Here is a 576,716-nt window from a genome sequence, read left to right as displayed (position 1 = left end):
TGATCCCAGGGAGCTTGCATGGGAGGCAGACCTCTGGGTGAGTGCCAGTGGGTCCGAGAAGGCATTTGGGAGTGACCCTAAGGGGAGTGCCCAGGTATTGCCCAACAAAGAGTGGTGGGAAAGGTTCTTAGTAGTCCAGATAGGTCCCGTTGTAGTGGGAGGGGTGTAGGGGCTCACATCCTGTCTCTGTGGAGAAGGAGTGAGGATGGGACACGTCCCAAGGAACTCGAAGCCCAGTCTCAGGGTCTGGAGGGTTCCCTAAGGGTACACCAGGTGGGGATCCTAGGCTGTACTAGTAGGCCATCCATTGAGGGGATCTTCTAGTATCAGGAGAACTTGGAGCATCTGTAAGCAGAGCTCCATCAGTTCTGTGTCTGGTCGTGCCGCTCCTGAGTGGAGGGTGCAGGAGTACAGATGGAGGGGTGAGAGGGGGAGAGAGTCCCCAGGGGGAGAACTAGTGGGTCAGGGGCCAGCCATCCCAGTTGAGCTTTCTAGGAGGGACCATGGTGACACCCCTTCTGTCCTGGGGGTCTTTGTGCACTTTCAGATCAACAGGGGTCGGGAGATCAGCACCAGGCAGACTGTCACGCAACACATGAGGTATGTGTTACCCTTGGGGGGCCTGCATGCTCCCCCGGAAGTCCTGGTGTGCCAGACAAGTTTTCAGCCGCAGGGTGTAGTTCTTGGGCTGGGGGGCCAGCTTTAGGTTCCGCATGACCTGGAGGCAAGGACATCTGTAACCAGTGTCCCTACCATTTTGTCTTCTGGGGTACCACTCCAGGTGGAAGGGTGCAGAACTCAGGAAGGGGGTGTAGAGGGAGGGAGTCCTAGCCTCTGACCCCGGTTTAACCTGAGGGTTTAGATCCTAGGTTGGGAGAACAGTTGCAGCAGAGAGGTCCTGAACTGGTGGGAGAATTGTGTGTGAGGACTGCTTCCAGCATCCTGACAGTTTTGTGTTCTGAGGGTGCTTCTCCTATGAAGAGAGTGTGGAACCCAAGAAGGAGAGGTAGGGGAGGAGAGACTTGCCCATGACTTCTGGTCAGCCTGAGGGTGCCGACCCTGTGTTGAGGGATCAGTGGCAGTATGGGACTGCACTGATGAGAAGTAGAGTGCAGAATGGATACTAAGTACCTGGGGCTACTGCACCCTACTCTGTGAGATGCAAGGACCATAGACATCTGGATGGCCTAGCGCCTGGTCCTGGCCTCGGACAACTAGGGAGTCCCAGTGGGGTAGCTTAGTTGGTCCCGGGAGCTTTACAGGCACAACCGCATGGGTTCAGATTGGCGTAGAACTGGAGTGTGCCCCTGCATTGCGGGCCCGCGTCTGTGTTCTGTGGCACTAAGCAGGGAAGTCCATCAAGGTATTCATTGGTCTACCCTGGCGTTAGGCTGGAAAGGGGTTGTGTTGGACTTTGCCCTTTTTGCAGGGTAATCCTTGAAAGTTTTGCCTCCCTCCTGGTATTTTTTGTCTGACCTGGTGTTGGTGGTTGTAGAACTCTGAGCACTTTATCACTACTGTCCAGTGTTAAAGAAAATGTGCTCTCTGTGGTAAATGTGGTAAGATTGGTCTACACCTGTTTGGCGTATTTATTTCACCTATCAGTCCCTTGTAAGGTGGTATCTCATATACCCAGGACCAGTAAATTAAATGCTACTGGTGGGCTTGCAGCACTGCTTGCGCCACCCACCAAAGAAGCCTTTCAAACCGGTTTCAGGCCTCTGCCATTGCATGGCCCGCGCACTCAGTTTACTGCTGCTGTGGCATGGCACATAAAGTGGGTACCACATCTGTGACTCCCCTTTTACTACATATCAGTCGTCCCTAAGGTAGACCAGAGCTAGCCCTATGGGCAGGGTGCACTGTAGGTAAAAGGTAGGACATGTGCCTTAACAGTGTGGCATGTCCTGGTAGTGACAAACAGCCATTGTGGTTTCTCCCTACTCTGAGGCTGCCCTCTCATAGCAATGCATTGGAGATTCCCTGATATGTATTTCAGTGGTAATTCCTGGCTTGAGATGAGTAGCATGGTCAAGTTGATATGTTTGGAATAGTGGTATTAAATGATGCATAATGGTGTTTGCAGATTTATTATCACTATTTTAGAAATGCCACTTTTAGAAGTGGGCATTTCTGTGTGCTATGTTTCTTTGTGCCTGCCTGTTGTGTGTTGCATGTCTGGCTCTGGAGTGACATTACTGGGGAGGTGCAGTGGCTACAGAGAGGCTGGGTAGTGCTAGGCTGAATAGGCCAATCTGCATTTGGAGTAGTAGGAGGAGTCGCCCCTGACCCTAAATAGGTATGTGCCTGCCTTTCACAATGCTGGCGCTGCCCCTCTGTGGTGTGTCTGGGGCCAGAGCCTACACTAATAAAGGAGGTTGTTGTGCACTGTAAATATGTTTTCAGGTGTGCCCCAGAATTGGTTTAGACTGGGCACAGAGCCCTGTGCCGGGGAGAGCAAAGACATTAGCAGTATAAGTATTGTCGCTATGATCCCATGTTTAGGTGAACTTTGGTGCTAACTGGTACTGGAAGGAGCCCTCTGCCAGGAGGAACCACCATGGGATCCAGCTGCTGCCCTCTGCTGGGAGGGCCTACATACTGGCCTGCCTGTGCCCAGCTCTGCCCTTGTGGACTTGGGGCAAAGAGCGCTGTCTGCAGGAGGGAGGCAGGCTGAGCACTCATTCATTGTGCCATTTGGAATTGAGGGCAGGCAGGTGCTTTTGTCATCATAATTTTCATAGGCGCGGTTTGAGAGCACTAGAAAACCTCTGGCTTAAAGAAGTTGGTTCTTGCTTCCCCCACGGTGATAATAGCCCCCTCAAACAGGAAGCCATGCGGCTGTTGCCTTGTTGTGGCTGGGGCCACCTTCATCGAAAGAAGATGCCGGAAGTCAGGCAGCCAGGGCATGGACGGTGCATTCTGCCCTTAACTTGATGGCCACTGGCAAGTCCTGGGTGTCTGAACCCGAGAGAGACAGAGCCATCAATTAGGGAAGGGAGACGCTGAGAGGTAAGAATCCTCGCGGCTCCCATGTGCTGCAGTATGGTGACGTCAGGGGCCCGAGACGATCTTGGAGGTTAACATGAAATTTCTCTAATCCGGGGCACTTGTATGAATGGAGGGAGTTTGGTTCACTGAAACACATCTAAGGTAACAGGGACCTGGATCCTCTTTTTTGGTAAGCCTGAGAATATTCTCCAGTTTAAGGGAGGTCCAGGTTACCTCTAAAGTTATGATTCATCATGGAGGCCATCTGTACCATGGCTTCTAGCAAGCCTATCTGGCCTCCAACCCTTCTTGGCCTCTACCCCTGACTTGTATCTTTTCCATATTGTATTCCTACTTGTCTCACATTCTTAACAGCTAATTTCCAACATTCCATTGATGAGGTCTCTGGCTCTTCTGCTCTGGCTGAATTTGAGATCTTCTGCACAACAGTATTCACACCAACATATTTAATGAAGTCAAATAAAAGAGAAAACAGTAATAATATCCTGATACATGCAACTCCTAATCAGAACACACACCAACACTGCAATCAAGGCTACTCTGACTAAACATAACTGAAAAAAACGAGTTTACTAATAGATTAGGAATTTTTATGAAGGTTGAAAGATGAAGAGTTAAATGATTGTAAAGGTTCTAATTTCTTTTCTGAATCTGAGAAGGTTGTATTCATCTTCAAGGGGAAAAGGTAGGGGTTCCATACTCTTCAGGCTCCATCATAGTTTTCTCAAAGCTGTGTCTCTTTCAGGCAACTAGGTTTCTCTCAGCCTTGAACTATTGGATCCCAATCATCAGACCGAATAATTTCAGACCAGAAAATACTGATGTCTGGTTTAGCTGCTGCACAGAAGGTGCGGGAGGCAGAAAAAGTACCTCGGCTGGAAATAAGACCATCAACACCATATAGGTGCAGAAAAAACGTCCAGAATCAAAGTTTCTGTTCCTCTAGTATTGCAGATGTTGTCCCTCTGATATATTCTGGGAACTCAAATGATTCCTTGGTATCAAGAAAGAAACGCTTTGGACACCCTGTCTGAGGTAGGAAGATTAATCAGCAGGAGTGTGGTGTTTTAAGATCTGAGTTGCTTGGTAGTGTCTGTTCAGGGATCCTGTGTCACTCTTTTGAAGAGCGTATGGACCTTGCACATGAATTGGAATTTTATTTAGGACTCTCGATACAATCATTGCAGTTAAAAGGACTGTGCTACACTTAAATGCTTATTGAATTTCTTGAGTCTGATAATCAAGATAGTTGGAAGAGGTATTTCCTTCAAACTGTTATTACAGACTCCAAAACATTGCGGGCAGTATGCTCTTACTGTATGTAAGTTGCAGAACTAGACAATACAAGCATATCACATGAGACAAATATGGAAGTATATATGGTGTGTGACTCTGGAGCACACATGTTAGATCTCTCAGCATTTGGACATGTCATTGAATAGTAAAGAGGGGTGACCTGGTGAAAGAAATGGACTGCTCCACACAGAGCTTTACATTTTAACAAGAGTTTTAACTCCTTCCTCTTTATAGCCCTATCCTAGGGCGACAATCGTTATAGCAATTTGAACGAACACTAAACTCCAGTACAAATAAGATTAGAAGCTCACTTGCAACACAGTCCGTCTTACACTGTACCAACCCACCTGAGCAAGAGAAGCACATTTTCTGATCTACCTCAGTGATAGTGGATTCTCTGTCTTCAGGTTTGGTCCAATGGTACTGGCACATTTACAGGTGATTGGGGCCTCCAGATTGATGAAGGTTTGAAATAGGGCTGTGAGAAACTTTAAACAACTGTAGGAGAACTAAACTGAAACACACGTGGGAGAAAAATGACACATATATTGCTTTTTCCTGTGTTTCAAAGAAAACTATTAATAAACATTTTTAAGGGCCATTTTCCCACAAAGCAAACTAGAAAATGAAATGTTATCATAGCAGTTTCCTAGCATTCCAAAATTATGATGTCTGCTCAATTAAGCCACGGTGTGATTTGTGTTACTTTACTGAACTCTGTGCATCGCATCCCACTGCTAGACTACTCACCCTCTGTTTCTGTAAGGTTAACCACACCTTCACTTCAGCTACATGTTGCCATTTCTAGAAGTTGTTGATAATGAAATGTTTTGTCTCATAATTATGTTTCCTTTGTGACACAATTATAGCACAAGAGAGTGGGAACAACCAGAATCGGCAGAAAACGAGCAGCAGTAGTTCATGGTACTTGTGATTTTTGTGTCATTTTTTTAACCCAAAATGCATCCTTGTGTCTAAATGGATACAGCCTATATAAGGGCTACTAGGAGTGTCACTGATGGGTGCTTGAGTAGTTTCAATGTGCCCCTTGCCAACCAAACTTCACTAATCAATCCAGGTTATTGATTGCGTGTTCAGGACTGGTGTGACTCCTCCGCTAAGGAGGAGGAGTGTCACCCCACTGCTCTGCGAGCAGTAATTTAAGGAAAATTAAAATGATAATAACCAGCGTTATTATCTCTTTAGTTTTCCGTTTCCTGGTAGGGGTAGGGGTGGACTGCCAGGGCAGGGGCAAGGAGGAGGAGTGGTTGCTCCACTCTAAAGTGTGCATAATTGTTTGTCCGGCCCTCTCGGGCCGACCATAACAGTCATGCGCTCTGTGCAAGTTCTGCACCCAGGCTGCATTACAGCCTGGGTGCAGAGCATACCCAGGCCCCATTCCCTTCCCCATCTGAGCGTTGAACCGCAGTACTCAGACCAATCACAACGGCTAGGGGAGTCAGGAGCTTATGTGCTTCCTGGTTCCTGCATCCAGCGAGAGGGGGCAGCATGCGGACTGAGAGGCAGCGGCCGGCTGGGTTGTTTTTTATTATTTTAATTTACACCCCCACCTCCAACCTCCTTCCCCCGCCCGCTTTCCCGGTAAATAGCAGACGCCACTGGTTCAGAAGAACCAGAGAAGTTAGCAGTCTTGATTTAAAATGTTTTCCTCTGACAATATAAAGGAAGAGTCCTATTCAGCTAGTGTTAAATCAATTCCTTAAAATAGGGGCAGATTTACAAGCCCCTTGCGCCACGTTTACGCCGCTGTTGGGTCACGCAAGGCGGCGTAAACATGGCGCATCCCTACGAGGCATTTACAACTTGACGCATCTATGGAGATGCATCACGGTGTAAGGCCCTGCGCCACATGAAACCTGCGTCAGGTTTCATGTAGGCGTTCCGGTGCAGGGGGGGGCGTTCCGTCGCAGGAACGCCCCCTGAAAAGTGACTCAGTGAAATCTAAAAGATTTCACTGAGTCACTTTCCCAACGCTGATGCGTCAAAACCCTGCGCCTGCTTGAAGCAGGCTTAAGGCTTGACGCACCACGTTAAAGATAGGGCAAGTTGGAAAAGTGCTGGAGTTGCGTGCTGCACGCAACACAACTTCAGCACTGCGCCAACTTTACGCCCAAGATGCGACACGCATCTGTTCATTCCTGCGCCATGGTGCGCCGCATTGTAAATGCGGCGGATCATGGGTGGCGCAAGGATGAACTTGCGTGCCGTATCTTTCCTGGCGCATCTCTGCCGATTTGCAGAGATGCGTCAGGCAACGTAAATCTGCCTCATAGTCCTTTGCTACAGTGACCAGCATAACACTGAAACTAGATGCGTCTGTTGTGCCTTAGCTCCAGACTCACCTCCGTAATGACCTGAATCATGTCTTGTCACTAAAATCAGAGGGAAGGTTCTTCGAAATAAATTGTTCAGCTTACAGACTGGGGGATGATGGCTCTAGTTTCTATTCTTTCAGAAATATTTATGTTTGAAACAGCAAAACTGAACACATGGGAATCAACTTTCTCACTATCCTGAAAATGTTGACGCAATTTGAATTGGTGCATTTAAGTTTTAAGATATTTCTTACAAATTTGGGTATGTATGGCCACATATTTGCTGGAGTCTGATGCAGCAGACAGTTATTGCTTGATGGCAGATTTAATTAGTTGCTCTCTTTGCACCAACATGCTAGCTTGGTTACGCTTGTTATTCCCTAATGAACAGGAAACGTAATAGTCAAGGAAGAAGTGGTAATCTATTAAATAAGTGGATTTCGGGCACAACGTGTAACTAACAATCCAATCGCAAAGTTGTTTTTGCCACCATACTGCTTTATGCAGACCAGCTGCAACCTGGGCAGGTAAGAGCAGTGGAGCAGTTGGGCCGAGTGTGGGGGGATTTCAACAGATGACCATGAGAGAAAATTAAATAAATAAATAATTTTCTCTCCTCGTCGTCTGTGAAATCTCCCCTCACCCAGCCCCACCCCTCTTACCTGCACAGGCCACGGCTGATGCAGACTGTATGATGCAAACCTTCTGTATTGAATGAAACCTGGGGAATAAATTACCTGTAAATATTAGTACCTGAGCAACTCTAACAAATACACCTGGCGCAGGATGCTTCAGTGAAGTTGTAAGGAAATTGTAATATAAAATATCTTCAGACTGGCAAAAGAAGGCATTCCAATAGTTACAAACCATATATATTTCTGACAGCCATTATAAATTATCAGTGAATAAAAGACTATTAGCTCCAAATATTTAACCAACAACAGGTGATTATATTTTATTTTTTGTGCATGGCATGATTGTGATCCAACTCAATATCAGATTATGAGTTGTCAGATTCCTAAATGCACAGTATTATACTGATTTGTATCATAGTAGATACTGGTATTCCTCGAAGTGTACCCTTGGATAAAATTGAGGTGCAATCTTTTATCCTTGCTTCATACAGCAACGCAGGTTCCCATTTGATATTCATGCATCTGCATTAGAGTTATGCCTTAATTTATCTAATGATTCTATTAACACTGTGAGCTACCAAACAGAACTCACAAGGTCTCTTACAAGTTCCAATACATCTAGACAGCTTCACGTATTTTTTAAGGTTGCCAACCTTTAGGGTTTCTGCAAGGCAGGAGAGGCTGGATATAAGCTGTTAATTAGCTGGAGTGCTGAGGTCCACATTAGGTTACTTAAGGACAGGATTGAACATTTTTTTTTGTGTCGTTTGGAATTTTTCTCCATCGACGAGAGGAAGTTATGATTTTTGAGAATGAGTAGGGTAACTGGTCTGATTCCAATCTTTGTCTGCCTGTGCTCTGGCTAGATCTAAACACAAGCACACTGATTTCAGTCATCGAATTGCTCTTCATTCTTCATACAAATTATACAGTGTTTCAGGGTGTTTTCTCAGGGGGCATTGAAATACAAAATATAAAAATGACCCTAAAGAACCCTTTGTGTGTGAACAGTAATCAAGATAGTAGCATCTCGACAAAAGAATGCAGTATTTGCCTGAAACATGTCTTCTTTGCATGCATACTAATGGCATTTCAATTTAAGTGAATTTGTCATTAGGTATTGACCTTTATAGAGCTCATGAATTTGAGTGTCAAGGGTGAATCTACTTCTTCGAGTGGTTATGTGGGCACATGAGAGAGTTGGTGTGACCAAAATGCAGAGGAATCTGTGAGAGGAAGTTAAAAGGAGTTTCTGAAAAATGTGGTCTGCTATTTTCAGATCTCATTCATTGCTGCAGAGCTGGTGATGCAACATTGACTTGATGTGAAGGAGGAGGTGCTGGGGACCGTTCATGCTCACTCGTTGCTGGTCACAAACTACAGGATGAAGAAAAGGGTCCATGAGCCTTAAACATGGATCCAGAAAATGTGTCTACTTAAGCTCTTCTTTTAAAGTTATTTCAATGTATGAATTGGGTTCTATACAGTGGAGTGAGTTCTTAAGCAAATTGGTCAACAGAAAACTGCGACCTCCCTTTCTGTAACCATGCTCCATTGCCATGATATGAGGTCCTACACCTCTCCATTCCACAGTTTGACTCAACACTGAATCCCAGATATCCCAGAGCTACATTGCCTGATCCACACTTCTAGCCACCAATATATATAATGACTATATCTTCATTGATGGTAGAAATGAATATGTAATTAATATTCAATGAGGCGGGATAGTTTAGAGGATGGAAAGTGTAGGAATTTTAGAATTTTGATATGTTTTTCACCATTTTATTGACCAATTTTTGCTGGTAATTTATCTCTGTGCACTCTTGCACTGCTATTTACTATCACAGTGTGTGCTCTGACCCTAAAGAGATTTCTCTCAGTTAGAATATTTAACTGTTCAGTCAGGTCACTGTAACTTGCTGCAGAAACCACACTAGTAGCTTAAAAACTAAATATTATATGTGTCTGCAATGTGTATTTACTGCTCATCCTTTACAATATCTACACATTTGACAAAATGTATGACTCAAGGTTGCACAATTGTGCACTTGCAGGGAAAAGCCTAGAGCGATGTTTAATAGTTCTTTTTCATTTAGTTTAAAATATCTATCGTGAAAGTAGATTTTTGAAAACATTAACTTTAAGAAATTGTACTTTGTGCTACCTGGTAGTAACTACTTTAGGGCCAGTTTGCCTCTTTGACCTAGTCCAGAGGTTCAGTACACATCCTTGGCTGGAATGACCCTGCTCCTGGAAGTCAATGTGTTTGCCTCTGTGCCCGCTAAGGGTGGTGTGTTGTCAACAAGTGGCCAATTAGCAGAAACTATCCATTTTGGAGCGGGTCAGGAACAATTGACAGGAGTAAGAGCAACATTACCAATCTTTACTTTACTTAGGGAGACCAAATAGAGATTGCATGGACTACCACCATTCATTTTTAGTAAGGGTGGGCATAGTTGGCGGAGTATCACTACACGGAAACAAAAACTCTGTGAACTCCGCTCTGCAATTCCGTTCCGTCTCATGCCAATTAATAAAACAGAAACCTCACATACCTTTGATAATATAGTCATCTCACAAAAGTGAAAATGAAAGCAAAGCAGGCAGTGAGAGAGGTGATGATTTTGAGGTCCTCCCTAACCTAGGGAGAGAACCAAGCAGATGCCTTGAACAACAAGAGTGTATCATGCTGTACGATTCAGTGGTGGTCCCATCCTCCTAGGACCACCTCAAGCACAGTCAGTTATGGGCAAAAATACAATCCCAACCAAAGGCCCGGCAAAGCATTATGGGAGAAGATTCTAGAGTGCCGTGAATATTATAGTATCTAATATCAAAACATTCCTCTAGGGTCAGGCTATCCAGCTCAGTTGAGAGATAACACTATCATATTCACTGCACTCTAGAATATCGCCCCATAATTCTTTGCTGGGCCTTTGGTTGGCATTGTATTTTTGCCCATAACTTAGCTTGGAATGGTCCTAGGAGGATGGGGCCACCACCGAATCGTTCAGCATGATATACTCTTTGTGTTCAAGGCATCTGCTTGGTCCTCCCCCTAGGTTTGGGGTGGCCCCAAAATCATCACCTCTCTCATTGCCTAATATTTTTCAAAGTTCACTTTTGAGAATTAGTTATATGCTTTTTTTTAGCACGCAAAGGTTAAGTTGTCTTATCGAAGAGTTGTGGGTGCAGTAGCTAACTCTGCTATGTGGCATAGTTGGAATTTTTGCATGAAATCTGTGTTTTCAATGCAATGCGTATTTAACAAATCTCCGCAATCTCCGCTAGCGTGGCCGAGTTCATTGCCCACGGTTCATTTTTAGGGACCCTACAGATGTTGTGGCTCTAACTCAACAGGTGTGAAAAACAGTTCTGTCCTTAAAAGAGGGGGGGTCTTTTAAATAGGGGAGTGGCTTGTGGAGGGACCATAGCTCCTTCAGGTGGAAGTTAGAGGAGGCAATTTTGAGTTAGGGCTCCTTTCACTGTTTGCAGTAAACCAAGACAGAAAGTGCTGCAAACGGAGGTAAGGTGTTTGTGAGAAAATAGTTCAGGTTGGTTGGAGGAAATTCTCCAAAAGCTTGCTGTTCCAAATGATAAGAATGACACCTTACCATCTCCTCCTCTGAGGATTGATGGACCTGGGAATCAAACATATTGGAACTACTTTCCAAGGTTTAAATATTTAGCATCCTGACACCAAAAGGCCCCAGCGGGAACACAGGGCTGGACCATGGAGGAGTCCTGGGATGAGAGAACTGGTGTCTGAAATTCTGACCTCAAGGCTGCAGAAGTGACCAGGAGTAACCCAGCGTTAGGATGAAAGTAGGACTAGTTAATGTTTCCCTCTCCAGAGGATTGGGGCAGGATGTTGAAACTTCTTCAAGGAGGGCACTCCCTCTCCAGCAAGAAAACCATTTTATCCTGCTCTGAACGTTTTGTAGTGCTGAAAACTGGTTCAACAGGAACTCTCCATAAAGGAATTCGGCCTTCTTCAACCTTCCCCAGATATAGCTTCAAACCTTGCCTCACTGATGGCAGTCCTGCCATGTACCACGCAACAGGCGGTAGACTTACGCATTTCAGTGTGGTGGTCCGCATCACCACACTGAAATGCGAAGTCACACATATAGCACCTCCTCAGCTGTGCCTGTCCAGCGACCGAAGAGTGCTGACTGTGATTCATAATACAATTTTTCTGGAGTTGAGTGGAGGCGACAGGCCGTGCACATGCGGCAGGGGGCCTGGCTGAACTCATCATGCTTGCCACAGTGTAACAAAACACTTTGGAGTTGGTCCATCCCAGTGTAGCCCATGGTGTTCACGCACAGGGCACCACTGGAATTCAGATATTAGTGGCTGCTACCCACAATGAGCGTGCGGTGTAATTAATCAATCCCACAACCGGACCTATGATGATATGTGTTTCTGCTATTCCGTTCCTTCAGCCACACAGGCCTGCCTCCTCCTGCAAAGATCTAAAGCAGATCCCAGTGTATATTTAGAGCCCACTTTTAAACTCCTTCTCAGATCAGTCAGAGATGGCTGCAGCAGACAACCCTGTTAATTCTTTTCTTCTCAGAATGAAAAGCACAAGAGGGCCAGAAACTTCGATGATGCTGAAATGCGGGGCCTGATGCTCGTCTGGGAGGAATATTTTGACCTACTGAAGGAGGCCAAGAGGAATGCCAAATTCATGAGAAAATGGCTAATAAACTATTTGAATTGAAAGGGGAGCATCGCTTTAAAGAGGAAATTACAATTTAAATCACAAACTTAACATTTCAATACAGGTAAGAAGATTTTCATTCTCTTTTTGCAAGTGCTGTATCTGTAGGGTACCGAACAAAGAATATGAAAGTCAGTGGGCTTTTTTATGACAGAGGCAGCATTAGTGCATTTAAGTCCCATACCTGTGCACCTTGGAATGAGTGTGTGTGTGTGGGAGGTGTTGATTCACGAGCTCAGCGCTTTTTGCAGAGGCATTCTTAACAGCATATCACAGAAAATGTACTTTATGTGGATAGCTTATTGGGTTACTGCTTTTGTCACAGAGATCCCTTTGTTAATTGTGGTTCTGTCACACCTGGTGCTGATGTGAAGGGTTGGAGGGTGTTGTGTATTTATAAATCTTATTTTTGAAAGCACCTGAAACAGGGTTCCTTACAGTTTCTAGTTGCTCAAATGGGAGTAATTTCGGATATGTATTTGTTTCCAGGGACTTTAATGAAGTAGCGGCACGTACCCTGCCAAAGTGGTGAGGCAGTGCCGGAGCAGGCAGGTGGGGAGGGTTGGAGGGGATAGTGGAGGATCAGGGACAAAAAATACAAATTAAAAGTAAATTACCTCAACACCACCACCACAAATGCAGCCGTCGCCACCACAATGTACTCTTCGTTCTGGGCACAGGCTCACAGCCTGCACTGCAGCCAATCCTGATGCTGCATGAAAGCAGTGCCAGGAATGGCCTGAGCGCTGGCAACTTGCGCTTCCAAGCAGACTGGGAACCTTTGCCTGCTCCTTCCACCCCCAGCAACAGAGCTGGGGCTGGAGATCGCTTCACTGTGCATGAGAAGTTTGGCAGGTCTGAGACGACCAGCCAAGCACCTCATGAGTAGTGAAGGAAGTGCCCATCATTCCCCCGCCAGCAATGTCATTCCCTGATTCCCTGGACCTGCCCCCAAGACTCGTCACAGTTCTGGAGGTGGGTCCAGGGGATTAAAATAAAACAATAGTAAACCGGGTTTCTAATGGAGGGCCCCCTGCTGCTTTAATACATGATTTTGCTTGCGAGAATGTGTCACTCATAGTCTTGAATGTCACTCATAATTACAGTACAATTATGAAAATGTCACACATAAGCAATCTGAAACTTTGGCAGGTAGGTGATCGATTTTGAGAATCAAAAGAATTACTCTGTTTGAAGGTGAAACTTTGGATCAGGGATAAGCAACAAATCCATCCCATCAGTGAAGAAACCTTGGTGGCTGGAGTGTTCATATTTTCCCGCTCAGAGCTATATTCCCACCAAAACCAATGACTTCAATAGGAGCTCAATAGTAGTGTCCGCAGCTTCAAACGATACCCACCTGTTTCTGCATTGAACCTTGCATTAATGGAAGACTTTGAGCTCCAACATGTAAACTGCCTCCCCAGTAGAAACTCTGATTGATGCAACCAAATTGGCTTACCTCACCTCTGCATGATTGCAGTCAATTTGAAACCTAGGTCCTAGTCAACCACAAAGTACACTTTAGGTCTTTATTTATTCTACACACTTATTTGCCTTAAAATCTAGAAAATCCATAACTTCAGTTGCCCTTATGTGAGTTTGATTGTTTTTAATTATTTTTGCTCATTGAATTAATTTTTATTTTTCTTAATTCGTGTGGTAATTTTTTTTCTATCTTCAGTTTAAATTGTTGGTTCTGCTAGAACTTAACTCTCATTTCTCTAGGGTATTGCCTATTGATTGTGCCTCAGCTGTCAGGATTGAGCACTAATCGTCTAAAAACTATGGGACCTATTAGGATGTTGGGTGGACTTTTGTCTGACCCGCCACCCTAGCGGTGCTGGGAACGGCTGCCAGTGGTGCAGCAGTCCAGCAATGGCAATTAGGATGCCACCGCCACGGTGGAATCCCCCATCCACAACATTGTGGCTGGTGGTACACACAGCACCGCCCACCACAATGCTGTTGCTGCAATGTGTGCATTTGCATGCACAACGTGGCAGGCACCGCGCGGTGCCTGCCACGTTGTGCTTTCAAATGCTGGGGGTTACCATAGATGCCCCCCATTAACCTGGGGGCATGCAACGGGCCCCCACATACAAGGACCGCATGCCTTCGGCCATGGAAAGGCACTTCTCCGCATGATTTGTAATATGGATGGCAGGCACCATATACAGCCCCTTTTCCATCCAGTCGACTCGTCAACCGGCGGAAAACAGTCTTTCCATCCACCGGGGTCCCCCGCCATCTTAATATGGCAGGAGGGAAATGGCGTGCGAGCAGAGGTAAATGTCAGGTGGATCGCCATCGCCATGGTGGCGACATCCTAATAGACCCCTATGTTTTAACTTAACCATTGTGTGTTCTCAAATTAATAGCTGACAGGACATTTAAGGCCACTTTTCTGAATTGCTAAAAGGAAATCTCTCACGGGCTAGCATCACTTTGTGATCCCACGGGATTAGCAACATCAAAAACTATGTAGGTGTGGGGTGCAGGGTCTAAATCTACATATTCATTATAGTGTTGCTCCCAATATATTTTGAGGGGTACATAAATGTACATATTAATGGAGAATCATAACAGTCTATAGTAGGATGTATTTTCTAGCTTCCTAACCAGAATAGCTCTTGCCAAAAGTTTCCCTGAACTGAAATTCATGAGATACACATAAATGAGGAATGGGGCAAACTTCTGTTAGAAGACACCTGGTATATTATTTGACAAGGAAATACCCAAACCACGCTCTTACCATAACTTCAAACATGCAAATATGAAAAGCTTGTGGAACAAACTAACAATTTCAGAATAAAAATGTAGTACTCCCCCAATTTATTTACCATCTCTTAAGGTGCTAAATTTAAACCGACAAAGCCTCATCTGGTTCCGCTGCCATGCATTTAACCAATGGAAATCAGATTTTTCTGTTAGACTGTTTTAAGAATTTGCAGTTATATTAGTAAGGTCCTCTGTCCATGTGCTGGACACACCACCAATATATATTGACTAACTACATAGGAGTCCCAAACCTAGAGCAATCAGTATCTTCCAACAATACCTACCTTCTGTGAACAACAACCTCTAGGTAGCTCTAGCCACCATGTTGAACACAGATCACTTCTCATAATAAGCCCTCATGTAAAAGCTCTGACACCACTTCCTGTCCCCTCCCCTTTTCTAAAACTGATTTTCAGTTTCCAGTGCTTGGTATCTTGTGGCTCACCGCGCCTTACGGAAAAAGAAAAGACAGATGTTTTGAGAGTATTATTCCACAGTGGCAAGTGTCATTTCAAGATGTGGTTGAAAACAAGTTTTCCAATCTCTAGCATGGTTAATACAGGTTTATTAAGTGTATTTACTCTATCAAGATGTTCCCAATCTATGTGAAACGTTTTCCAGTTAATTATTGGTTCCTGCATGATCCCTGGAAATAAATTATTTAAAAAAAAAACGTTTTCACACCATCTTTTCAGGGTGCCCTTCCAACAGCAACCTTTGAAAGCATTAGGCGTCGAAACTGTAGACCATTAAAGGCATGCCGATTTGAGCACAGTGTGTAATTTATTGAATGAAGCGAGGTGAAGTGAGCTGACATCCTTTGCAGGATCGCCGTTCGTATTCCTCCAGTTCAATACATTTTTGCTGACAGTATTTCACTAGGATGGACCAACAGGCATTTATCGATTATATCGTTCGAAGTACAGCATCTTCTGCTCGTTTTAGGCTGGGATTCACAACAAATCATGCCTTTGGCAGCTCTGGAATTGGCAGATTTAAGAAATTAATTAAATTGTACAAATTCCAAATAGTAGTGTGAAAGGGACCCTCAAGAATGACAATCGACAGAAACAGTGACTGGATATGTGTCCCGTACCCAAAGGTAACGAGGACAGAACATTGTGGTAACAGTAGATACCACGAACAATGATTCCGTTTTATACTAACGCTCAAATACACGTCTGATTCACTCGTCATGTTGAAAGTAATAGGATTGCTCCGGTCTTCACTATACAATAAATGCCGCCATGCAGAATGGATCTTGTATTGCCATCTGATAGAGATGCTATGCATGAATGTACACGTTCCTGACATGTATGTAGGTTCCTGGAGCCGTAAAGTCTGTGCCATGAATTGTCGGTGGCTAATAGCGATTTAACAGCTACAGAAGGGAAGCCTATGGATGAATTTTTAGGAGGAAATCGATGGAAAATAGACACATCACCTTCAGCCGAATAATGGATAAGTAGAATCAATACACACCTAGAAGAGCACATGGCATTGTAATGTTCTTAGAAACACATGCTGCAAAGACCGCAGCTAAAAGGATTAACATTAATCTGAAGAAATACCTGCTCCCTGATTCTCCGCGCTAACCAACATTTCACGTGCAGGTATTTGCTAATTGGGCACAAACGAGAGCCCCTCCCCTCCTGTTATGCGGGACCTCTGCTTGAGGCAGGGGGAGCCAGGCAGCATAACGCTGAACAGATGGCTGCCCTAATTAATACACAGGAGTTGGGGGCATGCATGCTTAGCTTCACACCGAAAACATTACTCAGTTGCCAGCTGATCCACTTCTAAATATTTTATCTTGCAGGTAACATCATCCTCTTCGCTTTTTTTAACAGATTAAAAATAGAAATCTCCTTGTTTTTCATCTCTACGCTGCTGCATTTTTGTTTAATGGCTGACTATGGCAAAGTGGTCTTCAGGAATCAATAAGCATTCTTTCAGTGTCCTGCAATGTCACACTAAAAATGTGTATCCAGGATTTCAAGAAACAGGGTGACCATTGCTCCTCTATTGATGTCATAGACTTTTGTACCTGAACCCCTCTCATTTCTTAGTTGAGTGCAGTTCCATTGCATCTACATTCTACATTCTGTATCCTCATCCCACTCAAGGTCAACACTAGAAACTCAAGGAAAATGCTATTAATGTAAGCCCCACCCACTCTTCATTGGGAACTAAAAACTAGCTGGAACTTACATGGTAATTAAGGCACGACCTCTGGAATTCCGCTGAGGACTATGACAGGCTTTGACCCTTACTGAACTTGCGCCTTGTCTGTGAGTGTTTTGGCCTCAATCTTTGCTGCCTTCTGAGTTTCGGCTTCCAAGCCTCGGAGTTAGTTTTTGATACTTTGAAGGAGCAACATTTTATTTATTTTTTTATTTTTATTTTAGAGGTTTTATATAGCGCTGGCTGGACCTAGGGGTATCAGAGCGCTTTACAATAACTTGTTCCTTGTATGGTGCCAAGAGGCAGGCATTGTATTAATAATTCTATTAATAATTCTACCTTTTCTATGGGGACCCTGTTCTATGCAACTGTGTGGAACCATTCATAGATGCATTGTCATGTAGAGCCCTTTGTGTTTTACTCATCTACTTTTCTGGCTCTTATCAGGGTCCGCCATGCCATGAAGGTATAAGAGGATGAGGAAGAAATGCTGAGATGCTGATGACAGAGACAGTGCTGGGTCTTAATCAGACATTTCTAACTCCTGCTTGCTTTCAACCTGTAAAATTTACCAATATGCTTCTAGATTTGAGGGCTGTGAATCTGATGAGTATGAGGAGGAACAAAAGACACATATGTCAGAAAGGCGCCTCTCTGTGGAATCTTGCCATGTCAGAGAAAATATGGATTTTCGACCTCCAGTTTGGGAACTTGTATGAATATCTGGCTTAATCCATTTCAGAGGTCTCCTCAAGTGAGCCTGCACATTGATCCTTGTGTGGTGGATGTGTTTCTCCATGAATTGAAAGATGCAGATAAGACTGATTGTCCTGCTTCATGTCTTGCCTTTACCTATTGGAGGATAAGAGAAGAAAGCAACCAGCTCTATCTGTAGACTCTTTGGCAGCCAGTTTGTTGAGTTTCAATTCAGTGTTAGGGAATGCTATTTTGAATGGTGCCCCAGACAAACAATGTTGATTGTACTTTGAAAAAAGTTTACTCTGGATCTTATTTAAAGCAAAACCAAAGGGGAAGATGGACATTGCAAGCACTCACCCCAATCAACTGATCTGGGTTTAATCCATCATCATTCTTTAGCTCACTCCGCCACCCCAGTTCAGACATCGCCATATGCAAATCAGTCTGACCCTAGGCTAACTTGAAACCAGTGGCAAAGTGAGCAAGCGACCCACATCTGGGCATACCCTGCCAACTAAGAGCGAATAAAACAAAACCAAAGGGGATGATGGTCGGAGTGTTGGACATTGCAAGTACTCACCCCCAGCTTGAATCCAGTAGCAAAGTGAGGAAGGGACTCACGTCTGAGCATACCCTGCCAACTTATGGCGAACAAAGTGGTACAATAGGGGGTGGTGATGGACGGAGCATCTGAACCAATCAAACACTCACACCCAGTCAACTGATCTGGGTTAAATCCATCATCATTCTTTAGCTCACTCCGCCACCCCAGTTCAGACATCGCCATATGCAAATCAGTCTGACCCTGTGCCTCATGGGAACAGTCCAGCCCGAACTGCCAAGCCATGTCTTCCCTGGACCGGAAACAAGTATCCTGGGACCGGTTTCTGGCTAATCAGCCGTCATCAGCCAGGCTAGCTTAAATCCAGTGGCAAAGTGAGCAAGGGACCCACATCTGGGCATACCCTGCCAACTTAGGGCGAACAAAGCAAAACCAAAGGGAGTGATGGACGGAGTGTTAAACATTACAAGCACTCTCCCCCAGTCAACTGATCTGGGTTTAATCCATCATCATTCTTTAGCTCACTCCGCCACCCCAGTTCAGACATGGCCATATGCAAATCAGTCTGACCCTGTGCCTCATGGGAACAGTCCAGCCCAAAATGCCAAGCCATGTCTTCCCTGGACCGGAAACAAGCATCCTGGGACCGGTATCTGGCTAATCAGCCGTCATCAGCCAGGCTACCTTGAAACCAGTGGCAAAGTGAGCAAGCGACCCACATCTGGGCATACCCTGCCAACTAAGAGCGAACAAAGCAAAACCAAAGGGGATGATGGACGGAGTGTTGGACATTGCAAGTACTCACCCCCAGTCAACTGATCTGGGTTTAATCCATCATCATTCTTTAGCTCACTCCGCCACCCCAGTTCAGACATGGCCACACGGATCTTATTTAGCCATGTGATCTATCGAATCTATATGACACAGTTACTGATTTTGCAGTATACAAATTGGCCTAAACTACTGGAATGTTGTGTTGCTTGGTGGGAATGGATTATCATGATGAATATTTGTTGAATGTTTCCTTTGATTTTGTTTGTGTGATATTGGCCAGGAGCATCAGTAATACTCAGAGCAACCTTCTCCTGAAAGATAGATAGTTTTACCAACACTTCTCAGAAATCAATGTCACCTACATGTATTTTGAAGGGATTTGTCTCTTTGGGGCTGATCTTGAAAGCAAATTACGTAGATTCTACAAGGTAAAGAGGCATTATTCTATCTTCAAACAACAGCAGCAATTTTATTACTCAGGTATCTGGAAGCAAATCATCTTTTCACCAGCCTTGCAGAAACAGTAATAGTTCTGCCAGTCCTAAATACAATTATACATATAAGTGTTTTGGGCATTACAATTAGAAGCAGAAGTTGTGTTTACTGCACACTCCTGGCTATGCTGGGTTTCGCCATGGCTGCAATAAAGGAGGATGCATCTGACACTTCCTGAAGGAATAGAAATCCTCTGTGTCAGATGCCTGGGTGTCCAGATAGTCAGAAAAGATTACATGATTGATTTCTCCTCTACCCTTGAAGCGTCAAGTGTGCAACCAACTCTTTTGTTCAAAATCCTCCGCCAAGTGGAGAGAACTGTCCCAGGGGTGGTACAATCTCTCCTAGATAAGAGAATTCAGATTCCAGTTCCTGGTCAGAGTTGTAAATAAGGGTTACTGTTAGAAATGGGGTTTCTGCTTGGCTAGGGTATATACCTAAGCCAGGCAGAACCCACCACTATGGTTAGGGTAAGGGAGTTACACACCCAGAACAACCCCTGCTCACCCTCTTGGTAGAATGGCAGAGCAGCCAGACCAATGTGTAAAGTGTATGCACAGCACACACACACACACACTAGTGACACCGTAGGCACCCCACAAAAGAGACTGCACATTAGGTTATATCAAAAATATCCTTTGTATTCATACATAGAAACACATTAGACCACAAATCAATTTGGAGTATGTAAAGCACATTAGACCACATCACATAAATCACTGCACCACTAGGTGCTTGTCATAAAGATGCACATAAACTTCCGAAGACTACAATTACCCATATCACTGTGCCACTCTGCACTTGTCATAACACATGTAGATCGTAGCCACTTTGCCATCATTAGGCAATAACCATCAACTCATAGGTAGTGTACCCGTGGGACTCCAGAGGCACGGTGCACCTACCCTGAGTTACTGTACCCTTTTACCCTTCTGGAGTCAGAGCCTCATGGTAATAACTAATGAAGCAGCTGCCGGCGATGGCGCTGAGGGGCAGCTGCTGTGGGAAAGAAATTGGCCTCTTTCGGTGGGGAGATCTCGCTGGGCACCGACCACCCGAATGAAAAGAAAGGGGGTCGCTCTCTCCCAAGGGGTATTTTTGCTGGAGAGGTCTCACTGGTATCTCCCCTCCTTAGACACAGCTGCACAGAGCTGCCTGCAAGATTGTGGTGCAGATGGGACCAAGTCGGGCAGCCCAGGGGTAGAGGTGTTCGCTTCCCTGCAAGGCCCCTGGGCCTAGCACTCTTCAGGTTGCCTTCTGCCCCTAGCGGAAAGACAGCAGAGATCGCCTGCATTCTCCTTACCCGCTGATGGGTGAAGCTGCAGTACCTCTGCCCCAGCCTCCTTCGGTTGGGGCACAATTGCAGCACGTCTCCTGATGGCCCGCCTCGAGCAAACAGACTACTCCCAGGTCCCTGCGCTGAAGGGAGCTCTTGCGGTGATGGCGGCTGCCTCTCCTGAGGCTCATCAGCTGCAGTAACTTCTGGGTCAGAGCCATCGTGCTCCTGGGAATGGGCAGGGCTACCTCCGGACTTCTCCTGGCATTGGCATTGGCATTGGGGTTGCCCCAGGAACGCGGGTCTCCGGATCGGGCTGATTTTTCGAGGATGTTACATGCCAACACCCGCGCCACAGAGAGGAAGAGCACTTCTTTCATTATGCTCTCTCCTCCTGCGGCCACCACATATGATGAGGTAGGAAGCGCTCAACACGCCCTGGGCAAGAGAGAACAAAGTGCTCACCACACACCAACTTAGAAAAAAACAAGAGGAGTACATCACACAGCACTCACCATGCGCTGTTGTGGGGGGCACACACGCACCGGCTGCCAGGGGGAGAGCACTTCCTCCAAACCAAGCTCTCCCCTTCTGCTTCCGCACACACCAGGAGCTTTCCAACAGTGCTCTGCACACTCTGAAAATGAAAAAACAATTTCTCCTTAGTACCTTTCTTGAACACAGGAGCCCAATGCACAGAACTAATTTAGGACAAAATCCTAATTTAAGACAAAATCCTAATTTAGGACAAAATCCTAATTTAAGACAAAATCCTAACTTAGGACAAAGGGCCATACGTATTAAGGCCAAATGGGTTCGCAAATGCCGAAATTCGCAGAATTTCAGCATTTCCGAACTCATTTTCGCAAAATGGTATGTATGAAAGAATTTGGGTGCAAAATAAGGAATCGCAACATTTTTCGTGAGGGACATCTAGTAACCACCAGTTGAACTGCAGCTCTTTGTAGAATTCTTTTGATATTGTATACTATATTATATTCACTGCCCACTGCTAATCTCATCCCATAATGCTTTGCAGGGCCTTTGGTTGGGAATGTTTTTTTGCCAAACACTGTGTTTGGGTTTGTCCTAAGAGGATGGGACCACAACTAAATCGTTCAATAAGATGTGCTTTTTTGTTTTCAAGGCATCTGTTTGGTACTCTCCCTAGGTTAGGGAGGATCCCAAAATCATCACATCTCCCACTGCTTGCTTATTTCACCATTGTGAAAGTGCTATATGCATTTTAGCATATAAAGATAGAAATACCCCCTTTTGTACCGATTTGTTCGCCATAAGTTGGCAGGGTATGCCCAGACGTGAGTCCCTTGCTCACTTTGCCACTGGATTCATGCAAGCATGGCTGAAGATGGCTGTAATGCCAGAAACCGGTCCTAGGAAGTTTGTTTCCGGTGCAGGGAAGGCATGGCTTGGCAGTTCGGGCTGGACTGTTCCCATGAGGCACAGGGTCAGACTGATTTGCATATGGCCATTTCTGAACTGGGGTGGCAGAGTGGGCTAAAGAACGGTGATGGATTAAACCCAGATCTGTTGACTGGGTGTGAGTGTTTGATTGGTTCAGATGCTCCGTCCATCACCACCCCCTATTGTACCACTTTGTTCGCCATAAGTTGGCACAGTATGCTCAGACGTGAGTCCCTTGCTCACTTTGCCACTGGATTCAAGCAAGCCTGGCTGAAGACGGCTGTAATGCCAGAAACCGGTCCTAGGAAGCTTGTTTCCGGTCCAGGGAAGGCATGGCTTGGCAGTTCGGGCTGGACTGTTCTCATGAGGCACAGGGTCAGACTGATTTGCATATGGCCATGTCTGAACTCGGGTGGCAGAGTGGGCTAAAGAACGGTGATGGATTAAACCCAGATCTGTTGACTGGGTGTGAGTGTTTGTTTGGTTTAGATGCTCCGTCCATCACCACCCCCTTCTGTACCGGCAAGACAACTAACAGCATTTGATTTACAGGCCCTGGCACACACCGTGCACTTTACTAGGGACTTACCACTAAATCAAATATGCCAATCATGGATAACAAATCATTGTCACAATTTAGACAGAGTATGCACTTTAGCACTGGTCAGCAGTGGTAAAGTGCCCAGAATCCGACAGCCAACAAAAACAGGGTAAAAAAAATAGGAGGCAAAAGGCAAAATGTTTGGCTATAAACCTGTCAAAAGGGCCAGGTCTAACAGGTACACATTAATTTTGCTTGGCAGGATTTAAAAGATTATGATAGACCTGAAATCAGTCAACGGTTAGGTAAATACATCTGTTTCAAGATGGAGACTCAGCAAAGGATTATCTCTTTGGTGGCATAAGAAGACTTTATGGCATCAGTCGTAAGAGATTTCTGAGATTCTGCATTCAGGAATTGCATTTTCAGCTTTGTGTGCTTCCTGTGAACATGCATTCAAATCTATAGATATTCATGAAGATGTGGGCACCGATTGTTCCTTTTCTCCTCCTCCAGGGCTGGCCAGTGTATTCTTACCTCAAAGATTAGTTGTTTTATGCTTCATCAATAATGAAGACCCTATACTCTCTGGAGGTGGTTCTCTACTGTCTGTCTTGGCATAGGTTCCTCCTAAACCGCCCCAAGTGCCAGCTGCCTTTTACACAGGACTTGGTCTTTATAGGGCCCTGATCCAGGACAGACATAGACATAGTGTTTTCTCCATTGCCAGGTTGATGCATTTTTCTCACCTGTTTTCTTCCTCACTGGTGCTGAAAGGGCCCCTTTGCACATGAGGTTAGGAGATCTATGGACACATGGCCTTTTGTGTGTTCACATTTTTGTTGATCTCTTTTCTCTAAAGTCCCATTTTCATGCCCCTAGGTTTGTCTCTTTAGTGTCTGTAAATATCAAAAGATTCCCAGTCTTTTAAATGGTTAATAAAAAAAACATCTTATAGTCCAGGAGTTTTGGAAGCATTTAGGTCCTCTGACTGTGGTGAGAACAGATGCCTGCTCCATTGGGTAGCAAGCCATTCTGGGACCTTTCAAATCAAAGCTGTCTTTACTGGAGATTCATCACTCATCAAATTGGAGAAAGTTGTCAGTAGTATTCAGTACTCACCAGCACTTAAAGAAACAAATTCGGGGTCACCACATTCTGGAAGGATCAGACAATAAGTAACCATGGCATACCTCAAATATGAATGGGTTATCATTCCATCCAGGTCTCTTGGAATTTTGGTTCTTCAGCTCGGGCTTTAGGTGGAGAATCAGCTTCTGTCTCTCATGGCCTCTTAAATCAGGCAGGAAAACCAGCTGAGTCTGATTTTCCCTACCTCACTGTATCTCCCCTTACTTAGGACATTTTGATTTTGATATGATTGACATGTTTTGCATCTCCAAATATGCTCAGTTGAACCACTTCTGTGCTCACAAACCGTTAATTGGACCATAAGAATGCCTTGAGATTAAGTTGACTTGAGAGTAAGTTGTCCCAGAATGCTCCCATATGCCATGTCACCTTTGCCTTGATACATTGTAAATAACTAAAATCTAGGTGGCGAAGCAGGAAGTGATGGTACTGATCCCATTTTGGTCCTAGTGGATTTGATTTGCCTTCCTTCCTCATTGGTCATTTTTATCCCATTGTTGTCCCTCTACAGGGAAGATTATCCCTTTCTAGTATGGAAATTAGGACGAGGAGAAAACAAATGGTCTTTTATACCAATCAGCGGAGGCCATTCAAACTTCTTGCAGCCATCAACATTTAAGCTCTATGCTCACAAATGGGAGAGACTCCAGAGGCAGTGTTGGGCTCATTCTGTCTCTTCTATGAATTGTGCGTTGATTCGGTTCTGAAATATCTATGGAATATGTAAGGTGTTAATCTCATATCCACTCAGCAGAATGAATGGATCATCATTAAAAACAAATTGAGAACTACTGGGTGGCTTTTAAGATAGGGGGACTTTGGCAGCTAATCTGTTAAACAGTTTCCATTTGTCTCTGCCTGTATTCTTTTTCTTTTCTTGTCTTTGAAATTTGTCTTTATTTTTGTGAGCCTTATGACTTCCGTCAAATTAAGTTTTATCTTCACATTTCTAAAGTTCGTCTCGGTTAAGGCAGTCTCTCTGGTAAGGGATATCAAAAAAAGGGAGTGAAGAGGTGGTGCCACTCAGCACCGCGGTGGGCTAATCTAGCAGTTTCCATCCACGACATCTACGTGACAATTTACCCTACGGACAATTCCTCCGTCTTAGGCGTAATTGCAGTGCTATTCAAGATTTCAAAACCCAAGCAGCTGACCTTAAAACCAAACTGGAAAACAGAAATTATCCAAAAAAGGTGGTCAATAAAGGCTCCAAAAGAGCCCGGAACAACAACAGGGAGGCCCTTTTAGAACCTACAGAGAAAAAGGAACCAGACCAACGCCCCATCTGTGTCACAACATACAACTCCAATTCGAACCAGATCACAAAGATTGTGAACAGGCACTGGAGAATACTAAACTGCGGTAAACTAGATTTCCCAAAACCAATGTTCGCACACAGAAGAGGCAAGAACCTCAGAGATCTGTTGGTCCACACAAGACCAAAAAAACTCACTAACGATGAACCCCCTAAACTATCAACAGTCGGCGGGCACCATCCATGTGGCTCATGTACGTCGTGCCAGTACACGCAGAAAAGTCGTAATATCACTTTCTCCAACCAGTCGACTTGGGAACAACGTTCCTTTACAAACTGTAATAGTCGTAACCTGGTGTATCTGATTACTTGCCTGTGCAAAAAAGAATATGTAGGCATGACCACTAGGCCAGTCAAAATACGGATGGGCGAACATCGCAGCAACGTACGCTGTAAAAAAACTACAACTAGAATGGCCACCCATTATGCAACAATGGGACACAGTATCGACGACCTGAAATGGACAGTCATAGAGGCCTTCAATAGTGACAAGGACCTTCTATCCAAGGAACAACGTTGGGTTTACCGCCTGGGCACCCACTTGACAGGGTTGAACGATGATATTCCCTGGTCCCAACTCAGGGTGTAACCCGGCGAGGACACCTTGACCATGACAGTCCCCATGTCGCAAAAACTGAACTAAAACATGAATGTCAAATTTCAGACGACACCCTTAAGTATCGGTTGGTTGTATTAGTTAATTTTGTGTGAATCAAGATTTGAATGAATACACTGCATATATCCCCGTTTTTTAGCAAAGTGATGTGGATATTGAAACGACAGTCCCCATGTCGCAATATCTGAACTAAAACATTAGTGTCAAATCTCAGACTATACCCCTAAGTATCTGTTGGATGTATTAGTTATTTTTGAGTGAACACAATTTTAATGAATGCACTGCATATATCCCCGTTTCATAGCATAGTGATGTGAAAACTTGCATTCTGCCCCTGTTCACAGTCAGTGGGGACATCGATCGTACCCTCAGTCCCAACTCCTAGGCACGCATACGCGAAGGAACATTACTCCTCCGCACATGCGCGATAAGAAACGAGAGACAGAGCCCTTCCGCGCATGCGCGATTTTGTCTCTCAGACGCCCGGATACACGCGAATGCGTATTATGGTAAACTTTACCCTGCCTCCCAACATAGAGTACACGGAGATAACAAGGCTACAGGGCATCTGTGTGAAAGGAATACAATCTCCCAAGCGCGTCTCTCTCCATCCCTTTTGGGCATTTAACAATGGCCGCCCCAGTTACGTGGCAAAACAACTCGATAGAGCCTGCTCACCTTATTCGAGTTAATCAATCAACAGAGCAATCATCCTATTTTAGCCACACTATATAAAGACCCGCCCCGCTCTGGCTTACCATTACCACGGAAGCCACTGACGAAGGAGGAAGCACCGAGGTGCTGGGGATCAGTAAGTACGACATAGCCGATAGAAAAGCCCTGGAATCCTCTATCTAGAACAACTCGGTCCCTTTAGCAATGCAAGTTCTCAGCAAAACTCTCTCTCCTTTTTCCCCGATCTCTTTCCACTTTGCAGCTGGACCCCACTTACCCTTCGCCCAGCGCTGGCTCATGGGGCATTGTCTCCTTATTTCAAAAGTATGTATCTTGATGTATATACATTTCTCTCCCTTGACAGCTAGAATATGGTGTTCTACAGTGTTGTGTGTGTGTAAGTGTGTGTCTAAATATCCGTTTCCACGCTCATTTAACTTGGCGACATGGCCTTTTACAGGACCCTCTGACCTGCCGTGTACAATACCTGCACGTGTGTTTCTTTCCTTTTCTTTGCCTTTGTTTTTCTTACAGGTAACCATTAGTTTAGCGCATTGGGATCGGCGCCTTTCTAAAACCTGTGTTCTTACTCTTTCAGGCTTACAACATCAGTAATTCTGATTTAGCTAGAATACGTATATCTATAAAATATATTTATACACATTGATAATACATTACACTCCCATATTGTGGTAGAACATTAGTGAGTGACAGGGGGATCTATACCCGGTCCTGACGAAGGGGCATGTCGCCCCGAAACATGTTGACCCACACAGGAGAGCAAGCTTAGTAACCCGCCTTTGCTCTCCGCCTCACCCCTTTTAACAATACCAGCCAGTGCTTAATAAACAGTTTTTTCTACCACTAGGCCAGGTATTTCTTAACTTCACTTGTAAAAACACTCCTGACCCCACTGACACTCACCTCATTTCACTCACATAGTACTCACAATTTAAAGGTGCTCCTGCGTAGTCGCTTGTCGCAGCACTGCCCCGTCCCGCAGCGGGGGCGGGAAGACCCCGATGATGAAGCATGACACCAAGGGCCCTTTTGGTGTGTGAGGGGTATTTTAACACACTAAGTGTATTCCAGCAACACTAGAATACCTACTGATTGAATTTCAGGTGGTCTTTGTTGATTATTCGTAGTCTCTCTGGTAGCCATCACTTTGACCTGTGGGATAGGAGAGTTGTTTGCATTGTTGTGTTGGACTACTTCATATCTGGAGAATACAGCGATTCGTACTGTTGATTTTCCCCTTTATTTCTCTTGCATATCAGGGGTTAATGCATTCTTTAGATGTCAGCACAGTTTTGTTATCTTACCTAGGCAGGTCATGTTCAGATAGTCAGGTCATTTGTTTGTTACCCTAAGGTTGTGGGCCAAGGTCAGAATTTATTTAATGATTATCAGTAGGTGGATTTGGCCCAGGAGAGTCGAAGACTGTTCTCTGGCAGAAATTCCCCTCTGTAAAGGATCTAAAGCACATCTATGAAGATTCTTGTGACTTGCTGGGCAGAGGTTCGGGGTGTCTAGCTGAAATCTGAAGGACACTGAACTTTGTTGGATAGGCCTTTCAGGCAGTCTAACAGTCTGGCACTGCTAGCGACGCCAGCTTAAAAAGGCCAGTCTGTGGGTCATCAGAGGACCAGAAAATCAGCCCACACACTGGCCTATCAGACAATGGCAGACTGCCAGAAAAGCCAGTCCAACACTGGACAGTGAAGTGGCTTTCTTCCCATACTTTCTGTTAGACCTGGCATCCTTGGCATGGTTTACCCTGTCTTTTTGTCTCTACCTCCTGTATTTTTAATGTTATGCTGGATTTCGTTTTCGCTGGTTTATTCTATGCCACTTTACCACAGCTGAATAGCGCTAAAGTGCAAGTGCTCCCTGCGGAAATTGTAATTCTGATTGGTTGTCTATGGTTGACATATTTGATTTACTGGTCAGTCCTTACTAAAGTGCATTATCTGTGCCCAGGACCTGTGAATCAAATGCTACTAGTGAGCCTGCAGCACTGGTTGTGCCACCCACAAGAGTAGCCCTGTAAACTTGTCTCAGACTTGCCATTGCAGTGTCTGTGAATGCTGTTTAAAATGCCATGTCAACCTGGCAAGTGCACCAACTTACCAGGCCCTAACCTTCCGTTTCACTACATGTAAGGCACCCCTAAGGTAGGCCCAAAGTACCCAATATGCAGGGTGCACTGTATATGAAAGGGAGGACATGTATTTGTTTAACATGTCATGACAGTGAAATACTGCCAATGTTGATTTTGACTCGTGCAAGGACTTGCTCTCCCATAGGCTATCATTGGATCTACCCTGTTACATTTCACAAGTGTAACTTTCAGTTGGTTGGAGTTTGGGCTCTCTGAGCTCAGGATGTAAAGACTCATCATTTAGTAAATGTGTTTTTTAAATTGTGTGTTTGAAAATGCCACTTTTAGAAACTGACAGTAAAAAACCACAGGAGGTTACCCGTAAACTCAGTTGAGACCTGGGTAACATGTGTTATAGCATACAATAATGTCTCGGTAGGTGATATTCACAGACAATTATGTAAAACATACACAGTAATTGCAGAAAGGAGGAAACAAGGAGAAATCAATGTTTTTTGGAAAATGTAAAGAGCAGTCTAAACAGTTTCAGCACTATTTACATTATATGTGAGTGTAACCCATAAAATCTTGTCGGAACTGTGCTCGTTCAGATAAGTGAACGGCGCAAGTGACAAGTGAAGCAAGAAAAAAAATGGAAAGGGCCCAAGGAAAACATACAATCACTTAAATGGTTGCAAAAATTCAAAGGTTCTTATGAAATTGGTATGAAAATTCAGAGTCTTCAACAAGTTAGAGAACCAAAAGTGTGCCAAATGTTGCGCTTGGAGGTTGACAGCGTTTCTACCTGTGATCAATTTAGATCATCCTCAGGACTGGGTTACAAAGGAATTTGTCGTTACTGAACAAGAGGGAGAGTAAAAAAGGGTATAGAATAAGAATAGTGTTGGTCACCGGAGCGGTCAAATTAAAATGTTGTGCAAAAGGACAAAGTACCTGTTTAGGCGGTGGGATGGAAATACAAGGGATAATACTTCCAAAGGTGCACCCAAGGTATGGTGTACTAGTAATCCAGGTAGAGGGATGGAGAGAAAGCCACTTAAGCATGGGCGTAAAATCCGCTCCGCTCGCGGATTTTTCGGATTTTCGGCAAATTCGCAATCCGCGAACGCTCGCGAATTTGTCGAAAATCCGTGAATCCGCTCGCGGCGGATTTTTTGCTTGGTTGCGGCGCGCGGCGTGGTGCACGGCGTTCACTTTCCGTCATTTTAGCGTTTGCCGAGTTGTTTTTCTTTGCGAGTGACGCGCCATTTTAGATCTTGCTGCGTGTTCCCGCGGGAGTTTGTCGCCCGCGAATACGTACTCGCGGCTTGCCACCTTGCACAGCACACCTCGCGAGAGTTTGCAATTGCGAACACGTAGTTGCGGCGGAAAGGAACAATCTCGCACTTGCGAAATAGAGATTTTGCAATTTCGCACAAGAAAATCACCAGCAAACAGGATAAACCTTCAGAAAATTATGATTTTTATCAGAATCACTCCTCAGGTTGACATTTGCATGGCTTTTTTTTTTTGCAAGGAGTCCATTTTGGGGGGGGGGAGGAAGGAAGTGCCCCACAGTCTCCAACTTCCTGTTCCTGTCCAGCAGGCTCCTCCCAGTGCTTTGTCCATCTCCTGGTCACTTTCATTTGGATCTGGAGCTGGAAGGATTACTTTTTGTGGGTGCTGCTGGATATTTGGATTTGAGGCCTTTTTGACTGTCTTTGGATCACTTTTGGATTAGAAATCAACTTTCACAAGTAAGTTTGTTTGGGGCATTACAGTTGCTGCAAGTAAAATTTTGGAACTTTTTCAGAACATTAAATAAATTATATTGTGGGTAGCCACAGTATCCAGTAGGACCAGGGTTGGTTAGGGGTGCATGATACAACTGTTTTTTTGAATTTAAACACCATTTAGGCCATGGATGGGCTGGGATTGTGCTGATTTTTGTCTTTTTTTTGGGACTGCTGGTGGGGCCCTTTGCCCAGGGGTGGTGAGTGTTGCATGGGCCTAGTCTTTCTGTGGGGTGTCTTCTTAAATTAAAACATAATTGAGGCCATGGATGTGCTGGGATTGTGCTTATTTTATTGTTTTTTGTCGTTTTTGGGGGGCTGCTGGTGTGGCCTTTTGCCCAGGGGTGGTGGGTGGTGCATGGACTGAGTGTGCCTGTGGTGTGGTCTCACTCTCTTTAATGTAAACATCATGGATGGCATTGGATTGTGGTGATTTCTGGCTGTTTTTCTGTTTTTTAGGGGTGTACTGTTGATGTGGACTGGCCATGTGGGTGGTGGTGGTGGCCATCTTGAGTGCTGGCTGCTACAGGCACCATGTGCTTGGGGTGTAAGGGGCCATTTTGAGGAGAGGCAGTGTCTGAGGCCTGCACTTATTTTGCCTACTTTTCATCCATTATGCCCAGGGGTAGTGAGTGTTGCATGGGCCTAGTGTGTTTTTGAGGGGTGTCTTCTTGAATTTAAACACCATTGAGGCCATGGATGGGCTGGGATTGTGCTGATTTTATTGTTTTTTGTCGTTTTTTTGGGCCTGCTGGTGGGGCCCTTTGCCCAGGGGTGGTGAGTGTTGCATGGGCCTAGTCTTTCTGTGGGGTGTCTTCTTGAATTTAAACATAATAGAGGCCATGGATGGGCTGGGATTGTGCTTATTTTATTGTTTTTTGTCGTTTTTGGGGGGCTGCTGGTGTGGCCTTTTGCCCAGGGGTGGTGGTGCATGGACTGAGTGTGCCTGTGGTGTGGTCTCACTCTCTTTAATGTAAACATCATGGATGGCATTGGATTGTGGTGATTTCTGGCTGTTTTTCTGTTTTTTGGGGGTGTACTGTTGATGTGGACTGGTCATGTGGGTGGTGGTGGTGGCCATCTTGAGTGCTGGCTGGTACAGGCAACATGTGCCTGGGGTGTAAGGGGCCATTTTGAGGAGAGGCAGTGTCTGAGGCCTGCACTTATTTTGCCTACTTTTCATCCATTATGCCCAGGGGTAGTGAGTGTTGCATGGGCCTAGTGTTTCTGAGGGGTGTCTTCTTGAATTTAAACACCATTGAGGCCATGGATGGGCTGGGATTGTGCTGATTTTATTGTTTTTTGTCGTTTTTTTGGGCCTGCTGGTGGGGCCCTTTGCCCAGGGGTGGTGAGTGTTGCATGGGCCTAGTCTTTCTGTGGGGTGTCTTCTTGAATTTAAACATAATTGAGGCCATGGATGGGCTGGGATTGTGCTTATTTTATTGTTTTTTGTCGTTTTTGGGGGGCTGCTGGTGTGGCCTTTTGCCCAGGGGTGGTGGGTGGTGCATGGACTGAGTGTGCCTGTGGTGTGGTCTCACTCTCTTTAATGTAAACATCATGGATGGCGTTGGATTGTGGTGATTTCTGGCTGTTTTTCTGTTTTTTGGGGGTGTACTGTTGATGTGGACTGGCCATGTGGGTGGTGGTGGTGGCCATCTTGAGTGCTGGCTGGTACAGGCAACATGTGCCTGGGGTGTAAGGGGCCATTTTGAGGAGAGGCAGTGTCTGAGGCCTGCACTTATTTTGCCTACTTTTCATCCATTATGCCCAGGGGTAGTGAGTGTTGCATGGGACTAGTGTTTCTGAGGGGTGTCTTCTTGAATTTAAACACCATTGAGGCCATGGATGGGCTGGGATTGTGCTGATTTTATTGTTTTTTGTCGTTTTTTTGGGCCTGCTGGTGGGGCCCTTTGCCCAGGGGTGGTGAGTGTTGCATGGGCCTAGTCTTTCTGTGGGGTGTCTTCTTGAATTTAAACATAATTGAGGCCATGGATGGGCTGGGATTGTGCTTATTTTATTGTTTTTTGTCGTTTTTGGGGGGCTGCTGGTGGGGCCCTTTGCCCAGGGGTGGTGGGTGGTGCATGGACTGAGTGTGCCTGTGGTGTGGTCTCACTCTCTTTAATGTAAACATCATGGATGGCGTTGGATTGTGGTGATTTCTGGCTGTTTTTCTGTTTTTTGGGGGTGTACTGTTGATGTGGACTGGCCATGTGGGTGGTGGTGGTGGCCATCTTGAGTGCTGGCTGGTACAGGCAACATGTGCCTGGGTTGTAAGGGGCCATTTTGAGGAGAGGCAGTGTCTGAGGCCTGCACTTATTTTGCCTACTTTTCATCCATTATGCCCAGGGGTAGTGAGTGTTGCATACTTGCATGTCCGTAGTCTTTCTGTGGGGTGTCTTCAATGTAAACATCAAGGATGGCATGGGATTGTGCTCATTTTTCTGTGTTTTGTCGAATTTTTGTGGTGTATAACTGAACTGATGTTCCTCTGTCTTCCATTGCTTTTAGGTGCACAAGAAGACTCAAGAGAACCACCAGTGCCAGGAAGAAGTCCTGCAGCGGTGTGTGCAGCATAACGTCACGCGACGTCACGTCTGGACACAGAACCCTCTGCAACTCGTGCAACTGCTGCCTGCTGACCTGCTCTGAAGAGGATGGCCCCAAAAAAAGTAACCCGTAGCTCCTCTAGCAAGAAAGGTGCCAGTAAGGAGCAGAAGAAGCAAGTTACCAAGGAGACTGGTGTGCCGCCCGCCCCTTTTTTTGGGAGTAAAAAAAAAAGTATGCCTGCAGCAGCAGCAGCGGGATCTGCTGGGGACCAAGCTGGCAGCACCCCCCCCCGCTCCATTGGGCTCAGTGCCACCACCACCACCACGCCAACTTAAGTCCAAGCCCTTGAGTGCTGCAGAGGCAGCCAGTATAGTTCTTCAATCACCATCGACCAGTGATGTTGGCTCATCGCAAGAAAGCAGCAGCAATGTCCCTCAATCAACACAGGTTGTTGTAGCTCATCTGACGAGTGTTGAACAACCACAGCCGCAACAACAATCACATGTGCAAGTACAAGCCCAAGTACATGTGGAAGGAGAGGCAGCGCAAGGAGATGCGCAAGCAGAGGTGCATGGAGGGTCACAAGTGCCCACAATAGTTGTTCCTCCCGAAGTAGGGGCACATCAGGAAATCGACAATCAAGGCGAGGTATCATTTGAGGAAGCCACTCCTCCTGCTGATCCTTCATTGTCTTCCACAACCCTAGCAAGGAAGAGATCAAGGGTGGTGTCTACATCCTCTTCAAGCACACCTCCTTCTGATGATACGGATCAAACTTGGGAACCAGCACCACAGCCGTCTGAGAGTGAGGCACACCATGATCCAACAAAGGTACTTAAGCGTAAAAGGAAGCTCGTCCAAAGTCTCAGACTTATGGAGTGTGATGAGGCTCAACAAGAAGTGGCGGATACTGCTGCTGATGAAGACTCTGCCAACGACGACCCAGTCATCATAAAGGTCACTGCAGCCCCAGCGGGCATGCAGCAAACAGACATTTTGACCCTAGCCCGAAGAGCTGCTGCGCGTGATGATGATGATGATGATGTTGTCGATGAGGAGGCAGTGGAAACACCACAATCATTGGAGTTAAGTAGTACACCAACTCGTCCCGCTTCCATATTTCTTTCTGGCAAGAAGAGACCTGCGTCAACCTCGACCTTAATTAGTGGCGGTGAAAGTGGAAAACGTACAAAAGTTGGGCAATCCAGATCCTCCACTTCATCTGGCATTAGCTTCATGACCACCACCACCAGTATCGCCGCCTCCTCCAGGTCCCACAGACACTTCAAGTCCCCAGTTTGGGACTTCTTTACTGTTTGTCCCAAAAATCCAAAGTTTGCCATTTGTACCCTTTGTAAGCTTGCAGTTAGTCGTGGTAAGTCAGGTAGCAACTATGGTACCGGTGGCCAGAGTGGTCATCTTGAGAGAAAGCACGCTGTCAAATGGTTTGCGCACCTAGCTGCGATCAAGAAAGGCCAAAATCAAGGAAACGTTGATGTTTCATCTGATGTTGACGAGCAGGAAGAAGACGTGTCAAACACTTCCCTTACACCCAGTACCCCTGTCAGCAGCACACCCAATGTGAGGCACACTAAGAGTGTTGGAGCGAGTGAGACACCAACGCACAAAAGTTCACCAGCGAGCAAAATTGGGTCAACGAAGTCATTATCAGCCCGTAAATGCTTGGTCCAGGGCAACATTAGAACAATGCTTACTTCAGACGTGCCATATGAACGCAACCACCCACTGACGCATCTGTATAACACTAAGCTGGCTAAAATGCTAGCTGTGGACCTTCTACCTTTTTCTTTTGTAGAAGCGGTAGGTTTTCTTGAATTAGTTGCAACGCTCTGCCCTAAATGGAAGGTTCCGAGCCGGTTCTATTTTGCCAGAGTTGCGGTTCCAGCACTACATGAAGATGTGCTGCAGGCGATTGGGGCAGCTTTGCAGAAGAGTGCTGTTCACACAATACATCTGACAACAGACATGTGGACCAGTGGCCCAGGCGATGATTACATGTGCATCACTGCACACTGGGTCTCTTTTTCAGGTGTTATAGCAAAGCTAAACGCAGGTGTTGACCCGGACCAAGTTTTCAAAGCTGCTCGGAAACATGCAACACTAGCCATGTTTGGCTTGGAGAAAAATCACACAGCAGAAAACCTTTTGGAAGAGTTTGACAAAAAGGTCTTGACAATGCTATCCCCCCTAAAACGCAAGATTGGTTATGTTTCCACGGATAATGGCGCCAATGTAGTTAAGGCCATGTTGAAGGGTGACCATGTTAGAGTGCCGTGTTTGGTGCACTGTATCAACCTGGTAGTTCAAAAATTCTTGAGTGATAAAGAGAGTCCAGCGTTCGAGGTAATGGCCACCTGCCGCAAAATGTGCAACCATTTCAGCCATTCTTTTAAGGCCCGGAAGCATCTGCGGAGACTGCTACTTGAACGTGGAATGCCAGTGAAAGCACTCATCCAGGAGGTGGCAAGACGTTGGAACTCAACCTTCTACATGCTTGAGCGTCTGTATGAGCAGTATACGGTACTCGATCACTATTTCTTGACAGAGGCTACATCTCAGAAGGAGGACCTGCGGATGAGTAAGGCGCAATGGGCCATAGTTAAAAGCCTGACAGACATGCTTCGTCCTTTTGAGTTCTTCACGCGTGCAGTCAGCCAGGAGGACTGTAATTTGGGAAAAGCTATCCCATTGTTGTGCATACTGGAGCACCAACTGATGGCGGTTTCTTCTGAGTTTCAAAAAGATGAAAAAAAAAAAAACCATTTCATTTTGTCTGAGAAATTATTACATCGCCTACGTGGTGATGAACGTCTTAAAAACATCAACTCAGATCAGCATTACATTTGTGCTACTATTCTGGATCCACGCTACAAAAAGGCGCTGGCAGACAACGCATTCTTTCCTTTCGCTGATGCAGATGTTCAAAAGTACAAACATTGGTTAGCCTGGTCAGCCAAGAGGTTTGAAAAAGAACGGCAGGTTATTGAAGGAGAAGCCAGTACATCAGCATCAGCATCAGCAGGCCATCCGCAGTCACAAGAATCCACTTCTGCACCTGTGGCTGGGGCACAAGTGACCTCTCAGCCGTTAAAGACACCGGCAACTGGATCATCTGCACCACACACAATGACAACACTAACAGTGGCTGGGGAGGAGGATTGGCTAAGTTTGATGGGGTATGGTTCTCGAAAAAATGTCACAGGCACAGCAAAAAGTAAGCAAAGTGGAGGAACAGTTGATGACCTTGAGTCGATGGTGCAGGACTATCTGAATGACTCAACAGAGGTCTTCCTTAATGATGAGCCATTGCAGTATTGGCATGGCAAAAAACAATTGTGGCCACAGCTCTTCAACCTGGCTATAAACTATTTGTCTTGCCCACTCGCAAGTGTGTCTTTTGAACGTGTTTTCAGTGCTGCTGGTGGCATTGTAACTCCCAAACGGAGCCGCCTCTCGCCCAAAAATGTGGAGCGGCTGACAATGATCAAGATGAATCAGCACCTCATACCACCAGATTACAAAGTACGAGAAAGCACGCCGCATGAAGACGAGGAGGACAGCAACGTAGATGAGGGGATTTTTTCTCTGTTCGGTGCCACTGACCTCATCCAGCCTGAATTCGCAGAGTATGATGACGAAATCTTGTTCTTATTCCCTGACACCGAGCCCTGAAAATGAGACAATCAATCAAGAACTTTCTTTTTCGTCCTTATTCACTTTTATTCCTGTGTGCTTTGTGTCTCTCTTTCTTTGTTTTGCACAGTTAATTTAATTCAAACTTTAATCACCTAATCCCAAAAACAAGACCATCATCAGAACTGTCTTCACTTGTTTGCTTATTGATTTGAAGGTGCCGCAGTCTACATTCCTCAGGTTCACAAGTTCTGAAGAACATGCTCCTCTATCCTCCTCCTCCAGACTGCGATTTCCCTCCAAGCAGAGTGCTGGATTACGCACAATGAAGAAAGACTCAGCACTTGTGGGGGTGTTGTACTTCTTTGCGGGTGAGTTGACGGTTTTGGGCCCATTGCTGTGAAGCTCTAATAATGGACAAAAGTGTTTTGGACCAAATATGAGGTGGAAATTTCTTGCCGTTTTTGCTGACTTGCTTGCCTTTGAGGTGCTCTTTGGCGGGGTTCCGGGGGTTTGTGTGTAATTTTTGGTGTCTGTCGAAGCACTGCTGCGACAGTCTAATCTTGATTGCATTTGCTTTTCAGGAAATCCGTGGTGGAAAACAGGAGTTATGATGATTGATGATGATGACGACCTAGCTGCACAGCGCCGCGTTTGGACCGAAGGCCGAGAGACATTGTAAGTATGAGATTTAGCTTTTCCGCTGTTTGGGGGTGTTGTGTCGGGTGTTTTTTTGCGGGTGGGTTGGCGGGTCTTGCCTGGGGCATTCCTGGGAAGGTCTAATACCGGATACAAGTGTTTTGGACAAAATCCATAAGGAACAGCCTTTTTTTTGCCATTTCTTCAGACATCTTGCTCAATGTAGCGTTTTGGGGGGCTTCCTGCTGTTCGTGGGTGGGTTGCGGCCGGGGTCTCTGTCGAAGCACTGCTGCGACAGTCTAATCTTGATTGCATTTGCTTTTCAGGAAATCCGTGGTGGAAAACAGGAGTTATGATGATTGATGATGACCTAGCTGCACAGCGCGTTACTTTGGACCGAAGGCCGAGAGATATTGTAAGTATGAGATTTAGCTTTTTCGCTGTTTGGGGGTGTTGTCGCGTGTTTTTTTGCGGGTGGGTTGGCGGGTCTTGGCTGGGGCATTCCTGGGAAGGTCTAATGCCGGATAGAAGTGTTTTGGACAAAATCCTTAAGGAAAAGCCTTTTTTTTGCCATTTCTTCAGACATCTTGCTCAATGTAGCGTTTTGGGGGGCTTCCTGCTGTTCGTGGGTGGGTTGCGGCCGGGGTCTCTGTCGAAGCACTGCTGCGACAGTCTAATCTTGATTGCATTTGCTTTTCAGGAAATCCGTGGTGGAAAACAGGAGTTATGATGATTGATGATGATGACGACCTAGCTGCACAGCGCCGCGTTTGGACTGAAGGCCGAGAGACATTGTAAGTATGAGATTTAGCTTTTTCGCTGTTTGGTGGTGTTGTGTCGGGTGTTTTTTTGCGGGTGGGTTGGCGGGTCTTGCCTGGGGCATTCCTGGGAAGGTCTAATACCGGCTAGAAGTTTGTTGGACAAAATCCATAAGGAAACACCAGTTTTGGCACTTTTTGTAAGTTAGGGTTCGTTAGGGTTAGCCCTAGCAGCAGGATTGCATGTGTTTAGGGGGGTTCTATTGCAACGCGGTTCTGTTGTTGTAGAGCACTGTTGGAGCGATGCTGGCTATGGATACTTTTGCTTGCAGGCAAGTGGTTTGAATACAATCCACGGTCTGTATTTGGGTCTACTGTTACTTTCAAAGTACGTTTTGTAACCATTTTTCTGCTAGGCATCGTTTTTGGAGATATGATTGGGTTCTTCTACATTTTTGCGACTGGCTTTAGTAAGGGTCTTGGTGGGAGCATTGCTGGGAAGGTCAAATTTTGTTCTAAAACACAGTAGTACACCCACCTTGAGGGGAAAGATCCGCTATAATATTTTGGCCATACTTATTGATCCTTAAAAAGGTGACTCAGACAGAGCACGCAATTTCAAAAATATTGTACTGTCTATTAGGGAAATCAAAGTGTCACTTTTTGAACCACACAGCGTACATACCTTTTATTTATTTATCAGTGGTATTGTAATAGCACTTCCTGTTTTCCGTTCAATAATTACAGGCCGGGTTTCAGTCAACATCCGCCAGGCAGGCAGTGGACAGGGTGTCTCTTCTGTCAGTGGTCACCACCACATTGATGGACGAAGCGTCAGCTGGAATGGAGGAGTGCCGCCAATAAGAGGAACTGTTTGCTGCATGCAACTTACTTACCAATTTCAACAGGACAACTCCAACAACATACGCAATACAGATACAGTATCCATTGTTGTCTTTTATTCTATGAGTGTGACTGCATGTGCTTACCTTTAGTTTGTAACCAAAGATTGTCTGTAAACTCTGTATCTTCAATTATTGTTTGTCCATGCTCTGCTTTTTTTTTCTTCTCTCAACAAAACCTACCCAAAAAGAAACCCCCATTCCCATCCATTTTACAAACCCTAACCCTCTTCCCCCGGGCTGTGTTGTTTTGCTTGATGTCTGACTAAAATGACATCAATAATTCCACACACTTGCTGGGGAGGATAAGGTGATAGCAGCAACAGGCTGGTGAAGGAATACGAGGATATCTTCTAGACTTACTCAGCTTCAGTACTATATCTTCTAGTAGTAGTAGCCAATGTCAAATAAATTCAACGCAAGTACTAGTTATACTTGCAATACTTTACCATTTGTTAGGCTACATTATGGCACTGTTCTAGTGTACTGTCACCTGCTATTTTCTCGATCGTACCGTAACCGTTGTAATGCTACAGTAAGGAGTACAAACAAGGTTTCGTTTTCTTTTTTTCCATAGGCATGCAACTGCCACTGTGTCACACCACTAGTACCACCGCAATGAGGAAATGTCACCCGCCCAGGAATTACAACGTTAATCCCCATTTCACCTGGAGCCAGCCCTGGGCCTAGCCCTAATTTCTAACACAAATTACAGGTAAGATAAGCGTTTGGTGGGAGGTAGTATAATGGAGTATTATTTCGGAGTAGACAAGAGATTGACGGTTGTACTACTAAAGTCCTACGACTGTTCAGGAAAACAAAGTTACTGTTACACCCCCGCCCCCCACCCACCAGACTGAAAAGCAGTAAAAAACAGGTATGGTCAGATAAAGTTGAAAAATATATTTATTTATCCCTAACAAAATAATCTCCCTCACCCACCCTAACCCCAACGATTGTCTCTGAAACGTCCCAAAACGATCCCAACTCCCAAATCCCACCCCCCAAAAGTCTATAAAAAAAGGGCAAGGGACACTCCACTACTGGAGGGTGCTGGTGCTGGTGCATGATGCGGCATGGGCATCATACTCCTTGCGGAGGGTGGCAAGCTCGGAGCGGAGGCCCTTAACCAAGGTCTTATACCTCAGGACCTCCTGCTCCAGGTTGGACATGCGGACTCGTAGGCGGCGTTGGCGTTCCTTGCAGCTCCTGTGGGGGGCAGCTGGTATTTCGGTTGCTTGGCGGTGGCGGTCGGCTTTCTTAGCCCGGCTCGGCCCCGCTGGCTTAGTCACGGAGGAGGATGCAGTGGTCACAGTCGAAGATGTTGCCCCGCTCGACTGCGTGTCCTCCTCCTCCTCCAGGGCCACCAGCCGCCGACACTCGGCGACTGTGGCCTCCAGCCTCCGTTGCCGGGCCAATCTAGCCTGCTCCCTCCTTGTTGTTGATTTGGAAGGAGCAACTATATGAAGAAAGAAAGACATAGTCTGTAACCAATGCTCCTTATTAATAACACAAAGTGATTGAGCCGAAAGTTGGGTCACAGAGTACAAGTAGCAAATTGAAAGCACAGTACATAACTATTGAGGACAGTATCTATGTAACCTCCCACTTCTGCATCCTTGCTCTAACAGTAGTGGTAGTTTAATGAACTAATTCTACGACCACTATGGACTTCCATTACAGTCGACTATGACAGTACACCAGTCTTATTCTTCTTCTTCTCTCTTGTTTAGGGAAATGGGTACGTTATCTTATGCAAGCCGGCAGAATGACATGGACACAGCACAGTGAAGTTGCACCCGAGAAAAAAAGTTGCACACCATGATGATGGAGACAGACTTGCGTTACTGTACCGGTCCAGTACATGCAGGTGGTGAAGCTATTACTTTTCTATTACGGGTGGCACTGAGAATACTCTGTTACAAGGGCTACTGCTTAATTAATTTACCTTTCACCCTACAGTGCAAATGAGTACTAGAAAAGGAAACTGAAGAAGCTAACTAATTTGATTATCTATCACTTCACATGGGACGTATTTAATGACAGATGAGATGACTTTAGGTGCTTTGCTTAATATTGAGTGAACAGTGATACACCCACACATGAATGACGTACTACAAGTAAACTAAAGTTATTAAGAGAGGTACGGAGTGTCCACCGTAATAACCAGATATATGCTGTGAATGCAAACGCAATACAAAGTACTGCTACTATTCATGGTAGTATTGGACACATTTACAATTTCTTTTCCTTGCCTTCCCTGCACTGGGACGGACGTGCGGGTGCGGTGGTACATGCTCTTCAAGGTAACACTTACTTCACCTGGCGACCATCTACTCTCTCTAGATACACATGTGCTATGTAAGAGTCAGAGAATACCATGCTCCAGGCATCCATTCAGTCAAAGTATACGCACACATACAGTTTCTGTTTCACCCACCCAGGCTGCTGTCCTTCCACCCATCCTTGCTTCATCATTGACCCAGCCATGCACCATACCATATTCTTTCCTTCCCAGCCACCTCTGGGTCCAAGCAAACACATATCGTTCTTCTTTGCCAGCCATCATACAAGTTCGCGTCCCACTTACTTACACCCTTCTTTCGCTTTTCGTTCATCCCATCCATCACGTTCGTCTAAGAACTTATTGGGATTCTTCTCACCAAAAACTTCACAGCTAAGTCGAAGTACATTTCGAGGAGGCTACTACCTGGTTGATTTGTAATTGTAATACACCCGTGCAGAAAGCACACTATGCAGTCTTCAATCTCAATAAGTAAGGAATATATAGCTTACCTGTTTCCGCCACCACCGTTTGATCCCCCACAGGAACGGCCACCAGCTCTTCTAACGCCGCCTCCTCCCCAGAGGCCTCCGAGTCCAAGTCCAACACAGCCACCTCCGCGCTGGCCCCGTCACCAGATGTTACACCTACAAAGTACATTTAAGAATGTTAGAATTCACCACTCACTACTATATAATATTTGGTCTAGGAGAAATGTTAAAAAAACAGAATACAATGTAATAATTTGTGACTGTCTACTCCATAGTAAAAATGTCCCATTTTCCAGGGAAGGCTGTTGTCTTGCTGCACTTTTATGCACAACTGATGAATGCTTGCTTTTGATTTTTAACACGCACCACTTTTTCTCCTAACAGACAGAAGCTCGACTCCTGAGTCCTAAGAACACGACCAGGATCAAGTTCAAACAAGGTAAGAGTTCGGCTCGACCACAAGAAATGTGTCCAATTAATCGTCAGCACTAACCACTTTTCCGTTTACAGTTAAATAGTTTTATGACAAAGTAGATTTTAATAAATGTGTTTACTTTTAATAAAGCTTTTACACTTAAATAGACTCTGTGGTTTTTGTTCCTCTAGACTAGAGTGGATGAGCTAAAGGTTTTGGAATTTTTGCAAGCATGAGTGCCTCTGACACTTCTTGACTGTGCTGTGACTCCGTACTACTCTCTTGTCCTGCGTACGATAATCTAGAGATCATTGGGGATCTATAATCGGTGACTTCGGGAGCTGAATGACTCTGCCACACTATCTAGTCAGTAAGGAGACAGTGCATAGAGGTATTGCTGAATATAATGGGAGTCCAATGGAATTGCCAAATGTCCAATCTTAGTTAGCTACACAGACAGACTAATAAGAATAGTCTAGTAATACCACAGGGAGTCATATTCGAGGCAGGATAAGAATTTATATCCAGTCTACAAGAAGATCAAAGACGATTTAGAAAAAAATCGAATGAGGAACGCTAGGAAAAAATATGTACTGTTTATTAAAATGTAAACTTACTGGGGCCAGCAAAGGAGCCCTCGCCTGCCCGATCCTGGCCTGCATCCTCAGCACCCTCCTCCTGTGTCCTCTTGCCCTTGGGGGGAGCTGATGTACAACATGAAAGAAAGAAAAACCAGAAAACATGGATGAGATTTTTCAACCAAATCAAACATTTCAAAAGAACAATAACAACATATTTTGGAAAAATAGCAAATAGATAGACAACTATTCCACGGGATCTATCTCATGTGGTATACTACGTTATTCGTATTGCCTGATTTGCGGAACGTTGACTTAGAAAGTTCCTATGTAACTCAATAAACAGACTACTAAAGAGGTTTGCCTAGGCCTGGCACTGCAGGCAGCAGTGCGCAACACGTGACAGACAAAGTCCATCCTGCTTGCAGATCAGTGAATACTCAAACTATCAATCCACCCGCCACCACCGCCACTATTTCTTCTGATAGCCATGTGACTGTCTAAAGGAAGGACTGGACTTCAGTCTGTTGGGGCTGATTTATAAGTCCCTTGCGGAAGTTGCGGCTGATTTTCCTCCATTGTTGCGTGCCTTTTCTGACGCAGCGGCAGAACAAAAGACTCGCCATGGTGTTGGTGCGGCGTATATATTAAAAAAAAAACACATATGGGCATATGGGCGATGCATCACGTTGTAAAGCCCTGCGCCATCAGGGGGCGTTCCGGCGCAAGGGAGGTGTACCTGCGCAGGAACGAATCCTAAAAGTGGCTGAGGGAAATCTACAAGATGTCAATCAGTCACTTTTAGGACAATGATGCATGACTCAAACCCTGCGCGCTTGAAGCCGACGTACGGCTTGATGCAGCATTGGGGAGATAGGGTACCCCAGAGCATTGCTGGAGCTGCGCCATCGTTGGCACGCAACTCCAGCAATGCGCTGCCTTTACGGCACAGATGCGTAAGGCTTCTGTGACGTTTTGGGCCAATGGGTGGTGGTGGCATGTCACACAATTACTGCCGCATCCCTGCTACTTTGCAGGGATGCGCCGGTAATTGAAAATATGACCCTTACTGTCTAGCATTACGCAGTTCTTTTCTTTACAGTACACTCATACATAATTTCTCAGGCCAATGAAATGCTTCTGAACACAACATACAAAACAAAGAAGCATAGTAGCAAGCAAGGCTACTGAGAAGGAGAGCAGTGCACCTGAAAATGAAATGCATAGAAGATTTTGAAATATAATTTACCTCAATGTAATCGGCAGCATTATTGCTCTTGGTAAAGAACAAAGATTTGCAAATAACAGAGCAGGATAAAACAGAGTAGTAAATGTACTACTACTACTACTCACCAAGCCCGGGGACCTCTACGCCGAGCGCGTCCAGCAAGTCCCGCTCCCGGTCCATGACATCGGTCCAGCGGTGGGTGGCCTGGTTATATGTGCGCCGGACCCCAGAGATCTTGTACATGGCCCGGCACACCTTCTCCCACCGCTGGCGGCGCTCCCGGATGCCATAGCCGGTCGCGATCTTGCCGCCTCCCAGGATCGTCTTGGGGAGGCGGCGCTGGACGTGGAAGATCAGTGCCGCCACTTCCTCCGCGCTGAAGATCTCCCTCGGGACCACTTGCTCCCCCCTTAAACGCCCGCACGGGAGCCGGGCACGGGGTGCGGGACCCTTCCCCTTCTCAGGGTGCTTCCCGGCTCCCTTTACCATGGTCTGGGCAGAAATAAACTTAAATGATAAAGAAGAAATAGAATAGTGAAGAAGAAAAGAAAAGAGTTTAAAAAAGTAGTTTAAAAGTAACTAAAAGCTGCAGAAAACACAAAAATATAGAGCTAGAAAAATAGAGGGTTAGATAATAAGTAAAATTAGATCAAAAAAACTTCAAACAAGCAAAGGATGGCAGAGATTGAGAGAGGATAGAGAAAGCATGCCCAGAACCATAGCAATGAATGAGAAACAAGATGGCCGCGCCCGTTCACGACCGCGTGGGTAAGTTCGCGCGAGATTTTCCTTGCGAGTACGCGCGAAATTGTACTAGCGAGCAGCACACTTTGCGAGATTACACATAGCGGGCGGAAACGGAATTACGTCACGCCAACAAGATGGCCGCGCCCGTGTACGACCGATAGGGTAACTTGGCAAACAAATAGCTAGAAGCGCCTCGCGAACACGCGCAAGATCACGCGAACATACACGTCGCAACAAAAACAATTGTGTATTCGCACGTATTCGCGGCTTCCGAAATCGATCTCGCACGGATTCGCGCCCCAAAAAACGCGCGAAATTGCAGAAAAAACGATTTTAGCTAAAATGAAAGCAATGAGCAGGTGCAAAAGTTCAAACTTAACATTAGTAACATTCAAGGTAGTGCTTCCTGATGGGCCCCTCCAGAGTTTGCAACTATTCTATGACCCTGCTATGACCCAAACAGCAGGCTCATAGAATAGCACCATAAAGGTCCTGTGAAAAAACAATTTCACTGCAACAAAAAGCAAATTACAGATAAGGAAGGAAGCAGGTGCCAGCCAGACTGGAACTTTCAAAATTACTGACACATTAATGAAACACAAATTAATTGATGGCAGTTGAAGAAGGGCAGGTGTGCTTGCTTTTTTCAACCACCATAATCTACAGTGATAAATAAACCTAATAGGTGCCAGTGAGGATGTACTAGAGGGTGGCATGGGTGTCCCAGAGGGTGGCAGTGGTGAAACAGAGGGTGCTGTGAACCTGTGATGATAAACCAGACGTAGAAACAACATAGTCGCGGCCGTTGCAAGCCGAAAAGTAAGTTCGCAATTGCGAACTTGTCCCAAAATCGGCGCGAACACGCGCCAACACAAAAAACGGAAAAATCCGCAAATCCGCTAGAGTTCGCGGATCTTCGCGGATTGCGAATCCGTAAATACGCAAGTTCGCGGATTGCCAATCCGCAAAATCCGCCCATGCTTAAAGCCACTACTAATCTGGTGTGCCAAGGGAATATCTATAAAAGGAGGGAAAAAGGTTATAAGGGATTGTGGGCCTTGGGGCTGGTAAGCAGGTGTTGGGCAGGTCATGGCCTCATGAAGAATGTACACGATGAGTGAATGGAGTACAAGCATGGACCAATGTTGCCCTGATATGAGGGTGGTTCCACAATGTAGAAATAGAATGTGCCTAAGTTATCAAGAGCCATGTCAGGGGTCGAATCAGGGAATTAAATGAACAGGGCGAAAAGGCATGATCAGGATTTTGTTGAATAACACAGTGGTAACATCCGTGGTGGGTCATGATCAAAGGTCTTCCACTGGGAAGAAGGCAGGCTAACCAATGGCAGAAGGCCGCAAGGCTATGGTGGCCATGCAAGGAAGCTGAGAAAAACTCACCGTTAGATGAAAAAGAGTGATGAAGCCGGCATGCAGGTCCAGTGTCCGGATTCCGTATGGTGCTGTAAATGGGGAGGTGGGGGTTGGGGTGCACATAGTCAGTCAAAAGCCGACATCATGATGAGAATGTCTCTGCAGGGGACTGATAACAGGAAGGGAAAAGGGATGTGGAATGGACATTAGTTGATATATAATTAAAATGGGTGCGTATTGGTGAGGAATAGCTAGCGATTCACTTACATGTGTAATGAATAAAGGTAGCACCTGGAGTGGATTCAGAGGTTTGCTATTAAATGAAAGAAACCTCTGGGTTGCGACATTGGTGTGAGTCCAAGTCACAAGGGGCGTGGACGATTGCTGCAGTGTTCATTTAAAGGACTGGGTGAGAACACTAGAGGGGACAGTAGAGTGCAGAAAAAGGTCTCAGAAGTACCCCGGGGGGACAAGGGACGGAGAAAGTTAAAACAGATATTCATGTATATACATTTACAATCTTAATAAGGTCCCAATAGAAAGGTTAACAGATTTGATCACATAACAATATTGTAATACTGTAAATCCTCAATTGTATAGCGTAAAGAGAAATTTTATCACAGAAATATTTATATAGCATTATACCCCGAGTTTTGGCAAAGTATTAGACAATTATTGAGAAGTCATTTAGAGGGACAGGAAGATAATTGTATGGGGTAGAGTAGGCCAGCATCTGTGTAGAAACATTGATATCATTGTGGATTATAGAGACAGGTGTATGAAATAAGAAAGATGTCAAAGAAGGGGAAGATCACCGCCCCAGATGTATTCAATGCAAAAGTAATTGCAGTTTGTCACCTCAGATTGTTGTGGAAATAATAAACAGTAAACAGCTTAAGGCAATTAGGGTGAAGGCCCTTTAGATATTAATAGTGTTGTTCCATTCGTCTAAGGTGTTAAATCTGTGTTTGACAGAGTCACAGCGTATGATCCATCTGCATTCACATCTATTCAGAAGTTTTTGTAAATTGCATCCATGTTGAGGCAGTGTACATTGATCAATTACTTGGCACACCATGTCTGTTTCAGAGTGAGTTTCTCAATGTAGTGTGAGACAAGGGAAACATTTTTCTACTCTGCATCGAATGCGACTCTTGTCTTGAATAATGCAATGTTTCACCATCTGTGTAGTCTGACTTACATATATTGGTCAAATGGACAAAGTATGCATAACTCACATTCGTTGGGTGGCAATTGGTGAAATGCTCGGGTGCCAGCCACTGCCAAATGGAGACACCCCTTTCTAACACTTTCCCTCACCATTATAGATTTTTGGGGCTGGAGGGTGATGGAAGGAACTTTAGGTTGAGTTTTCTATGTTATGTCCTGGCTTGAGCTTTTTCTTTCATTCTTCACGATTTGCTTGTTTGCTTTGCATTTGGTGGTTCAATTGTGCTATGTTTATTGTATTCAATTTGATCAGAAGGCCAGAGTGGCTTTGGTATTGCACCTAATCTTTAACTGAGACAAGGACTAAATATGTAAATATGGTATCCAGGTTACTTTTTAGTCTGATTCATTCTTGTTCCAGTGATTATGCACTATCCACCCTCCCTTTACTCGACCAACTTTTCTTTTCACTTGGATATGTCAGGATGATAATATGAATGCCAGCCCATTTATGGCCCCCAGCTCAGAGTGGGTAGAGCTTTCTTTTGCAGTATTTCCTTGGAGTTTCCTATCTCGAGGGGCAATTCACCTCACATGTAATGCTTTAAGTGATTAGGTCCAAGAGTAATAAAGATTACTGGTAATTGTAGCATTAAGGGGGTAATTAATAAGCCCCAAAAGGTCGGAAGTGACCTTTCTGTTGCTGTACACTGCATTTCAGCCATTTTAAGGTGCAGAGTCTATAAGGGTGCCATTTTCTATGATTTTCTAATTCCATCAGAGTTGTACAGCTAAAGCACTAGGGCACCTTCTGCGACTGCTCTGCAGTTTCTGGACAAATGATAAAACATATGTCCATTTATTTATTATTGTGCGTCAGCAAATGCTGTCCTTTGGGGCTAGTATAATGAGCCAGTTTTCTGCAGCGCAGCAGAAGGAGAATCTCTGTTTATTTTCCGCTTATTCAGATCCTGCATTATCTGGAAAATGTAAATAGTATGTGCCAGGGCCCTTCATGGATGGCCACTGCAGCCTGCACCACCCATTGCCCCTGCCAGTGTTGCCAATGACAGTACCAACACAACTACGAGCCAGCACCCTCCTACTAGTGTGCCAATTCAGACAATTCCAAGCCACCTTAAGCTATAATAATGACGTGAGTGGCAGGTATCATCCGTTTTTAATGTATACTGATATATTAAACTCACTTGTGCACATCTCAAAATTATGTAGATACCACCACCATGTGGTGAACTGTCACTAGAGCCGGTGCTGACAATTAAGCACTGGTGCAGAGCACTGGAAACCACTGGCTTAAATTAAGCACTGAGTTTCTGAACTCGGCTGCCGCCAGCCCAGCCACTAACATGAGGAGATTTTTAGGATGGAAAAAGAAAAGTGATCGTGATACAGCCCCAAGCGTCTTTTCTGACCTTGCGACCTGCACATTTTAAAAAAGTTTCTCAGTTCAAAATACCAAGTTGGAAATTACACAGCAAAAGTGGAAAATGCCCTTTTTGGACCTTGAAGTGGAGTGTAGTCACAAACGGGTCTAGAGATCCAGGTAGAGATCCCAGATGCAGAACTTTGAATGGTGAGCACTTTAAGTTGTTGCCTGTGCTCATTTGTTTTCTTGCTGTTCCATTAGACTACCCAATTGTGTAACACTGTCTGTCTATGTATGTAATTTATACCACACAAAACTAGCTACAAAGCAACACAGCACTGCACAAGAAGGGAATTACAATGAGTTTGCCAGGGGGAGTGCCAGGTATCCCCGGGCGGAGACCTCTGCTCTGCCTGCGGAGTGTGCAGAGTTTTGCCTTCTCTGCATTCCACAGAGAACTCGGATAAGGCAAATCGCGGCACACTCCGCAGCAGAGCGGAATTGGCAAGCTCCCGCCTCCACTCCCCTATATAAGAAGTAATTTAACATTAATTAAAAATAAACCTGAAACCACATACCTCTGTACTGCAGCGTCCCTGGGATGCCCTCCTCCTCTTCCTAGCCATACCTGTAATGCTTGAGAAAATTGTGCATGCGTGCCCACCCGCTCAGGTACATTTCTTTCTTGCGGGGGATGCGGACCTCCTCATAGCCCAGCTAGGCCCACTACACCCGGGGCTAGTGCCAGGCACACTTGTAAAGTTGAGCCAGACACGGGTGAAGTAAACACGTCCTTTATTTAGGAAAATAACCACTGGTGAAGCAAGAAGGGGGAACCCATCATCCTTCGTGCAGCTCCTAAAGTCCCCTGCAGGGATCTAGAATTGAGTAATTGATGGGGGCACGGAGGTGGGCACAGTACATAAAACACATATGCAAAAATGGAACACATAAGCAAAAGTAAACACAACACATCTTGCCCCCTTAAAATAAAACAAAATATAAAAGAAGGGCAACAACCCCAAAACATATTGAATGAAAAATTATTTACATACTTCATCATCGATGAAATCCAATATCCATCTTGGTTTGGTGTGCGCATTGGTGTCACTTCCCTCTGTGCGCTTGGCCTCTTCATCAACCACACCAACAGAACACCCTTCCGTACCAAACTCCATCACTGGATCACCGCCGTCATGAGAACAACACCATATACTCCTTCACTTCTGTTTCCTGCGAGATCCTCATTAGTGTTAATGATGGCTCGATCATTCGACCCAGAATGAGCACAAGTATTATCTGTACACACATCCCAATCCGAATGAGCATTCTGAGACATATTATTCCAACCACTATTACATCGTTCCACAGAACTCAATCCATTGTGAAAAATAGCATCACATCTCGAATTCCAGACTTTACCAACACTCAAATGAACAACATTTCTCAAAAATGTTGTGACTTTCAGGGGTTTCGAGAATTGGCTCTCACCTTTCCTTACCTCCAAGGTTTTTTAATCTTGACCCAGCAACCCACATTAATAGTTACACCCTTTGAGCCACGTTTACGATCAAATGTCTCCTTATGTTTCTTGTGCTTCTTCACAATCCTGTATCTCACAACATCCACAGGCACCGTATTGACAGCAGCTTACAACATCTCCTCAGGGTTACACTTGGTTCTTGCACCACAACCTCTCATGACTTCAAACAGGGGGACTTCTAAGGCATCATGACGGTTGTTCTGTACATCAAAAAGGTCCTAAAAACCTGAACCTCCCTATCTCTGCTGTTCTTGACAGCCATTTGTATTGTTTTCTTCAGCACTCAATCATGCTATTACCACTAAGATTATATGAAGAAGGCATCCTGTGTTTGATCCCCTCTCTGTAAAAATACTCCTTGGAGACATTAGACAAAAATGTAACCCTGTTGTCAGACACTATTTGTGCTGGTAGCCTTTCCTCAAAAAAACACCATGTGAAGACATTTTAAAACTTCACCTGAAGTAATCTTGTTCACAATTCACAATTTTTAAAACGGGCAACCTTGAGAAAACATCAATGAGAGCAATGATATATTTTGCCTCAGTCCCAATGGGTCCCATATTATCTACAGCCATGGTGTGTCATGGCTTGGTGGGCACAATTGATTCACACATGTTTGGCCTTAAGGTGACTAATGACTTATCAGAATTAGCACACTGCACACAATCCTGCACATTCCTTTTGATAAACACATCCAGGCCTGGCCACCAATACCATTGATTTACCCTCTGTTTGGTCTTAACGATTCCCCAATGTTTATTGTGGTACAGTTTAACGATGGCCGATCTCCAAGTGGTGGGATGTACTATCCTCTGGTAAACAACCTTTACAACGAAACAATTACTACGCACTACCATTACAACGCGGTCATTACAACGCAAACCATTACAACGCATTGCGCTGGGGGGCGCTCTAGGATAGAGAATAAGTTTAATTTTCTATCCAACACCTTCCCTAGTGTCCACGGGGACTGGATTTGGAATAGAAAATTATACTTACCACTATCCAGCACCTCTGAGCGCTATGCGTTGTAAAGGTTTGCGATGAAAAAAACGCGTTGTAAAGGCAGGCGTTGTAATAGCCTGCGTTGTAACATCATACATCCCTATCCTCTCAATCCTATGGATGGAACGTTTGACAACTGAAAGTTCATGTCAAATTTCTCAAAAGGATTTCAAAACATCTGGGACACCTGATTTCTTTGGCCAACCACATTCAACAAACTTCAATAGATTTTGTAAATCTTTGTTCGAGATGTAAAGACGTTCCCGTTCTTTCTCATTAACACAATGCAAGCCTTGATCATGAATTAATGCGATCTGCTCGGCATTCCAGTCATGACCATCACATTCTTGCAGATCAACCGACAACCTTGACAAAAAGTCAGCGACAAAATTTGTCTTCCCAGGAACACAAGCAACCATATAAATAAAATGTTGCAAATGCATCGACATTCTCGCAATCCTGGCAGAAGCATTAAAAAGTCCTTCTGTTGTCAGCAGTTTGACCAAAGGTTTGTGGTCGCTACGTACTTCACAGGGTTTCCCCCACACGAATGAGCAGAAATGATCCAGAGCCCAGAAGTTTGCAGGGGTTTCTTTCTCAATAACTGACAATTTCTCCTCATTGGGAGATAGGACATGGGAAGCGTATGTTATGTTCTACTTACCAGCAACACCTCTGAGACAAAACACCACCAAGCCCTTTATTACTGCCATCAACAGTAACAATGCTGTCCAACTCAGGATCAAATCCTTTAAGAGCAGGAGCCTGCACAATTGCATTCTTAATATCCTCAAACTCTCGTTGACGCTCCTCACCCCGTAACAATTTCCCTCTGCTCTTGATTAATTGCCTAATGCAAAAAAACTTGCTAGAGAAATCCCTTACACATTTGAATTCCACAAGTCCAAGGAATGATCTGACTTCTTCTCCATTCTTCAGAATGGGTGCATTACAAATAGCATCTATTAATGAAGGCTTGGGGGAAACACCTTCACCACTAAGTACATGGCCTAAATACGTGATGGGCTTCACAGCAAACTTGCACTTAGCATGTTCTACAGTCAACCCCTTTGCTTCCAAAATTCCCATAACCTCCTCCAAACTTTTATTGTGTTCCTGCCTGCCTTCACCAAATACAAGGATATCATCCTGGAAACACCTCACATTCTTACACTTACCAAAAAGTTGCAACATAAGCCTTTGAAAGATAGTAGCAGAGGCTAAACCGAAAGGAAGCCTCTTTTACTGGAAACATCCGAAGAGAGTAATGAACGCTGTAAACTGTTTACTCTCCTTAGCCAAGGAAATCTGGTGATAAGCTGTAGAGAAGTCAATGGTTGAAAAGGGTGTTTGACAAGGGGCAACATCTCAGAGACCTTGGGAAGTGGAAACCTGCCCAACATTATATTAATATTGATATGCTTTAAGTCAATGCACAATTCCAGTTTGCCATTCCTATGTCTGGCTACAACAACCAGAGAAACCCATTCAGCAGATTCAGTAGGTTTAATAATATCTGCTTTGACTAGCTGTTCTTACCCCTTTTTCCACATCCTCCCTGCGTAGAATGGGAATCTGTCTCACTTTATGCACCTTAGGGCATGCATCATTTTTTAAAACAATGCAATGCTCAAAATCGTTAAGATTACCAATGCCTCCACTAAAAACTTTGGGAAACGTCCTCAAAATCTTGCTGCAAAGCATTTGAGACCATTACAGGATCAGGGTTATTAGGATTTAAAATGTCTAAATTCCCTTGATCTTTCCAGGTAGTTTTTTAGCGACATACAACTTGCCAATCGACTCCCTGTTTTTAAACCTGAAGAGTAGCAATCTGTAACCTACCAGGTTGAGCTTTTCACGGGAAAAACATTCTGGGTCAATCTATCTGGTGCTAGCAGTCTGTCACCTAAATGCTTGATAAAGATGTCCAAGTTTCCTCATCCACAATAGTATATGGGGAACCAGAGTCAACATACATTTGAACATTAACCCCACCAATGGACATTGAACACAGGGGCTTCTTCCTGTTCATTTCACCATAGTCATTAACGTTTAGAATAAACAAATCTTTGGAATCGAGTTCCTGTCTCTCACTACTGCGATCACTAATACTACTTTTTTTGATTCTGGACTCTTCATCACTTGAACTACTTTCTGCATCTTCCACACACTTCGTCCTACTGCCACCTTTCCTCCTGCATACCTTGCCAAAATTACCAATCGCACCACAAATAGAACATTTCTGCTTTATAGCAGGACAGGATTTACCTGAAGCAATGGGTGTCACACTATTGCAGCAGTAACACCTCAAATTTCCCCTTCTAATGAGGTCTTGGTTTTTATTAACCTCTTTCCTGGGCTGGTTGTACGATTCGATTCGACAAGTCTTTATTTCGAATAAAAGATTCATAAAAGACAGTGTACAATCATACATACATATTAAAAGCATTTACAATAAGATAATAGTATACACATTTCATTCCTAGGAGCAATAAAAAAGTACTTCACAACTGTGTATAATAAGACAGATGGGACGCAAATTAAATGCACATGAATAAATACCGCTGGAAACAACATACAGGATACTATGTATAACTGGATGAGGGCTTTCAACATACAGGGATACCCAATTTTTTGGATCGAATCAGCCAAGCCCATTTCAAAAATTTGGCAACACATACCACTACGGTTTCAGATCTAATAGTACGAAGTTTCAGGAGTGCGTCTTGGTAACCACCACTATTAAGGGTCAAGCAAATCGGTCTTAACCACTTACTTCTTGGTGCTCCATAGGTAGGGCAGCCAAAGAAGAAGTGTCCAACACTTTCTTCCCGGTCGAGGCACCAGGGGCAATTGTTACCTACAGAGTTGTCCCATTTTGCTCTAAAAGTGTTAAGGGGCAAAGTGCCAATTCGAAACTGATGGTATAGTTTTCGATCCAATACACTTGTAATTAGGTCCCAGTACAATTCTAACGAAGGGGCAGCCTTGTGCACTAAAAAAGAGCCGGTTAAATTAACATCACATGATTGGTTAACAAGAATAGATTTTCTCCAGGCCCAGAACAGCGCTTTAAACTCAAGTTTGGACGGAAATCTGGACCCCCCTGGATTAGACCAAAGGTCCGGAAGGCCCATCAGGTTCAATATGTTTTTCACTACCTCAAGCCATTGTATTTTGTGTGCCCCCCACATGAGTTTTACTTCCTCCAACTCTTGGGTAAACAGACCAAGCTCGGGAGTGGACCAGAGACGGCGCCAAAAGGCCACCAGACGATACTGGGCCATCTCGTCGATTGGTCTGCAGCCAAGGTCCAACAGTAGGGGTTTAGTAGGGGTAGACTGGGGAAGGCTAACCAAATTCCGTAAAAACCTGTTCTGAGCGGTTACCAGACTGGTGAGATTCTTATGACCCCAGACTTCGGCTCCGTAAAGGGTGGCAGAAACAACTTTCGCATCATAAATTTTTAGAACAGGGGTAACACACCTAGTTAACGAATTCCTCTGTTCAAGAATCAAGCTACCAGCCAACCTATTGAATTTAAGTTTGGACGTTTCCACTTGGGGGTTCCAAGTGAGACGGTGATCTAGGGTCACTCCAAGATAAGTCATGGTCCTAACCTGCTCAATGGGAACTCCATTTAGGGAAACTGTGCACTTAGGGGGATTTTTCTTGCAAAAAACCATAAATTTGGTTTTATCTGTGTTTATTTGCAAGTCGTTAGAAGAGCAGAACTCAGAAAATCTGTTCAGGGCTACCTGAAGCCCGGCTCTGGTTTTAGAGAGCAAAAGGGTGTCGTCTGCAAAAATTAGCATGGGGTACTTCCGACCACCCAACTTAGGAGCATCTGACTGGGTGTTAAGGAAGAATTGTGTGACCTGATTAATAAATAAAAGAAACAAAGTGGGGGCAAGGACACAGCCTTGACGCACCCCTCGTTGTACTGGAAATTGTTTGGTCACCTGCCCCTGGCTACCCCACCTAACCTGGGCATAATTGTCCTCATGGAGTCGCTGGACTAAAATCAAAAGCTCAGGCGGAAAACCCATGCAACTAAGAGCCTCCCACAGCTTTTTCCTTGGCACTAAGTCGAAGGCCGACTTAAGATCGACGAATGCAGCAAATAACATACCTCCGCCCAACAGGACCACCTTCCAAAAAAGTAGTGTAAACCGAAAAACTTGGTCCACAGTACTAGTCCCAAACCTAAAACCCGCCTGCATAGGGGAAAGCACATTATTTGAATCGATCCAGTCCAGAATTCTTGCCAAGATCATTCTCGACACGATTTTCTGAACTGAGTCGATCAAACTAATGGGCCGATAGTTATTGGGGAGGGAGCGGTCACCCTTCTTATGTACTGGCAGAATTTCTGCCCCCTTCCATGAATAAGGAATCTCGGCCCCTGAGGCTATATTATTTGCCAATAGGGTGATATAGGGGATCCATAGGTCAGGTTTAAGTTTAAAAAGGTCAGCAGGGATAGCGTCAATACCAGGAGCTTTACCCGACTGGACTGACTCGAGAGCAAGTGCGGTGTCAGATTCCGAAAACAAGAGTCTATCTCCTGTCAGTGATAGTTGGGGTGGTAGAGCGGGTTTTGTCGGCAATACCTCCTCAACATTTGGGTCATTAAATTGGGCGGTATAAAAATCAACCCATGATTGAGCAGAGACATGGTTTACCGGAATCTGGGCAGCAGGATCTTTTCCCCTCCTTATAATCAGCCAGAAATCGGTTGGGTTAGGGGAATCACATGCGCCAAGGAGGTCAAGCCAAAAGGAATCATCCCACTCTCGCTTGGCAGCCTGGATGGTGCGCTTGTAACATTGCCTTGCTATCCTTATGGCATCAGTGTTCCTGGCCTTTACGGCAGCTAGTAGGATACTGTGTGCGGCTCTACATTTCTTATTATACCATTTTTTGTAAACTCTGGTATTAGCAGACCTAGATGGTTTCGTGAGAAGGTTCCTAAGGGTCAAAAAACACTCCTCGTGAAGATTGGTAATTATAGAGTCTGAATTACCAGCAGAAGATAGCAGAAGCATTCTATTCCACACGTCCCGTACCTCTTCCTCAACCAATGAAGTAAGTATAGGATCCTCTAACACCCTATGCCATTTCACACGGCGCCTGTTATCGCACAAAATAACATCAGATGTTAAACTATTAGTGCTCCTAACAGGTGCCCCCATACCTTGGACCAAAACCTCAAGTGAAAGGGGATTGTGGTCACTCTCTGGGCGAGTCTCTATCACCATATCTTGTACAATGGACCAATACTGTAGATTAATTAGTATATAATCGATACGGCTTGAAGACAAACCGTTATCGAAAGTGTTGGACCCAAGGCAATCGGAACGGGTACGCCCATTTGTGGCCCGTAGGCCCCATTCTAAGCAAAAGCCCAACCAATGTAAGGCTGCCTCAGTGCCCCTGACACCCTTTACAATAGTAAGTGAGGGAATTGCCCAAACAGTGTCCTCCTCAGAGCCCACATCCTCTACCAAGGTGGAGATGGGCTCAATGGGGGTGTTCAGGTCTCCTGCTACTATTATGATCTGGTCAGTACCAAGATTCTTGAATAGAAGATCAAGATCGTCCAGGACAGCTTGTTTTTTCCCACCCTGATGGCCACGAGCGTAGACATCAACTAAAAGGATGTCAGTGGTGTTAGGTTTGGTCAGTCTAATACATAGAAGGTCCACACACGCCACCAGTGTTTCCCTACCCTGAAAGCCCAGGTTATTTTTTATCCAAATAGTTAGACCACCAGAGGCCCTACCCTTGTGACTCTTAATTGCTGGTTTAAAGAAGTTCAGGTAGCCCAACCTATACAATGGGATAGTTGACCAGGTTTCCTGGAGGATGACAATATCATATGAGTCAATAAAGTTGACCCAATCGTCATTCTCCAGGCGTCCCCGTAGTCCTGCAATATTCCAGGAAATTATTCTTAAAGGGCAATCCCTAGTCAGTGCACATGGTAACAGTGACGCACCCTTAACTTCATTATTGGCCAAAGCAGGAGTGGATAACGGGTCTAAAATTTCACCTAGGTTATTAGATAACGATGACCCAACATTAAGTAGGTTTGGAGATGGAGGTCTCCGTTGATGGAGAATAGACCTAGGAGGCGGTGTATGTCCAGCCCTCGCAAGTCAATCCACCTCCTCCAAACATCCAAACCTATTGGAGGTTGGAAACCCTTGCCACCAATTAGGTTGATTTTGTCCAACAAAACTGTGGGACGGGCGACTAACATTCCTAACAGTGGTCCATGCCCCCTCACTCGCTAGTTGTTGCCTTGGCGGATAGAAAAAGGTAAGAGGCCTCACTACTATTGTGGAATTGGCCTCAAAAGATGGCCATGCACAAAGATACTGTGCAGTGTGGGGATCAGAAAATGAAACCACTACACAGTCGCCAGCTATCGACTTATGGGTGCGGCCAATCCAAGGAACTCTCCGGACCATAAGTACACTACTTCTTAGATGATCAGGGAGCTGTTTATTGGAATTCAGCCAGTGGATGACTTTGTTTTTTAAAGAAAGGTCATTCTCCTGGGATTCTTGACCCAACTCTGGAACACCAGCTAGTATGATAACATACGACCCTGCTTCTGGCGGAAGGTCAATAAACCCTCCGCGGAAGTTATGGCGACTAACCTGACGTGTTGGATTGCGCGTCAGGGGCAGCCTAGGGGTATGATTGGTAGGTGCCCCAGTGTCAGTATTCAGCCTACATGCTACTTTATGCGGATTGGAGAGTTTAGGTACCGCTGGGCTAGGGGTAGGTACAGTAGTTTTTGCAGTAGTAGTGCGGGGTTTTGGGATAGGTTTAGAAATAGGTAAAGTCTCAGGAATGGTTAAGGCTGGTTGTGGGGGTGGATGAGCAGGTTCTAGTTCTAAGGGCTGAGGCATGGGTGCAGTCGTACTTAAGTGCCTAGCATCCATTTCCTTAAGGCTCAAACTAGCCAAAGTAACTATGGTCTTATCCATCTCAAGGAGATTATTCTCTATGCGGGAGAGCCTTAGTTCTAGGGGGGAAAGTAGCTGCTTTAGTGTTCCCCAGACTAGTTGGAGGAATTCGCTGTCACCCTCCTTGACCTGCTCAGGACCGCTAGCCCGACCCTCCGGGGTGTTCATGTTATTCTGGCTAGGAGAGATAATAAGTATATCGTCTTCCACTATACTAGCTATATCAGAAGTAACTTCCCCATTACAAACATTTAGTGTTGGTTTGGGATTACCATCCTCTTTCGCCACAAGAGAACCCATGGCCCGCCTACTGTTAAAAAACCTTAGCCTTGCTATTCTAGCTTTTTTCCTAGCAAGTAAGGTTCTCGCAAGGCATTTCTTTTTATGTGCTGCCGCTTTTTTAGCACTACAAAGGCTAGGTGCCTGTCTTGCTTTGGGAAGTGAAGAGGGGCCAACAATACTAAACAGAGGGACGGAGCCAAAATTTTGTTGTACTGAGTTGGGTTGGGAAGTTAGAGGGGAGTGCAAAGGGATAATGGGGGGGACGGGGTGTACTACAACTGATGTTAACAGTGGTCGTGGATTGGCAGAACGATCGGGAGTGCGGGCTGATGCGATATTCCCCAAAGACGATTTTTTGGAATTGGCAATGTGCGCGGACAACCTGCGTGCAGCATCAAGTTCTAAAGAGACCTTATGCTGCATTTTGCAGATTTCCTCATCGATAGCCAAATTGGTCTTGACTAGGAAATCGTCTATGGACCTGTTAGTGTTACTAGCAGCCATAAGGGTTTTACTCCGGCTACCCCGTGAACACATATTACAGGGTACAGAACAATAAATAAATATACACACAACAATAAAACTATAATATGTGCCACCCTGTTAAAAATATTAAAAAGGAGATTAAGACCAAAGGGAGGTGGCCCAGCCCAGCCCTCTTAGACCTCGAACGGCCTCAAACGGCCCAGTCTTTGCCCTGTCTTCGCCCGGGCTGCGTCCCGCGCTGCGGGAGTGTTGGGGCAATAAATAAGTAAAATAGGGGGCGGGGCAGCGGGGAGAGCGGACCGGAAGTTGGCAGATGGTCTAGCAGGGACTCCTGGGAAATGGAGTCCCCTGCACGCTCGCAGCCCCGCTGACCGCACTCACCCGGTAAACCCGCTGCAGACTCCCCTGGCTGTGTCCCGGTGTCCAGACAAACGATGCGGCACCCGCGGAGCGGGTGCGGCGAGAGGTAGGCGGGGTCCTTAAAAGTGCCGCTGTAGCTTTCACAGAGCCGCTGTTTTGGGTCAGGAGTGCTTCAATTCACAATAGCGTCCCACAGGTGGAGGAGTAAAGGAGTCCTAAATACTGCAGGGGGGCGGGGGGCGGCAGCGGGGAGAGCGGACCGGAAGTTGGCAGATGGTCTAGCAGGGACTCCTGGGAAATGGAGTCCCCTGCACGCTCGCAGCCCCGCTGACCGCACTCACCCGGTAAACCCGCTGCAGACTCCCCTGGCTGTGTCCCGGTGTCCAGACAAACGATGCGGCACCCGCGGAGCGGGTGCGGCGAGAGGTAGGCGGGGTCCTTAAAAGTGCCGCTGTAGCTTTCACAGAGCCGCTGTTTTGGGTCAGGAGTGCTTCAATTCACAATAGCGTCCCACAGGTGGAGGAGTAAAGGAGTCCTAAATACTGCAGGGGGGCGGGGGGCGGCAGCGGGGAGAGCGGACCGGAAGTTGGCAGATGGTCTAGCAGGGACTCCTGGGAAATGGAGTCCCCTGCACGCTCGCAGCCCCGCTGACCGCACTCACCCGGTAAACCCGCTGCAGACTCCCCTGGCTGTGTCCCGGTGTCCAGACAAACGATGCGGCACCCGCGGAGCGGGTGCGGCGAGAGGTAGGCGGGGTCCTTAAAAGTGCCGCTGTAGCTTTCACAGAGCCGCTGTTTTGGGTCAGGAGTGCTTCAATTCACAATAGCGTCCCACAGGTGGAGGAGTAAAGGAGTCCTAAATACTGCAGGGGGGCGGGGGGCGGCAGCAGGGAGAGCGGACCGGAAGTTGGCAGATGGTCTAGCAGGGACTCCTGGGAAATGGAGTCCCCTGCACGCTCGCAGCCCCGCTGACCGCACTCACCCGGTAAACCCGCTGCAGACTCCCCTGGCTGTGTCCCGGTGTCCAGACAAACGATGCGGCACCCGCGGAGCGGGTGCGGCGAGAGGTAGGCGGGGTCCTTAAAAGTGCCGCTGTAGCTTTCACAGAGCCGCTGTTTTGGGTCAGGAGTGCTTCAATTCACAATAGCGTCCCACAGGTGGAGGAGTAAAGGAGTCCTAAATACTGCAGGGGGGCGGGGGGCGGCAGCGGGGAGAGCGGACCGGAAGTTGGCAGATGGTCTAGCAGGGACTCCTGGGAAATGGAGTCCCCTGCACGCTCGCAGCCCCGCTGACCGCACTCACCCGGTAAACCCGCTGCAGACTCCCCTGGCTGTGTCCCGGTGTCCAGACAAACGATGCGGCACCCGCGGAGCGGGTGCGGCGAGAGGTAGGCGGGGTCCTTAAAAGTGCCGCTGTAGCTTTCACAGAGCCGCTGTTTTGGGTCAGGAGTGCTTCAATTCACAATAGCGTCCCACAGGTGGAGGAGTAAAGGAGTCCTAAATACTGCAGGGGGGCGGGGGGCGGCAGCGGGGAGAGCGGACCGGAAGTTGGCAGATGGTCTAGCAGGGACTCCTGGGAAATGGAGTCCCCTGCACGCTCGCAGCCCCGCTGACCGCACTCACCCGGTAAACCCGCTGCAGACTCCCCTGGCTGTGTCCCGGTGTCCAGACAAACGATGCGGCACCCGCGGAGCGGGTGCGGCGAGAGGTAGGCGGGGTCCTTAAAAGTGCCGCTGTAGCTTTCACAGAGCCGCTGTTTTGGGTCAGGAGTGCTTCAATTCACAATAGGCTGGTTGTACATTTAGTTTTACATTTTACCAACAACTTCATCAGAGATTTCTTTAGCCTCTTGCTTGAGTAGCTTAGCACTGTGGCTGGACCTTTCAGTCTTCTTCACAATATTTAAAATATCTTTTAAATCTGCGTCACCATTTATCTATAATCTCTCCTGGATAGCAGGATATTTTGCATGCATCACTACTTATTCTCTGATAAATTGATCAAGTGAATGATAACATTTGCAATCCACAGCTAACTTCCTCAAGGCTGAGACACACTCATCCACAGTTTCATTCACCTCTTGTTTCCTATGAAAAAATGTATATCTGACAATACCAATGCACAATCTAGGTGCAAATAATTGTCGAAATCATCCATATTGGCATCAAAATCATTAACATCACCACCCCCTAATGCTTTATTAATTTCTTCATATACTTTCAATACACCTGGACCCACAGAATGTAATACAATCCTTTGTTTCCCTTTCAGGAGTCATCATCCCATCTTCATTGATGGTGTATGTGAAATTCAAAAAATAAGCTTTCCACTCGGTCCATTTCATGCAGGGATTCCCTCCATCTGGCCAGCATGTTTGGAGTGGTTGTGGTGAGAAATTTTGAGGGAAAACCTCACCAGGAATCCTTGTCACGCCACGGACCTCCGCATCACCTAAATCCAGCCTGCTGAGCCGCTGCTGCTCGCCGGACCCGCTGCGCGGGTCCCGCTTCGCGGACTCAGGCGGCTGTGGGACACTTGCTAGGGGCTTCGTGTGGACACCGGCAGGGCTGCGAGGGTAGAGCGGGTGGACTCAAACTCCCAGGAGTCCCCGCGCGCCCGTTGACAGCTGGGCTCCTCTCCCTGCCGGCCACGCCCCCTAGGCCACCCTTGTGCTTCTTTAAGAGGAGCAGTCTTTCCCGCTGCGCGGGAGCGCGCGGGAGGGCGCCGGGAGAAGCCCGGGACAAGGGCGGGACCGTTTGAGGCCGTTCGAGGTCTAAGAGGACTGGCCTGGCCCACCCCCCTTGTCTTTTTCTACGGTTATTGTGTCCGGACCTTGAGCATAGTGAGTACCATATATAAACCATAACCTGTCAAACAATATGTGTACTCGGGGGAGCCGCAGTAAGACTGCGTTGGGATTAACCAAGCCAAATGGCACCTTGGACGATTTCCTTGTAAAAACAAATTTTGCTATTGACGCCGAAATCATAAAAATGCAGAAGAGGGTTTCAATGGAGTTAGATGCCGCACGCAGACTTTCCCAGACATTTGCTAACTCTAAAAGGTCTTCCCTGGGAAACATTGCGACTGCTGCATCTCCCCAACAGGCGGCACGTCCCCCTCCTTTGTTGATTCTCGCCGATGTTCATCACCCCCCCCTTCTTCCTCTCCACCATTATTAAACTCTTCATTCATCTTCTCACCCATGACCGACAAACCTAGTGAGGGTGAACCACCTACCGAACAGAGAAACTCTATCATCTTGCCGGCCATAACTGCCCCTTCCTTCTCTATAGCAAAAAGTACAAACCCAGGTCGCCTAGCTTTGAAGAAGAAAAACAATGCAAAATCTGCCTATGCCCGTAAGAAAGCCAAAGTTGCAAGGCAGACGTTTTTCAATCATAGAAGAACTCTACCCAACGCAGGGGATCCTAAACAAACATCACCCCTAGTTATCCACCGAACAGGGGGTGATAGCAACCTCACTACTGCACCTGCGGTAGAGAATTTTACTACCCTTGTAGATAACCTAACATTGGGAGGGCCAAATGAGACAGGGAGGGACATGGATAAAGCGGGTGATGATGAAGATTTCCTCCAGACAGTCTGGGTCACTTTAAAACAACTATTGACACCTTTTGAACTCAGACTGTCACGTATTGAGAATCACCTACTGGAAATGGATAAAACATTAGTATCCCTGGCCACGCTTAGCCTTAAACAACTGGAAGCAACACACCCCCATATTAATGAGGGTCCACCTCCGGCTAGGAAAGTTGGTATCCAATCTGCTCCAGCCTCTAACACCGGCATTAAACCAGCTACAGCGTCTAAGGAGGTTCCCCCCATCCCCTTGGTTTTGCCCGCACCCTTATCCCCTCGGTTATCCAAACCTACGCCAATTCCTAAACCTAGGACACTCGTGAATGTTGCTGCCAACCCTCCAAAAACAGAGGAAAAACTCCCCAAAAAACATTTTCAGCCCAAACCTTCCTTTAGACCCGACCGCAAGGCGAGTAACCCTATCACTCCTCTCTTAGAGCGCATACCAAATTTATATCCGAACCACCAGAACTTTCGTGGAGGCTATATTGACCTCCCCCCTGAGGCTGGGCCCTATGTGGTTATCTTGACAGGGGTACCTCCGCTTGCCCCTGACATTGTTGAAACCCAATGGTCCTTAAAAAACAAAGTGATCCACTGGTTAAATACCAATAGGCAGATCCCTCACAGCAACAGGAGTAGGGTATTAATGGTCAGGAGAGTCCCCTGGGTGGGCAGAACCCACAAATCGATACCAGGAGACTGTATCGTGGTGTCTTTTGCAGACCCTCATACAGCCCACCTCATCACATCATGGGACCCATACGTGACTGAACAAATCATTGTCACCAAACCCCTCACCTTTTTTTACCCCCCAAAACAGCTAGCAGAGCATCCTGGGGCGTGGACTATAGTCAACAACCATAGATGGAAGGGACAGGGGCAGCGATGGCAACCCACCAATAATTGGTGGGAAGGTGCACCCACCATGAATAGGTTTGGATCCTTAGATCAGGTGGATTGACTGGGATCAGGCGATCATTCACCCCGATCAAGTGATCAAAACCACGCAATAATTGCCAGTAATAGCAATACATCGCCACTCATTGTAAAGAAATCGACCCATTTGGCGGTGGTTCCACCCTACCCGGACCAGCACCCGCTCCCTGTGCAAGCCATACAACACCTAGACAGGGTACATTCCCAAGACCAGGTACACGCAATAGAGAGTGAGGGCTATACACATCAGGTAGATAGTGAATTGAAACACTCACTACTATCCTGGAATGTAGCAGGACTGGGCAATAAGATCAAACATATACCATGGTTGGAGACCGTCCAGAAGCATGGCATACTTTGCCTGCAAGAAACTTGGCTTGCAGAGGAAAGGCACATCATGGGGTACCGAACATTCCATTCACCCGCTGTTCCCTCCACTCAGGGCCGCAATAAAGGGGGTCTGTGTATATACACCTCGAATGTAGGGGATATAAAGGTGCATAATTTCCACTCTGACCAATATTTTCAAATCCTTTCTTTTAAATGGGGCATCACACAAAAGGTTATACTGGTGAACTTTTATAACAATATGCCACTAGATGAAATGGAACTCATTTTAAATAAAATGTCAAACCTCATTCATAAAGTGAGAGATCAATACACGGGAGACCACACAGTTTTCTGGGTGGGAGACTTTAATTGTGCTGTCTGCCCACTTTCTGAGTTAGGTTTGTGCGGCCTTGCAGATCGTGAGGAGGACGCCCCTTTCCACTTCTCACACACCAAACTGGGGTCTCTCCTTAACAGTATTATGTTTACTTTTGACCTCACCTTCATTAATCAGGCATGCTCTCCTCCAGTTCCCTTTGCCCCAACATATAATGGAAGAGGTTGCGAAACGACAATTGATTTTGCACTGATATCCCCCATTATACCTAATTTTATAACCTTTTGGGAGATAGGGGATGACCCAATGAGTGATCATTACCCTATTACCTTTGGTGTTAGGCTCCCAGGGGAGAAAGTAAAGGAACCTAGCGGCCCACTGTATCCATTGGAGGTCACCTTAACAAGGATAAACGGCTATGTGCTTAAGTGGGAGAAATTGAACCCCACAATTTTCTTCCACAACTTAATATCATCCTGCTTTGCAGATATATCTGTCTGCTTAGAAGAAGATGTCGATCCTAAGGCGATTATGGCAGTTTTCGCCAATATTCAGGAGTATATAAAAGGCGTTTTAACTAAGAGCCATAAAAAGAAGGGGAAACGTGCATCCGGGTGGTTTGATTCTAGGTGCACAGCTGCCTTAAAGAACTTGAAGAAAGTTTTAAAAGCCATCCCGAAAAACAGGGTCCAAATTGCTGAGGCCAGACTAGAGTATAAGAGAGAAATTAACCTCCGGAAAGCTACCATGAAAAAGGAGGCCTGGGAAGCGTTGGGAGAAGCGGCCAGGAATAAGGACACTAACCTTTTCTGGAAAGTGATAAGATCAGTATACAACACAAAAGATACTGACAACTGTATAGATGTAGCAATCACAGCAGAGCTCTGGGTGGAATATTATGGGAAACTCTACACCAATAGACAGGGGAACAATATGAATCAACAAAAGGCACTTGCATCTTTGAACAAACTCACGCAAGATTATCAGTCAAGTGATCCAACAGTTTCCCCGTATCCAATCGACTTGGTCTTTACCACCCTAGAAGTTGAAAATGCAATCAGGGAAAGCCCTTCAGGGAAAGCTCCTGGTCCGGACCACACACCAGTGGATGCCTATAAAACAAATCTGGAATTTTGGGCTCCGCTCTTAACGAACGTTTTGAACATGGGAAACAAATGCGGCCTAATTAACACCTGGTCAGATGCCATTGTGGTCCCCATCTTCAAAAAGGGAAACAGGGACGATCCGGCTTGCTACCGTCCTATATCCTTATTAGACGGACTTATGAAAATTGCAGGAAGGATCGTCCTTAAGAGGATTCAGCTCTGGGAGACAGAAAACAAAGTTATTTCGGAACTCCAATATGGTTTCCGAAAGGGACTGGGTACCCAGGAGCAATGTTTAAACCTGTCCTTATTGATGTCCAAATATACTGAGGCCAAAAAAGGGGACTTGTTTGTTACATTTGTTGACCTTAGCTCGGCATTTGATTGTGTGGATCATCTGCAGCTCTGGTCAACATTGGACCTCATCGGGGTGGATCCTACCATCGTGGTATTTATCAAAGAATTGTATAGAGATGCTGGTGCCAGAGTGAGGTTCGGGACCCAGGGGCAATGTACACAGAAATTTCCCATAAATAGAGGGGTTAGGCAAGGTTGTATACTTGCGCCCCTTCTATTTTGCTTTTACATCAATTCTGTTGTAGACCATCTAACAAATCTCCAGAATGACTATCCAGCTGTCAATGGTAGGCCTGTACCCATTCTATTATACGCCGATGACGCGGCCATTATGTCTAGGACTAGGGTAGGGTTGCAGAGAGCGGTAAGAGAATTTTCATCCTTCATGGGGAAAAGAAACTTGAAAGTGAATACCTCAAAAACTTTCTCCATGCCGTGCACCCAAAAGAGTAAAAGGCCACAATGTTCGATATACCTTGACGAGCAAAGAATTGAGACCACAGACACTTTTTGTTATCTGGGTGTTGTTTTTGAGAGAAAAGGAGCCTGGAAACATGCAGTATCGGCTAGGAGGCTTGCCTTTACCCGTGCTATTGGGGCCCTGAGAACTTTTGCAGCGAAAATTGGGGGCAAACCGACTGCTGAGATGATACAGATTTACCGAGCAAAATGTGTAGCGACAGTCACCTATGGAGCAGGCTTATGGGGCTTTGAAGATGTGTCCTCACTCCAGATTTGTGAGAACCTTTTTATTCGTTACTTATTGGGTGTGAGTAAATCTACTTCAACTTTTATTACTCACATTGAGACTGGCCTCAAATACCTGACCGACTCCATAAAGCTGTTACCGTGTTTGCTTTGGCACAAAATTTGGACTACCAAGGAATGCCAACTTAATAGAGAACTCATCACGGAGTGCATGAACTTGGATGCCGCATCCAAAATAAAATGGATGCGACATGTCCGGTTGATGTTCTCCAAGATTGGTTGTCCTGAATATTATGATGACCCGGAGTCCTTAGAAAATCTGTCTAGGTCGTCCCTCAAAAAACTTTTAATTACACACCTGGAAGGTGTTAGATGGGATGCAGAGAAGCTCAAAAACACCACCCTGAGCTATCAAAGAATCACTCCCACTGAAGGTCTGCAATTGTATCTTACGACCGAAACTGCACCTTATCCTCGCATGCTTCTCACCAGGCTGCGCCTAGGCACCTTTTTCCGTATGGTCACTCTTCCAAAACAAAATGATTGGACTTCCCTGAACCTAACTTGCCCATGCGATGACCACTCATCACAAAGTAACATTCATATTATGTTCTTTTGCAATCTGTACTCTGCCCCAAGGAAATTGTATCTTTTACCTCTTCTAAAACACTGGGGCATAAGAACATGTAAAGACGCTTACTATAAGTTACTATTGTTAGATGAGGTGTATATCATCTTTGTCGTTTCTCGCTTTTTAATGTCAGTGATGAAATATAGAAATTCTATGATGTAACCCTTACATGTTTAAATTCTTTCACACGTTTTTACATGAGGTTGATCGTCGTATTTTCACCATTGACCTTTTTATTATCTGGAAATCTGTTTTATAGAGTCTTATAAAAGTTTCGTTGGGGACAACTTTTTAAATTTGCTGTATAAAATGTACTTGTATGCTTTTATGATTTTACTAAACAAATCGAATAAAGCTGATTTTGAATTTGAATTTGACTAGTCATGTCAAACCATGGTAAGAACAAGGAATTACCAAAACAGCGTCCTTTCTTCACCTAAGGGAGGACTAGTTCACTGTGTAAATTATAACAAGGTATCGTCTTTTCTTCACCTAGGGAGGACTTGCTTGGTGTAAATTGTAGTACCAAGCAGAAAATAATAGTATGCCACGAATCAAAAAGAGAGCGACATAACACAGAAATTTGAACTAAAACATACTTGGAACGAACTGCAAAATAAAACACCTTGAATGAGGTCCTTGCTAAGCATGGGCGTAAAATCCGTTCCGCTCGCGGATTTTGCGGATTTTCGGCAAATTCGCAATCCGCGAACTCTCGCGAACTTGCCGAAAATTCGTAAAATACGTGCGAAGCAGATTTTTTGCTTCGTCGCACTTGCCAACTAGAATACTATACAATTTCGCGGGAGTAAACACTTGCGAACACGTAGATGCGGCGGGCAGCGACAATCTCGCAATTGCGAGATTGCAAAATTTGCAATTTTGCACAAGAAATACACCAGCAGGCAGCATAAACCTTGAAAATTATGATTTTTATCAGAATAACTCCTCAGGTTGACATTTGCCTGCACTTTTTCTTTGCAAGGAGTCCATTTTGGGGGGGGGTGGGAGGAAGGAAATGCCCCACAGTCTCCAACTTCATGTTCCTGTCCAGCAGGCTCCTCCCAGTGCTTTCTTCATGTGTTGGTCACTTTGATTTGGATCTTGACCTGGAAGGGTTACTTTTTGTGGATGCTGCTGGATATTTGGATTTTTGCAAAACTGAAAGCACTCAGCAGGTGCAAAAGTTCAATCTTATCATTAGTAACCTTTCCCTGTAGTGCTTCCTGAGGGGCCCCTTCAGAGTTCATTTGCCTACTTGCAACTATTCTATGACCCTGCTCTGACCCTCACAGCAGGCTCGGAGAATAGCTACAAGTATACAACAAAGGTCCTGTTAAAAAAATTACACTGCAACAGAAAGCAATTACAGAAAAAACTGAAAGCACTCAGCAGGTGCAAAAGTTCAATCTTATCATTAGTAACCATTCCCTGTAGTGCTTCCTGAGGGGCCCCTTCAGAGTTCAGTTGCCTACTTGCAACTATTCTATGACCCTGCTCTGACCCTCACAGCAGGATCAGAGAATAGCTACAATTAGGCCACAAAGGTCCTGTGAAAAAAAATTGCACTGCAACAGAAAGCAAATTACAGATAAGGAAGCAGGTACCAGCCAGACTGGAAGTTTAAATTCAGTGACACATTAATCAACCCCAAATTAATTCATGTCAGTTGAAGCAGGGCAGGTGTGCTTGCTTTTTTTCACCCCCATAATCTACAGTGATAAACCAACCAGAGGGTGGCAGTGATGTACCAGAGGGTGGCATGGGTGTACCAGAGGGTGGCAGTGGTGAAACAGAGGGTGCTGTGAACCTGTGATGATGAACCAGACGTAGAAACAACATAGTCGTGGCCGTTGCGAGCCGACAAGTAAGTTCGCAATTGCGAACTGGTACACAACCCTTGCGAACTGGCAGAAACCCTTGCGAACACAAAAAAAAATCCGCAAATTCGCGAGAGTTCGCGGATTTTGCGGATTGCGAATCCGTAAATACGCAAGTTTGCGGATTGCCAATTCGCAAAATCCGCCCATGCTTAGTCCTTGCTGAGGTGTGCGTATCACTGTGAGTAGCTATGGGAGCACACACAACTCGATGACTATCACAGGGATGTGCGCATCACCACCGTGTAGGAACTCAAACGCACTAAACCGGAAGGAGGTGTGCGCGTCATCGCGCACAGCTGTCGGATTTTGTACTGAAAAGAGAAGAGCTGTAGACTGTGACCTCGATCAGAAAAATGCGCCCCACAAAGCACTGCAGAAGAGAGCTGCCAGGAAGAAGGCACCAGCGTTCTGCAGCTGCATATTCCAGAGATCACAGTAGAACAGTTTCAGTGTGCACGGAACCTTAAGGTAAGAATGAGCTCTCAGGAATCTTAGACTTCAACGGCTGCATGAACAACGGTGTAAAGTACAATGCAAAGTAGTAATACAACCTGCCATGGTAATTTTGGAAGAATCGGGCATCACTGACAAAAGTATGAGTCATTTCCTTCCAGCCTTAAACCTTCAAGACCAAACTTGGCTCCAATTAGGATCACGTCAAAAAGGCTGCAAATTTGCTCCCAAACACAAATAGGTTCACCAGTGTTTTGCTCGAGCCCGACATGGGTGAAGTAAACAAGTTCTTTATTCAGGAAAAAAAACACTGGTGCAGCAAGAAGGGGGGACCCTTTATCCTTTGTCCAGCTCCTAACGTCCATTGCAGGAATCCAGAATCAAATCACTGACATGGGCAAGGAGCTTGGCGTGGAGCATAGAACACACATATGAAAAAATGGAAATACATAAGTAAAAGTAAACACAACAACTTTACAATCAAAGAAGGAATTGGAGTTTCCTAATAAACTGCAATTAGCGTAATGAACAAGTGGTCCCAATGTAATGGGAAGGGTGAACAATTGAGGACAGGGGGTGGGTGAAAACATGTTTATTTTTATTAAATAATATATCTTGATAATGTTGACATTATACGTGTTATTGGCATTTGAGTCATAGATATGAACTGATGTTATAGTATCTGAATAGTCATGCATAGCAAGAGTTTCGGTATATTGAAATATTTGGTATAAGGTTTGGTTTCTTCCTACAGCTCTATTATTTTTGGTTGTCATTGTCCATATTTCTTTTCGTAGTGTGTCGTTGGGCCAACCAATGTTCGTTGCCAGGTGAATGTGTTATTAAGTATGCATGCATATTTAGTAATATGGTAATATATTAATTCTCAACTACTATTCAGCTAATTGGAACCGTCATTTAGAGGATAATTTCCATGTATGTATCTCGATTAATTAATTTCTAAGTATCCCTCTTCAAAATTATAGGAAGCTTGCATACCAGCATCGGACATGACATCACTGCAGAAAAATTGTATTTAATTGCCTTTTGACAATTTTTTGTAATTTCATTTAGCTGTGGGTGAAAGAGCGACAGCACTCTCACAAACAGGAGCTAACAAGAGCTGATCAGTAATTGTAAATCTGCCGCGATGTTGAATCTCATATTTAAGTGTATTTCATTGTCTAATAAGGTTAAGTGAAAGTAGATTTGTTATTCATTCGTGTACACAAACGTGAAGTAAAGGAGTGTTAGGTGGCCAGTATAACTAAAACACTGAATATTTTGATTTGCAGGTCCCTGAAATTCAAGGTACAGCTGAATCATTACGTTTTCTGTCCATACAAACGAAACGCGATCTACCTGGGTAAGTCTCAATTTCAACTTTCCCAGAATATCTAGTAATATAGTTTTGACAACACATCTAGGAAAGTAATACAACTTTGTACCTGCACATTTCGTAAATAACTTTTTATAGATGGTGAATGGCACATAAGAATGTATAAATAGAGGTTTTTGTGAGATCCTCAGGGGTTCGCAGTTTTAGCAAATATTGACTAGTCTGTGTTGTTACTCGTTGGAAAGTATTTCCTTGTTGGTAACTAAGCATCTGTTATTGCCTATTTTATAAGGCCAACAACCGACCTACTAAATCACACTCCCTGCACTAATTTCGTGGAGCTGCAAAGTTTGGGGAGAGCTGTGTTTTGGAGCAACTATAAAATACGCAGAACAGTGATGGGGTGCATGAGCAGGAATTTTGATGCTACTCCAGTAGTCAACCACATTAATTGCCAACTTCATTGGCATCACATCATTTAACTTCTGCTTCAAATGTCTGTATTGTACTTTGATTTTCTGTGAAAGCCATATACTGTGTGTTAATATATTTTTCTTCAGTTGGTATTTTCTGGTATTAGTTTTACTCATTGCTATCTGTGAGATAATACAGCTATTTGCTTTTAGCAAATGCAGTAATCATTAATACACAGTATATGTGCACATCCTTCAAACATTGAAGGCACTAGAGTGGATGATAAAGTGCATCTTTACCACTAGACAATAGCTCGACGAAAGAAAGAAATAATATTTATTTACAAATTTGGGTTCCAGACAAAGTATACAGTGAAGAAAAAAAACTAAAGCCATTACAAAATCCCTAGCAGAGTTCCCAAGACAAAATAAATCATAATTGATCTAGGTTGAAATTGATAAGATATATATTTTAAATATTGAGATATATCAACTGGATTTATTTATATAGTCTTTTGAAAACGACCTTTCAAATGTTGTCAGACACAATTGCAACACTTCTGCTGTTTAAAAAGTAACAACCCATCGCTTAGTTCTCGAGAAAGACTTAAAAGAAAAATGAGTAGACACTCAGGATGGAAGTGGCAACAGGTAGATCATGTAACTGTAGAAAGAAAAAAAACGACCTGGACCGTGACAGAGATATCTCACGATCATGGAAGTCTCACAAAAAATGTTTTATTGGGGATATTTTAATTCAAATATCTCCATTTGATCACATATCAATAGTATACACAAATCTCAATGGCATGTTTTGCTGATATGTAGTGAATAAGTTCATCTCACTATATGGTGCCACAGTTACAATTAACTATTACAAATGATTAACTCTAGGGCAATTGCAGCAAAACCCTTACCTTTTGTTTTACATACTCTTTAAAATATTTGACAACATTATAGACCAATCTCCCTGTTACCATATCCAGTAAAGATATTGGAATACCTGGTGAGCCGAGCAATCTCCGGCTTTCTGGAAAATAACAATAAGTTGGGGGACGAACAGTTTGGTTTTCGCCCAGGTCATGGGACTGGGACATCACTGGTCACCGTAATGGATAACCTTTGCATGCGGGCGGACAGGAGACAATCTGCGACATTGATCCTGTTGGACCTGTCCACCGCATTTGACACGGTGAACCATGTTACCCTGTTGACAAGATTGGAAGAGGTGGGGGTGGGAAATATGTCCTTGCATTGGTTTCAGTCGTATCTGTCAGGAAAACGGCAGGCGGTTGCCTTACCCCCTTTTCAATCAGACTTTACCAGCAATTAATACGGGGTCCCTCACGGGTCCTCAATTAGTCCGATTTTATTTAATGTCTATATGCGGCCGCTATGGATGTCATCAAAGCCCACAATATTAGTGTGGTTAACTATGCTGATAACGCCCAACTGATAGTGTCCCTGGAAGGAGACCAGGCGGACGCTCAAGAAATCTTTCACAAATGTATGCAGGAAATGGTTTTGTGGTTAAGAAACAACGCTTTGCAATTCAATAACGACATAACAGAGATCCTGCACTGTGGGGTGGGTAGAGCGGCGACAGTTCAATCTTCTGACTTCTGGCCGATCCCTACAGAAACCCCCTTGGTGCCTGTGGGCATAGCACATAATTTGGGAGTCTGCTTTAATGACAAGCTAAACCTGGAATCGCATGTCAACAAAGTGGTCAGGAACTGTTATATGCTCATTAAGGGTCCTTCCGAAGGCACTACCACTGCTACCTCTCCAGGCACAGTGGTCAGGAGTGCTGTCCTTAGTCACCTGGATTATTGCAATGCTCTGTTATTGGAGTCCCCGAGGTATCTTATCTCGCGGCTCCAAAGTATCCAGGCGGCAGCTGCAAAGCTTGTACTAATGAGAACTCAGAGGTCATCGACTTCCCAGGCGCTAGCCGAGCTGAATTGGCTCCCGGTGAGCCAAAGGATACTGTTCAAGTCTTTGTGTATCACTTTTAAAGCGTTTCACAGACTTGGACCCAAACCACTTCAGGGCATGTTCGGTTGGTAAGCCCCTGCACAAAGTTTGCACTCCTCAACAGCCAGTTTTGCAACTATCCCGAGGTTCAAGAGATCCACACTAGGGGGAAGAGTGTTTGGCGTGGCAGCTGCCCGTCTATGGAACAGTCTCCCCCTGGAATTATGGCAAATACAGGATCTTGTGTCATTTCAGAAGAAAGTTAATACCTGGCTTTTCCCCAGAGTGTAATTGGCAGTTCAGCTCTTTGCAGCGTACTTTTCCACTCCTTACCATGTTTTAGCACCAGGATGCCCATAGGGTTACAGTGCGCTCTATAAATGTGAAATACATACATACATACATATACATTCAAATTCTTTACCACACAACAGCATTCTGTAGTTGTCATCTTAATACTTGATTTTGATAACTCTGCCTTGACATATTATAACGGTCTCGGTAAAAACAGCTTTCACATTTCTATCTATACTGCATCAATGATAATTTAGAACCTAAATGTGATATGGTACCTCAATATGTTTAATGCTTCTAAATGTGATAGGTTCTCCTTAAAGAAACTCTTCACATCTGCTGAGGTTGTGGCACCTTAATGTCATTTTGCATTTAATTATGATTTTCTATTAAGCCCCCCATAATGAGTGATTCAATTAGGAGTGGGTTAGCTTTCAACCACTCTTAATTTTCAGTTGAGTAAATACGGAGCCTAGTTTTATCACAGATAGAAAAATTTACTATGTCCCAACTGTTTCAAATTTGTGGGAAAGCTCCTCCTGTTCAGTCATGTAACTCCCAGCTCCAAAGGGTGCACCTCTCCAGCCAAGACTCCTGTAGGTTCTAGATCTCAGTAGTCAACTGGGACTTTGAGAATCAGAAGTCCTACTGCTTTTTGTGTCCCTGAGGCAGGAAAACCAGAGGCCAACACTGGCCCTTGGGGAGAAGGTTCAGTCTTGGATGCCAACAAACATTAGGAGTCCTTGAATAGGAGTCCTCTCCTTACATCAGGATTTTTCTTCCAGCAGGGCTTTCTTTTTCTGATGAAGTCTTTCCAGGTCCTGGATTATTCTGAGGAGGTAGCGGAGGAGGTGTCAGATGTTTCTTCTGCACTATCTGTGATTGGAGACATTTTATGACCCAATTCACCATATTTTCCCACCGTCTCACCATCTCCTTTTGCAGCACTTCCTCCTTGCCATATCGTAAAATTACCCAGGAGCCCTTATTTCAAGATGGCGAAACCATGCTGGCATCAGGTAGACCTATCTTCAGCTTCTAAGCCACTTCTGGTTGAAATGAGCTCTCCTTCCATCGGACAGGACCTTGCTCATATTGTGGTTTGGGTCCTGTCAATGAACATGAGAAGCTTGGAATCCCCATTGCAAACGAGGTAGTTCTAGAGCTGCCCCTTTATTTGCCCACTGTCCCTAACTACTCAGAGATAGCTAATCCCTCCTATGTGGTCAACAGCTAACACCCACTGGTACTTCCTGGGCTGAGAGGCAGTCCTTTACTCCCTGGTCCAGGGTCCTTAACTCTCTCAGCCAAGGATGTATATACCATCTTTGGAGGTTTAAGGAGTTGCAGATCTGGTTTTATTCCAGATTCTACCGAGAGGAGATCAGTGTTCCTATCTGCCATTACCTCCACTAAGACTCCTCCATCTCTACTGTAGCCTGATCGTGCCATGCTTGTGCCACCTCTGCTACCGGGACTCAGAACTCCAGGCTTTCTGTGCACACAGCTGCTTCCTGAATGCAGATACAAGAAAACAGTGCCATCAATGCTACGTCAGTACCTAAGCTGTATGGTAAATCTTGTTAATTTAACTGTAGTTGTAGCCTACAGTGAAGGGGGCAAGCAAGGAGAACCGGCAACAGCAAGGATCAAGGCAGGCGAGGGTCCCAACCCTGGATTATGGCCCCACACTTAGACAGGGCAAGGTGCACCAATCGCTGGTGAGGCCAAGAGCTGATTGGCAAGAGAAGGGGCTTTTCATCAAAGGTGCACACGTTTCAGCACATGCATTTGCAGTAAAAGAAAAAATAACACAAAGTAAGCCAGCACCATAGAGAAGAGCAGAGTTAAGTTTCAGTATCTCGACTCGCTGGCATTCACTGAGCTGGATGTTGGTGGGTTGAGAGGTTGTCCTATGATTTAGCCCATTATGCAGACAAATGGAAACCATTAAGCAAACCACCCTGCAGAAGAATCACAGTAAAGATCTGCACTCAAAGTAAGCAGCAACACATATAACCTTGGATTCCTGTGATTTTGATTCGACAAAGTACAGTGACCATCCATCGTTCAGTGATCAAATGGAGTTGATCTTTGTAATAAGCAAAATAATTAAATAGTATCTGAAGGGTAACGTGGTAGCTACAATGAGGTTCAGTTGCAGAGTAAATTGATTGGAGTCCAGTTGTTGCTTTTCATACAGCAAACTAACTTTTATATTACAGTTTTACTGCCCAATTTGTACTTTTTTTAACGGAAATATATCCCTGTAATTTTGTTTTACAACTGCCCTGGAAATGAGAAAATATAAACACGTAGAAGAAGGTCAGTAAAATGTGTACAGCCAACCAAAAAAGGGAGAAGTACTACAAGTAGGGAATGCCAGGAGAAGTGGCTCATACCACCGACACTGCGTATATAGTTGCCAAACTGAGATGTTTTATATATATTGTACGCTTCCCAATGACAAAATAGTGGGAAGCGAATCATCCCAATAGAAGATATTGATGGTTCAATTATTGCACCCTCTGTAGCACCTTTGGCTACCTCAATAAAAAAAAGTTTGTAGGGAAGCATTTTAAAACAAATGGGGGTAAATTGCAAAAGTTCAGGTTAACAAAGGTAAAAATGTGAAAACACATAAAAACCGTTAATTTCCTACATTAATGCTCCAGCCTAATGCATTCTTATTTCCAGATACTAATACACGAGGAGAGCCATGTTTATCATCCTCTCCTAATCTTCTGGCTGGGATGCAGAGTAAGTCCAGTGGGACAGACGGTCCAAAAGTTGCTAGGAACAACGAAGACTTACATTTATTACGCTGTACATTAGATAATGCAAACAGGATTAGGATGAAAATGGAGTAAATACCCAGGAGACGGTAAACAGAAGTTATGGAAGCAAAATGACGTCATCTGTACTCAATACCTCAGCTTGTGCATTATACATAATGTTGGATGTATTACTGGTGATGCAGAAAACTTTGTATTCTTGAACTTGATACGAAAGTGTTGAATAATGATGCAATACAATCTTAGTCATGCCTGTTAAAAACAATAGTGATGGAGCTTAAATAAATATATTCATGTATGCCTTTTCTGGTTAAATCGGTGGAGGCTAAATAAGTGGAGATAGGCTCAAAAGTAATCTGTGTAAATTACATCTTTTTCCCAAGCAGATCAATGTTTATCAAAAAAGGGGAGATTGCGTGTTTTATAACAGTGGTTTGCCTTTTAGGTATGGAAATTGATTGAATACTTGCAAAAGAAGGAAAGGTTCTTCAAGCATAAAAAGGGCTAACAGTAAAAGTAAAAACAATCTTTTGAGAAGCATAAAGTGGCACTTCCAGCAGTCTTGAAGGGAAACCTGGACAGAAGAATTGCAGGGCAATTAGGCAATTGCAAAAAAAACAAAGGTTTCCCTTTTCCTGGTTTTTACAGATAGATAAGACAGGTTATGAACAGTCTTATTCATCAAGTTCTGAATCACATAAATATGAGGCACCCACAACTGATAACAAATTTACAAATAGAACTACTGAATGCATATTGTGTAATTATTGAGATACCTTTGTTACATGCAATTGTCTCTTTCAAGATGGCGAGAGGTTATTGAATACTAGAGTCATGTTAAAATTCACACATTTATTTAGTTTATCCAACAAAGTGATACAATTGTTAACAATTTCATTAATAACCAACTTTACATTCATTAAAAAAACATGTGAAATACAATACAATTTGATTAAAAACAAAAAAGCACATGGGTTGTCGACACGGCGTGTCGGTGAACTGGCTTGAACACCTTCTTCAGGACTATGCTTTTTACAGTTAAAAACAATCTATGTAAAAAATAAAAGAATATTTTAATGAACATTCTAGTACCAAAAACCTCAAGCATTAGATTTTAAAATTCATACGCTGACAAAACTACATTTCTCTCATGGTTAAGCAATGATTCTATTAGCTTCACAATTTTTACAAATACAGACTTTGATTGACAATAATAATAATAAAATAACCTGTTTTTAACAAAAGGTCAGTACCAGACTGGAAGTGCTGTTCCATTTATAATTGTGTATGATTGTCTTACCCGCTTAAGTGATAAAATATTTTTTTCTTTATAGCCAGTTTAATTGAAAATTGGGAAAGGAGCAAGAAACCAAAAACTCCAATACGAAAAATTAAAAAGTGAGTGATTTAAATAAACTTGAGCCATGCTTAATAGAAGAGAAATTTAATAACCCCTGAGAACATCTGGTGATTTCCTTAAATTAAAAGGAATAATAACTTTGAGGGAGTCCAGTATAAAATCTGAACACCCAGACTATCAGTCATTGGAGATTGACATCTAGTAAGTCTCCCTTACATTAAATTAACAAAGGGAGAAAACAAGTCAAATACGAGGCACCACGGGGTAACAAATGGTAGAATGTCAATCAAAGTCTGTATTTGTAAAAATTGTGAAGCTAATAGAATCATTGCTTAACCATGAGAGAAATGTAGTTTTTTCAGCGTATGAATTTTAAAATCTAATGCTTGAGGTTTTTGGTACTAGAATGTTCATTAAAATATTCTTTTATTTTTTACATAGATTGTTTTTAACTGTAAAAAGCATAGTCCTGAAGAAGGTGTTCAAGCCAGTTCACCGAAACGCCGCGTCGACAACCCATGTGCTTTTTTGTTTTTAATCAAATTGTATTGTATTTCACATGTTTTTTTAATGAATGTAAAGTTATTTATTAATGAAATTGTTAACAATTGTATCACTTTGTTGGATAAACTAAATAAATGTGTGAATTTTAACATGACTCTAGTATTCAATAACCTCTCGCCATCTTGAAAGAGATAATTGCATGTAACAAAGATATCTCAATAATTACACAATCTGCATTCAGTAGTTCTATTTGTAAATTTGTTATCAGTTGTGGGTGCCTCATATTTATGTGATTCAGAACTTGATAAATAAGACTGTTCATAACCTGTCTTATCTATCTGTAAAAACCAGGAAAAGGGAAACCTTTGTTTTTTTTGTACTTGAGACCCATTCCCTTTTCGTCCAAGGGTGTCTCCCTAAATCTCTATATCGCAATTAGGCAATAGTACAATTGGGCAGTAAGAAGTTGGTAAAAGCAAATATAGAAGAATAAAAGCAAGGATGAACATATATCAATCCAAGTGAGGGAAGTGTTGCAAAAAAAGATAAATGTAAGCTAGATTTAAACTTGCCCGTGAGCAAAAAGCTCACTGAAAAGGGATGACATTAAAATTATAACTCAACCCCTTTTGAATATGAAAGGTAGATGTATGTTAGTGCAGGAAAAAGTAAAAGGAGAAAAAATCCTATGGATTTATGCTGATGTCCTTAGGACATGACAAATGAGCAAGAAAATGAGGCCACTAAATAGAGTAAGGCTCTTGAAGTACTTTCAAAATTGTAGCGCCCTAAACCTAGTTACATCAAAAGATAAAAGTTGAGTTGGGTTTAGGAACTGAAAAATATGGAAAGGTGTTAAAAAGATAATTTTTCAACTCCTTGTAGTAAAGGAATTGCAAAGTAATACAAATATTTATATAAAAATAATGGATATACCACATTACAACCCAATGTATTACATTGCGTGCTTTTACAACACACTTGTTACAACGACCGCGTTGCTAGTACGCGATACATTTACATCGCAAGTCATTACAACGACTTGTAGTAGGGTCCGCGCTGGACTTAGGAATAGTAGTATTTACTATTCCTACTCCAATTGGCGCAACAGTAGGGAAGGTTTTGGAATTAATTTACAATTCCTCAATTCCCCTTACAGCAAGCCATTGTAATGACTTGCGATGTAAATGCTTTGCGTACTAACGTGGTCATTGTAAAGACCACATTGTAATAGTACTGCGATGTAATGACAGCATTGTAAATGGTGTTTCACCAAAATAATGGACATAGAATAATCGTAAACAGTGATGTAGAACAACACCAATTAAAAGTATCATGCAGCAATAACCTCAGATCAAATTAGGCAAGTGTGGAAAGAGCACAAAGAAATAGCCCCAGGACAATGGATTGATGAGGATAAGGGAAGATTGGGAATAAGGGTGCCAGTAGCGGCTGCTACCAGTTCCCGAGTGGTGAGACTGGTGAGGGGGAGACAACAAAAAAAACACACTTGCCAGCCTTTCCTCTGTCATCTTCCTTTTTCCTGCAGTCCTGGCTGACAGCAGGAAGCACCCGGGCTCTCAAGCACTCCTAAGCCAATCACAATTCTGCAATGCATTGTTGTGATTGGTCTGAGCGTTGTAGATCGGCACTCAGATGAGAAATGGGAGGTTGGGCTTGTTCCTCACTAGGCTGTGTAATGCAGCCTGATGATGAAGATGCAAAGTGGGCAGGACTTCTTGGCCGGCCCAAGAGGGATGGCCAAGCAGTACTGCGCACTTAGCGACCCCACCACAAGAGCCACTGACTCAATAGAAACACTAAAATGACAATAACGATGCAGTACCACTTTACTAGGGATGAACAATAAAATTAAGTGTGCCAAATGCGTATAATTCAATTCAGCAATATTTAGAGACAAGATCTCACAGACTTTAACACTGGTTATAAGTGTTAAATGCAGAGTCCTATGGCCAACAAAAGAAAATTCTGCCAAAAGTGGAGGGTAAAGGCAAAAACCTTGGGGTGACACTACAGAGAGGGGCAGGTCCAACACTGGCCCTCCCAGATCCAACTGATACATGATTGGTTGTTCAGGCCATGAAGACACTGCATTTAACCTTGATGTTTCTCTGCTTGGCTGCCTCTATATTGTAGTTCTCCTCTATGGAGACTCCTTCTCAGAAGGTGGAGGAACTATCACCTACCATACTTGCACATCACAAAGGCTATGCATGAACACTCTCATACAGGGTTTAACACTATTCATTTGTGTATCCAGACAAGCTGGGGCACCAGGTATAAATATTGGACCTCAGTCCCCAGCTCTTCAGTACGCATGTGGACCTGAGGATGAAGAAGGACTGCTATGGTGCAAGAAGGACTGCCCTTCTGCTGCCGTCCTGCCTGAGAGAGAACGACTGGTCTGCATCTTGAACCCAAGCTGGTTGGCTAGCTTCCTGGTCTGAAGCTTCAGGGTCAGAATAGGCTTCCTCCATCTTGGACGCTGCACCTGGACTCTGCCAACGGTGAGTCCTGCCCTCCCAAGTAGTGCCACCCCAGTCCTGGACCCAAGTTAAAAGTGGGCTTGAAGGTGCTCTGCCAGCCCAACTGGGCTCCTAGCAGAACTGATGCATCTCCACCCTGAAACGCCACATTGGAGCCCATGCATAACACATTGCCTCAGCGAACTATGCATTGGGACTGATGCATGATGCATTCCTGGTGAAAGAATTCATATTGCCTCCCACAGACTTCCAGGATCTGCCACTCTGCGACAAATCCTCAAAGCAGTCCTTTGCATCGTAAATCCCTCATTTATAGCATATTCAACTACGACGTAGGACTCCCCATTGCAGCCCTACTGATTCTTCAGAACATCGCAGCTTCAGAGATCCTAGGAATCCCTGCTCCGTGACGCTGGCCAGCTGCAGGTCCCACGCAGGCCTACATGAGCAAAGTACCTTTCCTGGTCGCAAACCGCGAAATGCGTCAATTTCGAGGCCCACAGGTGTAGAATACATAGATCTTCTTTAGGCAGTGAAGGTGATGTATTAGTTCCGAAGATGGATGCCAGAGCCAAGGGGCATCTAGCAACATGCCAGAATCTACCATGTAGTCGAGGGGATGCGTCAATGTCATCAAGCTCCAGTGGCAGCAATATGCTGTCCAATGCGTTCATATCTGTAGGCAAAGCGCTTGTTCCGAGCCGATGCACCAATTTTATTTCAACAACCGGGTTGATGTGCCGGTTCTGCTACCTGTTTTATATAGAGCAAATGTAACCCACAAGAGTATCAGAGCACTTTACAGTATAAGAACATAAATGTTTGGGGTGGTATACATACAGGAGAAGGGTTAGAGACTTTCATATCCCTGAGTCCAACTAGAGGGGAGCCAACAAGCCTTTGGAGATCACTTGGAGTGAGGCAGAGATCAGTTCTCCTTTAGCAGAGTCAGAGAGAATGACGCAGCAGGCAACAACAGAAAAGCAGGTTTTCCAAATCAGCAGTCCAGTTGAGTCCTTTAAGCAGGTACAATTACAGTATTCTCTGATTTCAGGGGGCCAGAGACCCAGTCCTTATACCCAAAATAGCCTTTGATGTGGGGGTGACTTCAAAGCAGCTCTCTGAAGTGCACAAGTATCCCTTTCAAACCAGTCCTGTCTGCCATGCTACCTGTGGGAATGATCAGTCCTTTGTGTGTGAATAAGACACTGCCAATTCAAGTGAAGTGTTTGCCTCTCTCTTCCATCCTGCTCAGGCAAGTCCATCAGAATGCATGAGTATGTATGTGGATACTCAGATACACCATCCTTCCTGTGCTGTGGCTTTCTAGAGGAAATGCGCAAAGTGTAGCTGTCACCCACCTCAGACGTGTATTGGAGACAGGGTGTCAGGTACACAGAACAGTAAGTGCAGAGAAATGTCCACTTTCTTAAAGTGGCATTTCTAAACCAGTAATGTTAAATCCAACTTCACCCATGAGCAGGATTTATCATTACCATTCCAAAGATATGAAACATGAAAAACTACTCCTCTCTGATCAAGAATTAAAGCTTAAAAGTGAATTCCCAATGTTAGCCAGCGAGAGGGGTAGGCCTCACAGTACTGAAAAAACTAATGTGGATGTTTGTCACTATGAGGATATGCAAAGATTAAACACATCTCATACCTTTTACTTACATGACACCCAGCCCTTAGGGTTACTTAAGACCCCACTTTAGGGGTGACTTATGTGTAATTACATTTTTTTTAGGCTTGGCAAGTAGTTGTAAATGTCAAGTAGAAGAGGCAGTAAACTACACACCCATGCCCAGCACTGGCAGGCCTGAGACAGGTTTTAAAGGCTACTTATAGGAGTGGCACAATCAAGTCTGCCCACTAGTAGCATTTGACTCATAGGCTCTGGGTATATGTTATACCATTTTACAAGGGGCTTACTAGTAAATCAATTATGCCAATCAGGTGTAGACCAATGTCACCATGTTTAGGGGAGAAGCCCTTGCATGTTAGCACTGGGTCACAATGGTAAAGTGCTCAGTGTCCCAAAGCCAACAAAAAGAATAACCAAAAAAGGAGGTAAAAGGAAAGAATTCTGGGGAAAGACCACAAGGATGACAGGTCAATTTAGGATATGCTTGTGACTTCACCCTGACAAGGACTGTGCTTATTGCTTGAGTAGGGTGTCACCCCCCCCAACCAACAAGTAACATAGGGGAATATTAGCAAGGAATAGCGATATTTATCGCAAAATGCGCTTAGCGCATTTTCTTTTATCGGCACTTATCGCTGGATATGTTGGGGAGAAAACATGCTATTAGCAACGTTTTTCTCCATTGTGCTAAAATATCCAGCGATAGTGGTGAAATGCGTGAATATCGCTGGAAATCCAGCGATATTCACGCATTAACGCCAATGGGGACTTAACCTGACAATCCACCTCCCATTGGATAAACAGGTAAGTCATGTTTTTAGCAGGCGATAGATTATAGCGATAATAACGCTTAGCGCAATTTCTTTTATCGCTTTGCCTGCCTTGCTATTAGGCGATGGCTGTGTTAGCCACTGTTTTCAGTCGCTAACAGTTTGGATACGCCCACTTTGCATGTCATTAGCAATAAATATCGCTGACATGCAAAGCGGGCCCCAAACCAGTTACTATCGCCTAAAAGCCGTCGCTAACTGCTGTTAGCGACAGCTTGCTGATAGGGCGATAAAAATACCACCGATTTAGTGCCAAAGAGTGCCTCTAAAGTGGCGATAAGGCCCTTGCTAATTTGCCCCATAATTTCTTAAACCAAGTACGTTTAGAAAGGATTAAAGGGTTCCAACTTAGTGCAGGTATTAATTACATTCAAAGCAATTGTACAAACACAATTATTATATGAGACAGAAATCCTTTTTATGAGTGGAATGCAGAATTAAGAAGGTACAGAGGGGCAATGCCTAAAAAATGTATTGAATATGACCAAGTCTAACATGATACAGGCAATAATGATGGAGAAAAGATTGACATATTGGTATCATATATCCATGAGGTCAGCATTATGATTCTGGAATATACTATTAACAAAAGGAGAAGACAAAATTACAGTTTACTGCAGGGAAGAAGTCCAAAGAATTGAGCTACAATGCGCTGTAATATTAAGAGAATTTTTAGGTAAAATTGTAGAGCAAACCTCTTTAAACTCTCCCTTTTTAGCATCCATTGAAAAGCTATCTAAAATTGAAATATGAGTATTACCAAAAAAGAATCCAGAGAAAGGGTTTTTAGTTATTTGTTATCGAAGCAATCTACATATTTGTTCTGAAACTCATGGTGGTTAGTAGGTATTCCTGTAAATCTCAGTTTTACCTAATCCTGAAATGAGGGGTGCCATTCTAAAATGTAGAATAGGTCTAAACCCGATTTAGGCCTTACCCAAGTTAGTTGAAAGAAAGTGGTGGTGGTTTGTAAATGTGAACTAAAAATTTAAAAGTTTTTAATTCGGTATTTTAGAATCAGTAAATGATATGTAGCTAATGATTCGGTAAATTTTCCCGAATCGGTAAGATTCGGTAAATACCAATTCGGTATTTACCGATTCGGTATACCCCATTCATTCCTATGGGCCTGGAGGGGGTAGACGTACAAGGGTGGCAGGGTGTCACATTGATACCCTGTTGCACCCCTGAATAGTACATGGGTGCACATGTGGCACACATACATGCCCTAAGATATCATACTCTCCACAAAACTTTTCGAAGCAGATGTGGCAGACTGACTGCATGGGGACTTTCAGAGGCTAGATTCCAATGAATAATCAAAGCGAGTAAGCAAGCACTCTTTCCTCAAGTGAAGAGAGATTCTCACCTGTGAGAAAAATTTGAATACAGGTTTAAATAGTGAACTTACAGCACAATTCTTACTTAAATCTTGTTTAACCGCCAGGAAGCTGGAGAAGAAGTGGAGAACTTCTCATTTGGTAGAGGACAAGAACAAATATTGGGACTCACTATCCATCTACCATAAAGCCATCCAGGTAGCACGAAAAACCCACATTACGGCACAAATTACAGCTGCAGGGAATTCACCCAGGGTCCTTTATCAAATCCTTCAAACATTTGTTAAACCTATAGCATGTGAAACACCTGAGGTAGCATCACAGCAGTTGTGCAATGAAATATCTCAATTTTTTACAGAAAAAATAGACAAAATCTATGAGAAAATAATCTGTGCCAGTAAGACCATCACTACAGATACAGCGCCTCTCCAAACAGACGCCGACCTGAAGCAGAGTACGCACTCTTTGGATACCTTCCCTCCTATTTCGTCCGATAACATCCTCTCTTTGATCTTACAGATCAAAAGTGGTAGCCCAGACGATACTATCCCAGCGAGGATAATGCCCGCCTTAGCGGACCAACTCTGCCCCATGATTGGAGACATGGTAAACCTCTCTCTGAGCACAGGCAATGTCCCCAGAGAATGGAAACGAGCCATTGTTAGACCAATTAGGAAAAACACTGCGACTCCGTGGACCGAATTGGCTAATCTGAGGCCCATCTCATTACTACCTTTCCTAGGAAAACTGACTGAGAAGTATGCCAACCACCATCTCTCCAGCTATATCGAACTTGCTGGGGCTCTGGACTACTCTCAGTCAGGGTTCAGACCCAAACATAGCACTGAATCCACCCTTCTGTCAGTCACTGATGACCTGCACATGTACCAGGACAAGGGCATCTCAGTAATCTTGGTTCTTTTAGATCTGTCTGCAGCGTTCGACACCGTGTCACATTCCATCTTGACTGAGCGGTTGTCGAACGCTGGCATTAAGAACAAAGCCCTTGCCTGGCTAAGGAGTTTTTTATCCGAGCGCACCCAGACTGTCACCATGGGTGCATATCGTTCAGCGGAGATGGAGATATCAAAAGGGGTGCCCCAGGGTTCGTGTCTTAGCCCGACCCTTTTCAACATTTATGTGGCACCCCTGGCTAGAGTGATGCGTAGGTACGGGTTTATCCCAGTATCCTACGCTGATGATACCCAGCTCCTCTTCCCTTTTAAAACCCTCTCCGCTGAAGTAAGAAACTCCTTTTCATCAGGCATGAAGGCAGTGGCACATTGGATGTCCTCCAACTGCCTTCAGTGCAACGTCAGCAAGACGGAAGTCATGCTGTTTGGAGAAGCCAGGATGCTATGGGCCCCAGATTGGTGGCCACAGGACTTGGGAGCAGCCCCAGAACCAAAGCAGATAGTGAAAAACCTGGGGGTCCGTTTGGACCAAGAACTATCTCTAAAACAGCATTCCAACTTTATTTCGGGTTCTTGCTTCCATACCATCAGCCTGCTGCGTAAGGTCTTCCCTCTACTGCCGGATTCTTTTAGGAGGACGCTAGTACAGGCACTCGTGCTAAGTCGGATCGATTATTGTAATGGCCTGCTGCTTTCTGCCAATGAAGGCGTGCTGGCTAAGCTCCAGGTCATTCAAAACACAGCGGCCCGACTAGTTCTGAATGCCCCGCCAAGGACTCCATCCAAACCCCTCCTTGAGCAATTACATTGGCTCTCGATCCGGCAAAGAACAAAATTCAAGATAGCTTGCCTGATCCACAAATGTCTTCATGGACAAGGGCCTGCTTATCTTAAAAACAAATGTATTCCCTACATGCCATCTCGAACGCTAAGATCAAGCAACAATCTGCTCCTAGTGGTGCCCCGCGCCAAGAAAGCGAGGCATGGGAATAAAGCATTGTCAATTACAGGACCCACACTATGGAACAGACTTCCTCTGTCCCTAAGACAGTGCACTGAGCACTTGAAATTCAGAAGGCAACTGAAAACTGTTTTATTTAAAAATGAGATCTAGCATCTGCTCCAATTTCACATCTTCTGTTTAGCCGGCACCAAAAGCGCAGAGATACTCCATCTGGAGTCGATTCAAGCGCTATAAAAACCAGCAAATAAATAAATAAATAAACCCCATTGGCTCTAAAAGAAGAGCACAATCATAAAATATTTCATTACTGTTGTGATGGAGCTCTATAACTTTAAATCCATGAAGTTAGATGTCAGTTGTTTAACATTTTGAAAAGCCCTATTCAGGGCTTCCTATGCTCCATACAACTGCAAACTGCTTAGCAAACTAAGATAATATGATAAGATAATACATACATCACCAAAATAACCCTGAGAAGTTCACAATTGTGTTTCAGCTGTGAAGTTATTTCTTGACGGTCGTTAAAATGCTATCGCTTTGGAAATGCATACTATTTGATCTGAAGATCCAAAAGGCCATTTTACAGAAACTGAAACCAATAACAGCATGAGTTTTTTTATTGCTAGAGGTATTTGGCATTATAAGGGGGGCAAAGTATGTACACAGTAGTCCTCGGCAGCCTGTCTTCTTTGAGTCCAAAGTTAGTGCCTGTTCATACATGAATGTGTGTTCCTTCCATTATTTGTAGCACGCCTCATACTCAATGTCCAAAGAGGCCACGGGGGACACACTAAATTTTTTAACTTAGGTGTGGAAGACTTTTGGGCTCTCGTTATGAGGACCTAGGAAATGGGCTTGATTTTCAACTCTGAGATACCGATGCCTGGTCCAAGTAAATCCACGACTGGCCCATTAATAGTCGGACCATGAGGGTGCACTAAAAATTGGGAATCCCGGGGGAAATCCCTAGTATTTTCTCAGTTTTCCCTGTATTTTTACATGGAAGTTCCATCTATTTTCAGCACACAAAATCTCTTGGTAAAAGTGAGCAGATCTGCTGTATTCACCCAGTTCTCGTAATTCCAATGGGAGCAGTAACCTCTGTGACTAGCCCCATCGGAATTGAGAGGCCATTCGTTGTGCATTTAGGGGGACATTTGATGGATGCATGAATGGATCAAAGCACCCTCCAGCCCCCAGTGTGGAAGGTGCAAGCAAAAACTTCAGAAAACTGAAAGGCTGGTGGTGCACCTCTGCAGTTCCTGTGGTGAGGCTGGTGCTACACTGGAAGGATGTAAATGCATGTATGCTATTCCTGTCATTTTAGAAGGAAACAAAAGGGTCTCCTTAGGTTATGTGCTGTCTTAGACTCCTCCCACCCTTGTTGAGTGTTGCCTGCCACCCTTACAAACTGAGGTACCTGAAGCTCTCCCTGATTCCGAGCCCCATGCTGCTTCACACAGTGTGTGAGCAGTGACACAGTAGACTGTTGGCCTTTTTTCTTGAAAAATGTAAGCCATTCCAGTTTGTCCATAGTGCTTGTCCATATGTGCAAAATGTGTACCATGTAAGAATGTATTTAATAAAGATCTAGAAATTTCCGAAAATAACCTCTCCATTATCCTGATATTTCTAAGATTAGTATTTGCATTGAGCTGATGCTATTAAACATAATTTAAGTTCAGAATATAGTTTATTGACAGTCATATAAATCACTTATACAAATTAAATACATCAATGCAAAGAGAAAGTATACAATAAAATAAATAAAATAGACATTCCAAAGGAAATAAACTACAGATATAACCAGCTATAATGAAATATGCAACAATTATTAGTGTGTTGATATACTAAAGGATGGTAGAATATTTGTTAATAGAAAGTAGATAAAACAATGAAGGGAACTCAAGGAGGTTTAGCGCCTTCCTGTTGAAAGGGGGATTGAGGCAGAGAACGGAGAGCACATGTATAAAAAAATGAGATAACTGGGTCCCACAACTGTTTTCGTTTTGGAGCCAAAGCGAGTGGATAAACAAACGTTGTGTCTAGCCTATGGTTGTAACATACAGCGTACCACCAAGCCTGATACGAGAGTTTAGTGAGATCCTTCCAAGCCTTAGTAATCTGCTGAAAAGCTACTGCAATTAGCAGGTCAATTATTTTTATGCTGAAAGTGCAGTGATCCCAAATGGGAGAGATACTACCTAAAAAAATATGAGATACATGAACCGGGTGTGTAGTGGAAAAGATGTTATTAATTTGAGACCACACCTTAACCCAAAACGTATGAACCGGAGTGCAATTGAAAAGCAAGTGTAGCAAATCCGCATGAGGTGCAGAGCAAGTCCAACATGTATGTGTCAAGTCAGGGTGTCTTTTACTAAGAGTAAGTGGGGAAAGTACGAGTCGATTATAAATAAAAAACAAAGTCTGAACAGTATTTGCAGCCCTAGAAGATTTCGTAACCTTACCCATAACTTATCCCATAACTCAACAGACCATGAGAGACCCATGTCCACTTCCCATGCTTCTTCCACTTTAGTTTTTGTGCGTGGTGATGCTGGAGCGTGTAACAAAGAATAAATCCTGGACGCCCTTGTCCCTCTGATAAGTAGAGTGCGCAATTGAGACATGATAGGTGACTCCTGAGGTGACGTGGAAGGCAGCATGATGTGCGATTCAAATGCTGATTGAAGTGCTTGTGTTAATTTGAGATACTTAGCACGAAAAGAAGAAGGAAGATGAAAAGATGCCGCAGCTTCTGAAAAAGAAATAATACGAGATTGCTGGAATATTTGATGTACCCATATGAGACCAAGACTTCTCCAAGACTTCCAAAAATGGTTTATTATTTATTAAAATCGATGAGTTATGCCAAATAGGTTGTTCAAAAAAAGAAGAAATTAACGGAGATGGCAGAAGTTTAGAAGTGTATTTGAGGATCGGCGTGGAAATAAACTGCGGTGGACGAGAAAAAGAGAGGTACTCCAGAAAAGAGAAGGGAGAGATATATGCCAATTCTAGCATTGTCCACAAGGGAGAGAATGTGGAAGAGTCATCAATCCATCTAGAAGCCTGGTTTAATAGAAAGGATTTGTGATACAAAGAAAAATTCGGGAAATTTACCCCACCCTCTGCTTTTGGGCACGTTAATTTAGATATAGACATGCAAGCCTTTTTGCGTCCCCACAGGAATGAAGATAAAATGGAATTAATTAAATGAAATAAAGGGATAGAGAATGGAATGTTGGAAATTGTGAATAAAAATTAGACATAATTTGACAGCGTCAGTGAAATACCTTGAGACTGTTCTCTCTGATACACCAAAAAGATGGGCATTAGTGCTGCATATGCTGTCTGTGTTGTACTTCTAGACATTCCCCTCCGCCCCCATGGCTGAAATGACCAGATCATCAATCAAAATGTACCAGATGCACTTCAGTTACAATTTCACCTCAAGTGTGTTTTCACGCACTCCAGTTTCTCACATGCGAGAAGATGGTCTGGGTGACATAGATAAATAGCGCCTGATCCCTCCGCTCAGGGGAAGTGACAGCAAGATCGAGAATAGAACTGTAACTAGGCTGCACAAGAGCACACCATTGATCGGGAAGGCAGTCATCACTCAGAACACAGACTGCCAGGACTTGCAGGGGGTGATGCTTGGGACCCTTTCAAAATGCAATTGTCAAGCAAAATACGGTGTGAATACATTTCTGGAGAAATATGGCCGGAGTAACACAAGCTAGATTGCTTTGTGTGGGAGATGAAAAACAGTCATGATACTACACAGTTTCAGAAACCCAGAGCCAAAAATTCATTTTTTCACACTAACAAACAATAAATCACAGTAATGGTGTTAGGCTGATGTTCTGAAGAACTACCTCGCTGCTCTGCAAATAGCACACGATCGAAGGTATCAGTCTGAAATACAAAGCGTCAGGTTTCTTCAGCACTAGCAGCTGTCGAGGAAATGCACTTCCTTGACACAGAGCACAACAAGAGGATTTATGTTTTCCATTTCTTGACACAGTGCGAATGCTTGTTTTTGATTGTCTTACTTTCACAAACCATTTGGATTACGTGGATGCGAAGGATCTATCTCCCTTGGACACAGTAATTGGCTTTTCTTTCAAAAATGCTGCACTCTGAAAAACAACATCGACAGCAAGCTTGAGAATACTAAGCGGATGACTCATTGGTCATGTAAATTAATTAGCCCTTAGCTTCTGGAACAGCGTTCTGTTGTGACAGTGCTGAACGTCGAAATTAAACAAAAAACAGCTTTTAAAAATGACACATGTCCGCAAGATTTGTATGACCAGCTATTGGTCTATGAGAAAGTAAGGGGTATTTTAAAACTTGTGATTATAGGGGTGAGGTGGGGAATGTATGTCCACGGTTTTCCCTAGGGCATTCGGAGTGCTCTAAAGGTCAATCTCATGGGCCAAGTTATTTTCGAGTATTTGCATAAAGCCTTTCACATTTGTCCGCTGATCATCTGTACCTGTAGGTGAGAAGTCATGCAATGCTCAGCTGTACTTGCAGGTGTCCTCCATTGAAGATTTTTTGGTCGAGCCTAGAGCCAACGCGCATGCGCTGCCCTGCAAGACTTATTGTAGAGGAGTAGGCAAATAGAAGCTCCGCCCACTCTGCCCATATTTAACATTGGCTTGTGTCCTTGCCTGTCCTAAATGCTGGCTTCTGATTTGCCTATAAGCTTGTTAGTCCCTCTATAGTACCGCCTCCTCTTCATTTGTCACCTCCCATGGCGACTGACCCCTTTATTTCGGCTGTTACATGGTACGTGATATTTTAGACTGTGAGCTCTATTTTCTTTAATGAGGTTATCCTACTGCAGGCACGACGTGTTTTGGTGCCTTTTTTCCATCCCCCGTTGTCCATGCCTTCTCCCCCTCCTCCCTCCCATTGTCCATGCCTTCTTTTCCACCCCCGCTCTCCCTCCCATTGTCTGTGCCTTCTTCTCCCCTGCCCCCTGACCTCCCTTTATCCGTGTCTTCTCCCCTCCCGCCCTCTCCCTCCCGTTGTCTGTGCCTTCTCCCCATCCCCCACACTCCCTCCCGTTGTACGTGCCCTCTCCTCCCCGCCCTCCCTCCCTTTGTCTGTGATGCCTACCATTTGCAATGCAATATGTCCTGCATAAATGCAAGACCTATTGCATTGCAAATGCGATGCCTAGAGGATCAGTTTCTAATGGCCTGGGGTGAGTCGTGGAGCACGGACTGCTGCCCCCCGGGTCAGCTATGGAGAGGTGAATAGTGTAGCAGAGCTGTACTTGTTCCGACAGGGCACATCTCCACCCTTCAAGGCAGGACATGCAACTATTGCAGCTATGCCTTGAATGCCCCCTTTACCCATTTGTGCCCCTTGCCCGATCCGGAGTAGCACGGTTCCACACGCAGTCCCATCCCTGCTTGTGGCCACATCCCCATTTCCTGAATATGCCATGACCTCCTCCTGGGGTCCCCTGGGTTCTTCCTGCTCCCTCCCCTCAGGGACTGTCTCTCCTGGCTGGGACGGGAGTGAGCATAAGACGTAACAATTGCCTTTTGGGCCACCTCAGGGCTGTCACACAGCGGGGTTAGATATTCCTCAGTGGGAGGTAAACGGAACAATGAAACAGTGCCAAAGTAAGCGAGTCTCCCATCTCACATAAACAGACAGTTGCCAGCTGTAAAGGATGAGAAACTGTCTGGTGTAAAGCTCGATTTTCGCAACATGCCCGGAACACAGGGCCGCCTTTGTGAGGTGTGCAGGGGGTGCGCCCCACTCCGGAGTAGTCTGTCACTGGGACTCTACATTCTCTAGCTAAAGCCCCCTTTCACTGATGTGAAGCTAGGTCTGAAGTCTCAGTTGTCTAATGCGCACACTGCAGGGGTATGTTTTTTTTTTGTTTCTAGGTTGGTATCTCGGTGGGGATGTCCAGTCATTCATCCTTACAAAGTTAATAAAATGTATGTTTTGTGGTCGGTTCTGAGGTCGGGAGTCTTCCCGCTACTATGGAAAAAGGCTTGCATTCGGCCGCTGCTAAAAAAGCCAAAGTTAGACCCCACTGATGAAAAAAACTACCGTCCGATCTCCTGTCTGCCTCTGCCAGCCAAATTAGTGGAGAAAGCCATGAACCTGGAGCTATCAGCTTATCTCGAGACAAACAACATTCACGATAATACCCAACACGGCTTCCGTGCGAAACACTCAACGGAAACAGCCCTAATCATGGTGGCTGAGGAGATACGAAAGGGCATGGACGAGGGAGGCAGAGTTACCTTGGTCCTGTTGGACCTAACAGCGGCTTTGATACCCTTCCTTCCCAACTTTCAGTGTCTTCACTCTGTTGTGCTTTGCTCCTGTAATTTGGCCTAGGTGCACGAGGCAACTGATTCTGTTTTACCTGCTGCTGGGTCTTCCGTGGTGTTTCATTATGCGTCTGTGGATTCAAATCATTAATTTACACATTACTATTCTGCAGAGCCTTACATTCGTCTCTCCAGTGTCCAATCCTACTGCACCCGTCAAAGGGGAATTTCTTTCTTGCCTCTTCTCTGCTCATTTTTACTCTGGGCTTTCCCCCACCCCCGGGGCCTTGACTCTGATTATTAGCCGTTTTACTTTTTTTTTATTTTTTTTATTTATCAGTTTTATTATGTAACAAAAACAACAAATACATGTCACATTTCAGTCACATTTCTTATACAAAATGCGTACATAGCATGATAGTAAAGATCCGAGGCTTGTAAATAGCATGAAGGCATGTCGGCGTTACACAGAACACATATACACATCAAAGCCCAAATGGTAGGGAGGGCATAAGTGGAGAGTTAAGAGTGGTGCACGGTGTCAGTAGCCTGTTTAAGTAGGTCTGGATTGGCACGTAGGTATTCAGAGAGCAGGTCCCATATGTCTGCGGGTTTTGATTTGGATGGCAGCTCTTCTGCGTATATCAAAAAATTATCACTGCAATAGGCAGCATCCACAAGCCAGTCTGTGATCGATGGGGCGCGTTTGCTGTCCCAGTGTATAGAGAGTCTACGCTTTGCCAGTAGCAGCAATATAGCCATTAGCTTTTTCCCTTTCGCTCTAAGTGGAACATCCAAGCCCAGTAAGCACACCCTGGTATTACATGCGACCTCACACATCAGCAGCTTCATCAAATGGGCAGTTACATTCACCCAGTACTGGTGCACCTTCGCACAACTCCATGCCAGGTGTGCAAAATCCGCATTGTCCACATTGCATCGTTTACATTTTGCATCATTTGATTTTAAACAGCTTAAGGGGGGGTGTGATACACCTGGTGTAGACATTTATAATGAATAGGCCGCAGATTCCCGTTAGGTGTGAGAGGTGTGGCTAATGAGCAGGCAGCTGTCCAGTCTTCCTCCGTGAGGGGGGTATCTAGTAGTGCGGACCATTTATCTCTCTTCGGGGTCGTGTCAGCGCCTATTTCAGCCTGTGCTTGTCTGTATAGTTTGGATAGAATGTGAGTCCGTGTGGGTGTGGTGATTAGTAATTGCAGAGAGTGGAGAGTTGGGGGCTCATCGGGGAAGGAGGGATATAATTCACGGGCCGCAGCCCGTAGTCTGTGGTAAAGGAAACGGAAGAGGAGAGTCTGGTTTGTTATATATGCCGAATCATCCTGTGTGATGAATGTACCATTGGGATAGAGGTCACCCATGGTTATGAAGCCCGCCTGCCCTAATATTGACATGTTGTTCCGTTCTCTTGTGACTGAGAGGCTTGAGTGCCACGCCAATGGGAGACTTGGCGCATATATAGGGGATTTATGGGATAATGCACTGGGCCGTTCCCAGGCGTGAGTCGTGGTGGGAATTGTGTTTATCTCTCGTGCAGCCAGGTGTGGCCTACTGTGTGAGAGAATGCTTGTGAGTGGTATTGGGTAAGCGTCCCCTTCTTCAACTGCTAGACGTGGCAAGTACCGCACCGGGTGGTGCCAGTAGTACGCAAATTGCGCCTGTGCACATAAGTAGTAGATGTAGGCATCAGGTACTGCAAAGCCGCCTGCGCTGTACGGGAGAGTGAGTGTTCCTAAACTAATCCTGGCCTACTTCCCCGCCCAGATAAGCTGTACAAACGCCGTGCGGAGCCTAGCAAAGACCGATGCGGGAGGGGTAATTGGTATATTAACAAAGAAGTAGAGCAGCTTTGGGAGTATTACCATTTTCAGCAAGGAGATCCTGTCAGCCAGGGACAGTGGGAGTGTTATCCATCTCTGTATCCGTGTTTCAATGTGGTCAACCACAGTGCCATAGTTATGTCGAATGACTAGGTCTATGTCCCTGTGCACCCATATACCCAGATATTTAATTGGGTCATCCTGCCATACAAGAGGGAAGTCTAGTTGCGGAGGGCCAGTGCTAGCGGTCAGTGGAATCACAGCTGATTTTGACCAGTTGATGGTGAGGCCAGACTGTCCACCAAATTTTACATATTCCCGTAGCACGGGAGATAAATTAGTGTCCGGGTCTCGGAGGTAGAGAACCATATCATCCGCGTACAGCGAGATGCTTATAGGTCGGAGGCGGAATCCCAGCACAGTGTGTGCATATTTTTGACGGATCTTACAAGCTAGTGGCTCTAACACTATTGAGAAGAGTAGTGGGGAGAGAGGACATCCCTGTCTGGTGCCCCGTTGTATGGGTAGGGGCTCTGAGACATATCCGTTGACCCTTACATGGGCCGTGGGGTTTGTGTACAATAGTTGAATCCAAGTTAGCATACGTAAGGGTAAGCCTATCTGCCGCAGTATCAGGAACATGTAAATGTAAATGTAAATGTTTTTGTACTTGTATAGCGCACAGCTACCCAACAAGGGTCTCCCGGCGCTTATACTCATACCGCTGAGGAACCCTTCCTGGCTTTCCTTGTGAAGTGTCCACTCCTGGACACCCCCATGGTGCAACCAGGCATCCCCAGCACTGTTGGGGGCCGTTGTGGAGATTAAGCAAGCTATTGCCCAGAGTTGCAGCATGGGGCCCATGATTAGAATAGGAGCTGAGGCGAGAATATCAGGTCAGAGGAATTTATGAGCCCGAGACCCGTCGAGGCAGGAATCGAACCCTGGTCCCGGGCCTGAGCTCTGCATCAAAGTCTGCTGCTCTAACCATTTGAGCCACACTTCTCCACTTTGAGCCACACCTCTCCACTCTACCGAATCGAAGGCCTTAGCTGCGTCTAACAACACCGCCACTGCCCTGAGATCCGGATTTAATTGGTACATGAGCACGAATATCGTGCGCAGGTTGTGTGTTGTGGATCTGTCAGGGATGAAGCCCGATTGATCAGGTAATACAATCGTGGGCATGAAAGGTTGTAATCTTGTGGCAATTGTTTTTGCCAGTATTTTCACGTCCGTGTTTATTAACGATAAGGGTCGATAGGAGTCAGCCCTAGTGGCATCTTTATCAGGCTTAAGTAGTGTTACTATAATGGCTTCTCTCAGTGTCTGTGGGAGTGCACCGGTATTGTGTGCCTCATCGTACATTTCTAGGAGGTGGGGGATAATGTCTTCAGCGTATGCTTTATAAAATTCAGCCGTAAACCCTAATCCCATTAGGCAGGGACTTTATAGCTGTGAGGGTTTCCTCTTCTGTTATTGGTAGTGCTAAGGTCTCACGGTGTGAGTCCGAGAGCCATACCAGCACTACATCGGCGATGTATTCCAATATATCAGAGTCCATGGCCGTGGCTGGGAGGTGTAGAAGTCTTTGTATGTGGTGGCAAAAGTGTTCAAGATATTAGGAGTGTCGAAGTGAAGGTGTCCCTTTTCATCTTGTAGCTGTGTAATCAGTTGCTTCGTATGTGGCATGTGTATCTTCTGTGCTAGTACACGACCCGGGTGACCACCCTCTCCTAACCTGCGCGCCCTGTGTCTCTTAGACGTGTATTTTATTTCGTCTTCTGCGAGTTCAATATATCGTGTGATTGCCTCACGTATGTCTGCTAATGTCCCTGCATCTCGCGAGGAGTCATAGTCTGCCTCTAGCTGGCGAATGTCATTCTCACAGTTCCGTAATTGTGTCCTGATATCTTTCAGGATCCCCACAGAGGTGGAAATACATACCCCGCGAAGCGTAACTTTAAAAGCCTCCCATAAAGTGCCAGCACTATCTACAGACCTACTATTAATAGAGAAATAATCTTCTATCCCCTTGTGTATTGTTTCTTTATACAGCGAGTCGACAAGCGCTGTAGCGTTGAATCGCCACGTGAATGGGGGGGATGTATGTTGGGACGGCTAGGGATAAGAGCACCGGATTATGGTCCGATAGCGTTTTAGGGAGGTGTGTGATGTCGGTGGCCCATGTGGAGTCCCGTTCGGATAACAACCAGTAATCAATCCGTGACCAGCTGGCATGTGCTGCAGAGGCGTGCGTGCTTGCTCGTAGTGTTGGGTGACGGTCCCTCCAGACATCATGCAGATTAAATTCAGCAATGCCATTGTGGAGAACGTCCGCTGCGCGTTTATGGTGTTCAATAGTGTCATGTGAGCGGTCTTGTGTAGGGTCAAGGGCAACATTTAGATCCCCACCCCAGATCCATTCCACCGGGGGATGGTCGCGCAATTTGTAAAACAGAAACTGAAAAAAAGCCGGGTCATCAACGTTCGGCCCATATACATTTACAATTCCCACTCTAGTCCCACGCAGCGTGCCAGTGACAATAACAAACCTGCCATTTTGGTCTACGTCCATGCATTCCAGGCGAAACTGAACCCCCTTACGTACCAGGATCATCACACCGCGGGCATAAGAGGAGTATGTGGCAGAGACAGAGTGCTCATCCCGGTGTGACCCCAGTGTCTTAGCTTTACCAGGGAGGAGATGTGTCTCTTGTAAGAGTGCTAGATCTACGGCATGACGATCCAGATAAGCAAAGGCCGGCCTGATTTTTTTGGGACTATTAAGGCCTCTAACGTTCCATGTCAGCAACTTCAATCGACTATCCATACCCATTTAAGCATTTCCAATGCATACTTGAGTGCAATGTGTCTTTTAGAATGTTGTAAACTTTCTCAGATCCCCAAGCAGTATTGTGACATAAGCATACTGTGACGCGATACAAAATGGGGATGATGGACGGAGCGTTTGAGCAAATCAAACACTCACCCCCAGTCAACTGATCTGGGTTTAATCCATCACCATTCTTTAGCCCACTCAGCCACCCCATTTCAGACATGGCTATATGCAAATCAGTCTGACCCTGTGCCTCATGGGAACAGTCCAGTCCGAACTGCCAAGCCATGTCTTCCATGGACCGGAAACAAGCATCCTGGGACCGGTTTCGGATTCATAATCCTCATCAGCCAGGCTATCTTGAATCCAGTGGCCAAGTGAGCAAGGGACTCACGTCTGAGCATACCCTGCCACACTTAGGGCGAACAAAGCGATACAAAAGGGGATGATGGACGGAGTGTTTGAGCAAATCAAACACTCACCCCCAGTCAACTGATCTGGGTTTAATCCATCACCATTTTTTAGCCCACTCAGCCACCCCATTCCAGACATGGCTATCTGCAAATCAGTCTGACCCTGTGCCTCATCGGAACAGTCCAGCCCGAACTGCCAAGCCATGTCTTCCATGGACCGGAAACAAGCATCCTGGGACCGGTTTCAGATTCATAATCCTCATCAGCCAGGCTATCTTGAATCCAGTGGCCAAGTGAGCAAGGGAGTCACGTCTGAGCATACCCTGCCACACTTAGGGCGAACAAAGCAATACAAAAGGGGATGATGGACGGAGCGTTTGAGCAAATCAAACACTCACCCCCAGTCAACTGATCTGGGTTTAATCCATCACCTTTCTTTAGTCCACTCAGCCACCCCATTTCAGACATGGCTATATGCAAATCAGTCTGACCCTGTGCCTCATGGGAACAGTCCAGCCCAAACTGCCAAGCCATGTCTTCCATGGACCAGAAACAAGCATCCTGGGACCGGTTTCGGATTCATAATCCTCATCAGCCAGGCTATCTTGAATCCAGTGGCCAAGTGAGCAAGGGACTCACGTCTGAGCATACCCTGCCACACTTAGGACGAACAAAGTGATACAAAAGGGGATGATGGACGGAGCGTTTGAGCAAATCAAACACTCACCCCCAGTCAACTGATCTGGGTTTAATCCATCACCATTCTTTAGCCCACTCAGCCACCCCATTTCAGACATGGCTATATGCAAATCAGTCTGACCCTGTGCCTCATGGGAACAGTCCAGCCCGAACTGCCAAGCCATGTCTTCCATGGACCGGAAACAAGCATCCTGGGACCGGTTTCGGATTCATAATCCTCATCAGCCAGGCTATCTTGAATCCAGTAAGCATACTGTGACATCAGGAACTACAGTAGAACCCCCTCCCCCACCTCTTCGTCATCCCAATCATGACAAAGCCTGCGCCTGAACAGTCTGCCCAGAACTAAAACACAACCAGGTAAGAACCCACACTTCAGGGCACTTTTGAACTTGGGAACCCTAACAGGGCAGTTCATGTGGATCACACAGGAGGGGGGCGGTCGCAGCCCGCCAGCAACCCAGCATAGATATGCCGGGTGATCAAGCCACTCGCTATAGTGCGAGTCATTGGTAGTTGGGTTTCGGTGCTCATGCCATCACATACAGTACATAATGGTTAACCACCTCCCACCGTCAGATAGAAAGTCCATTTCAGGAGATATTTCAGAAAGATAACATCTATAATATTGTGTGTTATTAACAGAACAAGGGTTCACTAGGTGACGTATGTGGGTGATCAGATTATCTTCCAGAGGGCAAAGGCGATGTGCATATTACCAATCACAACCCAACAGCAGTCATTCCGCATCCGATGGGGGATATTGGTCTTGTGGTTGGCCACGCGGCGATTTGCGACTTAGTACATGTGGGTGATTTGCTTGCAAATATTTCACCACTTCACGTGGAGTGTTGCAGATCACGCTTCTCCCGTCCAGAGTCACTTTTAAACGCGCTGGATAGAGCATGGCGTAAGGGATTTCATTATCTCTCAGCTTCCTTTTAATGTCCATATATTGTTTCCTGGCCTCCTGTACCTGCGAGGTAAAGTCAGGGGGACAGATTTATGTTGGGAATGCGCAACGTTTGCGTCACGCAACTGCGGCGTAAACGTGGCGCATCCCTACGACCCATTTACAAAGTGACGCATCTAGGCAGATGCGTCACGTTGTAAAGCCCTGCGCCACTTGTGGGCGTTCCGGCGCAGGGTGGGCGTTCCGGGGCAGGTGCGCCTCGCAAAAGTGGCTGAGTGAAATCTATAATATTTCACTCAGTCACTTTCAGGCCAATGCTGCGTCAAAACCCTGCGCCTGCTTGAAGCAGGCGTAGGTCTTGACGCAGCATTGTAAAGATGGGGCACCCCCGAGCCTTGCTGGAGCTGCGTCGCGCTTACGACGCAACTCCAGCAATGCGCCACCTTTACGGCACAGATGCGTCACGCATCTGTGCCGTTTTTGCCCCATGGTGCGCCGCTTTATAAATGTGGCGCACCATGGGTGGCGGAGCAGCGCCGCAAAATAACTGGCGCATCCCTGGGGATGCGCCAGTTATCATAAATCTGCCCCAGGGTATATGGAGATCTGCATACCTTCATGAGTGAGAGTCCCAAGTTTGCGCGCTTTCCAGAGAGCAGCGTCCCTGTCTCTATAGTTCAGCAGTTTAGCAATGATAGGGCGCGGTTTAGCTCCAACCGCCGGCTTTGGCGCCAAGGTGCGATGCGCTCTCTCCACAATGAATACCGTGGAAAAGATATCCTTGCCCAAAATGGTGGTTAGGAGGGTTTCGACATATGCCTCCATGTTGTTTATGTGAGTCGATTCCGCAATGCCCAAAATACGCAGGTTGCAGCGTCGCAAACGTGCTTCTAAGTCCTCCGTTTTAGCCGCCAGGCTTTGCATCAGGGCATCCACTTTCTTGTGTTTCAGTTCAAGCTGGGCGGTTGCGTCCTCAGTTTCGGAAATTCGGCATTCCGCCATGTCCATGCGCTCGGTCTGTTTATCCAGGCGTTCCGACATGCGGTCCACCCGATAGGTTAGCGTATCGATTTTCCCGTCTATGTTGGTTAGGGTAGATTGAATGGCGGTGAACATAGCTGGGACATCTATCGTGGTTGGAGCCGTGGAAGAGGGCGCATCGTCGCGGTTTGGCGCATGGCGGTCCGTGGATGGCGTGGGCAGCTTCCGCTGATTATCGAATTGAATTATCCTTTGCGTTTTCTCCGGCTTACCCATGTCGATGCCGATGAGGATAGAGGATATGAAGCAAAGCACGACGTCCCCGGTATCACACTGGGCAGCAATGGGGTTGTGGTGAAGGAGCAAGGGCAGTAGCTGGTTAGGCGCAAAACAGTGAGCAATTGGGACACAGGTGAGAGTCAGATCGCCCCTACAGCTGAAACCGGCCTGCACAGGGTGGGCAAGCTGGAAAGGAGGGAAAGCGTTGAAAAGTTCTCGTCACCAGCCACGGCCCACTCGACCAGACCCCCACAGATCTCCTCGTCGGTGGGCGGTAAGTCCAATGGAGAGCCCTCGCAGCGGAGTAGTGAGGTGGTGAGCCAAGCAGGTTTAGATCAGGGCTTGTAAATGGGATTACAGCGTGAACCCGCTCTAGAGCAGATAGCCAGAACTTTCGGTGGAGCGGCATGTGAAGATCACAGGCGCCACCCGTGGAGCCGGGGGGGAGGCGCGCCTGAGCGCAGCAGGTACGATAGCGCGTCCTCACCTCTGTCCCGGCGCCACCGGCTCAGCGCTTCACTCCGCGAAAGCGGCGCAGGCCCACCACTTGGATTCCCAGTCGGCTCCCGGGCAGGAGTGATTGCAGACCTCTGTCGCGTCCTCAGCTCAGTGCGGCCTGGAGCATCGCCATGCAGCCTCGGGCTTGCGTAGCATGTACGTGATTACGTACGATTGGAAAAAGGCACCGCTTCACTCCCGGTCCACTTCGGAGCCCTCGCGCCAGGGTCCACCGATTTTCTCAAGGATAGTATTGATTGGTAGCGGAGATAATCCTCTCAACAGGCAATTATAGTTCGTTGGTTTTTTGCTCGGCGAAACCTAGGATTTACTGGAGGATAGTGGCTCGATCTGGAGAGCTCGCTTACAGCGCGGCCATTTCCAAGCGCGGCTAGCTCCGCCCCCTATTAGCCGTTTTACTTAACTGCTGTTCCTGGTGTTCTGCTAACTTTACCTGTGCCCACATGACCTTTTCCTTTAACTCTTTCCGTTTATCTGCCAGCTCATCTTCGCAATATTTAGCATACTTCAGGACTTCATCAATTGGTTTAGCCTGCCAGCAGATTTTATTGTGTTTGATCCACTGTGAGATCTCAGTCCTTAACCCTAACACAAATCGATAAATGAAGTGGGTCATGTCTTTTATCTCAATGTTGTCTAGACCACTGTATGTCTTGAACACCTGTAACAGTCGTTCATAGTAAGAATGCACAGTTTCATCTCTATTCTGGGTAGTTCTGTCTATTCGGGTCCAGTCAGTTTCCTTTGCATGCACCTTTCCTTTCAGATACAACATTACCTGATCGTACTTCCTCATCACATCCCCTGAAGGAGCCCCTGTCTTCGGGTCCCTCGGGAATTCCTCACTAGGCCAATCAACAGCAATTTTACATTCTGTCCATAAGTCTACAGGAACTACAATGTCAAAAAAACCATCTAAATCTTTCAGGAGACATTTTTGAACTTTCACAAATCTCTCGACCTGTCTATACCAGTCTACAGGTTTTTCTCGCAATTTTGGGAAGTCGTTTGTAAAAGACACAATATCCTGTCGGGACCATGGAACATGTACATATCCTCCACCTGGCACTTCTCGCATAGGATATAATTTTTCTACCTTTTCTGCTTCTTTTAAAACATATTCAGATGTTATTTGCTTTGATCTATTATCTTCTTTTTTCTTGGCCCACCTGGCTTTCCATTTTTCTAAATCTCCCCATTTTTGTTACAGATTTAACAACTCTCTGATTTGTACATTTTTCCCTGACACATTCATGTTTTCCAAATCTTTGTCTGAGAATTCTGCTCTGTAGGGTTTTTGCAAAACTTTAGATCTGCTAATGTCTATTCCCATACTAGCTGCAGTTTCCATTAATTTCTCATGGTACACTCTGGTATTATGGGTAATACTTTTACAAATGAAGAACAACTCCTCTTCACTAAGGGTGTTCAGTCTGTCCAACCCCACATTCCCAGCCATTAGTTCCTCTAATTCTATTCTTAATTTGTATATGTCCAATGGTTTCGGCTGAGGATTTGGTTACTCTAATTCTCGGGTCCATCTGTCTATTTCTTCAGGAGTCACTACCGTAGCAATTCTAGTACCGGAAGATGACTCAATTTGAACCTCTCTTGAAGTAAAAGGAGTGTTCTTTCTCTGTGAACTCCCTTCTGGTTCCCTTATTAGTAAATCCATCAAGGAAATCACAGACTCGCATTCACTTGCCTGATCATCCACTATCAAGGGCTCTTTTCTTGGCTGTACTACAGATGGGGTTAAAATTGGAGTTTTTGGACTACTCTGCTTATCCCCGTACAGAGGAACAACTGGTCCAATAGTTACTGGGATCGTCAAAGCTTCAGGGCTTGTATTCAGTTGAGAGATTTTCCAAATTAATTCTGTTCTTTGTTTAATTATAGCCTCTCGTTCTCTATCCTGAAGTACTTTATCCATGGTGGTTTCATGTACTATTTGCGGAACTAACGGAGGACTAAAACTCGGGGCAGTTGGGTGAGTCATACTCGGTCCATCACCATAATTAGGTTTCAGAAAGGGATTTCCCGTACTCAAAGGTCTTGATTCCTCCTGATAAGGGGGTCTCAGACATGGATCTCTCACATTCAAGGATCTTGGTCCTTCATTATAAGGTGGTAGATTTTTCATTAACGAATCCTCCAAATAATCATCATCTGAATCACCACTGGTCATTAAGTGTTTGGTCTTTTCTGTCCTTTTCCCTCCCATGGGCTCTTCCACTGTTATTACAGGGTACAGTCCTTCTACCATCATGTTTTGTCTCCATTCCTTCATTCTTTTTTCTCAGGTCTCTTTCTGTACTTTCGGATAAAATTTAGGTAACCCTTTGTCCATTCTGGGTCTGTCTTGCTCAAAAGCCTCTATTTCCCATTCTTCTAACGCTTCATATTGCGTTAGTCTAGGTCTGGGATGTAATTCATTCATTCTGGTTCTCAAATTGAACAGAATCCTACTGTTAAATGTACCATCTAACGGAAAGGCCAAAATCCCGTCATCTTTAGTATATTCCGCCCAATTTTCCAACCATACACAAGCATGGTAGCCTCTGTCAAACATCATAAATGATGCGGGAGTATTAGGTGGTGGAATGTTAACTCCTTCTCTAGTTTTGATGGGTTTTTCTTTCTTGAAATAGTTATTTACTTTGTCTACTAAGGTCATCTTTCTCTTGCTTCCGTACATAATGTTATATCTACGACCTTTCAACTGATCTCTCCCAAAACCTTGATATCTTGGGTCAGGTCGAATTTCTGGATGGGTTTGATGCCACATATACTTTTTCGCAATTTTCCAATACAAATGCGTCTCTTATTTTTCTGCAACCAATCAACATTACGATTTCAAACAATTTCGACCAATGGGTGTGTGGCGTTTCTCTTGAAATGAGTTCTCACGCTTCTGTGCTCACCCCTCTTTTACAATACTATCTCAGATACACGCCCGCTGTCTCGACCAATACCAGCGCAGCACTGAGTGACGTCAGAGCAGCTTCGCTACTGACTCCCTCCATCACAAGGTAAGGAAACTCAATTCTTTATTTAAAGTGCAGGTGCTCTGTTTAATTTACAACACAAAACATTCGCCACTGTACTCAAGTGTCTAGGAAGAAAAGATTGGTTTCACTACAAGTAAATCTCTTCCGTTTACTTTTCATATACTACGAGTAGAACCCTTCTGCCTAATCTTCACACAAGCATTAGAGAACCTGCTACTCCTTTGACTCATCCACTCTGGGATATGTACTAAGCCAAAAGTTTCACCAATGAACCCCTTTGCTATCAAACAAGCTCAGACGAACCTGCTACTCCTTCCGTGTGACCCTTACTAGGTGATATCACAACAGAGGTTTTCCGAGCGAACTCTTTGCTAGCATTTATTCATACATTTATACAGAAAACCCTAATTAGTGCTTCCAGTCCTGCCCAACCTGCACCAATTTTCCTCGAGCAACTGACCTCACTGCGAGGTGGATTCTCCTCACCACCCGCTATTCTGCCCCCGGGGATTCCAGACAAACATATAACAATCACTAACGAATTTTGTTGAAACATTTAAAGCAGCATTTCAACACAAATTTAAAACATTTCATAACAATTTAAAGCAGTGAAAAACAACAATTCTGCATTTGATCGATCAATACTTTTAGCAGCAATAAAGTTTTTACAGTTTAGCAGCAGTTTTACCTATCTACCTATCCTAACTAGTCATACCTACCTTTAACTAGTCCCTAACCATTCTCTGCTACCAGCAAATTACTGATAGAGCATGCAGGTCACCCGACCACAATTTTACCATGTACACTTTTGGGCCCATAAATTTAATTCACCATATTTATTAATCGGGTAACCTACACACTACTACCAGTAACCCAGTTCCTTCCTATTTATTACCAATGTACCCGACTTACCAATCCTCCTCACGGGTACCTATGATCACAATGGATCAGGGAGCTAGCTGTAAAAGATAAGCAGTCACAAAATACCATAACATTTATACTATTTGCACTCTTTATAATAACCACAGACTCAGGTAGTTTTGAAAACCTTTATCTAATCTTCATCAAACGTGGAAAGCATGGAACTCACAGTGAGCAAACTATCAATAACCAAGATCATGAAAATAGTGTAACTATGCAAGAAATAAATTATGCCAACCATTATAGATATAAAGGGACGGTACGAACAAGGAACATACTAGTAAGGAATTTCAGAGTTTTGGACTTGATATGAAGTGACTAAAGGACGGGAAAAATAAGGAACATGCTAGAATGTCACAGTTTGTATACCCCTCGAAGGTGGGTAAGGCAAAAGAACTTTAATTAGTCTATAGAAAATTCGATGATACCATGTAGCTATAGGGAAGGAAAAAAAAGAACACGCTAATATTTCATTATAACCTCTTTAAATCGACTAAAGGATGAGTAAAGAAAAGGAACATCTATATTTCATGAACTGTATGTAGGAATGTACTTATAGGATGGGGAAGAATGGAACGTGCTAGTATAACAACTAAAATGTAGGACTTTATCATTCGTCAGCACAGGGAGGGTAAGAAAAAGAACAATGTGCAAGTACGATTTAATTAAAAGCAAGGATGATAAAGGACGCAAAATGGGTTTTGTTAGAACCGGGGTCTCTAGTTGGCAGGGGTATGCACCCTAGTCCAAGTAGGGACCACCGCTTCCGACCTGGTAGCTTGGCGCAGAGCAGCAAAGGCGTAACTTCAGAGGCAATGTGTAAAGTATTTTTGCAACACACAATGACGATGACACAGTAAAAACACTCACAAAAGGAACACCACACCAGTTTTGTATAAGAATAAGAATTCCTTTATCTAAAAATTATGCGAGAACCAAAAGCAGGTAAATCCAGCTCCAGGCAAGATCAATAATAAAAAGGATTCCAGTTTCCAAGCAAGATTAATAATCAATAAGAATGAATCCAGTTCCCAGGCTTGATCAATAACAAAAAAAAGGATTCCAGTTTCCAAGCAAGATCAATAATCAATAAGAATGAATCCAGTTCCCAGGCCTGATCAAATCACCAAAAGCTCATGTGTGCCAAGGGCTCTTGCTGATAATGTCTTTCTCACAGTGTCCTTGGATGGTAAAAGTACACTTGAGGTAAGTTCTTATGGTCAAAATTCACTGGGGGAAGGTTCTTAGGCCAAAGTTCCCTTGTAGCGTAATAAGTGTGCCTCTCATAGAAATGATGCTCCCAGCGTAGGAAGTGCGGCTGCCCAGGCGCTGCTGGTAATGCTAAATAATGCACCAGTGTCAATTACCAAGTAATTATGCCCCCGTAGGCCAGTCAGTGAAGGACGGTTCCCAGCCAAGCACAAAGCTCACACTCCAGGTACCCGGCCAACCCGCACCCCGCCCCTTCGCAGCAACCTGGTTGCACTGAGGCGTTACCTGGGGTGGTGGTTGCGGACGCAGGTGCGAGGCTCCTCTCCCCCTGGGGCCTTGGGCTCAGCAGGCGCTGCACGGGTGGGGGTCACAGCCACACAGCGCTCCTTTAGCACAGCGCTTAACAGTGCCTCCAAGTCCTGGGCAACGACGGAGCCTCCTGCCACACAGCGCTTCGCTTCTCAGCACTACACAGCGCGCTCCGGTCCCAGTGGCGGTGACCTCAGGGCCAGTTTCAGTGGGCTTGCGCCAGAAGCAGAGGCAATCACAGAGCCCTGGGAGGATCACGGGGCAAGCAGTGCTGAGGGCAGGCACAGCGTTGCAGGGCAAATCTTGAGCGTGTTGTTGCTGTTCCAAAGGGCAGTCTTTAAAACGCTGTGGTCCAAAGACAGGTAGTTTCCTTTAGCTTAAAAAGGGTGCAGTCCCAAAAAGGCAATCTTTAAAAGGTTGAAGACTCTTTAAAATGCTGTTCAAAGAAAAGTAGTTCCTTTGGGATGTTGTGGAGACACTCTGGTGGTGATGTTGCAGTCTCCCATGCAGGGCAGGATCAGCAGACAGTAGGGCAGCTCAGCAGGTTGTGGGGCAGGAGTTCCTTGGAGCAGTCAGCCTCCTTCCCAGTGGCAATCCTCTTGCGCAGCAGTCCTCACTCCAGCAGGGATTCTTCCAGGTCCAGCAGTGTAACAAGAAGTGAGGCCAGGACCCTCCCTTATATATCTTTCAGTCCAGGGGCTAGAAAGTGGTGGAAGTCTCTGGAAGGGTCTGGGGCAGGGGCTTCTGGAAGAGTCCAGGGAGTTCTGGTATGTTCCCTCCATTCCCTGACCTAGCTGTCACAGTGACGAGAGACAGGCCGTTAAGGCTACAGTGGGCAGCCCATCACAGCTCATCCCAGGGAAGAAGGTGTGAATCACCACTCCCACCTCCCAACCCAGGCAGGCTATCAGTATGCAGAGGGGGAGGGGGGAGTCTGCAGCCTAATCGAAGTGTAGGCAGGAAAAGGGTCCCTTTATAAAAGTGGGATCCCTAGCGAAGGAATGCCCAAACCCTATATATCATTGGAAAGGGTTCCCCGCCCCGAGTCCAACAAGACCAAACATGATAGACTTATTAGGTCCCTGTCAGAAGTTAGTCCATAAGGGGAGGTTCCCAATGTTAGCCTACGGAGGATTAAACCTTACTGCGTTAGCAGTGGCTTGTGGCAGATATGCCAGCCTCACAAGGTTTTAGGGGAGAGCACCTGCACCTCAGCACGGTTTAGCAGTGGTGAGGCGCCCAGAGTCCTAAGTCCAACAAAAGACAGGATAAAAATGGGAGGCAAAAAGGGCAAAAATGTAGGGGAGACCACCCTAAGGCTGACAGGTCTAACAGGTTTCCTCAGAATTATATTTACCTAGAACAGTGTGGAGACCAACCCTGGCCACGGGTCAGTTAAGGACAGGAGAAACCCCAAGGAAATGCGGTCACCAGTAGGCCAGCAGGTGCAGAATGGAAACCCAGGACAGGAAAACCAGCTTAGGATCAGGACAGGACAACCAAGATAAGACCAGCACCCGCAGTTCAGTTGCAACGCCTGCGCTACACCCTCTCTGCAGCTATCAGTCAAAACCCCGATTGGGTTCTCGAATTCCTCAGTGAAGTGCACCGCCAGCACTTAAGGTTCTCAAAACCCCGAATGGGTCTGTGAGTCAGTCGGACAGAGTGCTCCGCAGCACCTCTGTTTCTGGATCAGCTATTGAGTGCGTTGGGTCAGTGACAGGTCAGCTATTTGGACAAGTCGGACAATTTCTCTAGCTCAAACTAGGGTAGTTATACTGTTTTCGGGTCAGTGTACCACCCCCCAAATGTTGCAAGGGTAAGGATCCCCAATTTCGATTGGACAACAGAAAGGACAGGTCATCACACCAGCTAGGATTTGACTTTCTCAAGTCCATAATTTACATTTCTGGGACCGCCCATTGAATTTGGGGTTCCCATGACATGCTTTCTACCCGAAACAATGGTGAGTTTAACAAACATTACAATGTATTTCATTTAATACAAATTCAGCTTCTTTTACTAGGCGAAGGTGCATCTTCCCAGGCACATCTTGGCAGAGACCTCTGGGTTGGCACTTATTCAATGTCACAGAGTTCATCCTCTGGTGGAAGACTGTCATGCGCAGAAAGGCAGTTCAATATGGAGTACTCCCGTCCCTCATGCCCAAGGTTTACGATACATGAAAAGTAAATAGAAACAGTTTTAAAACACAGAAAAAATAAATGCACTGTATACCATGAATCCTTATACTATTCCCATTACTTTATAATAACTATAGCATTAGGATTAATGCAAGTCAAACAGTATAGCGAAAGCAGCAATACAAGCATCAGGCATGTGAGGACACAAAGCGGCCATCTTAAGTCTAGTGCGCAAGTGCAAAAGGTTTCCCACCAGAACTGCGAGTACGTCACGTCACATGAGTGTGACCGACGCATGCGCAGAAGAAATTCCCACGTAGCAGCAGCCATCTTTAGCAGCAAGCGTATTATGATTAGTAAACACATAAGCAAGCATCACTGGGACACCCCAAATGTCAGAATAAAGGGAAAATTAATAAAACAAACAGATTGATTAAGACTGTTAGGGTTATTTGAGGTTCATGAATTCAAGCAAGACGCTTTACGTGTGAATTCTTGCTCCATCAGTACTCATACAAAGGCTCTACGACGCTGGGGTCAAGGGCTTAGCTCTGGATCTCCTCACCTCCTTTTTATCTGACAGAGAACAAGTCATTTTTTGGAACGGCCATCAGTCAGACAAATTCCTCCTGCCAGGAGGAGTTCCCCAGGGTTCTGCTTTGTCGCCCACCTTGTTCAACATCTATGTTACCCCCCTGGCGAAACTAATCAAAACTCAAGGCTTTAAGCTAGTGTCATATGCTGATGACACTCAGCTGATTGTCTCAGTTTCCCAGTCTGTGGATTCCAAGGCAGCTGATTTTTCCCACTGTATGTCGGAAGTCATGCAGTGGATGAATCTGAATTTCCTGAAATTGAACACAGGAAAAACGGAAGTCCTCGAGTTCGACCAAAAATCATCGATCTGGAACCAGATGTGGTGGCCCACATCTGCGGCAGCCTGTCCGGTTCCAGTGGCCAAAGCGAGGAACCTTGGCATAATGTTTGACAAAGACCTGTCCTGGAGGCCTCAGGTCAACCAAGTAGTCTCCGCTTGCTTTTTTACACTTAAAGGGCTGAGAAAGATACTGCAGTTTAGTCCTTTCTGCCTTAAGAAAACAGTCATCATTGCTACCATCTTTTCAAGAATAGACTACGGCAATACCCTTTACCTAGGAGCTGGCTGTGCTCAAATGGCCAAGCTTCAATGAATACAAAACGCTGCAGCTAAATTACTTCTTAATCTGCCTAAGTACCATTCCACTTCTCGCTCCATCAGGCAGCTACACTGGCTTCCAGTGCAAAGGCGGGTGGATTTCAAAGCACTCTGCCTGGTTCAGAAGGCACTGTCGGGTGAGGGGGCCTCTGACCTCCAACAACTATTCACGAGGTATCAGCCAACCCACTCCTTGAGGTCTGCCACGCATGGTCTGGTCACCGTCTCCAAGATCAAAAGACAATGATGGGGAGGCAAGGGTTTCTCCTATCTGGCTTAAAGGCTATGGAACTCTTTACCACTTCAGCTAAGACAGATCCCCAACCGGAGGTTGTTTAGGAAGGAAATTAAGACATGGCTCTTCACCCAATAATACATCGGTCAGCTCATGTTCAGCTATCTTACTTAGTGCCAAGATGCCTCGGAATTAGTGCGCTTTAGAAATACCATCAGTCAGTCAGTCAGAATATATATTGGCTCATGCCACTAAATCGTCGAGGTAAATGGGCACTTTACAAAAGACACGTGTGGCCACATATTCACATTTACAACCCCATAGTGCAGCGCACGTCCCTGCACCTAGAAGTTGAAGGGGGCCAGAGGACCGTGGCTGAAAGTCACTCAGGGTCCAGCGGTCTCCCTCTTTCCCTTCCTTGTAAGTGGATCATATATTTTGTCTCACTCCTAAGAGCTGACTTTCATTAAGGTCTACTGGAGATGCTCACCCTCTCCTGCATTTATTGAAGCTGCCCTGAGTGTTTGCATTAATCCAAACAGCAGGCCCTGGCCCCCGTGAGGGCATCTGGCTTTAATTGGAAACATGGGCAGGGGAGGGGATGCTTAACTCCCTGCATTTCAGCTCAGAGGCTTCTTGGCGCCAAGCGGCGCATAAAAGTGCACGTTATTACCTCCCAGAATGTTCACTGTTTCAGTTTTAGTTGATGTAATTGTATTGGTGGGGATAGTATCCTGCAAACGTCTCTAACCTACCGCCTACATACCTATAAGTCATTTCTTTCTACCCTTCTAGTGAAACCTTGTTGCTTCTTAATTGTGATTTTTTTTTTGGTTCGGAAAGTTGCCACCGCTTTTAGTTACATTTTTCATTATTCTGCATTGCGGGGGCTGCGCTGTTGTTCATTGTGTGCCTTTGTCCAGGAGTTGAATTCTTGTGTGTTTAGCAGGTTATTGTGTCCAGTGTTTGCTGATCACAAACTTTTCTGGGTAACCATCCATCCCCCCAACTAGGTGTGCTATATATGCTCCCCCACCTTCTCCTGTGGCTGTAGCCCCCATAAGACCCACTGCTGTGGCTAAAACCCTCAATTCCACTGTCTGTTTTGGGCATATCCCTCCCCTTCCTGCCTGTTTTGGATATAGCCTCCCCTATTCTACAAATTCAATGTGTGGGCTTTCTGCTTGTATGCCACTCGTTACTTCATACAATATCAGCAAAGAAGAACGATTAGCCCTTATATCGCTAGGACAGAATGACTCCATAGTCATAAAAGCGGCGGACAAGGGTGGTGCTTTGGTCCTACAAAATTGACGACTACACCAAAGAATTAAAGCAACAACTACTAGTAGTGGATAGCTACCAACCCACCCCAAGAGACCTGACTGCTGACGTTAGAACTCTTATAAAAGGGGCAACACAGGTGGGCCTGGATACAGGTTTTTTGAGCCAGAAAGAATTTGAGTTCTTGAACCAGAAGGAACCACGTACCCCAACCATATACACCCTGCCGAAAGTGCACAAGAGACTTGAAAACCCACCCGGTAGACCCATTGTTTCAGGGTGTGGTTCGGCCTTGGAACCATTGAATTAATTTATAGACCATTTCTTGCAGCCATTTGTTCCCCTGACCAAATCATATGTACGGGATATGATGCATAATATACAGTTACTTGAAGATTAACCATTTGACCAAGACAAACAAATATTAGTCACCATGGATGTGTCTTCACTTTATACGTCCATTCCGCAAGACAGAGCAACTGAAGTGGTTAAAACCACTCTAGATCTCAGACCAAGCCCACATTGGATACCCACTTCCTTTCTGATCACACTGCTGGAAATAGCTATGAAAAAGAACTATTTTGTATTTGAAAAACAATTCTACTATCAGTGCAAGGGAATAGCCATGGGGGCCACATATGCCCCTAGTCTAGCGAATATATTCATGGACAGCTATGAGGAAGAGCACCTGTACAGTGATACCTGCTATTTTCGCCTGAGGCTTGAGCCGGGCAGTTATTCTTTTCTCTTGCTGCAATTTTAAATAACTTCTTATTGTTTGCACTTGCCCTTTGTGTCCTCCCCCCCTTGCACTAGCGCGCAGATTTAGCGCGACGCTTTGGTGTCTTTGCCGATTTTGGGTAGAGACATTATTTTAAATAACACTAACCATTCTAATATTGGTTTGCACTCTTCCTGCATAGCGCTGCCTCCCCCAGAGGGTCCAGCCAATTTCAGGGCTGTTTGACCTGGTGGCAAGGGCGGAACTATGGCGGCGGCCATCTTGGGTAGGGCTATCCTTCCTTAGGGGCGAGAGTCACCGGTATATAAATAGACAACCATGACTCCGCGCAGCGGACGCGATCAGCGGACGCGCCGGACTCGCGCCAGAGTCAAGCCAGAGTCCAGCCCGTCTGCGCCCGTCCGCGCACGGGCCGGGCTCAGGGCTAAGAAACCTGCTGGGACTACTAACGGGAACTACAGTAGACAGGAACTACTAGCCATAAAACCGACCTATGAATGTGACCTGCACAAATTAGACCCTTCAGACTGGACAGGCCCAGTGAGTTGCCATCAATGCCACGGTACATTCTCGTGGTCCCAGATATCCGCCCTCACCATATTTGCTGTTCCTACCCATGCCTTAAAGGCGGGTTTAATTAATGCTAGATCTCTTCCAAAACATGCCCAGCATATACAGGACCTCTTAATCGATGACAACCTAGATTGTCTCTTTATTACGGAGACCTGGCTCAAACCCTGGTGCCCTCCGGATTTGGTGCATGCCCTACCTTTAGGGTATGGCATCCAGAGGGCTGATAGAGGTAATGACCAACAGGGGGGGGAGTGGCCATTATACATAGAGATACTTTTGGTTGCTCGATGACAGAACTCCACAATTTAAAGGAAGCGGAAGGGATGGGCTTTAGTCTTAAAATCCATGACAACTTCTCCTTTTCTGGGGCACTGATCTACCGCCCTCCCGGCACTTGTACAGGTTTTTTAGGGAGCCTTGGAGATGTGCTAAGTCCATTGATACTTAGATATTCAAATTTTACCATGCTGGGGGATATGAATATCTATCTAGAGTCCACAACTGAAGCATCCACTACCTCCTTTAGAGAAATCATGGAGGTACTGGGTCTCAAAATTTGTGATACCCTAGCCACCCACGATGCGGGACACACGATTGACTGCATTGCCACCAACTTAGATATATTAACAACAGACCAGCTAAAACCCCAGATATGGACAGATCACGTACTTATACCTTTTACGATCGCACTTGAGACTAATGCCAAAAATAAGCACACAGGTGAAAGCAACCAGGTCAGACAAGATGACTGGAAAGCTACTATGAAACATCCAGAATTAACTATAATAGCTAGAGAATGTAAACCTAAGCTAATAGGATCCCCAAACATAAACACTTTTAGGGACTGGATGACTGAACTAAAAAGTATGACCGGACAGGGAAGACGCAAGCCTAGACCCGGGAAAAAGAAGAGATCGGCCCCTTGGTTTGACCGAGAGCTCAAAAACAAACAGGGGGAGCTAAGACGGGCTGAACGTAGCTGGCGGAAAAATTACCTTAGCACAGAACGTAGCAAATATAAAACGATTAAGAGAGCGTATCACGCACAAATTAAACAGGCTAAAATAAAGTATTTCACGTCAGCCATAGTAACGGCCGATAGTAAACAGAAAGCGGTTTTTAAAATCGTGAAGGATTTTAGTAAACCCAAATGCTTAATGCAGGACATTCCACCCTCACAAAGGCTTTGTGATTCTATCGCAGACTTTTTTGAAGAAAAAGTTCTGGGTCTGACGAACGATTTTGAGGCTCCTATTATGGGTCTAAGGCATGAGGATGAAAACACAAGGCAAGAAGCCACCCAGCTCACAGCCTTTCGTACAATTAGTCTGGAGGAGACAAAACGTGCCATTCTGGCAACCAAGTCAGGATCACCATTCGATCCATGTCCTATAGGACTCTTACATCTTATTGCTGATATTGTTAGCCCAGACGTAAATGACATCGTTAACAATTCACTGTCTACCGCCAATGCCCCCCCAGAGTGGAAATTGGCAGCAGTAAAACCTTTACAAAAAAACCAACTTCCCTACCCCACCACACTTTCAAATCTACGTCCAATCTCACTGCTCCCGGCACTGTGTAAAATCACTGAGTCGACAGTAAATAAGCAGCTGACACGTTTTCTGGAAGATAATGAAGCATGGCACCCCAACCAAGCTGGCTTTAGGACTCAACACTCCACAGAATCGGCTCTCCTGTTTACTACTGAAACTATCCGCTCCGCTTTAGATCAAGGCAAGAAGGCCATCCTGATATTATTAGACCTGTCGGCGGCCTTCGACACGGTCTCACATACTATCTTAATAGACCGGCTAATAACATCTGGCATTAAAGGCATTGCCCTGGAGTGGATAAAGAATTTTCTTAGCGACAGGCGACAAGTGGTGACCTTGGGGGAATTCCGTTCCAGTGAGAAGTCACTGTCGACGGGAGTACCTCAAGGTTCTAGTCTGAGTCCGACATTATTTAATGTCTATACCGCACCCCTGATACAGCTGATATCGTCCCACTGCATAGATGTAATAGCATACGCTGACGATACTCAACTGATCCTGGTAATGGACAAAGATAACCAGGTCTGGGAGGAAAAACTCAAATGTTGCTTAACGGCCACCTTTGAGTGGATGCGGAAAAACCATCTAAAATGTAATACAGGCAAAACCGAGATCATGCCTATAGGCCCAAAAAACGAGTTTATCCCTAGACTGTGGTGGCCTGAGAAGGCAGAAATACCACCCCATACCACTTCCTTGGCCCGTAACCTTGGGGTACAATTTGACGCTGATTTATCTTTTAAACATCAGGCATCAAAAGTGGCAGGTACTTGCTTTGGGGTGATAAAACTGCTCAGGAAGTTTTTTGACTTACTGCCCCTAGAAGCAAGGAAAACAGTCACTATTGCATTAGTTACATCTCGCATTGACTATTGCAACAGCTTGTATGCCGGTACCAATAAGGCGGTCACCCATAAACTCCAGATGGTACAGCATGCAGCAGCAAGGCTGGTTTTAAAATGGCCAAGGAAATCCTCAGCATCCAAAGCCCTCAATGTACTACACTGGCTACCCATAACAAAAAGGGTCCTGTACAAAGTACTGATAATCACCTTTCGGGCTGTACACAACTCAGGCCCTTTATACCTAAAGAAAAAATTTGTAAGATATCGCCCAACTAGAGCACTACGGTCCTCAAATGCTAATCTACTGACCGTTCCAGGGTTCCGACTTAAAACCCGTGGGGGTAAATCCCTAGCGGTACTAGGTGCAAAAGAATGGAATGCCCTTCCCCCACCTTTAAGAGCACTGGACAAGGAATCTGAATTCCGCAAACAATTAAAAACCTGGATTTACAATCTTCCAGATATAACCGCCAGAGCACTAGTATGACTCCGGTCCTGGTCTCTTTAAGCAGTAAGGCAACTTTAACATCAGGTTGACCTCTCAATGGCGCCGAGATGCTCCTTGGAACGATTGTTAGCGCGGTATAAATGGGCCTTACATTTACATTTACATTTACATACCAACCCATACCTCAACAAGATTGAGGTATGTAAGCGATACATTGATGATGTGATTATGATTTGGGATGGTGAGCAAGAAGACCTAGAAGAGTTCCATGCCTGGCTGAACCAGAGGAGTACTGACATACAGTTTATCATGACTAGCAGCAGGGAATCGATAGACTTCCTGGATTTTACTTTTAAAACGGAAGAGGGCAAACTATATTGTGACCTTTACCGCAAACTTATGGAGAAGAACACCCTATTGTTGTACGGGTCACACCATCCACGCAACTTGAGGGACAACCTACCCTATGGACAGTATCTTCGGATAAGGAGGAATTGTTCGCACAGGAATGACTTCTTCAGAGAATCAGAAGTATTGACCAACCGTCTGAGGGACAGGGGATACCCGAAGAACCTGCTAAAACGAGCAAAAAAACTGGCATGGTACTGCCCACGAGAACAACTACTGGAAGTAAGAGACAAATCCAACGAAAAAAACAGCATCGTGTGTGTAACCACGTTTAACACAAAAAGTAATGATGTGAAAAAGATCGTGCTCAAATACTGGAATCTGATTGCGGGCGAACTTCAAACTACAGATAAGCCCATTTTCGGTCTCAAGAGGGGAAAGAATATAAAAGACATGGTGGTGAAGGCATTCTTAGAACCACTTAGACAGCCGGATTTGGGGAACTATGTTGGTCTCCCACCCATTACAGGACATCACAAGTGTGGTACCTGCAGAGCCTGTGACCTGTGTCGCGAAGGAAATGATTTCACACACAATAACAGGACCTATAAACTACCTGATTTTTCCAACTGTAACAGTACCAAGCTGATATACGCTATCTGTTGCCCTTGCACCAAAATTTTTGTGGGCCAGACAACTCAAAAAGTGAAAACCAGAATTCTGCAGTGTATGAGTCGTGTTAGATGCAAAACTATTGGGGCACCCTTGGTAGAACACTACACTACACATAACCACACACCAGATGACATAAAGTGGTGGGTATTGGAGAAAGTACATGCGAATCCAAGGGCGGGTCCATCATGCACTCGTTGAACTACAAAGAATGTTGTTGGATACATTCACTTAATTCATTACAGGATGGGCTTAATGAGGTTGAGGAAATCACAAGACAAATAGGTCAATTATAACCAAACCTAGCTGGTCCCCTGAGCTAGGAATTCACGAGACGAATGGGTCAACCGTACCAACTTCAGGTTAGTTCCCATTGTTAGGGCATAGGCTATTTACAGAGAACAGTCCAACATTATGCCTAGGCCCCATCCCCTCCACCTGTTCTGTATATTCTGTATATTCTGCCAGCCCCCACTTTTACATCCCCTAGTGCTATACAACCAACGGTTAGAATTACAATAATTAAACACACGTGTGGTCCACCCCGATATGATATGGAGCTACAACTAAAATGGTAATAACAATTGTCATTCGAACATAGTTACATATATGTTTTTAGTCTCACCAAACGATTGTAATAATGTATGCATTATGAACATCTGCTCTCTTTGTTAGCAATGTTAGTTAGAAGCCAGCAAAGCAAAGGTCGTATACATAGCTTTTGATGACCTAAATCGATTTATCTGCATACTGAGTGTCTTTGCTATATCGTAAGCATTATAGACCGCCTATGTTGCATGTACTACTCCACAATTGTTTGTGATGGAATTCTGTTTTTTCAATAATTTTTAATGTGTTTTAAATGTACCTAAAGACACAATTGTATACTATGTGCCTCTTAATTTATGCGTCTACATTAATAATCTTTGGCAGTTCATCTAGGAATACCTGCCCACCAGGTTCTCCCGTGAGGGGTAAACTATCTATTGGTGCAATCACACATTTCCCAGATGCTTCAAATACCTCTGTGGCATAGTTTAACAACTGTATGCTATGGGGTAAACTGGTTTATAAAAACACGATAAAGTTTTCATTCACGTATTTCCCAGATGCATAAAATACCTCCGTGGCATGGTTTAACAACTGTTTACTACGAGGTAAACTGACTTTGAAAAACACGATAACGTTTTTAAGACACTAACAAGGCACACTTTGACATACTGACCCGCCTGACACTACGATGGTTGAGAAGCAACCGTGAACGCACCAGCGCCGACAGCGTCCTCGCGCAGGGTTTTCCAGCTATATCCAGTACTAACTCTCTCACTCTGTCATTGCCGGGGAGAAGCCGTACCGAGACAGAGCGTTCCCATCGCCGATCAGATTGTATTCTCTGATCCTTTGGGACCGCAAGAAGGAAACTAAACCAATCCTAGGTAAGCGGTATCGCCAACACGGCAATCGGCCGCTCCTAAATAAATAGCTAATTACCTTTTGCGTACGTGGGAGGCTAAATACACTACCCCTTCGCCCTTAGACACTACTGGATGCATATGCAACAGTATTAATCAATGCGCTGGCACAACCTTTTTCTCGGATCCTTTTGTGACCGCCACAAGAAATTCCAACACCACCAGGTAAGCGGTTTAAAAAAACGGCAACATCGCCTCATCAAATGTAAATAGTTGGTTACTTTTTAGACGCCCAGGCTAATACATTACCTCTTTGCCTGCAGACACTACTGGATGCACTTTCATTAGTATTGCTTGATGCAATTGAAACCCCGACTATAGATTGGAACCTCACACTAACCCATTTGAGGTAAGCGCTGGAGATGCAGGCATTCCTCGACGCTGTAACGATTTTAATAATTTGAATCACTCTATACGACCTACCATTATTTAATTAGGCGATATTTTCCCAACAGACCCTGATACATATAGAATTGTGTACCTTTTGACTTTCTACTCACATCAGACTCCAAAGGAACGCCCGGCTAGGTCTACCAGGAGGTGAGTTTTGAACAAGGGTTAACAACCTATTGTCAATAAGATTACAGTACAAATTGAAACCTGACGATTACTTTTTAATCACTAGGCTACCACGCACGTCCCCTACCCCATCCCTCAGTCCTGATGAAGAACCGCGAAGCCGCTTCAAGAGCACGACATTAGGGTTGAAACGTCGACATTTACATATTAGTGGACCATATTTCCAAAGATTCTGTATTTCAAAACGGACTACTGCAGTATACAGATTACTGTGAATAATTGTAATATTGGTCACGCTTACCCCCTCCCCAAAACCCCCCATGTCACATGAAATTGACACTGTATATATTGTATGGCACAAAATCCACTGAGCACTAATTGTCACAATTCTCACCTTGTGCACCGTTTGATAGACTTTATATTACATTGTCTAAATGAAAGTACTTATAAATTAATACAATTTATAAAGTATCTCCTAAACTTTGCAGATGGTTTAGATTTCTCTCTTTATTACATAATTTGCAATTTATGTTTTGACTTACCCATTTAGTTATGAAGGAATATGTTGCTCAAAATAAGAAATAAGTGAAGAAATTCAGTGCACCCGAAAGAACCAATTGTTTATTATTTTGCCTTTCTGCCCAGGTTCCTAGGGATACTGGGTCACCCCATTGTTACTTAACTCGTTGCTTCTGTGCCAGGTGCTTCCAGTTTCATTCCGTGCTGTGTGTCTTTGAGCCATCCACGTCCTTGCAGTGTGTGGTTGTTTCGCACTTTGTCTCTATGCATTGTGCCTGTTTGCTACCTTCTGTCTCGTCCTTTGGGGAGTACTGCTAGACCACTCCTGTGCAACACTCAGCACCAACTCAGCACCAGCATCTCCTCAGCATCACTCAACACCACCACAGCACCACCTCAGCATCCCCCGGCACAGCCTGAGCACCATCACAGCATTACTGAAGCACCACCAAAGCATCAGTCAGCACCACCTTAGCAACATTGAACAACACTGCAGCATCACTCAGCACCACCAGATCACCACCTCCGCACAAGCACACCACCACCCTAACACTGTGTCAGTTTAACTCAGCATGACCTGAGCACCAGCGCAACACTACCTCAACACCAGTGCAGCACCACTTCAGCACCAGCACAGCACCACCTCAGCACAGCACCAGGGCAGCACCACCTCACTACCAATGCACCACCACCTCAGCTTCAGGGGAGCACCAGCACGGCATCATTCAGCACCACCACAGCATCACTCAGCACCACCTTAGCACCAGCGCAGGATCTCCGCAGTATCACCCAACACCACTACAGCACCACCTCCATATCAGCACAGCACCACCGCCGCATCAGTGCACCACCAGCAAAGCACTAACTCAGCACCAGCGCAGCCCCATCACAACATCGGCGCAGCACCACCCCAGCACCAGTGCAGCATCACTTGAGCAATAGCTCAGCACAGCACCAACTCAGCATCACTCAGGACCACCTCTGCATCACTGAGACCCACCTGAGCACCACCTCTGCACAAGCACACCACCACCTCAGCACCATGTCAGTATAACTCAGCATCACTGGAGCATCAGCACAGCATCACCTCAGCACCAGGACAGACAAACTAGAAGCCATTGTATATGTAATTCTTTTTTTAATAGGGTTGTTCATTTGTACATAAAGTTTACTTGGTTATATATAAGGTAACATAAATGCTTATAACACTTTATTATAACTTTTCAACATGCTGTACAGCAGCCGCACTGCTCTACAACTTAGCTTAAACCCATTGGCAAAGCCAAAAGCTCTGGCAAAACACTAAAAGCTCCCAAAGGCAAGACCTATTGGCTATGCCAATGCTTGTTAAAAATGTAAGTCACTTTCTGCATTGATTTCATTGGTGGCTGGCATGTCCTGTTAGGAGTGGGTATTAAAGCTGTTGAGGAGAACTTTTGCTTAAAATATAACTAAATTACGCTTTGGGTCCGCCCTTCCGATTTGTTTGACCAGCCTCTTTCAGCTATTGGCTTGAGACTTTGAGCTATTGGCTTGAAACTTTCTCAAATGTATCTTGCTTACCTCAGTTGATTGAAGTATTCATCGCTCACTTTATGTCAATGTCTCACACGTTAGCTTATTAAACCCAGATCTATTGGCAGTACCAATGCCAATTGCAAGTTAGATTGCTCCTATTATCTGGAGAATTGTAAGCTACGTGACCATTCAATAGTGCAGCAGTAGTGTGCCATTCATGGTAATATTACCTAGAACTAATATTGTCCAATAGGTATGGCTTGCATTTCCGTTATAAGCAATACTTAAAGGTGTTTCCAATACTTGTTATTGTAACAGGTGTATTTGGTGTACGTACAGAGTTCTTGGCAAGGAAGTAGATGAAAATAGAGTGCACGTGGCAGGGCAATGGATAGAAATAGGGGGTGCACGAGAGGCTCTAGATGCAAATGACTCCTATGACAATAAATACACATGATAGACACTTGGCCGGGCCTTGAAAGCTAGTGATGGGCATGGATGGCAAGGCATGGAGACTCAGGAAGAACACCAATGTAAAGGTGAAGCACATGGTATGGGAAACCAGATGAACGCAATAAGCACATAATGCTTACTGGTGATGGCTAGATAGGAACACATTATATTCAAGTGATGGGCGCTCAAGAGAGTCTTGGATGTGAGCATTGGGTACAAACAAGGACAAAGGTTTATGTTATGTTTAGTTGTGTTGTGTTATGTTATGTTATGTTATATTATTTTTGTAGATCACACATCCCACCCGGCAGGATATTCAGAATCTAGCTGACAAGGAAACTGAGCTGGCCAAGTCTGCGGTCTAGGTAAAGGTGCCATGTCATTCAGTTTCTTGTCAAATTCAAGGACTGATGTGGCTCTGGTGTGCAGGGGGAGGCAGGTCCAGGCCTTGGGTGTGAGATATGAGAGAGTGTGACCACTGGCCTGGGCTCTGCAGATGCAAGCGGAGGTCATTTATGAGAAACCCTGGATAGAGCAATGGGTGCAGAGAAAGGACAATGAATGCAAGCAGTTAGTGCTTAGGAGGGACTATGGTTGTGAGTGATAGACACATAGGAGGGACCAGAGACACCAAGGAGGATTACATAGAAGGCACCTAGGATGTAAGTGACTATGATAGGGTAGTAGCAAGGGGAGCTAACACGTGGAAGGCTGGATGGAAATGATAGGCAAGTACGCAGGATCCAAGACAGCTCTCACGGTTTGGAGCTGAAGGTAAATAACTGGTATTGATATGCAATGGAATGGTAGAGGATATCCCACGGGACACTGGATGCAAGGGTTGGACAAATGGGATAAACACAGGGGCAGATAGAGAGGACACCAGTAGCATATGATATGGTCAAGCAGAGGACCCGGGATATATGTGATGATAACATGTAGCACAAAGGGGGACAGTAGATGCAAGTAGGTTCACCAGCTCCTTCTTTCCATGTAGACCCAGTATTACCTGCCCTGGGTTTATGTTTAGCAAATCAGAATATTTAGGAAATTGTAATATATGTTTTACTTACTTTGCCTTCCTTTTATCACATGTATTGATTTAACAGCCCTATATGCAAGTGGTTGCACAAATCGTGGGCACTCAAAAGTAAGGGGCAAAGAACAGAGTGTCACTTTCAAGTGACCATCACTTTACATATTAAGAGATTGATTCCGGAAGTGGCTATCTAAAATGTAGTTCAATCTAACTTCAGAGAGTCCAAATTTGACTTCTTTGTCTTTTGACAATCATTGTTGCTTTCTCCACTCAAGAGCAAGTTACAGAAGATGGGACTGGGAAGGTTATTGTGTGTCAACTTGAGAATAATGTTTTAACCATCACCACAGAGATCTAGCTGACAAAGTGATAGAATGTCTGAGTTGGAGTCTGAATAAAGTTAACAGGCCGCTCTGTTCAGTCCCTTGCCCAAGAGTAATTACTGCCAGGAAGGGTACAGCTATCAATAGCGCAGAGGTGCAGTGGCAGTCGGACCAAAGGTGTAAATTGATATTGACAAAATAAAAAACACATCGGCTAATAGGAAGAAAATATACTTTGTTTATCTCAAAAAGTCTACAGTGCCATAATACTACTACTTTGTGTGCAGATGTGCTCCTATGAAAGACCAGAATGCTATCACTCACAGTAAAGTTAGCAAATGGCTGAAGTAGACTGACCCACTGCCCAAAGTTCTGTGTTGTAGTGGGAAGAAGAAATATGTGAATGAAACAAAGCTAACCAATGACTGAAGAGTGCTAGTTCAAAGCCATTGGAGTTAAATCAAAAGGCCCTGGCTAACATCAGGCCTAGCAATATTAAAAGCCTGATGATAAAGCTAAGGCTAGCTGAATGCGTTTCGTTGCTGAGATGTGTACTTGTGATCTGGAAAGCAGATGACAGACTAGGGGTGGCATAATTTACAAGAGGATCAGCCATGACATTAGGTAGGGACATAGGGGAGGGGGAAGCCTAGGATGATGAATTGCAAGGTCTGAATTTACCTTCAGGATGAAATATCTTCAATATCATATGTTGAGCTGCAGTGCACCGGTTGCCAGTGGGCATTGAGGAGGTGGGCTGCACAGGCCACTGGTTACAGAAATAAACGACAAGATGGACTGCACTTGGAAGATTCTTACTGAACTTTTGAAATTGTAGGGGTCAACTTAAAGAAACTGCATCCAATGATAATTCATGATAATTACTGAATGAAGAGAAGAATACGTCAAATGTTGACAAAATATTTTACTCTAATATTTCTCAGAGGCAAAATTGACCACAATTCAGTTGTATATGTTCTTAGGACTTGAGAGGAACTTACAAGTAAAATAAAAATACATGAAATCCTGAAAAGCTCAAGGGTAACAGCGGAGACTGCCCTGCTAAGAACCCCTCCCATTTTAGATTTATTTTAAATTGAAATATCATTTTTTGGTTGAGAGACCCTTTCCGTTTGTCTTTATACATTGCTTTCAATTTCTCCGTTTTAATGAACATTTCAAATCATGCTCACTTACAATGCAGCTGAAATATCTGAACTTTTAACGCGGGAGCTCCGGTAGTTTTGATAGATCATGTCTTTTTTTTAAATTTCAGTTTTTAAGTAGTGAATGTATTTACTAATATATTATCATGGTGTTGCTTATCAGTTAATGGAAAGTGCTCCAACACATGAAAGAGAGAGGTTAAGAAAAGTGTCTGGGAATCTCTTTTAGATCCCGAAACACTGAGAAACAGTGCCAAGTTCTGGGATATAATAAATAAACCCCTGTTTGATTGTTCAAGTAACTCTACTGTGGGTACAAATATCCCAGAGGAAGAGTGGGTAAACCATTTTCGTTCTATTTTTAAAAGCAATGAGTTTCAGGCAGAAAATACTTTGGTCAAATCTAAGGAGAATTCTCTGCTCTTTACATTAAATGAGGTTGAAAAGGGAATTGAAGGACTGACAAGTAACAAGGCCCCAGGTCCGGATGGCCTCCCACCGGACCTTTTTAAATCCTGTATATCGCTATGGGCACCAGTCCTCACCGCCGTACTCAACGCGGCCGTGTCTTCTGGTTGCCCAAAGTCGTGGGGGGTATCTACCATCGTACCCATATTTAAGAAAGGAGACCGTAATAGCCCCCTCTGCTACAGACCAATATCACTAATTAATTCTGTTGTCAAAGTAGTGGGGGGAGTAATTCTAAATAGACTAGTCGCGTGGGCAGACGAAAATAAAGTAATATCCCCAATTCAATACGGATTTAGACCCGGCCACTCCACGATCACTCAGTGTCTGAATTTGTACCTGATTATAGGGAAGTACACCATGGCCCGTCAAGGTACAATTCACATGGCGTTCATGGATCTATCGTCGGCTTTCGACTGTGTGAGCCGTAGAAAGCTCTGGGACGCCATGGTGAAACTGGGTGTAGAGCAGAATTTAATTAACTTGTTAGCAGATATGCATTCTGATACGAGAGCAAACGTCCGGTACACACAAGACTTAGATGTGACAAGAGACTTTGGAATGTACCGGGGCGTCCCTCAAGGGTGCATTTTAGCCCCGTTCCTTTTCAATTTATTTATATATAAATGATTTGGAAGAGCATCTTTTAAGTACAGGAGTAGACGATCCTTATATTGGACGAAAGGGACTGCCGGTTCTGCTCTATGCGGACGACGCAGTCCTTTTGTCCAGAACTGCCACCGGTCTTCAAACATTATTAAATTCCTTTTTATATTCATGAAATCTCGAGATTTGAGCATAAACAACTCTAAATCCTTCGTAATGAAGGTTGGCCAAGGTAATAAAAAGCCAAATTGCCTAAATGTTAACAGGGTAACAATCCCTGTAACAAAAACATTCTCCTATCTCTGCGTCCTGTTCGACCACCAACTGAACTGGGGACCCGTAGTACTGAAAAAAAGGGAGAGGTAACTCGGACAAATGCGGCAATATTTGGTTTTGCAAGAAAAATGGGCAACAGTCCAGTGGCTGCATTACTGCAACTTTACCAGGCCAAGAGTGTTGCTACTGCATGCTATGGTAGTGAGATGTGGGGATATTCCCCACTAGGAGCCCTGGAGATAGTAGAAAATAATTTTCTTAAACAGATACTGAGGGTTCCTAGGGGTACAGCAAATTTCTCCATACACGAGGAGCTGGGTATGCCATTTTTGTGCGATAAAATTGCGGTAAACCCTCTAGTATGTTGGCTGAATTGCTGGCTAAACAATGATGTACCTCTTACTCAGCTCATATTGAGGGAAGTATTAACGTGGGAAAACAGGCTTAAGGTCCCTTGGATAAAGTATTTAAGCAACTGTTTTAATGAAATGGGGCGCCCAAACTCTTTTTGACTCCAAAATACATTACGAAATTGGATGTTATTCTTGTAAAGAAGGCCTTCATCTCCTCCAGGTATCTAGCCAGGGAGGCTAGTGAATTAAAGAAAGGAAGTGTACGAAAACATGTGCTAATAAAAACATCTCTGCACATGGAACCGTATTTGACGTGGCAGATGACAAGCTATGATCGCTTTTTGCTGACAAGGTTCCGGCTGGACCTATTTCATTTACTTCTGGCTGTGCCTAAGGGATCCTACCGTGGACAAGTGCTGCCGGCTTGCGGCTGCGACGAAAAGTCTCCGCAAGACCTGCCACACTTTTTATTTTTCTGTCCATTTTATACTGTACCACAGAGGTTATACCTAAAACCCTGTCTTAAAAAATTGAATTTCTCTCAATTCAGACCAGCACTTTATTACCTTCAGATGCTAAGCTGTGACTGTATTTTATTTGTATGCAGTTTTTTAAAACTAGCGCTTAAATTTAGGAAAAGTATGGAAGGATAACAATACCGGTAATAGTCATATTTCCAGTAAAATACTAGCCTTTTTAAATCTCTAGAAAACTTTCTTTTAAATAACTAGAGTGTACATTCTGCCTGTAACTTTTTTGTAACTCATTTATTCTAAGCTGTTTTTATCTTCTTTATGTAAGTTTGAGTCAATGCATGTTTTGTGTGTAATGCTTTTATGGCTGTTATTTTAAACAACCGAATAAAGTTATTTGAACTTGAACATGTAGGTGTCAAATGGTGCTTTAGACATAAATAAAAAAGATCCATAGTCAGATAAGTATCCCTCATTCTGAGGCATATCATGCCTGCCTACAATCCATCATTTGTTCTATTAGTGCTAGGGATGCTTTTCCATTTATAATTTTAATAAAGTAGATACACATTTAAATGTACTAAGAACTTGGTGATTAAGGGTCAACTAATGGGCCACTAGAGAGCAATTCAACAATTAATAGTGTTACGCTCTACCACCCTCAGAGGCACCGCCCTACCTCCATGTGCATGATAAGTGAAACAAATTTTAGGAAGGAGCGTACTGATAACACACATTTTTCATATAATAGATTCAAATCACAATAACAATTATTCCAGAGCTTCTTCTGTATTTGAATATTCAATTTATTTCTTTTGATAAGCCACGAAAGATCACAATGTATTCAACAGCCGACGCGTTTCGTCCCGAGCAGGGACGTCATCAGGGCTGTGAAAAAAGTACAAAACAGAAAAATCACTCAAATAGTCATCATCAAGTAAAGTACATAAGTAATCTAATACAAATTGAACTACCTAATGTGTCTACTGCCGTTTAGCAGACTATAGGGCCAGATGTAGGAAAATCGTATTTACCGATTCATAAATACCGAATTTTACCGATTCGGTATTTATGAATCGGTAAATATGAAGGAGGGAGATTTAGGAAGATTCGGTAATTGAATTACCGAATCTGTAAAAATCGGTATTTACCGAAACGGTAAATACAGATTCGGTATTGCCCATTGATTCCTATGGGCCTTGAAGCCCATAGGAATCAATGGGCAATACTGAATCGGTATTTACCGATTCGGTAAATACCGATTCGGTATTGCCCATTGATTCCTATGGGCCTTGGCCCATAGGAATCAATGGGCAATACCGAATCGGTATTTACCGATTCGGTAAATACCGATTTCAGCAAGGGTGCAGGGGGTGTCATTTTGACACCCTCTAGCACCCCAAATACAGGCATGTGTGCCATGTGGCACACAGACATGCCCTATGGGCATGTCCGTCTGTAACATGGCATAGGTGCACGCACACCTGGATTCGGTATTTTACCACCCAATTGGATTGGGTGGTAAAATACCGAATCTGTAAGGCCTTTGGGACTCAGAAGAGTCCCACCTACATCAGGAAGTTACCGAATCGGTAAAAATACCGATTCGGTATTTTACCGATTGGGTAATTTTACCGAATCTGTAAAATAGGGGCCCTACATCACAAATACCCATTTACTGGTCGGTAACGGCAAAAATCGGCCGTTGCCGGTCGGTAAATGGCCACCTACATCGGGCCCATATGTATCTAATACATCATCCCTGATTACCCAATCTGCATACCTACTAAATCACAACAGATTACCGCTACCTATTGAACATTCTAAACACCGTGCAAGGTTTATAAAAATTCTACATTACATGGAGCTTCGTTTTTTTTTTTTTTTTGCGGCAACAACATCACTTAACATGATATAATAGCTCACCTTGAACCACTTTTATTTCGTCCAACTTTTATATTGCACAGAAAATCCTGTCCTGATAAGATTATTAAGAAGGCGACCCAAAATTCAGATTTGTGGAACCTAAAGTAACAATAAATAAATTCTCAATATTTAATGCAAACTTATTACCCAATTTCAATTATGCTGGCCCCTAGTTATAGTCTTCTCATGTCGCCCCTCTATGTCAAAATCATCCCTCTAAGTTCCCAAAAGGGTCTCACAACTCAGTTATCTATATTTACCTATATCACACTCAGTGAGTATTCCTTGTAATCCTCCAATATAACCGTGCCAGTGCACAATCGAAAACAACCTGATAATCCCTCAGTGAGACGCTGAACAAAAACAGAAAAATAAACACAATCCATAATTATCTAAAGACCATAAAACTATGTCTAAATTGCCCTGCAAGAGCTGTCCAAATCAACTGGTAAAGCACCTCACCTTGTTAAATTTTATAGTGCGGACTCATTTCTGGTTCCCCTCATATTCAAATATCTTTAGTGTCTCCACATCTTTTTCTTTTGCTAAAATAAAAACCAACAGAGAGCGATATTATCCCTATGGTAACACATGGGATAAAATCACACATACACATAGATTTACTCACTGTGTCTCGATGGGGGTGTAAAATAGCCACTGAACACTTGGTCATGCTTGTATCAATCATACATTACCAGGTGGGCTTATTTGGTTGAGCCTACCAGGCTCCCGTAGAAGAATCTGGAATGATCGGACCCTTTAACAGATAGTGGGTTCTGTGGACCGCCCTTTAGTCGGTATCTAAAAAGATGAATGCGGTTAGATCAAAAGAAACATGTTGGATCCTCTTTTAAATAACCCACTCATGCACCCTCGTCCTTCGGCACTGTGAACATTGTGCTCATATTATAGTTTGCTGCACGCTTCTATAGGTCGTCTCAACTGGCTACCTCTGCCAATCGTAATGTCCCGTTAATTTATTTACATATTTAGCTCAAAAACCCATGTCATTATTTACTGCCGGCGTCAATGCGAGTACTGCCCAACTCTCCTCCATCGATGGTAACAGCAGTTAACAATGTCCCAGTGTGTTATTTACAGATTTAACTAATGGGACCGACAATTCAAGAACGAATCGTCCAGTCATGCAACATGGCGTGTGGCCTTGAGGAACTCGCCCACCCTCGTGGTTTCATCGTAATCTCCTTACCGGTTGCGCGTACAAGTGTGGCCTCCGCTCACCCTTCGTCTTCATGAGTGATGTCGGTTTGTGTATTTCAAACACGGCGCATTGGCCACGCACTGGTCACGTGCGTTGGCACGTCTGAATGCCGTGATCGACGCAAGGTTACTAAACAGCGGCCATCTTGAAACGGGAAGATACTCCGACTGGGCATAGAAAAATGCTCGCCTGCGACTTGATCTATATTTATAAGCCCCTTTAACCTCTACCGCGCTAGCGGGTTTTCCCGCTGTGCGCTGAAATTTGAAAATCGCGCGTAACGTGACAAAGCCAGCTCGTCATGCGCGTAGCGCAGGTAACGCCCATGACGAGCTGGCTTTCTCATCAGCGCTGAAGGGGTTAATCCTAGGCATCTCAAGTTCAAACCAAGCCAAGCCGTATGTATTCTAAAGTCCCTCCAGTGATAATTCATTAGAGGTTACATCCAGTGCGTAAATACGCCCACTAATGTCTCATGGTTACAGGAAGGGCATTAGATGAAGATACTATACACCCTCAGTGAGAAGTGTTCCCACCCTAATTTACTCAGTAGACTTAGACAGGGCTTAGATGGAATAAAGCTGGCTGTCCTTATATATATATCTCTAGCATAAAGCACTTAGGGGCAATGTACTTGGCCAGCTTGGGAAACCAGTCCTAATTGGTTCTGGGGGATACTGAAGCACTTTGTTTACAGTGCTCAAAAATCTCTTTTGTCAGGTTGTGCTCTGCCCTCAGGTACACCACAGGGAGGTGGAGCCAGCATTGAACAAGGCAGCCACAGATCTATTCAGGGTCAGGGGCGACTCCTCCCACTACTCCAAATGCAGATCTGCCTATTCAGCCTAGCGATGACTCACCCCGCCCCTCTGGAGCCACACACCTCACCAGCCCCTGTCACTCCAGAGCCAGACATGCAATACACAGGCAGGCACAAAAACACATAGCACACAGAAATGCCAACTTCTAAAAGTGCCATTTTTTAAAAAAGTGATAATAAATCTTTGCACACCATTACGCAGCATTTATTATCACTATTCCAAACATACCAAACTTGACCAGGCTGCTCCTCTCATATCAGGAAATATCACTGAAACACTTATCAGGGAATCCCCAATGCATTCCTATGAGAGGGCAGCCTCACAGTAGTGAGAAACCAAAATGGCTGTTTGTCACTACCAGGACTTGTCACTCACTTAAGGTACATGTCCTACCTTTTGCCTACAATGCACCCTGCCCATAGGGCTAGCTGGGGCCTACCTTAGGGGTGACTGACATGCAGTAAAAGGGGGTCACAGACGTGGAAATCACTTTGCGTGTGAAGTCACAGCAGCAGTAAAACTACGTGCACAGGCCCTGCAATGGCAGAGGCCTGAGACAGGTTTGAAATCCTACTTTGGTGGGTGGTGCAATAAGCGCTGCAAGCCCACCAGTAGCATTTAATTTACTGGCCCTGGGTATCTGAGATACCACTTTACAAGGGACTGACAGATAAATTAAATACGCCAAACAGGTGTAGACCAATCTTACCATGTTTACCACAGAGAATACACACACTTTACACTGGACAGCAGTGCTAAAGTACCCAGAGTCCTAAAACCAACAACACTAGGAGGAAGGCAAACATTTCAGGGATGACCCTGCAAAAAGGGCCAGTTCCAACACATCCTATCTCCAAAGGTGAGCATGTTCAACAATACAGACACTTATAGAGGTCATTTTACCCCTGAAATTGTATCCCCACCCCATGTGTGGAAAATGTGTGCCAGCAGGTCAACATTTCCACTACTGCCACTAATGTGAATCCGTGAGTTACACTCTCAAAGGAAGGAAGATCCTGAATGTTCAAATTGCCCTTAATTTGCAGTGCTCCAATTGAATTCTAAATTCTGTAAGGACTACCGAAAGACTAGTTTCGGTTGTGAGACAGTGGTGTCTCTGATATTGGTAGCAGAAACTCACACAATCTCCTAAAGCAGACAGGAGAAAGATGTACCCTTTTCTGCAAGATATCCTTTTTTATCATTTACCTCTTAAAGTATCCCTTTGTTGGACCTGGCCCTTTTTGCAGGGTCACCCATAGATTGTTGCCTTCTGTTGATGAACTCATGTTTGTTAAAATTAGGACTCTGTGCACTTTTTCCCGGCCAATCTGTGGTAAAGTGCTTGTGCCCACTAATTAAAATGAGTGGAAGAAGTAGTTTTCTAGCTGTTTCCAAACTGAAGTTATCACTTATTAAATGTAATAAGGTACCCCAGTGTTATTATATGGGGGGGAGACATAGCCATGCTAGGGTGAAAAATTACTATGAAGATTTTTCAGTGAAATCAAGGCAATTCAGAATTTTCAGCTGATGAATTTGAATGATACTCTCCATCCCGCAAATTAGGATCTAACCAACAATGCTTAGTGAATATTCCCAAGACAAAAACTGTAAGGTTAGGTGAGGGAACATTTTGGGTAGCTGCAGCCACACTACAGCCTCTGCTTCTAGAGCCTAGCTAAACCACACCTCTTCAAATTCAGAAAGCTATTAAAAACCTTTCATTTTTAAACTGTTAATTACAATGTATTTTCTGGGGCAATAAGGGTAGTGTAGCTTAGCACCAAGATGACTGGGTAATAGTAGTGCTATACAAACACATTTTTCATTCCTCTGTTCATCAAATATTTTTTTTTTGTGTTGAAATTTTTTATTGAAAAGTTTTTAGATGAAAATACACAAACACATACATATGCAAATAAGCAATAAAATAAGATATTGATAAATGAATCATAATACAGATATGAAAGTGATATAGTTATGTATAGGATTTATTGTATATGAAGAAGCAGAAATATCAAATATTCTATAAGCTACAAAGCAAGAAATAGTGGAAAAGAAGAAAGAGAAGGAATAAAAGGAAAAGAGTAAAGAAAAGGAAAGGAAAAAGAACAAAGAAAGAATCCCAGAGAAACAAGAGAAAGGAGAAAAAGAGGTGAAACCAAGACACATGAAAAGGATGAAGGAGCAGACAAAAAACCCCCAAAAAGTGCACAAACGCAAAATAAAAATAATTATGTAGGAGTAACAGACGTTGGAGAGGAAGGGGTGGAAACAGAGTCACTATCCACCGTGACTTCTAGGAATGGGGACCATGTTTGAAGAAAAACAGAAGCCTGCTCTTGCAAGTTATAAATTACACGTTCGTAAGAGGCTGTTTGTACCATAGCCACCACCCACTCTTCCTGAGAAGGAGATAAGGAGGACTTCCATTGACATAGTATACAGATTTTGGCCGTAGCCAAAGCAGTGTGAAGAAGACGAGTCTGTGGTTTAGACAATGTCGGAAGACCACGAAAATCATGTAAAATAATATTTACAGAAGTAAAGGGTAATGGTAATGACATAGTAGATGCCAAAGGCTTTCTTATAAAAAGCCAAAATGACCTAGTACAGGGGCATTCGCAAATGATGTGTGTAATATCACAGCCAGAAGCTGAACATCTCCAACACAGAGAATGTGTTATCAGTTTAGCATGATGTAATTTAGATGGAGACCAGTGCCATTCATGGATGATTTTAAAGATGCAAAATTTGAGATGAGCCTCTCGGACACCTTTATATAAACCTTCCAGAATCTGATCCCATTGGGTAGTGGAATACGTAACTGATAAGCGAGACTGCCATTTTAATTGAAGAGCGTTCGAGAGGGGTTGTGAAAAAAGAGGACGCAGGAAAGTTTTATAGAGACCAGAAGTCACACCTTTAAAATTGCCCCACAAATGTAAATAAGACAAAATAGGAGAAACTGTCAATAATTCAAGTGGAGAACCTAAATGTTGTGTGATGGCGTGTTGAAGTTGAGCACAGTGACGGGATTGTGTGGATGGTAGACAGAATTCCTCACTAATTTGAGAGAAAGATTTAAAATCGTTGTCATGAAACAGTTGTTCCAGAGAATGAACACCAGGCTCCTGCTACAAAGGCCATGACAACATGCGACCATGAACACGAATAGCCGAGTTGGACCATAAAGGAGCATTGATATGAAGCCGCGAATTAGATTTAAGTAAACAATGACTTCTTTGCCAGGATTTGTACATATCAGATAAGATAGAATTTTTAGGATCAGAGGAACTGGAACCCTTGCCATATAAAAGGGATAATCCAGGGCGAGGATAATAAGTGACGTTAAAGTGGGACCCATTGAGGTATATCTTTAGACTTAGGCAAAAAGAAGGAAAGTTGTGAAAGATGAAGGGCAAGTGAGTAATGTTCAATAGAGGGAAGACCCAAGCCGCCGTGTAATTGGTGAGATTTAAATTTGGCCAAGGTGAGACGTGGTTTAGCCGTACCCCAAATCATTTTTTTTATTTTGGAGTCAATGGACCGAAGAACAGGTAGGGGAATGTTTAAAGGGAGCATACCTAGAACATAAAGAAATCACGGGAGGGTGACCATCTTAACCGCCTGCACCCGCCCCCAAAGAGATAAGCCAAGGATTTTCCATTTATCGAAATCTCTCTGCATCTGTGCATCAGTGTTAAATTGTCCATAACTATATTATCCAATCCTCTGTTAATCAATACTCCTAAATATTTAAGGCGGGAAGGTTGCCAGTGAAATGGAAAACCAGAAATTGCATCTTTTGTAGTACCAATGGACATGGGCAATGCTTCACTCTTATCCAAGTTAATCTTATAGCCGGAAAAAGAAGAGAAATTATTTATGATACGAAGGAGAGCAGGAAGAGAACGGGGAAGATCAGTGAGTGTGAGAAGAATATCGTCCGCATATAAATACATTTTTGAATGACCAATTGGAAGAGGGACTCCAACCACTGCAGGTGATTGACGTATTGCAGCAGCCAGGGGTTCCATTGCCAAAAGGAAAAGAAGAGGGGAAGAGGACAACCTTGACGGGTACCCCGTCTGATTGGAAAAGGAGTAGAAAGGAAACCGCCTCAGTTAACTTGAGCGGAAGGATTGTCATATAACAGACGCACTTTAGTTATAAATTGGTCGCCTAGACCAAATCGTTGCATTATGGTAAAAAGATACTCCCACTCAAATGCTTTTTCGGCATCCAAAGAAAGGAGTAGGGCATCGTTAGCAAGATTTTTAGCTGACCATAAAGCATGAGAAAGAGTATGTAAATGATTTCGAGATGAATGACCAGGAACAAAACCTACCTGTGAGTTGTGGATTAAAGATGGTAAAGCCTTTCGAAGACGTGATGCGAGAATACTTGCAAGAATCTTAACATCAGAGTTTAAGAGAGATATGGGGTGATAACTACCACTCAACAGAGGATCTTTACCAGGTTTTGGTAAAACAGCTATGATGGCCTTGTTGGATATAGAACCAAGAGAAGATTCCTCTGTGGCTTCCACAAATGCGGCATGCAGAGTATCAACCATACTCTGACCAGTCCACTTGAAAAATTCAGGGGGGAAACCATCATCACCTGGTGCTTTGTGGTATGGTAAGGCAGTGATAGCTGAGGAAATTTCCTCCTTCATAATAGCTCCGTCAAGTGGAGCTCTACCATCATCCGAGAGTTGTGGAAGATGTACCGTATCCAAACAATTGGACATCTCTGACGTGTCAATGTGAGTGCTTGGGGAATAAAGATTTCTGTAAATGAAGCAAATTCATCAACGATTTCTTGCGGTCGGGTAAGCATATCGCCAGAGCTTGATTTAATAGCCGGAATTGCCATAGCAGCCTCCCTCTGACGCAGTTGCGCAGCCAATAGCCAGCCAGCCTTTTCACCCTGCTCATAGTCATGCCCTTTCATCTTTTGTAAGGCATATTCGGCCTTGGAAGTAAAAAGACTGTTGAGGGACATGCGCGCCTGCTCCAACAATTTACGATTTTAAAGAGTTGGTTTCGAAACATATAATTGAGAAAGACGGCAAATGTCTTTTTCCAAATCAGCCTGCTTGGCAGCGTTCGTCTTGTTATGTAAAGCAGCATCACGCATAAGTTGGCCTCTAATAGTTGCCTTACCAGCTGGCCATACCGTTCTTCTAGAGGAAATTGAGTCCTCATTATTCAAAAGATAGTCCCGCAAGTGTGATTGTAGAAGAAGTTTACCTGTTGGTGTTTTATATTTATTAATGTTTAAATGCCAGGACTTGCGCCCCGGATTGGAAAGACCCAAATCAAGAGACAAGAAAACAGGGGAATGATGAGAAATGGCTGCTCCTACAATTTTCGATTCTGTAACTAGCCGGACTGTGTGTTGCGGAGGAAGAAAGTAGTCGAGACGGGAGAATGTACCGTGAGTAGAAGAAAAGAATGCGTATTCTTTATCTAGAGGGTGACTGAGCCTCCAATGATCAACAAGACCAGTATCAGTAAGAATGTCTGTCAAAACGGCACTATCGGATGCATTGACGGTATCAAAGCAACCTGTCCTGTCAAGGGCAGGGTTTGGAGCCAGATTCCAATCACCTCCAATGAGAAATTGGGTAGCATTTATTTCTGTAAGGAGGCGATTAAGTCGAAGGAAAAATTGCTTTTTGGAACCTAATGGAGCGTAGACAGAACCAAGACAAATGAAAGAGTTTCCAAGTTAACTTAACAAATACATACGACCATCCGGATCAGTCCATGTCTTGATAATCGTAAAAGGAAGTGACTTTCGAAAAAGGATGGCTACCCCACATTTACGAACAGGGTTGGGATTAGTGGGATCCGGTTTAGAGACACTGCTATGAATGACCTTACCAACCCAATCCCTGCTAAGTTTACTAGATTCAACATCGTCCAAATGAGTTTCCTGTAGTAAGGCAACATCTGCATGTTTAGAATGTAAATAAAAAAGAACCTTCTTTCGTTTAATATAATGGGTGAGGCCATGAACATTCCAGGAAATCACCGACCACGGGTGGTTAGAAGACATGACAAGAGAATTGAACAAGAAGATGAGAAAGAAGAGAAAGAAGAAGTAAATAGAGGTATGAGAAGAAGTTTGTTACTCTGGGCGAGGAGGAAGAAGAGAGAAGAAAAAGAAAAGGGAAAGTAGATTATAAAGGCAGAATGAAAAGTGGAACAGACAAAGCAAATATGAATATAAAGAGAAAAAGTATTAAAGATGCAAAGAAAAGGAAAAGAAAAAAAAGAGAGAAAAAAGGAAAAAAGAATCCTAGACTGTTAACTATGGGTCTGGGTGCACCTACAGAAGCACCAAGGGAGACCGGACCCCCTCCAAGCAAAGAAGAATGGGGATCCGGGGAACAAGTGATAAAACTGAATATTTGAGAAACGCATGTAGAATATGATTACAACAAGAAAAATATGGAAAACCATATACCATCATCATGAAATATAAGCAATAAAATGGACAAAAAAAACATGATATAAGAATCATACAAGAAGAGAAAAATAGAAGGAGTAAAGATTAAAAGCCAGGGAAATGATATAGAAACGAGACCTATTACATAATACATAATGAGAGAGGTGCGAAGATAGAATGAAATAAATGGGAAAGTTAAATGAGAGGAATATCAAAATCCAGCACCATCATAAAGATGGGGAGAAAGGGATGTAGAAAGTATAGATAATAGTGCATAAGAATAAAGACATAGGAAAATATCGGGACCTATTTTGAGAAAGATATGAAAGTATCCAAAGCAGAGTATTCACTGAAGAGAATGAATAATGTCACGTTAAACAACCAATACTATATTATAGAAAAAGAAATGCATTGGAAAAGGACCATCATAGTAAAGGTAACAATTTTGAAGCAAATCTACAGACAGAGGTGTACTCTGAGGGAGCCGAACGTAATAGTGTAAAACCATGAAAGAAGAGGGACATAGAGAACACAATGTGAAACAAAGAACAAAAAGTTATCGCATCACAAACAGAAAAACGGCGTTAGAATAAAACCTAGGCGAGAATAGTAATACGAAAAAAAACAAAGAAGAGAAACATAAAAAGGAGACAAACGTGCAGTGGCACATAAACAGAGGGAAAGAGATAGCATGTAGTGACAAGGAGGGAAAACCATAAAAGCATGCCATAGAAGAATAATAAGAGAAAATTAGCAGAAACAATCCAAATAGAGAAAACACTGAAACAAATAGACATTATTCAAAAGCAAAATAGCAAATAAAGAAATAGTGAGTAAATACCTTAATAACAATAACATCACTATAGCATGAAGAATGAATAGGAAGAAAGAAAGAAAAGCTACCTGCGGGGAGGTAACAACCTTATATTATATAATAAGGAAAATCTGAAAATGAATAAATAACTACAAGACTAAAAAATCACATAGTAATAGCAAATATAGAATAACAGTAAAGCAGAAGGTACTATACAGAACACTAAATATAAGGAACCATATTATGTTATGCATAAATATATCAGTGAACTTAAACAAGCAGTAAAAAGCATTATGAACAACGAATACTGCTAGAAACTTAAAGAATTTAGAAAAAGAGAGAAAACATTAGAACATAAAAAGGAATTCAGTCAGCATTAGAAGGCGTTTTAAGAGGCGATCTAGACTTGTCTCTTTGCTGCGAGTTAGTGAGAGAGGAGACAGAATGTAGAGCTGAATCTCTGTCCTCCTGAGAGCGAGACATACGAGTAAGATCTCTGCCACGTTGCCTAGAGTCAGTAGAGGTGTATAAGGGAGATGTTAATAGGTTCAGTGAGGAGGACTTGGACTGAGGAGGCTGGGCAGAGGAAGAAGAGTGTCTATATCACTGGATTTGATATCGTCTAGGAACTGTTGTAGAAGTGCAGGATCATACAAGTCTTTGGACTCTCCATCCCTGGTAATACGAAAATGTGCAGGTTCAAATAGTCCATATTTGATGTCCATTTGTCGTAACTGGGGCCGCATAGAAAGAAACGCTTTGCGCCATTCATTCGTTTCTTTAGAGAAGACTGCAGCCATCTGGATGGTATGACCTTGAAACAGGAAGGAGCCATTAGTGCGAGCCAATGATAAAATCTTTCTAGTTTGCTCATGCCGAAGAAAACAAGCAATAATTGGTCTAGGTCTTGTCGAAGGACCAGAACGTGGTGGGCCCAGTCTATGAGCACGGTGGAGCTCGAGATGAGGAGCAAAGGAAATTCCAGTGAAAGTGGGAAGGGCATCACAAAGAAAGACCTTCATATCTTGCTTTTCGATATTTTCTGGAAAACCAAAAAAACTGATATTGTCTCTATGGCTGCGATCTTCTAAATTGATGATCTTACTGTGTAGAATGAGTAGAACCTGATCTGAACCCTGAGCCGAATTCAGTCTACCTTCAATGGCCACTATTTTAGAGTCAATGACGTCAATCCTTGTGTGGAAAGTAGTGAGCTCTGCCCTGATAGATTTAGTTTCCGCAGTTAATGAAATCATGGAAATGTCCAGACCCTCCAGTCGTCGATTAACTCCAGAGAGTTGTTGAAAAATGCGTTGCATAGTGTCAGATAAGGATTTGTCACTCTGAGGTGGTGTCGTTTGCGGTGTAGGAGGTGACGCAGATCCATTACCTTTAGCTGTCGATATAGAGGATTGTTTAACCACATCAGTAAAGAGTGTTTGTTTAGGCCCACAACCACCATTTCTATTATTAGATATTTCCGTACACTTTTGTAGCGGTGGTCTGCAGTAACGAATAGAGGAAATATTGGAAAATGAGGCAATGATGGGATCAGAAATGTATCAAATAACAAGAAAATAGTAGAATGTGAACAGCGAGTAAATGACCAAAACGAACAGCATACAAGTAATGCCAAAAATACCTCAGAAACAAAGCATGTAAATACAGTAAATGAGTAACACAGTAGATTAGCAGTGTAGTGACGATAAAGTAAATGTACATAATACAAGTACATATTGAATTTGAAGGTAAAACAATTCTCAAATGGAAGGTAGGATATAAGAGAATAGGAGTATCATACACTCAGGACTGCCACAAAGAAAACATGAGATTGTAGTACTGGCATATAAAACAACGACTGTGAATAAGAGTCAAAAGTTACTTGAAGGCATAGCTGGTAGTAAGGCAAAATGAGAGGACGGACTGGGGATGAGGCTGATAATCCTGCCTGTGAAAGTTCCACAGCATAAACGCAGTAATAGTCCATGAGTCTGTGGCATCAATGCATTAATACCGTGAAAATACAGTTTTAAAGGGTGCCAAGGGTATAAAATGTAGAGGGGCAAAGGCGAAAATCCAGTAGAAAGTACGTTAAACAGGCTCCAGCCGGTAAAATTTGTCGTGTGAAAGTAATTCTGAAGGGATTCTTTTACTAAGCTTCAAAGAAATCCACTGGAAAGCCACTTTTGAAGTAAGGCACTGTGTATTAAGAAGATGCACAATGTTAAGCAGGTTTCATTATGAGCTACGTAGGCGGAGGGGCGTGGCCTCGTCATTGAAGGGGGCGCGGCCTACAGTATGGAAGAGCCCGGCCCTAAATTAGCAGGAGGCACGGCTTACCCTGAGGAGAGGCGCGGCATCGTCACCGCACAGCTCACGGCGCGCACCACAGGGCAGACGGGCTCCCCATGCACATGTCGGCGGACAGGGAATACAGCGCCGCCGAGCTCCGCGAAGGCACCGCTGGGCTCAGCAAAGTCTCCGCTTGCTAAGGGGCACCGACTGCAGGAACCAAAATAGAAGGTGAGAGCGGAAAGCTCGTCAGGGGTCCGTCCCTGGGCGGCGCTTCACAGTCAGGCGGCCATCTTCCTGCGTGGCCAGACCACGCCCCCATTCATTCAATATTGAAACCGAAAATTGTAGATGCTTATACAAGTTTTTCTTTGTTTGAGGGATGAGTACATTTTCTTGAAGATTGACCTGATTTATTTATTTATTTGTTTTCTTTTGTTTGTTTTAGTAGTTGGGTACCAAGGTCAGTGACAAAATCTTTACATTTTGTTTCTCTATTTGGTGAGGAAAGTGTCAAGGGTTTTTCTGTAACTGTACTTTGAAGATTAAATTATTGTTGCACAGAACAATAATTGGAGCTCCTGTTGGTGGTAATACCTATTGAGATTTGTTAAGTATCTGTATGTGAATGAATGAATGAATAGTAGGATTTATTTAACATGTGGCTACTCCCGGGCGTGTCACGGCACTAGTGGAAAAGTAAGAGAAGAGACTGGAGAGTTGCAGTTAGAGAGAGAAAAGTAAGGTCTTCAACTTGTGTTTTGAAAGAACTTTCATTGACTACTTGTCGCAACTCGGAAGCAAGCTATTCCAAGATTGCAGGCCTAGGAGGGAAAAGGATTTGCCTCCCTTTTTTTTTGCTTTACCCTAGGAATTTTGGCAAAGTGGGCAGAGGATGACTGCAGAGTTCTAATGGTAGAATAAAATTAAACCCTAGAGGATTGGTACTCTGGGCCAGACTGGTGAAGAGATCTGTGCACAAGAGCCAAGGTTTTGAACGTAATCCTTTTTTTGACAGGTAGCCGTTGTAGTTTTTTTTAAATGGTTTGACATCAACATTCATCTAGGTAGATGGAGTATGAGGAGAGCTTCTGCTTTTTGAGCAGTCTGCAATGTATGCAGTAGGTATTGTGGAAGACCTGCATAAAGAGCATTGGCATAATCTAATCTGAACACTACTAGGGCAAGGAGAATGGTAGTCCTAGCAGATAGGGACTGAAATTGCAAGAATGTTTTGGCCATGTGCATCAAACCAAAAAAGGTGCCAACAAATGTATTGATTAGGTTTGAGGGGTCTGCTGTTTTTCAATCTTCATGCTCAAGTGCATTACTACTTCAACTTGGTCATCAGGTGGAGAAGTCTCATCAGGCCAGTGGGCTTGTAAATTCAGGGTAAAATATCGACCAAAGCTGAGAATCTCTGTCTTGTCAGGGTTACATTTGAGTTGGTTAAAACCCTTTCACTCAAAGACTGCAGATAGGCAGGGTTTGATGTCCTCTTTGTCCAGTGTCACACCTTTCGTAAATGAGAAAAGTAGCTGAGTGTCTTCAGCATAGCACACTGACTTGGCCCCAAAGGACTCAACCTGAGTAGCCGGAGGAGTCATATAGATATTAAACAGGTTTGGACTGATGGCCGAGCCCTGGAACACTCCTATCAAGATGGTACTCCTACTGGGGGAAAAAAGAGGCATCCAGACCTCTTGCTGTCTGTCATCCAGGAACGATCCTAGCCAATTTATCCCCATGCCTCTGATGCCAATATCACAAAAGCGTGTTAGAAGCCTGAAATGCAGATCCATGTCAAAGGGGGCCAAAAGAGCTTTGCCCCCTGCATTTAAGGTGTATTTAGTCTCCTCGGATACTTTCATTGGGGCAGTATGGGTGCTAAATTTTGGTCTGAACCCTGACTGACTGGGACGAAGGAGCCTGTTGGATTCTATATAGCAACAAAGCTTTCAACTCACAAACTTCTCTGCAGTTCTAGATGAAGCTGGTAGCTGGGACTTTGGCTTGTAGTTACTTAAGATATTGGGATCAGCGGTGGACATTTTCAAGAGCGGCAGAATCTTTGCCTCCTTCCAAGTAGAGTGAACGATCCCAGATGCTATAGATCTATTATGAAGAGAGTTTAGCACAGGGTTGTTGACATCCACTCCCTTCACTAGGACAGATAGAGGGCAAGGGTCGATGGGAGATCCAGGTCTCAGATTGAATATGGCAAGTCAGGACTCCTCTGGCAAAGTTATGTCAAAGGAGGAAAGAGAACAGTAAATGTCAATGGCAGGGGAAAGGCAGAAGTCAAGAGAGTTCATGACTGCAAGACTACTATGAATTCTGTCATTTTTTTTTAAAGAAGGCAGTTGCTACCATCATGTGGCCAAAAGATCTACACTATGGTGGCATACAGTGTGATCAAGAAACTTTTTAACTATCTACAACATTTCAGTTGGCTTGTTTTGTGCCTTTTCAATCTTATCCCAATAACATTGTGTAAGGTGAATTAGATTAGTGTAGCTTTTAAGCGCTGACATATTTCTTTTTGTCTTCCTACCTGTAGTTGCTTCCCTATGTTCCTCTGCTTCTTAACAGATGTTTTTGGCCTGACTAAGGAGTTAATTGAACCAGGGGGGGAGGCTTTGTCCTGCCACTTAGGTGACTGGAGAGTGGGATGCCAGTTGCTCTATTGTGAAGTAAACCTAATTGTCAGATATGTGAACATCTGACTCAAGTGGACCAGAGAAATAGGGTAACATATTCTTGAGGGCAGTTAGCAGGCTGTCCTGAGGATCTTGGAAAAATCCAGAGGTTTGGTGATGGGTGGGAATTTTCCAACATTCCTGCTGGTTTACGTCCCACTCAAAATCAATTAAGTAGGTGACCCGTCCATGGAGGAGGGAGGCGACCTGATATACCTAGCCTAATGTTAGAAAAAATCAAATCGATAGTATGACCCTCAATGTGAGTGGGATTTGAGACAAATTAGAGAAAGTATTAGTGAGGTTAAGTTGGCTTTATTAGCAGGATAGTCCCAATGTTGAAGTCTCCAAGTATAATGCAGTGAGCAAAGCGAAGTAGGAAGGGAGGCCAGGAAGGGACCAGCGGGTCCAGGGGATCAATAAATCAAAAGGCCACCGATTGATTAGTGGGTGTTCAGAGTAATGCAGAAGCTGATGGCTTCCACCTCTACCTGGTTATCAACCAAGAATATTGAGCATCAGTAGATGTCTAGAAAAATATTGGCTATGCCTCCGCCTTGTCTCTGTGTGCGCTCAAGGTTATGAATCTTGTATGATGCTGGAATAGCAGATTCCAGAAGAGGTTTAGAACAGTTCAACAAACATGTTTCTGTAATGTAGAGGAAATCGGGTCTTGCATCACAAAGGAGATTGCAGATGCACATTTCATGCTTTAGCAGAGACCACACATTAACCAGCAAGTCTTTGAACGGGGATTTTCTTGGTTTAGTGGGAATGTTAAAGCCGGAGTTACCACAGGTGAGCTTAACAAGGGATACAGTGGACTCCCAGTGACATGAGGTACAAATCAAAGCGGTATTAGCCACTAGAGGAATGATTAAATGTTGGCATGGAATAGACTTACAGAGGGCAAGCTGATCTTTTTTGGAGTACCTTATATTTGTCTTGCCTTCTTGCAACAGAGGGGCATAGTACCTGGTGTTGGCCACTTCCGGGATGCTGATAGGTGCAGACAGGCTTGCCTATGATGCACCAGCTCTGCACCCACTTTGCACATCTGCTGTGCGTCCACCACAGACCTATCTGTAACAGCTTAGGGACAGCAGACAGAGAGGTCACTTCCATGCCCACATAAAACACTGGAGTGGGTAAGCACCAAATCAGTGCAGCATGAACAGGTGATAATTTAAGAGCACATGTTCCCCTCTTGGAGATTCCCACAAGCTTTCCCCCTGAAAAACAGACAACAGTTTTAAAGAGGTGGGAGTAAAAACATTTTAAATGAGTAAAACTGTGCTTAAGAAGCAATATTTAAAATCTATTTAAATACAATTTAGAGGAGAGGAGTAGCAGCAACTCTGACTATCTGCTGTGTGTATGCCATGGGACCATCTTTAACAGCATGGGGAGAGAAGACGGAGAGGGAGCTGCCTCATTCACCTAAAACACTTGAGTGGGAAAGGACAAAGCGGGTGGGACTGTGGATTTCACTACTGCCATGAGTAGCGAACAAGCACAGAGATTCCCACAGTAACCAATAAATCAACGCAGCAGAAATAGGAGATAAAATACGAGCAAACGGTCCCCCTTGTGGGCTGTCACTGTTGGTTCTTTATGTTGATATCTGACTAAATCTTTGCTAGATGTGGTTCACAAATCAAGTCCTGTCTGATGATATTTCTTTGTAAATTAAGGGGTAAATTACTGGTATGAACAGGACAAGGTGGATGATATGTGTCCTCTGGATCTGTTCCTTTAGTAAATTGAACAATTTGCTGCAGACTCCATTCTACACCAGACACCAGTGATTGCTTGACAAAATTCATAAAGAATTCCACCATACTAGGGTATGGCCAACAGTATGGCCGGGCAGCCGCATCTTCTGGAGCTCCGCTGGCCCCGTATGAAATCCTGTAATATCCTGCTCCTCATTGCCGTTCTCTTGAGAGATCCAAATCGGAGGGCGAGCTAAAGCTGAGGGGCATTGAGGGCAGGAACCTCACGCCACCTCATTTGAAGAAACAGGGGACCCCCACCGCCCACCCCCCTTGGGACTCTGTTGCGGTTCCGAGGCGCCCCAAAGGGAAGTAATATCGCTGGGCACGGGGGACCATGAATGTTGAGACCGGCGCTCAATGGCAGAACTACTGGAGGACGGATCTGGTCTTGCAGCAACTGGAGCGTTGGGGCTCCTGAAGCGTTACGGGGCCTGAAGGTGAAGGGAAGTTTCACCCTCTCTGCTATATTCCCCAGCCAGCAAGGCATGCTGTTATATACACATATGTGAGGTGACCCTGATTTGGTGGAGGACCCGTCCACCCCACACCTGTGGCCCCTGTGAAGTCTGCAACTTGGACGTGCATGCGGGGGTCCAAGGCTTGGAAGGTGAGCCTGAGAAGTGCTGTGCCTGTGTCCCCCAGGGGACCCCTCGCTGGGAGCCATGTTATGAGTGTGCACCGTTGTACTGAGGTGGGGGTATGGAGGGAGCGGAGGTTACTCTGGACATACTGCAGCCTCTGCCCTTCCTGCTGAGCCACCCGAGGAGAGCTGGGCCTATCGAATGAGAGGTGGGTGATGCCTACACGCTTGAATCTCATGGACAGGTTGCGCTGGGAGGTGTGCCACTGATGGGGGCCCAGTATTCGTATTGCGACTTCCAGATTGGAGAGGCATTAATACCCCAAGCTTTGGGAGACTGGTGGTGGCAACGGCGCGATCACCAGAGAGGCGGCCCTTCGCACTCTCACAGACTTTAGTCATGGCCTCAGAGGTGATCCTTGGCTCCAGGGTGAGCGCACACTTTTGACCAGACCATAGGTAATCCGTGGGTCACAGTAACCAGTACGGGAGGCTTGCTGCACCACATGCAATAGTAGATTGTCCATCCCTTTGTCGGCCCGACAGAAGAGACAAGGGATACCATGCAAAAGGTATTTTGGGTGTTTTAGCGACAGTAACTGCGGGCAACTGCTGCAGCCGGTGTGGCTTAGCGCTATATAGTGGGGTGCTTTCCTGGCCCACTGATACCTGAAAAACACCATATCTGAGTGAGACGTGCAGGCAGCAGCAGATCGCAGGGTTGCCACAATGACAAGAAACAAGGAGCCTAAAACGAGCAAACAGGGGGGGCTGGACCGCTTCAAAACAATTCTATCTGCCCCAGCAGGAGCGGAGGGAGGTTCCACTCCCCGCCCAGACACGGATGCAATATTATATGCGATCCAGGCGACATGAGAAAGCCGAGTTAAGTGGGGAAAGCTTGTAAGGTCGGAAGAGTCCATCAAGAAATTATATGAGCTGGCGCTCCCAAGCTTTATGGAGGTGGATGCCCTCCTGAACGAACCAAGAACCCCTGATTACTGTGAGAAACTGGGAAACATTCACCAGGTTTTAGTGAGGGACTTGGCCGAGGTATTCCATCCAGAGGTCCCAATTCGAAAGAAAAGGACCCCTCTCCCCACCTGGTACACCCCAGACTGCAGGGCAGCAAAATCTGAGCTCATTGCAGCCATAAAAGAGGGGTCAGACAAGGCCAAAGTGCGTGACCTAAGGAACCACCATAAATCAGTGCTGGCGGCTGCAAGGACCGAGTGGGACTGGAAGTATTGGCAGGACCTCTACGATGCCCTCAAATTCAGGGACTCCCGGCAATTTTGGGCCCTTGTAAATAATGGGTCAGGGGAACTCAGTAAAGCGACTGAGTCTAATATAGCCCCTGCGGTCTGGGAGGCCCATTTTGGGGCTCTTTACCAAGATACCAGTCCCTGCCCGGCCGCAGAGCTGCAACTGCCCTTGGGTACTGAGGAGTTCGGAATGGAACTATCCCTGGGGGAAGTGGAGCTTGCCCTAGAACGTCTAGCAGTGGGGAAGGCGCCAGGCCTGGATAGGTTACCCGGGGATCTATTTAGGCACCACCCGGATATCTGGGGCCCATACCTTCTCGTTCTATTTAATGCCATTCTCGGAGGTATGGCGATCCCTGGGTCGTGGTTGGGGGCAGAGATTGTGCCCATCCACAAGAAGGGCTCTACTCTGCTCCCTTCCAATTATAGGCCTATAAGCCTCATAGATGTGCCCCAAAAGATCTTCGCGCGCCTCATCTTGGACCATCTCCTAGATTGGGTCGAGGTCAATGACATCCTGAGCCCTCTACAGGCTGGCTTCAGGAAGAACACGTCGACCATGGACCAAATCTTTCGCCTCCTTCTCCTGTACTGGAAGACGGTTACGCTAGAGGGAGGTCGACTGTACATGGTCTTCGTGGACCTGAGGTCAGCCTTCGACCTCGTCCCGAGGGGGAAGTTATGGGAGGTTCTGCAGAAGCTAGGAGTTCCCCCCCACCTCCTTAGAATCATCATTAGGCTGCATGAGAACAACTTTGCGGTAGTGAGGTGTGGGAGGGATGGCAAGCCCTCGGGTAAATTCCCGGTCCGCCGAGGTGTCAGACAGGGCTGTGTCCTGGCTCCGACACTGTTCTGTCTGTACATCAACAGCGTCATTCAACACCTTGACGCTGTTGGGGACAATGACGCCCCGGTTTTGGCAGGAAGGAGGGTTCCGGCAATTATGTTTGCCGATGATACCCTCCTTCTTTCCAAATCCCCCATGGGGATCCAGAGGATCGTGGATGGTTTTGGTCACTTTTGTCGACAACATGGGTTGGAGGTGAACACGGAAAAAACTAAGTTCATGATCTTCAACCCTCCGACCAAGACCAGACCCAATCCAAAACTGGGGGAAACCAGTCTGGAAAGGGTTTCTACCTTTACATATTTGGGGGTCTCACTCCAAGAAAACCTGACATGGGATTCCCAGGTGGCAAGATCTAGGCTGAAACTCTCCCAGCTATCGGGCGCACTCCTGAGGGTATCCAATAAGTCCACCTTCAAGCCTGTCAGTCCGGCCCTGGAAATGTACAGGACTCAGGCGAAGGCAGCTGCCTTGTATGGCAGTGAGCTGTGGGGCCATAAAGCTGGGAAGGTCATGGCAGGGGTGGAAAACTGTTTCCTCAGACGTCTTCTTGCTCTCCCGCAAGGCACACCACTCCTTCCCCTAAGACTTGACCTGGGCCTCCCGTCAATCGCAGAGGACTTGCGGTCGAAACCGGTGAAGTACTGGCATCGGTTATGGACCACTGAGGAGCTGCATCACTATAGGCAGGACCTCATACACGTCTTGAGGCTGGATGTTAATGGTAAGATCCCTTGGCTGGCACTCATCAAGTCGGAATGTTCCAGCCTGAATTTGCCAGACCTATGGGATGACCCAGCTCAGGGTTGTAGAAGGATTTCGCGCAAAACCCTGGCACAGCTCTATAAGAACAAAACCCTTGCTGATATGGACAGTGCATATGACAGTGGCACCCTGACGGGACGTTTTATAGTATCCAAAAATTCTTATGCTTTTGAACCTTTTATGGATTTTATTTACCCTCTTCTGGCGAGGAAATTGTTCCTGCAATGGAGGTTTGGTACGCTCCCTACTAAAGTCTTCACCTATAAATGGTCGCTAGGGGGCGACAAGCTTTGCCCATGCTGTAAAGTTAAGGATGAAGATGATTTGCACATAATGTTCTGTTGTCATGTTTATCGGAGCCCGAGGAGGCGCTGGCTAGCCCCTCTATGCCGGAATCTGGGCTTCAGTAACTATTTACAAGCCTACAGGGTGCTAAAAACTAATACCCTGGGCCACATTGTGTTCGCGGTCTCCAAATTCTTAATGGCAGCATGGATAATAAGGAAGAAAATGTCTGGTTAATCCATTTTACCATGTTTTTCTAAACACTGCAGGTCCAGTTGGTTTTTTATTGTATATATTGTCTTTTATCTGTATGTATTTTTATTGCTTCTTTTATGGCCTATGTGGCCGAAATAAAGAATTTTTGGATTGGAAAGCCTTGAAACTAAGATGGCTGAGGTGCGGACGGAGGTCTCTTTTCTGAGAAAAGTCTCTGAAAGAGTGACAGAGGTTGAACATCGAGTATCGGACCTGGAGGATCACTCGCAGATCATAACCACAGAAGTGGCCGGTTTATTGGAGACTGTGAAGGAAGTGGCCTGGTGGGTAGATGGCGCGGAAAACAGGGCCCGTAGGAACAACCTGCGATTTGTAGGCTTTCCAGAAAACGCAGAACGCTCAGATCTGGCCCGGTTCCTCCGTACTTTCATCACAAACGCTTTCCCGGAGGCACAATTCTCGGCATGCTTCATTATAGAACGGGCACACAGAATGCCTGGAGTTTGACCACAGCCAGGTGCCCCGCCTCGGCCGATGATAGCTTGATTCCGGAACTTTCAGGACTGAGATTTAATACTTCAAGAGTTCCGGAAGAAGGGCGAGGTCAAATATGAGAATACAAAGGTGAAGGTCTTCCCCGACTACTCCAGAGACGTGCAAAAACAATGCCGCACCTTTGACCCAGTAAAGGTGAAACTCCGGGCTCTTGGGATCCAATATATGCTCTTGTTTCCTGCCAAACTCAAGGCCGTTTTTCAAGAAAAGACTCATTTTTTCCAGACACCAGAGCAGGCATGGTCGTGGATTGAGGAACGACCTCAGTTGAGGCGGGCAACGCCGCCCGCGGTTCTCTCAATAGCCGACAAGCGGCTGGGCTCGGAGTGGAGACTGAGCAAGGAAAGGTGACGGAGATGACTGCCCAGGCGCCGGACTCAGATCTCGACTACACCAGGGAGAACCCTAAGACCCAGGAGCCAGAGAACTGCTAACACAGATACGGACGATGATACTGCCTTCGAATGCACGTCAAAAACCTTGCAGAGGTCAAGTGTCGATGAGAATTCTGAGCAAGCAGAAGCGTGCGGATCCGCGAAAGAAGATGACACGCACCCCCTTCTGGAGCAGATCCAAGCAAATGGAGGCTTCAGGTTCGAACCCTCCATGCGATAACCCTCAAATCCAGCAGCTTCACAACGGCGATGAAGAGAAAGGACAAACAGGGGCTAGCCATCCTCTAAGGGACGATGAGGGCTTCCCGAGGTTTTGGAGGACTTGGCCACTTCTGGGTAAAGGGAAGCACACCGTGAATTGTTCCTTGTTTTTTATAGTTGAGTGGGTGGGGGAGGGGGGTGGGCTACAGACCTCTGGGTGGTCTACCTGCACCAGTTTTGTCCTGGTGACCAGTTAAGGATTGGCTTGAGTGCCTGCAGAGTGTGGGGAGGGGGGTATGCTGGGTGTAGTTTGTTATTTGGGGCTCAGAGTTTGGGGTAAGAGGGGGGTTGTTTTGTTTTACAAAATCTTACATGTGACTACATTAATGCAAGGTGGCATAGCGATGAAGAGGCATATACTGTGATATTACGGAATAGACAGCCGTGGGGAGGGGTAAAGGGACCGCTGATGCGTCAGACACAATACATTACCAGGATGGCTGCATCTAATTCAGAAATGTACTTGATCATCTCCTGGAATATGAATGGGATGGGAAGCAAGGTTAAGAGGGGAACTAGTGGCTGCGTAATTCAAAAGGTTGAAACCTGATGTCATTCTCTCGCAAGAGGCACATTTGAAAGGCACTAAATGTGGATTCCTAGGCAGAGGGGCTTATAGACTTATGGCACACGCTGGATTCTCCACAGGGGCGAGGGGCGTGTCAATCCTTCTTAGGAAAAACCCGCCCTTCAGAGTAGAAGGCCCATTGGCAGAACCCAATGGCACATATGTGGCGATTAAAGGGGTATGGAATAGGAGGCACATCATACTTATTAGTGTATACGCACCACCTAAGCTTCAAAAGCAAACAATATACAAGCTCATAGCGATTCTCTTAGAAGCGGGGTCAGATACCCACATTATAGGGGGAGATTTTAGCAATGTTATGGACCCCATGAAGGACCGCATGACTATCCCAACTGGGAACCTTAAAGAGACGTCGCTTAAATGGTTTGTTGACACCCTAGCACTCACAGACACAGGCATTAACAGCATCCTCAATCTAGAGCCTATTCCTTCTACTCAGGGGCACACAAGGCCTTTTCACGGATTGATTACATATTTGCTCCAGTGGGGGAACTTGGGGAGGTCCACAGGGTAGAGTACCTGGCAAGGGGCCTCTCGGATCACCACCCTTGTGGCTCACGGTGGGCGCCCGTACACACTGACAGAAGGGGGAGAGGAAACTGAGCCCATGGGAACTTAAAGACCCTCAGGTTGCTAGGGAGCTCAGAGTGGATATGGAGTTGTATTTTAGAGAAAATCTGGGGTCGGTTGATTCGACCATCACCCTATGGGAGGCCTATAAACTGGTTCTGAGAGACAGGGCACAAAATATTATAGCACATAAGAAATGTAGAGAGCAAGAGGAGATCACAGGGCTGGAATCGCAGTTGCTGCACCTCGAGTCACAGGCAAGCACGGGTAGTGACCCCTCAACTCCTCCGACAGGAATACTTTTCATTGGCCAAAAAAGACGCACAAAATGCGATACAAGCCATGTACCGGCGCATATATGACATGGGTGATAAGACTGGTAGGTTACTTGCATGGCTTAGTAAGAAAGAGCTCGACAGTAGATGGGTTGAGCAGATGCAGATGGAGGGTGGTCGGCTCCACCTGACCCCTACCATAATAGCCAATGCCTTTACAGACTATTATGAGGCCTTTTACATGCAGCGTCACCTGGCCGAAACATCCCGCATACAAACATATTTTCGTGATATACACCTCCCCAAATTGATGGACGATGAGTCCAGGATGTTAGAAGACAAAATCGCGTCAGCGATTGGCCAAATGAAAACAGGAAAGTCTCCGGGACCTAACAGGCTACCCCCACAATTCTTGAAGCAACATTCAACACTTTTTGGCCTGCATCTCCTCCAACTATACTTGGAGACGCATGAGATGGGCAGAATCCCCAGAGATTTGAGGACGGCCACGATTGTGTTAATCCCCAAAAAGGACAGGTCACCGCAAGAGTGTAGTTCATATCTCCCAATCTCTCATTAATATGGAAACAAAGATACTGGCTAGAATATTAGCAAACAGGCTAGCTACAGTCATTACTGGTCTCATTCACAGGGACCAATCCGGCTTTATGCCCAAACGATCGACAAGGCTTAATTTGAGACCACACAATCGGTTGGAAGCGGTTCACAGTAGAGAGGATCCCCACCAGGTCCTCTCCCTCGATGCAGAAAAGACATTCAACACTGTACACTGGCCTTTCCTCATGTCTGTATTGAAGGAATTTGGAATTGGTCCGATATTCAGATGCTGGATCGCTGTACTTTATGTGAATGAGAGACCTGAGGCCAGGGTTAGAGTCAATGGTGTTGTTTCATGGGAATTCCCAATAGGTAGAGGCACCCGGCAGGGTTGCCTGTTATCACCCTGTATCTTCACCCTGGTGTTGGAACCACTTGCTTGTATGATCCAACTGCACCCGGGCATCACAGGATTTAGGAGCGGAGAGGATGCAGAGACTGATGAACGCATATCATTATATGCGGATGACATATTAATGTATGTCACAAACCCAGATAAGACGCTTCCCACAATTATGGACAGCTGTGAGACGTATGGTATTCATGCCAGGTACAAAATTAATTGGTAGAAATCTTACATATATCCAGTGGGTAAGAGTAATGATCGTCCCATCGGCCACAGTCAATTCTAGCTGACGCAGAAGGGTGTTAAGTATTTAGGAATTTATGTTACCACCAATGCAGCAATGCAGCAATGGCGTTGGACCACAATCTTTATTCTTTATAGGGTGCTCAAGGAGTTTCGAGCGGATGTCGAAAGGTGGGGGACTCTGCCACTAACGTTGCAGGGCAGCACTGTATAAAATGATAGCTCCCCAAATTTCTTTACATATTGCAAAATACCTACCAGTTCATACCAGTTGAGGCGTTCAATAAAATTGATGACCTGATACGCACGTTTCTTTGGGAAGGGAAGCCGCCTAGGATAGCACTGGCGACACTGCAACGTAACCAATACAGCGGCGGTATCTCGCTGCCTGATCTTCGGGCATATTACTGGGCGGCCCACCTAGTTGTTGTGAATGAGTGGCAGTATGCAGAAAGAGATCACCCCACATATGTACTTGAACGCATACAGTTTATTAAGCACCCACACATGCACTACTTAAATGGAGGGAAGGGGGCAGCTCAACTCCTGACTGTGACACGGATTGTTATAACAGCCTGGAAACAGGCTGAACGACAAATGAAATGGGATGGCCGGATCACTAGGGAAACCCCACTCTGGGTCGGCACCCGACTTCAGGAAATTACAAAACTTTGAGGCTTCCAACTTTGGGACCTACTAGGCATTTCACAACTTAAATATATATTATAACGTAAAGAACTGGTTACGTTCTCACACTTACAGGGTGAATATGACATGAGCAAGACTCAACACTACAAATACTTGCAGCTGATCCACCCCTGGTGAGCGCAACATTTAGGCCTAGATGTATCAAGCCTTTTGCGATTCGTTAAGGCCGAAATTCGCAGAATTTCGGCCTTTACGAATCGTAAACGGACATTTTGCATCTTTTGGGATGTATGAGAAATTAGCAAAATAAGGAATCGCAAAAATTTGCGATTCCTTATTTTGCTATAGCATTTAAGGAATCACTATTTTTGCGATTCCTTAAATGCAATGTATGTAGCATTTTTACATTGCGAATTTTGTTTAAGAATTCGCAAATTAACACAGAATTGTAGTTGATGTTAATTTGCGAATTCAGTTAAAAATGCACAAATGGACATTTTTTAGGGTGGCATGTGACGCACACACATGCCCTTAGGGCATGTATGTGCGCCATATGCACACACATGTACATTTCAGGGGTGCAGCAGGGTGTCATTGAGACACCCCTGCACCCTTGAAATAATTCTCAAATTGCAATTAGCAAATTGCGAATTCGCAATTTGAGAATTCCTTCACAATCATTGCTATGGGCCTCCTGGCCCATAGGAATGCATTGGAAATTATTCCTTAATTGCGAATTCGCAAAATGCGAATTCGCAAATAAGGAATAAAAAGGAATCGCTAAATAAAAGCGATTTTTTACATACATTCCATTTTGCGAATTCTAAATAGCGATTCGCTAAAAATCGCTATTTAAGATTCGCAAAATGGAATCTTGATACATCTAGGCCCCAGACACTAATGATATTCCAGAATATGCGCCACTGGAGGTGCGACTACTGATGGGAGAAGGTGGTTTCCTGGACATATAGGACAATAATTAACAACAAGCCAGACACTTTACGGAAGTTGCGGGTGAAATGGGAGGCAGAGTTAGGTGAGATGGAAAACTTAGATTGGGAAATGGCACTGATGCACCCACGTGAGGTGGCCGTTAAGTCCAGGCTCCGACTGATACAATTTAAATATCTGCATATAGCGTATTATGATAGGGCGCGACTGCACTGTATGGGGAGGGTGTAAACACCGGACTGTTTGCGATGTGGGGTGTCGGTGGGTACCTTCTTTCACACTGTGTGGAACTGCCCATTGATTCAACAGTATTGGGCCACCATGTTAGGGAGGCTGGGTACTGTCTTGGGAGAGACAATTCCACTTAGTCCACAGTTTGTTTTGTTGGGAATATCCACTGACATTGACCTCCCTAAACCAAACTTAACCTTGCTTCAACTAGGATTAGTGGTAACAAAACGTGTCTTGGCAAAGGCAAGGGGGCGGTGACGATCCCATCCCTGAAGGAGTGGGAAAAAAGTATGGATATGTATATGTTGGAGGAAAAGGTGACCTATAAAGCACGGGGTTGCCCAAAAAAGTTCTGGAAAATATGGAAGCCATGGTTAACACACTATGGATTGTCCCTCTCTGACTCACAGTGATCCCCTATGAAGGGTGTGTGGGTTATACAGCTGAAAGAGGCCCACAACAATGTGTAAGATTCTAGAACAGTTACTACATTGTCCTCCACTGTTGTTCTTATATGATGCAGATGTCTCGCTGAAGGTGCCACCATGTGTTGGTATTAATCAATGTCTTTGTAATGTAATAAAGAAAATGTTAATAAATATATATTTTTAAAAAAAGAATTCCACCATACTAAACATTGATTTAGGTCATGTATGCACACTGCCATAAAGGAAGGACATCTTTGTTCCAGGTGAACTACAGCCTGCATTCTCACAGACCCTCAGGCAACCTATGTGCTTCTCTGAACTGTGGGTCCAAATTTGCACCTCAAGTGAGATCTAAATCACCTTTGCCTTTAGCATGGCAGTCAGGTGTGCTGAGTGTGCCCTTGGAGACTCACAATTCATACTTAACAGGATGCTCTGAATGATCAACAAGGCTTGACATGCAATTCTGTTAATATTCTTTTTGTCCCAGAAATTCCCATGAGAATTTGTGAAAGTTCAGCTGAACATTAGAAGAGGTCTACCTAGAAGTATTTTGTAATGTTCCCCTGCTTTACAGAGCTCATGAAGAGCTGTGCTATCTCAGAAGGTTCACTTCCAAGATATTGCAAAAACAACAAGTGATGGACTGAATGTGGATCAATGTCACACACTCCCCCAGTCAAAAGATCTGGGCCCAAATCCATCGTTTTTTTGCACTCCACACCACCCTGGGTTAGACAATGGCGATATGCAAATCAGCTCTGACCCTGTTGCCCCATGGGAACAGTCCAGTCCGAACTACAAACGCCATGTCCTTCCCAGAACGGAATCAAGCATCCGAGGACCGGACCGGTTTCGAGGTAACACCTCTCTTCAGCCCGGCTAGCTTGACTCCAAGTGGTGTGGAGTGCCTGGGACCCACGTCTGGGCATCCCCAGCGCACTTAGGGCGGCAATTGCAAAAACAACAAGTGATGGACTGAATGTGGATCAATGTCACACACTCCCCCAGTCAAAAGATCTGGGCCCAAATCCATCGTTTTTTTGCACTCCACACCACCCTGGGTTAGACAATGGCGATATGCAAATCAGCTCTGACCCTGTTGCCCCATGGGAACAGTCCAGTCCGAACTACAAACGCCATGTCCTTCCCAGAACGGAATCAAGCATCCGAGGACCGGACCGGTTTCGAGGTAACACCTCTCTTCAGCCCGGCTAGCTTGACTCCAAGTGGTGTGGAGTGCCTGGGACCCACGTCTGGGCATCCCCAGCGCACTTAGGGCGGCAATTGCAAAAACAACAAGTGATGGACTGAATGTGGATCAATGTCACACACTCCCCCAGTCAAAAGATCTGGGCCCAAATCCATCGTTTTTTTGCACTCCACACCACCCTGGGTTAGACAATGGCGATATGCAAATCAGCTCTGACCCTGTTGCCCCATGGGAACAGTCCAGTCCGAACTACAAACGCCATGTCCTTCCCAGAACGGAATCAAGCATCCGAGGACCGGACCGGTTTCGAGGTAACACCTCTCTTCAGCCCGGCTAGCTTGACTCCAAGTGGTGTGGAGTGCCTGGGACCCACGTCTGGGCATCCCCAGCGCACTTAGGGCGGCAATTGCAAAAACAACAAGTGATGGACTGAATGTGGATCAATGTCACACACTCCCCCAGTCAAAAGATCTGGGCCCAAATCCATCGTTTTTTTGCACTCCACACCACCCTGGGTTAGACAATGGCGATATGCAAATCAGCTCTGACCCTGTTGCCCCATGGGAACAGTCCAGTCCGAACTACAAACGCCATGTCCTTCCCAGAACGGAATCAAGCATCCGAGGACCGGACCGGTTTCGAGGTAACACCTCTCTTCAGCCCGGCTAGCTTGACTCCAAGTGGTGTGGAGTGCCTGGGACCCACGTCTGGGCATCCCCAGCGCACTTAGGGCGGCAATTGCAAAAACAACAAGTGATGGACTGAATGTGGATCAATGTCACACACTCCCCCAGTCAAAAGATCTGGGCCCAAGATATTGCCAATGAGTCGTCCTTTGACAAAACACTTTTTAGATAAAACGGCTGAGCTGATTGTTTTAGATTTAAAGGCACCAACTTAATTAATCCTTACCCTTTGTTCAAGGGATCTTGGCAGAGACATTAGTTATTGCTTTATAGAGGTTCTACTTCTTATACCCTATCTCATTTTATAAAGCTAACCACTACAAAAATCGAGGACAACATAGTATTGGTCCAGTGCTTAATGTGGGCCAGTGGTTTGTGGTGCTCGGCACCAGCACTTAATTATCAACACCGGGACTTATGGTAGTCTGCCACATGGTGGCACTGTTTGTCCGATTTAGAGATGAGCACTACAACAGTTAATAATTCAAAATACATTAACAATGACTAATACATGGTGTCCAGGCCATTCTTATAGCTTTGTGGTCCTGGAATAGTCTGAAATGTCACACTTGTAGAAGTGTGGTGGTTAGTAGTTCTGTTGGTACTGTCATTGACAACACTGGTAGGGGCAGTGGATAGTGCGAGCTGCAGTAGCCTTCTGACAAGGGCCCTGGCACTTATTGTTTTACAAATTAAGCACTGTAACATGTCACCTCCTGCCCTGATCCTGACGAAGGGTTTTCTAAGTGGGCAGGATTATGACGAAGCGATTCTCTCTGGGTTTTATACATATTTCACGTCTAACTACATAGTAAAGGATCGTGTTCTCTCTTCTGATTAACCTCCCTTCTACATGCATTCAAAGATGTTTGGGAGGTAAGAACAAATTGACAATTGAAAAACAGGGAGGCTCCTTAAAATATAATCAGATTTGAAAAACTCATGCAGAAGTATCAGGTACTGTGGAACAATCGTGCTTAGAAACACTGCTCCACAGAATACGTACACAAATGCCTTAGGTAATGGACACTAGAAATGAATTTAAATGGCAAGCAAGGAAAAAAATATGTATTGAAAATGTAAAAAGTAAAGGCTGACCCCACCTTATGCGGTTCTTAAAATACATGAGTAACCAATAATAGTTTGTAGGGTAATGTTACCTACTCCAGAGGTTGAGCAACCCCTGCACCTCTAACTGTAATGAATAAAGAAAATAAACACAAACATATAAAAAATATAAGTAGTTGAACCCTCGAGTATTCCGAATCATCTTTCACGTTTGCTTAACACCTGTTTAGCCCGAATGCAACATAACCGGAAAATTAGGGCAAGGTTTATTTCACATGGAAGTGCGGATCTGATATTAAAAAGCTATGAAAGAAGTCAAGCACGCTGGGCCATTTGCAAGTTGTTCCTTTGAATGTGCTCGCAAAGAATATGAGTCTCAGTGACCTTCCAGAGTTCATTCTATTTATGCCTGATCTCTGGGGTCCCTCTTGCAGCATCAAAGTGGATTCATGACTGTAATTGCTTTTGATTTATTAGGTACTAACAGCAACTTGACTCCGTTCTCTAAGGATCTTCTCCTTGGACCAGTGGCTTTATTATTCTTTATACAGTGTTAGACTGCTGCTAAATGATTATTATGGCTTCTGTTCTGACAGGTTTAACAAGCCTCTGTATCCTTATTATAGGATAATTAGCACCCAAATCACTGTCCTCAAATCAATATTCATTCTGCTCCAACTGGTCTTTTTGAAAAGAACAGTCCACTCCAGAGATAAGGCTCTCCATCTGTATTTTGTTAAGCTTGACTGTGTTCACAAATGCATGCTTCACTTTCTATTTGGCATATAAAAGTGACAGTACCTTAAGTAAATCAAAATGAACTGTTGACAACTGTATTATGAAAAGTAGCCGAATTCCACTACGAGTAATAGTGATAATTTTTGTGATGAGTAGTCCAGCTGATTTAGGATACGATTTGAGACACCCACCCTATAAACAACATCTCCCTTGACTGATATGCTGTATTTAGTAAGCCCATTAACACTGGGTCTTATGTATGCTTGGTAACCATAGAGAAAAGTGTAGATAAGGTATTATGTTATGTTATGTTATGTTATGTTATATGTGGATTTATAACGCGCTCCGATAGTCAAGACTGTCCTGGCGCGGGGACGAAACTAAATCAGAGTGATAAGAGGAGTCAGCTATTCATGAGTTTGAAAGAGGTGAGTTTTAAGCAGTTTTTTAAAATTGGTCAAATTGGGAGCATGTCTGAGAGCGTCTGGTAGGGCGTTCCACATTTGAGCACCCTTTACCATCAGAGATTGTCCACCCAGGTGAACTCTTTTAAATCTGGGGACGATCACCTGCTTTCTGGAGGTAGATCGCAACTGACGGGTCGGGAGGTAGAGAGTGAATCTTTTGGCTAGATAGGAAGGGCACGGTCCATTGAGGGCTTTATAGACGAGGACCAAGGTTTTAAAGCGCACTCTTTGGGCCACAGGAAGCCAGTGAAGCTCCTTCAACTGTTTGCGAACGCTGAGTCTCCTAGAGATGTTAAAAATGAGTCTCACCGTAGCATTCTGGACTACCTGTAGTTTTCTGATCAGATAGTCAGGTGCCCCTATATAAAGGGCGTTTGAGTAGTCCAGACGAGAGAGCACCAGAGCTCTGGCTACCGTTTCTTTGGCCGTTTGTGGAAGAAGGGGAAAGAATTTGCGAAGAGTGGTCAAGGTTCCGAAACACGCCCCCGCCAGTCGCGAGATCTGGTCGCGAAAACATAAGTCGGCTCCGAACCAGATACCCAGGTTCTTGGCTATCCCACTCTCTCCCGAAGGGCATCTTGATTCACTGGGCCAGATAGACTCCTTAAAGTCAGTGTGAAATTGGCCGTAGAGCAGAATTTCAGTTTTATCCTCATTGCATTTGAGGCATGATCTAGCTAGCCAGGTAAATACAGAGGATAGGCTATTAGCCACTGCCTATTAACGTTAAGAGATAATGCGTATTACACTGTTTATTAAATTGTTTATTATTTTCAACTACTTAGCAAGAGTGATTTGTTCATTGTTTAATACATGTTTTCGTTGTATATACCACTTGGTGAGAAACCACATTCCTGGGATATCCCAGAAATTGAAATACAGTTGATTGTGGAGCTTTTTGTCTTCCTAACTTTTGAAGAGACAACATATCGCTTTAGTTAGAACAAACTATGCAGGAATGTGCTATGAGGTGCCAGAGGATTCCAAGAGGCCACGGTATGTGTTTTTTTCAGAAAGACAAAATGAAAGGAGGATTGTAGGACAAAACATTGATGCATTTAATGACACCGTGGACAGGCAAGTATTCAGGAGTACTTACAAAAACAGAAAACATCAGTGGCTTGGATTAAGGAAAGAGAGGACAGTGTGGTTCACCAGTAGTGCATGGCTCTACATTAGATACTCAAACAATAATTGCTGTTTCCTACCTTACATGTTTCTTGATATTTGCTATTGAATTTAAACTGAAGGAGAAGGCACCAGCCAAAACATCTCATTCCAGCGTCTGTAGTAACCCCATGAGATAAGGAAATGTGAGCAAGTAAATTATTAAATGGGGTTGATGGAAGGCCACCACAAGTAAAAAAGTCACTAACCCATTAGGTGCAGTCAAAGGTTTTAGTAATTTAAACCTGAGCTCAATCCCTATTAGCTATGGCATAGAGCACCCTGCTTAACTGGATGAAAATGTGTAAAGCTACCAATTTATAAAAAGAATAATGTAATACGCAATATGACACAAAAATGAAAAAAAAACAATAAGGGTGAATGGAGACATGGATTCTTAAAGATTTAAGTAAAAACAGAGTCAACAATTTCAAAGTGCCATTAGTAGTCAACAATTGTGATAGACCAGGAAGTAGGCACAATTTGTGGCCAACTGTGAAGTAGCACAGAGACAAGAAAGGGCAATTTAGAATAAGCAATGATCACACTACTATCTATCTATGTTATCAGTTATGAATAACTTACTCTACATAAGAATTCCTTTACACAAACAAAACAGGAATGTTTGTTTTTAGACGGTGTCATTTTCCCAATAATTCTGGCAGAATGTGCCACAATGATCACATTAGTTTCATCTACATTCAACAGACGTATGAAAAATCTTTTGATAAACTCCAACTTGCAAAAACAGAAGTTTTTTTATAGATACTCTGAGTCACGTGGTCTTGATGAAAATGTCTTCATTTATTTTTATTCTTTGCAGAAACAAACAATCAATCAGCCCTTCCAACACGTTTTATCCTTGCAAACTTCATCAGGACTGAAAAAGTTAAAACCAATCCAAAATTGATATGATATTTTGAAAGAATATATACATATTTAGATCATCCATTACATACATCATTTTTTTTCTTATTGTTGTCTTTTATTTTAACAAAGACCACTAAAATTGTGACTCCAGCACTAAGTGATATTTGAAAATATACATTTTAAAATGTTCATTCTCAAATAGACACCACAATTTTTGGACACATTGACAGGACACAAATTCCTAAACGGAACACCCAGCTCTATTTCACTTCAATAGATATTCCCCTATTTACTTCTATATGTAATATCTTCATAAACTCAAAAAGAGTTACATACACTTATATTTGTATAGTGTAACCAGTTCATTGTAAGCATGGAAGGCTTATTGTGGACTGGCCATAATAATACTGAAAGATTTTGCCTAAAGTCTATGAGGATCGTGCATCAACATCTGAATTTGCGATTATCAAATAGCGATTTTTAAGGAATCAATATTTGGTAATTGCAAATGCCAATGCATGTAGGACTCGCCAAAATGTTTGCAATCCCTTAACATTACATAATAGCAATTCTGTAAATAGGAAATTGCTATTAGGTAATGTGACTCTATTCATTGCTATGGGCCTGCAGGCCCTTAGAAATGAATGGTAATGCATTTGCAAATTGTGATTACCAAATTGGTAATTGGAAATTACAAATGCAAAGCCAAGGGTGTCCGGGGGCCTAAGGCCCCCCTGAAGCGCCCCAAAACAATTGCAAGTGTGCACATGTAAAGCACACACATGCCCTACGTGGCACTTTGAAAAATGCATTTTTGTGCATTTTTGAAAATATGCACATATTACCATCAACATAAAATTTTAGCTTTTCCGAAATGCATAGTTCGCATTTAGTAATGGCTTCTTGCATCTCCATTAGCGATTTGCAAATTGCGATTCCCTGTTTGCATTTGCAATTTAGGGACTCGCAATAAAGTGTGATTGCCTAAATTGCGAATTGCGAAAAAGGTACATGCATCAGGAAAGGCATTTTATGATCGCAAACGGCTAAATTTTGTGAATCACACTGTTTGCGATCATAACATGGTTTAATGCTTGTGACGCTATATCCCCTAAGGAATAACCCAACTCACGTGTAAGGTAACACTCAAAAATATTTTTACAGAGTGTTAGGTAAACCCCGCTCTGTATCACCAAAGAAATCACTCTTTCTCCTTAGTAGTAGGCAGGACATTTCACATGAGATATTCTGTGAACAAAAATTGATAATATGTGCTCCAATATTAGCCCATCAAAGCACACTATAGATAGTTTTATCAATAGACCAACTACTTCCATTAAGATCAATCCATATCCTCATATTCTTTACTGTAAATTTACGTTCTCATAATGCAAAGAATGTTCCGATTGTTCACCAAAACAAACTGGAGTATTAGCCACAAAAATCTATAAAAGAATAAGGCACCTATAAAAACCTATATCAAGTCAATATCATAGTTATAAATTAATTTTCCATTCCAATTCCCAGTGTCCAGCAGACACTCAACATCAAAGTTCCATTGATCAAATGCCAGTATGTCCAATTACTCATAGCAGATCCTATCACACGAAATTCATAAGTTTCAAGCACACCCAGTTACATGCAAAACCCAATGTTCATAGTCCTTACTCTTAGTTCTGTAACCTATTCCATCCTACAACCACAATCATGAAGAGTCAGGACGCTTACTGATTCTAATTATCATCCATTATTTAAACCTTGTTTCAAGCAATCAGGAACTGGAAACTATTGAAGTCCAATCAGGCAACGTCTTATCCCAAGTATATATCTGTTCAACTACTTCACTCTGGTCTGCAGCGGATGCTCAGCCTATCATAGTCCACAGAAGAGGCTCAACCTATCAAATACATTACATATCCACCATCCACTTTCTTGCTTCTCCTTAGGACAATTGTACCTTCTGTCCTACGAGCTGTCCAATCGGAGACAGCATAGCTGTGTACTTCCCTTTCACAAAGAACATTTACTCCATATCATATCCATATCAGACTGGGTTTGAGCTACTTAGGTCTCATCAGTGGGTTATAACTTGAGTCCTATGGCACAGTCAGCATGGGACACACATCTGGGCATAACTGTTGCAGGGTAAAGACTGATTTGCATATGGCTGTCTCAAAACTGAGGTAGCTTGGTGTGCAAAATAACAATGAACTGGTGTGGTGCGGCCTGAGTAATTACCAGTATCTGAGATTAAATCATGGATTCCAGCCATCACTTTTTTTGAATACTACAGATGCCAGGTTCAGCAGGTTCAATCCACCTGGCATTAGTTAATGGATGGGAATGGCCCCTGGGTACTCACTAAGCAATGGTGTAAAGATTCCCTGGGGCAACCCTGATTTTTCAATAGTTCATATTCTCCTTACTAAGAAAAGGACCAAAATGTCATGTGCCAGTTTAATTTCAAATTGGCGATCTTATCTTATCTTAATAAAATTTATAACGCGCAAACAGTAACCCGAAGGCATCAAGGCGCCTAACAAAACAGATCAAAAAGAAATCGCGACATCACTGCAGGTACGCTTGCACAAAGAGGTATGTTTTTAAAGCCCTTTTGAAAGCCTGAAGGGTAGGCAAGGATCTTATTTCCAGAGGGAGAGCATTCCACCACTTGGGCGCAAGAGTGGAGAAGGCCCTGCCACCCCATTGCACTCTCCTGGAACGGGGAACAGATAGCAGGAGTCTGCACGAAGACCGCAGATCTCTGACAGGGGTATAGCGGGACAAGATGGATCCTACACCAGTGGGACTATTTCTGGCCAAAGCCCCATATGTCATACATAGGATCTTGAAGTGAATGCGATACTCGACAGGAAGCCAATGCTTTCTAGCCGCTGTAGCTGAGGTGCGCCTGGGAAGATCCAAGACGAACCTAGCAGCGGCATTCTGGACTACCTGTAAGCGCTGCAGTAGGCTCCTATTCATGCCCGCATACAGCGCATTACAGTAGTCCATCCTGGAGCCAATAAGGGCAACAGCAAGCTGTTTCCTTGCCTGTAAGGATAAGTAATGGCTAATCCTCCTCAGGACATGGATAATACCCCAACAGGTGGAGATGGTTCGACCGACCTGCTTACCCATATCAAGGGAAGGATCAATCACAACCCCCAGATTTTTTGCGGAGGAGGTAGGGGTGGGACAGGCTCCTAGTGAGTCTGGCCACCAACAGGATGGCCATATGTCCTCTTTCCCTCCAAACACCATCACCTCCGTCTTCTCTCCATTTAATTTAAGCGAGTTTAGGATCATCCATTGACCGACTGCCTCCATGCAAGATCTAAAATTGGAGGCAGTCGGAACGCTAGCCTGGGAGAGAGAGACAAGGATCTGGGTGTCGTCCGCATAGGAGACTATCTCCATCCCATAGGATCTAATAAGCCTGGCAAGTGGGTCACGTAGATGTTAAATAGGGTCGGACTAAGGGCCGACCCCTGGGGGACCCCACATTGCACAGGAAGAGATGGAGATAGGAACTCCCCCAGCTTCACTCTTTGGACTCGGTGGGTAAGGAAAGACGTGAGTAAATCCAGGGCTGCACCTCGCACCCCAATCTCCCTCAGCCGTGATGTTAATACTGAGAGAGAAAGGGTATCAAAGGCCGCTGTCAGATCTAAAAGTATCAGGAGGGTGGTCTGGCCCCCATCAATGCGAGTGCGGATATTATCCAACACTATGGTGAGGGCTGACTCAGTGCTGTGTTCCCTCCTGAAACCATGTTGAGTGGAATCGAGACATTCCGAGCTCTCAACAAAAGCGGCAAGGTGCACATTGAGATGCGCCTCTAACATCCTTGCTGGGGCTGGGAGTAATGAAATAGGCCGGAAATTTTTTAAAACCGACAGATCCAGGGAGGGCTTTTTTAAAAGAGGTTTTACCACCACACTTTTCCATTGGGTGGGAAAGCATCCGTCTCTCATGGCTCTATTCATAATGTCCACCAGAAAAGGCAGGAGAGTTTCCCTGCACTGCTTAAGAATCCTAAGGGGACACACGTCCAGAGGAGAGCCTGATTTGGTTTTATTGAGGAGGTTATCCAGCATCTCCACTGAGAGGGGGGGAAAGGAATCTATGGTTCCCACAGGAGATTTTTCAACCAGGACGGAATTTATAGCCCCTGAAACAGGGGGTCCACTCATAAGCGATTTTTGTAACTCCAAGGCTGAATAGATGTCTGATATTTTTGTCTGAAAAAAGGAGGCAATACTATTACATAACTCTTGGGACGGCACTACAGGATCTGGGGTTTGCAGGGTAATAAGTGAGTCTACAACCCTGAAAAGCTCTTTAGGAGAAGACAATGAAGATGTCAAAGTCTTGAAGTGCTCTTGTTTGGCCTTTATAATTTCAGCCTTATATTTCCTGAGCAGGATCTTATGAGCTTCGTTATCTTTTAGATCCCATCCTGTGTGCCAGAGGCGCTCCTGTCTCCTTACCTCTTGTCTCAGGAGTCTCAGATGTTCTGAGAACCAAGGGGCTGAAGGGCTTTTCCTGGCACGTCGGCCTGGTTGGAGCGGGGCTAATTGATCTAAAGCTTCAGTCATGGTTCTTTCAAACTGCGTGGCAGCTATGGAAACACTTTCTTCCTGAGGTGTGCACAAATTGGATGCCCACGGGGAGAGTGAACTATTTGAAATATCCTTGTAGTTTCTACGGAGTTCTTGTTTACTGGGAATCTTTGGGAGCGCAGACGTACGCGGACAGTAAAGCTAAAATGGAACAGCCAGATGGTCAGACCATGATAGAGGGATAGAATCCTCCATCAACAGCCTCTCATCATTGGAAAAAATTCCATCGAGCGTATGCCCCGCTCAATGAGTGGGCCCTTTTACCCGCTGGTTGAAACCACAGGCTGACATGCTATCCAGCAGGGAGATGGTGTCCTTGTTGTCATACTTTTCTAAATGAAAATTAAAATCTCCTAGAATCGTAAATTCTTTTTGGCCGAAGAAGGGTTCTAGGGCTTGGAGCAACCGTTGCCCAAAGTCAGATCATAAGCCTGGAGGGCGATATACCAACATTCCATTTAGAAGGGCTCTAAGGCCACTTTTTATAGAGAAGGAGATAGCTTGGAAGCTATCCTTAGGATCAGTGATAGCGACAGTATGGCAATGAAAATGATCCTTTTATAGAATAGCAAGCCCTCCTCCCACCCGGCCAGATCTATCATGGCGTGCCAAGCAATAACCTTCCGGGATTGCTTCGATGAGATCAGGGCCGGAGGAGTCCTTTGCCCTGGTTTCAGTAATGAAAACCAGGGAAGGCTTCCTGTCGGATACGAATTCCCTAAAAAGGACATTGTTCTTAACGAGTGAGCGAGCATTAAGAAGAATACCACCTTCCTTCTCCACCCAGGTTACCGGAACAGTATGATGTTTAGGGCGATGCCTCGATGGTGGAAGGGAGGGGCTTACTATGTTGGATGTCCCGCAGCCACATATCAAAGGGTGTAACAAATCATCGGGGGAACAGGTGTGTGAGCACATACGACTCGAAGGTTTAAGTTCGAGCAGAGTCTGGAGGGTATATCTAACTTTAGGGAGATCGAGGATGTCATGGCCAGACGCCCAGCTGTCCAGCCCGTCCTCAGCGCGGACGGGCGCAGACGGGCTGGACTCTGGCGTGACTCCGGCGTGGCTGCGGCAGACACGCTGCGCGCACACGCTGCGCGTCATTGCCACCGGTTGAAATAGGGCTCTAGCCAGTCCACCTGACTGCTAGAGCGCGGCGAGTATCAGCGCTCCCTAGCACCCACCCAAGATGGCGCCCACCAATTTTGCGAGCGTGGGTCCGGCCCACTCGAATAGCGGTGAATGGCACAATTACGGTGCAGCAATGCGGCAATGTGGGATTAAGAACAGGGGAGCAAAGTCTGCAAAACTAAAATTAAAATTAAAGACCAAAACGGGTAATTTAAAACCAGAAGCGCATCTAAGTGCGCGCGCAGTGTAGTAATAGGCGATAGTCTTTGGCCACACTTAACTTGGGCTGTGAAGGCTGGGGGTGTGTATGGGCGAGTCATAGAGAAATCCCCAGTTTTCTCTGACATCTAACAGTAAAATCCAGTTTGAAGCAGACACTATACTCACAGACACTGTACCCACAATAAACCAACAGAACAAAGTCTAAAAGGATAAATGCAGGGTGCTTCAGCAACCAGACAAGGATACTTAAGAATTGCCTTAACATCCTGTTTGCTACCTTGCAAGTGTAAGGTAGGATTTGATAGTGTGGTATCATCAAAGGGATGCTGGGAGGCATCTTACACGCCTTTCACTCCTTTACCAGGGCTTGAGCATAGGCGAGCTGCTGTCAGGTGCTTATGCTAATTAGCAGTTCAGACACGAAAAGGTAGCTTTCTAAAAGTTACATTTCCTTAATCTTTTTTAAATCCAACTTAATGATTCAAATGGATTTTAAACCATGTTTTATTTTTCATGCTTCTCCCATTCCAGAGATAGCATTTTTTGTATTTTAATCTGTGCTCTGGTTTTCTACATAGGACAGCTAGGCCTGCCAGAGTGAATATAGCTTTTATAGCCTTCCCACTGTAGAGACATAGTAGCAATAGATTTCTGCATGTCCCACTTTTAAATACTATGCTCTCTATCATGTGGGTTACAAGGCCTACACATGTGTTACTTTCTAATAATTATATGGGAGGTTTTTATCTGTTAATAAAAGCCATTTTAATGAATGTCTCTGCATAGGTGACACTTATCTTTTCAGGCCCTTGGTGTAATACTAAACCATATACTATGGCCGTACAGAAAATGCGCTTATCTGATATTAGACAAATTCTAAATGTTTTATGGGCAGAGCACATACACTGGACAGCAGTGTCCCAATGTACAAAGTTAAAAGAAACAGTGAAAACATTCAGCAAAAAATTTGGGTGACCACAAAAAAGGGGAATGTCCACACAGGTCAAATGCTGTTTGGAAACAAAACCATAATCCCCTCCTCCTTTGCCACAGTTTGATAGTTTGATAGATTATATTGCTAGATTTTGGTCTCTGCACCCTGTCCAGTGACCTATTGTCTAACTACACCTTAGACATTTTATTTTTAACAGAAACGTGGCTGAAGGATGATATGAACTCAGTAGTTAACCTAGCTACCCCTAAGGGTTACACGACGTATACCCTAAATAGACACTAGGGGTGGCGGGATAGCAATGATGGCTAAATCCCATCTCACCTGTACCTTCATTGGGCTAGGAATCAAAGACTGCGAATGCACCCTATATAATATCAAAATTAACCCCCAACTTACTCTTACGGGTCTTTTGATTTATAGACCTCCGGGCGCTGACGCAAATTTCATAATCTCTCTCCTAGAGAATGCATGCTCCCTGGTTATCGAAACTGCTAATTTCTCTATCATTGGGGACCTAAATATTCACTTTGACACTACTACAGACAATAAGATTAATACCTTGATAGCTGATTTAGCCGCCTTACAGCTCTTTCAACTTGTGAGCGGGCCCACGCACAGTGGCATGCACCTCCTAGACCCGATCTTTTCCAACCTTACCAATATGAATGTAAAATCACCCATTCCCATGACTTGGACAGATCACTATTTAGTGACTATGGAACTATCCACTAGAGGCGGCTTATACACTAACCCTGCTCAGCAGGTTAGGAAAAGACCTTGGAAAAAGCTTTGTCTCGAGGAATTCCACGCCCTTCTCACAGCTAATCCCCCATGTTTAGTGAGGATCCTAACTCAGGGTATGATAGTCTTTGCGACTGGATCAACAAAGCTTTAAATACGCTGATCCCAGCAAAATGGACCAAGCCACGATCCCATGAATCCAGCCCATGGTTTAACAACGAGCTTATTCTACAAAGAAAGGAGTTAAAAGTAGCAGAGCGTAGATGGAGAAGGGACTATGATCCCACGTCCAAGACCCTGTATGTACAGCTGCAAAAAAGTTACCACCGCAATATATGTAGAACTAGAGCTGCATACTATGCTACTGAAATCCACAACAGCCAGAACGCCTCTAAAACTATTTTTAGAATTCTGAAAGAACTTAGTGCAAAAAAAATTTAATTAACCCTAACACCTCTCCTGCACTATGTGATAACCTGGCCACCTTCTTTATGGATAAAATCAGGAAAATCTATAACTCCTTCTCGACCATATCCTTACCCACTTCCATAGCAGACCCTGACAGACCCAAACTTTCCGTCATCCCGGCAATTAGTCATGAAAACTTTCTGACACTAGGTAACAAAATTAAATCTGGCTCCCCTGCAGATCCCCTGAAACCTGAACTTTTCAGAGAAGCCGGCGAAACTATACTAGGCCCACTTAGAGACATTATCAACTCTTCTTTTCTCACGGCCAACATTCCCACCACCTGGAAGCAAGCATGGGTCTCCCCGATTATAAAGAAACCCTCACTTGACCCAAACTTGCCTGAAAACTTCAGGCCAATTTCTCTGCTTCCTTGGCCAGCCAATGTGGCGGAAGCCCATGTTAACTCCACCCTGACCAACTTTCTGGTGTCTAACTCAATTCTAGACAGGTCTCAACATGGCTTCCGGGCCGGGCACAGCACCGAAACCGCCCTCCTGAGTGTTACTGAACATCTCCGGACTATACTTGACTCAGGAGGAACGGCAGCACTGATCCTTTTAGACCTCAGTGCTGCCTTCGATACGGTTTCCCACAAGGTGCTGCTGTCCAGACTAGAGGAAGTAGGGGTTGTTGGTCAGGCACTTAGCTGGTTCAAGGCTTTCCTGTCAGATAGATCTTTTAGAGTCTCTATTCCACCGTATCTCTCCAAGGAATGTCCCGTTGAACAGGGAGTACCCCAGGGGTCCGCCCTCAGCCCCACCCTGTTCAATGTTTATGTCCTTCCACTGGCAGAGGTAGCCAGGAAGCGCGGACTCCTATTGGTGTCCTACGCTGATGACACCCAGCTGGTGGTAGCACTAAAAGACGAGAGCGGCCTGAGTGCGCTGAACTTTAAACAGACTCTCGCAGATATCACCAGCTGGATGTCATCAAATTATCTCCAACTCAATGCCGGCAAGACGGAGGTCTTGCTGCTAGGCAAAGATACAATGGCCTGGGGAAATGACTGGTGGCCCGAAACTATGGATCAACCACCTGTGCCCAAAAATATGGTAAAAAACCTAGGAGTATGGATGGACTCTGCTTTGAATTTTACCCACCATTCTAAAAAAGTGGCTGCTACATGTTTCGGAATTTTACGAAACCTACGGCCTGTTCTTAAATATTTTGACCACCATACCCGCCAACTGGTGGTACAATCAGCAATTCTCTCACGGTTAGACTACACTAGCTCCTTGCTGTTGGGAACTAACGTAGCCGAGAAAGCCAGATTATAGCGAGTTCAAAATGCTGCCGCAAGAGCTCTGACGGGTCTTCCCCGGCACAAATCTGTCACCTCTATCCTCAAAAGTCTACATTGGCTCCCTGTAGAAAGTAGGATCCAGTTTAAAACCTCATGCCTTGCTTTTAAAATGTTGAAACTTGCCTCCCCCCTATGCTATGTCCACTCCTCTCATCCTATACTCCTCGACGCACTCTACGGTCAGAGGGAAAGAACCTGGCCACTGTTCCCCGCATTAAATTAAGTCGAATGGGCGGTCGCTCATTTAGATACCTAGCGGCCAAGCTTTGGAATGGACTCCCAGCCCAGATTCGTGAGATGAAGGATCTTTTATCCTTCAGAAAAGCCATTAAAACTCACTTCTTTGGTTAGCTATGTTGTGTTCATTTACAGTTTACATCTTCTGCAATCTCCTTTTGACAAAGGCAGCTAGCGCCGGGACGCCCCTTGGCTGGGGCAGCCGTGCGCTATACAAACACCTATAACATAACATAACATAACAGTGCCCAGTGCATGTACTTTGACCTCTAAAACAAAACGATCTTAACTATATTTCTAATCGGCGTATTTAACTTACCTGTAGCTCTCTAGTGTATGATACAAAGTGTACCTAGGGCTTCTAAGTGAAATGTCACTTGTGGACTGCAGCACACATGGCAACACATAAGTGCAGGCCTACAACTGTGCAGTTTTGAAACTGCAATTTCGACGTGTCAAAATAACCTTTTTGACAAGCCTAATCCCTCCTGTTAAAAACAAGGAAGTTACCCGTAAGTGAGCCCTTGTGTCAAATAAGGCAGGGTGCATGATATTTCAAATTAGGGCATGTAAAGATTTTATGTTACACATATCCTTACAGTGACTAGTCCAAAAACGTTTTTCAATATAGCAGGGTTAGCTTTTCTCTGAGAAAGAGTTGGGATAGATTATTCAAATTAATAATACTGTCTCTGCCTAGGAACCAGCTGTAAAGTTAACTATTGAACATTTTAAAATATATATTACAAACACAATTCACTGATAAAGACTGATTTGTACTAAATATTTTGGAAAATGCACTTTTAAGAAGTAACCTTCTACCTGCTTGAGGCCTCTAGATGTCCATTAGCATGAGCTTCCAACTGTCACTCAGGAACACACTAGCCCCTTTGAAGATTTATGAACTTGCTCACAGAGCAGAGACAAAGGCCTTGTGTGTGGGGATGTGTTATATTCCTCTGATCGCATAACAACCTGGGAAGTTCCCAGGAACATGCTCAACTTCAAAAGGGCTTACACTGTCACAGGCAGATGTAGCAAACACCTGGGCCTGCCTTTCTGTTGTCCCTCTATCCCGCCAAACACTTGTTAAAATGAGAAAGGAGCTACCCCCATAACCTGTTATGAGTGACCACAGAGGAGGGGTTGCTCATCTCCCTGGCCACACTTCTTCAAGGGTGGGCACAGAGCTCTGCAAAGTGGAATAAATATTCTTTCATGTTGGATTGAGGTAAATAGTTGCACTGCGGGATTGTTTGTAGTAGAGCACATGAGAGTGTCTGCAAAAGTGGGTAATGTTACCCCAGGGAACTTTTTCCCTATCTGTTGGGGAGGGGCATAGACTCAACTCCACACTCACAGGATAGTGCAAGGCATGCATGTGGCACCCCTGGATACCATGTTGAGAACACTACTGGACCTGAGGAAGATAGAAGTAGTCCCTTGCCCCTAAAGAGGCCAACTGGAAAGTATTAACTGGACCTGCCCTGGACTCTGCTGGTGGCTTCTGCTGGAGTGAGTCTTGACCCCTGTATGATGTTCCTGAGGTCCTGGGACCTCAGGTAAGAGCTATGTAAGAGTGTTCTCCTCCTAATATCCTGACGAACCTGGGACGTGGAAACTTTTTGACTCCAAAGACCTCCGGAGGACCGGGACAAACCTGTCAAGTCAATTTGAAGACGGTGGGTTGCTGCTGAACAAAGATTCAGGTTGCTCCCACTCAGTGCTTTTTCACAGCATCAAATCTGTTTCAGAGGGATATCATGGAGAAAGTATGCAACCTTATGGGGCCATGTTCAGCAGTATCTTTCAGCCTTTCCAATGGAGGAATCCAATCTCCAAAAAGTGGATAAGTCCTGAGGTAGAAATCGTCACTGGGTGAAGACTCTAAAACGATCCAGTTGGCGAGAGAACTTCATTGGGTGCAATCTTTTAACTGCTCCTGCTCTGAGCTTCACTGGAACCTTGTCTTATGGCTATGAACTTCATAGAGCTCATCTCAGTCATAGCAGGCTGTCTTGACCAGATGAGGATTTTTGAAGTCAGAAGGTGAAATTTCTGGCTATGACTAACATTGTTTCTGTATACATCTTAGTTAGCCTTAAATCACACCTAGGTCCTGGTCATGCACAACCAGATGACCGCAATTGGCCCTATTTTTATTCCAAAGTTTGAAAATTCAAATCTCCAGTTCCCCTTAACGGATATTTGTCATTTGATGTCAATTTGTTCCTTAAATTATCCCCTATTATTATAAATTGGATTTGAGATTTTTGTTGTGTTGTGTCTTTGATTCTTTATCTGTTTTCTTAAGTTACACCTGTCTGCTCTGTGTCATAGCTACCAGGGGTTGAGTTCAGGATTACATTACTGAAACCTTTCCTTGACCTATCAATAATAGTGATTTTATGACTTGTGGTAGACTACCATCTACCCCAAATGATAATACACTTTCTCACATTATTACTGTAGTTCTAAAGAGTAATCTCAAATGCCCATTTTGCGAGAGCAGGATAAAAAAGAACCTTCATATACAAACTAAAGAGAATACCTTTATATTTATGAGATAGTGATTCATGGAACTGGAGAATCGCAAATAACTGTGACAACAGCAAACAGTCACAGTAGTGTAGACTTGCCTCTCATACTAATCTTTTTCACTATTTTACATGGCTCGTTGTGCTAAATTTTTAAGAATGTTACTACACGTTAATGTTTGTTTTTATAAACTCATTTCACTCAACACTTTATTAATTAAAGTCTGCAGCACAGCTGATCTTGGTCGCTCTACTGATATGTGCACTTCTGAAGAGCACTTTGCCTTACCTCTTCTGCACTTCTTGGCATCATACTCTGTTTTTCTTTTCTTCTCTCTCTTGTCTAGTACACGTTTGCAGAAGGAGCTGGGGATTTCCACTTGTAAGCACCACTTTAGCTTGACCAGTGGGTGCGGGTGTAGTTGCTGGACTGATAACACCTGCCGCATGCCCAGTTGCCTATAAAAGACACCTTAAAGCACAGACATTCAGCATCAGGAGCAAACCTCCATCTTCTCCCATCCATGCCCAAATGAGACAGGTAGCCAGAACCCAGAACCCCTGCCCAAAACGTTTCCAGTATTTGCAGTAAGATTCTGATCATGTCCATGCTTAGCACCCTCTGTCACCACCAGTTTAGGGGTAGGCAAACTCGCATAGTTTGCTGTAGTGTATTTTGAACAAAATTACTGCCAAGTTTAGCCTAATTACATGACAAACTTAACCCAGAATACAGTGCTATTTTCTTGATAGAAAAATAGTGTTAAATGCTACAGAACATGAACGGCAGTAGCCAGCAGCCGCTAACTCTTTCTAAGTGTGTTGTTCCTGTCTCTCCTGCGGTAAGGCTTTATGGTAAAGTACTTATAAATATGCTGAAGGGCAAAATCATGTCATTTTCCGTAGCTTCACGTCAAAAGAGTTATATGAAATTACCAAAATTATTCTGGCATCATTAAAATTTTGAGCTCTACCACAGTTTTCCACCACTGGACAACATTAGGGTATGTACCTAATGTAATTTTAAATAGCATCTATTCCTTCTCCTGACACTCAGAATAAATGTTGCTTTGCAAGCTCAAATTGCCGATCCCTACCTCAGCAAAAATTAGAGATCTTTCACTTCATTATAAATCATAATTTGTGCACCCTCTTTTTAACAGAGACAAGGGTCAATGTATGTTCCCCTCTGAATCTCTAAATGGGATTACTTTCACATATCTTTTGCATTTGCTGTTATTTTGCCCATTATTTTGAAATCCAACTACATGTCGCACAGAATCCCTAAAAGTCTCTGATTGTGAAGTTTTTATTTTTCTCTGAGACTCTTGAGTAATTTTTCCATGCCACACTTTTTAATCTATTGTCCACAGGGTCCTGACGCCTGCTTCAGTACAACACTGGCTGAAGACCTTTCTGCTTTTGCATTAAAATATGCAAACTTAACCATAGTGGGCAATCTTTAACTCCAATTTGATGACTGGAATATTACTTCAGCTTGTAAGAGTGTAAAGGCATTACAGTTTGCCAAATGGGCTTGGCTCCTACTTATAATGCAACACACTGGACCCTGTCTTTACCAACCTACCAATTTATTTATTTTGGAATTTTTTTAAAGCGCTTAGTTACGCTCACCGGCGTGTCCCTGCGCTGAGATTGCTTAAGTGAGAGAGTGGAGGAGCTAGGGCAGTGCTAGACGAAACAGATGTGTTTTGAGGGCTCTGCGGAATTTGGCCTCAGAAGGTTCAAGGCGTAAATCAGTTGGCAATAGGTTCCAATTCTTGGCTGCAAGAAATCGGAACGATCTGCTCCCCATGCGGGCTCTGCGGATTTTGGGGACTGTGACCAGGCCCGTGTCAGAAGATCTAAGCATCCGCTCTGGTCTGTAGGGGGTAATAAGACCGTTAAGGGGGGCGGGTGCTCTGCCTTCCAGAATACGCTGGCATACGCAGAGGGCCTTGTATTTGATCCTTTCGCGGATTGGCAGCCAGTGAAGGGACTTTAAGGCAGCTTTGGAGGAAGTTCGCCTCGGGAGCCTTAACACCAACCGGGCTGTCGCATTCTGCAATACCTGGAGACGGTTAAGACTGCTGACCGTACTGCCCAGGTAAAGGAGGTTGGCATAGTCGAGTCTTGATGTTACCAGGGCATGCACAAGGGTTTGTCTGTCTCCAACAGGGAGCATGTCAAGGACCTTACGTAAGGTTTTGAGTTTTCCAAAACACATTCCCACTACCGATTGATCTGGGGCGCAAACGATAGTTCGGAGTCAAATAGTACCCCTAGGTTTTTGGCCTGTTGAGATGGCACAGGCGGGGGGACCAGACAGTCCGGCCACAATGCTGAGGACCACACAGAAGGACCCCTCCCCACCACGAGCACCTCAGTCTTGGAGCCATTCAACTTCAGGCAGTTGTTAGACATCCACGAGGCTAGCTCCTGCATACAGGCACTGAAGTTGGCGGCCGCAGTACCGGGCGCCCGTGATAGGGAGATGGCCAGCCGCGTAAGATACAAGTTGGATATCATATCTCTCCACGATAGTGGCTACAGGAGAGGCATACAGGTTGAACAGGGTGGGGCTTAGGGCAGAGCCCTGGGGAACCCCTTGATCAAGATAGAACAGCCTGGAATAATGTTCACCCTGTCTAACCTGAAAGCCTCTTTCCGTCAGAAAGGATTGTAACCACCTAAGTGCCCTCCCACTAATTCCTCCCTTGTTGAGACACTGTAGCAAGATGGAATGTGCTACAGTGTCAAAGGCGGCACTAAGGTCAAGCAAGATGAGTGCCATAGTTTGACCCTCATCAACTCCTTGCCTGATGGTCTCAGTGGCCAGAAGCAGCGCAGACTCCGTGGAGTGGCGAGGACGAAATCCAAACTGCGTAGAATGGAGGAGATTGGATTCATCCACAAAGGTCATAAGTTGGGAATTGACCACCTTTTCTGCCACCTTGGCCATGTAAGGGAGAAGGGAAATGGGTCTCAAATTGTCCATCCTGTCCCAACTAAGGTTTGATTTTTTTTTAAGCGGAAGTACAATTGCTTGCTTCCATTTTTTGGGTACTATGCAGGTCTTAAAAGAGATGTCAAGAACATCTCTAATATATGGTTCTAGGGTTTCGATGCTTCCTCCAAGGAGTTTCGGCGATGCAGGGTCACAAGGGGAGCCGGATTTAATCGAGCGGCAAATCCGCTGCAGCTCATTAGAGGATGGAACAACAAAGTTACCTAACCTATTAGTGCCTTCGTCTAGATTAGGGAGTTCCCTGAACTCAGTTGCCTTTTCCTTACCCCCTGTAAAAGCAGAGTAGATGTTAGCCACTTTATCAGAGAAGTAAGTGGCAATACGATTACAGGACTCGATTGAGCTCAAGGAAGAGTCGACAGAGGAGCTACACATGGAGATTTCCTTATAGATTTTAAATAGCTCCTTGGTGGAGTTATGGGCTTCTCCAATCCTGCCTGAAAAGTAATTAGTTTTAGCGCGTCTAATTAGATTGTGATATTCCCTGCGTCTGCCTATGTATTTCAGTTTAGCTTGGTCTAGATTCGCCACCCTCCATTGTCTTTCTAGTTTCTTACATTCCGCTTTGACTAGGCGGAGTTCATCGCTAAACCAAGGGGCCGATTTCTGGGGTCTACTATAGTTTTTTTTTTTACAGAGTGGAGCTGTAGCATCCAGGGCCGTGATAATGCGCTCATCAAGTCTGTCAGATGCTGTAACAGCATCTTCCCCACCTGGTCTGTCACCTTTAGTAAGGGCCGAATCAAATTTCGCTTTAGAGAATGTAGTCCAGTTCCGACTCAGGTATTTGGTACTATAAGGTTATTGGGTATTCGTTACAGGGACAGTTAATGTAAATGGAACTACAAAGTGGTCGGACCATAGCACAGGGATAGGAGACTGGATTTTTACACCATCCCAGTTGGCGAATATAGGATCCAACAAATGGCCCTTTAAGTGGGTGGGGGCTTTAGATTCAGTGGATAGTTGGAGGGATAGGAGTTGCTGGTGGAAGTCAGTAACTGCTTTATCAGCTAGGTTATCTAAGTGGATGTTGAGATCACCTAGAAGCAGAAACTTATCCCTGTGTAAGGCAGTTTCCGTGATGCCATCAGTCAGACATGTAGTGAACTGGGTAAAGGGGCCCGGGGGACGATAGATTAATAAGCCGTTCACCATATTCCCCGTATTAGCCTTGATGGAGAAGGCTCCTATCTCGCCTTCGGCTATGGGGAAGGGATCAAGTTGACAAGTCAGTGGCTGTTTGAAAATTATTGCTATCCCCCCACCTCTTCCTCCAACCCTATCCAAATGGACCATACTGTATTCCGCAGGGAGAGAAGCAGCTATGTCCGGCCCAGAATTGGAGTCCAGCCAGGTTTCTGTGAGAAACAATAGATCGAGTTTCATGTCTAATAATAGATCATAAATATCAAGGCTGTGTTTCCTCATGGATCTGGTGTTAAGTAACCCACATGTAAGCCTGGTGTGCTCCGCCCTGGGAGGGGGTCTGGTCAGCCATGTATATTGACAGACTTTGCAGCTATTGGTATCCTCTGCATTGAGACTGTGAAAACAGTCTTTAGCAAGGCCGGGACACAGGTCCCGTAGTTGTTGAGAATTCCAACATAACCTAGACTCGTTTTGACCAGGGGGGTCTGGCCCCTGTCCCCGGCCGTTCGCGGACGGGCGCAGACGGGCTTGCCTTTGGCGCGCCTTATACTTATAGTTGATTCTCCAGTTCCATTGGTCTAAATAGGCAATCATGCGGTTACCTTTAATATATTGATCTAGTGTAACCCTCAAACCAGCTGTCCCCAGGTATCCCTTTCTAGACTCTGATACAAACATGACCCTGCCATCTTTTGTGAGTTACTTCAGTCATTCCTGCCTGGGAAACAGCCTTTACTTCATATTACATTTTAAACAAATGTTTTTACATCCCATAGACTGTTCGCACACAAGTCTTTACAACATAAGACAAAACCACGCATTTGAGGGTATTAAAAAAAGGGGGGTTTTGGAAGTCTCCCCCTAAAAATATAAAATATTAAAATAGTACCAAACCAGTAAACGACAAGGGTAATTAATTAAATATAGTAAGATTTAATGTTTCATTTTCTAACAGTAGGTAGCAGTGTAAGGCTGTGACAGGATTTTTCAGAAACCTTAAGCATGGTAAAAGTAAGCGTGGTAGTGGAATCTGTGGTGAAGATATTCCTAATGTGAGTGAATGTAAATGCATGGTACTGGTATGCGTTGTAAAATCAGCAAAGTAAAGATGTGCGTGGTGAAGTAAGGGGTGATAATGTCATACAACCATCCTGCCCTCTTCTGAGGCCTCTGTGGCACTATTAGCACTATTAGAAAAGAAGGTTAACCTTTTGATCTACAAGGCTCTAGATAAATACATTCCTGTCTCCAACATCCCAGGAGGAAAAGCCCATCATCTGGCTCCTTGGTTTATCCAACAGCTTTTTAATCAATTGAAAAAATGCGAGTCCCTAGAACACAGGGGCTCGCATTACGGTGATGGGACCACCCACCAGACGTGCGGAGGTCCCACCATCCCGGGTTTTGACCTAATGTCCCTAGCGGGAGTCTTAGAAGGGTTGCAGAATCAATTGGGGCAGTCAGCTGAGGAAAACAGAAGTCTGAGGGAGGAGATTAAAAGGTCCCAGCAGGAGACTCATCAGATAAAACAAAGGATGGAGGAGTTTCCAGCAGGAACAACTCCATTACCAGGGTTAGACCCAAGTCATAGATCAGCAGCAGAAGTCGCTACCCAAGTCATACACTCTGTGGCACCGATAGTTCTTTTAGCCAATCCTGAGAGATTTAGTAGAGATCCACACAAAGCTCAGATATTTCTTACCCAGTGCTCCTTACATTTTTTATGCAGATCTGTAGTGTTTAAGGAGGATCAAGCAACGGTTGCATTCATGCTGTCCTACTTGAGTGGCGATGCTGCTGCCTGGTCGATGCCCTTGATCTCTCGTAATGATCCTGCTCTGTATGATTTCAAACTTTTTAAGAATGAGTTTTTGAGAATTTTTGATAGAAGGACAGCAAATCAAGCGACAGACAACAAACTGCTGGACCTTAAACAAGGGAACCGTGATCTTGTAACCAACATGGTGCAATTTAACAAACTAATAGTAGAGACTGACTGGCCTGAGGATAAACGATCGGCCATATTTTACCGTGGTCTCAAGGATGAATTAAAAGATGCTCTCACTCAAATTCCTAAGATACCTCAGGAAATTTCTGAATTAATCGACCTGGTTTTGCAAATAGATCATCGACCTTTTGAGAGACGATCTGAAAAGAAGAAAGAGTTCAGATCTGTCGTTCCTCGGCTAGATCGCATCAAGTCAGGAAGCACTAAAACTGACACAGGTTCTGGTGAAGAACCAATGCAAATAGGATCGATTAGAGGTCCTCTTACTAAAGAGGAAAAAGAAAAGCGACAAACAAAAAACTTGTGCTTGTACTGTGGGGATCCAGGACATTTCGAGAAAGAGTGTCATAAAAAAAAACAAAGGCAATTCGGGGTTAAAAGACAAATCCCACCAATAGAGGGAGTTACCTTGGTGGTATGTTTAGGAGAGTCAACTCCAGAGCATCAGCAGCTAGTCAATACGTTGCAATCGGAGGCTCCCCATTTAACCATTTCATCCGATGTAAACTTTGGAATTAAAGAAATTAAGGGTATATCAGTTATGATAGACTCAGGTGCAATAGGGAACTTTTGCGATCTGAAATATGCTCAAGAAATTAGAATTAAGGCTATCAAAAGGAAACATTGTGAGGTGGTCAAGGCTGTGGACGGCACAAATCTCACCTCTGGTCCAATCACTGAAGAGACTGAGACTTTAGAGTTAGTTGGGTTACAGGGTCATCATGAATATATAAGATTTAACCTTATTGATGCCCCGCAATTTCAGTTGATTCTAGGATTGCCGTGGTTGACCAAACATAACCCCACAATTAACTGGGAGAGATGAACAGTGAAAATGAACTCCGAGCATTGCCGAAAGAACTGTTTTTCAAGAACGAGTCAAAAGTTTGAAGGATCACCAGCCACCGAGTTAACACACCTTACCAATAGCATATGTGTATTAGAGACACAGGAAATTCCCAAAGAATATCAAGATTTAGCCAGCGTCTTCGATAAAAAAAATGCCGAAAGACTTCCCCCGCATGGTGAATACGACTGCAAAATTGAACTGGAACCAGGGGCCACCTTACCGTGCAGTCGCATCTACGCTCTGACAGAAGCGGAGAATGTCTATCTGAAGGAATATTTAGACGAGTATTGGAAGATTGGTTTTATCAGACCGTCTCAATCACCGGTGTCATAGCCTTTATTCTTTCGACCAAAGAAGGATGGTACTCTTTGCACCTGCATCGACTACAGGGCTTTGAATCAAGGAACGGTAAAGAATCGGTATCCCTTGCCCCTTATTTTACAACTTCTGGATCAGGTCAAGGGGCCAAGGTTTATACCAAACTCGATTTAAAAGGGGCTTATCACTTGGTGAGAGGTGCCGAAGGCGATGAATGGAAAACAGCCTTCAGGACTAAATATGGCCTTTTCGAATACCAAGTGATGCCATTTGGATTAAGCCTTCAAGGGATTTATTCAAGTATTATAGTTAGAATTATTAATATACTAAGTATATAAGGTCAAGTGAATGAATACCTTAGGTGGTGGTTAATTCCAGCTGTTTGATATCTTAATTAAGTAGTGTTAGCAAATCACAAGGTCAAAACCTTCTTTTTAAATATGATCCAAATCAACCATCAAGCTTAAATTACAAACGCTTCTCTGCTGCCTTTTTAAGGGGTCAACATTAACAAAGACTATTGTCCTGAAGATGGTCTTGTGTATGGCAACGTAGAGATAGAAACATCGACCAATACCTTTTCTTCTATAGTTTGTTCTTATTATTAAGAAGAAGAAATGTGTCTATAAATGTCACAGTAAAGGTTCTTAATTGACTTTGTTATCTCTCTGTCACATTTTTTGTATAATGTTTACAAAAGCACCCTTTTTTGAATAAGATAAAATTGAATATTTTTCTACATACACCCGCTCTTTGTTTTATTTGTATTTGCTCTGTATATTTCTACAATGATGATTTGGATCATATTTAAAAAAAAAGGTTTTGACCTTGTGATTTGCTAACGCCACTTAATTATGGTATCAAACAGCTGGAATTAAACACCACCTAAGATATTCATTCACTTGACCTTCTAAACTTAGTATATTAATAATTCTAACTATAATAATTGAATAAATCCCTGGAAGGCATTTGCACCCTATAATTTACTTTGCCCAAGCCCTCAAGGGTTTTTTGGGTTGCCCATTACGTTTTGCAAAATAGATTAAGCAACGCTCCAGCAGTTTTTCAGCATCTGGCCAATGATGTCCTTCGTGGATTTTTGGATCGAATCGCTGTTGTCTTCATCGACGACATCTTGATCCTTTCGGATTGCATGGAGGATCATGTGAAACATGTGAAAGCTGTTCTACAAAGATTGCTTGAGAATCACCTGTTTGTTAAACTTGAAAAGTACTTGTTCCATGCAGATCAAGTGGAGTTTCTCGGGTTTATGTAATCTGCTGAAGGAGTTGCTACGGATCCATCCAAGGTTCAGGTTATACAAGATTGGTCCTCTCCAAGAAACGTGAAAGAAATACAAAGTTTTATTAGCTTTGCCAATTTTTACAGACGATTCATTCCAAATTTCTCCACTAAGGTTTCACCTATCACTCAATTGTTGAAGAAAGGGAAGAAGTTTGAATGGTCCAAAGAAGCTGAGGAGGCATTTCAATTTCTCAAGAGAACCTTTGTCACTGCTCCAATTCATATGCACCCTGATCCGGAACAGGACTTTTTTGTGGAGACTGACGCCTCAGACTTTGCCACAGGCGGAATTCTTTCTCAGAGAAATAAACTAACGGGTCAGCTTCATCCCGTGGCTTATAGGTCGAGAAAATTGTCAGAACCAGAAACCAATCACTCCATAGCTGACAAAGAGTTGCTAGCGAATAAAGAAGTGTTTCAAAATTGGAGGCACTACCTGTTAGGAGCCAAATACCGTGTGACTGTGTTCACAGATCATCGTAATTTGCAGTTTCTTAAGTCAGACAAAACACTCACACCACACCAATTAAGATGGTCTTTGTATTTCTCTGAATTAGATTACGTGATCACCTACAAGCTGGAAATAAAGAACGGGAAGGCTGATGCGCTATCTTGAATGAATCCACCTGACGATATACGAATTCCTCCCATAGCAGTCCATATCGAAGAGTTTACAGAGGAAATTCAGAAGCATTTTTTAGACAAAATGTTAAAGGAGTGGGCTGGAGAAGACAACAATAAGACAATTACTAAAGGTCTTCCATATCATGAGGGGAAATTGTATTTTCCCACAAAAGAAATGCAAGAAAAAGCTATGAAAGGATGTCATGATGATCATCTAGCTGGTCACAAAGGCTTTAAGAAAACTTTAGAGCTGATCAAGGCTTTTTTTTGTCGGCCAGGCATGGCGGCTCATGTGTGACAGTATGTTTCAACTTGTGAATTATGCATTAAAAGGAAACCTAGCAGACAAGCCTCACAGGGACTACCACTGCCCAATGCACCATATCCTTGGCATACGGTGTCCTTAGACTTAATTGTAGATTTACCATCCAGTCAAGGATTCACAGTCATATTAGTGTTAGTTGATTCGATTTCTAAAATGGGACACTTCATTCCACTAAAGGCAGTGCTGTCGGGACCTTAGTTAGTGCAGATATTCAACCAGTAAGTAGTGGGGGCTCACGGGGTTCCTCCAATCATTATTTCAGATAGGGGAACTAAATTCATTTCAAAAGTTTGGAAGAGGTTCATGCATAGCTTAGGCATCGACACAAGATATTCTGTTAGTTACCACCCTGAAACAGATGGACAAACTGAGAGAGTCAACCAAGAGCTGGAACAGTATCTAAGGCTCTATTTGTTGGAACAGGATGGAAACTGGTCAGAATTATTTTGGACAGCAGGATTTGCCTACAACAATGCCATTCATGACTCCACAGGGTATACACCGTTTTATCTAAACACTGGCAGACACCCTGGTCTAATAATTGGTAAAAAGGATGATGCAGTACCTGCAAACACAGACGTAATGACAGCGTTAAAGAATACTCAGAGAAACTTATCTCAAGCAGAAAAGTCCTACAAAATAGAGGCAGATAAAAGAAGGAGAGTGGGTACCAAGTGTGAGGTTGGGATCAGGTTTGGTTGTCCACTAAGCATCTGAAATTGAGAGGTAACAGAAAATTCCAACTCCGGTACATAGGCCCTTTCAGAATTATAAAATGTATAAATCCAGTGGTGGTAAAGTTACAGCTCCCTAAGTCGTTAAAAATTCATTCAGCCTTTCATGTCTCACTTTTAAAAAAAAATCCAGCCAATGCTAGACCCAAGGAAACTCCTTCACCCATCAGAGTAGAATCAGGAGAAGAATTCGAAGTCAGTAGAATTTTAGATTCTAAAATTTCCAGAAATAAATTGTATTTTTTGGTGGAATGGAAGGGGTTTGGGCCAGAGGAAAGATCCTGGGAACCCTCTTCAAATGTGCATGCCTCCAACTCATCAGAAACTTCTATAAGGCTCATCCAACAAAACCCAAATTGGGGGAATCCTTTTTGGAAGGAGGTACTGTCAAGACTGTTGTGGCTACTACTAGTCACACAAGACTTAAACGCAAGACAAATAAAATTCTAAAGAAATTGTCTAAATACCCCCATTGGAAGAGATGATATTTAGTTTCCATACTCTGTTTAAAACAATGTTTCAAAACATTGCAACAATGTAGCATAGGAAATGGAGGAGCAGACCGAGATCGGCAGAGAGCAGGTTGGCGGTCTAGTGTTCAGCAGCTCGCGATCCGCAGAGCCAACAACGTGCGCGTTCCTAATTGGAACTGCGCACTTCAACTGTAGCTTTTCAGCGAGGAGAAGCATCTCCTTGTGGCGCATAGTATTTAGTCACAAGAGACCATAGATTAGCGCATTGTGTTTATGCGCGAAGAAATTCAGAACGCATGCGCCACAAGGGATTCAAGCCTTTTTGAGAGAAGAGAATTTTGGAAAAATTTGAGCAAGAACCAGAGTGCATTGAGCTGGACTCATCCTGCCAAAGTCTGGTATTTGGGGTGACCCTAAATTAAGCAATCAAGGTACCGAACTTGTTTAGCGTAATAATTGGAAGCTAACTCCTGAGCAAGACAGTTTAACCTTAGTTTACTCATAGTTTGGTTTAGTAGTTAAGAAATTAGCAGCAGCCATTGCTAATAAGACAGCCAATAAAAGAAGTTCAGTTGAAGAATTACAACACCTACATAAGCAGTGACCAGGTAAATAAGGGAGTGTTAAGGAATACAGTCTTAGACTAAGCATATGCACACATTTATCTCTAATGCCATGGTGTAATTGTTTTCAGCATAGAAACTGCTTAAGCCAGAACAACTATCAACCAAGAGAGAAGCTAGAGCCAATGTCTCGTTGGTAATGACATTCATAAATAGTTGTTAATGCACTTGAATTGTTTCTGGCAGTGTGTTTATATCTTGTGTCCTCTCCAGGTGCTGATTTAGAAAGTACCAGACAACCCTAGAGTGAAGAAGATAACAACTCTACAAGACAAAGGCAGTCTCTCTTTCTTTCCATTTCCCCTTTCCCCCCTGCTTCAGACACTACCTAGAGGAAATTTCAGGTGGTGGTTGAGGTGGTGGGGCAGTGGGAGCTGCATCGACTCCCGTGGGCACACCGGTATCTGACAGTTGGGGAATTCAGTCCCCTTGAATCCTGAGGATCCCTGGGGTCCAACTAGCCCACCAGGCACCTCCAGTAAGTGCCACAGAGCTGCGTTGCAGAAAGGTGTAAAAAGCCGGATGGCCTGGACAACCTCTTTGCAACGCAGGCCTCTGGCACTTACTGGAGGTACCTGGTGGGCTAGTTGGCCCCAGGGGCCCTCTGGATTGAAGGGGAATTAATTCCCCAACTTAAAACGCGCCACAGGGCGTATTTGCACATGTCATCTCAGGTTCTGCCCCCTCCCTTCACCACTGTGCAAACGTGCACTTTGGTGTATTTTAAGCTGGGGAATTAAGTCCCCTCGAATCCTGAGGGTCCCTGGGGTCCAACTAGCCCTCCAAGTACCTCCAGTAAGCGCCACAGAGCTATGTTGCAGAGAGGTGTAAAAAGGGGCGTGGCCTGGACCACCTCTCTGCAACGCAGGCCTCTGGCCCTTACTGGAGGTGCCTGGTGGGCTAGTTGGCCCCCAGGGGCCTTTCAGGATTAAAGGGGACTTAATTTCCCAACTTAAATTGCGCCACAAGGCGTGTTTACACACATGTCACCTCTGGCCCTGCACCCGCCTATTACCACTGTGCAAAGGTCCCCCATGGCGCGTGTTAAGTTGGGATATTAAGTCCTCTTGAATCCTGAGGGTCCCTGGGGTCCAACTAGCCCATCAGGTATCTCCAGTAACCACCAGAGAGCTGCGTTGCAGAGAGGTGTAAAAAAGGGGCATTCCCTGGACCACCTCTCTTTAACGTAGGTCTCTGGCACTTTTTGGAGGTACCTGATGGGCTAATTGGCACCCAGGGGCCCTCAGGATTGAAGGAGACTTAATTCCTCAATTTAAAATGCACCACCACCTACCCTGCCCCCTTTTCTTGTTTTACGCCTTTGTTTTTCTGTATTCTTGTGTCTCAGTTACCGCGGCACAAGATGGCTGCCAACACATCCTGGTTTAGAGTGTTGACAGCCAATTAGAATGCAGCTCGTGATCAGCAGGGTGCGCAGATCCACCGCGCATCTATATATCGAAACTTTTATTTTTTGATTTTCTCAGCAACTGCTGAACGGATTTACACCATTTAAGAAAAAGAGTTCTTTCTGAGGATGGGTTACCTTTATGCCAAATTTGGTGTAATTCCCTTCAGCAGTTCGAGCTGTAGCCGTATCTAATTTTTCCTATGGGAAATGCATTTTTTGACCTCTTTTTTTAAATTTCTCAGGAACTACTGAACGGATTTACAGCATTTAACAAAAAGAGTTCTTTCTGAACCAAGGGCAACCTTTTTGCAAACACTTCACAACAAACCACTACTCAAATATTAAAAAACGTACCAACTAGGTTCCTGAACTTGTAGCAGGACAATTACCTTCTATCCCAACTCTAAAACGCCTCATTGCCAGAATTAAAAGATCTACTGCTCAAACACCACCCCCCTAACTTTTGCAGAAATCGACATTTTACAAGATAACACAGTCACACACAAAGAAGAAAAATTAATTCTTTATGACAATAATAGTCATGAAAAAAGAATTACCATCTTTACCACCAACACCAACATTCAAAAGTTAAAACAATGGGAAACATGGATGATTTATGGTGCATTTAAATTTTGGCCTAAGCCTTTTTATCAATTCTATACCATCCACGGTGAATATGAAGAAACAAACATCCCCTTCATATACGCACTACTCCCTAACAAACAAAATAGTACCTACATAGAACTCCTTACAATAATTAAACAACAGACTAAAAACTACTTCCCACAAAACATAAGAATAGATTTTGAGCAAGCATTGATTCTTTCAATTTTAAAAATATATCCACATACTGCAATACAAGGTTGCTATTATCATTTCAATCAAAATATCTGTAGACATCTGCAAAATCTACCCTAAGTATAGATTATGTCACAAACAGCAAGTTTGCTTACCAAATAAAAAAAATAGCCCTGGTCTATGTACCAACAACAGATGTAGTCAACCACTATAACATACTTATTGAAAGTCCTTTCTACCAAGCCAATGAAGCAAAACTAACAACCTTGCTTGACTACTTTGAAGACACCTGGGTAGGAAGACTACATAGGCCAGGGCACAAAGACAACCCAAATTCAAAATCCCCTGGTAAAATATCTATGAAAACACCCTAGCAAAAAAGCTGAAATAAATAACGCAGTGGAATAATGGCATAAAACCTTCCAAGCCACACAAGAGGAAGAGGACAACCAACGTTCCACAAACTAGTAGAAGCCAACAAAAACAAAATAAAGGGGCTTATTACTATGGTGTAACGATCACCACCACCCAACGGTGAGTATCACAGCAGACAGAAAGTCTGTCCCCTGCTTTTCCGCTGGCAGGCAATTATCACAATTGCTTGCCGGGCGGAGCAGGGGCTCCAATATGGTGGCGGTGCCTAGCAGGCACCACCAGCCATATTAGGATGTAGATTGTTAAAGACCTTTCCATGGCGGCGATACCCAGGGGTGGTGGGTGCACTTGGGGGGTATCTATGGTACCCCTACATGTCACTGCACCAAGTGGCAGGCACCATGCGGTGCCTGTCATGTGGTGCAGTGACATGCCAGGCATGCAATTTTAAAATTGCGGTGGGTGTTGCTGTAAGCAGCACCCGCCACGATAGTAAAATGCGGAATGCGACCGCCAGGGTGGCAGTCGCTTCCTGATTCGCGGTGCGGGACCACCGCATGTCTGGCGGCCGGCCCCAACACCTTGGGGAACGCAGGCGGACTTAGGTCCGTCCGGCATCCTAATAAGTCCCAAAGTTATCAAGAACTAAGGCTAGAACAATCCCTCACTAAAATAGGTCTCAACCCTAAAAAACAAACAAAAGAATACCTACAGCACAAAATTTGACTCTACCAAATCACTCAATTACTAGAATACTCAGACACAATAGCCAAATCTATACTTTCAGCATAAGAGAAAAGCAAACACCATGCAGCATTTAAAAATTATAAAACAATTACACAGCATATTTCTACTCTTTTTTAAGTTAATGTTTGTAATTATGTCATTTAAAAATTAAAAACGTACGCAAAAATAGCATAATACAATTATTAAAATAAAAAACAAGCAAACTAAATATTTATAAAAAAAATTCCCACCCATAATAATTAAAAATAACTTACAGTTTTGTCGCAGTGGATGATCCCCAAAAATGAACAAATCTATAGTATTTAAAACAAAATAGGAATCCATTAAAAAAGGCATGTCTAAAAATTAATAATACAACTGAGAAAAAAAGGCACCAATGACACAATCCTCTCAACAACGAAACCCTCCAAAACCTGAAAATGAGGTAAAAAAAAGTAAAATGCTTCAACAAACCTGAAAAATAAAAGGAAATGTAAAAAAAGTCATTTGTTTCAAAGAAACAAAATACAATTCATTTTCTTAAAAAAATGCATCTTCAGCACTTTAGAATTGGATTGTCCGCTAATCACACGGCGATAGAGGCAACAAAATTAATATTTCACTAAATTAATTAAATACGTGATCGGTTTGGACAATGCACTATTATGTTATGGTTAGAGTAGGATATATACGTGGAGCGCATCCTGTTGAATTCATTAATAATTCTTGGATGAGGTGGAAATTAATAAGGTTTATATTGTCCACAGGACACTTTCGTTTGGCATTAAAAGTTAGAGTCTTTGAAGAATCATATTGGGAGTATTTGAGCCCTCCGGTTATATACAGACACACGGAGGTAAGCGTGTTAATCACTAATACATTGCCAGATGTATTGTGGCTGCTGAGATAAGTCTAATATCGGCTTTTTTCTGACTTGAGCAAATTTTTTGTTATTCATGTTGACCTCCTCAGGTTTCAGTTATTGCCTCTTATATATGTTTTGGCCTGACAGGTATGATCAACATATTTATAATGACAAATTCTCCATCATCTTTACACTTTGGGTGCTGGTGTGCATTAGGGATATTTTTATTAGTATGTTCACTCAAACACTATCAAGTATAGGTGTTGGAAGCTTGAGAGTAATAAGTGTGATGCGCATTACGTAGTTTTAATAGTATGCTCACTCCCACACCATCAATCGAATATACTATAAGCCTAAGACAAATGGGAACGCACTAGTCTAAAAGAACTCACACTAATGATGAGATTTATTCTTAAAGGAAATAATTATGCCAATAGAAATTCCGAATCATTAAGGATTAACTCTGGTTCCTGTGCTGCACTTACTGAATAATAATATATATTGTATTGTTGCTAACTGTTAAACAAATTGGAATGTATATCACAAAAGTGGTATCTCTATTATGTTTTTAGCCCTGATGAAGTCTTAAGGGTAAACCCCTTTTATGAAGAAACGTGTTGGCTTGTGGCTAAAAAGGACAATTAAAAAGAACATAGAGAAGAACGGCAACCGTGAATTTATTTGGGTCTTTTAGTGATAAATACATATGTAATGTTTTGATATTGTAATGTGTGCCTTGAAAAAATAGTGAATTGTATTTATCAGTCCTAAAAAACTGATTATTGGGGAAAGCAGGGTGTGTCTCCCTTTTTCAATGAACACCGTAAGGATAGATGGTCTAGATAATATTTGAGTGTAATCCATGTATGCGTCATAAAACCTACACAACTATTACAGTAAAAAGAGCATCTTCAGCACCATTGCTTACTGAACGGGTATACCTGCAAAAAAAAAAAACAACACCCTCCCACATTAACACTTACAAACTCACACACATTAGTTACAACATTAAATATAACATAACATAATTAAACATCACAAAATTAACACTATATAATATTCTACTATTGTCGCAGGGATCCTGCTCTTACACAGAACTGTGCATAGAGACTTAGAACCTCAGTGAATTAGGGTGTACCAAAACTCACCTCATTATCCAAAATCCCCTACCAGACTAGCAATCAGTGTCTCATTGGTTCTTCCATACCCCCAATGATTAGACAACCCAGAACATGGACTTAGAACACCTCAGGTAATGTGGAACACATGAACACTCTTTCGATATACTAACATACCAATCCAAAACGAGGAGTAAACGAAGACACGTGCAAGTTTGAAATGTTTATTTCTAATGCCGTTTTCTCAGGCGCAGTATCTTAGCTAATACAAGCAAACATATTATAAGCAACAAGGTTATCAGCATAGTTACTAGTCCATAAAATACAAAGGGAGAAAGCATGTTCAAATGCTAAAGGGAAGAAGGCTAAATGGGACCTAAGTCTTACCCTCCCTTGCTAGTATATTATATTATATCTAAAGAAGGTCTCTGGGTTTTAGAAGGGCGGCCCCATACCTCTGATCTTAGTGGAAAGGGATCACATCATCTTCCACCAGCTCTCTGCATGCGAATATTCATCAAGTGTGTGTGCATGCTCTGCGCAGTGCATTATTAAACGCGCCTAAAGCCAGAGTTGGCCGCAGCTGCATCTGTGTTATGTCTAGAACGTGCGCAGATCAGACCTCACAACAACCACTGTGTTGAAATAACCTTGAAGGCCTCGGCACTCACTGTTCAGACATAGCTTACCAAGCAAAGCTGATACAATAGGAAAACATATTATTCTCATGTGAAGCAAAATATTCTACTAGGCTCAAAGCTCTAATAACAATATGTGCCGTGTGCAGAAGCAGCAGAAAGGTAAAATGGCACAGTGTGAAGAAAAGCCTATCTATATGACACTACTCTTCAAAACTACATCAAACACTAAACTACCGAAACAACACCAAACTACATAATAAATGAACATTTAACACTCTAACAAGTCTAACTACACTACAACTAACTTCCCCCTGCCCTAAAATTACATTAAAAGTAAATTAAATCAAACTTACCTTAAGCAACGATACGCAGCTCCCAACCATGAGGTTCCGTCTTTAAAAATGACCGAAAAAGACTACCTCCCTATAGACAAGATTGGAGAAATAATAAAAAAATAAAAATATATATATATTTTTATACTTTGAAAAAATATAGAAAACATGTACAAAAATTGTAAAATATATATGAAATAATATATTAACACGAAACATAACAAATCATCTTCAATAAATTAAAATGTATATTTTATTTGATGTACTTACTTTCAACATATAAAATTACAAGAAAACTATTGTGGATGCGCAAACAATATAACAATGTCTAAGGTAATAAGTATATGATACAAAAACATTTTTTGGGAAAAAAGTAGTAAATGATTTAATATATTAAATATTATTTTATAAAAATAATAATATTTATTATACTAAATAATAATATACAAACTATAACAATGTAAAATACATTTTAAATAATTAAAAAAAAGAAATAATAATCAAAAATGCATTAAATACAATATAAAGACAAATATACTAAAATGTCTACTTCTTTTTTTAAATGCATGAAAAAAACAAAAATCAGAAACTCAATAATGAAACAACCAAAACTGTACTTATTTTACTACTGCATAACTGTGCTTGCATAAAATTGTACCATTTTTCAAAACTGTTAAAATGATTTAAACATACATTTGTAATGTTTTAAATATACATTGTTAAAATGTTTATGCTTTATAATGAATTATGATGAACATCAGTAAAATGTAATCTTGTTTTTTATTATTTTTTTCTTTTTAAATAAAATACAATAAAAACAATTTAATTGTGAAAACTAAAATAAATATATTCTTTTGTGAATAAAAATGTTAACAATAAAAACTCAAATTTGTCTCCTTTTTTATTTGTCATTTACGTATAAAGTCGGAGAAAATGCTATATAATAAACCATGAAAAATTACTATTCTAATTCAAAACCAACTAAACTCAGGGAAAATGCTGGATAGTAAACCATAATAATTTACTATTCCTACTCCAAAACAAATAAACGCAGCGGAAATGCTCGATTTTAAACCACAAAAAAATTATTATTACAACTCCAAATCAACCAAACTCAGGGAAAGTGCTGGATAATAAACCATAAAACATTACTATTCCTACTCCAAACCAAAAAACTCAGGAAAAGTGCTGGGTGATAAAATATACAAAACTACTATTCCAACTCCTCAATCAACTAAACTCAGGGAAAGTGCTGAATGATAAACCATGAAAAAATACAATTTCAAATCCAAACCAACTAAACTCCTGGAAATTGCTGAATAATAAAATATACAAAATTACTATTCCAACTCCAAAACAACTAAACTCAGGGAAAGTGGAGAATAGTAAAGCATACAAAAATTACTATTCCAACTCCAAACCAACTAAACTCAGGGAAAGTGCTCGATAAGAAACCATACAAAATGACTGTTCCATCTCCAAACCAACTAAACTCAGTGAAAGAGCTGGACGATAAAATATACTCAATTACTATTCCACCTCCAAAACCAACTAAACTCAGGGAAAGTGCTGGATGATAAACTATGAAAAAATACAATTACAACTCCAAACCAACTAAACTCAGGGAAAGTGCTGAATAATAAAATGTGCAAAAATATTATTCCAACTCCAAAACAACTAAACTCAGGGAAAATGCTGGATAATAAAATATTAAAAATGTCTATTGCAACTCCAAACCAACTAAACTCAGGGAAAGTGCTGAATAATAAAGTATACAAAATTACTATTCCAACTCCAAACTAAACTAAATTCAGAGAAAGTGCTGGATAATAAACCATATAAAATTACTATTCCAACTCCAAAAACAACAAAACTCATGGAAACTGCTGGATAATAAACAAATTAAATTTACTATTCCAAATCCAAACAAACTAACATCAATGACAATGCTGTATAATAAACAAATTAAAATAATATTCCAACTACAAAATGACTAAACTCAGGGAAAGTGCTGTAAAATAAACACATTAAAATTAATATTCAAACGCCAAAATAAATAAACTGAGGAAAAGTGCTAGGCAATATACAAAATATTAAACATTGTAAAATTAACAACTGACAGAACTATAAAAAAACATAAATTTTAAAAAATATACAAATATATATATACAATTAAAAAATGTAACACAAACATTTTCAAAATATTGTTAAGCACATTGAAATATAACAATTATTTGTATTAAAAAACAACATTATAAATTATAAACTTTCTAAAAGTATATTTTTTACTTTTCTATCCAAAACAAAATAGATTTTCATTTTTATTTCTAAATATCGCTAGATTGAAAAAAAAATATTTATATTGCAAAATTAAAAACGTTATTAATATTTTGAACATTTGTAAAACAAACACAATAATAAAATAAACATATTTTTAATTGTATATTTTTGTTAAAATATTTTTTAAATTTCAAAAATAATTTGAATACTTTTTATACTTTTTACATCAAACTATTTAGACTTCCCAAACAAACTTAAAAATATTTTTCACATTATGAATTTTACGTTTATAATTTAGGGCATTTTAAAAAAAATGTATTAATATATTTTTTTAACTTTGTAAAATTACTTTAAACAAACATTTTAATTACTCCCCACCCTTACCCCCTATAAACCCAACATCCCACTCCTGAAATTGTACCTAACATTTTAAAAATAAATAATACTTAAAAATAATCATTTTAAATTACTCCCCACCCTTATCCACTATAAACCCAACATCCTAAAAATAAGTGAACATGCATTAAAACAAAAATAAATGCATATATATATATATATAAAATAAGTACTACTAAAATAGTAAAAAGAGATATTAAAAATTAAACAAAAAAAGTTGATATTATTTACAACAATATTTTTTACATCATATTTTCAAAATCGATATTTCTAAATTACACAAAAATCGATATTTTTAACAATGATAAAACTTACCTCAATATTTTACACCCTCCATATTCTTGACTTGATATTCATGCCACTCGATATTTCTCCCTCAATATTCTGTTTGTTCACCCTATCAAGGGCAATCACATTAATTACATTAATGACATGCCTGATTCCAGCTGTTCTAATCCACCTCACAAGAGAACCACCATGTCTGCTTTCGATCTGCTGGATAATGATAAACTTGAACCTTTTGTTATGTTGACTAAGTCTCACTCCTCACTTGACCGTGCACACCCCCAGGTACTAAAAAAGACATGTCCTGGTCTTCTTCCTGTTCTTCTTGACCTATTCAACCTGTCAAGTAGAATTGCCATTATCTTCCAGACATAGAAGCATTCTATGGTTCTTACTCTCCAGAAACAACCCATGTTAGGTGCTTCTCAACTCAAGAACTACCATCCAATCTTGAACCTACCAATTTTTGTGACAATTAGTGAAAAGCATGTCAATATATAGCTATTCAGTCATCTTGAATCCCATACTCCTGTCATTCGGGCTTTCACCTCCTGCCATAGCACTGAGTTAGCTCTCCTAGAGGTCACGAAGGAATATAAAACCACTCTGGGCAAAAGTGGGCCTGCAACCCTTATCCTCCTGGACCTCAGTGCTGCTTTTAAAACTGTGGCCCACCTGATCATACCAAGGAGACTTGAGGAGGGTAATATTGAAGGGTTGGCCCTGAAATGAATGTTTCCTTTCTTGGCAGATGGTTTTTGCAGGTCACTTTGAAACCTTTTGCCAAAGCAGTACATCCACAATGGTGTACAACAGGAGCCCCATGCTTTTCAATATATATGTTTGACTTCTTGCAAACATTGTGGACTGAAGCTTTTCTGTAATTGTGTTTGCCGATGATACTCAGATCATCATCCCCTTATCCCCAGACACAGGCAATAATACCCATCAACTGAATAGTTGTTTTTAATCAGTCGCTAAGTGGATGGATAGCAACTGTCTGAATTTAAATGCTAACAAAACAGAGACCTTAATAGTTGCCAACCAATCAATCATATTGTGGATTCTATATCTGGCTGGCAGATCTTGGACCTGTTCCTACACACGTCGTTGAAAATGTGGGCAACTGGATGGACAATCAGCTCAAGTGTGAGCGACAGATCAGCACAGAGGCAGACTGTTGCTGTGGCCTTCTCAGATTTCTAAGGAAGATCCTCTGTTTCTACCCCCTTCCGCCCAAATGACGGTACTCCAGGCTTTGATCATGGCCCTTCTGAACTACGGCAATGTGCTGTATCTGGGAATTATTAAGGCTCTCCTCCATAGACTCCAGATCATTCAAACGTCTGAGGCTCACCTCTTAAGACAAGTCCCAAAGTGCTCTCATATCCCTGCTCAGCAAAGGGATCTTCATTAACTCCTGTTTGCAAAGCACATTCAGTGAAAGGTTCTCTGCTTCACTTACAAACTGTTGTCTAAATCAAAGTGCTGTATACCTTAGATACCTGATTAGCCCCTACAGTCCTTTCAAGCCAGTACTCTCCTTCAACCTTTTGCTGGCTTAGGTCTCGAGATATAACAAGGTCAGGATAGGCGGGTGTCAGGTCCGGACTGGCTGTAGCGGGGGCCGAGCATTTCCCCAGTGGGCCACCAGGGTGGGGGCTGGTTTTGGACCCCTTGGAGGCCATTTTTGTTACCGGGTGGCTTTGCAGCATAGCAGCAATATCGCTCCCCGTAACAAAAGCAGCTGCAGTGTTTTCTACACACAGACCCCCCCCACGGCCTGCCCGACTCAATTGCCAGGGACTTTTTGCATTCCGAGTCCGGCCCCGGCAGATGTAGTTGGGATTCCATGAAACTCTCCATTACAGCTTATGGTAGGCCTGGGCGTAATTTGCGTAGCAGCACTACACATAGCTTCAGGTAGTATACTTTGAACTTCACGTAGTACACATAGGGGCCGATTCCAATTTGGGAAAAACCACTCCGAATAGCCGTTCGGAGCGTTTTTCCCGTACGAATCGTACCCTGCAACGTCCCCTGTACGTACGGCGAAGTACGATTCGTACCAGGAGCCGTACTCCGTACGAGTTGTACAGAGACCGGTTTTACTTGTTACGATGTCGTGGTGGTCGCCACGGCCAGATAGCCAGTGGCGAATGTCACATCATTAGATACTTCAACAATGACCGCTTTTATACTAGACATCATTCACTTGTATCCCAATGGAACTGAAAAAATATTAATTAAATCTGAATTCTGGACAAGAGTTGGACTATGGTATAGTATTTCAAGGACTATGGTTGAAGGAAGTCACAGAGTCACTCTTAAAACAAGGACTTTTGGAACTAATAATGATGACGGGACAGATTGAATATAAATGTTCCCGGAGTGCCCAGTGCCAAAATCCTTGTTTAAGTTGTATTTAAATAAGGGAAAGATAGGTCTACCCATTTATACATTAGACATTCAGCAAATGGTTTGGCTGTATGAAAGGTAAGCAATAGCTTAAATTCCAAATGATTTTATTTAGGATTTTGTAATCAAATAAATACCCAAAAGAACTAAGGAGATAATGAAAGAATGTTGAGAGCAACACATGATCTGGAAAAGGGTTAAAATTTGTACAACCCATCAGACGGTGTAAACAAGTTTAGGTCAAGAAAAGAGCAGTAAACTCACCAAAAATGAGAGATAATACACATCAGTTTAGTAAACATCTGCAGGCTAAAAGTAGGTCAAGAAAGAGGATACACCTTTCAGAATAAACAGCATTCCCACTCCTCCAGAAGTGACTTCTTTCTCATGGATTTAAAACTAAATAGGAGCATTAATAGCATATCACACCAACCAACACCTTTATCAGACCACACCGCAGTAAAATTAAAGATGTCTTTAGTGAATCTTCCTCCTCAGAATAGATAGATTCCAGACAGAACCCTCCTAGAAGGTCGCAATGTTGTGAAGGCCTTAAAAGCTGACACAGTGATTTATTTTAAACAAAATGGATTGTCGGCTCCTCTGTATATTGTATGAGATGCATACAAAGCATATATATGTGAACAACTAATCAGCCTTGCAGCATATAACAGAAGGGAAGACAAGAAAAGAAAAATATGAATTGACTATCTAGGAAATTCAGGAGGAGCTAACAAACTGTGCGCATGCACAAGAATCTACAAATGCGGGAAAGGAGTTAGCCTAACTGCTAGGGCAGTCGACCTCGTATCTGGGTAACTGGGTTCGAGTCTCGGCAATGATGCTGAACATTCTGTGATTCTGCAACTGGTGCTATGTAAGGCACTTTGATTTCCGATTCGGGTCAAGTTTGCGCTATATAAAACTCTGTAAAAAAAATAATCCAGTACTTCATGGTAAACTGGGAGAGGCAAAGGAGACTCTACTAGAATATCTAGAGGGGAATGTCTAAAAGAGATGGGAGGCTAGTAAGTTGCCACATTACGAGTATGGAGAAGGGTGAGGGAAGATGCTAGCTTGGAGGGTGAGGCAAGATAACATTGGAATGAAATTAAAGAAGTGATAAACAATATAACAAAAAACAAATGTACGGAAGATCAGATGATTGGGGTGGCTTTTGTGGGGGTTCTTCCAAGATCTATATACTAAGGATACTACAGCTACACAATCAAGAGAGGTGGCTACAACAGGATAAACTCCCCTTCCTGGATACAGATACGCAGACATCCCTGAATCAAGAGATCACCATCTTGAAAATAGATAAGATTATTAAAAATCGGAAAAATGGAAAAACACCAGGGTCTGATGGTCCACCTAATAAAGTATATAAAGTCTTAAGGGAGGAACTTAACCCCTTTCTGGGCAAGCTTTTGTATAATATATATATAAACCACCTACATCCAGCCCTATCATGGAACAAGGCAGTAATAACTCTAATACTCAAACCTGAGAACGACCCTAAAAAATATGTTGTATAGACTGATATTCTTGCTTCATTCAGATTATAAAATATACACCCAGATCCTTGCCAAAAGGTTGGAAATGGTTTTGGGTGAGATCAGACAAGAAAACCAAAAAAGCTTTATAAAGTGAAGAGAGCTGTCCGATTTAACCCAGGACATGGTCTGTGCAATAGATGCAGCCACTGTTACAGGAGTTCCTTTACTTATAATAACGATAGACACCACTATGGCCTTTCATAGAGTTAGCTGGCCTTACTTATATGAAGTAATCGGTTAAAATGTTTTGGGAGGAAATATTCTTATGGCAAGTAAAAGCATATATTCCATCCCCACAACAAGGATATTGGTCAACGGCTCCCTAACTCCCAAGTTTCCACATAAACAGAGGTTGCATCTGTTATTTAAACTGCATATAGAACCTTAGAAAGGAAAATTAGAGCAGAACAAGTAATACTTCCATTTTGTTATCTGGGTTGGTCTAAAAAAGAAGCTCTGCATGCAGATGTTTTAATAATCTATACAAGCGACCTCACAGTGTCACTGCTGGTTATAATGGAAGTGGTAGAGCATTTTGCGAAAATCTCTGGATATTTAGTCAACGAAGACAAAACAGAGGTGATGGCTTGGACTGGTCCCACTCTTGATCATCAAGATAAAAGAAATTAGATACATAGGAATTTGAGTAACAAAGGACTTGGAGAAAACGGCATATAATAACTTTAATAGGTTAATGAATAATACTAAAAAAACTCCTGCATTGCTGGGCCTCCCTCCAGATTTCCATTTCAGGAAGATCCAATAGAGTTAAAATGATGATCCTGCCAAAATTCACTTCATGTTCAACTCTCTCCCCTTATGTTTTAAACTAGCATGGTTTATAAAACTCTATGGATAATGTAGTAGTTTTATATAGAGGAGTAAGAGTGTATGAATTGCAAGGAAACTTTTTCGGAAAAAGAAGTTGGATGGTGGAATAGCACTTCCCGACTTCCAGCTTTATTGTTTGCTTCTTCTTCTAGAAAAATGCTAGACAATTGCTGATGGACTTTCAAGATATGCCAATGCGATGTAGAGCATTAACAAAAATATTTAGTACAAGAAGGCAAATATTTTATATCCAAATTCGGCCATTCCGAATACTTTAAAAAGATTCATCAAATTGCAGCATGTAAAGCATAGATTAAAATCGGAAGAATGCTAGGAATCCCATAATATAGTGGCAGGGCCCCAATCTGGAGATCCCCAGGGACCCTGCTCTGTTTGAAGCATAGTTTGGCAACGCCAATAGTACTGCAGGGCTGCTAAAATTTGGGGCCAACTTGCTGAGCAAGATTCTTTGACAACATGGGACTCCCCATGGCGTAGTACAATTTATAATCTGTCCAATGTAAGTATTTCCAACAGACCAGTTGGTCCTGAACTAAGACAAATGTGGGGATGGAAATTTAAATCGAGGAGGAATTACAAAACAACCAGATTTATAGAAACAAAGGGCCAATGTAGGTAATTCCCAGTTACCGATTCTAAAATACCGAATTTTACCGATTTGGTATTTCATAATTGGTAAATGGGATGTAGATAAAGATTCTGTACATTTTACCAAATCGGTAATATTCGGTATTACTGATTCGGTAAATACCAAATCGGTATTTACCGATTCGGTATTTACTAAATTGGTAATTCCCATTCATTCTTATGGGCCTGGAGGTGTAGTGTAGTTCCTATTATCCCAATAGGCTCTGCGCATTGGAATAATATCTTCAATAGTATAGACCTAGGGCAGAGGTTAACTAGGTCTTCTACCGACGATATTAGACTTAAAGGTTTGTGTTTGCCAGCTAGCTCAGAGTTCACTAGAAACTTTCTCAAATAGACAAGGAGGATTTTAACCTCCCTGGATAGACAAGAAGGGATTTCGTTTCTGACAACCATAGAACATGACAACTTTGCTCTCCCCTAATCAAGAGTGTATCTCTAGAGTCATGTGAAAACAATAGACAACTTATTTTACTCAGTCAGTACGTGCATTCTTAGTTTCACCAGTTTGTAGAGAAATAAGAGATGGGCGTGGTTCAATAAAAGATGTTATTTATTGATCAGTCTCTTTTCTCATACAAGAGAAATGAATCGCTATTATTGCAATACTTGTAGTTAAGTAAAGTGCATACAGTAGAGACAGAATTATAAAATAATACTGTAAAAGCATTGATATGGTTTCTGAGCCATATGATACTTTAAAATGGATAAAATAGATACATACATATATACATTTGACTAATCGTACTCAACTGGTGCTTCTAACCACGCCTACCCCAATGTACCTGACCTAAGCCTAATACGTGGGCGGGAGTAGATAAGTAGCAGTTTAAGTTAAGTTTGTTTTGCCAAGGGACTGATTCGAGAATTCTCTGCAAGGGATTATTCAGTTCTGTACCTGAGATCTAGAATGGTGGAGGGCTGGTATCTCTTATCCCAGGTCTTGATATTCCAGCTGCCTGCGAGGGCTGCTTGGAAGCGCCAGAGCTGGATTTCTCGGCAGGAGAAAGACAGCGTCTCGTTCTCAGTGCGTCAGGAAGGCGGGGCAGCGCCTGTGGGCTTCGCTCTCTGCTGGGCTCCTCAGCACGTCTCGCTGCTCCGATCTCGTCACCACCGCATGTGTTTGCTTAAGGCAATGTCGGTAATATTTATACCTGAAAGGTGCCGAGATTGACGTAAGGATGGACATATATACGTCAATAAGGATGTCATATGAACGGGCTCGTTCGCACATTCTTTTGCTGAAGTTCTCGGTGAAATCAAAACAATGGTTATGGGAATTTCCCAGGTCGCTGTAGGTTTGATTTGTTTTGAGAACTCCGTATGCCTTATCAGGGGCTGGAGGAATATCGCTTGTCTAATTAGATGGCATGCGTTATGACCTAATCAGATAACGCGCTTCTGTGCCGTGGTGTGGCTTAATCAGATAACGGTTCTTGCACCGTTGGATGGCTGCTAGTTAATTATTAACCAAACCAGGGTCAGGAATAGGGGAATCGATACAGTACCTATAGGAATACATCACACCCACTCCACGTAGACTATGTCCATATTTACAAATCTAGGCATAGTGAAACCAGTAGCGTTTGTGTATACCATACCACCCCAAAATACAATCATATGTATTCAGAAAATTGGAATTATAAAATATATGAAACACAATCACATGTACTATATGCACAAGCAGTCTAATAATGCTAAACATATAATGCATATTTTTAAATTCAGCATGAATAAATGCGAAAACCACACATGAAATGGCTCTTAATACAGAAAAAAGAATGCGAGACCATTTCATCACAATCATAAAGTTATGTATAATAGTGCTAGAGGATAGCGTATGTCTCGTGACTACCTAAAATAGAAATTTAGTTCTCTAAGAATAATGTCTACTTTAAGCAGAAGATAAGTGTCCCAAAAATCGTAAATATTTTGGAATTGGGGAAAAAGTTCTCGCAGTCTGAAAAAATGATGAGAAAATTTTTCATATCGCTTTTCTTTAAAAAGTTGAAGGCCAAATTCAGGATATGAGGAACTCCGAGTGCTAGTTTGCTCAAAGTTATTTCTGCTGCTCCGGTGAAAACATCATATCATTTAGACTGTTGAAAAAACTGTCAACAGCTTCTTGCGTAAGTTCCACTAATTCGGAAAAAGTTGTTACCATGCATTCATGAGCCTGAGCATGATTGCCTCCATTGATGTTTTGATCAGCATAGCTGACTGAAGGTCGTACCTGATTGATGCTGCTTTCATCTTGTACTTCACTACCCCTCAATCGTAGTGGTGAAGACTCCACGAATGCCGTCATCAGAATTGGTAGCCGCTGGGGACAGCACAATGCATGAGCCGTTACCGGACCCAACAAGGTATCTGCGTCCATTGGCACATCCGATTGTAGTGCCAGACAGGTGTCCAACACGCATTCTTCGCCGCATAGCAAGCATCTTAATACAGGCATAACACAACTTTGCCACATTGGTCTAAATGAAAGAAACCAGGTCATGTTCAGGTATCTAAGCCGGGATAGTCCAAGGATTTTAGTTACCCGGTCCCGGTAGCCAATGGCTAGGATCATTTCTTCCCTTGTCGCAGGTGTTTTGTCTGTGACATGGTTTGCCATAGCGAAATAACAGGATCAAAAATAGAATACCCGCTACTAGTCCTAAAAGGAGAGGAAGTCCGCCAAAAATGGAATGGACAAAGTCTGGAAAAATACCCAGGATGGCTTTGAATGGAGTTAAAGCACCCGAAAACACTGCTTTAAATACACTGGAGATACCAGTGGTATCAGAAATATTTAAGATTTCGTTCAGTATTTCTGCGAAATGTATGGGGGAATTAGTTGATAATAATGAATGAATCTCTTCTGTTGTCCTTGCAACTTGGAGATCATACGTTTCTTTTGATGACGTGAGCCTTGTCGGCGTCTGTAGGAGCACAGTCTTCATTCTGCTTAAAGTATCTATTCGAATAGAAGCAATTTTCAAATCGGGCCATAACCTTGCCTCCCTGTCTGGAGAATCGCTGGGGAACAATACATGTTCACAGCACATGACCTTCCTAGTCACAGTTATGAGATAAGGTTTTCCGGGCAGCAAACTACAACATCTGCGATCTACTATTAGAATGTAACTCCCGTTCGAGAGTCTCCTAAAGAATGGTTCTATTTGTGTTGCAGGTGTGCCTAGCTGGTAACATGAAAGGTTATTTGAAGTCCCTTCACAGGCTCCGTGCAAACTAATACCCTGACACAGAAGTGTACCACTTAGTGATCTTGCACAATTAACGCCACTGAGAAACACTTTCTGGCCTTTATTACTTACACATTCGTGTGTATAGGGCAAGTTCCATATTGACTTAATGTATCCTTTACCCAACCTTTCATACTGGCCTGCCTGTATATATTTTTGGCAGAATTGAAACTGGAAAGTAGTTATCGGAATATTTATTATCCCATGTATTATCCATTCAATGACAGGTCGTTCTGACATTGTCAATGGTAATCTCTCAAGTTTTTCAATGCTCAGAATTGTATAGTCAGCACCCTTTTGTGCCAAACTGATTTGTTTATCAGTGAGGTTAAAGATATTAAATAATGACGTTGTGTTGATTAAACGCCAGGGCACATAGCCAGAACGCAGATTTTGTAACGTCCAGCCAAACTGTACAATAGAACGCAATTGGGACTGACCGTGTTGTAACATCAGTAAGTCTTGCGATATTATATCGATTGCTGAAGACACAATGCTGTCCAGAGAATATATTCTGGAGGACAGAGTCATTAACCCATTGTCCACCACAGAAAGTGATTTTTCCAAATTAATACGGTCACTTTCACGTATTTTTTCTGCTGTCTCAATTTGAGTTACTTTCCAAACTTCGTTATAAGCTGCATATATAGAGGCCGCTATGAAACGTTTTTGACGCTGTTTGCGTGGTCCCAATATGAAATCACGCAAGTCAGCACCTTCTGTAAGTAAAGTTAGGTGTTGCTTAATTTCAGCCAGTGTGGACGTTTGTAGCCATTGAAGGCAGAGCTTGCCCACGCTGTAGGTGGTTACTATCCCTGGATGTTGTCTTTGGGAATATCTAGGGTCTGGCCTAGTCAATGTGAACCCCTGTATTTTGTTCAGGAATCTGTCTTGACAGTTATTTGTATCTGTGGGCCAGATCAACCATTTTTTCCATTCAGGATCTGTTCTGTTTTGGTTTAAAATATGGTTTACGTCTATTTCAACATCTTTAGAGCTATTACTGTTCACTGTTGGCTTTGGAATAGACGGTTTGTTCAAATCTTTGATTTTGGCTAAGCCAAGACAGGTAGTTTGTTGAATAGTGTCGTTCAAAAATATAATTTGTTCTGGGATCATGCAGGCTCTAAACAATGATTTTATACCTTGTACTTGCCAATCTCTTGTACCCCAAACAGTTTTTGCTTCAATATTATTGTTCCAGAAATCAAACCCAAATGTATTCATTTGTTCAAAGAATGAATCGGAATATATCAATTTTGTGTTTGTAAGCATGGTCTTCATACCTGTCTTATTTGACAATTTGAAATAAAATGTTTCTGCATTACTTATGTTAAACCCTGAAAAGTATGAATATTTATCATAAAATGTTTTCGAGCTATCTTTTGGAGGAGTAGCACAATGTTCCCATTGGTTATAATTCAAAACATTTCTAGGTTGTGCAGATTTATGTAGATAATGGTTACCATAGTGGTTATAGCAGAACATCTGATCATAATTAGACAAACCCTGCCAATAATCATGTTCTGTGAATTTAGCAGACATCACAAGATCAGACATCATATCATTAATACTTTCAAAGTCCCAATCATCAGCAAATGAGCTCGGTTTTACAAAGTCACTCAATGAGATCTTGAATTGGTGTGGATACTTCAGGATTCCAACCGGACCATAGATTTCATAATCAGTTTTGTCCCATGCTACACCGCATGGTATAGGATTGGCTGTGAAGTTCACTGAAGAAAGTTCTCTTTTCTCGATGTGTGAAGATGTGTGTGGTTTAAGGACCAAGTTGATTTTCTGGCTTGCTGTGTCCATTTTAGCATATTTTCCTTCAATGAAATGTCCCAAGCATAGTACTAAGATGAGCCAAAGAATGAGGATAAATGCACCGAAGGCCACCCAAAATTCAATCCATGGAGAAATCAGATAGGTTTCTTTCAGCTGTTGCAAAAGTTCTTTAGCTTTGTTTTTAAAAGTTTCTGCTGATGGCTGTTTCTTTGCTTCACTCAGGTTTTCAGATGAATCATCGAAGTTGATGAAGTAGCCGGATGCTGTTCTGTCAATTGTTCCAATTGCTTTGGGATTTTGCTTTCTTTCATTAGCAAAGTCTGCAGTTACATCATCATAGGTTGTTGGTTCTTGATGAAAAGTTTTAATTTGGGTTTTAAGAGGTTCAAGTTCCATTGCTTTGTTGCATAGTCCTTGTTGATTCACTGTAGATTTTCCAAAGGTGATCAGTCTTCCAGTTTGAGCCTCTGTATTTGTAGCAAACATTGGTGTTCTGCTACTTCTTGGGAGTCCACTTGGCCTACTGTTTGTTATCGGCCACATGATTGTGGTTTAACCAGGTCGATGGATACAACTCGGTTCTCCTTTTTACCAGCAAGGGGCGGTAGTACTACTGATCTTGTCCCGTTGATAGACAAGACAGGAACTGCTTTTCTGTAAGAAGGCCCAAATTCCTTCTTTACCGCGATCTTTTCTCTGACTAGATCCCCGACTTTTGGAATCCAGACAGGCCTTGCTGGGACTGGTGGTTTCTCTTCAGTGGTTGTTGGCTGTTGTTTCAGCTTTATGTTGCTCAGGTCTTTTCTTGTTTCATTTAAGTCCTGTAAAATAGCCAAACGATCTTTGATATCAAAGCTTTTGTCTTTAACCACTGAAGTCTGACTATCAAGATCTTGGATCATCATTCTAGTCCCGAACAATAGTTCGTACGGACTGAACCCTTTCAGAGAATTCCTTGGCAGGTTATTTAGACTACGTACGACACTTATGAAATGTTTGACCCACCCAGCTCCCGAACCTAATACCTTTTCCGTTATAGATTGCTGTATGTCTTGGTTTTTTCTTTACACCATCCCGTATCCCTCAGGAAGGAAGTGAGAAGAGTCCCGCAATGCAATGCTCATTTGGCCATGCTTCCCCATAAGCTTGAGGGCTAAAAGGAATACATTAGTCAAAACATAGCATGCTCCTAGCGTATATGCCATTATAGACTTGCAAATCCTTTTATAACAGTCCAGATGTCAGCCGAGCGCTGGGGTCTACATTATAAGTGAAAATTTGTCTTTTTATGTTAATATAGCGCTTTTTTCATGATGGGTGCTTTCTTATTGTTGTTGTTTATCTTGAGTGAAATGCCATGGCAATAGTCCTCCCCGCTCGCCACTGCGATCTCTATTGCAGTCTGGGCAGTTTTTTACAAAAATATGATGATGCAGGCTCATGCCTGGCCACCAGTACACTGATTGTAATTCTTCCAGAGAATCTTTTTGCTTAAGGTGTCTGAGACCCTCACCCATATGTGCGTCTGCTATTAACAAGCCTCTCCTGTCCGTGTTTAGAATTACTCTATCCCCCACTCCAGGGATTCGAGCAAAAGGGACTGAGTTTGCATCGATTATGTATGTATAATTGAGTGGATAATTGATCGGTAACGCTGAGCAGTCGCCTTTTGATGACGTTTTCACTGCCAGCACAGTTTCACCGTCAATGTGTTTTACTGTACGCTTTTTTGTAGCTACGGAAGCCGGTTTAGTTGCTCCCGCTGTGGCTGTCTCAGCCAATGAATTCCCTGCAACGTGAACGCCATCACGCTGATGACTCAGTGAATGTATCACGTGAGTTTTTGGTAGTTCTTTCTTTAAAAGAACTAATTGTTCCCAAAGTGCTTTCTGCTTTATTGTGGCACCTGTGTCATCTTTGTAACCGTTTTGAATCCATTTCTTCAAATCGTTATTGTATGTTTTGACGCAGTAATACGAATCGCACACAATAAGTGTCGGGATTTCGCGATCGGCATTATCTAGCGCCATTTTTAATGAAATTATTTCCGTTTGTTGTTCTGAATTATTTTCCACTGAGTGTGTTTTTGTAAGTAGAGGTCTTAATTTACCTCCGCGCCACACTTCTTTTACAATTTCGCATGTGGCGTTGTAAGCCAGCTCTCCCCAAACTGAGGGTTGAGCATACCCGTCTGTATAAATTACACAGGCGTACTGTCGTAAAGGCAGAATGTCGATTGGCAGAGGGTATTCTCTTTCATATTCTAGATATTTTAATTCTTTCATTTCTGGGTCAAAATAGTATTTTACTTTGTCTGTATCAACAGAATTTACCCATTGTATCCATTCTGGATTCAGTGCAGTTGTCGGTAAATTACATGGTGTTGTTAATGCCTCAAAAGCTGATTCTGCTGTTCTGACTGTAACCTGTCTACCGTCTGCTTGGTATTTTGCTTCTACTACAGCTGTTTGAACCGCATGAACAATATTTTCTTTAATGCTGAACCTTTTTTCAGCTTCTGTGTACAAATGTGATTTGTATGCTATTGGTACCTTCTCTCCCTCATTAGAGGTCAGGTATGTGAATCCGCATCTTCCTGGGATGACTCGAATCACAAGGTTGCGTGTGTTGTCACGTGTTTGTAGTTTTGTTTTAACTAACATATCTGTTTGTAACGATCTCAAAATTTCTGTGTGTTTTTGAGTCCAATTGATTCTTTTAAAATCTGGTTTTATTAGATCATAGAGAGGTTTAATTCTCTCTGCATAATTTATAATGTAAGTTCTTCCGAAGTTTAGGAAGCCTAGAATTGATTGTAAGTTTTTCAGTGTTCTAGGTGCTTGGATTACAGCACATTTCTCTAGAAAATTGTCAGCCAGGCTTTTGCCTTCACTTGATAGTTCATATCCTAAAAACAGGACTGTTAGATGGGCAATTCTTGACTTTTTAAAGTTGAATTTGTAACCCTCTGCTGCGAACCCAAGTATTATGGTGTTCACTCTCTTCAAGTGAGTATCCAAGTCATCATCTGTTAGATAGATGTCGTCGACATAAGATAATGCCTCGTCATCATATGTTTGTAGTAATTCTGTTACTCTCGCTGAGAATAATCCTGGGCTGTTCTTGAACCCCTGGGGCAAACGACAGAAATTCTTTTGCGTGCCATTTATTGAGAACACCGTCAAATATCTGCTCTCTGGTGCTATATTTTGACAAAAGAATCCATTCGAAATGTCTAATGTGGTTTTGTATTTTTTGCGCACTATGTTATTCATTAGTGCAGCACTATGCGAGTTTTGTACTGCAAATGTTTTGCAACATGAGTTAAGGTGTCTGTAGTCCAAAACAAGACGATATGAATTGTCTGGCTTGGAGACAGGAAACAAAGGATTATTCATTTGTGAGGTGCAAGTTTCAATCACCCCCTGGTATTCAAGTTGATCTAGGATCTCTTTTACCTGTTTTTTAGCTTCTTGCTTAATCGGGTACTGCCTCTGTGCAGTAGGTTGTGATTTTAACTGGATTTTGTGAGGAGGAGAGTCCTCATCCCATCCCACATGAGTTTTATATAAGGCAGGGGCTTGAGCTACTGCCCACTTTCTTGCAAGTGTATATTTTTTATGAATTGGAATATGGTTTGAGAAGGCAGGCATAATTATTTCTTCGCCATGTGGGCACTCCCTGACAAATTTTGGAGGCCAGTCTCGTTCAGCTAGAAGGATGTCATAGCCCTTGGACAGATTATCCCAAAATAGTCCCCTTATTTTTCTAGTCTTATCCCCTTCTATACGCAATGTTATTTCATATATTTTATGAGGTTTGCTAACTCTGGTATCTGCAGTTTCCACCTGAATGTATTCATTCGTGTCCACTGTCTCCAGATGATTCATAAGGACTTTGCGAGCTATGCTCACTTCTGCTGCGCTGTCTAGCATTGTCTGAGCCCATTCTCCGTTTTTCAGCTGTGTCCTCAGTATTCTCGGCATTGTTGATTACTTTAATACTGGCTACCTTCTTTTTTGGAAATTGTAATTTTTTATTCAGATGAGCAGGTTCTCTGTCTTTGGACTTGACGTGCTCTTCCCTTTGTTCTGATCGTCCTCTTCTTTCCGATTTCTGCGAGGAAGTCTGAAAAGATTGAGAGGGACGTGTATCAATATCTTGATATCTATCAGGTTTCTTTATATTATCCCTATTTCTAAGGTTGTATTTTTTCACAGAGGGCTCCCTTTGGGGAGACTTGCGTCCTTGGTCGGGAGATCTTTCTCTCCGCCGAGGAGACCTTCCTCTGGACTGGAATCTTTTTTCTTTAGGATTGGATTGTTTATTTCCATCCCAGCTCTTTTTTTGAGTGTTTAAATTATTTTTTATAAATACTTTTTCAGGACTTTCAACTAGTTGGGGTTTCACTGGTATTCCACCCAAACTATCTCTTCCTAGTTCTTCATAGGATTTTTCTATGATACTGGCAATTTCAGATGGTTGGTCTGCTATATTTGTCTCTTTTAACCTCTGGCGAATCGCCACATTTGCTGCTTCTCCCTTTATGTTGGCTAATAATATTGCAGAGACCTGCTTGAAGTCTTTCAGTAATTTCATACCGAGAGTTAAAGCGGGTTCTGGACCGTATTCATCTTGAATCTGTTTTAGCACATCTGGTATTACTGACATGGATGGTACACAATGTGTTTTTGTGTAAATGGAAGCAAAGACTGTTCCCCAAGTGTCACAGTCCTCCACATGTGGTGCGATTCCCATTGGAAGACAGATAGTCAGAATCCTATGTTTCTCAACAGGGGTGGTATCTGGAAACACTGCCTCTATTTGAGTTATTTGTTGTGCTAGCCAGAAAGGAATTTGTTCCCGTTTTGCGGGCACTTTACCTAGACAGGACTGTATGTTCTGTGGTGTAATTTTATTTGTGTTCCCCTGATGACTGGTCAACTGTGGAATTTTAATTGCTGGTTGGATAGTTGAAGTCCGCATTACATATTGGACTAATTGTCTATGTATTTTTATTAATTGTTTTAGCTGTGCTAAAAGTTCTGGTGCAGGCATTTCTTCAATGTCTGGATGTGGTGTGTATCCGGCTAGGACCGGCCACGTTGCTCCTGGTCTACCTAGTGGACCGAGCCTGGTGATGTGATTATTATGTTTTAGGGCGCCATTAAACAAGAGCAGGTGCTCTTGGAATTTGAGTGGTATTTCCACTTCCTCGAAAGGAGTGTACTCACTAGGAGGTTCCTCTATTTTGTAATAGTGGAAGTCCTTTGTTACAGCGTTTGCTGCTGGAAAGTTTATCCATGAATAGAATACCTCTGTCTGCCGACATTCGTGTGCCTCAATTACGAATATGACTGTACCACCTCTTGGTGTCAGTCCATTTTCTATAAGCTTTAGGGTTATAGATTTTCTTATGTTGACCGGGATGAGTATTATATCCGGGTCATTTTGCTGCAGAGTATTATCTGCTTCTAGGAGTTCAGCTGCTAGTCTAACTGTCTCCCTTTCTTCTTCAGCTTCTGACATACTATTGTCAAGAAGGTTATTCTGTTTGTTTGCAGATCAGGTTTCTATGGAAACAAAGATTAGATGCACAATATCTGGGAACAGTGTATGCTTCAACGTTGAGTAAACCATGAACCATACATAGGAGTCTCCTCCTGCGAGGTTTGGCAGATATGACCTTTCACCCACTCCAGACGTCTTTGGAGTATTATGGGAAAAAAGGGGTTCTGTGTGAAAAAGCACGACTGAGTTACTCTAATGTCTTGCGTTAGTTTTATCGCCTATCCAAACGGTTGGGCGCCATGTAGTGTAGTTCCTATTATCCCAATAGGCTCTGCGCATTGGAATAATATCTTCAATAGTATAGACCTAGGGCAGAGGTTAACTAGGTCTTCTACCGACGATATTAGACTTAAAGGTTTGTGTTTGCCAGTTAGCTCAGAGTTCACTAGAAACTTTCTCAAATAGACAAGGAGGATTTTAACCTCCCTGGATAGACAAGAAGGGATTTCGTTTCTGACAACCATAGAACATGACAACTTTGCTCTCCCCTAATCAAGAGTGTATCTCTAGAGTCGTGTGAAAACAATAGACAACTTATTTTACTCAGTCAGTACGTGCATTCTTAGTTTCACCAGTTTGTAGAGAAATAAGAGATGGGCGTGGTTCAATAAAATATGTTATTTATTGATCAGTCTCTTTTCTCATACAAGAGAAATGAATCGCTATTATTGCAATACTTGTAGTTAAGTAAAGTGCATACAGTAGAGACAGAATTATAAAATAATACTGTAAAAGCATTGATATGGTTTCTGAGCCATATGATACTTTAAAATGGATAAAATAGATACATACATATATACATTTGACTAATCGTACTCAACTGGTGCTTCTAACCACGCCTACCCCAATGTACCTGACCTAAGCCTAATACGTGGGCGGGAGTAGATAAGTAGCAGTTTAAGTTAAGTTTGTTTTGCCAAGGGACTGATTCGAGAATTCTCTGCAAGGGATTATTCAGTTCTGTACCTGAGATCTAGAATGGTGGAGGGCTGGTATCTCTTATCCCAGGTCTTGTTATTCCAGCTGCCTGCGAGGGCTGCTTGGAAGCGCCGGAGCTGGATTTCTCGGCAGGAGAAAGACAGCGTCTCGTTCTCAGCGCGTCAGGAAGGCGGGGCAGCGCCTGTGGGCTTCGCTCTCTGCTGGGCTCCTCAGCACGTCTCGCTGCTCCGATCTCGTCACCACCGCATGTGTTTGCTTAAGGCAATGTCGGTAATATTTATACCTGAAAGGTGCCGAGATTGACGTAAGGATGGACATATATACGTCAATAAGGATGTCATATGAACGGGCTCGTTCGCACATTCTTTTGCTGAAGTTCTCGGTGAAATCAAAACAATGGTTATGGGAATTTCCCAGGTCGCTGTAGGTTTGATTTGTTTTGAGAACTCCGTATGCCTTATCAGGGGCTGGAGGAATATCGCTTGTCTAATTAGATGGCATGCGTTATGAACTAATCAGATAACGCGCTTCTGTGCCGTGGTGTGGCTTAATCAGATAACAGTTCTTGCACCGTTGGATGGCTGCTAGTTAATTATTAACCAAACCAGGGTCAGGAATAGGGGAATCGATACAGTACCTATAGGAATACATCACAGAGGCCTATAGGAATAAATGGGAAATACCGATTCGGTAAATACCGAATCGGTAAATACCGATTCGGTATTTACCGAATCGGTAATAGGGGGACCATTTACCAGGGTTGCAGGGTGTCACATTGACACCCTTTTGCACCCCTGAATAGTGCATACGTGCACATGTTGCACACATTTGCCACATGGCACTTTAAAAAAAGCAAATAATTGCTTTTTTAAAGGTTTCGGTACGTACCACCAACGTGAAGTTGGTGGTAAATAACAAATCCTTAAATTACAAATGCACTCACTTGAGTGCTCCCTAAATTAAGGATTCGGTAATTTACCGAATCAGTATTTTAAGAAATCGACAATTTACCGATTCCTTCAATTACTGATTCAGTAAATTACCGAATCCTTAAATATGGCCCCTACATCTCAGATGCCTAATACCGGTCGGTAACGGCCGAAATTCGGTAATTTCGGCAATTACCAACTGGTATTAAGCTACCTGCTTCTGGCCCAAAGTCTCTAAGTGGTACTGGGCCCTGGTACAGGGGGAGGAGGGCCCGCCGACTCTACCAAAAGAGATATGGAAGCTGGACATGCCGTGCTGCGATATCGTGCACCACCTATGGCAAAGATCAATGTCTACACTTTGGCTGCAAGTAAAGTCTGCATCACTCAGGAGGAACAACTTTTACATTATACAGGGCTTACTAGTCTCCAAAGAAGCTTGCAAATATGTGTGGAGGTAAGAAGATGTGCTGTCCGAAGTGTGAGCTGGAGAACGCGGATAATGTACATCTTTTTTGGCAGTGTCCAGCTATCCAGCCTTCTGGCAAGAAGTGGGTGAAGTATTGAAAGATAATTTGGGATCCAATATTATAAGTAAGCTTAACAGTAATTATTTTTGGGGTATTGAATGTGGAGAGGGTTTTTTTTGGGAAAATCAGATCTCACCTAGCCTTTATACTAATAGCTATTGCACTAAGAGAAATCTGTATAAAATGGGTCTCTGAATTACCACCTACCTGTGCGGGTTGGGTAAGTTTTGCCAGACATATTGCCAGACTCGATTGTCAATCTGGCTCAACAAAAAAGAAAGAATGTGGGCTGCCTTTTTCACAGGTTTTTCACAATAATCAAGTAATCTCACCATCACAAGAGGGTAGGGGTTGTAAATGTGTTTGACTTATTTAGATAAAGTCCAAGGATTAAGACAAAATTTCAATAGGTAACAACTTTAACCCTCCTCGATTACTGGTTGAAGAAGGCTGATTAATGGAGTCTAAGATCATGGAGGTTACGTTGCGCCCAGTTAGCAGACCATTTACTGATTACGACTCCTGCCTTTGTCACTTATGAGGACAAAAAATGTTTTAAAGAAAAGATACTCTGTTTGTATCCTGATTTGAAGGAACATGCACAGTGCAGTCTTGGTCTTTTGCCTTCATCCTCCTTTCTTCTGGCCCTCATTTTGCTGGCTTTAGAGCTCTGGGCTCTTTAGGACTGCTAACGAGTGCTAAAGTGCATGATCTCTCTCCCCTAAAACATGGTATGATTGGTTTACACCTATTTGGTATAATTGATATTTTTGTAAAGTGGTATATCATATACCTAGATCCTGTAAATTAAATTCTAATAGTGGGCCTGCAGCACTGATTATGCCATCCACAGAAGTAGCCTTTCAAACCTGTCTCGGGCCTGCCACAACAGTGTCTGTGTGCGTAGGTTACTTCAACTACTTGTCAAGCCTTTAAACTCCCCTTGCATTATACATAGGTCACTTGTAAGGTAGACCCTAGGAAGCCCAATGAGCAAGTTGTTGTGTAAGTAAAAGGTAGGGCATATGCCTAGATGTTTGGCATGTCCTGGTATTGACAAACAGACAATTTTGTTTTTCACTGCTATGAGTCCTACATAGGCTAGTATTGGGAATTCCAATACATAATTCCTGATCAGAAAGGAGTGGCATTGCCATGTTTGGTATTGTTAGGGTGGTATTAATAAACCCTACTTACTGGTGAAGTTAGATTTCACATTACTATTATAGAAATGTCACTTTTAGAAATTGGGCTTTTCTCTGTGCTTATAACTCTTTGTGCTTTGCAGCCTGTCTCCAATACACGTTGTGGGCTGGGTGACTTATACACTTTGTGCATTCTCTCCAGACAACCTAACACAGGAAGGGCTGGGTGTGAAAGAGGACACATCTGCATTCATCTGCTTACTGGGAAGGGAGAGGTGGTTCACACTTACATCTGAATAGGTTGTGTCCTGCCCTCAAACAAAGGGGTGATTTACCCCCTACTGATAGTCAGGAGCAAGGGCTGAACTGGAAGGGATCTTTGTGCACTTCTTGAGACTCTTTTGAAGTCAACTCCCTACATCAAAGGCATTTTCGAGTATAAGTACTTGGGCTCTGACCCCATATAATCAGACACTACATGGGACATGTAAGCAGACGCTGCTGGCTCTACATCTGCACATTGCCAGGAGGACTACTGTGCTGCCAGGAGGAACTGCCATTCTTGCTACATGCTTTGCTGTTTTGGCCTGCTGCCTGCTGTTTGTCGGGCTGCAGGAGGGACTGCTACATTGCAACATGCCTTGATGTGTTGGCCTGCTGCTTGCTGCCTTCTCTTGTGCCCTGCAAGTGTTCTCCAAGGGCTTGTTGGCTTGCCCCTGTTTTGAGATCTCTGGACCATTAAATATCTCATCTACGCATCACAGCCAAGGGACTCTGTCAATAATAAGTCTAACTGCAGTGTGTTCTGACTAGGAGCCATGACTGATTGTTCCTTGCTTTGCAATTTACAACCAATAGATGTTAAGCACTTCACATTTCACTGAGAGTGGCTTGTATTTCCACACCCCATGCTTGTCGCCAGCATTGAGGAGAGCCCTGGCTTCGAAAGCCTAAGGGTTGCCCAGCAATGCTGAGATCTATGCCGACGTTACCCAGGGGTGGCACCCAGCTGCCAGACAAAACTTTTCCCTGTGCTGTTTGCCACTAAGACTGTTCAGACAGACCAAGGATTTCTCCATGTGTTTACCCCCAGACGACAGCCAGGTATGGTCAGTGAGGGAGCGGGACCGGCGAGCAACTCTGGGCTACCTGAGATTGATTGCTCAGCCTCATGAATTTCTTGTACCCGGAGAGGCTCTGCACAGCAGCTCTGGGATGCCTGCTGTTGATATCCCAGTTTCTTTGTACTTCCTTACCAGTCCAAAGGGGCCCATAACCAAATCTTGATTGGGAGAAGTGGGGTCCTTGTGATTCACTTCAGTCAGAAGACCGCAACAAAGCCTGCAATCTCGAGTTCTCCCCTGAAGACATTACTGTATAATGTTTAGTAGGCGCAGAGATGCTCCTGTGTCCTATGTTTTCCTAATGCACTTGTGCAATTTTCCTTCACTATATGAGATTTTCTCTAATACTGCATTACTTGCACTAATGACATGTTTCTATTGTATTGGCCTTGATGTGTTTACAAAATAGTAATCTACTTTATTAACCCTGTGTGGCATCACATTTTGTGGTATATTCATTGTGTTACTGTGAGAGTAGATAGCACAAATATTTTACACATTGCCTCTGTAGATGTCTGCCTACTCTACACCAAGCTACCAGAGAGTGAGCACAGGTTATCTTTGGTGTATATCTAACTTACCCTGACAAGAGTGGTGAGTTCTGACTGGCTGGAGTGCATATATTAACCAACCAGAACCCCCATTCTAGCACTGTGATTGCAATTTTTGAATGCAATGGACATGTCCAAGTGCATGAGGGCTATGACATTGTCTCAGAATACAGAAATCAGTGGCGGGTCTCAAAAGTTTGAACAGTGGCAGCATTTTAGTCGCAACACCTAGCACAAATATGCTCATGCTCAAAATCTGCAAAGCAATCACTTGTCAAACCAGCAGGACAACACAAGCACAAAATTCCCCAAAAAAGTAAACAACTCATTACAACAAACACTAAACAGCAGTATACCAATATGTGGCAACAAACAAAAACCACAGCACAAATGCAAGACAACGAAATACATTAACATGTTACTAATTTATTGTTGTATTGGTGTGTTGTATTTTCTTGTGATAGTATTGTCTTATGGAGTATTGGATTTAGTGTTGATGTGCCTTCTATGCATATTGACATGTTGTTACATTGGGATTGTTATTTTAGTTATTTATTTATGGTACTGCCTTGTGTTTGTGTGCTGTACTTTGTGTGTTGATATTTGTGTTCTGAGGTCTTAAGGTGTTATATTGATGTTTTATCTTCTGTTGTGTTTTTTTGTTGGTGTATTGTCTTGTAGATGCGTTGTGTTTGTGTTTTGTTGTGCCTGCAAGTGTATGGTGCTGCTTTGTTGTTTTGTTGATCTGCTGAGATTTTTATGTAAGTTTGTGTTGGCGTGTTGTTGCAGTGTGTCATAGTGGTATTATTGATCTGTGTTATGATGATTTGCTTTGTCTATATTGATATGTTAGTTTTATGTGTTGTTCTCATGTAATTTTGTATAATGTTAATATTGTTTGGAGTGGGTCAATGTGTTGTTGTGGTGTTATTGATACAGTGCTAGACCATCTCCTTAAACATGTAAGGCATCCTTGTCTCACAATACTCATATCCCAAACTCGCTTTCATAATATAGTGGTAAAGTGTGTCTGCACAAAACACTGCCGTTTACCAACAAGGATATGTGAAGTGCTGAGCTCCAAATATTTTCTTATCTGGTTCATAGCCATATAATGAAATTAAATGCTGTTCGGACTTACTTTATCAGTCAAAAGCAGGCCTACTTTTAAGCAGATTAGGTTAAGTCCTTTCTTGTAATGATGTACAAGTGTCCAGCAAGTCTCACAGAAGAGAGTGCTCAGGTGATTAAACTACTTATTGTAGCGATATGGATAGAGTTTATGTTCCTGTTGCAAAGCACTGCATGTAACCCACAGAACGCAGATTCATATTCTAGAAAGATTCTTACAGTGTTAATGCATTTCCAGAGACTCTTGTGCAGCCTACACTTTGTAAATCACAATTAGGCAGTGGCAGGGGGATGGCTTGGGGGGGGCGAGTTAGGGGGGCCTAGGGTAGCAAGTGTAAAAAACAAAACAAAAAAAAAACATTTTTGCTGCTTCCTCGCCGCATCTCTCCTCCTTAGTCCTTCTCTCTGGCCTTGAACAGGAAGCATACACAGGCTCCCCATGAGCACTGTGGTTCGGCGCTCAGACAGGCAGTAGGAGCCTGGACATGTTCTCCATCCAAGCTGCAATACAGCCATGGTGGAGAACATGCAAAGTGCGCATGAATGTTTGGCCAGCCCGAGACTGCCGACCACACATTCATGTACCCTTGTAAAGTGTGCATACCACTCCCCCTGCTCCTGTCGCCAGAGGAGTCCCACCCTGCCCTGCAAAGCTGCTGCAGCAGTAACAAATAAAATGATAATAACGTTATTATCATTTAACTTTCCTTTATTTCACTGCTAAAAAGCAGTGGGGCGACGCTTCTCCCCCTTAGCGGCAGAATTGCCCTTGCCATTAGGTAAAATAGGTCAGTGGTTATGCACCAGATACAGGCATCACCTTGAACCCAGCAAAGGTTATGTATGAATCATTGCATGTTTTCACCTAATCTTTAGCTAATTAATATCAATTATCAGTTGTGAAGAACAATCTACTTTCTATAAAGAACAATATAAACAATAATTACCATTATAATTATACCTTCCTCCGACATAGGCGATACACAACATATTACATGGATTCAATTACAGCATTAGCCAATTACCCTTGCAATTACAGCTGGGCATCATGGTGATGTGTTGACGGCGTTGGGGACTAACCTCCGATCCCAAAGACTCCATTTGGTCAGCAGAGTGGAATAGGAACGCACTGCAGTCTTCTAAGTGCTGTCCCTTTGCACTGAAGGACTTCAGTTCTATAAAGGACCAGTAGAAGGAGTCAGAACGCTGACAGCACGTGCTCCAGCATAGCCTTGGGAGAGATTGCAGTGAAACCAAGTCTGATTCTGTGCTCCCTTCTTCAACCTTCAGTCCCTGCTTGCAGAGGGTTAGAAAGATGTGGGAAAGCTGTACTTCAAATATACTTTCCAATCCTGTGTTAGAGAGCCTGAAACTGGGTAGGTGTTTCCACTTGATGGAAATGTATGAATAGTTCTTAAATGGGGCTTTCCGTGCCGTGCAAGGGGCTGGTAACCGAGTCGAGCATTGCACTGACGATCTTTCCCTTTTGTATGACTGGGCTTGGAATGAGGTTCTAGAAGCCGACAGAGCTAAATAAAATAACTCAGTCACTGATTTAAAACTGTTTAACATACTAGTTGAACTGGACAGATACAAAATGATGAAACAGTTTAAAGCAACTATTGTACTGTAATGGTGGTGGCAGTGGCAAGGCAAAAGACAATTGCCTAAAATATAGTCCCTTTCCTTGTGTTGTAATATTTCAATTGGCTGTTTAGGTCTAAATGTTTTCACTTTTAGAATATAATTAGCTATTGTATAGTACTTCAGCCAAATCAAGACTGCACAACTATTTCTAGCTGAAGTAGAAAAAATGTACATGTTTAGTTGGATTTTCTGTGAATGAGACTTTGACTTTTTGAAACCTGTCTGCATATGACTAGATTGTACGAGGCTTATAGAGAGTACTATATTCATTTGAAAACAAGTTAACACTTTCTCAATTATTAGCTTAGATAGTGAAATTCTCCTCATTTGCTTAGTCTTTTTATCTACAGTCCCTATTATCAATTGCATTGGGGACATGTTCCTTGTAGAGTCAGGCTCATTCTTTAAAATAATTTGATTGGTAGCCCGGTTCAATTACCTAATGCCGTGTATCACAGGTGCCTGAGTAGTTAATGACAGTAAAACGTATTTGTTAGACTTCTTGGTATTGAAAGCTAACATTTTATAAGATGCATATATAATTAATTTAAGGGAATCTACTACCTGAATATTATGGATGGAATATTCTACAAAAATCATCATGACTAAAATATTAAGTACCACAATATTATGAAGCTAGGACTATATTGAGTAATACAGAGTTACTGTACTTAAGACCTCTCTCTCTATATATATATATATTTATATATATATATATATATATATATATATATATATATATTACACCCGATTTCCCCAGTCCTGGGGGCAGTTTGGAGTCTGCGACTCCAAACTGCCCCCAGGACTGGGGAAATCGGGTGTAATTTTCAGCGGTCGGCTCAACCGCAGGAGTAACGCGACCAAGCGAGAGAAGCGCCTAACGGGAGAGGAAGGGAGCCAAGTGGTGAATATATATATATATATATATATATATATATATATATATTCACTGAAAAAACCATAGGTTATAGACCATATATAGTTAGGAATTAGCATTTACAAAACCTTGAAAATTCACTGAAAAAACCATAGGTTATAGACCATATATAGTTAGGAATTAGCATTTAAAAAACCTTATTTTACTCACACAAAACCATTGAAATTCCATATATAGTTAGTTGCACTAACTATATATTGCGCACCCGCAATCCACTGCTGATGATGTCACATATTACATCATTCATGACATGGTCAGTGACATCACTGATGACAACATCCAGTGACTATGTTTCTGTAAAGTTAAAATATGTCTTACATATTGAAGAATGAGTGGATGTATAAGTGTCTGGACGAAGGATTTAGTAGGTGCATGACTGAATGTATGAGTGAGTGATTAAATGTGTCTCACTGAGTGCATGGGTTAGTGACTAAACTGTCTTAATTTGTGCATCATTATGTCTGTTGTTCTGTAAACTGCTGCATGTGTTGATCAGTAGCTATATGAGTAACTATATGGGTTATTGATTGATTGCCCAAGTATTTGCATGGGAGACTGAGTGTGTGTGTGGCTGGATGGGAGGTGTGTGACTCTGTACAGATCAATGTGTACTTGTATCAATGATTGTATAAGAGAGTAAGTATGTGTTAGTATATGGTTGAAAACGTAAGGTGCTCTATGTTTAACTGTATAGAGTAGAAAATGGAAGTGTGATTGATTCTTTACAGGACTGACTAGGTGTGTGAGTAACTCCATGGATGAGTGGCAGAGTGTGAGTGTCTGTATAGGTGTATGAGTGCATATGATTGTGTTGTAAACATGAGTGATTGTATGTATGAATGATTGTATGGGTGAATGAGTGAATGTGTGTGTAGACGTAGGAATCAGTGAGTACGTATGTAGTAACTAGTATTGGTGTGTCAATGGTTTCAAAAATTATACTCTGTTTTTAACACTGGGTGAAACAGAGGTTATATTAAAATGTGAGGAGATGCATTGTATTGTCACATGAATGATATCATCAGTGATGTGGTCATTGATGTCAAATGAGATGTCATCAGTGATGTCATTTGAGATGTCATCAGTGATGTCATCAGTGATGTCACTGACCATGTCATGAATGATGTAATATGTGACATCATCAGCAGTGGATTGCGGGTGCGCAATATATAGTTAGTGCAACTAACTATATATGGAATTTCAATGGTTTTGTGTGAGTAAAATAAGGTTTTTTAAATGCTAATTCCTAACTATATATGGTCTATAACCTATGGTTTTTTCAGTGAATTTTCAAGGTTTTGTAAATGCTAATTCCTAACTATATATGGTCTATAACCTATGGTTTTTTCAGTGAATTTCAATGGTTTTTTAATAGCAAATATCATAAGCTGTCGAATGTCAAGTACGTGGTAAGAATTTTTTTTTTCGTGTTTATGCACACTGATCTGCTTTGATTGCTGCCCCCCACCCCTCATTTCTATTAGGAGTACTCTCTCTTTGCAGATAGTGAAGGGTAGTTAACGCAGCCCTTTCCCCCTTTGTAATCCGTCGTGCCTGCTTCTCTCTCCATTTGATTGATTGTTCTCTTTGGTTCATTCTCTATTTACAAACAAGCACAGAGTCGCAATACTCTGTTTAGTCTTTGCAGATAGCGAAAAATCGTGTAAAAAAACAAAAGGAATCGAGCAAAATCAGTAGGCCACTAATGGGATCTCTTTTTGACCTCGCTAAAATAGAAACATTAGGAACAACCTGTTGAAAATAGCAATGCGTATGTACATAAGCGGCGTTCATTTGTGTTCACAGTACCCCTTGTTGATTGTTTCAATCGAGCATTGAATTGTTCGATGTTAATTCTCTTAAGGATCTTCTCTACCTGCAAACGAGGAAGAATAGGAATATTCTCTCTCCCTTTGCAGATAGTGAAGGGTAGGTAACGCAAGCCTTTAACACGTCGTACCTATTTCATTCCTCATTGATTGATTGATTGTCCGAACATTGACTGTTTGGGAATTAGTTCTTTTTGGAGGTATTCCCTGTTTGCAAATAAACGTAGGAAAATCTTTGCAAGTAGTGAAAGGGTACGTAATGCGGACCTTTCTCCCCCGTTGTAATCTATCATGCCTATCCCCACTGATTGATGCACCTGTTTCACCCGGACCATTTACTAGACATACGTCATCTGGCCCGACCAGAGAGCACCCCTAGTGAAAAGGACATATGCAATAATAACGAAGTGATCACTGTATCCTGTTAACAGAAACTTTAGCATGAAACAACCTGGAAAGAAAAGAATAGGAAAACGAAAATCAGTAGGCCACTGATGAACATGAACTTTTATTAAACAACGAACAAAGAAACGATAACATAACGTAATGATAAAACCTATTAATGTCCTAGAAACAAGAAAACGTTAAAATATGCCAGTGGTGAGAGACCAGAAAAACAGTAAGAGAAACCAAATCACCCCTCGCTGTCCCACCGCCTGCCACGCCAAAAAAATCGATAGACTAGGGAAAATGCAAGTCAGTAGAACATCCGCCCCCACTCTGGAAACTTCCAAGGTGGGGCAGGGTTCCGGCTACGCCCAGCCGGGAGCAGCCCATATAAGGCAGGTCCTGCTGCCACGCCTCGGCCAGGAGATCCTAACGTAGGGTGTAGCCGGAGGAGAGGCCGAGACCAACGGGACCCGGCCAGGGGATTGCCTTTACAACGCTGAACAGTTGCAGGGGGGGGGGAATGTCTCCTCGACCCTCCCCTCTCTCTCCCAGTCCGGCCGCGGTGGCCCTTGAGAGTTGCAGGTAGTCCCGCCACATGCTCTTCCGGTCCGGCCACCAACGGTCGGGGGGCCGAGGCCGACGGAATCCGGCTGCAGCCGATAAACCAAGAAACCCGTTCATGGGGCCAGAGCCAGGGGCGTCCGGCCGACATCCACCGGAAGCCCGGCCCGAAGACGGACGGGACACTTCTTTCTTTTATAATGGCTGCGACAACACTGGGGGGGGATGTCTTGCACATGCCTCCGACCCCCCCCTCGTCCTCATCGCCTGGTCCGGCCATAACAAATCTCAAGCGAGACGCCGTGGGGTGCACTGGGAGGGAGAGACGGTGCGAACAGGCCTCTCCCGCCTCCCCAGTGTAGGCTTCCCAGCTGCACCCTCAGCGGTCCAGGCGCCCGGAAAAGAGTTCTTCCACTGTGGCCATGCTGCAACGTCTCGCCCGGCAGGGTGGAGCCCGTCCGTTCATTTGACCCCGCGATCGCCAGTAGCTACCGAACTCTCAAAATGGCGGTCGACCTGGCAAGAGCGGGCCCAGCATAAAGAAATGGCCCGGTCACTGGTTGACTCCACCACCGTAGTCCTCCACGACCTTGAAGATTCTAGAGGAGCCGCGGGAGTCTCCCACCCCCGATGGGGAATGACTGCCATGATCACCCGTGGAGTGACGAAACTGTATCCGCGGGACGTCGGCGCCAGCCTCACTTTGAATTACTAGAATCCTGCAGACCTCACTTCCGGTGAAAGCACAGTGTGACCCGGTAGGAAAAATTGTTGCACCCCCTCCCCTTTTTGACTGATAGTTCAAACCACCGATCCTTTCCTTTGCCCTTTTAACGGAACTTTGGACTGCCTCCCCCTCTTTTACATTTTCTAGAGAAAACAAAACATTAACCACTACATTAGCATAGCAGTTGACACCAGAACTGTTTTCAAATTGAAAACCAACAACATCTTCAACAGAATCCTTTTTGTTTCTGCTGTGACCCTGCTCCAGCACAGGCATTGTCCCCAGCAGTAATTCTGCAATGCCGGTAAGAATAGCTGTGGTGCCTACTGGACTCACTCACCCCCGCGGCGCCCCACGCCGTTATTTGCTGGGCGGCAACTTGCTAGACATCACCTTCGTGACATCCAGATTTCAGCGCGTTCTGCTGCCTTGGAACTATTCGCACAACAGACCGCTACTGACAAGAATATTTCATTATTGGTGCTGTCAATTTCAATAAATCTATTGGATAATTCAAAATAAATTGCCACGGTCTCTTCGTTGTTTAAATGTTTTTACTGTTTTTGTTTTGTTGTATATATTTATATGTTATTAAAGTTTTATATTCCTACTACTTTGTTGGAGTGCTATATATTTTTTATGTGACACATAATTGTAAAAACTTTGATGTACAAAGAGTCATTCCTGGAATCTTCCGCTTCAGGCTCGGTCCCCTCCCCAATCACAATACAGGATAGTTTTCAGATAGTAGGAACACGTGTGGTGTGACGGATCTCATCGGGTGTGGGCCTTGATCTACTATAACTCCTTTGAAGAGGGGTGATTCTTTACAGCTGGGGCCATAAACTACATCTGCAGGGCTAGCTGATAGCCTGGACAATCGGACACAGAGGAAGAGGAGTGTCACAGGGTGCGGTAGTGAATAGGGCGAAAGGGAGGTGTCGGGCGGGCACAGTGTGATTCTCAGGGAAGAGCAGCGCAGATGGGGGGAGGTTTATTGCCCATGCATAAGACAGAGAGCGGGGGTGACCAGTGCCTGGGGAAGATGCTTGCGAGGGTGAGGAGCCATGCTACGAATCGACAGCGTGCAGAGAGTGGGTCTGGTCAAGACATCTAAAATGGCTGCCGTGCACGACAAAAGTGTGGCATTTCAAAAAAGGCAAGATGGCGCAGACAATGTTTTTCAACACTTCCTCATTTCCTTCGAATCGAACGTTAACAGACGTTGGGGCATATTACCAAAGTTAAGCGATATTTATCGCTAACGATGCTTACCAACCAATTTTTTACCACTAAGCATCGTCAGAAATTATCGAAGATAAACCTTACTATTATCAAGGTTTATCGCAAATGCGATAATAAACGGCCGCAATGCATGAATATCGCTAAAAACTCAGCGATATTCATGCATTACCGAGCTAATACTCTTAGCCATGTTATCCACCTCCCATTGGATAACATGGCTAAGAACTGCTCAGGGCAGGTGTTACTTTTTGGAGATATTCGCGCTTAGCGCGAATATCTCCAAAAGTTGGTAATAGGAGATAGATATCTTGCATGTTGTAATGCAAGTTATTGTGGTATATGGAACTCATACCATAATCTCTCAGGAAAGCAGAAACTGATCCTTTTGGGACCGCCTAAAAAGGCCTAGGGGGTGAGGAGTACTCTACTTTGCCCCCTTTTCACGTTCCGAACTATTTTATTTTACTCTCTTCTGTAATTACACAAAATACCAGCGATAAGATGCATCGGAGACACACAGTGAGAGAAAGGAGGCCGGAGATGAAGAAGACATGTCAAATACACATTGGAGATAATATAGTGGCAGAAGGGAAGTAAATATGAGTAAACTTACCATGTAACATAAAAATGTTGCACTCTATACTATAAGTCTCATTTTATACTACAATCACTTCGCTACAACCTCATAAATTAAAAATAAAAATAAATAATGTCTCAAACAATTTTTGATTTCTAAATATAAATTTATTCTTCAAAATTTTCTAAATTTGAAACAACTAGTAACATGTCCTCATCAGTAATTTCCTCTTCAATCATCTCATCTGGAATCTCCTCATTAAAAGTCTGCAATGATGATTCTTGTAACTCTATGGTCTCCAAACACTCGATAAATTCGCCATCAAGAGATTGATCAAAAAAATCATTCAAGTCATCTCCTCCTTCTGACAATATTTCATTATTGGTGCTGTCCATTTCAATCAATGTAGTGGAATCATTCAAGTCATCTCCTCGTGACAATATTTCATTATTGGTGCTCTCAATTTCAATCAATGTAGTGGAATCATTCAAGTCATCTCCTCCTTGTGACAATATTTCATTATTGGTCCTGTCCATTTCAATCAATCTAATGGAATCATACAAGCCATCTCCTCCTTGTGACAATATTTCATTATTGGTGCTCTCAATTTCAATCAATGTAGTGGAATCATTCAAGTCATCTCCTTGTGACAATATTTCATTCTTGGTGCTGTCCATTTCAATCAATCTAATGGAATCATACAAGTCATGTCCTCCTTGTGACAATATTTCATTATTGGTGCTCTCAATTTCAATCAATGTAGTGGACAATTCAAAAGAAATTGCCACGGTCTCTTCATTGTGAGCCATTTTATTTTGAAATTGCTTGCTGTAAATTGCAGAAAAAAATAATCACTTTCATTTATCGTTTTTAGTAATACATAATATAAAACTAACTTCATCAAGTATTTAGTATAACAGAAGGACTGCAAATAAATAACAGAAAACATTTTTCAAATTATCTTCAAGTGTACAACATAGTTCCCCTTACAAATTAACAACTCACCTTTTTAAAAGTAGCAGAAGTGTTAGTACTGTGTAAATCAAACACCAGAAATTCACCACCAAAAATTCCTCACAAATGTACCTCAGACAGTAGTATCACAAAATGGCTGTGGTTTCCTCTCATTTGACATATATACATAACCAATTAACTTTCATCACACACAAATACAAAACCAAAGTAACATTTTAATTGGTTCTAAATTTCAACACTTTCAAATGTGTTTTCCCCATGCAATTTTCCATAGGACATTTACATACGTCTACAGCCTGAATGGCTGAACGGAATTACACCAAACTTGGCAAAATGGTACATCAAACCTAAGAGGTCAGGAAGGATCTACTATGCCCCCTTATGGTCATTTCCCCCTTCGCTTTGGCCTCCTCTTGTCTCTCAATCCTACCGAGAGACAAGATGGCGGCCGCTACGGACTGTTTGGAATGTTGACAGACGCCGGAGAACCAATCAGCTTCGCAAAGCTCCGTAACGCGAAAAGTACGCGAAGCGGAGCGCTGTTACAGATATATATCTTTTTTTGAACGTTAATTTCTCAAAATCCACTGGAGCACATATATTGAGACCTAGCAAAGGCACATCGGGCTACCAGTCCCTAATATTTTGCCAAGTTTCGTGCAAATCCATTCAGGTGTTCGATTATTATTATTATTATTTTTTTTTGCCCCGCGGGGCCCTTTTAAAACCTCCACATCAAACCTAGGGGGTCAGCGAGGATCTACTATTCCCCCTTATGGTCATTTGCCCCTTCGCTTTGGCCTCCTCTTGTCTCTCGATCCTACCGAGAGACAAGATGGCGGCCGCTACGGACTGTTTGGAATGTTGACAGACGCCGGAGAACCAATCAGCTTCGCTTCACAAAGCTCCGTTGCGCGAAAAGTACGCGTCCTAGGACGCTGCCCGGTCCGCTGTTACAGATATATATCTTTTTTTAAACGTTAATTTCTCAAAATCCACTGGAGCACATATATTGAGACCTACAAAAGGCACATCGGGCTACCAGTCCCTACAATTTTGCCAAGTTTCGTGCAAATCCATTCAGCCGTTCGGGCTAAAAGTGAGGCCAACCGCCCTATGGAAAACTCAATGTTAAAAACACGTTTTGGGACCCCCCTTTTTTCTCGGCCCCCCCTTGACGAACCCCCCCCAAATTTTCAAGGGCTGCTCAGAAACAAAATGTGCCATTTTCCTGAAAATTTCAGCCAATTCCGTCCACAAACGCCAAAGTTATTAGACATAGAATTTTCAAAAAACCCATAGAGAAAAAATCCTAACTATATATACCTACTGGCGACCGCCAGTAGGTAATATATATATATATATATATATATACATACATACATACATATATATATATATATATATATATATATATATATATATATATATATATATATATATATATATATATATATATATATATATATTACCTACTGGCGGTCGCCAGTAGGTAGTTATAGTTGTTTTCCATAGGAAATCCGCAACATTCTATTGGGAATAACTTTGGCGCCGGTGGACGAATCTTCGCGAATTTCTCAAAGAAGATGGCCCGCTCCGCTCTGCTCCTTCCCTCAAAGTTTGGGGGGGATTCGTCAAGCGGGGGCCGAGATATTTGGGGGGTCCCAAAACGTGTTTTCCCCATGTTAATTTCCATAGGGCGGTTGGACTCACTTTTATCCCGAACGGCTGAATGGATTTCCACTAATCTTGGCAAAATTGTAGGGACTGGTAGCCCGATGTGCCTTTGCTATGTCTCAAGATATATGCTCCAGTGGTTTTTACGAAAATTAACTTTGAAAAAATATATATTGGGCTACATTGGGCTATATATATGATAGAGCCCAAATGTAGCCCAATGTAGCCCAATGTAGCCAAATGTAGCACAAAGATGGCCACCAGAGACAAAAAAAAACAAATGTAGCCCAAATATCAGCCAGATGTAGCCCATCTATAGCCCAATGACCGAATGTCCCAGAGTGTTCTAAAGAACAACTAGAGCGCTAACAGTCTTACTTATGACAAAAGTATGGCACACCTGAAGTCATCTTGATTGGAATAAAGTGTTAACACTTAAAACATTTAATTTGCAAAGGAACAACATGAGGGGGTTCATTTTGCCATAGAAATTATGATTAGTGCTGAATCAAGAAAAATTAGGGCACATTTTGAGTGACTTCTCAAATCCTCTTATATTTCATTAAAAAAATTCTGATATGCAGTCTCCCAAGATGGCCACCAGAGACAAAAGAGCCCAAATGTAGCCCAAATATCAGCCAGATGTAGCCCAACTATAGCCCAATGACAGAATGTCCCAGAGTGCTCTAAAGAACAACTAGAACGCTAACAGTCTTACTTATGACAAAAGTATGGCACACCTGAAGTCATCTTGATTGGAACAAAGTGGTAACACTTAATACATTTAATCATTTAATTTGAAAAGGAACAAAATGAGGGGTTTCATTTTGCCATAGAAATGTTTTTTATATATATATATATATATATATATATATATATATATATATATATATATATATATATATATATATATATAATTATATAGTAGGTTTTTTCAATGGTTTTGTGTGAGTAAAATACGGTTTTGTGAATGCTAATTCCTAACTATATATGGTCTATAACCTATGGTTTTTTCAGTGAATATATATATATATATATATATATATATATATATATATATATATATATAAATTCACTGAAAAAACCATAGGTTTCAGGCCTTATATAGTTAGGAATTAGCATTTAAAAAAACCTTTGAAATTCACTGAAAAAACCATAGGTTTCAGGCCTTATATAGTTAGGAATTCGCATTTAAAAAAACCTTTGAAATTCACTGAAAAAACCATAGGTTTCAGGCCTTATATAGTTAGGAATTAGCATTTAAAAAAACCTTTGAAATTCACTGAAAAAACCATAGGTTTCAGGAGTTATATAGTTAGGAATTAGCTTTTACAAAACCTTTGAAATTCACTCAAAAAACTATAAGTTTTAGTGGTGTTATAGTTAGCTGGACATTTTACTCATACAAAACCATTGAAATTGCTCCTATATAGTTAGTTGTACTAAGTATATATCGCGCACCCGCAATCCACTGCTGATGATGTCACATATTACATCATTCATGACATGGTCAGTGACATCACTGATGACATATCAAATGACATCACTGATGACATCACTGATGACATCACTGATGACATCATCCAGTGAATGTGGTTTGCTTCGTTATTTAAATATGCATTATATATATAGCAATTTGCATTGAAGAATGAGTGGATATATAAATAAATATTTGGATGGAGGATTTAGTAGCAGTGTAATTGACTGTTTACTTGACCAATTTATAATGTCTCACTAAATATAGTGGATACTGACTAAACTGTAGAATATCTGTATCACTTTGTCAGTTGTTGTGTAAACTGATTCTACAGTTGGTTACTAGCTATGTGAAAGTCTATATTAGTTATTGATTAGTTAACTGAGTATTTGTATGGGAGTGTGAAAGTGTGTGTGGTTCGGTGGAGGGTGTGTGACTGTCCAAAGATGTGTGAATAGTTTATTCATTAGATATATGAAGTTAAAACTACATGTTCTAACAATTTGGGTGAGGGAATCTCTTTATGGGTGTGGTGATGAGCAAATATATTTCTCAAAGGTACAGGTCCAACAAACTAGAAAAATAAAAGGCAGTGTATGTGTCAGTTGTTGTATATAAATAAGTATACATAAGACACAATGATTGTGTGAGTGACTGTATGGATAACTGTATACTTGTAATAATGATTTTATAATTCACTAAGTATGACTTACTATCTAAATGAATAGAAGAAGTGGTGTTTGTAGAAGTGTTTTGCTAAGTAAATATGTAAGTATGATCCATTGTTTGTATAAGTGAGTAGGATGACTTCATATGTGAATAGGATGTGTGCTGTTGTTTAATGTCAATATAGATGTATAAGTATTTTTGATAGTGTTCTATTGTTCATTGACAGCATGTATGAGTGAATCCATAGGTAAGAGATTAGATGTGTGTATACATGTATGAATCACTGAGTGGATTTTTAGATACTTGTATTGCTGTGACAATGGATTAAAATATGATACTCTGTATTTTACAAAGAGTGATGAAAAATTGTAATAGTGTATGAAAAGGTGTATGTGATTGTCACGTGGATGATGTCATCAGTGATGTCATCAGTGATGTCATTTGAGATGTCATCAGTGATGTCACTGACCATGTCATGAATGATGTAATATGTGACATCATCAGCAGTGGTTTGCGGGTGCGCGATATATACTTAGTACAACTAACTATATAGGAACAATTTCAATGGTTTTGTATGAGTAAAATGTCCAGCTAACTATAACACCACTAAAACTTATAGTTTTTTGAGTGAATTTCAAAGGTTTTGTAAAAGCTAATTTCTAACTATATAACTCCTGAAACCTATGGGTTTTTCAGTGAATTTCAAAGGTTTTTTTAAATGCTAATTCCTAACTATATAAGGCCTGAAACCTATGGTTTTTTCAGTTAATTTCAAAGGTTTTTTAAATGCTAATTCCTAACTATATAAGGTCTGAAACCTATGTTTTTTTCAGTGAATTTCAAAGGTTTTTTAAATGCTAATTCCTAACTATATAAGGCCTGAAACCTATGGTTTTTTCAGTGAATTTCAAAGGTTTTTTAAATGCTAATTCTATTAGCGGATAACGTTTAAATATATTAATATCCTAGTGGGACCACCTGAGCAGCCCTAGGGGGTCAGGGTGTTCCTACCCTGCCCCCTTTTTGTGTTCTACACGTTTGTTTTTCTGCTTTCTTGTGCCTAATTCCTAACTATATAAGGCCTGAAACCTATGTTTTTTTCAGTGAATTTGCAAGGTTTTTTAAATGCTAATTCCTAACTATATAAGGCCTGAAACCTATGTTTTTTTCATTGTATTTGCAAGATTTTTTAAATGCTAATTCCTAACTATATAAGGCCTGAAACCTATGGTTTTTTCAGTGAATTTGCAAGGTTTTTTTAAATGCTAATTCCTAACTATATAAGGCCTGAAACCTATGGTTTTTTCAGTGAATTTCAAAGGTTTTTTAAATGCTAATTCCTAACTATATAAGGCCTGAAACCTATGGTTTTTTCAGTGAGTTTCAAAGGTTTTTTAAATGCTAATTCCTAACTATATAAGGCCTGAAACCTATGGTTTTTTCAGTGAATTTCAAAGGTTTTTTAAATGCTAATTCCTAACTGTATAAGGCCTGAAACCTATGTTTTTTTCAGTGAATTTCAAAGTTTTTTTTAATGCTAATTCCTAACTATATAAGACCTGAAAGCCCACCAGGAATCTCCAGCATGCACCAGGGGACTGCATTGCAGAGAGGTGTAATTAAGCCACGGCCCTTTTTACACCTCTCTGCAACGCAGCCCCCGTGCATGTTTGAAGAGGGGGAACTCATTCCCCCTGCATACTGGGGGCCCCTGGGGGCCAACTAGCCCACCTGGAACCTCCAGTATGCGCCAGGGGGCTGCATTGCAGAGGTGTAATGAGGCTATGCCCCTTGTTACACCTCTCTGCAACGCAGCCGCCTGGCGCGTTTGCAGAGGGGGAACTAATTCCCCTTGCATAATGGGGGTCCCTGGGGGCCAACTAGCCCACCAGGAGCCTCCAGTATGCGCCAGATGGCTGCATTGCATAGAGGTGTAATGAGGCCACACCTTTTTTTACACCTCTCTGCAACGCAGCCCCCGTGCATGTTTGAAGAGGGGGAACTAATTCCCCTTGCATACTGGGTGTCCCTGGCAGCCATCTTGTGCCTTGTTCGAACCAAGGCACAAGAAAGCAGTGAAACAAATGTGTGAAACTCGCAAAGGGGCCAGAGTAGAAACACCCTGACCCCCTAGGCCTGCTCAGGGGGTCCCACAAGGACCCCCAAGGCAAAAAAAATAATATATATATTTTTTTTAAAGTCGCGGGGTACAAAAAAACAATAAAAAAATATAAAACAACAATAAGAATAAAAAAACTTCTTTTCAGAACTACCTCCAATTTATATACAAATGCTACATTTTTAAAAAACTCTGTCTTTCTTTTTTTCTCCAGGGTACGCGTACCGGTACGTGTACCGATACGTGTACCGGGGAGCGCACCCCCTCAAAAAAAAAATAATAATAATGAGTGTGTGTGAGTGGTGTGTGTGTGTGGGGGGGTGGGTGTGGGGTGTGTGTGGGGGGGGTATGTGTGTGTGTGTGTGTGTGTGTAGGATGTGTGGGTGTGTGTGTGTGGGGTGTGTGTGTGTGTGGGTGTGTGTGTGTGTGTGGGGGGGTGTGTGTGGGTGTGTGTGGGGGTGAGGAATGTGTGTGGGGGTGAGGAATGTGTGTGTGGGTGTGTGTGGGTGTGAGGTGTGTGTGTGGGGTGTGTGTGTGTGTGTGTGTGTGGGTGTGTGTGGTGTGTGTCAGAGGTCTGTGTGTGTGGGGGGGTGAGGTGTGTGTGGGGGGTGTGTGGGGTGTGTCTGTGAGGTGTGTGTGTGTGGGGGGGAGTGAGGTGTGTGGGGGGAGTGAGGTGTGATTGGGTGGGGGGGGTGGGGTGTGTGGGTGTAGATGGAGGTTTGGGGGTGTATGGTGTGTGTGTGGGTGTGGGTGTGTGGGGTGTTTGGGTGTGGGTGGAGGTGTGGGAGGTATGGTGGGGGGGTGTGTGGGGGGGTGGGTGTGGGGTGTGTGTGTGTCGGGGTATGTGTGTGGGGCACCCTCGCAAAAAAATAAAAAAAATAATGTGTGTGTGTGGTGTGTGTGTGTGGGGGGGTGGGTGTGGGGTGTGTGTGTGGGGGGTATGTGTGTGGGGTGTGTGTGTGTAGGATGTGTGGGGTGTGTGTGTGTAGGATGTGTGGGTGTGTGTGTGGGGTGTGTGTGGGTGTGTGTGTGGGGGGGTGTGTGGGTGTGTGTGTGAGAGGAGTGTGTGTGTGGGTGTGTGTGTGAGAGTTGTGTGTGGTGTGTGTGTGTGTGTGGGGGGGTGTGTGTGTGTGAGGTGTGTGTCAGAGGTGTGTGTGTGGGGAAGGGGTGAGGTGTGTGTGGGGGATGTGTGGGGTGTGTGTGTGGGGGATGTGTGGGGTGCGTCTGTGAGGTGTGTGTGTGTGTGTCTGAGGGGGGATGAGGTGTATAGGTGTGTGTACGTGTGTGGGGTATGTGGGTGTGGGTGGCGATGTGGATGTGTAAGGTGTGTGTGTGGGTGTGTGGGATGTTTGGGTGTAGGTGGGGGTGTGGGTTTGGGTGTGTGTGGGGTGTGTGTGGGGGTGGGGGGTATGTGTGTAGGATGTGTGTGTATGTGTGGGATGTGTGGGTGTGTTTGTGAGGTGTGCGTGTGTGTGCATGTGTGTGGGGGGGAGGTGTGTGTGTGTGGGATGTGTGAGGTGTGTCTGTGAGGTATCTGTGTGTGCGTGTGTGTGTGTTGGGGGGGTGAGGTGTGTGTGTGAGTGAGTGTGTGTGGGATGTGTGGGTGTGGATGTGTAAGGTGTCGATGTGGGGGTGTGGGGTGTTTGGGTGTGGGTGGAGGTGTGCGTGTGTGAGGTGTGTGTGGGGAGTGTGTGGGTGTGGAGGTGTGGGGTTGTGTGCGTGTGGGTGTGTGTGGGACGTACTTGTAGGTACCTAAAACAGCCACAGAACCAAAAGCTCTTTTCAGAGCTACCCTACCTGTAATCACTCAAAATGATTATTTTATTATTTATTATTATGATTATATAATTTTTTCAATATTTTTCCCCATGGTACGCTCCCCGGTACGCTCCCCGGTGCGCGTACCGGGCGCTCCCCTCGCGAAAAACAAAAAAATATATAATAATTTTGCCCCGCGGGACCCTTTAATGGCCCCCACATCAAACCTAGGGGGTCAGGGGGGGTCTACCCTGCCCCCTTTTGGTCATTTCCCCCTTTGATTTTTGCCACCTCTTGTGTCTCAATCCTACCGAGACACAAGATGGCGGCCGCTGCGGACTGTTTCGAATGTTTACAGACACCAGAGAACCAATAAGCTTTCCATGCGCAAGTCGCGTGGCGCGCCCGGAGCGCTCCCCGGTGCGCGTACCGGGGCGCGGCCATAGATATATACATTTTTTTAACCTAAATTACTCAAAATCCCCTGGAGCACATATCTTGAGACATTTCAAAGGCACATCGGGCTACCAGTCCATACAATTTTGCCAAGTTTGGTGAAAATCCATTCAGCCGTTCGAGCTAAAAGTGCGACAGACCGCCCTATGGAAATTAACATGGGGAAAACACGTTTTGGGACCCCCCTTTTATCTCGGCCCCTGCTTGACGAATCCCCCCCAGACTTTCAGGGAAGGACCGGAGCGCCGCGAGGCAAAGTTGCTGAAATATTCAGGCAGATTCCTCAACCGGCGCCAAAGTTATTCCCAATAGAATGTTACGATTTCCCTATGGAAATCAATCCTAACTATATATACCTACTAATTAAATATAAATTTAAAAAGCCACTTTCTGTTGACGTTTCTTAATATTTTTTAACAAATTGCCAATTATCCTGTTGCGGAACATTCGTCTACGAATGTCCCTAAACTGATTTTTCTTTCTACTACCATGCACAGAGTTATCTCCTGCTCTAGCAGTAACATTTTTGAGTGGCCTTTCCTTTCCGTTTAAATTGGCTCTCTTTTTCTGGACTAAAACATGTTCTGTAGTGATACTTTTTTTTCTGGAAATGTTTCTTAGGAAAGATTTCGTTCTCTTACCCGGACCTTTTTTGGTGACTTGACAAGTTTTTATTGTAGAGGACTGCTGCAAGCATGTAGTAAGCTGCTGTGTTTGACGTTTTGTAGCCTTTCTCCTTCTTTGCTTCGAAGGCATTGTGTAATTTTGAAATGATCTGCAGTTGAATCTGTGGTAAAATATAATAAAAAATGTTATTAACCACTATTACCAAACAGTAAATCAATAACAGTCGTCAAAAAATTAACACACTACTTGTCAATTCTACATACAATCATTTTTAGTGCATTGGCAAATTTAAAACTCACAAATAGTAGCAAAGAAATGGAATGCTTCTACATTTGACCTGTGCTCTTTTATATGTGAATCTGAACTAATTTTATTAGCATATTTCACTATTTTATTAAAGACACTTCACACAAGCTGTTTTTGAAGTTGTATTTAATTTTAAATGAAACGGTTAACATGGTTACTTTTCATTTCCAGTAACTTTTTAAAATAAGTCTTTATAGTTCCATAGGCTCGAGCAGGTCAGCTTCCCACCCTATGTCATACAATTCTGACAAATCGGCATCCTCATCATATTCTTCATCATCCACAGGATTTAAATCATCCAAGGGATCTACTACCACTGATGTTTCAATGACAAGTTTAATGATAAGATCGAGATCAACTGATTGCTCATTATCACTCATGCTTGATGTTGTCGTTATCTTTAAAGAAAGAGAACAACAATGAGATGTTGCAGAGTAAGAGACAAATCTCAGAGACTATAATTGTAAAATTGTTTAACAAGAGTAACATTTTGCAGATATTATTTAACCATGTCCAGCGATGCTGAGGAGGTGAGGCCTATGTCCAAGTTTTCAGTGAACAGGATTCATCTCTTCTTAACCTTGGATAACCCTCACCAACTCTGTGTCCCCTGCTCATACTTAAATGTAAAGGGGCAGATTTATGTTAACTGGCGCATCCCCAGGGATGCACCAGTTAACGTGCGCCGCTGCTCTGCCACCCATGATGTGCCGCATTTACAATGTGGAGCACCATTGAGCAAAAACAGCACAGATGCGTCACGCATCTGTGCCGCAAAAGCGGCGCATTGCAGGAATCACGTCGTAAGTGCGACATGTCTACTGCAATGCACAGGGGCAAGCCACACATTGCATGGTGCATCACTTCTTATGCCTGTTTCAAACAGGTGTAAGGATTTGATTCAGCAATGCCATAAAGCTGACTCAGTGAAATCTTCTGAATTTCACTGTGTTAGTTTTACAGGGCTTTCATGCAAATGAATGCCCACCCTGCAACAAAACGCCCACATGAAACCTGACGCAGGTTTCATGTGGCACAGGACTTTACACCATGACACATCTGCCTAGATGCATCAAGTTGTAAATATGTCGCAAAATAGCGCATCTTTTGCGCCGCTGCTGCGTCACAAAAGTGATGCACAGTGGCGCAAAAGAGGCACACGGCCATCATAAATCTGCCCCTAACATTTTAAATGATTGGTTCAGGATGCCGATAAGGTGTGGCCTATCCAGGTGTTTGTTTGAGGTGAGGCCTACTCAGTGTTACAGATGAAATTTAGGCTTGTTGAAGAGTACAGAGGAGATAGTACATGTGCAGGCCTACCAATTAAGTGAGTCATGTCCACTGCACTCTTGAACAAAGGCCAGACATCCTCTGTCTCCCTGGACAGGCCTAAACCTCATCTGCACAATGTGATTCGTAATGTTAGGAAACACAGGTGATATAATTGAAAAACGTGCAAATATTTATGCTCAATTCACAATCACATCACCTGTGTTTCCTCAGCTTAGGTATCTCATTGTGCAGATGTAGTCTAGCATATCCAAGAGTAGGCAGAAGATGAGGACTGTATGCAACAGCCTCAGTTTCTCCATTCCTCCTACACAGTTCTAAATGTATATCATTATCATCATAGTGACTATGAAACTCTTGCAGAACATATTGTGAAACCTTAATGACTTCAAGAAACGTGTTTTTAAACCGGCAAACAAGGAACATTATTCTCACATATTCATGGTGGAAAGTAAAATATTTATTTAAAGAAGCAGACACCATTATGACCTTCTCATAAATGTGAAAAGCATTTCTTTTTTAAAAAAAATGATTTTCTGGTCATAATTTGAAAACACAACACAGCTCCTATGTAGAAGCACACCCTGTCAGTACTTAAATTTGCCAAGCACACATGGGGGTGTATTTACAAGGACCTTGCACCACGGGGAAACGACTTAAATTAAAATGGGGAAAATAACATCAAAGTGACTCAAAGGCCTTGTAAATATGCCCCAAGCAGCCTATGAAACTCTAGCAGTACATATCAAGAAACCTAATTGACTTCAAGAAACGTTTTTAAACACATCAAGTAAACCAATTATTCACCCACATTCATGGGGAAGTGACTTAAAATGCCCTAACACACATGAAAGCGTATTTTTAAGGCCCTTGCACCATTTTTGCGTCACTTTTAACATGGCTATGTAACTCAAAGAAACAAAATCTAAATTTGCCAAGCACACATGGGGGCGTATTTACAAGGACCTTGCACCACGGGGAAATGACTTAAATTCAAATGGGGAAAATAACGTCAAAGTGACTCAAAGGCCTTGTAAATATGCCCCAAGCAGCCTATGAAACTCTAGCAGTACATATCAAGAAACCTAATTTACTTCAAGAAACGTTTTTAAACACATCAAGTAAACCAATTATTCCCCCACATTCATGGGGAAGTGACTTAAAATGCCCTAACACACATGAAAGCGTATTTTTAAGGACCTTGCACCATTTTTGCGTCACTTTTAACATGGCCATGTAACTCAAAGAAGCAAAATCTAAATTTGCCAAGCACACATGGGGGCGTATTTACAAGGACCTTGCACCACGGGGAAATGACTTAAATTAAAATGGGGAAAATAACGTCAAAGTGACTCAAAGGCCTTGTAAATATGCCCCAAGCAGCCTATGAAACTCTAGCAGTACATATCAAGAAACCTAATTGACTTCAAGAAACGTTTTTAAACACATCAAGTAAACCAATTATTCACCCACATTCATGGGGAAGTGACTTAAAATGCCCTAACACACATGAAAGCGTATTTTTAGGGCCCTTGCACCATTTTTGCGTCACTTTTAACATGGCTATGTAACTCAAAGAAACAAAATCTAAATTTGCCAAGCACACATGGGGGCGTATTTACAAGGACCTTGCACCACGGGGAAATGACTTAAATTAAAATGGGGAAAATAACATCAAAGTGACTAAAAGGCCTTGTAAATATGCCCCAAGCAGCCTATGAAACTCTAGCAGTACATATCAAGAAACCTAATTGACTTCAAGAAACGTTTTTAAACACATCAAGTAAACCAATTATTCACCCACATTCATGGGAAAGTGACTTAAAATGCCCTAACACACATTTTTGCATCACTTTTAACATGGCTATGTAACTCAAAGAAACAAAATCTATTTGTAAAACACTTGACACAAAGCAACATTTTAAATACACAACTTTCTTCATAATTTTCTCCCTAAAGCATACTATTCTCTATCTAAATTAAATGAATCTTTTCTCACCTTAGCAAATACTTTTTGAGTTTCAAAACAGTCTCAGACACACACCAATTTTTCTTTAGCAGAGCAAAGGGTATGCACTCCAGAGGCTGCAACCAACAAAGGCACAGAAATGCTGTAATTTATCACACATATCTCTCATGTCACCCAATCAAAACTCTTCCCTCACTTTTTTCAAATCAACACCCTTCCCCCCTCTGCCCTTTCTGCCTTTTTTCCATAGCAACCACCTCCTGAAAGACCTCTCATGTTTACAAGTTCACACAACAATGTTTCAATTGAACTCTGAACTCTCAGTACACCTGCATATCCAGTGCAATCTTTCATAAAATGATTTTTTCTTGACCACTCAAATTACATCTTTCAAAGAACTCATCCATGCACCCTAACTTTCTGTTTTCAGCAATCAAAATCCACCAATCACTGCTACTGAATCATTAGCACAGAAACTCCACAGTTTTTTTAATTACAAACTCCTACTGTTTCAACTGCCATTTCATTCCCACACTTCATCTGACTGCAGCAGAACCTCCTCTCACCATGTTTTCTGTCTGGATTGTTGGACATAGTTACATCCACTGGGCTCAAAGGTATGCTGATAACAGAAATTTACACAACCTCAATTTACAAAATGTGGAAATCAACTGGATTGGCCACAGAGGAATAAGATGTCACCAATTGATACCATTGGTGAAAACCTTTTTGCATTTGCCAAACCCTGACCTGTTAATTGTGCACTGTGGAGGAAATGACTTGGGCACTTTGACTGGGGTAGGTCTGGAAATGCTTTTAAAGGACACCTTTGAGCAATTGATGGCACTTTTTCCTCAAACTGCCTTGGTATATTCAAATATATGCCAAAGACAGAAATGGAGGTGGTCCAACCAATTTTGTCCACAAATTGAGAAATCGAGGAAGCATGTAAATACGTCTGTTTCAGCTTACATGAGAGACCATGGAATGGGCTCCATCTACAACAATAACTTGCGTTACTACATGCAAGATATCTACAGAGCAGATGGAGTTCACTTCTCAGATGAGGGGAACAGAATTTTAATCCTGAATTTAAGACTATGTATTGGTACCTACTTATAAGTACCTAGAACTTACACAGAACCCAAAAGCTCTTTTCAGAGCTACCTTAACTATGATTACTCTTTAAAAATTTCAAATGTACCTTTTTTCACTAATTTTCACTTTTGTTCGCTTCCCGGTGCGCTACCCGGTTCGCGTACCGGCAGCTAACCTCGCGAAAATGATTTTTTTTCTTTTTCGACATATATGAGCCTCCTCAGCCACTCTTAGAAAACCTAGGGGGTCAGGATACGTCTCCTGTGCCCCCTTATACCCTTTCCCAACATTCTTTATCCTCCATTTTGTGTCTAAATTCATCCGAAACACAAGATGGCGGACTCCCGTTACGCTATCGGTTAGCTTCCCGGTCTGCGAACCGGGGCGCGCCTCTACCGCGAAAAAACTGAAATTTTTATTTTTTTAATTTTTTGACCGCGGGAACTTTTATTGCCCCCTCATCAATCCTAGGGGGTCAGGAGTGGTCTACCTTGCCCCCTTTCATTAATTTCCCCCTTCGTTTTTCTTCACCTCTTGTCTCTCGATCCTACCGAGAGACAAGATGGCGGCCGCTCCGGACTGTTTAGAACGTTGACAGACACCGGAGAGCCAATCAGCTTCGCTTCGCGAAGTTCCGTTACGCGTCAGGTACGCGAACCGGGGCGCTAACCGGAGCGCTGTTACAGATATATATATATTTTTGAACGTTAATTTATCAAAATCCACTGGAGCACATATATTGAGACCTAGCAAAGGCACATCAGCCAAACAATATCTACAATTTTGCCAAGTTTCGTGTAAATCCATTCAGCCGTTCGAGCTAAAAGTGAGTCCAACCGCCCTATGGAAAATTGCATGGGAAAAACGCGTTTTGGGACCCCCCTTTTTTCTCGGCCCCCCCTTGAGAAAACACCCCCAAATTTTCAGGGGCTGCTCAGAAACAAAATGTTCCATTTTCCTGAAAATTTCAGCCAATTCCGTCCACAAACGCCAAAGTTATTCGACATAGAATTTTCAAAAATCCCATAGGAAAGAAATCCTAACTATATATACGTACTGGCGACCGCCAGTAGGTAATATAATATATATATATATATAGAGATGTCATCAGTGATGTCATCAGTGATGTCACTGACCATGCCATGAATGATGTAATATGTGACATCATCAGCAGTGGATTGCGGGTGCGCGATATATAGTTAGTGCAACTAACTATATATGGAATTTCAATGGTTTTGTGTGAGTAAAATAAGGTTTTGTAAATGCTAATTCCTAACTATATATGGTCTATAACCTATGGTTTTTTCAGTGAATTTTCAAGGTTTTGTAAATGCTAATTCCTAACTATATATGGTCTATAACCTATGGTTTTTTCAGTGAATTTCATAGGTTTTTTAATAGCAAATTTTTATAGTTTTTAAAAATAATAAATTTTAAATCGAATTTTATATTGTATAATTATGTCATTTTTTTTTTTTGGTGCGCTCCCGGGGCGCGGACCAGTGAACGCACGGGTAAGCGCAATCTTGCGGCGCGCCCCGGGGCGCGTACTGATGAGCGTCCCGATAGCGCTATTGCCGCGAACGACAACAACATCGTAACGTATTGCGTAGCCGCCACGCCTTGCGTCATAAGCGCGTATCGCGTAGCCGCGAGATGCGTCTTATGACGCACCGCGTAAGCGCACCCGGAAGCGCATACGATCGCGCAACGTAAACGCCCTGATGCGCTTACGAAACACGCCCCGGGACGCGCCCCGGGGCGCTTAGCGTAAGCGCGTCAAACCATGTGACTTTAAAATAACACTTTTCATTGGTTCATAACTTTTTTTTTTCCAAATTGTGTGAAACCCTCCCATTTCTCTCACTATTGCTTTGTACTTGGAGAGAGCAAGAGCTGTTCTGTGTACTGTGTTCATCTCCTATTTTTCTGATCTACAGCAATGGCTGCAAGAGAGTCATCCAGCAGTGATTCCGACGGATTTTTAGATGAGGACCCTCCTCAGCAGAAGAAAAAAAACCATTTCATCTGGAAATTCTATGACATCCCTGAAGGACAAAAAAAAGTCAACGCTCCAAAAGTAACCTGCAAAATATGTGGTAGTACTTTATCCAGAGGCAATCCTTTGAAAAAATATAGTTTTGGAAATGCTAATTTAATCAGGCATGTGAAAAGAAGACACCCTAACAACTTTGCCAGGGAGAGTGTCAGAGAGCTGGCACGGAATTTACCCACAGATGGCGGCAGCACCTCCACTGGTGGAGCAACACCTTCGGGACCACCCCGTGGAAGAATGGTCCCTAACATTCAGCCGGTGTTTGCAGGCATCAAATTTCTGTGCACGGAGTGTGACGAACTGCTCTGCTATGGTGAGCAGAGTGTTGAACTCATTGCCATAAAGAAACAGCAACACCGCTGCCCTGCCAGTCCCTAAATTTTCACATTTTTTTGCTCCTGTTGAGCAGTTTTGGAATCCCTGTTTTTGTTTTTCCCCTGACAAAAATCCAAAAAAAATATAAAATCGTTTTAAAAAGTCTAAAAAAATATAAAACAACAAAAACAAAAAAAAAGTTCTTTTCAGAACTACCTCCAATTTATAAAAAAATGCTATTTTTTTTTTTTAAAAAGTGTCATTTTTTATCTCCATGGTACGCTCCCCCGTACGCTCCCCGGTGCGCGTACCTGGCGCTCCCCCCGTGAAAATCGAATTTTTCGTAAAATTTTTTTTTTACCCGCGGGACCCTTTTATGGCCCCCACATCAAAACTAGGGGGTCAGGGGGGTGTACCCTGCCCCCTTTTGCTCATTTCCCCCTTTGATTTTTGCCACCTCTTGTGTCTCAATCCTACCGAGACACAAGATGGCGGCCGCTGCGGACTGTTTCGAATGTTTACAGACACCCGAGAGCCAATCAGCTTGCCGTGCGCAAGTCGCGTGGCGCGCCCGGAGCGCTCCCCGGTACGCGCACCTGGGCGCGGCTCTAGATATATATCTTTTTTTAAACCTAATTTACTCAAAATTCACAGGAGCACATATCTTGAGACCTAGCAAAGGCACATCGGGCAAACAATATCTACAATTTTGTCAAGTTTCGTGGAAATCCATTCAGCCGTTCGGGCTAAAAGTGAGGCCAACCGCCCTATGGAAATTAACATGGGAAAAACACGTTTTGGGACCCCCCTTTTTTCTCAGCCCCCCCTTGACAAACCCCCCCCAAATTTTCAGTTGCTGCTCAGAAACAAAATGTTCCATTTTCCTGAAAATTTCAGCCAATTCCGTCCACAAACGCCAAAGTTATTAGACATAGAATTTTCAAAAATACCATAGAGAAAAAATCCTAACTATATATACCTACTGGCGACCGCCAGTAGGTAATATATATATATATACATATATACATATATACATATATATATATATATATATATATATATATATATATATATATATATATATATATATATATATATACATGAGCAAATGTCCCAAGCGGGGGAGGGGGCAACTTCTAGCCGGTGCTGACGGCGAGGATCGGGACAGCCTCGCTGTTAGTTGCATATATATATATATATATAACAAATGAGGAATTTCAATATATGTGGAATGAACATTCAAGTCTACCTTTTTTATACTTATTGCCTATGGTCCACAAAGAGGTCACCCCAGTCCCAGGTCGCCCAATCATTTCAGTTATTAGAGGTATGGCTGAAAAAGTGGGCATATATGTGGACTAGTTTTTTGCAGGACTTGTACATTTCCTCATTGCACTAAAGAGACTGAGCAACACTTTATTTAAAATGAAGAAATGCAAAACGACTGGTCCTTTAAATGACTGGATTAATGTCCCTTTTCCATGTCTAACAGTTACGTATTTAAAAAATAAAGGAACCCACCGCAAACAGCAGTCAGTGGCATATGATTAAGAGTAATGGGACTCGAAACGCGTAATGCCTGAATAGGCTTTCATTCATTGGAATAAAGATCTTTTTGAAGTCAGATGGTGTGGCCTGTTAGCATTGCTGCAAGAGCGAACGTGTTGTTTCCTGTGTTTTAAGGTGTCTGAAACACCTGTAAACGGGCCCACAATCCGCCAGGTAGCGGCATTCCTACTGTCAGAAATCTTGGGACAGAAGCTTGGAGCTTATTAAAGGGATGCCCGCCGGCTGTGACATTGAACAGTAACTGAGCTGTGATGGAAGAGGCCACCGCTTTGAGAGGCCAGCCCGAACTTGGGAATTGAACTATGAAAACAGCCAGGATTTGCCATAGGAATCTTTCCGATGCACTTCGTGACTTCAAATATCTAAATTAAAGCTGACCGGAGACTGCAGGAAAACGTGGTGGTAGTGGAACTCACCTTTGGAAACTGTGCTCGAGGTATGCAACTTTTCCTTTTGATGCAAGTTTGCACTCGCGCACAGTGTACATGGGGAAGTTGTACCAAAATCGACATGGGGAACCAGCAAAAGAATGAGGACAGTCGTAAAGCATTGTGGGGGATGCAGTCCCTTAAACACCGAGAAGAGCTTTTTGAAATCTACAACGATGTTATACAGGAATATGAAGCCATTTGGAGGTTAACTGTCTTAACCTTTATTGAAACTTGTACATTTCCTCGTTGCACTAAAGAGACTGAGCAACACTTTATTTAAAATGAAGAAATGCGAAACGACAGGTCTTTTAAATGACTGGATTAATTTCCCTTTTCCATGTCTAACAGTTACGTATTTAAAAACTAAACGAACCCACCACAAACAGCAGTCAGTGGCATATGATTAAGAGTCATGGGACTCGAAACGCGTAATGCCTGAATAGGCTTTCATTCATTAGAATAAAGATCTTTTTGAAGTCAGATGGTGTGGCCTGTTATCGTTGCTGCAAGAGAAAACTTGTTGTTTCCTGTGTTTTAAGGTGTCTGAAACACCTGTAAACGGGCCCACAATCCGCCAGGTAGCAGCATTCCTATTGTCAGAAATCTTGGGACAGAAGCTTGGAGCTTATTAAAGGGATGCCCGCCGGCTGTGACATTGAACAGTAACTGATCTGTGATGGAAGAGGCTGCTTTGAGAGGCCCGCCCGAACTTGGGAATTGAACTATGAAAACAGCCAGGATTTGCCATAGGAATCTTTCCGATGCACTTCGTGACTTCAAATATCTAAATTAAAGCTGGCCGGAGACTGCAGGAAAACGTGGTGGTAGTGGAACTCACCTTTGGAAACTGTGCTCGAGGTATGGAACTTTTCCTTTTGATGCAAGTTTGCACTCGCGCACAGTATAAATGGGGAAGTTGTACCGAAATCGACATGGGGTGAACCAGCGAAAGAATGAGGACAGTCGTAAAGCATAGTGGGGGATGCAGTCCCTTAAACACTGAGAAGACCTTTTTGAAATCTACAACGATGGAATACATGAATATGAAGCCATTTGGAGGTTAACTGTCTTAACCTTTATTGAAACTTGTACATTTCCTCGTTGCACTAAAGAGACTGAGCAACACCTTATTTAAAATGAAGAAATGCGAAACGACTGGTCCTTTAAATGACTGGATTAATGTCCTTTTCCATGTCTAACAGTTACGTATTTAAAAACTAAACGAACCCACCGCAAACAGCAGTCAGTGGCATAAGATTAAGAGTCATGGGACTCAAAACGCGTAATGCCTGAATAGGCTTTCATTCATTAGAATAAAGATCTTTTTGAAGTCAGGTGGTGTGGCCTGTTATCGTTGCTGCAAGAGCGAACATGTTGTTTCCTGTGTTTTAAGGTGTCTGACACACCTGTAAACGGGCCCACAATCCGCCAGGTAGCGGCATTCCTATTGTCCGAAATCTTGGGACAGAAACTTGGAGCTTATTAAAGGGATGCCCGCCGGCTGTGACATTGAACAGTAACTGAGCTGTGATGGAAGAGGCCGCTTTGAGAGGCCCGTCCGACCTTGGGAATTGAACTATGAAAACAGCCAGGATTTGCCATAGGAATCTTTCCGATGCACTTCGTGACTTCAAATATCTAAATTAAAGCTGACCGGACACTGCAGGAAAACGTGGTGGTAGTGGAACTCACCTTTGGAAACTGTGCTCGAGGTATGGAACTTTTCCTTTTGATGCAAGTTTGCACTCGAGCACAGTGTAAATGGGGAAGTTGTACCGAAATCGACATGGGAAACCAGCGAAAGAATGAGGACAGTGTCAAAGCATTGTGGGGGATGCAGTCCCTTAAACACTGAGAAGAGCTTTTTTGAAATCTACAACGATGGAATACATGAATATGAAGCCAATTGGAGGTTAACTGTCTTAACCTTTATTGAAACTTGTACATTTCCTCGTTGCACTAAAGAGACTGAGCAACATTTTATTTAAAATGAAGAAATGCGAAACGACTGGTCCTTTAAATGACTGGATTAATGTCCCTTTTCCATTTCTAACAGTTACGTATTTAAAAACTAAACGAACCCACCACAAACAGCAGTCAGTGGCATATGATTAAGAGTCATGGGACTCGAAACGCGTAATGCCTGAATGATTGCTAGTATTCCGTATGGTGAACTTTTAAGGTTGAAACGGATATGTAGCTCTGAGTAAGAATTTGAAAAGTGCAAACAAGACACCTTATCTAGGCTCAGAAAAAGAGGGTACACCAACAAAATGTTGAGTGATGCTGTTAAAAAATCTGATAATAGAACAAGAGAATCACTATTGCCACAAAACGAAAACAGTGATGACGATGTTATTGAATCGCCATCTGATACTCCCAGGCTTATCACAACCTACAGCTGGCAGGAGAGAAAAATTTGTGCCATATTAAATAAGCACTGGCCGATTGTATTAACTGACAATGTATTGTCAAATAGACCCCCATCAAAACCTACTGTGGCCTTTAGAAAAACACATAGTATTGGGGCAGCATTAACTAGAATTAATCCTGAAACAACTGTTAAAGAAACATGGTTGAAACCAAGACAAGGATTTTTTAAATGTGCATCATGTTGCGCATGTAAATTTGGAATTAATACATCTCATTATAAGACTCCGTTTAAAAAGGATGAGATAAAAATTAAGGGGAATTACAGTTGCAGAACGGATTATGCAGTGTATATACTCACGTGCACCTGTGGTCTTAGGTACGTGGGAAGTACCAAGCTACAGGTGCACGTGAGAATACTGCAACATTTAAGGGCAATTGTTAATAATGATCCTGCTTACCCTGTTGCCCGACATTTTAAGGATACACATAATAACGACATTTCCTGCCTGACATACTTTGTTATAGACTCTGTACCATTGCCCCGGAGAGGAGGTAATCGGGAAAAACTACTTTGACAAAGAGAAACTAGATTCATTTTGGATCTCGATAGTAAATTCCCGAATGGGTTAAATAATACAGAGGATATGTATACCTTTTTATAGGATCACATTTGAAATTATGGTTGAGTCTTTTTTAGAATTTCTGTATAATGAATTTTTTGTAGTTTTTTAATATGTTTTTTAAGGATGGTTTTTAATTATTTTTATAGTATTATACCGGGCATACATATCATTTTAATAGAAATTTTACTCTTTACATTGTCTACTTTGAACATCTGACTTTCCTCTCAACAAGATTGCAGTGGTAGCGAAGATACCCGACAGGCTTGCCTGGCATGATGATTGATTTTTTGGGTGAAAGGGGTTTCTTTGCACTCATTTGTTGTCCACCGGATGGCTATCTGGTAAGGACAATCTGCTTTTTTTAGATAACTTTTTTATCACTTCTTCTTTTATCACTAGTCACTAGTTTTTTTATATATATTTAAGATATAGACATATATAGGTCTCTCTGAAATAGGAGATACCTGGTTGTTGCATTATGCACTTAAATATGATTTAGTCAGGCACGATTCATTTAATGAAACACAGGCATATATAAAAGATATTGAGAGGCACCATGCACTTTATAAAAGCTTATCTTGAAGGAATATTAATAACTGTATTTTGCAGGTATTAAAAACATGCATTACAAAGTGGTAAAGGCATTTACGCTGAAATAAGTCACTTTTGCAGTATTTTGCACATTGTATATTTTTTTGGTACATATGTGATTGATTGTATATTTAATTATATTTATGCAGTTTTAGCGTGATTTTTAAAACTAAATAATAATATACATTTGATATGTATTTATTTATTTATTTAAATCACAGATATGTGCTGAACGTGATAGAAATAATGCATTCCAGCTAACTCTATGAGCTTAGAAAATATGTTGACGTTAATTACAATGAACTGCAGGTTATTGTAACATAATGTTATGAATAAGTCTTTTCTTGCATGGTGGTTTACTGTTATGGATATGCCATAGTGTTTCTTTACTTTCCAATGGTCACGTGGTGTGCAATTTGAAAAAATGAGAAAAAAAGAAGAAAAAAAGAGTAATTGTATAAATAGCGATGACGTACTGCTTACCTGTTATGTGATCAAGGGCACTTGATGCCCGAAACGCGTCGTGAAAACAAGGAACGAATGAAATAAAAATCTGGCATTGAAAAGGTCCCGGTGGTCCGTTTTTTCTCAGTTCGCCGTTTGGGAGGTGCTGGAGGGTTTTGCCGTCATATAATTGTAGGTCACTGTAGCCATGTCAAAGCAGAGGCAGAGTGTGTTTATTGGCATAAGGATGTCTTGTATTTCAGTACACCACTCAGCAGTGCCCTCACGCTGGAGTAGATATCATGCTCACATTAGATTGTTAGTGACATTTTTTTATTCCATCAATATCCAAAATACAGCATTTTGACTACACATTTTGGCATCAATCCTTTTTCACGGTCAAATCAAACCAGCATTGACTGTGATTATGCAGCAGTGTTTAAACATTAAAAAATCACTATTTACATTTAGTAAAAAGGGTGCAAGCTCGGATTGGTGTGACCTGTGTATAGAAAATATGTGTATGCCACACTTTAAGTGACATAACAATGTTAAAGTTAATTATATTGATGAAATGTGTACTTACATGTATAGATCTTGTGTTTACCTATATGGTGAAGCCCTAGGTGGCAAATATGTCCATAAACAAACAAGGGTTCCTCCAATGTAAATTCAGAGAAAGGAGAGAAATACAAACATCATTCTGCTTCCCAGATATAATCATCAAAATCATATTATCAAATTAATTGTAATCCTTTGGCACCCCAGGGGATAGAAGCAAATGTAGATGGTAGTTGGTCACTTTTATATATAAAGAGATTTGACTAATTAGTTATCGGCCCAAGGAGGAAGTATTGCATATGACAGCAAAATACATGGCAAAAAAAACATTAAATCAAATCCTTCAACAATGGGTAAATCATCCAAAATCATAAGTATTCCCTTTACAGTACAGGTATCCTGTCCTTTTCACCCTGTACATGCAACAAAAAGATTAGAATATTTATGTTATGAAAACACAGAATTCATATTCGCAAGTTTGGCTACATTTACTCGATATAGTACACTTAATTCTTCTGCCTTATGGAGACCTGTAGATATTTAGGGGCCCATTACGATGGTCGGGTGGAGTTTGTCCGCCCTCCACCATAACGGAAAATGGGACTGACCACCAGAGGTGCGGCAGTCCCACGAGGCAAATTAGGATGCGGGCGCATTCCTGCCTTTAACACTGTGGCGGGCGGTGCTGTAAACAGCGCCTTGCGCAAAGTTAAAAGTGCATGTTGTGCTTGCAATGCACAACGTGACAGGCACTGCTTGGTGCCTGCCACCTTGTGTATGGCAATGAAGGGGGTACCATAGATACCCCGCAGTGCAGCCACCCACCCCCATCCTCTCCGGGGGCCCCCAACGGGCCCCCAAAGTCATTCTCCACATCCCTTTTCATGGCGGAGTCTCCACCATGGAAAGGCATGCCCACCGCACTCATCATAATATATGTTTATGTTTATTGGTTTATATAGCGCTGAATCACCCATGAGGGTTTCTCGGTGCTAGGACGGCACAGAATATCCAAGTAAAGAAATTAAAAAAGGTAAGCTTTCAGAAGCTTTCTGAAGTGGAGCAGATTCTGGCAGCTGCGTAGATGGAAAGGTAGAGTATTCCAGAATACAGGGGCGAGGTAAGAGAATGCTTTACCTCCGCTACGTGCTTTTTGTACTCTGGGGGTATTGAGCAGAAGTTCCGAGCCTGATCTAAGTGCTCTTGACAGTGTATATGGAACTAGTGTGCTTGTGAGATACAGAGGGCCTTGGCCATTGAGGGCTTTAAAAATAGTACATGCTATTTTAAATTGAACCCGCTTTCTCACCGGAAGTCAGTGGAGTTGGTTCAGGAGGGGTACCAAGGGTGTTCTGGTAGGAACGTCTGCAACAAGACGGGCGGCATTATTATGCACCACCTGAAGTTTGTTGAGAGAGGCTTCATTGGCAGAAAATAACAAGGCATTACAATAATCAAGCATGCTTAGCAACAAGGCTTGCATTAATGTTTTCTTGGTGGAAGGGGGCAAAAGGGGAAAGATCCTTCTAAGAAGGCTAAGGATGTAGAAACACCAACCAGCAGTAGTATTGGCATGTCTCAAGGGTTAGTTTATGATCAATTCTGACCCCAAGGTTGTTGACCACTTCTTTAGGGGCAGGGGCAGTACGAACTTCATCCGGCCGCCAAGTAGGCGACCAGCGTGCAACAGCTCCTCCAAACAACATGATATTAGATTTCCCCGCGTTGAGTTGTAAATAGTTAACTCGCATCCAGGCTGCGATGGATTTCATACCTTCTGAGAAAATCAGTTCAATATCCGGTCTATTTTTATCAAAAGTGAGGAGGAGCTGTGTATCGTCTGTGTATGAAATAGGGGTGAATCCCAAGGAACGCATGAGCCTGGCCAGAGGGGAGACATAAATGTTAAAAAGGGTCGGGCTTAAGCAGGAGCCTCGCGGGACCCCCTTGGTGACTTTCGAAGTGGGGGAGTTGAAGGATCCCAGAGTGACAGTCTGGGTTCTGTCAGTTAAAAAGTTGGTGGTCCACTTCAACGCCAGCCCTTGAACGCCGATCTAACAAAGTCTGTCCAGTAGAATCTGATGGGAGATGGTATCAAAGGCGGCTGACAGGTCAAGCAGCAGCAGAAGTGCTGCTTGACCCTTGTCCAAGGCCATAAGTATGTTATCGGTAACCTCAATAAATGCAGATTCGGTACTGTGTTTGGCCCGAAACCAGACTGTGAGGCGTCAAGATGGTGGTAAGTTTCCATATACTCAGACAGGTGTTTATTGATATGTTTCTCAATGAGCTTGGTTTGCAGTGGTAGTAAAGACATGGGTCGGTAGTTGGATAATTCAGTGGTAGGAATGTTGGGATTTTTCTTTATAGATATAACTCGGGCATTCTTCCATGCTGGATGGAGACTGCCAGCTATTAAGAATAGAACAGATGGGAGTAGCAAGCTGGTCAGCAAACAGCCGAGATCTTAGCGGGAAAAATATCCAGTGGGGAACCAGATTTAGTGGTCGCAAGGAGGGATATGACTTCCGTAGGGTTAAGAGGGGGAAAGGAGTGTGGTTGTGCGTGATTTTTGGATTTGTCAGAGGAACCAATGGAGATAGGAGAGGAAATGGGATTGGTCAGAATGATATTCTGATAAATGGTCTCTATTTTTAGAGTCAGATAAGATGCAATTCTATCACATAGCGACTGAGAAGGGGATTCAGCAATGTCACATGCACTGTGGCTGGTGTAGGATTTGACTATCTGAAATAAAGTCTTGGAATGAGTTCCCGGTTGTTCCATTTGATGAGCAATATGGATTTTGCGTGCATTTTTAATGTTACAAGATAGATTGCTAAAGCCAGTCAGAAGGAGAGGATTTAGGGGCGTGGGGAAGGGCTTTAACAATGCTGCCTCATCAAGAACGTTGGTGATGATGGAATTAAAGTGGGATAGTTGGTGTTCTACATCATAGTCACAGCCTGTCTGAGCTTAAGCAGTTTTTCTCTAGTGTAGATCTGCCTAGGATTGCTGGTAGGTGCGGTATCTAGGGGTAAACTGCCAGGGGTGGTGGCTCCTGGCGACGGCAAGGCGCGGACGGGCAGAGACGGGCTTGCCTTTGGCACGTCCGCTGCGCGTCTCGCCAAGCATTGAATTAAATAGGTTTTGGCCGCTAGACCCTCAAGCTCCTTTCCGGTTGGAACCGGAAATGCCCCACCTCGCTCCCGTCAGTGCTACCTCTCTCCACTCAACGGGCGAGGCCGAGTTGGACCGCAGAGGAGCACTTGGAAGGCGGCGCGGGGTAAGTAGAAAAGTGCAGGGTGCAAAATGCGCGACTAAAACAGCAGCGTAATATTTTTAAAATGACGACAAGTTGGCAAAATCAAAGTATCGTTGCAGGTACCTGGCATTCAGCGTGTCCGCTGCACGTCTCGCCAAGCATTCAACTAAATAGGTTTTAGCCGCTAGACCGTCAACCTCCTTTCCGGTCGGAACTGGAGGTGCCCCAGCTCGCTCCCGTCAGTGCTACCTCTCTCCACTCAACGGGCGAGCCTGAGTTGGACCAGAGAGGAGCACTTGGAAGGCGGCGCGGGGTAAGTAGAAAAGTGCAGGGTGCAAAATGCGCGATTAAAACAGCAGCGTAATATTTTTTAAATGAGGACAAGTTGGCAAAATCAAAGTATCGTTGCAGGTACCTGGCATTCAGCGCGTCCGCCACCATGTTGTGGGGCTTTTCGGCCCGGCAGGCAATCATGACGATTGCCTGCCGGCGGAAAAGTGGAAGACGGTCTATCCGTCCGTCGTGGTACCCCCGCCATGGTAATATGGCGGGGGGTAAATGGCCGTTGGAAAGGGAGTTATGGCGTGCAGATCGCCACTGCCTGTCGTGTGGTGGTGATCCGCTCGCCATCATAATATGCCCCTTATTGTCTAGGTCAATAATATATGTGAACTCCAGACATCGAAGATTCAATTATGTACCACCACTCCACTTTCTGGGAGGGATTTTGTCAATAGCAGAAAGTTATACCAGGTTTCCATCTCCCTCATGATGTTTGTAAAAATGCCTGGTCACTGGATAAAGTTTGTCCTGTTTAGTGATGGCAAGATATTCTTCCAAAATTATTTTTTTTATAGTGTGTATTGTACTATTTATGTATATCAACTTGAAGCACGTACTAAAACATAAATCACAAACTTGGACCCACATCTTATTAACATCCGTTTTTTCCATATTTCGTTACTGTGCAAAACTTCAATTTCTTTCATTTTAAGGCTATTTTTGTGTGCCATGCAGTTACCACAGGAGAAAAAAACCCTTGCATTTCTACTTTCAAAACCATCATCAGTGTCAGTAAAATTACTTTTCATTAGTTTATTCCTTAGTGATGGACTCTGTTGGTATGTTATGCAGGAAGCACTGCTAGTCTGTGTGCTGATCTGTTAATCACATTGCAGAATTCCCCAGGGTTTTATCACTATTTGGGAAACTCCATTTGTCTGATTATGGTGTCATTATTAATCTAATCATTTCATCTTTCTCCTCCTTACTAGCTTACTATCACCCCCATATAAGGCATCCTCTCTTTTATGTGATTGATCTTCTCATTGACTTTGTCTAGCACCCATAGTGGCTACTGAATCCCACAAAATATATCCAGCATCTTGTCTTGCTCTGTCTTAAAATATACGTAATTACTGCAATTTCGAACCCCCTAGGGGTTCCCCATAGGGGATACTCCATGTAAGAGGGTTAGGATGATTACTCTGTGTACAAATCAAGCTATTGCCTGGCCTGGCCTTCCCATGTAATTCAGAGGATATCCCTTTGGGTCCTCCCATTACCTCATTGGTTCTTATTCTACGTTTTCCTTACTGGTGGATCTGGTAAAGTTTAGATACAGATCATTGTGATTCAGTAATTTTAAGAACTCACTGGCTTTGCTCTCTTGACCCCTATATATCATGAAGAGTTCATCTAAGCATGCTAGCCAGAAGATAACATGTTCTATGTACTGTGACATAATTGGCAACTATGAAACATGATCTTCCAATCGGCCCATCACACATTTGATGTATTTGGGGCAAAGCAGGTGCCAATTGCAATCCTCAGGTTTGATTATGTAGTGTGTTGTTGAACATAAAAATATTATTCTTAAGGCATGGTTCCATAAATGATAGTATTATTTCTGTATGGAGGATTTAACTGTTTGGTCTCCTTCTCATAAACTGCTTGCATGCTTTAATGGCATTTATCTGTCTTATGATAGTATACAGTAATGTGACATTGTGTTATAAGGAGGATATCTGGTTTCCATATTATACCTTTTATTTTGGACAGAAGGGTCATGACGCACAAAGGTTGTTTCCATTTTTGAGTAAGTTTCCTATTTTTCGGTATTGATAAACTTCACGTTGTAGTAAGCCCAGCACTACACATCGCCAACCACTGGTACTGCAACACCCTCCCATAAAAATACTGGAAGTAGGAACTTATAATAAAAACCCAATAGGAAATATTTTTGATTTAAAATCAATTATTTAAAATACTCATAACATAAAGAAATATAAATTAATGTTGACAATATGCACAAATAGTGCATATTTATTATTTATCACTTATTTAATAACCAATTTTGAATACAGAAAATGTAGCAATGAAATATTATAGATAGCGCCTATCTTTTTCATGTTTACACACTGCTTCATAATCATGGTGAACGCTGGTTTTATTTGACCAGACAAAGGCTTGATTCTGAAACGCATACTTGAGCTACTGTATTTCGCACGGTAAATCCGCTTTTAAAGGCAATCTACTGTGAGCACCTGGAATCTACCGCAGAGTGCGGTTGAGTTTGCATAGAATGTATACCTAATTAACTTACCTTAATACTATATTGATTCCTAATATTTGGCACAGGATATTTTTATATGATATTTATGCCCTTAATATTTCGTATGTCATCCATTTGGGTGACTTACTCTATAGACACTGAAGTATCTTGGTGCTCTAGTTTATGGCATATTTGGTTTATCATTGAGTAGAATTTAAATGGGTTGATTAATAGGAAGGAATGTTTACTAGCAGTTTAATGAACAGGTGTGTTTTTGTGACTTTCTGAATATTTGTAGATTTCCTTGGGCCCAAAGATTGAAAGGGAGATTATGCCAGAGTTTAGCAGCTGTGGCGTGGAAATACTTGGCACCTAGCATAACTGACTTTGGAATGTACCACTGAAACATATCAGCCATAAAGTCTGAAATACCTGCATAAAGGGTTACGTGTACTTAGACCACTGCTTCGAAATCTATTCTTTGTGTTTTTGGGAGCAAGTGTAGGTTATTCAATACTGTGGAAATGTGGGCTCTTTTAGAAAACTTAGAAATGAAAGGAACAGCTGTGTTTTAAATTAACTTACTGTAGTTTCTGAATTGGAAATGTGTGGGCAGCCAGGTATATAGAATTACTTACTCCAGACCTGTCTGGAGTGTATTGGAGCATGTATGACTGGAATGTTTAAGTTGATATCAATAAATAGCAGTGCCACTTTTATTGATTTTATTTGCCGAAAGCAGGCTTTAGTGACATCGGCTACTTGATTTTTCAGATAACTCATTTATAATACCAAGATTAAGAACTGATTTTTCTGGTAAGTTCTTACCTCTAGGTGGTAATCAAGAAAGTTAGGGCCCGATGTAGGTCACCAAATACCGGTCGGTAACGGCCAAATTCGTCCGTTACCGACCGGTATTTGGTGATTGAGAAATAGGGGCCATTATTTTACTGATCCGGTAAATTTACCTACTCGGTAAATTTACCGATTCTGTAAAATACCGAATCGGTAAATCCCAGATGTAGGTAGCACTGTTTACAGTGCTACAGGCCTTCAGAAATCGGTATTTTATCACCCAATACAATTGGGTGGTAAAATACAGAATTCAGGTGTACATGCACATCTGTGCATGTACACCTGTGCCATGTGCCACACAGACATGCCCTTAGGGCATGTATGTGTGCCACATGACACACAAGCCTGGAATTGGGGTGCTACAGGGTGTCAAAGTGACACCCCGTTCACCCTTTCAGGATTCGGTATTTTTTTTCGGTATTTCCCATTGATTCCTATGGGCTTCAAGGCCCATAGGAATCAATGGGAAATAGCGATTCGGTATTTACCGATTCAGTAAATACCGAATCGTACAGAATCGGTAATTTATTACCTACATTTGCCTGCTTCCGATTTACCGACTCTTAAATACCGAATCGGTATGATTCGCTATTTAAGAGTCGGTAAATCGGAATTACCTACATCGGGCCCACAATGACTTGTGGGCAATTGGGTGCTCAGAGAATTTCCGTTTTGGATGGTTTAGTTTCAGAAAATTTCCCATCATTTACTGTCAAGTAAATATGAGGGAATTTCAGTGGAGTTGATTAGGCATAGGTGACATGGATAGACGTTTTCTCAGAGTGAACACCAATTAGGTATCATCTGCATACAAGTAGACAGTAACTCCCAAGTTATGCAGAACTTGAACAAGAGGCACATGTAGATCCACACTAGCACAGGTGAGAGACAGACCACTTAAGAGCACCACGATTGAGAGTTTTAGGCATTGCCTGTTATGGTGGTCATATTTAAGCTCGATATCAGCATTTTATAGTCTATAGTATCGACAGCAGCGGAGAGATTGAGTATTATTAACTCACTGAACTCTGGCTTGTCTGCTGCTCTCCTTAAATCATCAAGGGCAGATACCACAACCAATTTAGTGCATTTACCTGCTTAGATCATTTGTATCAAAAATTATTTTCTTTAGAATATGTCAAACTAAGGGCTGTTTCCAGATTCTAGGGACTGTTCCTTTTGATAGACATTTTAGAATATGCAAAATCAGTTGGAAGGAAGAAGAGATAATGGATTTAAGCAATTTGGCAGGTGGATAGTCAATGGGGGGGCCTGATGTTTATACTTTCACTAAAATTTAAATGTGAGTTAAAAAGATAATTGTTTCAAAATAATAAAAGAAAGAGAGATCTTGGAGACTCAGTGTTGTTAGTCATAAAAGGATGAGTAATGAGGTTTTCAAGAATTTAATTATGTATGTTAGTAATTTTATCCTCAAAATAATTGGCTATTTAACTTCAAAATCTCTGGAGTTCGAGGAGGAGGTACCTAAGATCTCTGATCTTGAAGTTCATCCACAATTCTGAAACATCCTTTGGATAAGTTGGGTGAATAGATTATCCTGTCAGATAAACCTTTATTTTTTCCCAGGGCAATTTTGTTTTCAAGAGCCTTGAAACGTCTTTTACGTCAATTTATTGGCCTCGTCATGGAGCCTTTAGCATTTCCTTTCACGGTGGCATAGAGGAAAAGGGGAAAGATCCTTCTAAGAAGGCTAAGGATGTAGAAACACGAACCAGCAGTAGTATTGGCATGTCTCAAGTGTTAGTTTATGATCAATTCTGACCCAAGGTTCTTGACCACTTCTTTAGGGGCAGGGGCAGTACCAAGTTCATCCGGCCACCAAGTAGGCGACCAGCGTGCAACAGCTCCTCCAAACAACATGATATCAGATTTCCCCGCGTTGAGTTGTAAATAGTTAACTCGCATCCAGGCTGCGATGGATTTCATACCTTCTGAGAAAATCAGTTCAATATCCGGTCTATTTTTATCAAAAGTGAGGAGGAGCTGTGTATCGTCTGTGTATGAAATAGGGGTGAATCCCAAGGAACGCATGAGCCTGGCCAGAGGGGAGACATAAATGTTAAAAAGGGTCAGGCTCAAGCAGGAGCCTTGCAGGACCCCCTTGGTGACTTTCGAAGTGGGGGAGTTGAAGGATCCCAGAGTGACAGTCTGGGTTCTGTCAGTTAAAAAGTTGGTGGTCCACTTCAACGCCAGCCCTTGAACGCCTATCTCATGAAGTCTGTCCAGTAGAATCTGATGGGAGATGGTATCAAAGGCGGCTGACAGGTCAAGCAGCAACCGGAAGTGCTGCTTGAACCTTGTCCAAGGCCATACGTAAGTTATCGGTAACCTCAATAAGTGCAGATTCGGTACTGTGTTTGGCCCGAAAACCAGACTGTGAGGCGTCAAGATGGTGGTAAGTTTCCATATACTCAGACAGGTGTTTATTGATATGTTTCTCAATGAGCTTGGTTTGCAGGGGTAGTAAAGATATGGGTCGGTAGTTGGATAATTCAGTGTTAGGAATGTTGGGATTTTTCCTTATAGGTATAACTCGGGCATTCTTCCATGCTGGATGGAGACTGCCAGAGCTCAGAGAGCTATTAAGAATAGAACAGATGGGAGTAGCAAGCTGGTCGGCAAACTTAACCGAGATCTTAGCAGGAAGAATGTCCAGTGGGTCACCGGATTTAATGGTCGGAAGGAGGGATATGACTTCCTTAGGGTTAAAAGGAGTGTAGTTGTGCGTGATTTTTGGATTTGTCAAAGGAACCAATGGAGATAGGAGAGGAAATGGGATTGGTCAGAATGATATTCTGATAAATGGTCTCTATTTATAGAGTCAGATAAGATGCAATTTTATCACATAGCGACTGAGAAGGGGATTCAGCAGTGTCACATGCGCTGGGGCTGGGGTAGGATTTGACTATCTGAAATAAAGTCTTGGAATGAGTTCCCGGTTGTTCCAATTGATGAGCAATATGGATTTTGCGTGAATTTTTAATGTTAGTATGATAGATTGCTAAAGCCTTTTTATAGTTTGATTTGTCTTGTTCACTATGGGAAAGTCACCACGTCCGTTCTAGTTTCTTACATCCGCTCTTTTCAGAGCGAAGAGCAGGAGAGTACCAGTCAGAAGGAGAGGATTTAGGGGCGTGGGAAAGGGGCTTCAACGATGCTGCCTCATCAAGAACGTTGGTGATGATGGAATTAAAGTGGGATAGTTGGTGTTCTACATCATAGTCACAGGTATCGGTGTCGCAGGACAAAAAAGAGGTTCTAAAATGGTCAGCCTTAAATTTGTGCCAGGGTCTATACCATCTGTCCGAATGGGATATAGGAGTCAGGGAGGTCACAGGACTCGTAAGATGAAAGTTAATCAGTGAGTGATTGGACCGAGTTAAGGGTAATGTATCCCCACATAAGATGTTCTGGGAGTTGGAGAGAACAAGATCTAAAGTGTGGCCCGCTACATGAGTGGAGTTATTATTGATTTTAAGGAGTCCTGCCGAGGCAAGGTCCTCTAGACAGACCACAGCTTCATGGTTATGGACATCCTCACTATGAATGTTAAAATCTCCTAAAAGGAGGAAATTGCGGGTAGCAATTAAGTGAGGGGAGATGAATTCTAATAGACTGCTATTAAAATCATTTAGTGGGCCCGGGGGTCTGTATATAAGGGCCCCTTTCCAACTACATTGAGGATGTAGGTCAAGCCTGAAAATAAGGCATTCAAACAGGTTTGTACAGAGTTGATCAAGAATAGTGAGTTATATGGAATCTTTATAAATTATGGCAACACCTCCACCTGCTCGTTCCAGCCTGTCAAGTCTTTGAATGCGGAAGCCGGGTGGAAGAGCCATAGTAATCGCCGGAATGGCTGAAGGTTTAATCCACGTCTCAGTAAGAAAACCAATATCTGGTTTTTTATCATTTAAAATATCCCATATGTTAGTAGCATGCTTGGGAAGAGACCTTACATTGGCCAGAAAGCAGTTCCAAATTTTACTATGAGGGTTGGTCCGAAAGGGGAATAGATATGAGGAACTGACCTTATATTGGAGGATGTGTCCACTATAGAAAGATTGGAGGTGACGCTAGTGTCCCAGGAAGAGGTGGCTTGATACTTGCAGTTGCTGCAGGAAAAAGGCCCTTCTGGTAAGTAGCCAGAAAAAATGTCGAAGATCCGCAGGGAGCCTGTCTGAGCTTAAGCAGTTTTTCTGGTACCAGGATTGCTGGTAGGTGCGGTATCTAGGGGAAAACTGCCAGGGGTCGTGGCTCCTGGCGACGGCCAGGCACGGACGGGCGCAGACGGGCTTGCCTTTGGCGTTTCCACTGCGCATGTTGCCAAGCATTGAATTAAATAGGTTTTGGCTGCTAGACCGTCAACCTCCTTTCCGGTTGGAACCGGAAATGCCCCAGCTCGCTCCCATCAGTGCTGCCTCTGTCCACTCAATGAGCGAGCCCGAGTTGGACAGGAGAGGAGCACTTGGAAGGCGGCGCGGGGTAAGTAGAAAAGTGCAGGGTACAAAATGCGCGACTAAAACAGCAGCGTAATATTTTTAAAATGAGGACAAGTTGGCAAAACCAAAGTATCGTTGCAGGTACCTGGCATTCAGCGCGTCCGCTGCGCGTCTCGCCAAGCATTCAATTAAATAGGTTTTGGCCGCTAGACCGTCAACCTCCTTTCCGGTCGGAACCGGAAATGCCCCAGCTCGCTCCCGTCAGTGCTACCTCTCTCCACTCAACGGGCGAGCCTGAGTTGGACCGGAGAGGAGCACTTGGAAGGGGCGCGGGGTAAGTAGAAAAGTGCAGGGTGCAAAATGCGCGATTAAAACAGCAGCGTAATATTTTTAAAATGAGGACAAGTTGGCAAAATCAAAGTATCGTTGCAGGTACCTGGAATTCAGCGCGTCCGCCTCCATGTTGTGGGGCTTTTCAGCCCGACAGGCAATTGTGACAATTGTCTGCCGGCGGAAAAGTGGAAGACGGTCTTTCCGTCCGTCGTGGTACCCCCACCATGGTAATATGGCGGGGGGTAAATGGCCGTTGGGAAGGGAGTTATGGCGTGCAGATCGCCACTGCCTGTCGTGTGGTGGTGATCCGCTCACCATCATAATAGGCCCCTTAGTGTCTAGGTCAATAATATATGTGAACTCCAGACATCGAAGATTCAATTATCTACCACCATTCCACTTCCTGGGAGGGATTTTGTCAATAGCAGAAAGTTATACCAAGTTACCATCTCCTTCATGATGTTTGTAAAAATGCCTGGCCACTGGATAAAGTTTGTCCTGTTTAGTGATGGCAAGATATTCTTCGCAAATTCTTTTTTTTATTGGGTGTATTGTACTATTTATGTATATCAACTTGAAGCACTTACTAAAACATAAATCACAAACTTGGACCTACATCTTATTAACATCCATTTTTTCCCTATTTCGTTACTGTGCAAAACTTCAATTCCTTTCATTTAAAGGCTATTTTTGTGTGCCATGCAGTTACCACAGGAGAAAAAAAAAACTTGTATTTCTATTTTTAAAACCATCATCAGTGTCAGTAAAATTACTTTTCATTTGTTTATTCCTTAGTGAGGGACTCTGTTGATATGTTATGCAGGTAGCCCTGCTAGTCTGTGTGCTGATATGTTAATCACATTGCAGAATTCCCCAGGGTTTTATCACTATTTGGGCAACTCCATTTGTCTGATTATTGTGTCATTATTAATCTAATCATATCATATTTCTCCTCCTTACTACCTTACCAGCACCCCAATATAAGGCATCCTCTCTTGTTATGTGATTGATCTTCTCATTGACTGTGTCTAGCACCCATAGTGGGTACTGAATCCCACAAAATATATCCGGCATCTTGTGTTGCTCTGTCTTAAATTATACTTAATTACTGCACTTTTGAACCCCCTAGGTGTTCCCCATAGGGGATATTCATTTAAGAGGGTTAGGATGATAACTCTGTGCACAAATCAAGCTATTGCCTGGCGTGGCCTTCCCATGTAATTCAGAGGACATGCCTTTGGTCCTCCCATTACCTCATTGGTACTTATTCTACATTTTCCTTACTGGTGGATCTGGTAGAGCTTAGATACAGATCATTGTGATTCAGTAATTTTAAGAACTCACTGGCTTTGCTCTCTTGACCCCTATATATCATGAAGAGTTCATCTAAGCATGCTAGCCAGAAGATAACATGTTCTATGTACTGTGACATAATTGGCAACTATGAAACATGCTCTTCCAATCGGCCCATCACACATTTGATGTAGTTGGGGCAAATCAGGTGCCAATTGCAATCCTCAGGTTTGATTATGTAGTGTGTTATTGAACATAAAAATATTATTCTTAAGGCATGGTTTCATAAATGATAGTATAATTTCTGTATGGAGGATTTAACTGTTTGGTCTCCTTCTCATAAACTGCTTGCATGCTTTAATGGCATTTATCTGTCTTATGATAGTATACAGTAATGTGACATTGTGTTATCAGGAGGATATCCGGTTTCCATATTATACCTTTTATTTTGGACAGAAGGGTCATGACGCACAAAGGTTGTTTCCATTTTTGAGTAAGATTCCTATTTTTCGGTATTGATAAACTTCACTTTGTAGTAAGCCCAGCACTACACATCACCAACCACTGGTACTGCAACACCCTCCCATAAAAATACTGGAAGTAGGAACTTATAATAAAAACCCAATAGGAAATATTGTTGATTTAAATAAAATTATTTAAAATACTCATAACATAAATAAATATTTATTAATGTTGACAATATGCACAAATAGTGCATATTCATTATTTATCACTTATTTAATAACCAATTTTGAATTAAAAAAAATGTAGCAATGAAATATTATAGATAGAGCCTGTCTTTTTCATGTTTACACACTGCTTCATAATCATGGTGAATGCTGGTTTTATTTGACCAGACAAAGGCTTGATTCTGAAACGCATACTTGAGCTACTGTATTTCGGACGGTAAATCCGCTTTTATGGGCAATCTACTGTGAGCACCTGGAATCTACCGCAGAGTGCGGTTGAGGTTGCATAGAATGTATACTTAATTAACTTACCTTAATACTGTTGGATCCGGCCCTTTCTGGCAGGTTCACCCCGAAACTTTTTGCTTTTTCCTAGCCTGTTTCTGTAACCTGGTGTTGGTGATTTCAGGTTTCTGCACACTTTTTCACTGTGGTCCAGTGTAAAGTGTGTGCGCTCTCTGTGTGTGTGGTGAGTGACCTGCCCTCCCATAGGAATGCATGGGGAATATGTGTGACCATGGTAGTTCCTGATGTGTGGGGAGTGCAGGGTCGAGTTTGGTATGTACGAACTCGTGATATTGAATGCTGCGCAATGATGTATGCAGCATGATTGTGTCTAGTGTGGAAGTGCCACTTCTAGAAGTGGGCATGTTTGTGTAATTTGTGTCTGGCGTGTGATTGGCTGGAGCTGACTGGTGAGCCTGGCTCCAGGAGTCAGGATGGGTCTGCCCAGTGGTGAATGGAGAGATTAGCATGCTGATGTGAGGGAGGGGTACACCTGGGAAACTGAATAGGGCTGGGCTTTCCCCACACAATGCTGGCTACACCCCCTGTGGTGCGTCTGATGTCCCTAGCCTGGCCAGTGAAAGGGAGTTCCCCATAACCAGTTGTAGCTGGTTCTTACATTGCCTACACCCTGCTAGACAAAGGATTTTGTGTATAAAAAGAGGCTGTGACCTCTTGTAAGGTGTTCTTGTTTTTCCTAACTTGAAACAACCAGGGGTGTGCACTGCTGGGGCCCAGGGGAAGGCTTGCCTCCCTGGGCCCTGCCCAGCCCCTGGATGCAGGAGGACTCTTCTTTGTTGGGAGCTGGTTTGCTCCATCTTTATTCCTCCTGGACTGCTTGTAGCCCTAGTGACTTGGGGGCTGCCCCAGCGCTGACCTTGTGTGGGTGCTGGCGTGGTTTTAAAATGCCCCTGGGTCTCTCTCTGCGCACAGGAGCGCTTGATTTCGACTTCTGGCAGAGCGCTTTATTTTTGGGCAGATCGCTATTGTTTTCCCTCGAAGGGAAGCGCTCCTGCCCTTAGGTGCCCCGAGTGCGCAGGAGCCCACCCTGCGTCTTCATGGTGATTGGTTTTATTTAAACATGGAGCCCCGCGTTGGGCCCCTGATTGCGAGGGAGCCTACCCCTCATTTAGCCCGGGTTGCCTATCACCGCCGCTGCCCGGGGCCAAGAATCGCTAGAGAACCTGGCCGCCATCAGCCCCGGGGCCGCATTGGGATTGGGCCGCATAGGGAAGCTTTTCTGAGGAGCCACGCAGCCATTGGTTGGCTGCGGGAGGCTCGTCCCATGAGGCCGCGCTATGATTGGACAGCGCCGAAAGAGGTGCTGCGTCATAGGGGGCTCGTCCAGTGAGCCGCGATAGGATTGGGCAGCACGAGATGCCCGACGCGGGAAAACGAGAGCCCACCCCGCCTCCCGGAGCATGGCCGGATTGTCTCGGGTCCCGAGGAAGGGTCCGGGTAAAGAGGAAGGCGGGGCTCTCCTGTGGAGAGGGAGAGCCCCGCGCACACCGCCGCCTGAAGGAGCTGCCCCCGCTGCGAGTGAAGGAGGAACCCCCGCCAGAAAAAGACAGCCTGGTGAGTTAAAAGGGCTGGGGGGCTCCGTGGGGGCTGCTGTTGGTGCCAGAGAGAGGCACAATGACGAGGGCATAGGTAGGGCGGCCCTGGATGGCAGTGGGCCGCCCCAACGTTCCTACCGAGTCCGAGTGCCCCAATGTGCCGTTGATTCCGACCCTAGAGGGCTCCCCAAGATGCCCCCACCGGATTCGACTTAGAGCCTAGGTGGCTACCGGGGCACAATATTGATTTAAAGGGTCCCGTGGAGGTCCGTGATCTCCCACAGAGCCAGCGCGCTCCAACGAGTGGGTAGTTTTGTTACTTAGAGGGCCCGAGTGGCCCAGGAGCAGTGTCAGGCCCCCAGTTATTTACAGAGCCTGCGGGGCTCCAGTGTTTGGGGGCATGGTTATTTCAGGGGCCAGAGGGCTCCAATTGGCACAGCTCATCTCAGAGCCTTGGTGGCTCCAACGTTTGGCCCATCAATTGTTCAGAGCCTAGGTGGCTCCAGCGACAGGCGCAGTTTTGTTTCTGAGGGCCAGTGAGGGCCCCTGTCGCATTTTTGTTGATTCCCAGCTGCACAGCAAGTAGTGGGCAGCTGCACCGTTTAGGCGCAATTCTTTGGGGACATGGTCTTTTGAGTCTAGGAGTGAGTCGCATTCCTTCGCCCTACTTTGGCTTGCACAGCTGTGCAGCACTTAGTGCCAGCTGCAGCGTTTAGGCCCTTGTGATTGTCATCAGCTGCCCAGCAAGTAGTGGGCAGCTTCAACGTTTAGTCTTGCGCCGTTGGCGCCCCCCTGACTGGCGCTGCAATGGCAGCGCGCCGTGACATTCTGGACACAAGGCATTTGAGCCCCTTCTTGGATGGCCAGTTGGCCAGGGGGGCTGGTTTGTGGGTAGGGGGCAAGGCCCTAATGTGATTTTTGCGCAATGTGATGTTACTATGATTATGAGGTTATTTTACCTATGTAGGTTTTTGTTAGTGAGAGTTTATTTCACTGTGAGTTACGCCCCTAAATGTGATTTATTCTTAGGAGGCAGAGTCTAATGTGTTTAGACTAGTGAGAGATTGCCTACTGTAGTTATACTGTTTAGGCCTAAAAGTGATTGCTGCGTAATGTGCTTTGCCTTTATGCTTGTGTTATACTTCTAAATGTGCTCATGATTAGAAGTTTGCTTTGCCTAGTATGTTATACTAGAGAGGTTCTGTGTCCATTCGTGATCTATGCCTATGGTTATTAGTATTGCGTAGTGTGTACCTACCTGTTACCAGTGGTTACTGGTTGTGATCTATAATTGTGATTTGATGTGACAGTTATTCTAAGTGCTAGTTCTACTAAGTGCTGATTCTGACAGTCGCCCACGTGGCCCTGTCCTGATGTAAATAATCCTGTGTGAATATTGCCCGTGCCATTGGCACATTGGCACAATGTATATTGTGTGATTACTATCTGATGTGTTTTGAAAATACAAAAGTTATTTTTATATAACCTTGTGTGGAGTTCCCTCTGTGGTGTGCCTAGGATGTTGTTGCTGTTGTGTGCATGCGCAAATGCTTTACACATTGCCTCCGGGATAAGCCTGTCTGCTTGTGCAAAGCTACCAAGGGGGTGAGCAGGGGTTATCTTGGCGTGTGACCCCCTTGCCCTGACTAGAATGGTGGTTTCTGCCTGGCTTTGGCGTAAGCCTTAGCCAACCAGAAATCCTAGTTCTAACAAATACTATATTGATTCCTAATATTTGGCACAGGATATTTTTATATGATATGCCCTTAATATTTCGTATGTCATCCATTTGGGTGACTTACTCTGTAGACACTGAAGTATCTTGGTGCTCTAGTTTATGACATATTTGGTTTATCATTGAGTAGAATTTAAATGGGTTGATTAATAGGAAGGAATGTTTACTAGCAGTTTAATGAACAGGTGTGTTTTTGTGACTTTCTGAATATTTGTAGATTTGCTTGGGCCCGAAGAATGAAAGGGAGATTATGCCAGAGTTTAGCAGCTGTGACGTGGAAATACTTGGCACCTAGCATAACTGACTTTGGAATGTGCCACTGAAACATATCAGCCATAAAGTCTGAAATACCTGCATAAAGGGTTACATGTACTTAGACCACTGCTTTGAAATCTATTCTTTGTGTATTTGGGAGCAAGTGTAGGTTATTCAATACTGTGGAAATGTGGGCTCTTGTAGGAAACTTAGAAATGAAAGGAACAGCTGTGTTTTGAATTAACTTACTGTAGTTTCTGAATTGGAAAGGTGTGGGCAGCCAGGTATATAGAATTACTTACTACAGTCCTGTCTGGAGTGTATTGGAGCATGTATGACTGGAATGTTTAAGTTGATATCAATAAACAGTAGTGCCACTTTTAGTGATTTTATTTGCCGAAAGCAGGCTTTAGTGATATCGGCTACTTGATTTTTCAGATAACTCATTTATAATACCAAGATTAAGAACTGATTTTTCTGGTTAGTTCTTACCTCTAGGTGGTAATCAAGAAAGTTAATGTCTTGTGGGCAAATGGGTGAGAGCAGTATAGTTGTGTGTAGCCCTGTCCTGTGCGCCTGAGAGCAGTATAGTTGTGTGTAGCCCTGTCCTGTGCGAATCAGTAACACCTGATGGAGCATTGTCCATCACTTCAATTCCCCACCTCCCTATCTGTTATCCATCTGACCACCTTAACCTATACGCAGAAGCTGACACGGGGTTTATGAGTGATGCTACCCAGGAAGTAGCACAGCAACTAATTATCTCGCCCCAGTTTAACTCTCCATCATGGCCTCACCCACTCCCATTCACCCAAATTCATTGTGATAGGGCAGTTCCTGTATTGGCTTCCATGGAAGACAAACTTTTAGCTGGTACAGGGCCATATCCTAAACTGGATAATCTTACAGCGGATGATGTGTCACTACCTGCTGATAGGAATCTTGAGCCTAATCTCCTAGTAACTGATCCACCTTCGGGATCGAGGGCTACTCGGAACACTGTTCCGGGTACTGCGCTCCGGATCCTGAGTTGGAATGTAGCAGGCCTTGCACGCAATCTTAATATCCCCGACTGGAACCTCGTTGTTGAATCCTTTGGGATCTGTTTAATGCAGGAAACTTGGTGCGTTGAACCTTGCCACAAGGTGGGCTATACTACATACTTTGTCCCTGCTCTCCATTCATCCGGATCCAGAGGGCGCCCCTCAGGCGGCCTCTTAATCTGGGTTAGAATTTCGTTGGGCCTTTCCATCAGGCACCTACCCACAAAGTCCCCTGATCTATTGAGACTATTAGTTAAAGGTCAGGGGGGGAAAAACATGGAAATATTTAATGTTTATCTAAGGGGGGCAAGGGGTGGTGTATCCACGTTGTCACAGACAGGCCTAGAAGAGGAACTTGGAACTTGCAATGCAGATTCTTTTGTCTTACTTGCAGGGGATTTTAATTGCTCATTTGAGCCTCTCTCTAGCGAGGACATTCTAGACACTTGGGAGGATGACACTAGGAGAGGCAACCCCTACTAAAACTTAATTCCATTAAAAAATGGTCACAGGGGGCCATAGATCTTAATGCCCTCTGCATGGAATTTGGTTTAAGGGCACCTAATGGCAGATCCAAATCTGACCCCAATGGGGCACACACCTTCAATAGGGTCGGTCACACCTCTCGGATCGATTACATCCTCCTCAATTATAAGCTTTGGGACTACCTGCTCGATATGGAGGTTTTGACAACGGCCGATAGTGACCACAACCTTCTAGCTCTGTCACTATCTTCTCCTTGGAGGCGTTCGAAGCTAAACCCTCCCCCCCCACTTATGGAAGTCATCTCACGAAGTATGTCCTTCGAACTGTGGAAGGAGGCTCAAATGGAGTAAAGTTGCTGCGGATTAAGGGAAAATGTCCTCAGCCAACTCAATAATGTCAAAACTAAAAACAGAGCTTGACGCCACATGTCCTGGTAATATGGATGCTTTACAACTCTTCGTTGAAACAACTAAAGCTTTGGGAGATTTGTTCATCATTACCTCAACAGCTGGGAGACGGAAGGTAAAAAGTACTCCAAAAAATGGTGCATCCTGGTTCACCCCTGCTTGTCGCACTGCTAAATGTGAACTTATCAGAGCAGTGAAGTCCAAGGACGCTAACCTCATAAAAATTGCCAGGAAAAGATATCGAAAGGAATTATCTACGGCTAGGGTTGACCACGAAACGCAATTTTGGATCGACCTAAAAGAGGCGAGCTATAGAAAAGATTCTAAGGGCTTTTGGGATTTGGTGAGACTGAAGACCAAACCCGATGCCTCCCTCTTGACCTGTAATATTACTGGGGAGGTGTGGTTTGATCATTTTTTCAAACTTTATTCCCAAACTGGGGGCTCTACGTCCAATCTCATAACTCAACGACTTGGTGTTCGTTCTCACCCCAACAGCTCAGATTACACCAAGGCTGACCCTGTTTCAATTAAGGAAGTTGAGGGGGCAATTAAATGTTTGGTTCCGAATAAGGCTGCGGGGCCCGACGGAATCCCAGGCGACTTACTAAGGACTAACACACGAGAATGGAGTCGCCTTATTGCCGCACTTCTGAATGCTGCTATGGAGGGTGGAGCACTCCCGGACTCATGGAAGGGAGCGGAGGTCGTCCCCATTTTCAAAAAAGGGTCTCGGGACGACCCCGCAAACTATCGTCCAATTAGCTTGCTTGACTCCACGCAAAAGATAGCTGGTAAAGTAGTCCTAGGAAGCATCCAGCAGTGGATGGAGGACAATAATATCCTCTCGAACTACCAGGCGGGGTTTACATCAGGCACTGGTACCATTGAGCAAACATTTCGGCTCTTAATGATCCTTTGGAAAGTGGTTGTCCAGGGTAAAAGCAGTTTGTACCTTGCGTTTATTGACCTACGCACTGCATTCGACTTAGTCCCACGAGACCAACTGTGGCGTGTACTGGACACAATGGGCATCCCTCAGTACTTACTACATATGCTCATCCAATTACATGAAGCTAACTTTGCTCAGATCAGGTAGGGAGACCAGGGCCAAAAAACACCTCGCATTCCTGTGAATAGGGGAGTCCGCCAGGGCTGCGTCCTTGCCCCCACTCTATTCTCGTTATATATCAATGGAGTGGTGCAGCACCTTCTTAAACATCCAGCCGACGCACCTTCCCTGGCTGGTAGGAAAATTCCTACTCTCCTCTTCGCAGACGACACCCTCCTGATCTCAAAAACACCAGCAGGTTTGCAACGCCTCCTTACCAGCTTTAAGGACTTCTGTGACACAAGGGGCCTATCTATAAATGTTACCAAAACTAAGTTCCTGGTAATGAACGCCCGGAAGAAACCTGTCACTCCACCATCTTTGGATTCTGTTCCACTCGAAAGGGTAAAGGAATTTGACTATTTGGGCATTCGGCTAAGTGACTCAATGAGCTGGCAACCTCACCAACAAAAGGCATCACTGGCCCACAAGAAGGTGGTAGGGGCACTCATGAAAGAACAACGAGCATCAGTTCTCAAACCCATTGGTCCTGTCTTGGACATTTACAGGGCAAGGGGAGTGAGTGCCGCACTTTACGGATCCGAATTATGGGGCTTTCAAAAAGCAGACCTTTTGACCAGAGTGGAAATCAAATTCCACAGAGACCTCATGGGATTGCCGCACAGCACCCCTGCTCTTCCAATCCTTCTAGACGCAGGTACTCGTCCAATAGGAGACCAGGCGAGGTTGCGCCCTCTTCTCCTTTGGGCACGCATCTGGAGGGTACTTGAATTGTCTAGTTATGCTGATGGTCTAAAGGAACTGCTCTCAACCCCAGGTTGGTCCAAAATTCGCTGGCTTAAGGAAGTTAAGCATCTTCTTACAGAATTGGGCCTTGAGGATGCGTGGGCAAATAGATCTGCCCCACCTAAGCAGACACTCAAGACGCTGTATTGGTCATAGGTGACGAACACCAGGAATTGCAATCCCACCCTTTGTAGAACCTCTGTTGAATTCCTTTTGTTCAAAGATGTCCCTTCCTATGAACCATACCTGGATCAAATTAGCAAATCTTGGGATAGGGCACTTTACATCAAATTCAGGTTGGGTTTATTGCCAGTGGGTAGACTGATTGCCAGCTGGAGGTCATCATCGCATTTATCCTTAAACTGCCCTTTTTGCACCAGCCGGCCAGAGTCTGTGCCCCACCTACTGTTTGAGTGCCCAGCATATATTGCCCCGCGCAGCACCTGGCTAAAGCCTTTGTGTAGGATTCTCGGAACACGATCTCACCTTGAGGCACTACGCATTTTAAGATCTGACCCTCGCCCCTTGTTTGCTTTTTGTCTAGCTAAATTTCTGGCTTGGGCCTGGCGAATCAGATCTCTAAAGTTAATAGCAGTACACCATTAGCAAATTGCATACCCTGTTTTATTGCCCATATTGGTTGCATGTAGATTTTGAAATGAAATGTTTTTATACTGTATCTTTTTTTAAAAATGTATATATCTGTGTTTGTAATGCTTTTTAAGATATGTATAAATATCGAAATAAAGCTTGTTTCTACTACTGCTAAGAGAATTTCCGTTTTGGATGGTTTAGTTTCAGAAAGTTTCCCATCATTTACTGTCAAGTAAATATGAGGGAATTTCAGTGGAGTTGATTAGGCATAGGTGACAAGGATAGATGTTTTCTCAGAGTGAACACCAATTAGGTATCATCTGCATACAAGTAGACAGTAACTCCCAAGTTATCCAGAACTTGAACAAGAGGCACATGTAGATCATATTTAAGCTCGATATCAGCATTTTATAGTCTATAGTATCGACAGCAGCAGAGAGATTGAGTATTATTACTTCACTGAACTCTGGCTTGTCTGCTGCTCTCCTTAAATCATCAAGGGCAGCTACCACAACCAATTTAGTGCATATACCTGCTTAGATCATTTGTATCAAAAATGATTTTCTTTAGAATATGTCAGAGGGCTATTTCCAGATTCTAGGGACTGTACCTTTTTCTTTTTTTTTTAAACATTTTTATTAATTTTCCAGCATAGAAAACAAACAATAAGCATGTCAGTATCGAGCAACACTTCCACATTCCCATTGTCGTCCCCCCTCCTTCCCCTCCCCTCCATTAGTTCATTTAGCGCTGTCTTCCAGGCCCTCAACAGTAGCAGCGCTGGGACCCATGTCCCCGCCCCCTCGGTGACCATCAGAAATTCAAACCTCCATGCCCCTTTAAAGCCCTCCATCCAATCCATGATATCGACGCCATTTGCCCCACACCCTACCGAACTTCTTTGGGCACCCCCTTGCTTTGTATGAGACCCTTACGGCCGCCATATACATATCTAGTCCCCTCCTCCACTCCTCCAGCTGGGGCATATCAGACACCCCCCATCTCCGGGCCACGTCTCTTTTGGCCACTACCAAGGCGAGCACCAGGAAGATCAGCAATGGGCGGGCCAAGTCTACATCATTAGTCATTCCCAGGAGTACCAACTTCGGGTCCAACGGAATAGCCGTTTCCAACACCTCCCCCAGTTCTGAGAGGACCGCCCTCCAATATGTTTGAATGTTCGGACAGGACCAGAGCGTGTGTAGGAAATCCCCCCTTTCATGCCCACAGTGTAAGCAGCAGGGATCAGGCACTCTCCCCATCTTATTCAGGCGCACTCTATCAAAATAGGTCCTATGTAGTATCTTAAATTGGACCAGTCTAAGGCTCGATTTAATTGCTACCTCCCTAGGATGCATCAGGACTACACCCCAATCTACATCATCCATGTCCCCCATCTCCCGCTCCCACATTTCCCTAAGGCCCCGGAGTTTATCTGGTCTATTATTCATTATCGTTTTATACGTCAGAGACACTGCCTCCCCAGAGATCCGTTCCTGTAAAAGGCGGCCCTCTAGTAGAGCATACTCAGGGAGTGCCTCCAGCAATGTCCCATCTGCCCTCCATGCATGTCTTAATTGTAAATATTTAAAATATTGGGAGTGGTGGAGCCCATATTCCTGTTGCAAGGAAGGGAAGGATTGCAGCGCCCCCCTCTTGATCACATCTCCCAGCGTAGAGATGCCGATTGTGTCCCATCGCTGAAACCCTCTCAACTTGCTTAGTTCCCTCATCCAGGCGCATTTCCATAGTGGGGTTTGTTTTGTAGGTTTGTGTTCCCAACCAATTGTCTTAGTTGCCCTTTTCCACGCCCCCAGCGTAATTTTCGTAGCAGGTAGTAGTCTGGCCTGTTCCCTGCCCCCGTACAGGAAGTGTATACATGTGCGTGTGCCCATGTAGTGCCTTTCTAGCGCATAGGTCGGGTGTGTCGCAGGTGCATGTATCCACTCATTAACAGGCGCCAGGTGTTCCGCCCAGTAGTAGGCCTCTAGGTCAGGCAGGGAAATCCCCCCATCATATTGATGTCTCTGTAAGGTGGATAGTGCTACTCTAGGTTGTTTTCCCAGCCATACGAAAGACCGCAGTGCCGCATGGATGTCGCGGAAAACCCCTCTCTGCACGGGGAAATATTCATTCCGAAAGGCATATAGAAATCTCGGTAGTGAGATCATTTTAAACATTGCTGCCCTTCCCAGCAGCGTCAGTGGGAGCAATTGCCATCTAGATTTGTCCTCAGCAAAGTTTCGTAGTAGACGGCTAATATTCTGTTCGTAGGACAGAGTTGCATCAGTTGTTATGAATATTCCGAGGTATATGAATCCCTCTCTAGTTGTCTGCAGACTCGCAGGGAGTGCTGGCCATCTGTCTCCTCCGTGTGGGTCGTATTGCGTCGATTTATGCCAATTGATCTGTTACCCAGACTTTGCCCCATAACGGGCCAGTTCCGAAAACAGCGCTGGCATAGTAACCTCTGGCTGGGTAATATAAAGAAGAACGTCATCTGCGTACAGTGACAGTTTTTCTTTGGGGTCGTCAGCTTGTCCTATCCGGAAGCCGGTAATCCCCACATTCTGTCTGACTGCGCATGCCATTATTTCGATAGTAAGGGCGAACTGCAGGGGGGACAGATTGCATCCCTGCCTAGTGCCTCTTCTCACAAGGAAGTCCCTTGACAGCGTCCCATTGACCCGAACTCTCGCTCTAGGGTCCGTGTAAAGCAGGTTGATTTTATGTCTATATTTGGGTCCAAAGCCAAGACGCTCCAGCACCCCCTCCATAAAAGGCCAGTGGACCGCGTAAAATGCTTTTCAGCATCTAGGGAGAAGAACCAATGGGGGTCCTTTCTGTGACACGCTTCTAGTAACCAATTGTGGGTTCGTCGCAGGTTGTATCTGGTCACCCTTTCCGGGAGAAACCCCGTTTGGTCTGGGTGGACAAGCCCTGAGATGACTCCTCGTAGGCGGAGGGCCAAAATCGTTGCATAGAGCTTCGCCTCCACATTAAGGAGGGAGATGGGTCGGTAGGACGAACAGTCGTCCGGCGGCTTACCTTGTTTGTGGATCGGGACAATCGTGGCCTGTCGGAGGTCTTCTGGGAATTGCCCCTCAGCTTCGGCATCCACAAAGAGGCCCAGCAGGTGACGGGTCAGGAGATCCGCCGTTTTCTTGAAAAATTCCGCCGGAAAGCCATTAGGGCCTGGGGCCTTCCCTGCGCGGAGTTTAGTCAGTGCCTCTCTAACTTCACCTTCTGTGATATCCGCCTCTAAGTTCTGTTGGTCTATCTCCTCAAGCCTTGGAAGGTTATTGTGCTCCATGTATTGCAACGCGTCCTCCCTTGTCCCTAGCTCACGTGCGTCGTAGAAGGCTTCATAGTGCCCTGCAAAAGTATCTGCAATTCTAACATCTGTTCGGGCCCATCCCCCCTCGAGGTCCCTCACCTTTTCCACCCATCTGTCGTCCCTCTCCTTCCTGCTTAACCACGCTAGCGTCCTACCAGATTTATCCCCCATATCGTAGCTACGATGAAGGTTCGCCAGGGCCTATGTCTTAGCTTCGCCCGTCACCAGGTGTTTGTATTTGGTTTGTAGATCGGAGAGGCGTCTAAGCGTCCCCGTGTCTCTGGTGGCCTGGTGTTCTTTCTCTAGCTCTAATATTCGGCGTTCCATGTCTTCAACCTCACCCTGGACTTTTCTCCTATTTTCTGCGAGTCTTCTTTGGGCCCTATCTCGGAGTACCGTTTTAGGGACTGTACCTTTTGATAGACATTTTAGAATATGCAAAATCAGTTGGAAGGAAGAAGAGATAATGGATTTAAGCAATTTGGCAGGTGGATAGTCAATGGGGGAGCCTGATGTTTATACTTTCACTAAAATATAAATGTGAGTTAAAAAGATAATTGTTTCAAAATAATAAAAGAAAGAGAGATCTTGGAGATTCAGTGTTGTTAGTCATAAAAGGATCAGCAATGAGGTTTTCAAGAATTTCATTATGTATGTTAGTAATTTTCTCCTCAAAATAATTGGCTAGTTAACTTCAAAATCTCTGGAGTTCGAGGAGGAGGTACCTAAGATCTCTGATCTTGAAGTTCATCTACAATTCTGAATCATCCTTTGGATAAGTTGGGTGAATAGATTATCCTGTCAGATAAACCTTTATTTTTTCCCAGGGCAATTTTTTTTTCAAGAGCCTTGAAAACGTCTTTTACTTCAATTTATTGGCCTCGTCATGGAGCCTTTAGCATTTCCTTTCACGGTGGCATAGAGAGAGTGTTGTAGTGGCAAGATCAGGTGTATAACAGACAGTCTCCTAGGGAACTGGTTTTGAGAACTTATCCTTCAAAAGAGCCAGATTACCCAATAGGTTAGTGAAAGAAGAATGAAAAATTTTTGTAATTTTATCACAGTTATTATCAGGAATTGTGAAAGCACTGGACTTCAATTTCTCCTTCAGCTAGGGCATTGGTACTTCTTGGGGGAATTTTTTCCAATCTTGCTAATTTGTTTCTAGAGCCTTTTTATTATGATTGACCGGTCCCTCGTTAATTAATTTAAATGGGATTGTGAAACAGTTGCTCCATACCACTTCTGTAGGATCTTCTCCATTTATCTGTTTTTTGAGGAAAAGTACTCTTTTGCCATTGATATCTTTAAGTATCCTTTATTTCTCATTTCATGTAAGTAGTACGTTATGTGAAGGGATTCAATTGTAGAAATGGGTTCCTTCAGCAATCTTTTTCTGATAGGGCATCTTCACGAACACACATGAGTTCTCGCCAGTGGCTAAGCTTAGTTCAACCGTTCTATCCATCACCTTAATGCTTCACATAAGATGCCCCAGCCATTGGCCTGCCAAGTCTTATGGTATGAAGACTCCGATGCATACAGTTCTATGATTATTGCAAAAAAGAAGATACAAAAGGGGACAACCTAATTTTCCTAGGAACCTGGGTATCATAGGCAATAGCAAGAGTGGATGGGACTTTTGTGGAACCTGGCACTGCCAGATGAGTCAGCTTGAAGGGGCAAGTATGTGGAATGTTGTCTTGGTCCTGTCATGGCGCATGGTACTACAAAACACACCCTACACTTTGGCCCTTTCAAGCTGGCCCAGTCAGCCAAAGTTCCAGTCCAACACAGCAGAACGCCATCAATGGTTCTTCAAAGTCACTCATAAATGCGTTAGAAACTCTAGAGTCAGTAAATGTCCACCCAATGCAATTCATTCCTAGGAGAATCAGCAATTATCCACACCACAGTCAACATGTTATAGGCTTAGTGCTCTCACTTCAAAACGTCCCTCAGACCAGAGGTGGCCCCATAGGTGAGAGTGCTGATCCTTTGAAAATATCATCTGCAACTGTATCCCCATTTCAAATAATGTATTACTTGTTAATAAGCTAGGGAGCCAATTATACTGTACGTCTTGATCCATTCATGATTCCTTAGGTACTGAATGCTATCTATCATACTTTTTTGTCCTGATGAACACTGAAGGAATTTGGGATATTAGTTAAGGGAGTGATACCCATCTGAAGTAATAACCAGATGTGTACTGAGGAGTTGGGTTTGAGGGTCAACTATTTATATCTGGTGCCCACTTTGGAGTTGGGAAAGAATCTAGAATCCTCCACCTATAGAGGAGCCTGGATTTTCTTGCCTCCCTGCCCTGGCCCCAGCTTGTCTGGAGCAGAAAAGACGAGTGTCAAACCCCTTTTGAGTGTGCTGAGGCACACGCTTTGTGATGTGCAAGTGTGGTAGGTGACAGCTCTAGTCTCTATCAAGTCAGGGATGGCCCATCCTGCCAACACCTGTTCCCTCTTTGTCTCACTGTCTGGAACAGTACAGAAACACCAACTAACAGCTATCTCTAATCATTTGATCCCGAATACAGCTGCAGGCACAAATAGTCTGGGCAAGAACATGACAACTTTCTAAAAATTTTGTACAAAAAGGAGGGGTTTGGCCCAAAAGGGACAGAGTGGGGTCGGGCCTAATAGCAACAAAATAGAGAAATTTACCCATGCCTCTATTCTTTTACGATCAAATTTCTGATCCAAAGATAAGATAAACAAAAATGATTATGTTTATCTTGGCAATGATTTTTGCCTCTTTATTTTGAATTATTTTTTAGAAAAAAGATATTTTGTTTAGCCACAATAAGAACACATTATCAACCAAACAGGATATCACATTAATACACACCAAACTAACAAAAAATCAATTATTTCATGTTATACATAAATCTCCACATCAATTTACAATACATTGAGACATAGAAAAGAATTTGATACATCAATACATTATTACAAATCATTCAACATGTCAAAAAAGCTGTTTATATACACATACAATTACTACACTGAATCTTATTCAGTTGTGAATTGAATCAAAACAACTCGAAAAAGTTCTTAACACCCATAGAGCAATTAATCCTAATCCTCAAGGTGTTCAAACATCTAATCAAGACTTGAATCCCACATAGCCGACGCGTTTTGAGTTATGGCTTTATAAGTTGCCAAACTCTCATCAGGGCTGGTTTAGTCTTGTCTTTGACAACTGTTATTGACAAAAGAAAAACAAAAAAACTATTTAGAACGTTTTAAAAGAGCTTCTCAGATGTCCCTAACAGCTAGCTTCTTCTAATCAAAAGTATAGCCACATACCTGTATGTTGCCAAATTAACTTGCAACAGCAGTGTTCGAATCAATCACGGTAGGAAATAATTTTCAGATAGTCTCTGTTCTTTGTTTCTGAAAAAATTTGAGCGATTTTACTTGTCTAATCTATTACTGTACGTGAACAATAAAGCAGCAATGAGCACAACGGTTACTCACTCAGAGGCTGGCGAATAATTGCAAGTTGCGGAGGATTTGTCGTATTTGAATGATGATCGCGGCCAAAGGCTGTGGAACAACAAGGACTAAGTTACGCCCCGCATTCACGAACCGCCATTCATATAATTAAAAGTTTAGGGTTATTTACGTTAACTCACCCAGTTTAGCATTGTGCGTGTGGCGTTTAATCAAGTTTGTTTCTCGCTCCGTTGTTATGGAAAGGGTCGCTGCTTCCGGTTCAGTTTTGTAATTACCGGATCTCTGAACCACGTGGTCGCTAGTGCCACCAATGACAGAGGGTAACCAGTCAAATCAACCACAGTGCATTGTGGACCATGTATTGTCAAATAGGCGGGGATTATTTCAAAGTGCCAGGTTACAACCCGTAGTCTTACAGTTAAAGTACCCATGATGGGAAATGGACAGCATGATGAATTACTGATATTGTATTCGGCGGAATAGAAATTAAATTCTATTCAGCTAACTCATGCAATTAAGTCCTTTGTTGATACTGTCAAATTTCATGATTAAGTATGCCTCTTTACGCTACAAAGCACTCTCAATGTTGGGGGACCGATGTTTCGGGTCTATCCCAGCCAGGACCGTCCATTCAAAATCATTCTCAGAATGGTTGGCAGACAAAAAATGCTCAACCATAGGGGCAGTTAATACCTTACGCCTAATGCGTGATCTATGCTGTGTTATTCTCATATTGATTTGTTGGCATGTTTTGCCAATATATACCCTGTCACATCGGCAAACCACTGCGTAGATGACATTTTTCATTTTACAGTTTGTGAAACTGTCATGTCTCCATTTGATTCCATTATGTTCAAAAACATTTCCCTCCAACGTCGTGGGGCAGGCCACGCAACCACCACATTTGTGGTGTCCACATATTGGTTTCAAATTCCACTGCGATATTAAATCGCTTTTAGGTTTAGGGATGTAGCTGTCGGCTCTCACGAGTTGTTGTCCTATGCTAAGATTTTTCTTCATTGCGAAAATCGGTTTGGACATAGGATATTCCAGATTCTCCAGCAGATGCCAATTTTTTTTAATGATTTGTCTAAACTTGTTAGTGTTAGGACCATAGGTTGTCACACAAACAAGTTTATTCAACTCCACCTTGTCTTTTTTGTGTAGTAGACTTTCCCTTGGAGTGAATATACTGCTGTTGCAAGGTAATTTGTCTTCCTTTATGTAAACGGCGCTTCTGGGCCTCAGTGTGATGGTACACGGATTTAATAAGGGTTTGGTAATTTGTTGCAGACTGGCAACCACTGCGTGTGAAGCATAACCTAATAGCCACAAATCCATTTTGGCAACATTTGGCAACATACAGGTATGTGGCTATACTTTTGATTAGAAGAAGCTAGCTGTTAGGGACATCTGAGAAGCTCTTTTAAAACGTTCTAAATAGTTTTTTTGTTTTTCTTTTGTCAAAAACAGTTGTCAAAGACAAGACTAAACCAGCCCTGATGAGAGTTTGGCAACTTGTAAAGCCATAACTCAAAACGCGTCGGCTATGTGGGATTCAAGTCTTGATTAGATGTTTGAACACCTTGAGGATTAGGATTAATTGCTCTATGGGTGTTAAGAACTTTTTCGAGTTGTTTTGATTCAATTCACAACTGAATAAGATTCAGTGTAGTAATTGTATGTGTATATAAACAGCTTTTTTTGACATGTTGAATGATTTGTAATAATGTATTGATGTATCGAATTCTTTTCTATGTCTCAATGTATTGTAAATTGATGTGGAGATTTATGTATAATATGACATAATTGATTTTTTGTTAGTTTGGTGTGTATTAATGTGATATCCTGTTTGGTTGATAATGTGTTCTTATTGTGGCTAAACAAAATATATTTTTTCTAAAAAATAATTCAAAATAAAGAGGCAAAAATCATTGCCAAGATAAACATATTCGTTTTTGTTTTTCTTATCTTTGGATCAGAAATTTGATCATAAAAGAATAGAGGCGTGGGTAAATTTCTCCATTTTGTTAACTTTCTAAAAATGGCATTTTCAAAATTGGGACTCAAAATCCGACCTTATTATTAAAGTTTGTTTTAAATTAAAATTCTTTGGACACCAAACTCAATATTCTTACTTGCTCCTAATTGAAAGTGATCTCTTATTAAATGTGATATGGTAGACCAATGTTATCCTATGTGCGAGCCAGAATTTGTATTATTGGAAAACAAATGTAAGAGTTGTTCACTACGTAGACATATAAAAGTTGAAAGTGCATGGCCAACTTTTTAAATACACTGCATCCTGACCTATTTGCTATTTAGGGCCTACCCTAAGGGTGGCTTATTTATTTATTAAAAAGGAAGGTTTATTTTGCCATGTCAAAATGGCAGTTTAAAACTGCTCATACAGGCTACTAAGGCAAGCCTGAGACATGTTTAGTTGTCTTAAGTGGGAGGCACAATCAGTGCCGCAGGCCCACTAGAAGCATTTCATTTACAGGCCATGGGTGCATGCAGTATCACTTTACCAGATTACATGTGCCAATTGGGTGTAGGCTATGTTTTTAGGGAGTGAGCACATGCACTCAGTCACTAGTCAGCAGTTGTAAAGTGCACAGAAGCCTAAGGCCAAAAACACTGAAATCAGAAAAATGGAGGAGTAAGGCAAAAGGTTTGGGGGAAGACCTCCGGAAGGGTGACAGGCCTAACACTACTTATAAAAAGAAAGCAGAAAAAGGAGAAATGCAATTTATGCTTGTCAGCTGGGAAAATTATTCCATCAGTACTGCTGCCAGATGGGTCCACATGGCAAGGTCAAAATCAAAGTGGCTCTGTATATTGCATTAAAATGACCACAGGTTGAGGAAAGGATCAAAATGCTGTGGCAAGCTGTTTATTTAGCAGACATTAATTCTGAGGACATTAGCACATGGTGTATTTATTGTGTCTTCAAAACTGGACATAGCATTCACCGCTCTGTAGAATTCATCTTTGACTTTCCAAATTCTGTTTACCCAGCAACGGTACTAACCTTTTAAATAATGGTGCGTTGTATAGATGGTTTTGCACCGCAGAAAATCATACATGGAAAGAAGCTCACAGTTCCAATGAATAATTCATGTAGAAAGACTGAACCTGAGTGATGCTAGTTACACATATCCATTTCAAGAAGTGTCTGCAGATTTATGCATCGACATTTGCTTAGTCTTCCATCATCGCTTTTATTATTTTTCAAGTTTGCTTCAAAATACCCGTTTTGTCATAACAATGTTCTACTTTTTCTAAATATTGTGTTAAGGAAGGCACAGGCTTTTTCTGAACCATTTGCCCTGCTTTGTCTTTGTAAACATGGTATATATATATTTTATCACAACTAGGATAATGCGCCACTAAATGCCTGGGCAATTGACCTCTTTTTTCCATTTTTTTTATGCATTGTACACACACCCCTACCCAGCAACAAATGTCTCTTATTTAGGGACGGAGAGCAGAGTTAAAAGTTACTGCCACAGTGTTACACCACTTCATGGACTGGCTGGATAAAGGGACATGACAGCACATTCTTTCCATGCCTATGGAAGGGACTACCTGTGATGATTTTCCTGTAGGCATCTATCGGCTACCCATAAAACAAGTCTGTGCATGGGCGCCCCTAGCAGCTTGTGTCCAAAGTCCAATTCGCTCTCGAAATTGTTTCCCAATTCTATATTCTCTGCTGAAGTTCCCCGCAGCGTGATAGACAGCTAAGTGAGCACCACTAGTCAACTACACTCAGAGTCAAAACGAACTTTAAAATACTACTTGAAAATGCCTTTTTTTTAGGTTTGGCTAGAGAGACCTTTAGTTGTATTGAAGACTTTGTGATAGCAATGTTCAAACAATTCTCCAAACAACGCAGAATAACAAATATTGTAGAGGGAGAACGACTGTAGTTTGGCCCCATACACCCACTGATTTGTATGTATTTTTGTGTTTTTCATGGTTTGCCATTGTTTGGATGGGCTTTCCATCATAGCCATTGCATTTTAAGGATCGTCACATTGTCCAATTCGTGTTCCTAATTTGATTTAGTACTGGAGTTAATTTGTTAGGCTGCAGATGCAACACGTAGCTTGAGTTTGCGACACTTCCTTAACAAAGAGCCAGGCTCTTATATGTTTCTCCTTTGCTTCTTTCTATCCTCTAATTTTCCTTTTTAAAGGCTTTCCTGCACTCTAGAATGCCACATCTCACGTTCAACTTCACTGTCTCTGACCCGGGGCTACTACTAACGTAATTTGGTCTCAGTTACTAGAGGAGGCAAATACAGTTCACGAAAACATTCACTCAAATGTACTGCAGCATTCACTTCTCGCAGTGTTTAGCTGATGGAGGCCCTGGCGGCAGGTCGGGAGAAGGACGCCGGGGGAGGCAGGTATAAAAAGATAAAAATAAAAACGTACCTTTTTGCCGCTTCCTTGCCACGTCTCTCTTAAGTAGTCATAACTTGCTCGGCCACAGGAAGCACACTCTGACTCCCAGTCAGCCAATCACAATGCTGCCAAGGAAGCGTTGTGATTAGTCTGAGCACCGTGTTTCAGTGCTCAGACGCTAACTGGAGGCCTGAGCATGTTATCCACGTAGGCTGTGATGCGTGGAGAACATGCGAAGTGCGCAAGACTGTCTTGGGTGGCCTGAGAGGGCCTGCCAAGCAGTCATTGCACACTTAGGAGGGTACTCCATACCACTCCTCCCCTTCCCCCGCAAAGCTGCATAAGTAGGAGAAAATAAAATGATGATAATACAAGTTATTATCGTTTTATTTTCCCTTTGTTTCGCAGCCAAAAGGCAGTGGCGCAACTCTGCTCCGCCTTAGCATATGAACCGCCACTCGGAGGCTCGCCATGTGGCACTTGGAGGTGCTATTTCAATGCTCGAGTAGAGTATGTAGTGCTGACATATATAAGTCGGCGGTTACAACAGGGTTAAGGAATGTTTCGCTAAGTTCCTCCTCGAAATATCCCACTGAACATCTTTTAAACGGTAAAAAGGATGTGTGAATGTGTCGCAGTAAAAGAAAAAAGTGTCAAATGGAGCAGTATTCCTTGTGAGATATCTCCAGAGAAGCGTCCCCATATACTTAGGCTTCACGCTTCGTAGAGAGAAAGTTCAATCTACTCTTCCCACCTTCATTCGGTGGTAATCAGGCTAGAAATCCAATTTTCAGGACCTTTAAATAGAGGCAGAATTCTCAGGATCCCAGAGTCTTTACATAGAAAAGTGTGAGCAGAGATTAACGTCAGATCATTTAATAATCATGCAGTCACAAATGCAGGCGATTTAACGTTGCTGCTGGGGCTGTTCTAGCAGTAGCAGATGGTCAAACCTTCAAATGACCTTGGTCTTTTGCAGCGATATCCGAATATTTTAGCCATAATTATCCCTGCACTCGGTAATTCTCTTCCGTGCCGGCTTTGAATATTCTCCATACTCTGAGATTTTTAAGCATATGTTTGGAGCAGGCAATTTATTTATTCAGAGTACTTTTGATGGAGATTGAAAAGCAAACATTAGATCTTTACATTTTTCGTGAAATCCCAAAAGAGTGGTTTTCAAAATACACTCCACTGCATCCCGCCATGACGCAACTATGGGACCGTAGAGACATTTCTTCTGCCAGTAAGAATGCATTAGAGTATTGTTTTTTTTTTACCAGAAGCTGTCCTGAGCCAGGGATATCCTATCATACAAGCAGAGGAAGCCGGTGAACTTATATGTGAGCCCAGGAAGCAAATTCTACTCTGCATTAAAGCCAATACTATTTAAGTCAGCGTCCTTCAGTGTAGGGTCCATGCACTGTTCTTGTTCACCAACTCTAATTCCTACAGCTTCTGCTCGTCCCACTGCACACGCCATCTTCACAACATTTTTTTTATTTTGTGTTTTGTATAGCGCGAATGTGACCCGTTAGAGTATTAGAGTGCTTTACAGCGGTAGCAAGATATTTACAAGATTCAGCATAACAAGTTAAATACAAGATTAGAGTAGGCGATCATGAGAAAACAGTGCAGAGATAACAAGCTATTTACAAGGAGTAGGAGTGGCGGTCAAGAGTACAGTACAAAACGTTGGCAGGAGCAGAGGAAGAATGCACAACACCAGCCTTTGCCCCTTAAGGTGACAGTGAGGCAAAATGATGCTGAGTGGTAAGTAACGACCATGAAATAAGAAGAGCATGGGTTACATAGATGAAAACAAGATTGGCTAACCCTGGTAAAGTACAAGTACAGAACAATAGCAAATCATGGGCTGCTGAAACTGTAGAAGCACAGAGAGAGTTTAAGGTAGGAATTTGCCCATTAGGAAAGTATTCGCTTCCCTTTTTTAGTTTTTACAGAGATGGTATTCTTCGGATCTTGGGTGGCAGCGAGTTCCAGATTCAGGGTGCAGTCCCTGAGAAAGCTCTGTTTTATGTTTTCTTCTTCCGGAAGAGGAGTGGTTTCAGCACAAAATCCCTGGCACACCGGGAGTGCCTGCCTCCTCTGGAAACCAGGATTTTCTGAGCAAGATATGCAGGAGACTTAGAGTGTACCGCTTTTTGGGTGATACAGGCTAGTTTGAGTTGGATTCTAGCTTCATATGGAAGCCAGTTCAGCGCCTTCAGGTGCGATGAAATGTGGTTGAATTGTTTTTGAGCCTGTTAGGAGTCTTGCGGCTGCTTTAATATAGGCTTTTAGGGGAGCCGTTGAGATCTTGGGTAGGCCAGAAAAGGTCAGACAAGGTTGAGCATCCATATTCAATCCTAGAGATAACAAATGCCTGTACTGCCATTTTAAGGGCTGATGTATCAAGGAATGGTTTAATGTTTCTCAGGTAGCTCAGGTGAAACCTGGCATTTTTGGCCAGTGATTTGATGTGGGCTTGCATGTTCAGGTTTTCGTCCAGTGTGATTCGGCTGAATCCACTATGGTCGGTTTGTAGTTCAGCGCGGTGATTGAGTTGGTCCATTCAAGCATATCAGGGGAGCCTTTCAGAGTGGAAATTAGTAGGAATTCATTTTTAGGGGCATTATGTTTGAGCTGGTTGCTAGCAGGCCATTGAACACTCAGCGTTAGAGCCTCGTTCATTGTTTTGATCTCCCCAAGTGATGACATTTTGTTGTAGATTTGAGTGTCGTCTACATACATGTGGAAAGAGATGTTGCCAATACATAGAATTGCAGCTAATGGTTCCAAATAGAGGTTAAAAAGAGTTGGGGAGAGAGTTGAACCTTGGGGGACACCAATCATGATCGGGGAAGGGGAGGATAGATTACGATTACCTAAGATTTTCTGGGAGCGGGTTTGTAGGAATGATTTGAACCATTCGAGAACGGCTCCCCCTCGTACCATCCTATTTTCCAGACTTTCGAGTAGCTTCTCATGGTTAACTGTGTCGAATGCTGATGATAGATCCAAAAGAATTAAGAGACAGGATTTGTCCAATGCCACCACCAAGCACTTGCAATCAAAGCATGTACTACAAATATTTGGAATTTGCTTTTTGCAGGGATGTCCAAACCGGGTACCATGTTGATTGATACCAGCACGCATATGGTACAACTTTGCTAAAATTATTACAGACAATATTTCTGGTGTTGAATTGTGAGTAGTCGCTAGGTTGTGGTTTAAATACTGGATGGTATAATTTGGCAGTGGATGACTGTGAGATTTTGGTATCTGATGAATGTAGTTTTGATGGAGCGAGATTCAGAAATGTTTTTCATTTCAACTCGTGAAGTCACATTTCCATAATTAATTAATAATATTAATGATCTGTGCTGTGTGTGTATTAATTCAACCTAGTTTAAAGTTGCATTTTCACAGAAAACGCGGGAAACTAACATGTGTGCTCATAAATGTGCATTATGTTGCATTCTCATGTATGTAGAAAATAATAAATTAATCTTGTCTATTGTTGTGTCATGACTAATAGCAGCTGTTTTAAATAATGGCATGTGCTTATTTTGCTTTCTTGTCTATGTGGTGTTACTCTATTCTTACAGGTGCATAAAGAATCCTGCTGGATTAAATGAAGAATGGTAGATATAAAATGCTGCTTTATTTGTTTGCTTCTGCTAGGTAATTTAGACTAATGGGTTAATCATTAGCAATGGAGGGTGGCAACAGAACAAACTGTATTTCTTCAATTAATTTCTCTTTTGTGTTTGTTTATATAATAGTTATACAAATGAAGCTTAGAGATGGCTGCAGAAAAATAGTACACTTTTAAAAAATGACGCAAGCAAAGGTGGCGCAGAAAATTGACGCTTTTTGAAAAGAGGCCTATTGATGAAACTAACACAAAAGAAAATAATTCTGAAGAGGATGAAAAACCTATGAGCTTTTATTTTGAAAGGTTTTGGAAAGAACTGCTAAAAGAACGCTCTGTGGAGAAATTTGCTAACGTGCCACGAGAGCTCAGAACGGACAGGCTCAAGGTTGGAAGGAAGAGACGTGATAGATTTGCATTGCTTGAACTCCTTTCGCTACAAATTGTAGCAGCCTGCGGAAATGCTGCCAAGACTTCTGCATGAACAATGAACTAGTGAATTTGCCCGGACATGTGGAAAGGAGATGTCACAATTTACTGTGGCACGAGGTGGCTCAGCCAATGGAGAGCTAGAATTCATCTGATGGAATGTGAAAAATAGTTAGCTCAGCTTATTTTAGGGTATAAGAATCAGACCAAACAGCAGACATTTGGCTTGCGCTCGAGATTCCTGAGGGACGTGTTATGCTGATGGACTACATACGTTAGGACAGGAGTTTTTATTAAATACTTTATTTTTAGGTGATGAGGGTAGAGACAGAGAGATAGTTAGGATTTGGAAATGCTTAATTATACTTATTTCTGCTAATGAATAATAATTCTTGATTTATGCTCTTTTTATTAATTCTGAATAAACCTCTCTTTATGACATTTTCTAATGCTTGCTTAATAAAATTCCAAAACCTGAGTTTTTCTAGATGTGTTTAAATAAACTTTCAAAATGACAAGCTGGTCTTGATTATTGTGGATAGTTTAAAACAACATATATTAAGATCTTATCGCCTCATGATTCAGTCGCTCTGTTGTTGATATGGGCCTAGTGTTGTAATGTAAGTTTGGTGGTAGTAGATAGAGTCATTTATACAAAATTTTAGTGAGAGCGCTGGATCAGTTTCACTGCTCCCTCTTGCAGTCTGGTCTTGCTTTCTGTGTTGAATAAGGTTTGTATGGTGCCTCATTTGGGAATTGGTCCGGCTCAATGCCCTAGATGTCAATGAAGTGCTCCCTTTATAGCCTCATGTGGGTATTTGATGAGGCAAACTGTGACATTTTCCTGCGAATGAAGCTACATTGTCTGTTGTAAGTGCACTAGCATTGAAGAGGGACCTTTTGCTAACTGCCAAATCAACCTCTCTACCCTACGTTCACTCTGGTGATAATACATTTTCATAACTTATCATGAGAGAACATTGTACAGCAATTATAATTTCTTAACGGATGGTGAGGGGTACTTTTTGAAAATAAATATATTTGTGAACATTATAAACCCAAATGTGATGAAGAAGTTACAGTGATGCGTACGCAAGAGAGTTTACAACTTAGGACAGAAACATCGATTTGAGGTGACATAGAGTCTGAACATTTCAAAATGATTTTGATGGATAAATTCAGGTTGTTCATATAAGGCAGTTAAATACCTACTACGCACTCCTGTTATGTACAGCAGTATGTAACTGCAGATGATCAATAATGTGGATAAGTGCTTGAGTTGTACACATCACTTTTAGGCATCAAAGTTAGGCCGGGGATGTCCATTTCCAGCCAAGAATGATAGTGTAACAATGAAATACCAGTTTTGCTTCTGAGTTTTCATGGAATTTCATCTACTGATAAATTTGGAGCATGCTCTGGCCTTCAATCCCCTAAATTATAGAATTCACAACCACGGTAGGGAGTGAAATAATGACATTTTTGAGTAAGTTTATGTACACTGCAAAACACTTTTGAATATTCTACTCTCGCCAGTTCCACAGCAGAATGAGAAAAGGCTCATGTAGATCAAAATGTAATATATATATATATGTAAGATTAAATCTAATTAGATGTTATTCGTGGGATGCTCTAAAGGTTTACATAAATGGGTTGACAACAGAGTATAGATTAATCTGTGAAAGAAAGCGAGATGACTGCACAGATTAGCAAACTCAAAACTCAAAACCCAGCCTCTCAATTTGGCCAATTCGTGGGAATTAGTTGAAATAAGAAAAAAGATCCAAACGATTTTGTTCATGAACGTGATTTGGTCATTGTACAAAAGTCCCAATGTGTCCTCAAAGTTATAGCAATTTTCACCCACTTCACAGTGAGTGACACATTCCTTGTCTCTCTTGAAAACATGGCTGGAGGGTACTATGCAGACGTATAGGTATGCTCAATCTTTTTAATTTTGAGGTTAGAAGGGACTTTGTTGAAGGCTGCAACACCCCTCTTAGTTCAGAAAACATTCATAGCCTAAGACGCAGGTTTTCAAGTCTCACCAAGTTGATTTGTTCATGGCATTTCTCTAGTCAGTATCTTTCAATGGGACCATGAGCTCTGCAGCCTCTCCAACAAATTACCTTGAAAAAGATTAATTCTGTCAGCGAAATATCCCTGTAGAGACGCATCAAAATGTATCCAGAGCGCATCAAAATGTATCCAGAGGGCAAAGTAGGGAAACTGCCACTCACATATAGATGATGTTTCAAGCATAGAAATTAAATTCCTTATATAGGAACTAGTGTTAGCCTGGCAGCTGAGTGTCTTCATACAGTTTACAATTGCTGAATGGAAAGTTGTATGGAGGGGATACCAGCTCAGTCCTAGAATACTACTAGTGAATGAAAACATGATTCTTCAAATAGGCCTCAGACACAGCAGCTGACAGTGCTTAATTTTTGGGGACAGACACTAATTTTTCTGCAAGAGACATAAAAACAAACAAAGACCGTGAACAAAAAAGATGTAAAAACTGTTATAAATTAAATGGAGGAATTTAAATGTGGTATTTATAAAGCGCACTGTCACTCAGAATAGAGCATCCTGTTTCAGATACCAGACCAATTTACTAAACTTAACAGGAATAGTAACATTAGATTCAAAGACCAGGATCAAAACCAGCTACTAAGTCATTCAGTCAGCCGTTTACATAAGTCATCAAGTAAGGAAAAGTGCCAGGTTTTCAGGCATTTCTTAAATGCTGAATCATTCTCTATGAATCCTAATGATCTGGAAAGCTGGTGCCAGGCCTTAGACCCACACAGCAAAAGATTTACCTCCACTTGTTTTAAGTCTGAAAGAAGGAATAGCTACCAAATTTTAATTCGAAGATTTCAAGGTCCTTTGGGTCTTATTATGCATCAATTGATCCAATAGGTACTTGGGACCCTTAGGATAAAATGCTCTGAAAACCAAGTTCAAAGTTTCAAAGAGAATTTCTAGTGCAATTTTTTAAATCCCTGTGAGACCAAACAGTTCTGAGTAAGCTTAAGAATAAATCTGACTTCAGCATTCTGGACCATGTGAATCTTATGCAACACATGTTTAGTAATAGCTAGGCAGAGGCTGTTGCAGTAATCCAGCTCTGAAGTGATGAGTGCCATAGCCTCTCTTTTCCTTGCTGTTAAAGAAAGAAATTCAAATCATTTTTGAAAGACTTTAAGAAAGGAAAGAGAACAGTCAAATATATATTCAGTCATGTATGTGCCCTATTGCCGGTGTCAGTGCATTTCTTCTTTAAGTCATGGCCACATTGTTGTCACTCTGTTAAGTGGCAGCCGCAGAAAAATGTCAGACAAATGAGTGAACTGAATACAATACTAGACACTAATATGAATTCCACTGAAATTGTTCAGTTCAGCTTGCGTAGAACATATTTCATGCCTCGTATTTGGTATAAGGGTATTTGGTACCATGAATGTGACTTTCAATCCTTGCTACTCATACAGACATTTTCACATTGGTTGGGCTTGGACAGCAAGCTACACTCTTGGCAGAAGTCAGGTTACTAGTGCAGCTGCTTCATTTTGAACCCTGCGGAGTTCATCATAATCATGTGTAGTAGTCAGCACTCAAATACATTCTGTGTGACTAATAGAAGATGAGGTATTGTATATTTAAAGTACTCCAAATGAAACCTAACGAGACTCATAAATGTGGTGCATAGAAATGTGACAAAAAAAGTTTCTGCAACATTTACATATCATTATTCTAGAGAGAAATGAATGCTTATAATGTGTCTCGTAGTGAAGCTGATGAAATACATTGTATGTGTAGGTTGATATGTAGGCATTTATACATGTAACAAGAAGTGAAACCCATACTGGTGTATTTTGAGATAACATGTTTTTCGTACTCTTTTGCAATTTATTCATGCATTCAGAAACTAAATTTGCTATGTGTTCAGAAATATGCACGCATTTCTAACCCAGTGTACTATTAAGTTGACATGATTTGAGGCCGCAACAACAGGTTCAGTATACGCTCATGTGTAAGTCTAACATCTAATTCATATTTAACCTCCATTGTAGAATGTGTTTGCTTGCATTTTTGTGTCTATTGCAAATGTGGACAATGTTTCATTAGTAAGTAAAAGAAGGGTTTGTGTATCATTGAGATAGCAAGTTATGTCAAGAGGAATTTTGGCAAGGAGAAACGCGGTAACAAGCAAGGAGGTGAGTTCTCTTGGAGAAGTAGAAGAATGGCCTAGGATAAATGAGGTAACACCTCATCTATATGGTAAAGGTGGTGCCAGTAGCCAGTTTGTGCTTGAATCTTGGAAAGTTACTGGAGCTGATCACTTTATTTACCTTGACTGCAACTGGAATCCTATACTGTAACTTATTGAGGGACAGAGAGACATCATAGGACTTCATGAGGACTTCATGAGGTCAGTGACTGCTGGCATCCACGGGTAGGTGGGGGGACAGGAGCGCTAATAATATATAGAAAACAACATGACGTCCTCTTGTCTGTACCTCCTATTTCACAGGAACTGGAACTGGATGCAGCAACTCCATTGGCCATTCCTGGTGCTGCCCTCACCAGCATGAGAGTAGCTCTAGGATTGGTGAGAGCGGCCTCAGTCGGTGCTCCACAGTGTTCTGGAGGTTTTGGCTTGCTCTAACCCAGCTGTCTTAAGAGAGTGCGCATGTGTGTCAGGCCATCGCAAGATGGCCTGCCAAAAACACATGCGCACTTTAAACAGTGCACATCCAGCCCACCCTCCTCGATGCTGCTGTCACTCAGCAGTGGCCGCGCCCAGTTCTGATGCTCTGTTTGGGACTGAGCATGAAAAATAAAAATTTAAATAATCCCCATTTTATTTTTCATATCTGGGGCTTTGGGGCTTTTAAGTGGGGTGATGCTTCTCCACTCCAACATGAGGTTCAGAACTCTTCTGCTTTGTGTGACTTCATGCTACATGAAGTAAAGAAAACAAGGGAGGTCCCCTAATAATCCGATCTGGGGCAGGTGGGAAGTACACAAAACAAATAAGTCCCTAACAACAGTGACATTATATCACAATATAAGACAGTCTATTAGACAATGCTGGTAGTCAGGAAAATGCACATTTTAAAGGGAACTAATGTTTCTACACTGTCATAAAGTAAAAAATACAATTAAAATTAACAATAAAAAATCATATGTTGCATGAAAAAATGTATTAAATATAATTATGTACACATATCATAAAAGACCATACAAAACTTTCATTAACAATATATCATTGTGGGAAAACAGTTGGCGACGCAGAGTTTTGGTATGTGATTAACACCTTCTTCAGGACGGTTTTCTAGATAGTGAGAAACATACAATTAATATCTTGTAAATGTTGACATTGAGCTTTTTGTTAACAAACATCATTTCTTTTTTGTTCCTTCAAATTTAACATCTAAAACATCCTACATGACCACCAGCACAAAAAGACAGACAATTTGATCAGTACTCCATATTTATGACATTTCACCAATTATATTTACGATCATTTTCTAAAGAGAATGGTGATCTTTCTTTTATGGAAATCTGCATAACTACATACCTAACCACAGCAGAGGTGATGATAGACTTCATTTTATCTAACACTTCTGGTGATTAAAATCGTTGGAATTAAAATCGCGAAGAGAGGGGCATGTGATGACCTTCTCTGGAAATTCAGCCTTAGATAGGAAGAGAAATGGAAATTTCATATACTAATTGCACTAAGATGATTTGCTGCAATATAGCATTATTAAAAAACCCTTATAGATATAAATTGTGTACCTTATAATGCAAGGTATTCGCAGTGTCGATATGTACACTGGAGCCAACATAGGTTTATATGATCAGTGTACTGCAAAAAATAAATATTCATTATTTGGTGTCTCATTGATATTATGCCCAAAGGTTACATTTTGGAATTGCCAGAACTTACCAAATAAAATTAAATGTTGCCAACCATAGTATCATGATTGGAATACTGATAGTAAGCTGATATGCTTTATCAGGAGTGTGTCATCTCAGATGTGAGTTCATTCACATCCGCCTGGTCTGGCCTTTGAATGACCACCTGCAAATGGATATTGTTTTATTTCTATAAAATGTGATTTTTTTTGTAATGAAAAAATAGGTATTCAAATTCTTTTAGCATTAAGCTATATTCAATATTTGCCTGTTATGGAATTTATTGTATTTTTAATTGTATTTTTGACTCTATGACATTGTAGAAACATTAGTGCCCCTTTAAAATGTGCATTTTCCTGACTACCAGCACTGTCTAATAGACTGACTTATATTGTGATATAACTGCTCCACAGGTAGGTGGGGGGACAGGAGCGCTAATAATATATAGAAAACAACATGACGTCCTCTTGTCTGTACCTCCTATTTCACAGGAACTGGAACTGGATGCAGCAACTCCATTGGCCATTCCTGGTGCTGCCCTCACCAGCATGAGAGTAGCTCTAGGATTGGTGGGAGCGGCCTCAGTCGGTGCTCCACAGTGTTCTGGAGGCTTTGGCTTGCTCTAACCCAGCTGTCTTAAGAGAGTGCGCATGTGTGTCAGGCCATCGCAAGATGGCCTGCCAAAAACACATGCGCACTTTAAACAGTGCACATCCAGCCCACCCTCCTCGATGCTGCTGTCACTCAGCAGTGGCCACGCCCAGTTCTGATGGGTGCACAGACATAATATCGACTCCACAATATCGAATGGACAAAATATCGAGTTAAAAATATCGAATATGATAAAATATCGATAACAAAAATATCGTTGTTTAAAATATCGATTACAATAATGATAATAAAATATCGAGTACAAAAATATCGACTCAAAAATATCGACATGACAAAATATCGATTAATAGTGAAAGGAAAAAATATCGATATTATGTTGAAAAAAGGTAAAAAATATAAATAATTTTTAATAGTAATATAAATTGTAGTTAATGTTTAGGAGCGGGATGTTGGGTTAATAGGGGATAAGGGTGGGGAGTAATTTAAAATAAATATTTAATTTATATATGTTTGTGAATATTTTTATTATTTAATTAATTGGGAAATAATTAATAATAATTACTTAATTTATATACATTTCTATACAATTTTAATTAGTAATTAATTGGTAATTAAATAATATTAATTAGTTAATTGGAAAATAAATAATATTAATTAGTTAATTAATTAATATAATTGGAAATAAAATGTTAAGTAGTAATTAATTGGTAATTAATTATTATTAATTAGTTAATTGGAAATAGAATATTATTAATTAGTTAATTAATTAATATAATTGGTAATAACATTTTAAGTAGTCATTAATTGGTAATTAATTATTATTAATTAGTTAATTGGAAATGGAATAATATTATTTAGTTATTTAATTAATATAATTGGTAATAAAATTTTAAGTAGTAATTAATTGGTAAATAATTATTATTAATTAGTTAATTGGAAAATAAATATTCTTTATTAGTTAATTATTATAATTTTGTTTTAATTTTGTATTACTAATTAATTGGTAAATAATTAATATGAATTAGTTAATTACATTATTTAGAGTAATTGTTATATATATAAAAGTTGTTATAGTTTGTTACATAATTGGGGAAAAATTCATTAATAATTAAATGAAATTAATTACAGTTAATGTGCTAAAATATTTTCATCTTTGTTATTGGTATAAATTGTACTTTATGTTTAGGAGCGGGATGTTGGGTTAATAGGGGATAAGGGTGGGGAGTAATTTAAAATAAATAATTAATTATGATATGTTTCTTATAAATTTATATTATCAATTAATTGGTAACGATAAAATATTATTTTTTTAAATAAATCATATAATTTTGTACATATTTATCATTAGTAAATAATTAGTAATTAATTAATATTAATTAGTTAATTCAATTATTATTTATACAAATTTTTTATTTAATAATTTGTTATTATTAAATATTTGTTTGGGAATAAATATTATAAATAATTACATTCAATTAATTACATCTACTTTGCTAATATATTAACTTATTATTTATAGTTAATAATTCATTAATTGTTAATTAAATAATATCAATTACATTTGGGTACAGGAGGAAATTTTTGTGTCCAGGGTCAGTTTTCTCTCTTTAGGTAAAGGGGTATTTTTTTGTTTCAGGCTCAGTTTTCAGTTTTAGGGTAAAGGGGTATTTTAAGAGTTCAGGGTCAGTTTTCAGTTTGTGGGTAAAGGGGTATATGTAAGGTTCAGGGTCAGTTTTCAGTTTTTGGGGAAAGGGGTATAATTAATGTTCAGGGTCAGTTTTCAGTTTTTGGGTAAAGGGGTATTTTTAGTGTTCAGGGTAAGTTTTCAGTTTGTGGGTAAAGGGGTATATTTAAGGTTCTGGGTCAGTTTGCAGTTTTTGGATAAAGGGGTATTTTTAGGGTTCAGGGTCAGTTTTCAGTTTGTGGGTAAAGGGGTATATGTAAGGTTCAGGGTCAGTTTTCAGTTTTTGGGGAAAGGGGTATAATTAATGTTCAGGGTCAGTTTTCAGTTTTTGGGTAAAGGGGTATTTTTAGTGTTCAGGGTAAGTTTTCAGTTTGTGGGTAAAGGGGTATATTTAAGGTTCTGGGTCAGTTTGCAGTTTTTGGGTAAAGGGGTATTTTTAGGGTTCAGGGTCAGTTTTCAGTTTGTGGGTAAAGGGGTATATTTAAGGTTCAGGGTTAGTTTTCAGTTTTTGGGTAAAGGGGTTTATTTACGCTTCAGGGTCAGTTTTAAGTTTGTGGGTAAAGGGGTATATTTTTAGGTTCAGGGTCAGTTTTCAGTTTTTGGGTAAAGGGGTATTTTAAGAGTTCAGGGTCAGTTTTCAGTTTGTGGGTAAAGGGGTATATTTAAGGTTCAGGGACAGTTTTCACTTTTTGGGTAAAAGTGTATTTTTAGGGTTCAGGGTCAGTTTTCAGTTTTTGGGTAAAGGGGTATATGTAAGGTTCAGGGTCAGTTTTCAGTTCTTGGGTAAAGGGGTATTTTTTGGGTTCAGGGTCAGTTTTTAGTTCTTGGGTAAAGGGGTCTTTTTTGGGTTCAGGGTCAGTTTTTAGTTTTTGGCTAAAGGGGAATTTTTAGGGTTCAGGGTCAGTTTTGGGTTTTTGGATAAAGGGGTATTTTTTAGGGTTCTGGGTCAGTTTTCAGTTTTTGGGTAAAGGAGATTTTTTTGGGTTCAGGGTCAGTTTTCAGTTTTTGGGTAAAGGTGTATTTTTTAGGGTTCAGGGTCAGTTTTCAGTTTTTGGCTAAAGGAGAATTTTTTGGGTTCAGGGTCAGTTTTTAGTTTTTGGGTAAAGGGGTATTTTTAGGGTTCCGGGTCAGTTTCCAGTTCTTGGGTATAGGCGTATATTTTTGAGTTCATGGACACTTTTTAGTTTTAGGGTAAAGGGGTATTTTTAGGGTTCAGGGTCTGTTTGGGTATATGAAGTGTGAGAATTTTTTTTCTAAATATTACAAATATTTGAAATTTTTGAGTGACAAATAGTTGCTATTTTTTATGCTAATAATAACTTTTTTGAACTACTCAGCAAAAAATATACTAAAAAATTATGTTTATAATATTTATACAATATATATAAATATTTGACAATTTTTACACAATAACATTATACTAAAGTAGCTATTCTAATTTATACATGGTCAGTCTTCAGCACCTTTCCAAATATTATTTTTACTTGAGTAGGAATATGAAATAATAATTGGTCAGTGTCCAGCAACTTCTCTGATAATACTTTGACTGGAGTAGGAATAGCAATTATTAATTGGTCAGTGTACAGCACATTTGCATATAAATTTATTTAGTGTGTTATTATATTACAAGACAATGCAAAATGGATGTTTTCACAAAATTTTATTACAATTTTTTTTTTCATGTGTAATACAATACAGTCACTATCAAATATAACATTAACATTTTTGGAAATGTTGTATTTGTAGAATAACACATTATCATTTATGTACATGTTTTAATTTGTGACACAAAAATTTTTCACAACATTTTTTATGTCAAAACAAAATCTTATTATCAATCACTTTCTGTTACAAGTATTTATATTGAAATAAATAAAATACCAGTTATTTTTCTGTTTCTTCCATTTATATTTAATAATGTTAATATTATATATTAATATTATTAAATATTTAATTTTAATATTTACATTTGTATAAAGTAACATGACAATTATTATATTTGCTCAAGATATGGAAATACTAATTAAGACATTTTTTACACATATTTCTGACAATGTTGTTTTTAAATTATACATATAAATATATTATGTTGTCAACTTTATAACTGTAAAGGGGAATAATATGTATAATAATAATATCTGGTATTGGTAAAAGATTATTTATGCAATTATATACTTTTATAATACTTTGACATTATTATTACAAATTTATAATTAATTAATAAAAATAATAACAAATATATTTATTATTATTATTATTAATTAGTTCACTTAAACATTTATCTTTTCTTTTCAGAAATACATACATTCAGAGAAATAAATATACTTTATTTAAGGCAATTATTTATATAGTAAATGGTTATACATTTTATATTAATAATAACAAATAAGTTATATTATTTATTATTAATAATTATTAACAAAACAATTAATCATGTTTAGTTATAAAGAAACACAAATTTTTTCCTATAAATGTACACAAAAATAATTTTTTTACATATATTATTTCAAGTGTTACATAATTATTTAATATTATTAATATATATTAATTACTATATATTAATTATTATTAAATATTTTTTTTTAAACTGTTTAAATTATAATGAGTCTACTGTATTAATTTGTTTCAATAACAATGTGTATGTATTATATTTTTTGACTATAACATTGTATTTTCTATGATACCTTCTCAAAATTGGTTTAAGGGGACTACTTTTTTACCGCGTAAGGTTATTGAGCTTCATTCAGGACTGGAGAAGCTCGCGGTTGGGTGTTGCTTCGTGTGGAGAGAGGTAAGGTAAATTTTATATACTATTTATGACTGAGTGGTAATGTTTGAGGGTATATTCGAACTGTGTTGTGTTTTTGAGTGTATGTATGAATTGTTTATGTAGCGTTTTGGTGTAATGTCTTCGTTATGGATGCGTTGTGTATGTTTTAGTTCTAGTGTTATTTGAATTGTTAGGAAATGTCTTCTTACATGGTTAATGTTAATTGTGAGTGTATTTACAAATTTTATGTGCTATTTGTGGGTGGGTTTCGTTATGTATGTTTTTTTACAGGTTCCGGTTCCTCGCATGAAAACTACATGGAAGGAAGCGTGTTTTTTTTCTGAGATACTAATGTATGACTTATTATGGTTATATTTTTACGTGTATCTCCTATTTTTCGTGTTTGCCAGGAGCGGATTTTAATCATTTTTACCTTTTTTCGGGTTTTTTTCGGGTTTCGTATTGGATTGCTACATTGGTATGCGTCAACGTTTTTTTAAAAGTTGTGTGTATATCACTTTAAATCATAAAGTGTCCACACTACTGTTTTCGGGATTTCCTGGAGCGTTTATTTTATTTTAACATTATTTTCGGGTTTTTGATGGTTTCCCATATTGGATTTCTCTTACTTTGTAATGGATTGTATGGATTGTATTTTGCTTCATTACGTCTCGGTCATCTACAACAATTGTAAGTCATTTTATATTTCTATTTATTGGGTGGGAAATGTCGATCTTTATGTAATGTGTATGTGTGATGTAATTATAAATATTGCATATTTGTTCTGAAATAATGTTAAAATTTTTGATAAGTTTGTAAAACAAATATGTATTATTTATAATTGCTTAGAAATGTTTATGATTGTTATATGTACCATTATTGTAAGAAGATATTAGTATATTTTGTAGACATTTTTATAGTAGGGTTTTAGCTATTATTGACAGATATTCTAATCCTCTAGTTGTAGGGTATAGTGTGACTTGACTGTGCAGTAGTCGGAACATTTGTTTAGTTTGTTTACTTAGTTTTGGACCAATTTGGGTCAATGATTGTTCCATTCTTAGTTCTTGATAGCTTTGTTCTTTTATCAAAGCTTGTAGTAGGTTATGGAATGTGGGTCTGGTTCTGCTTGTGGTAGCTTGGAAAGCATTATGCCACCCTTCTACACTGTTGTTGGTTTTTGCCTCTTGGTTTAAAGTACTAAGATAGACATTCCACCAAGGGATTTGGAATTTGGGTTGGCGTCGATGTCCAGATCTGTGCAACCTTCCCACCCAAGTATCTTCAAAATAATCCAGTAATGGGGTTAGTTTCTCTTCATTTCTCTTGTAATATGTGCTGTCAATTAATAAATGATAGTGTTCCGCTACATCGGTAACAGGAACGTAGGCCAGTGCTATCAATTTTTTAATTTGATAGGCAAAGGTGCTATCTGTTGAGTACAAAATACTTAAAGTAGATTTTTGGAGATGTCTCCATATGCTCTGATTGAAATGATAGTAACAACCCTGTATTGCTGTGTGGGGAAATATTTTCAAAATGCTATTAATCATAGCTAATTCGAAATCAATAATTATTTTTTCTGGAAAATTATTATTGATTTCATTTTTGAGAACATTTAATATTTCTGTGTAAGTGTTTTGCTGTTTGTTTGGTAGCAAACAGTAAATGAAAGGGATGTTATAGTTATGGTATAACCCGTGGATGGAATATAGTTGATAAAAAGGTTTTGGGCATGGTTTAAATGTGCCATCCATCATCCATTGGGGACACTGTTGGATTTTTCTTAAATTACTTGCAGTTGCAAACATTATGATTCTGTGTGTACTGCTTTCATTGTCAAAAAGGATAAATTTGTCTTTATTGTGTGTGATGGACATTTCTGGTGAAATAATAATTTCCTCAAAAGTAGTAGGGTTGGGTGGGGTTGTGGAAGTGCGTCTTTTAGTGTATGCAATTGTGCGTTTTAGTGAGTCAATAGAGGGTAGTTGACCTGAAGCATGGGCTGGGACTTTTAACAGTTCCTCTTTAAGGATTTGTGTTGTTGGTCTATCACTTTGTGTGCTAGCAGTCTTTATACTTTCTAAAGCATCTCTTATTTCAATTTCTGTGACATTGGGGGGATGATTGTGTTCCCTGGTAAATAGCACATTAGTTTCCTCTGTAGTAGCCCTTCCATAACATTTGTTTGAGTAATATTTTGTACATTTCCAGAAAACTTTTCTACCACTTTGTCTTTCCTGACTATAAACATAACCCATATAACATAACAGTAATTTATTTTTCTGTGACATTACAAATTCTGCACCTTCTGTCATTTTGTTTTACTTGTTCTAGGAAAGAGTAGAAAGAAACAAAATCAAATTACATATATTTCACTTAGTGGTGCAAACATAATTAATGTTGAATTTATACTTACGTTTACTAAAAGTAGTAATCACAAATGCAGAACTGTATTTTGAAGGACTTTCTTGTATGTATTTCTTTATTTACTGTTGGTATGAAAATATAGAAATGCTAAGTTAATGTTTATACATAACACACGTTTTTTCTAGGAGAAAGCAGTTTTTTAATTTGCTTAGTACTACATTTGATGTGAACATTACATATACTTACTTGTTTAAATAGTTGAGTTGTAGTATTTGGTGGAGTACATCAAGGTAGTCAAGTTTAGATCTGTAGAGAAGATAGAATAAATACATGTCACATATTATCAAATTTATTTTTAACCGTTGGGAAATTGGAAATATTTAAAAGTATACTAACTTCTAAATATGTACTTTTCTTTGCTGTAGGTACAATAGATGTATGATGTATTCACAATATCTGTAGAGGAAATATAAAATACATAACATGGTGTTAAGAACATAGTTCTTGTTTTTTTTGAAGTTTTAGACTAATTGATGTATACTTACATTTTTAACAAGGGTAGTCTTGTCTTTTGGTATAGTTGATGTTGGATGTTTACATTGGATCTGTAGGGAAGATGTAATATGCAAGATATGTTGTTTAGAAACTAGCATTTTAAATTTTGGTTGTTTAATAACAAAAACATATATACTTACATGTTTAATTAGTGTAGTTCTATAAATTTGTAGTGTTGAAATCGGAAAATCGCTGAATATCTGTGAATAAAATATTTTAAGTAAAGTATGAATCTAGTGAAATAGTGTTTAAAAACAGCTGTTGTTGTAGAACAGAGCATTAATATATACTTACTATCTTATTTTGCAGGGGAAGAAATAGGAGCAGGTATTAGGATTTTGTTTGTAGTAGTTTCTATAAGAAAAGTAGGAGGAGATAAAAATTACATAAGTGGAAGAGTTAGGAGATATAAGTAAAAAAGTAGACTACTAATTTAGATTTTTAAATAATGCAATGTAACTTACTTGAATGATTAGCTAGTGAGCTGGATCTTTAAAGATGTTTGTTCAGGAACAAAATCTTCATACTGTTGGCATCTTCTTTCCATAGAGTTAGCAGCAGCAAATGGTAGAATGGATTTATCCCTTTTATAGTATGTGTATTTTGTGTGCTTTGATTTGATTGGTTGTAGGATGAAAGGAAGAATTGTATAGGCTAGTTTGAATTTTTTTTAAGTTAATTGGTGTGTTTGTTGATGTGAGAATGGTGGTATGTGGTGGTTTCCGCATTAAATCAGGTTAGTTGTTAAATAAAATAGATGTGTAAGTATAAAAATATTATGAAAATTTTAGTTACATGTAAAGATTCTTTTTCTAATGATATAACGATTTTAATATAATGTATAGGAAATGATGATAAATAGTAATGTTATAAAAGTAACAGGTATTATATGTAAAATGTTTTTTGTATAGAGCAATGACTTTTATAGACGAGTAATATGTTATTTTAGACATAAAAGGGTACAAAAAATAACTCGATATTTGTTTAGAAACGATATTTTTGTACTCTATATTTTAGTAGTCGATATTTTGGTAGTGTTAGGTGTAATTTCATGAACAACGATATATTAGTAGTCGATATTTAATAAGACGATATTTATGTACTCGATATTCAAAGTACTCGATATTTTGTAGTCCATATTTTTGTATTTTGTGTAATAAGTATACAAAGTCGATATTTTTGTAGTCGATAATTATTCAACGATATTATTGCTAGTCGATAATGTGACCGTCGATAATATTTCAGTGATCCGTTCTGATGCTCTGTTTGGGATAGGGACTTATTTGATTCTTGTTCATGCTACATGAACCTTGGTTGGAATTTCTTTACTGAAGACTCTGACAGTTGACACCTTTTTATTATCCAGTCTTATTCAATGCTTCTTAGTTTAGGGTTGTCCCTTTTAAGATAGTGTAAGAACATATGGCATGCTCATGCTTACATTTGAAAATCCACTGATGCAATTTAACGTTCAATTCTTTCTCCTGATCATTCGCATTGCTATAACTGTATTAATTATATAACGTATATCTCTTTAGGAGATTTGGACTTATTCTATTTGTCCTATATTTCTATACCATGATGCTAAGACTGATTCACACCAAACAGTGGTGGAAGCTGCCTGGCTTCAAGCAGATCTGGAAGTTCTTTCAACAGGATGCAGATGGACATTGTCAAGATGCCAGTGTGCAATGGTTGAGGTACATCTTAGTAGAGATGTGCATTTTCTCACATTGGGTGGACGCCTAGCCAACTAGGAGATGTGACAGTCTCACAATAGCTAAGCTGTTATTGAGGGAGGTAATTTCCAAGGCTCGGATTTCCAACCTCTTTAGAATCAGACAAAGAAACTAATTTTAATAATGAGGTTCATAGTAGGGCTTGGGGGAGCTCGTGGAGTTTCACTTCATGGAATTCAAGGAATGAACTGAACACTCTGCCAAATTCCTCTGAGTTCTGCAAGCAGGCGGACTGCTAGGCCACCCATTACTTCACATTTTATTTTCTCACTCGCCTCCCTTTCTGTCATGAAAATTAGCCCAGTAGACTGAATTACAGACCAGCACAGCCCTCTGTTACTAAAAGTGACGTCTTAATGTGAATTAAACCCTGTCGAAATCAATTACAGCTTGGACCGTCATCCATTCCCACTCCACGGTGGAATTAAGCCATATTTGCAAATCATGTAACAATAAAGGGTGTATCTACCTCCTCAGCCCAGTGTGTGTGAATTCATTTATTTCACCCCATCCATCCTCCAGGTGTTAAACAAATGCAAATCCCATTATTTATGTCTTACCAAATGCTGTATGAAACAAGCTATCATTGCCGCACAAATAGGTTTATGAAGAGCTGTGCCCAGTAGTGGTACTCACAGTTCCTATGATGAAGTGTTTGGCTCATGGGGGCTCCAAGGTTCTCGTGTTCTTGTTAAGAATGCTGCTGGCATGGGTTCTGCTGCAGATGGAGTGTAATCCTTGGAGGAAGCCATTAATCCTGCAAATAGAGTGGGGCATGGAGCTGTGGGTGGCAACTGCTGCAAGTGAAGAAGACAAAAAAGGAAGCTGCGACCGTGTGAGTTCCTCATCATAGCAGATGTTTGCTCCCAGGTTGTTGAAGTAGAGCGAGAGCCCCAGGGCACAGCCCAGAAGCTCTACGGTCATCTCTGCTCTTCTTCTGCTCGGGGTAACTAGCTGCCGATCCCGCAGCAGCAACTCCAGCAGTGAGAAGCAAACACAGCCGGTGTGTGAGCGCTGTACCCGCTCCAGTCCAGACACTGCCATCCTCCATGCTGTGGAGCAAAGCAGCTGCTCAACTCCCCATACCGCTGACCATGGTGCCCTGGCTGCCAAAACTCATGGGCTGTTGACAGCTGTGCCCTATGGTATATGTGGGCAATTATTCTACTTCAGGCACATGAGGGGCTAAATTAGAGGCCAAACAGCCCAAGAACCACTACCCACCCTTGAGCCGGCTCATCCACAGGAAGAATGAATGAAATGAAAGTAACATGATGCCTGACGTGATGACCGAAGAAGAAGGAGGGTACGTGCCCATTGATCTGCACATGCACCCCTTCTGTACGCCTATAGGAAGAAAAGCTGATGAGATGGAGCCCATGAACCTGGTACAGCAGTGCATGTAGGCCGAGATATAAAGAAGAGGTGAGCAATGCACCAGTAAACTCTGCTCCACCAGCGGCTGGTGGAGACATTTGAAGTCTGAACGTCAAGTCGAGCTTGGAGTGCCCAAAACTTTGTGAACTCTGCCGGTGGAACAGAGCTTACCACCCACCCCAAGTTCTGAGAATGTTGAGTGCAGCAGTGCAAGTGGAGCAGAGATTGCATTGCAGTTATTGGCCAGTAGCTTCAGATATTGTGGAACAGCACTCTGAAATCCAGATTGGCTAAAGTGTATGCTTCAGCATCTCCGAAACGGCCTGAAAGTTTGCCTCTAGTGCTGATAAGTCTTCGCAGTGTCCCAGATTGAACAACAGGATTGTTGCCCCAGGTGATCATCATTGGGAGAGCTATGCGATTGTTTGTGTGCCTGAGAATATGCTTGTAAACTAATCAGATGATTTGGTGCTCGATTACCGTAAACGATTGGCTGACGTGTTTGTTCTGTGTCTCACCAGGTTGAAGTGGCGACAACCCCACAAAATCAGGAGCAGTGTCATGACCTCAGTCTCTGCCACTTGTTTGTGGTGAAAAAGCATTTGAGAAAGAATTGTCTAGAGTCTTGTTGGTGTAGTTATCTTGGTTACTATGACTGCTGTGAAGTATGGTGGCCTCACTAACTGGGTGCCTGCAACTCACTCTTGCAGAGTCCCAATCCCCTTCAACAAGTAACAGCACCTCTCCCAGAAGAGAGGGCCACAGGAAGAGGTCAGTTAAGCTGTAGAGAACCAGATTGAGCCTGAGACAGGCAGCACTAGAGGAATCTGAGGGGGGTTCAGATGAATCAGAAGTTGGAGCTGACTCAGAGGAAACTGGCACTGTGGTGGTAAATGAACCAGATTCCGACCTCAACAAAGGATCGAGTGCTGTGGGACATCGAGTGACTGTGGAAGAAACCTACCTAAGAAATCAGGCGAGGAGAAGACTGAAGTTTTCCTCTGAAAGAACACTTGCACCCATAACTGAAGCATCCGAAGAATCTGAGCTAAGTGGAGAAGGTCAAAAGATTGAGGGTGCCTTGTCGGAGGTACTCTTGTCTTGAGTGGACTTATTTGCTATGAATGACAGTGAGGGTGAATTTTGGAGATTCTGGAATAATAGTGGAAGAAACCTAGCCAAGAAATCAGGCGAGGAGAAGACTGAAGTTTTCCTCTGAAAGAACACTTGCACCCATAACTGAAGCATCTGCAGTATCTGAGCTAAGTGGAGATGAAAGTGAAGAAGGTCAAAAGATTGAGGTTGCCTTGTCGGAGGTACTCTTGTCTTGAGTGGACTTATTTGCAATGAATGACAGTGAGGGTGGATTTTGGAGATTCTGGAATAATAGTGGAGATTTATCTGAGACTTTTGGAAATTGATCCGTACTTTATTATTACTTTTGAACTTCCTTACTCGACAAGACTGAGTGCCTTGAGACACCTAGTGCTGAATGAAGCTGAATTCCCCTATCTAGATTCAGGGGAATTTCCTGTGCTCACTGATGATGTTGATGGAAAATCAACTGATGCCCTTTAACGTTCAATTCTTTCTCCTGATCATTTGCATTGCTATAACTGCACTAGTTGCATGCTTTTTGTTATATAGGGTAAATCTCTTTAGGAGAATTGGAATTATTTTCTTTGTTCTTTATTTCTATACCGTGATGCTAAGACTGATTTATTTAAATCTCTTTTTTAATTTAAAATGAACCCTTTCTAAACTCAATTTTAGTTGTCGGTAGTTATTGTTTAGCTGAAATGTTTACATTGTAGTGAGATTAAATTGTGATTGTTTTCTTTCCTTTTACCTCTTAAGCAACTAAAAGGACTATCTAGTTAGCTCACTAAATAAAAGAAATATGACTACCATGAATAATATATGGGTTTTCTTTTAGGTATACAGCATCCTTCTAGACTAAGAAAACATATTTCAAAATAATTTTGGTAATTTGCATAGAGAAATGTAACAATTATCAATAACCAGGAAAAACCTGCCAAGTGATACGCTGAAGCAGCATTGTTAAATGAATTGCTCATTCATATCTGTTCAACAAATGAAATATTCTAAGCTTGGGATTTTACCAAAGTTGTTGTCATTTTTCCATCATCTATCAGCATATTTACTCATGCCTATATTATCAAGATCGTCTACTGTACTGGGCACATTAATCCTAGTGTACAATAATGTTGCGCTCTAACAAAACTTCCTTTCTCTTGCAAAATTTATAGTATGCTTATTTGTTTTATTAATATTCTTTTTAAGCACTCTTTCACTACATGTACGTTGGCACTTAATATGGAATTCGCTATAAAACATTGAGTAGAGCAATGTGGAGCACAGAAACTCTGAAAAATTGCTTAAAAGCAGCTGGGTGTGAGAGAGAAATGCAATATTACAAGAGAAGATTTTCTGAAACAATTACATTTACTTTGCCTAGCAGTAGTGAGATGCAACAGAGGAAACAATACAGGTGGATTCAAATTAATTCAACTAATGTGGTGTTTGGGAGGCGGGCATCCCCTAAGTTGAAGAAGAGTTAGAATAGATAGGGTTTTCAGAGCTTCCTTGAAGTCAAAAGGATGGGCATTTTTTAATGTTTATTGGTAAGACGTTGTTGGTCGATGTTGCAGCCACAGTGAAGGATTGAGTCTGTGGGAGAGATGGTAATAAACATTTGGCAGTAATTTAAAGATAGTTACAAATCTAGTATCAGTTTGGAGGCAACATGATTCCTGTTAAGATTGGTGGCTTAGTACGGACAGCAGAATGTTTAAATACGATATTTTCACTAAGAGGTATTCAGTGGGGCCCTTTGAGTATTTCAGTAATCTGGTCATATTTTACAGAAGTGGGCATACATTTTTGTTTTCTGTGTCAAATAAATGCATTGAGTTTTGCAAATGCTGATTGTGAGATTGTACAGTTTGCATTTCTAAAATCTAGTACGCAAACAACTATAGCTTGAGCACCTATTTTCAAATGGTCTGAACAGACAGGGGGCCTAAGACACAAAGCTGGCAGTGGTCACAATCACAAACCTATGGTTATAGCAACAAATTGAAACAATGTATGCCTGTCAGCAATTCACAGAATGATTCATGACAGGTGCAAATGGAGTCAGTGCTAGGATTTATGCACAATGAGGTCTGAAAGATCTGAAGTCATAAACGCCACGAAAAGGATAGGAAACGGCGCAGATCAAGGTATAGTTTGCCTTGGAAGTTTCTGAATGGCCACTAACTTTTGAGCTTGTTAGCATTCACAAAGTTAGAGTGGGAGTAGATAAACGTTTGAGCTGGTTGACATTCACAAAATTTGATAGGAGGAATATATTAAATGAGGATTAGGCTGAAGGATAATTTCTGAAAAGAATTATAGAAACTAGTCTCGGCATCAAATGGAGAAGTCTTCATTTTTCTATGTTCATTTTTCTATGTTTTTAGATAGATTTGGATATCTTTGACAAGTTAGTGAAGTAACAGACCTTCATTTTAGTGAACAGATATAGGTGCCCTGAAGAACCCTGCAAGGCATTTTGCTCTTTCGGGAGATGAAGTTCCCTGCCATTACCCCTTAATGCGAGATAATTGAGAACCAAATCAAAACCAATCTCTAAAGGCTGTGAATGCTCCAGGATTTCAATAACCTCGCAATGTTTTATTGTACGAAAATCCTAGTGGAAGAAGGCATGCATTTTATTTGATTACCCAATTGTCCTTTTCGTTTCCTTTTAAAGGCCAACTTTAAAGATTTAAAGCATGGGTATACTTAATGGCAAAATGCAGTTCAAACAGAGCCTCACCATGGAGGACCTGGACTGGCAGTTTGGGCTGGACCGTTCCCATTGGGCGCAGGGTCAATACAGATTTGCATACGGCTGGGTTCCAACTGCAATGGCATGGGGAGCAATAAAACTGTGAATTTAGGCCCTGATCTTTGTACTGGGGTGAATGTATGACATTGTTCTTCATTCTGTTCATTGTTCTTTTTGCATTTGTCACCCCAAGTAGGATGGGTGTGCCCAGATGTGAGTTCCGTGCTCTCCATGCCAATGGAGTCAAGCTATTCTGGCTAATGAGGGGTGGAACCCCGAAACTCGTCCTATGATGCTTGTTTCCAGTCCAGGGAGCACCTGGCCTGGCAGTTCGAGCTGGACTGTTCCCATTGGGCGCAGGGTCAAGACTGATTTGCATATGGCTGGGTTCAAACTTGAATGGCATGGGGAGCAAAAAAACGATGGATTTAGGCCCAGATCTCTGTACTGGGGTGAATGTATGACATTGTTCTGTATTCTGTCCATCAATTGTTCTTTTTGCATTTAAAATTATACAGGGGCGGTGCTGCTATCTTAATACTCCTGGATTTATCCGCGGCTTTCGACACGGTCGATCATTTCATTCTGATCGACCGTGTCGCCGCCCTCGGCATCCAGGGCAGGGCCAGAACAACGTTGGCATCCTTTCTGGCCAACAGAATTCAGTCCGTGAAGATGGGAAGTTTTAGCTCTCCTGACTTCTCCCTCCCTTGTGGCGTCCCCCAGGGCTCCTCGCTAAGTCCGACACTTTTCAACATCTATGTGTCGGACTTGGCGAGGGTAATCAAGTCATTCGGCATAGCGTTAACATCATATGCCGATGACACACAGCTGGTCCTGGAGATACACAAAAATGGAGAAGCTGTGGCAGCCAATTTTCAGGCAGGCATGAAGGCTATCAGTACATGGATGAATCGGAATTGCCTAAAGCTAAATTCCGATAAGACGGAGGTCATGGTTTTTGGTGAACTGACTCCGTCCTGGTCTCCGGTCTGGTGGCCTTCGGAACTTGGAACGCCTCCACTACCAGTAGCCAAGGTGAAAAACTTGGGCGTGCTTTTTGACAATAAGCTCACGTTCCTAAGCCACGCCAACGCTGTGGTTTCGGCTTCTTTCTTTACTTTAAGAATGGTGAAGAAATTGCTCCCTTTTCTCCCTCCTACTGCAGGTAAAACTCTCATGTCCTCCCTGGTATTATCCAAGGTGGACTATTGCAACGGCCTACTGCTTAATGCACAGGAACAAGTGGTGAGCAAGCTACAGCTTGTTCAAAATGCTGCAGCAAGGATCCTTATGGGGATACCGAAGTATGCCTCTATCTCTCCCACAATTCGTGAGCTACATTGGCTACCCATAAGAAGTCGGATAAAGTTCAAGGCCATGTGCATCATCCACAAGGCCTTGAACAACAACGGTCCCGACTTCTTCAAAAGCGCTTTTAAATTGTACAAACCCTGTCGAACATTGCGATCATCGACAGCCCAACAGCTCCAAATTCCATGTACAAAAAAGGTAACATTGGGAGATAGACGTTTTGTAGTGGCTGCGTCAAAATTATGGAACCAGATCCCGTCCCAGATTAAGGAACATACTTCGCTGTTCTCCTTTCGGAAACATCTTAAGACATGGCTTTTTAACCAGTAATATTTCTTCGCAACCCCCGCAATCTGCATACACTAGCGCCGAGACACCGTAAGGTATTTGTGCGCTCTGGAAATTTTAAAAATAAATAAATAAAATAAAATATACTAAGCACACCTATGAGCAAATTAAATACATTTTCAAAAATCAGTGTTAATCAAATGTGAATGAAAGGATTTATTTTGAAGCCACCTTCATAGGAACTCGTTATGCATACATCATGGTGTGCAGGATTTAACCAAGTTGACTGATGAACAGAACGGGCTCTTTTTTTATCATAATATTACAGTGATGACAAATAATTCAGTTAGTGTTGATCCTATGACTAAGGCATTCCAACAAAGGGAATACTTTTGCCACTAGTTAAATGAAGAAGCACTGTAGAAGGACCAAAGATATTCTAAAATAATAGGCAAGTTGATTAGAAAAGGAAATAACAGGATTGTTTAGAAAAAAAAATGATATTGATGTTATTGGCATACAAATAATGTATTCCATAAGCTGTCTGAAGATGACTGTCGCTGTTTGGCATTCATTGATCATTTGAGCTCTAATAAAAAGACAAATAGTAAAAATAATAATAATAAAGATGATGATGATGATGATGTGATGCCCCGCCGCCCCCACCACCCACAGCAGCAGTCAGGTTACTTTTCTGATCGGTCAATGAGCTAGAAACCTTCAGATCAAATATAATATAGATATCTGGTGATTAAATACAATTAGGGTTTTGTGAAAAATGGCTGAAGAATAACTGCACATATTCTTTTTGAAAATGAGCATTACTTCACATTTAAAGAAGCATTAAAAGCCTGAGCTGTGTAATACTTACTGTGAATAAATCCTTAAGAAAAGCTCCTCTGTACAGTAGTATTGAAGATGTGGGTGTAGATACCTAACTGATAGCAGTTTGAGCAGTGTTAGAGAGCATGTGTGATAAATGCTCATTGTGTTCATCTGCTGGAGCCGACATTGGTTTCTGGAAAAAGGAAACGTGAATCTTTGATCTAAAGCTGTTCTGCTCACATAAGAGATCATAAAATAAGATCTTGGGGCGCATTATATGTTGTTTCTCTGTCGGTGTTCAGAACTGATGAAACTGGAAAACAATATGAAACTTTGTTAGGTCTTGCCTTTGAGACAGCTTTAAATGTATCACCACATTAAATGTATCACCACATTACGTTGTCTTTCCCAAAATGTGTGTGAGAATCATGCAGCAGAGTTAGGTGATACCTGGGCGAATATTGTTGCTGCAGATGGTAGACAAGTAGGAGGTGCTAAACCTGAACCCTTAGTTGCAGAATTACCTGGTAGAATTATTAATTTAATGAAAACGATGATGCCTGCTTTACGAGTGAATTGGGATAAGTTAACAGCATGTAAGCAGAAGAAAGATGAAAGTGTATCTGATTTCTTCACTAGGTTTGAAGAAACATTTATAGATCATAGTGGTCAGGACATGAGTACGGAAGGTGGGCAAATATTATTTGTGGAAAAATTTGTCTTTAATTTGCTCCCTGAACTTTCTAATAAGTTGAAAGATTCTGAAAGTTCTTGGGCTGTTTCATCGTCGGCCCAGATATTGGCGACTGCACAGTACTATGAGAATAGGGATAAGGACGAGAAAGAAAAAGCAGAGAAAAAGACAAAAGACTTAAAGACAAAGGTTCTTTTGCAGCAGGCGTATCCGCCTCGCTCGAATCAGCAAGAGTCACAGCAACGCCCACAGTTTTAGCAACCTCCACAGTTTCAGAGACCGCAACAGAACGCTGGGTATTTTCCTCCAAGACCCCCCTTGGGTTTGAATCGGTGTGCGTACTGTAGGGAGGAAGGTCATTATAAAAATGAGTGCCCTGTGTTGCGACAGCGTGCGAGTGGTATGACGGCCCGAGAGGTCGTGGTGGTTTTCAGCAAGTGTCTAGGGGTAGAGGACGTGGTGCGTTTCCTCAGAATGAACGTTCCTTTCCCTCGCAAAATTCTATGAATTGCTTTGATCAACAGAAAATTGCATCTGGTCAGTCGACTCAGTACTATGCTGATGACTATTATGTTGAGAGTGAGAATGCTGACTATAATGATTGTTAGGACAGCCATGGACAAAGAGAGGGAGTAGTGTTGGTTCCAGTAGATCAGAGTGGGCCTTATGTTGCAGTAGCCACATCGGGTGTGGTAGAGCCTTTTCTTTTAGATACTGGTGCAGCGAAGAGTTCTATCATGCACTCTAAACTCCCTGGCGCACCTTTGTCTGGCTTAACTAATGTTTCAGTAGGATTCTCTGGCGCCCCAGTTCGTAACCCAGTTTCTAGTCCCTTGTCTCTTTCTATAGGGCCTTGTGAATTGGAAGCACCTCTCATCTTAATGACAGGTTGTGGTGAGAATTTGTTGGGTTTGGATTTGTTGAAAAGGTTGCATGCAACCTTACATTGTTCTCCTTCGGGAGTACAGCTTACATTGGGTAAGAGAGTGATCTCTCCGATGTATTTGTCTAACGATCGGCTTCAACTGGAATTGCGTTCTCTCCCTGATACTCTTTGGGCTACTGGTCCTAATGATGTGGGTCTTTTGGAGATTCCACCCTATGTTGTTACGCTCAAATCGAATGTTAAATTGCCACGTATTTCCCAATATCGGATTTCGAGTGATGGTGAAAGAGCGCTTTTAGCGATCATCTATGATTTGATTGAGAAAGATGTGATTGAAGAAATGAGAGGTAATGTGTGTAGCAGTCCCGTTTTGCCTGTCCTGAAGCGCACTGACTCTACTCAGCCACCTGTTTATAGGTTTGTGATCGATCTTAGAGAGGTTAACAAGATTGTCATGCCACAGTTTCCAGTTGTTCCGGATATTACTGCTTTGTTGACTTTGATTCCTGCTTCAGCTGCCTGGTTTTTGGTTATAGATCTGAAGAATGCTTTCTTCAGCATTCCAATTGCCGAGGAAAGTAGAGATATTTTTGGCTTCTCTTTAGGAGGCCGAAGCTTCCGGTTTAAGAGAGCTCCCCAAGGCTATTGCGAAAGTCCTTCTATTTATAGCCAGGCTTTGAAGACTCAGCTTGATACTCTTGTGTTGCCTGCTGGTGCTGCTCTTATTCAGTATGTGGATGATCTGTTAGTGGCCGCTGATGATGAGAAAACTTGTAAAGAAGCTACTCTTTCTTTGTTGCGACATTTGTCGAACTTGCATCAGAAAGTGTCACCTTCTAAGTTGCAGTATTGTTGCCAAGAAGTGACCTACTTAGGTCATCTCTTGTCAAAGGAGGGAAGAAGGTTGACCCCAGAATGAATTCAAGCTATTGCTCGAATGACTGTGCCAAGTACACAGAGAGAAGTGCGTGCTTTCTTGGGTATCACGTCGTATTGTAGACAGTGGATTCCGAACTTTTCTTTATTGGCAAAACCTCTATTGGCATTGACTTGTAAGGATACACCGAATCCTCTTCCTTGGTCTGACGATTGTCAGAAAAGTTTTTCTGAGTTGCGTGATGCATTGTGTTCTGCTCCTGTGTTGGGTACTCCCGACTACAGTAAGCCTTTTACACTGTACGTCCATGAGAGAGAGGGTTGTGCATTGTCAGTTTTGACTCAACAATTCGGTGATAAGCAACGTCCATGTGCGTATTTCTCGATGACTTTAGATCCGGTAGCTAGAGCGTTGCCAAGTTGCTTAAGAGCTACAGGGGCAGCGGCTGTTTCTATCCGACAGTCTGCTGGGCTGGTGATGGATAATATGTTGGTCGTAATGGTTCCACATGCAGTGGATACTCTGTTAAATAGAACAAAGACTCAGCACCTTACTAGTGCGAGGTTGGCGGGTTATGAGTTGACGCTTTTGGCTAGTCATGTGCACATCAAGCTGTGTAATGTATTGAATCCAGCAACATTGTTGCCGACGTCTGTGGATACAGATGGTCAGGAACTGCATGATTGTTTTTTGAGGACGGAAGAGGAGACGAAGGGTAGGATTGACTTGAAAGATTCTCCTCCTCCGGATCCTGATGGTACGTTATGGGTTGATGGTTCATGCTACAAGCTTCCGAATGGTGATACGACTGCAGCATATGCCGTCACGACATTAAGCACAGTTGTTGAGACTGCACGAGTGAGCTATAATTCAGCACAAGCAGCGGAATTGATTGCATTAACGAGAGCGTGTGTTTTGTCTGAAGGAAAGAGAGTGAATGTGTATACCGATAGCCAGTACGCGTTTGGTGTTGCTCATAGTTTTGGACGCTTGTGGAAAGAAAGGGGATTCTTGACATCCCATAGGACTAAGATTCAGCATGGACAGTTGGTGAATGAGCTTCTCGAATCACTTACTTTGCCGAAGCAAGTTGTGATTGCGAAGTTTAGTGCTCATTGGAAGGTTACGGATGATGTTGGCCGTGGTAATGCATTTGCGGATGAAGTTGCGAAAGACACAGCAAGAAATCTGATGAGCCGAATGTATGTTGCAGGCCCTGCGAGATGGATTGGTGATGTTGGAATGTGCGAAGATACGATTGAGAGTGAGAAATCAATACAGGCTGAAGCTACTGAAAGTGAGAAGAATGTTTGGAGAGAAACTACGGGTAGATTGGATTCGACTGGCTGTTGGGTTGAATTGTCAGAACACCAAAGATGGATGTTGCCAGATGCGTATGTGCTTGCGGTGGTTACGATGGCACACGGTTTGTCTCACATTAGTGTGAAAGGGATTTGTAAGTTGTTGGCTCCAGTATGGCAGAATGCTGGAATTCCCAAATGTGCGGAGAATGTGGTCAAGAATTGCATGGTGTGTTTGATGTATAATCCTGGCAAGGGAACTCCAACTCCAGCTGGTCATTTTGCGACGTATCCGTTCGAGGTTTTGCAATTGGATTTCATCCACATGGAAAGGTGCAATAGTTTAAAGTATGTCCTTGTAGTTGTTTGTGCCTTTTCTAGATGGGTAGAAGCATACCCCCTAAAAGATAATACTGCCTCGTCCACTGCCAAAGTCCTGGTCAAAGAATATTTCCCTAGATTTGGATTGCCAAGGATGGTATGGACTGATAATGGAAGTGAATACGTGGGGAAGGTGATGAAAAGAGTGTGAGAAGGGTTGGGAATTCGTCAGAAGTTTCACGCTGCAAATCATCCCCAATCGCCTGGTTTAGTGGAATGCTATAATGGCACCCTAAAGCTGAAACTGGCCAAGATTCAAGCGAGCACTGGTCTCCAATGGCCCGATGCTTTACCGTTGGCACTTTTGTCAACTAGAACTACAGTACATTCCCGAATAGGCCTTAGTCCCTATCAGATAGTTTTTGGCCGTCCGGCAAATGTGTGGGGAGTGCCGAGGCCAACGAAGTTCAGTGAGATCGATTATCCTATGCTAGTGCACTACTTGTATGACTTAACGACTAAATTACGTGTCTTGCATCAATAGGTTCATGATAAATTGCCGCCAGCTTCTGTGGATCCAGGTCACACCCTCAATCCTGGTGACTGGATTTTGGTGAAGAACTTTCAGCGAACCAAGCATGATCAGCCCCGCTGGACCGGCCCACACCAAGTCTTGTTGTCTACGAGGACCTCAGTGAAAGTTTTCGGGAAAAAGAACTGGATCCACGGCGTACATTGTAAGAGAGCACCGTTGCCTCTGCGGTACGACCAGTGGGTCTGTGAAGGTATTGCAGATTCCGAGACTGAAAGGGTGCCGAAGTTTGCACCGTTTAGCGATGCTGAGTTGGTATGGAGAGGTTCCGAGAAAGAAGATGACGATGTTCTGCAAGAAGCTGTGCCTTTGTCTCTAAGATTGGACACTACTGAACCTGAACTATTATTCCAAAGTCAAACAAAGCCTGGAAAAGACCGTTATAATCTACGACCTAGGGACAATGAACTAATAAAGTGAATTATTCCTTTTTGATTTTTGGAACTGAACTCTCTCAGCCAAGAAACTTTTTTGGTATATTTTTGTGAACCACCATCCGGGTTCAGCTGTAGGGTCACGGTGTAAAGACTAGGGAGTGCAGCCCAAGACGCAAGGTCGACGGTTCTGGTTGGTCTAAGGGAGTTCCCTGGGCTGACAGAAGCATTCTTTAGCAGAAGAAAACCAACCACCGTGAACAGCATCGGTTAGAGGATGGAGTTTTTTGAGATCGAGAAAGCTGTTGTAGAAATGAACTTTAAGACAAGACTGTGTAGACTAATGAGTAGCAAATGTTTTTTTGATAACATGTCTTTTAATGGTACTTAGCATAACGATGTTTTTAGTGGGATATCTTGTTTTTTCTTTCCAAGTGACTTTCGCACCCACCATACAACCTATGTCTTTTCCTACTACTACTTCTTCGCATTCTTTTCATCCTTTTCCTGAACATGAATCTATCAGAAGATTGGAATTCATTAATAATTCCTTTGTGCAGCTTCTGCATCAGCATCAGTTAGTAGTGAACACCATTAATTGCTGGGTGTGTAGTCTTATGCCTCATACCACGGATAAGGGTATTCCTTACCTGGTTCTGCCATTCAGCTATAATGGATCTGTATGGGCATATAGGACGATGTTTATTTATGCCCATGAAGTTTACCCCCTGCGTTCTATGAAAGATAATCCAAGTAATAGTGCTCTAGTGAAAGGAATAGTAGATATGATTAGAGGAACCGATTCCTATGAGACTATCCCTAAAGATGAGACACTAGCTTATATTGGTTGGAATGTGACTGGATATGGTGTTAGTCAGAGTGAAAAGCAGCGAAGGGAAAAATCATCCCTGATTTGGATCGTGCCCCATCGAGGTCATTTTTGTCTGCAAGGTAATGGCAAGAATCCGAGAGCTCAATTAGGGAAGAGTGTTTGTACTGAGACGTATGTTTTTGCGTCCCAGACTTCCCCACCGTTTTTAGCAGCTAAGGGTACGTATTTTGTGTGGTATGATAGAGCATATACATGGTTGCCCCCTGATTTTTCGGGAACATGTTATGTTTCGTATCTATTGCCCCCTACGTATACTGCAGCGGCAGATTACCACAGAACTAGAGTAGTTAGAGGTGTCTTCAGTAAGGAAGATACTTCAGGACAAGAATTGGGAGATTTTCTTAAGGGTTTCCTGCCGTTTTGGGGACCTATGGTTAATAGTAGGAACATACGGCAATTGACGAGAGTGGTTGAGTCCACCATAGTTGAGACTGCCGGTGCCCTTAGTAATTTGACTGCTGAGCTCCAATCGGATCGTCTTATGACGTTGCAGAATCGAGTTGCGTTAGACGTCATACTTGCAGACAGAGTAGGGGTATGTAAATTGATTCAATCGAGCTGCTGCATTTTCATTCCAGACAATGCTCCTACAGTGTACCAGGCCATTTCCAAGCTACATAAGGTCTCCGAGTCTGTACACATGGACGAAGGAGATTGGTCGTTGATGGGATGGTTCTGGGGATTGTTATCCACTTGGGGATGGAAGATTCTGATGATCATTGGGATGGCTTTAGCGATTCTTTTCTTGTTCTGTCTTTGTGTGCAGTGCGCTCCTGCTATATTTTGCCTCTGTGCTACTACGTGTGCAAGGAGGCCTGCCCCAAGAGAGGTACTAAGTAATAGGATTATGCTCCAGCAACATCTTGATGATCTGATGAATATAGACCTGGACTCAGATTGACGTGAGTTTAGGTTATTGCCTATGTAAGGGCAAAAGGAGGGTCTGAGGTTCTGTGAATTCTGAACCCGTTCCATAAAGGTCATGGTTTCGTTACGAATTTGATATTAGCGAACCGTAACTAGTTAGTGCGACAAGTATGAGTGTTTCGTCACGTTAGACCGATGGATTCACTACGTATTTAGGGATTTCGTTCTGAACCCTTGGGTTCCATTTTTTGTATGGCAGTCATTTTGTGGTTGCACTCACATAGGCCAATGACTGTGGCTGAACTAGTCTTTTTAAGGACATGTACACCTTAGCTCCAGTTCGTGCTGACTTCTGTTTGACCTGAGTGAACTGACCCTGTTGCCTGAAGCTGACCTTGTAAAACCAGTTCCTGCCCTTTAGCTGATCAAGATTAAGGATCAGAGCACAGGACATCATAAACTGTTACTGCACACAAATATGCCTTATCCTACTCTCACCTGTTTCTGCTCCTTTCTTTATGGTCTATTTACGATTGGGTTGTGCCCTTTTTCATTATGGGTTCGTTCGACCTGTCTAAAGAAGAATGTTGGGTTTGACCGATGATTGATCATGGGCTGGGCAACTGAAAAGTGGGTATTACTGTCATGCGATACCTCTGGTGTAGATACATGTGATTGGACAGTTTGTAAATGTTAGGTATTTGTCTGGAATGTGATTTTTGGCATAAAAAGGGATGACTTGCTTTGTAAAATTGAGCAGTCTCCTGAGAACTCATACCGTGTTGACTTCTAGGACTTCTGTTACTGGCTGCAGCCAATAAATTTGATCTTTGACGCCACCAAGAAGTATCCCGTGTCTCTGTATTCTAAGACAGGTGAACCCGAAGACTTTGGGCGTGCCCCTGGCGCCGCTGGGTCTTAAATATCCCAGTTCTTCAGTCTGTTAAATTGTCATTCACATTTTGTTTCTTCACATTGTATTCCAAAATCACTGGTTATCATTGGGGTAATTTTTTTCCGTCAAAAAGCTCATGCTCATCATGCTATATTTCCATTGTCAATACCAGCCGCGGTCGGTAGTGGGAGTACCTGCCAGGTGGTGACATGGCGAGGGGGAGGGGCAGGGTGGGGGGGTAGTAAACCATGGATTACAGAAGTTTACTGGTAAGTAAACATATAAATAAATAAAACAAATTTCGTTGCGCGCACTGCATCGCATTCAAATCGCCAAATTAAGTTATTTCGTCTATAATTTCGGGGTTGCAAAAAAAGTGCAATTGTAAAGCATCTGATTCCTGAAAGCGCTAAACAATATGTTTAGGATACTCATGGGCTAGAGTTTTTTTAAGTATCATAATCTACGTTTTGTATAAAGAATCTACACAGCTTGCTGAAAATTATGTTCAGATACCTTGCGATGCCATCTTAGTTAAATGAGGTCTTGTCCCTTAGAGTTAATATATCCATTTTCCTGAACGAGAGTTTTAGTGTGTTTTTGTAACTAATCGTAAATACACTAGGCGAGGTGCTGCTATCTAAACATACTTCTCTACGTTTTAGAATGTCAATGATTTGTATAATGAAAGGGTGTTTTTGAACTTATATTTCTTCATAAAGGGGTGCCATAAGCCCCTCCGCTTGAAACATAGACAATGCCTTGATTGTACAGGATGCTAAGAAAAATAAATCAATAACCACATCCTCAGCTGGAGTAGAGTATAGCATCCCCTCTACTTCATAATCCTTTGTCCAGCTCATCTATTGTAGGCCTCAGTTAAAGAAGCCACGTTGAGCCACCGTCCAGAAGGACTGATAGAATCTTTTGCCTGAATGATTTCACCATGGAGGCTGTTCAGAACCACGTGACTTATAGAATCTTTGTCACACGTTGTCCAGTGCCTTCACTTGTGTTGCCTTGACTCTCTGGTTCGCAATTCATTATGTTGTTAAAAAGTATTCTTAAATATTCATAACTTTTAGTGTGGCGCAGAAAGATCCCACCCACTTCACTGCTACTTATATATGATGTGGTCTCAAAGGGTATAGTTTGAGTCTTGGTGAATTACTAGGTCATTAGATTCAGTGTAGGCACTACAATCTGATACTTTATTTAAACCACTGGGCATCTGGTTGTTGAAGAAAATGTCATTCACATAGTAATTGAGGAGTAAGACCTGAAACCAACAATTGGGGACAATATTTCCATCAGTCACTCATGCCATTCCCTTTATGCTCTGGGGAACATGCTTCCCATGCTGGCTTTACCACTAGCTTTAGCAGGAGGTTTGAAATGTCTTTTAGAAACAGGGGTTACTATCACTATCCAGAGAGGCAGGTATAGACTGTTAAATGTCCTTAACCTGATGTCAAGTCTCACAGGCTTTCGCCTCCTGCACTCTCGAGTGACAGGGGTGCGATTGGTCCATGGATACTCATCAATATCTTTCCAGGGTGTTCTTTTTACAATGTTATTTTCGGCTCATAAACAGTGCAGCACAGGTTAGAGGGAAGGATGATACCAGCGTCATCTTTTGAGGAAATGCAAGAAATGTTTGCCCACTGCCTGAACGTGTCTCTGGTTCAGGCCTGGGTGGGTGCCCGTGCCCAGGAAGACAGTCTCCTTTGGGGTTCTACTCCCAGTGAAATCTGTGCTGTGCTTGGTGTTTGTTCCCAAATGTGGGATTCTACCACCTGAGTTTAGAAGCGCCTAGATGTATAGGAGTTTAGAAGCCGCAGGAAAAGGAGCTCCTTAGCCTGCTTAAATGAAGCTGTGGGGACACGAGTGGAGCGCCATAGTGCTATGGAATATCAGCTGTGGATGACACTACCTAACAATAATGTAAACCCATTTATCATAATAAATGCAATATCTATTTTCTTTCACAGCCATTCACCTTCAAAATTATCTATTTTCTTCTAACTATGTTCAGGGAGCAGCATAAGAATTTTTCAACAGCTTTCGCAAAAACTGCAGCTTTATCCATTTGTCTGAAAGATTTTCTTTGTATGGCTCTTCATTTTTCTATCATGAGTGAATTCATATTGACTGCATGACTCATCTCAAGTAACGCCCACGACATCCGTGCTCCTTGAAGCTTGTTCACCTTCTTTTCTTCTTTTTCGTTATTCATTCACCTGCCCATTATTCTTTATGACAATTACCCCCAAAAAACTATCTTGATATACATCTTAATCTACCAGAGCATAGGTTAGAGTGTGAGGGGCGCTAGCTACCCTCATACAAATATCCACTTTCCTACGTTGACAACAACAGTTCAAAGTTCTATTTCCGTGTTATTTTTTAAGACTATTATGATTTCACATTATGGAAGAGGTGAAACTTTTTGGGCCTGATTCATCAATCTTTACTATGAACTTGTGTAACTTACTAAACACCAAAAATTCTCTTGGCATACTCCCAAGTTTACAGAGCTGGCCTGGGGTACTAAAGTGAATCACAGAAAAGTCTTTGTAACAGCATTTTGGAACACTAATGGCCGTATATGGTGCATGCACATTTACCGCACTGGAGAGATGGTTTCAGGCTCGCTGGCAGGTATTTTAAATGCAAATGCAATTTTAACAGTTGTTATTACGCTGCATTCGAACCTTTGGCAGAGGAATGTGTTTATTGGGGTGCTTATGCAGTCTCCTTACTGGCTCATGCTAAACACTCGCCCTCTCTCTCACCCATCCTTTATCTGTCTCGCTCACTCCTGCTGCCTCCATTTCTGAGGATGCCACATGGGACTCACAAATGTAACACGAGTTCTGTCTAGAATGCTACAGGAAAGTGTCACAGGGTAGATAAGCAGAGGCACAGGAGCAAAGAAAGGGGTGGTACTGCTGTTAGTTATCTGGAAGTACACTCCTTACACAATCCTCCTTATGAAGCTCAAGCCAGTATTTTCTGTGCACAAGTAGCATTAGCAGCCTATGGGGAACCATGAGATGGGCTTAGTCAAACCAAGGCATATAATACCGGCATTAGATATTATTAGTTGCCTTATTTTAAGCTTTCTTAAGTAAAGACCCACTGAGGCGTAAGGATATGAAGAACATTAGGACATTGTACAATTATGTGTTTGCACGTGGGGTTGTGGCTGCAGGATTGGTGATAATAAACCTGTCTTTCACAAGCTGTGGTGCGATGCCAGCTGTTAATTGGCCTTTTCATTCCTATGCTTCCGATCACGCGCATAATTGCAGGGTGGACAATTAACAAACCTTAATTTAATGTTACGAGGAGATAGCGATAACATATATCCAGCCAGTAAAGCTGTTGTGTTAAAAATGTACCCTTAGATTGTTGAGCCACACAGGGATCTAAATAAATGTAAACTGTTTTGTCTTTCAAAGATTGGGAATATACACATTTCCTAATTACCAGCTTGAAGTACAACAAAGACTATTTGCAGTATTCAGTTCCTCATCCAAGAACTATTTGTTTGGGAGTAAGGAGTCTCTAAAAAATGAACCCTATCATGGCTATATTGAAATTTTCAATTGTGATATTTGTATGAATAATACACTGACAATTAAGATGAGGCTTTTTCAAAAGCTGTATTGCAACGGAAAGGTGAGATTGAATTTGTGAAATAATCGTATGCTTCATGTAAAATCTCGAGTTTATAAATCTTCAGCACAATGCTGCAATGTGTTTTGCAATTACCTTAATCGCTACAGATGCATAAACAATGGCAAGAGATTTATAGCCCATCCTCACTGCTAGATAAATTCATGCTGCAGTTATGTTGGTAATTGTTGGCACTCATACATCAAACAGATTAGTTGAAATCTATGAACAAATAAAAGATTAGCCAACACTGCTTGCATTAGAGCAAAATGGCATAATCAATTAATTATCAGAATCACTCTAAACATAAAATGTGTAACCTCAGTCAAAAAGGCTGCTTGAAAAACAGTATGTTGAATCGATGAAGTTGAGTGTAGCAGACACTTGTCTAAAACAGTATGGATGTTAATATCAGGTTCTGAGAGATATTCCTGTTGGAAATGGGGGTCTCTAGTTGGCAGTACTATACACTCTGTCCAAGTAGGGATCCTTCCTTCCAGTCAGGATAAGGAGGAGTTGCACACCCAGAAAACCTTTGCTCACCCCCTTGGCAGCTTGGCACATGCAGTCAGGCTTATCTTTTAGGCAATGTGTTAAGCAATTGTCAAAACACACACAGCAACACAGTGAAAACACTGCAAAAGGATAACACACCATTTTAGAAAAATAAAGGATCTGTATCTAAACTAAATAAGACCAAAACAAAGAAAATCCAATGAGAGGATGTGGCCTAACAGACTAGGGCAGTCGATCTCAAATCTGAGGAACCGGGTTTGAGTGTCTGCAATAACGCTCAACATCATGTTATTCTGTACAAATCACATAATCTACCCATGCCTAGCAAAAATGAAAGTGTCCATCTATAACGTAACTGGTGCAAATGTAAAGCACTCTGGATGCAAGCTCTACTTCATGCCCTTGGAGAATCTTCTCAAGAAGGATACAGCAAAGTTAATGTCCAGTCGTTTCTACTGCCCACTGACTGAAGCAGCAACTGCAGCACCAACCCAGCAGCGTGACAAACAGCAAAGGTGCAGTACTCCTTCTGACAGCTCTTCAGCTCTCCTTCTTAGCAGGGTCTTCTTGATCCAGACATATTCTAAAAGTCTAGGAATTAAGATCCAATACGTATACCCTTTTGGCCTTTGAAGTAGACATTCTTCAAAAGATTGTCTTTGTAGTGCACAAATTCTTGTTGAGCCTGGTCTTGGCTCCAGACACACTCCAGGGGGGTGGAGGCAGCGTTGTGAGAGGCCAGGCATGGCCCTATTCAGCTGTAGGTGACAGCTCCTCTCACCACTCTAGCTCAGAAAGGCTAATCAGCCTGCCGATGGGCCATCAGGATATGCAGGGCACACCTCAACTCCCTTTGTGTGACTGTTTAGAGTGAATGCACTTACAGACCCCTGTCAGTCTAATCCAGACTTTGATTTTACAGGCAGACAGATACACAGGACGGTTAAACAACAAAATGCCCACCTTCCAAAAGTGGCATTTTCAAACAGACAATCATAAAAAACACCTTTACTTAAAGATGTGTTTTTACATTCTGAGCACAGAGAACCCCAACTCCAGAGGTCTAGCTGTTCCCAATTGAAAGTTACGCTTGTAAAATGTTACAAGGCAGCTCCAATGATAACTTGTGGGAGAGCTAGGAGGTTAGGGCCTGGCAAGTAGGTGCACTTGTCAAGTCAACATGGCAGTTTAAAACTGCACTCACAGACATTGCAATGGCAGGTCTGAGACACGTGTACAAGGCTACTCATGTGGGTGTCACAACAAGTCGTAAAGGCCCATTAGTAGCATGTGCTCTGAGCACATATAGTGCACTTAACTAGGGACTTTCCAGTAAGTCAAATATGCCAATCCTGGATACACAATTAGAATCACAATTTACACAGGGAGCGCTTGCACTTTAGCACTGATCATCAGTGGTAAAATGCCCAGAGTACATAAACAAGCAAAAATGAAATCCAGCACACAGTCAACAACAGGCGGCGAGGCAAAAAGGCAGAGGAAACCACACCAAGGATGCAAGGTCTAACAATTTATTTTATGAACTTTTCATATTGATGTACGAAAATGCAGGTACTGCCAGTTTAAAGGGGAAATGTTGGCTTCTGTAATGGAAATAAGGCTTCTAATTCCAGTATGTAAGTGTTGTAGATAGACTAAAGTACTGTTTCAAAGACAAACATTCTCCATCTAGCTTTCTTCTAACCATTATTTTTCATTTTTTTGAGCAACATATGACTTGTTTTGCAAATAGTGCTTAACACCATAGTTTTTACCATTTCTATCTATCATAAATAACAGGAGCTACTATTACCCAATTTAAAGATATTCAATTTGGTGGCTTTCAAAAATTGTTAATAGTGAGTATTTAATTTGCATCACATCAATAGTGGCAGCTTCCAATAGCGCAATGGGAAAAAATGGGCAATAAATGTTTGTGCTTGCAGTTGGTGCTTTATCAATGTTGACTATAAATAGGTGCATGTGCATAATATATCATTTCAATAATCAAAATGAAAAGAGCGCATAGAAACAAAATACACAAAAACAAACATTCCTTCGAAGTGAGCGTGCATCCTCTCTGTCTTGATCTCTTAAAAGACTTTTGAAGTAGAATTATGTTACTAATCAAGGAGGTTAGGGGGTGAGTGTTAGTTGTTTTGCACTGAGCCCTCGGTCTACATGATTTCATCACATATGTCAACGGTGAATTCAGGAGAGCGGGAGAACAATCTTTAAGTCCCACAAGACCACTTAGGCATATTGCATGCTTTGGCTAAGAGTATGAAATAGGGCAGTAGTGAGTAGCCAGGAGTAGAATGATCTCTTCCGACTATGGGTCAGCATTTCCTATGGTTGGGTCAGACAGAGGAGAAGGGCCACTCCTGGCCTCTGGGTCACCCAGCATAAAAAATCGCAAGGAAAACATGGCATACTGTTTGGGGCAGCATGGTTCCATCCTACTTGTTTCTCACCTTGTGGTGTAGCCCGCCACATTATAGGTTAGCTCCAGACCAAAGGTGCAGCTGGTTCTATCCTACTTGTTTCTCACCTTGTGGTTAATCACCAAAGGTCTCGCCTTGGTCTACTCCTTTTGGGTATGAACAAAACAGAAGGTTCTTGACACGCTCCATGCCACCCCGATAAGGCAGCACTAAAAGTCAGGGTAAAGGTTTGCGCTCTCCTTCCCCGCAAGTGGTAGACTTCCAGCACCTCTCTTGAAGCCCCTTAGCACATTGTTTTATCGTAAAAGGATATGCACAAGAAAATGTGATTCTAACATTTGACAGAAACTGTTCCAAATATATTATTAGAGAAATTACCATTTGGATGCTTGGATACATATTTATAAAATATTATACCACAGTGCATCCCCAACAGAGCAAACCCCATCCTGTATATGCACGCACGAGTTGCACATTTCCTCATGCATCTCACGCTCATGCAAGCTTCTTCTGAGCATGCCTTGAGCGGAGGACTTGAATTTTGAAAACCGGTCACAAAGCACAAATACTTTGAAAACATTCATCACACCTTTTTGAAGTCAGGTCATTTTTCCCCCGGCAGGTGGGCTCTATGCAATTTGTCACATCTGTCATATGCTTCTCTCTGTCAGTGAACAATAAATCTGTCTCCACGAATTCAGCCAAGAGTTTTACATCCAATCAATAATGGCACTCAGGCACTGAAGCAGAGCAAACAAACCCCACAGAAGGTCTGTAGAGGCAGACACAAAACTCGGCACTTCATCACCGTTCAGTCTCAAGCAATGCGAGAGTCACTTCAATGGCAGATGTAAGACTGTTACCAGCACTGACTCCACACCCTTATATTTTTATTTATCTCCTTCATCTTATAAGTCTGCTATACTATTCGCTTTTAATTCAGACACGCAGCCTTTAAATGTGATTTTTTATACACCAATATGTTTAGTCGAGAAAGATTGAGAAATGTACATTTATATTTTGCGAAACAAATGAGAGTAATCAAATAGGAACAATGTTTCAAAATGCCTTATTTGAAAGTCTAAGCAGAATGTTAGTAAGGGCTGCACGAATAATATATGATACAATCCAATAAGATGTTTATACAATCGAAGATGGCCTCTGGGGGGACACGGTCAATGCATAGGGAACATATCTGTGTATAATTAAAAACTCCTTGGAAAAAGACACAGCCAAGGTGTTAACAACAATTGGCAATTTCCTCCGGAGTTATCGAGTTGGTACAGTGAGAAGATGTTTCATACAAGTAGAGGACTTCTTAAAGAGAGACATAGCCACACGTGTTTCAGTGGGAGTGACTTTTTCAAGGCTGTTGGATATATGTGGCAAATTACTGTCATGTGCCATTCATGAGTCACTACAGATAACTTACAGGCTTGAAACGTGGAGAGGAGCGTTTTGTAGCCAAGTACATACCTTCGGTTGTTTTTTCCTTCCAGGTAGCTCGTCACTCCAGAGGGAAAGATACTCCAAATTACTCTGCATGCCTAATGGTGGAACTCACAGGTGGACATTGGAAGTATGTGATATTATTTAAAAGTACCATAAAAGTCCAGTGTCTTGTCACTTTGAAAAGCATTTGTATTTGTTGTAGTTTGGGCAAGAGAAACAGAAGTGTCACAAATAAACTTTGTAACCGCACAGTCTGTGCTATGCTACCCATAGCCTTTTTCCAAATCACAATCCTAATTAGACAAAGAAGAAATACGTTATCAATGTTCGATTTGCTATAGCAATCTTATCAACAGTTTGTAGGGTTCCGCACTTGTCATTTTGGGTTACCATGTGGCTCAAATCTCTGGATTCCTTCTTTAACACATGTAACAGAATTAAGAGGGGTTATTTAGGTAACACCACACTCTTGCTGTTTTCCATTAATCATTTTCAGCACGTCAAACCTGCTGAAGTTTATTGAGGGCGGCGGTGGAATGCCCTGTAATACCAGGGCATGTGCATTTTGCGCAGTAAATCCCTATATCTGGATGTTACTTCCTATTATTGGTGAAAAATACATAATTAGATGCTATTTATTTTACTCAGTAATTAAGGTGCGATAAATATTGCCTTAGATACCAGGTCACTTGCGATGGGGGCCTTATAATTTTGCATGTCTACGTGTACCCCAACAATTCCACAAGTCCATTTTATAGCGTCTTCGTTTAATCATTCAACACTGGTTGTACCACAACATTACTGCGAGTTGAACAGCAAGATGTTCTCTGGAAGGTTAAGAGCTTGCTCTGACTGTGAAGCAACTGTCTGCATTTATTATGCTCTAATCACATCATTAAGACAGGAGAAAGGTCAATAGCACTTAGAGGGAATGCTATCCCCTATCGTTTCGGTCTCATTAGGGAGCTGGAGAAAACTGACGTCTTTGACCTTCCAATAAATTTGCTGAAACAATGGAGACGAGGTGCTGCGCAATTGATTATTGGGTACACCATGCTAATAAGGCACGATGTATTGGGCGCCTATGTTGACAGACATCACAAGGAACAATAGAGCAGGTGGGATGCATTTGAGGTTGGAATTGTCAGGCCAGAGCCACAGTGAGCTTTTGTTTGAATGCGATTTTAAAAACAAAAGCGCTCTACCCAGCACTGAGCAGTATTGGCAGACACGACCTTTTTCACACGAGCATTGAGGCCTAAATACTAACCTGCCGAGCAGTGATAATGCTTACATTTTTCAGACGTTGCTTGACTTTAAAATCTCATAATCCCGATCTTGTATGTAAGTCTATATTGATCTTAAAGTCGTCTTGCTAAACATCTATAGTGCCCCCTTAATCACGTTCGGTAGACGAATAAAACGAATGCTCTGTAAATTGCAATAACTTACACAACATTGCAAGTTATACAAGGAAAGAACTAGCTGGCTTGAAAATACTACTGGATAAATACATCTTCATGATAATTTAACAATTATTAATTAAACAAAGGGTAAAGTAAGACACCCCCCATGCTTCATTACTCAGCATTACTAACAACATAGCACATACGTATACGTAAAGGACCATTCCGAAGATTGTTACTAAACATTGATTATGCAAAAACGAAAGTCCTACATTGGAAGTAAACATTCCCGTGGTTGTCAAAACTGATGTTGCCAAAACATGAAACGACATACACTGCAATCTTCCCAGATAGAAGTATAAAACCAGCAGAGATTTAAGTGAACATACCTTTCCATGGCAATTACATTTTGTGACAGGACTGCAGCAGCGTTTACCCAGTTCTTGCTTTCCATAATGCAACAATAATACACACCACTCTAACGACATCCACCCTGCATCATAATCCCACAATATTCTATCAGCATCCCTCCTGTCAGAAATGCCTCACACTGATCTGTTCAAGATGGGAAATGATGGGACGGGGTTATCTATAAATCAAATAAAAGTAATAAACCTAGAGTTCTACTCACAAGATGCAATGCCACAGAGATGGGAACATGGTAGCACATGTGATGTTAGTGTAGGAAAATGCCTATTTTGCATGATCACCACCTACCTTATTCTAGCCTGATGCTGCAGCTTATTTGACTCTATGCACTGGAACTCTAATTAATACAAAAATAAGGGAAGATGCAGGGTATTTAAAAGTAGGACTTGTAAATGTTTAATGTAGAACATTACCTTACAGTGCCAAGGCCCCCAAAGCTATTTTCACTGTTACAGGATTATCTGTGTCATAGGAAAGCATTGTGATATAATATTAAAAGTTAATTGTTGGACTATTTATTACAAGCCCAATTGATTGGTAAAGACCTATTTGTACTATAAAATGTTTCCATAAGGTACTTTTAAGAAGTCAGCTTTTTCCTACATAAGGCCTCTAGAAATCCATTTGCATGAACTTTGAATTGTCACCATCTGGGCAGTTTCCGGAAACGTGATTAACTTCAAAAAGGCTACCCTGTTACAGGCAGATGTACCTGGCACGTGGGTCTACCTTTGTCTCCCTAGTCCACAAAGCACCAATCCTAGTGGGAGAGGAACTGTCCCCAGAACCAGTTTTGAGTGACTGCAGGGGAGTGGTGCTCATTTCCTCCTGCCACAGCTGTAGGGTGGGCGCATGAGGTCTGCACAGGGGAAGAAAAGTTCTGCTGTGTTGAATTTAGGTAGAGAGGGATACTGTGGAATAATTTGCTCTAGGACAAACAGGAACTGTTGCAAAAGTGGGCAGAGTTACCCTTGGGAGCGTTTTCCTTATTGGTTGTTGTGAATCCATGAGTCATCCCCACCCACAAGCTAGTGTTAATGTGGCACCCCTGGGCACCCTCTTCATAATACTAATGGACCTGTGGAAGCCAGAATAAGACCTGCACTTGCTGTTGAGGCCTGTGAGGAGACCTGAAAGGGTGGACCTGCTCCCACTCGTACCCAGGACAAAGAAGTGGACTACAAGGGTCAGTTGGCTGACCTCTTGTTAAGCTACAGGGACAAATAGGCAGCTAAAAGCCCTTTACTGAGAAGCACAGCTGACCAGTTCAAACTGGACCTTCCCTGGATTTGGTTGGTGACTTCTGCTGGAGTCTTGATCCCATGTGTTAGTCCGGAGGTCCTCAGACACTTGGGTGAGTCAAAGTGAGATCCTCCTCACATGCCCCAAAACCTGGGGGTTAGAATTTTTTTTCCAGAGACATTGGGGGACCCAGAAAAACCTGCCAATTCAATCTAATAAATATGCACTGCTGGTGGGCCAAATATTCAGATTTCTCCTATTTGGAGCTTTTTCAGCAGCAGCTAATCTATTTTAGCAGGACATCGTAGAGTAGATATCCAGCCCTGTCGAAGACCTGGCTTGGCAGTTTGGGCTGGACTGTTTCCATGAGGAACAGGGTCAAGACTGATTGGCACATGGCTGGGCTTGAGCTGGGGTGGTGAATTGAGTAAAAGAACGATGATGGATTGAACCCAGATCTAATAGTGCCTAAGGGTGAGTGTCTGAAAAGTTTCAGTGCTCCATCCATCATCTTATTGTGTTTACTTTTAGAAACCTGTTGGTAGCAGTTGATCTTTGTGTATTATTCGCAGACAGTGAGGCAAAAGGAGAATAGGTGTTGGGAAGATGGGCCATATATCAGAAACATTTTTACTCTTTTTTTCTAAATTGGTGTGGGATTTTTCTTGTGTTGTGTTTCCACTTTCTTACGGTTTGATTTGCTTCATAAATACCTTACACATTGCCTCTAAGTTAAGCCTGACTGCTTTGCGTTGAGCGCAGGTCTATTTGAGGTTTGCTTTTATTTCACTCTGACAAGAATTGTGGTTGCTACTGAAGTGGAGTTTTACCCTCCTCAACCATTAACCCAATATCTGACACAAGCAATACTTGAATGTAATCTTGAAGGAAGTTACTGATCGGAAGGTCTCATGGTTTGAGGATAAAATTAAGCAGATTGTACAATGTCTTAGAGTTGACCTGAAAAGGAAGGAAACTGAAGTTAAAACAAAAGATCACCTCTTAGAAAGCATGTTATTTGGTTCGATCCTGTGTGCAGGAAAATAAAAAGGATAATTAGGAGATTAGAAAGGTCCCTACGGTTAAGGTATGATCAGGAGAGTCTAACCAAACTAAATAAATTAAGGAAAGAATATTAAATGTTGGTAAGGACCAAAAATAGAATTTTATAAAGAAAAATGCTAGGAAAACCTATTGGAAACAATAGAAACAAAAAATGTGAAAGGGTTCTGGAAGTTGATACAGGATGCCTCAGGTCGGACTCCAGTAACCACAATCTGTGTAGTTGATGAGGATGCATGGGAGGAGCATTTAGGTCAATTATATATGGCTAGTAAAGTGTCAGCAAAAAGCAAGGGTAGGGTCCTTAAAGGAACGGAGGTAAAAGAGTTAATTCCATCCTTATCTGTAGAAAAAGAGAAGGAAATAATTAGGAAGCTAAATCTAACTCGAGCGGCTGGGCCAGATAATTTGCCTGCTGTGATCATTAAAACTCAGCTAGACTGGTGGGCACAATTTCTTTCCAAGATGTTCCTAGCTGTTTTGGAGTCAGGGATTATCCCAAAATCCTGGAGGGGGGCTGTTATAAGCCCTCCGCACAAGAAAGGTGATAGGAATGATCCTAAGAATTATAGAATAATTAATCTGCTAGATATTGGAGTGAAAGTATTTTCGAAAATAATTTTGGGCAGATTAAAAGACTGGGTGGATGCACATTCGATCGTACCGGTCGAACAAGGAGGCTTCAAAGAGGGGCACTCAACTATAGATCATTGCTTTGCCCTGTGGGCATTAGCACGTAAATCTATGGAACAGCAGGGCAGTTTATACTGCTGCTTTGTTGATTTCCGTGCAACATTTAACCTTGTGGATAGGGAGTGCCTTTGGGAAACATTAAGAAGGTATAATATTCCGAAGGAGCTCCTAGCAATAATTCAAGGGTTGCATGAACAGAACTGGGCACAGGTCATTAAAGATTTAAGAGGGGGTTGACCCCGGAAATAGCTATAAACAATGGCCTTAGACAGGGTTGCGTTCTAGCCCCACTTTTATTTTAGTTATTTCTCGCAGACCTACCATCTTCCTTGATGACCGATAGAAGTGCAAGCCCAAAAGTTAGTGGGAAGCATATATCCTGTTTGCTGTATGCGGACGACTTAGTAATTTTAGACCAAACGGAGCTGGGTCTGCAAAGAAAGTTAAATGCATTCAACATATATTGTGCTTCTAAGCGCCTTACAGTGAATATGGATGAAACAAAAATCCTGTGCTTCGGTAAGAGAAATCAAAAATTTCATTGGACTTTGGGGCAAACGAAATTAGAAATTATTAACCATTATAAATATCTTGGGATATGGTTTGACAAGTCTATAAAATGGACTACGCACCTGGAGGCCCAGAAAGTTAAAGCCCTGGCTTCAGTTTAAGAGCTGAAAAACTTCAACAGTAGCTATGGTGATATGTCCCACAGACCACTGTTGAAGGCATTCAATGCAATGATCCCCCCACAAATGCAATATGGTGCATAAATATTATGCTTAGGAGGGAAAAGTACCTGGAACAGAGAAGAGGGTAAATGTTTAAAAACACTATTGTCATTACCTAGCTCATCAATGTTACAGTCAATCAGATTAGAGCTAGATGTGACTTCATGAGATGTCCTGGTACAAGTAGGTTTATTAAGGTTCTGGCAACAGCTGGGAACAGGAGAAGGGAGGAAATTGTCACTATGGTTTATGGAGGAGATTCAGAAGAGTGAACTTAGGTGGGCGAATGAAACAAAAAAGAATCTGTCCTCCATCTGCGATAATTTAAAAGTGGAAATGGATTTTCTGTCCCTGTATATTGCAAAGTCAAAGAGTGAGCTTAAACTCCTAGGGAAGGAACTGTCCAAATCAAACGATATAGAGTATCTGTTAAAAAAAGAGTCCATGCAACCCCTGATAAATAACTGTAGGAAAGAAAATTGGTATCCCTATTTAGACACCCTGCCAAATCGGGGGCTTAGGATGGAACTTTTAACGGTGAGAATTGGGATTAACCCAGCTCGGTCAAATGAGAAAATAAAAAAGGAATTGTTGGGTCCAGATGGTAGATGCACATGCAGGATTGGTACGAAATGTAATTGCTTCCATATATTAATAGACTGTCAAAAATTAGTAGTCCAGCGAAAACAGTTTTTACGACCGATATTTATAAAATATAGCATTAGGTCCCGTCTGCAAGCAATTGAGCTCCTCACAGATATGTTTTACCTTGATATTGCCATTGCGGTGGCAAAGTTTATCCAGGCTGTTAAAATGTTGGTCATGGAATAGGAAATGGAGGATTAGATCAAGAAATGAAGAATGGAGAATTAAGTTTTATTTTTTTAATATTTTAAAACAGGTTTTAATGAAGTCGATCTAGCCTTAGGATGTTGGAATGTATTTTATTGCTGTATGAAATTGGTTTTAACTATGATGGAGGATATGGAACATCATAAGTACATATGGAAATGATATGTGGTTTTAGTAATCATTTTAAGAATTTTAAAATAAATGTGTATTCCTTGTGGGTTAGAGATCAATGATCTAAATAAACTTAACATTTTGACTTTGACTTTGAAATACTTGATTATTCTTTCATAGTGCGTGACTTTAATTTGTATTAACTTCTAATGTCCTGACTGATGGATTATCCATGTTATTTGTATCTATTGTTATAATTATGACACAACTATTGACTCTGTCTTCAGTGTTTCGCCCCTTTCCTTTTTACTTAGTTCATCTCACTTCTATTACATTTTTCTTCATTTTGTTATGGAATTGGGTCTCTATTTGAAACTCTTGTCTTTGTTAATTGTCCTTTGCGATCTATTAAAATTTGACCTTAACATGATACACAGAGGTAAATGTGTAGACTTCTAAATGATTAGATCTGCTTATGTCAGTTAAATTTACATTAGAAGGATTTCATCAAGTTTTCTGTTAAATCCCAGTTGAATGGAATATGTTCTAAACAAAAGGTGGATGCATTGAATGCTTTTGCTATCAATGATTGTTGGACCTGGCATTGTCTGCGGGGTCATCTTGAAACATTTTGCATTTCTCCTACTACCTTTTGCTACATTCACTTTTGAGGGCCTTAGGACTATGTGCACTTTAGCACTGCTATCCAGTGCTAAAGTGTTTGTGCTCTCGCTATAAAACACTTAATTTATTTATAAGTCCCTAGTAAGGTGGTAGTATATGTATCCAGGACCTGTTAATTAAATGCTACTAGTGGGCCTGCAGCACTGGTTGTGCCACCCACTAAAGTAGCCCTGGAAATTATGTCTCAGGTCTGTCATTACTGACCCTGTGTGCAGTTTAAAGCTGATGTTTTATCCTGGCAAAATAAACGTTTTGATAGGTCAAAATCTTCCTTTTAATTATATATAAGTCACCCCTAGGGTACTTCCTAGGCAGCCCAGAGTGATACATTCCAAATGGGAGCAGGTAATCAGTTCATGCTTGGTTTCTTTGGATTTTAATGAGAAATTCTCTCAAGGTGAATTCAGATTTTAAGTTACAGCTTTGAAAATTTCACTTTTAGAAAGTTGATCAACAAAGGGAGGGACATAGGGCTTTTGGGAAGGTCCAGCATACAAGCCCAAAAGATTAAATCAAAAGAAGAGTATGCTGTTCCTCAAGGGTTAACAAGATGAGAGAGGAGAGAGATATATGAATGCTTATCTGGAGAACAACGCTCCACAATATCCTAAACCAATAATGTGGGTCCAGGGGGAGAATTCTTCCTTCGGAACTAGGGCCATCACAAACCCAGCCAGCTGGGTGTCATGCTTCATCATTGGGCCTGCTCCTGGTTGAGTTGGCCCTGCAATACCCAAAGTGCATCCAATGAGGGGCTTTTTGGCGTAGATATTTTGTTCCTTGCCATTTGCTGTGGTGTGAGTGAGGGGCCTAGAAAGTGTAGGTGTATGTGAAAAAGTGAAACTTAAAACAGGTTAGGTGGACCAATAAAATTGTACTCACTCTGGTTCCTAACTGATTAGAAAAAAAAAAAAAGACGGCTTTATCTGACTTGATGAATCAGAAAAAAGTAGAGCTCTACTCAGTTGGGTCAACATGTTTCTTGCCTTGACAGCCCTAAAGGGTCTATGGCAATTCATCAGGACCAAAAAACGTATTGTGTAACTACCTACACATCGTGGTATAAGTGAATAACCTACCTACCACGTTATGGTATTGTTGAAAGTTGAATACCCATGAACGTTGAGGAATTCACGTGATGATATTGTTGAAAGTTGAATACCAAAGAACGTTGGGAAATTCTACCACGTTATGATATTGTTGAAAGTTGAATACCCATGAACGTTGAGGAATTCAATACACTCTATAGAGCCTCGCCTCAACAGTGTCCAGCGGGCTGTGACACCAGCAGGTTTAGTGTCCCAAAGCTAGCGTCAATGTGCTTCCGACCTACCCTCCCCAGTCGGAACCGGGTGCCCTGGACCCACATTATTGGTTCAGGGTACAATGGAGCTTTGTTCTCCATATAAGTATTCATATATCTCTCTCGGTTCTCATCTTGTTAACCCTAGTGGAACAGTATACTCTTCTTTTGGTTTAAACGTTTAGAAAGTTACCATGTTCCTGCCTTTGACATTTAGTGCCTGCAGCCTGTCTCTGGGTCACATGACTGGGTGTATCTGACAATTGGACTTTGTGTAGTGCTCCAATAAAGCCACACACAATAGAGAGTCTGGAGACAAAGCAGTGAAGGCAGGTCTCTGTGCACTTCAAAGGCCTGCCTCTGGACACTTCTCCCCCCACTTCAAAGGCACAGCTAGGTATAAGGGAAGGACCCCAGGCACCAACTCTTCAGTACAGTTCAAGACCTGTGGATGCATTGCCAGGAAGAACTGCTGTGCTGCTGTTGTAACTGCCATGCTGCTGAACTGCTACTCTGAAGGAGTAACTGCCCTGCTGTGCTGATCTGCTACCAGCTGCTCTCTTACATAGGGAGAAAGAACCGCACCTGCAACTTTATTTTGAACCCAAGACTCCAAAGTTACTCAAAGGGTTAGTCTTCTGACTTCCTTATCTGAACCTCAGGGACATAAAAGGCGTCTCAACAGCTCCTGGATCTGTCTTCAGCGAGTTCCTGACCCTCAAGTGTAGCCTTTAAGTTCTTTGGTTTAGCTCTTGAGCTCTTCAAATGAAGCTTTTGGGCTCTTCTGGAAGGGGCCTGTTCGAACCTGAACCATACCTCTTGCTCAGAAAATCACCACGAATCACCGACATGCACTCCATTTGGGTTGGTCTGAACATTTGAAATTGAACCGGTCCAGCGCAGCCAGAAAGCTGTGGTTGACGCTTTATGCTTATAGGCATTACATTGCAATTTATTCTTTAAAAAACCATAACCCCAGTCCTTCTGATTGGATTTTTGTTACTTTGGTCTTTTTTTATTTATTCAATTCTGATCTGTTTTTCTAACCTAGTGTGGAATCTTTTTGTGTGGTGTTTTTACACTTTTACTGTTTCAAGTGTTGCATGAATACTTTCCAACACTTAAGAGAGAATGGATCACGTGTCTGGTCATGCCAGGGTCTATACGTTGTAAATAACCCTCCATCACTCTAACTATCGGGCGGTGTATCTTGATACTCCGCCTTTTGGATAGGTGAATAGTGTCATCATTGGGTTTGTTGTACAGCCTAAGTTTCAAATCTCCAGGCTGTCTCCTATCCTCCACCCGGAGGAAGACCATTTGGTTTTTGACAGTCGTGAAATGTTGAAAAAGAGTGATGTTTAAAAAATACCTCCTTGCCTGTATGCTGAGTTTAATAGTGCAGGCAGGAGTAAGTCTTAAAAACAAAGTTAGTGCTGAAGTGGATAGGTTAATGATCCACCACACCTGCTGTCTTAGTCATGGGAGGTCAACATGTTTCGGCCCTCCATCGCCTCCAATGGTCTATGGGCCTAATTCACTTAACCATCTTCTTAATTGAGTATATTGGCTCAATACTTGTTGGACTTACAGGTGTACTTTGTACCTATAACTGATGGCAAAAAAGAGACAGGGGACATAATACAGAATAAATTGATGTAACCTGTATCACCCAGTAAGATGTGAAAACAACAAGTGAATAGTAGTATTTGATACATTCAGGTCAAACCATCTGTAACCTTCACATTTGAAAAACGTGATAGCATTCATAGCTGAGCAATAAAACAAATAAACAAATAAAAAGCATGCATTAATGGAGCAGTGTGTACACGGAATGGTATGTGTGCTATTGCTACAGTTTAATATATTGTTGTGTGATCATGCGTGCCGTTTGTCTTGATGACTCTTGGATTTAAGTTAAGGTTGCCCTTATATCCGTGGGTGTGAACCATACTTAAGAAAGAGGTTGTGACGGCGCTGGGGATGCGTACTTCAAGGTGGTCATGGAACCATATAGATATTGTTTTGCGGAGTTAACTTCTTATTACCGCTCCGGTATTCATAAGTGCAACAAATGGCAAACAGTACATGTGCAGCGCCTTATTGGCTAAGTTGTGGAAATGGTTTATCTTGTGTGGAGTCGGTAATGGCTCCTTCGGGTATGGGCAAGCGCTCAGTGCAAGGGATAAAGCACAAGAGGGTAAGACAAGGGGTCTATTACATTACCACCCTTCGTAAGGACTTGGTCGCATTCTCCTATTGTTTGCGTTACCTTCGTGCTGCTCACAGTGCGTCTCTGCTGCCGCTACTGGCCATGACATGGAAACAGGTCTTGGAGGTACAGGAAGTGTTTTTAAACCATTTTGCTGCTACTCACTAAACATAGAGAAAGTATGTTAGTCTTAAAAATGGAAGATGAACAACTGTGTCATCATTAGTGAATAATTTTAAGTCACGGTCAGTTATCTGTTAGAATTAGTACTCTTTCATTTCACTATTGGTAATATTTAGGCAAAAAAGGGGGCAAATTCTAAAGGTGTAGAAATAATATCAGACGAGTTCTGAGGAGTATATTGTTCAACTCAAATTATTCATGGCAGGGAGTAGATCGATTTGTTCCTGAAGGATCATTCATTATCCATTCATCACGAACCAGTATTCAATATTTTTACGGTTCTTATGTTGTCACGATATGCGTAAAATGTAAATACTTTTCTTTCTATGTGATATACATTATTGTCTTAAGGAGAGACATGGTATATTGTCATTCAGGCCGGTGTCATATGTTTTAAGGTGGTACACCCACTGTTGCTCTTTCTCAAAAAGGATCTTTTCTGAGTTTTGGTCTTTTATGTCCAGGGTTTTCTAAAATGACCCATTGGATTTCATCAATGGTGTGTTCTTACTCTAAGAAATGGTTACTCATGTGGATGATTGAACTTTTACATTTGATGTTGCTGCGGTGTTTGCATATCTGTTGCTTCACTTTCCGCACCTCATTCCAATATATTTCAATTGGCATGGACATGTGATCATGTATATAGCATGAGTGGTGTTACAGTTTGTGTGTCGTGTGACTTTCCACTCAAAATTTTCAGTTCGTTTTTTGGCTTTTCGTCATCTAGGTAAGTTTACACACTGAGCAGTTCCTACATGGGTAATGTCCTATAACTGGTATCCCTGTCCAAGTGTTGGGTCTCTGTTCTCTTGTGATGTTTTCCTGTTTTAGTCTGGTATGGACTAGAAGATCTCCGATGTTTTTGGTTCTTTTGTTTGCAATTTGTGCTTTTGGCCATTTTATGGAATCTGATGTTAGGATCCGCCAGTTTTTATTGATCATCTTTTTCACCAGATTGGTAGCAGTGCTGTATGTTGTGACGCAAGTTAGGGTCTCAGAGTTGGTTTCCTTTGTTGCAGTTTCCAGGAGGCTGTCCTGGCTCTGACTTCTCGCCCTTTTCTGGCATTTCTGAATAATTTTGTTTGGGTAGTCTCTTTCATAGAATTGTTTTCTCAGACCATGGGCTTGTTGTTTGTAAACATGCGTGTTGCTACAGTTTCTTCTGATCCATTCTGATCCATAAAAATTGGCGGTATGGAAGGTTCTTTCTTAATTGTCAGGGTGAAAACTGTTAAATGAAAGGAGTCTATTTTTGGAAGTTGGTTTCTAAAACATTTTAGTCTGTAGAGTATGGGTTTCTTCATAGATGGTAATATCCTGAAAATCAACTGTTTTTTTATCCACGGTGTAGGCGAATCTTAGTAATTCGTCTTGGGTGTTGATCAATGTATGAAATCCATGTATTGTGTCTGTTGTGTCTCCACAAATCACCAGGATATCATTGATTTACCTTTTTCAGAAAAGTATCTGAGCTCTGAATAGGTTTGTTTAGCACATGATATGTTTTTCCTCAAAAGTACTGACGTATAGTCCCCCTAGCTTGGGGTTCCCTCATATTCGAAGAAATTCTCCGTTAGGGCTAAGCTGCAGCATTCCATAATGAAATGGCACATAAATACGTTACACGTTTCCTCTAAGCTAAGCCTGACTGCTCTATGGCAAGCTACCAGGTGGTTGAGCACTGAACAATTTGGAGTTTGCTTGTGCCTTACCTTGACTAGGATTGTTGTCACTGCTTGGCAAAGGCTCACAACTCAATCGACCAGTAACCCAATTTAACCGAGATCGTATATGCATTCTGCTCTTTTTTCCTATGGAATGACTCTTCTAAATAAATCCATCCCTACTTCAGAAATATTTTTTTGTTTTTTAATATATTTTTATTGTGTATAAAACAAACAGAATTACGGTGACATTAAGCAGCTTGTTTCTTAGTGGTAAAGCACAGGCATACAGTAACAAATAACCATCTGGTCATAGGAACCCCGTGACACCCACCCTCTCCCTCAACAATTCACAGGGCTGTGGCAAATTCCAGATGTTCCTGACACCAAGCATCTCCATTAGTATCCATAATAGGAACACATAGCTTCCCCCAAAATGTGAGTCATTTCCCCCATATTTTAATACACTTGTTCGGACAACCCCTGCTTTTGTAGACCACTCTCTCAGTCTGCATACACCCGTCCAGATTCGTGTTTCATAATTTTTTACCTCTCAATATTGTATAGAATTGTTTTTCCTTATGAAAGGTATACTAATTAACTAATGATAGTGATACCACTGACTTATGAACAATATCCAGGCTTCTTATCTTTCTGTTTCCTTTCTTCTTCTGTTTTGCCCATATTTTTCTCTTGCTTTTCTTAAATCTAATTATTTCTCTGAACGAAAAATCTACAGATAGTTTCCATGTTATATATAAATTACATTGATAGTTTATATTAAATGGATATTTATATTTGATATCTGCTTGATGTACAGATAATATCATTTTTGTACTATATTTAGTTTATATTACTAATCTTAATGTATGTTTTTTAATAATACATCCTATATGTAATTTCAGATTTATATATGTGGTCATGTTATTTGTATGTTTCTTATACATTTCAATAAAAAAATTAAATTAAAAATAAGTTGTAAGGCGTGGACAGTATTGACAACATTTGGGGATTTCTTGTCTGCAAACTATCAGATTTCTGTAACTAGATGTAAGCATCATCATCATGAAAGATCCACCTAAAACCCAGATGAAGATATGAATATAGTTAAAAAAAGTGAAACAACTTCACCACGCTTCTCAATTGCTCAGCTCAGAGCAGTTTCTAACCCTTACATACCTTTTGCCACTGCCTCACGCACAGCTAATCCTAGCACCAGGAGCACTTATCAGCTATAGCGCAAATCTAACCGACACTCCTTAAGCTTAAGCTCCATTGAAAACTGTGTGTCTGAATAAAACTATAATCAAATCAAATAAACTTTATTTGGATTCCATGTACATCCATAAATGTACATTAAACAGTAAACGTACATACAATCATGCATTAATTAATTCCTATTTTCATGTATTAAAACATTGTTTAAAAATTGATAGAGATAAGTAATTTCAAACTCACTATGTGCAAAGGGCCAGTGCTATTGAAATATGCTTGCAACTGAAAAGTACATGTTTCATGTCTAAAGTGCAACCCTAATGTGCAAAAATTGCAATGACATCTTAGGTATTCTTTAGAACTGATTTATGTAAAAGAAAAGAGGACCAGGCAAATACTTTAGCAGCAAATAGAGTTGGCATATGTAACACATTCCTGCTAATTAATCTTTTCCATAATGAATATCATCAAGGTAATGGCAAATATTTCTTCTCTCCAGTGTTTGAAAGTTAAACGCAGAGACAGGTTGGTGGATAACATCACTCTCAAATGTTCATAAAACATTTAAAGCATTCTGATGAAATGCCTGGCACCACCGTAGGGATTACAATGTTTCCACCGGCCGTTGAAAAGGCTGGGGGAAAGGGACTTTGGGGGCCCCATGTGGGTCCTCCTTCCCCCCTGACCCTCCAATATGGGCTCTAGGGGCACCGCATGGTGCCTGCCACATAGTGCAGGGATATGTGCAACGTGTTTATTTTGGACTGCAGCGTGTGCTGCAACCCACAGCACATGCCACAATACAAAATATACAGATTGCGACCGCCTCCTAATCCAGATGTCGGGACCGCTGACAGCTAGTTGGACAGTCCCTTTCCCAACAGGATGGCGTTCTGAAGCTCGTCCAACCACCATCATAATCAGGCCCTTACTTTTAGATTTTTTTGTTCTATGTATGCGACAAATGAGTTGATGAGTTGCGGTTCTTGATATTAGGACTGCATCGTCTGAGGGAGCCAACTTTCGGTACATCAGCATTCACCTGTTGTAACATACTATCTACCCCATTAATGTAAAGGGAGAAGAGAAGGGGGGCAAGGACACAGCCTTGCCTATTGCCTCTAGTGACCTTAAAGCTAGGGGTATATTCCCCTTCTGATCCATGTCATACCATCGCTGTCAAGGAGGAGTATAATTGTCACAGATGTGATATTATTTCTTCTGGAGCACCCATGTCCATCATAGTCTTCCACAGTTTGGCATTGTTAAGATGGTCAAAAGAACTACTTAGATCGGTGTAGCAGCGATGGATATGTCCCCTCTTTGCTTAGGTATATTTGCTTATAATGAGACTAAGATTGACGCACTGCTCCACTGTCCCTATATCCTTCCTAAATCCATATTGGTTAGTACATGATTTTCTGTTACCCATTGTTGGAACCTGGGATGTCAGGTCACCTAGGGTAGCCTGGCCTAGGGTAAGACATGCAATTCTAGAGGCACAAGTGTGAAGGTTGCAAACCACCCAGCAGTAAATCCACGCAATAACACACAAAAAAAATGACACTACACCAAGTATGGAAAAATATGAGCTGCTTTATAAAAATATTTCTCTGCTCTTTTGTCCTTTGAAATTTCAATTCAACACATTACAGTTTGTCATGAAACATAGAGTCACTTTAACAGTTGCCCATTCTTTACATTAATCAGTTTTCAAATTCACTATACTTTTACATTCAGACATAGGATCTGTAACTTCCTCAGAAATTATCAACTTAACCACTCTATTTGGCTTCAAAAGAGCACATCACAGTACAGTAGCCCCAAAGGAAGAAGTTTCTATTCTTCACTAGGGACAGTTGACTCCTTTACCCTCTTTACCACAGAACCAGAAGAATTGGTGAGCCTTTCGCACTTTAGTGGTTTCTGAATAAGCTCCTCCTCAGAGCTGACAAAAGTAAGAGGGGAAGAATTGACAAGGAGTCGTTTTTAGTCATCAAAGGGGGAAACAACCAGCTTTATGGAACTTGTCTTAAGGATCCCTTGTAAAAAGCTGATTAGCACTCCCCAGTGCCAACCCAATCAGGGCTTAGCCAACTGTAAGTTTGGATTCCCCTGGAGGTATCTAAGGCCTCCAACGACCCCCTTCACCACCTCCTTACTTCTCTTTGGTTGGGCCCTTTCTCACAGGCCTGCAGTTATATCCAGCCAGCGTGGGAATCACCAGCCTACAGCAGCGCTCATTGAAGACCTTCGCCCCTCCTCCCCTGCTTAGCTCCGCTCCTCCTCGTTGGAGCCTTGGCAGAGGAAAAGGCTTCCCGAGTGGAGAAGCGATGGGGCTCGCTTCCCGCCCACTCCCTCGAAGAGTTCTCCTCAGGCGCTTCACGTCGCATCTCCTGCAGTAGTGTCTCCGCGCATGCGCGGGTGATCAGTGTTCCTAGTCCGGAGTCTGCTCCAGCCACACTACCGCTATCAGTGGCTTCTCCTCGGGCCTGCTCCCTCCAAGGCCCCTCCTAACAACGAGTAGTGGGACCGCCTGGGCATGCGCGATAGCGCTCAACTTCTCTCAGCCAGCCCTCGCACTCTAGGTCAGTGGCGCCACCACAACAACGCGGCCGGTGCCCCCGGGGTCCTGCACACGGTGAAAACAGCGCTGCCTCCTAGAACTCGGCACCCCTGTCCTTTCTCTGATTCTTGAGGGGAAGTGGAGTTCTGACGACTGCGTGACGGGTAAGGACCCACAGAGTCACTTGGCCAATAGCCTGCTGTACATCCAGGACGAGGGGGAATAGAACTAAATCTCTATCCTTTTCAGAGACTTATTACCCCTCGGTGCTGGGCAGGGGTTGGGGATGAAGAGCACCCTTTCAAAAGTCTCTCCCACTGGGCAGAGGACTGCGCTCCGCAGCGCTGCAGTCTCCTTCTCCTTTTTACACCCCGGTATTTCTAAGCTAGGGGTTGGTCAGGCGCCCAGGGTCTCCAGTCATCCAAAACAGCAGGGACAGGACAAATAACCCAAGGGAGGAAGGGTGGTGAATCAGTAAGGCAACCCTCTGACTATCCTACCCCCCACCTTTTGCTACAGCCTGTCCTCCAGCTCGTTCCCTCTGGTTAGACAAAATGGCTGTCCAGCATTCCGCCTTTTATAGGCTGACCCTCAGGAGTCCAGAAGGGACCAGAAGGTTCTGGAACGCCCTATACTTGTCTATGGGCAAGTTCTGGGTTTGGCAGTTAGGGCAGTTGGGAGCCACCATTTTGTGGTTCCAACTTTTCCTGTCAGAACAGGCCTCTAGGCCTGAGGTGAAAAACTATGAGGGGGGGAAAGAACACCTATCCCCTTGACCAACACCTAGAAAAAGCTAGTGAACACAAAAATTAATAAAGGTATGAGAGGCAAGAAGGGGACAAAATAAATAATAATTTGGAGGGGCTACGCAAAAAAACCAGACAGGTCTAACACCCATGCATCTAATCTTTCGAGCAGGACTCTCCCCTGATCTTTGCAGATGAATCCAGAAGGGATATAGGGTTGTAGCATTGAGCGTCCCCCAGGTCCTCTTTTTAAAAAATTGGGATGATGAGGCTTTCTGTCCAGATTGAGGGAAAAAATCCTTGGGTGACGGCATTGCATACCTGCAATAGGATTGGGGCCCAAAATGTCATGTAACAATTAAAAGCATCCACTGGAACCCCATGAGGGCCTGGGGCTTTCCCTTTAGCAATCTTTTCTATGGCTAGTATAACCAACTCAATGTTGATGGCTGCAGGAGGTAATGGGGTTTGGGGCATCTTCTGTTATTGTTAAACATTCAATTCCAGGAATTTAAAGATTTTCAGAGTGAGAAAAAAAAGTTTAATTGAGTGCTCGATCCCAGGATTGAACATATTTCCAAAATGGGTAACCCAATCAGTCGGCGTAACCATAGTCTTCACCCTTGGTTTTAAATCATCTTTATGGGAGAGGAAATGTATTGCCCTCCAAAATAAAGGAGAAACTTTTAAATCTGTTGCCTACTCCAAATCTTTCCTTGACGTTTATTGTAACTTTCTCTTCATTTGGCATAAACGTAGTTTATATTCATACCTGAGCTTTTTAATTTCTTCTTTGTCCCTAGGATCTGAGAGTAGGGCTCTTCTTAAATTCTGATTAGCATGCTCCCATTGGTGATCAAACCATCATACGTTCCGCTTCTTAACATCTTTATAACTACTTTTAAGTTGGTGGCTATAGCTGTTGTGATCTTACTAAGGGCTGTCACAATAATTCCTGGGGAAGCTTCGATGTCAGTGCAAACTAGGAAATTATCTTTATTATCTTCAACCCATTTTCCAACACGGACGCTTTACCAATCCCTGTCAATTCAAGGCTAATTCTGTTATTTCTTGCAGCGGTGATATTTGTTAGCAGGGGTGTGGTTTTGCTGTCCAGTGTTTAATTTTCAACATTAAAGTAAGAGTAGAATGGTCACTAAAACTAATAAAATCCACAAAGAATGCTTCAAAAAGCTCCATACCTTTTGTAGACATTATTATGTGGTCTATACAAGATTAATTCTATTCTCTTTGTAGGTAGGTTGTGGCATATTTCCTTTACCTCCATCCTGTTCCAATACTTTGAAATTATATTTGCATAATAATTCATTTAACATTTCCCCATATCTATCATGGGGTAAATGATCCTGGTAAGTTCCCCAGTTATCAGTGTATCCTCATGTGCCCAGCCCTGAACAATGACATTTGCTGATATTAAAATCTCTCACCCAAATAAAAGCACAGTTTGTTTCATGTCATTTAACAAATGTATCTAACTCAGTATCGAGGTCAAACATTATTATAGAAATGATCGCTTTGTGTCTGTTTGCAGGGGGGCCAGTTGAAAAAAGGGGGATTCTGTGTTTACCTTCTTTAAAGTTACTGTGGCAGTGGTAGATATCAGGAATGCTCACCCACTTTTAGCCCACACATGCAGTGAGAGTGTTGCAAGAGTGGCAATGGTGACATAGCCACCGATGTTAAATTTCTGTGTGTTCCAAGTTTCCAGTAGGCACAGCAACTGCACGGAATATATGTGGTTTTGCCAATCCTTATTGTCAATATTATTTTTGATCCCCGCAATATTCCAAGATCTAATATTTAATGTGCTATCCGGGTGTGTTTCACCTAGTTACTGACTCTGCTCTGTACCCCTAGTATCTTTGTTCCTAACCCCCCTGGATTCTTCAGAGTCTCCAGTGCCCCCCATTGTCAATCCTATTTGCAGAAGTTTGAAAGCGGAGCAAATTGGTTTGAGCAGGATATAAATGAGCCCAAACTTTGGTTATCTTGTTGAAAGAATTCATTGGGCTCTGTACTCTGAAAGGGGGTTCTGGTGGTTTATAGAATAAAGAGCTTTAAAATGTTGTTGTCTAACCTAGATATTAGTAAGGAGGGGTGTTGCCATATCTGGAATTGACAATGATAACCCGTTTTCTGGGTGGGCCTAACCCCGTACACCCTTCTTACCATGATGATGAAATCATTCCAATTTTCCTTTCCTTGTGATTCTAACCTGGGAACACCTATCAAGACAATAACATAAGGGGTAGCATCCGGTGGTAAGTGCAGAATATCTGGGATGAAAGCCTGTGGAGCAGCCTGATTTTTTCTATGTTGGTTAGAAAAGTTCTCTTCCCTTCCCAGATAGGGTACATACTGCGAGCCCTTTAATATATAAGTTTCACTATTGCAAAGTCTCCGAGGTATAGGGGGCAGGGCAGGTAGTCAGGATTTAATAACACCACAGGGTCCTTCCTGGCAGGCTTGTTTAATGTGATCACACTTTGTTCCAAGAAAACCTTCCTTTCTATATTATCAATTTTCATGTGTAGTTCCTTTACAAACGCTTCCAGGGTTTCAATTACCACAGTACCTTTCATATTCACACATTTTTTAATATTATGTCTCTTCCTAACTGTATTGACTTGATGAGCCTGGACGATTTACTAGGGGTAGCTAATGATGGTCCCTCAAGTTGTTTACTTTTCTTTACTGGAGGTGAATTTGGATCCTGGGTGGGAGAGAGCTCAGTTAAGTCAAAAGACTGATTATAAACATAAGGGGCATCTTAAACATTTGGGAGGCTTGTAAAAGATTTTGGGGCATCAATATGTTCTGTCAACAGTAATATTGATTCTCCTATAGTTTCCACCATGGCAATGTATAAAACCTTATTTACGGCTTGCTTACTTGCTGCAACTTTCTCATCCACGTTAATTATATTTTTTTCAATTAGTTCCACAGCATCCATTGAGTAATTGGTGATGGTGTTAGATCTTTTCTTCCAACTTTTTCCCTCCGAACCTTCCATTACCTTCCTCTTACCCATATTTAGGAACCCTGAGCATATACAACTATAGAAGATTGACCCGTCCAACCCCAGTTGTTTTTAACCTAAGAGCGCATTGAGCTTATGTAACGAATCAGGCAGTTTCAACGTATCGAACTTAGGTAGGTTCAGTGTGACGTTATCTCTACCCATTCCTGCCATTGCATATTTGCCAGCTCCCAAGATAAAACAACAGACTCTGTACCAATGGACAACTTCTAGCCCCACAAGACAGTGCTCTCATTACCGCAAGTTATCAATTGCAGTCACTTGAGGGAATTGGAACCAAGAAGCAAGAAGTACTACTTCTTGCTAGGCTTGGAAAGCAAGACTTTAACAGGAAAACATCATTAAGGAAAGTTGACTAATAATTCTGGGTTTACTCATCGATTCCTGGATGCAAAAGACAAGGAGGGTGATCCTACCCTGGCTCTTCCTGGCAAGAACCGGCCCACCCTTTGCCCGGGCTTTGCCGGGCATGGCCCACACACACCTTGTGCAGCGGGACTCACTCGTGCTTTAGTAGCGCTGTTGATTACCCACCGGTGGTAGCCTAGCAAGAGCTTATGAGATTGGTGGTCCCCAGTGGTTGTGCACCACTATGGCTCCCACCTGGTAGGCTGCAGGGCACCAGCTTGGCTCTTCCTCGCAGGCAGATAATCTGTTAGATGCAGGAAAGTGACACCAGTAACAAAAATACATGCAGCAGTCTTTGCGCTCATCCCCCTAACTATAATCACTGGGCTGGATTCCAAACCCAGTTTGATAATGTGCATTTACAATTAAGAACGAATTTGGCCCTGGTCCCAGTGAAAGAAAACCAAAGACTGATGTACATGTTTGTGATTTCTTGCTTTTTTCTTGGACTTGCATTGTTCTCTATTATTTAAATGTTAATAGTTGACAACAGTAACTATTATTGAATACTTTTCTCCAAGTCCCTATACAACATTTCAGTTGCATTTTGTAACACTGTAAGTCTTACCAGAAGCCGACAAGCAGGCCCTACTGCATGTGCTCTACTAAAGTGGTGTGTCTTTCTTCATTGAACGTAGTTTATTATTAGACGACTGGCCTTGCTGTTTGGCAAGGTCTTGAATTAAAGGAGGAGTATACTATAATAATAATAATTTGCCCATTATAGAGCAATAATAAGTTCAAGCCACCCTGCTTGATGCATTTTGTTTCATTGTGGAATATGATGCATTTCAGTAAGTTATTGTTTCTGAAAGTATGACTCTTTTCACCATGATTAACAGCTTAAAACCTGCAATACCATCAGGCATCCATGTTACTCAACTCATGTCACATAAGGACATATAAAATGGCATAATTTCGAGCCTGATTATGATCTTGCCAGACAGGGTTACTCCCTCAAAAACATGACAGATATACCATCCACCAAATTACACTTCTGTTATATCCTTTGGAACTTGAAATAGCGTGGACAAGATATCCGTCATGTTTGTGACACAGTATTCCAACTGCCAACATTGTAATCAGGCCCTTAGGAATTATGACAATCTTCCTGAGAAAGTAAAATCCCCAAATTACACTCTACATTTAAGGGGGCTTGCACAAATCTAATTTGCAATCTAATGCAGGATACCTATTAAAGTTTTGTTACTAATGATACATGGAATTAATGCGATTTGTGACTTGATAGTTTTAGATTTTTTCAAATTACTTATAAAAAACTACCTAAATCAACTGGTTGAGCAGAGCTTGCACTCAATTGTTGGTGATGACAGGAGTCAGAAATGGCTATGGCTTGCTGCGTGGGCATTTGTAATGTAAGCTGGGATTGTAGAGCGCTGCTTGTTATCCATAAAGGTATCCAGGCATTTGTTACTCAAAAAGACCTGCTGTCACCTACCTCCTCTCTGTTTCTGTTTCTCAGTTCCTGAAATGTCTTTAAAGTGGGCTTGTCTCAAATAGTAAGAAATAGAAGGTCTGAAATCCACAAGAGTGCTCATTATCCAGAAGGCTATCTTTACCATGTCTGGTTATCCAGGAAAAGTATGCTGGGGAATTTCGGTACTACTAGGCAAGTTGTTTGAATGGCAACCTCATCACATTGTAGTACAATTAAGAATGGAATAGGATTAACTACACATAGCTACCTGGGTTTCCTTTCAGTAACCAATGCTTGGCCCACTAGCACCTCTAGACCAGTATGAAAGAAGGAGATGATTGACTGTTCCTGTTTTTGCTATGCTAAAGGATTACCATTCTATATGCTATAGGACTATGGAAGCACTGTTCCTAAACATTCCTGAATATTTGTCCTCAATAACTGTTTGCAAGATCGGAGAAACATACTTTTCTGAGCTGGTCCAAAGGGCTTTTCAGACCAAACTTTCCTTGACAAGGCACTCTCAAGTTCCTGAAATTCAAAAAGCAGGTGGAAGTATAAGAAATGGGGAGGCTACTGACCTGTTGACAGGATCAAGGAAATAAGATATGCTGCTTATGAGACTGTGGAAGATCTTCACCATTTGTGAGCTGGCCCTTAGGAAACATATTCAATTGACTCGGGTCTCTAAAGCTAGTTCGGGAAAACCTGAAAAACTCTTCACAAAACACATTTTCTTTTCCCTGGCATTCTTCTGATATGAGGCACAAAGCATCCAACGACTGGGTAGCAGCAAGTGGATTCCTTTTGCCAAGTTATAATTCCATTAGATAATCCATGCCATCTTGATAAGGTCTTTAATTAGCACAGGCTGGCTGTGTGAATCACATAATAGACAAAACCCATATCATTATCCCTCTTGGAGGAGCTCAAAATCATGAATAAATTTAACTAGAGAGAACTTCACCAGGACCCAAAAACGTAATTGAATCTGGCTGGGATTGCTTGCTGGCTGACCTCACTTGGACCCCTTCTCCCATTTCAAGATTATTCCATAAAGGTAGAAACCTTAACTGGCCCAATGACCAGAATCAGTCCAACCATATTTGGTGGTAAGTTGGCCACTCGGGGAGCGTAGTTTCTAGTCTGAGCTCCAGCGGATACTCAGAAAGTTTAGGATATATTTCGATTTAAATGCAGCACTTTGTTTTCAGTGGGACATTTTTTTCTTTTTACTTAACCATTCTTTTTTTTATTTTTGCTCTTAATATTGATTATGTTTCTACTTCAATATTCTGTGGATGTTTGTATATTTATCTTTTACACCATCATTGTTTGACCGGTTTCATGTACAAGCAACCTCACGCAGTTTCTCAGTGGATTGACGTGTTAGTCAGATCTCACTACCAAATATAATTTAGGTTTTCTGTATATCAGATTACCTTTGTGGAAATGACTGTGTGGGTGATGAGAGAATGCAACCTTGAAACTTGTTTCAGTAATGGTTGAAAAAAGATTAAGGTTTGCTAGGTCAATATTTTTAATTCAAGGCTATTTGTGAGTTCACTAATTTCATGCACACTGCAGAATTATAATTTATTTAGCTTCAGTTACCAAGTCTTATTTCTGAAATGCATTTTGGCATAAAATACCTTCATCAGGCATATTGTCTTCTTTTATGACACCATTATTAAATCTGAAAAGTAACAAAGAAGGATCTTTCAAACAATCTTGTATGTGGGCCTGTTAAAACAATTTTGCTGAACCTTTCTGAGATGTATATTGAATAATTTGCACCAGTATAAAAAAATGCACATTTATGGTAGAAAACATATGAACTACTGCAACAATAACACTGAACCCATTGAATATATTTTTCCATAATTATTTGAAGAATATATTTGCATCACTTAATTTCAAATTTTACTCAAGTAATTAAGTCAATGTTGTTTTTGCTTTGTCCATTATCTCTGGCAGCCGCGATCCATGCAGGTAACAGTGGTGGGGCCGTGGGGCCATGTAAGGAGGGATTTCGAGGGACGCTGCTGAGGGAATATGTATTATTTATTTGATTTTCCCTCTGCATCGTCCCTCGAAATCTCCCCTTACCCAGTCCACTGCCCTACCGCTGTTACCTGCACAGACCGCGGCTGATCTCTGGCCTTGAATACTAAATGTGACAAGAGTTCTGACCTGGACTGGGAACTGAGGGCAGCCAGTTTCCCTGCTCGGTGAGGGAACATTATACAGGAGAATCAAGAACACTCTCCCTGGAGCCTGGGTGCACAGCTTCTGCCTTACCAGTCCATCAGAATCAGTGCAGCAATCAGTTTGGCTACCTGTGTGTGCAGTAGTGACCCCCTGTATGCTGGGTGGGGGTCACAGAGAAGACTGGACCGCTGCACTGATCAGGTTATCTGTCTGTGTGCATAGCCCGTGGCCACCAATATAGGCCGTGGGGGCGGTAGTGAACACTAGGGTCATCACTCCGTTGCTGCACTGTGATGAGAGGAGGACTGTCTCCCTGTGCAGCAACGTAACGTGAACGAAAGAGGCCAATTGCAGTATTGTGCTGTTGTGAGCCCATTATGCCAGAAGGGGGAGGGAGTGAAGTGAGAGTTAACCCCTGAAGCAGCGTGTAGCCATAAAGAAAAAGTAGGTTGTGACCTGCAGCAAGTCATCCACTGAGCCCATGATTACTCAACACTTGCTGACATATTGACAAAGACTTACCATGTGACTCGAGGAGCACTGTGGATGCATGCCACCTTGACACCAGCATCTTGGTGTCTGTACCCTGCTGGGCCGCAGAAATGCCTTTGAACACTATGAATCACCACTCCAATGAGAGAGAGTAATACTGAATACTGGGTTGTTTGACCAAAGCTATCACTGAGAGTCAGGTGCTGAAGTGGTGCTTGGCCCAACTGCTTAAAGCTCATAGTTGGCCGGGCCTGGGACATCAGGAGTAAAAGGCCTCAACCAACATGTTTGGGCCTAGTAGTTTGTGCTAGCCATGAAACCCTCTGAACGGGATTGTGACAAGTGGCAGCAAGTGGTGGCATGCTTCGCAATTATGAATCCAAGGTGCAGGTGGAGCATTGGACGTTTCCAGTTCATGCCAGTAACACAATACTCAAGTTTTTACAAAAAAAGTCTGATTGCCCCTAACTTGGTGCCAGGACCAGAACCCTTTATGACTTGGACCACATCAGCTGTGTTGTCCAGAGCACAGGCTGCATATCAGTCTTTGGAGGAGGCTGGGACCATTTCAGATTAGCAGGGAAAGGAATATGGAAGGTTTCAGGAAAGTGCAGACTATTTGGAATGCACTGCCTGTGAAGGTGCTGGAGTCTGGGTTGCCCCACCGCTCAGCATCCAAAAACATCATCACCCCTCCCAGAAACTCTGTAACACCCTGGCAGACTATTTCCACAAGAAGATCTCCATCTACAAAAATGTCAAACCCTACCCACCTCCAACGACACATTCAGCCTCATCGTGCCCACAGATGCAAACCTCAAACACATGCTCACCACCTGGGAACAGCTCATCACTCACCACTCAAAACACCACTGCCATCAGGAACTTCATCCACTCAGGAGCTCCCATGGACCCCTGTCCCTACCACATTTTCAACCTCTGGAGAAAGTCAATCAGTATCCAACTCAGCACGATCCTCAACGCATCCATCACCATGGCCACCTTCCTAGATGAATGGAAGCACACTGAAGTAAAACCCCTCCTCAAGAAACCCTTGCCTACCCAGCAAACTCAATAAATAGAGTGCCATCTCTGTGCTCCCTTTTCCACGACGGTCCAAGAGAAAGCCATCAACTGCCAACTCACAGAACTTCTGGAGAACAACAACCTTCTGGACACCTTCCAGTCAGGATTCCTCACCAAGCACAGCACTGAAACCTCCCTCATCACCACCACCAACGAAATCCTACTGGACAGAGGAGAAACAAGTACCCTGATCCTCCTCGGCCTCTCAGCGGCAATTAACACTGTATCCCACCACACCCTGATCAAGAAGCTTCACCACATCGGAATTCTAGGAGAAGCCCTCAGATGGAAGTCCTCCTTCTTCACCGGAAAAACACAGAGAATCTTTCTTCCTCCCCTTAGCTTCGAACACAAGAGCATCATTTGCGGTGTCCCTCAAGGCTCATCCCTCAGCCCCAGTGTTCAACACTTGGGATGGGTGGAATTTTTAATTCCTCCAATTGTAACACAAAATTACTCAATTTCACTACTCCGCATGCATAATTAATTATTTAGCAGTGAGTGACTCAGAGTGTGCACCAGTCATTTTGTTAAAGCTATATTGTGTGCACATTCTCAGAAGGAAGCCAACTGTTATTCTTTCACTATAATGGTGTACTGTTAACCAATGAAAGGATGCTTGCGCTCTAGACTAGTATTTTAACCCAATCTAGTTTGAACAAAGCGGCTCTGTGTGAGGTGGGAAAATGGATGAATGAGCCAGCTTAGATTAGCTTTTGTGCTGCTGCTGGCTTGTTGTGAAGTTGTCTCCGTGCCCCTCAGTCAAAGCTGCTGGCAGTACAAGGAGGGAAACCACTGTGGAGACAGCAAACATGGAAATGAGCCACATAGAAACCTCGTGGTGTTTATGAACATGGAGGCCTACCAACAGCCACTTGGACGTATTGCATTTGAGGTAAATTAGTCACCTGGTTGTTTGCTCTTCATTATGAAGTTCTATCCGCTGATGCAGGGAGCTGCTGCCTTAGAGTGTAAGGGTCTTGGTTTGAGGCACAGTTCCACTTCCTCCTCATTGAGTTTGCAGGGGTGAGAATCAAGTGTCAATGACTGCCTGCTGAGCTGTGCCAGGGCCACCCATAGGACACGGTGCCAGGGACATCCATTGAGTACCGCAGCCTCTAGGAATCCGTTGCACTTCTCACATTGTGAGTTGCACAATGAAAAGCCCAGAGGACACGAGGCAGGGACTGTAACTAAGCACTGAGTGCCACCTTTTATGCAGTGTGCAATGCACCAGGGCTTCCTGTTGCATTGGGTAATTATTTATTTATTTTGAGTTTTATAGAGCGTGAACTCGACCCATTAGGGTATCAGAGCGCTTCACGGGATTCAATCAGTAGTGTAGAAAACACTTGGAAGGGGAGGGGGCAAGGGGGTGGTCTTTGGATACAAAGGGATGACAAGGGACACAATATAATTTACATTTATATTTAATGAGAAACAAAGGTCCCCAGGTCCTTGTAGGGGTACCCGGAGGTGCTGGGAGGATAGTGTCTGTGTTCTCCAGGGGATGCACTAGAGAGTAAATAGAGCAAGGTCTCTGTGTGAGATAGAGGCACAGTTTAGGCAAGGAATGTGCCCATTAGGAAGATTTTGGCATCCTTTTTGAAGCGAGCCAAAGAAGGCACTCTTCTAATAGCGGGCAGGAGTGAGTTCCATATTCTTGGTGCAGCCCCAGAGAAAGCCCAATTGTAAGTTTTCTTTTTCCGAAGATGTGCAGTTTGAAGTAAGAGGTCTCTGGAGGATCGCAAGTTTCTGGTTCCTCTGGATTTTGAGTGTTTCTTGGCAAGATATGCAGGGGAGTTTGAGTATATTGCCTTGTGCGTGTTACATGCCATTTTGAGTTGGATTCTGGCCTGTAGAGGGAGCCAGTTCAGAGCTTTTGGATGTGGAGAAATATGATCAAACTTCCTTGAGCCTGTTAGTAGCCTGGCGGCTGCATTAAGGCAGGCTTTTAAAGGTGCCAGGGAGATCTTGGGTAAACCCGAGAGGGTAGCACAGCCATATTACAGTCTGGAGATGACTAGTGCTTGAACTGCCCTTTTTAGGTCAGGAGTATCCAGGAAGGGTTTCAGTTTCCTTAGATAGCTTAGGTGGACTCTGACTGATTTGGCCATTGAATTGATGTGATCCTGCATGTTCAAGTTGTAGTCCAGGGTAATTCCAAGGGATTTTGCCGAGTCCATAATGGTCGGAGGGCAGTTCAAGTCTGTAATGGCCTCAATCCATACCTGAGTCTCAGGGTTGGTTTTGGGTGGGGAAATTAGAAGAAATTCTGTCTTCTTTTCAGTTTGAGTTGATTGGAAGAGGGCCATTGGACAGACAATTTCAAGGCTTCGTTCATGGAAAGAATCTCCTCGAGAGAGGCGATCTTGATGTAGATCTGGGTGTCATCAGCGTACATGTGGTATGAGATATTCGCAGTGTGTAGTACTTCAGGAAGAAGTTCTAGGTAAAGGTTGAAGAAGGTGGCGGACAAGGTTTATCCTTGGGGAACTCCAACCGTGACCAGTTAGGCAGCAGACATGTTACCATTAATTAGGAATCTCTGTGTTCGGTTGTAGAGGAAGGAACTAAACCATTTAAGAACAGAGCCATCTTTACCCATCCTAAGTTTGAGGGCATCATCCACTATATGGAGAATGGTGGTTTCCATGCTGTGTCCTGGCCTAAAACCGGATTGGAAAGCATCTAGTAGGTGGAAGTTGGTAATGTGTTGGCTCAGCTGCTATTGCACTCATTTCTCCAGAACTTTAGCTAAGAGTAGGTTGTTAGAAATAGGTCTGAAGTTGTCAGGGGAGGCAGGATCCAGCAATGTTTTTTTAAATGGGTAGGACTTGGCCAGCTTTTAGAGAGTCGGGTATGGATCCCTGAAGCAGGTAGGCGTTGATTATTGCAGTCCAACTCAGAATGATGGATTGGGATGCAGCAGCTAGGCAGTTAGAGGGGAGCGGGTCATTAAAGTGGTTGTTCGAGTTTTAAGTGGAGAGGATTATCGAGATGCAGTATTCGTTGTAGATTTTGAAGTTGGTCCAGTGTGCTTGGCTTTTGGGTGAAGCATGGGGAGGTGGCACGGAGAAAGGATGTAGATGTGGAAGGGGTTGAGAGTACATAGCGGATCTAAGTTTGTTTCCTAAAGATGTGATTTTGTCAGCGAAAAAGGAGGAGAATTCATCAGATGATATTAGTGACTTGGGGTTTTCTTTCGATGTTTTGGCCAGTTTGTTTGATTGGTGTTTGACCAGTTCGAAGAGTTTGCAGGGTCTGTTTTTGGCATTCCCCAGTTCAGATCTGAAGAATTATTTTTTTGAGTTGAGGATGTTTCTGTTGTAGGCATTTCTGGTCTGGCGCAGAAGTTTTAAATGAGCGGCTGAGGGGTGCTGTCTCCAGATTCTTTCTGACTGCTGCAGGGATCTCCCCTCTCTATTGAGGGATCCATTGAACCAGGGGTTTCTGTCTTTGATTTGGGTTCTTTTTAGTTTTAGCGGGGCAAGGTCATCAAGGATTTTAGTTATAGTCCCAGAGTAATGATCGTTGAGGTCATTGACCATTGTGATATGGGGGCGGGGGGGGGGAGGGCGGTCAGACTGGCAATGGGCTGCCAGTTCCCTGGGATCAAGGTTCTTGGTGTCTCTAACCCAGCGTTTAGGAACCACCTGTTGCAGAGATTGAGTCTTGAGGGTCCCAGGTAGTAGGAAAGTGATAGCGTGGCGGTCAGACCAATCACATGGGTCTATAGCAATAAGCTTGACTGTTGATTCATTGCTGATGATCCAGTCTAGAGTCGCACCTTTGGAGTTTGTAGGGAGCGAGCAGACTTGGGTTCGGGCTTGGTTGGCCAGTAGATCTTTGATGGCATTGACATGAGGATCATTGGGGTCGTTCTAGTGAAGATTGAAGTCACCAAGGAAAATGTCTCTGGAGTTGGAGGAAACCTTGGCTGTAATGAGTTCCTTGAGGTGGTCAGTGAAGATGTCATTCGTGCCTGGTGGTGGTAAAAGATGTGCAGCTTGCACAGTTGCGTGGTGTTGCTGCATATGGAGAGTACGAGGTATTCACAGGAGTCTGAGGTACCTGCAAGGAGTTCCATGACAAGGAGATTAGAGCGGTAGATGCAGGCAATGCCTCTCCCTTTTTTGCTGGTTTGTCTATCCAACCTTGCAATATTGTAGTTGGGAGGGACTAGGAGGTCTAGGCATGGAGATGAGGATTCGTTGAGCCTCGATTCAGTCAGGATTGCTAAGTGAATGTTTTGGCTCAGTATGAGATCTGCGATATCGGCGACATGCTTAACTTCAGAACGGCAGTTAATTAGGAGGGCAGACAAAGGATGGTCAAAGAGGGTGTCGTGCGCTGGGGCAGACAGGAGTACTGGCGCTAGGTTGCTATAAACCACACTTCTGTTGCGGAGAGTGACTGATCTGTTGGGGTTGATTGCGACCGTGCAAATGGCATGTTCGACATTCACTTCTAGTGTACTGAAGGTTGCTAGGGCGGAGTTGTGGGAAAGGAGGGTCGCTAGAGTTTCCTCTTCAGTGAGGTCTGGCGGACTCGGGGTGGCAATGGTGGAGTTGTAGGAGAGGTGGCATGGTAGTTTGCGAGGGCGAAGGTGTCTCAGGGATAGGCATAGTGGGTGAGTGTGGGGCTCAGTGATAGGGAGGGGGTGGGGTTCACCAGATGTTTGAGTTTAGAGTAGGGCTGGGCGTATTTCGCGAAGTAGCGCTACGCGTAGCTACGTGAAGTGCACTTCGCACTACGCACAGCACTACGCGAACTGCGTAGTAGCATGTTCACACTGTGCAAGATGTCGTTTTGAATGATTGCACAGTGCGGACAAGCATCCGGCACTTTGCAAGCATTGTAAACGGCATCTTGCACAGTGCGAGCTGTACTTTTCTGTCGCTCGAGTAGATTTTTATTTGAGCTGCAGCTTTCTCAACGCGAACTGGTAGTTTCTCATTGTGAGCAGTCGCGAGCATGCGAGACCACTCGTAATAAGAAACCTGACCTCCTGCATTGAGAATCTCGCCAGGAGGTTTATTTTCCATGCTCGTGATCGGCAACTTGATATTGCTGATCGCAAACAAGGAAAAAGTCTCGCGAGAATGTCATTTTGCTTGCTCGCGGTCACCAACTTGACGTTGAGGACCACGAGCAAGGAAAAAATGACCTCTGCACTACGCTACGCATGTTTGCACTGTGCTACATGCAGTTCGCGTAGTGCGAAGTTGGGCAAACTTCGCAAACTACGCGAGCGTAGCGTAGTGCTTTGCCCAGGGTTAGTTTAGAGAAGGTGAGTTCAGTGAGGGGAAGGAGGTTTTTTAGATCCAGATGGAGTTATGGATGGTCTGTGTTAAGTTGGCCGCTCTGTGATGCAAGAATTTCGATATCCATATAGGAGGGAGGCGATTGAAGGCGGGCTGGTTTAGTGGCGGTTTTATTGGCATGCGTTGGTGGTAGGGTAGAGGAGCTGGGTCGACTTGTGTCGTAGGCCAATGGAAGAGTATCAGACACAGATTCAGTGGGAGGGGCTGGCAAGGAGGAGACCGGAGGTCTGGGAACGATTCTGTTGATATGCCCAGGTTCGGTTTTGTCGTAGGCCAGAGGAAGAGTTCCAGACTCAAAGTCAGAGGGAGGGGCTGGCGGAGAGGAGACCAAAGGTCTGGGAATGATTCCATTGGTAGGCCCAGGTCGACTTGTGTCGTGGGTCAATGGAAGAGTTTCAGATTCAAAGTCAGAGGGAGGAGCTGGCGGGGAGGAGACTAAAGGTCTTGGAGCGACTCTGTTTGTGGGCCCAGGTGGGGTGATAGAGGGATTAGGTTGATCTGAGATGTGGACCCTTAGGGGGGTGACTTGTGAATGGCTGGGCACACTAGTCAGAGGGTCGTCGAGGCGAGTGTTTGTTAACCTGCAGGTGTCATGCACATGGTTTTTGAGGAGGGTGAAAAGGTACGCAAATTTATTGAGGTTTCTGGTGGTAGCTTGGATCAGGACTATGCCGTTTTTGTAAAGGGTGATGGTGAGGTCGCAGGATTGCGGAGGGCGCTATCGTGAGCTTGGTCCCGTAAGGTATGTTCCTGGTTCCGCGTACATTGAGGAGATGCGCAATAGTTTTGCGCCATGAGGATGTTCTGGAATAGAAAATTAGGTCATTTCAGACTGTACCCTTTTCAGCTCTGGGTGAGATTTCAGGGTGGAGTGCTTAAGAGATTTCGCAGCAGTTTTGGAGAGGTTGGGAGGATACACAAGAGTATAAGAGCTTTCCTAAGTAGCGGACAGGCCATGTCCAGCCATGTTGATTAGGGAGGGTCAATATAGGATTGAGAAAGGGTCACTAAGCAGCAGAAAGGGTGATTCCCCCCCCCCCTCACAGGACATTGGGGAACTATGAAGCTGTGGAATCAGAGTTGGTACTTGAAGCAGAAAGGGTGAGAGCCCAACTCACAGAGGCGTTGTTGAGATCATTGGCTGCAGCGGAGTCCGAAGGGCCGGGCCAGCCTCAGCGCATCGGAACGAGGGCAACTCCTAGACATGCCCGGACCCCACTAATAGTGGCGCGCACCGAACCCAGAGCGAGTGCCGAGGCACGCTAAGGGCAGCGCAGCCAGGCACCAGGGAATCACTCAGGAGTGTATCTCCTCAATCACAGAGTGGCATCCCTCTCTACTGCCCAAGCAAGCAATGAAGGTGTCTCTGCTGTCCCTGCTGATATCTGGACGGTCATCAATTCAATTTGGCAGAGCAACAAGTCAAGAGAGGTACGTGCAAGCCACAATTTCCAGCTATGGCAATCAATGAAGGGGGCTCTGCTGACCCTGGTAATATCAGGACGGTCATCAATTTGGCGAGCAACAAGTGAAGAGAGGTACCTGCAAACCAAAGCTAAGGCACTTATGGAACCAGAGGTTTGAGCCGAAACCCACAGTGGTCGCACCGAGGGCCCCTCTGGAGGATGCAATAGTCAGCTGATTCCGGATAGGATGGGCAGTGGATGGGGGGAAGAGACTCACCGGGTATTGATAGGTCAGTTTCCACGCCAGCCGCTGTACTCCAGGCAAAGTCTCAGGCAGCACAGGACACCCAGAAAGGCTGTGCGAAACATCATGAGTGAGGGACCTCAGTTAGCGTCAGTCGGCCTCCAAATGCACAGGTAGGTCAACTGGCACCATATCAGGATAGGCCCACCGGGAGCATCCAGTCTTCGGGCAGTGTGGGCACTGCTGGTCTTAGCGCAAGATATACATCTTGAGGGAACGGAGGGGGAAGGACTTGCCGGCAGAGTGCAACCCTCCAGGCAGGTTCACAGGGCTGGGCGCTCCAACGAGAAAAGCCTTACGTCGCTCAGGGATAGCCGGCAGGCATCAAGTCGGATGGCTTCATTGCAGACAGCAGGCCTCAGCATGGGTCCGAAGGCTGCAAGGTGGGAAAGCTGCAAAATGGCTGCAAGGCCAAAAGGTTGCTGTGATAGCGCCACCCTGCTGATCTCAACACGGGACACTGATCCTCCGGGGCAGAGGGGGACAGACATGCCAGCCACGTGCGGGCCTCCAGGAGTTTGTCGCAGAATCTTCATCCCCGTAGGCAGCTGGCCTAAATGTAGGTCTGGAGGCTGCAGGGAGGAGAAGCCACAAAATGGCTGCGGAGCCTAAATGGTTGCGGAGCACAAAATGATCGCTGACCCAGCGTCACCCCGCGGAGCGGAGAGGGAAGGATATGTCAGCCGGGTGCGGGTCTCCAGGTGAGGATCAAGGCAGAGGATCATCGTCAGCCCGGGGGGACTCGTCACTAGCCACATCTGCAGACAGCGGGAGAGTCACCACAAATGGTGCCGGTATCAGAGGACTTCACTCTGAGTAGCAGGCATGCACCAGATCAGGGGAGCCCAGCAGCGGACGGATGCATCAGCGGTTCATAGCGGTGAATGTGTACCCTCTTGCAGCAGATTGGTCCTGAAGCGAGGGGCCAATCCAGCCGTGTCGGATTTCGGACAGCGAGGGTGCAGACCAGTGATGCAGGTGAGTTGTGTGTCGAATTCAGCTTCCAAGGTCTTTCCCAGAGGGGGTAAGCAGTCTGGTCCTCGGATAGGAGGATTGGAGGCCAGTATGAGCAGTTTTAACGAGGACAAACTACCCAATGGTAATCCCCAAACCGGGAGCTCTTCGGGAGTCTCCTACTCTGTGGCCATCTTGGATCCTGTAATTATGAATTGAGAAAAGGTCCCTGGTGCTCCTGCATTATGTGTCACAGCTGCACTGCGTCCTATTGGTGCTGTACTCCTTCCTAAGGCCGCCTGAAAAGTTTTATGGTTGAAGCCGTCCCCTACTTTTTCTCTTACATACCCTACTGTTTTTTAGCGTTCATGTGGAGGGTGTGAAATCCCTGCAGCCCACGTCACTTGGGTTGTGAAGCAGTACTGTACAGACTACCTTCAGTGTGCCAGGGTAAATTGTCTGACTGCCCTTATTGTAATGTGGTTGGGGCTACCTAGAGTATGTTGGGCTTGCCAGGGTATTAAGTGGGAAGTATTCTCCTCATTGTCTTTGTGACAGCCTGGAATGGAACTCTCAATGTTTTTCTACAGTACGTCATGGGTGAAAGTCCAGTTTGTATGATGTATCAGGTTTTTTTAGACTGAATTAAGGCATGGCTCGGTACAGATTGAATTATGCTTATTACATTGTTTGCACAGGGGACCCCATAACAGTCAGTGTAGGGGCCTATAGTGGTGAACACTGGGTCATGTGTGCGTGCTGCTACTGTGCCCTGGGGAAGTCTGACTGTTCCCCAGCTGCATGTAGATGTCACAGTGTCACCCCAATAATAATAGAAAGGTGATCGGTGTGAGCAAAAACTAACTCTATTCCCAAAATGCTGGCTGCCTACAATTTAAGAATGGAGCGGTTTCTGGGAGACAGGGCTTTCTGCCTGCAGCACCCACCCTGTGTCCCTCAAAAAGTCAAACAGGGAAACAGGGGTCCGTGTGATGGTCACTGCTTTCTGTAGCACTTTCACACTGCAGGTGTAGGAGTTGGCAAAACTCAGCAGAATCTCACTGAGTTTTTATGTGACTCTGTAGAATCCCATGGAGTACAACCCTGTGGAATTTCACAGAGTACAACTCTGCGAGTTCCACCCAGCCCTATTCAACACCTACATGACTCCCCAGGCACACATCGTTAGTACTCAGGGACTAAACATGATATCCTATGCTGACAACACCCAGCTCATCCTCTCACTAGAAGAAGACCCATCCACCTTGAAGGTCAACTTTAACAGGTGCTTGACAAGCATCGCCAACTGATAGAAAGACAGCTGTCTGAAACTAAACACAGACAAAATGTAAGCACTGAACCTTGGGAACCTCACCCCCTGTGGGATGACTCCTGGTGGCACTTCAAACTGGGACCCTCACCCATGCTGAAAGACCATGCCTGCAACCTCAGCATCACCCTTCTCCAAATGTGGCATCCGCAGCTGGCCACTAATATTTAGGCAGAGAATAGTATCTTTCATGTTGGCTTAACCTGGCTCTAGACACTTGTATTCCTCTCACACTGATCTGTGGCAGGAAAAAGCATGCCTTAATTCTTGATTTCGGCCAGGAAGAACTCTAACGTCCTCAAACGTTCTTATGACCATTCACTAAAACTTCAATATAGACCAGCCATTAAGATATACTGATTCAGAAATCCAGGGCTAAGTACTTTGCAAATAGAATAAAGAAGAGCAATAATCCTGAAAAGTAATCTTTTCCCTTGTTAATGGTTTTAATAAATCTGCTGTGGAGCCTTGTGGAGCTTCTAATGACCACTGTGAGAAGCAGGCAAAGTATTTTCATAGCAAGGTAGAAATACCTACTCCAAGTTCTCCCTTGATTTTTCTGACTTCAGTGCAGAGGGATATACCAGTGTTATCCTGCCTCGACTCCACCATCTATCTCTGCTGTCTCTTGAAGAGCTACTGATTCTATGTAATAATGTCTTCGGGCTCACCAGTTGACCCACTTAAGCCAGATCTGTTACTAAAATTTCAGGACTGTCTTCTTCCACCAAGTCCTAAATTGTTCAACCTTTACTTGGGATCAGTACTGGGTTCCAGGAAACATGCCAAAGGTATCCCTGTTTTAAAAAAACCTGCTTTAGATGCCGCCAAACCGGAAAACGTTTACCTTATTTCTTTATTGTCATTTCTTGCCAAGGTTACAGAGACGCATGTTAATGACATCTTAGCTACGTTTTTAGAGGAAAACAAAATCCTGGATATCTATCAGAACGGTTTTAGACCACTACACAGCAATGAGTCACCCCTCCTTGCAGTCACTGAGCAGCTAAGTGGTACTTTAAATGAAGGCAGATCCTCTGCTCTTAGTCTTCTTAACTTAAGTGCTGCGTTTAACACTCTGTCTCACAATATATATTTCTTCAGTGTCCACAGTAGATTGGTGTAGATGGGGATGCATTAACCTGGTTTGCCTTTTTTTCCTGATCGTTCCTTCCAGAATAATTCCCCTCTGTATAGTTCCCATTTACTTGTTCTGCACCATGGCTGCTTTCTAAGCCCTACGTTGTTCAATATCTATATTCAACTTTTGGCTCAAGCTGTGAAAGCACTGAGGCTCACTCTGGAGTCCTATGCCGACGATACCCAGCTCTTGCTCTCCTTTTCCAACAATCCTACCTAGTATTTGCTTCGCTTCACTGTGGCATGTTTGCTGTTGCAGAGTGGATGGCTGCTAATTGCCTGCAATTGACCTAGAGTAAATCTGAAATTCTTCTTTTAGGTAAAGATATCCATTCTTGGGGTGACCATTATTAGTCTTCTTCTTTGGGGTACCCTCCGCGGCCTAAGTCAGTGGTAAAAATCCTAGGTGTATTGGCAGGCAGTGCTTTAACTTTTAAAGCACGGATGAAATTGGTGGCAGGCACGTGCTTCGGGCATTTTCATGGGCTCAAACCTATTCTTTGTTTTTTTGATCTCCACACTCAACAATTTATCATTCAGGCTGCGATTCTTTCCAGGTTAGACTATTGGAATATCTTATACCTAGGGAACACCAGTGATTAGAATACTCCAGCTGGTGCAAAATGCTGTGGCAAGGGTCTTATTTTCTCATCTTAAGTTTTGCCGGTCTCTGGCCTTATTCGCAGATTACATTGGCTCCCTGTGGATAGGCATGTTCACTTTAAGTCACAGTGCATGCTCAGAATATCTTCGTGTCCCAAGGAGCCCCTATTCTGTCCAGGCTGCTACTCCATTATCTACCTCCTCAGCCCCTGCGCTCCGCCAACTCAAATTTGGCCTGTGTTTCCCATTTTAAAAGAGTAAGAGTAGGGTGTTGCTCTTTCCACGCCAAAGCTCCTGCCCTCAGGAACTCACTTCCCCAATCCATTAGGAGCATCCAGAACCACTTGTCTTTCAGGAAAACCCTGAAGACCTGCTTATTTTCTGCTTAAGTTCTTTGGCCCCTTCTTGTCCGGTCTTATTTCTGCATTTAGTTCTTTTTGATGCCAGCACTGGGGTGTCCCATTGCTGGGAAAGCCATGAACTTTACAAATTCAATAGCATAACATTATGTAACTACAAACCATATAGAATGCATTGGCCAGGCTCATTTTCAACCTCCCCAAGTGGGCCAACATCACCCCCACCTCAGGAAATTCTACTGGCTCCCCATTCAGAAGAGATGCCACTTCAAGTTGATGATCCACACATACAAAGCCTTTCACAACCAGGGACCAGCATACCTCAACCACTGCCTTGACTTTCACCAGCCCTCCAGACACCCAAAATCTGCCTCCTTCCACCTTCCACCTCCCTCACACCCCTTGCTTACGTTAAAAGAAGAATCTCCTTCTCCAACCTTGCGGCCAAGTCCTGGAACAACCTCTCCCTTCACCTCTAGATCTTACCCTCTATGCTGGAATTGAGAAAAAAACCTGACTGTTTGACTGAGCCCCACCTCTGCAGCAGGATTCACAGTGCCTGGATACCCTCACAGGTTATTAGCCGTGCTCTATAAGTCTGATTGATTGATTATTTGATTGATGTATTGCAATAGTCACATGTATCTATACATCTTATTGCATGCATGCAGACATGAGCACACTGTACAGTGCTACATCCATCCTAATGTAAGCACAAAGCAGCATCACACAAGTGGGTCCACAAGCCCTACTCCAGTGACACATGCTGCCCCCACGCTGCTCATGCTATTTAACTCCAGTTGAAGGCAGTAGTTTCTCATCACAAAAAGGTAGTGCTTTGTGTGCCCCACCCAGTCTATGCAAGATCGCAATCCCTGAGACAGGCCTAAATCGTGGTGCACAGATATGATCTGTATTCGCCCATGACGGAAAAATCATTACCATGATTCCTGATATAACTTCAGATGGGCATTCTGTCAGGGGTACATGTCCATTAACATGGAAGGGACTTTTCCGTCCCAACAATAAGATATTCACAAAAATAAATGTATTTTGCCATAATTTGCTACCATAAGTGCCATGTAAATCAGACTTACTGTGTTTTTACTGATGGAGTTTCATCTCCATATCCCTTCCCATAAATGGTTATACATTTACAAATGGTAGTTCTTGAGTTATTTAAACCTCATGATGTACTGGTGATCTTTGATAATCAAGCATCATTTAATTTCTGTGCTACGTGTTTTGCTACCACTTTTGACTTAATGTTGACTTTCTTCATATGATTTTGTTTTATCTCATTCCCTACTGATTTTAGATAGCACTGGTTAATTTACTCCATGTGTAAATGACTTTCTATTGCTTAGGTTTGTGTTTGTAATGTCATGTTGTACTAATGCTCCTTATTTAAAAATACCTAAAAACAGAATTAAATCTAGCAGAACCGATTAACTCCATATTCAGTGACTTAAAGGATCATTAAGTATGTAGCTTTGACCCATTTCTGGTTCTTCCAATTGTCATCTCCATTATCTAATATGAAAATCATATTCCATTTGAATCAAGCTATGAGGATTATTTATTCATGTAATTTTTTATTTATGTAAGGTCTTTTACAAAGTGATATTTGATGTCTTTCTCATTGGAGGAGATTAATGTCGCCTGTCTGATGTATAAGGAGAGAGCATTATTTGTGTTTGTTCAAACTTACATATTGACTACAATCAGAACTTTCATTATGTGGCACAAAAAGTTCTATGTGAAGGAGTTGCATGGAAGACAGCTTTGGAGGAAGCTTGATAAGATATGAATGGACAATTCAAGATCGCGCTCACTTAATTTTTATTTGATTTGAAAGCTTATAAAGTGCACACACATCCAGGGTGTCCTGAAGACAAACAGGACATTAAATAGACACACGTATGAGACACAAGCATCCATGTGAAATCTAGATATAACATGGAATTAATGCACACATGTGGAGCCATTGGCAAGTAGAGGCATAATATAATGCTAAAACAATAATAGATGTCAATGTCATCAAAATTCTAGGTAGCATAGACAGCATTCTTGAAGGGTAATAACAATTGTTATGGTCTTGCAGGACAGTGCAGCTGTCGCCAGACAATTATATCATAATCAGCAGGAGAGGCGCTTTGACTCCACCCACAATTTGGGAGCCAGGAGTACATGTTTTGATTGGGTAGTTGTAATATTCCAAAAAAAAGTGCGTAACCTCCACACAGCTGTAATCGTTTTATTGTTTTATCCAGCTGCTTAAACTTGGTCGTTCATGGTCACATTTATCAATGAAATGCTATTGAATTGTCTTCACTAACTAAATAGTTCATGTTGTTTTTCCCTGGCTGTGACACAGATAGGAGGAGGGCCATTATTGACCTTTAATTAATGGGGGTTCACTGACTTTTTATCTCACATCAATAATATCCTAAAGTTCTTTGCTTCACACAAATACATATCCAATCCCTTGCTAATTACATGTAATGCTTCATTGGTCAAACCCTAATGACCAAGCGGTAGAATGCCTCAATTCCTTCTTGAAGGTTCACGATTTCGTTCAACACTGTGACCAGCCTACCCACAATAAAGGGGAAACTCTTGACCTCATCATCTCCAAAGGACGTTCAATCACTTTGGACTCCATCAAACCGTGTGATTGGTCAGCCCATCACGTCATTTCCTTTCAAATCAACTTGGAGGTTTCTCAGAGCAATGCTCAACCTTCTAAACCAAAGATCTGAAAACGTGACCTCAGAAAAATAAACACAGTTGACGTAGCAACCCACTGTAAGCGTGCACTTTCTCCTCAAAGAGACCTAGTCGAGACACAGGCACTCACAGACTTCTATAACTCTTCTATTTCCAGCATCATGGACAACATTGCTCCACTCCAACAAAAAAATGCTCCCACAAAAATATCTAAACCATGGTTCAATAGCAACCTGAACTCGGAACATCGCAATCTAAGGGCCCTAGAGCGCTCCTGGCGATCCACTCCTTCAGTGGACCACCTAAAAAACCTCAGATCAGCTAGAAGCTCTTATAATAAAAAATCAAGACAGCCAAGGCGGCATATTTCCGATCCCAACTTAATCAAGCAGCAAATCGACCCAAGAAACTGTTCGAACTGGTCAAACAACAATCTGTCATATCCCCTAACTGTTCAGCCTCGGAGGTCAGTCCTCCCTCTTGTTTTGACTTGGCGGTCTTTTTTACTGAGAAAATATGACTTATTAACATTGATCTAGAAACCAGGAGATCTCTTCTAACATCCAACGACCCGGCACCCCCCCAGGTCACACCAGACAAGGTCACTACACCGAGCAGGGGTATCAAGCACAACGCTTCCTGGGATACCTTTACCATCCTAAATGAAAATGAAATCAATAGGGTCCTCCGGAATATTAACCCGTGTAATCACTTCAGTGACCCAGCTGCAGTAGTGCGCATGTGCATTTTTGGGCTGGTCATTTTTATGACCAGCCGGAACATGCATGCACACTACCTTCCCCTTACGAGGGACCCAAGGGTGCTGCTTTATACAGCAGCCAGCTGGGGGGAGAGTGACTGTGCCCTTAGCCAATCCTGGTGCTGCATGCAGCACTGGGATTGGCTGAGACACAGCGCAGAAGGGCAGGCAATCGATTGTTTGGTGCCACATGTGGGTGGTGGCGCTGCCGCAGCCGCACTTTGTATGGCCAATCACTGTGGCTTCATTTGAAGCCATGCAGTAGTGATTGGCAATTTCAGGACACTGGCTGTCACGGTGACATCGCAGGCTCGCAGCACAGCAGGCTTACTCCCTCATGTTTCACGTGACCACACACACTAGAGACCTTGTGCTGGTGTTACTGCAGTGCTAATAACTGGACTGATGATGGCTTGTGTTGTGTCGTACACGTAGACTAGATTGAGATTGGACCCTGAGAAAAGTAAGAGTCGGAATTAAACAGACGCTGCTGTGTACTGGAGCCCTGCAGGACAAAGTGTCTTTGCTTTACTCCTTTACAATTTTTTATATTTTAATTCATGCAGTGTTATATAGCGCACGCAAACTCCACCCGAAGGTATTGGAGTGCGTTAAATGAGCACCAGTTGTTATGTCACACAAGGACACAGTTACCTCACACAGGGACACATTATTATTTTTCTAGGCAAAGACTAGAAAAAAATAATGTGTCCCTGTGTGACGTAAAGAGACTGATTAAACAAATTGTCATCGTGATTCACCCTGATTGCAGTGGGCCTGATGTCATTGGGGGAGTCCATCTGTGGGTCTTGGCTCCAGTCCTGCTGATGATCGCAGCCTGACGTGGTCCTCAGAGGCCCCGCAGTGACAGGGGCCACTGGCAAGTCTGAGAGCTGGGCCATGTTCTCGTCTGGCAGCAGGGCCCAATCCATGCCATTCCCCTCGGGGCTTGCCTATGGTGCCCGCTGGTGCCAGGTGCTGCCTGCAGGGGTTCTGATGGGCAGCCAGCACTGGGCTCGCACGGCGCTGTGAGCGAGGAGTGGTGAATGGGTCTGGTGGTTGCTAAATTTTATGGAACCGCCGGCCGGCTAGTCACGCTCGCGTACCTGCATGGAGCCAAACTCAGCCAGCTCTAACCTGCGCTCCCTTGATAGCTGCCGCCAATGAACCCGCATGAACTACCATATTTCATGTCCATTGGGACTAAAATGGAATACTTATCAGCGCATGACTATGCAGCCCTGTGCCTCCCCCTGGGTACTGCCAGCGCCTGCAGGCTTACAGGTTTTCCTGGGCAGATTTGTTGATCTGGATTTAGCCGTTTGAGGCATCATTATGTCTAGGCCTTTCTACCGTCCAATTCAAAGACAGAGCACGTGAATGTATGAGCTCGGTCATGTAAATCAGGTAGGAAAACACTCTCTTTGTTTATACATTTCGAAATGATAAAAACGTACGTCGGGGATATCCTGTACTCTCTCACACCGTGGGGGTCTCTGGAGGCTATTGGTCTCAAACAATAGAACATTCCATATGTAGCATCACATTTTATAATTTAGCGAACGCACCGATGCATACAAAACAACGGTGGTGCTCAAAAACGTAATGATATGCAAGACATTTCTCCACCGAAAACATTACAAACTAGCCTATGCAGACACTTGTGCAAAATTATTGTGTTAGCACATGCTTGACAAATTGTATTTGTTCTGTTAGAGTAACCACAATCAGCATATATTATAAATGCATTATAGTATTCCACCAGACTGCTGGTGTCCGCCAGTCCCTCGTAAGGAAAATAAGGCCCGCACACCAGGGTATAATTGGCTGTAGTGTAATAGTGGATGGGGGTGGCTTGTGCCACAGAATAAAAGAAGCTCCCCAAGGCCCCCGGGTAGCATCGTAGTGTACTGTGGGCCATTGAAGCCCTGTCATCTTTGGCATGAGAAAAACTCAAGCCATTCCATCATGGATTGGTTTGTATTTCTAATGCCAAGGTGCAACAATTTACATTTGTGCTGGCTAGGAACAGCATCTACGCCCTCTCCCAAGCAACCACATACTCTAGAAATATACTACGCTTGCTAATGTTCTTTGGAAAATTTCACAACTTTGAGACAAGCTGCTGTAGGGCCCCAGCTGCTGCAATGACTTGTGCTCGAGGCCTGTCAGGGAGTCGGTTGGATCATTGTAATTTCTGCCTGCCAGTTTAGGTGTTTGTTAAATAAAAAACATCTGTGATTGAGGTAATCAAAAATGCATTGTATCTCGAAGTCTGTAATGAAGCACTGTGGTGTATACTGAATAAGCAGCTACCTATGTTATATGACATTTCTTTATTAATGTATTAACTGCACCTTCACAATTGCTTTATTAACCTTCCTGCTTTCTCCAATTTGCTTGAAAATGCACCATTTTTCTTCTCTTTTTTCAAAATTGTCTTGGGGGGAGAACCCCCCCAAGCTCTCTTATGGTGGTTCGGGCTCGCTCCCTACGCTCGATAGCAACGGTGCAGTATGTCAATCATTTTATGCCCCACCACTTTCAAATGTCACCAGCCATCCCTGGACAAGACTGTTGGTCCCGGACCTTGATTGTCACACGTCAGTGGTGGAAATTAAGAAATTTGATATCAAAGATGATTTGGCTGTTTTACAGGACTTAAATGAACTAAGAAAGGTTGGGTAAAGAATACATCAAGATATTCTGGGATTTACCATACACATACAGATGTTGGAGTGGGAGACGTGAAGTGTTTCGTAGCGGTACAAACTGTGAAAACGCACTAAGCGGTTCTCTCCTTTGTCAGGGTATTAATTTACATGGGGCCTGCGATGCCTCCTCTAAAAACTTATCCTGTCACCTGCAAGGTTCACCAGCTGCAGTTATTGATCCAATTTTTTGACAACTTTAGAATGGGAGTTACTTATGTTGAATGATCGCAGCTGCTGTGGCATGTTGCCAGGTATTCCATATCTGGTTACTGTTTCATCCAGGGTCACTTGCTGTATGCAAGTATTGGTTCCACAAACTAAGACAGACAGGGAGTGGCCTCTATGGCCTTCACTGAACATCTCTTCTATACGAAATGATACTCTAAGCAGAATGAAAGCCATTCTTTTGCAAAAAACGGTGCCACTAACCTCGGCCAAAGAAACCTATGTTCTACAAGTCGCAAGGACTTCTGCCGCGATACATGCCCTTTTGAATACAAACTTCCCTATACATTTCCAAGAAATGTTAAGTCGTATCTTAAACATGTCTGATATGAGCGGTATCGCACATCTATTTAAGAATGTATGTTCAGGACTGTTAGCACCTTTTCAAGCAGTCCTCTGAATATTTCCCAACTTCGTGCACTCTGTGTTTGGCGGACTGCTACTGCTTTTTGGACTCGTTGCAGAGATCCTATTTTTGCTCCTACTGCTGCGAAATTTCAAGCCAAATCACCAACACCACTCCAAGCACCATAGAGCGAGCTCTATTGGAGATGAAGTGTTGTGAGCGCATCGTTCAAATTCTAGGCTTACTTTGTCTACGAGAATTAAATACCTCATGGTTTCTGTCATTCAGACAAATCCGGCAAGATTTGCATCTTACCTGTTCTACACTGCCTGCTATGCAGAGAAGAATGGGTGCTAGACATCTGTCTAACACTTCCATCGGTCATGCCTATGGATATCGATACTCTACTGGAACCGGTAACGGCCCATGCTCTGTGTTGTCCCCAGCGGCTACCAATTCTGATGATGTCATTCATTGAGATCTCAAAGATGCAAAATGCTGATGCTGAGGTACAAGATAAAACAACAGGCTTGCAAGTAACATCCGATTCGAACATTGCTGATGCAAACAATGCTGAAGGCGATTCTTCTTATCTATGTGCGGTTAATCTTCTAAACAAGATAATAGAACTTTCGCCTACAATGATAGACAATTTTTCGTCTACAGACATAGAAGATGTCATGTTTTGTCCAAGCCCTAACTCTGACTTTTGATTTTGCACACAATGTTCTGAGAGACTTTGTTTTTCCTATGATAAATTTTTTTTCTCCAAATTTGTATTTTTCATTTATTGGCACAAGTAATCTGCTTATAGTAGAACGATTCATAGACAAAAAGAATTCTTTGAATACTTCCAAGAGACAATACATGATCTTGTCCACACACAAACAATTTTGTGTAATTTGACATGTAATGGTTTTGGATTTTTTTCTGTAATTGCGAGCCATTTCATAAATGTATATATATATTGCTTTAAATATGTACAGCACCATTAAGCATCACAACAGCCTATGCTTTTTCTACAATGTATTTTTAAGACATGTTCTTAGCAGTCCATGTGTAGCTATGTTTTAGATATGTGCATCATGTTTAGAATTTAGTAACATCGTACATAAGAAAGTGGAGTGGGTGTTGTGTTTCGATTTAGATTCCGTATGTATTTCCTGATCCATGCCCTTGTATAGGTACAACTTACATTGCCCTTATATAGGCATAGAAATCCAGTCCTTATTTAGGCATAGTTCATGCTAACCAAATACAGGCCTGGCTACTTACATCCGTTCATCTACGTCACAACAACTTCTTGGAAAACCAGAGTCTTAAGCTTTAGGGACTTCCCCTTGCCTGGATATTGATTTCTCCAAGAACTCATTTATTATGCATGAACATCTATTCCTTAGGGGTTCATTCATGACATTCATATGCCTGACTTTTACGTCAATACTGGCATTCCTAAACACCTTCAAGGTAGAAATATGCCTTCACTTGCTATGGCAAGGCACGGTGCAGTTCGACTACTTACTTGCACGACACGACTCGCCACAGCAAGTCCCGAAGAAAGTCATCTCCCCAACAGATGCACTGACCAGACGCTGTCATCCTCCTCGCAGAGAATCCAGCTCCAGTGTTTCTGACTCCCCTTGTGGGGTGCTAGAGAATCGAGTCCTGGGAAAGAGATACCAACCTCTTTCATTCTAAGGTGTGGAGCTGATTAGAACCTAGAGAAAACTTTGTCAATCCTTGGCAAAACTAAAACTTATGCTAAGACAGCACCTACTTCTTCCCTCGTACTAAACGTAGGTTAGGTACAAAGGGGTAGGATTATTTGGAAGCACCAGATGAATATTTTAGCTTGTGTGATTTATGTATGTATTTTAAAAAATATATGTCATAGTTACACGACATGCTATTACAGCATTATTTTATCTTACTGCTAACGCTGTACATTTTATACTTCACATTCTCTCTTACGATTGTAGCAGTTCATATCTCTTGCATGAGAAATAAGACTGTTCAATAACCCCTTTGTATTGAAACACCCATCTCTCTATTTCTGTGCAACTCTGTAGAAACGAGGTATGTACGATTGACTGAGTGGAATAGTTATCTATTGTTTCCACGACTCTGAAGATATCGTTCCGACTCTAAAGGTAACAAAGTTGTCATGTTTAGGCGGTTGTCAGAGACTAATCCCTTCTAGTTAATTTGAGAAAGTTTCTAATGACCTCTGAGTTAGCGGTCACACACAAGTAATTAACTTTAATGTACTCGATAGAGACATACTGACCTCAGTCCAACGTCAAATCTATAGTGTATATTATTCCAATGCGTAGAACGTATTAGGTATATAGGAACTACACAATTGAATAATCAGATTAATCAATTTGCTTGTGAGAAAAACTTCCTGGAAGACCTCCAATACAGTTTCTGGATGGGACACAGTCTTAAACAGCTGCCTTACAAATCACTGACCACACACTAAACATTTTCAACAAAGGATACTCTTGCCTCTTACTTGTACATCATATCTTGGTACTTTGACAAGGTCAAGCAGGAAATCCTCATTATCATTCTAAATGCAGTTTAGTGACCATGCCCCTGTTTGGTTTATATCATACTCACACAGTGATCATAATTGACAATTTCTATATTATGATGCTACCTCATTTATTATGCATGGATATCTATTCCTTAGGGGTACATTCATGACATTCAGGGGACTGTGCTAGCTCAGCAGTCTTAAGTTTTTTATCTGGAACTTCAACGGAAAATTATAAGCCAGACTTGTATCTCTTACTATCAATACAGAGGTGATACACACTCTACCTAAAGGTTATATCCTTGATGAAATAATATTTACAGTTTATACTCTTTACAAGATTTGGACCTGGATAAACATACACTGTCTCAACTTTTATGCCCAAAAATTTAACTTATTCTGATATCTTGTAAACTCATTCTCATGTTCAAAAGTGGAATCACTTGATTAACCTTCATGGTTGCTATCTATCAGTCATTGAAAATACCTAGGGCCCCATTAGGATGGCGGGCGTATTGCCCCCCGCCGGCCAAGCGGGGGCAATCCGTCCGCCATCCTCACTGAAATGACCCCCCGCCACATTAGGATGGCTTGGGGTCTGCGGCGGACAGAAAGACCGACCGCCGTTTTTGGTGGTGTCTGAGAGACACCGCCAACCATATTACTATGCTTGTGGCCCTATTGGAAAGGCATACGGACCTTGCTTTGGCAGCCCGTTCACATCTAACATGGGCTTCGATTGGAATTCATAGAACATGGGCACATCTAACATGGGCTTCGATTGGAATTCATAGAGCATATTATCAAGGCCATTATCGCCGCTTTATCGGCAGTTTCCTGCCGATAAAAGCGGCGATAATGTATCGCCTGTCCTTGATAATATGCCCCTAGGTTACTATATTAACTGGTATACTTTATTTGAAGATGTTCTCATTTGTAGTCAACATGTGCTTTTATGATTTTCGTGTAAGAAACGAAATAAAGACTAATGATGATGATGATGATTCACCATATTAAGGATTGTGGATATTACCTGAAGTATGCAGCTCCCCCCATCCAGTACCCCGATTTCTTATGATGCTACTTCAAATAACACTCTTTCATGCATATATGAATGCTTTGTAATGAGATCCTACCTACACTAAAGGTAGAAGCAGGTGATTCTCAATTTGACAAATTTTAATACCTAATTAGAACTCAACTGATTGTGGGTGGCAATTACCATAATTTCCTGCATTATTCTTAGCTATTGTGGGATTTACTGGCACATTTTCAGAAGTATTCCAAGTTGCTGTAGACTGGATAAGTACTCAGCTAATGAGTTTGTCATGAACAACATTAGAGATACTCCTGATGTGTTCACATCTAACATGGGCTTCGATTGGAATTCATAGAGCATATTATCAAGGCCATTATCGCCGCTTTATCGGCAGTTTCCTGCCGATAAAAGCGGCGATAATGTATCGCCTGTCCTTGATAGTATGCCCCCTAGTCTAAATATGGAAAACAAGTTACAGAGAACACCAAACTCACATAGACAAATCCAAGTATGGTTAGATATCCTGATAAAAACAACTCATCACATCACATAAAACGGATAGTGAATAATAAAAATGTGGCGAACGATACAAAGTGCATCATGCCATTAATAGTTTATTAAAGGACACACTAATTAGTCACAGCTAGATCTCAGCCTGACTGCAGATTTTTTTAAAACAAGTACATAAAAAACTGTACTGCCCGTGACCATTAATACAACTATGAAAGGGGAACGCACTTGCCTAAAATTGGCCTTTTTAAAAATTGGAATGATAAAAGACTTCCTGGGTAGGCTGTGAAAACTGCAGAACATCAAAAAATGGAGCACGTCCTGTGGAGACTTACTGTCGCAGCCACTGGGTGACAGAATTTGGCCCTTACAGTGCCCCTTTGGGTGAGCGAGAAGAAGATGGAAAAGGTCAAACCGGAACCTGGTTATTAAAAAGTGATTGTATCAATTCACAAACTCTAACAAGTAAGGACTGGTCGTCTGTGTAGTCTTAAGAATAATAAAGGGACGTACACTAGGCTTCGATAGCTTCATGTCCTCCTTGGCTGCTTGCTGCTGACTAAGAAAGGCGGCCTTGATTTCGACCAAGTCCTTCTTAGTACTGGATCCTGGGTTAAGGAAAAGTCCTGTTCTCCCCATATTCACGCGACTCTCCCTAATATATTTAAACCAGCCATGTGAGATGGGATGCACAATCAAGGGCCATACAGTCCTTTAAGATCAATTTATTTAATGCGGTCCCCTTACTAGTCCAGATTTTTAACGATAATGAAACAGGACGAAAAGCTAACAAGTCAGTAAGACAGTCGAAACCAAGTTCTTTGTGTAAAGTAAAGGTGGGGGTATCCTGAGGTACTGCAAGAAGCCATCTCAAAAATATGTTTTCGGCAATTTGGAGATCATCAAAGGTGATATAGCCCCAGATTTCACTACCGTACAACACTTTTGTGACGCACTTGACCCTGTAGTGCTGCAATATTGCCCAATACAGAGGCAAAATTAAAAATAGCCGTATTAGCACCAGTGAGGTCATTTTTCTTGCAAGTTATTAGGGACCCCCAATTCATCTTGGCATCCAACAGAACACCTAGGTAAGAAAAGACCCTCATCCTAGGGAACAGGGAGGACTCGACCTTAAAAGTATTGGGCATAATTTATCTTGCATCATATAGGATTTGGAGTTGTTGACCAACAGGTCCTGCTCTTCTATATATTGGTCAAATGAGTTTTGCAGCGTTTGTAACCCCCTCTCAGTCGTAGCCATCAGGACAGCATTGTCTGCATACAAGAGGACCGGAAGTCCACGCCGTCCCACCTGAGGATTAACATGAGTTCAGCCCCTCCCCACCGGTAGCTATGGCAGAGAGTAGACTGGCTTGAATTAGTAGTAGAGTGTATTTATGTATATTATGCAGTACCAAAACAAAACACAAGAAAAGTCTCAAACTAACTTAGTAAAAGAGGCTCAATTTTAATAAAGAAAATGACACCAAAAGTGTAAAAATCCAATAAGGGAAACCAGAGTTATAATTTTCTTCAAGTTTAAGGTACAAAATAGTGCCAAAAAGCATGAAGCACCAACCAGTCATCTGGTTGCATCTGGTTGCACTTGACAGGTACATACGCATATTAGGTACACGGAAAGACTGACCATGAGTATGGGTCAGATATAGAAACCAGCTTTAAACAAGTCATAAGTTTTACCTTCGGGCATAGTCTCTGAAATGGTTGTCAGAAATCTTCTGCAGTTCAAGTAAGGAGGCTGTTGCTGAGGAGGCTCCACTTTGTTGGATAGCAGCTAAGGTCTCCGTGAAGTTGTAGCCTATTGGTGGGAAAACTTCAAAAGGGAGAAATTTGAATTCCATGCTCAGAGATGGTCTCTCGTCAGTCAGGTACTTTTGGTGCCCACGCCCTGTAAAGACTTATTCATTCTTACTTGGTAACTTTTTTGGAACTCTGATTCTTCCAGTGGGGTACAGCTGCAGGCTAAAGCCAAACAGGAATCTACAAGGCCAGATACTTTCTTTGCAAGGTCCCATTGAATTGGATTTTGCATCTGTTGAAAAGCTCACAGTATTAGCAACCTGAATCTTCAGCCCAGCCTTTGCCAGATAGGCTTGGCAGGTTGCTCCAGATCCCCCCCCCAAGGTCTTTGGAGCCAAAATGTTTCTGAGTCCCAGGTTTCAGGATATGTTAGATGGAGGGCATTTTGACACCGCCAAGGGTACCCGGACCCTGGGGAATGCAACTGGGAGTCAGCAGCGGACAGAAGAAGAGCCCAGAGCAGGTCCAGTTGGCACTTGTCAGCTGGGCAATTGCAGTATAGGCTACTTGTAGCTTGTTGAGTCCCACTAGCTTGAACAGGAAATCAGTCTTATGACCCTTGCAGTGCACTTCTTTGTCCTGGGTGCAAGAAAGAGAGCAGTACAGTCATATAGGCTCTTCTCAGGTCTTAGGCAGCAGGTTACATTTTCTTTTGATCTTCAATAGGTCCAGTGTTGAGGAGCTTACTGTGGGGGCCACATTTCTGCCTGGCACTAACCTGTGGGTGACTCCTGGTTCCTCCTTAGCCAAGGGGGTAAAAGCTCCCAGGGCTTACTCTACCCACTTTTGCAGTACATCCTCTCTGCCCCACTCCAAACAATCCCACAGTGCCCATCTCTGCCTAAAAGCAAGATTATGAAACCCACTCCCCTTGTGCAGAGGTTGTATTACTAGGGAAATGTCCCTTCTTCTGTGGTCACTTTAAACCAGATTGTAGTACAGCTCTTCCCCCACTAAGGTTGGTGCCTGTCTGGCTGGGAGACAAAATAAGGGACCTGCCCAGCTGTCAGCTAACATTTGTCTGTGACAGGGTAGGCCTCTTTTAAGTTAATCAAGTTCCTAGGCACCGCCCAGAAGGTCATCCTGCCAGATGGAAATAAACACCTCTACACAACCAAGTCTTTGTCTCCTGCTTTGGGATCTGTTTTCACACCTCATTCAGGGCTAAGCACTGAGAGGGCTGCATGGAGACCAATGCAGATTGGCCTACAGAGCACACTTTAGCCAGGGAAATGTTAACTTTCTAAAGGTACCTTTACCATAATACGTATTAAATATCCGACTTCACCAGTTAATTGGTCTTTTAATATATATTATAAAAAGTTCAAGAACAACATTTCAATTAGTTTCCCTGCCAGAGATGCCATTATTAAATATAATATTTACAACAAGGGGTGGTGAGGGACAAAGTCTCTGAATTAAGCAGAATACTCTCACCCAGTCAAGAGATCAGGGCTAGATCCAACACCGTTTTTTAGCTCAATGCACCATCCCAGTTTCAGAACCTGGCTGTATGCAAATTAGTCTGTTCCTGTCCCAGTGCATGATGGGAACAGGGCAAACCAAACTACAAAAGCCAATTCTTACACTGGGAAGGAAACAAGCTTCCGGGGACCGGTTTCTGGCATTACAGCCATCTTCGGCCCGGCTTGCTTGAATCCTGATGGTGCAATGAGCTAGGGACTCATGTCTGAGTATACCCTTCCACGCTTAGGGTGGACAAAAATATTTACAACAAGGGGTGGTGAGGGACAGAGTCTCTGAATTAAGCAGAATACTCTCACCCAGTTAAGAGATCAGGGCTAGATCCAACACCGTTTTTTAGCTCAATGCACCATCCCAGTTTCAGAACCTGGCTGTATGCAAATTAGTCTGTTCCTGTCCCAGTGCATGATGGGAACAGGGCAAACCAAACTACAAAAGCCAATTCTTACACTGGGAAGGAAACAAGCTTCCGGGGGCCGGTTTCTGGCATTACAGCCGTCTTCGGCCCGGCTTGCTTGAATCCTGATGGTGCAATGAGCAAGGGACTCATGTCTGAGTATACCCTTCCATGCTTAGGGTGGACAAAAATATTTACAACAAGGGGTGGTGAGGGACAGAGTCTCTGAATTAAGCAGAATACTCTCACCCAGTCAAGAGATCAGGGCTAGAATATCGTTTTTAAGGTAAGTGAAGTAATATCGACTGTAAATAATATAGAAAGTGAAAATATCCAAGTATATAATCTAGATAGTAAAAAATATCGTTTTTTAAATAATATTTAATTATTTATAGTGCTTTTATGTTATAATATGTGTGAAAAGTGTCATTTTATGTTATAAATATTTTTAATTAATGATTTTTTTTTAATTATTGTGTAATTTTATTCTGTAGCGGGTTGTGGGTTTATAGGGGAATAGGGTGGGAAGTAATTTAATTATAATTAATTAAATATGTAAATTAATTAATTGGTAGTAATAATTAATTAATTGGTAATGAAATAATATTTGTTAAATATTTAAAATTTAATTGGTAATTAATTTAATTTAATTGATTAATTGCTAATTATGTAAATAAAATAATTTATTTCCTGTAGCGGGTTGTGGGTTTATAGGGGAATAGGGTGGGAAGTAATTTAATTATGATTAATTAAATATGTAAATGTATTAATTGGTAGTAATATTTAATTAATTGGTAATTAAATAATATTTGTTAATTATTTAAAATGTAATTGGTAATTAATTTAATTTAATTGATTAATTGCTAATTATGTTAAATTAAAGGGGTATTTTTAGGGTTCAGGGTCAGTTTTTGGTTTTTGGGTAAAGGGGTATTTTTAGGGTTCAGTGTCAGTTTTTAGTTTTTGGGTAAAGGGGTATTTTTTGAGTTCAGGGTTAGTTTTTAGTTTTTGGGTAAAGGGGTATTTTTAGGTTCAGGGTCAGTTTTTAGTTTTTGGGTTAAGGGGTATTTTTAGGGTTCAGGGTCAGTTTTGGGTTTTTGGGTAAAGGGGTATTTTTAGGGTTCAGGGTCAGTTTTTAGTTTTTGGGTAAAGGGGTATTTTTAGGGTTCAGGGTCAGTTTTGGGGTTTTGGGTAAAGGGTTTTTTTTAGGGTTCAGGGTCAGTTTTGGGTTTTTGGGGTACAGGGGTACAGTGTAAAAATAAAGTAAAATTAAATTTACATTAATTTAATTTAATGAAATGAAATTAAATTAAATTATATTAAATTAATTTTAAATAATTTAAATTATAAAAATTATTATATACATACCAATACTTACGTTGTAATGGTAGTGCGTTGTAAAAGTTGCGTTGTAACGTCATATATCCACTGTTGCACTCCTTGGAGTGGGAATAGTAATTTTAACCCCTACGCTATCCAACGCTTTCCCTACTGTTGCACCCACTGGAGTGGGAATAGTAATTTTTACTCTTTTGTATTTGTACGTTAATAATATTGGCTATTATTTAATTAAATTTTGTTACTATATATATACATGTTTTAAGAAATATTATTTTTTTACTTTCATTAATTATTTAATTATTAAAAGTTATTTTAAGTAGTAAGTATATTTTAGTAATTAATTTTTATATTAATGTAATTAAACATTGTTTTTATTAAAGTCGATATTTTTTACAACTATATTTTTGTAGACGATATTTTTAACTCGATATTTTTGTACTTACCTGTTTGTAGATAGAAACTCGATATTTTGTCTCTCGATATTTTGTCAACGATATTTTTGTTGGTCGATATTCTGTCCCTCGATATTATTTCAGTGATCCAGAACCATGCAATAGACATAGATTATTGCAATTGGCAGACCAAACCTCCTAAAGAAGTTAAATCTAACAAGAATCTTACAGACCAGAAGCTCTGCTGTAGCTACACAGAAGGACAGCATAACTTGATGTTCGGAATATGATCTATGACTTTCTGTATCCTGCATTAGAAATCATATAATTGGAAGCAGAATTTCAATGGAAAGAACATTAGGACTCACATAATAAAAGACTCAGACGAATTATAGATACATTTGTAATTGTATTAAAGATCCAAAATCAATGTATGTAAGTAACATTTTAAACAGTTCAGTCATGACCCGTACAGCACGTAGTATAAAACCTCTAATTTAGTACAAGAGTCACACATACAACCAGGTATCTCATTCCCTGGGATGAATACCTTGAAGGTGTCTAAAAGACATGTTCTTCACTTTGACTATGAATACATTTCAAGGAGTGGACATGGGGTGGAAGTAGGAATCTAAGGAGCTAATATTAGCAATGGCTCTCTTTTGCCATTTTGGAAAACTGGGAAATGAAGCCTTGTGAGATTGACTTTGCCTTAGATTTTGAGTTATGTTTTAACATGGATTTGGTGCAGCAGAAGCTTTTTCTCTTTTCTTTCTCTTTTTCATTTCTTCATCCAATGATGACTTTGTAACTTTGTTACTTTACTCAGATACTAAATCTCACCCACAGAGGCATTGGTTCTCCATTGGACCTGGCTTTGTTGCAGTGAGGTGTGAGAAATCAGGGTGTCGAACCGTTAGCCACCCAATGAGGACCAATAATTAGTAGCCAACTCACAAATTAGTGATAAAATTTAAATACACTGCTCATAGAACCATGCTGTAGACATAGATTATTGCAATTGGCAGACCAAACCTCCTAAAGAAGTTAAATCTAACAAGAATCTTACAGACCAGAAGCTCTGCTGTAGCTACACAGAAGGACAGCATAACTTGATGTTCGGAATATGATCTATGACTTTCTGTATCATGCATTAGAAATTATATAATTGGAAGCAGAATTTCAATGGAAAGAACATTAGGACTCACATAATAAAAGACTCAGACGAATTATAGATACATTTGTAATTGTATTAAAGATCCAAAATCAATGTATGTAAGTAACATTTTAAACAGTTCAGTCATGAGCCGTACAGCACGTAGTATAAAACCTCTCATTTAGTCAAAGTAAATCTATTGCTAAATAAATGAATCCATAAAGAGGATGGTTTAGACTAGAGTTTCCTATCACCAGCAAAGGTGAGAGGATGATTTAAAAGCGTTCTCTTAGCATGGAAAAAGGGATCAGATTAGAGTCTACTAAGGAAAAATCCACAGGCATGGGCAAGGAGAATGGAGCTATAATCAGAAAAGGTCAAGTCTGGCCTCTCAGCTGACAGCTCCAAACCATCCAGCAGGTCAGTCTGACACTATGGTGAGTAGGTAGGAATTCGAGATAGAGATTTTAATCCTTCCTCCTTGGAAAGTCACTTTTTATACCCAAATAGTTGATTTGTGACATCAATTGTCACCATACGATGGTCTGATCGTTATATGACTATTCTCCTGCTCACTAGGTACAACATTGATATTCCAACATATTTTCCTATGTTGCTCATGTAAAATGGCTGTCCATTCCCTCCTCACAGTTTGGTTGACAAAGTGCAACAATTCTAAAAATACATACATGCAAACTATTGTTAAAAATCATTATAAGAAAACTGTTTTAGGAAATCAAAGACTAATAATATCAAGCAGTTTTGCAGAAAATTCCAATTATATACAATCTAACAATTTTGATTTGCACCAGTTTTCGTTCGCTATGGCGCATTACAATGAAATGCAATAGAGAAGCTATGTTTCATCATTAATATTTGCACAACCGTGTGTAAGACAAATTTGTTAGATAGCTTCATATTAATAATAATAATTTGTGTTATTTTGCATCATAGAAATATTTTCCACCAATAATCTTCTCATAAAGACTTTGTTAAAGTAACAAAGTAATCAGTTAACAACATGTTAAATTAATTTTTCTCAAAATTCTTCTCTTCTATAAATCCAAGCACACTTTTATGGTGCTGGTACTTCAGCTTTTTTCGATTATGTGGTGTAAAGAATGATCAGCTTTATGCTACATCAATTTGTTTAGGAAATTCAGTGAGTTACCTCTATAAAGCAATACTCCAACCATGTTCATAACCATGCTCATAGTAGCCTCAACTTGGAATCTAACAAGACAAAAAGATGAAAATTCTCTGCTCGGGAAAGAGTTACATATATCTTTTACTCCAAAGTAGGGTGACCAGACTTTCCGATTATCCACGGATGGTCCTAGTTTTTGGAGTAGTGTCCAATGTCCTGACACTTTGCTCCAAATTAAAAAAAATGTCCCGGTTTGGGTGCAAAAAGAGAAATGTCCCAGTATTTAAATAATGTCTCGGTGCGCATGCCTATTTCGGACAGGTGCTGAGACGGGTTTCTGTGGGGCTCTCCATTTTTGCCCTGAGGGTAAAAAATACCACACTTCACTGTCTTCAAAGAGACCCATTATAGTTTTTTCACAGTCTTATCATTCCAGAAATGAAGTCTTTCCAATGTTATGTACAACCAAGCCAAAGGTGTTGCTTATTTAGCTAAGCAGCTAACAACAATTGACAAAGCCAATAGTCCTGGTTTGTTGTAGGTGTATTGTTACTTGTATTATTGATCTGGATAAAATGACAGAAGAAGCACATTTTTCGGGCGGGACACTACGTCAAGAACACATTTTTTTAGCTTATATGTTTGAAACCACGCCCTTAATGACATCGGTCACGCCCTTTTGAGAGACCCCCCCAGTGTTTTTATCCCACTTAAAGCCTTGGAACTTCTGTCATGTCACCTGGTCTTTGTTGAGCACTGTATGGGACTTCAGTGTGCTGCCTTGTTTGGGAGCGTTGGGAGGACAGAGGGTGCATGGGTGGTTGAAGGGAGTGTGGGGGGAAGCATCAAGTGTTGTGTGATACTGGTGATGTAGTCTAGTAACTGCAGCCTCCAGACCTGCTCGAGTAGTATTTATACTATATTTGAGAAGCCCTGTTTGACGTAGAAGCGGTGAAACGTCTGCGGGTGCAGATGTCTCATGGGACATGGTTGCGAGAGATACACAGGTACAGAGGCGAGCCCTGCTTGCTGTGACCTGCAACGCGTCCATGCTATAAAACCCTTCTCTGAACTACTCAGACCCCCTACCTGGGAAGAAGCTGGGCACTGGACAGTTCTACTAGATGACCAGAAATGCTGGCTTGTAATTGGACAGTAACTGCCCCCTGAAGAAAGGCACTCGCCACAATGCACTTTGGGAAATGTTTTTTAGCACTATGATGTCATCTGTTTTATCACAGCAAAGAATGGATGCATACACAGTGCCTAGAGGTGTTTCTAAAGCTGATCAATAGGAGACCCTTATCTACACCAGTAATATACGGCATCTATTTTAGAGTTAGCCTCGTACCAGAGAAAGGCTACAGTCCCCCCCCACCCAGTCATCTCAGAGGCACAGACTGGCCTATTGTCACAGCCCATCCCACACCTCAAAGGCACAGACAGGCTTTCTCTCAGGCCTCCCCTCATCTCTGAGGCACAGGGGGCCTTCTCTCATCCCTTCCCATATCTCAGAGACACGGACAGGCCCACCTCCTCAGCCCTTCCGGCATCATAGTGCCTTTTGTCTCCCTTTCTCTTCTATTCTCCTTTTCCCCTTCTCGGCTTTTAGCATGGGAAAAGCTTTGCAAGTTGTAGTTTGAGGCCGTCCTTGGCATTTTTAAAGCGAAAATCCTGCATCCTATAATGTACATGCTTTTAGCTTAAAATCCATTGCTGTCTGTCACGCATCTGGTTTGTTGTCTGTAATTCTTCATCTGTGTCTGTGGCTGTCATTGTAGTCCTTTTTCCATGTCTATGACAGCTGTCATATAGTCCTACTTTTATGTCAACGGTTACTGCAAACTATGGTCCTACTTCAATGTCTGTGACCTGTCCCGTTTTTTTCTTTTGAGAATCTGATAACCCTATTGCAAAGGCTACGCTGACGTTTAGTGAAGCTGGTCTCTTTTTAATGCCATAAAAAGAAAGGTTGAAAAAGAAAAACAAGGGAACCCTACTCACAGTGAAACCAGGGTAAATAAGTATTTTAAGAAAACAGTGGTTCCTGTGGAGAAAGATACTTAATATAATTGGATAAAGTAAGAGCGAAAATTTGCATGTATGGACACGGTTTAGGTGGGGTGTCAGATAGAGAGGGACTCAAACGCACTGTTTGGTTTGTATAATAATTGTATTGAAAAACACAAAGATTTGTGAAGCAGTTTTACAATAAATATTTACAATTTTGTGAATTGTGTCCCAAGTGAAATTTTGAACCAAAGCATATGAATAACATTTGTGAAACAATATATGCAGGTCAATTAAATTTGGTTTCAATGCTTTGCTTCCCTTTAAAGTAACTTGTTTTGGGAATATTATTGTGTCTATTTCTTAAATTTAGATTTCGATTGGAGCGACCCGCCATACATCGTGTGTATATTCTCTGAGGTACAAAAGGGGGTGGTGATGGACGGAGCATCTGAACCAATCAAACACTCACACCCAGTCAAAAGATCTGGGTTTGATCCATCACCGTTCTGAACTGGGGTGGCAGAGTGGGCTAAAGAATGGTGATGGATCAAACCCAGATCAGTTGACTGGGGGTGAGTGCTTGTATTGTCAACGCTCCGTCCATCATTTCCTATGGTTTTTCTATATTCTTTGAGGAACACATTTAACAGGTTTTCTATTTGTCCTATGAGGAAACCAATCACCCTGATTAAATAAATGGCAGTGCGACAATTGACAATGTTAATAAAAAAGAAAATGCATGGTTACACATGTATACATTCTGTTGCCATTGTCTACATATTGCACAAAGAAATCTTATGTATGACTGGCCCTCTTTCTTTTCTACACTTGACTTCATCAGACAATTACCAACGCAGCAGGAGCAACACAGCTTGATTTTCACATCTCTGTCACTGGCCCAGCTTGTGTTGTGTATCTTAGATATTATGAAACTGTTCGCTATGTTTTCCAAGGCTGTTACTAAACTCAATTACTGTGACAATACTTTTAAAAGTAAAATATCGTTTTTAAAATGTAATACTTTGGCTACAAATTTAACATTCTGCATCTAAACATGTGTTAACATTAGCTAGGTACACCGAAGATGAAAAATGGTTTTACTAAAACAAATGCATTAACAATTATGTTCTATGTATTGGTCAATGGCTATTTTTATTAGGTGTTGCTATGTCGTGTTGGTCATGCTAATTGTCCCTAATAATCTGTCATCATCATAAATCACTCCACAAAAAAACCTGAGACTGAACAATTCAATTTTATGTTATAAAAATGCCAGATAGTATAGGCATACAGCGTTTTTAATTCTATTCATATTCTTAGGAAACATGTCTTGGTTTCAAAAATAAAATACGAAGTATTACTTTACCTGAAACTCCACTGTATGAGAACCATATCATAAAAAGCTAAATATTTAGATGCTTGGAAATGAAAGAACTTCCCAGATCTTGGGACCAATTTATGAACCTGTTTCTGGCTATATGTGCACCATGAACAAGGCAAACAAAGTTGTAAGGATTTATGTGTAATTTATGAGTGTTAGACCTAGCATCCTTGATGTGGTTTCGGCAATCTTTTTGCCTCTACCGCCTGTAATTTTGACTGTGTGCTGGACTTCGTTTTCGCTGGTTTATGTATTCTGGTCACTTTACCACTGCTGATCAGTGCTATAGTGCAAGCGCTCCCTCTATAAATTGTAATTCTGATTGGCTCTGGTAAAGTGCACTGTGTGTGCACAGGGCCAGTATATCAAACGCTACTAGTGGGCCTGCAGCACTGGTTGTGCCACTCACATGAGTAACCCTGTAAACTTGTCTCAGGCCTGTCATTGCGGTGTCTGTAAGTGCAGTTTTAAACTGCTGACCTGGAAAGTGCACCAACTTGTCCGTCCTTAACTCCCCTTTTACCACATGTGAGGCACCCTTAAGGTAGGATCAAGGTACCTCAACGGGCGGGGTGCAGTATATGTGAAAGGTAGAACATGTACTGGTGGTTTGACATGTCCCGATAAAAAATACTGCCAATTTCGTTTTTCACTATGGCAAGGGCTAGCTCTGTCCCATAGGCTATCATTGGTGCTGCCTTGTAACACTTTAAAAGTGTAACTTTCAATTGGGTACAGCTAGGGATTTGGAGTTTGGGCTGTCTGAGCTCAGAATTTAAAAACATCCTTTAGGAAAGGTGTTTTTCATATTTGTTCTTGTTTAACAATCTTTTGCCTCTGCCTGCATGTGGAATCAATGTCAGTTTTAGACTGACAGGGACCTGTTTGTGCATTCACTCTAGGCAGTCACACAAAAGAAGTTGAGGTGTCTCCTGCATATTCTGATGGCCCATCACCAGGCTGATGGGCCGCCCTGAGCTAGAGTGGTGGGAGGAGCTGTCACCTGCACCTGAAAAGGGCTGTGCCTGGCCGCTCACAATGCTGTCTCCACTTAACCCCCCCCGGATTGTGTCCGGAGCCAAGTCCCGGCAGAACAAGAGCTTGTGCACCACAAAGACAATCCTTTAGAGAATACTTACTCCAAAGGCCAAAAAAGGTTTATGTTTTGAATCCAAAACCTCAGACTTTTAGAACACTTCTGGAATTGAGAACTCTGTCAAGAAAAAGAGCGGTGAAGCTGCAAAGAGGAGACTGTCCTTTTGCTGTGTGTTGCTTTGCTAGGTTGGCCTGCAGTTGCTGCTTCTACCTGTGGGCATTAAAAGGACTGTATCCTGCTTTTCTACAAGGGTTTGTTTGTGCTTTCCTTCTGTTAGAAGTCTCAGGGCCATCAACGACTTCATCTGCAGCATCCTGAACTCCACTGCTAGGAGTTCTGACCTGCCCTGGGGTGCCAACTCCAGTTCTGGACCCTAGGAGGTTATTCCTCCTGCAAAGACCTGCTTGAAACCATCACCATCTATACATCGCCCTTCCAGAGTCTGTTTTTCAGACGCAGCACCACCGTGTAGGAGAAATTGGCATGCACCGCCGCTGTGAGGCTGAAGAAATTGAAGCAGTGCTTGTCAGTGGCTGAAGAAATCATCACAGCCTGAGTTCAGTGCTCTGTGTCTCTGAAATCCGAGATCCCTGCACTGACTCCAACGCAGGCCCTCCTGTACACCTGAATCAATGCATCGTGGGACTGCAGCAGAAGAAATTGATGCAGCGCCTGTTTTCAGCCGCCACATTCGACTTCCAGCATGTTCGGATTTCTACACATCGCACTGGTGGGCCAAGTTTTTTGCAACACATCACCTGCAGACCAGAACAGTCTTGGACGTTGATGCATAGCTTGCCCTTACAGTCCAAATTTGATGCAACGCTTCTCCTACATGCAGCAGAACTGACGTATAGCCTCCCTGTGGACTCAGGATCTGCCGCATTGCTGTGTTTTCTGATGCTGCCCTCCTCTGCGGCTGTTTTGCCTTGTGGATTTTGATGCATTTAAGATACTTTATGGAAAAACACTGCATCCATAGAGTTCTATGAACAGAATTGCTTGAAACCTTTAAAAAGTCATATGTTGAGTTCTGTATGTACGATTGTTATCGTTTTGGTCATGTATGGTTTAGAAAAAGCAACTTTATTTTCTAAACTAATGCGGTGTCCATTTGTACTGTTTTCACTGTGTGTGTTATATAAAAATAATTTAACCCAATTGCCTCTGAGCTAGGTCTGACTGCTTGTGCAAATCTACCAAGGGGGTGAGCATGGGTTCTTTTGGTTATTTAACTCCTTTATCCTGACTAGAAGGAAGGGTCCCCACTTGGACAGGGTGTATACCACTGCCAATTAGACCCCCATTTCTAACAATGTGCAAGTCTTAAAGACTGAATATACATGCATGCTCATAGTATGAGAATTCCAACATAACTCTCATTAACAGACTCATTGGAATTGATAGTCCACTCGTAATAAGGGCCATAATATCCCTATTGGTTTAGACAAATTGATATACTCCAGAATTGTGGTGGGGAAAAGCAGGAATATGTAATGTAAAGTAATTAGTCATCAATATGGTAGAAATTTTGTGAGTATTCAAAAATGCCTTCAAATTTACATATGATGCACATAATGTGTGAAAGCTTGAACGGTCTAAACGATTCTCACAAGATTTGTATAGAAACGTGGATCATGCAAAGTAGATATATTATTAGTTGTAGAAGCAAGGCTTTGAATTATACACAAATTGAGCAATTTATTAACCCTGCCAATTTGTAATGTATGCAATATTGAACGTTTACACACATAACCGTAGAATAGTATCTATTAGTCAGTAATGTAGACGAAAAATACACAGTAGAAATACACACTTATACAGTTTCAGAAATGTGTAATTTTACAAATATACAAGAGCAAAATGTATGTGATTTCCTTCAATTATAGTAAGCTAGAACTTTTTATGTTTCCTGTGCAGAAGACCAATTTGTCCATGATGAAATCAACAATGACATCTGTTATCCCATTGCTGTGACAAATCATTTCAATTGAGATTCTTTTTTCTTTTATCTATAACGAGGGACCTCCTTTCACTTTTCTTCTTCCTGGAACAATTGACATTTTCTCTGGATATCCTTATACTCATTATCATGTTTTTCAAAGCTGATGTGCCTCTTTTTCCCTTTGTAGTGCTTTCTTGTATAAGAAAACAGGCTTACTTACTGTGTACTCCTTCTTCTTCCCAGAGTTTGTGACAAAAACTTTGTTTCACATATTATAAGTTAGGCACACATTCAAAAAATGAGTACTAACTTATGGAAAATGTAATCTGCACAATTGTGGTAGTCATGTGTAAAACCAATGATTAGACGTGTAGTGGACAGACACGTGACTGCACATGTGCAAAGAGAGGGGCAAAAACAAATTATTGCACAGATGAATGTTGTTCATCATACGTCAGCTGTTATTTTTGTTGATTGCTTTTGAAAACTACACAGTGAGCAACTTTAGTCAACTGCCTGCTTAAATGCCCTTTCTGAGCAGGAAAATGCTAACTCATATTGTTCAGACTTAGCATTCTCAGGTTTAGCAACATATCATCATGGGACCATTGCACAAACAAAATGTGATGCACAGGCCCAAATTCATAAAATCATGATTGGAGGAATTTTGAACCTTAACATCAATTCTGAACCTTAATTTCTCAAAAACGACTGAATGAAGTCAAATAAACTTCTGTTTAAATATCTGGATTCCTGCCAACTTTGGTGAAATTCTCCTTAGCTGTTTCGTTGTTCAATTTTCCTATGGGACATTACATGGGGAGAACACGTTTTGGGAACCCTCTGGTTGTCATGGCCTGTGCTTTAAATACTTGGGAGCTGAAACGTACATTTAAAAAAAAAAAAGACATCATCGGTATTCCGCTGGACTACTTCAGCACTCCACATGGCTCTTTTGTGGTCCTGCAGGAATTTTGCAGGACCCAGAAATAAAAAAGAAATTAACGCTTTTGTGCTGTGTAAAACCCTTTACAAAGAGTGCATACCCAATACAGTAGGAAACGACATTACATTGGCAAGACCCTTCAATGTAAAGCCTGCATTCAGTGCATGGACTTTTCTGGAGCCTGCATCTTCCTCCGATCTAAGCCTTGTTCCTACTATGCACAGTGTGTGCTCAGTGCCTAGACTTTGTGTAGAGCCTATTCCCTTCAGTGACCCAAGCCCAATTAGGTGCAGGATTCTCTGCTATGTCCAGTCTGCAGTAAGTGTGCCGAATGCACATAGTGCCCACTCCTGCCAGGAACCCAAACACACTTAGGTGACCAAGGCCCTACTACTGCACAGCCTGGGATTTTTTCTCTTCATGACCATTCCACTCCTTAAAGACACCCAAGCTCAAATAGGTGGGCAAGACATTACTACACAAAGGCTGAACACTCTGTGAAGCTCTTCACAAACAGCTCACTCCCTCTACATACTCAAGCCTCCTTACATAGCAAAGAGCCTACTATGTAGAGTTATATTTTACTTCACTATAAAATAAAACTAGAAATTCAAAGACAAAAGCAAAGGTTAAAGTGAGGCTATAATAAATTAGTAAAAATGTCAGTTATAAATACAATTTTAAATTAAAAACATTCTGAAATTCACCTGTTATAGTTTACAGCAATGACACAAGGAACAATAATCATAAAATTACTTTAAAACACATATTCAACAAATTAGAATGGGTATATCGAACAAATTAATTAATACAAGTCTGGAGTTGATATCTTTGGACAAATACATTGAATTTAAGAGAATCCCAAAAGGCTTATCAGTGTATACTATACTAAATCATCCAGACATGCGGCCTGAACTGCTCCAAAAGTTGTTAAGAATAACAATTTATGCCAAAAGACATGATGCTAATGTTGATCAAATATGCCACATTATATTTAAAAGTTCTGCATGAAGCAATTAAGAAAGTAGAATATAAAATGAATTCAAACTCACAGGAAAACAAATAAAATATATAAAGGACATGGAAGAAAGACGTGATAAATATGAGGAAGAAATACAACAGCATAAGCAGCATAAGCACAGAACATGCATAGGGGTGGGAGGGACTATGCTCAGCGAACAATATACACATTAGCAAAAAGGTATGGTATTCTAAATTAAAATCATGCTGTTGATCAGTCTATTGATGAAACCAGCATCAATAGTGTAGCAAGAAAACGAGATATAGTTCTCAGTGAAGGAGAAGGAACATCAACAGCAATAGCAACCATCATATCTTTTTTGTAGATGAGATGAGTTTGATGTATACAGATCAAATAATAGTAAAGGGAAGGGGACATGGCCCTAGTAGAGGCCTACAAAAACTAAAACGAAACCCAGAAGAAGACATCATAATAAACTATACCCTCTTCACAATCTCATAAAATAAAAATAGAGAACATACCCACTGAAGGAAATATGATAGTAAACTTATCCAGACATGCAATGGATGGACAATGGGTACTAAATAACGATTTATCTTTTTGTCATAAGCTGGACTTTGATTACTTGGAAATAGGCTTTGACTCCTATGAGTTTGTGAGGAAATTAAAACTGCAAAATGGAAAAATTACACAATACTAAACAAACAAGTAATAACATATTACTAGACCAGGAGACAAGACTGAGAACCTACCTATAGGCCAAATATTTGCTCTTAAGAACATATATGAATTGATGAACAATGTGAATGGAGAAGACATAAAACAAAAACACAAGTTGTTGAGGAGCTAAACATCAACACCAATGAACCTAATTCCAGCAACACAAAACCAAAACCTAAATTTGGCTAGTATTGTCACCTGGAAAAAACTTGATGTATTCCATGAACTAGTGTCATCAAATAAAGATAAAATCAAAAATCGTAGACATCCTAAACAACAAGAAAATCTTAAATTCAGGAAACGTCCTGCCTTGGAAAATCTCATGAACAATGACATTATAATAATCAACAGTGAAACCTAAAAAGGCTTGGGTCTTATCTCTACCTGGCCTAGACCACTCTAACTTAATAAACAACAGAGTGGCCAGAAAGGTTCTTTTGACAATCTTACACCACACCTAGCCAAATATTCCTAAACGGGCAAAGTTTTCATTTCATCACTTTTACTTATTTGCATGTATTCTTTTCATAACATTTCAATATATCCGAAACAAAACACTGCTATCAAGAATTTACACCATCAATACATAAACATTCAAAAACACATAATACAGACAATCAATGAAAAACATAACTATAGACACCATATACAAAGTAGGATGCCTCCAATTACTTCATTTATGGGGCAACAGTTCTAATATAGTATATACAAACAAGCGGACAATGAATAGTTTACACAAGCCTGCTTGTTTACTGTGCTGTAAACTATTTTTCCAAAGGGTCTGGTTTCAGGGGGGAATTTCATCCTATACTTTGTTCCCTGTAACACCCATTATGATTCTTGCTCCAGCACAGGGTCAACGCGTTTCGAACCCCAAGTTTACTTAAGGGTTCTCCTCAGGACGTGGGCTGGAAGTGGCCTTCACTGTTGTCTTTTGTTCCTCCCAATACTGCTGTGTCTTATTCACGGGGATGCAAGGAAACTCTTGGGCTCGGGATAGCGCGGTTTGTTGTTTATTCAGTCGCTCTACAGCAATTAATGCGCTACGGTGCAGTGTTTCCAGCACAGTGCTCTATGTTGGTCGAACTTCGGCGAGTTCTGGTGCTGTGGGCTTCGGCGTGGCTGCCTTTTGCTAGTGTGTTAGTGCTTCAATCCCATTCTCTATTGCACGAAGCACACCCATCTCCGGATTACGAATCTTCAGCTGAAGATTCGTAATCCAGACATGGCTAGGTGTGGTGCAAGATTGTCAGACGAACCTATCTGGCCACTTTGTTGTTTATTATAATAATCAAGCCAGCCGATAAAGGTGGAACATGGTACTCTTAAACAAAGAAGACTACATCAAGGGGGACAATCAGAAACTGAATGATGAATTCAATTACAACAAAAATAAAGAGAATCCCATGTATAAAATTGCAGCATGCCTGAAACAACAACTTAAGGACATCCACATTAAACTATTCATTTATGACGATGAATATAAATGTCTGAAAGATTCCCACAATCCATTTCCTCTCGAAAATTCATAAGACCTTAAAAGATCTACCAGATAGACCAATTGTTTCCTCCTGTGATTCACTCCAGGGCAAAGTATTGACATATGTTAACTACTATTTAGCTCCCCTGATCAAAAATGAGAGTTTCTATATAAACGGCACATGCAATTTCCTCTGGATTTTGGTCAATAAGAACTGGCAAACAGAATATCGGTTGGTACAATTGATGTTGTATCGCTACATATCTCTATCAGATATAAAATAGGACTACAAGCCTGTGAGTATTTCTCAAACAAAGAGACACAGGAGAACAACAGCACACTAAGATATTATTTCCCATGATAGAAATATGATCAACAGTGTCTATAGGTTAATAAGGACTGGTTAAGGTATGTAGACAACCCCTTTATTCTCTGGAATGGCACTGAAGAGGACCTCATGATGTGTTTTAAAGACTAAAAAGAAAATAGTCATGGCTTGAAATACACATATGCAACAAATAAAGAAAAAGTGAATTTCTTAGATACCACAGGGTGAAGAAAAATAGAAACTTTCTCAGGGGGCTCATTGATTCCTGGTCCTTTTAAACCAACAAAGAAGAAATTGGCACATAAGCTGAAATATAAAAAGAATGCATTTAATAACCTCAGATGAGGGAGACTACGTCATACAGTACCCTCAGAAACTGTATGAGGCAGTCTAAGGACTACCGAAAACAGGGGCCTTATATATGCTTAGGGTTACATAGTCAGCATAAGACCAATGGGAGGTCCTGGCTCATGTAAACATTGCTATTTGCCCATTCTCTAGAACCGCTAGCTGCCTGGATTAGGTAAGATGTAGCCCTGAAGGGGATCTGGTGGGCGGATGGCTGGGAGGACAGGATTTCGCTTTACGCAGACAACATCCTCCTCTATCTTACTAGACCTCGGAGGTCCCTCATGGTAGCTTTGGACATCTTCACCAACTTTGGAAAGAACTCAGGCTATAGCATAAACTGGAGTAAGTCCCTCCTTTACGTCCTCCATAGCGACCCCCCGGCTGTCCCTAGAAACTGACCAATCACGGTGGCCACAGAATGGTTTAAATACCTGGGAATCTTCATCTCTAAAGATAAAGCCACTATGTTCGACAGGAACCTTGTGCCGCCCTTACAGCGCTTCAGGCGTGAATCCGCCTCCTGGCAGAAGCTCCCGCTGTCCCTATTGGGCTGGGCAGCGCTTTTTAAAATGATGGCGCTGCCAAGATTTCTATACGCTCTACAAAACTACCCTGACATAGACCCACAGTACTCCTATGCGTCCATTGAAGCCACACGGAGAGAGCTACTATGGTCTGGGAAACCCAGAATATCCCTACAGAAACTGACATTGGGTTGGTTTGATGGAGGCATAGTGCTCCCGGACATCAGTAAGTATTATTGGGCCTTTCTGCAATCAATCAGGGCACATACTGTGACGGGAACGACCCGGGCTACGGAATGGACAGGTGCCTCCTTCTTGGCGGGAATTTTGAGGCAGCACTCTATTCCAGGCCTGGTAGATACTCGCTCACTGGGCCCACACAACACTCGGTCCAACTGTGGCATATTGCCCAATGCAAACTGGGATGGGCCAAGACTCTTACGATGGCTACCCCATTATGGGTCTCGGAGAGGTTGGGCACTCTGGGTCGTACTAAAGGGTTCCGCAACTGGGACCTAATTGCAATCTCCCACGTTAAAGACCTATGGGGTCCGGATGGAGTTCTGCCGTTTGCTTCACTCCAGCGCACATACAACCTCGGGCAGTCCGAATACTTTCGATATCGGTAGGTCAGGCACTCCCTTCAGAAAAATATCCCCCCAGGGACCCAGCCCCCAGAATCCTCCCCTCTGGAAGATAGACTGTTGAATGGACACCTCCCAGAGCACACCATCTCCCTCACCTACAAAAATCTCGTTAACAACTCTCCTGACCCGTTACTAACTCTCAAAGAAAGGTGGGAGGCAGATGGGTTAGAAATAGACGAAGAGGAGTGGGGAAGTGCGCTCGCCTCCCCTAAGGAACTAGCCATATCAGCTAGACTTAGATTGATCCAACTTAATATTCCCCACTGGGTCTACATCTCAGGCACTAGACTGAAGCTGATGGGCCGTAGTGAGGATGGACTTTGCAGGAGGGGGTGCGGAGAGGTGGGTACTTTCTTCCACATACTATGGGAGTGCCCAGCACTGCAGACCTACTGGAAACGGGTGCTCCGTTGTATGCAAGAAGTGTGGGGGGTGGAGCTCCATATGGAGGCTAAGAGATGCCTTATGAATATCTGGGAGACAACAGACCTGCCGGCCAATGGGAAAATCTGGGTGACTCTGGGTCTTGCTATAGCAAAGCGAAATATTGCCAGGCTGTGGGGGGGCAGCAGCGCCTACGACACTTAGGTCCTGGAAGACGGACATGGATTGGTGCATGCTCCAGGAAAAAACATTATATGTGGCACGTGGGTGCGCACGAAAATGAGTAACGGTGGGGTCCAACTGGAATGACTATAGAGGTGACATATGTGAACCCCCCCGAATCTTGCGCATTGATGACTTGCCTGAATTATGACCTGAATTTGTTTCCATGTTGTCTGCAATAACTTACATATTGTACATGTAATGTATGCTCTGTGTTCTCTAATGGTGCAAAACGACTACTGTGTGCTGTAATTGTACTGACCACCTTTGTTCTCAGTTGCTAATAAAGAAAGTTATAAAAAAAAAAGAAATATGGATTTATTTCAGTGGCTAAAATACATTTATGAAAATGTAGTAAGTGAATAAACACGTGGGAGTAATCTTAAGAAATTACTACAAAGGAAGGACATTCATCTGAGAAACAGTAGCATATGTCCCAGAGATCAAAAACACTGTTTCAATGTCTTCAAATATCTATAAACCATTTCATTCAAATCTTTGGAGGATTGGAGCATTACACTTGATGAAAACATATCAACAGTAAAATGGACCAAAATGGTATCTATCATCCTTAAAATGAACATCAATTCTGCCAGTAGATTGCCAAAGGAAAATGTGCTTTCATTAGATTCTGACTACATTGAGGTGATGGCAAGCTGCTGACTTTGATGTGTTTTGAGATTGTATAAAACAAATCAACTACACAATTATGAACTTGGTTTGTCCCTGAACAATAGAAAGAATAGAATGGTGGAAGGGTTAGTTTCATTACATGGATCCCTAACCTTCACACAAGAAAAAATCTATATAAATTAAAATGTAAATGTTTGTTTGTTCAAAATCGCAAATCTCCAAAAGTTCTTCACCAATTGATTTGAAATTTTGACACAACGTTGGATTCGATTAAGCGCATGTTTATATATACACAACGTGGGATTAGAATACGCATGTGTTTTTAATCGAAAGGCCAAACAGAAACTACAAGGAACGCATAGAGACAATAGTCTACATATATTATGATGGGCAGTTGGTGTCAGGATGGCAGACCGGGAAGTGGGTGGAGGGAGGGGGTAGGAGTTGGTTCACTTTGAAACATTAATAAAGGACGCATAGAGACAATAGTCTACATATATTAGGATGGACAGTTGGTGTCAGGATGGCAGACCGGGAAGTGGGTGGAGGGAGGGTGGAGGAGTTGCTTCACTTTGCAACATTAGAGCGTGTTTATATATTCAAACGTTGGATTCTAATACGAGCGTGTCCAAAACGCGTGTGTTTTTAATCAAAAGACCGAACAAACCCTATCGATTTGGTTGCTGCGCAACAACTACAAGGGATGCATAGAGACAATAGTCTACATATATTAGGATGGACAGTTGATCTCAGGATGGCAGACCGGGAAGTAGGGGGAGGGACCGGGGAGGAGTTGGTTCACTTTGTAACATTAAGAAAGGACGCATAGAGACAATAGTCTACATATATTAGGATGAACAGTTGGTGTCAGGATGGCAGACCGGGAAGTGGGTGAAGGGAGCGGGGAGGAGTTGGTTCACTTTGCAACATTAGCGCGTGTTTATATATACACAATGTGACAATAGTCACAAAATCATATTGTGTGCCCACAAGCATTGTGAACTTAAGCATGCGCTTACTCTTTTCTTTCTCTTCCATTTAACCAGACTGAGCCACAGCAACGCGTGGCAGGGTACAGCTACTACTCTAATATTTGCTTACAAATGTAAGATCAACAATTGCTATCAAGCTTTGAATTTAAAATGCAGTTGCTACAGTCATAACAATACTACAGTGACTACAGAATTGTAAGATGAAACGGAAAACTTTCAATCCACTTGTTTTCCAGACATTCACCATTGGAGATGACAGGAGATATATTTCACCACTGTTTTGAGGGCAATTCTTAGCTATGACTGAATCTTAACAGTAAGAATTGTTATAAACTGCATGCCTTGTTTTTTACGTTCCATTTCTTAATTCAAATTTTCATTTAAACCCACTCTTACTCCTAAGTTTTTATACTTCATTTATGCCATTAAAGCTAGGGGCCTAATTATGATATCTGGCGGACACATAGGCCATCTGTCAGACTGCCGCATTACAATACAGGGGATCAGACAGAGAGGTCAGCGGGAAAGACCACTGTCTCCGGCAGGATCATCTGATCCTGAAACAATGGTAGTTGGAACCGTAGTCCTGACAAAAGGTGGTGCAAAGGCAGGCCCGCCATCGGGATTAGGGTGTTCCTTTCAGACAGCCTTTTTATGGCTGTTCCACTTCCATGAAAAGGCTGTTGGAAAGAGATTTTGGTGGCCCCACACAGGCACTCGTACCTCATGGGCCACTGCAAAGTGGCCCACGGGGCACATGTGTCATGCATCACATGGTGTATGGCACAGAGTGCCTGCATGAGCACAAAGTGCTTATTTACACTGTGGCTTGTGCTGCGACAATTTTGCTGACCCCCACCATGGAGGTCAAATCCAAATTGGCAAGTTGAACTGCCGACTGCTTGTCGGGCAGTCTCCTGACCACCGCAACAGTGGAGGGCAATCTGACTGCCCAATATCATAATAGGGCCTTTAATGTTAAGTAATGAAGTCTATATTTTTGTTATTGTTAATTCTCAATTTTAGGTAGATTGTTTCAGATTCTATGAGCCTACGTCTGTTTATTGCTACATTGTGATTGGAAGATATGTGCTGGTTTATCTTCATTATTAATTATTTGAAAACTATCAAGTAGATATTTGCCTTGGGCCTTTCCAAGGCTCAATGCGCTATGTAAGTTACCATCATCTATTGTTAGATATTCAGAACGCTCTCTTTGACGACTTCTTCCTTTGTTTCAAAGTTCTATATCAAGTGTTTGTATATAGAATGCAGTTAAGTAACCAGATATACATTTTATAGATTTCATTTAGGAGAAGGGGTAAGTGCAGATGAAAATTTCACATGACAGAAGTCCTTGCTATCAATGACCACCAGACTTTGGGGCACATTAGGATGGCGGACGGACCTTCGTCCGTCCGCCACCCCAGAGGAGGAGGGACCGTCCACAGGGGCAGCGGCCGTCCCTCCGTGCTAATTAGGATGTGACCGCCACCCTGGCAGTCCCATCCTGTATTTTTAACATTGCGGCGTGTGCTGCTTGAAGCAGCACAAACCGCAATGTTAAAAACCATGTTTTCCTTTGCGTGCACGAAGCTGCAGGCACCACGTGGTGCCTGCCGCTTTGTGCATGCACAGGCAGGGGGGTACCATAGGTACCCCCCATGTGCAACCCCCACCCCCCCTTCACCCCTGGGGGCCCGCAACGGGCCCCCAAAGAAAAGTCCGTATGCCTTTGCACGGCGGAAATGCCGCCGTGTAAAGGCATAGCACCGCTGACATCCTAATATGGCTGGCGGTGTCTGATAGACACCGCCAGCCATGTTAGAGCTTTTCCGCCGCGGACGGAAGGCGACCGCAGCGGAAAAGCGGCGGACGGAAAAAAGATCCCCCAGCCATCCTAATCTGGCGGGGGGGTCTTTTTTCAGTCCGCAGCGGTTAATCCGCATCCTCCGGGCCGGCGGTGGCTTCCGCCAGCCCTGAGGATGCGGATTAACCGCAATCCTAATGTGCCCCTTTGTCCTGATTTATATTTGGAGGCCATGGTGGTCATAAACAAGTTAAGTATGTGGGCATTTTAAATCTTGTTTCTCATGATCTTCTGAAATTACCTATTTTTAGTACCATCTGTAGTTTGTTTCAGATGGCCAGACCACATTCCATTACTTTTTTCTGCTTGTAATATATAATCTAATAACTAAATGCTACATTATGACCCCATAGAATGCATTCAGTGCAATCAAATAGATTTTCCCCTACAAAGGACATATTCACCAAAGCATCTTTATTTGTTGAAACAGTTATGTTTCCCGATATTATCGGACACAACCCAACTTCCAAAGATTGGAAGCTATTATGGGTGGTTATGGGTGTTGCAGTTGTGTTCCACCCATTCAGTACACTCAGATTGTTTGCTTATTCGATCACCCGGTTTTGGACTTTTTACTGTGGATGAGTCTTTCTACATGTATCTCATAAACATTAATCACATGGCAAATGGACCGGGGGTGTTTGTCATCAGTGTAGACCTTTTAAGATAAGGCCACTGCAACACAGCAAGAGTAAGGGGCATTTGGCAGGTTACATGTGAACACGTACACACGTGTGTGCACAAATGTGTGGGCTACGTGTGTGAGACTAACGTTGTGTGCAGTCTAGTAACTGTGAAGCAAAAAGGGGGTGAACTAGTGCACTCCTGTTAATTCGATTTTTCAAAGTTCATCCATAATTCCAAAGTTGTAGCGTGCAGCCCGGCCGTGGTCTGCCCAAGCCACGTGATAACAATATAGGAAGATTGAAGCAAATGTTCACTCCAGAACTCGGATGCACTGCGTGATCCACATTATGTACCGATAATACACCAAATTGATCCAGATTTAGCCCATTTATTCTCAGTAATCCAAAAGTTTGTCTGTTTTCATCAAGTTACATCGTAAACAATAAATGTATGATCAGCTTCTACTACAACAGATGTGCCTCAAGCCTCGTTCTGTCGCATGCCCCATACATAAATATGTCCTTAGTGAATAATCTTCTTATCCCAAGGCATTAAGGGCTTATTTTTATAGGCCTTCTTCAGGGGTTCACTATAAGAATAACCTGACTAAATCTGGATCAATTTGGTGTATTATTGGTACATAATTTGGATCACCCAGTGCGTCCGAGTTCTAGAGTGAACTTTCGCTTCAATCTTCCTATATTGTTATCACGTGGCTTTGGGCAGACCACGGCCGGGCTGCACGCTATAACTTTGGAATTATGGATGAACTTTGAAAAATCAAATTAACAGGAGTGCACTTGTTCACCCCCTTTTTTCTTCATAGAAACTTATTTCTGCCCGACAACAAGTTGCACCAATGAATACAAGCGATGACATTTTGTGACAGAGTTACATGAGGAGCCGATGCAATGATTTATCCTTTGGTTACAGCAGTTTAAGAAACATGACCATCGCGAGTTGGACTTTAAAGTGCTTGACATTGCATTGTTTATATACAGGATTAACATGTTAAATTACAATCAATAACCTTTTGCACATCAGAGTTTCGTCGACGTAAAAAACACACAATAAAGGGTGGGCGGGATACACGATAGCAAAGTCCAAACATGTTTCATGATTAAAACAAGGACACGAGTAAAAACTACCACAAATGACTGGTTTATTTGGAAACAAACGGATGATGTTGGGTGAAATAATGCTTCCTGGGAGTTGTAGTACAGGGGTAGTACAGCGTATACGGTTAGGTTTAAAGTCATTGGCTGATGAAGAAGGAGGTGTTCTTTGAGCTACCAGTTAAGAGGGGGAAAGTCTAACAACAATCATTATACTGCAATGACAAATGGAGACAACATGGTTGGGAAGGAAAACGTAATGAGAAAGTAAGAAGGTACGAAGGGTGAATGATGGGGCCGGTTATAGAGATTGTTTTATGAGCAAAGTCTGGACTATTGAAGTATACATAAGGTGGGTTTTAAGCCAAAAAGTGTAAAAATGTATGTGAATTTTGTGGGTTGGACGAGAGGTCGTAGCGCATATATTTGCGCATAGAGGGAAAACGTCAGTTAGAGTCTCGGGGTAAAATCAAGAGATGAATTGTTGTGCATTTAAACATGTTCATGTATTTTATCATTTAATCAACTGTTTTTTTAACTTTATAGTGAACCCCTGAAGAAGGGCTATAAAAATAAGCCCGAAATGCATTGGGATAAGAAGATTATTCACTAAGGATAAATTTATGTATGGGGCATGCGACAGAACGAGGCTTGAGGCACATCTGTTGTAGTAGAAGCTGATCATACATTTATTGTTTACCATGTAACTTGATTAAAACAGACAAACCTTTGGATTTCTGAGAATAAACTGACTAAATCTGGATCAATTTGGTGTATTATTGGTACATAATTTGGATCACGCAATGCGTCCGAGTTCTGGAGTGAACTGTCGCTTCAGTCTAGTAACTGTGCACAGGGATACTGGCACAGAGGGAACTCTGCAGGTTTAGTTATTGATCTGAGGTAGGCCTTATAAGTTTAATGTACACTAATAGGAAACAAAGTGTGATTTACTGTTTAGTCTACTTTGTAATGCACATAGGGAGAAAACTGCCTTAGATTGCAGTTTGACTGAGGCCATTAACGTAACAAATCAATTCAGCAAGTTCCAAAAATATTTCAGTACAAATTATTGGTCAGCCAGAATTGTCAATTTTGTTTCTGACTCAGCTCAGGATCAGAGCCCAGACCTTTTGTCACCCTGCAGTGCCAGGTTAATTACATTTCTCCCAGCAGCAGGAACAAATGCCTCCCCATACAAAGGGAGCAATTAACAGTGTTTCACTGAGCTCTTGAGGAGGAAAGAGGTTGGGCTGATGGATCTGCACCAATCAATCAGCTGTTACACTGTACCAGGGATGAGCCTGCCCAAGCCCACAGAACAAAGGAGGGAATCCAGACCTCTGGAGCCAAAACAGGAGAGGGCTTAGGGGGGAATGGCCTGGCAGTGATGTCAGCCGGGGGCAGAGCTGAGGCCCCCAGAGGAGATGTGACTTGTGACTCTCGGATGATGCCATTTTGAACTGGCCCAGCATGTTGTGCAGCAGGGTTGGGACAGGATAGGGAAGTGAGAGGATGGGAGGTGACGTGGCACACTAGGATTGCCCAGGGGTGCCTGGCTTCTGGAACCTTCTACTTCCCTATAAAAACTCTTGCACAAGGTGGAGACTGCCTTGCCTGGTGATTTTTCAGTGCTTCGCTGCTGTACCCTGCAGCCACCGTACACAACTGGAAGGAAGAACCCCTAATGCCCAATAATGACTATGAACTCTGTCCAGTTGACCCCAGGACCACAGAGTCTCTCCAAGGGCCAATGAGGCTTGCCCTCTTATACCCACTGATGACCAGTTGGAGAAAAGTCCTGGACGTGTTTGCCCAGAAACCAAGACCAGGAGGAAGGCTGGCACGGGGAGACAGGAGAACCAGCTTTCTGAGTACTACACCTCTTTGGATGCGATAAGGTCTGCTGCAAATGCCACTGGTGGCTAGAGCTCACTACCCAGTGTACAAAGAGCCCAAGCACATTAAAATCTGCCCAACAGGCCACGAATTATGCCATTTAAAAACAGCAACCTCTAAATTCTCTTTTACCGACTGAGCATATGAGGCTCCGCTGCAGTGTTCACTAATTATCCCTTGGGTGGCCCAGGCCTCAGGGTTTTGCACAAGAAACATCTGATTCTTTACAGCCAGCGAAAGGGCTCCCTCGAAGACTCTTCAGGACCGTATTCGGACCCCCAAGCAGCCGAAAACAGGGCGAGTGCTGTCATGCCCCCAAAGTGGTGGCGTGGCTGCCTAGCTTCCCAGGCCTGTGTCGGGGTGAGTGGGCAGCCACCACAGGAAAAGAGTCTGCCTACATGAGCGAGCAGAGACAGAACTGCCAGCTCCCTGGGCTGCCCCCAACAAAGAAGGCATGGTGGTGCCTGGGTGAGACTCGGCTCCCTCCAAACAATCAACAACCAAAAGGAATAGGTGTGTACACGTCCGAGACTGTGCAGCAAGTAACTCTCCCCAGCACAGCGAGAGAGTCGCTCATTATGAATTCATTGCTTCCTGAGGAATGCCTCATAATGCCCTGTGGGGCGCTTCAATTTGGACATTTGTTTTTACTTGTGGTGGCCACAGAAGAATATGTGACGTTACAACGAGCATATCTTTAACATGCATGCCTTTTCGTTGTAATGGCATGTGTGCTAAAGGCATAGTCGCTTTAAAAGTTTTCGTTCTCTTATTTTGCGGACTAATAGTACTTGCGGTATTATATTTGCGGGATGATGGTATGCGGGATGTTTGTCTGCGGTCTGACATCAAGATACTCCAAATTACTCCTGCATGCCTAATGGTGGAACTCACAGGGGGACATTGGAAGTATGTGATATTATTTAAAAGTACCACAAAAGTTCAATGTCATGTCACTTTGAAAAGCATTTGTATTTGTTGGTTTGCAGCCATTATCCCGCATTTTTTATCCCGCGGACTTTTAGTCCGCATACCGTTTTGCCGCAAGGTCATTGACCTCGCACACCATCATCCCGCATTTTTTCAAAACGCATGTGCATTTATCACGCATGCCTTTACAACGAATTACGTTGTAAAGGCATTTATGGTAAATGCATTTGCGTTGTGAAAACCACGATGACGAGAGAGGTAAGTGGGTTTGGGTTCATTTTTTCGTCGTGCTGGGTTAGTGATTGTGTAGTGTAGTGTTGTGTTAGTGTAGTGTAGAGTTGTGGTGGTTGTTTAGTGTAGGGTTGTGCTGGGGGAAGTGTTATAGGGTTTAGGGTAGTGTTGTAGTGTTTGTGTAGTGTAGGGTCATGCTGGGGGTAGTGTGTTAGGGTTTAGGGTAGTGTTGTAGTGTTTGTGTAGTGTAGGGTCATGCTGGGGGTAGTGTTTTAGGGTTTAGGGTAGTGTTGTAGTGTTTGTGTAGTGTAGGGTCATGTTGGGGGTAGTGTGTTAGGGTTTAGGGTAGTGTTGTAGTGTTTGCGTAGTGTAGGGTCATGCTGGGGGTAGTGTTTTAGGGTTTAGGGTAGTGTTGTAGTGTTTGCGTAGTGTAGGGTCATGCTGGGGGTAGTGTTTTAGGGTTTAGGGTAGTGTTGTAGTGTTTGCGTAGTGTAGGGTCATGCTGGGGGTAGTGTTTTAGGGTTTAGGGTAGTGTTGTAGTGTTTGTGTAGTGTAGGGTTATGCTGGGGGTAGTGTTTTAGGGTTTAGGGTAGTGTTGTATTGTTTGTGTAGTGCAGGGTCATGCTGGGGGTAGTGTTTTAGGGTTTAGGGTAGTGTTGTAGTGTTTGCGTAGTGTAGGGTCATGCTGGGGGTAGTGTTTTAGGGTTTAGGGTAGTGTTGTAGTGTTTGTGTAGTGTAGGATCATGCTGGGGGTAGTGTTTTAGGGTTAAGGGTAGTGTTGTAGTGTAGGGTCATGCTGGGGGAAGTGGTATAGGGTTTAGGGTAGTGTTGTAGTGTAGGGTCATGCAGGGGTAGTGTTTTAGGGTTTAGGGTAGTGTAGTGTTTGTGTAGTGTAGGGTCATGCTGGGGTAGTGTTTTAGGGTTTAGGGTAGTGTTGTAGTGTTTGTGTAGTGTAGGGTCATGCTGGGATGTAGTGTTTTAGGGTTTAGGGTTGTGTTGTAGTGTTTGTGTAGTGTAGGGTTATGCTGGGGTGTAGTGGTATAGGGTAGTATTGTAGTGTTTGTGTAGGGTCATGCTGGGGGTATTGTATTAAGGTAGTGTTGTAGTGTTTGTTTAGGGAAGTAAAGTGCTTTATGGTAGTGTTGGGGGTCGTGCTGGGTAGTGCAAATGTTGGAAAAGGACTGTGTGTCAAGGGTGGGTGGTGCAGGGGTACTTCATTAGAGTGTAGTGTAGGGTAGGGTAGGGTACTATTACTTACCTTTAGAACTTTTATAACGAGTATATCCTTAACATGCATGCCTTTTCGTTGTAATGACATGTGTGCTAAAGGCATATTCGTTTTAAAAGTTTTCGTTCTCTTATTTTGCGGACTAATAGTACTTGCGGTATTATATTTGCGGGATGATGGTATGCGGGATGTTTGTCTGCGGTCTTACATCATACATTCGTTACAACGCGTTCAAAATGATTGCGGTACGTTACATTGCAGTTTTTACAATGCAAGTTGTTACAACGACTTGCACTGGAGGTTGCTGTACTTAGGAATAGTATGATTTACTATTCCAACACCAGTCTACATACACTAGGGAAGGTGTTGGAATAGTAAATCATACTGTTCCTTAGGTTAGAGCGCCATCCAGCGCAAGTCGTTGTAACGACTTGCGTTGTAATACCCGCAATGTAAAGGCATTGTGATGCAATGCCCGGATGGTAATGGATGTTTCCCGGCCACAGAATGGCAGCGGCGCCACCAACAAAATGCCGAAAGAGTTTTTTAAGTTACTTACCCTGTGTATGCGGGGAATTTAAAGCCAGGAGCCCTCTGGAATTGTCCTAATGTGTCACAGCAGTCACAAGGTTTGGCTCTATATCTGGGTGTGCTGTGCCCTCTAGGGGTTGATTGCATGATTGCAATTATTTTGGCCTGAATATGTTTGAAAAGGTACTTGCATTGAATCGCTGTCTAGGGGCTAAGCCTATGGTTTCATGCAATATAATCAAAATGTGATGTCCTCTAGGGGCTGGCTTTATTGTAGGATTTTCATGGCTGGAAAATGTATAAAAGTACACAGACATGTTTTACTCAGTTTAAATGCTTTATTGATCTAGTAATGCTGAGAACCAACACTGATCAAAGTTCATATGCTTTATACACCTTAATAAGTGCATTTGCCCATGCTAATTATTATTTATGATTGCAATTACATACAAATAATGTCTTTAATATGTGATTTGCTACTTATGAACCTTTGACCAAGGCAATAGACTAACCTTATATGTTTGTGTGACCCCTTTAAGGGATCATCAAATGGGATTATGCACTTAAAAAAAGCGTTATTGTTATGTGGTTAAAAACCCTTACAATATAAAAACAATTGCAGTGTTTTCTTTAAAAGAAAAAACAGTATAAAAAATTACACAAATATCCAAAATGTCATTGTACATCGGAACTCTGGAGCGCTTCTTGGTAGTTAATGTTCAACTCAAGGGCCAGCTTAGGGTCAGCTGGTTTTTAGTAGTCAGAGAACAGTTACTGAACCCAGAGGTGGGGTGCCACGCTGCCATAATGGGGATTGGTTGGGGACACTGATGGCTTCCAACTGTTTTAGCGCCTTGGTAACAAATATTGTAAATCCAATATTCTGCTTCGTGTTGCTCGGATTAAAGCTGCTATTATGGCTTGGCGGCATGATCAAATTCCGAGCCAGTTCCATTCTTCGCGCAGTAAAAAACGTCTGACGGAGAGAATTGCGGGACATAGGCAAACTATGTGTTCCAATCCTTCGGTATGGTGGCCGCACAGCCTACAATGAGTCTGGTTGGCGCCATTCTGGCAAATTCATTAAAAAAAGGCCATTCACCCATCCTTAGAGCTAAAAACTTTCTTTTCAAAAAGCGTGCGAAAGTACTTAATAAATAGGTGGGTACAACCCCGGGTTTAAAATTTGTGATCATTGCCCAGGCGTGTTTCCTTTTTGACAGTATTGCCCTGTCCGAGTGGAAGGACAACAGCCTGACGCTCTTCTTAATGACTACTTTTAATGCCGAACGGGAGGAGTTTGTTCCCCAGAATTCCTCAACACCGAGTTGTTGTAAACTATGGTTCAGGTGGAGCCGATATTTATTACTGGCTTGACTTTTCTGGATTTCTTGCCTGAGTCTGGCCTCCAAAGAGCCCTCCCGGGCATGACGCAGTCTATTACAAAACTTTATGAATGCACCAGCCTCTATGCCTTGGTGGTCAAGTAGACTTAGTTCAAGGCGAACTTGTGCAGGCGATGCTGACTTTGGCAGATGAAATGCACGTTTAAAAAATTTTGTTATTAGTTTATTTAAGAGGGTATTTGTGGTGCCCATCATGATCTCATGGCCATACGTTAATGAATTAGTTATCTTGGCATTCATCACCTTCAACAGTGGGATTAAGCTGGGGCCAAGTAGCTTTTTGGAGAGTTTCGTGACGACGACCGCTAAAGCCAGAGCTTTGGTCCTCAGTGCTTCTTTCTGTTTGACAAAAGAACTTCTGGAGTCAAGAAATATTCCCGGATATTTATAGTGAGTTGTTGAGTTAATTTTTACTTTGTTGAAATACCACCCACCAAACGTCCTCTTTTGCTTCCCAAAGGAGATTGTTTTTGTTTTTAATAGATTCAACTCTAGGAAATTGGTTTTAGTGTAGGGGAGCAGTTCATCAAGTAGCATCTGTAGGCCCACTTTAGTGTGACTAAGCAGCACCAGATTGCCGGCGTATAAAAGGTTAGTAATACGTACTCCATCTAGTTGGGGCGGGTGACTGTTAACGCTGTCGAGAATTTGTGAAAGATCCGATATAAACAGGTTGAAAAGGAGTGATGCCAGCACGCAGCCTTGTTTTACCCAGCTTCTCATCTCAATCTACCTAGAGACATGAAAGCCTTCACCCAGCTTGATTTGAATCCATGTTTCAGAAAGGTGTTGAGCTATCGCAAGTAGCAGAGACCGGGGTGCGTTAATTTTTGCCACAGTAGGTCCCGGGGCACTTGGTCGAAGGCCGCTTTAAAATCTACGAAGCAGCAGTGCAGTTGGGTTTGTTGGACTGACGCTTTCTCTATCAAAACAGATTGGGTTAGTAGATTAGTTGTTGTACCAGAATTGGCCGCAAACCCCGTCTGATTGAAGGGGCGTCGCTTAGTTTCCTTGGTCCAGGCCAGTAGCTCGTCCAACAGAATGCTGGCGTAGTATTTAGACTCAACGTCTAAAAGTGCTATCATTCGGTAGTTGCTGGGGTTGTTTCTCTTCCCACCCTTATATATTGGATGAATGATAGCACCTCTCCAGGACTCGGGCACAGTGTTGTTTAACCTGCAATAAGAAAACAGGGGGTTAGATGAACTGACCAGAATTCGGCTTCCGATTTAAATAGGACCTGGGTGAGACCGGTTGGCCCGGGAGCACCATCAGCTCTAGCTTTCTTGATTAAACATAGAATCTTATGATTTAGTTCTACCGGGGTCGCTTTTGTCTCTAAGAGAGGATCGATGTTATTCACACGAGTCGCATTTATTGGTACTAGTTATGTACTTATGAATGAACGGCTGAGGCCCGGCCGTGTTGGTTTCGAAGCCTCCAGGGCTAGTACCTTTGCGTTAGGCGTACTAGAAAGGTTGGAACAGTCGACTTCCTTGTCATTACTCTTAAAATGAGATTAGGCAATGTAATCACTGTTATTTTCCATCTGCCTATGTACATATTTGTAAATTACTGCATAGTATTTATTAGGGTGTGAGTAATAAATGTACTTGTCCTTTTTCTAAAGAAAAGGTACTGACTGAACGGTGATTTATCGAGTGTTATTATTGTGTGCCACAGAAGGGTGAGAACTAGCCCAAAGTAACTTCCCTGAATTGGCTTTTGACTTCTTTGCTTCACTACCCTGAGAGAATCAAGTGCTTCAATGCGATGTTTGGTTCCCAGTAAGGCTAATTGTGGTCTTATTTGTGCAGGCCACACAACTAATAATACAATTTCCTTCATTGGGGATCTGCCTTCCTCCATTAGGTGGAAGGTACCTAGAGACAGCAGTAGCTGCCCACATTCAGTTGATTTGCCACACCCTTGCCCTTTGTTTTGCCTATGCATTGTAGTCCATAACTGGGAAAAAGCCAAGTTATTTTTATGTTTGTAGACCTAAGGATGTGTGATGGAATATGATATAAGTCGATAGCCTTGTAATAACTTTAATTTTGATGGAGACTGCTACCATTAATCTCTCATGTTCTAACTTGCTTTCCGCTACAATCTCAACTGTGCCACATGCACACAGATCTTAAACATTCCCTAGGTATATCAAATCGGGAATGTATCCCTTTGGTGAAAAAACTGACAGTAAATGCCATGTGGAAACTAATGATGACCTGCTCAGCGTGATTAGAAAGTCTTATAACGGAGACAACCATGTCTTGCCTGAAGGTAAAGAACTAGTACATGCCAAACAATATTGTCTATCTAGCCGTAAAAATACTTTATATGAATGTGTTAAATGGTATAGGAACCCCTTTATAGTGATCGGTATATCATATTTCAAGTTGTGAAAACCTTTTCTCGCTATAAAAATGTCTTTCCCATAGATGAGTCTAATTTGCATGCTATTTTCAGAGATTCGCATTAATTATTTGTTAGTCATAGTATCTCACATCAAATTACCTGTTTTTCGCGTTTTGTCTTAATTATTTAAATTTTAAGTGAGAAGAATGCGCTTTGATGACAAGGAATGCTTGATTTAGTACACCCATTATGAAGCAATCAAGATTCTTTTAATAATTTCAGAGGCTGCATCCTTCTCGAAGCAGGGGCTGCTGTCCTTGAATCCTTGAAATGTAGTGTTTTTCTGTCTGTCTGAAGGCGTGTGGGAAGCACAGAAAGCCGCGGCACCTATTGAAATGCTGCCCTTCCACCCGCTCGGTCCATTACATGACTTTATATATATTCAGTAAACATGGTCTGTTGACTTGTGCGAATACCTGGAGTGTAGCAACTGTCTTCCTGCTCCAAGTGAACTGATGCATAATGTTATCTCTTCTCTGTTTATAGATGTGTGACTGTAAACCTCCCTTAAGCTTCCCAGCAACAAACTTGTTAACGGCACTTTGTTTCCATTTCTTTAAAAGCAGGAATCTGTCATAATTCTTGGGTCTTTTGACACATCTACAATGAATTATTAACCGATTACGTCTATTCCTGATTGAATATATATTGTTCAGTATCCTCACTCTGTCAATGTAGCTACTGTTTAAAAGGCGCAGCAAGCGCCAAATTATAGGATAGCAATTGCAACCTATCGGAAGATGCTACCAAGGAGGTACTGCGCTCAAAAATACATCTGGAAAAGAGAGACGATTATTCCTCCATGTCATAATTTCCGATCTTGCATAAAAGAGGGGATTGTGTGTCACGTGGTATTCATCAGTTCTTCATATTGATAGCATTTCCTCAAAGTGGACATTCACATAATTGCATTTGCTTTTCTTTAAGCCACAGCACCGTAGCTATGTGGCTCTGTGTCTTAGCAAAATCATGTTTAGAAGTTAAGATGCACTCTCGCGAGCATTGTTTCACGGCCACTACCTCTGCCGCTATTACGCCTTAAAAGGCCTACGCAGTGCTATGCCTCGATAAGTAGAGTGGTGGCAGTCACTAGAAAACAGGCTCAAGTGGCACACCAAGGCACAAATCCACATAGGCGGTGGAGGGTAAGGCTAGCAATGCCCTCGTTCAGGGTAGGGGAACAATCAATGGGGTCACGGGGTTCCCAAGGGTGGGAGTGCAGAAGGGGATGGGGAGCAGTTGCAAAGGCAAAAAAGAGCAGAAATACGGTGGGCAGGAAGGAGGCCATGGGAGCAAATAGATCCGGTTGTGATTTGGGTCGAACAAATGTTTGTGACCACTTGCAGGGCTTGGTTGTGGTATCTCTTCAATGTGGGTTCATAGTGGTGGCATCTTTTTCAGTGGGTGCAGATCACAACTTGTCTAAGCCAGGGGAAAGGATGATCAATGCTTATTGAGATGAAGGAGGTCAGGATATTTTCTTGCAATGCCAATGGCATTATAAATAGACGTAAATAAGATAGCTTAATGAGGTGGCTTACATCTTTTTCACCTGAAGTTATTTTATTCCAGGAGACCCACCTCAAATGTAATACCCCAAAGAACTATATCCCACATAGGTATTCATGGCCTTCTTTGCACAGCCCAAGCTGCGGTGAGGGGTTTAGCAATTTAATTGGGTTGAGATATTTAGTATGGCTGAAAGCCACTGTATATGGGTTGCGTTTAAACATAATTAATTGCTATGCCCCTGTTGGTGATGATGTAGTCTCACTAGTCCAGATCCATAATATAGCAATGGGGGCAGTTGTCCCACTGATCTGTGGAGGGGACTTTAATTACATCAAAGATCTGTCCTTGGATACGTCCAATAAAGCAACGAAGCAGCTGAAACAACAAAAAAAACTATTGATAAATTAAAATTGAGTTTGCAGCTAGTTGATCCACTGCACGAGGATCGTACAGGCTTCACACAATATACATGTTTTTCACACAGATTTAAAAGAGCATCCATCTAGATTTTTTATAACCTCTCAGGCAGTAAGGAGGGTGCAGTCTGAGACCCAGGCTAATGCCTTCTTTGACCACTCGGTGTTCTCTGTTGTGGTGGACCTAGGGTCAGCTAGAAGATAAAGGCAGAGGTGGCAGCTCGAAAGATCCCTATTGGCTAATCCAGACTGGGTAGCCAAGATGAGAGGGTTTATCTTAGAGTTTTTTCTTATCAATGGAAATATAGCTTCTCTGTTCGCAGTATGGGAAGCCTTTAAGGGCACAGTGATAGCCTTTCAAGCAAATCAAGCCAGGGAACGTGCATGGAAAATAGCAGGAAAGAAGGCTGCAGTGGATCAAGCTCCCAAAGCAAGCAAGGGGTCTTATTAGATAACGCCCATTGCTGTGCAGTTAGGTATGGCAAAACAAAACCTTAGCAATTTATTTACACTGGAGGAAATAAGCAATTCCAATGCTTTCCAGCAACAATTATATGAAGAAAATCAGTACAATGTCAAGTTCTTAGCCTGGTCCACCTGAACTAAAAGTGAGAAGGCTATGAATAAAACCATTGATGATCCCACCAACTGTGGAGTAACAACAGAAGAAGAGGAAGTTCCTCAAGTATTTAAAATGAAGTACACAGTTTTAATGGCCAGCGTAGAACACTACTACGCTTCTATCCATCTCCCCCCATTGTCAAACTCTTTGTCTCAGTCTATACTGGAGATAATTACACCTGTTGAAATCTGTGAAGCACTCCAAAGAATGCCCAATGCAAAGGCTCTGGGAATGATGGATGCCCCTTTGGAATTCTAAAAATAGTTCGCCAGAGAATTGGTGCCCTTTTTGGTAGAGCTTTTCAATTAAATTAAAGAGGGTGGGGAATTCCCTTCTTCTTTTAAATAATCAACTATTGTTAGCTTATCCTAAGACAGACAAGAACTTGAAAAATGTGAATTCATACAGACCCATCAGCCTTTTGAACATAGACTATAAAATGTTGATGAAAGTCTGGGCAATCCTAATGCTACCTGCTGTACAGTTGTTAATCCGTAAAGATAATTGCAGATTTGTTCCAGGCCATCTTATGTCAGCGATCACCCAGATTATTTTACAACCAACAATATAAAAGGATTAATTGTGATGATCAATGCTGAAAAAGCATTTGATCTAAAAAGTTGGGATGCTTGATTGTATAGCCTGAAAAAATTGGATTCTCCTCACAATTCACCTCAGTGCTGGTGAATCTATACCAGGGTGCACAGGCCAAAGTTATGATAAATTCTAAAATGGCAGGCACCGTTTCGATTAATAGAGGGACACATCAAGGGTGTCCTCTATCCCGAATGTTATTTACATTTCTATCGAACCTTTGGCGGATAAATTATGTAAAGGTGTTACCAGAGCAGCAATAGAGTGAATGGCCAGGCTTAAGCTTTTGGCAGACAACCATATTCTTTATTTGCAACCAGATGAGTTAAATATACAAGGGGCAATGCAGAGGAGTTTACAGGAACAGGAGATTATAAGATAAACCAAAGCAAAACAGAGGTTTTACTTTTTAATGTAGCTGCTGCAGATCTCCCAGTCTTGTAACAGCCCCAAGCAAGGTGGCAAACACCCATAAAGTATCTTGGAATATTTGTTACGAATAATTGTACTCATCTCTATAGGTTGAATTATGTGGCAGCACTTAGAACAATGAATGGGCTCCTGGAGAGGTTGTCTCTGCTACCTTTGGCCTTAATTGGCCTCTGGAGATCGTATGAAGCACTCCCTAGATGATTAATCCTGGGCAAATGTGAGGGTATTCAGGGGTGGCAACCACTACACCTGACTTGCCCTTTGGCAACCATTGCAGTGCCCATGCTAGTCCTTGTGGTCTCAAGGCTTTCCAAAGCAGCAGTAGTAAGAGAACATAAACTGGGCTCCTACCTTCTGTAGTGCCTACTCAGCTCTCCGAAGAAATGTTAGGCTACAGATAGACAATCGGTGGGACATAGCGGTTATCCCAGTGAACTCATCAGGAGATCAAGGGGGTGAAGTGTGCATGATATTAGAGATGCTACCTCTTTTATTATTTTTAAACAGTTTTCTTTTTGCTTTTTCGTAGGTATACTCTACAACAGACATGTAAAGGCATTAACATTTCAATATTTTTGTAAAACATCGGACGGGATACAATATGTGTGCGCCAACCCACATCCCTAGCATTTGTTTTTAGAGAAGAAATACTCGATGTAAATTCAATACAGCCCTTTTTATCTGTAAAAACATAGTTCTACACACACTCAACAGATTCTTCTCAGTTTCGTCATGCTGATCTTCTCTGGGCTTTCTCTTCTTTTTTATGCCTCAGAGCGAAATATGTTTTAGAGGGAACACATATGTCTGGCAGCCGTGCCTTTGGGACCTGTTTTTCTGAAAGGTTTTCATCTGTCTCTCTACTTATGGCAGTGTCTTTTAGCCAGTCCTTCTTCGAGAGGGGACCTTCATCCAGCAGCTAAACAATATTTATTTTGCTATTACCAGTAGTATTACTCTGATCTTAGCAACATCTCCAATGTTTTGTAACACTTCTTTCTATTAATTTATGACTGTAGGACATTCTCAGGCCTGACGATAAATAGAAGCGGGCCACACATGCATCTCATAAATTGAGCGGATTTTTCTGGGTCTAGTCTATGGAGATAACTGATGGAGTAATACAATCTGTTTACAGATTCAAAATGTATCAGTAGATGCCTGTAATTAATAGATAATAATTTAGTTTGTGTACATCAGTATATTCATATTTATAGGTGAATATCCATATCTATAGGCTAATGCCAGTTTCCAGGTAATTTTTCCATTACTTCAAAGCTCTATGATTAGCTGAGGTGCAGAATTCAGTGCATAATTCATACAGGCTAGCAATCCATCCCATGTCATTTGGTTTCAAAATTATGTGGGTGTGGTGAGATAATTGCAGCAGTTATTTCAGACAGGAGGGCCACCAACCTATTGATGTGGCATGGCTGATATGTAGCTATTCAAATACTCCTAACGCTGTTGCATCTCTATCCCCTTTAAACTGGCCAAATGTAAGTAAGCTGCCATTGATAAAAAAAACTGTCCCACCTTCTACAGTCCGATTCCTTTCAGTCTCCGTATTATTCCTTGGTCAAGTGTTGGTGGGAGATTAGGGTTATTAGGAAGCAGGATATATGGCAAGTACAGTTGTGCTCCACTGGGTTTATTGCCCGTAGACCAGAGTGACCAATTGGTGCATCGCACAGTTTGAATAACTTTAACTATAACTATAGAAGTTTGCAGGTCTCCCATATCAACTTGATATCTTTCTATTTCAATTTAAGGGTCTCTGCTCCCCACTCACAACCAGAATGGTATATAATGAGATTGCACACCACAATAGTATCTCTCCAGGTCTGGTACTGTAAACCCCTCTGCACTATAGTTCAGAGAAACTATATTTATTTATTTATTTATTTATTTGTAGAGCGCGACACTCATCCCAGAGGGATATCAAGGCGCTGGTAATGAATAGACTGGTTAGGCTGAGGGGAGGGATAAACATAGATGAGTCTTAATATTTGGGGAACAGATGAGTCTTTAGTTTTTTCCAGAATGACAGATAGTTGGAGGCGAGCCGTAGGTCCAAAGGCAGTTCGTTCCACTTCTTAGCGGCCAGGTATGAGAAGGATCGCCCTCCGGACCTAGCTTTCTTAATATGCTTTGTCATTGCCAGCGCTAGGTGTAATGACCGCCAGCTCCTTGAGGGAATATAAAATTCGATTTTATCCTGCAGTATTTTTGGGCCGCTTTAGTACAATGCTTTATGAGCAGGGCTCAGCAATTTAAATACTGCTCGTTGACGCAAGGGTAACCAGTGCAGTTTCTTCATGCACATTGAGGCTGAGCTCAGCCTGCTTTGGCTGCAGACAAGTTTGGCAGCGGCGTTTTGGAGTACCTGTAGCCTTGTGAACAAGAGCTCAGTCACGCCTACGAATAATGCATTACCATATATCCCATCTCAGTCTCGTGTTGCATCTACCCCACCCCAAAAACAGTCTACTCAGGGATGTTCTCAATTTAAGGAACAAAACTCTTCCCATGAGTATATAAATATTGTGAACTAGGTAGAAGAACCTAGCAATACCAGCATCTTAATCAAAGCTATTCTGATTGCCATAGAAAGTGGAAGTGTTATACATTTCTCAAACGGTGCATTCGGTCTTACAATAATGGGTCCATAATTATTCTGAATTACCTGTCATCTATCTTTGTTTAGCATTACTCCCAAGTATTTAACAGAATTATTGCAAGGGGAATCTAATTGTTGGTTTACAGGCTGTTTCATTCAATGGAAACATTTCAGACTTTGACAAATTAATGTGTATCCCTGATACTCTCTTGTAACGTAGTATATCTGTTATAATTGGTTCAAGATGTGTTTAATGATCCCCCATAAATATAATTATAGCACTGGTGCACAATGACAATAATATAACTTTTTTTGGGACTGCTATTCCTCTATGGAGGTTGCAAGGGAATCTATGTCGAGGGCAAATAAGGGGGATGATGGGGCACCCCTCTCGTATGCATCTGCTTACCTGAAACCATGCCGACATTAGGCCATTAATTCAAACCCTGGCAATCTAATTAGTATAAAGTAGTTTGGTTCAGTATCTTCATATGTATGCCAATCTTTCGTAACACCACAAAGAGGTAAGGCTGTTCAAGTGAATCAAATGCCTTCTCTCTGTCTAGTAGAACTGAGATAACATTCACTTTAGGTTTAATATGGTGCAGAAAAGCAAAAAGGGTTTTCAGATTATCAAGTCTGATTGTTCTGGTACTACCATAACATTCATCACTAAGACAAATCTATTCAGTATGATGTCTCCAAGCATTTTATTACCAAGATTTAGTAGGGACGATGGTCTATCAGACTGACAGTCTTGTGCATCCTTGCCTGATTTTAAATTGGCGGTGATAACCCCTTTCCGGGTCATCGGAGGCTGTTCTCCAATACCCACTCAGCCTCTTGATAACGATCAGTGTAATGAATGAATGTGCAATGAATAAATGTGTTTCAATTAATAAAAATTGTTACAAAAAAAGTACACAGTATATCCTTTCGGGAATCTTATTAGTTCTTAGTTAAAACATCAACACAGGATTTCATTTAGTTGATTTCGAAATAATACAATTAAACAAGGAAAAACATAAAAGGCATTAAGATGTTGTTTATGATCACGATATTTAACTTTTGGTATGCCTTTAGACCAGAGCTGGGCTTTTGCTTATGAGTCCTTGAAGCTGTTGTGCACGTTTTGCTAGCCTTGCCAGTTCTATCAGGGTATCCGTTGCATTTGAACAAGTGCGAGTGCTGTATTTCAGAAACACTGGTTTTAATAAAGTGCAACGTGCATACATTAAATATGGGCAGATACCGACTAGATGAACCAAGCTTTTCTCATACCAGTGCACAGTCTACAAGAAGTGACGCTCTCGAGTGATTTCCAGTGGGCATTTATATCTTTTAAGGGCAAAAACATGAGTCTGACTGATAAAAGTAGTTTTAAAATTGATTTATTTAGTGCAGAGCTTAGATACGGCTGGCTTAATTTGTCCATGTAGGAGCTGACTAGGAACCTACTATTACTTCTAGAAGTTTCCATGAGCCCCAGTTCTTCTTTCTTAGGTAAAAGTCCTACTTGTTTCTTTACTCTTAGTTTTTAAAATTCCTGGTTGATGGATAAAATGTCCCCAGTTGGACATGTCAAGATTTAGTTTAGTATAGGAAGTGGATAGAAAATCTGCCCGGGGTTTTTACCGTTTGTAAAAAGTTATTTCAGGGTTGCTTTCACAGAGTTTGGAGGTGCTGCACAGATTCCTTGATAGTAATGGATGCTAGACGCCCAAAGTTCGTAGGATTGTTTACCTAGTATGAACTTCAGCCATACCAAAGCATTCCATGCGTCAGCAGGAATTTTAAAAATCCGTTTAAAGGCGCGGCAGTGGGCAGACGCCATGATAGAATCAACCGCAATGGATAGCACACCGCTAGCCCCTCCTCCGGATCACCCCTACGGATTCTGGTACGTATATTTCATGAGTGGTTCACCTCAGTAGGTGCAAGTGAGTACTTGTTATTGTGAAGATCTCTAGACCCGAGACATGGCCCGGGTTTCGGGATATCTTCCCTCATCAGTAGAGAACGTATTTGGGGTGGAAAAGAAGGCCGCCAAGCAACCGTCACAGGCCTTGATGCCTAACCGGCACGCAGGTGCGTCATCCAGAAGCTCGTCAGCTTAAAGGCTCAGGGGAGCCCATTTGTAGAATCAACCGCAATGGATCGCACACCACTAGCCCCTCCTCCTAGCGAGCGGTGTACGATCCATTGCGGTTGATTCGGCAGACGCCATGATATTGACCAGTGCCCCATGAAAGACTAGTTGCCCATGGTAAATTGAGGGTAGTAGCTTAGCTTTCATAACCTTTCGGATTGGCTAAGTAGATAGACTATAAGAAATGTGTTCAATGGGCTTGCCGTTGCTCATAAACCAGACTCCCAGATAATTGTATTTGGATATAGTGTTTTTTTCCAGCTTGCCCAATCTCCAATGATGTTTAAGTTTGTTGGCATGTTTTCCCAAGATCACAACCTTTGTTAGATCAGTCAATCACAGCGCCAATATTGCCTTAAATGTTTTTGAAGCAGTCTGCTGTGAGTCCATCAGTTCCAGAATATTTGCTCCTCTTCTAGGCCCTCAATGTCTATTATCATATTTGTTTTGAGCAGTTGGTTCAAGCAGATATTAAGTGACTCCTCCATCAATCCTCATGAGGGCTATACCATTAAGATAATACTGTATGTCAAGGTTAGTAGTATTATTTGTTTTATGTGTGTATAGTAGGCCTACAAATCCCAGCTAATAGCAATTACTACCCCAGAGTCAAGTTAAAGGGAGTGGATAGTTTTGTAACTTTGCACATTAATCAAGGAATGGTTCTGCCCTGTGTTAGACCTACCATCCATGACGTGGTTTCCCTTGACTTTTTTGCCTCTGCCGCCTGTATTTTTTGTTGTGTGCTGGACTTCATTTTTGCTGATTTAGGTTCCGTGGGTACTGCTGATCAGTGCCAAAGTGCAAGTGCTCCCTGTGTAAATTGTGATTATGATTGGTTATACATGTTTGGCATATTTGATTTACTGGTGAGTCCTTAGTAAAGTGTGCTGAGTGTGCCAGGACCGGTAAATCAAAGGCTACTTGTGGGCCTGCAGCACTGGTTGTGCCACCCACCTGAGTAGCCCTGAAAAGGTGTCAGAAACCTGTCACTGCAGTGTATGCACATGTTGACTTGGAAAGTGAACCCACTTGCTAGGCCCAAACCTTCCCTTTTCTTACATGTAAGGCACCCCTAAGGTAGGTTTGAGGTACCCCCAGGGTCGGGGTGCAGTGTATGCGAAAGGTAGGACATGTATTGATGTATGTGACATGTCCTGATAGTTAAACACTGTGTTTTTCGTTTTTCACTATTGAAAGGCTGTCTGTCCCATAAGCTAACATGGGAGCTTCATTGTAACACCTTACAAGTGTAACTTTCCATTGGGACAGGACACAAACATTTAGTTTCGTCTCTCTGAACTCAGAATGTAATAACACATCCTTTAGTAAAGGTGTTTTTTAAATTGTGTGTTTGAAAATGCTACTTTACGAAAGTGGGCATGTTCTTGCTTTACCATTCTGTGTGCCTCTGCCTGTTTGTGTATTCACTGTCTGGATTTGTAGTGACATGAGCTGGGGATGCGCATTCACACTAGACAAGCACAAGGGGGTTGAGATGTGCTCTGCCTTTCCTTGGTGAATCATAGCCAGGTGGAATAGACCTCATCTGCATTGAGAGTGGTGGGAGGAGCTGTTACTTGCACCTGAATGGAGTGTGGCCGCAGTGCACAAAGCTTCTCCACCTCCTGTAGGAAACCTGGCCTGAGCCTGGAAGAACTGGATTATGTGTGCAAGACAAAAGAAAATGTGGTATAAATAATAGGGTCCTGACCCCTGAACTATTGATCACTTATGAATTCAAGAGGAACCTCTACCAAAGAGAGGGGAAGACTGCTCCTTTGCTGTGGATGCTTTGCTCTGTTGGCCTGCAGTTGCTTCTTCTGCCAAAGAGAAGACAAAGACTGGCCTTTGCTGTGAACCTGCATGAGATGAATCTCCAAGGGCTTGCGTGTCCTTGCCTCTTGTTCTGAAGTCTCAGGACACAAAGACTTCACTTGCCACATCCATGAACTCCACTGATAGGAGTTCTGACCTGCCTAGTTGTGCCAACTCCAGTTCTGGGCCACTGGAGGTGTTTGCTGGGCTGCAAACCCCAAAAAGAAGGTTCCCAACACCGTTTTCAATGCCACTGCCCACATCAACGCTGTGGTCACTGCTCATTAGGCTAACAGAGCACCGACTGCGACGATACCACAGCCCGATACGTCTCCGCATCAACTCAACTATCGCCATTGAGGCCGCTGCATGCATCTGTGCCAAGGGCACAGTTTGTGCAGCACACAAAGCACTGCTCGATCCCAATCGATGCCAGCATCTCCCACACACAATTGTGGAGTCGATAACTGATGTGGATAACTACAGGAAGCTGCACTGTGGTAAGGAACTGATGCACTGCTGCCGATACTGCCTTAACTCGCCTGCACAGTTAGGAACCAATGCCTCACCTCCCCTTTAATAGTAAGGAACTGACACATCACCTCCCCTGTGTAGCCGTAAGGAACTAACACCTCAACTCCCCTGTGGCAGTAAGGAACCGACGACACCCTTCACAGGCACAGCATCACTTCCCCAATGCCGTGTGATGCTGTTGTTTGGATCTGCTCTAAAGGTAGTTTCTCTGAGGGTGCATGTGACTCCGTGGCCATCCCGTGCACCTCGCAATCGGCACTGTACTTTGTATTTGTACCTGCAATTTTGTCGAGATAGCCCCAGTTAGACCTTTTGTCTTCTAAGAGCTTTAATTTTTCCAGAAACCTTTTACAAATGATATTTTGAACTATGTATTTAGTATTTGTGTTGTTTTGGTATTGTTTGGTTTAGATAAATATACTTTATTTTTCTAAACGTGTGTGGTGTCCATTTGTGGTGTTTTCATTGTGTCTCTGTTGGTTATATACAAACGCTTTACACATTGCCTCTGTAGTTTAGCCTGACTGCTCAGTGGCAAGCTACAGGAGGAAGAGCACAGGCAAACTTAGATGTGTACTTTACTCACCCTGACTAGAAGCAAGGGTCCCTACTTGGTCAGGGTGCAGACCACTGTCAACTAGAGACCCCCATTTCTAACACCCAGCCAATCACCTTCACCATAATTGTGTTGGTCTGGATCTTTAGAAATATAATGAGCTTCTCTGTCTGCAAATTCCTAGTGTTCTTGGATAGCCTCCTTCATCTCTATTAATGTCTGTTGGCTAAGCACTTGTGCATATTGCTTTTGCAAGCTGCATAAAGCTACCCAATGCTTTTTCTAGTTGTGCCCTTATTGATTTGAGGACTCTAAGATACATTTCTCATTGTTAACCCAATAATATATACTTTAAATGTTTCTCACACTGTGGCAAACCATGTGACTGAGCCTGTATTTATCTTCAAAAATTCCTTCCAGAAAGCCATATCTTGAACAGCGCCATTAGGTTTTGCTGCAATCTGCTATGTTCAGGGGCAATCTACACACATGTACCTAATCAATGAAAGCACAGCATGCTGGTCCCCAGCTATTATGACGATGCTTTTATTTCAGGGACCAATTCCCTAGTTAAGTAGCAGTCTAGTTCAATGGGGCAGCTGTTGTTAGTGTGGCTGAGAGCCACAGCTCCCCGGTTCTTCAGCAGAGTATGCGGGTATGGGAGTTAGTTTCTAAAACAGAGGTTGGTCATCGCCGGAGCAGGGGTTCTTTGTTCTGCCCCAGTCTGTGGGTCCCAAGTCACCATCCAGCCGTGGGGAAAGTTGGCTATTTTTTGGTAGGATTTGGTCTTCGCCAGAACTTACGTTGATTGAGACCCCCACAATGTCATTAAGTGACCTCCACTATAGAAGGGGGCCCCACAGAATCAAATCTACCAGTAGGGCACCTCATCTTCCAGCACTGTCTTTTCATCTCTGCCACCACAGGGTCATGACAGCGGCCACAGCACTGCCACATTAGCTCCTTGCATGCAGGCATTACATTTACATTGGCTATCAACACCACAGGGAAATATTGCCTCATTTTGAAGACATCACTAGGAACAGTGAGGTGCCGCAACTCTGCGGCTGCCTTGTGGTCACTCCGACTACAGGATGCTGGAGTTTTACAAGTTTATAAGAACTGAGGAGTAAGAGCTCCATGTCATGTGACCATTTAGGCTGGCGCTTAGCCCTACCTCCCCTATCCACAATATTATTGACACTCATGTGTGCTAGAGTTTTACAAAGATTATGATTGACACTCATGTGTGTTAGAATTTTACTCGGATTCCAAAAATCTGATTCGATTGCCCCAGGCCACCTTGTACTGGCTCCTAGTGCCACCAAGCTGCACCATTAGTATTCTGGACTTGCTCCAGAAAGTTGTCCACTCCCTCGTTACAGTTATTTAATAAAATTCCATTGGTATACGTCCAGTGCTTAACTTGTAAAAGAGTGGGTGCCGGTGCACAAATCTCTTGTCAGAAGTCCAGGGCTGGTCAATTAAATATAGGTCTGCCGAATACCAAGATTGAAATTCTTGGAACCACCTCATGCCTCTTTAATTGTGCTTGCCCTTCCATCTCCCTATTTTGGGTTCCTGATTTCTCCCTTTGTGACGGTTTTTCCGTCTTTCTCTTCTGCTGCCTTTTCATGATGTGTTTTTTTCCTATCTCCATCTCATAAACGTTTGAAGCTGAAAAGTAGGTGCTGGTGGCTTCCACCAGCTCAAATTAAGTACTGTATAAGATGTTTTTTTTATAATGTAAAATGTTGGGTGACACGTCGTTCCTAGTGGACAAAGGGAAACGTAAGGGGGCAGATTTACAAGAAAGTGACGCATCTGTAAAGATGCGTCACTTTTCCTATGCCACTATTGATGCGCCATATTTACAATACGGCGCACCATGGCGCAAGGATTGACAGCAAAAGACACGCATTATTGGAGTTGTGTCGCAAGCATGACGCGACTCCAGCAATGCAGGGGGAGGCCTATCCTCATTGTGCTGCGTCACTCCTTATGCCTGCTTCAATCAGCCATAAGAATTTGAAGCAGTGGCGTCCTAGAAGTGGCGCAGTGAAATCTTGTAGATTTCACTGCGTCACTTCTACGAGACTTTTAGCGTTGGAATGCCACCCTGCATACATTATACCTGGCTCAGGTATAATGGGGCACAGGGCTTTACAACGTGACACATCTCCCTAGGATGTGTCACATTGTAAATGGGCCGCATTTTTACACTGCTGCTGCGTCACAAAAAAGTGACGCAACAGCAGTGCAAAAATGACGCAAGGGGATTGTAAATCTGCCCGTGGACTTTCTACGCTTGGTCATGAGAGATGGCAAGCTCTGGTGAGGGTTCTAAAACAACTGGATTCATTTATAAACACAACTCTTGTGTAAAAAAAGAATCCCATCACCTTCCCACACCAATAAATTACGCTTTTCGAGCGCTATCCAAGCAACACTTGTGAGATGAAATCGTTTTCCATGGAAGCAAATAAATACAAGCGCGCACGCCTGCTAGTAAGGCTCTAGTATACAAAAACGCCCGTCTATCAGTTTTTAAGCAGGGCATACGCAGTGCCCTATCATACACAGACCCTTAGCATATTCATGCAGGTTTTCTATCCTCTGGTTGATTAAGAAAGCAGCAGGCTTGTGTTTTTTATGGAGTGACACCAACTGTTTTATACAGGTGCGTGCAATGATGTGGAATAGTGTATTAGGAAAAAGCAAAGCTGGGAGCCTGCACGTTTCATCAAGCCTTGACGTGTCCAGCTTGGTTGGATCCGGTGTGGCTGCTCGATTCTGCATTAAATCATTGCAGTAGCAAATGCGCCATTTGATTAATGTATCGATTCGAAACTGTCTAAGAGATTGGAAAACAGACAGTTTACACAGAAGATTATCACAGTTTCATAACTCACACTGCCTGGGCAACTACGTTTTTTAGCGCGTGATTTCGATCCAGTTTGTTCCCCTATGGAGAAGTGATTATATCTAAGATGGCATCAAATCAGACCTTTGCTTCTGCAATAAAAAATTCATACTATTAAATGCAAATATATATAGATTTTTTTATACACTGTATTTTACTTTCTATCTTAAAAGAGCTGGGAGAAGGCTGTCCTCACTGTCGTTTTAGATCAGAATTCTTTTACCCAAGATTTGTTTTGTTAATTTGCAGGCAGGTTCTTTTAAATAAAAGAAAAAAATAGCAAGACTGTCCTTTCATTTCCATAGTAAAGTCAAAATTAAATGATACAGTCTTATGAAGTGAAACAAATGCCCAAAGGTGTCAAGACGTTTATTGCTAATCCTGAGAGTAAACTCAGCCCATATAAAAAAAACTATAATGCGGTAATTAACCTCATCACAGAGGAAAAACAGGTTTCCCAAAACGGGTGTGCAGCTTAATGCCAGTCAGATGGATGTGGAGGGAATTCCAGAGCTTAGCAGCTGCAACCAAAAAGGCTCTACCTCCCCAGTTATTGCTACCAAATCTTGGCGGGGGTTGTGACAAAATGTAAAGCTGGTATTTTGGAACAAAATGTGTGTATTTTTCTGAAAGCATCATCCTTATGTGTTGTAACTAACCTACTATTGTCCTTGCACATATGAAAGGTTGTTTGAATGGCAGTTCATATGGGATTGTGGGCTGTTATTGCTCAACGTTGTTGCTATATCTGTGATTCCTTGAGCCATTAACTGCCTAAAAAGCTTTGCTTTGCAACCACTACGTTTGGGAACTTGTGCTGCAAAATGCATTTTGCAATGTTCTTTTTTCCCCCAAAATGTTTCAAATGAGAACCTCACGAGGTCTCCATGTAGACAGCTGAGCATTGTCTGACTTTCTCTACTTTCCTGCTTGGTATGATTTTGGTTTGATATTAGAAATGGTTGAAGGGTAATGCTTGAATTCTAATTCAGGTCCATCCAAACCCACAGAGATGAACTCCTCTCTCAACTTCCTCCCGCATAACCTTTTAGGGGCAGATTTATGTTGGGAATGCGCCACGTTTACGTCACGCAACTGCGGCGTAAACGTGGCGCATCCCTACGACCCATTTACAACGTGACGCATCTAGGCAGATGCGTCACGTTGTAAAGCCCTGCACCACTTGTGGGTGTTCCGGCGCAGGGTGGGCGTTCCGGGCAGGTGCGCCTCGCAAAAGTGGCTGAGTGAAATCTATAAGATTTCACTCAGTCACTTTCAGGCCAATGCTGCGTCAAAACCCTGCGCCTGCTTGAAGCAGGCGTAGGTCTTGACGCAGCATTGTAAAGATGGGGCACCCCCGAGCCTTGCTGGAGCTGCGTCGCGCCTGCTAATCAACTCCAGCAATGCGCCACCGTTACGGCACAGATGCGTCACGCATCTGTGCCGTTTTTGCCCCATGGTGCGCCGCATTGTAAATGCGGCGCACCATGGGTGGCGTAGCAGCGGCGCAAAATAACTGGCGCATCCCTGGGGATGCGCCAGTTATCATAAATCTGCCCCTTAGTTCCCAGGTGGTAGGAAACACACGGGAGCATTATCCACTGTCCTCGTACAACTAGGAGCTCTAAGCAGATTCGAGGCTTGGAAGTATTTCGTCATGATGAAAAGCCTGTTTCTGTCTGGCTTCCATGGACACAATTGAACTGCAATCTTTCTACATACCCAGGTACCTAAAATGTAATCTTGACTACAAAGATTATGTTTTGCCAAGCAGAAAGATTATGTTTTGCCAAGCAGAAAGCTAGAAAGGTAGAGGAGAACCAAGTATTCTGGCACAGGACTTGACCCAACATTTCCGTTTCAGCTACCACAAGGAACCAATAGGTGCCAATAGGCCCTTTATAATGAACCAAAAAAGCCCCCTAGACACAAGGGAACCTTTTCTGGAAAACAGAAAAAAACACAGTGGAGAACTGGCTTTCGCAGAAGATAATGCACTTCTCTCTGGTCTTTATCGACCACTGCCGTTCAGCTCTGTTGTTCGGTTTCAGTATACCCCTCAGTAGCAAATTTGCCTTTTCCGTGCACCCTATTTTCGCTTGTGTTAGGACTCTATCACTACGATACTACGATACTGCTGCTCAGACTGACAGTGCATGTGCTGTTGCCCTTAAAAGGGTGTTAGTAAAATTGTTTTTGTGAAAGTGGTCTATTTACTCTCTTTTATTGCCCTATTAGATAGTGGAGAAAATATACCAATGTCCTATGAGGAAAATGTCACAGGTGGGCAGCAGCGTGCATTTACACCACCCTTATACATGACAAAAATATATGTCTGCAAGGAGCACGGCCTATTTCAGTGTGTAGGGCCCAAGGAAAGTTCCCCAGAACAGGCCAAGGTATGATTAAGTTTTTAATTTTGTATATCTTGCTGGGATGAAAAATACAAAGCCCATCAAAGATATTTCCCTTAAAATGCCAGAATATGATTCAATGTTGAAATTACATTTTTGACAACTTCAGTGAAAAACTAATTTTATAAAAATATACTTTGGGCGGCCTTAGCAGGAACTGGATTAAACCAGTTTCCCCACTTTTCACACCTCCACAGTTAGAATGCACATCCTTCTCTGAGAGCGTTAGCAACCCTGGTTAGGAAGTTGATGGACTTTCTCTGAGTGCAGGATGGGTGGGTGGTATTACATTCTGACTACTTGGCAGGGATTAGCTATCTGGGAGTGGACGGAAACAACTGAAAAACAAATGACTCTACCTCTTTTGACTTGGAGATGCCAGAAAGAGCTTCTGCTATTTATTCCTGGGACCACCTAGAAAGCCAGGATTCAGACACAGTGGAGGAGAGAAGCAGATTGTAATTGCCAGGTGGGAGGAAAGCTCACTTTAATAGAGGAGTGGCTAACAATCTGAAGACAAGCCTGGTTTGTGGCTGAACATTTCTGCCATTTTGAAACAGGAATCCCTGATTAATTTTACAAAAAGGCAAAGAGAAAGCCCTGCAAAAGGAGGTGGAGGACTTTTAAAGTTAGCATTCAGTGGCACAATTGCGTAATGTGCTCCGGATAAATATGGTCAACCACCTCCTTCTCAGAATATTCCTGGTCCTAGGAAGACCCCACCCGAGGACGGCCTAGCTCAAAGCAAGAACACTCTTTTTTTTCAAATTCTTTTTTATTGAACAGTCATACAAAATAAATGCCAGTGACGCTATACTTTGTCACATATAAGGTATAAGGAAGGAGAAACAGACAACAGCAGCCTTTGACAGGGATCAAATGAATAGACAATGTATCTGAGCAAATCGAGACATAGAAGTTTCAAAGGAATTTAGTATCATACTAATTATATCAGTCCACCCCGGCATCCATAGTATTAGTCGGGGATTCACACAGGCCCCCCCGTATTCATTCTAAGCAAGAAGACTCTTGATTCTTGCTAGACAAATAGGGCTCACTTAGGCACCGAGGGACTGGAACTACTTCCCAAGGATCAATTGGTTGGCCTCCTGTTTTTCTGCTTAAGGGACACCAAAGGCAGTAGGATTCTTGACTCAAAGAGGGCCCAGCTGACTACAGGGTACTGGACCTTGCTCGAAAGAGACCTGACTCCTAGAAGCAGTTCCTTAAGAGCCAAGGCCTGCAAGACTGATCAGAATGAATTTCCCTTGCAGTTAGAGAAAATGTGTATGAAGTCATTTTTTCCACCTCCAAAGACTGGGACAAGGTGGTTCGGCTTAATTAAGAAGGTCATACCCTAGGGAGGCAAGATATTCAAGTCTGCACTGCACAGACTTTTTTTCCACACTGAGAACAGATTAAGCAGGCTCTTTTGGTAAAGGTATCTTGCTTCATGGAATGCTGCCCAGCTTCCAGCCGTGCCCCTCTAGAGGATTTCAACTTTCAAAAAAGTGATTGCGGGCCTGATCTATATCTCAGCGGATGGGTTACTCCTCCACAACAGTTACGGATACCCCATCCGCCAAAATATAAATCCCATAGGATACAATGGGATTTATATCTCAGTGATCAGGATATCTGTTGCCGTTGTAATGGAGTAACCAGTCTGCTAAGATCTAAATCAGGCCCATAGTCCGAAAGTAAACCCTATGATCGAAGTGAGGTGGCAAAGATGTCCACCTTGCAAGGCACCCTTGCTGGCCATGGAATCTAGGCTACTCTTAGTCAGTTATTGTGCAACCAAAACCAGCGGTGTCAGTAAGAGCTCAACAAAGACATCTCTGATTTCATGGGACCCTCGCCAACTGCAGCATTAGACCTTAGCACACTTGAAGATTTTGAATTCTATCCAAAGACGAAGGGTCTGATTTTGGATTTGGCAGGCAGATGAAGTAAAGGCAGCCAGGGTGCTCTGCCTTTAGTCCACCAGCCAAATTGAGAGAATTCCGCTGGCCCCATGGATATATTTCTACAGGATTGTAGGAACCCCCGTCACAGCTGTTCCCGTTAATGTTTTCCTAAGTTCTTTCTTTGTCATAAACTATTTCCCAAATTTAGAGTTTGATTTTGAAAAATAAAAAAACTGATGGTCCCCATACCATGTGAATTTTCTCCCATGGTGTGGGGATCATTATATTTTTCTGTCTCACACTACCAGGTTTATCTGGCTGTGAGGGACAAGAAAAAATAAAACACCATCCTCCCTAACTATGAGAGATAGTGTTATATGCTTCTTCTAATAGACAAGGTTAGTTTAGTTTACCTAGATGTAACCCCCTTTTCTAAGACTACCCTAAACATGTCAAACTATACTTAAACATGTTTTACTTCCTTATAACTCTCAGGGGGTAGTTGCAGTATTTCTTTTCAGTGTTGGCTGATATCTAGAAAACCCTTCCAACTCCGACATTTTTTTTAAAAACTACAGAATACCGGGAAGCCAGGTCATGTGATGTGAATGAATACCAAATATTCTTACTCAAAATGCCCTGAAAAAGTTAAAGTATTTCTTTAAAATGTACCTCCTCACAAGTCCCAAGTGGGATTACTGTGGTGTTCAGGCCCAGGGTTAGCCAGCACCCAGGCAAAAGTACCAAACCTAGAGATTTTTTTAAATTAGAGACCTTGCTTGCTTAGATTCAAATGTGTTTCCTTATTCAGTGTTCCCTGGAACATAAAGCACTGGCTAGTACACAATTACCGCACAATTCTCCATCAGGGACGGATCCATTATTTGTGCTTTGGGTCAGCTAGCACCCAAAAAACACTTACAAACCCAGGGATTTCTTAAAAGAAGACACCAAGGTGAAATAATGGTGCCTTATTTTGTGTAGGTCTTACCATGTTTTGTATACTTGGAATGCCCTGCAAATGTCAAACTGTCTGTATGATACATGTTCTCCTCACAGGTATGACTGGAAATGCTGAAACATGAGTTCAGTAGTGCATTTACTACCATCCTGCACTCTTACACCTTTATTGATAAAAACAACACCCATATGGTACGGTAAGTCTATCAGAAGTGACTAGGAATGTCAATTAACCTACTAAGTAATAGGTTTCATATAGGCTCAAATAAATGTAATTGCTGCAAAAGAGGATTTGCTGCTCATTTTGGGCATTCTGTAAACTGCTACCCAGGAAACACTTGCCCTTCTGAGTATTTCTGAAGACTTGAGGCTCAGGGGAATCCTCAAAGGTGTACCTTAAATGGATCTCATCTGTGTTTGTTTCCCAGGATTTCCTGCAAACATCATATCATGGCTACGTAAAATACACTTTCCTCACTATTCTCCAAGGGAATGGCTGCAACATCCCTGCTAAGCGTCGTCTGTATCTGTGGAACCCTACCATATCAGGATATTTTGAAACCAGGAGTGACTAGGGAATTCAGGATGTTGTGACTTACATTGATTCTACACAATTTTCCTTCTGCCACCATAAGTTCAAGTAATTTGTGGCATTTTGTGTTACAGATCTCACATAAACAAGACTTTGTTCGAGGAAAGTTCCTATTATGGGAGCACAGGAACTGTAACCAATCACAAAGGATAGACTCTCAGCCTTTTGGACAGGTCCAGCATACATGCCCAAATGTATTAAAGATACAGAAACTATGCTGTTCCTAATTATGAGACAAGAGAAAACTAGGGGAACTGGTTTTGCGTGGAGCTGTAGGAGGATGGGAATTCCTCCTCTTGGACTTTGGGGCCCTCACACACCTTGCTGGGTGTCATGCTTCATCATAGGGCTGCACCTCGTCAGGTCGGCACTGCTATACCTGACGGGCTCCCTACGAGGGTCTCTTTGACATTGATCTTTTATTCCAAATTGCCATTTAGCACAGGAACTGTTCCATAATATTTATTGTCATGGCAGCCTCAGCTCACAAAGTTGGTTTGCCAACGCAGTCATGACTCAGTTGGTTGGTTCTGGCACAAGGGATCCTGCCTAGTCTTTCAGTGGTACCCTGTGCATTGGGAGCAGCACCCAAAAGGCATGATTAAACTCGGCCATGATCTGCATTCCTTCCATCAATGTGTGTCTGTGGCTTCCTCGTCCTAAGTGTGTTGGGTATCCCCAGACGTAGATCCCAAGCTCACTGTGACACTGGGTTCAAGCTAACCTGGATGATGAGGGGTGGAACCCCGAAACTGATCCTAGGATGCTTTGTTTCTGGTCCAGGGAGGACCTGGCTTGGCAGTTCGGAATGGACTGAGGCACAGGGTCAAGACAGATTTGCATAGGCCAGGTCTAAACTGGAGTGACATGGTGAGCACAAAATTATGGATTTAACCCAGATCTTTTGAATGGGGGTGAATGTTTTGATTTGCTCTGCATTACGTCCATCAATTGTGTGTCTCATGTTCTCAGACAGGGCAGATAACAAATGCTGCATCCAAGAGAACAGACCACTGAATCTGCTATTTTTTCATATCATTTTTCGACTTACCTCATGTCTGTTTCTCTGGCCAGTATTTTTCCTTGCTTCTTTCTGAAGGTCGGTCCCTGCAAACTGGGCTACTTTGGTGTTGTTCATTGCCTGCTTTTTCTATGAAGGAATAATCCAAGAGAATCTGCAAAGATAAGAATTAAGAGAGCCCTTACCAACAAATGACTGCAATATACAGATGTCAAAGCATGCATTATAATTCTATGGATTTGTACTCCTTGTGCTCATCTGTATCTGGATTTGTTGAAGTTCCTGAAACATAAAGACAGTATTTAGTTGGATAAGGAGAAGTGCACTTTCTACTCATAAAACTATTGACTTACTTTTCTTCATTGACATGAATTACATGTTTGACTTTTCCTCTAACCTGGTCTGCAGCTATTTGCCTGCCTTATACACAGCATGTTATTTGAAAAATAATAAGTGCCAGTGCTCAAAGCACTGCTCAGCCCCCCTCAGCCGGCTCTATGAAACATCAGAGTGCAGAATACAGAGAGTGCTTACTTCTGAATCTACTTTATGCATCTTTAATTCACTACCAGACACAATCTGCCTTGTTATGTCACTCTTACAGGTTTCTACTTTCTCCCTTGGTGTAGGATTTTCTGTCCATTTTTTAGATTTCATTTTCCTTATTTGTTCCTTGATGACCTGGAGTTAGAGCATAGGATGGAGGGTGGGCCATGTTGGACTAAGTGATGAGTGTAAAGGCAATGGACATATTAGGACGTTGGAGCTATGGGTCATATATTGTCTCCATTTCTTTGTGTTTTTCCAAGATTTATGATAACACTGTTATGTTTTACTGTTTGGGGCCTAGTGTGCAGTAGGCCATTGATGTTGTATTTTTATGCATTTGTCAGACATGTCAGCCTTTGGGTGGTCTTCCCCCAAAGATTTTGATTCACTCCTCCATATTTTTCTGATCTTGTTTTTCTTGGCCTTAGGACTTTGCACACTTTACCACTGCTAATCAGTGCTAAAGTATGTGCTCACTCCTTAAAATGGTAACATTTGTGTGATCACCAATTGGCATTGTTCCTTTATTTTTAAGTCTCTAGTAAAGAGGTACTGCATGTTCCCAGGGCCTGTAAATTAAATGCTGCTAGTGGGCCTGCAGCTCTTGTTGTGCCACCCACTTAAGTAGCCTTTTTAGCATGTCTCAGGCCTGCCATCGCAGCCTGTTTGTACAGTTATAAACTGCTATTTTGATTTGGCACAATAATTTTTTTCCAGGCTCAGACCTTCCTTTTTAATACATATAAGCCAGCCCTAGGGCAGGCACTAAACAGGCCACCGGGCAGGGTGCAATGTATTTAAAAAGTAGGACATGTACTTTTAAGTTTCACCCATCCTAATAGTGAACTACTCTTACATTTGTTTTTTACCATTGCAAGGCCTACCTCTGCCATTGGATAACATTGGGGTTATCTTGTTGCATTTAATAAGGATAACTTCCAAGTGGGAGCAGGTAAACTGTTCAGGTTTGGTGTCTTTGGAAGTGTAATTTAAATTTTTCATTTATGGGCAATTTGGATTTTAAAAAACAATTTTGAAAATACCACTTTTAGAAAGTTATACAGTATACAATGTCTCCTGAAAGTGAAACTAAAAACTGAGTTACTTATTAGAGGGAATGTGGTAAAGAACATCTGCTCCCTAGAACACAATGTGTGAAATAGTCAAAAATAAAGTTGTATGCAAAAGAATACATGCTTACAATGGTTAACTACAAAGGGCACACTTCAATGTAAAGGAACTCGATTTGTGTATTTTTAACAGTTAACACATGCAATTAATGATCAGCAATAGAGGCACTACTCCACTGTTAAACAGAGTTAACCAACAAATAGCTATAGTTTCAAATGAGGATCCTGTGACAGACTAGGGACCAACTAACTTCTAAGTCCTCCTTGTAAAATAATTTTCTTGAGGAGAAGCTTTAAAGTCCAGAGAGTTAATAGTTGTGGTGTTCAATTCTTAGACATTTAGTTCTCCAGTTGTACAACAAGAAAAAGAGGCCATATTCATGAGAAAGTGTTGAATATTACATAGAAATATAAGACAATTTGATTACAAATATACCTAAAATAACAAGAGAGTATAAAAGTATATAGAATCAAAATTGGAATACTCCAAATAAAATTGAATAAAGAAGTACACCTCTAATGAAATCACATTGTGGATCAAATGCACCCACAACTAGTTCAGACCAGAGAAAGTGAAAACACAGTGATACCAATGACCATGGTAGGAACATACGACAACCATTACCAATAAACCCACCAAAAGATGTAATACCAACTACTTACAATGAGATAAATTACTGAACAAAAGCCCAAAAATGGGCCCTTTCAATGTAACCAACTTCAATCCAAATGATTTTGGTAATCTAAGTGAATTACCCACAAAAGTATTACTGTGGGACCTATAAATAGGTCAACCTACAAAAGAACAACTGTTTGGATCAGTGTCTGCCTGCATAGCAGTAAAAAAAAAATACGTCCAGATGCTGAATCTAAAGACACTTACCAAGACACCAATGCAGTATAGATACTTCTCAGCAATTCATCACATGAATATGCAATAGGCATGAGGAACCAAGCAACAAATGCTGAATTAATCCAGATCACGGCACGTTGTTCATGCTAGTTGAATATCAGTATTTATGTCAGGTCCCATGGTACTTGGGGAACCCATGATAAGGAAACAAATCTCCCATATTGTAGTGGATGCATTGTCAAAACATAAACATATATTGTATTAGACAATGTTGAACAAAATGGCAGTTGAAGAACTCATAAGGCCGTAGCTAGATTTGGAAAGTAATCCATCGTATTGTAGTGGAAAGAACATAATGAAACCAAAAAGTGTGAGGGAATCCAACATGTTGCATGATACTTATTCTAGCAGAAAAGGTGCTGTGGCACACATGAATCAATCAGAAGCTGTGCTATATGTGGCTCCATCATACAGAAATGGTCAACTCATCTCTAGAGTGTAAAGCATGTAGTAAGGTAATAACTATCATATCAGGAGTGGCATATGTAACAAATAGAGAGAATATCACATGAATCTCTGAAAAAGTAATAAATGAGCTTCAATTACTCAATACTAATACAACTGCAGCAAGAAAAGCATACCGAAATAATATATATGCTAAAACAGGCAAGCAGAATGAGCCATAAGATCAGATAACTCTAAACCATTTAAAGAAATCAGGAATAAATAAGTATATTAGCAACCATACAGGTATGCATTAGACTTGAATCATACAATAGCCAAAGTTTACCATTCAATCTACTGATTGAGACCTAACTGTACCGAGTTAAAGTGCCAGGTTCATCCTTCAGAAGACATTGTGCGCGGTATATGTTGATTCCCAATCTCCTGTGAAACTATTGGGTTGCCCTATTTTGTCTGTGTACTTTTAGAAAGTTGACATTTTCCTGCATTAGCCATTTAGTGCCTGCAGCTTGTCTGTGGGTCACATGACTAGGTATGGTTGGCAGTTGGTCTTTATGTATTCGTCCCAGACAGTCACACAATTTAGAGCTTTGGTGTGCTTAATGGGCCCTCACTGGCAGGATGGGTTGGTGAAGATGAGCACAGCCCCACTTACATCTGAATAGGCTGTGTCCTGCCTTCACACAAAGGATTGCATACCCCCTGGTATTGAGCCAGGGCAGGGGAGGGAGGAAACCTGAGCACTTCAAAGAGAATCCTCTAGAAGCTTCTTGAAATCTTCAGTGCATTTCTGGACCTGTGGATGACTCTGCCAGGAAGAAGGATTGATGTGCTGCTGCTGAAGGACTGCCAATCTGCTTCGCTGTAGCCCTAAAGGACTGCTGCCCTGCGGTCCTGACCTGCTGACCTACTGGCCTTCTGTCCCCAGCACCTGGGATATGCAACTATGTGTCCTACAGTGCCAAGTGTGCAGCCCTAGTCCTGGACCCTTGAAAGTGCGCCTGATGGTGCTCTGCCAACCCAGCAGAGCCAAAGCATCTCCTCTGCTGTGTGACTCAACCCTGAGCGGAACCGATCCATCACCTCTGCTGCATGGATTTTCCCAGCACTTCACATCACCCTCGGAGCCTCAGCCTCATTGTAACGGCCCCGTGCAACAAATCCTCATTGTAGGCATACATTGCAAGCCTCTCTTCAACAGCAGCCTCAACAATGACTCAGGACTTCACACTGCAATCCCGCAGCTTCTTCGGAACCAACTGGTGTGCAATGTATCCTCGACACAGGATTTTTCATCGTAATCCCCCTGGTAGATGGCTTCCTCGATGACAGTGAAGAACCTCGAATTGCAGCCTCCCAGTTCCCCAGAACTGACGCTACAGAATGCATCTTCAACCTGGACCCCTCATCGCCTCTGCTGCAAGAAGCATCTTGAACATGGGATCTTGCAATGCTTTGCAACCAGGATTTAAGGTACCTTTTTTTAGTAGGCCTAACTGGGTCCTTGTAGCCGGCCCGTGCTCTATCACCGTCGGCCTGAATTTGTGAATTTTTCCCCGTCCCGCACAACCAGATAAGCACAGTTAGTGCTTTGTGCTTTTTGGTGCTATTTTCACAGACATTTTCAAAATTGCATACCTCCAGTTCTACTGTTTGGAGTTTTGTTGTTTTGGACTTCTTTCATGTATTTTAACTTACTCTATTTTTCTAATGCTGTGTGTAATTTTTAATTTGTTGAGTTTTTTCTTTCTTACGGTTTTATTGCCTCCCCTCAACCAGTAACCAATAACTAAAATCCTTACAATATTTTTCACATTCTCACTGCAACTGGGCTAGAGATATTTTAGGGAACTGTTGCTGGCTTTGCATTCTGCCATTTTTTTGTCTGCATGTGCCTGTTGGTGGCTGGAAGTAAACAGCGTTTACAACGCTGTCTCCACAACGGGGTACCATTACATCGCATGTCATTTCAACGGCTTGCTGTAGGGGGCTCGCTGGTGTTGGATATACAATCCAACACCACCCCTGCTGTTGCACAAACGAGTAGGAATAGTAAATAATACTATTTCTTAGTCCAGCAAGCCCCCTACGGAAAGTTGTTGTAATGACTTGCGATGTAATGGTATGCGTGGTAACAACACTGTAGTTGTAACAACTGCATTGTAAAGGCATGCAATGTTTTCACATGCGTTGTAAACAGCCATATTCGTGGTTGGAGTGGGGCAACTCTTGAAGTTCATGATTCCAGATATTTTCCTTTGTTTTCAGCCACCTTCTTCCCCATGTGTTTGCCCATCATTTTTGGCATGTGTGTGTATATGTGAGAGAGAAAGATGGTTGCTTAATGTTCATTTAAATAAAAATATTTGTTTTCGGTAAGGGCTGCCTTTGACTGTGTTTAGGGCATTGTAAAGTTTATTTTGTTATTTTGTTTATTTCAGAGGTTTTCCATGTAGCTGTGCTATTATTTTTATATTGATTGATTTTTTGACATACACATAACTATAATTCACTGTTTTATTTCAGTGAATTTCTAGAGGTTGTTTTGTATATCTGTTGTAGAATAACGTCATATTATATCCTGTGTGTAGGGATTGTTTTGAAAGTACATGGCTATGTATATAACAGGAAAGAATGAACAGTTTGTTTCCTTCTCCTCCAAAGCACCACGGACAGTATGAGCTATCACTGGCTCTGCAGCCAATCACATCACAGCATTTCTTCAATCATGTAATAAGAAGGTTAACTATTGGTTGAGATTGGCCCTTTTTTTCTACTTCTCTCCATAAGATCTCGATGAATCGTAAAACACCTCATGGCAGGCCCATTCATTTTCCATGTGGGTCACGCAAGAGTCTGCGGATTCGAACTAGCCTCATGCAGCAAGCTTCAGTCCCTGAAGCTTGAATTCTACTCCTGCAGGACTCTCATGAGATGGCAACAGTATTCTATTGAAATAGAAGCATATGGACAGAACTAGCCCCTCCAATGACAACTGTGTTTTGCAGAATGGGTATGGAGTCTAGGGTGTGAGGAGGACTGCTCTATCCCTTCAATCCTCTTTCTCGGATGACAGGTATTCAAAGTAGAGTGTATGAAGGGGCTGGTCTCTCTGCTCAGACATCTCTCTCAGATGACGGTTGTGCGTATTAGTGAATGGGGAGTGACTGGCCTCTCATTTGATGCTTCTCTCATGGGACAGGTGTACATAGTAGCGTGTGTGAATGGTTTGGCCTCTCCTTTTCCTCCTCTCTTTCAGATAACGGATGTGTGCAATAAGGTGTATGAGGAGCAACTGGCCTGTCCTTTGAGACCTCTCTTGCAAATGATTGGTGTGTGTAGTAGGGAGTGGAAATGCACTGGCCTCTCCTTTAAGACTTCTCTCTCAGATGATGGGTGTGAGTATAGTATGTATGGAGGGACTGACCTATCTGCAACCTCTCTCTGTAATGACGGTTGTTTGTAGTAGGGCATAGAGAGGGACTGGGGGCTCCTCTCCGACCTCTTTCTCAGATGGCGGGTGTTAGAAATATGGGCCTCTAGTTGGCACCTATGTCCAGAAAAGGGACGCTTAGTTCTTGTCAGCGTAAGGGTCATACACACCTTAGATAACCCCTGCTCACCCCTGGGTAGCATGGCATGAGGAGACAGTCTTATCCCTAAGGCAAATTGTAAAGTATTTGTACTCAAAACACACCGTAATAGAGTGATAACACCACAAATTGACGGTACACCAGATTGGAAAAATAAAGTATCTTTATCTAAACTCAACAAGAACAAAATGACAAACATCCAACATACAACATACAACATACATATAATAAGACTATGACTTTTCAAAGTTTCAATCAACTTGGTCCATAAAAAACTGTATATGCATGAATCTACACAAAGTATCTGTAGATGTGTCAAAATTCACAGGACCAAACAGCCGCAGGGATGGGAAGTGTCGAGAAACAAAGAGATGCGTCAGTACCTGAGTCGGCGATGCAACAAGTCTGCTACATGTAGAAGAAGTGGTACATCAAATCTGGACTATAGGGGGAAGTGATGCGTTGACTTCAAGACGGTTCTGGGCTGCGAGTGATGCATCAGGAAAACTTGCTGCACAGGTGCAGTGCGTGGAAATCTGCGATGCTTTGGTGATCAATGGAGTGACGATGCCTGGAGTTTCTTCTCGCACAGCGGTACTGTGTCGGAAAAAACTGATGCAAGAAGAGCGATGCGTCGATTTCTTCAGTTCTCTTGGTGGCTTCCAGCTCCCAACAGCAGGAACAACCTCCAGAGGCCCATAACTAAAACAGGCACCTACTTGCAGGTCAGAACTCTCAGCATCAGAGTTCAGGGGAACCAGGGGTGTACTCCTTGTGTCCCTAAGACTTCAGAACCGGAGGCCAGCACACACAGGCCCTTGGAGAACTTCTTCAAGCAGGTTCACAGCAAAGTTCCAGTCTTTGTCCTTTCCTTGGCAGAAACAGCAACTGCAGGCCAACCCCACACAGCACAAGAGCAGTACTCCTCCTCACAGCTCTTCAGTTCTTCTCCTTGGTAAAGATTCCTCTTGAGTCTGGAAGTGTTCTAAAGTTCTGGGATTTAAGGTCTACTACTTATACCCCATTTTCTCTTTGTTCTCTTAGGGCAAGGTTCTCTGAGCCCAGTCTTAACCAGTTTTATCATTATTGGTGCAGTATGACCACAGGGGTGGAGACAGCATTATGCAAGGGAGACAGGCCCTATTCAGGTGCAAGGAAACCTTCTCCCACTAATCTATATACAGCCAAGCCCCAATCAGCTCCGCTCTGAGTCATCCAGGGAGGTCCAGGAACACCTCAGCCCCGCCAGTGGCCGTCTACAGTGAATGCACATCCCTAGCCCCTGTCACTCCAAAACTAGCCAGTCAATCTACAAACAGGCAGAGGCACACAGAATGGTTAAACACAAAAATGCCTACTTTCTAAAAGTCGGGGGAAGTTAGGCCCAACCGGCAAGTTTCAGGCAGGGCCGTAATGCTATATATCACAAAGGGAGAGGGCCTGGACCTTGTTTCATCAGTAAACATATTTTCAATTGACGTTTTGGGCAAACACATTACTCTTTGTTTGACCAGTATTTTATTTATACCTTCTATTTGGGAAGATTTTGTTTTTTAGTATATAGTCACGCTGGAAAAAGACATTCCATACAAACAACTTAAGATGCTGATCCTAGACTGTCAAAGTGTGTCAGAGTCAGGTATCAGACTAAGGGGGGACACAGGGAACAAATTTATGTCTAATACAGGGAAGTTTTCCTCAATATGCAGACTGTATTTCAATTCATCATTCATCTGTGTTGCTACACAGAAAAGTGTCGCATTTACCATCTACAAGTTTATTTTTGCAACAACGTTTTTTAAAGACATTCTACTGAGTATCTGTATGTTGGACGTTTGGGGTTTTGGTCTTGTTTAGTTTAGATAAAGATATTTTATTCTTCTAAACTGGTGTGGTGTCTATTTGTGGTGTTTTTACTGTGTTACTGTGAGTGTTGGTACAAATACACATTGTCTTTAGGATAAGCCTGTTTGCTCATGCCAAGCTACCAACGGCATGAGCAGGGGTTATCTAAAGTGTGTATCCCCCTTTCCCTGACTAGAAGCAAAGGTCCCTATTTGGTCTAAGGTACCTACCTCTGCCAACTAGAGACCCCCATTTCTAACAGTGACTAAGTGCCTGTGGGAGGGACTGTGTGAGTGAGTGACTATGTTTGTAAGTGGCTGTATAGGTGAATGAGTGGCAGTTTGAGTGTATGTTTGGTTAACTCATTGGTTGTCTGAGTACCTGTATTGGAGAGTGAGTGTCTATCTGAGTGGCTGTATGGGTGAGTTAGTGGCTCTGTTGAGAGGCTGTATGGGTGACTGACTGGGTGTCTAAATGGTTGCATGGGAGAATCAGTGGGTATGTGACTAGCTGTATGGGTGGGTGAGTGATTGTGTGAGTGGCTCTATGGACGGTTGTATGACAGAGGCATGCATGGCTAAACCACTCATGCCTCTACAACGCAGCCCAAATAACAAATGCATCTAAACAATGCATTACTTTACCACGCATGGCTTTACCACACTAAATCGTGGTAATGGTTTGTATGGTAAAGATCACACCCCAACCCCTCCACCCTGAGCCCTAAATCCCTTACCCCTGCCCCATAAACAATCTGACCCCAAACCCTAGAAACTACCCTCAACCCTAAGACCTAAAACTACCCTTATCCCCTCTGCCCTGTGCCGTAAAAAACCTGGGCTCCTGCCCTATAAACAAGCCAACGCACGCGCCCTAAAAATTGCTCCATCACTAAAACCTTAAACTCCCCCGACACCCTGCCCTGAGATGTAAAACCTTTGCCCATATCCTATAAACAACCTAACCTCCCAAGCCCTAAAAACAACACCAACCCTTAAACCTAAAACTAACGCAGCGCCCTGCCCTATAAACAACTCCAACCCCCTGAGCCCTAAAAACTACCCCCCTTAAAACTACACCCCCCACTGCACCCAAACCCGGCCCCAGCGCCTCTCGACGCTTCCTGTTCCTGCTATTGCTCATCCTGACATCTAGATTGTGCACTGCTTTATCCATGCATATGCGTGGGTAATGCATAGGCATGTTTAAGGCAAGAGCGGTTGCACTTGTGAGGAAATGGCATGTATGGCACTGCCCATGTTGTAAAGGCTGTTTCCTTGCATTGATCACTGAGTGGGTGTGTGAGTGATTGAATGGGTGTGTGAGTGGGTCTATACGATGCTGTGTGGGTATATGAGTGCATGTGTGATGGGTTCTGTGGATGATGTAATCAGTGATGTCATCATTGATGTCACTGACCATGTCATGAGTGATGCAATTTATGAGCGTTTAGTATATATAGTTAGTTCAGCTGACTATTACTGCTGAATTTTTCTGGTTTTGAAAGAGTGAAATGTGAGCTAACTATAACGCCCCTCTAACATTTGGCTTTTGTTTTTTGCATAACTTTGGCGCCGGTTTACGAATCTTCACAGAATTTTCAAAACTTACGGTTAGCTCTGGTCCGCTCCTATTCTAAAAATTTCATGGTGATTCGTCAAGCAAGGGCCGAGAAAAAAGGGGGGTCCCAAAACGCGTTTTCCCCATGCAATTTCCCATAGGACCTTTAGCCACAGCTACAGCCCGAACTGCTGAACGAACTTACACCAAATTTGGCAAAGATGTAGTTCTCAGTTCAGACTCGTGCCTTTTTCTTAAATGGTGTCAGTCTGTTCAGAAGTTCCTGAAAAAATTACAGTTAAAAGCATTTATATATCTATGGCCGCAGTGGATCTGCGCACCCTGAGCTCACCATGAGCGCACCATAAGCGCACCCTTCCGATCATGCGCTGAATGCTAATTGGCTGTCAAGTGGTTCTCAACATTCGAAACCAGGAACTGTTGGCAGTCATTTTGTGCCTCAGTAGAAGCCAGGCTGAAAAAGTCAGTAGAATATGTGTGCAAAAGGAAGAAAGGGGGCAAGGTGGAAATATTTTTACCCTCTAGACCTGCTTAGTGGGTCCAAGAAGAACCCCCATGGTCCACAAAATATAATTACATTTTTTTTTTTTAAAAAGACCCGCAGGTGCGTGTAGGGTGCAGGGACTCTGCCTTAAAAAAAATAAAAAAATAAAACTGAGCTTTTTTTATAACTAGCCCCCGGGGGGGCTAAATTCCAGGGGCAACATTATTACATTTTATGGGGGGCCCAGAGGGGCCCCTCAGCACCGGGGATTGTCACCCCGAGGGGCTACAAAAAAAATGGTGGGGGTGGGGGTCCAAGGTCCCAAAGCCCTGGGACCACCACCCCCAGGGCTATATGTATTGTGGGAGGGAGACTGAGTGTCCCCCCTCCTGGACAACTCGAGGGCCCCGTCATCCCCTTGGGCTACAAAAAAAATGTTTGGGGGGCTGCAAGGTCTCCAAAGCCCCGTGGATCACCACTCCCCTGGGCTTTATGTATTGTGGGAGGGCCTGCTCCTGCAGTGTTCCTGGGTGCCCATCCCGCCCTCCCATAGCAAGGAAATCTGTTCTCTCTTTCAAAATCTAAACCAGATTGCTTTTCCACATGGGGAGCTGCATGTTAGTAGCTCCCCATGTGGAAAACCAATGTCAGCTCCCAAATGCGTAGAAGTTGTGCATGAAAGGCGCTGAAGTTGTGCTCCCTACAGATTATGAGTCGTGCATCCTACGTGTGCACACCAGGTGGCGGCACTGAGTGCCGCGCTGGGTGAGCGACTTCTAATTTTACCGTAAAAAAATAGCCCCTATCAGTAATTTCTAATATCCCCGGGGACCCCATCATCCGGGTCTTATAAAAAAATGTTGGGGACTGTGGGGGGAGCCAAAATGCCCTCACGGTCCCGCCGGCTCCCCGCGTCCTTCGGGAGTCAGCATTGCTTTTTCACATGGGGAGATGCTAACATGCATGCGGAAAAGTAATCTAGTTTGGATTTTGAAAGAGAGAACAGATTTCCCTGCTCTCTCTTTCAAAATCCAAACCAACTTTGCTATGGGAGGGAGGGAGCCACGAGACTCCCGCCGTCTCATAGGAAACAGCAGTGTCCCGGGGGTAGGCACCATTTATTTTATAGCCCCGGGGTTTAGTTCTCACTCTTGCGTAGCAAACAACAATGTTAAAAAAATCTTCCGGTAAGATAACAAAGGATTTTGAAGTCCATTTTCGCAGTTTTTGTTGTAGTTTGCTGCCGTTAAAGCGCCGGCAATTTTAACGCCGTGTTTGTAAATATCCCCTAAGTTTTGTAATGTCGACAATCCTGTCTCCCATTTAAATAGACACAAAGTATTTCTTGAAATGCATTGTGAATCGTGAAGCAACACTTTCTAATTGTGATCGATAAGGAATTGAAAGAGTTGTGTACTTCTTTTGCTCGTAATGTGCATAGGGGCCGATTTACAAGTTTATTGCGTTACTGTTGCTTCATTTTTAAGATGGGAAAAGTGACGCGAAAGTGGCTTAAGGGGCTTGTAAATCTGAAACACAGTGTTCTGTCTTACTTTGCTTTCCTTTCTGTTATGTAAAGGATCCTGGGTAAATATAATGGTTTCTGTACAGCCAGTACTTTTCAACCCTTCCCCCAAACTGCTTAATGCCTGTTACCATAGTAACAATTCATGGAACAGTTAAGTGAGCACAAAGGTTAGAAGTTCACCACATAATATTGGTAATCTAAACAGTTACTCTGCTGGAGTTTTAAAATCTTTCCATAGGAATCATTAGTCGTAGAAGAAGTCAGTGGAAAATATAATAAAAATAATAGCAGGGGTTCGCTGGGCCCCCCACAGTCCCGGGGCTTCACTCATGTTGGGAGTGGGGTACAGTAGGCTGTGGAAATTATTTTGGGAAAACAACAATGCGGCTTATTGCGGCTTTTCTTTAATATAATGTGGAATAATGTTTATTTATTAGGCAATGTTCACTTTTGTTCCGGATATAGTCACTTTGTTACAGGAAATGTATTAATATGTAGGACGGCGTGTTCTGTATGTGTGCGTGGAACAAATTTAACATTTAATTGGCTAAGGTGTTCCAGCAACAAGCTTAATGTTCATTGGGTGCGAACTATTGAAAGTAGAAGTGTTTTCTGCAATTCACTTCTGCTCTGGAGAGTAGCAAAGACATCTAATTGGCTTACATGTTGTAAGGAGGACTTTCCTGAGCTTTATGTTGGTTGGTTGCAAACTATTGAAAGTAGAAGTGTTGCCAGCCATTCACTTCCACACTGTGAAGTTCAAAAGACATCTGATTTGCTGACGTGCTCCAAGGAGGACTTTCCAAAGCTTAATGTTGATTGGCTGTAAACTGTTGAAAGTAGAACTGTTTTCAGCGATTCCTTCTGTCTTCGCGGAGTATTAGGGACATTTCATTGGGTAACTTGTTCAAAGTGGGACCTTTACGAAGCTTAATGTTCATTGGCTATGAAGCATTAAAAGTAGATGTTTCGGTAGTCATTCCTTCCTCCTCTGCAGAACAACATGAACATTTTATTGGCTGAAGTGTTTCGAGCACAAGTTTGCTCCTTATTGGGTGGAAACGATTCACTGTTGTCAGTGATTTTGTGACGCACTTCCAAAGGAGTGTGGGAAAAGAAAGTATTAGAGGGGAGGTTAGGAACACTATTAACTCAGTACAGTGGTCACAAGGTGGTGGACAGGGATTATGAAGGTAAAAATTGTTTTTATATGTTTTAAGGGCCGTTTATATAATTGCTGTGTGGTGTACAAATCACAGCGGGAAAATGACAGTGTCTTGCAGTGTTTTTTTATCAAGGTTGCGGGTGGGATACTTCCCAGGAGCACTATTTACTTATAATGTGGTGTTTACTTTTCTGATGGGGAGGTGTGGTTGCGGAACAAAAATTTCAGTCTAAGTTTGAAACAGTTTTTATTTAGAAAATACAAATAAACTTACTTCAGAAACGCTGTATATATGAAAGGGGTGACAATTAAAAATGGAATTTGATAAAATATCAGCTAAGCGTGGTCATACCCTGCTTTTTTCTGCTATGGTTTGTAAAAGTGTTGCCCCATATTCTTGATAATGTAAGAGAGCATCAGTTACTTTTAGATAGAGTAGAATAGAAGTGCTACAACAAACACTCCCTCACTATCTCAGGTCAGGAGTAAAAAACAGTTTAATACAAGTGACTTCATATATCATAGAAATGTATGCATTTTTATTTTTCAAATTTGTATTCTGTAGAATTCCCGAACGTACTATCATAGTGCTTAGAGGTTGCACACTGTTCCGCTAACAAATCACATACTCACCTATGAATATATAGGATAGTTCTATTATAATATACAGAACTGGTCCTATATATTCTTTAGGGAGAAGGTGAATAGGAACCGCAAATGAGAAGAATAGAAATTAGAAAATAACATTCTGAAATGTAGGGTTTATCAAATATTTAAAGTAACAAAATATGTATGAAAGCCATATTTTTTATTCAGCAATTTCGTAAAATCTGCTCCCTGAAAAAAATATCTGATCAAGTACGTTCTAATGTTTCGTGAGCTGTATTACAGATGGCGCCGAAAAATCTCCTATTCCTCTTCTGTAACAATAGGACAATCTATTACAATATAACGATTGATACAATTGTTACCGTAAAAAGAAAAGGAAAATAAAGTTATCTATTTAACAGAACATCGATAATGAAATACTTTCGAGCGGTAATTATTTTCTGAGCTTCTTTTCTCCGAGAGGTCAATAAGTTTGATCTTTGTGGCGACGGGTCATAAACGCCTCTGAGATCATGACTGTGAAAATTATAATATATATATTCACAGTATATGATCCAAAGGGGGGAACAGACTAAAAACCAGAAGCTGGTGATGTTGCTTATAAATCTTTACTCTTTGTGCCGATGGGTCATGAACTCCAATGAGATCAGCATAACTGTTAATATTATAATATACATATTAACAGTATATGACCCCTAGGGGGAAACACACTAACAACTGGAAGGTGGTGACGTTGATTGTAAATGTTTAGGGTTTGCGCCGACGGGCCAACACCTCTGAAGCGAAGTACAGTGTCAATATTAAAATATAGAAAGTCACAATATATAAGCTGAAAGGAGCCAGAAAAGGAGCAATGTTTGTAGTAATCTATCTGTTTTTGAAAACAAGCTGCTGATGTTACAGAGAAAAAGGGAGAAACATGCAATAACTCTTTTTTCTAGATATAAATGTTTAAATATTGACAAATAGCCACCAATTATAACTATCTACTATGTCATGATGAAACAACTGACAACTCCGGAATATGTTTGTTGACGCAAAATAGGAATCCGATGCTAGAAAAGGGAACCTGCATCCCAGATTGGCGACGCAGACATAACTCGCAAAAACAAAACTAATCACACAATAGGTGTGGTTTGTATAGTTTTTGGTTGTTTAGTAGTCAATGGAAGGAAGATTTGGCTCAGCCTATGTAGCTGTCACTTTTTACAGTTTACACGTGCTTAGGTTTTAGCTGTTTTACTTGTGCAAGTGTTGGGAACTGTTACAAACTGTTAAGCTTTAAAGGTTTCGATTTCCATAGTAACAAGTATAAGGTCATTATTATCTACATACGTTGGAGAGTTCAAAAAGTGTTACCCGGTAAACTGTGTCCTTTGCATTCTCATGATTAAAAACATCTAAAATAAAGACATGAAAAAAATATCGTTTACAATAGAAGAACAAAATGTATTAATATTTGTTATCACTATGCTTTTTAATTAAAAAAAATGACAGCATTTGTAAAGTGTAAAGCTACCCTCGGAAAGGTGTGCCGGCGCTTGGGGTCCAGAGAAGATTAAGCAAGGTGTTACCTACAGTGAGATAGTGGTGGGCTAAGATGCTGATGGACTTTGGAATTGAACTGTGAACGCTGTTCTTGAAAGTCAGGTATTATAGGTGCTGCGCCATACTTTTACCACACTTATATGTTAATTACTGTTAATTAAGTTGAAAATATTCTTAAATAATGAGTAGGGCTTCTTGATTTATGTTTTTACTGATTTTTACAGATAAATACAGAAAGAAAAGTATTTATTTTCCTCTCTGTATTTATTTTAAAGTGTGGATAAATACGGAAATTGGGTTATTTTTTTAGCGTTTGTAAATGCTGTCAATGATGAGCAGTAGGCCAATAGGTCTGTCGTTCTAAAAGTAAAATGGTAAAAACAATAAAAGACTTTTAGCAAAGAGACTTAAAGAGCAATATATATCCTCGTATAAGACAACTTGCACATTTTAATATGAAGGTTGTGTATAGTTTATCATCTAAGAGTGTTTACATGAGTGAAAAAGGTCAGTCTTTCAGCCATGAGTGCATATTTATAAGTAAAATAAATGTGGAAATATACTAATTTCAGATTAATTTTTTTACAAAACCCGAAATATATATGGGTAAATACACATACAATTATTTAAAAAAAAATATGGATAAATATAGATGGAAATGTCAAAAAATAAATACCATTCACTCCTTGACCTTGCCAAGAACTCTCAGAGCACTGCCTGCTGCTGTGACCTGATATGCACTCAGCAACACGTCTTTGCTGTGCCTGGAAGTATTGCTTTGCAGCCTGGAGCCTGCCTTCGACCCTCGGAGGCCTGAATAGGAATATTTAGGTAGACAGACAACCCCTTGCTAACATATCTGAGGAGTTGGCCTTGTTTAGGATACCCAAGTGTTTAGTGTATTAGACTTATCCTCAGCATATCATCATGTGTTGCTGCACAAAGATTCAAGCCATTTAACTTCCTTTGTTATGCCCTCAGTAGCTTTTTGTTTTATATGAATGCCTTTTCGAATGGCTACAGCTGCTGCTTGTTTTCAAGGGGTGATGTGGAAGATGCTTGAGGGAGTGAAACAGATTATTTTTTTCAGGATCATATCTTGATCTACAGTAAGAATAGAATAGATAGATCATGACAAGATCTTGAAGCAAGTGTTGGGGGGAATTACAAGCTGCTGGACTTACAGTGAAGAAAGAGAAGTGTCAGTTCAGAGTTGGCACAATTACATATCTGGGTCATACCATTTCGGGGGAAGGTATAACCCCGAAGTTGAATTTAGTGAAATCTGTGGTGAAGTCATCAGCTCCCAATAACAAGGAAAACCATTGAGATCATTCCTTGGGCTCTTGGAATACTGCTTTAAATTTGTAGAAAATGTTGCTTCATTGATACATCCAATAGGAGTACTGCTTAGGAAAGGAGAAACATTTGATTGGAAAGAGGAATGCATGGCGACTTTCAAAGCGGTGAAACAGCAACTGTGTATACTGCCTACACTTGGACATTTTGATATGGGAAAGAGGACAAAATTGATGGTGAATTCCATTTTACATGGGTTAGAAGCAGGGTTAGCCCAAATGAGTGATGCTGAGGAAAGGGTGGTGGCATTTGGCTCCAGAACATTGAAGGGTCCAGAGGTCCATTATTCTGTGATAGAGAAGGAAGCATTGGCATGCACATGGGCAATTCAACATTTTAAGTTTTATCTGGGGGGTTACCGTTCATGGTATGAATTGACCATATGGTATGAAGTGACCATAAGACTTTGGTCTATCTATTCTCTTGTAAGGATTGCAAAAGTGTCACTCCCTGGATAAGCAGGTGGATGGAAGGTATGAAAATGTTTAATTTTGAAGTGAGCTATGTCAACGGGATTAGGAACAAGATGGCTGATTTAGTCTCAAGACAATTTATTGAGAAGGAGGATGAGGAAATGTGCAGCTTAAGGTTTTGTGTCTTGGGTTGGTCAGGAGGTTGTGATGGGAGATGAGTGGGAATTGGCAAGAAAGGATGATGAACTGTATACCAAGATCAGTGAATTTGGGATTAATGGTTGGCCTGATGCTAAGAATTTGAGTGATGAACAGAGGTGTTTTCAGGTTTTTATGGAAGTGTTGTATTTGGAAGAGAATATTTTATGTTGGTGCAGCACAAAGATTCCTCTAGGGGAACTTAGAAGTAAATTAGTGTGCCTAGCCCATCAGGGACACCTTGGTAGAATATTGACCAAAACAAAACTGTGTGAGTTCTATTAGTGGCCAGGAATGGATAGAATGGTAGAGGTGTGAGAGTGTCTTAAAAACCTGTCTCGGTTCTGGTCGATTACATGATGAAAAGGGTTGTTGCTAAGTATTTTAGTTCTATCTCTTCAAGAGAGGTTATTGAGTTCTTAAGAGAAGAATTCACTAGCTAGGGAATGCCAGGTACATTGTGAGTGACAATAGTGCTCAGTTTGTCTCGCATGAGTTTGGAGAGTTTTTTAGTGCAGTGGGAGTGGAGCATCAAAACACAGCACTTTATCTTCCTCAAGGCAATGGTTTGGCTCAAGAAATGAATAAAATGGTGAATGGCTGTGTCTAGCGAAAGTTACAGAATGGTACATCTGTAATGAGCACACTCAGAGTAACATTGTGGGCTCACCAAACTACCCCGAGTAATGTAACAGGGATTTCTCCTTTCGAAGGATTGAGGGGTAGAACAGGACCATACTTTCTCTCAACATGGGTAGTTTTAAAGGGCATGAACATGGTGTGGTACAAGAACATCAGCTGGAATATAAAAAAACACTATGATGAGTTGCAAAGTGTAAGGAGAGGAGGATAGAATGTGGGTGACTGCATGCATGTCAAGAAGCCTAGGTTTGTGAGGAAATGGGAATCCAGTTTTATGGGTCCTTTCTGGATCAACAAGGTAAAGAGGAATATGATGGTGTTGGAGTCAGGTAAGCTGTGGAGTATGTCAAGGTTGGTGAAGTCAGCTGAGTGGACTTCCAGAAGGCCTAATAGCAATTTCAGAGGATCTGGAGGTCCAAGGTTAACTGTTCTACTGGTAAGAGTCCCGTAACAGATTGTGGGAGTCACTAAAGTGAGAGGCAGAGAAGAAGACCAGGATGGTTAAAGGATTTTGCTTGAGTGTCACGTATGTTTTCTCTATTCGTTTGTGTAACTTGTTGTATTTGTTATATGCACAATGCATTACTATTCATTTGAGTACATTGTATTTATCATCTATTATAAGCTATTGAACTTTCACTGTGGTACCTATCAAAATCTTTGTTGACGTTTTATTATATAACATTTATTTCTGGTATTTTGTTAATTGTGGATGCGCACTATGTACGCCATTGTAATAGTTTTGTATATATCATTTGTTAGTAAGGGGTGTGTGTTATGTCTTGTCGGATTGGTGGGGAGTGTGATGATGTGAATGGGTTTCAATATGGCATGGAGGGGACAGAGTGAGTGAAGATAGCAGACTAAATGAATGTGAGCTATTAAAGACATACATTGTGGTTGTATAAACTCGATTTTACGCTCATACTTGGACTCCGTTGCATTATCCCGCTGAACTTTACCTTCTCTGAACACTTTTTAAAAAAGTCTTCTAAGCCTGAATGTAAGTGTTGACTGGGCTCAATCCACTTTTTGTATGTGACTGGCACTCCATCGCTGTCAGCCCTATTTTTCAACTTTGACCCTGTCTCGCACGACTAGATGTCAGCGGTTGGTGCTTTGATCTTTTAGATACTATTTTAAGAAGCAGCCTGAGAAGCAGCCATGTTGATTGTAGTATGTACTCATTACCAGTAACAGCTTTAGCTTGACACCAGGAAAAGGAGGTTTTCAGGTTCTCTACAAAGCATAAAAGGAACCTACATCCACAGAGGTCAGTTGAGGTGGCAGATTAGTTTCAGAAAATCAAACACAATCTACTACCAAGGCTATGATCTGAAATAATGAACCTCACCACCAAAGCCTTAAGCTAGTCTACTTATTCAAAGGGAAACTGGCCGAGATGGTATGTCTTGACATCCACCTTTTTTCTCTGGTGGAAGGAGAGGGGTTTCTAGAATTTTAGAAAGTCTTTTGTCCAAAATAGAAGGCTCAACACTCAACCTATGTTTTAACTGTTGCTGTGCCACAACTGCAACATTAAGTATTTAATTAGCAGATGTACCAGGACAAGTAAGGACATTTGTAGTTTATTAGGAACTAGATCCTTTTATTGTATCCATTATTTTATGTATGTTGGACTCTTTTAATCTTCAGAGTCTTTCAGAACAAAGTAAAGACAGAAAGCAAAAGGTTTGGAACACAGCCAACACATGTTTCGCCCCTTAACAGTGGCCTTTCAGCCTGGGGCTTCCTCAGGGCTGCCAAGCACTGAAACTGAGCTCCCGGGCACTGGGATCACGGCTGGAGTGAAAATCCATGCTGCCCCCATCACACCCCCACGACCACGTAGACTTTACGCAACGATCCCAAGTCGTCAAGCCGAAATCGAGCTTTTACCACCGCCAGGAAGCAAAGATACGAGGATCTCTGCCCCGGCATCTTCAGGAGTGAAACTGAAGCCTCGAAGGTGAATGGCGGTCAGCGGTCCTCACTCGGTTTAAGGTTACCCCACTTCAGACCCGCGAGAGTCCCGCCAAAGAAACGTCTCGCAAAGAAATGTCTGCTAATGCGGCACGGAAGGAACCAGGAGAAAGCTTTGCGAGCACGTCTGCTCAGCTCCGCAGCGCCTGACTACAAAATGTCTGACCGGAGACAGAAATAATAAAGCAAAAGAGACTTCAACACAGTCAACGGATTGCTCGAAAGACACAGGCACCTCACAGTGGACCCGCAAGAGAACCCAAAAGCCCTGGACCACATAGACTACCTAACCGGCACTGGATGAACTCTACAAAGCAGGCTGTGAGCTCCACAGTGCCTGTCCCCAAGATGGCCGCCCTGATGCTGAACTGACTAAAGTAATGGTCAGCGGACTGCTCACAACGCCGAGTCACCCAACAGTGGACCCACGGGAGTCCAGACATAGCGACCACACAGCGACCAAGCTAACTAGCACCCGGGGAACTTTAGAAAGCCGATTACAAGCTACTATTGATCTCCACTGTGCCTGTCCCCAAGATGGCCACCCCAGCTCGAACTGGAATAAACAACAGTCAGCAGTCTGCTAGCAACGCCTGGACACTCATCAGTGGACCCTCGAGAGTCTTGACACAGCGGCCACAGAGCGACCACTTATCTGACACTGGGTGACCGACAGAAAGCTGCCTGTGAGCTATCACAGAGCTCTGCAGCGCCTGCCCTCAAAATGGCCGCCCCAACCTCAAACTCCTAAATATAACAGTCAATAGACTGTGCACAACTCTTAAATGCCCCACAGTGGTCCCACGAGAGTCCTGACGGTCCAGGACCACAGCGACCACCGAACTAACACTAGGGAACTGCAGTAAGCTGATTGCGAACCACTGCAGAGCTCTGCAGTGCCTGTCTCCAAGATGGCCACCCCATTGTCAATCTGGCAAAGTTAAACCCTCACATCCTAAGATACCTACACAACACCCTCCATGAAGATTGCTGCCATGCAAAACGAACCAGGACAGAAGCATGAGTCAAATAGCCAATGAGAAAGCAGCCAGATAACCACTGAGACTAAGCTCACGAGTGATTGCTGTAATTTGAAACGCCTGACTTCAAAATGGCTGCACAGAAGTAGGACGTCTCGCCGATGAACAGGCTGCACCTGTGAGTCCCCTCCATCATTAATGCTCCCCAGATATCCTACACTGGCTGGTCCCAACAAGATCAGCAAAGAAGGTCCCTGCACCTCAGAGCATGCCACCTCCTCAACCCTAATGCACACAGGACCTGACCCGTAGATGGCCGCAAAGTAAACTCTTACTTCATAGAGACTTATAGATAGTATTGTCAGCCTATCACGTCCCTGTCGTGCTGCACCTTCCTAAGTACCGGACTCACTCTACCTGACCACCCAGTTACCACCCGAAAAGATCTCCGGGGGTTACTGAACACCAAACCTACAACAAGACAACAGCTACAACCCACCCTATATCTGAAATGAAGAGACGCGTGGACCCCAACGCTCCCACCGTCCCTACTCCCGTCCTGCCTCTGGGACCGACCACATGAGGACAGCTATCAAACCAGCCCCTAAAGAAGCGGCTTGACCACGCTGCTAGCCCCTACCACCACTACAACACACCTAGCCCCAATAGAACCAGCCCCACCTCCAAGTCAGACAGAATGCCTTCTACCACGCCAACCCACGCCAACCCCCTCACAATGAATTATTTAAAACCACATGGCCCGAAATCCTTCTCGATAATTTTCCCCAAAACCTCTCACCCAAAGCGAAAAAGAACCTCAAACACAAACTGATCAGACAATATCCAGAATAACTATTTGTTGACATTTACCACTGCTCTTCCAAAGGCCAAGTAAAAATGTATCTTTTTTTTCACACGGAAATACCCGATAAGTAGAATTCCGTCCTCTGATCTCATCTCCACATTACCAAAACTACCAATACTTCTCTCAGTTGCAAACTACCATTCTCTATCCCCAACCATATGACGCGGAGAGGGAACACCTCTGTGACCATCTACTCCAACGGCACAGTCCTGATGCACGCTAACAATGACAACTTTGAGGCATTTGACTCCCTCTTCCCCTCACTTCAGACTACCTCCTCTCACTCACATCTCCCCAGACTCACCCCTTCCTCGCGGACAACCAGACCCCCCAGCCGAGCACCCACACCATTCCTGCACCTTCTATCATAAACTCCTACCCCTCTCCACAAGACACCACCCGCACCGCTGGCACAAAGAAAATGGCCCCCCTCCCCCATTGAATCATCCCCGCAAACAGCCCCCACGCATAACCTCCCTCAAAGAACACAGAGCAATCACAATACACAGTGTAAGACCTCCAATTACCATCCTACACCCACCTGCAAAAGAACGCAGATGACGCAACATGACCCTCGGCACCCCACCTCCCATCTGAAAGCCCTCACAGACAACACAACAACTACTAGACGACAACACAACTTCATCAGGTCTTCTCCCCCTCGGGAGGACCCCACTCAGAACCCACCCACCCCTCCCCCTGAAGAGACAGTGCAATGTCTATCCCTGCTCAAAAGTCAACTAGCTACTATAATACAGGGTTTTAAAGAAATCCTAACCAACCTTGCTACACTTCGCAAACCCCCTATAAACCCCATTTGTACTCCCGTCGCATCCAACCCCCCACACCAAAGGCTCGCCAAGACCACACAACCCAACTGGACCCCATCCTCCCTCTTGAGTCACACTATGAGACCCAATAGAACCTCAGAGGCTATGTCTTCGGACAAAGCTGCAGAGCTAGCCTCCTCGTACGACACCCCCTTTTTGGGCATTCCCTAATTTCACGATCCAGGTGATCACGGGATTCAGAAGAAACAACACCAGTCCGAAATTTCTAAGAGCCCCAACCTCCCTAACCAACATCCCCATGGCCCCTCTAAGTAGGAAACCTTAAAAAGAAACACTCCCTACCAACTGCATGCTCATAAACTGCAGATCAGCCCCAAACATACCACATATATAGCAGGATCCATCCTAGCCCATAGAATAGACATAGCCTTCCTCACCGAGACCTGACTAAACGACTGCTCGCCTCCAATTATGGATACTCTAGTACCCCCAGGCTCTAAAATCATTAACAAAGACCATAAAGACCAAAGAGGCGGGGGTTTAGCGATCATTCACAACCACAACATATCAGTGACAGAAATAGATACCTTCAACTATGACACCTTTGAATGCCTAACCGCCAACATTAACTCAACCGACAACAAGACACTACACTGCCACCTCCTATACCATCCCCCAGGCAACACCACCACTTTCACGGAGCACCTGTCAGACCTGGTTGCGCACTGCTCACTCAGAGATACTGACACTCTAATTCTAGGCGACCTCAACCTACAATGGAACATAATAAACAGCTCACTAATTCAACAACCTTACACAACACAACACAATCACAATAGATCATATCTTACCGGTGGCTGGTCAGACCACCACCTAATCCTATTCCACATCACGCAACCGATCATGTACCAACCCAACATCCAAGACCCCCACCCACATGCACGAGAAACCTAACTCAGATCAACCTGGGCGACCTAGAAGAAAAGATAAACACGCTTCTGCCCATCTCCTCAGATGGTCTCACCGCAACAGATCTCACGTCCCACTACATCACTACTATGATGTCCATCCTAGACCAACTATCCAACCTGAAACTAAAAAAGAACAGGAGCATCCCCTACAGATCCTGGTTCAACATGGACATTAACGATGAAAGGAGGCAACTTAGAGCCACAGAGCATCTATGGAGGAACAATCCCTCTATGAGCATTCACGATAAACTGAAAGCATCCCGAAGGAAATACGAAAGCACATCATCAATGAAAAAACCACCTTTTTCTGCACCGCTCTGGACAACGCAAAAAACAGACCAAAGGAACTCTTTAACATCATCAGGCAACAAACTTCCAAGACCTAAGCAGCACCAATCCAGGCCTCCGAAGACCTGTGTGACAAATTTGTCAACTTCTTCAACAAATAAGTCACCAAGATTGATCTATCACTAGACATCAACCTCAATCCCTCCTGCAAAAACCCAATCGCAACAATAGAAACCAACACACACAAGCTCCCCACGGAATCCTGGAAATCCTTCAACCCCCTACTCGAAGATGAGATTCTCAAAATGATCTCTTCCTCCAAGCCTGCATCCCATGTTTTCGATCCTGTTCCCTCCCAATTGACCAAAAAGCTGAAACTCTCCTTCACCCCACTCTGGTGCGAAATCATAAACAGCTCCTTGAAAACTGGTGTCATACCAGACTGCCTCAAAGTTGGCTAAGTCACACCTCTATTGAAAAAGCCAGACCTAGACTCCAATGATCTGAACAACTTCAGACCTGTCTCCAATCACCCCTTTCTATCCAAAATCCTTGAAAAATGCGTTTTCCATCAACTGACCCAACACATGGACAACATCAATCTGCTGGTTCCCCACCAATCTGGCTTCAGAAAAGGCTGCAGCACCGAAACCAAGATCTCTAACATCGTGGATGACATCCACAAGTCCCTAGACACCGACCAAAGCTGCCTACTCATCCTCCTGGACCTATCGACAGCCTTTGACATGGTTGACCACAAACTACTCATCAAGGCTCTCCAAGATAGAGTAGGTGTGGACGGGATGGTCCTAAAATGGTTCTCCTCCTTCTTACATAACCGCTCTCAAAGGGTGAAAATCAAAAGCTTTACGCCTGATCGACACCCCGTCAGTAGAGGTGTCCCTCAAGGCTCAGTGCTCTCCCCTCAAATGTTCAACATATACATGGAACCCCACAACTAAGCATGGGCGGATTTTGCGGATCCACGATTCGCGGATTCAGCGGATTCACGGATCGTGGATCCGCAAAATCCGCGGATTCAGCGGATTTGCGGATTTGGGGGCGGGGCTTCCTCGAGCGTGTGGGCGGGGCCAAACGGACGGGGCTTCCACGCGAGCGCACATGCCTCTTGTGTGTCTAAAAGGTCAGAGACCGATCAGAGCAGCAGATTAAGAGACAGAAGCCCCTGGTCACAGGAACAGCACGGGGGTTGCGCTCGTATGCTGAATGAGTCACTGCATTTGCGCTTCAACTAGTTCCAGCGACCAAGTGTGTGTCACTATGCAATCGCGCCGAAGTGCGCAGGGGTCCCTTGAGTGAAATGTCCATCATAGTGGGTAAATGGCGGGAAGACGGTGCACACCTCGAGTGTGTGGGCGGGGCCAAACGGACGGGGCGTCCATGCGAGCATGCCTCTTGTGTGTATAAAAGGTCAGAGACCGATCAGAGCAGCAGATTAATTTTTGGGCTGATGAATGAGTCACTGAATTTAAGCTTCAACTAGGGCACATGCTTTATTGATATTTGCAAGTGTTTCCTGTTGAGGTTTATTTTTTTGTGCCAGGACCGTCGTGCCCGAATGAACCCTGCCCTTCATATTTATTCAAGAAGACACCACTGTTGAAATAATTTACGATGGCGCCGGCAAGCTGCCAGCGCCATCCTGCAAAAGTTACTTAATTAGCTTCAACAGGAAGCTCCAACTGCTAAAATAAAGCAGGCGCTCGAGCCCCTGCTGTATCTTATCTGTTAGAGCTTCCTGTTGAAGCTAATTAAGTAACTATTGCAGGATGGGCGCTGGCAGCTTGCCGGCGCCATCGTTAATTAGGCGCGCTTGAACTTTTGACCGCAAAATCCGCTCCGATCGCGGATTGCGGATTTTCGGCAAATCCGCGAGAGTTCGCGGATCGCGGATTTGCCGAAAATCCGCAAAATCCGCGATCGGAGCGGATTTTGCGCTCATGCTTACCCACAACTCTATTAAAAAAAGCAAGCATTCTCTTCCATCTATACGCAGACGATACCCAGATCTACTTGGAAACCTCCTCCATTAACATTATTCTAAGACTAAATATCACCCTTAGAGAAATTCAACACTGGCTATCAACTAACTACCTTAAACTCAATCAAGACAAAATGGAATTCCTCCTCATCTCCAACAAAAAAGAAAACCCTCAAATCGTAGAGTGGCTAAAAGCAATAGATGCCCTTAACGGTAATCTCACTCTGGCTAAATCAGTAAAATCTCTAGGAATCACCGTAGACCCAAAACTGAACATGAACAATCACATTAAGATCTCCGCGAAGAGTGCATTCGTCAATGTGAAGCTCCTCAACAAAATCAAGCCCTTGCTCCCGCCCAAGGACCTCAAACAAGCCACCTAATCACTGGTGCTATCCAGACTCGAGTACGGGAATGCAATCTTCACTGGTACAGCTCAATCCCACCTAGCCCCCCTCAAAACAACTCTCAATGCAGCTCCCAGAATGGTCACCGGAGTTAAGAAATATGACTACCTATCATCAGCACTCAAATAACTAAAATGGGTCTCGGTCAAAATGAGGGCCAGCTTTCGGACTGCCTGCCTCACACACAAAGCCTTGCACACAGGGAAAACAGAATACCTGGCCTTCAAACTCAAGAGGGCCGGCCAGCCAAGAAACCTCAGGAGTTCCAACACCATGCTACTCACCCCCATGAAAAGACGCAAACAAAAAACTGCTGCATGATCTTTTGTGGGAAAACGCACCAAAAATCTGGAACTCCATCCCAGCCGATATCAGGACTATAACTTCCTTTATAACCTTCAAAAGACTCTTGAAAGACATCTACCCAAACCGTGCATCCCAGAACTGAGAGCTACCACCAAAACGCACAAACTTGCACTCCACATCCACTTGATAATGATCCACTACTTCCTACCTCTCCCTACAATGTGCAATCACTCGATAATGCTCCACCTCAACCTATCTCTTCAGGCACCTTACAGCCCCTTGACAATGCTCAATCTCATTCTACCTCTTCCATCCTCACCGATCCCCCCCCTTGTTACCTCCTCCCGGAATGAGGTTCAGCCCAGGTCAATGAGCGCTCATCGAGGCTATCTCAGGACTTCGTCATCTCAATGATGCTCAGCACACTGGATTCTCTGAACATTTATGTGGGACTATGCCTTTCTTATGTGATTTCAGCCTAATTTCTTTTGTAAAGCGCTCCAATACCCTTAGGTTTGGCCAGAGCTATATAAAACTTCTAAATAAAAAATAAAAATAAATAAATACATGAAAAGAACACCGGTATAAAGTATACAGAACATCAGTGACAAAAAAGAGTATTTTTTCATAACGAGAAATATTTGGACGTCAGAGACAAGTTAATCCACAAAGGAAAATGTGATCAATAAGAAAGTGAAAAGAAAGAGGAGAAGAGAAATGGAAGTCCTAAAAGGCATCATAATGAGACAGCATTGAGAGAAAATGTGGATAACACAGGATGGTTCACTTAGTTAATGAAACATGTACATACGGTTATGGAGCACAAGGCAAGCATCCAGATATGAAAGGAAAAAGACAAAAAACATACCAAGGTTGCCATCAACATTAGCATATATGTCTCATGAAATTTGGTAATATATATATATATATATATATATATATATATATATATATATATATATATATATATATATATATATATATATATATATATATATATATATATATATATATATATTTCTGCACAATCCACTCCAATCCGGCTAGAAGAATGACCAGCCCGCCGATATCAAGAATAATGTTGTTTTATTTCAAGCCCCTAAACCCCACAACAGACGCGTTTCGCCAACAGGCTTCGTCAGTGTCAACCCGTGCATAGGTACAAAGCGCCATATAAAGCCACCTTTCACATTTCCATCAACAACATCGATGACGGTTAGTTTCTGAATCGAAAACAAATATCGTGGCCATCTTTTAGTATGCAAATACACAGATAGGTTCATGTTTGCCAAACGGCGCTATGTACAATCAAGTGCTAAAGTGCAAATTAAAAACAATTGTCGCAACAAGTTGATATTTTACATTATATATGCGTATCTTTTGAGACAAATTAGTTGAGCATTACCACACAAGGCTAGGAATGAATAGTGATCTGTTTGGTATCATGTCCATTTTTCACAACATTCCTGCCTCACTCACAAAGATATTGCCCTGAGTGGGCCTATTTGGATTCCTAATTAGGACACTGCTACATTGAGCCCTGAATGGGCAATTTTAGTCCAAGGAAACAATTGAATAATGCTCAGATTTACGTTTCACAGGCATATGTTCACAGGATAAAATTATTGAATTTTAGGATGTTATATTCAATGGTGTGACTGAATCATTACCAATCTTTAGGTGTACCCACATCTCTTCATTGTTGTTTAGACCCCAGGGAGCCATTGTTTTTAGACCGATGATATATTTTGACTCTAGAGTCCGAAGTGATCTTTCCCTATCTCCTCCCCTCTCCGTGCGTTCCACCTGGTCTATACAATAAAAGCTGAGCAGATCCCTGTCGCTTTGGTGGAGGTCTGCGAAATGCCGTGCCACCGGGTACGACCTGTCTTTATTTGCAATCGCCCGCATGTGTTCCAGGATTCGCATCTTTGTAGGTTTGATAGTACTACCTATATAGCGTTTTCCGCATGGGCAGAGGAGGCAGTAAATAGTATAGTCAGAGTTGCAATTAAGTAATTTTTTAATTGTTCTCTCTGGCTCATTTTCATCGGTTCTGCCTGGGTATGTTTTAGTTGTTTTGCTAATTTTGCAGGCCTTGCAGCCTAGACATGGGAAAAATCCTTTTAGGTTGGAGAGTTGTAGAGTTTTTTTCTTTTTGGACGTAAAATGACTATGGAAAAGATGGTCCGACAGTGATTGGCTGCGTTTGTGAGTTATCACTGGTCGTTCTGGAAGGACTCTTTTCATAACTTCATCAGTGCCCAGAATATGCCAATTTTTTTGAAATATGTGCATGATCCTTCCTGACTTCACATTGAAGGTTGTGATCATTCTAGGAATCTCATCTAGTTTTTGTATAGGTTTAGCTACCAACAGTTCCTCTCTCCGAATTTGCTTGGATTTTTCCTCAGCAATGTTAAATATATTGTGGGAGTATCCTCTGATCTGGAATCTTTTTTTGGCCTCTTCCTTCGCCTGAATGTACTCCTCCTCATCCGAGCAGTTTCTTTTCAGGCGTAGGAGCTCGCTAAAGGGTACGTTTGCAATAAGACATTTAGGGTGATGGCTTGCAGCATGCAAAACAGCATTCCCAGCTGTAGGTTTTCTATACAAGCGAGTTTGAATCTTCCCCCTGTTAAAAAAAAATAAAAATTATATATATATATATATATATATATATATATATATATATATATATATATATATATATATATATATATATTACCTACTGGCGGTCGCCAGTAGGTATATATAGTTAGGATTTTTTCTCTATGGGATTTTTGAAAATTCTATGTCTAATAACTTTGGCGTTTGTGGACGGAATTGGCTGAAATTTTCAGGAAAATGGCACATTTTGTTTCTGAGCAGCCCCTGAAAATTTTGGGGGGGTTCGTCAAGGGGGGGCCGAGAAAAAAGGGGGGTCCTAAAACGCGTTTTTCCCATGTTAATTTCCATAGGGCGGTTGGCCTCACTTTTAGCCCGAACGGCTGAATGGATTTGCACGAAACTTGGCAAAATTGTAGGGACTGGTAGCCCGATGTGCCTTTTGTAGGTCTCAATATATGTGCTCCAGTGGATTTTGAGAAATTAACGTTTAAAAAAAGATATATATCTGTAACAGCGGACCGGGCAGCGCTCCAGGACGCGTACTTTTCGCGCAACGGAGCTTTGTGAAGCGAAGGTGATTGGTTCTCCGGCGTCTGTCAACATTCCAAACAGTCCGTAGCGGCCGCCATCTTGTCTCTCGGTAGGATCGAGAGACAAGAGGAGGGCAAAGCGAAGGGGCAAATGACCATAAGGGGGCATAGTAGATTGTCGCTGACCCCCTAGGTTTGATGTGGAGGTTTTAAAAGGGCCCCGCGGGGCAAAAAAAAAAAAAATAATAATAATCGAACGGCTGAATGGATTTGCACGAAACTTGGCAAAATTGTAGGGACTGGTAGCCCGATGTGCCTTTGCTAGGTCTCAATATATGTGCTCCAGTGGATTTTGAGAAATTAACGTTCAAAAAAAGATATATATCTGTAACAGCGCTCCGCTTCGCGTACTTTTCGCGTTACGGAGGTTTGCGAAGCTGATTGGTTTTTCGGCGTCTGTAAACATTCCAAACAGTCCGTAGCGGCCGCCATCTTGTCTCTCGGTAGGATCGAGAGACAAGAGGAGGCCAAAGCGAAGGGGCAAATGACCATAAGGGGGCATAGTAGATCGTCCCTGACCCCCTAGGTTTGATGTGGAGGCTTTGAAAGGGTCTCGCAGGGCAAAAAAAAAATATACTGTTTTTTTAGTTTTTTTGCGTGGAGTGCGCCCGGTTCGCGAACCGGGAAGCGTTCTGGGGAGCGTACTTTCTTGAAAATTAGTGAAAAAAGTTAGAGTAAAATAATAATTGTGAGTGATCAGATGTAGGGTAGCTCTGAGAAGAGCTTTTGGGTTTATGGTACATTTAGGTACTTATAAGTAGGTACCAATGCACAGTCTTAAATTCAGAGTGAAAACTCTGTTGCCCTCATCTGAGAAGTGAACTCCATCTCCTCTGTAGATATCTTGCATGTAGTAACGCAAGTTATTGTTGTACAGGGAGCCCATTCCATGGTCTCTCATGTAAGCTGAAACAGATTTGTTTACATGCTTCCTCGATTTCTCAATTTGTGGACAAAATTGGTTCGACCACCTCCATTTCTGTCTTTGGCATATATTTGAATATACCAAGGCAGTCTGAGGAAAAAGTGCCATCAATTGCTCAAAGGTGTCCTTTAAAAGCATTTCCAGACCTACCCCAGTCAAAGTGCCCAAATCATTACCTCCACAGTGCACAATTAACAGGTCAGGTTTTGGCAAATGCATAAAGGTTTTCACCAATGGTATCAATTGGTGACATTTTAATCCTCTGTGGCAAAACCACTTAATTTCCACATCTTGTAAATTGAGGTTAGGTAAATTCCTGTTTTCAGCGTACCTTTGAGCCCAATAGATATAACTATGTCCAACAATCCAGACAGAAAACATGGCGAGAGAAGGTTCTCCTGCAGTCAGATGAAGTGTGGCAATGAAATGGCAGTTGAAAAAATGAGAGTGTAAAATGAAAAAAACTGAGGAGTTTCTGTGTTAATGAAGCAGTAAGAGTGATTGGTGGATTTTGATTGCTGAAAACAGAAAGTTAGTGTGCATGGATGAGTTCGTTGAAAGATGTATTTTGAGTGGCGAAGAAAAAATCATTAAATGAAAGAATGCTCTGGATATGCAGGTGCACTGAGAGTTCAGAGTTCAATTGCAACATTGTTGTGTGAGAGGTCTTGCAAGAGGTGGTTGCTATGCAGAAAAAGCAGAGAGGGGGCAGAGGGGGGAAGGGTTTTGCTTTGAAAAAAAGTGAGGGAAGAGTTTTGATTGGGTGACATGAGAGATATGTGTGAGGAATTACAGCATTTCTGTGCTTTTGATAGCTGCAGACTCTGGAGTGCATACCTTTTGCTCTGCTGAAGACAAATTGGTGTGTTTCTGAGACTGTTTTGAAACTCAAAGTATTTGCTAAGGTGAGAAAAGATTTCTTTAATTTAGATAGAAAATAGTGTGCTTTAAGGAGAAAATTATGAAGAAAGTTGTGTTTTTCAAATGTTGCTTTGTCTCAAGTGTTTCACAAATAGATTTTGTTTCTTTGAGAAATTGTAATTGGAGAAAATGTGAAGTATTAGTACTGACAGGGCTTTTATGTGCATAGGAGCTGTGGAGTGTTTTCAAATTATGACTTGTAAATCGTTTTTGAGAAAAAGCAATGGTTTTAATATTGATGAGAAGGACATAATGGTGTCTGCTTCTTTATAAGGTAATTGAGAGTCTCTGATGTTATTTTTCCCATTTCAATGTAAGAAGTTTGTCTGTGGAGCAAATTGCTTGTAAATATGCTCCCACCTGTGCATGGCAAATTTAGATTTTGAATGTTTCCGTTACATAGGCATGTTAAAGGTGACTGAAACATGCTGCAAAGGCAATCAAAAAATGCTTTTATGTGTCTTAAGGACATTTTAAGTCATTTCCCCATGTGCAGTGTTTTCAAATTATGAGTTGAAAATCGTTTTTGAGGTAAAGGAATGTTTTCAAAATTTATGTGCGCCATATGACCCCAAATTTCTTTTTCAGGGGTGCAGCAGGGTGTTCTTGAGACACCCCTGCACCCTCGGAAAAATTCGTAATTTGCGATGAGGTAATTGCTAATCGCAAATTGCACCTTCATTCCTATGGGCCTCCTGCTGCATGGAAATGAATGGGTAATTTGTAATTAGCAAATAGGTCATCGCAAACTAGGAATGGTAAAGAATCGCTATTTATTCCTTAAAGTTCGCTATTTAGGAAATGGAAAAAACTTTGATGATACATATGGCGGTTCATCTCTAACAAGATAAGAAGCATAGGGATAGATTTATGATGACTGGCGCATCACCAGGGATGTGTTAGTCATTCTGTGCCGCTGTTCCGTCACCTATGGTGTGCTGCATTTACAATGCGGCGCATCATGGGGCAAAAACAGCACAGATGCGTGACGTATTTGTGCCGTAAAGTTGGCGCATTGCTGGAGTTGTATCGCAAGTGTGATGAAGCTCCAGCAAGGCTGAGGGGTGCCCCTGTCGCAGGGTTTCTGTTCTCACACAGAACTGTGGACAGAGGATTGGAACCTCGGCGAATTAGGGTGTCCCAAAACTCACCTTAGTAATCAAAACCCCTTAGCAAGCTAGGTACAGTGTCACATTGGATATAACAAACTCTCAATGTTTAGACAATCCAGAATATGAACTTATAGTACCTCAGGATACGTGGAACTCATGAACAGTCGGTCGTTATATATTTCTTAGAAACCAGAACATGGAGTTAAGAAGAACACATGTGTATTTGAAATGTTTATTTACTAATGCCGTCTTCTCAGGCGTAGTATCTTAGATTATACAAGTACACATATTATCAGTAGCAAAATTACCAGCATAGTCAGTAGTACATAAAAAGCGAATGGTGACAGTATGTTAACATGCTGTAAATGAATAAGAGTTAGCAACACTTATAAGCAGCCGCGGGCCGTGGAGGGAGTTACGGTGGGGCAGGGAGGCGGGGAGGGGGAGGGGCAGGGTGGAGAGGGCTCCACCATGCCCCTCCCCCTCCCCGCCTCCCTGCCCCACCGTAACTCCCTCCACGGCCAGCGGCTGCTTATATCTCACCCTCCCTAATACACATAATATATTATTTGCTAAGAAGGTCTCTTTGTGTTGGTTTAGGGCGTGCCGATACTTTAGTGTCTTAGATTTGAAGGAATCACATCAGCATACACCAGCTCTCTCTTCATGTGAACCGCATCAAGTGTTGTGTATGTGTGTTCGGCAAAGCAATATAAAACCCGCCTCATGCCCAGAATTGGGAGAAGCTGCACTTATGTTATGAGTATGAAGTCGTGGAGATCAGACCTCATAACAATTCTGTATCGTGTTGTTCTTGAAACTTCAGCACTCGCTGTACAGATATAGTTTAAGAAGTAAAGCAGATAGTAGAGCAATAACATATTATTCTCATGTAAATCACGATGAACTATTAGGTTGAAAGCTAAAGCAACAACTAAGTGTCGTGTGCAGAAGTTGCAAAAAAGGAAAAAATGGCGTTTAAACCGGTAATGAGTCCATGCTAACTTAACACGGTGTAAAGATATCCAGGACCTAGATGACACCTCCCCATGATCCGGAAACGAACTGAATAAGATAATAGAAGTGCCATCTCATGAGAGCAGATTGCAAGTTTATATGTGGACGGTCCGCAAGGTAAAACATTAAAAACTAGGAAAATTTAATGCTAAAGAAAAATAAAACAGCCAAGTACTTTATCGAGTCTTAAGCCAATAGGCAAGCTAAATAATAAAAACTTGACAAATAAGTCAATGAATTGTCAATGAAATGCTAGTACTCAGCATATCAAACATGAAAAAGGTCTATGACATAACTGTGTATGCAAAATAAGCTGCAACAGCCTCCAATAGGAAGTCACCGTCTTCATCCGAAAAGAGTTCAGCCATCCAATTTAAAAGCGGAAAAGAACATACGTGCTCTCCCAGCACCGGATCCTCTATCAACATCAGAGGACAGCTCGGTGCGTTTTCAAGAAAGCTCTGTTCCAAGAAAGACTGTGTTGCCGCCAGTAAATTCCAGGGACCAATTAGTCCATGCATCAATGCCACAGCCATAATCCTTTCGCCAGGACAAACCAACTCGTGAGTAATGATAGGAGTCATCAGCTGATTAAAGTCGACGTCAGGAGAAACCGGTCCGCAGAGACACAAATCAATGGCCCAATCGAAATCACAGGTCAGGCAGTGAAATACAGGCTGGACACAGGTGAAGTAGGAGAATCGAAAAGATAATCCATATGCCGTGCTTAATATCGCCAACGGCATTGTGCCATAATATTCTAGCATGTGATTGCGGAACAGTGTCAGCAGCTGCAGGGCGGGAGCTTGCACAGGAGGGACATCCATATTTAAAAATGTAAAAAAGCACAAGAGCGTCCGCTGGTAATGCAAGTAAAAATGGGAATCCACGAAGCAGAGTGGAAAAAATAGAATGAAAGAAAGCAGGGATGACTCCAAAGATTTTCTCAAATGAAGTCACGAGACCACTGGTAACAACTTTAAAAAAGTGCGCCAGGCCCTTTGTGGAGGACGCGTTAGAGATAGTCCGAACCATCTTGCTGAAATGGAAAGGGGAATCTGTATTTAAAAGGGTCTGCACCTCTGTACGGGTGTTCGCTATGTGAAGCACGAAAGTTTCACGGGCCGAAGTCAAGGCCACCTCTCTTTGAGACAAAAGAGCTCTTATTCTTGTCATGCCGTTGAAATGTGCTCCCAAGGTTGGTATTTGTGGCCAGATTGAAAACTCCCTATGTTCATGTGTGGGAGGAAATAGAACATTTCTGCAGCAAATAACCCGTTCATTTACTGTTACGATAAAATGAATACTTTTAATTAACCCAGAACAATCTTCATTATTGAGCATCAAATAACTACCATTTTCCAAGAACTTGAACGTGGGGATGATAGCAGGAACTGGTGTGCTTTGCAACACGCAAGCCATATTTGGTCGGTGTTTGTTGCATGAACCGTGTAACTGTATGTGCCTACACATTAGTGAATGATCTGGCGTCTCAGTGCATTCCTCTCCATTCAGATAAAGTTCTTGATCATCTTTGAAAATCTGTATGTGTATGGAAGCGACCAGACCTCATGAAGAAAACCACTACCTAAAGGTTAATAACGACCTATTGGTATATATTTCATACAATTTGAAAACTTATATAAAGCAAAAGGCAGCGTTATTAAACCGTGGATAAGGCACGTTGCCAAAGCAGTCAACCTTTTGGATTTATACTGGAAATGTTAAAGGAAGAATTACGGAGTAGGGCCTGTAAATCTTTAATGGACAACGAGTAAAATTACTCCAACCATCATATTCCTCTAACTCCGGGATAGTAGGGGTGTTTAATTTTTTAGAAGTAGCCAATCCAAAGCATTTGGTCTGGGAAATTGTTTCATTCACAAACAACATATGATTTGGGATGAGACATGCACGGTGGAAAGCCTCAGTGCCTTGTACCTGCCAGGTTCGTGAACCCCAAACTGATGTAGATCCTGGATATTTTTACTCTGTGTTACGTTAGCATGGTCTCATTACTGGTTTAAACGCCATTTTTCCTTTTTTGTAACTTCTGCACACGACACTTAGTTGTTGCTTTAGCTTTCAGCCTACCTGCGTCAAGATCTATGCCTGCTTCAAGCAGGCGCAGGGTTTTGATGTAGCTTTGTCCTATCTGATTGTAAATGCGGCACACCGTGGGTGGCAGAGCAGCGGTGCACGTTAACTGGTGCATCCCTGGGGATGTGCTAGTTAATATAAATCTGCCCCTTTACATTTAATTATGTGCAGGGGACACAGAGTAGGTGAGGTTTATCCAAGGTTAAGAAGAGATGAGTCCTGTTCAGTGAAAAATTGGAGATAGGCTTCAGTATATTATATACTTAAGTAGTGTGTTAAGTTTTTGATGACTGTTATTAATTTACTGTTGGGTAATAGTGGTTAATAAAAAAAATATTATATTTTACCACAGATTCAACTGCAGATTATTTCAAGATTTTAGGATGCCTAGCAAAGAAAGAGTGAGAAAGGCTGCAAAACGTCAAAGACAGCAGGACCATGGAATAATGCAGCAGTCCTCTAACAAAAAGATTTGTCAAGTCACCAAGAAAGCACCGGGTAAGAGTCCAAAAACAGTCATAAGAAATATGTGTAGTAAAAAAAATATTACTACAGAAAATGTTTCAGTCCAGAAAAGGAGAAACAATTCAAATGGTAAGGAAAGGCCAATGAGAAATGTTACTGCTAGAGTAAGAGATAACTCTATGCATGAAAGTAGAAGGAAACAACAGTTTAGGGACATTCGTAAACGAATGTTCCACAACAGGATAATTGGGAATTTGTTAAAAAATATTAAGAAAGGTCAACAGAAAGTGGTTTTTTATAAGAGAAAAAAAATTGTTGAGAAAGTTATTGATCAGGCATTTGAAATTAAACGTAAGTTATTTATTTTGACAATCAATAGAATTAGGAAGCTAAACAAGGTAATTTATGATTTCAAAAGAAATAGTAGATGGAAGAGAATAGTTAATCGTAGTAATTTTTGTGAAGTTTTTTCTGGAGAATGGATGCATAGTTCAAGCTCTGAGGCATTTTTTAATGAGGAGAGTTATTTCCAGGATAATGATTTGGTGCATGCAGTTGACACCAGTGGTCGAGCTTATGAAGTGAAAGATGGTTGTCCAGTTGAAAAAGAAAAAGTTGTGAGAACAGAGATAGAAGAGGTGTTAGGTAATGAGGTTTTAGGGAGACGTCCTAAGGGCCCTGTGTACACCTGGAAGTGTAGTAGTATTTGCAGTGTACGACAGGATTCCATCAATTTGCTTTGTGATTTTATACGGTCATTTAATAAGAAGAGTTTGAAGCAGAAAATGAAGTTGTTGCAAGAATTAGATCCTTGCAGAGTGAGAGAAGTGATAGGTTTGCATGGTCATTCACTGGCTTGTCTTTCCAGGAGAGTATGCCAGAGTGTTTTTCATCATTTCAGGATGCTAGCAGTGCATCATAATAAAGTGAGGAAATTAGTTAGAATGTTGTATTATGCTAAGAGTCCAGCAATTATGCTTAAACAATTATGCGCTGCTCTTTTGCATGGTTCTGAAATAGATGTGAAGAATATATGTGAAGAAATTGAGTTTTGTTATTTTGGAAGTAAAGAGGAGAATGTTGAAATTGACCAAGAAGAAGAGAGTAATGTGGAAGATAGTGTACAGGTTTCCAGTACAGATAATTTCCAGAGGGAAATTGCGACGTTTGAGGTGAAATCAAGTGAGAGGCCAAATTTCACTTGTGTGTGTTGTCGACGCACTTATTATAAGAATCAGACTAAGTTAGTGGATTTATATGGAAAAAGTGAAAGGGAAAATAATAGTGAATGGAAGGATTTTACAACATACTTGATGGTAGAAAATTGTTTTGATTTGGGATTGGATCAACGTGTGTGTACTTATTGTTGTAACAAATTAAATCAAAACCAGATGCCTGCTAGAGCAGTTCATAATAATCTGGAATTGGTTGAGATTCCTTCTGAATTGAAGGATTTAAATACTTATGAATCTATTTTGATTCAAAGTATCCATCCCTTTCAGGCTATTGTAAGAATGGAGCCAAAGACAGGGAAATTGCCTCCATCAGATTTACAGAGAGGATTAAAGGGAAGAGTTGTTTATTTGCCTCTAGATTTGAAGAAAAACATTAACACAATTGGAGTAGAAAAAGTGGAAGAGGAACCTCTTGTTATCTTAGTTAATGGGGTTCCGACAAAGAATAAGAAAATATGGCAAGATTTAGTAGATGTTAGGAAAGTCAAAAGGGCAACATTGTATTTGAAAAAATATAATAAATACTATAAAAATGTATATGTTGCAGAAGAGGAAGTAAGTGAGGAAGAGGATAGCGATTTGTGTGCTGGTCAAATTGAGAAAGTAGAACCCTGTACTAGTGAAGAAATATATGAACATTATAGTGTTCATCCTTTGCATTCCAAGGAAGTCATGGGGAATGCTATTGAGTTGTTTCAAATGAAACAAGCGAAAGGGAGTCCCATTAGTGTTTGGGAGGAAAGTTTGGAAGCTCGGTGTTTCCCACAGCTTTTTCCAACAGGTCAGGGAGGAAGATATGATGAGCGACCTCATCAAATTCCTGCTTCTGAATACCGGACTTTGCGATTGTATGCAGGAGATCCTAGGTTTCGACAATGCATTCCTTATTTGTTTCATCTCCTGTTTGAAAGCGATCTGTCTAGACTGTCATATGCAGTGAACCACATCTTGAAAAGTGGTATACACATGCAAAACATCTCGGCAAGTGACTTTATGGATAAAGTCAATGTCCAAGACAGTATTTTGGATTCTCACCTGATTAATCTCATGGCGTGTCAGCGTGGTACTAATGAGTACTGGTACCGTCGTCATGGTGATTTAAAATGTATGCTGAGGAACTTAGGAACTCCCACATGGTTCCTCACTTTGAGCTGTACTGAGTATGGCTGGGAAGACTTACTTGAATTTCTACGAGAGGCAAATGCTAACGTAGAAAACATCGAATTCAAGACACCCGGAGAACTGTGCTCTTTGGATCCAGTCAATGTATGTAGGTACTTCAATCATAGATTTGAAGGTATGATGTCTTTCATCATGAATAAGAAGAATCCACCTCTTGCAGAGGTGTTGGATTTCTTCTGGAGGAAGGAGTACCAAGCAAGAGGTGCTCCTCATATACATATGTTGCTGTGGATCAAGGATGCACCTAAATTTGGAACGGATGCAGAAGACTCAGTGATGAGTTTCATAGAACAGTATTCTACGTGTGCTGTTCCAAACGCAAAGGAGAAAAAAAGCCTAAGAGAAAAAGTTCTACGTTTCCAAAGCCATCGATGTGGAAAGTACTGTCGTCGTAAATTCCGGAACAAAGACAAGTTCTACACCAAATGTCGTTTCGGCTTTCCACGACCGGTGATTTCTAAAGGAAGAGTGAACAGTTTGATGTCTTCGCTGCGACATAATGTGATGAAGAAATCACCTAAAAACACATACAATTTGAAGAGGAACGAAGAGTCTAAGTACATCAACGACTACAACCCGGTGATTTTGTCCATGTGGAATGCTAACATGGATATACAGTTTGTGGCTGATAACTGTATGGCTGTGGCTCGGTATGTGACATCTTACATCACCAAAAAAGAGAAGACAGAATTGAAGGATATGTGGGAGGACATTTCCCATGAAAAGAGCCTCAGCAAGAAGTTGTACAGTTTCAGTCTGAAGATGTTGTCGCATCGAGAAATCGGAGCTTACGAATGTTCTGACCGGTTGTCTTCAGCAAGTCTCTATGCCAAGTCCAGGAGTATCGTTTGGGCGAGTGTTGGTCTTGCTGCAACGCGTAATCGAGTTCTGAAACCTGTGCGGGAAATTGAGTATTTGGCGGAAAAGGAGCCAAACAGTACCGACATTTTGAAGAGCAACATGTTGGATACATATTATCCAAATCGAAGCAGTCACCTCGAGAATGTTTGTCTGTATGAGGTTCTGCAAAATTACATATTCAAGAGGAACATCAAAGAAGATACTGAGAAAGGAGTGTATGCTGTAATAGGAAGTGAGGGATGTCTGGTCAAGCAAAGAAAATGCCACTTGATAAACCATCGAAAATTGAGTGGCGAATCTCCTGAAAAAAAGGAGTTTTTCTATTTAGCACTTTTGCAACTTTTTAAGCCTTGGTGTGCAGAAGAGGAACTGCTTGGAGATTTCCTTTGTTACGAAGACTCCTTCAATGCTGCCAAGGAGACCATAGAATGTCCTGCTTTTCCCAAATATGTAGAAATGTTGAATGTGGAAATTGAGCAGGAAGCAACGATTGCAGCCGAGATTGCCAGGGACAGTTCTCAGGACAGTCAGAGTTCTGCTTCATTGAGTCAGGATCCACTAGGAGGACCTCTTATCGAAAATGAAGCTGCCACTGCTATGAATGAAGTGGAAAGAGCCATGGCACATGCTCAGGAGGATGCGGTTAACTTAGAAGAGTTGGAAAGACAACTCAACGTTGAGCAGAGGAAAATATATGACGAACTTACCATGCAAATTGATCATGGATTAAGTCATGACAAGAAAGAGTGCTCATGTACGTCGTTGAAGCCTGTCCGACTGTACGTGAGTGGAGAAGCGGGAACTGGAAAAAGTTTCCTTATTAAAGCAATTTCATGTTATTTGCAGGAAAGGACAGAGTCATCGCTGTCTTGTGTTGTCACCGCTCCAACTGGACTGGCAGCACATAACATTAAAGGGATTACTTTACATCGTTTACTGATGCTGCCAGTGGAGCATGACAACAAATTAGAATATCACAAGCTATCTGGAGATGCTTGTTTTGAAGTTTCAAGAGTCTTGAGGAAAATGAAACTTCTTATCATTGACGAAGTAAGCATGGTTTCCAATGTCATGCTTGCCTTTGTGCATTTGAGAATGCAAGAAGTTCTCAAAACAGAGTATGATGTGTTATTTGGTGGCAAACACATCATTGTTTTCGGAGATCTTCTGCAGCTGACACCAGTGAAAGGGCAACCTGTGTTCAAAATGCTCATGCATGAAGATACCAGGAAGTGCTTAGGGAGCATTGGCAACGTCAATATATGGTTAAACTTCAATTATGCTGAACTGCATGAAAATATGCGTCAGGCAAAGGATGAAGTTTACAAGACTATTCTACAAGATGTTAGAATTGGAAAAGTGACCGAGCATGGGAAAGAAGCTTTACATGCACGATTACTGACAAATTTATATCCAGACAAAGATGTTGTGCCTGAGAATATTTTTCAGAAAGTTACTGAGAAAAAATCTGGAATATGTTTGATGCCAACTCTTGCAGAATGTGCCAAATTCAACAACAAAATGTTGCATTTAGAAAAGCAAGAGATTGTGAAACTGGAAGCTATTGACAGAGTAGAGCATATGGGATCAACAATTATTTTGTCTGAGAATCTGAAAACAAAATTGGATTCATTAGAGAAGAGTATATCTAAAACTGCGGGTTTTGAAAAGACTCTGAATGTGTGCTTGAACTGCCGTATAATTTTAAGAAGGAATTTACATGTTGAAAGAGGTCTGGTAAATGGATCAATGGGTAATGTTGTTGATTTTGTGAAATACAGAAATAGAGATGGAATTGAATTTTTAAAAATTAAATTTGATGGCATTGAGGGAGTACAGCTAATTGCTCGTTGTTCTGCTAGATTTTTGCTTGTAAAAGACTTATATGTTCGTCGTAAGCAGTTTCCTGTTTGCTTGGCATATGCGGTGACAATCCATAAATCGCAAGGAAGGACTTTTGTAACTGTAGCAATTATATATCATGATGGTCCTTCAATAACATCAGGACATTATACAGCTTATTTAAAGTGTAGAAATGGCTGGTCATTCTGCAATGATTCTGTTTTAATTTTCAAAAAAAAATTGCCATATGACCTTAAAAACTCTTACCTGGTGTTTTTAAAACCAAAATTTTAGGGAAAGAATCTCGGGATGTGCTCTGAGGAATTTCAAGAAGTTCTCATGGCTCCTACACTATTTGGCCTTGAGGATAAGTGTAGTACAGAGACATAACTTCTTACCATAACACTGGACGTCATGGAGAAATACGTGCACTTTGAATGAGTTCAGAAAAACTATTTCTTTTTATAAGCTAATTGAAGCAGCCAATCAAAACATGGAGTAGAGGGAATGTAAGTCTGCAATGCTGTCTACTGTTTTACATTGCTTTGTGATTAAAAGTGATGTAGAGAATTAAATAATTGTACTAGTCATAAAGGTAGTGTAAGTCTGCTTCATAGTAAGCAGTATCAGTGTGATAGGAAATGTAGAACATGATTGAGCAAGAAGGGGAAGATATTACTAGTCCAGGATTGTGTAAATGATCTTCAACATTTTAATTCTGAAAGTTGCGGAAATGCGAAAAGACGGGATTGGCTTACAAGAAATCCAAGAGTTATAAATGGGTCTGACAAGATTTGGCCTTGTGGAAACTTGTGGTAGAGAGCAAGAAGTCATTTATTGTATGTAACATGTTTTTGAAAACGATGGAGGTTTTCTTTCAGAAAGTGGCGGGTTGAAAGTAATAACAGCACAACAGAGTGTAAGCTGTTCATAGGACATCCTTGGCCGTCATGGAAAGTAAGTTAACTTTAAGGAGTTCTGAATTCTGATTTGTTATGTTGTATGGGTTTTTTAAACACAATCATTTTGATTGTGTTTTTTTTCCCCCGCTGTTATATGATGAATACCTTCAAGTCACTGTTTTTAGTGAAATTTGATACATTCTGAGAACAGCAAAAATAAACCATTTAACATGTATAATTAATTCTGTTCTGTTTGCATTTATGATGTACATGTAGAACTGTGTAGGAGGCATGGAGAAGGTGAGGCTTCTGTAAGTGTCAAAGTTGTTGCATACAGTGAACACATTCACACATCGGTCCACTCTTCCTTGGATGTGGTGGAGGTGGTGGGGAAGCACCAGCTGAAGCTACTAAAGAAGCCATTGCTCACTGGTAACAAAGGGTCTTTCTCTCCCAATGATGAAAGTCAGAGTGAGGAAAGAAAGAGGGATTTTCATCATTTGGGAAAAACAATAGTTCTCAACCAATGAAAAGTGTTCATTTTAGATTATATGACCTAGTCTTACATCATTAGGAAACCAAAAGTGAAATGAACCAATGAAAAGTGTTATTACCAAGTCACATGACCTGCTGTGTTTACGTTACACGCTTTGCAGGGCCTCCCGGTTTGCTTCCAGAAACCTGTGCTTTGCGACTCGGTAAGCGTACCAGTTCGCTAACGTAGTACGTCATATGACGTATCACGCGACAACGCGAAACGTCATGCGGACGGGAGGCGTCACGATGTTGTTTTCTAACGCGGCAGTTGCGGTAAAGAAACGTTTACCGGCTCGCGGTCTATTTCGCGGCATCAAGGTCAGCTAACGGGAAGCTTCCCGATTCGCGAAGTGGGAACGAAGAAAAACATTTAAAAAAAAAAAAAGTTATTAATAAACATATAAAATATATTTTGGGATTTAAAGAAGAATACATTTTACAGCTACAGATATTTGCTATTAAAAAACCATTGAAATTCACTGAAAAAACCATAGGTTATAGATTATATATAGTTAGGAATTAGCATTTACAAAACCTTGAAAATTCACTGAAAAAACCATAGGTTATAGACCATATATAGTTAGGAATTAGCATTTAAAAAACCTTATTTTACTCACACAAAACCATTGAAATTCCATATATAGTTAGTTGCACTAACTATATATCACGCACCCGCAATCCACTGCTGATGATGTCACATATTACATCATTCATGACATGGTCAGTGACATCACTGATGACATCACTGATGACATCTCAAATGACATCACTGATGACATCACTGATAACAACATCCAGTGATTTTTTGTTTCTGTAAAGTTTAAATATGTCTTACATATTGAAGAATGAGTGGATGTATAAGTGTCTGGACGAAGGATTTAGTAGGTGCATGACTGACTGTATGAGTGAGTGATTAAATGTGTCTCACTGAGTGCACGGGTTAGTGACTAAACTGTCTTAATTTGTGCATCATTATGTTTGTTGTTCTGTAAACTGCTGCATGTGTTGATCAGTAGCTATATGAGTAAGTATATGGGTTATTGATTGGTTGCTCAAGTATTTGTATGGGAAACTGAGTGTGTGTGTGGGTGCCTGGGAGGTGTATGACTCTGTGCATAGATGTGTGAGCAGTTGATTCACTAGATGTATGGGTTCAAAAGTGCATGTGGAAACAGCTGTATGGGTGGTTGACTGTGTGCATGAGTGCATTGGTGAGTGAATGGATATCTCAGTGCTACATGTCAAAGTAAGTACATATGTAAAACACAGTACATGTGAGAGTTGGCATATATAAATAACTGTGCATGAGAGCCACTGAATGTGTGAGTAGCTGTATGGATCATTGTGAACTTGTATCAGGGATTGTATAAGAGAGTAAATATGTGTTACTATATGCTTGAATAAGTAAGGTGTGTATAACTGTATAGTTGAGGAAATGGAGGTGAGATTGTTTCTTTGCATGACTGACTAGGTGTGTGAGTAACTCCATGGATGAGTGACAGTGTGTGAGTTTCTGTATACACTGAGTGTATCTAAGGTTATATTAGAGTCTGAAGAGGTTTATCGTATTAGCACAAGAATGATGTCAAATGAGATGTCATCAGTGATGTCATCAGTGATGTCATTTGAGATGTCATCAGTGATGTCATCAGTGATGTCACTGACCATGTCATGAATGATGTAATATGTGACATCATCAGCAGTGGATTGCGGGTGCGTGATATATAGTTAGTGCAACTAACTATATATGGAATTTCAATGGTTTTGTGTGAGTAAAATAAGGTTTTTTAAATGCTAATTCCTAACTATATATGGTCTATAACCTATGGTTTTTTCAGTGAATTTTCAAGGTTTTGTAAATGGTAATTCCTAACTATATATAATCTATAACCTATGGTTTTTTCAGTGAATATATATATATATAGATAGATAGATAGATAGATAGATAGATAGATAGATAGATAGATAGATAGATAGATAGATAGATAGATGGATAGATAGATAGATATTAGATGATCGTGAGTAATATGGGTAGAGATATTCTGTCAGGTGAGAAAGGTATAGTCACCCAAATAAGTGTATATATACGTGCCAGGAAAACATTCTTCATTTTTGTAGTACAGGGAAACAGTGTACCAATCAGGAAATGCAGTTCCCGAGCGGCAACAGATTAGGTACAGTGGAGAAGTGAGGCCTTGACGAGAGTTTGAGTACAGACCGTACTTCCCGCCAGTGAAACCATGAAGCGCTGGCTTCCAAATCTAATATAAGTTCCAAGAGTACAAGTCCAGGTGTTATTATCTATTTTTGCACCTGCCTGTTCACTCGCTAATGATGCACTTTGAAAGTTCTGATTAGTAGAACAACTATAGGATTGGAACTGGGTATCAGACATTTAATACGCTAGGTCCTAAAGAATAGCCAAGATGGGTAGGCTAGAAACATGTCAGCCATTAGGTATTCGGAACATTAATTCCAGGAAACCTAAACTTTTCCCCTGTTTTTAACCATACGGTGTAGGGGTCTGAATAAAGTAGTATGACCCACTAGCCAGGCATTTTTAAACAACACCTTCCTATATTTCACTCCTCCCCAAGTAGTAATCAGCCTCTCATAGTCAAATAAACTCAGTGCTCCCGCATTAGTGATGGGTCACTCAATATTTCTCACTGTTTTTAGGATGTAATGCACAACGTGCTGGGATAGCAATAGAAAATGATGCGAATTGTACTGTCTTCAATCCCACCATTGTTTAATACCTCCAGTCCCCTTCAAATGTCAGAGCGTAGGTAAAAATCCACATTACATATTCACACATATCTCTGTGAAATAATAGTACTCAATTATGTGGGTCAACCTATTGCATGCGGCAGGAACCGGCCAAAATTGTTGTTTTTTGCTTTTAGCATAAAAGGGGCTCCCAGCGTGCACGCGCCTACCCTAGCGATTCCTGAGGCGGAAAGCCGGGAATCTTTTTAACTGCTTTTATTGCTTTCTTGCACGGTGACTGTGTGCTATTCATTTGTTGCCAGCACGTACCTGAGCCACGATCTTTGTGCTTTCTCACATCTCCACGCATCACCCTCACCGTCTCAGCCGATTAGGTGCTGATTGGTAGAGGGACTCGTTCATTCACAAGGCCGCCATCTTGGTGGGGAATTGAGTGTGCAGGCCAGTTGTTATCTGCTCTTAGCATAATAGGGGCTCCCCAGCGCGCACACGCCTACCCTAGCGATTCCTGAGGCAGAAAGCCGGGAATCTTTTTAACTGCTTTAATTGCTTTCTTGCACGGTGACTGTGTGCTATTCGTTTGTTGCCAGCACATACCTGCCCCACGATCTTGGTGCTTTCTCACATCTCCATGCATCCCCCTCACCGTCTCAGTCGATTAGGTGCTGATCGGTGGAGGGACACTGTCATTCACAAGGCCGCCATCTTGGGGGGGAATTGAGTGCGCGGGCCAGTTGTTTTTGCCTCACAATATAAATGACCATTCCAACACGTACACACAGCGGGCGAGCCAGAGGTGCAAGAGGCAACCCCATCTGCGCCCGAACAAGCTCAGCAGCAGGAAATGCTGCCCAAAATGGGATCACTATCCGGACGACGGACCCTATAAGGTACACTAGCGAAGCTTTGCGTGCCATCAAAATGACAGGTTTAATAAACCATGCGCCTAATATACACTGCTCAATTAAATTTCCTTCGGGCCTGGAAGGTTCGGTGGCTGGCAGAGCCTGCTTCTTTCAGAGGAATCTGAACACACCCTTATTCTCTGAATTTCAAACTGTATTGAATGAGGAGCTCATGAGCCTGAAGTATATCCTATGCAATGTCCGATCCTTAGCCAAACATCCCATGGAAGTATGGGATTTGATCTCCTCCCACTCGCCAGAAATCTGTTTTATTACAGAAACATGGCTCACTCCTACAAACCACCCTTCTATTAATTCGGCTATTCCAGAGGGATATGAGTTCATATATTTAGACAGGGTAGGAAAGACCAGAGGTGGCATTGCTATTGCTTTTAAGCAACATCTTAAGGTGCAATGGACTTCTACATTGGGCAACGATAGACTGGAACTGGGCATTTTTAAAATCACCATATCACCTACTGATAGCTGAAATGATGCACTTATCTACCGTCCCCCAGGTCCAAGAGCTAATTTCTCCACCTATCTTATTGAATAAATTGCTATGCAGGTCCTCGCCTCCAGCAAATTTATCTTGCTGGGAGATTTTAATTTCCATGGTGAGGATTTTGACAATCCTGAAGTCAATACGTTTATAACTAGTCTAAGCCTAATCGGGCTCTCCCAAAGGGTGTTGGGCCCCACCCACCAGGCAAGCCACTCCTTGGACTTAATTTTCACTAATATAGTTTACATTAACACCTACCCTCCATATCCCTTAACTTGGACTAACCATTTTTTGGTCATGTTCACCTATCAACACCTGTTAACCCTGGCTTCCACCGAAACTAGGGAAGGGTAGCAGAAGGTAGCAAGAAGACCTTGGAATAAACTTTCTCTGGAATCATTTAGTGAAGCCTTCTGTAGTGTAGTTCCTATTATCCCAATAAGCTCTGCGCATTGGAATAATACCTTCAATAGTATAGGCCTAGACCAGACGTTAACTAGGTCTTCTATTGTCGATATTAGACTTAAAGTTTTGGGTTTGCCAGCTAGCTCAGAGTTCACTAGAAACTTTCTCGAATAGGCAAGGAGGAGTTGAACCTCCCTGGATAGACAAGAAGGGATTTAGTTTCTGACAACCATAGAACATGACAACTTTGCTCTCCCCTAATCAAGAGTGTATCTCTAGAGTCGTGTGAAAATAAAAAAGACGACTTATTTTACTCAGTCAGTACGTGCATTCTTAGTCTCACCAGATTGTAGAGATTGTAGAGAAAAGGAAGAGACGGGCGTGTTCAATAAAAGATGTTATTTATTGATCAGTCTCTTTTCTCATACAAGAGAAATGGATCGATATTATTGCAATACTTATGGTTAAGTAAAGTGCATACATTAAAAGCAGAAGTATAAAATAATACTGTAAAAACATTGATATGGTTTCTAAGCCATATGATGGGTTAAAATGAATAAAATAGATACATACACATATACATTTGACTAATCGTACTCAACTGGTGTTTCTAACTACGCCTACCCCAGATGTACCTGACCTAAGCCTAATACGTGGGCGGGAATAGAAAGTAGCAGTTTAAGTTAAGTTTGTTTTGCCAAGTGACTGACTCAAGAATTCTCTGCAAGGGGTTATTCAGTTCGGTATCTGGAGTCTAGGATGAATGAGGGATGGTATCTCTCGTCTCTGGTCTCGACATTCCAGGCTGCCTGCGAGGGCTACCCGGAAGCGCCGGAGCTGGATTTCTCGGCAGGAGACAGCAGCGTCTCGTTCTCAGCGCGTCAGGAAGGCGGGGCTGCGCCAGCGGGGTCTGCTCTGCTCTGGGCTTCGGCAAGTCTGGCTGCTCCGATCTCGTCACCACCGCATGTGTTTGCATAGGGCAATATCGGTAATATTTATACCTTTAAGGTGCCGAGATTGCCGAGATTGACGTAAGGATGGACATAGATACGTCAATAAGGATGTCATATGACCTGGTCGTTAGCACATTCTTTTGCTGAAGTTCTCGGTGAAATCAAAACAATGGCCGCAGGGTTTTTCCCAGGTTGTCATAGGTTTGATTTGTTTTGAGAACTCCGTATGCCTTATCAGGGGCTGGAGGAATATCGCTTGTCTAATTAGATGGCAAGCGTTATGACCTAATCAGATAACACGTTCCTGTGCCGTAGTGTGGCTTAATCAGATAACGGTTCCTGCATCATGGGGGTTTTCTGCCTCATGGGATGGTTGCTAGTTAACTTGTTAACCAGAATAGGGTCAGGAATAGGGGGATCGATACAGAACCTATAGGAATACATCACACCCACTCCACGCTAACTATGGACATATTTACGAATCTATGCATAGTAAAACATAATGTAGAGTATCGTGTATACCTTACCACCCCAAAATACATAAATGCATTTTGAAATGATCAAATATACGGAAAAAACAGTCATATGTAATATATGCACTCAAGCTGTAGAATAATGCTAAAGTAATCACGCATATCTATACATTATCACTAATTTGTATATGAGAATTTACACATGAAATGGCTCTTAATACAGAAAACCATCACAGAATAAAATAATTATGAACATACCAGCGGGCAGCTAATGTCTATAAACTATCTAAAATTAGAAGTTTTAGTTCTCTAAGAATAGTTCTTACTTTAAGCAGAAGATAAGTGTCCCGAAAAATATGTAAACATATTTTGGGGCTGCTGAAAAAATCGCTGTCCGTGAACTGGAAGGAAAATTGTTCATGGTATTTTGCTATTCTAGTTGAAGGCCAAATTCAGGGAACGCCGTCTGCGAGCTTGCTCAAAAGTCTCTATTTCTGCTCTGGTGAGAACATCATATCATTTAGACTGTCGAAAAAGCTGTCAACAGCTTCCTGGGAGAGTTCCACTAACTCGGAAAAGGATGTAACCATGCATTCGTGCGCATGATTGTCTCCATTGACGTTTTGATTAGTATTGCTGACAGAAGGTCGTACCTGATCAATGCTGCTTTCATCTTGAACTTCACTACCCCTCAATCGTAGTGGTGAAGCTTCCACGAATGCCGTCATCAGGATTGGTAGCCGTTGAGGGCAGCACAAAGCATGAGCCTTTATTGGACTCAACAATGTTTCTGCATCCATTGGCGCATCTGATTGTAGCGTCAGACAGGTGTCTAACACGCATTCTTCTCCGCATAGCAAGCACCTTAATACAGGTAAAACACATCGTTGCCACATTGGTCGAAATGAAAGAAACCAAGTCATGTTCAGATCTCTAAGCCGGGATAGTCCCAGGATTTTTGATATCCGGTCCCGGTATCCAATGGCTAGGATTGTTTCTTCCCTTGTCGCAGGTGTTTTGTCTGTGACATGGTTTGCCATAACGAAATATAAGGACTAAGAATAGTATTCCTGCAATTAGTCCCAAAATGAGGGGAAGTCCGCCAAAAATCGAATGGACGAAATCTGGAAAAATACCCAGTATGGCTTTGAATGGTGTTAATGCCATTGAAAATACTGTCTTAAATACTTTTGAGACTCCACTGGTATCAGAAATATTTAAGATTTCATTCAGGATTTCTGCGAAATGTATGGGGGAATTAGTTGATAACAATGAGTGAATCTCTGCAGTCGTCCTTGCGACTAGGAGATCATACGTTTCTTTTGATGACGTGAGCCTGGTCGGCGTCTGAAGAAGCACTGTTTTCATTCTGCTTAAAGTATCTATTCGAATAGAAGTAATTTTCAAGTTGGGCCATGCCCTTGCCTCCCTGTCTGGAAGGGAGCTGGGGAACAATAAGCGTCCACAGCACTTGACCTTCGCAGTCGTAGTTACGAGATAAGGAGTCCCGGGCATAAGACTACAACATCTGCGGTCCACAATTAGAACGTAACTCCCATTATAGAGTCTTTGAAAGAATGGTTCTATCTCTGTTGCAGGTGCGCCTAGCTGGTGACATGAAAGGTTATTTGAGTTCCCTTCACAGGCTCCATGCAAACTAATTCCATTACACAGAAGTGTACCGCTCAGTGACATCGCACAATTATTGCCACTAAGAACCACTTTCTGTCCTTTATTACTGACACATGCATGTGAATAGGGCAAGTTCCATGTTGTTTTAATGTACCCTTTTCCCAATTTTTCGTACATGCCAGCCTGTATATATTTTTGGCAGTATTGAAACCTGAAGGTTGATATTGGAATATTAACTATCCCATGTATTATCCATTCACTGACAGGTCGTTCTGACATTGTCACTGGTAATCTCTCGAGTTTCTCAATGCTCAGGATTGTATAATCAGCACCCTTTTGTGCCATACTGATTTGTTTATCAGTGAGGTTAAAGATATTGAATAGTGACGTTGTGTTGATTAAACGCCAAGGCACATAGCCTGAACGCAGATTTTGTAATGTCCAGCCAAGCTGTACAATAGAACGCAATTGGGACTGACCGTGTTGTAACAACAGTAAGTCTTGCGATAATATGTCGATTGCTGAAGACACAATGCTGTCCAGAGAAAAAATTCTGGAGGACAGAGTCATTAACCCATTGTCCACTACAGAAAGTGATTTTTCCAAATTAATACGGTCAATTTCCCGTATACTTTCTGCTGTCTCAATTTGAGTCACCTTCCAGGCCTCGTTGTATGCTGCATATACAGAGGCTGCTATGAAACGTTTCTGACGCTGTTTGCGCGGTCCCATAATGAAATCACGCAAGTCAGCACCATCAGTAAGTAAAGTTAGGTGTTGCTTAATTTCTGCCAGTGTGGAAGTTTGTAGCCACTGAAGGCATAATTTGCCCACACTGTAGGTGGTTATTATCCCTGGGTGTTGTCTTTGGGAATATCTAGGGTCTGGCCTGGTCATTTTGAACCCCTGTGTTTTGTTCAGGAATCTGTCTTGACAGTTATTAGTATCTGTGGGCCAGATCAACCACTTTTTCCAATCAGGATGTGTTCTGTTTTGGTTTAATACATAATTTACGTCTATCTCTTCATCTGTAGAGCTATTGCTGTTCATTGTTGGTTTTGGAATAGACGGTTTATTTAAGTCTTTGATTTTGGCTAGGCCAAGACAGGTAGTTTGTTGAACAGTGTCATTTAAAAATATAATTTGTTCTGGGATCATGCAGGCTCTAAACAAAGATTCTATACCCTGTACTTGCCATTCTTTTGTACCCCAAACACTCTTTACTTCAACATTTTTGTCCCAATAATCAAAACCAAAAGTATTCATTTGTTCAAAGAATGAGTCTGAATATATCAATTTCGTGTTTGTTATCATGGTCTTTGTCCCTGTCTTATTTGACAATTTGAAATAAAATGTTTCAGCATTACTTGTGTTAAAACCTGAAAAGTATGAATATTTGTCATAAACGGTTCTTGAGCTTCCTTTTGGAGGGGTTGCACAATGTTCCCATTGATTATAATTTAAAACATTTCTAGGTTGTGCAGATCTATGTAGAAAATGGTTACCATAGTGGTTATAACAGTACATACTATCATAATTTGTCGAGCCCTGCAAATAATCATGTTTGGTAAATTTAGCAGACATCACTAAGTCAGACATCATATTATTTATACTTTCAAAGTCCCAATCATCAGCAAATGAGCTTGGTTTTACAAAGTCACTCAACGAGATCTTAATTTGGTGTGGATATTTCAGGATTTCAACCGGACCATAAATTTCGTAGTCAGTGTTGTCCCATGCTACCCCACCCGGTATAGGATTGGCTGTGAAGTTGACTGAAGAAAGTTCTCTTTTCTCGACGTGTGAAGATGTGTGTGGTTTGAGGATCAAGTTGATTTTCTGACTTGCTGTGTCCATTTTAGCATATTTTCCCTCAATGAAGCGTCCCAAAGTTAGTACCATGATGAGCCAAAGTATGAGGATAAATGCACCAAAACCCACCCAAAATTCAATCCATGGAGAAATCAGATATGTTTCTTTCAGTTGTTTCAAAAGTACTTTAACTTTATCTTTAAAGGTTTTTGTTGATGGCTGTGTTTTTGATTCAGTGAAGCCTTCAGAGGAATCATCGAAGTTTATGAAGTAGCCGGATGCAGTTCTGTCAATTGTTCCAATTGCTTCAGGATTACTGTTTCTTGCATAGTCGTTTGTTACTTCATTATAGATTGGTGTGTCTCTGCTAAATGTTTTTATTTGGGTTTTCAGAGGTCTAAGTTCCATTGCATTGTTGCATAGTGCTTGTTGTAGTTCTGTAGGCGTTTCGAATGTGATTAGCCTCTTAGATTGAACCTCTGTGTTTGTAGCAAATCTTGGTGTTCTACTACTTATCGGGAGTCCACTTGGCCTACTATTTGTTATCGGCCACATGATTGTGGTTTTACCAGGTCGATGGATACAACTCGGTTCTCCTTTTTACCAGCAAGCGGCGGTAGTACAACTGATCTTGTCCCGTTGATGGACAAGACAGGAACTGCTTTTCTGTAAGAAGGCCCAAATTCCTTCTTTACCGCGATCTTTTCTCTGACTAGATCCCCGACTTTTGGAATCCAGACAGGTCTTGCTGGGACAGGTGGTGGTTCTTCAGTGGTTGTTGGCTGCTGTTTCAACTTTATGTTGCTCAGGTCTTTTCTTGTTTCGTTTAAGTCCTGCAAAATAGCCAAACGATCTTTGATATCAAAGCTTTTTTCCTTCACCACTGAAGTCTGACTGTCGAGGTCTAAGACTAACATCCTAGTTCCAAACAATAATTCGTACGGACTGAATCCCTTCAGAGAATTTCTTGGCAGGTTATTTAGACTACGTTGGACACTTATTAGATGTTTGACCCACCCAGCTCCCGAACCTAATACCTTTGCCGTTATAGATTGCTTTATGTCACGGTTTTTTCTTTCAACAATTCCGTTCCCCTCAGGGTGAAATGGACAAGAGTACCACAATGTAACGCCCATGCTGACCATGGCCTCCTTATAAGCTCTAGAGCTAAAAGCAGGACCATGGTCCGAATGCAGCATGCCAATTGCGTATGTGCCGATAAAGACTCGCAAATCTTTTATAACAGTTCTGGAGTCAGCCGTTCGCTGGGGCCACATCCATATGAATCTTGTGCATGAGTCCACTGCAACCAAGATATATTTATAGTTACCATCCCTTTGTAAGGGACCACAGTGGTCTAGGTAAACACAGGCTAATGGTTTATCCGAGATTAGAATGGGCGTCTGCGCTGGACGTCTCACCGTTGATACTTTCATTCTTTGACATATTTCACATTCTAAAACATAGTTCCTTGTTTGTCTTCTCATTTGTGGCCACCAGTATCTCAGTTTTAATAATGATACTGTGGCTGAGACGCCAGCATGTATAGAAGCAAGCCCTTCGTGTGCCGCTATTATCAGTCCTAACCTATGTTCCATGTTTGGAATTGCCCTATCCCCCACTCCAGGGATTCGAGCAAAAGGAACATTGTTTGCATCAGTTATGTATGAGTATTTTACTGGAAAGCCTTTCGGGAGTGTTTCTATCGAATCCTTTTCTGTAGCGCTGACAGCCTTTAATATTTCGCTGTCTATTTTTGTTTTTGACCGTGTGATGGCAGCTACGGAAGCCGTTAGCACAGCTGCCTTCGCGGCCTCATCAGCCAATGAATTCCCTGCAACGTGAACGCTATCACGTTGATGACTCAGCGTATGTATCACGTGAGTCTTTGGTAGTTCTTTTTGTAATAGAACTACTTGTTCCCAGAGCATCTTATGCTTGATAGTGCCTCCTTTTGCATCCTTAAAGCCATTCTGAAGCCAGATCTGCAAGTATTCATTGTAAGACTGAACGCAGTAATACGAATCGCACACTATGAGTGTGGGGAATTCTCGATCGGTATTTTCAAGCGCCATCTTAAACACCAGTAGTTCAGCTCGCTGAGCTGTACAATCCCCTAGAGATTGTGTCTTAGTGATAGCTGGTTTGAATTTTCCTTCGTGCCAGCGACCTTTAACAATCTTAACAAAGCTTGTTTACCCCCTACTGCGGGTTGTGCTGATCCGTCTGTATATATTATACAGCCGTAATGTTCTAGAGGCAGAATTTCGGTCGGCGGAGGACATTCAAATTCATATTGGAGAAATTCTTGTGTTTTTAAGTTAGGATCAAATTCGTATGCCACGTCTGTTGCAGCAAGAGAATTAGCCCATTGTATCCATCTCGGATGGAGCGCTTTAGCATTTGGAATGCTTGCTTTTGTTACAGCCTCTAGGGCTGGTATCGGTGTCACGATTATTATTCGTTTTCCTTGTGCCAGGGCTCGTTCTTTTGCTATAGCTGTCTGTGTTGCAGTAAGAATTTTTTCCGTTGGGCTAAATTTCATTTCAGCCTTAGTGTACAAGTGTGATTTGAATGCAATTGGTACCTTTTCTCCCTCATTAGAGGTCAGGTATGTGAATCCGCATCTTCCTGGGATGACTCGAATCACTAGATTGCGTGTGTTATCACGTGTTTCTAATTTTGTTTTAATTAACATGTCTGTTTGTAAGGATCTCAAAATTTCTGTGTGTATTTGAGTCCAATTGGTTCTTTTAAAATCTGGTTTTATTAGATCATAAAGGGGTTTGACCCTTTCTGCGTAATTTGCAATGTATGTTCTTCCGAAATTTAGGAAGCCTAGAATTGACTGTAGGTTTTTTAGTGTTCTAGGTGCTTGGAGTACGGCACATTTCTCTAGGAAATTGTCAGCCAGGCTTTTGCCTTCACTTGATAATTCGTATCCTAAGAACAGGACTGTTAGATGGGCAATTCTAGATTTTTTAAAGTTGAATTTGTAACCCTCTGCTGCGAACCCAAGTATTATGGTGTTCACTCTCTTCAAGTGAGTATCCAAGTCATCATCTGTTAGGTATATGTCGTCGACATAAGATAATGCCTCGTCATCATATGTTTGTAGTAATTCTGTTACTCTCGCTGAGAATACCCCATGGCTATTCTTGTACCCCTGGGCTAACCGACAGAATTGTTTTTGAGTGCCATTTATTGAGAACGCAGACAAATATCTGCTCTCTGGTGCTATGTTTTGACAAAAGAATCCATTAGAGATGTCTAATGTTGTTTTGTATTTTTTGCGCACTATGTTATTCATTAGTGCAGCACTATGCGAGTTTTGCACTGCAAAAGTTTTGCAACATGAGTTAAGGTGTCGGTAATCCAAAACTAGACGATATGAATTGTCTGGTTTGAAGACCGGAAACAAAGGGTTGTTCATTTGTGAGGTGCAAGTTTCAATCACCCCCTGGTATTCTAGTTGATCTAGGATTTCTTTTACCTGTTTTTTAGCTTCTTGCTTAATTGGGTACTGTCTTTGTGCAGTAGGTTGTGATTTTAACTGGATTTTGTGAGGAGGAGAGTCCTCATCCCATCCTACATAATTTTTATATAAAGCAGGAGCTTGAGCTACTGCCCACTTTCTGGCAAGTGTGTATTTTTTATGAATTGGGATATGATTTGAGAAGGCAGGCATAATTATTTCTTCGCCATGAGGGCACTCCCTGACAAACTCTGGTGGCCAGTCTTTTTCAGCTAGAAGGATGTCATAGCCCTTGGAGAGATTATCCCAAAATAGTCCCCTTATTTTTCTAGTCTTATCCCCTTCTATACGTAAAGTTATTTCAAATATTTTGTGAGGTTTGCTAACTCTGGTGTCTGCAGTTTCCACTTGAAGATATTCATTCGTGTCCACTGTCTCCAGAAGATTCATAAGGACTTTGCGAGCTATGCTCACTTCTGCTGCGCTGTCTAGCATTGTCTGAGCCCATTCTCTGTTTTTCAGTTGTGTCCTCAGTATTCTCGGCATTGTTAACTACCTTGATACTGGCTACCTTCTTTTTTGGAAATTGTAGTTTCTTTTTTAGATGAGCAGATTCCTTGTCTTTGGACTTGGCGTGCTCTTCTCTTTGTTCTGATCGTCCTCTTCTTTCCGATTTCTGCGAGGAAGTCTGAAAAGATTGAGAGGGACGTGTATCAATGTCTTGATATCTATCAGGCTTCTTTATATTATCCCTATTTCTAAGGTTATATCTTTTCACAGAGGGGTCACTTTGGGGTGACCTGTGTCTTTGGTTCGGAGATTTTTCTCTCCGCCGAGGAGACCTTCCTCTGGACTGGAATTTCTTTTCTTTAGGATTGGATTGTTTGTTTCCATCCCAGCTCTTTTTTTGTGATGTTGAATTATTATTAGAAAATATTTTTCCAGGACTTTCAATCAGTTGTGGTTTTACTGGTATTCCACCTAAACTATCTCTACCTAGTTCCTCATAGGATTTTTCTATAATTCTGGCAATTTCAGCTGGTTGGTCTGCTATATCTGTCTCCTTTAACCTCTGGCGGATCGCCATGTTTGCTGCTTCTCCCTTTATGTTGGCTAATAATATAGCCGAGACCTGCTTGAAGTCTTTTAGTAATTTCATACCAAGAGTTAAAGCGGGTTCTGGACCGTATTCGTCTTGAATTTGTTTTAGCACATCTGGTATTACCGAAATGGATGGAACACCGTGCGTTTTTGTGTAGATGGAAGCAAAGACTGTACCCCAAGTGTCACAGTCCTCCACGTGTGGTGCGATTCCCATTGGAAGACAGATAGTCAGAATCCTGTGTTTTTCTAACGGGGTGGTGTCTGGAAACACCGCCTCTATTTGGGTGATTTTTTGTGCTAATCAGAATGGTATTTGTTCCCGTTTAGCTGGTACTTTACCTAGGCAGGATTGTATGTTCTGTGGTGTAATTTTATTTGTGTTCCCCTGATGAGGGGTCAGCTGTGGAATTTTAATTGCTGGTTGAATTGTTGAAGTCCGCATCACATATTGGACTAATTGTCTATGTAATTTTATTAATTGTTTTAGCTGTGTTAAAAGCTCTGCTGCAGACATCCCATCGATGTCTGGATGTGGTGTGTATCCGGCTAGGACCGGCCACGTTGCTCCTGGTCTACCTAATGGACCGAGCCTGGTGATGTGATTATTATGTTTTAGGGCGCCATTAAATAAGAGCAGATGCTCTTGAAATTTAAGTGGTACTTCCACCTCCTCGAAAGGAGTGTACTCATTAGGAGGTTCCTCTGTTTTGTAATAGTGGAAGACCTTTGTTACAGCATTTGCTGCTGGAAAGTGTATCCATGAATAGAATACCTCTGTCTGCCGATATTCATGTGCCTCAATTACGAATATGACTGTGCCACCTCTAGGTGTCAGTCCATTTTCTATAAGTTTTAAAGTTATAGATTTTCTTATGTTGACCGCGATGAGTATTATATCCGGGTCAGCGTCTTGTAGTGCATTATCAGCTGCTGTGAGTTCAGTTACTATTCTAACTGCCTCTCTTTCTCCTTCAGTGTCTGACATTGTACTGTCCAGAAGGTTATTTAGTTTGTTTTGCAGATCAGGTTCTTATGGAAACAAAGATTAGATGCACAATATTTTGGAACAGTGTATCCTTCAACGTTGACTAAACCAAGGACCATACATGGGAGTTTCCTCCTGCGAGGTCTGGCGCATATTACCTTTCACCCACTCCAGACGTCTTTGGAGTACTATGGGCTAAAAAGGGGTCTGAGTGAAAAAGCACGACGGAGTTACTCTAAATGTCTTACGTTAGTTTTATCGCCTATCCAAACACGTTGGGCGCCATGTAGTGTAGTTCCTATTATCCCAATAGGCTCTGCGCATTGGAATAATACCTTCAATAGTATAGGCCTAGACCAGACGTTAACTAGGTCTTCTATTGTCGATATTAGACTTAAAGTTTTGGGTTTGCCAGCTAGCTCAGAGTTCACTAGAAACTTTCTCGACTAGGCAAGGAGGAGTTGAACCTCCCTGGATAGACAAGAAGGGATTTAGTTTCTGACAACCATAGAACATGACAACTTTGCTCTCCCCTAATCAAGAGTGTATCTCTAGAGTCGTGTGAAAACAAAAGACGACTTATTTTACTCAGTCAGTACGTGCATTCTTAGTCTCACCAGATTGTAGAGAAAAGGAAGAGACGGGCGTGTTCAATAAAAGATGTTATTTATTGATCAGTCTCTTTTCTCATACAAGAGAAATGGATCGATATTATTGCAATACTTATGGTTAAGTAAAGTGCATACATTAAAAGCAGAAGTATAAAATAATACTGTAAAAACATTGATATGGTTTCTAAGCCATATGATGGGTTAAAATGAATAAAATAGATACATACACATATACATTTGACTAATCATACTCAACTGGTGTTTCTAACTACGCCTACCCCAGATGTACCTGACCTAAGCCTAATACGTGGGCGGGAATAGAAAGTAGCAGTTTAAGTTAAGTTTGTTTTGCCAAGTGACTGACTCAAGAATTCTCTGCAAGGGGTTATTCAGTTCTGTACCTGGAGTCTAGGATGAATGAGGGATGGTATCTCTCGTCTCTGGTCTCGACATTCCAGGCTGCCTGCGAGGGCTACCCGGAAGCGCCGGAGCTGGATTTCTCGGCAGGAGAAAGCAGCGTCTCGTTCTCAGCGCGTCAGGAAGGCGGGGCTGCGCCAGCGGGGTCTGCTCTGCTCTGGGCTTCGGCAAGTCTGGCTGCTCCGATCTCGTCACCACCGCGTGTGTTTGCATAGGGCAATATCGGTAATATTTATACCTTTAAGGTGCCGAGATTGACGTAAGGATGGACATAGATACGTCAATAAGGATGTCATACGACCTGGTTGTTAGCACATTCTTTTGCTGAAGTTCTCGGTGAAATCAAAACAATGGCCGCAGGGTTTTTCCCAGGTTGTCATAGGTTTGATTTGTTTTGAGAACTCCGTATGCCTTATCAGGGGCTGGAGGAATATCGCTTGTCTAATTAGATGGCAAGCGTTATGACCTAATCAGATAACACGTTCCTGTGCCGTAGTGTGGCTTAATCAGATAATGGTTCCTGCATCATGGGGGTTTTCTGCCTCATGGGATGGTTGCTAGTTAACTTGTTAACCAGAATAGGGTCAGGAATAGGGGGATCGATACAGAACCTATAGGAATACATCACACTTCCATCCTTGTTCACAAGAGCTTGGGTCCGACGACCTGCATGCACCCAAAAAGTTGGAATGTTTCAACTCACACTTAGAAACTGCCTTTGATCGCATAATCCCTGTATGCCAATATAATGCTGTGCAGCGACTACACTCTGCGCCGTGGTTCACACCCGAGTTAAAAACCGATAAGTCAAAATGTAAAACTCTTGAGAGACGCTGGAGAGGCAGTAAAGATCCACAGGATAGACAAGCTTATAAAATAGCCCTGGCAGGCTACCTTCAGAATATAAAAAGTGCTGGGCGCACCTATACCACTGGCTAAATCAATCAGGCTAGCAATTCTGCTAAAGCCCTCTTCAATATAGTTAAAGAGTTTGTTTCACCCGAAGCTTGCAGACAAATTTCAGAAGAATCACAAGAACTCTGCGATGCGTTAGCCAGTTACTTTCAAGAAAACATTATGTCAATCTACAGGAACTTTCTCACGAGTGCACCCCAAGAATTGGCTATCGTAACCCGAGAAAATGAACCTGATACTCCGTTAGTGAACATGCTGGATCATTTTGAAATAACCACACTAGATGAAGTGTCTAAACTGTTACTGTATCAAAATCAAGCTCGCCAGGTGACCTATGTCCTCCAAAAATCATGTTGCTCTTGTTTCCTACCTGTGCCCCAGAAATTCCTAAAATCTTTGATAGTTCTATTCAATCCGGTACTATTCCTATTGCCTGGAAAGAAGCGTATGTCCGTCCCATACTGAAGAAACCTACAGCCGACCCTCAGGTGCTTGGCAATTATCGACCGACATCTCTTCTACCTTTCTTGGCTAAACACCTGGAAACCATTATAAATAGGCGCTGAGCTCATTTCTTGAGTCTAATCAGATCTTAGACTCTTCTCAGTCTGGATTTCGGCCAGGCTTCAGTACCGAGACGGCCATTCTTGCAGTAACTGACTCCCTGAGACCAGAAATAGACGACGGAGGTTCCGTTGTTCTGATCCTTTTAGATCTCTCCGTGGCATTCGATACCATCTCTCATACCTTGCTTGTGCAGAGATTACATCTATGTGGCATCCAAGGCTTAGCCTTGAAATGGCTTAGAAGTTTTCTGTCCGATAATTGGCAAAGGATTATGCTAGGGCCTTACCTTTCACAGAAATCTTGTTTGGACAAAGGCATCCCACAGGGTTCCTGTCTAAGTCCTACATTATTTCATATTTATATGGCCCCTTTAACTAAAATTGTTGAACCGTTTGGATTTGAAATTATCTCTTATGCTGACAATACTCAGCTGATATTTTCAATCGGCTCTGATTTGAAGGACGAGAAAACCTGATTCGCAGCAGGCATGCTTGCAATTTCTAATTGGATGACAGAGAACTGCCTCCAATTGAATCCTAGTAAGACTGAGATCATGCTCTTGGGCAAAGCGTCTTCCATCTGGTCACAAGAGTGGGGGCCCGAACAGTTGGGAACTGCTCCCATGCCGGCCCAGGGTGTGAAAAACCTTGGACTGAAACTGGATTCAACTCTAACCATGAAGGATCACGTAGCAACCACTATCAGCTCCTGCTATTACAGCCTTCGCCTCTTTCGTAGGATTTTCCCCTACCTGCCAACTGACTACCAGAGAACCCTGGTTCAAGTGATGGTGATGAGCCGCTTGGACTATGGGAACGCAATGTTGGCAGAAATTGGTGAGACACTGCTTGCCAAACTGCAGGTAATTCAAAATACCGCAGCAAGAATAATCTTAAACGGTCCCCCAGGCACTTCTTCAGATCCTCTGTTGAAACAGCTTCATTGGTTGCCAATTAAGAAGCGCTCTTTTTTTAAGATCTGCTGTCTCATCGTGAATGGTATAGGCCCTCTTTACTTGCAGCAGAAATGTATAAAGCAGGCTTCGGGTTGCAATCTAAGATCTCACTCTTTGGCTCTGCTAAAGGCTCCCTGTATCCGTTTCACCCGCATGGGGGGGGGAGCCGTTTCATATTTCGCTCCCGATACTGGAACCAGCACTCCGTTCCCCTGCGGAAATGTACCTCCTATATTGTCTTCAGAAAACTATTGAAAACTTTTCTCTTCTAACAGATTTTTAACATGACTGGACATCCTTCTCATTTCGCTAGGAAAGTGCTGAGATGCCACACGGCGAGTCGCGCGCTATAGAAATGATAAATGATAATTACAAAAAACACTCTACATAGGACCCGATTCTGCGGGTTGGAAAGCTACCCGACTGAATCGGTTTGGAAATGGTTTACGACGCACACGGATCGGAAGAGTCCCACCAACGAAGTACAATGCATCCTGATACTTCCCGATTCGATTTGGTTGGACTCCCTTTGACTTCAATGGGAGCATATGTTCCTAACTGCATCATAATTGGGCCCTGGGTCGGAAGGACACGTTCCCAATCTGATTTGGAAGGAGCAAATGCTGTTAGGAGGCATTCCTAACCGCATCAGAATCAGGCTCCAGGTGGGAATGCTTTACTAACCGCATCAGAATCAGGCCCCTTGAGTCACCGTGTTGGCCCTTTCCTCTTTAGTGTGATAAGTCAACCCTATACATGAAACTACCGGTTTTATCAGAAGTGTATGAATGCTAGTTCAGATCACTTGTACTAACGGCATTACACAGCCCTACAAAATGCCGTCCACAGGTCCACTACATCTGGGCCACAATTTTCTCCCCATCCTCCTGCCAGCACAAGGGCCATTTTACATGTCCTGTTCCTACGTCATCACTTGGTGTCTAAAATTAATCATTACACTAATTGTGGGCCTGTTTAAATTGAGATGACTCATTTTATATTTCACAGGTGTCGTAAACACCTGATGTTATGTCAAGTAAAATTCCATCACATTTATATGCTTAACACAATCATAATTAACAGGCAGAATATTGTGTTATCTCACAACAGTATATATAACATTCTACCTTCATTTGCATGTATATGAATATTTAGCTTTGCTGACAAAAGCACTGAATTAAGCAGCAGTTTGTGATATCCTGTTGCCCAGGAGTGATCAGAAAGGTCATACCAATACCTCATTGCGTCTGAACGAAAACACTCACAGACGCCGTCAATGTATGGGATGGCTCCAGTAGTCGAGCACAAAATTGACAAGTAGGAAGGAGGCTCCTATTCACCAAACTCTCCCAAAACCGCAGAGATTGCTGTCTCTCTTGCATAGTGGCCTGGGTTGCAACGTTGATGTCTTATCCCTGGCTCACCTTTTTATTATGATTTTTATGAATTACGGGACTGAAATTGCCTTCCAAGTATCAAGTGGTTGGTTTCCTGTTTGCTTGCTTCAGGACCCAAACAACAGAGGATTTCTGGTTCCAATAAAGCCCGGCTGACCATTGAGGATTGGGCCAGGCAGGTAGGAGTCCTGGATGGAGATAAATATGGTGCATAGAAGTCTGCATTGAGGGATTAGGGGCTCCAGGACTGACCAGAAGGTACTTTCCCAGTAGTTACAGAAAAAAGGTTGTTAGTTATTTTCTCCACTGCTGAAGGACCAGGACAAGGTGCTAAGGTGGGCAAGGAAACCACGTTTACCTTGCTTGCCGAGTTTTGCTACATTAAAAACAGACTTAGCTGGACATTTCAATAAAGGCTTCCAGACCATCCCTGGCAGCTTAGAGTGGTCCAAGGAGGCCGCTGTAACTTTTAAAACTCAAAGCACACCGAAAGACTCCTCAGGGCCCAGCCAATCCGTAAAGTACACAGAGGAGGAGATCTTAAAGTTCATTAGGGCTATTAGAACAGATGGGGCTCCCGGCCCAAACGGTATTCCTGCCCAGGTCTTTAAAACTGCCCCTGCCTTTTTTCAACCATACTCACCCCGCTATTCAATCACTCATTTGCCACTGCAATCCTGCCAACATCCTGGAAAGGCTCGTCCTATTTCCTATACATAAGAAGGGTGACCACTCGAATCCGGCTAACTATAGGCTCATAGCGCTTCTTGACATAGAAGCCAAGGTATACGCCCGCCTACTATTAAGGGACCTGGAGGCCTGGGTTGATAAAAACGGCATTCTCCCACCCTCACGGAGAGGCTTTAGGGCCAATAGTTCCACTTGGACAATATCATAGCGTTTTCTTACCTTGCGAAGCAAGCCAACATAAGGAATAAGTTGCCCCTGTTTTGTTGTTTCATAGACTATTCTACCGCCTTCGACCGAGTAAATAGGAGTCGGCTATGGGCAAAGCTTGAGACCTGGGGGCTCCCTCAAATTCTGCTCAAAGCCATAAAAGCTCTTTATGAGGGGACATGGGTCCAGGTGAAATTAAGTCCAACAATTACAACAGCAAGAATTGACACCGACTCCGGCCTTAAGCAGGGATGCGTGTTGGCCCCCCTACTTTTCAACTTGTACACAGCAGACATGGGGCTAGCTTTGAAAGATGCAAACTTAGTACCCCCACGACTGGGGAAGCTGGCCCTGGGTACCCTTCAGTACCCAGACGACACAGTGGTCATGGACCACACCAGGGTGGGGCTCCAAAGAGCTTTAAATAGTCTGGCAACATACAATAAGGAAAATAGCCTTCGGATCAACGAGAGCAAGACAAAGATAGTAATCTTCGGCAAATACCACCACAAAAAACAAGCAACATGGTCCTTGGGGGAGCACAGAATCAGCACAGCCCCTTCCTATAATTATCTGGGTGTTTGGGTGTCAGAGAGGGCCACAGCAGTCAAACATCTAAAGGAGTTAAAACCTAGAATCGATAAAATAATTCTGTCCCTGAGACGTTTAAGCCACCGCCTAGCCAGCCCCTCAGGAGAACCTATGCTGACCGTACTAAGGGCAAAACTGATCCCCTCTATTACGTACGGCCACATAGCCTATCCAGGAGCATTTGAGAAAAAGATCAACGCGGCCCAGGTGAAAGCGTATAAACTCATGCTACATGCCCCAAAACAGGCAAGGAATAACAGGATAAGGCTAGAAATAGGCTTGAAACGCCCAGAACTGACATTACAGGGGGACTTGTTAAAATATTACATCAGAGTGCTGAAAGCGCCCGAAAACAACCTTAAACACTTTCTAAAAATAATTTTTGGACAAGCGGGCACGCCATGGCACGCTATGGTGGAAAAAGGTATTGCCTCTCTGAAAATCGAGGGCAAGAGCTTACCCCTCCTTGAAATTCCCTATTCAGCCTGGGCCCAAGCCGTAAAGCGCCAAGTCCAGAACATCTCATTTGAGCTTGATTGCTCATCACTTTGGCACAACTCATTAACTCTGGCCCTGGATAAGTCTTATATCCCAGGCAAACCTCAACCATACTTGCAAGACTCGCGATCAATTCAAGCGAGGAAGAAAATTCTGCATCTGCGCCTCTTGGCCCTCAGGATTGTGGACTTTAATCCAAAATGGGCACGCACGGATGGTGCCATCGCCTGCCGGCTATGCAGCTACCACAGAGAATCCTGGTTGCATCTTCTGTGCTGCTGCACCAAGCTGGACGGCGATCAACATCGTCTGCTGCGCCCGGCCCTACGGAACCTAGGCTACAGAACCTGTAGAGAGGCCTCGGACTGGTGCTTCTCGGTAACTACGACCTGCCTACTAGCTAGGGTCGGCAAGTTCATCCACCAAGTCAGGATGGCACTTGAGCTCCACCAAAAGGCCACAGACCCCAAGGGTCCTGATATTGTGTAAGTAGTACCATCTGGAATCCCCAACCATACTAGCTGATGGTTAATTTAGCTTGTAAAGTGAGTGGATTCACCGGACTCAAAAATCAAAGCAGGGTTGGTTTAGGGCCTCATGAAGAACACTCCGACTGACAGCTGGTATTGTGTCGAGAATAACCACGCCAATCTCCCACACAAGCTCTAAATTCTCGAAGGTGGGAAGACAAGGACCAAACAAAAATTTTTTTTTTTTTTGCATTTCTTTTCTCTTTTTTTAATAGAAGTTTTAATGGACATAAAGTAGTGAAAATACTCGTTATGTTATTTTAAAGTTGTACACAGGGTTTTATTGGGGAAGGGCTTTTCGGGGGGGGACGTTCATGTGTTTTATACTGTAAAGATTTTAATTAATCGCACAGTTAATGAAGATTATATATACATGCTTGTGGAGCATTGCCCAGCTAAAACATCCAACCTTGACCCGTGGGAGGATTTATACTTCCATGAAAGTTACTAAGTCCAACCTTGTACAGGGGTGAGCTGGCAAAACTATCCGATCAAAGAAACGCCCTCCGCAGAAATGAAATTCAGGTTTGTCCAGCTTAGAGCTTTTAGCACCAAAACCAACTGCTTCATCAGGAGCTCAATGATGATGAATGCAATACTTGTGGGACTTTCACCAGCCCAGCCCTGAATTTTGATTTGCTGGAAGATTTTGACTTTTACTAACTAAAAATAAAAAATATTGAACTGGGATGACCTACTTGATCTGTCTATCTCAATCAGCCTGAAATTGCATCTAGGTCCGGTTGTTCTTCAAAGTCAGTTTACTCTGTATAGGATCTTTTTGCCTTAATATGCTAAAATGTATATCTTTGGTTTCTATTAATCTATTGTAATGATAATGGTGTATTTTCTCTATTGTTCTAAATTGGTTTGGGAATTTTAGTATGTTGTGTTCTCTAGTTTAAATGTGTTAGAGCAGCTTGAATATAACAAACACTTATTTGGGGATTGCCAGATGCTTGCCTCATAGCTATCAGGGGATCAGCAGAGATCGTGTCAGAACTGTGATTTGACCTAACTGGATTGTGTTTATTAACTTGATAGAGGCCCCTCCCCCAATAAATAACTAACATTCTGAAACTCTATCGGAATTTTACATTATGTTCTATCTTACTATTTAAATAGTAATATGTGAAGTATTTTATAAATGTGATTATGTTCTTTTTTTAAACATCCTAGGTAACCTGCTGTCGTGAGATGATTGAAAGTCGAAGTTCCTAATGCTGCATATAATTTGATTTCTACAATATATATTTCCTTCCAGGTAATATTATATTCTATAAATATTTCTTCTTAAGTTGCTTTTAAGTAATACGTTTGCAATCTTGTTTACAATGTTAAAATTAATAATTCGTGCAAGATTGACATCGATAATAAAAGTTCACTAATTTTCTTACACTAATCAACGAAAGATACTGGAATTGTACATTTTGTCATTAAAAGGAATTTAAATGCATAATACATGATTTTACACTTTGCAGGACATTTATTTCTTCAGGTGCCTTTTGTATGAAAATCGGTCAGCTATCTAACAACCCCAACCCCAGTCCCCCACCCTCAGACCGAACTCTAACCCTTACCCCTAAAACCTCTCCCACCTCCCTTCAGCCCAAATTACCAAACCACGTCCCAGTCCTTCTTCCTGCCGCAATCTTTCTGGTTCCTCCTCCCACACATCGGTGGGTTGGCGCTCCTCGCCTTAACGGTGAAGCCCCCCGATGAGGAAGTGTATCGGTTTAATGAGACCTGGGTTTTCTTGTGCATCCATTCAAGCTTGTTCTGTTTTCTGGTTTTGTGTATGCCAATTTCTGACCTCTATGACTTACACGCTGACCCTGTATTATTCATTAGAAGTTTTTGATATTTCAAATTTCCTAGTTTCTGAAAGAGTAGTTTCTATTTGATTTTGTGGTTTGATGGATTTTCATCTCATCTTCTGTACTGGGTGGTGGTTGTTATTTTGTTTTCAGAAAGTGAAATACTACTTCAGGTGCCTTTTGTATGAAAATGGTTCAGCTATCTAACTTTATTTTGAAATGCAAAAATGCGTATGATTGTTGATGAAAAATGCACTTTGTTTTATTTCATTAAAAGTAGTCAAATCATTAAGATGTGGGTTTTATGACTCAACCATGCATGCCTAAACCAAGCATGTCTTAACCACATGGTCTTTACAGTGACCACATCTTTACCACGGAAACTTTCACAACAAATTTCGTTGTAAAGGCATTATTGATAAAGGTATATGTATAGTAAAGAGCCCACCCCAGCCCCCCTACCCAGAGCCCTAGATTCTGGCCCTCCTACATTGTTATCTACCCTCCTCAGCCCTCTTAACTATCCTGAACCCCTACCCTGAACCCTAAAATCCGTCTCTCTAGCCAAACAAAAACGACCCCGACCCCACAACCCCCACCCTGAGTCCTAAAAACGGACCCACTGCCCGGAAAACTGCCACTTCCCCCCTGCCCTGAGCTCTAAATTCAGCCCCCTGCCCTAAAAACAACCCCAACCCCAGTCCCCCACCCTCAGACCGAACTCCAGCCCTTACCCCTAAAACCTCTCCCACCTCCTTTCAGCCCAAATTACCAAACCACGTCCCAGTCCTTCTTCCTGCCGCAATCTTTCTGGTTCCTCTTCCCACACATCAGTGGGTTGGCGCTCCTCGCCGTAACGGTGAAGCCCCCCGATGATGAAGTGTATCGGTTTATTGAGACCTGGGTTTTCTTGTGCATCCATTCAAGCTTGTTCTGTTTTCTGGTTTTGTGTATGCCAATTTCTGACCTCTATGACTTACACGCTGACCCTGTATTATTCATTAGAAGTTTTTGATATTTCAAATTTCCTAGTTTCTGAAAGAGTAGTTCCTATTTGATTTTGTGGTTTAATGGATTTTCATCTCATCTTCTGTACTGGGTGGTGGTTGTTATTTTGTTTTCAGAAAGTGAAATACTACGATTGTGACTGGATAGGTCGCTTCTCCTATCAGCCTCCTTCCCCTCTGGAAAATATAGCCTCCTACTTCAACAAAAGAAACATGCCTGCCAAGCAACGGACCATTATTCACTCACTCTCTCCCGCAATTTGGTCTCTTTCATTCTCTTTTTCCCACTCACTGTCTTTCTCGTTTTTTATTTTGTTGTCTTAGTAATTGCCTCTCTCTCTGTCACTGGCTTCATCTTAATATATTTCAGTCTCTCATTTCAACAGGCATTTCCCCCTAACCCTGTGCCTTTCCATAACTCTCTTTCTGTCCCTCACTCTCCACTTTCTATTACTTCCTGTCTCTCTCTATCTCGCTCTCGACTCCTTTTTCTGGGGTTTCTTGGTTTTTTTTCTCTTTGCTTCTTTCTTTCTTTCTTTCTTTCTTTCTTTCTTTCTAACTTTCTTTCTTCTTTTCTTTCTTTCTTTCTTTCTTTCTTTCTTTCTCTTTTCCCCCCTCACACTGTCTCTCTCCATGGCTCTCTCTCTACCTCTCATTTTGTTTCTCTTTCTGTCTGCTGTTATCTTGCTCTTTCCCCTTTGTTTGTTTCTTTCTCTTTGTCTCTCTCTCATTCTCTTTTTAGCCGGAGTTTCATTTTTTCTCTCACACTTCCTCTCTTTATTTCTCTGTTCATCTTTATCTTGAAATGTGTGTCAGACACCGGTTTAGCGGGGCTAAATTCATGCTAGATTTGTGCAATGTCTACGTAATGTAAATGTGTATAAACGTTGTTAAAAGCAAATAATTACCGGTTAGTGCAGTTCTCTGGAAACCTAGCATTGATCTAGCCCGCCTGAACCTACGTTGAGCCCACTGCTCTACAAAGACATCCAAGCCCTCGCCCACCCACTCTCCATTCCTTCAACAATACCCTCGCTGCAATGTTAGTCCAGAGCCACAGACATATGCTTAAGCATTTCTATAAAATGCTTTAATAATAAAGAAACTGTCATTAAACAATTGTGCAGGTTGTATGACAGCCAGGCGGTGCAGCTGAGAATTAATCTCATACACAACGAACAATGAACCAAAGACTTTGCTATGGACTACTCGAATGTGGTAGAGGGAGAAATAGAGATGGTGCGTGGAGATACATCTTCTGGATGGCGGTATACAGGAAGACTGGTTCTCTCATCACCAGACCTATTTCCGGAAAGCTACAGCTCCTCTTTATTATTGGATCTGTTTTGCTTTTGCAGCTTTTCAATAACCTTCACCGCAAGAGCGGAAAATATCAGTTATCTGTTCTTTAGTAACAGAGCATTGCTTGGAGCCCTGCATAAGTACTGTCCTCCCTTTATCAGGTAGAGACAGATGCCACTCTTTTCACGCTCCATTTTTGACAGCAATGGAGTTTCCTACTTATCTCTCTCAAGTTATGTCTTTTCTCCTTCGTTCCCATTTTTTCATTTTCATTGGGCCAGCTAGCGTACAACCTTGCACGCTATATATAGGTTACTTAAATAGACTGCACTAGCGTTCAGACGAGTGGGCCTCACTTGCAGAAAAGTATTCGCACACGAAATTAAGAAAACCAAGGGTCATATTATCAAGGGGGTTTATCTCCGCTTTTTTGGCTTTAAAAGCCAAGAAAGCGGAGATAAAATTATCTCCCTATTACCTAGCTGTCGCTAACACCAGTTAGCGACAGCTAGTAGGAGATAGCGACCATCTTGGGCCCCGCTTTGCATGTCAGTGATATTTATCACTAATGACATGCAGAGTGGGCGTGCCAAGATGTTAGCGACTGGAAACAGTCGGTAACATCGCTATCTCCTATTACCAACTTTTGGAGATATTCGCGCTAAGCGCGAATATCTCCAAAAGCTAACACCTGCCCCTAAGCAGTTCTTAGCCATGTTATCCAATGGGAGGTGGATAACATGGCTAAGAGCATTAGCCCGGTAATGCATGAATATCGCGGACTTTTAAGCTATATTCATGCATTTCGGCCGATTTTTATCGCTTAGGAGATAAACCTTGATAATATCAAGGCTCCTAAGCGATAAAAATCGCCCAGCTCGGCGATAAAAATATCGCCGCTAAACCAACATAGTGATAATTATCGCTAGTTGCTGGTAATATGCCCCCAAATTATATCCAATGTATTCGAAGTCAAACAAATTCAAATACATAAAGCAGACCAAATCTGAAGCACAAACAATGCTGAGAAGCCCTAAATCAGCCTACGATGACATAGGTCTCACATTAAATGCTGTATTCATTGTAAAAAATAACTAATACAAAAATGCCACCGTATGGAGGGATGTTTCTTTCTTAGCAAGAACAGAGGCATCATCTCTGCGGGATTGCAGAGAAACAAGTGATGTGTAAAGTGATCTGCTGGGGACAAAAGGATAGAGAAGTTGCCAATACTAAAATATTGAGGTCCTTCCCTATCGGTGCTTGGACAAAAATAGTTGCAAAGTTTGAACACTGCAAAGTCCTGTCTTCAGAAGAGCTCGTAGCAGGGTGTCAACCCCAGCAACATATGAGGGAATTCTACATCATGCACAAAGTCAAAAAACATCTGAGGCCATATTCATTGAGACCACTCCATCCTTATATTTAGTTTATTTATTAACATAATGCTGCTATGTAGAGCTGCTCTACCCGCAGGGCATTAGCGTGCCTATCCAATAACCTAGAAGTAGAGGAGATCGACTAGATTTTAGATGCTCCTTTGCATGCTGTGCTCCCGTCAACCCCACTCCCTCACCGCGATAAACCAGATAACGAGACTCTGAGAAATGTGCTACCTACCTCCTGCCTACCTGGGGAGTCGGTAGAGCCTCTTTTGCCTCCCACTTATTTGGCGAAAAAAAGGCAGAGTGAACACTAGCTGTGAGAGAGGACAGGACGACTGAGACAGGAGATTGGGCTATGTTCACAAAGAGGAGACATGGTATGAATTTTGGCCTCTCATAGGCGTGTGCCCACCATAGACTGCGGGGGAGACCTACCGAATGGTTTTTATTTCTATAGTTGGTTAAAATTATTGGATCTAAGGATAGAGCACTACTAAGTTGGAATAACAACCAGAACGTTGCATTGTTGTTGTTGGTGGCTTGCATTGACTGACGTTCCTTTTGATGAGGGGACAAGGCTTTATATTGTAAATAGGCACTGTAAGGTTGTAAATGTGAAGCAGGCTCCACACAAGGTGTGTGCCTGTTCTTAAAAACAATAAAAGTTGTGTTTGAACTATGCTTGCGGAGGTCAGATCCTTAAACAACATTGTAAAAGAAAACAGCAAAGGGTTAAAACAGATTCGTTGAGCTTCAAGGGACGTTTTATCCAAGAATCATATGTGTTAGACCTGGCATCTTTGGCATGGTTTCCCCTGTCTTTTTGCCTCTACCTCCTGTATTTTTGATGCTGTGCTGGATTTCGTTTTTGCTGGTTTAGATGCTTTGGGCACTTTGCCACTGCTGATCAGTGTCAAAGTGCAAGTGCTCCCTGAGTAAATTGTTATTGTAATTGGTTATCAATGATTGCCATATTTGTATCACCAAGAAGTCCCTAGTAAAGTGCACTAAGTGTGCCAGGGCTGGTGATACAAATGCTACTAGTGGGCCTGCAGCACATGAGTAGCCCTAAAATGGTGTATCAGGCCTGCCACCGTAGTGCCTGTGTGCAGTCTGTGAACTCCCATGTCAACCTGGCCAGTGTCTCCACTGACCAGGCCTAGCCCTTCCCTTTCTGTACACATTGGTCACCCCTATGGAAGGCCCAAGGTACCCCCTTGGGCAGGGTGTAGTGTATGTGAAAGGTGGAGCATGTACTAGTGCAGGTGACATGCTCTGGTAGTGAATTACAGCCATTTTCGTTTTTCACTATTGTAAGGCTATCTTAACCATAGGCTATCATGGGGAATGCTGTGTACAGTGGTTACCTGCATATCTTCCCGTAGGAGCAAGATAGCACATAAAAGTCTGGTATCCCTGAACTCAGAATTTAATAACACATCTTTTAGGAACAGTGGATTTCTAAATCCTGTGTTTGAGAACAGCACTTTTAGAAAGTTTCTGTTCGCTTGTCTGACCTTTCTATGTGCCTTGGCCTGTTTGTGAATTGACTGTCTGGGTTGTGAGTGGCAGGGGCTGGGTGGCTCCCAGAGGCTGAGTGGGCCATCCCTGGGCTGAATAGCTCCATCTGCATCTAGAGTGGTGGGAGGGGGTAGCACCTGGGCCTGAATAGGGTTGTGCCTGCCTTCCACAATGCTGGCTCCACCTCCTGCTGGGTGGCTGACGACCCTGAAAGGAAAGAAGAGGCCAGGAAAACAAGGTGGTCGAGGAACACCCAGAACTGGTTCAGACCGGGCTCAGAGCCCTCCTGCACAAAGGGAACAATGACTTTTGGGGGTATAAGTATAGGACCCAGACCACAGAAAATTAGATCATCCTGGAATCAAGAAGGAACCTCTGTCAAGGAGAAAGCTGGAAGACTGAATAGGGAAGACTGTCCTGCTGTGTGTTTGTGGGCTGGCCTACATGTGATTTGTTGCCAAGGAGAGGGGAAGGACTTTGCTTTGAGCTGTGTCCCCTTGCTTGAAGAGATCTCCAAGGGCCTGAGTTGAGCTGGCTCCCTGTTAAGAAGCCCCAAGAACAAAAGGACTTCATCTCCAGCTTCCCTGAACTCTACTGAGAGAGTTCTGTCCTTCCTAGAGTGGTTGGGCTAGTTGTGGTGCCTCTGGAAGTTGTACCTGTGTTTGGGAAGCTGGAAAAGAAGATACTAGAGACTTTCTGCAAAGTTTCAACCATCGCGAGGAAATTACCGCCGCCGTGAAGATCGAGATCGTCGCAGCGCCTGTTGCAAGAATTGACGCATCCTTCGCTTGCGGAACGCATTGCTCCGGTGCGGGAAAAGTACCATCGCTGTGAGTATCATCGCAGAGCCTGTCGCCACTGGGTGAGATCGTCGCACCGCCTGCTTGCTGAACGCATCACGTCGCTGCGAGAGACGTCGCAGAGCCTTCGCATTGAAGGGCCGCGAGAGGAGAAGATCGACGCTGCGCCTCGCATCGCTGCCACACCTGAGATCGTCGCCGTCCTGAAGATCGTCGCATCATACCTTTTGCAAAACGCTTCCTACCAAACCTGCGCACCGAAATCCATACAAGGTATCACATCCCTCCCCATACAGACCGAATTCGTCGCAACACACCCGCTGCATCCAGCTGGGTTGTTGCATCGCCTCCCCAGGGTCTCAGGAGTGACGCATTGCTTGTTTTCTAACGCTGCAGCTTTCACTTGGAACTTTTGTCGCATCTAAAGGTACTGTTGGCTAAAACGTGACGCAACTGTGGATTATTTTAACGCAACCTTAAGAACTCTTTTGAAAACCATATTCTTAAACTGTGTATGTTGGATTCTTTTTGTTTTGGTCTTGTTTAGTTTACATTAAATACTTCTATTTTTCTAAACTGTTGTGGAGTCCATTTGTGGTGGTTTCACTGTGTTACTGTGAGTGATGGTACAAATACTTTACACATTGCGTTTGATAAGCCTGACTGGTCGTGCCAAGTTCCCACGGGGTGAGCAGGGGTTATCTAAAGAGTGTATACTCCTTACCCTGACTAGAAGCAAGGGTCCCTATTTGGGCATTGGTACCTACCTCTGCCAACTAGAGACCCCCAGGTCTAACAGTATGGAAGTATCTATGTATCACCTGTATCCATGATACTTTGTAACTGTAGTCTCTGTGTATCTATGTATAAATGAATCTGCGATACCGAATGTATCCTCACGTTCGAATACACTGTCTTGGGAGGTTAGATGGCTTCAAGATTTGGAGCCTGCTTATAAATAAAAGACTCATTTTTAAGAGGACATGTTAATTTTAAAGACTATGAAGGGATTAGCTTTTGAAAACGAATTTTGAAAATGATTTAATCTTATCGTTTATCTGAGTATTCTGAAGTATGTATCATGCGCTTTGATTTTTCTGTGTCAAAGTGCTATTCACTAATTTAGGAAAGTGACTATGTTCTCATTGTTAGTGCTCCCCATTTTAGCTCTTCCAGTTTAGATCATCCCACGTACATTGGGATTAAAAGAATGAAATTAGATGAGAAACTAAGAAATTTAACTGACTGTAGTTTGTATCAACAGAATATGTAAAAACAATTGAAATTGATGGCCCTGTTCTGAACAGAGAATATAAAAATATTTCCCACTAAATGTACATCTATGCGCTGCATACAAGTGTGCATTCATTTTACATGAGATACAAGGGAGAGGTGTGGCTCAGCAGCCGGGGTGGCAGACTCTGGAGCTTGGGGCTCACGGATTGATTACCGGCACGGCAGTAGCCCAGGTCAGCCTCATGCGACTCTGAGCAATAGCTCACCTAATATACCCGACGGCCCCCAGCACCTTGAAACCCTTAAGGGGGTGATATGTTTGATGCTTTACAAAAATAGGAATTATAGGAAGGAATGGTCCGCCTTTTGAATAATCCAGCCCTCTAGGTCGTTTTTGCTCAGCCAATATGTGATACTGTAACCCCACATAGTCATGCATATGTAATTGTTTCCTCGGAATTGAACCTCTCCTCTGCCTTTACCGGGTATGCATTGATAGTCATGTAGGTGCCATGGACTGTGTCTTATAGAAAAGACACATATTGATTGATGTGCTCATGTGCTTCTCTTTGCTCATCTCAAGATTAATACATTTTATGGGCTTATTTTTAATCCCACACTGTTGGCCATTTCATCAATAATAATTGGGTATTGAAATGTCTTACAACTGAAAGATCCCCAGACAAGTAGGATCGTTGTGCCTTGTGGTCAGAGTTCCTAATTTCACTGCATCACATACACGAGTAGTGATTCTCAAGCAGAAAGTGGGACCACTCCCAAAGAAAAGCCCCCATTCATTACAGAATCCAAAACGGTGGCATTAATGACAGGTGTGACTGCCACCGTTAGTAATTCCACGCTGGCAAAAGCCGCTGCTAATGGACAGCTAGGTGGGGATCGTATTTGCACATGTGTGCCTCAAGCACATTTAACCCGCCCTCATCTATGTGTGCTATTCTGAACCTCTTACTGGTTTAAGGCGAGAGACAGACTGAACTACCAAACTGAAATCCAAAGAATACTTTCAATGTTCTAGACTCATCACTTTCTGTGAATATTTGTTTTCTGGTCTTAAGGAACCTGGAACAAAACACATTAGCCTTCTACCGTCTCTTTAACATCTAGCATGCCCGTAACCACCTCATGCATGCGTGCAAACAGTAAAAGACTACCACACTCTGTATGCAGCAATATATTTTCTTGTCAAAATCCTTGAGCCTTATTTAGACTTCTTTGGATGATTAAGATTAGTAGAGCTATTTACATTACTCAGAATTAACCCTGGGTGTAGTTTGCGAAGTAGCGATACGCGTAGCTATTTAAAGTGCACTTTGCACTACACGAGTTACGCGTAGCGCTACACGAACTGCGTAGTGCGCTGTTCATGATGATTGCACAGTGTCGGATACTTGTCCGCACTGTGCAAACATTGAAAACGGCATCTTGCATAGTGCGAGCTGTCGTTTTCTGCCGCTCAAGTAGATTTTCACTCAAGCAGCAGCTTTCTCAATGCGGACTGGTAGTTTTCTCTCTTGCAATGAGAAACCTGGCCTCCCTGCATTGAGAATCTCGCCAGGCGGTTTATTTTCCACGCTCGCGATCGCCAACTTGATGTTGCTGATCGCGAACGAGGAAAAAGTTACGCCGGGGTGTCATTTTGCTCGCTCGCGGTCGTCAACTTGATGTTGAGGACCGCGAGCAAGCAAAAAATGACCGCTACGCATTTTCGCACTTTGCTAAGTGCAATACGCGTAGTGCGTAGTTGCCGGCCCAGGGTTACACAGAATGCTGCCCATTGATACTGAAGCAGGACTTCTTTGAACTAATCTCACAACCACAGGCATTGCAAGTGCTGGCAGTGAAGGGAGAAGAGCCAGTTGGTGTGTGAGAGAGGAAAGAGCGGTAGTGGAGATGACTGTACTGGCAGATATATATGATCACAGCTTGAATGCATTGGAAACAAAAACGTATCCTTGATGGTGCACTTGTCACTGCTTGTAACCTTTCTCCTTCCGTTTTTGGCTGTTGGCCAATTGAGGACCAACAACTTCCTAACGATCAGAAATATTATACATTTGTTTACCGACTGTGAGGAAACTTTCCCCCAAGTTTTTCAATTATCTTGTTCCCCTAAGCATCTCTGTTACAATGACTCCGCATCACACCGTCTTACGGTTCATACAGACGTTCACCTTTTTCCACTTTACCTTTAGAGCCTTGTTCACAAAACATGTCTCTACAATAAAACAGAAACGGTGTCCTTTTCTGACAACAACTGAACCTGACTTCAGAAGTTCCTCTGGAGGCAGGTTCTAATTAAACCATTCCTTAGTGAGCCATATTTCAGAGCCTTGCCGTCCCCAATGGCCACACAATAAAGATTGCAGCTAAGAAACAGGAGAGTATCAAGCCCAGCTTGTATAACAACTTTACAGAAACTTTGGATTTCCAATCATGTTCTAAACATAGAGGGGTATATTACCAACAACTAGCGATAATTTTTGTCTCTAACTTGTTTAGAGACAAAAATTATCGCCGCACATCGGCGATTTTTATCGCAGATAAACCTTGCTATTAGCAAGGTTTATCGCAAATGCGATAAAAAACGGCCGCAATGCATGAATATCGCTGAAAAGTCAGCGATATTCATGCATTATCGAGCAAATGCTCTTAGCCATGTTATCCACCTCCCATTGGATAACATGGTGAAGAACTGCTCAGGGCAGGTGTTAGCTTTTGGAGATATTCGCGCTTAGCGCGAATATCTCCAAAAGTTGGTAATAGGAGATAGCGATGTTAGCGACTGTTTCCAGTCGCTAACATCTTGGCACGCCCACTTTGCATGTCATTAGTGATAAATATCACTGACATGCAAAGTGGGGCCCAAGATGGTCGCTATCTCCTACTAGCTGTCGCTAACTGGTGTTAGCGACAGCTTGGTAATAGGGAGATAATTTTATCTCCGCTTTCTTGGCTTTTAAAGCCAAAAAAGCGGAGATAAACCCCTTGATAATATACCCCAGAGTGTTTTGTTATTGTTCACATCGTGATTCCTGCATCTAAAGAGAAATGTCCTAAAAGACACGACCTTGTGCATTCTGTATAGGCGCACTCGGTAAGCAAAGCCAACAATATTCAAATACACTAGCATGATGAAACAGAATGTGCAGGAGGCAGCCAGCAATCGTGTTTCTCCTTGTTCATAAGAACTCCCTCACTAGGTATAAACCACATTTCTTGGTAAACAATACAATTAATTTCAAAATGGGATAACAGATTGGACCGGAGGCATACATGCAGGGATCCAGGAAGTGTAGTGTTGCACGTAAACATTATCTGAACAGCTGCTCTCTTTGTGGGATTCACTATAGTAGATACAGTAGGCTGCCTTTGTAGATCCTAATGAGGACCGAAGCAATTAGCTGCTTTGTACATGCCAAAAATTCAGATGTAGGGAGGGGGGGGAGTGCCAAGCATTTAACGAAAATGAAAATGCTCTGTCTTGAGCAATTGCAAACTACAGGGGGTAGATATAAAGATTCGGTGAACAAACATCCAATGACAGGGTTTCCCAAACTGTGGTTCAAGCCCTGTTGATGGGCCAAGAGCTGATTTTTGGTAGGTTGCAGAACGTCAGAGCAATAAATAAAGATGGCCATAAATTCTGTGTTTAACTTGTCCTATTTAGACAGAGGTCAGATTTCAAGCTGATTCATTCTTTAACACAGAGATTGATGTTTACTTTTCTTTCTTAGACTGCAAAGTGAGAGGAGTTTTTAAAAGTGAAATATGTGACAATGTGGGCAGTTGTTTTTTGTAATACATAACAAATGTAAATCCCTGCAAATTAACTGTATGCATCCAGCAGTGAGGAAAGCAAAAATGAAGCACTTTTTTGTCATTCTGAAGTATGTTGGGAACAGAGATTTGTTTAGAATACAAACAAATCAAGACGCTCACTTGGTGATGCAAAAATTATAAATATTCACAGTAACCCAATTTGCACACACTATCATGTGTGTTCTTTATAGTTTTATCAATAAGATTGTATATCTGTGCGATTTTCAAAGGAAGATGTGTTGCCTGTAAAGACAATGCACTACCACCAATGCTTTAGTTACATTCAAAAATCATCCCACCTCATTTCCATTAAAGGTAGGTGGGTCATAAAAGTTTATTGTTTTAAAAAGTAGGTTGTGGTTCTAAAAAATTTGGGAACCACAGCCATATGACATTGTAGCTTTTTTAGCATTTCTGTATTACTCTGTTGTCATTCGCATATGGTTTGAGGAGGCCATACCTATGTAATGCATACAAACTGTAGCACATGATTGCCAAAATCAACAGGGCTGTGTTTTTTATTTGAGGCACACAGTCCAGTTCAAAAAAAGCTTTAGTTGCTTTATTTCAAACCATAAAAGCACACACAAAACAGAGAAAATCTGCAAAAATAGACAAAATGTCCAAATATATTAAAACAGACATAGCAGCCCCATTACGTCCCCTACTTGGTGTAGTACATCATGCGTAACATTTTATGCTATGTCAATATTATGTGGACACAGGCGGAGGTTTGAATGTAACTATAAAATACACTGTATGTATATATATATATATATATATATATATTCACTGAAAAAACCATAGGTTATAGACCATATATAGTTAGGAATTAGCATTTAAAAAACCTTATTTTACTCACACAAAACCATTGAAATTCCATATATAGTTAGTTGCACTAACTATATATCGCGCACCCGCAATCCACTGCTGATCATGTCACATATTACATCATTCATGACATGGTCAGTGACATCACTGATGACATCACTGATGACATCTCAAATGACATCACTGATGACATCACTGATGACATCTCATTTGACATCATTCTTGTGCTAATACGATAAACCTCTTCAGACTCTAATATAACCTTAGATACACTCAGTGTATACAGACACTCACACACTGCCACTCATCCATGGAGTTACTCACACACCCAGTCAGTCATGCAAAGAAACAATCTCACCTCCATTTCTTCAACTATACAGTTAAACACACCTTACTTATTGAAACATATACTAACACATATTTACTCTCTTATACAATCCCTGATACAAGTTCACAATGATCGATACAACCACTCACTCATTCAGTGGCTCTCATGCACAGTTATTTATATATGCCAACTCTCACATGTACTGTGTTTTACATATGTACTTACTATGACATGTAGCATTGAGATATCCATTCACTCATCAATACACTCATGCACACAGTCAACTGCCCATGTAGCTGTTTCCACATGCACTCTTGAACTCATACACCTAGTGAATAAACTGCTCACACATCTATGCATAGAGTCACACACCTTCCAGCCACCCCCACACAAACTCAATCTCCCATAGAAATACTTGGGCAACCAATTAATAACACATATAGCCTCTCGTATAGCTAATGATCAACACATGCAGCAGTTTACAGAACAACAGACATAATGATGCACAAATTAAGACAGTTTAGTCACTAACCCATGCATTCAGTGAGACACATTTAATCACTCACTCATACAGTCAGTCACGCACCTACTAAATCCTTCATCCAGACACTTATACATCCACTCATTCTTCAATATGTAAGACATATTTTAACTTTACAGAAACAAAAAATCACTGGATGTTGTTATCAGTGATGTCATCAGTGATGTCATTTGAGATGTCATCAGTGATGTCATCAGTGATGTCACTGACCATGTCATGAATGATGTAATATGTGACATCATCAGCAGTGGATTGCGGGTGAATCGTTTTCATTGCCCCCTCCAAGAAAAACCCAAAAAAATATAAAACTGTTCCGAAAAATTCAAAAACAGTAAAAAAATGTTCAGAAAAAAAAAAAAAAAAGTTCTTTTCAGAACTACCTCCCCGTTATTAAAAAATTGGTACAATATTTGGAACTGTGCCAACCTCTATTTCTCTTAGTTCGCTTCCCAGTTCGCTCGCCGGTACGCGAACCGGAAGCGAACCAAAAACAGTAAGTATAAGGGAAGGAAACAGACACTTATGTTAAAAGAAAGACAGCTATAACGGAGTAAACTAGAGATACCATTACCCGTAATCCACTGCTGATGATGTCACATATTACATCATTCATGACATGCTCAGTGACATCATCAGCAGAGGATTGCGGGTTTTTTGGCAACATGCCTTATCCACGGTTTAATAACGCTGCCTTTTGCTTTATATAAGTTTTCAAATTGTATGAAATATATACCAATAGGTCGTTATGAACCTTTAGGTAGTGCTTTTCTTCATGAGGTCTGGTCGCTTCCATACACATACAGATGTTTCAAAGATGATCAAGAAGTTTATCTGAATGGAGAGGAATGCACTGAGACGCCAGATCATTCACTAATGTGTAGGCACATACAGTTACACGGTTCATGCAACAAACACCGACCAAATATGGCTTGCGTGTTGCAAGGCACGCCAGTTCCTGCTATCATCCCCACGTTCAAGTTGTTGGAAAATGGTAGTTATTTGATGCTCAATAATGAAGATTGTTCTGAGTTAATTAAAAGTATTCCTTTTATCGTAACAGTAAGTGAACGGGTTATTTGCTGCAGAAATGTTCTATTTCCTCCCACACATGAACATAGGGAGTTTTCAATCTGGCCACAAATACCAACCTTGGGACACGTTTCAACGGCATGGCAAGAATAAGAGCTCTTTTGTCTCAGAGAGAGGTGGCCTTGAGTTCGGCCCGTGAAACTTTCGTACTTCACATAGCGAACACCCGTACAGAGGTGCACACCCTTTTCAATTAAGATTTGCCTTTCAATTTCAGCAACATGTTTCCGACTATCTTTAACGCATCCTCCACAAAGTCCCTGACGCACTTCTTTAAAGTTGTTACCAGTGGTCTCGTGACTTCATTTGAGAAAATCTTTGGAGTCATCCCTGCTTCCTTTCATTGTATTTTCTGCACTCTGGTTCGTGGATTGGCATTTTTACTTGCATTACCAGCGGACGCTCTTGTGCTTTTTTACATTTTTAAATATGGATGTCCCTCCTATGCAACCTCCGACCCTGCAGCTGCTGACACTGTTCCGCAATCGCATGCTAGAATATTATGGCACAATGCCGTTGGCGATATTAAGCACGGCATATGGATTATCTTTTCGATTCTCCTACTTCACCTGTGTCCAGCCTGTATTTCACTGCCTGACCTGTGATTTCGATTGGGCCATTGATTTGTGTCTCTGCGGACCGGTTTCTCCTGCAGCGACTTTAATCAGCTGATGACTCCTATCATTACTCACGAGTTGGTTTGTCCTGGCGAAAGGATTATGGCTGTGGCATTGATGCATGGACTACTTGGTCCCTGGAATTTACTGGCGGCAGCACAGTCTTTCTTGGAACAGAGCTTTCTTGAAAACCCACCGAGCTGTCCTCTGATGGTGATAGAGGATCCGGTGCTGGGAGAGCACGTATGTTCTTTTCCGCTTTTAAATTGGATGGCTGAACTGTTTTCGGATGAAGACGGTGACTTCCTATTGGAGGCTGTTGCAGCTTATTTTGCATACACAGTTATGTCATAGACCTTTTTCATGTTTGATATGCTGAGTACTAGCATTTCATTGACAATTCATTGACTTATTTGTCAAGTTTTTATTATTTACCTTGCCTATTGGCTTAAGACTCGATAAAGTACTTGGCTGTTTTATTTTTCTTTAGCATTAAATTTTCCTAGTTTTTAATGCTTTACCTTGCGGACCGTCCACATATAAACTTGCAATCTGCTCTCATGAGATGGCACTTCTATTATCTTATTCAGTTCGTTTCCGGATCATGAGGAGGTGTCATCTAGGTCCTGGATATCTTTACACCGTGTTAAGTTAGCATGGGCTCATTACCGGTTTAAACGCCATTTTTCCTTTTTTGCAACTTCTGCACACGACACTTAGTTGTTGCTTTAGCTTTCCACCTAGTAGTTCATCGTGGTTTACATGAGAATAATATGTTATTGGTCTACTATCTGCTTTACTTGTTAAACTATATCTGTACAGCGAGTGCTAAAGTTTCAAGAACAACACGATACAGAATTGTTATGAGGTCTGATCTCCACGACTTCATACTCATAACATAAGTGCAACTTCTGCCAATTCTGGGCATGAGGCGGGTTTTATATTGCTTTGCCGAACACACATACACAACAGTTGATGCGGTTCACATGAAGAGAGAGCTGGTGTATGCTGATGTGATTCCTTCAAATCTAAGACACTAAAGTATGGGCACGCCCTAAACCAACACAAAGAGACCTTCTTAGCAAATAATATAATATGTGTATTAGGGAGGGTGAGATATAAGCAGCCGCGGGCCGTGGAGGGAGTTACGATGGGGCAGGGAGGCGGGGAGGGGGAGAAGCAGGGTGGAGCCCTCTCTACCTTGCCCCTCCCCCTCCCCGCCTCCCTGCCCCACCGTAACTCCCTCCACGGCCCGCGGCTGCTTATAAGTGTTGCTAACTCTTATTCATTTACAGCATGTTAACATACTGTCACCATTCGCTTTTTATGTACTAGAAACTATGCTGGTAATTTTGCTACTGATAATATGTGTACTTGTATTCTCCACCCTGCTTCTTCCCCTCCCCGCCTCCCTGCCTCACCGTAACTCCCTCCACGGCCCGCGGCTGCTTATAAGTGTTGCTAACTCTTATTCATTTACAGCATGTTAACATACTATCACCATTCACTTTTTATGTACTAGTAACTATGCTGGTAATTTTGCTACTGATAATATGTGTACTTTTATTATCTAAGGTACTACGCCTGAGAAGACGGCATTAGTAAATAAACATTTCAAATACACATCTGTTCTTCTTAACTCCATGTTCTGGTTTCTAAGAAATCTATAACGACCGACTGTTCATGAGTTCCACGTATCCTGAGGTACTATAAGTTCATATTCTGGATTGTCTAAACATTGAGAGTTTGTTATATCCAATGTGACACTGTACCTAGCTTGCTAAGGAGTTTTTGATTACTAACGTGAGTTTTGGGACACCCTAATTCGCCGAGGTTCCAATCCTCTGTCCACAGTTCTGTGTGAGAACAGAAACCCTGCGACAGGGGCACCCCCGACCCTTGCTGGAGCTTCATCACACTTGCGATACAACTCCAGCAATGCATTCGCCGAGGTTCCAATCCTCTGTCCACAGTTCTGTGTGAGAACAGAAACCCTGCGACAGGGGCACCCCCGACCCTTGCTGGAGCTTCATCACACTTGCGATACAACTCCAGCAATGCGCCACCTTTACGGCACAGATACATCACGCATCTGTGCTGTTTTTGCCCCATGATGCGCCGCATTGTAAATGCAGCACACCATAGGTGACGGAACAGCGGCACAGAATGACTAACACATCCCTGGTGATGCGCCAGTCATCATAAATGTATCCCTATGCTTCTTATCTTGTTAGAGATGAACCGCCATATGTATCATCAAAGTTTTTTGCATTTCCTAAATAGCGAACTTTAAGGAATAAATAGCGATTCTTTACCATTCCTAGTTTGCGATGAGCTATTTGCTAATTAGCCGAATGTAGCCCAATGAAGCCCAATGTAGCCCAATGTAGCCCAAAGATGGCCGCCAGACACACAAAAAAACAAATGTAGCCCAAATATCAGCCAGATGTAGCCCAACTATAGCCCAGTGACAGAATGACCAATCAGCTTCGCAAACCTCCGTTACGCGAAGCGGAGCGCTGTTACAGATATATATCTTTTTTTGAACGTTAATTTCTCAAAATCCACTGGAGCACATATATTGAGACCTAGCAAAGGCACATCGGGCTACCAGTCCCTAATATTTTGCCAAGTTTCGTGCAAATCCATTCAGCCGTTCGATTATTATTATTATTTTTTTTTTTTTGCCCCGCGGGGCCCTTTTAAAACCTCCACATCAAACCTAGGGGGTCAGCGAGGATCTACTATGCCCCCTTATAGTTATTTCCCCCTTTGTTTTGACCTCCTCTTGTCTCTCGATCCTACCGAGAGACAAGATGGCGGCCGCTACGGACTGTTTGGAATGTTGACAGACGCCGGAGAACCAATCAGCTTCGCTTCACAAAGCTCCGTTGCGCGAAAAGTCCGCGAACCAGAGCGCTGCCCGGTCCGCTGTTACAGATATATATCTTTTTTTAAACGTTAATTTCTCAAAATCCACTGGAGCACATATATTGAGACCTACAAAAGGCACATCGGGCTACCAGTCCCTACAATTTTGCCAAGTTTCGTGCAAATCCATTCAGCCGTTCGGGCTAAAAGTGAGGCCAACCGCCCTATGGAAATTAACATGGGAAAAACGCGTTTTGGGACCCCCCTTTTTTCTCGGCGCCCCCTTGACGAACCCCCCCAAAATTTTCAGGGGCTGCTCAGAAACAAAATGTGCCATTTTCCTGAAAATTTCAGCCAATTCCGTCCACAAACGCCAAAGTTATTAGACATAGAATTTTCAAAAAACCCATAGAGAAAAAATCCTAACTATATATACCTACTGGCGACCGCCAGTAGGTAATTTGGTGGAAGAATATATATATATATATATATATATATATATATATATATATATATATATATATATATATATATATCTTCCACCAAACAGTCCGTACCCGGCGCGCTCTATATAGCGGGTGCAGCTTCCGAGGCCAGAACAAGCCTCGTAATATTGTTTACCAGCAAACTTGTAGAAAATGCACTCCTGAACACAGAGTCTCTCGTTTTGAAGCGTATTTATTCCATGATAGAAACCGCCACCATCACCCACCAACGTTTCGAACAAAAAATGTTCTTTCTCACGGTACCGTTGGTCTTCACTTCGGTGTTTTTTTGGAATCCTGTATACAGGAAAGACCAAAGCCCACCCCCAAGCCCGGGACGAGAAGGAGGGGTGTAGATGTCACTGCCATCACGCTGGGCGAGGTGATATTGTAGCCTTGCCCCCGCTTATAGGAATCCTGCGGCAAGGTGGTTGATGCGGTTGAGGACTCGAGGAGGCACTTAATTTCGGGACTCCTGGACATTGGGGTTCTATGCGGCACTGATCCACCCCACGCATTTCCTGCCAGCATGAAGAAGTGCATGCTGGGACCTGTAGGCGCTGTTCATGAGGCGTCCACATGGAGGTTCAGGATTGGACCTTGGGGGGTGAACCAGTTTTTTCAGAAGCAGGGTGGGGCAGGACACTTAACTCTGGGATACTCACCTGCTCTCTGACTGTTACACCCACGGCGCTGAAGAAGGCAAAGGACGCCGAAATGCATTCGCCACAGCGGGTGTTCTGAACTTCATTTGCCATCTGTTCTGGAATAAAGGTGTTTCCAACGTTTCCCCTGCTGTGGCCTTTTTCCTCTTTTTGGAGGAGAGTTGTGGACGATATATATATACATATATACATATGAACAAATTCACTTCCTGACAATTTTCCTGCATTTGAGTATTATATATGTCTATGTACTACAGTCGAGGAGGGGAGCTGATGTCATTGGTGGTGGCAATTAGGGCTGTCTTAATGGTGTGGTTTGCATGAAAGCCAGAATAGGAGGCATCAAGCAGGTTTTTTCTTTTACGTGTTTTGTGAGCTGGAGCTTGATGGCCTTCTCAAGATCTTTGGCAGGAAACAAGAGCAGCGCGATGGGGAGGTAGTTTTTCAGTTTGCAGTGTTCAACAGATGGTTTCTTCAGGAGTGGTCTGACTTCCTTGTGTTTCCATCTGTTAGGGAAGGTAGCAGTGGTGATGGAGGAGCTGAGGATGTTGGAGAGTTCTGTGGTGATTTCTTGGGATCTGAGATTGAAGACATGGTGAAGGCAGGGTTCCGTGGGTGATCCAGAGTGGATTGAGGACATGAGGGCTATGGTGGTCTGCTGGTGATCAGACTCTATGAGGTGGGCGAGGTGGAGGTCCCTGTGGGTGGGCTGAGATTGTTGAGGTTGACGTTGGTAGGTTGGAGGTCTAGGTTGTTGTAGATGGAGGCTATCTGACTGTGGAAGTATTGCAGTAGAGTTTTGCAGAGTTCTTGAGAGGGGTGGACCCTCTTCTCAATGGCTGATGAGCTGGAGAACTCCCTATGTTGAAAAGTTTCTTAGTGCTTTTGGTGCTAATCTTGATGCGGTCAGTGAGGGTGTTTTTTTTAGTACACACATACAGCCCCCACAACACAGTGCAGTCAGACAGCACGCACGTAATTCTATGAGGATGACTAGGGATGGATGCAATTTTCTTGTACACTTATGTCCCCATTACAGGCAGGCTGAAAATACCAATGAGTTTCCCCACATCCAAAATTGACAATACTATTGGTATCAACAATTTTTGATGCAGGAATAACTTGGTATTTCAGACTTTTAAATGAGGGTTGCCTGATATATGGGAAAATATCATGGGAATTGGGAATTCTGTACCCGATTTCTACTGTAATTCCCCATTTTTCAGATCATTGACACTCAATTTTTGCATTAGCTTTAAGCTGGTGTTAGAGCTTTTAAATAAAATTGATCTAATGAGCATCAGCAGAATAATAACTCTTTGTGAATTCACATTTGTAAATGTACATGGAACTATTGCAGTTGAAATTAAATTGCAATGGCCTGTTAACGTGTGTTGTCCTGGATTATGCTAAAGATGCCTCAGTTAGGCATTGACACCATCTTGTTCAAAATGGATGTTTATTCTCTGTTTATGTTTTTGCCAGTTTTTTTCTGAATTACACTATTCTCAAAGAGATCATATAATGTAAATTTATACAAATGTATACAAAGACCTTCTACTTGCATGCTGGATTACATTTCTTCACAATGATTCACTGTTGTTTATGTAACTTGTCTGCTCTGAAGTCTCCAGATGACATTAGGTCAAAGGGAGCCAAATATGTATGTAGTGAATTAGTACTGAGGTGATGGGGTTATATGATAATTTCATATTTCTGTAATTTGATTTGTTGAAAATGTAATTCTTTGCTCACACTATGGTGACTCTGTAGTTTCAATGCTTTTTTGTTCAAATCTGTTTTTATTGTGAACACAGCGATAAGCCTACAACCCCTTGTCGGGGCCGGCCGCGCAGTAAGAAGTCGGTAGATGTAATTCACCGGGGGGGGTGGAATCCTTAACACAGCGCCCTGCCTACAACCCCCGAGAGGGCCGGCCGCGTGGCTTAGGGGAGAGTGCATCAAGAGGCAGCCAGAAGCTGGCAGTGTGTCGCTGTGCGGGGGAGGTGCGTATGGGAAGTAGAGCACCGGTGTCACATTTTCAAAGGCCCAACAGGGACCAAACTGCCCCAAAGGGGGGCGGAAGCCAGAGTGGCAAGCAGGAAGGAAGAGAAAGTCGGAAAAGGAGGAGCAGCGATGAGATGGTATGAGGCCAGGGAAGGTGTATCTGTGGTCGCCTACGGGAAATGCTTTTTTATGGGGATATATGGCTATTTAAACCCTTGAATTTGGGGTGAGCCAGAAACTTTTTGCCATCTACTAAAGATTGCTGCCTGATTCGTTACTGCTGTTGCTGCACCTTTAAGACTTCAATCAATCAATCAATCAATCATAGACATTTATAGAGCGCTCTACTTACCCGGAGGGTCTCAAGGCGCTAAGGGGCGGGGGTGCTGCTACTGCCCGAACAGCCAGGTCTTGAGCTTCTTCCTGAAGGCGAGGTGGTCTTGGGTCAGGCGCAGGTCGGTCGGGAGGGAGTTCCAGGTCTTGGCAGCCAGGTAGGAGAAGGACCTTCCTCCTGTTGTTGTTCTTCGGATGCGGGGGACGGCGGCGAGGGCGTGACTGGCTGATCGGAGGTGTCGTTTGGGAGCGTAGAAGTTGATGCGGTTGTTGAGGTAGCTCGGGCCTTGATCGTGTAGGGCTTTGTGTGCGTGGGTGAGGAGACGGAAGGTGATTCTCTTGTTGACCGGGAGCCAGTGCAGGTCTCTTAGGTGTCCGGAGATGTGGCTGTGTCGTGGGATGTCGAGGATGAGTCTGGCCGAGGCGTTCTGGATCCGTTGGAGTCTCTTCTGGAGCTTGGCGGTGGTTCCGGCGTAGAGGGCGTTGCCGTAGTCCAGTCGGCTGGTGACGAGGGCCTGGGTGACAGTCTTCCTGGTCTCGGTGGGGATCCATCGGAAGATTTTCCGTAGCATGCGCAGGATGTTGAAGCACGACGAGGAGACTGCGTTGACTTGCTTGGTCATGGAGAGGGAGGAGTCCAGGATGAAGCCCAGGTTGCGTGCCTGGTCTGTCGGTTTGGGTGCAGTTCCCAGGGCGGGGGGCCACCAGGAGTCGTCCCAGGCGGAGGGCGAGGATCCCAGGATGAGGACTTCCGTCTTGTCCGAGTTCAGCTTCAGGCGGCTGGTCGACATCCACTCGGCTACTTCTTTCATTCCTCCGTGAAGGTTGGCTCTGGCGGCGGCGGGGTCGTTGGTAAGGGAGAGGATCAGCTGGGTATCGTCGGCGTAGGAGATGATGTTCAGGTTGTGTTGGCGTGCGATGGCCGCGAGGGGGCTCATGTAGACGTTGAAGAGGGTTGGGCTCAGCGAGGATCCTTGGGGTACGCCGCAGATGACTTCGGTGGCCTTTGATTTGTACGGAGGTAGGCGGACTCTCTGGGTTCTTCCGTCGAGGAAGGAGATGATCCATTCCAGTGCCTTCTCCTGGATTCCGACGTTGTAGAGGCGCTGCACTAGGGTGCGGTGGCAGACGGTGTCGAAGGCCGCGGAGAGGTCTAGGAGGATGAGGGCCGTTGTTTCTCCGTTATCCATCAGGGTTCGGATGTCATCGGTGGCCGCGATGAGGGCGGTCTCGGTGCTGTGGTTGGCTCGGAAGCCAGACTGTGAGGGGTCGAGGGATCCGTTCGTCTCGAGGAAGGCGGCCAGTTGCTTGTTGACGGTCTTCTCGATGACTTTGGCTGGAAACTGGAGGAGCGAGATGGGGCGGTAATTCTTCAGTTCGGTGGGGTCCGCTGTTGGTTTCTTGAGTAGAGCGCTGAGTTCGGCGTGCTTCCAGCTCTCAGGGAAGGTGGCGGTGTCGAATGAGGTGTTGATGATGTCCCGCAGGTGGGGTGCGATGACAGCGTCGGCCTTGTTGAAGACGTGGTGAGGGCAAGGGTCGGTCGGAGATCCGGAGTGGATGGAGTTCATCGTGCGGACGGTGTCTTCGGTGCTGATAGTAGTCCAGGCGCGGAGGGTGGTGGTGGGGGGCGGTGGTTCGGTTGAGTCGGACGTGGCGTTCGTCGGTTGGGTGTTGAAGCTGTTGTGTATGTCCGCGATCTTGTTGTGGAAGTAGGAGGCGAGGGAGTTGCAGAGTTCTTGCGATGGGGTGATGTCGTTGTTTCCGGCGTTGGGGTTGGAGAGCTCTTTCACGATGTTGAAGAGTTCCTTGCAGTTGTGTGCGTTGTTGTCCAGTCGGTCCTTGAATGCAGTTTTCTTGGTGTCGCGGATCAGCTGGTGGTGCTTCCGGGTGGCAAGCTTGAGGGTGGTCATGTTGTCCGGTGTTGGCTCCCTTCTCCAGGCTTTCTCGAGGGCTCGGCAGTTCTTCTTGGAGCTCTTGAGTTCGTCGGTGAACCATGGGGCCTTCTTGCTGCCGGGTCTGCTGGGCGGGGTCTTCAGTGGGGCGAGTTCGTCCGCGCAGTTGCTGATCCACTTCGTGAGGTTGTCGGCGGCCTGGCTGGGGTTCGCTGAGCTGGCGGGAGGGTGCTGGCTCAGGGAAGCGGCGAGCTGGTCGACTGTGATCTTGCTCCAGTTTCTGCGGGCGACCTGTTGCTGGTGGTGGTGGATCGTCGTTCTTCTGAAGGTGAAGTGGACGCAGCTGTGGTCCGTCCAGTGGAGTCCTGTGGCGTGGCTGAAGGCGATGTCTTTGCCGGATGAGAAGACGGCGTCGAGTGTGTGTCCGGCGAGGTGGGTGGGGGTGGTCACCAGCTGCTTGAGGTTGGCGAGGTTGTCGAGCAGGGTGGTGGTGTTGCGGTCGTTGTTGTTCTCCAGGTGGAAGTTGAGGTCCCCCAGGAGGATGTAGTCAGCGGAGGGGAGGGCATGCGGGCTGACGAAGTCGGCGATGTCCTCGCTGAATTGTGTGCGTGGTCCCGGGGGTCGGTAGATCAGGGTGCCTCTGAGGGTGGTCTTCGGGTCGGTGTGGATCTGGAAGTGTAGGTGTTCGGCGGTAGTCAGGATGTCGTCGGTGTGGGTCGTGATGCGGATGGTGTCCCTGTGGATGATGGCGATGCCTCCTCCCATCTGGTTGGCGGTGAGGTCCCTCCGGATGATCTTGTAGCCGTCCGGGATGGCGATGGCGATGTCGGGCGCTGAAGAGGCGTTCATCCAGGTCTCCGTGAGGAAGGCAACGTCAGGAGCTGTTGTGTCGATGAGGTTCCAGAGTTCGATGGCGTGTCTGTGGACTAAGCGGGTGTTGAGCAGGATGCACTTGAGGTGGTTGGTGCTGGTGTTCGTCTTGGCGGGTGCTGGTGCGAGGCAGGTCCGGATGCAGGTGAACTTGCAGGCGGTGCAGCAGAAGGGTCCGTGGGAGCGCCTCGGGGTGGCACGGTAGCATCCCGGGGCTCGTCCGTCGTTGAGTGCGATGAGGGTGGCGGCGTCGTACATCCGGCGGGTGGGCTGGGATCTGCGGGGGCCAGGGGTCCTGGCACTGGGCGCGGTCCAGGCGCGGACGGGCGCAGACGGGCTTACCTTTGGCGCACCTTCGGCGCTCATTTGGTGCTCCCGCTGCGCGCGTCCGCTGCACGGTCGCTGAGGGGGCGTCATAAGAAGGGATCCGGGAGGGCGGGTCAGGCGGGAGGCGGGGAGCGCGTGGGCCTATCGGTAGGCGGGGGGGCGGGGTTGCATCAAAAACCGGCGCGAAAACCAGGCGGCCGGCCCTGCGGCGGCTGGGGCGCCGGGCTGGATCGGCGATCAAGGCGGGCGGCCCTGCGGCGGCTGGGGCGCCGGGATGGATCGGCAGCAGACAGGCAGGCAGCAGGTAAGTGGCAGGCAGTAGGCGGGGAGCGAGGGGGCAACCAGGCCGAGGGCACAGTGGTCGCTGCAAGTATGGGGTCGGTGTCCCCTTAAGAAGGGATCCGGGAGGGCGGGTCAGGCGGGAGGCGGGGAGCGCGTGGGCCTATCGGTAGGCGGGGGGGCGGGGTCGCGTCAAAAACCGGCGCGAAAACCAGGCGGCCGGCCCTGCGGCGGCTGGGGCACCGGGCTGGATCGGCGATCAAGGCGGGCGGCCCTGCGGTGGCTGGGGCGCCGGGATGGATCGGCAGCAGGCAGGCAGGCAGCAGGTAAGTGGCAGGCAGCAGGCGGGGAGCAACCAGGCCGAGGGCACAGTGGTCGCTGCAAGACTTAGGGGCTAGATGTAGGTGGGCCAATACCGGTCGGTAACTGTGAAATTCGTTAAATTTCACCGTTATCAACCGGTATTTAGGCATTTGAGATGTAGGGAGGGTTCGACATTAAGGAATCAGTAAATACCGATTCCTTAATACCAATTCCTTATGGCCTTGCATTTAAGGAATCGGTAATACCGATTCCTTAAATGCAATGTAGGTAGCACTTAAAACAGTGCACCTCAGTCGTAAGGAATCGCTATTTACCACCAACTCCAAGTTGGTGGTAAATAGCGATTTCCTTTGAAAAAGCACTTTTTTGCTTTTTGAAGTGTGCAATGTGGCACTCATCCATGCCCTTAGGGCATGCATGTGTGCCACATGTGCACACATGCACATTTCAGGGGTGCAACAGGGTGTCATTTGGACACCCTGGCACCCGTGAAATGCCTCCCGGTAATACAGAATGTCTTCACATTCATTCCTATGGGCTTCCAAGCCCATAGGAATGAACGGGTACGTATTCGTTATTACCGAATCCCAATTACCGATTCGGTAATAACGAATATTAAGAATTCAGTATCTGAAATACCGATTCCTACAAAACGAATCGGTAAAATTCTGTATTTCCCAGTTACCTACATCTAGCCCTTAGTCCTATTTTCTGATTTTGCCTATTATGCTGCATTTGTTCTTATCAAGAGCCTTCATAGCAATGACATCATGCATTTAATGAAGCTACTGCAGATCATGTGATACAAACACATAGGAGGTATTGATAGTATGAAGGATCATCTTTTTTATATAATGATTTGATTATCACTCCTTTCAACTGTTTGGAAACTGGTCCACCTGAGTAATTCAGTAAAAAATAAGAAAAGCCATATTCTTCCACTATTCGAAGTTTGTTTTTAGTATACCCAGTGCTTTAAATGGGCCGGTACACACTGGTACTGAGGACCGGCACTTCTTAAATGTATCACTCTGAGTACCAGCACTTCTCTACTACCGAGGAGAGTACCGGTACTCATGAAAAGGCAGGCTCATTGGCTGAGAGTGCTGATGAGCATGAGTGGAACTTGTCTGCCAGCCAAGGCGCTGCTTCTGTAGCCCCGATCTGAGCGCCAGCTGAGCTATTCAGCAGGGCTCATATGAATAATGTCCGGTGCTCACATCTCGCTGTGCTTAACAAAGCAGGGTCCATTCAGGCCCTATGCTGTCAATCACATTCACACTATCCTCTGCATTTGTGCAAACACAGGAATCATGGCAGTGGCAATTAAAAAAGCCATGGTGAAGAGTATACCATGGTGTAGTTTAGTTCCTATATTCCCAATAGGCTCTGCGCATTGGAATAATATATCCTATAGATGTGACCTAGGACTTATGTCGACTAGGTCTATATCGAAATATATTAGACTTAATTGTGAGTGCCAGCTAGCTCAGAGGTCACTAGAAGCTTTCTCGAGTTCACAAGAAGGGATTTAGTTTCTGACAACCGCAGAAACATGACAACTTTGTTTCCCAAAGATAAAACTGATCATCAGAGTTATGGAAACAATAGATAGTTATTTTACTCAGTCAATCGTGCATGCTTCGTTTCACCAGAGGTGCAGAGAAATAGATAGATGGGCATTTTCAATAAAAGGATTTATTGAACAGTCTTCTTTCTCAAGCATAAGAAATGAACTGCTACAGTCGTAAAACTGGTTGCAAAATATAATGCATAGAGTAAAAAGAGTAGAATGAAATAATACTGTAAGAGCATTGTAAGGTTCCTAAACCATAGATAAATACATACATAAATAACAGTGGCTAAAAATACTCAACTGGTGCTTCTAGAATACGCCTAATCCGATGTACCTAACCTAAGCTTAGTACGAGGGAAGAGGTAAGTGAGGTGAAGCATAAATGTACTATTCTTTGCCAAGAATCTATCCAAGATTTCTCTTAGGGTCTAATCAGCTCCGTACCTTGATTTGGAATGAAGAAGGTCAGGCTCAGGACTCGATTTCCCAACAACCCGCAAGGGTAGCTTGGAATCACTAGAGCTGGATTTCTCTGCAGGAGAAAAGACAGCGTCTCTCTCAGTGTGTCTGCTGGAGGGTCGGCTTCCTTTGGCACTTGCAGTAGCAGGGCGCGTCGGGCAAGTAGATCGTCGAACTGCTCCAAACCACCGTATGTTTGCTATGGCAAGTGTGGGCATATTTATACCTTGAAGGTGCCGAGATTGACATAAAGGTGGACATAATAACATCATTAAAGACTCAGTTCTTTGAAAACTCCAGGAGTTCTTGGACAAGTCAGTATTCGAGCAAGTGGAAGTCCCTAGCTGCTGAAGCCGAGTTTTCCAAGAAATCGTTGTAGATTTTTGGAACTAGTGGAAGTAGTCCTGCCGTATTTGGACTACATGAGCTATGTCTAATTATGGTTATGATTGTTATGCCTATATAAGGATATAGTGATTTATACCTATATAAGGGCATGAATTGGGAAAATTACAATAGGGTCCTAAAATGTTCCACAACACCCACTCCACGTTATCATGTTCATCTAAGTTCAAGCACTAAAACATATAATCTAGAGCATGTGTTATAGAATCTCACCCAACAATACATGAAATGCATTTAAAAAATGGTTGCACACAAAATGAGCATTTGTACAGTACGAATTTAAAATCAATGATCTCATTTGTAAGCATATGATATGATGAACGTAATGCTAACCGAATGAGTCACGAAATTTACATTAATGAAATGGCTCTAAATACAGAAAAAAGGTTGAGACCATCCCATAGCAGAATATACAAACTGTTTTGGCTTTTGGTATGTGTATTAGGTCTATATTGTTCCTAGGAACTTTTCAAAGAATTCGTGTTCTCTAAGAATAGTTCAACTTTAAGTAGAATGCATTGTGCCAAAGTTCATTTTGTTTTGGAAAAAGTCAAATCAAATCGTAGAAAAACATATTTCCAAAGTTAGAAGTTTTTTTGTTTTGAAAAAAGTGAAGGTCGAATTTCAGGGTTGATAGAACGCTGGGTGCTAACTTCAAAAGTTATTCTCGGTGTCAGGAGAAAATATTAAGTCGTCAAGGCTGGCAAAGAAATCATCTACCACAGTAGATGAAAGTTGTACCACTTCATTAAGAAGGCCAATTGTACACAGATGTGAAACATCGTCGTCAGGGTCAGTTGCATTAGCAATGTTCGCAGCAGATGGTACCTGTGTGCCTGTTGGTCCGCGTATCTCACCTCCAGTTGAAACTGCCGGTGAGATCTCAACAAATGCCGTCATCATGATTGGTAGCCGTTAGGGGCAACACAATACATGAGCCGTTACTGGACCCAGGAAAGTGTCAAAATCCGTTGGCAGTGCTGATGGAAGTGTTGGAGAGATATCTAACACACATTCCTCTCCACAAAGCAGGCATCGTAGAACAGGTAAGATGCAATCTTGCCAGATTGGTCTGAATGACAGGAACCATGTGGTATTCAGATATCTCAAACAAGCCAAGCCAAGGATCTGTGTTATTCTGTCACGATACTGCATGGCCTGGAGAGCATTCTCCATGGGGATTTGGGTATCGCCGGTGGCCGAATTTGCCATAACGGAGCAGGAGGAATAAAAATAGGATCCCTGCTATGAGTCCCAAGATGAGAGGCAGGCCGCCGAACACAGAGTGCACAAAGTTAGGAAAAATGCCCAGGACTGCTCCAAAGGGTGCTAACAGTCCCAAAACAATCCTCTTAAATACATGTACAATACCGCTGGTATCAGACATGTTTAAGATACGACCTAACATTTCTGTGAAATGTATTGGGCAGTTTGTTGATAATAATGCATGTATCTCTGCAGAGGACCTTGCAACTTGCAGATCATAGGTCTCTCTGGATGAGGTCAGTGGCACAGTTTTTTTGTAAAAGAATGGCTTTCATTCTGCTTAAAGTATCAATTCGTATAGAAGAGATGTTCAGTGAAGGCCATAGTGGCGACTCCCCGTCTGTCTTAGTTTTCAGAAACAATACTTGCATACAACAAGTGACCCTGGCTGACACACTTACGAGATATGCTGGACCTGGCATCATGCCACAACAGCTGTGATCATTCAGCATTATGTAGCTTTCATTGGAAAGCTGCCTAAAAATTGGATCTATCACCGCTGTCCGGGAACCCTGCAGGTGGCATGATAAGTTGTTTGAAGAACCCCCACAGGCTTCATGTAAATTAATGCCTTGACACAGAAGTGTACCGCTTATTGTGGTTTTACAGTTTTTCCCACCTAAGAAATACCTCCTTTTCCCCACACCAACATTTGTGTGTGTATGGTAAATCCCAGGTCGACTTTATGTATTCTTTACCCAACCTTTCAAATAGGCCGGCTGCTATATCTTTTAAGCAATACTGAAACTGGAAAATTGTCACTGGTATCGTGATGGTGCCATGTATTATCCATTCAACTGATGGTTTCTCAGAAACGTTCAATGGTAATCTCTCCAGTTTTTCTATACTCAGCACCATATAGTCTGCTCCCCTCTGTGCCAAAGAGATTTGTTTATCTGTAAGGTTAAATACAGTAAACAATGATGTGGTGTTGATAAGACGCCAAGGCACATAGCCAGAACGAAGGTTTTGTAACATCCAGCCTAACAGCATTATAGAACGTAATTGAGACTGGCCATGTTGTAACATTAGCAAGTCTTGTTCCATTATGTCTATGGCAGAGGATACAATGCTGTCCAAAGAATAAATTCTGGATGACAGAGTTGTTAACCCATTGTCAAATACAGAGAGTGCTTTCTCTAAATTAAAACGATAAATTTCTCGTATTCGTTCAGCTGTTTCCATTTGCGTGACTTTCTATGCTTCATTGTAAGCAGCGTACATACCGGCGTATATGAAACGTTTATGATGTGGTTTGCGAGGACCAAGTAAGAATTCTCGTAAATCAACTCCATCTTTAAGTAAAGATAAGAGTTGTTTTCTATCTGGGAGTGTAGAATTTTGTAGCTATTCAAGGCACAGTTTTCCTACACTGTAAGATGTTATTCTCCCTGGATGTTGTCTTTGGATATATCTTGGATCTGGCCGTGTTACTGTAAACCCTTGTGTTCAGGAATCTATCTTGACAGATATTCGTGTCTGTGGGCCAGATTAACCATTTTTTCCATTCAGGATTTGTTCTGTTTTGAAGTAAAATATAATTTACGTCTACCTCCTCATCTGTAGTTAAATTACTATCAGGTGTGGGCTTAGTTATGGACGGTTTGTTTAAATCTTTTATCTTAGCCAGGCCAAGACAAGATGTCTGTTGAACAGTTTCATTTAAGAACAGTATTTGTTCTGGGATAATGCAGGCTCTGAACAATGCTTCTAAACCTTGTACCTGCCAGTCTTTTGTGTCCCAAACAGTTTTCGTCTCAATGTTGTCTTTCCAAAAGTCAAAGCCTAATGTGGACAATTGAGCAAAAAAGGCCACAGAATAAATTTGTTTAGTGTTTGTCAACATACTTTTCATGCCTGTCTTATTAACATTTTTGAAGTAAAAGCTTCCTGGGTTTGTGACATTAAAACCTGTAAAATATGGTAATTTTCTATAGAATGTTTTAGAACTACCTTTTGGAGGTGTTGGACAATGTTCCCATTGATTATAAGTTAAAACATTTCTAGGGTTTGCAGTTTTATGCAAATAATGATGATCAAAATGATTAAAACAATACATTTCTTTATAATTTGATGAACCTTCTAGGTATTGATGTTTTGCAAATGTTGCTGACATTTCCAAGTCTGCCATCATGTTATTAACAGTTTCAAAGTCCTATTCATCAGAAAATGTACTAGGTGAAACAAAATCACTCAAGGAAACCTTAAATTGATGTGGGATCTTTAGCAGCTTGACAGGGCCATAAATGTCATAATCAGTTCTATCCCATACCATTCCACCAGGTAGAGAAACCGCTGTGATGTTCACTGATGACAGGTCTCGTTGTTCACGATGAGATGATTTGTGTGGTTTCAGGAGCAAGTTGATGTTCTTACTTGCTGTGTCCATTTTAATATGTTTCCATCTATCCGCTTTCCCAAACTTAAAACAAGAATGAACCATAGCAGGAGATAAAATACACCTAACCCAATCCAAAATTCAACCCATGGTAAAAACAGATATGTATCTGCAAGCTCTTGACCAAGTTCCGTTAATTGTTCCTTGAAAGTTTTGTTTGTTTGCGCTGTTTCAGGTTCACTGGGATCCTCAGAAAAGGTATTGAAGTTGATGAAATAGCCAGAGGCAGTTCTGTCAATAGTTGGTATTGCATCCGGATTCTTTGTAATCGCTGGAGCTACTTGTTCCCTTGACATGTTTGTATAGTCAGATGCTACTTCATTGTAGACAGGAGTTTCTTGACAAACTATAATTTGGGTTTCAAGAGGCACAAGTTCCATCGCTTTATTGCATAGTCCTTCTTTTCTCACTGCAGAATCTTCAAAAGTGATGAGTCTTTCAGTTTGAACCTCTTGCATAGTAGCAAGATTTGGTCGTCTGCTACATCTTGGGAGTCCACTGGGCCTACTTCTTATTATCGGCCACATGATGTGGTTTTATCAGGTCAATTGATACAGACCAGTTCTCCTTTCTTCCAGCAAGGGGCGGCAGTAACACTGTTCTTGATCCGTGGACTGCTAATACAGGTACTGGTTTTCTGTAAGAAGGCCCAAATTCCTTCTTGTCCGCTATTTTCTCTCTGACCAGATCCCCAATCTTTGGAATCCAAAAAGGTCTTGCTGGGACAGGTGGTTTTACTTCAGTGGTCATTGGCTTTTCAATGGTGTTGCTTAGACTTCTTGTTTCGTTTAAAAGTCCTATAAAACAGCGAAACGATCTTTGATATCAAAAGGTTTTTGTTCCACCACTGATGTATGACTATCGAGGTCTTCAACTATCATTCTAGTACCAAAAAGGATTTCATATGGAGTGATTCCACCCAGAGAATTTCTTGGCAGGTTATTAAGACTACGTTGGACACTTATTAGATGTTTGACCCACCCGTCACCCGAACCTAATACCCTAGCTGTTATAGATTGCTTTATGTCATGTTTTTTTCTCTCCACAACCGAATTTCCCTCAGGATGGAATGGACTCGAAAACCGCAATGCAACGCCCAAGCTGGCCATGGCCTCCTTGTAAGCCCTAGAGCTAAACGCAGGACCCTGGTCAGAATGTAGCGTGCCGATTGCGTATGTGCCGATAAAGACTCGCAAATCCTTTATAACAGTTCGGGTATCAGCCGAGCGCTGAGGCCACATCCAAATGAATCTTGTGCAAGAATCCACTTCAACCATGATGTATTTATAGTTACCATCCCTCTGAAGGGGACCGCAGTGGTCCAGGTAAACACATGCTAATGGTTTATCTGAAATTAGAAGGGGCGTCTGCGCCGGGCGTTTCACTGTTGAAACTTTCATTTTCTGGCAGATTTCACATTCCAAAATGTAGTTTCTGGTTTGTTTCCTCATGCGTGGCCACCAGTATCGCTTTTTTAATAATGAAACTGTGGTGCTAAGATTAGTCCTAACCTCTGTTCCATGTTTGGGATTACTCTATCCCACACTCCAGGGATTCGAGCAAACAGAACATTATTTGCATCAGTTATATAGGAGTACTTGAGTGGAAAGCCTTTTGGTAATGTTTTACCACTGTCTTTTATTGAAGCAGTGACAGCTTGCATTGTTTCGCTGTCTATTTTTGTTTTTGAACGAGTGATGGCAGCTACGGACGCCGTTTGCACAGCTGCCTTCGCGGCTTCATCAGCCAATGAATTCCCTTCAACGTGAACGCCATCACGCTGATGACTCAGTGTATGGATCACGTAAGTCTTTTGTAGTTCTTTCTGTAAAAGAACTACTTGTTTCCAAAGCATTTTATGCTTGATTGTGCCACCTTTTGCGTCTTTAAAACCATTTTGAAGCCAGCTCTCCACATATTCATTGTAAGACTGGACACGGTAATACGAATCGCACACTATCAGTGTGGGGAATTCGCGATCTGTATTTTCAAGCGCCATCTTGAAAGCCTGTAGTTGAGCTCGCTGAGCTGTACAGTCTCCGAGAGATTGAGTTTTTGGGACCATGGGTCTGAATTTACCATCGCGCCAGCTACCTTTAACATTCGCACACGCAGCGCTATAAGCTTGTTTACCCCCAATTGCGGGCTGTGCTGATCCGTCTGTATATATTATAGAGGCAGAATTTCAGTAGGCAGAGGACATTCTTGTTCATATTGGAGAAATTCTTGTTTCTTCAAGTAGGGTCAAAAACGTATTCAACGTCTGTCGCAGCAAGATAATTAACCCATTGTATTCATCTTGGATGTAGAACTTTTGCATTCGGAATGCTTGCCTTTGTCACTGCCTCGAAGGCAGGTACAGGAGTAACGATTTTTATGCGTTTACCCTGCGCGAGGGCTCTTTCTTTTGCTACCGCAGTCTGAACCGCTGTCAGAATTTTTTCTGTTGAAGTGAATTTCATTTGAGCTTGTGTGTACAAGTGTGACTTGTAAGCTATTGGTACCTGTTCACCTTCATTAAAGGTTAGGTATGTGAATCGGCATCTCCCTGGGATGATTCGGATTACAAGGTTGCGTTCATTTACGCGTGCCTGTAAATGTGTTGTCGCTAACATGTCTGTTTGAACTGAACGAAAAATTTCTGGGTGTTTTTGAGTCCAATTAGTAGGTTTGAAATCAGGCTTGCTTTATTTGTAGAGAGGTTTAACCCTTTCTGCGCAGTTAAGAATGTAAGTTCTTCCGAAATTCAGGAAACCTAAAACTGACTATGTTTTTCAGGGTTTTTGGAGGTTGGAGCAGCGCACATGTTTCTAAAAAGTTTGCTGCCAGGCTTTTGCCTCCACTTGAAAGTTTGTATCCCAAGAATAGGACGTTGTGGTGGGCAATTCTTGATTTTTTAAAGTGAATTTTTACCCTTCAGAGGCAAATCCAAGTATTATGGTGTTCACCCTGGTCAAGTGCCTGTCCAAGTCATCATCTGTAAGATAGATGTCATCGACATAAGATAATGCCTCATCCTCGTATGTTTGTAGTAACTCTGTTTCTCTGGCTGAAAAAAATCCCAGACTGTTCTTGAATCCCTGTGGGAGACGACAAAACTGTTGCTGTGTCCCCATTATTGAGAAAGCGGTCAAGTACCTGCTTTCAGGTACAATATTTTGACAGAAGAAACAGTTTGAGATGTCTAATGTCGTTTTTTATTTTTTGCGAATGATATTATTGCACTGTGTGAATTTTGTACTGCAACGGTTTTGCAGCAGGAGTTTAAATGTCTGTAATCCAAGACTAGACAATATGTATTGTCTGGTTTGGAGACTGGAAACAAAGGATTGTTCATGGACGAGGTGCATGTTTCAATCACACCTTGGTATTCAAGTTGATCTAAGATATCCCTGACCTGTTTTTTAGCTTCTTGCTTAACTGGATACTGCCTTTGAGTAGTCGGTTGATTCTTTAACTGGGTTTTGTGGTGTGGAGAATCCTCATCCCATTTCACATGATTTTTATGTAATGCTGGAGCCTGGGCCACAGCCCATTTTCTGGCATAGGTGTATTTTTTGTGTATAGGAATTTGATTTGAGAAGGCTGGCATAATGATCTCTTCGCCATGTGGGCACTCCTTGACAAATTCAGGTGGCTAGTCTCTTTCAGCCAGAAAATGTCATACCCTTTGATAGTTTTTCCCAAAAGAGTGCTTTTTTTCCTAGTTATGTCCCCCTCTATTCGGAGTGTGACTTCATATAACTTGTGTGGTACACTAACCCTGATATCTGCAGTTTCAACTTGAATGCATTCATTCAGATCCACTGTCTCCAGATGATCCTTCAGGATGTTGCGATCTATGGTGACCTCTGCTGCACTGTCCAGCATTGTCTGGGCCCACTCCCCGTTCTTGAGATGTGTCCTCAAGATCCTCTGCATGTCTGATTTTAATACTTGCTACCTTATTTTTGCTGAATTGAGTTTTCTTATTTTTTGGAACGTGTTGATCGTCATTGGACTTCACGCGTTCTTCTTTTTGTTCTGATCATCCTCTTCTTTTGGATTTCTGCGAGGAAGTCTGAAAGGTACGAGAGGAGCGTGTATCAGTATCTTGATATCTATCAGGTTTTCTTATTTCTGAGGTTATACCTCTTTTCAGAGTGCTCCTTTTGAGGAGATCTACCTCTGGATTGAGAACGCTTCTCTTTAGGAAGTGACTTTCTACTGTTTTCCCACTTCTTTTTAGGTTCAGTGAGATTGTTTTTGATAAAAACTTTTTCAGGATTTTCCGTCAGTTCAGGTTTTACTGGTTTCCCACCGAAACTATCTCTTCCTAGTTCTTCATATGATTTTTCAATAATTCTAGCAAGTTCATATGGTTGCTCAGTAATATTACTACTTTTAATTTTTGACGGATTGCCATGAATGCTGCTTCACCTTTAATGTTAGCTAATAAGATAGCTGAGACCTGTTTGTAATATTTTAGTAATTTCATACCAAGATTCAAGGCAGAGTCTGGTCCGTATTCATTTTGAATCTGTTTCAGGACGTCAGGTATTACCGCCATTGACGGAAAACCATGTGTTTTTGTGTAGATTGAAGCAAAGACTGTAGCCCAAGTGTCACAGTCCTCCACTTGTGGTGCTATCCCCATTGGCAAACAGATTGTTAAAATCCTGTGTTTCTCATGAGGTGCACTATCCGGAAATACTGCCTCTATTTGAGTAATTTTTTGAGCTAACCAAAATGAAATTTGTTCCCTTTTTGCGGGCAATTTACCAATGACTGACTGTATAGTCTGTGGTGTAATTTTGTTTGTGTTCCCCTGATGAGGGGTGTGCTGTAGAATTCTTATAGTAGGTTGGACTGTTAGAGTCCACATGACATATTGTACCAATTGTCTATGGATTTTAATTAATTGTTTTAGCTGAGCTAACAGTTTTACATCTGACGTTCTTTCAATGTCAGAATGAGGTGTATAGCTGGCTAGTACCGGCCATGTTGCTCCTGGTCTACCTAGTGGACCGAGCCTGGTAATGTGATTTTGATGTTGTAGGGCGCCTTTAAACCAGAGCTGATGCTCTTGGTAAATTAGTGGAATTTCAATGCCCTCAAAAGGAGCGTATTCCACTGGTGGTTCCTCCATCTTGTAGAAGTGGAACACATGTGTTGTTGGATTTGCTTGTGGAAAGATAATCCATGAATAGAATACCTCTGTCTGCCGATATTCATGTGCCTCTATGACAAATATGACTCTACCACCTCTTGCTGATAGGCCATTTTCTATAAGCTTTAAAGCTATGGTTTTCCTCACATTTTCAGAGATGATTACAGCATCCACGTCATTTTGTTGGAAACCTGTAACGTCTAAACCCGGTTGGGTTGCAGTTCATGCAGCTCCACTTCCCCCGGGATTGTCCTCGTCGGTATCCGACATTTTGTTGAAAGTTTTGCAGAGCACGTTTCAAGGAAATTAAAGATAAGGTGCCACATATTTTGGAACTCTGTATCCTTCACCGGTGAACAAAACCAAAACTAATAGATACGATTTTTCGTCCTACCCAGTTTAAGGTGGATATTTTATCCTTTAACCCACTCCAGATGTCTATTGGAGTATTTTTACGGCATAAAGGGGTCTCTGTGAAAAGCACGACTGAGTTACTCTAGTATCTAGCATTAAATTAGTGCCTTAATAAACGTTGGGCGCCATGTAGTGTAGTTTCTATGTTCCCAATAGGCTTTACGCATTGGAATAATATATCCTATAGATGTGACGTAGGACTTATGTCGACTAGGTCTCTATCGAAATATAGTAGACTTAATTGTGAGTGCCAGCTAGCTCAGAGGTCACTAGAAACTTTCTCGAGTTCACAAGAAGGGATTTAGTTTCTGACAACCGCATAAACATGACAACTTTGTTTCCCAAAGATAAAACTGATCATCAGAGTCGTGGAAACAATAGATAGTTATTTTACTCAGTCAATCGTGATATGCTTGGTTTCACCAGAGGTGCAGAGAAATAGATAGACGGACGTTTTCAATAAAAAGATTTATTGAACAGTCTTCTTTCTCAAGCATAAGAAATGAACTGCTACAATCGTAATACTGGTTGCAAAATATAATGCATACAGTAAAAAGAGTAGAATAAAATAATAATGTAAGAGCATTGTATGGTTCCTCAACCATGGATAAATACATACATAAATAACAGAGGCTAAAAGTACTCAACTGGTGCTTCTAGAATACGTCCAATCCAATGTACCTAACCTAAGCTTAGTATGAGGGAAGAGGTAAGTGAGGTGAAGCATAAATGTACTATTCTTTGCCAAGAATCTGTCCAAGATTTCTCCTAGGGTCTAATCAGCTCAGTACCTTGATTTAGAATGAAGAAGGTCAGGCTCAAGACTCGATTTGCCAACAACCCGCAAGGGTAGCTTGGAAACACTGGAGCTGGATTTCTAGGCAGGAGAAAAGACAGCGTCTCTCTCAGTGCGTCTGCTGGAGGGTCGGCTTCCATCAGCACTTGCAGTAGCAGGGCGCGTCGGGCAAGTAGATAGTTGAACTGCTCCAAACCACCGTATGTTTGCTATGGCAAGTGTGGGCATATTTATACCTTGAAGGTGCCGAGATTGACGTAAAGGTGGACATAATAACGTCATTAAAGACTCTCAGGGGCATCACATCTAACATGGGCTTCGATTGGAATTCATAGAGCATATTATCAAGCACATTATCGCCGCTTTATCAGCAGTTTCCTGCCGATAAAAGCGGCGAAAACGTAAAGCCTGTTCTTGATAATATGCCCCTCAGTTCTTTGAAAACTCTAGGAGTTCTTGGACAAGTCAGTATTCGAGCATGTGGAAGTGACTAGCTGCTGAAGCCGAGTTTTCCAACAAATCGTTGTAGATTTTCGGAACTAGTGGAAGTAGCCCTGCCGTATTTGGACTGCAAGAGCTATGTCTAATTATGGTTATGATTCTTATGCCAATATAAGGATATAGTGATTTATACCTATATAAGGACATGAATCGGGAAAATTACAATAGGGTCCTAAAATGTTCCACAACAATGGCTTTGAACACACCAGAGTATGTTGTGTGTCTTTTGTGTGTCTGCTTATGTGTGTGTGCTGGCCTGCATTTGTATGCCTGTTTTCTGTAAGAAAAAAGCGAGAGAGAGAATCAAGACACTCTCAGGAGGTATTTTAAAGAAAATGGGTGGCACTTTGTGTGTATATGTCTGCTTGGCTGCAAAAGTTCATAAATAACGTAGTAGGGAGGGTTGGTGGGTGAGTGAGTGAGTGGATGGATGAGTGAGCAAGGATGGATGTATGGATGAATGAATGGATGGATGAATGAGTGGATGGATGAGGGAATGGATGGATGAGTGAAAGAGGGTGGATGATTGGATAAAAGTGAAAGAGTGGATGGATGAAAGAATGGGGGATGGATGAAAGGGTGGATGATGGATGAGTGAAAGGAGGGATTGAGTGAAAGGGCGGATGGAATGAAAGGGTGGGTGGTATAAAGGAGTGAAAGGGTTGATCGATAGATAAGCGAAAGGATTGATGGATGAGTGAAAGGCTGGATAAAGAGATTGATGAGTGAAAGGATGAATGGATAGGTTTAAAGATGGATGGATGGATGGATAGGTTTGGAAATGAAGGGTGGACAGATGGAATGGTGAAAAACTGAATGATGGATGAAAAACTGAATAGACAACAGAATGTATACGGTAAATGGATGGTGGACATCAGCAGGTAAATGGTAGGATGAAAGGATGAATGGATAGATCAATGGAAGAGACAAGAGATATTTTCAGTTTCTTCCTACTCAAGTGCTCAAAAATATATAGTATTGTGCCAAACAGCAATTTACAGTATGGAATTAAGAAGGTGCAAATATTGCAACAAGAGGGAATGTTTTATTGCATTTGTCTTTCATTTTGTGTAATGAGTTAACCTGCTTTGTTTATATAAACACATTTATCATGTGTTTTGGTTTGGGATGCAAATAATATAGAAGTTCTTAAGTATCATCATGTCTTGCCCTTAGCCCCGCCCACTATCTACACCGCTAGCTCGTTTTAATGAGTACTGGCACTTATTTTTTCCTATTTAAAGCACTGATTATACCCTTTGGTAAACTATGTGGACTGGCTGCCCTAAATAAATTCAGGAATGTAATAGCTTTTTTTCTTGTTGTCTGTGAAATTAGACTTATTACTTCATTATTGCATGAATATTCTGTGTTCGATCCTAATCTATATATATTACGATAGATTTGAGTAATAAAATGTATCCATGTCTATTCCAATATTGCACATGTAAGAATACCAGGCTTTTTAGAAGTTCCATAATGCACAAGTCTCTAACTGCAATGGTTATTTGGCCCGGCATGTTATCTGAAAATGCATTTTTTATTCTTTAACTCCTGCCTGCATTGCAGGTATGGAGATCTATAGGCTAGCTCAAAGAGTGGATATTTAAATTTCTTAGTTGCAGCTTCAGCCTCTCTTGAGATTACTTTTTGCAGTCTGTCAATCCTTCGATAACCAACTCAGGCTCTTTCAATTCAATTCAATTTTATTTATTATGTTTTGGCACTCCAAAGAGGGCCACATAAGACAAAATACAACAAATACAAATACACATTTCTCTAAATAAAAATGACGACTACAACATTTTCCACTAAACAAGAAAATCAGCGTCAGAGACCTCCATATTTCATCAATAAATAGCTAAAAAACATTTTAAAAAGTTAAAAATGTTGAAGCAAAACATTTCATTTGGAGGGGTATATAAGGCCTGTAAAAAAGAATTCACATTAAGGATACCCAATTGCAGGCATATTGGTTTTAACCACTTCAACCGAAGTGGACGCAATGCATGACATGTAAACAATATATGGGAACGATCCTGGACAGATATATTACAAAAATTACATGTGGGAGAGGACCCATACCATTTTGCCAAAAGAATGTTCAGGGGCAACAAGTCCTGCCTTAAAAGGAACCAAAATCCCCGAATACCATGAGGTAAATTCCAGGCGACATAGGGTTGGGCAAGCTTCATAAAATATGAGTTGGCAAGAAAATCACCTCCCCTCTTTACTTGCATAGACTTCTTGTCCAACGGAAACATAAATCCCATGACGCCTGTTTCAAAAGGGATTTTAACTGGGTAGGAGAGAAGTAAAAAGAGTACTCTCTTCCAATTCAAGAAGTGCCACAGCCTTTCTAAAGTTCTTAACAATTTGGGAGTACTCTTTTAAATTACCCCACAATTCCCCCTTAAGAAGGAATCTCAAAGACCCCGTTTCTCCTCTAGCTAGGCTAACAACCCATCGAACTAAAGCTGATAGGCCCTGCGCCCAACTGCTACGGAGACCGAATTCCAGTCTGCAGGCGGCCACAGTACAAGCCGGATTAAGGGATGTTATAGACCTTAATAATTTTCCTTCTACCGTCTGTAAAAAGCCCCAATGCTTTTTTATCAACCAGTTCCATTCCGTACAGGAGAGTTGGAGGAATTTTTGCCCTAAAAACCTCCAGTAAACAAGCAAAATGTCTTCTCCCTGTGGTGGAGTAAAGGGCACTCAGACTTTTGCCTTGGGATCTGGCTTTACGGGAATTATTATCAATATGAGGCTTCTCACTCAAGTTGGCGGAAATTATTTTTCCTAAAAAGGTATATGTCTTAACCACCTCCAGTTTCTGACCACCTACTGCCCAACCAAAATTCTCAGATTTAGATTTTTTCTTCCCTGTAATGCACATGATTTTACTTTTTGAGGCATTTATCCTCATGTAGTGGGACTCTGCAAAAAGATGTAAAGCCTGCAGACGATTGGCCAATCCCTTGGGAGTTAAATCTAGGATAAGAATGTCGTCTGCATATAGCAAGCAGGAAATAGAAGATCCCCCTACTACCGGGGCTATGCCAACACAAGATGAAAGGGTAGCAGGAAGATCAGCAATGTACAGGGAGAAGAGTAGAGGGGAAAGAAGACAACCTTGTTTTAATCTATTAATGGAGGGGATAACCCGCGATAAACCCCTTTCTCCCCCCTGTAAAACTCGGCACCAGGTGTCCATATGTAGAGATCGCACCAGATCTAATAGGAGAGGGGGCATGCCCAAGTCGAACAGCTTTCTCCACAGCAGGGGACGGTCAACTTTGTCGAATGCTGTGGAGAAATCAATAAAAGCCACATACACTCCTCCCCCCCGAACTCCTATATATTTGTCCGAAATAACCTGAAGGGCTGTGAGGTTATCCAATGTACCATGCCCCTTACGGAAGCCAGTTTGTTCAAGGGGTAATATCTGATTCACATCAACCCAATCCGTAATTAAGGAAAGGAGACATTTGGCAAAGACTTTTCCAATGGCATCAAGGAGGGCTATCTGGAGATAATTCATTGGCTTATCCCTATCGCCCTTTTTGAATAAAGGGACCAATATGCTCCCCTTCCAAGAAGGGTACAGTTTTGCTAATGAAGCAAGATCTAAATAAAGGAAAAAGAATCTTACTCCATGAGATAGGATCCTGCTTCAATACTGCGATGGGAAGTTCATCAGGCCCCATTGCTCCAGAGGAGCGCATATCCCTAATGGCCAATTCAATAGTTTTCTCCGAAGGGGAGTCAATAGGAAACTCATCTTCTTTAGTAGTCACCTTACCTTCTACCATTGCGATATTCTCAGCATACAAGTTGGAAATGTAAGTGACCCATGACGATTCAGCAATGGCAATGGGGAGGGAGCTAACTCTTGCTCCACAACCCTCACCAATGAGAGACCAGAATTGTCTAACTTTGCCATGAACAGCGGCCTCCCGAAGATTTATCCAAAGTGAGTCTTCTTTTTCTTTTCTAAGTTTCTTCCTAATTCGGCTTCTCCTTCTTTTTAGTAAATATATTTTCTTATTTGTTTCAATAGTTCTACACAAAAATTGCTCCCGCACTAATTTATTTATTTCCTTATTTAGGAGGGTAATTGGTATAGGAACATAGATCTTTTTTACAGAGGAGCTAGACCTTTTGGCAACGGAGATGACCTCCTTCATAAGATTCTCAAAATGAGTTATTTCGGAACCCTGCCAAACATTCAGTTCTAGTATTGTTTTACCAAGTATACCCTCCAGGCCCTTCTTGGCTTTAAAATTCCAGAAGCATCTTCCAGAATCCTTATGGAAGTTAACTATATCACTGTTAAAGGACCATGAATCGGATTTAGGAGGTTGAAATGAGAGGCTTATAGTAATCACATTGTGGTCACTAAATAGTGTCGACAAGACCACCAGATCCTTCACTAGGGAGAAAGTACAATAGTCAGTGATTACATAGTCCAAAATTGACTCACTTTGGGAGGATCTATGAGTATATTTTGCAGGGACATCTGAGGGAAGCCTACCATTCACTATTAACCCCTCCGCCGCTGAAAGTTCTTCTAGTAACAGCTTCCCTCTCTTATTAGTTTTGATTTTATTAGGGAAGAGGGATTGGGGAATAAGATGGGTTTCTTCTTTAAATTTGTTTCTAAATAGCTCTAAGCTAGAATTAGAAACTTTGCAATTAAAATCACCTACTAACAGAACATATGGGGGAAATTCTACCTCTTTAATCTGTTTAATGTATAAAAATATTTGCTTCAATAGAATATTAAAACATTCATCGGGGGGGATGTAGGCATTTATTATTACCAGGTAATTATAATTTCCCATACTGGTTAAGCTACAGAGGGACACTGCCTGAAATAGGTTGCTTGGATCAACATAATGGGTGAAGTTCCACTTTAATCTATTGGACAAAAGGCACGCAATTCCCCCTTTTGCATGCCCTTTCTTCGAAGAAGCAGCCACAGCCTCAAGAACAAAGTAATCTCTCCCTACACACAATCTACTAGCGCACCAGGTCTCTTGGATGCAAATCACACTAGCGTTCAAAGAGAACAAATACTGTAATTTCTCAGGACTACTATTTATCCCGGCGGCATTCCAAGAGATAACTTTCAAATTACTACTAAAGATGTTGAAAAAGTTTAGGGTTGTCTGTGGCTTTACTAGACAAAGCACCGGGGAGCCAATTCCACCGCTGGTTTTCTTCTATTGGAAGGCTATTCTGAATTAACGGGGCGGGCATTACATGTGTCACCAGACGAGTGTTTTTCGATACCCATATTTTTAAATCATCATAAGAGGTAGTGGGACCATCTTTACCAGTGCCCTGCTGAGAAAGTCTATTATAAGGGAAACTATCTCTTCGAAAGGAAAAAACAGGTAATACATCAATTCCCCTACACTGGAAATTCTCAGCCTGTTGCAATATAAGATTTACTATAAATTTGGAATAAAATTTTACCCTAGCATAAGGCGCGGCAGCTGTTCCAGATAAGAAAACTAGATCAATATCATTTGTTTGGATTAACCTTAAACTCTCTATGCTTTTGAAACATTCGAGTAGCCATGCTCTATCTAAAGGCTGATCAAAATCAAATAACGATAGAAAATCCAAAGTCAATGTATCAACAAAAACTTCTGATACTTTTGTGGGCAAATGGAGAGGCCGTACAGCGCCGTCACTTGTAGCATGAAAAGCGGGGGCAAACGGATTAAGAGCCGCAGATACAATAGGACCTAACTCCATCATCTCTGTTGCGGGGGTAGAGATTGTCAATCCTCCTACATCTAAAGAGGGGTCTCCCACAGGAAGGATAGTGCAATTAGGAGAAGTTTTAATGCCTGATGCAGAGGGATTCAAATTGTCAAAAGAATAAATGGCAACTTCCTGACTCAAGGACCCATTCACAAGCTCTTGAGTGATAGGTTCATTGATATCAGGAACATGAGAATCCTCAAAATTATTTGTCTCTGCTTTTTTTTCCTATATCTGCGGATTGGTTTTCTCTTTTTTACTTTATTTTTTCTGGGATTTCCAGATTTTACTTTTTCTTCACCCCCTATCACCTTACTTTCAGTCACAAAAATTGGGAATAGCTCTTTTTCAGATTTAGGAGCGGTAACATCAACATTTTCTTCTTCAATTTCGAGAACAGAATTTCTTACACAGTTAAATGCAGAATATGTGGGTATTAGAGATGGCTCATTTTTAGAGATAACCACTTGTTTATTTTGGACTGGATTAACATTTCTGGCTAAGTGGTCACTGCTCAACTCAGACCCATGCAATCCAGCCTTAGGATCTAAATCACGACCCTTTTCCGGGAGCTTTAACAGTAAGAAATATAATATCTGAGTAACCGACTCCAAAATACAATCGGAGCTTCCCACAAATTTACCCAATAACAGTAAAATGGATGCCAACAAATTTTCCAATGCAATCATAGATTCAGAAATCGTTTTTTCCAATTTATCAGAGCCCGAGGGACCAATGGGACCAATGCCAGAGATATTAAGCAATGGACTCTTCGAGATGTTATACTGTGAGGAAATATCTTGTGATTTTATGGAGGGGGTACTACTATAAAGCAAAAGACCAGATGGAGTAGCACCAATAGGGGACTTAATCGCTTCCGATGATTTCAAGGTAACATCAGCTAGGTATCGACCACAAAGCTCCAGGTCAATACTCGACAAAAGAGAGTCCCCCTTAACTTCCACCTTTGGCGGTGAATCTCCTATAAGATCATTAGATAACAACACTTTATGGTTTGCAGCTACATTATTTTGTTGGCCGCCCTCAGAACTGGGAACAGAGGACTTAATGACACCAGTTAATTCAGAAGACACTGGACAAGGCTCCTCAGTAATCAAGGAGCCCAAATATTCTTCATTCACCAGCACAGGGACCTTCTTAACCACCGCAGGGGCTGCGCCAGAAGGGGAAGCTATATCAGAAGCTTTGTTTGTGATGTTTAACAAATCCTTGTCCTGGGGTTTTTCCCACAGTTGTAACAGCTGGCATTGTCCCTTTAATAACAAATTATTGGAAGCCTTATTTCTAAGGGGGTTGGATCTTGTCTTCATACAGGACCTTCCCCCCAATAATCTCCCTGATCGTAACTTTTTAGCCGTCATCCTTGTACGTGTAGAAAGAGGGGGACCGTAGCCCCGATGAATATAATTAATAACAATTAGTCAATAAAAGTTTAAATAATTGGAGGTGAGTCACGATGAGTTCCTGAACAGAAGGATAATGATTATACTGACATATTATGCCATGTAGTACTAAACAAGAAATATTTTCAATAGAAATAAATAATAATGTAAATAGGTAGGCCCAGCCCAGCCTACTTCAGCCACTGAGGGCCACAGAGGGCCCGCCCTTTGTCCGGGCTTAGTCCGGCGCTTCCCGCGCGCGTCCTCGCTGGACGAGGGCCCTTGCGCAGCTTTAAGCGCCTCCTGGCGCGCTCGTTGGTGGCGTCAGCGTCAGCCAGGGATCCTGGGTTATGCAGTTCGTAACCGACCGGCGGAGCCAAGCCCGGCCGGTCGTACACGGAGGATGGGGGCGGAGCCAAGCCCGGCCGAAGAACTGGAAACAGATGAGCCTCTGAGTCAGCACGAGAGAACAGAAAACAAACAGCAGGGGACTCAGCCCCTTGCGCAGCTTTAAGCGCCTCCTGGCGCGCTCGTTGGTGGCGTCAGCGTCAGCCAGGGATCCTGGGTTATGCAGGTCGTAACCGACCGGCGGAGCCAAGCCCGGCCGGTCGTACACGGAGGATGGGGGCGGAGCCAAGCCCGGCCGAAGAACTGGAAACAGATGAGCCCCAGAGTCAGCACGAGAGAACAGAAAACAAACAGCCATTCCATTTTTGCTACTTGGTTTCATGTTCTGTCTTATCTCAATATTTAAATCTACTTTCAATTGGTTTACAATCTGAATTATAGTATAGGCATGTCAACTTTTCGGAAATGCTACCTGCTGCATTCAGTTCAGGAATGTTATTAAAGCTTGGGAACTGCAATAGGTAGGCCAAATGTATTTCATCCTACCAAGTGATTACTCTTTTAAAATACCATATTCAGAGGGAGGAGTTTGTCTGGTTGGTTTACAGCTCAGAGGGTCTTATGATCACTTCACTCATGATATAGGAAATTAAAGTTAGTAGCCAAATCAACAAACCATGCTTGAATAAAAACGAATCTGTGAGGCATCCATGATGGCCGTAGTGATGGTCTGACCTGCAGGAGCGTCTGGGGAGAAATGACTATGTGGACTTCTCATCCCATAATCCAAGTGAATGTTGAATACACTTTTGGAACATTTAAAAAGCTGAACCTTCTAGGAAATGCCTTTGGAATGATAATAGAATCTGAGTAAACTGGGACTACATGAGGATTATTATTTGATGAATGGCAGAACTGAGCTTTCACTTAGAAACACTTATTGATGAGGCCACTAAGATGATTGATATTAATGCAGAGTGATTGGCACAGCAGTGGATGCATTTTACTAGATATGTTCAACTTGAATTAGAATTCACAATACTGAACAACCTGGCGGCGGTTCAAGTGTTACTTTCACATTATTTTCATAAAAGGGGGGTGAATTTATATTAGAGCCTAACAGCAGATGGAGTATAAAACAAGAGTATATAATAAAATATATCAACATTTTTCCTAAAAAGTAACGTGAAGACTACTAATAAAAATCAAAGGTAGAATCTATGTGACTTGAACATATAGGAAATAGGTAGACCAGTTGGAACTAGTGGTATTTACATTAAATTATTTTAAAACATACCTTCGTAAAGTCTCAGGATCATGTGTCACCTGGGTGTCGTGAACACACAGCAAATGCACAGGTCTGGTGGTATTAGTGGTCTTCAAATTGCTAACTGCATAGAGTCAATTTTGAACAATGTTAATGAGTAAGTAAACCTAAAGCGCAAGATAATGCAGAACCTCTATGCCATAACCAGGTCAAAATGGGTAAATGAGGTGGGACTAACAATCTTTTCTGCTGTCACTTCTCTAGTTAATCCCTTAATTTTGCAAGTCCTTGGAGAATCCGTGCAGAATTTGTCTTTTACTCTTTCAGAAATAACTGTTAGAGTGCACAACATAGGTGTGGTTGTAGATATTTAGATTGTGCTAGGGAGATTAATGCACCATGTTCATTTCCTATGTGGTCCTTCCATGCAATAAATCACATTTGAGTTAGAGGAGGCCTGGTGCCCATTCAATTATTCTCCCCTCCTTGAAGAAATTGATCCCTCTGACTAGTGGTAATAACAAACGTCAAACTTAAGTTTCCATGTCTTTCTAATTCCTTCCGTCTTTAGAATTGTCATTTACGCTTAATATTACAGTGCATTCTACATGCATCTTTTCTAATCAAGCAAAGGTATCACTATGATCTGATTTCCGGGGGATGGCTGCGGTGCACCACGCCGCGTAGCCGCAGATGAGCCGAGCCCCGCCCCCCAGCAATGGTGGATTCTGTCGGGCGTTCCTTCCACCAACAGCGATGTTTTGTTTTCCTGATTGAGGCTGGTTGAGACTCGGTAGCGCTTGATTGTTTGAAGCGCTGCGCTCTGCCAGGCATCGACATAACACGCCGGAGGTGAGGAGAGGGAGGTGAGAGAGGCCACGGCGGCTGCGGCGGCAGCTGCTTTGATGCACGAGCATTGCCCTTCATCCTTTCATCTTATTGCAGCCATTTATTGCCGAGGTTTGGGCATAGGCGGTAAATACTCATTTTTGAATTCTGCATTCTGTATGCCCTTCTATAACCGGCAACAGGATAAACTCTGGCTCTCTTTAAGGTGCCTCCCTTGCTCCTTCTCAGCCTGTAACACGCTGGGTGCACGTCGTTTGTGGAAGTGAGCCTCCTTGGTTTATAAATATTAATGAACATCTTTGCATCCCGTATGCCAGCTATAACTAGCTACAACCCACAACAGGATAGATTCTGGCTTCACCTTGTTTTGCCTTGTGGCTCTTTTGCATGCTGTCTCTGCCAATCCTTTGCAGTCTGTATCTTGCTGGAATCACGGTGGGCTCAACTTCACGCTACACCCCAGGAGAAGCTGTGTGTGGGAGCTTTTTCAAATTCATGCCTCATTGGGAGAATCTGTATTAACCCTGGGCATAATGCTACGCTAACGGAACATGGCAAATTGCACGTAGTACAGTACCAAAACTGTGCTTAATCATGTAGTGTAGCAGCTAAATCAACAACATCCTCAAAGGTTTTGAAAAAGCAATTTTATATACTTAAAAGTATATAACCAATTCACACAAATGAACTTTTACAATGAAAACATTAGGCAATGAGAGAGCTGATGATTTTGGGGTCCCCCCTAACCTAGGGGAGGACCAAGCAGATGCCTTGAACACAACGAGCATAAACAAACAGCACATTTCGTTGAACTTCAGAGGTGGTCCCATCCTCTTAGGACCACCCCAAGCACAGTTATTGGCAAAAAAACAATCCCAACCAAAGGCCCTGCAAAGCATTATGGGACGAGATTAGCAGTGGGCAGTGAATATTATAGTATCCAATATCAAAATAATTCTACAAAGAGCTGCAGTTCACCTATTTGTTGCTAGATGTCCCTCACGAGTCAAATGCAAAGTATTGAAATTATACTTACATCAAGCTGCAGTTCCACTTGTCGTTACTAGATGTCCCTCACCAGTCAAATGCAAAACCATTGAACCCCTTTCATCAAGCATTTGCATTTGACTCATGAGGGACATCTAGTAACCACTAGTTGTACTGCAGCTCTTTGTACAATTATTTTGATATTGGATACTATATAATATTCACTGCTCACTGCTAATATCATCCCATAATGCTTTGCAGGGCCTTTGGTTGGGAATGTGTTTTTGCCAATAACTGTGCTTGGGGTGGTCTTAAGAGGATGGGACCACCACCAAATAGTTCAATAAGATGTGCTTTTTTATTTTCAAGGCATCTGTTTGGTTCTCCCCCTAGGTTAGGGAGGATCCCAAAATCATCACCTCTCTCTCTGCTTGCTAATTTTTTTGTTTCACTTTTGTGAAAGTACTATGTGCACTTTAGTATATAAAGATAGAGATACTTATTTTATCATAACTGGCACTGTGCAGGATGCCATTTGCAATTATTTCACAGTGTAGACAAGTACACAGTATCGTCAGCTATGTTATGCAGACTATGTGTACTAAGTGAAGTTCAAAGTATACTACGTGAAGCTACGTGTAGTGCTGCTACACAAACTACGCCCAGGCCTAATCTGCATAAATAAAGGAGGAATATCCCTTTTTTTAAGCACCTTTTACACTATCTCGAGGAGTTGTTAGGAGCAGTAAGGAGGGTAAGGAGTTGGTCTGGCGGAACTGCAGTCAGAATGGGAAAACTTCTCAATGCCCGCCTCAATGTTAAAACTCGGCGACTTCAGGCTAAGGAGGTAAAAGAGGCCGCCCGATTGGCCTGTAAAGAGAATGCCCCAAATTTGCTGGACCTTGAATCAACTATTGAGAGCTCAGAGGAAGAGGAACCATCCTCTATCGCATCTTCGGTTCAGGCGGGCTTAGTAGGTGTAGCCGATAAGAAAATAGCCACAGTTATGCCTGGAATAACTTCACAGGAGTCCTCAGGATCCGAAGGGCTTAAAAAGGCAAAAGTGACAAAAGAATCAAAACAATTTGCATTATTCCTGAAAAAAGCAACACTGCAGCCCCCTCTCGCTCTGTCATTAAGCCTTCTAAGGAATCTTCTGGTGCTATGTATCCTTCAGTTCTAATACCAGTAGCAGTAGATTTGACTCCTTCAAGGCTGGTTAATCCGCAAGTAAATCTGGAAACTGGTCTCATTGCAGTCACGGAGACATCCCTGGGCCAAACACCCAATCAGGACGTAACATTGTTGTCCACTCAGGAAGGGAGACCAGTGGGGCATCCAGGAACCGTGGAATCCTCCTAAATCCTGGTTGTACCAGGACAGGTCGTTATTACCTCAAGTGCAAAATCAACTCCTCAAGATAAACTTCCAACTCAGCCTCAGGCACCTTTACAAGAGCTTGCATCCCCGATGGGTCTGATCTCTCCTGCGGAGACTTTGGAAGGGAGCTCTATTTCTGCTGGGGACCCTCCTCATGTTAACTCCAGCCCTCATATGGAACCAGGTGGCGAATTTCAGATGAGTGTCAAAGACATGTTAAACTTAATTCTGGAGGAAGTCCGGGAGATGAAAAGAACGCAGAAAGCCAAACTTGCCTCTCTTCATCAACGCCTAGAGAAAATCGAAGGCACAATGTTAACCCATCCAGCAAAACTGCAGGAGGCTGAAGCCAGGATCTCAGCCTTAGAGGATCAGATGACCATCGTAATTGGAAAGGCCAAAGTGGCGGTTAAATGCCAGCATGCCCTTCAGAACAAACTGGAGGAGTTAGAAAATCATTCTCGGAGATCCAACCTCCGGATACTGGTAATACTGGAAGGAATCGAAGGCTCCAAAACCTAGCAGTGGGTCAGCTCATTCATTAAACAAAAATTCATCCCAGAGTTTGAGGGTGATCTCACCATTACAAGGGCTCATCGTGTTCCTGCCCGCCCGTTTCTTAACTCTACGATGCCACGAACAATTCTGTTAAATTTTGCTGACTATCGCATAAAGGAAAGAATACTGTCTAAGGCAATCCAACAAAGACAGTTTGCTGTGAACGAGACTGTAAAATGTCGTATTTTTTCAGATATGACTGCTGTGGCGGCACGTCGGAGAAAATAATTCGTAAAGATCCTCCATCTGTTTAAAGTGAATGGGGTACAAGCTTCTATCGCCCAGCAGTCCAAATTAAGAGTATTAGTGAAGGGCAAATTCTTTATGTTCTCTGATGTGGATGAAGCCAAGGAATTATTGAAGGAGATTTCACAGGGCTCAAAGGCTTAGGAAGGATTTTGCCAGATGTTCCATATTGGTCATTGTCTTTGTCCCTGGTAAAAATTGGGGGGTTAGGTGGGTGAGTTTCCTTCCCTTGCTTCGGGAGGGCAGCAATGTTTGTTTATTGGTTATTTGATTATAATTAAAATTAATGAAGTCCTTTTTTTGCAAATGTATTCAGGTTTTCAGACATCCATATTTTACTTTGACTCTGGGTGGATTGTTCAGCCGGTTTGAGCTCTGGTTGGATCTAAAGTATGGCTAGTAAGGAACCACTGAAAGTGGTCTCTTTTAATGTTAATGATCTCAACAATAAAAAGAAAATGCAGGCAATTGAGTTATGGGTTAAATCAGAAAGCCCGGCTGTGATTCTTTTACAAGAGACCCATGTATCAGCTGCAAAAGTACCAGATTTTTCTATGTTTAGGTGTTGGGCTGCTTATAGTGAATTCTCTTCATCCTCTGCTTCCCATAGAGGCATTACAATATTTTTAAGCAAAGGATTGCAGGCCGAGGTAGTTAACTTTGATAAAGTTTAGTATGGTCGCTAGTGCTGGGTTACCTGCATTTCTAGGCAGAGACAGAGACCAATAATGTTTGTCAGCATATATGCCCCAGTTGAGGATAATCCTAAGGTTTACGAGGAGTTGTTTCAATCCCTAATTCAGGTATCGAGTGAGCTGATTCTGGGGGGCGATTTTAATATTTGAATGGATCCTAAAATCGACTCCTCAGCGCGGGCTAAAAAACAAATGAAGCCTAAAACCCTAAGGACCATGCAACATTATGGAGCAACCCTGGACCTACAGGACCCATGTCGGGTGGCCTTCCCAGAGAAATTAGTGTATACTTGCTGGTCTGGTATATTCCGTACCTCGTCACACATTGATTTTTTCTTGGTCTCTCGGAGGCTGGGTTTTAGTCAGCAGAGATTCCTTCAGAATGGATTTTCTGACCATGCTATGTTGGTGCTTGAGCTACCAGTCCGAGACCGCACTAGAACCCTTAAAAGATGGTCGTTAAATAGACAATATGTTAATGAAGAGGAATGGATGGGTTTCATGGGACAGAGATCAAAGAATTTATATTGCAAAATTCTGGGTCTGCACCACTTAATGTGGTTTGGGACACTCCTAAGGCCTTCATTCGGGGGTTAACTATTAGAAAAGACGCAGAAAATGTTAAAAAAAGTCAGAGAAAGTAAAAGAATCTTAGATCAGAAGGTCCAAGAGTCATATTCTGCAGTCCTTCATAACCTCTCTTTGTTTAACCAGTGTCAATTGGACCAGGATAAACACGATCTCAATTCAAATTATTATCCTCAGAGTGAAGCTTTTTTTCATCAATACCGTCAAAAAACATAAGAGGAGAGTAATTTTACAGGCAGGTTTTTGGACTGGCAGGCTAGGGAGCAGGCTGCTTCTAATCAGATTAACATGTTAAAATGTCCCCTAACCGCCTCTTGTATAGATGACCCAGTTAAAATCCGTGAAATAATGCTACAGCATTATGGGTCCATTTCAGGCCAACAACAGTCGGTGGATTCATCCACTCTGAATAGTTTTTTGCTTAATAATGATCTACCAATGCTCTCTGCAATAGAAAAACTATCAATGGCCAGCCCTTTTACTAAGGAAGAGCTGGAGGAAGTCATTAAGAACCTGCCGAATGGCAAAGCATGTGGCCCGGATGGGTTTCCATCTGAATTTTTAAAAGTTTTTTATAGCTCAGTTGCAGATTTTTTTCTTTGTTTGGTTAACTCTTTGTTGGATGGGGGGCAATACCAGAATCCTTTAGACAAGGAAACATTGTCAGTTTTCTAAAATAAGGTGAGATCAGTGAGGACCCGAATTCATGTCGTCCGATAATATTGTTAAACTCGGACTACAAAATAGTCACTAAGCTGATTTCGCTCCGATTTAATCAACACGCAGCGCATTTGATTCACACGGACCAGAATGGTTTTATTGCCGGTAGGCAGTTAGCCACCAATACTCATTACTTAATTGAGGCGTTGGATTATTTTGACACTCAGAGGATACCCACTGTAGTCCTTTTATTAGATGCCGAGAAGGTTGTGCGGGAGACATTGTTTATGATTCTAGGTAATTTTGGCATCTCCTCTAAAATCTCGGCCTTGATCCATAATCTTTATCTCAATGCCGAAGCCAGTGTAATTATCAACACTTCGGTGGTAGGGCAGGTAAAAGTAAAACATGGCACAAGGAAAGGATGCCCTTTGTCACCGGTTTTATTCGCTTTTTTATTGAACCGCTGGCAATAGCAATTAGGAATTGTGTTGATATTTGTCCTCCAATTCAATCTATGGCAAAATTAAAGCTATATGCCGACGATATCATGCTTATTATTAAACCTGAGATAGAGGTTCAGGCTAAAGTTTTTCTGGTCTTTGAAGATTTCGAGGCTTTAGGTGAATACCGTAATAATAAAAGGAAAACTGAGGGGCATATTATCAAGCCTGTGCGATAAAATTATCGCCGCTTTATCGGCCGAAAACGGCCGATAAAGCGGCGATAATGGGCTTGATAATATGCTCTATGAAATTCCAATCGAAGCCCATGTTAGATGTGAGGACATCTAACATGGGCTTCGATTGGAATTCCATGGAGCATATTATCAAGCCCATTATCGCCGCTTTATCTGCCGTTTTCGGCCGATAGAGCGGCGATAATTTTATCGCACAGGCTTGATAATATGCCCCTGAGATTCTTCAATGTGCTGGAGTAGACTTGGATTCCACCCCGATATCCTTTCTTGTGTCAATACTAATCCTAAAAGATATCTGGGGGTATATTGTTCTGAAACTAAAAGGGATTTATATCACCTGAATTTTATACCGCTCCTTCGAAAAATTCAGGGATTTTTTTATGTTGGAATTCCCTCCCTTTATCCATCTTCAGGCGAGTGGCTTTGATTAAAATGTCTGTTTTGCCTCTGTTTAACTTTTTGTTTTCGACCATCCCTTGTAGCTTCTCAGGGTCTTTTTTCACCTAAGTAGAGTCTATGTTTACAACCTTTCTTTGGGCAAAAAAATCAGCAGGTAATGCACTTAGCACTTTATGTGAAGAATTAGATCAGGGAGGCCTAGCTCTTCCGAATCTCAGGGACTACTATTATGCTTATTTTGCACAATTTTTAACTAGATTGAAATCTCACGTCCAATCTCATCTCTTTATTAATAGTTTTATAAATTTGATGTGTAAGGAAAGTCAGATCCATTCCCCTTTGACAATCTTTAAATCCCCTAAACGGGTTCGCTATAAGTGCCTTCAATGGTTTTTCAAAAAACGACAGGCCTTTTTTAAATGATATTCTATTCCTGTAATTAATTCAGCCACTGTATTATCTGGAATCTTACCATTGGCAGGGATCGTACAATCCTCAGAACTTGTAGCAAAATGGGCCTCAGCTGGTTTTCGTAAGGTCTCAGATTTTCTGAGGAATAGAGGATGGGTGACTGTGACCGAAATGTCGCATTTGATTGCTAATGATTTTATTCTTTTTGGGTCATACAGCATACTCCATAAATTCATTGCTGAACTAGACGTATCTCAAATTGCCATACACCATCAGCTAGTCCATGATCTTTTAGAGGACGTGCCAGGCAGGAAACCGGGGGCTTGGAAAAAGTATCTAGCCTTAGTTAGGGGCCCGGATCTTGGACAGAAGGTAATTAAAAAATGGTCTGATCAGGAAGACTTAGTAATGTCTGCCAACATGTGGTCAGCTATCAATAATTTGAATTTTAGTACATTAAGAGGTGCGAATTGGCGTAGGATGCTGTTTTTAGTAAATGGTAACTTTACCGAACTCCCCTTGCCCTCTCAAAAATGTATGCCAATCAATCTGCTCATTGTTTTCATTGTATTAACCATCCTACAGCTAATTGGTCACATATTATGTTACATTGTCCAAAGATTTTGAGGTTTTGGGAGGATATTTTTTTATCTGGAAACTGATTGTAGCATCCGATTAGTAGTGAATGATTTGTTAATTATTTTTGGTTTTGATCCAGATCTTTCCCTACCTGTTCAATTGGCTATACATTTCTGTACATAGCTATGGCTGTAGCCAGATCACTTCTGTTGCAAAGGTGGCGTACCGATCTGACTCCCTCTGTGTTAGAGTGGATTCATAAGATTAAAGCGGTCAAGAGACGTGAACGCACTATTGCACTACATGTTGGGGGGCTTAGGAAGTTCGAAAAAATGTGGGCGACATATCTTGATTAAATTCATGAGGGGTCACTGCCTTATGCTTGTTTACAAATTAATATTATTTCTTTTTGTCTTTTGTATTTGTCCCTGAATTTCTACTGCTTTATATAGTACTTATTAAATCTTGCAATTCTAGCTTTATGCCTAAAGATAATCTCTTTTTATGGAAGTGTTATGCTATTTGTATTATGATTGTTGGACTTCAATAAAAATATAATTTAAAAAAAGCAAAGGTATCAATACAATTCAGAATCTGCATTTCTCTAAAACTTTACCAGGTGCTACTTATGGCTACCTGATCGTTCCATTCTCACTGAATGCGGTGTAGCCAGTCATGGGATTTCCTTTTAGAAAAATGTGTTCGTTTTATTCCATTTGGCACACTTTAACAACGTTCCCAATTTTTAAAATGCACTGTTCTGTTAAAGGAAATCACAACCATTGAAATACAATATTTTTTTATGTATGAATTTGGCAATCATAGTGCACAATGTGCTACAAATGTCTGGTCACAAAATCGTAAATAGTAATGGATAGACATAATCGAATTCGATGAAAAGGAAAAAAATATATATTCATAAAAGTGTTACAATGTGTTTAGTAATAACATTGGTGTAACCCTGATACACAATGTACCTCAATTTTGAGCAGTACATATACTATTGAGAAGTATGACACATGAGACACAGTGTGGAATACTCCATCCACGAACTTCATTTTATCCAAACTATACAAGCGCACCCAAATATAATTTTGTACGGTTGAAACCAGTACACCCAACTTGTGTTTCATCTTAAAAAAGACTTCCTTAGGGCTGTGAAAACAAAAACAGTTTGTAGACTCTAACTAGATGGACATGTAGATAGAAAATTTGCCATGTACAGCCCAAAATTAAAAAACATTACAGTGATGTAGTCCCATCACGAAAAGCTTTGGGCGGCAAATGCTTCAAGCTGACCCCAATCATGTGAAAACATATGCAAATGAGACACCAATTATGTGCCAAAGAAGAAAGGTGAGAAAAGATTACAAAAAATTATTTGGAAAACCAAGTGGAGCTGTGAAGCAGAAAACAGGGCAAATGTTGACGCCTATATATGTGAGGGATCTTGACATAAGTGATCAGTGAAAATGCAAAGCAGAAAGTGTCGACACCTAGGAAAAAGAAAAGGGAAGAATACAAAATAAGAAATATGGAGTTTATACGCTGATTTGTAGTACTCAAAGAGCTAATGACACGTGATTCATTCATTTATTGGAGTTGGTAAGCATAAGTCTAAAAAATAGAACATTGGGCAATGACGTAGGCAGCTGCTTATTATGTATATCCACAGAACTTCATAACAGACTTTAAGATAAGAATGCTGATTACCAGGAAAATACTTCGGGGCTCCCTTAAGTGCATTGAGCATCTGAGGCTCCATAGTACTCCCCCAGTCTCTTCAATGTCTGTGGTAACTACTGGTTAATAGTTCTCCATACCCGCAGCAACAGGTATATTTATTGTAATTGTTACATACTCTCTCCTACTATGAAGACAAAATGTGTACCTTTTTTTAAGGAAATATTCTTAGTTTACCCTCAAGTCCTTTATTGGAAAATATATTTTCTGGCTTTTTCCCCATATTAAATAGTATGTAGGTGTTAGAAAATGATAGCTATCAAAGCTATATGATAGCTATACTACACTGTCATCTTCTTTACAATCCCCCAGGCAACACCACCACGTTCACTGAACACCTGTCAGACCTGGTCTCTCACTGCTTTCTCTGTGACAACAGCAACCTAATTCTGGGCAACCTCAACCTGCACTGGAATGATAAAAACAGCTCATCAATACAAAACCTGAACGAGCTATTACATAGCAAGATCCTTACTCAGCACTCCATCGAAGAAACTCATAACAAAGGGGCAACCCTGGATGCCATAATCGCCCAATGTGATGCAATCACAATAGACCATATCCTACCTGGTCAGACCACCACTTAATCATATTCCACATCATGCAACCGATCATGTGCCAACCTCCCATTCAAGACCCCCCTACATGGATGAGAAACCTAACACAGATCAACATAGTCGACTTGGAAGAAAAAATAAGCACTCTCCTGCCCATCTCCCCAGACGGTCTCTCCACAACAGAACTCACATCCCACTACAACACAACTATGTCGTCCATCTTAGACCAACTAGCCTCCCTAAAACTGAAAAAAACAGGAATATCCCCTCCAGATCCTGGTTCAACAAGGAAATTAATGGCGAAAGGAGACAACTTAGAGCTACAGAACATCTATGGAGAAATAATCCCTCCACTAGCCTCTGCGAGCAACTCAAAACAGCCCGAAGGAACTACAAAAACATATCAACAATGAATAAAACAACTTTTTCTGCATCGCTCTTGACAACGCGAAAAACAGGCCAAAAGAGCTCTTTAACATCATCAGACAACAAACTTCCAAGACCTCTGCAACCCCACGCCAGGCCTTCAAAGACCTGTGTGACAACTTCGCCAGCTTCTTCAACGACAAAATCACCAAGATTGAGCTATCACTTGACATCAACCTCAATCCCTCCTGCAAAAACTTAGCCCCAACAGTCAAAACTACCACGAGCTTGCTCGCCACGAAAGCCTGTATATCCTTCGACCCCGTACCTGAAGCTGAGATTCTCAAAATAATCTCCTCCTCTAAGCCCTCATCCCACATGCTCGTCCCTGTACCAATTGACCAAAAAGCTGAAACTCTCCCTTGCACCACTATGTGCGAAGTCATAAACAGCTCCTTGAAAACCAGCAGCATTCCAGACTGCCTCAAAGTTGACCAAGTCACAGCACTATAGCACTATAGAAAAAGCCAGGCCTAGACACCAACGATCTGAACAACTGCAGACCTGTTTCCAACCTCCCCTTCCTAGCCAAAATCCTCGGAAAGTGCGTTCTCCTACAACTGAATCAGCACATTGACAACATCAACCAGACCACCACCAATCAGGCTTCAGAAAAGGCTGTAGCACTGACACAGAAATCCTTAACATTGTGGATGACATCCTCAAGTCCTTTGATACTGACCGATGTTGCCTACGCACCCTACTAGACCTATTGGCAGCCTTTGATACAGTTGATCACATTCTACCCATCAAGGCTCTCAAATACCGAATAGGTGCGGACGAGGTGGTCCTACAATGGTTCTCCTCCTTCTTTCACAACCGCTCCCAAAGGATAAAAATCAAATCTTTTACGTCTAACCTGCACCCCGTCAACAGAGGTGTCCCCAAAGGCTCAGTGCTCTCCCCTCAACTGTTCAACATATGCATGGAACCCTTCATCACCATTCTGAAAAAAGCCAGCATCCCATTTCACCTATATGCAGACGACACCTAGATCTACGTGGAAACCTCCTCCATTAATGACATTCTAAGACTCAACAACACTCTTAGAGAAGTTCAACAATGGTTATCAACAAACCACCTTAAACTCAATCAAGACAAAACTGAAATCCTCCTCATCTCCAACAAAGAAGAAAACCCTCAAATCATGGAGTGGCTGAAAGCAATCGATGCTCTCAGCGGTAACCTCACCCTGGTTAACTTAGTAAAATCTATAGGAATCACCCTCGACCAAAAACTAAGCATGACCAAACACATTAAGATCTCCGCGAAGAGTGCCTTCCTCAATCTGAAGCTTAACAACAAAATTAAACCCTTCATCCCGCCCATGGACCTCAAACAAGCCACTTAATCACTGGTGTTATCTAGACTTGACTATGGGAAGGCAGTCCTCTCCAGTACAGCTCGATCCCATTTAGTGCCTGTTAGAACTGGGGGTCTATAGTTGGCAGAGGTAGGTACCACTGTTCAAATAGGGACCCTTGCTTCTAGTCAGGGTAAGGAGGAAACACTCTTAGATAACCTCTGCTCACCCTCTGGGTAACTTGGCACGAGAAGTCAAGGCTTATCAAAGGCAATGTGTAAAGTATTTGCACCAACACTCACAGTAACACAGTGAAAACACCACAAACTGACTCCACAACAGTTTAGAAAAATAAAGGTACTTTAATGTAAACTACACAAGACCAAAATGACAAAAATCCAACATACACAGTTCAAGATTATGGTTGCAAAAGAGTTCTTAAGATTGTGTTAAAATAATCCACAGTTGCGTGAAAAGTTCACAGTTGCGTCATGTTTAGCTAACAGTACCTTTAAATGTGACAAAGTTCCCAAAACAGAAACTGGTGCGGTGGAAAACAAGCAATACGTCACTCCTGAGACCTTGGGGAGGGGATGCGACACCTCACTCGATGTACCGGACGTGTAGTGGTGACTCCAGTCTGTACGGGGAGGGATGCGATACCTTGTATGGATTCCGGTGCTGAGGTTCCGTAGTGAAGAAGCTCGCAAAGGCACAATGCGATGATCTTTGGGGATGCGACGATCTCTGGGGCGACGATGCGCGGTCCAGTGGCGATCTTCCTCTCGCAGCTCCTCAATGCGATGGCTCTGCAACGATGCTCGCAGCGATGTGGTGCGGTCCGCAAGCAAGTGGTGCGGCAATCTCACCCAGTGACGGCAGGCTCTGTGATGATACTCGCAGCGATGATACTCTTCCCGCACCGGTCTGGTGCATCCCGCAAACGAAGGATGCGACGGCACTGGCAGCGGCAACAGGGGCAGTGATGATCTCGGCCTTCGTAGCGGTGGGAATTTCCTCACACTGACGGGGATGCGCTCCACGAGCGATGCGATAAACTTTGCAGAAAGTTCTTTAAAGCTTGCTTTCCAGCTTCCCAACACAGGTACAACTTCCAGAGGCACCACACATGGGCCAAGCACTCCAGGAAGGACAGAACTCTCTCAGCAGAGTTCAGGGAAGCTGGGGGTGAGGTCCTTTTGTTCCTGGGACTTCTTAACAGGGGGGGCAGCTCTTCTCAGGCCCTTGGAGATTCCTTCAAGCAAGGGGACACATCACAAAGCAAAGTCCTTCCCCTCTCCTTGGCAGCAAAGCAACAGCAGGTCAGTCCAGCAGAGCAACAGCAGGACAGTCTTCCTTCTTCAGTTTTAATTTTCTCCTTGGCAGAGGTTCCTTCTTGATTCCAGGATGATCTAATTTTGTGTAGTCAGGGGTCCTGTACTTATACCCCTAAAAGTCTTTGATCCCTTTGTGCAGGAGGGCTCTGAGCCCGGGCTGAACCAGTTCTGGGTGTTCCTTGAGCATTTTGTTTTCCTGGCCTCTCCTTTCCTTTCGGGGAGAGGGGCAGGGTCATCAGCCGCCCAGCAGGAGGTGGAGCCAGCATTGTGGAAGGCAGACAAAGCCCTATTTAGGCCTCATGCTATCCCCTCCCACCACTCAAGATGCAGATGCAGTCATTCAGCCTAGGGCTGACTCAGCCAGCCTCCTGGGGGCTCCCAGCCTCTGTCACTCTCAAACCAGACAGTCAATTCACAAACAAACCAAGGCACACAGAAAGGTCAGACAAGAGAACAGCAACTTTCTAAAAGTGCTGTTCTCAATTACAGGATTTAAAAACAACCTTTCCTAAAAGATGTGTTATTAAATTCTGAGTTCAGGGATACCAGACTTTTATGTCCTATCTTGCTCCTATGGGAAGATATGCTGGTAGCCACTGTAGCCAGCATTCCCCCTGATAGCCTATGGGGCAAGATAGCCTTACAATAGTGAAAAAACGAAAATGGCTGTAATTCACTACCAGAGCATGTCACCTGCACTAGTACATGCTCTACCTTGCACATACACTACACCCTGCCCAAGGGGGTACCCTGGGCCTTCCAAAGGGGTGTCCGATGTGTACAGAAAGTGAAGGGTTAGGCCTGGTCAACGGGGAAACTGATCAGGAGGACATGACAGTCCACAGACTGCACACAGGCACTGCGGTGGCAGGCCTGAGACACCATTTTAGGGCTACTCATGTGGGTGGCACAATCAGTGCTGCAGGTCCACTAGTAGCATTTGTTATCACCAGTCCTGGCACACTCAGTGCACTTTACTGGGGACTTCTTGGTGACACAAACATGCCAATCATGGATAACCTATCACAATAACAATTTACACAGGGAGCACTTGGACTTTGGCACTGAACAGCAGTGGCAAAGTGCCCAAAGCATCTAAATCAGCAAAAACGAAATACAGCACAGCATCAAAAATACAGGAGATAGAGGCAAAAAGATAGGGGGAAATCACACCAAGGATGCCAGGTCTAACAGCGCCACTCAAAACAACTCTCGATGCTGCTGCCAAAATGTTCACCGGAGTTAAAAAATATGACAACTTATCTCCCGCACTCCGAGAACTAAAATGGCACCCAGTCTAAATGCGTGCCAGCTTTAGAACTGCCTGCCTCATGCACAAAGCCCTGGGAAACCAAAATACCTGGCCTCTAAACTCAAGCCAGACAAGAAACCTCAGGAGCTCCAACACACTCTTACTCATCCCCTTGAAAACATGCAAACAAAAAACCATGGCACGATCCTTCACTGGAAACGCACCCAAAATCTGGAACTCCAGGATCTACCCACGCTGACAAGAGGCCTCGGTGTACTCCTGGAAATGAAATAGGGCTGGTCATTCCTCACCAATGCATGCGCTGCTTCATAGGGCATTCAGCGAATCAGTTAATGGTTTGCTTACTATTTGTATGATGCATCAGAGATGCTGAGGGTTTAGGAGGCCATACTGCACAGCCTGGATAGCCCGTCTGTCAAAAAAAAGAAACAGCAGAGTGCACCGGACGGTCCAAATGCAATCAACAGCATCATATTTTCTTTCAGCTCACACAATTTGTTTTGGGTCACAGGAGGAGCCAATTTCTCACTTTCTCTACATGTGTACGTAATGCTGAGCTTATGGCAGGGGATGCCTTTTGTGCTTTGTGTGGCGGCTGCGCCTTCGTATTAGAATCATACTGTCAGCCAAAACATTTCAGAAATGTGTCAAAACGTATTTGGTTTCATTTTTACTGGCTGAAAATTGAGTATTTGTTTTGGTTTTGAGTTAGGTTGCTTGCTAAAGCATATCTCTCAGAGCTCCCATCATGATTGGAGGAGCTAGAGATTCAGGTGTGGTCAGGGAAGGGTTTGTCCAACACCACATTACAGAACAAAAATCCCTCAGGTACTGTGGTTCCTGCTCCTGTGGTAAGTGGGGAAGCTAGAAAAACACAAAGTGATTGGCAGGGGTCTCAAACTGCAATGCTGTTTCTACTGTGCAGTACTGGTATCACTGTTCTTAACTACCGTGACTGTCACAACGTCAGTTTGACCCACTTCTCCATCCACCAAGCCCTGCTCTAAGATATCCATGGGAGTGATGTCTTTATCATTTAAATGACATAGGGAGTTACGGAATCCTTGTCCTTAACTATACATGCATTAATAAAGGTGGGTTCAGAACTACTTTTGCTGATAACAGTGTATCTATTAGGCAATGAAATCCTACCTCCAACATTTTCTCTGTAAATGACCTACTGACCTTCAGAAGACTCCTCAAGACCTGGCTCTTCGAACAGTAGCAGCATTCCCCCTCCCCTTAACGCCTTGAGATCCTCATGGGTAAGTAGTGCGCTTTACAAATGCCTGATTGGTTGATTGATTGATAGAACCAATGAGTAAACCAAACAAGCATTGGAAAATCCAACAGGATTACCTGCTAAATAAGAAATCGGACAAACACATGCTGCAATTCCTGGTGAGTTATTTACAACAAGGGGTGGTGATGGACAGAGTCTCTGAATTAAGCAGAATACTCTCACCCAGTCAAGAGATCAGGGATAGATCCAACACCGTTTTTTAGCTCATTGCACCATCCCAGTTTCAGAACCTGGCTGTATGCAAATTAGTCTGCTTAATTCAGACACTCTGTTCATCACCACCCCCTTTTCTGAATCATCGCAATTCCTGGTGAGAGCAGTAAGGGCTGCTGCTGAGATAGGCATCTCCCTTCAGCTATGTGATGCTGTTCTGAGAATGCAGAGGCACCGCTCAGCTTCCAAGGATACTATACAGTGCTTTAACTGTGAGCACACCATGGCGATGCTGCTTTACGGGAACAAGTCCTATGAAAAGAAGCGGAGGGACTGACCAACTTACGCTATGTTCTTCTCCACAGTAGCAATTCCTGCTTAACATTCCTTCACTAATGGGGTGTCCAGTCTTGTGGAACTATTGTCGATTACAGCCTCATCCCACAGGAGATTTTCAACTTCCCAAAAAGTAACTAAATCCTCACAAAAAAAATCTTCACCATGACTTTATACAGTGACACCCTGCTACAACACCCCTCCTCAGACACTGCCTACAGCCTTGCCTCACTGAACTTTAGCATCTCAGAACAATTTTCTCAGACATTTCTTCTAAGTACGAAGGTAAGGTCTGACCAGGCCCAATCCACTTTTTATATCTGACTTGTGCTCCATTGCGGTTGGTCATATTTTATTACTTTGACCAGGTCTCGGGAGAATATACTTCCGCGGTTGGCGTTTTGATCTTTAAGACACTATCTGTTAACTTAGTATTTTTGTTGTTTTGCAGTATGCAAGTGACATCATGATGCGTGCCATCACAGCACATGATGTCATGACGCGTAACATTCCATGTGGCATCACAGTAAGTGACCTCACTGGAAGTGACATCACAAGAAGTGATATCAGATACTAAGATATCACACATATGTCCATCAGGAGTATCATCAGTATATTTAAGTGCATTATGATATTTAACAAATTAGAATTGGAGTCAGGGTGTGCCAAAAAGTGGCCCAATCCTGACACAAAATTTGTGCTTCAACTAATAGTATTTTTTAAACCCTGCCACAAAGAAATTGGTAACAAGGAAAAGCATGGTAGTAGATATATTCTGCTTAATTGGTTGCAAAGTCTGCATTTTAAAATATGTTATGGGGTTAAGGCATCTGCTGCAGAGCTGCCCAGTAAATCTCAGGGAATAACAATAATGGTGAGATAACGCTGGAGGTAAACGCATTTGTTGGAGAGATCTGTGTTTAGTGTAGTCCCATATTTCAATCAAAATAGTATAGAAGATTAAGTTGTCTCCTGCAAAGCATAAAAACCCACTGTTCTGGGGGCTGGGTGGAAGAGGGGGGTGGGATGAGGTGTTTGGGGATTGTTGAACCTCTATTTTGTTGCTACCTTTCTTGGATTTTGTATTCATGATATTGCAACACACATAGTCTGCTTCTTATACAATGTTGTGAGCATAAATGTACCACTTATTTATGAAATAGTGCTCTGATATAACATTCGCCACCTGAAAATACAATAAAATATAATTTAAAAAAAAGTTGTCTCCTGTAAACCAAAGCACATCATGTGACATGCAGATCACAGATTTTTATTTTATGTAGATAGGTAAGTGGATTACTGATTTGAACACAGAGATCCTTTTAATACTTGCAATTCGGAAATTGTAATCCTTTTAGTAGACCACAGTGAGCTATGGAGGGCCTTTGACTCCTACACCTTGTAACCCTGACTGTCTCATGTAACACATCTTGTACATTGATTTGCACACTTACGTGATTTATTTTGAATGAATAATGTGTTTGTTATGTAAAGCCCTCTAACACTCTGCATTGGGATGAGTGGCATTATAAAAGGAATAAAATAGTGCTATTTAATTTGTTATTTGTGTGAATACTGGGACAGACAAACCCATCTGAAATTCTTACAGTGCATGCACTTATATACAGGGACTGAACAAAGTAAAAAGCATGTCTCTCTTAAGCACCTGTGAAGAGGTAACAAGCTGTGCGCTTTTGTTTAATCTCAGGTGCATTTTCATGGTAGTGTGAGGTTCCAGACTGCCTATAGCCTGATACTCGATGTAGTTGAGCTTATAGTAGTTGAGCTTATATAGCGCACAGCTACCCGCAGTGGGTGTCCCGGCGCTTGCTTAGGGAACCCGTCCTGGTATTCCCCTGTGAGATAGCAGGGTATCCGCAAGGTGAAAGTCAGGCATCCCGCCGCAAGGGGCCGTTGTGGAGATTAAGCAAGCTATTGCCCAGAGTCGCAGAGTGTGAACCCGTGAGTCGAGGAGGCACCGGGGCGAGAATTATCGAGTCCGTGGAATTTTTAGCCCAAGACCCGCCGAGGCGGGGAATTGAACCCTGGTCCAGGACCGATCTCAGCTTCCGGGTCTGCTGCCTCTAACCCCTGAGCCACACTTCACAAGGAGACCTGATGGCCCCTTAACTTCTGCCTTTATTTTTGCCACAAGACACAAAAATGTCTTTGGCACAGCTGGAGGTGAAAAAAAGCCCCCTCGCTGCCTGCACGTTGCTGCTGAGAATGAAAAGCAGACAACGTGCAGGAGCGGCTGAACGTGTCACGGTGTCTGAAAATTACACTGGGTAAAGTTCAACATATTTCTGTGGGGCCCAACATCTTTGCAGGTTTGCCAATGTCCACCCTGTGAAAATAAAGGGTGGATGCCATGTACTCGCATGTACCCCTGATCCATGCCCTCGCTGCTTTATTTATTAAACGGTTTAAAAACTAGATTTTGGCGGGAAGCAACCAGCAAAGCAAGGCCTCCCTGGGCTTCTGAGAGTGCTAAGTTGTACACACATACTCACGCTCGAAACTCAGACCGACACTTCTTGCAATTACATTCACAATTTTTTTCTAACATGTGGGTAGGGTCACGCATCTATCCGCCGTGCCTCAACTCACATTGCAGTTGCCTCACAGCCTCCTTACTCAGCCGGGACACAGTACTTCAGATGAAAGCATAAACCAAAGAAGCATTTACCCAGTTGAAAAACAAATGTCAGCCTTTAGCATTTCAGGCTTTTGTTCCATCAAAAGAGAGCCCAGCATGAGACCCCCTCATAAAGCATTCATCCAGGAGAAAATGTTGCAGCTTATGTCTCTGGCACGTGCAGTCAACACAGGTGCTTTGTTTTGATTGGTTCTCATCATTGAAAATGAAAGGACAACGCCTGTGAATGTCGGTCTCGGCGAATTCTATGATGGCGCTCTTACTTCGCTTAGCTTCCCTTCTTTCCATAGCACTTTGTTACAAGAATAAACCACGCACCAGGCGTTTGAAACTCCTGCAAAAATATACACATTTGAAACAAAGGAATGTGTGCATCACTATATTAAACCAACTATTGTTCAAAATGTCTGCAAAACAATTCTGGGGCAGTCACAAATGTATCTCCAGAGGTGCATCGGTGTTGCAGCCCAGGTCCTTCTACCATGGCATTGTTTGTTTCAATGGAACATCAAATATTGCAGTCCTTTGCTGCACAGGTTGAAAGTTGTCTATATTTGTTCAACATCATTGAGGGATAATCTCTTTGGTTAACAATGTAATGAAATAAAGGGGCATGGCCTTTTAGTTATGACATTTTCATTCGGAAGGTTTGCATACAATTAAGGAAAATACCAGTGGATACCCATCACTAAAGTTTACGTACTTATAGATTCTGCTTGTAGTTTATGAATCACCCTTCAACATTCATGATGAACGTTCAGAATGTTATGTATGGCATGCACTGCATGGATTCGATTTGACCAGGGTACAGTTTCTTGTCAACAATATTTAAAATACACAGGACACCGAATTGTGTCTGGCCTCCTTGTCTCTGTGGAAATGTCCTTTTTTCTATTCTCTGGTAGATTGTTCTCTGGTGGAGAGCTCGTTCTTGCCTCCTAACGTCGGACTGAACCCTTCAAGCACATCCTTCAAAAAAAGATGTCAAATTGTTTTTTAATGAACAAAACTCTACCCTGAACCTACCGACTCATTTATTTGGATACTGATCTGACACATTTAGCCAACCAAGGTTTGCACTCACTGCTATGTCCGGGTGTCTAACTCACTCCATCACCTGGCTTGCAATGGGTACTGACAGCCTTCATGCTTTCTAGTTTTCTTGTTTTCTTCTTGATATTATGTTTCTAGGTTGTCCTGTTTTCTACTTTCCGTAACATTTGTAAAGCTCTCTGACACCATTCCAGGATCAAGGTATGGACACGTGACTGGATTGCAGTGGCGTGAACTAACCCAAGAACCTGGAATCTGCTGGACTCCTCCTCCAAACCCCAGCCCACCTATCATTGGAAGAGTTGCTGGGTCTCGGTGGAAGAGACAGAGGCCACTGAAACACCCACTCCTTCATTGTCTCAGATGGCCTGCCCTACCAGCAGCTATTGAGATTAATCGAGATCTTCTGAGTCCTCCTGGGGCCATGTAAATAACGGGCAGGATAATATTCTAATTTAGGCAGTAACACACAAACCACACCCACCAGTGTATAGTCACTGCCATGATTAATGCCTCCAGGTCAAAGAAATCTTCACCCAACCAACTCATGCGCAGGACCAAGGCCATTCTCCTCCAGATTCACACGTTTTTTCACTGAGCAGAAAGCACAATTTATTGCTCACTGCTCGGTGTTCGTTCTCGCAGTTTTGATACTCCCCCCGGGCGGCAGGGCGATGCCCATCTCACCCCTTAACACCAGTCGACCCTGTTTCTTTGTAGTGAGGAGGTGAAAATCAAATCTAGCACAAACGGTGTTTGTGCCCAATTTAACCTTCTTAGCCGATTTAACATTATTCGATATTAGAAACTTGTAATCAGACTCAAAGTGGTTCCTGGTGCAAATTCCTTGAGTTAGTACTTGGAGGAATTTGTGCCGTGAATACCTGTCAGAAAAGGAAAAATATGCATTTTTCCCAATCATTAATAGTCAACAGACTTGCTATCCTTCATTCTAAGCATGTTGGATGCTAAAGCTTTTCAGTTATAACGCCACAATTGGTGGCAACAGCTTCTGCTCAGTTTCACTGATGACAGTCCCAATCTTAGTCAGAATTAGAGGTGGGTATTAAACTTAGCTCCACCAGTGGAGTTCATGAAGTTTTGCCACTAGGAGTGAGCAGAATTCCACGGAGTTTCATAAAAACTCAGCAATATTCCACAGTGTTCCGCTATGGGCAGAATTCTGGTACAATACCCAGACTAAGAGGCAGCAATGGGAAGGACAGCAGGTGGAAGGTGGAATAGCAGCAGCTGTCACGCCAGGAGACTTAGAGAACCCACAAAAGTGCAGCACCACCGCCACCCGACAGACAGCCTGCTTGAGTTGTCAAAAGACAGCTCCAGAATGACTCAGTCCCCCTGGTCTGGTGGCTTTCTCCTATTATGGCTGAATACGCAGATATTCACAGGTTCTGCAGCATGCTCTCTACGCCTGCTTGCTTTCTGCCAAGTACAGCGGGTGGCGGGGGCAGAAGTTCCCTGCTTGCTACAGCCAGGCTGAGCTGAGGCAAAGCTGAAACTGAACTTGGCAGCCACAGAGCTGAGAGGATGCTGAGGGCCAGGAAATCTGTCTGGTCAGTCAAATGTTATAGCGGAAATGGAACACTAACTGCTACTGTTCACTCAAGCTGTACACCATTTTTGGAGGTCACCATAACTCATTTTGAGATGCTCAACCTCGTGTTATCAGGCACATTCCACCCTTCCCCTCTTAAAAAAACCTTGCAGCGTGGAGACACGAAAAGAGAATTAGACACTCAGCTTCCCAAATGGAGATTCACGCCCCTTGCTTGCAACATATTGACATTTGTGACAGATGCTGATCTGTCTAAGACCAACGGGCACCATTCATCCCTCATCATCCCCCTTAGAAAAGGCCCGAAGAGCCCTCCTTTTTGTCCAAAAGATTATCATTAGCAATATCTACCAAGACACAAAAACAGTGACAAGAACGGTGGCCCATGCCGAATTGAGCCACGCAAGGTCACAGAGTGCAGGATACAGGTGTCAGAATATAAATATAAATACTTGGTATGTATACAGTACATTTCTAGATATTTTAAGGCATATTGTATAAGGATGTACATTGATGTCGGTTTCTCTGAGCCTTGCCCCAAATATTTGTAAAAGTGCCTTTTACTGTAGTCATCATAAAAAAGTAAATAATAAATGAGGAACCACCACTTCCTGGCAGATAGAAGGACGCACACAGGAAATCGGGTTAGGGTGTCACATGAACCACAGTTGGGCTCCTTTCAAAAGACACCATTACCACATTAAGCAACTTTTGAAGGGGTTAGCTTCCCCCTGGTACCCATACTGTGCCTAGCAGAAGCTGCAGTAACGAAAGACAAAGAGCGGGAGGCAGATTTCAGAAACAGACAGGTACTGCTGATGGAAGGGAGGGGTTCACAGTCACCCATGGTGGTATAGTATACACCAAATATTGTGTTGCCTTAGATGCCTTCAGTGGGACCAACATAAATATAGGTATTCAGATGCCTCCATGTCTTTTTATGAGAAATAAAAAATGTGATATGATGTGAAAAAATGTAATATGGTTTGAGCAGTGTTCCAGCTTGTCTTTCAAGTTGGAACAGGCACAGGTCAACCCAACTTCGTGCCACCCCAATACCATGGTTAAGGCCACTCACTGAACCCACTTGCTCCTTTGCTGGCTACAGATGCAACTGTTGAGCGTATGTTTGTATTTATTGTATTCAGACTCCTTTAAAACAGTTTTTTCTACATAAACAAGTTTGAAGCATAACTCAAAAATTTGAATAGCTGAAAGCCAGAAACTCTGGTGGTAAAAAGGAAATAGTTCATGTGCCTCTACTAAAATATTTACTTCTTTAAATCAGGTTGCTGAAAAATTTCAATTGAGAAAACACTTTCTGAACTTAGAAATTGACTTCATTTTTAGAGTAGCCTATGGGTCCTGACAGCACCTGTGCAATGTTAGGATTGACCACCAACCCATGAATGGTTACTGTCTGCTTTCTAATAAGTTCTTAAATGTGTGGTGTGATCTACATAACGTTTACAGCTCCCTTGTATAATATGTCCAATTTCAGCCCCTCAGTAATGCTTTGTAGGTATGTAATCTTTCAACTGTCACTCCAAGCCAAACTCTACGTGGCTATGTGCAGTCCTATCATCACTTCGTACACAATGGAAGTTGCCAATGTTGTGTAAGTGAGGGTGCCTCGATCCACAGGTGGGGGTGTTTGGTCAGACTGGCCTATGTCTGGTCGAGGTGCCGCTCTACAGGCTATTCCTTGGCAGCTCCATGACATCAGGCAGAGCCCAGGGTGAGCTCCATGCATGGGCTCCAGAGCGAGTAACAGGAGCAGGAGGTATCCTGCAACCCCTTGCGCCACTTCTGCGGACACCTGCAGACACACAGGCCTGATGCTGATGGCTACCTGCTGCCCATGCAGAGGCCACAGCCATCAGGAACTGATATATGGCAGTGAAAGCAGCCACAGCCACTGATAATACACATAATGATGGTGGGGAGGAGAACTGAATAGTTGGAGGCGACGGCGCCCAAACGAGTGCAGTGGATTGACAAAATTCAAAGAAGCTGGAACAGCTAGGCTTGTCTGGGGAGCCCAAAGAGCGCAAGGCTATCTCTTTAGAGCCCAAGGAACCCAAACTGTCTAGGGTTGAAAGTAGGGGTGGGCAAGCACCGGTAAATTCCACTATGAGGCCGGTGGTGGAAATTTTGCTGAACTCCACACTCCAAGCCGAGCGCAAAGTGTCAAAACTCTGCAAGCTCAGCCAGCCGAGTTTACTGCCCACTGTTATTTGCCACTCTTGCTCTGCTTGGAGTGCGTAGTTTGACAAAAACTCCATTACTTGCCGCATAACGGCATTTACTGGCACCAGCCCATCCCTACCTTTAAGCTGCGAGAAACTGCACACATCTGATTTTGCCAGGTTGAAATGGAAGTTTAAAACTGAACACACAAAGGCTGTAAGGACAGGCCTGTGACAGATTTGAAAGGCTACTTAAGTGGGTGAACAACCAGTCCCTCGGGCCCACTAGTATTTAATTGACAATCCCAGCCTGGGTACATGTAGTACCACTTTACTAGGGACTTATAAGTACATTAGTTTATGACATTTAGTTTATGACATTTGTTAAGCGCTTGGTTGCACAGAGAACAGTGCGTCCCCGCGCTGACGACCCTACCTACATCTCTTCAGCTTGGCTCGCAGAGGGTGAACACAGGGACACGAGTGGACTATACTGAATTTAACGTGGGGAAAAGATGGGTTTTCAGCCTCTGTCTGAACCTGGTTTCAGACGGCTCCATCCTCAGTTCGATGGGTAGATTATTCCAGTCGTTGCTGGCATGGTGTCTGAATGAGCGTCCTCCCATTCTTGCTCTATGTATCCGAGGCACCACTAATTGCATGCTACCCATTGACCTCAACGGACGTGCAGGGCGATAGACTGGGAGCAAGTCCTGAAGATATGGAGGTGCTTTTTTGTGAGCTATACGGTGGGTGATGCACATAGTTTTAAATTTGATTCTTTCCTTCATTGGGAGCCAATGAAGGGAGTGCAATGCATGTTTACCAGAGGCTCTCCTAGGGAGGTTAAGGACCAGCCTCGCAGCTGCGTTCTGGACGCGTTGGAGCTGTGTTAGGCCTTTTTTACTAAGTCCACATAGGAGGGAGTTCCCATAATCCAACTGGGAGGTGACCAAGGCGTGTACCATAGTTTTTCTGGAACTCGGGGGCAATAGGTCCAGGATTTTCCTTAGGACCTTCAGGAGTCCATAGCATTTTCCCGCAACCTTACCCACATGATTGGTATAGGCTAGGTTGGAGTCCAGAAGAAAGCCAAGATTCTTAACTGTGTCTACTGGGACCGGGACAGAGCCCAGTTCAGTGGGCCACCAGGCAGAGGTCCAGATGGAAGGACATGGACCTACAACAAGAACTTCCGTCTTGTTACCATTAAGGCGGAGACAGTTCTGTTTCATCCAGCCGTCAAGTGCCACAAGGCAAGCCGAGAAATTCTCAGCATCCACAACTGGATCACGGGACAAATTGATCACCAGTTGTGTATCATCTGCATAGGAGACTATTGCCACACCATATGACTCCACCAGTTTGGCAAGGGGTTCCATGTATAGATTGAATAATGTAGGGCTCAGAATAGAGCCCTGTGGAACCCCTTGCCTGAGACACCTTACACTGGATTTGTATGGTGGGCAATGCACTTGAAATCTCCTGTTCTTAAGAAAGGATACCAGCCACTCATAAGCAGGACCAGTTATTCCCTTTTCACTCAGTCGGTCCAGTAGTACGGGATGCGATACGGTGTCAAACGCCGCACTTAAGTCCAATAGGACCAGTGCGGCCGTGTGGCCTTCGTCCGCCTTGCTCCGCAGCAATTCTGTTGATAGGAGGAGGGCGGTCTCAGTCGAGTGTTTAGCTCTGAAACCCGATTGAGACGTGTGCAGGAGCAAGTTTTCCTCCATGAAGCTTACCAACTGTCGGTTAGCCAGTTTTTCTACTACCTTCGCACAGTAGGGGAGAAGGGAGATTGGTCTTAGGTTGTCTAGTTGCACTATGCTTATGTGGGCTTTCTTTTTTATTGGGACGACTTGGGCCAGTTTCCAGCTATCCGGAACTAGACATTCTTCGAAGGAAAGCGAGGCCATATTGCCTATATGCCTCGCCACCCGGGGAAGATGACTACGAAGAATTCTCGCAGGTACCACATCTAGGGGAGAGCCCGAGTGAATGTCCATTAGGGTATTGATAAGCTCCTCAGTTTGGGGAACCACAAATTTCCTAAGTTCTTTTCTGTCCTTATTACCGGAATTAGGGTCGGGCAGATTAGTCGCATCTGAATTAGCCTGAAACGAAGCATAGATCTTTTCTACTTTCCCTATAAAGAAGTCTGCGATCTCGTTGCATGACTGAGTCGAGGGTGGGACTTCCCCAGAACTCGCGGGAGGGGCGGAGAGTTCCTTCAGGATCATAAAGAGCTCTTTCGTTGTATTCTCAGCACGGCCTATCCTGTTGTTATAGTACTCTCTTTTAGATTTCCTGATCTGACTATGGTAGACTCTAAGTTCGCTCTTGTATACTTCGCGTAATGAGGGGGCGTAATCCACTCTCCATCTACGCTCCCAGGTTTTACATTTGGTTTTTGCGGCGCATAGCTCAGCAGTGAACCACGGAGCAGATTTCAAGCTCCGTGCCATGGGTTTGTGCGTCCACGGGGCTACATTGTCCAGCGCACCTTGAACCCATTCTTCATACATCTTGTGCGCCTCCACCAAATTGTCGCTAAGCTTTGGGGGGTCCTGTTCTAGGGCTTGACTGAAGGCATCGTGACTGAATTTCCTCCAGTCCCTTCGTGTAATGGCGGGAGGTTTCTGTAAAGGCCCCCTGTTGGGCAGTTTCCTGAGTTGAAATGGTATCAGATAATGATCTGACCATAGGATCTTAGTTGGAGCAGAGACACATATACCGTCCCAGTTAGTAAAAATTGGGTCTAGTAGATGTCCTGCTTGATGGGTGGCTCTATTGTCAGCTAAATTGAACATAAGAGCTCTGAGTTCATTGATTAAGGAAATAGCCTCACTGCAGTGGACATCCTCCAAATGCACGTTGAGGTCTCCTACAATCAAGAACTTATTATGGCGTAAAGCAGATTGCGTTAGAACATCCAGGAGGCTTTCAGTGAACGCAGTTGCCACCCCCGGAGGGCGATATATAAGATAGCCCTTAATAGTACAGTTAGGGCTGACCGTGATAGAAAAGAGTCCTGCTTCACATTTCTTAATGGGAGTTGGTTCAAGAGAGACTGGTAGGTCACTTTGTGAATAATAGCAATCCCCCCCCTCTTTGTTCCCCTCTATTGATGTGACGAATGTCAAAACCGGGCGGGAGGGCCTCTACGATGTCAGGGATGGATTGTTCATCCAGCCATGTCTCGGTCAGAAAGACCAAGTCGGGTTTGTCGTAAATCAATAGGTCATAGATATTAAGGCTATGTCGTTTCATTGATCGGCAGTTCAATAATAAGGCAGATAGTTCCTTATCTTCTTTCCTCGTCTCTTGGTCTCTGCGGATAGTATGGCCGCAGCCCATACATTTCAGGGGCCATTGTCCCACCTGCAGCTTATGATGGCATTCCGGCGGTAGCCTCCTGCGCAGCTGAAGTAATGCCTGCCTCGTATATGTTACAATCCCACGTTGGTCTGAGATGGTTTGACCAGGGGGACGAGGCCTGGGCCGCGGATGGTCGCGGACGGGCGCAGAAGGGCTTGCCTTAGGCGCTCCCGCTGCGCTCGTCCGCTGCGCTTGCGTGGCAGGCACATTTGGAAAGAGGGTGGGCGTGGCCAGAGAGGTGGGCGTGGCCTCGCAAAGCAGTGATGGCGGCCCTTTAACTGACTATCCCGCGATGCAGCGCTAGCTCCGCTGCTCGTGGGGCGTCCTGGTAGGCTATAGGTGCTGACAGCCTCAGGGGAGGATTAAGTAAGTTTTAAAAACACAGTACAGGCACAAAATAAAATTTTAAAATTCACGAGTGCAATATAGCCTCCGGCTTCCGCCTCAGAGGTGTAGGAGGTAATCACCCGCGCTTTCAATCGGCGCTTAGTTATAGGCGGGGGAGTGGGCGTGGCCAGAGAGGTGGGCGTGGCCTCGCAAAGCAGCGATGGCGGCCCTTTAACTGACTATCCCGCGATGCAGCGCTAGCTCCGCTGCTCGTGGGGCGTCCTGGTAGGCTATAGGTGCTGACAGCCTCTGGGGAGGATTAAGTAAGTTTTAAAAACACAGTACAGGCACAAAATACAATTTTAAAATTCACGAGTGCAATATAGCCTCCGGCTTCCGCCTCAGAGGTGTAGGAGGTAATCACCCGCGCTTTCAATCGGCGCTTAGTTATAGGCGGGGGAGTGGGCGTGGCCAGAGAGGTGGGCGTGGCCTCGCAAAGCAGCGATGGCGGCCCTTTAACTGACTATCCCGCGATGCAGCGCTAGCTCCGCTGCTCGTGGGGCGTCCTGGTAGGCTATAGGTGCTGACAGCCTCAGGGGAGGATTAAGTAAGTTTTAAAAACACAGTACAGGCACAAAATACAATTTTTAAATTCACGAGTGCAATATAGCCTCCGGCTTCCGCCTCAGAGGTGTAGGAGGTAATCACCCGCGCTTTCAATCGGCGCTTAGTTATAGGCGGGGGAGTGGGCGTGGCCAGAGAGGTGGGCGTGGCCTCGCAAAGCAGCGATGGCGGCCCTTTAGCTGACTATCCCGCGATGCAGCGCTAGCTCCGCTGCTCGTGGGGCGTCCTGGTAGGCTATAGGTGCTGACAGCCTCAGGGGAGGATTAAGTAAGTTTTAAAAACACAGTACAGGCACAAAATACAATTTTAAAATTCACGAGTGCAATATAGCCTCCGGCTTCCGCCTCAGAGGTGTAGGAGGTAAATAAATATGCCGATTGGGGAGCAACCAATGTTACCATGTTTTAAGAAGTGAGCACACACGCTTTAGCATTGGTTAGCAGTGGTAAAGTGCACAGAGTCCTATGGCCAATAAAAATTAGATAAGAAAATTATGGAGGAGTAAGGCAAAAAGCTTGGAGTAATACTACCCTAAGGCTGACAGACTCGGTCAGCACCTCACTATATAGAAAGCTAAATGGTCGTTGCTCTGTAGTGAGATATGACTAATATTGCCAAATTCGGTTCTCTTATGATGAAATGCATTTTTGAAACCCTTTTAGAATACATTTATTTGTATACACACTTTTCCAGGTCTAACTGATACACAGCCTTGATATTGTCCTAAAAAGATCCTAGTGTTGCAGGTCGTAACTCATCAACCTTGTTCTTAAAGAGGATTTCCGACACAATAATCTCAAGTATATTGATTATTTCATATGAAGGTTGGACTGCATAACTGGGTAAGATCATTGGAACTACCTGGGGAAGGATTATGGCCACTAAAAGCAAGTGATGACACGCTTCTGCAAATAAATCAAGAAGGTGTATTTAAGCTATGGACTTAAAAGTACTGAGTTGTTTTCATGGTTTCAAAAATGTGGAATAAATGTAAATAATTTGATTCATTTCAATAAAAAGCTTTCTTTGCCTTGGCAGTGCGAAAATTATTTGACCCATATAAGGATAATATGGTCCCTTTGAAATATTGTATATTACCTATGGTACTGCAAACGTTTATTATTTGTACATTTCCAATAGTGACAGACTCGACTACTGTAGAATCGAATACCATTTGGTTCAAACCAATGCCTAAAGAGAATTCATTGGTAATAAATGTATTCTGAGCATAGTTTCTTTGAGGGTAATTTGGGCCTTCCATATATTATTTTACACATAATTGAACTGACTAAATTTCAGATGATACTTTCTGCTTTAAAGCATATAAAGGAAAAGAGAAAAGACAAGTGAGGAATTTATGCTACCCTTTACTTGTCGACTTTGTTCAGGCAGTAGAAGGGTTATGACAGTTATATGTAAATCATTCAGTTTGCAACATCCCAAATGTCAACCTTTATAAATACTCCCTATTTTGCAATGCCAAATGAGAGATGTTTACAATGCCCTTGTGCATTTTACGTATATCACTAATCAATCAGTTACTGTATTAAAGGGTATGGATCAATGAGGGTCTGTTTAAATGCAATTTGTAAATCAATTCAATGTGCACAGATTAGGTCGAATCCAATCCTTTACAGGCTGGTGAATGCCTCACAGTGGTGGAGTACAAAAAGCACCGGGAGGCACAGAACCAGCACAGCATTCCTTTGTTTTGCTTTTTCGTTGCTTTTGATTTCTAGAAGGGTGGGCATTCCCTCCTTTGTAGGTGTCGGACACTGCTTCATATCCTCATGTATTAGGTGCTCTTCGGTGAGATTCTTTATGATAGAATACCTTGTAGAACATGTTTTTACCTGTCTGAAAAAGGATACCTTTTAGTGTGGTTGCCCTACTTTTTTGGAGTGTTTCTTGCTTTGCGAAACTATTTTCGAGTCTTGTGGAGCGTGCTATGTGCCTAGAACAAGAGGTAAATTGACTTCATTTATCTAGCTCATTTAATCCTTTATCTTGTCCAGTAAAGCAATTGTCTTTGACCCATGAGCTGCATTAGTGGCTTGGAAGTTATATGTCTGATTTGGGCTACAATGTGGGCTTACATTCACCACATGTTACTGGAGCTGTATGGCTACATATCCAATATTGTTACCTAAAATGCTACAATAACATGTGAGAGAAAAATAAACTCTGTTGTGGAGAAAAACTACTATACGGTAGATAAGTCATGAGTATGTGTGCCCTGGGTTGATTATTTTAGGTATAAAAGCAAGATATTGCAAATATTAAGGGGAATAATGTTTCTACAATGTACAGCTAAAAATGCATTTTTACCATGTAGGTATTTTGACAATTTTCTAAAGAGACACCTGGTTTTGAATAAAAGTCTTTTTTTGTGATTTCTGCCAGAACAAAACATTAGAAACGTGATTGCAGATTAACTTTTAAGGTATATCAATATCTAGTTCAATGTTGAAGACACATTTTTGACAACTACGTTGCAAAGCTAACTTTCAAAAATGATGTTCTGTGCTGCTTAGAAGCTGTAGTTGTATTTAATTCAGTTTTACTTTGTTCCTTGCGGACATCGTTTAAACTTTGACGAAGTGTGAAGCCTTTGTCTAGGAACAGGAAGTCTATAATAAAATTGATGATCCCTTAGCGGCGGGTGTGGCACTTGTGTGTGGACAGGAACAATGGAAAGAGCATAGGCTGAGCCATCGTTTTTTGTCAGAAGGATGCCAAAAGGAGGCATTAATGACTGTCGATTTCCATTTAGGGATTCCTCTCTGGCATTCATCTTTGCTGCTGATGGTGGAGAAACGTTCCTGTTCAGGTAGAGGGAGTAGGTCCTCATTTCTATAAGGTTGAACTTGGGAGGGGATTAAGAGCTATGGCAATAGGAGTTGGACTTAAGCTGAAGCACTCAGGGTCAAAACCGAGGGACTATCTGTTCAAAAAAATATCCACCAAAGTGTTCCTAACTCTATACACCAGAAACAGTTCCCGCTGTGACACAAAACTCAGAAAAAGGGTTACACACGTTCATCTTAGAGTAACAACAGGCACTTCCTGTGTAGTCTCAGGGATTACAGTATGTAAGGAATTGGCTTCAGATCAAGTGGCACTTCAGCAGAGCCCTGACCAAGTAAGAAGGAGTGCAGGGGAACAAAGGCATTAGCCATTGCTCCTCCAGTGGGCCACACAACAGACTCTAAATGAGGCTGTACGTGTGAACACAGGACTTGGGACCGAGGTGAGGCAACAGAATTAACCACACGTGAAGCATCTAAGCAGCTACAAAATCTAGTTCTAGCTCTCTTGGAATTGTTGTTCCCAAAACTGAAAGCTTCATCAGTAGCCCAGGCGCAGTGTATCTGACTGTGAAGGGACACTCACAACTCTCACTATCCTGTTTTGCCCCACTGCAGGAATTTGAAGAAAAACTCTCTAAGTGCGTTTTATGAACTATGAATATGGATGAGGATAAAAAAAAAAAAGAATAAAAAAAAAAAAGAACTATGTGACCCATCACACTCAAATGCGGTCAGCCAGAAATTGTGCCTGGGTTCCAGTCTATTGTGAGCATTGGTAATAGTTGGTACTTTGTGTTTTTGTGTAAACATTTATATTGCGAATCCTACTTTAACTATTTTTGATCAATATTGTTTATTACATTTATTCTCAATTGTTCTAAATTTGATGACTTCAATGTTGCTTGCTACTGCTTCCTGATAATAATACATTTCTCAGGTTCAAACTTGCTTCTCATGCCTCCAAAACAACGGTTTGAACAGCATTTTATCAATCCATTGTACTTTAGAAAGGCACTGTCCTAAGAATTTTGTGTAAATATTATTTGTTGAAAGCGCTGAGAACTCACTTCAAAGAATAGTTGCAATCCTTTTCAGGATGAGCCACAAAAACCATTAAATAAACCTGTGATTAGTAGTAAAGTGAAAACGCCACAAAAGAATAATCCTAAACCAATTTAGAAAAATACAGTCAATATTAATAAATATAATGCTGCCAAAATGACTAAACTACACTAAGTAGAACCTGAGTGATGAGTTTTTAAAGTTTAAAGTTCAAAATATTACCAAAAGACACCAAGCACCATCTGCAGGTATCTGGTCGTGCCGGACTGAGACATAGTCACAAGTGGAGGCCAACCGTGATGGAGCATTGGCCAGATGCAGGATCAAGATAGCAGGGAGAAGAACACTCTGTCACCAGTTAAGGGTCCTGGACCTTGAGGACAAAACTTGGCGGTCAGGACTAACTTTCCCAGAGGCTGGCAGGGGGACCAGGTCAGGTCCAATTGGTACTGGTCAGTTGTAAAGCAGGAAACACCCCTGGAAACTTGTCATGTCTTCACCTTATCTACTTTAAAACATCTGAGAGCCTTCTTCTCAGTGTAAGAAGGTTGTAGCCCCTGGTTACACTAGTGTGTGACCAGGAGGAGACTCAGATGATGAAGCATGTCACCTCAGTGAGAGATGGGAATCCGTCCTTTTTTAAGGATTGTCTTCTTTAAGGGCTCCCTCATTAAGGTCTGACCTTCCTCTGTCAATAGCACTACTGATTTTTAGGATTTAGGCAATAGTATTAGTCTTGTTTGACTCAGTAGACCCACAGATTTTTTCATTGTTCTGATAAGCCACCTGATCCTTGAAGCCTTTTCTGGGGTCCTGGATATCAGGCAAGCAAGTTCTGGCTCCCTCAGAATTTTCAGACAGCAGGGCAGTCATTCTGATGTTCACAGTTCCAGGAGTGTTCTGATTTCAGGTTCTAAGGATAGACATACTTACAGCCTGATTCATGAAAAACGGGATTTGCGAGTCTCAAATAGCGATAAAATGCGAACCGCTATTGAGAACTCGCAAATCTGAATTCATGAAGATTACCGGAAAAAAAAAGCGACTCGCACGCGGGCGCAAAATCCGTTAGCGACTAACGATAATCGCAGAATAATCGCTATTTCCGGCTACCTGCGTCGGGAATGCGAATCGCAATCACGTGCGTCGGGAATGCGAATCGCAATCACGTGCGTCGGGAATGCGAATCGCAATCACGCGCGATCGGGAAAACGGGAAGTCGCTTTTCGAGCACAGTGATGACATCACAACCAGGAAGCAGGCAGTTCCCACCCCCATTCACCACAGTGAGGCAGACCTCGAGGGAGCAAGTTGGAAAGCAGCAGCTATTCTTGTGATTGCGAATTTGCTACTACTCTGCTGCCATGTCTGAGGAACCTGTTCCTGGCCCCAGCAACAGCACAGGGCGCAAGAGGAAGCTAAAGTTTTCTGAGCAGGAGCTCCAGGAAGGTCCCGGAGCAAGACAAAAGGAGGATCTGGCTGGGAATAGCCTCCAGTGTGAACTCCGTGGGTGTGGCCGATAGGTCACTGGAGGAGCTCAAGAAACGTTGGTATGACCTCCGAGGTCGTGCCAAGGAGAGGGTGGCGGAGCGCCTTGGAGAGTCATCGGGCACTGGAGGTGGCGGACCTACAGTCCCTCCCAACACACCCTTGGAGGACCAGGTGGAGAACACCCTTGAGAGGGAGGAGTGCGTTGGCGTCACACTTCTGGACTCCTCCCGCCCCACCCAAGACACCCAAGGTAAGTGGCATGCGACTGCGACCCTGTCCCCTATGACCGTCCCTGACCAAATAGGCTCACATAATGTCCCTTAGTCATGCCTTTGTTGCGCATCAGGAAATGCCCTGAAGCATTGTGGGAGATGTAGTTTGTCCACAATGTAGTAGTACCACAATGCAGCCAGACAGGTTCCAAAGTACGCAAATCCACAGCCATCCAGGGAATGTCACCCAGCATGCATGTAACATCAGCACGTCTGACAGTCACATGCAACTAATGAGTATCCACTTACCCTCACAGGTGGCGCAGAAAGCAGCGACAGCGAAAGGCTGCAAATAGATGAGGAGGCCCAGGAGGAGGATTTCCAACCGCAAACCCAGGCACCAGCCCCTGCCGCTGCAACAACACCAGCAGCCTGGCCCCCCACCGTTGTGGCCCCTGCATCTGGCGGACCACCCACAGCCAAAGCCAGGACCCCCACCGTTGTACCCCCTGCATCTGGCGGACCACCCACAGCCAAAGCCAGGCACGCCACTAATGTGCCTCCAGTCCCTGCCGCACCAGCAACGCCTGCTGTGACACCACCTGCAGCTGCTGCTACGACATCTGGGCCTGCGACAGCGCCAACACAGCGGCCAGCCACTGTGACAGGCCAGCAGAGCAGGCGTGGGAGGTCTCGCCATCACACCACTGCTGCAATCAGCAGGAGGGGCAATGGACAGAGACATGCCTGTTTGAGCGTCGAAAGACGCATGTTGAGGATCCATCAGCGCCAGTCACAGCAGCAAGGTGCCATTCAGCTCCAGCTACACAAGATTGGGCGCAATGTGGCCGGAGTGGGAGACCGCATGGACCGCATGACGGCGGCCATGGGCCGCATGACTGCAGCCATGGAGGCCAACACTGCTGCGATGATCAAGCAGCGCAGTGCAGCAAGCCGGCGCCACCACCAGCTCATGAGCCGGCTGTCCTCCTACAGCAGGTCCAATTATGTGGCTGCAAATGCCACCTCACAGTTGTCGCGGCGGTCACTAACACAGCAGCACCAACTTGTACAGTGCTGTGAGGACATCACCAGGGTCCTGGAGCACCTCACCACGGCGGTTACGGCACTACACCCTCCTGCTCTACCTGCCACTGTAGGGGGTGACGATGGCAGTGAGGGGGCTTCCAGCGTCAGCAGCCAATCTGCCACACTAGTCCCGCCACTTAGGCGCAGCACCAGGGCAACGCCAGGTACAGGTGCCCCGGAAGAGGAAGAGCCTCAGAGGCGCTTGGGCATAACACGCAGGAGGCGCAATTGACTCTTTCAGACAATCACTGGCACAGGCTGACTATAAGCCTGCCCTGTCCTTTGCACTGCAGTATGAAGGAATACTGTTAGTAGTAAATAGTTGTACTGATTACCTTTTTTTTTTGTGAATGAAACAAATATATTTATTTTGCAGCACACATTAGCGTTGTGTAATCATTACATTTTGCATGCAATTGTGATTTGTGGGGTGAGGGAAGAGGGTGGGCTAGAAATTGTTCTCTGTGATGTGGTTGCGACGTCTGTGGCCTTCAGCTGGGTTCTCTCCGCGTGCATGGTGCGCATGTGCTGGTGGCCGGTCGTCCCCTTCTGATTCACTGCCTGAGATGTCAACAGGTATCCGGCGCTTGGTTGCAATGTTATGAAGCATTGCACAGACAGCCACAATGCGGCAGCACACAGCAGGACTGTAATACATGGCCCCACCTGTCTTGTGCAGTATACGGAACCTGCTCTTGAGCAGGCCAAATGTCCTTTCTATACAGTTCCTTGTCCGGATGTGCGCAACATTGTAGCGCCGTTGCTGAGGTGTGGCAGGGTTGAGGTAAGGGGTCAGGAGGTATTCCCGTAGGGCGTAGCCACTGTCACCTGAATGAGAGGAGCAGATGTTGATTGCCTGTGCAGCGCAGTTACTTCATAGCAATGTGACATTGTCGACAAAGTGTACTTACCAAGTAGGTGTCCTTCCCCAAACTCTCCCCTGAGCAGTCGTGTGTGGAGTCCGCTGTGCCTGAAGATAAAGGAGTCATGGGTACTCCCTGGGTACTGGGCGACAATGTCAGTGATGATGGTCTTGGCATTGCAGACCATCTGTATGTTGAGGGAGTGGTAGGACTTTCTGTTGCGGAACATATACTCCGTGGCAGCTGGTGGGCAGATGGCGACGTGGGTACAGTCTATGCAGCCGAGGACATGGGGAAAATGGGCTACATTGTAAAATTGTAGTTTTGTCAAGTCCAATTCCTGTTGGCTCGTGGGAAATGTGATGTGACGGTGGAGCTGGGTGAGCATGGCGTCAACGAAAGTGTGGAGGCAGCGTGACATGGTGGGCTGGGATATCCCCCCAGCAGCCGCTATTATGCCCTGGAAACTCCCGGAGGCCAGGAGGTGCAGGCTACACAATACCTGCACATGTGTAGGCACCGAATTGTTTCGCCTTGTTGGGTGCTGCATGAGGGGGTCAAGTTCATGTATCAGCCAGATGATCATTTGCCCATTCAGCCTGTATTTAGCAAATATCTGTTCTCTGGTTTGGCCCAGCAAGGTGACCCGCTGCCGGTAAATCCTTTCCTGCCTCATGCGTCTCCTCCGTGCTGCTCGCTGTAGCCTTCGCCGCCTCACCACCATGTTCATTCCTGGCATTGTGGAACGCCTAATGCTGCTGCTGAATGTCCTTATGTGTGATTGGTCAGGC

The sequence above is a fragment of the Lissotriton helveticus genome, chromosome 1_1 (assembly GCF_964261635.1).
Source record: "Lissotriton helveticus chromosome 1_1, aLisHel1.1, whole genome shotgun sequence".
In the NCBI taxonomy this organism is placed as follows: domain Eukaryota; kingdom Metazoa; phylum Chordata; class Amphibia; order Caudata; family Salamandridae; genus Lissotriton; species Lissotriton helveticus.
This window is presented reverse-complemented; position numbering follows the sequence as displayed.